Genomic DNA, 573020 nt, shown 5'->3' on the forward strand with positions numbered 1-573020 from the left:
CAAGTAAAAGTGAGGAAAACTGAGACAGCATGACCTCAGAGATAGTAATGGAGGATCTGAACTTGAATCTAGATCTTGGTAAACCAGTTCCTTAGCATTTAACAACTCCACTATGACTATCTCCTTAGCCGTACTGAGCTTCTGTAATAGCTGTCTCACAGGATTGTTGCCACTGTTATTTCTTTCTCCTTCCGTTTGTAACTTGGAAACATACTCTACTCATGGTCTCCACTTTGTGAGCTCCCAAATGTATGTGTGTGTGTATGTGTAAATATGTTTATATGTGAATGTGTGTGAGTATGTGAAAGTGTATGGGTGTTGGGTGTGTTTGTGTATGAGCAATGAATATGTATGTGAATATATGTGTATGGGGGTATATATGGGTCTGTTTGTGTGTGTGAGCATGTGTATATTTGAGTATATGTCTGAAAGTATGTGTATGTTTCTCCCTCTAGACTTTGAGGGCAGGGACTGTGTCTTGCTCATCCTTACACCCCCTGCATCTAGCCCCATGTCTTTGTCGTATTCTATAAATTTTTGTTGGATAATGAATGAAAATAAAAGAATTTTATACCTAGTGAAATCAAGTTACATGTCAATTCCTTTTCCCTTCCAAATTTCTAATTTAGGCAGTAAATTTGCTAATAAGTTCTTTAAATGCTACTGTGGAGGCTACGTGGAAGGAGCAAATTCCTTTGGTGTACGAGCACCCTGTGGTGTAAATATCTTTTTCTATCCTTGTGAACTTACACTTTTAGGAAGGAATTTTTTCAGGTATTTTAAGAAAATAACCTGCAATTATGACAATTATTCTCCTGAAATAGGATTTGTGTGTCATTCAGGAAACTACAGATTTTTGGTCATTTTTTCCTGTTTTAAAAGTAAACAAATTACTTGATTTAAGCTATTTTTGATTCAAAAAAGGAATCCAAAACTTCCTCCCTTCTACTTCATCTCCCTTTCTGCGTCATACAGAACTGTTACACTCCCACCCTCTCCTCATCCCTAGCTGCTTCTGCTCAAATGAATCATAAGCATTTCACAGTGTAATGACAAGTCTTAACATATTCAGATCTTAGGAAATTAAAAAAAAAAACTGTACAGACATACTTCTTTTATAAGTGGTATTCAAATTCCAGTTTAAAAATCTAGATGCCATAACATCTTTTCAACTTCAAGGATTTGAATAATCCCTATCAAATTTATTTCATTCAGACATTAACTAGCCACAGCATTCAGGCAACTAAGCCTGTGAGGTTGATAGAAGCCTTTGTGCTAATATGGCTCCATAGTTGTATGTATTATATTTCTTCTCTCTTTGCTACATAAGAGATATGTTGGATGTGATCATTTTGAGCACTGGCTCAAAATTACTTGTCCTGTGATTAACCAGCTCTGTGCACAAGTCACTACTCTACACCCTGAGGATTACACATGAGTTTCACTTTTTTTTTTTTTTTTTTCTTTTTTTTCTGTACTCAGGCCTCTCTCTGCTGTGGCCTCTCCGGCCGCGGAGCACAGGCTCCGGACGCGCAGGCTCAGCAGCCATGGCTCACGGGCCCAGCCGCTCCGCGGCATGTGGGACCTTCCCAGACCGGACGCGCAGGCTCAGCGGCCATGGCTCACAGGCCCAGCCGCTCTGCAGCATGTGGGATCCTCCCGGACTGGGGCACGAACCCGTGTCCCCTGCATCGGCAGGCGGACGCTCAACCACTGCGCCACCAGGGAAGCCCGAGTTTCAATTTTAACAGAGGTGTCTTCAAGGAGTTGAAACAATTCAGAACGACCCAGAAAACAGGATAACTGCTAAGGTAAAATTTTTGTAGTAGTTTGCCCTTTCAGAATGATCGTATGGTCTCTAAGAGCCCTGGCAACTATAAAATTCTGTTTTCATGGTGCCCCTAACTCTAGTTGCCTTATCTACTAGTAACTGTGTCCATTTTTCTGACACAATTTTGACTGAAGAGTAATAACTGTAGTTAGGAATTTCAAAAAGAAGGGCATGTCTGCTGAAATTCATTGAGAATCCCGTTTCCACTGAAAACTATTCTTGGGATAACCCTTACAAAATTTACCTAGTGAGATGTCACACTGTCACATGTGCTGGGGGGAGGGGGGGATATTTTCAGAGTAAAGTCAGTGGCTATCTTCCAAAAGAAATTTTTAGATTTTTCCTGTAAAGAAATAACTTTCCAAGCCCTTGTTACCATCTTGTACTTCTTCCTACTCCCCTTCTAATCTTTTAGAACCTAGTGCCTCACCCAGGTTTTTAACGAAAACTTTGTTACTGCAAATTCCTGTTTCACGAGGCTGTCACAGCAATTACAAACCACAGTTTGTGGCTTATTACAGTAAATCATTAACACTATCATGGGATACTGCCTATTTGTCTGGGTGATCACAGTTTTTTTTTCTATTTCCATGGCTTGTATTTTACGTTGCTACAGGAAGAAATTAACCAATATATATTTCTGTTTACATGCATATATATTCTCGAGTTTTTAAATCCATGTGAACTTCATAAAATGGCATTTCTCACAAAAACGAACAAATTATATGTAATTGAGGGTTCAGCTGTGTAAATATATAGAGTTGAGTCTTTAAATACCTATTTAGAATTGCTACCTTTCATTCACTCCTCCATTCAATAGATAGTCTCAATTTGCTACTATACGCCAGGTATATATTCTAGGAAGTTATATTCTAGATGGTTAAGTGGGATTTAGACAAACAATAAAGGAGAGATATTATCTTCTAACCCAGTGATTTTTAACTGGGGGTGATCTTGCTTGCCCCCCTCCCAGATATTTGGCAATTTTTGCAGACATTTTTGGTTGTCACAACTAGGGGAGAGGGTGCTTCTGTCATCTGGTGGGTAGAGGCCAGAGATGCTGCTGAACATCCTGCAATGCACAGGGCAGTTCCCCAACTAACCCCCAACAAGGAATTATCCAGCTGAGGTTGAGAAACCCTGTACTAACCTTTAGTATTATAGTCCTGGATGTTGGTTACCCTTGAGGGAGTAGTGACTGGAAGAGGACAATGGGGTGGGAGCAGAGCCAGGGTGGAGGGAGGTTTCTGGGTGCTGAGTACACGGGTGCATTTATTATGCAAAATTTCTCTAAACTCTGCTCTTATGGTTTGTGCATTTTTCTATGTGTATAATTTTAACATATATCCACTACATTTTTTGAAACTCCTTCCACCAAGAGAAGTATCTATGTTCCCTCCCCATGAATCTTAGATCTGTGACTGCTTAACCAATATAATACAGCAGAAGTGACACTTGTGCCAGTTTCTAGACCCCGACTTTAAGAAATTGGCAATTTCCACTTCCTGTCATTTGGAACGCTCACTCTTGGAACCCAGCCACCATGCTCTAAGGGAGCCCAAAATAACCCACGGAGAGGCCCATGTGGAGGAAACTGTGTGGAAGGAAACAGAGGCCCCAGGCCCTCAGTCCTGGTTGAGCTCCCACCTGACAGCCAGCATCAACCTGCCAGCCAGGCGAGTGAACCATCTTGAAGTAGATCCTCCTGACTCTATTCAAACGACCCCAGCTGACATCCAGTGGAGAAGAGCCAAACCTTCCCCACTGAGCCCTGCCCAAATTGCAGATTCATGAACTAAATAAACAACTGCTGTTAATTTAAGTGACTACGTTTTAGAAAAGTTGGTAAGCAGCAATCTATATCTGGAACAAGGTTAAGTAAATCAAAACTTTACTTTAAAAAGGAGTACTACAGCCATATATCTTTGGGAAACTCTTGGCTAAATAAAGTTTTAAAATTTCTCTTACTGCAGAACTTTTAATGGGCTAATGTGTTTGGCGTTTCTGCACAAGATTATCCACTGTTTCTCAAACATTTTTAACCGTAGAATCTGCATTTTACAGTGCCATCTTGCAAGAAAGGTGCTCAATAGACCAGACTTTAAGAAAACCAGACTAACATTTCAGTAATTCAGTAATTGAAATTCTAACCCTTAAAATTGAAGAGTTAATATCAAGATAGTTTTAACTAGAAAATTCATATGTAATCCAGTTAATTCTGGTAATAAAGTGAAATGCCTTAAATTTGCCTAACAAAATTTAAAATTATTTTAATGGCAGTTAAATAGCGTAGATGGCATCTCAGTAGCTATTTCAAAGTCCCTGGGGTCATAATCAAAGGCTACATAAGTTAAAAAAAAATAACTCTACATTCTGTTTTTGCTTGGAAAGTAATAGTCGCAATGTGTACTTCAATTTATTTTTTTTTAAGTGAAGTATAGTTGATTTACAATGTCATGTTAGTTTCAGGTGTAGGTATACTTCAATTTAGGTGTTGAATGTTATAGAATGCTTTCCATGTTTCCTAAAATTCTCACCTGATCTTAAATTGAACCACACAACATACTTCTAATATACTGATACAAAGTTGTCTATTTATTTGTCCTTAAAGACAACATTGGGGACTTCCCTGGTGGCACAGTGGTTGAGAATCTGCCTGCCAATGCAGGGAACACGGGTTCGAGCCCTGGTCCGGGAAGATCCCCAAGCCGCGGAGCAACTAAGCCCGTGTGCCACAACTGCTGAGCCTGTGCTCTGGAGCCCGCGAGCCACAACTACTGAGCCCGTGTGCCACAACTACTGAAGTCCGCACGCCTAGAGCCCGTGCTCCACAACAAGAGAAGCCACTGCAATGAGAAGCCCACGTACCGCAACGAAGAGTAGCCCCTGCTCGCAGCAACTAGAAAAAGCCTGCGCGCAGCAATGAAGACCCGACACAGCCAAAAATTAATTAATTAATTAATTTTTTAAAAAAGAAAACATTGGACTGAAGTGGATAAATTTAAAAATTATATCCTGTCTCATGTCTAGTGGAACTCAAGTTTATTCATTATTGTCATCATCCAAAATCAAATGGAGGTTTTGTTTTGGTTTTCTTATCAAAGACCAATTCACAGTCCCCACACACATTCAGTTTCCCCATGTCTCAGCTCAGATGTATCACTTCAGCATGAGGGAACTTTGGAATAAAAACTGTAGCATCAAAGTATAGCATTGTGCCGAGTAGGATATTGACCAGCTTCACAAATACCCCTGTCATCATTCTCCTTTAGCCTTTCAGATCCTCCACTAGAACCTGACCTCTGCAGATAGAGTTCTCCAATCAGTCCTTAGTCCCCTCTTATCCTGGATCCACAGCACCTTGATTTCCATCCCCTGGCCTTATTATCAAGTCTTAGCCACCCTGATCTATACTTGATTGCTGGAAAAGTTATTTTGTTTGAACCTTCGTGTTCAAACTGTGCTGACTCTGATCAGCTCCCTCTCAAACCAACTGAGTTAGAAATTCTGGTTTCTAGATTCCTCTCTGGCTTGGGGAAAGACACTTGTTTGGCTTTTGTGCCAAAGCACACCATCAAAGGGGTCTGGGAAGGCTGAAATCCAGCACACATTTCATTAATCAGGCTGAGAGCCTGTGAGTCTGTCAGCCCAAAGGGACATCTCTTCTGGTTTCAACAAAAGTGATTCATAAAGTGGTGGTATCACTGGCCTCTAACATAGACCTCAGTGTCATCATTGAAACCTCTGGGGTATTCTCTTTCCATCTTTTCTATTGTCTTAGGCTCTGTGCTATCCCATGGCATTTCAGAAAGGTCTTTTAAATATGAGACATTCGACAGGGTGACGTCTAAAGAATTTTGTGTCCTCAAGTTCTATGACTCTATATTCTATTCTTCCTGACTCCCCCCTTCTTATGGACTTAGTGCCCTCTCCCTCCACCTGAGAAGCTGTCATCTACCCACTGCTGCAGCAGAAGTTTTGGTTCTTCCAAACCCACCCCAAATTATCCCTTTTTCCAACAGCCTCACATATAGATGTGCAGACATCCAATTAAATTGTAAAGGTAAATCTTATTGACTTCTATTACAACGTTTAAAATCATTGAAAACTATGGTTACTTTTTAATGAGTTTTTTTTTCAGAGAAAACCTAAAATAATTGTAACATGTTGTGTTCCTTACCGAGGGCAGGTGAATATGGATGTCCCTGCTCAGAGAGCAAATTCACCCTTGCTTTGCCTTGTAGTTCTATTCAGGCCCTTTACAGATGGATGATACCCACCTACACTGGCGAGAGTGGATCTTCTTTACTCAGTCTACCAACTCAAATGCTAATCTCTTCTGAAACACCCCTACATACATATACCCAGAAATGATGTTTTACCAGCTTTCTGGGCATCCCTTAGCCCAGTCAAGTTGACGCATAAAATCAACCCTCACACCACACAATGGAACACTACTTAGCAACAAAAAGGAATGCACTATTAGATGTGCACAGTAACATGGATGAATCTCAAAAACCGTGTTGAGTGAAAGAAGCCAGACAAAAAGGAGTACATGGAAACTAAAAGGCAAACTAAACTACAGTGATAAAAATCATGCCAATGGTTGTTGGGAATGAAGAGGGAGAGGACTTGGTGGCACATGGAAACTTGGGGGGGGTGATAAATGTGTTCATTATTTTGATTATGGTGATGGATTCATAGGTGAATATTTATGTCAAAACTTACCAAATTGTACACTTTATTTTTTTTAATTTTTAATTAATTAATTAGTTTTTATTTTTGGCTGTGTTGGGTCTTCGTTGCGGTGCACGGGCTTCTCATTGCGGTGTCTTCTCTTGTTGCAGAGCATGGGCGCTAGGCATGTGGGCTTCAGTAGTTGTGGCTCGTGGACTATAGTGTACAGGCTCAGTAGTTGTGGCACACGGGCTTAGTTGCTCCACGGCATGTGGGATCTTCCCAGACCAGGGATCGAAACTGTGTCCCCTGAATTGGCAAGCAGATTCTTATCCACTGCGCCACCAGGGAAGCCCAAATTGTACACTTTAAATACATGCTATTTGCTGTGTTAATTATACCTCAATGAAACTGAAAAATACATTTTAATGATGTTATCTAATCAATTAATAATTATAATCGATTATTGTGACCTTGTATCTTATTCAAAGGCAATTCATAGGCTTCTCCTTAGTAATGGTAATAATAAATCCAGGTTTATATTACAGATATGCAGCTAACTTAAGTTTACAGTCAGGGTCCCTAAGCAAAACATTAAGAAATGGTCCTTGGATAACTTTGTTTATTGAAAATTTATTTTCATAGGAAAGAAAAATGGTATTATGCAGGGGTGACCTGAGTGGGCTTTGGCCCCTCCAACATCTCTGTTGGCAATGACTCCCTCCATTCTTTGAGATGGACCAATATTATAGATATAGTTTTTCTCAATGTTATGTAAATGGTTAGAGGTAAATCCAAACCAATAAGCTTCCAGACATACAAGTCTGGCCACCACTGGGAGAGATCTCCCCTTTAAGTGACTCTTCCTACAATGTGGAAGCCACTTTGGTGGTCTTTATGCCTTTGATTAGCACCAATAATTATACTGAGATTTGTAGAACATTTTGTTTCTGATTGGTATTCACTAAATTTCTCAAAATGTAGGCTTCCAGTGGAAAACTGTAAGTTCTTTGCTCCCCTTGAAACTTTCTGCCTCATTCAGGAAACCATCTTAATTCCATTCCACAGATTTGCCTTTCAAATGTTTGCTGGTTCACATAACAACAAGGATTAGGGAATTATTAAAGGATAAAGACCGCTTTGACGCCAGTATTATTGCCATCCAACCCCAGAACCGATCTTGCTAAACCCACAAACTCAGAAGCACAAGCTCTCTTCCAGAGCTTTCCTTTGTCTTCCTCTCAAGCCACATGATTTACTTTCCCAAAGGGAGGTTATGTTCCATTATGTTTTGATAGCATCCAGATTCTCCAGATAAACTCATTTACAAGGTGGTACACTCCTGTAAACCAGGCCAACTTAATTATTTTCCAATTACTCACCCCTTGATTAAACTGGCAAAACAAGCTAGCTTGATTTTTAATATAAAAGCACTGTAATGCACTGATGTGCTTCTTCAGCCTCAATAAAACATCATTTTTATTAAAGAATGAGGGTTTCTGTGTAGTCAAAGTGTTACTTATATATGTACTGCACAGAAGGAAAAATTCAGTATTCCCTTAATTCCCAAGAGCAGGTAGCAAATTCACCAGAGGATTTAAAACCACTGCAATAAGAGCCAAACAATGAGTGGGTGGAAGTAGGGTTTAAAAAAAGAAAAAGTGATGTTTCTGATAGAGAAGACATTTCATCTTTTACAATTTGCTTAATATGAGAAGTTAAGAGCTCAAGAAGACCAGCAATTAAATGGTGTTGGTCGATATTTTAATATGAGGAGGCAATGTTTGAGGATCAAAAGCCAAAAGCCAGCGCTGTTCTTAGCTGTATCAGCTGTCTTTTTTTTTTTTTTCTGGCTGTGTTGGGTGTTCGTTGCTATGCACGGGCTTTCTTTAGTTGTAGTGAGCGCGGGGCTACTCTTCGTTGTGGTGCACGGGCTTCTCATTGCAGTGGCTTCTCTTTTTGCAGAGCACAGGCTCTATGTGCGCAGGCTTCAGTAGTTGTGACACACGGGCTCAGTAGTTGTGGCTCACGGGCTCCAGAGCACAGGCTCAGTAGTTGTGGCACCTGGGCTTAGTTGCTCCGCGGCGTGTGGGATCTTCCTGGGCCAGGGCTCGAACCCGGGACCCTGCATTGGCAGGTGGATTCTTAACCACTGTGCCACCAGGAAAGCCCTCAGCTGTCTTTTGAAGGGCTAACCATGTGGGGTTCTCCTGACAAATTTACAATGCTATTGAGCCTGCAGGAAAATGGGCTCTGCAACAGGAGTGGTGTTAAACAGGCCACCCAGTTACCTCTTCAGAACTGAAGGACTTACTCCTTTTGGGCGATGGGAGACCAGAACTGACTCAGCTCAATAGTCTCCTCCCCCGAGTTCACATCTTCCTGTGACAGCCTCACGCATTGACTGGTTGATGCCAGGGTACATCAAGGTCTGGCCCTCTCACCCCGATGCAGGACAGCTCTGAAGAGCCATCCCAGCTCCAGAGATCCCAATAGGCTTAGCTGAGGCCATTGTTGAGACTACTTCACAGCCCACCTTCTTCCTGCCCAATCCTGCTTCCTTCCCTTCCTTCCACAGGTGTTGAACCCAAGCATGCTCAAGTAATAAACCTGCAGCACAGTTATCTCTGTCTCAGAGCTGGGTTCCCTCAAACCCCCTGTTATTCCCAGCTGTAGTGAGATATAATTGACATACTGTGTAAATTTGAGGTATACAACGTATTGATTCGTTACATTTATATATTGCAAAATGATTACCATCATAGCATTAGCTAACACTTCCATCATGTAACATAATTACCATTTCCTTGTTTGTGGTGAGAACATTTAAGATCTACTCTCTTAGCAAGTTTCAAGTATATAATACAGTATTATTAACTATAATCACAATGCTGTACGTTGTCCTCAGAACTTATTCATCCTATAGCTGAAAGTGTGCACACTTTGACCAATATCTCCCATTTCCCCACACACCCCAACCCCTGGTAACAACCATTCTAGTCTCTTTTTCTGTGAGTTCAGCTTTTCTAGATTCCACTTGTAAGTGATATCATACAGTATTTATCTTTCTCTGATTTATTTCACTTAGCCTAGTACCCTCAAGGTCTATCCACAAACGGCAGAATGTCTTTTCTCATAGCTGAATAATATTCCATTGTGTGTATGTAAGTGTGTGTATATGTATCTCATCTTCTTTATCCGTTCATCCAATTATGGACACCTAGATCGTTTCCATATCTTGACTGTTGTAAATAATGCTGCGATGAACATGGGATCCCAAACCCTTCCTGTTTGTTTTCATCTTATTTTTTAAAAAAATAGTTAAACAACAAAACAGGTTATAAAATGGAAGATTAAAATCATACCCCTACTCTCCTAGCTTCCCAGAAGGAACCACTGTTAACTATTGCTTGTATATCCTTCCAGAAATGTCCCATAAATCCATAACCCTATACACATGTATGTCCCTTTTTCGCACAAATGAGAGCATAATATCTAAAATGTTGTGCAATCTGATTGGTTTCATTTAGATATATTCTGTATATCTTTTCATATAAGTACATACAGATTTCCTCCTAGTGGCTCCACATTATACCATTATATAGATACACCATAATTTTTTAATCAGACTTTCCTACACAAATATGTAGGTGGTTTTTTGGTTTTTCTTTTCACAAATAATATTGCAAGGAGCATCCTGTAATGTTACCTTTGCCTATTTGTGTATTATATCTAAAGCATAGATTCATAGAAGTAGATTTCTTAGATCAAATGCTGTGAGAATTAAAAAAAAAATTAAGATATTGCTAAATTGTTTCCCTAAAAGGCAGTCCCAATTTAAATTGCAAAAATTCCCAAAATCAATGCAAGAGAATGCCTCTTTCCCTTGTACTCTCACCAGTTGTGAGCTTAACAAAAAGGTTTTCATCTTTGCCAATAATAATAGGTGGGAAATATTACTTCACACCCCTGCAAACCTACAGAATGCCTTTGTTTAAATTTTTTAAAGGTGTCCCCTCTGGGTGAATGAATTTTAAAAGTTCCCTCCCCACTCCCAACTTTCTAGCTGGACACAGACCATGCCAGAATGTGTAATTTTCCATTCAGAACTCCATTTCCACACTGCTCTTCCCCTGGCCAGTCACCTTTGCACATTGCCCAAGCTGAACAGCTCCACATGGCAGCCCTGGAACCTCACTGTTCGAAATTGCATTTCTTTAACTATGCATTACGTCCATACAACCCTTGGTACTTTTCTTGGTCATTTGTTTTTTCATTTTTCTTTATGGAGAAAACTGTTCTAAGTAGCTCAAAATCCATCAAGGTGATATTTTCATGAATCTGTATAATACCCCAACAGAATAGATGAATTGTAAATAATGATATCATTTGGTACCTTATTTACTGTATTGAAACCAGTTGACTTTATTTTCATTTTGTTTATTTATTTTTAAAGTTTTGGCCTCACCACATGGCATGAGGGATCTTAGTTCCCCAAGCAGGTGTTGAACCTGTGCCCCCTTCCATGGGAGCACAGAGTCTTAACCACTGGACCACCAGGGAAGTCCCAAGTTGTCTTTAAATTTAGTGATTCTGGGCCATTAGCTCATCTGCCTCAACTAAAATTGTATATCCAAATGTATGAGGCAATTCCTAGACCCTTGTCCTCTTTTAAGAGCACTAGAAAAAATGATAATACTAATAGATATCATTAATCAAGTGTCTGGTATGAGCTGAGCAGATTAGAAGGCAGTATAGCTTAGAGGCTTCACACCCTCCCAGCTGTGCCTAACGTGTGACACAGACTCTAAGATCTCATTGACTCTACTCTGGCCACTGTACACCTTAGATAATTTACCTAATCTCTCTGAAAACACCCCTCCCCTCTAAAACGGGGATAATAATAGTAATAATAGTACCATCCTGATGTTCGAAAACACTTAATATGATACCTAGTAATTGCTCAAAAATTGTGATCTATTTTGACTGGACGTCTTACATACATTATGTGACTCTCCTGATTTTAACCAAAAAACTTCAATAAGCCCCTATTGCCAGCACAATAATATTGTTTTTGAAACTGTGTTCTCTGGGACTGTAGAGGAACACTGGGGCTGCCGTAGGGAAAAGGACTGAGAGAGAATATTTCCATTCTTATCTGTCTATTATACTGTTCCAAAGAAAGCTTAATATGAAAAAAAAGTTTCTTTTTTTTTTTTTTTAAAGCGGAAATTTCTCTGAACCATACAGGGGAAATCTTGGCTTTCAAGGTCTTCCAACAGTTTGGCCTCAACCTACTTTTCCGGACTTATCTTCCTTGATACTCAGCCACAAACTTATCATCCTATCCACTACAAGGGTGTATTTGCTACCGGTACACTAGATTCCTCATTCCTTAGAAATGGGTCCACTGTCATTTATCTCAATATTTTCGGAGACTAGCAGAGTGTCTGACACCAGCAGGCGTTCAGAAAATATTTGTTTCATTTATTTCAGTAAATGAACCCTCCACTTCAGTTAAATTTGTCTCCTGGATACCTCTCAAATGTGTCTTGTATCTCCTTCCTGCCCTTTGTTCATGAATATTCCCTTGTCCGGATGGCCCTTCACCATCTCACCTCCACCAAATGCTTAATTCAATCTTTAAGGCTAAAATCAAATTGCGTGTTTCCTATAAACTCAATCCTGACCCTTCTAATTGGAAGGCCTTCTTCCCCTAAACTCATATGGTTTATGAGTTGTCCATAATTCACTCAGTGATTTAGGATGGATTACTTTCTATTGATGTTATCTGCATGTCTTATCTTCCTGTCCTGGAGAGCAGTGACCATGTCTTAAAGTCATCTGCTTTCTTTTATTGCTTAGCCCAGTCTCAATGTGCTCAATAAACATTTAAGAAGCAGATTAACAAAGGAATGAATGTTTTGTCCCTTGATATCCCAGCCAGGGTAGCCCCCAAAAATGGGGGACACACAATAGGTAAATAAGAGTGAGACAATGCTTCTCAAAAGTTTCAAACAGGGACTCCCGGAAATGAGGACTCTTGCCCCTGGGGTAGGTGATCGAGGAAATCCTCAATTCCATATCCACCAAGGGACAGCTGTATAGATTTACAACAGTGTAAGGTTAAGTTCAGATAACAAAGCAAAGATAAAAAGAAGACTTTTTTAACTCTCTACAACTGTACAATAAATTGATATGTTTGGAGAGCAATCCCTTCTTTCTGGAGCATCCCCTGTGAAGTTGAAGCTGTTTGGGCAGCCTAGGCATTTATGAAGTGCAGTGTTTCAGATATCCATGGCTGTGTAACAAACCAACCCAACACATGGTAATTTAAAATATCAATGTTATATTATGTCTCACAATCTTGTGTATTGAATCTCTAGGCATCTACTTTTCAGGCTCAGCTGGGGTCACTTATGTGGCTGTAGTCATCTGACCACTTGCCTGGAGCTGGAGGGTCCAAGATGCTCTCACTTACATGTCTGGCAGCTGGTGCTGGCTGTCTTTCGGGACCCAAAAGCTATCCTTCAGGTATGCTAAACTGGGCTTCCACACAGCATGAAGCATCTCAGGATTGCAAGATGGCAAAAGAAGAAGCTGCAGGGTCTCTTTATTTATTTATTTATTTATTTTTGGCTGTATTGAATCTTTGTTGCTGCACATGGGCTTTCTCTAGTTGCAACAAGCAGGGCAACTCTTCATTGCGGTTCACGGGCTTCTCATTGTAGTGGCTTCTCTTGTTGTGGAGCATGGGCTCTAGATGCATGGGCTTCAGTAGTTGTGGCGCACAGGCTCAGTAATTGTGGCTCACGGTCTCTAGAGCGCAGGCTCAGTAGTTGTGGCACACGGGCTTAGTTGCTCCATGGCATGTGGATCTTCCTGAACCAGGGCTCGAACCCATGTCTCCTGCATTGGCAGGCAGATTCTTAACCACTGTGCTAACAGGGAAGTCCAGAAGCTGCAAGGTCTCTTAAGGTCTAGGTCCTGAAATTCACATAGCATCACTTCTGTCACATTCTATTAGTCAAAGCAAGTCACAAAGCCAGCCCAGTTTCAAGTGGTGGAAAATTAGACTCTGTTTGTTGATGGGAGGAGTGGCAAAGTCACATTTCAAAGGGGCGTGGACACTGGGAGCTGGGATTCATTGGGGACCATTATCATGACCTAACACAGGCAGCTCCAGACATTCATTTATATGCCCCATGATTCTGCTGAGTGAGAACCACCCGACTACTTTTGTCAAGGGACACTGACTTCTTACTGAAGAAAAAAGTCACGCAGTGGTTAAGAATCCACCTGCCAATGAAGCGGACACAGGTTCGATCCCTGGTCCAGGAAGATCCCACATGCCACGGAGCAACTAAGCCTGTGTGCCACAACTACTGAGCCTGCACGCCACAACTACTGAAGCTCGTGCACCTAGAGCCTGTGCTCCGTGACAAGAGAAACCAAGACAATGAAAAGACCACACACTGCAATGAAGAGCAGCCCCCGCTCACTGCAACTAGAGAAAGCTCATGCACAGCAACGAAGACCCAAAGCAGCCAAAAAGAAAAATAAATAAAATAAAACAAATTTATTTAAAAAAAAAGTAATATAGACTCATGGGAGAAAATTTAGAAATACTGTCAAAGCAAAGGAAAGAAAAAAGCAATCACCTATAATACCACCACCCCAAAATAACCATTGTTAAGATTTAGGTTTACATCCATCCAACCTTTGTTCTAAAATATGGATAATAATATATAGTCTACATAAACTATATATTATTGTACACATTCTTACCAGGTGCTGTGCTATGTACTTTGCATAGATTATCTTATTTAACACTCACCATAATCCTATGAGATAGATACTGTTATCTCCATTTTTCAGAAGAGGAAATTTGAGGCCTTAGCTGACTTGCCTAATGTCATATACATACACATATTTATGTATATATATCAACCATACTACTGTGAACTCTCTTTTTTCCTATAATATTTTATCATGAAAGTTTCCTTACTTGTTAGATTTTGTATGGGCTAAATCAAAATTGAAAAGCAACAATGACTTTACAATATCTGAAATCTGGTTCCTGGCCATGATTGCTTCTTGAGCCTGTCAGGTGGCTGCAGATTAGAGCGAAATAATGATGTATGCCCTTCTCTACAAAGTACTAGCTTTGAAATTTTAATCTTTCATAAGAGCCTCAAGGCTTGATTTTGGCAAGGTTGGTTAGTGGAGAAAATAGCATCTGAATTTTTTTGAATGTTATGACACATTTCTTAAAAGCTCAGCAGCAGGAGTGCAAAGTTGGAACACGTTCATTTCCCCAGGAAGCCAAGAAGTGAGAAATGACAGGCATCACGGACCACAGGGAAATCACAGCTCTTTCCAGGTATAAGGTGTTTGTGGTTTGATACAAGATAATATGTTTCATTGATCACCTACCTCTCAGTAAATGAACGTGTCCTTCCAGTGCACACATCTTACATTTCTATTTTTAATCACTAAATTTTGGGCAAAAATTGACAGGGGTTTGTGATAAGTGGGAGGGAAGTGACAGGTGGAAATGTTTGGGAAGAGAAACATACAAGGTCCCTTTTTACATGAAACTACAGATTAATAACATGAGAAGAAGTGAAAATGGCAAATGTAATATGAGAAGCAATATAAACATACAAAATAAAATTATGTTCTTAACAATTACTTCGGAAATTTAATGCTTATTTGTTCTTGTATATGAGAAGATGACTTATTATGATTCACCTCAATTTCTACCTATCAGAAATAGAAGATTCAGTAAGCTTTGCTGGAAAAAAAATTTTTTTAAATTAAGCCCTTTAACCAATTATTAAAATCATGCTCACAATTCATTTCCAGCTAGCAATATAATAATAAAGATAAATTTATGAACGGAGCATTTTACTAATAAAAAGGAAAATTTTGTGTAGGCCTAATGTTGCTTTTAACTTAACAGATATCTTTTTTTTTCAACTTTTGAAGAACTGTATGAGAAAAATAAGCCAACTAAACAGAATGGAATTTCTATGTGCCGGTTGTTATGTAACCCTCCCGTGGATATTTACCTTTGTAAATACTAAACCCTCAATTTCAAAGAGTACCATATGCCCAATCAAGTAGAGATTAAATGCTATTGGTTTGGTTAAATTTTAAGGCACATTGCTAAACAAGTTCTTTTTCATATGCCAACTACAATAAGTTGCAAATGGCTGACTAGAACACTGAGCTGGAAAGGGTTCTGAGTTTGAGTGTTCAAGTTCAGAAGGGGTTCTGAGATAATTTAGTGGCTTCTGCCACTGGTAGGTGATACAGGGAATGGCAGCATGCATGCCCTTGTTGCCATCTCTGCTAAGATGTAGGGAAATATTACTTTACATGAAACATTTGTTTATTATTAGTACTCTTTCTTCACAGTCATTTGACACATATTTATTGAGCACCAACTTTGACCTAGAAAATGTTCTAGGTTCTGAGGATACAGCAGTGAGCAAAAAAATACACACTGACATTTGAATATAGTACTTTGCTATTTTCAGAGGTTTTTCTAGAAGATATCTCATTTAATCCTCACTATAGCCTAGCAAAATAGGTGAAACAGGTGGTGATATCTACATATTACAAACGAGGAGAATGAAACATATAAAGTTTGAATATACTTCTTTAGCTTAAGTATATTCACCAGAAAAGCATAGAGAGAAAAAACAAGAGCAAACAAATACTTAATGGTGAATCCGTAAAGGCATTTTTATCAAAATAAAGAGTAAGAGTAACCATTTCCTTTTAATACTGTACAGGAGCAATATAAGATTTGGAAAGGAAGAACCAAAGCTGTTCTTATTTACAGTCTATAGGTTATCTATAAATTCCAAAAAGTCTACATACAATTAATATTAGGGCACAAGATTTCTGGGTACAAAATCAAAATATGAAAATCAATAGAATTTCTATGCATCATTAGTACTAACCAGAAAATGCAATAGTAAAAAATCTCAGCTTTAGCTATTTGTAGAGTTTGACAAGCTCAACCCAAAGTTTTCATTGAAATACAAAGGATCAGCAGTACACGAGACAATAATGAAAATCAAGATAGAGGAATATTCATACTACCAGATATCAAGACCTATAAAATTGTAGCAATTAAGACAGCATAGCTTTGACCCAGGGACAGAAAAATAACCAATGAAACAGATTAAAGGACCTATAAACAGAACCCAGCACAAATGGAAATTTGATATATGGCAAAGTTGTATTACCATCAATTGAAAAGAGAGACTAGTCAGTAAATGGTCTTGGGGGGAGTTCCCTGTTTGCCTAGTGTTTAGGATTCCAGGCTTTCAGTGCTGTGGCCCCGGTTCAATCCCTGGTCGGGGAACTAGTTCCCACAAGTCGTGTGTCTTGGCCCAAAAATAAATAAATAATAAATGGTCTTGGGACATTGGCTATTTTTATGGAAAAAAATAACATTCATACCGTACTACACACACACACACACACACACACACACACACACACACACACATGCATACACACATGCATACACACATGTATACACACATGCATACAGGCTCAGAAACTTTTACAGATAGATTAAAGACTTAAAATGAGAAGTTTTTAAAACTTTCAAAAAGAAATACAGAAAAATATCTTTACGACCATGAGATAGGAAAGAATTCTTACACAAAGCAGCAGAAGAAGGAGAATAATAAATTAAACTTCTTTCTTTTTTAATTTTTATTTTATAATAAATTAAACTTCTATCTAACAAAGATACTTTAAACAAAGTAAAAAAGATAAGCTACAGATTTGGAGAAAGTGTTTACAGTGAACGTAACTGACAAAAGATTAATTTCCAAAATAAAAAAGTATTCCTACAAAACACTAGGATAAGGAAACCCACCACCATCATGGGTGAAGGGACAGGCACTCACAGAACTCAGTGACAAACAAACATTTGAAAAGATGCTCAGGATCACTCATAATCAGCAAAACACAAATTAAGGACTTCCCTGGTGGCGCAGCGATTAAGAATCCGCCTGCCAATGCAGAGGACAAGGGTTTGTGCCCTGGTCCGGGAAGATCCCACATACCACGGAGTAACTAAGCCCGTGAGTCACAACTACTGAGCCTGCGTGCTGCAACTACTGAAGCCCACGTTCCTAGAGCCGATGCTCCACAACAAGAGAAGCCATGCAATGAGGAGCCCACGCACGTCAAGGAAGAGTATCCCACGCTCGCCGCAACTAGAGAAGCCCATGTGCAGCAACGAAGACCCAACACAGCCAAAAAATAAACAAATAAAATAAGGAAAGAAATAGAAAAATATCCTAAAGACACACACACACACAAATTAAAACAATGATTTCACACCTTCAAACTGGCAGAAGAGTTTTAAAAGCTAACAAAATTCAGTGTTGATGAAGATGTAGAGCAAGGGATATTCTCAAACACTGATCCATATAGTCATTCAGGGATACATCAGTCGTTCAGGCTGATGGAGGTTCCAGATCTTCCAATACTGCCATTTTAAAACATGCTTCCATGGTCTCTGCAGCAGGGAAGAGAGCCCAGAGAATTCATTCTTCTATGCTTACTTTGGAACTTACACACACACACCACATCTGCTTACAGCCCATTGACACAACTAGTCTCATGGTATCAACCTGCCTGCAAAGGAGGCTGGGGGATGCAATCTTTTTGTGTGCCCAGGGAAGAGGAAAATGAAATAGGATTTGATGAACACATGGCATTCTCTCTGTCATAATTGACAAAATATTAAAATTTTATAAAACTGGGTGGTAGGTAGATGTTAATTTTATTATTCTTTATGTTTACATTTTTCATAATTATTTAAAAGAGAGGAAAATGAAGAAAGATTAAATGATCTGTCCAGAGCTACAGTGCTAATAAGCGGTGAATTACACTAGAACTGTTCTCTCTCTGATAAAATTTTCCTCCAAGAGGCAAATCCAGTTACTGAATTCAGATTATTCATTTAAGACATATATATTGAGTTCCTATTATACTCCTGTCCTTGAAAAGGGCACATTACAAAGGCAGAAGAAACAGACACATAAATTATTGCAATACATTACAATTATCACAATGGAACATGAAAAAAGTATGTACAGAGTACTTTTGGTCATTAAAACATAATCACTGGAAACTTCTTCATGGTGGTCTTGATTCCCAGAAAACTTTTGAATGTACACTAGCAGTGCATGAGGTCAATGTAATCTTCAATTATGAGAGCCGAACTTTTGTGGAGAGTTATTTCAGGAAATTCCTGAAGCAAAACTTCGCCATGAACTCCATCCAGTTCATACTCAACCTGTACAGACTTGCTAGGGAGGTGATGCTAAAACAATATATACAGTCTTCTTTGACCTCACGTCTTCAAATAAGAAGCTCTTTGCTCTACACAAAAGTAGAGTGAAATAGTGAAAAGGAGAATTGTTCCATTTACTAGTATTGAAGTCTTATGCCTTGCTGAAGCCTCTAGGAAGACAGCTCTCAAAGCATGGCACACTTGTGGAGGTCAGAGACTGAAAAAACCTAGTGTATTTTCTAGACCATCCTCCATGACCAAGTACATAGCTGCTTCTGATAATTTACCTCCTTATATTCTCATCAATGCAGTTTTAAAATATTCCCCTTATGTATACAGCTATGTTTATCAAATGAATTCCATAATCTAGTTCATTCATTTATTCAACACAAAGTTTGGAGTTGGGGATATAGTGATGAGCAAAACAGACATGGTCTCTGACTTCTTGGAGCTTATAGTCCAGTTGGGGAAAGAGACATTTATCAAACAAGTACACCAATAAGTATTCTCATATATGGACAAGCCTTATGAAGACAAATAAAGGGTTCTGTGAAAGAGAATAGAGACTACTAAGGATTCTTATTTAGAATGAAGGGATTCAGAACTGCCAGTCTGGGGTAGTGACTAGTGGTAGATTAGACTAGGGAAGTGGTAGAGGAACGTTGAGACATTTGTGATATCTTTTAGTGGTTAAATTGCTAGGATTTGATGATTCATAGATATGTAGATGGAGGGAGAGGGAAGGTCCAGGATGACTCTCAGGACTAATCCTCAATATAAAAATTCCCCTCATATTCTCAGAATGCTTTTTCTCATCGAGTTTTACAAAAACACTCATATTCATCTATGTACTGTTGCATTCCTTGCATAAGCACTTTATCCTTAGATACAGATGTTTTCTTATCTGGCAGGGGGATCACTGCAACACTGGCCACATTTAAGCCTGCTGCACTCAATGCCATTCATCTTCTTTCTTTTTTCTGTCACCAAGATGATGCTAAATCCAGAGCTAAAGGCTTTCACTCCCCTACTGCTCTCTGTAGTTATTTTATACTCTTCAAGGATTTTTAATTCACATTTAATTTATTATATCACATTTACATGCATATTAAAATGGTACAAGTTTTACAAGGACAAAGGGTACACAATGAAAAGTAGGTCTCCTTCCACCCTGCAGTCCAGTTGTCTACCTTCTCTCCCTCAAATCAGCCACCATTATAAATTCCTTGAGTGTCCTTCAAGAGATAAGCTTTGCATATGCAAGCAAATGTTTTGTAAATAAATGGAAGGATACTATGACGGTTAATTTTATGTGTCAACTTGACTGGGCTAAGGATGCCCCAAATAGATAATAAACATTATTTCTGGGTGTGTCTGTGAGGGTGTTTGTGGAAGAGGTTAGCATTTGAATCAGTAGACTGAGTAAAGAAGATCCAACCTCACCAATGCAGGTGGGCATCATCCAATCCTCTGAGGGCCTGAATAGAACAGAAAGGCTGGAAAAGGGTAAATCTTCAAAAAAAAAGGTAAAGCTGGGAGAGACATCCATCTTCTCCTGCCCTCAGACTTTGGTGCTCTTGGTTCTCAGGCTTTCAGACTCCGACTGGGACTTACATCGTCAGCCCCAGATTCTAGGGCCTTTGGACTTGGACTTACATCATCAGCTCCCATGGTTCTCAGGCCTCTGTTCTCAGACTGAATCACACCACTGGCTTTCCTGGTTCTCCAGCTTACAGATGGCAGATTGTGGGACTTCATGCCCTCCATGAGCCCATGACTCAATTCCTATAATCTTCTCCTATCTATCTATCTATCTATCTATCTATCTATCTATCTATCTATCTATCATCTATCTATCTATCCATCCATCCATCCATTAATCCTATTTGTTCTGTTTCTCTAAAAAGCCCTAATACAGATACTATACTCACAGCTCTGCACCTTGCATTCTTCACTTATTATATCTTTTCATATAGGCTATTTAATGACAGTGTACGATTTAAATTGACTTGATTTGATTTAATTTGATTAATCTGTCCTTTATTGATGGACATGTATGTTGTTTCTAATTACAGGCCATTACAAACAATGCTGCAGTAAATAATCTTTACATACCTCATTTCACACATATGTAAGCTCCTCTACAGAAAAAAATCCTGTAAGTAGAATGCAGAACCAAAAGGTATGTGCATTTGTAATTTTTATATCTATTGCCATAATTTTAAAGGATACTCCAATTTACACTTCTATCTGCAATATATTGGAGTTCCTCCTATCTCACATTCTCACTCACATATTATGTCATCAAACTCTTTGATCTTTGACAAAATGAGAAGTATAAATATTACTGCATAATTCTAATTTGCATTTCTCTTAGAGTGAAATTGAATGTCTTTTCCTACAGCTCTAAGAGTGGTAAGGTTTAACTGTGAAATTTGCACATCTGTTCTTTATTTGAAAGAAACTTTTCAAAGTTAAAATGAATAAAAAACGTTCTTTGATCAACTATGAGTAGATAGATTGTCAAATCTGGTTGTACTGTCCTTTAAATATGAAGATGCACAGATCAATTTTGATGAAGTCATTAATTTGCAGACATTAAGTTTTGAAATGTTATTACTCATTATTGAGATTGAACTAAAATTGGCATATGTTCTTTCCATTTTTTCAAAAGGAACAAGCATTCATCTATGTAACAACATGGGTGAATCTTAAATGCATATTGCAAAGTGAAAGAAGGCAGAAAGATAGTCTACATTCTGGGAAAGGCAAAACTCATTAGAGATGGAAAACTGATCAGCCAGTCATTGCTAAGGATTTGGGGAGAGAGAAGGACTGACTAGGTTAAGCACAGGGGACTTATAGGGCCATGAAACTATTCTGCATATTACTGTAGCGGTAGCTACACAACACTATCCATTTGTAGAAACCCACAGAACTTTACAGAACATGTGTGAACCTTAATAATGCAAAATTTTAAAAAAATCAACTAGGAGGGTGGGGGAATCCTGGGATGGAATACAGCCTGTGACAAAAGAATCTAACTATATTACTAATGTGCAACATGACCTCACTAAGGGAAATAGGGAAAAGAGATGCTGACCTACCTAACTTTGGAAATGACTGGAAACTATAAGACTAAAGACAAAAGAAAGAGTACATCAGACTATACTCTGGTTGGTAAAGGTGTTTCTCCAGGGGGACAAGTTAACAATTCTGAAACTGCTATATATGTATGCCAGGAGTGAGCAAATAAGTAAATGGCTGGTGGATAGCCAGGTTTCCCACTATCAGTGAGAGAGGTTACAGATCAGCAAAAGGAGGAGGCTAGAATGAGCTTTGTGGTTCTGGATTAGAATGGAAGAATTGGTATGCACTCATGTTAATCTTAATGCAGATATTGATGGATAGATATAGACATAATCTGCATCCTTATATAGATATAGATTACATAACCTGTAATAATCTATATCTGAATATCTATATATGTTCTTATACACAGGTTAGTATACATGCATATATTTCTTAGCTCTCTCTGCTGAGAGGGCTTGGAAAGAACAATACTCTAGTAGCAACAAGCACCCCTTGTGCCCAGATCTTAGTTTCTGACACCATTCTCCAATAAAAGGAACCAGGGCTCCTTGGAGAAATGGCTGATTCTAGGACTGGGTCTGGGAATATACAAGATGAGCCTGGAGCACCTTGTAGTGCCAGAAAGTAAGGAAGTGCTCAAAAAATAAAACTATGAGGGTATATCAAAGGGATACCAGAGCTAATTGGAAGAGCTCCCAAACGCCAAAGCAGGAAAAATTGGGGCAAAAAAAAGACTGGATTTTAGTCCAAAGTATAAAATAAATACCCAAGAATCTATTTTAATATAAATAAATGATTAAATAGATAAATAAATGGATGAGAAGAGACAAATCTCCCCATATAAAAGAACGCCAAATAATCCCCCCTCCACTACCTAAGGGTAGGTTACGCTTAGTGATTTGCTTCCAAAGAGCACAGTATGAAAAGGAGAGGGAAAGGTAGCTTTACAATGAAGAAGCCTGGCAAACACTACCTTGGCCAGGTGACCAAGGTTAACATCCTCAGTAATAAATCATGTGGATAGCATGGACCCTGGATAATTATGTGCTGAAAATGGCTTAATTTCTGTGGTCTTCTTCCCCAGAACCTGTAACACCAGGATAACCGTGAGAAAAACATCAAATTAAGGGACATTCTACAAAATTCCTGACCAGTCCTCCTCAAAACTGTCAAGATCATCAAAAACAAGGGAAGTCTGAGAAACTGATATATCCCAGAGGAGACTAGGGAGACATGGCAACTAAATGTAATGTGATATCCTGGAGAAGATCCTGGAACAGAGAAAGGATATTATGAAAAAACTACAGAAATCTCAATCAAGTATGAGTTTAGTTTAAAAAGATGTATCAATATTGTTTCATTAGTTGTAACAAATGTACTACACTAATGTAAGCTGTTAATAATAGGGAAAACTAGGTGCAGGCTATGTGGGAAAGCTCTGTACTTATCTTTGCAACTTTTCTATAAATCTAACACCATTTTAAAATAGTTTAAATATGAAAGATAAGGTTGATAGGTAGATAGAGGAATGGATAGGTGGGGTAACTATCTGATAAGGCAACTATAGTAAAATATTACTGGTAAAATCTACGTGCTGGGCGTATGTTATCATTAAAACTTCTTCAACTTTGCTGTATGCTGGAAAAATTCATAATAAAATGGCAAAAATACATTCATGGAATTAAAAGCAATCTTATTAACTTCTTCCTTTTTGTACTACAAGCTTTCCTTCTGCTTGTATGCTGGAAAAATTCATAATAAAATGGCAAAAATACATTCATGGAATTAAAAGCAATCTTATTAACTTCTTCATTTTTGTACTACAAGCTTTCCTTCTGCTTTCCTTTCTTATTTATTTACAGGCCTGATTATCCATACAAAATTCAAAAAAAGAAAATTTTCACTGCTGCATTTCTCTTCTGGCCATTATCACTATTCATTTCTTTCATGATTATTACTGAAAATAATTTATCAGATGGAAGGGAGTTTAAAAATTATCACTCCTGGGTATCAAATCACTAAATATGGCACTGCTGAGTACAAGTGAGAGTGGGTTACCCATGGTATCCCCCGGCCCAGCTCTGGTTTTGGGGAAAGGCAGTGATGGAGGGAGGTCAAGGCCAAGGTAATTTGGCTGGGCTGTCTGTGGGGCACTGAGAGCCCAAAGGGCAGCACCTGCAGTGGCCGCGTGGGGACTGGCAGCCTTGGCAGGGGACAGCAAGGGCATCTGTAGGAGAAATCGGGCACTTTTGGCCCAGGCATTGGCTGCCTTGGCCACAGACAGAATCCCAGGGAGCTGGAACAGAGTCAGAGGAGGGAAATGGTGATGCCACCTGGTATCTGGGGGAAGAGCCAGAGAAACATGATTTTATATCAGGATCCCAATTTTATCCCCTAGTCAGGAAACATGGGTTAAAGCTTCAGCAGCACCTTTATATTTTCTATGCAAATTGCTGGAGAAAAATTGAGGAAAGCATTAATATTTTGCTGCCTTTTATAACTCATTTGGCTCCTTTTTAACAGTTCCTCCCCACCTTCCTAATTTGTATAATGATGAATTAGATATGCAACGCAGTTGTCAACTGGGGTCTCTCTGCCAATCCATTTTTGGCTCAATTTCCCTGGTTTTCTGAAGATTTCCAGGGTACTTAGGTTCTCTGTTGCCTGGGGTTTTAACTTCCATATTAGAGTCTCTGTTTTGTAGCAAAAGAATCTGAACGTGAAACTCCGCTGCTTCTTACACCCACGGTAGGAGGCACCACTTCACTGAAGACTTTAGGGGGTGATGGAGAGGGAGTTTACAAGACAATGCAAACAACTTCAAATGCACTGGTCTGCTGGCTAGAAAGGCCCAACTGGCAGGGCTGCTGTCACCACATCCTGGTCTTACTTCAAAATCCCATTCAAAGCTAGAAGCCTTCTTAGTTACCAGCAAAAGGACCAAAGCAGTATTCACGAGTGTGGAAAATGCTGACTGCAGAACTCTAAGGGCCTACCACGCATTGTGCTCCCTTCTTAGTAGTGGAAGGCATGAAATGCAAATTTGTCCTTTACTTTGGAGGGGATGTCCCAGTATAGCCCAGCCTCTACACCCCTAAAAACTTCACTGATGTACAAGAGCCCTGGATTTTTGTAGGGTTTAACTCCCACCCTCTGATGCACAAGTATCTCACCAAAGCCTTCAACTTATTGGCACTTCCCGCTCACCTAATGTGATGAATATGATATCATTGATACAGCAGACCGATGTGATATGCTATTTTCTCCAAGCTTCCAACAGTCATCCTAGCAGTGTGATGGCAACATCTCCTGGGGTCCTTGCCAGGATGAACTCCTATATCATAGGTGAATAGAAATTTCTCTTAGAAATGAGTTCTTCCTTAACCAGCTTTACGTTCTTCCCTGCCTTGATCACGTGTACCCAAGATCTATATATACTCTTCCAGCTTCCGCCAATACAGCTTTTCTGAGACACAGTCTCTTTTTTTTCCCATCGCTTATGTGGTGACTTAAACCTAGTTGTTGGTTTCGGGGGTGGGGAGTGGAGGTGGCAGAGTACCTTAAGATCCTTTGAGGAAAGGAAAATTTTTTTTAATTTTATTTATTAAACTTTAGATGATTTCAAATTTGTGTTAGTTTCAGGTGTACAGCTTCAGATTCTTTTCCATTATAGGTTGTTACAAGATACTGAATATAGTTCCATGTGCTATATAGTAAATTTTTATTGTTTATCTATTTTATATAAAGTGGTGTGTATCTATAGGAAGTGTTTTCTTTGAAGGCAAAAATCTCTGTATAAACTTCAAAAGTGAAGAGTGCTTTTAACCTGGAGAGTAGGACTCTTCTATAGCCCAAAGGATTCCGAGGAAATCTGGAGAGATTTACAAGGACATCGACCCACATGTCCTCATTCCATATCTCAGGATCTCATTCTTTCTCAATTAAGGCCATGATTTTGACATAGCCGACTTGTTAGGATTGAGAATTCTGTCTTCACTGGAGCTCTGCTACCTTATGATTTAAGTTCTGGGCCTCAACCTCAGGAGGTTCAGCCTCTCAAATTGGTGATTAATCACTGTCAGCCTTTCTTGTCTCTCCCCAATACATAGATAGTGGCCAGTAACACTCATTCCGTTGTCCTTAAATTACTACTCTCCCTGAACCTCTGGGTGCCCAGAATGCTGCACCCTCCAGTACATTCCCTTCCGCTGGCATCCCGCCCCAGTTAGCTGCTGGTGAAAGTTTTACAATTGCACTGCTACTTTGTCAGGGCCTCCACCTACCACTAGTGAGGGGTTTTCATTACCAGCTAGTCAGCAGGTAACCCAGCTCCAAAATCTTATTCCAGAATCTCTTCCCTAGGACCACCCCAATTCTGTGCCAGCTATTGGAGGGCAGATTTCTCCAGACTCTTGAACTCTGAGATTTGCCTGTAGGGGTATATTAGGGAGTGCCCTCAGGAGCTGCCTCTGCGAGGGAGCGAGGGAAGCAGGATTGGGTAGTGGGAGAAGTTGAATTGCAAGGCAGTTGTAACAGAGGCCTCAGCTGTCCCCACGGGGAGCTCCAGGGCTGGGACGGCCAATCAAGAGACATCCTGAATTGAGGACTGGGGCTGCATCAATGGCTTACAGCTCCTGGAGGCAGGGCATAATTTGGAGTGAGGCAGTTGCCTGAGTAGGGTCTCAACTGTGAGCTGACACTACCAGCAGCTGGTGAAAAGAGTGTCTTGGTCCTGAAGTGGGGATCTGGGTGGTTTACCGAGACATTTACTACAGGTAGGGTGGCCGGGGCAACCAGGACTGAGGGACAGCACAAGACATATGAATATCAGTGCTGAAACTGGAACAGTCCCAAGCCCTTAAAATACTAAAGGGAGCTGCAAATTTGCCAACTACTACTTCTCATAACAATGAATAAGTATTAGTACAATATAAATTAGTAGTTAAGATGCTGGGCTATTGGATGAATATTCAAGGGGGAACTTTTACTACAAAAGGCAAATAGAATATTTGTGACAGTATTTGACTTGTAAACTTTAGTGGGTGAGTCATGGAACAAGAATATCAACATCTCTTCAGTGAAGTTTCTGACATAAAAACAGAGTAGAAGTTGCTTAAATAAGGCCACTATAAGGAAATAAAAGATCATATCAGAAAAACTAAAAACATAGACATCAGGTTAGCTAACAACAGCATCAGAATCATCTGGGATCTTGTTGCAAGTGCAGAGTCCCACCAGCAGAAATACTGATTTGACACCTCTAGGGCGGAGTAGGGGAGCATAGGAAGCTGCCTTTATAACAGGTAAGTGACACCAGATCACACTCTAAGAGAAAAGGCACCGTTTCTACCATCCACTTTCTCTGAGCCCATGGATCAATCACCAATTATGTTTTTAAGTTTCTAGCAAGTCAGGTTGCTAGATAAAATACAGGTCACCCGGGCTTCCCTGGCGGTGCAGTGGTTGAGAGTCCGCCTGCCGATGCAGGGGACATGGGTTCGTGCCCCGGTCTGGGAGGATCCCACATGCCGCAGAGCGGCTGGGCCTGTGAGCCATGCCCACTGAGCCTGCGCGTCCGGAGCCTGTGCTCCGCAACGGGAGAGGCCAAAACAGTGAGAGGCCCGCGCACCGCAAAAAAAAAAAAAAAAAAAAATTATACGATTAAATTAAATGGTATGAAAAATTATGGGTGATATATCAAAATATAATACAAATTATTAATAATAAGAAATTATTCATTGTTTATCTGAAATTCAAATTTAACAGGGCATCCTGCATGATTATTTGCTAAATCTGCCAACCCTGCTATCAAGGGAATTTCCAAGCACACAAAAGTAGAAAGGATAGTAGCAGAAACCCATGTGTAACCATTCCTCTGCTTGAACAATTATCAATATTTTGCCCCAATGATTTTTTATTTAAATTTTGTGCCTACCATTAGGTTCTATGCAGTGAGAGATACAGAAAAAATTATGTCCTTAGTAGCTTCTGGTCAAGTTGAGGGTACATGATAAACAGTCAAGAAGTAAAAGCATATAATAAAAGCTAAAGCATGTAATTCTGACTGTAAGTTCCACAGGAGTTCATGGAAGGGAGCATCAGTGTTGACTGAAGTGGTCTTGGATAAAGTGAGCCTGGAGTTGAGACTGTGTTAGGCCTGGTAAAATCTGTATAAATAAGGAAGAAGGGAGCAGGCTGTCTAGGTAGGGTGACCAGCATGACCAGGTTTATTCACTTGGCTCTATAAAAGTCTCTCTCCATTTGAAAGCACTCACCCCTCATGCTTCACACTTTAATCCTCCGGGCCCACAGCAGCTGTCTCACATCAGGCTAATAGACATCAAGCACTACTGCAAATTACATCATCAGAACCGATTAGCTCTTGAACATGTCAGCACAATGGCTGCTCCATCTTCTCCGGGTGACTTGTTAGTTAACCTCTGCAATATGCTGTCTTTGACATCATTGGGGAGTTCAATCTTTCCTTGATTGAAAGTAGCCCTGGGGAGAATTATAAATTGGTAAGAGAAATAAAATTCTATTCCATCGGCCAGCTTTATGCTAATGCTTATGAAATGCTATGGCTACTTGAGCCTATAGGCACATGTCAAATAATTAAGAAAAATGAAGGATGATGCTGTATCTTATCTCTTGAATTACATTAACATTAAAATGGTCTATGCAAGTGACAATAACACAAAATGTGGGGTCTTATAATTTAATAAGTTTTCACTTTTTAATTCCTCTCAACTTTAAATGCAACTAATTCAAATACTAAGGATGAAAAAATTTTAAATACTTTATTGAAATAAAATATAGATACAGATGAAGAAACATTAAATGACCAGTATCCTCAGAAGCCCCCTTCATGCTCCCTTCTGGAAAGTCACCACCCCCAACAAAAAAGTAACCAGTATCCTGACTTCAAACACCATAGAATACTTTTGCCTGGTTTGCATTTTATGTAAACAGAGTCATACAGTACGTACTCTCTTCTGTGTATGGCTTGCTTCACTCAACATCACATTTGTGAAATTCAAGAGATGCTAATTTTAAAATGACTTTTGTTATTAAATAAGTAATATCTAGTCAACATTAAAAAATTGGAAAACACACCATCATTTTTAATTAGTTTAATGTCTGTACATAATTTATTTGATCAAGATTATAAGCTTTTACAAAGGTCCTGCATAAAAAGTTCTCATTTTTTTTTAATTCTAAAGAGAGCAAATATCCATTTCTTTTTTTTTTAATTGAAGTATAGTTGATTTACAGTGTTGTGTTAGTTTCAGGAATACAGCAAAGTAATTCAGTTATATATATAATATATATATATTCCTTTTCAGGTACTTTTCCATTATAGATTATTACAAGATATAGAATATATCAATAATTCCCTGTGCTATACAGTAGGTCCTTGTTGTTTATCTATTTTATATATAGTAGTGTGTATCTGTTAATCCCAACTCCTAATTTATCCCTCCCTCCCACCTCCTTCCCCAGAAAAGTTCTCATTTCTTTTTGATCTTTTTGTTAATCCTTTTATCCTGGCCTATTATTATGACTATTAATCCCATTTCTCCAAAACTTAATCCTTAGTCAGCTCCTAGTGCTTTACAATCCTTGCAGCATGTTTATAATAAGAAGAGGAATGTAAGAATAAGATGCAGAAGTTTATTTTCCAGCTGGTGTGCTCACTGGTAGCTGGTAGCCACTAGGGAAGTAGTTATGTTGCCAGCTCTGCCCCTGTAAGGACATCTGTCATCTGTCAGAGCAACACTCTAGGGCTTGCTCAGAAGAGTGGGTGTGCATCTAGGACTTAAAGTCAAGAATCAAGGTTTGATTGTGTCTACTCACCTCATTATAAGCATTACTCCAATTCAAAATTGTCCATCTATCTCATAAACTACCCAGTAAGCACAGGAACCTCCACCCTTGGCAAGACATTGTGTAGATTTGTGGCTTAATTGACCAGGCATAATGTAGTGCACAGGTGCCTGTCACATAAGTTAACTCACCGTGAACCACAACCGTGCCCAGCATTGCCCTGAGATACAAGCTTTTTTTCCCAATTTTTAAAATTGTGGTAACATACACATATAACATTTACCATCTTAATCATTTTTAAGTGGTACTAAGCGGTACCAAGTACATTCATGTTGTTGTGCAACCATCACCACCACCTATACCCAGAACTTTTTTCATCTTGCAAAACTGAAACATTGTACTCGCTGACTAGTAACTCCCCATTCGCTCCTCACCCCAGCTCCTGGCAACCACCATTCTTCTTTCTTTGAGATACGGACTTTTAAAATACAAAATGCAAAATTCTTTCTCATGCACTTAAGCCAGGCTCCTGGGACACAAGTTTTCCTTATCGGAAGTCGTTCTCTGCCCTCCAGGATGAACCCCAGCTCATTACCTCCTGCTGTCTTCATCTTTACAGAGGTCATCATCCTAATGTCTGGATCCCCTTTGGTGAAATCAGACCACTTAGGCAGGAAGGAGAGGTTACTTCATTTAAACCTAAGGACCTAGACAGTATCTCACCCTCAGCCATCTCTTAGTGTCAATTCCAGTTCTTCCCATTCCAGAAAGTGCTCCAGTGGATTGCACTGGTTCACACGGGGCCTTCTGCTGACTTAGGAATCTTCTCAAACTCCACGTGGCAGGATGGGCTGTGAGTAACTGCTTTCTCCAACTAGGTAATTTCTGACCTTGCTCTAAGATTCAGTCCTTTACTTCTTATTTCTTGGCTACTTATCCTGCCTGACCCAATGGATCTGCTGTTAACTAAAAGCCCTGCCATCAGAGACTTCCAGCCATAGCTGGTTGAGAAGATCAGCAATGATCTCCCCAAAATGCAATCACAAAACTGGACAAAACTGACCAAAACGAGACTTCTCTGGCGGTCCAGTGGTTAAGATTCTGCGTTCCCAATGCAGGGGGCACAGGTTCAATCCCTGGTCAGGGAACTAAGATCCCGCATGTTGCAGGCCTTAAAAAAAAAAGACCAAAATAACCATTTCAGCCTTCTGAGAATAGATCAAAGACACACAACAATCTGAAAAGTGCTCATGCTTGAACTTCAGGTAAGAACAGTGGGAGTCTGTGGCATTCTGGCCCCTCCCATTCTCCTCCCTGCCCCCACCCCAGGTTGGCCAATGTAGATGTTCTGTCAGGGCAGAGCAGGCTGTCAGTACCAACAATACCTCTGCCACAGTTGAAGGGGCTCATTCAATTTGGAGTGCCCATACCTACAGGGAGAAATGAAGATTACCAGAGATGATAATTATATGGGCTAATATAAAAGACTGCAGTTATCTATTTCTCATGTCTTAACTTCTTTAAATACATACAATTATTTAAAGCAATAATTACAACATTGTATCGTTGGTTTTATAGCATATATGACAATAATAGCACAAAAAGGCAGAAGGGAATAGAGAGATATTGAAGCAAAGTTTCTATATTTTTCTAGAATTAAATTAGTATTAATCTGAAGTAAATTGTGATAAATTAAGTTGCATATTGTAATCCTTAGATTATAATCCCTAAAAAAAACTAAATTATTTTTAAAATTAACAGAATAATTTAAATGTTACACTGAAAATATTTAACACAAAAGAAGACAGTCAAGGCAGAGAAGAAGAATGAAAAAGAGAATTGAGCTATAGAAAACAAATAGATAAATGGCAAATATAAGTCCAACCATATCAATAATTACATTAAATGTGAAGAGTCTAAACACCCCAATCAAAATGCAGAGATTGTCAGACTGGATAAAAAGGCAAGATCCAACTATATGCTGTCTACAAGAGACACATCTTAGATTCAAAGACGTAAGTAGATTGAAAGTGAAAGGATGGAAAAAGATATTCCATTCAAACAGTAACCATTAGAGAACTGAAGTGGTTATATTAATATTAGACAAAACAGACTTTAAGACAAGAAATATTACTAGAGACTAAGAGGGACATTTCATAAAGATAAGAGTCAATACATCAGGAAAATTTAACAATTATAAATATACGTGCACTTAACAACTAGGACTCAAAATACACCAAATGAAAACTGACACCTATCTCAGAAATAACCCAGGTGAAAAAAGGGGAGGCAGGGTTACTGTTTCCTGATCCCACCAACTCTGTCAGGTCCCTCACCTTATTCTGCCAAGTTACATAGCATTTATCGTGACGTGTTGTAATCATGGGTTTACTTATTTAGCTTACTTAGAGCCTTTTTGCCATTTGTATTCCCAGTGTATTGCACTCTTTAGGACATACAGTTCGTTTTTAAAAATTAATTGATTAATAAGTGAATGACAACCCAGGTAGAGTGGGGAGAAACGAAAGAGAGTATGGCATATTCCAGAAACTCTGATGCCTTCAGTAGCATTTCCCAAATTGAATTCCTTGAGATGTTAATAGAGTTTGGTGCTCAAACTTGACCCACTCTGTTCATTTCTTGGACATTCTCAATGCATATTACTGTGTAGAAATGTGTTTTCATCCTTTCTCAAACTCACTTGCCCAGACTTTTATTAATATCTTGAGGAAGTACAGCTCAGAACAACATTGGGGATGCTGACCTAGAGGGTAGGATAGCTATGAGGGGTTGGTGGGAGAAGAGCCCACAGAGTTGGGTTGCGGCCAGGCCATGAGGAACCTGTTATGAAATATAAGGAAACTTGAACTTTACTTTGCAGACTACATGTAGTCATTGAAAGATTTTAGACAAGGGAGTAACATTGTCTAAATTACATTTTATAAGGATCATCCTGGCAGTAACATAGACGATAAATTGGAGGGAGGCCCAACTAGAGGCAGAAGGACTGGTTGGAAGGTGATGGCAGTGATCCAGGCAATAAATGATGAAAGTCTGGACTATGGCAAATGGGAGCAGGGAGGAGGGACTAAATTAAGAAAACATATTTAGGAAGCAGAGTTGACAGATCTTTGTGATTAATTGCATCTAAGGGTGAGAGAGAGGGAGATATCCGTGAAACATTCCAGTTTTCTGACTTGGTGGGTGGTGGTGATGTTCAGGAGATAGGGAAGAGAGGGACAGAACTATGGAGGAAGAGGTTTAGTTTGCAGTACCCAGGAGTGTCCAGCTGGAACTTCAGATGTGGAGCTCAGGAGAAAATTCTGGGCTAAATGTGAAGAGGGGAGAGTCCCTGGAATATTGGTTCAGTTAAAGCCATAGGTTTGGATTAGGCTACTCAGTAACAGTACATGGGATGAGGAGGAAGTGGGCAGGAGATTGAACTTTGGGGAACATCAATATGTAAGAGATTAACAGAGGAAGAGGACACTTCAAAGGAAGAAACGGAAAGTTAGAAGGGAAACCCAAAAGGATAACAGGAAACCAAGGTGGGTAGGAAGAGAATATGATCAGATCAACAACTAAAGCTAGAAAATCAGAAAAAAAGATGAAACATGATAAGGAAAGGAAAGTACCGTTGTATTTGAGAATTTGAATGTAATTGTTAACTTTAGGAGAGAAGTTTCAGTGGAGTGGTGGACTGGGGTAGAGATAGTTGAAAGTTAAGTTAGGGTGAGCCAAATGATGATAGATCGAATTAGAGATGAGGAAGTGTGGATGAGGAATGCATATAACTCTTCCAAGAAATTTAACTTTGAACAGAGAGCAAGAGAGGGAGAGAACAGTAGTTCAAGGGCTGGGGTTTTCAGAGATGCTGTTTTCTTAAAGCTGAATGACATTTAAAAAGAGGGGAAAGCCTGCGGATATGCCCAGGGGAAGCCAGAGAGTGGGAGCAGGTGACATGGCAGGGGACTGAGCAACACCGCTGAGGAGGCAGGAGAAGTGGTACAGGTGAGGCCCCTGCAATAGACCCAGCAGTATTTTCTTACACCAGTCTTTTCACCGTCATTTGGTGAATATCCCTAGACGCAATTTTTAGAATAGATTCAGTAAATTGGGTAGAGAAGTCATCTTACATATTTTTGGATTCCCTACCATAGTATTTACATGCGGCAGGTATCCCTGAAATTTTTTTTTTTTTTTTTTTTTTTTTTTTTTTTGCGGTACGTGGGCCTCTCACTGTCGTGGCCTCTCCTGCTGCGGAGCACAGGCTCTGGACGCGCAGGCTCAGCGGCCATGGCTCACGGGCCCAGCCGCTCCGCGGCATGTGGGATCTTCCCGGACCGGGGCACGAACCCGTGTCCCCTGCATCGACAGGCGGACTCTCAACTACTGCGCCGCCAGGGAAGCCCTCCCTGAAATTTTTTAAATTCATTAAATCATTCCTCTGATCAATAATCAACAACACCCTATTGCTTACAGGGAATAAAATAAAAACTAATTCAAGCCATTCAGAATCTAGCTAAAACCTTGGTCTCCAGCCTGCTTCTGCTGCAGCTGCCCTCCCCAGCCAGGCTGCTGTGTTGGCTTTTGCCCACAGACATGCCTTGCTCATCCTGCGCCTTTGCCCTGCTCTCACCCCATCGCAATACTGTCCCTCTCTTTACTTATAGGGAGACTGAGAATAAAATTCCAACCTGTCATGGCCTACGAGGTCCTCTGGGACCTGCCTTCTGCTTATGTCTCCAATTACGAATGCAACCACTCTCGCCTTGCTCTCTTCTGTTCCTCCAATAGGGAAGTATTTTCTTGCCTCCAGATATTCACGCTTACTCTGACCACTGCCTGGAATGTTCTTTCCTTAGCACTTTTCGTGGCTGGCTCCTTCCCATCTTCGGGTCTCATCTCATCTGATCAAAGTAGATCTGTATAAAGTAGATCCCCCACCCCATTATGAGTGATCATAATATACTTTTAATTCCTTCAAAGCACTAAGAACAATCTGTACTTATTTTATTCATTTATTTGTCTGCTGTCTTTCCTCTTTCCCCCAACAGGATGGAAGCTGTACTTGATCTATCTTATCTCCTCTTCACCCTGCAGTGTCCAGTACAGTGCTTGACAAGTGCTTGACAAATACGTTTCATGAATGAATGAGTGAATGAATGAATAGTTCCTCCATAGTTTCAAACTCCAGCTTAAATCCCCACTCCATAGTGAATGATGATAATAGCTTATATGTATTGAGTGTTTACCTTGTTCCAGTGGTTACATATATTATCTTACTTGATGAGCCCCCTTCTCTTCACTCCCAATTTACCTCCTGTAATCCACATAGTTATTATTCAGGCCATGCAATTTAGCCTCTTGCTTTGTTATTTAATATATTCCTTTTTTTTGCTCCAGTGAAATAAAAATTCTTAGTGCTCCCCCATAGCATACAGAGAGTGCTCAAAGTATGCTGAGCGGCTGAAAATGGCCCCCCAGGGTTATAACATTAACATAATAAGAATGTTGATAAGTTGTCTTTATTATAAACTTCAAACCACTCATCCACTCATTTAAACTTCGAATCTAACTCAGCTTGCAAGTGGACAAACTCTATTCTACCTGTCGAAAGACATTCTAAAATGCCGAAAATGGTTAAGGCAAGACAGTTTGCGTTTTGAGGTAGAAGACATGCAGTTCAACACCTCATTTTCCAGAAGAATTTCCTAAAGTCTTAACGTTCTAGAAAGGATTGTCTAGTTTGTCAAACATGCTTGCAAAACCAAGTTATTTCACATTGAGAAGCCATAAGAAAGGTTCCTAGCATTGTGTTGACTGTTGGGTTTTGAAATATCTGCTTTGCAGTGTTGTGGAATCCCCAGCTGAAAAGCCGTCCAGTCCCTTTGCACATCTAGGCAGTGGCCTGAGGAAACTGGAATCTATCCTGATGGAGATGACAGGGAAGAGGATCCTCCCAAACTCCTCTAGATGCTTCAGCAGTCTAGAAACTTCCATTCCACACCCTACTCCACATTTTGAGCTGAGATCAAAAGGAGCATCCCTAGACTCCAAGGAGTCCTTCCTTCACTGTAAATGATGACCTCAGGGGCAGTCTGCTCTGGTCACCCCAACTGGGTGTGACCCTCCCCAAGGCCAGCAGTAAGCTTGGAGTCCCCAAGGGCCGTTGTTTCCAGCACTCTACCCTTGAGAGTCATAAGAGTCATCGCTGAAAACTTCTCGGGCTCTGCACACACCCAGTAGTGATTTTCTTCTTGAGTTCCACCCTAGAGCCGATGTGTACAGTCAAAAAATGTCGCCCAACCTGTCTTTCCCCATCTTACAAGTCAGCTGGAAGCACCCGTCCTACTGGGTGTCATACTGGGTGTCCTTCCTTGAAGAGAACCTCCCCCTATTAGAAAGGTGTCTTCTCTTAATTAAATCTTAAACTTGACAGATCCAACTGTTCATCGCAGTAGAGTCTGGGCAATGCTTTACCAAGGATTCTGTTTGTTAGCTTCTTCAGTGGCCAGGGATGTAATTAAATTAAATGCCGTCGTTCTAATGACATACATTTTCTGTTCCAGCTGCTTGAAGTTCCTTCTCTGCTTAATAGTTTAGCAATTATCTCTTTGGCCACCACTGACCTCCCCTGGGAATGGCCTGCCAACATGACCTGTACTCCTGACATTTTAGAGGAGTAAATTAGGAAGAACTCCTGCCATCTCAAGTAATGTCATGGTGTGGCTTATTTATTTATTTATCAGAATGCAACATGGCTATCTCTTCTCACTTTAAATTAGGACTACTGGGGACAGGCACCATCAAGGTGGCCATCATTTACCAGAACGCCAGTTTCCAAAATTCTTAAATGTACAACATTCCGTAGTATAGACATTGTAAGAGGAAGGGAGACAAACTTTGTCATGATCCTGCAAAGAAGGCTAGTCTTGGGCAGAGCAAAGGCCTCGCATTCCCTCAAGGGCTCAAATTTAGATCCTGACATTATCTAAAGTGAGACTGTACAGTACCAGAGATTGCGTGTGTTAATAAATCATTTATCAAGTGTAAATAAACATTTTAAATACGCCACAATGTAATCCTGCTTTTGTATTGCTTTGTTTATGTGTTCATTTACAATATCAGGGACGGAAAAAAAAAAAAAGTTGTCTGAACCAGTCTCAACCTCTCGGAGGTCATGGCTCAGGGACCCACGACTAGTGGGGTCGGGATGAAAGGGGGACTTGGAAGGCGGGGTTTGGGCAGCAGGAGTTTCAGGGCCAGCTCCCAGGCCTCGGTGATTTGGGCTCTGCGCTCCCGCGGAGGCTCAGGGAAAGCGCTGCTAGAGTCAAACGGGCCCCGCGTAGCCCTGCCAACCCCGCCACCACCTGGAAGAGAGCATCCGGCGAAGCAGCCGCGAGACGCAAAATGGGGCGTGGCCGTGGGCGGAGTGGGGCGTGGCCTCGTGGGGATGGGGCGGGGCCTCGGGCGGCGCGAAGGAAAGGCCGGGGCGGGGACATAGTGGCTGGTCTGGCGCGAGGGATGGTGTCAGGCCCTGCCCCCACCCCCCGCTGGGAGCACCAGAGGTGACCTCGGCCTAGCGCTCCTGCTCCGGGCGGGGCCGGCGGCGGCGCCTCCAGGCCGTGGGCGCCAGTGGCCTGCTAGCGCCGGAAGGGCCGGGCCTGCGCGCTCCGGGGACTTGCGGGCCGACGGCGCGGGCGCGGGCCCGGCGGGAGGGGCTACGGCTGATCTGTTTTTCGTTTCCTCTTACACCCTTTCTCAGTGTCATCCTGAACACCGGAAGGTGCAGCGGCAGGGCTACGGACAGACCCACCCACTCTGCCCCTCTGTTGTGTGGCCACGAGGACGCCCATTCCTCTCTGGACTCCACCCATTAAAGCGGTTTCAGGGTACGCATATGGCCATCTGTCCCCAGAGTGAAAAGTCGGTGTTTAACCGTTTAGAAATGGGAACTTTTGGAGAAGGAGAAACACTCCCATGGGGCAGAGGAGTTTCCTGGGGAAGAGGCATAAGGAATTCACGGGTCCTCACTCGAGAAGCACCTCTTTACAGGTCCCCCGAGCGCGCAGGCCTGGCCCTTCTGGCGCTAGGAGGCCACCGGCGCTAGGAGGCCCCTGGCGTGCAGTTTGACAGGCCCCGGACCCCTGGATTTACCCCTTCCAGAGTTCGGGATGCTCGTCTGGGAACAGCTTAGGGGCCGGGCGGATTTCATCCACTTTAACAGCTTTGCGTCCTGATTTTTGTCTCCCATCTAGCTCTTCGGCTCTAGATGCAGAGCTTCTCAGGGTTGGCTGGAAGCCACAGCCCAGCCTCCTGATGCAGTCTGAATCCAGCCGGTGTGAAGAGGAAACTCCTTCCCTCTCGTGGGGTTTGGATCCTGTGTTTCTAGCCTTCGCCAAACTCTACATCAGGGATATCCTGGACTTGAAGGAGTCCCACCAGGTGCCAGGTATGTGGCTGGTCGGCCTGGTGTGCTGCTCTGTGCTTCATCTGCACCCCACCCACCCTTCCCCAAAGCTACAGAAATCTGGGGCTTAGGGGCTTAGCAGAGCCTTTCCAGCTGCAGGCTTTGAAATTGACATAACCTGGATCCTCAAACAAGTTCATTTCTGTGCAAGTAAAAGCAGTCTCTTTTTTATTTTTTAAATAGATGCTTGGGGGAGTAACTTGGTACTGAAGAATGTTTTTTACCTGGGTTTGAGGTCTTTCATATTTAAAAATACTCAGTTTTTCTCTGGACCTGCTTGTGGTGGAAAGCTCAGGCCTTGCTCCCTTTCCTAACTTCACCACTTACCTGGCCTGGGCATGTGACTCACCTGTAAAGTTTAGGTGTCTTCATTGTAAAATGAGGATTAACCGTGCCTGATTTTCTTGTGGGGTTTGGTTTTATTTTGAATAGATGAGAATCAAAATAAAATAAACTCCTTGAGAGGGAGGACATCATGTGCCTTGTTCATCTATGTAATCCCAGCACTTAAACAGTGCCTGGCCTCTGGTAGGCTCTCAAGTAGTAGTAATTGGAGCAACATTTTTTTAAATTAGAGTGGTGGTCACTAAAAATAGGATCTTCATACCCCCAAATATAGCAAATATAGTTTAGGGTAAATTTAAGTAATTTACATAGTTGTGGATGTATCTTCACATGTTTACTGTGCTATATGAGAAGTTTGGTTAACCTCTCTTTGCTATTTTGAATGAATAGAAAGCTATGAGTCAGAAGTAGTTCAGAATCTCAAGCATGCAGTTTTAATGAGACCACATTTTGTGTGTTTCCCGTTCTATGTACAGATATATTTGGATGACCTTATACTAAAGCCTTTTGTACAGATTTTTCACCACACCTTCATTTTCTAAGTATTGTTGGAAATGATCTGGTTTTTTCCTTGGAAGGCAGCCATCCTCCCCCACTGTTGTCTGTTTTCCAGAACAGTCTGGTAGTCTTCATAGCTCATCTCCTCAGGAAGAAATTAATTCACACCAAATGCCAGGCTTGCGTAAAGATCTTCTGTAGGTACTCAAGGAAGTATCAGGGATGCTATAGGAGCTTAACTCTTCCTGTGGGTGAAGAACTGTATAATGTATTAACAACAAACCAAGGAAAACTTCTCCCAGTGATCTTTGTTATGTCGCTGGTGGTAATGTTTCAGATGTAGTTTTTAAAATGAAACTGTTGTCAAACCCCAGTTTGTGTGCCTGACACACAGTGAGTCCAAACAAACCAAAACGTTGGAGTTTGGAGCAGAGAGAGGTTTATTGCAAGGGCCAAGCAAGGAGAACAGGCAGCTCAGGCTCAAAAAACCCGAACTCCCTCATGGTTTTCAGGGAAGAGTTTATTTATGTATGTATTTATTTATGGTTGTGTTGGGTCTTCATTGCTGTGTGTGGGCTTTCTCTAGTTGCGGCGAGCGGGAGCTACTCTTCGTTGCGTTGCACAGGCTCCTCATTGTGGTGGCTTCTCTTGTTGCAGAACATGGGCTCTAGGCGCACGGGCTTCAGTAGTTGTGGCACGTGGGCTCAGTAGTTGTGGCACACAGGCTTAGTTGCTCCGCGGCATGTGGGATCTTCCTGGACCAGGGCTCGAACCCACATCCCCTGCATTGGCAGGCGGATTCTTAACCACTGCGACACCAGGGAAGTCCCCCCTCAGGGTAGAGTTTTTAAAAGCAACATTTGGGGTGAGGGCTACAGGGTTTATGACCTTCTTCTGATTGGTTGGTGGTGAGGTAACAGTGTGGTATTCCAGGAATTTCAATCATCAACCTTCTGGTTCTGACCAATCTGGGGTGTCAGCTTGTAGTTACCATACTCCACCTGGGTGAGGGTCTTAGTTCCTGCAGAACAACTCAAAGATGTATATCAGACTATTAGGTATATCCCTTGAGGGGGAACTAGAACTCTGTTTGATTGCTGCACTATTGTTTCTTGACTGCTTTTTCTTTGCTTCTGCATTCCCTCACTCCCCTAATTAGTAACTACTTGAACCTGCCCTTTGGAACTCAGGGAGGTCTAGGATCCTGAAGCCTTTTTCCTACAAAAAAGAAACGATGGGGGCTTCCCTGGTGGCGCAGTGGTTGGGAGTCCGCCTGCCAATGCAGGGGACATGGGTTCATGCCCCGGTCCTGGAAGATCCCACATGCCGCGGAGCGGCTCGGCCCGTGAGCTATGGCTGCTGAGCCTGCGCGTCCGGAGCCTGTGCTCCACAACGGGAGAGGCCACAGCAGTGACAGGCCCGTGTACCGCAAAAAAAAAAAAAAAAAAAAGGAAATGAGGGACACGGAAATGCTTTTGTATCCAGGAGGGCCCTGCTTGGTTTCAAAACCTCATGGTTGAAGAAGACATTAACCATAATTTCATAGAGTGATCTTCTTTAGACTATACTCTAGGGTTCTGAGGGGTGGGAAATGCTACTAGTTTAGGTTTTTATTTTTGTATTGTTTTGTTGTTGTGTTTGGTTTGGTTGTCATAAAAAAAAAGTAAACCTTTTATTTTGACTGCATAAAATTTAGAAATGTTTAAACAGCAAAGAATATCTTACACACACAAAAAGAAATAAATGTGTAATGAAGAATTTGGCTGGCCTGTGTTCGAGGTTCCTGGAAGATGTTTGGATTTCTGGAATGATAGGAGTGTTTTTGTTATTCATGGTGGACCCCTTGAACCACATCTGAGTTTATGCTGAAGAGGTGCCTCATGCTGGGCCGCTAGGTAGTTTCAGGGTGGGGGCCTTTCAGGCCTGAAAAACCAACCATGTGATTAGAGGGTTGGCTTTGAGCCAGGGGACATCAACCCAACCCCGCAGGAGGGGAGGGGGACTGGAGATTGAGTTGTCAAGTGGGCAGTGATTCAGTCAATCTTGCCTATGTAATGAAACCCTAATTAAAACTCTGGACATTGAGGCTTCGGTGAGCTTTCCTGCTTGGTAATCATACTTGATGTGTCAGGGTGATGTGTCCTGAGGACATGGCAGCTTTATGCTTAGACTCTCCTAGACCTTGTCCTATGCATCTCTTCATTTGGCTAGTCCTGGTTTGTCCCCTTCATTATAAAACTGTAATCTTAAGTGTAGCACCTTCCTGAGTCCTGTGTGTCATTCTATTAAAGTATCAAACCTGAGGTTGTTGTGGAGGGTGTTGGTAGCCAGCTGCTCAGAAGTGTGCATGGCCCGAGGACCCTCAAACTTGGGGCTGATGCCTGAAGTGAGAGTCTCTTGTGGGAGACAGTGTCCTTAACCTGTGAAATTCAACCTTACCCTGGCTAGTTAGCATCTGAATTGCCTTGCAAAGTGGTTGTAGAATGTCAACTCCCCGAAATTAACCTGTGAATTTAGAGTTAAACTAATAGAATATCGTGAAGTTTGACTGTGGTGGTTTGGTTAGGGATGTGTCCCCCGTGTCCCCTGCATTGGCAGGCGGATTCTTAACAACCTCGCCACCAGGAAAGTCCCAAAAGTACTTTTAAAAAAGAGAAAAAAGGCAGATGTCTTGCTGTGGGTGTGGCTGTCACTGCTGTGAAAGCTGAATCAAAGCTACCTGTGACCCTGGGTCCCTGAGCCCTTCCAGAGTGACCCGCCTCCTTCCTGGGGACCTGATGATCCAGGGGATGGATCCCCTGATATGGTTGGAGCTCTGTAGGCTGCATGTAGAACAAAGGCAGCAGGAGTGAAAGGACCACTTGGGAAAGGCTGCAAGTTAAACTCAGCATTAGCCAGTATCTGTTGTTATTTTCTTTTCTTAGCTCATCAAGCTTTCTCTCAGTCGATAGAGCTGCCATCCAGCTTTCTCAAGTTCTTTTCCCATAGAGGAGATTCTAGTGTGAAGGAAGTGGTTCTCTCCATTGCTTTTTCCATGTCCTCCTTTTTTATTTTTGTTTTTTTTATTTTTTGGCCACACTGTGCAGTATGTGGGATCTCAGTTCCCTGACCAGGGATCAAACCTGCACCCCCTGCATTGGAAGCGTGGAGGCTTAATCAGTGGACCACCAGGGAGGTCCCATCCATGTCCTCCTTCTTCTTGTTCAGGTTGTGCTTCTGACATGTATAGTTCAAGTTTCTATACACTGGGGCAACTTTCTTCTCTGTTTCCAAGCAGTTTATATCCTCCTCAATCAATTTTCTCTTTGTGATTTTATTCAAACCATCTGTTATTTTCTGCTAACTTGTCCTCCATTGTTCTTTTTGTGTTGCTTTTATGATGTTTTTCCTTGTTTTTTGCATCATTGAGCGACTCTCTCCTTGAAGATGAGCATTGTCAGTCTATGAGATGAAAGTTTAGGGGCTTCCTTGGTGGCGCAGTGGTTAAGAATCTGCCTGCCAATACAAGGGACACAGGTTCGAGCCCTGGTCCGGGAGGATCCCACATGCCGCGGAGCAGCTAAGCCCATGCGCCACAACTACTGAGCCTGTGCTCTGGAGCCCGTGAGCCACAACTACTGAGCCCACGTGCCACAACTACTGAAGCCTGTGTGCCTAGAGCCCATGCTCCACAGCAAGGGAAGCCACCGCAATGAGAAGCCTGCGCACCGCAACAAGGAGTGGCTCCCGCTTGCCGCAGCTAGAGAAAGCCCGCACACAGCAGTGAAGACCCAATGCAGACAAAAATAAATTAAAAAATTAAAAAAAAAAAAAAAGTTTAGGGGGCTCCCTTTTCTTTTTTCAAGAAAGTCTACTGTGTCCTCCAGTGGAGGCCTGTTCAGGTTTTTTCAAGTGTTGCCCAGTGCAGAGTTGGTAATGTTGGAGGACTGGCATCTACCACAGGTGACTTGACGACTTTGTTGGCTTGTGTCGTCAGTCCAGTCTTCTCTGTATACTTGCCTTTTCTGTATACTTCAGCCAAGGCAGAACACCTTTTGGCTGGCTCTTTTCCCCTTCTTAAAGCGTGTGGGCTCTTCATTATAAAAACCACCATAGCGGCACATACCAGGGTGTCCCAGGAAGACCCAAAGAATCCTGGGGCTTGTCTCAAGCTTTCAACATCACCAGTAGAGCACCCCACAGTGGCTTCTGGACCAGCTGGAAAGACTCTTCAGGGGCAGGCAGCAGGCCCTCCATGGGTCCACAGGGCCTCCCGCTGCTGGTGTCCTGGGAGCCACACCAGCCACGCAGAGCCCTGGGGGGTGTACCGTCTCTGATGGTACCAGGAGCACACTGTCTCTAATGGCCGGCAACCAGGACAGACCATCAGTTAGGCTGGGGGAGACAGAGGCCAGTCAGGTTCTAGGAAAGAGCTCTCTCTAACTTGGCTCTGCTCAGCGCACTGATAGAAAGTCCAGCGCATTTGGGGAAGTAGAAAGGGCTGACTGCAGCCAGAGACCAGTCTGGAGCTCAGGCCACCCTCATCCCCCCGCCCCAGCCCCACAGCAAAGCTGGACCAAAGCAGGGCCATACCATAGCCCGTCTCTGCACACAAGCATGTCAGGGCATGATGGTGGGGCACACTTCAGCACAGGATGCCATGCCCCTGACCCTGGCGTAGGCTCATTCTCCCCATTTAAACTTCCCTTCTGCTTCAGTAAGCCCGAGTCTGCCAGCAAAGGTCCTATGGGGGTCACCCTCCCCTGAAGGTGCCCTCTCTCCTTTGTGTCTGATCAGTGCAGGCAGGCAGGGCTGGAGGACTGAGGGTCTCCCCACAGGTCATCACAGGGTTTCAATGGTAAGAACTCAGGAGAAGTCAGTCAGAACTGTCCTGCTCTTAAGATTTCATGGATCTTCTGTGGAACCAGTTTGACCCTATTCAGTCCAAGTGTTCCTGGAGGGAAGCGATTCTGCTCCGGGGATGACACAGGGACCCAGGCTCCTTCCCTCATGTGGCTGTGCCGTTTCAGCTCTTGGCCCCCAAGGTTGCCCTCTGCACGGTCTCCAGTCCACTAAGTCATCTTTAGAAGTTTGCCTCTGCTAGGGGGAGGGCCTGGGTGAATTTGACATCTTCAAACCACGTCTCACTCCCCTGGAATCTCTGGCTAACTGAGGCTCAGAAGCTCCTTGTCCATCCCCTGGGGACTCGGGCGATTGGTCCCCAGCCCCTTTACCCACATGGGAAACAAGAGAACCATCAGTGGAGGCCATTCTGGGGGTTCTGAAGGGCTTCAGGGTTCAGGCTGCGGGGTCCCCTCCCCCCATGGATGTGGAGAAGACAGACTCTGACTATACTTGGCGAGGACCAGAGAGGGTGAGGGTGGCCAAATACCTGAAGTGATGACTGATTCTTTTTTTTTTTTTTTTTGTGGTACGCGGGCCTCTCACTGTTGTGGTCCCTCCCGTTGCGGAGCACAGGCTCCGGAGGCGCAGGCTCAGTGGCCATGGCTCACGGGCCCAGCCACTCCGCGGCACGTGGGATCTTCCTGGACCAGGGCACGAACCCGTGTCCCCTGCATCGGCAGGCAGACTCCCAACCACTGCGTCACCAGGGAAGCCCATGACTGAGTCTTTGTTTGCAATTCATGTATTTATTTGAAAAGGAAGTCGCCATTTAAAAGTTTATAGCCTCTTTCTGAAAGTAAAGAATTCGGTCATCGTAGGGAGAAAAAAAATGGCTGGAGAGGATTTTAGTCCAGACTCTTTAGCTGCAGGTGACAGGAACACAACGCAAGTAGCTTAAGCCCAAAGAGGCAGTTCAGGTAAGGATGTTGGGGGCCCCACGGGAGCCGGGACAGCGCTGGGGTCTCGGATGGGAATTGAGGGCTCACCGCTGCCAGGAGTCCCTCTGTTCCATCTCTGTCACGGAGTCCAAAAAAGGCCTCCGGGAGTCGGTGGGTAGGGTTCTTCCTCTCACGCTTCTCCTCTGGCGGGAACCTGCCTGCTGGCATCTGTTGCCTAGGCTTTGAAAATAGAATTTTAAAAAGAGAAGTTTTTGAGTCGTAATCTACTGGCCCCAAAGGGTAGTGTTTTGTAACCTAATCATCTTCTCTTTTTCTTAAAAAAAAAAAAAGTGCTACTGCTAATTCGTAGAAATGATGACTGGTTTCCTAGAAAAGCCAGAGAAGCCTTTTCTCGTGGTTTCCTCTCTTTCCTTTTCCAGTCCCTCAAAATACAGTACTGTGTTGTGTCTCATAATACTGCCGCTGTTTTTAGGCCCTTATGAGAGTTCTACAGGCAGGTGCATTTCATTCTCACAAGTGGAAAGAAGATTGACCACATCTAGTTGGACAATATTGGTTTTCTCTTTTCTGTGCTAGTACAAGCTTCTTTAAAGCCACACTTTCTACTTATAACCCTTGAGGAAAAGACATCTGAATTTCTTGGGGTTTGGCATTTGTCAAGAGCTGATTCTTAAGTCTGAAATTTTAGCAAGCAGCATGCCACTGATTTTTGACACAGTTAACATTTACTGAAGCAGAAAATGTCATCATACGTTATATGGACTTTGCCTTTTTTTCCCTTTAATTTCAGGTGTATTTTTTTACAATGGTCATCCAATAAAACAGGTAGATATCTTGGGAACTGTAATTGGAGTGAGAGAAAAAGATGCTTTCTACATTTGTGGAGGTAAGAACAATTGTGTCTGACATTGAGTTTATGTGGAAGGACCCCACTTAACTGGACATTGTATTTGAAGCAACCCCAGCCTTTCAGAGCAGCTGGGGCCTCTCATAACCCCCATGCACTTGTCCTCTATTGGGAACCATTTGCAGCCACCAACATGGACTAAGTGTAAAATGAGGCAACGGGTGGGAATGATACTGATGAATATTGTCAGGTGACAGCTGCTGGGGAGCTAGGAGGCAGAAGAATTAAACTACAGTCTAGGGTCACTGGTTGATCAGGGACAGATACCTGATACCTAGGGCATAGCTATAAATAGCAAAGGATGGTGATATATGTTTATATTGATACCTTTAAAATAAAAAGGCCAGATTAACATTAAAGTAGACTCTTTAAGAAGACAAGGAGATATGAAAAATAATTTATAAGATTTATATCCAGAACAGTTAAAAAAAAAAAAGCTTTTTGGTACCCAAAGGCATAAATATCCATTATCGGAAAATTTCCCTTCCCTTTTGATGATAGAAACTAAATAAAGGGTTTCTGTAGTTTGGACACCAGTGAACTATTAGGATATGATTTTAGTGTCATGGGTCTTGACTTTTTTTTTGCATTGAGTTTAATGTAATCATTTTAATATATTGCCTAAGATTCTCTGTAGTTAAGAGGCCAAGCTGGATATTTTGTGGGAAGCTTAACTTTGAATTCCAACCTTTGCTATAATTGACATTGTCACTTTTTGTTGTATTCACTTGGATTTGTATTCTTTTTCTACTTGGGGAAAAACAGAAGGCAGTTGAACTAGGTGACCAAGAACATTTCATTGGCAGTCTGTGCATGACTGATAATTTACAGATACAATTTCTTCAACATATATTCATTTTCCTGGGGATGATTGTCTTGTGCTTATAAAATAACATGTGAGAGATGAGATTTCTCATGCCCTCTGCTTTTTCCCAGCTTGTATTTTTTTAAAACTCTGAAGTAGATCACCTTGTCATGCATCCCCATACTGGATCTCTTCTCTGCTTTATTTTACCATAGATACTGGTTCTCTTTTTCTCCAGGCAGTTCAACAAACATTCACTAAGTTCCTACAGCATACCCAGCTGCTGGCAAGTACGTTATCTGTACTTCCTCTCCAAGTACCAGTGATGAAATGATAGTATCTGTCAGTTTACAGAGCACTTATGCATGCACAATTTCATGTTATTCTCCTCCCAGTCTTTTGAAATGGAAAAGACAGATTATTATTTCCATTTTATAGATGAGAAAACTAAGGTTCAGTTACTTGCTCAAGGTTCCACTGATGGGTCCAATCTCTTTACTAACTCCAGTGTGCTGTGTAGTCTCCATAGAACTCAAATTCTAAAAGAAAAAGAGATTTTTCTATCAGTGTTACTCAGGGGCTGGGGGCAGGGAGGGATGAATAGGTGGAGCACAGAGGAAGTTTAGGGCAGTGAAACTATTCTGTATGGTTCTGTAATGGTGGATGTGTGTCATTATACGTTTGACCAAACCCACAGGATATACAACACCAAGTGTGAACCCTAGTGTAAACTATGGACTTTGACTGATAATGATATGTCAATGTAGATTCATCAATTGAAACCAATGTACCACTCTGGTGGGGATGTTGGTAATGCGGAAGCTATACGTGTGAGGGGGCAGGGGATAATGGGAAACCTCGGTATCTTCTGCCCACTTCTGCTGTGAACCTAAAACTGCTCTAAAAATAAAGTCTATTAAAAAGTTTTTTTTAAAAAAAGATTTTTCTCTGTCCCATGCCCCTCCTCCCACCCCACCCCCCCAAAATCAGCTGCATCTGGTTTTTAATTTTCTGATTTTTAGATCAGAATGAGGCTATTTGAGGACATCAGTCCTGGCTGCAGAACCAGGCCAGATATAATCTGGCCTGCAGAAACAGGCCAGATATAATGCCTCTGACCTAAAGGGGTTTCATTTAACCCCTTTTCCCTTCATAAAGAGATGAAGGCAATATGGCTGACTCTTCCCCAATAAACATTTCTCTTAGACTGGATGTCGTGAGAGCATGGCACATCTGTGGTTTGTGGGGAAATGAAAAGCGTCTGAAGGCTGAAGTAATTGAGAGTATAAACACTTGGGACTTTAATTCCTGTGAGGCCTGTTCAAGAGAGAGCTGCACATACCCTGCTGTTCTCAGGCCCAGCTTGGCTCTCGGACCACCTGCCAGGTGGCTACTCCTGCTGTCCCAGGTCCTCTTCCTCCTGACTCACTGCAGGCCTATATGCTGGGGTTGCTTCCTGCTCACCCTGATTTGTCCCATGGCTGAAACAAAAGGCCGGCAGCCCAGGCCATGCTGCCCAGCTAGGGAGGACACTGCCCAGCATGGCAAGAACACTCCCTTTCCAGGGCCTTCCAGTAGCCAGGCCTCAGGATGCCAGGGCGGTGTCTGCTGGGAGAGGTTACCAACCAGGAAGTCAGAGAGTTTGGTGGCAGTGCCCTGAGCACACAGAGCACCTGGCAGCAACTCAAGCTCAGACCTAGAATCCTGGGAGACTACAGTCAAGACCAGAATGACCTCACATTTTCTAGAACAAATACTCATGTGCCAATATTTTTTGACTTAGAATTATAAGGCAAAATTTTAAACTGGCCAGAGAAGTAGTGTGCCTAGAAGTGTCATACATTATTTTTTAACTCAAAATGTCCTTATTGATTTTTTTTTTTGCTTCTTAAAATGATACTCACTATAAAATAAAATTTAAAGCTAGAGAAAATTTTAATGAAGTACATAAAGCTCATGTGAAATGCTGTAAATCAGATAAAAACAATATCAGTGTTTAGGTGAACATCCTTCCTAGTTTTTCTAACATGTTCCTAATATGAAGAAATATAGATATGCCTTATTTCTTTCTGTTTTTAATGTTTCTGGAATTAGGCTTACAGTCAATGTATACATTGAATATGGGGTTCCTTCTACATACTCCAAAAGAAACTGCTATTAGCATTTTAATGTCTTAAGGTCATTTCTGTCAAAACACACTATTTAATGTTTTACATAAATTAGCTTATATATGATATATATGACTATATATATATAATTTCTGTTTTGCAATGAGATTAATAGCAATGACCATGGATCTTCATTATAACTTTGTATTCTCATGTGCCATGCCATTGTAATTTATTTAACCACTTATATATTTATAAACATTTAGGTTATTTCCAACTTCCAGAACTATAAACAATATTATAATGAACAGCCTTATACAAAATATATATATCTGTGCATTTGTTCCATTTTTCTCTTCAGGATAAATTACTGGAAGTAAATACTAAGTCAAAGGATATAAACATTTCAAAATTTGATAGACATTTCCAAACTTAGTCTTTAGAAATTTGGTATGAATTTACACTCCTGCTAACAGCATATGAGGGTATCAGTATTTTTAATATTTGTCTTCTAGTAGTTGAGAAGTTATTTAAATTTGCTTCTTTTTTCTGGTAACTAGTGATTTAGCGTACTGACAAATGTCTGCTGGTCATTTTTGTACCTTCCATGAATGGCGTATTCTTTTTCTTTGCCACTTTTTCTCTTATAGTTTTGGTCTTTTCCTTATTAATTTGTATGAGTTCTTTATATATTAAGATATTAACTCCATTATTTGGAAAATTGCTATACAGAGTTAGTTTTTAGTTGGTCAAATATATCAGACTTCTAGAATGAGTTGTGATTTTCAGGTCTGTTTAAAGAAGTCTCCCCCCACCAACTGTAAGCCCAGGATTGAAAGTATTCACCCATATTTTTTTCTCATCTTCTTAAGTTTACCTATATTGTATTTAATAAAATAAAATCTATCTAGAATTTATTTTAGTATAAGAAGTATTCTTCTCAGCTTCTGCTTTAAACACAGATTTAAACAAGCAATAAAGAAATTTTGCCATATGTTTCTTCTATATTACATGTGTTTTTACAACAGTCTAGCTGATGATTTTTTAAAAATCATTAAGCCCACCGAACCCATGTTGATCAACCTCTGTTCTGAGATTGTCAGAAATTAGGCCAAGAGAAACACCTCTCATCCTTGATCCTATCATCCTTGAAACTTCTGCAAATTTTTCTGCAGTTATAAATCCAAGTACAATGGAAATTCTTTTTTTTTTTTTTTTTTTTGCACTGTGGCTAAAATAAGCCAGACCAATACTGCTTGTGTGAACAAGGTATAATTATTTTTTATTATGAAAATAAAACTTTGCCCTTCTGTGATACGCTTAGCTTTCCTTACATCCCCTGCAGTGGTAAGGACAGGGTAGAAGCTCTTTCAAAGAGAAGCCCAGGCCAGAAGACTTGGGATGCTTTGTCTTGGTAAGTCAGCAAGCTATCGAGAGAGCGCATGGTGACAGATGGCTGTGCTCTGAGTGCCTCTAACCACAGATCAGGCAATGGTCTCTGGTTGCAGGTTGCAGTGCAAGGCTGATTTTACATGTTAGCAGATATTGAGATCTTTGCACTTAACTTCCTGAGGACACCATTTTTAGGAGAGGTTAATACCCTTGAGATAGGGTAAGAGAAGTGCTGACTACATTCTGCTGGGCTCATGTATTACACTGACATTGCAGACAAGCAATTCCCACTGGACTGTGGTGAGAGATTATTTCTAAGGGTGGAAGAAAAGTTTGCTCAGGGATTTGCCCAACCAGGCTATTGAAAATGTCGTCTTACAGTTCGGCTGAATGCAATGGCAATGTGCTAATTCACCTGTAACGCCCATATCTCTGTTCTACACTTTTGCGCTTCTCTTGCAGTGGATGATAGCACTGGAGTTATAAACTGCATGTGCTGGAAGAAATTGAATAATACCAGATCCTCATCAGGTAATTTTATTTGCCACGCTTCTTTACCTTTACAGCTAACCAGTAGATTTTACTTAGGGTAGCTCAGCAGAGTAGCTGGAGTACTAATTTTCACATTTATTCATTGGTGAATTACATTGATCAACTTGAAGCACTACACCCAGAGTTCTGGCTGCTCTGCAAACTGATACTAGTGGGGAGCCAGTTGCTTTTCTGGCTCTCTTTTCTTTGGTGCTCACTTCCTCCTAAGCCTACAGGAATGTGAATAGGTTACTAGAAGTTTCAGTGTTTCATTTTTACCATGACATTATTCCACAAGTCAAGATAGTTTAGCCTAATTGCTGATCAGGTGAGAATCCCCTTGCTCTGGGCATATCACTTGACCAAAGCTTTTTTGAAAGCTTTTGCCCTGACATGGTTGCCACTAACATCTATGCTCCCATGATCTAAATTTTCTGAAATCTCTAGCTTGTTCAAACAAATATGCCAGGAGTTCTAAGACTGATGAGAAGGTAAGGTAGGATTCCCTTGAAGTTAGCCGTTAAATAATATTAAATAATATAAACTAAAAAAGAACTTTAAAATAGTATATTGAACTCATTGACTATAACTGAAACAGCATTTGGAATTTCTTGAGTCTGTTTTAATAGTCCTTAGGTAGTTTTTTGAGTTGCATAAGTTCATAATATATATCAAAGTATATATTGTGCAATAGTGGTGATCATTTTTGGTTCTAGAGAAGCTATGGAAACTGGGGCCTTGTTTTTCTCTGTTTTATAGCATATGCATTATGATGCCATATACACTGGGGTTATTCAGTAAATATTACCTGCTCTGATATCTAACATCTACTATCTATGTCCTCCTGTTATACGCGTGGTAAGAATGTGTAACACTTGGAGTAGTTTCTTTTTCTTTTTGACATTACCTGTCAGAATCTCAACTTCCTACTTTGACTGTACTGACCAGTGAGATGCTCCTTTGCTTAATTTTCTGATGTATTTATATTTAGAATTTGGCCATCACTGATGTATTTATATTTAGAATTTGGCCATCACTTTCGTATAACTTTGGTATTCCTATTTCCTAATTTGGGAACATCTATATCAGTGGTACTACTTAGTACTACTTAGTACCACTAAGCTTTGCAGATTAGAAAAAACTTAAGGCAGACAACAGGTTTTGTGCATCTATATCAGTGGTACTACTTAGTACTACTTAGTACCACTAAGCTTTGCAGATTAGAAAAAACTTAAGGCAGACAACAGGTTTTTGTGCAGATATCTCACAGGTAAGAAATAAACCTATATGACAATCAGATATTTGAACTTTCATATATGTCCAGGGTATTAAGATTATTTGCAGATTTATGGTTGTGGTATTGTCACGATCTTCAATCAGAAGGTGTAGTTTCAATATGCATACTTGTTTTAAACCAAGGGTCAGCGGACATTTTCTGTACAGGGCCAGACAATAATTGTCTTCTGGTTTGTGGGCCATATGGTCTGCATCTCAACTGTTCAACACTGCCATTGTTAACACCAAAGCAACTATAGACAGTACATGAACAAACAAGCATGGTTGTGTTCTAATAAAACTTTATTTACAAAAACAGATTGTGGGTAGATTTGGTCCATGGGTTGTAGTTTGACTGTTGTTTTCGACATTGTTTTAATTTTCAAAATCAACTCTTTTTTTAAAAAATAAATGGCAGCAGAAATATTATATGATTCAGTAATTTTTTAGATAAAATGTCTATTAATACTGAAAGTGAGATTTTTTTAAATATCTGTAAGTAGATGAATAGATGAACAGTCACAGTTGGTAGCCTTAATCAGAAATTGCTTTGAGAATAAAAAGTGAGGGTAAGGGTGCAAGGAGAAAGCCTGAAAGTGATTCTCATCATGTTATATATGAAGTGATATTTTAAAATTGTTCCCAACTAGCCCATTCTCTCTTTTTAATTTAATCGCCCTCGGTTTTAAAGCTTTCCACTGGAAAGTGTCCATTGAAGACTAATTTTTTTAAACGAAATTTAGTCTGAGTCAAAATCATGTTCTAGTCAGTTACAGTATAAAAATATAATATTAACTCCTATAAATGTCACACTGATTGTACCATTTGGACTTAGCTTATGAGAAAAGTTAAGAAAGCTTGGAGCTTAATATTAGAATTTTAAAGAGGATTTATCTTCCAGCGTGGAATAGGCTACTTAAAACGAAATTCTGTCAGGCTCCAACTATCTCATTCTACTCATTAAATTACACAGCTTGAGCCCTTCTTTTGGCAGTTTGGTTTACCCTTTAAATGAAAGCTGAGCCTCTTTTTCTCAGACCAGCCCTCAGTCTGATCATTTCAGCAGTGCTGTATGAAGCATTTATTATCACCTATAATGTCTGAATCATGGCAGTGAAATTTATAAATACTTTTAAAGTTCAGCCTAAATGGAAGAGGACTTAGGGATAGGAACCCAGACAGAATAACTTTTTAAGAAGTAGTACTTGGGTATTTTCTGAAGAAACCCAGTAAGTTGAGTAACATTAATGCTGATTGTGTCTAGATTCCAAGCTCTTGGTTACTGGTCTATGCAAAGTTCTCCGAGCTCCTTAGGTTGCTGTTTCCCTTACTATAGTCAGTATGTTAAAAGTAATAATGCCTTTGCACATTACAGAGCCATGGTTATCTAAGTTGTGTTAGATTAAGAAGCACAAAATTTGATCAATAGACCATTATTCATTCCATTATAGGAACCCTAGTATATGACAAAGCAGAAATAATACAACAGCAGGAAATAAGTAAGCATTTAACAAATGTTGTTGGTTCAAGTAGATAACAATATTAAAAAAGAGGTAACTGTGATCACTGTCTTACAGCTTACATAAAATAACCCAAAGAAGATAGAGTTGTGTATTTATCACAATAAGTATGGGGGTATCTATGTTAAGCTCTTATATGTTAAGCTGTTAAAGCAATGAAAGCTATCATCAGTGACAAGAGGGATAAACTAAAACATTTTTTTCAAACTTTTATGTATTAAAATTAAATCAAATAAACATAAAAAAGAAAGCAGTGGAATGGGGAGAGTGGATGTAATAAGCATAACTGATAAAGCTTCCCTGCATTTTTTTCAGAAATGAACATAAAGTGTTCAAAAGAGATGAAGGGCTTATACATAAAGAAATGCAGAGAGCAGATCATCTTATATAAAAACACATGGTCTCTCTGGCAATTTAAAAGCAAAAATAAAACATTATAGAATCATTATGTATTTTTTAAGGTGTTAAAAATCCAAATGACTGAAGCCAGTATAGGAGCTGCAAGCCCACACACATTGCTGGTGACACCTTGTAAAAAGAGAATGGTTTGATTGGGGTTTTTTGGCAAACATTCTGATAATATGTAAGGAACTCTAAACCTGTTTGTACTTTTCTATCCAGTAATCCCCAATGAAAGACCCCAAAGAAAACAAAATTTTTGTCTTGAGGGCTTAATTGTTCATTTTCACAAGTAGCTGACATTTATTGAATGTTTCCTATAGATCTGACATTGCGCTAAGCTCATGATGTAAGGGTTAACTAAGATCATACACAACAGCTCCATATGTGAAGGGCACTGTTAAATCCGCATCATAACTGAGGAAACAGGTACAGCAAGATTAAGCAGTCTGCCCAAGGTCACAAAGCTAATAAGAAGTGACCTGACATTCAAGCCAGGTCTGTCTGACTCCCTTTACCCAAGCTGACCTCTCAGCCCCATACAGTGGTAGTGATAAAAACCAAAATAAAAAATTATGAAAGAAGGAAGAAATATTTAACGAGATTAGCTGAACAAACTGTGGCATATGAACACGACAGAATGCTATTTTGTTATTTAAAATGCTGAGTTGTATAGATTCTGTGGATACATGTGTGTATTTGAAGTGATGCTAGACAGAAAAACAACACAAAATTGTTTACACACATGAGCTATAACCATGGAAGATGTAATTATACTCACGGGTCAGGCAGCAGAGAATAAAGAATAAGCAGGAAGGCTCTGGAGTCAGAGACCGCCAGGGTTTGAACTCCAGCTTTGTTGCTAACTAGTTATTTTACTGTGGGCAAGTTGCTTGACCTCTGTGTGACTCAGTTTCCTCATCTGAAAAATGGGACTAATAATAAGAGTGGTTGTGAGGATTAGATGCACTGATAGGTTATAAAGTCCTTAGAACAGAGAGAGAGAGAAAAAGAAGGTTAGCCTAGTTACTCAACAAAGAAAAGTGAGAGAGATTAGGGTGTTGAGCACCTTGGTGGAAAATCAAACTCTGGCCAATTTGCCTTCCCCGTAAACAACGACAAATGGAGACTCTTGGGCACCTTTCCCCTCAGGCCAGGCCTCTATCTCCCAGCAAGGACACTTTAAAGGGTTGTTTAGAGCTATTCCCACCAAACCCGGCTGAACTCACACAGAATTCAGCTCAGGCAGGTGTAGAGCCCTTTGCACAGGCGATGCAGGGGTAGGAAGGAAGACAACGGAACTCACCCACTGGGTTGTCAAGCCTTATGCCTTTTATCCAGTAGAGGATTTCGAAAGATTACGCAGATTTCCTACAGTAGAGCAACCAATCAGAAGTAGAACAAATAAATGTCTCATGTCGGTCTTACCACAGACTCTCTCCCAAATGTGGTGAAGTGATTTTGTTACGCATTTCTCTCCTTCCTTCTGGCCCCAACAACTACAGCTGCTCCGAGTGCAAGAGAGCTGAGCTTAACCTCACAGCTTAAGAAGCTGCAAGAGACCATTGCGCAGAGGACAAAGGTAGAAATTGGGGACATTATCCGGATCAGAGGTCACATCCGCATGTACAGAGGAGAGCGAGAAATTTACGCTACTGCTTATTGTAAGCACAAGATATCTCTGCCAAATTGGTTGTTATTCTGTGTGTGTGTCCAGTAAACTCATTCAGCGAAAAGTCAAACTTCTAAAAAGTTCAAATAAAAAGATTTAACTCTAATGAAGGAACAACATGCTTTCTTTAGAAAAGTAGCATTTCTTAATTTTATTTTGAAGAGGTCACTATAAATAAATTGGGAAAGAAAACAAGTGATTCATTGCATATGGCTGACAAATTGTATTCAACATTTGGACCTCATAGTAGAGTCTCTGAGTGTGAATCCATTTAGGGAAGAGTGTTCATGGTCTTCAAAATGATGGAAATTTCTTGAACACCGTTGAGTCCATTAACTTTGAAAAATAACAACTAATCAGAAGTGTGACAGTTCTCTGTCATCTGAGTGGTGCCCTTTGCACCGCTCTGGCTGGTTTGTCCTTGGAAATCTCAAGGACAGCCCAGTTGTCCACCATTGTACCAGATCAGTGAATACGCTCATGCGCTTTCCCTAGCCCTGGTCTCCTCTGGCCATGCCTGTGTCACTTAGGGTATCGCATCCCCTCTCGCAGGATGACTGGGAACCATTCAGTGCATTTAGACTGTGATCCTGGGCATCCTTGAGGAAGGAGACCCACCAAGTGCTTCGTTCACTGTTGTCCTGGCAGCATTCTGGACATGGGGAAGCACTAATCTCCTTGTAATTTCTGTGGCCTGCTTTCCCCTGTGGCTTGTTAGATAAAGTGGATGATCCAGTGTGCAACATTCAGATCGCAAGGATGCTTGAGCTGCCCACCATCTACAGGAAAGTTTATGACCAGCCCTTCCGCAGTCCAGCCCTAGAGAAAGAAGAGGCACTGAGGTAAGTTCTGGACTATGACTGCCGACGATGTGACCACAGCAATGAGGCCAACCAGTGGGATCCCAGATTCTGGGGTGGGCCTGGGTCCAAATCCTGAACTGTCCACTCACTCACTGTGGGGCTCCAGGCAAGTGTGTCCCCGCTCTGGATGCCTCAGTGTCCTCACCTGTAAAGTGAAGGTGTTAATAGTGCAGGTGTTCTAAGGTTTGGTAAGGAAGATATATGTGTAATTGGAGTCTCCGAAGGAGTGGAGGGGGGAGCAGAGAGAGAATATTGGAAGAAATCACGGATGAAAATTTTCCAAGTTTGATGAGGACTGTAAACTCACAGATCCAAGAAGCTCAGTGAACCCCAAGGCAAGAAACGTGAAGAAAACTGCGCCAAAAGGCACATCATAACCAAAGAAACAATACCAGCCGCTCTCAACCAGGGATGACTTTATTCTCTTTCAGGGATGGAAAAATAAACAGGAGGAGGAAGAATATATGTATATTTGTTACTATACGCCTCAAATAACTCAGAGGAGACAGAAATGATCATAGTGGCTGCTGGGGGGTGGGGGGGCCGGTGGGAGGGGGACTGGAAGGAGGATACAAAGGAGGCTCTTCACCATGTACCCTTCCCTTTTTTAAACATATTCAATATTTATAGATTACATATTCCAAAAAATTATATTAAAAAAAACCCCAAACTGTAGACCTGTATAAAGTAAAACGTGGAAGTTCTCCATTTTCCTGTCTCCCGCCTCAGTACCATTCCCCAGAGGTTACCACTGTGCAGAGGTTGATGTGTGTATCCTGTTAGGCGTTTTTCTTCGGTTGCATACACAAGCATGAATATCCACCCACGTACTTTGTGGGTTGTCCTTTGCTTCCTTACAAAAATGGCACCGTCCCTCACATGCTATTCTGCAGCTTGACTTTTTTCTAAATCTATCACGAATATCAGTTCCTGTAGTTCTGCCTCATCCTTTTAAACAACCACACAGTGTTCACTGGGTGAACTGCTCCTTATGTCAAAAACATGCATCAGTATAGTATTGCACTTGCTAGCTGTTTCAGTTTTACATGCGTCCAAAAGGAACAAAAGTAACAGTTTTCTGCAGGGCTTGTTAAAACTTTCTCCCAGCAGCAATCCAGGCACCCTGGACCTTGACAGTCTCACGTATCTGCTGAGTGAAAAAGTCAAAGAATTCCTTGTGGAGAACAGAGTGCAAACCTTTTACCAGCAGGAGTTGGAAACGGTGGAGTCCCTGCTGTCCCTTGCCAACCAGCCTGTGATTCACAGCGACTGCTCCGGGCGAGTAAGTGCGGCATGACCATGTGAGAATTCGAGGCCTCTGCCCCTGTCTCCGAAGGAGTGGAGGGGGGAGCAGAGAGAGAATATTGGAAGAAATCCAATATTCACACCCACAGCTGCAGGTCGAGGGTGTGGGTGGACATGCCTGTGGCATTGAGACTCACAGGGTGTACCCGGAGTATAGAGGTTATGTTGATTCTATTCTGGAAAAGTCACTGACCACTGAGAATTTGAAAGGAGAATGCACATGCATGCCCTTTTCCCCTCCTTAATCTCATAAGGCTTAATCTTCAGGTAGAAAAAAAAAATAAGGTTCATAGCACTTAGTACTCACTGAGATGGGTATTTAATGTCAGCAGGAACCAACTGAGGGGGAAATAGATGAGAAGAGCTAAAATTATCCTTCCAAGATTATTTTTTGATCAGCAAGATGATTCTTGAACTCGAACCAAGGTTTTTAATGACTTGTTCTGTCTTCTCCAGAATAAGGTTGATCTATCGTGTCTTAGGAGTTTGAATAAAGATCAAGTTGTATTCAGTCTGGTTTATAAGTAAAAATTGCAGGGAATACTCAAGTAATTTTTTATTCATCCTAGAAAGAGCTGTCCTCTTTTTTTTTTTTTTTTTATGGTATGCGGACCTGTCACTGTTGTGGCCTCTCCCGTTGCGGAGCACAGGCTCCGGACACACAGGCCCAGCGGCCATGGCTCACGAGCCCAGCCGCTCCGCGGCATGTGGGATCTTCCCGGACCAGGGCACGAACCCGTGTCCCCTGCATCGGCAGGCGGACTCTCAACCACTGCGCCACCAGGGAAGCCCTGTCCTCATTTTTTAATACCCATAGTGTTAGAGGTGAACTCAAGGTGTTTGGTGTTTACGTATTTGCTTGGAATTAAGAATTATCTGAGACTTTGGTTTTAGGCTTTCCTTTTCATTGCAATTCCTTAGTTTTTTTGTTGCTGTAACACGACTTGTATTTATTTATTTCATTTATTGCACTGGGAATGATCTCTGCTTGAATGTCACCTTCTTGCCCTCCCTGACCTTCTGCTCTGATAGCCACCAGCTTCCTCACTGTGTTATCACTCTGTTTCCACATTTCGTGATAGCACTGGTATTTATTTGTTTTGTGTGCCTATTACCCCACCAGAATTTAAGTTCTCTAAGAGCAGAGCCTTTGTCTGTCTCATTCTTTGCTCTCTAGAACAGGGCCTAGAACATGGTTGGCGTAAAGTATGCTCTCCACAATTATTTGTTGATTGAAGGAATGAAAACTTTTAAAAATTCAAATAGTCTGGGAGTTCCCTGGTAGTCCAGTGGTTAGGACTCGGTGCTTTCACTGCTTTCGGGCAACTAAGATCCTGCAAGCTGTGCGGCACAGCCAAAAAACAAAACGAGAAAACAAAAATAGATAAAAAAATAAAAATTCGAATAGTCCAGGAAACTGTCTAGTTTTTAAGTTTCCTTCCCATCCTCCTTCCTCATCCCCTTTCTACAGAGACGAGCACCATCTCATGAGTATCCTTCTGGAGATAATCTGCATATATAAACTAGAAGTAGTTGTATCCCCTTTTTTACACAAATGGTATCATACTAAACACTCTATCTACCTAGGTTTTCATTGGACAGCATGTCTTATAGGTCCTTTCCTAGCCATACTTACATATTTGCCACTCTATAATAATCTTTTATTATGTGTATCATAATTTCCTTAAGGGGTCTCTCCATTCCTGGACTGTTTAGATGTTTTCTAGTCTTTTGCCATTACCACCAGGGCTGCCATGAGTACCCTTGTGAGGTAACATAATTATTCTTTGTGATTCTGGTGGAACAGATACCAGGTCTCTGTCCCGACCTCCTAAGCATGACCACTGCTTCTCAGTTTCATTCGTGAACTTGATTATCTCTTCCTGTCACCAGGCTGTGTGCCCAGTGTCCCGCAATTTCATACATGGAGATGAGGGATATTGTTTCAGGAAACACCGAGGTGGAGAGGGTCAGGACTGGCCGCTTTGTTCTGTGCCACCGTTGCTTCTGCACAGTTGTAGCTCCCCAGCTGTCCACTGACAGCAGGAGTGACCTTCTTCCCATTTAATCATTTAGAGGAGGCTCAGTGCCAACTTGGCCTCCCAGGACTTCTGACCACTCTCTTGGCATGTTTAGAAGGAAACGTTGAAGCTTAGCAAAGACCACATCTTCCTGTGAGCCAGCTCTTCTGCAATAATTAAGTAGGGAGAATTGAGGACTAAAAGGCCCCTCCATTCAGAACATTCCAGGGAGGACTTTTGGTGTGATATCTTTTTGAGAATGCTTAGAAAAGAAATTTGTATCTGCCGGGTGCTATATGTTTAAAAAGAAATGAATATGGCAGTATATCTGTTTTGTCTTTGGAAACTACTTTTCCATCAGTTATGAATTATTCCCTCACATGGCTCTGGTTGGGGAGGTCAGTGTCATTAAATTGAATTCTGTTTAATAGAGCCTGGGAGACCCAGGATGCTTTACAATGATGGTGAAACCTTAGACCCTTTGGCACTTTCTGTAGTCATACCGATGAAAGCTTAACAAAAAAAATCATTGTGATGTTGTCTTAGCTTAGAGGCTGGGGAGAGTGGGTTTGAATGCTTTCCCCCTTTCTTTTTTTCCACAGTGGCCCTTTTTAGCAAATCCAGAAACATGATAAACAAACCTTGCAAAACCATTGTTTCTTTGACAACTCGATAAATGTTGAGTTTGTTTGGGAATGAAGACTATATATATATTTCAGAGATCCACCCAGTTCCTGACCTGCCACAAGGAGAGGCCCGCTAAGGCTCAGCCCGTTCAGCTGGTCACTGTTTTTGTTTCTGAACAGTTTCGGTTTCCTGAATGGGACGAGTCTGTCATTGCTCTTTAGAAAAAGACAAGAAAGACACACATCTCAGGCCAGGAAAAGCTACTAGCTAGAGGGACGATTGGAGGCTTTATCCTTGAGCCTGTGTCTTTATAACCAGCAGGGAATTATGTCCTGAGTTCAGCTGAGGCAAATGTTTTTGGAAAGGAAGCTTCACATATTGTTTATATTTACAGAGAGCCTTTTCTGCTGGGTCCTCCTTGTTCACAGCTGAAACTGCTTTTACTCTCCCAGGCCTCACACCCTCTCTTCCTGCTGCTCGATCTGACTGAAATCTGGGAGGAGGAACCGGGCTTTCTGTATGGTCTGAGGATAACCAAGAGTCATTTTTAATGACAGGAATAATCGTGCAACAACATTTCTAGTCAGTTTCCCATTTATTTCTATATTGGGAAGAGACATAATAAACTCAACCCTTAGGATCCTTATATTAAATTGACCAAAGAAGACGAATCTCCTGAGAATTATGAAGATGAAGTAGTTATAAAGTCATGTAGGGGAGCCTGTGTTGGGTTGAGCGTTCTTTTCCTAAGTGAGAGCACTCACGTCTGAAATTAAAAACAGCTTTGCCTCAAGCCCCCCTGAATAAAAAGATATGTGACTGAGGATCGCTGGGAGAGGTGTTTATTCTAAACACACCCAGATAACTTTTCTGCCCGTGGGAGTCATCAAATATTTCTCAACCTGTTCTCCCTTCAGAGAATGGGTGCTGTCGTAACCTGGAGTGCTTGTCAACTCTCAGGCCCTCCTGTTCTACTGGCCAGGTTCTCCAGGCCTGTTCTGTTGAGAAAAAACCTAGGCTATTAATTAAGAACGTTAGTCTCTCCTGTTCAGCTCAGGAGAGCACATTTGTGAAACATCACCAAGATCTGTTAGATTCAAACAGTGCCTGTCTGGGAGGCCTCTTCCAGAAAGCAAAGATTTCTTTCAGGATGGAGCTGTCAATACTTGAGGCCATTTGGGAGTTCCTTTCCTCTCCCTGTCACTTTGTGGGAATGTCATCAGCAAATCCCAGGCCCGCTCTCTGTTTCAGCATCTGTGAGTGCTGCCCCAGACAGCCTCCATAAGGACCTTCCGTTAGAGGAGTAGGACTGTGCCTTCAAACACACTTTTGGAAGCTTTGCCACGTTTCTTTGGCACTCTGATCTTTCTAGTATCTTGATGTATTTCTGTCACATTACAAATGGATCTGTACCTTGAAGGACACTTATTACTTACCACTTCCTTTGTTTTAGGAATGAACTGAAAATCCCTAATGGAATAATTAGGAGGATATCGCCTACCTATATGGGGTATTTCCCCTGAATACACACATGTTTTCTCCATCACCCACTATGTGTCAGGGAGCAGGTGTCCGAGATGAGTCCCCAACTCAAGAAGCACACAGTCTAGTTAACCATGGTAGGACATAGCTGAAAACCTGGCCTCCTTGAAATAAGAAGTAGGATGACCTGGTAACCTCTCTAGGCAAACTTGACTCTTAGAGAAGGGAAGGGATACTGAAATTGAGGAGAGAGCAAACTGACAGCAGCAGAGGGTCCTTCCTCATGGTGTTCTCGCTTCCCCTAGGGCCCTGTCCACCTTCAGCCCATGGACCCTCCCCTTTGACAGATCTCTGCACAGCTGTTTGTCTCCACTGTCCTCCATTTAAAATAAGGAGTCTGTTTAATACTCTCTATGTGCTGGAATCCCCAACTTATTATTTCAATGTGTGTAAAATTCTTTGATGTCCGTAGGAAGAAGTTGTATATATGGCCACAATTTTAATGAAAAAAGTGAGCCAGTAGGTATAGAATTTTTGGCTCTGTATAAAAAAATAAATCAAAGATTGTCATTTTGATATTTCCATTTTATATCATTGAGTTAAATGAATTAAACAAACAGAAAATCATAACCAAGGTGTGGAACAGTTATCAAGTGTGATTCTGCTAGAGCAAACTTCCCAATCCTCCTTAAATACCATCCTGCTAGGCCCGTGCATACCTGAATCTTTTTGACTCAGTAGATAAAAAGCCTGTTGGGTGAATTTATAACCAGTTGGTCTAGGGAGTTGCCCTCAAGTGCTGTAAGATGGGACTTATTTCTTTTCTTCCTTTATTTTTTTTTCCTTTTTTTCTTCCTACAGATGGATTTTAAGAATGACACCACTTCCAAGGCAATTCATAGTATATTTAGGAACGCTATAAAGCTGCTGCAGGAAGAAGGACTTGTTTTCCAGAAAGATGGTGGTTTTGATAACCTGTTCTATGTAAGAGACCTGCAGCTTAATTTTTTTTCTTAGTTTCAACTGCAAGTATATTTATTACTTAGGATTGTTTGTTTCCTGTTTTTTAAAAATCCGTCATTAGGAGGTACATAAAGTAAGGAGTGAGAGTTGGCCCTTATCTTTCCTCAAGATACCGCTTTTAACAGTACAGCCTTCGGCACACATGTAAATATAGGCTCCTGTTACCAAAAAGATGTGATCTTCCTCTAAATCAGGATTTCTCAACTTCAGCACTGTTTGAGCCAGATGATTCTTCGTTGTGGGGTGTTGTCCTTTGCATTGTAGGATGTTTGGCACATGCTTGGCCTTCGCCTACTAGATGCCGGTAGCAGCACCCCCAATTGTGGCAACCTAAACGTCTCCAGACATTGCCAAGTGTCCCCTGACCCAGTTGAGAACCACTGCTCTAAATAATGCTCAGCAGCTTTTGGGGATGCCAGAACAGCACATCACAGTCATCTTTCCATATTAGTCCTTATAAATCTGTCTCATTCTTTTTGACATCTGCATGGTTTTCCCTATCGTGGGAACTCGCCGTAAATTGTTTAACCACTTATCTCTGATGGCCATTTATACTGTTTCCAACTCTTGTCCTCACATATAGTGTTGCTATGTCTGTTTTCTTGTGGACTTATGTAAGTATTTCCGTAAGATCAACTCTTAAAAGAGGAATTGCTGGAGTAAAGGGCATGTACCTTTAAGCTTTTGATTGCCTCCTTCAAAAGTGGTGCCAATTAACATTCCCACCAGGGGTACAAGTGCTTGCCTACCTCATACTTTGAGTTAAAAGTTCACCTCTCACTGCCTACCTTTAATATGGGAGGAACCAAGCTGATACTGATGTTGTTATCGATATTGATGTCCACTTTAGTAGCACAGATGTAGCTTCAGCTGTGAGCGATTCTCCTGAAGACAGATCAGAACTCTGGGAGATCCCAGAAGCCTCATTCTTTACAGGCATGATTCCCGAGGGGAAGCTTTCCTTAATAGGACATTTTCTCGATGTTGATTAACTCTAGTGATTCCCCATTTTAGAACATTTTAAAAAATTAAGATATGTTTTAAATACTATTTAAATAACTTCTGAAAAGGGTATTCCATTCCGTATAAGGGTGAGGGCAGCCCCCCCACCCCCGCCGCCTCCCAGGACGGGCAGGCCTGGTGGGAGCTGATTGCTTCTTGGGGTTGGAGAAGCTCATGCTGGGCAACTCACCCTAACACCCTCCCACCCCCACCCGCACCCTCACATCGCCCCCCGGGAGGCCCTGCGTGGCCTCCTGGGTCAGTAGGAAGCTGCTCTTCCTGAGGAACAGGAGACCATGGGCAGCAGTCCAGGGATGAGGTGTGGCAGGGCTGGGGCACTTCCTCCTGTGAATCAGTCTGAGCTGGAATGGGGTGATCCAGCTCTAAAAACTCTATTTTCCTCAGCAGAGCCGCCTCCCTTCTCTGACTTCACTCCCTCCTTCTACCTCAACCCTGGCTCCTAGGTTTCTGTTTTCCTGAGGGCATTGCCTCAGGGACGGAGTTATCTTTTCTCTGTATAGTGCTTTCCAGCTTTCAGCAGCTCTCCCACATTACCTTACTTAATCTTCCCAACACCCTGTAAGTCCAGAGAAGGGTCCCTATCAGAACCCCCATTCTTAAATCTGCTCATTCCAAGTCCGTCAGTCCAAGGAGCATCCTGACATATGTGTTTGTTTGCGTACTTTTTTTTTTCTCCTTCTTCCTTTTTTCCCCTTCCTTTCTTCCTCTTTTTTCCTTTCTTTCTCTTTGATTTTAGATTTACTGTTGAACATGAAGGTGAAACCCATTTGATGGCTGGCTGAGAAAGGAACCTTGGTTATGTTTGCCTCTGAGAACAGACAGTGTTTCCATTCATAAACTAGATTTACTCTCTTGCTAGCTTTGCCTTACAGTTTTATTTCTTTTGGTTTTTTCCCTATGGTTGGGTGAAGGAATGTGAAACCCAAGATAGAAAAGAAGAAACACAAGAGGAAAGAGTCCTCGGGTTTGATCACTTGTGCCTCCCTCAAGAACATAATGAATAAGAGAAATTTTATGAATGTGTTATGAATATTTAAGACGAAAGTTGCTCCTTGAAAGCAAGGGATTCCAGTTTTTCTTTCTATCATGGCCCCCCCGTAAACCACCTCCCGAGGGAATATGCCTGTGGGTGGACTTCAGAGCAGTGAGCTACTTAGGGACAGAACTGGTTTGACAGCTGGCCACGTATCCAAAGCGACACTCTGTTGGTGTAGGGATGAGGATCGTTATGAAATCTTTAGCAACTATCCTAAAGACCAATTTGGGTGTCTGGATGACACAACCTCTGTTTTACTTAACATTTCTTTCCGAACTGTTTTTCCCATTTAGGTAACCAGAGAAGACAAAGAATTACACAGAAAGATCCACCAGATCATTCAAGAAGATTGCCAGAAACCAAACCGTAAGTGGTGTAACGTACATGTGTCTCGGTGCCCTGGAGGCGGCTGTTCCCTCCCGGAGAGCGCTAGGTGGAGAGTCAGGAAACCTGGGACCTTTCCCAGTAACAACTTGGAAGCATGACTGGTCAAGATACCTGCCCTCTCTGAGCCTCAGACTCCTCCTTTCTAAAGTGAGCGTTAGCCTTGCACAGTTGTTCTGACATGGGCCACACGTAAGAGTCAACCTTGGAGCTTTTTTGAACATACAACACTCAGGTCCCACCCCTAGGGATTCTGATTCACTAGGGGCTGGGATGGGGGCTAGACAGGTGAGCTCCTCAAGTGATTCTGATACAGCAAGGTCAGCTGTTACGCTAGGACTTTTTAACATCCTTCTGGTTTCGTGTCCTCTGTAATTTGTGTTATTTCTTGTTCCACTCTTCCTTCTTGTCTCTGAACCCAAACCTGACATTTTCCTCTCTTCTAACATCAAGCCCTTCAAGGTTGGGAGGAATGGTTCTAGACATTACAGTTTGTGAACAGTGTAATTCAGTCATCCTGAAACCTGATAATTTGCAAAAGAAATGGTTGAGAAAATAGTTGGTTTTAGTGGAGTTAGATCAGCCCCTAGTGGTTAGAAACTCAAACTGTAGAGAGTCTGATAACAGACATTACCATTTTCATACTAGTTAGAAAGAGAAGAAAACATTAGTCCTATGTTTAAATCCTGTGTAAACCGATGGCTCTTAAAGGTGACTTTTCAAAGTCTACCTTTTGCAAACATGTGCTATTAACAAATGTTGGCATATGTCAACAAATGACGCCAGAAGAAAAGTGGAAAGGCTTGTTAGTGAGCACAGGCCTCCTCATTCTGCTTTCTTTCTCTCCCGGGAGGTCCACCTCCAGTCCTTAAAGCCCATATATCCCTGGGGCCTGGACCTGTTCCAGGCTGAGTCAGCAGGTGGAGCTGGACCAGATCTCCAGCCCTGGTGTTTATGGTATGCAGCCTTATTTAGCTTTTAAGGACCCATGAAGTCACCTCCCAGAGTGGTGTGACAACAGGTCTTAAAATAAACTGAAAGCAATCTATTATTTTAATGCAAGGTTTCTAACTATTGTTCACTTCATTCAGAACAAGAAGGATAAATATCCTTTAGTTGGGGGAAAAACCACCTATCCACAATTTAAGGAGCTTTTTAGAGCTGTGAAATGTGGGATTCTTCAACCAAGAAGCGATGAGAGGAGAGGCTGGTCCCCAGGTGACATTCCTGCACTCATGGTAGTCCCAAGCCATCTGGCTAGACTCTTATTTTGATGTGTATTAGGAGCAGGGCGGATTAAAGTGATCCTAGGGCCTGCTGAAGCAAAGGAAAGCAATTCACACTTCATTTCTTAGGAGAACCAAACAGCCTTGGTGACCTGAGGGTCTATAAAGTGGCAGGTTTTATATCCACTTCTAATCCACAGGCCAGCTCCTGCTTTGGTGAGTGTGTGTGTCAAGGTGGACAGGCTCTGCTACTCAGTCTGTAAATGGGAGCCTTTAAAAAACATAAGCCAATTCCCTGGAACTAGTAAACTCCCAGGAGACAAATTCTGGAGCATGAGTAACTGAGAATACCAGTAAACATACCTTGTGGGAACTGTCAGAGTCTGTTGCAGCCACCCCTTTTCATAAGAAATACCTATGACATTAAAACATTATTCTGAATAATGTATGCACAGGATAAAAAGTCAAAAAGCACAAAAACACACACAGAAAAAGTGAGACTCCCTCCCAACACCGAGCCCCAGGCTCTGTTCCCCTTTCCAAAGGCAGTGGGTGTTACTAGTTTCTGGCATATCCTTCTAGAGATGTTATATGCACTTATAAACATGTTTGTATAGTTTATCCTTTCTAAAAAACATAAGTGAAGCTTAGCATACAATACTCAGTGTTTTATACCTTATATTTTAAATCTAACATTGGCTTATAGCAGTCATTCAGCAACAGTATGTGTAAAAGTACCTGTCTTTTTAATGGCTGCACAGTATTCCACTATATGTATTGATAGATATTCGACCATTTATTTAAGTATTCCTACTGAACCTTTAGTTTGTTTCTAACCTTTCAGTATGAAACATAGCATTGAGTTTTCCTTGGCAGTATGATTGGTAGGAGAACTTAAAACCTTTAGTCACTTATGAATATTTCAGCAGAGGGTAAACCTACAATAATGAAAGGATTATAAACATGGGCCAGTTTTAGGTCCCTAAAGCACTGATAGAGGGTTTGTCCGAAGATGGGCCGCATGGCATAGTTGTGAAGAGCTGGGCTCTGGAGCCACCTTGCTTGGGTTTGAATCCCAGCTCTGCCACTTTGTGGCTGTGTGGCCTTGAGCAAGTCTGTGCCTCAGTTTCTTTATACGCAAAGCAGGGATAATAATCGTACCTACATCATGGGTTGTTATGAGGATGAAATAAATTGGTGTTTTATGAAACTCTTAGGAATATGGCAGAGTAAGAACACCAAGAATCCTTCCCTCCACTTAGACAACAATTGCATCTGTCTGATGTAGCTATTTTGGAACTCTGGAGTCTATCAAGGCTAGCAACTTCCAGAGGAAGGTTTGGACAATGAATTGGGGTTAATTTCAGTCAATTTTCAGATCTTAGTAGCAGCTACTCATCCCCCATCCCCAGCTACATGGCAGGCGGCTGTGCATGTGTTTCTGGAGCAGTTTGTACAGAGCTTGTGGGAGCTAGCGGGGGTAAAAAGGACCCAGTCCTCCATGTATCAGGGATTTGTGCTCTGATCACCAGTTGCTGCTTCTGATCACAGAGGTGCAGGCAGAGAGGTGGGTGGCCATTGTTATACCTCCTCCCATTGTTGTAAGCTGCTCACCCAACAGCTGAAGTGACTTGCAGGGATTTAAAAGACTGGCACCCTTTTTTTTTAAACTCCTTCATTTCTCTTTTTTACCCCTTTTGGAGCCAGAAAAGAAAGACTAGAACATTCCAAAGCACCTGCATATATGGGTAAAATTAGAAAGCGACCACACATGCCCAGGGAAAGGCACAGGCTCAGAAATAGACCTGAGAAGACCTTAGGTTTCCATCTCAGGCTGCTCCTTGGCACAGAGACAGCCTACAACAACCAAAAAAATAAAAACAATAACAAAAAGCAGCAAACACCACAGAAGGTGAAGAATCTAATCTCCAGAGTTACCACATTATTAGATTCAAATGTCCAGTTTTCAACTAAAAACGAAAGACATTCAAAGAGACAGGAAACTATGGCCCATTCAAAGGGAAAAATAAGCAACAGAAACTGTCCCTGAAAAAGACCTGATGGCAAATTTATTACCCAAAGACTTTGAAACAGTTGTCTTAAAGATGCTTAAGAAAATGATGGGTGAACAAAATAGAAAATATCAATAAAGAGATACAAAAACTAGAAAGAAACCAAAAAGAAATTCTGAAAAGTACAGTAACTGAAGTGAAAAGTTTACCAGTGATTCAAAGGCAAATTTGAGCAGGAAAAATCTGAAGAAAAGTGAACAGAACCTAAAGAACCTGTGGGACATCATCAAATGGACCAACATATGCATTGTGGGAGTCCCAGAAGAAGAGAGAAAGGGGCAGAGAGAATATTTGAAGAAATAATGGCCGAAAACGGCCCTAATAGGATGAAGGACATGAATATAAACATCCAAGAAGCTCAGTGAACTCCAATTAAGATGAACTCAAAGAGAGCACACCAAGACACATTATAATCAAACTTTTGAGAGTCAAAACAAAAGAAAGAATCTTGAAAGCTACAAGAGAAAAACAACTTGTCACATCAGTAAGATGATCAGATTTCTTATCTGAAACTTTGGAGGCTGGAAGGCAGTAGGCTGATATAGTCAAAATGTTAAAAGAAAAATAACCTGTAAACCAAGAATCTTAGGAGCCTAATACACTTAAAAGAATTATTAGTCTGTGTTCTTGGGCACAGTGTATAAAGTTGTGGTTTTGTGACATCAACAACTGAAAGGGGTGGGGACAGAGCTGCAAAGGAGAAGGAACAGAGGTTTTATATATTATTGAAGTTAAACTAGAATAAATTCAAATTAGTGTGTTATAACTATAGGATGCTAAACGTAATCCCTGTGGTAACCACAAAGAAAATAGCTCTAGAATATACACAAAAGGAAATTTTAAACGTTTCACTATTAAAAAAATCAACTAAACACAAAAGAAGACAGTAATGCAGGAATTGAGGGACCAAAAGCTATAAGGCATATAGAAAACAAATAGCAAAATGACAGAAGTAAGTCCCTCTTATCAGTAATTAGGTTAAATGTAAATGGATTGAACTCTCCAATCAAAAGACAGAGATTGGCAGAATGGATTGAAAAAAAAAAAAACCAAGAACTCCAACTATATGCCAACTACAAGAAACTCACTTTAGATCCAAAAGCACAGATAGGTTGAAAGTGAAAGGACAGAAGAATATATCCCATGCAAATAGTAACCAAAAGAGAACAGGGGCAGTTATACTAATATCAGACAAAATAAACTTTAAATCAAAAATGTTGCAAGAGGGCTTCCTTGGTGGCGCAGTGGTTAAGAATCCGCCTGCCAATACAGGGGACATGGGTTCGATCCCTGGTCCGGGAACATCCCACGTGCTGCGGAGCAGCTAAGCCCATGCACCACAACTACTGAGCCTGTGCTCTAGAGCCCACAAGCCACAACTACTGAGCCTGCAAGCCACAACTACTGAGCCCACGTGCCACAACTACTGAAGCCCACGCGGCTAGAGCCCATGCTCCGCAACAGGAGAAGCCACGACAATGAGAAGCTTGCACACTCCAACGAAGAGTAGCCCCTGCTCACCACAACTAGAGAAAGCCTGTGCACAGCAATGAAGACCCAACACAGCCAATAAATAAATAACTAAATTTAAAAAAAAATGTTGCAGGAGACAAAGAAGGACATTATATATTAATAAAAGGTTCAATACAGCCAGAAGACATAGTAATTTTAAACATTTTGTACCTAATGACAGACCGTCAAAATATATGAAGCAAAAACTGACGGAATTGAAAGAAGTAAGTGGTTCTATGATAATAGTTGGAGATTTCAGTATCCCACTGTCAATAATGGATAGAACAACTAGACAGAAGGTAAGGAAATAGAGGACTTAAATAACACAATAAATCAGCTAGATCTAACAGACGCACACAAAAGACTACCTGACAACAGCATACATACAGCATACAACATGTACGTGGGACCTTTTCCAGGAGAGACCATTAATTAAGTCTCAATAGATTTTAATAGGAAGATATCATACAAAGTATCTTCTCTGACTAGCATCTTCTGAAGTTAAAAGTCAATAACAGAAGTAAAACTGAAAAATTTGTGGGAATTAAACAACACACTCTTCACCAGTAGACTAAAGAAGAAATCATATGGGAAATTAGAAAATACTTAGAGATGAATGAAAACAAAACCCCAAAGTACCAAAACTTCTAGGACACAGAAGAGCTTTGTATGAGGGGAACTGTATAGCTAAGAACACTTATATAACTTTACAATTTAAGGAACTAGAAAAAGAAGAAGAAAGTAACTCAAAGCTAGCAGAAGGAAGGAAATAATAAAGATTAGAGCACAAATAAATGAAATAGAGAATAGAAAAACAATAGAGAAAATCAATGAAACCAAAAGTTGGTTCTTTGAAAAGATCCCTAAAATTGCCAAACATTTAGCTAGGTAGACTAAGATAAAAGAGAAAAAACTCCAGTTACTAAAATCAGAAATGAAAATGAGGACATTAGTACTGATTCTACAGAAATAAAAAGGATTATAACAAAGTACTATAAACAATTGTACGCCAACAAATTGGATAACCAGGTGAAATGGAAATTCCTAGAAACACAAAACCTACCAAGACTAAATCCTGAAGAAATAGAAAGTCTGAATAGATACATAGTAAGGAGATTGAATCAATACTCAAAAATCTCCCAACAAAGAAAAACCTTGGACCTGATGGCTTCACTGGTGAATTCCAAACATTTAAAGAACTGACACCAATCCTTCTCCCCACGTGAATGGAAGGTCACTTTGTGAACAGCATTACCAGGCAACCCTCGACGGCAGAATGGCCTTTGTGAAGAATTAGTTTAAGGCCTTTGGGGCAGTCAGCATTGCTGACCACATATGCCTGTAAGTCACCTTGAGCCCTGAGCCTGAGCACCCAGGTCTTAAAAGAACTAAGATCACAAGCCGAGCAGTGCTGAAATTCCCAGGGCTTCCTCTCTGCTGCGTGCAAGCCCAGTCTGGTTGGAGTCCTTCACCCTCCGTCATCAACCCTTCCTCTCGGGAAGAGTCAAAGCTTCTTTAGAGCAGGGACAAGGTTATGTGCATCTTCTTAGGTTATGGATATGACGATAGAATCATAGTAATTCTCCATGGAAGAAGCCCCCACCCTGGGTCTCCTTTCACCCACACAACCATGAGTGAAGTGGGTGCTTTCCTTCCCATTTAACAGATGAGGATGCGGACTGAGAGACCTGGACCACTTTGCCCCAGTCATAGAGCCAGCATTTTTATTCGGGTCCTTTGGACTCCAGAGTCAGCTCTCTGTCTGCACTCTGTACTTGCTCTTCCTTGCTCAGCGCTGCACATGTAGTAGGTGTTCAGGAAATCTTGATCGAATGAATGTTGAAGAAATAGCCTGGAAATGTGGAGACCAGGGGAGGTGGCGAGTTTCCCAACAGTAACCCAGTCGGGAGGAACAATGAGTTGACTAGCCACTAGAGGTCAGGATTTGCAGGTCTTTGTTAGCCCAGGACCACTGCCTGTGAACATCCCTGACCCTTAGAGCTGGGAAGGACCTCAGAGGTGCCCCCCAGCCCCACTCCCCATGGGTCAGAAAACTGAGGCTTAAAGATGCAGTGACTTGCCCAAAGCCACAAAGGTGCAAAGAATCTCAACCATGCTTTGCCCATCACCACAACCCCTCTTTGAGGACTTTCCTGGAGCCTAAAGCATTTTATCACCTGAAAACAACATTCAGTGACTGTGCAGAGCACTAGTGGGCCAGATGCTGGGGTTACGGCGGTGAGAGGCCTGGCCCTGTGAATGGGGCTTTGGTGGAAACTGGGGAGGGTTTGTTTCCAGGAATGAGATTTGACTTTGACTCGATGTTACAAATAAATTTTACATCATCACCTAGGAAATTATATAATTTTATTATGAATTTTATTTCAACTATACATATACGTGTATAGTTGAATATAAAGTTTCTCAATGTTTATCGTACCTAAAATGCAATACATTCTGTAATCTCATACTCTAGTCTGTTTGGTAAGAAAAGAATGCTAACCACAGCCCACTAAATTGATTTCATGATCGTCTAATGGTCATTACTTCAGTGTGAATACCACTACTCCAAATCATTGATTTCAACTAGGAAAGCGGTCACTCGTCCTGAACTGCTACGAATGGTCTCATTTGTTTTGGGTAGAGGGTGAGAGGTTCCTAGAATACAGCCGTCACAGGCAGACTTTTTGGAAGCCTAGGCAGAGAAGAGTGAGAACAGGCCAAAGGTCACCACCGCAGTCCCACCGTCCAGGAGTTACAGAAGGAATGTGGAGGCTGCTGCCAGCCGGCTCTGCTGTCGGCCACAAGAGGGCTCCCGCCTGGGAAGCTAGGGGGTTAGAACTGAATGCATGTGCTCGTACCTGTAACTGCATTAGAGAAAAAAGCCTACCAAGCACTAAATCCCCACTGGGTTATGAGTATAAAATGACTGACTGGGAATCCTGGAAGGTTGAAGGCCTGCATCCCCGAGCAGTGGTCCATGGCACAGACCTGAGAACATGTGTTTTGGTTCGTTGTCACTGATAAGCTAGGCCAGTGCATCTCCTACTCTAATGTGCGTAAGAATCATCTGGGGATCTTATTAAGCTGCAGGTTCTGATCCAGGAACTCTGAAGAAGGACTTCCATTTAGAGGAGAGGACAGGAGAGAGAGAGGAGGGTCTGACAGGTGTGTCCAAGCTTAGCCAACTCCCTTTTTCCTGCAGACGTGGAGAAGGGCTGCCACTTCCTGCACATCCTGGCCTGTGCTCGCCTGAGCCTCAGCCCGGTCCTGAGTGAAACTGTGCTGCGGCAGGTGCTGGAGCTCTTGGAGGACCAGAGTGACATCGTCAGCACCACAGAGAACTACTACACTGCGTTCTGAGGAGAGGCCGGCAGGCAGCACGAGTGGAGCGGGGGGGGGGGGGGGGGGGGGGGGGAAACAGGTGGCGTTCACTCCCGGGCTCTGATTTTAACATGGTGCTGAGGCTTATAGGCCTGGTGGCAATTATCTCATAATAAACTATGAAATATGGTAATTTGAAGAATGGAACTTGGCATGAATTCTGGAGGCTGCCTTCTGCCTGCTGTATCCTGGGATAAAAGACTTATCTCAGCCACGACATATAAGAAAACCCTTCTCATTGGCCTCCTGGCTGGACCAAGCATCACTCACAGAGCAGAAGAGGAAGAAACAGTGTCGGTAGCTGAACTGGTTGGAGGCTCTGTTGTGGTAAAGGGGCATCCCGTGGAAAAGGCGCTTGTACTGCGGGAGCTGAAGAGCATACAGATCACGAGTTCAGACACTTTTTAAAACTTCAGACTATCAGGTCCTTTCTTGGTGTATCTTGATGGTTAAGAACCTGGTATAGAGGACTCGTTCTCCCTGGATGAGTGTCGCTGACCTACAATTTCTGTGGGTCAAACACCAGTGATGGGTCCAGAGTCTTGGGTTGAATTCTGTCTACAGACCAACACATCGACGGGAATAAACAGGATCCAAGGCGTGACTCTGTATTTGTCGTTTTCCTTATTGTCCTTCTGAATCAAAAGGTGCTTCGGTACATTTCCCTGTGCTTGAGGACACTGTGACTAAGTACATCATCCCTTAATACCCTGAAGTTCTTGGCGGAGGCCGCTGACCAATCACTTGGCAGTGGTAGATGTTGTTTTCAAGGTTACCATTGAACGTGCAGGACGTCCTGACACCGTCCAAACACTCAGTATTTGCCCAGACAGGTGATGGGTCGTGCTTTTGCTCGGAACGACAAGGTAAAGGGAAAATATCCGAGGTATGTAATAGGCTTGTTCTTACAGGACGATGACAAATCCAGCCAGCGAAAACAAAGTTCAGAGGAAGATACGGCGTTAATTACAGTCACTTCACAAAAGGCACATCTGCCTTTGGCTGCTGCATTTGCACTTGATGTAATAAGCTTTTGATGGCTCTGCTGGAGAGCCTGCAGGCCTGGCGCGTTGTGCTGCTCTGTGTGGAAATGGAGTGGCTTTACACTTAGAAACTGGCTGTAGCTCCACATGTCAGACCAAAAGCTAGTACCGACAGATTGCTTCCTGGCTTGGACTTTTCTGACTGGCCCTAAACCTCTGTGCCTGGTTCCTAACAGCGATTACCCAGAAAGCTGCCCCGTGTTGAGAAGGGTCCCTGTAGAACAGAATTTACCTGGAATGACATCCCAGTAGTTCTTCCGTAAGGGCGGCAGCTGATCCATATTGAATACATCTCAGATGACTGGAGCTGCCGGGAAGGAGTCTTGCATCAGAACATAAAAAGGGCACATCCTTGCCCCCAGCTGCCCCACTTCTAGGGTTTATCCCAAGGAGATGATCACATAGATGGGAGAGGATGAATGCACATGATGCCCATTGCTGTGTAATTTAAAATTCTGTAATTGGGAAAAATATTTGTCTATAGAGGAAAATTAATTATGGTAATGTACACTATGAAATACTATGCAGCCATTAATTTAATGGAGCAGACAGATATTTTCACCATGGAGCAGTATTCCCAGTAGATTTAGTGGGAAGAAAATTGAGATCTGTTTATATAATACCACTGATCTGAAACTACCTGTGTGTGTATGTATATATCTAAACAGAGAGCGTGTTTCTGCATGTCCATCTGTATAAATGTAGCGTGTATACACGTACACACAGTTGACCACTCCACTCCTAGGGTTTGGTCCCAGGCCTCTTTTCTGTTTAGCTTGCTCCCATGGGGATCTCAGCCAGTCTCAGATCATCTGTCGCTGACAAACTCCCCAGTTTACATCCAGTTCGGACCTCCTCGAACTTGTGAGCTACACTCAGCCTTCTGCTGACAGTCCTACTTAGGTGTCCAACAGACATCACACACGTAAGATGCCCAAAGCCAGGCCCCCTACCACCCCTGACCCCAAATGTGCTTCTTCTGAAGTTTTCCCTGATTCAGGAAAAGGCAGCTCCATTTTTCAGGTTACTCAGGCCAAACCCGTTGACTCCTTTCTCTCACACCCCACATCCGACCTGCGCACAATGGCGGCAGCATCTCACTCCTCCGCCGCCACCACCTGGAGTATTGTGGGGCCTCCTACTGCCCTCCCTGCTCCCCTGGCCCCTCTTCAGTTCACTGTCAGCACAGCAGCACAGCTTGACTCAGACTCTGCTGTCCTCTGCTTCCGGCACCTGAGGCAGCGCAGTGTCACCAGGGCTCTGCTCTGCAGGGCCTCCTCTCTTGCCATTTCCCCTTCACCTCTGCTCAGCTTCTCAGGCCCTGCTGTTCCTCACACACACCAGAGACATTCTTGACTCAGGGCCTTTGGCCTTGCTGTTTCCTCTGCCTGGAATGTTCTTCACCTGGATAACCATGTGGTGGGCTTCCCCCTCCCCTCCTTTGGGTCATTCCTTGAGTGTCACCTTTTCAGTGAGGCCTGCCCTGATCCCTTTTTTGCTGATTGCAACCAACCCCTTCTCCCTCCTCCCCAGAACTCCACAGTACTTATTTTTCTCCACATTCCTTGTCACCGTGGAACACATTCCATATGTTTCTTACTTACCCTGCTTACTATTCAATATTTATTCTCCCTAATAGAAAAAATGCTCCATGAGGGCAGAACTTTTTCTCTGTTTTGTTTCCTACTGTGTCCCAGCACCTAGAACAGTGCCTGGCGCATCTTCCAAGCAATACCACTTCTATGTGTGTGTCTGGCTGCCCTCCACCTGCTAATAGCTGCCTCTCTTTCCTGGGGGACTTTCTGCAATGTCTTGGAAGGCTGTTCAGGCTGGAAGTACTCAGAATTAACACCCACCAGGGGCAGTCTCAGCCAGTGGGACCTGGGGTATAAATACTTCTGCTCCCTCACTCTTCCATTGAGATATCTCTGAGGTTCCTGTTCTACAGCACTTTCCAGAGTTTCTCTGTGAGATTAAGCTCCATCCACCCACAGCAGCAGCTAACTTGATGATCACCCTTAATTGGCTACCTTACCCTCCTGTCTTACTTTCCCACTCTCCATTACCTTTTGCTGCACCTTGCAAATGAATTGCTCCTTTTCTGATCCTTGTCTCAGGGTCAGCTTCTGGATGAACTATGTTCACAAATATATTTGACAAATTCTTATGAATAATTATGCACATCAAACAGACATTACCAGAAATGCTCACCAGAGTGACACACTTGTTACCCCTGAAAAGTGAGATGTCAGATGCTTTTTAACCTACATATCTATACTTTGATAGTTTTACAATTAGCAAGTGTCATTATATACAAATAACAAAGCTGTCTCTCCCTTCCCACCCCCCACTCACATAACCTAAATCATGAGTGAACCAAGAATGCGATGAGACTCTTTCCTCCACAGCAACAGAAGAACTATGAGAAGTTGAGGGAAGCTCTTGGAAAACTCTCCGGGGCTACAGTTGGGTCACCGCTCATGTACCAAAGAGCAACCAAGGGGTTCGCCTGAAAAGGAGGGAAGCTGAGCAGACATCCTCCCCCTCTCTCGGTGCGTACATGTTTCAGGAGCTGTGAACACTGTGTATAGTTAATGTAGGCGAGAAGACAAATAGTGTTCTGTCTGGTCGAGGGTTTGTTTGAAGATCCATGATTATCCCCATCTGGTAAACTACCATTGCTTCTCATCCCTATAAGACACTTCTTTCTAATTATTTCCCCCTCTGATAGCGTGCCAGGACACTGGCTGGGAGAAAGCCGAGCGGAAAGAAGTCTATTCAGTGATGAGGAACCCAAGACTTGGTGCCAAGGATGAAAACCAAGCAAACTTGTAATTTTCCACTGGACAAAACATCCACACTTTTTTATTAGCTTGGTCTCTTCTCTACAAGTGGCCTGTAGAGCAACTGCCCCCAGAAAAGCACCTCATTGTTTCCTTACTAGATTTACAAGAAGAACACAGGCAAACTCAGGAAGACCGTGGCGAGGCTTGCTGGAGAAGACAGCAGCAGGCACTGGGGAGAGAAGCAGGACCAACCTGAAGGGAAATCATGTCTGTGGACAAAGAACCTTGCAATAGAGTTTTTGTTTGCATAACAGTCTACTGATTGAGGCTCTAAATCTGATCCCAAACTCCCACATAAGTGAGTTTTTACTTAATCCAGAATTTAAAAAAAAAAACAGCCTATTTTTATTGAACTTTTATTAGGTAAACCCAAACAGATCAGTCCCAGGGTTTACGTGTTCACAAGAATTCTAAATCAAACCCCAAATTCCTGAAGAGACTCCAGCCTCTCCCTGTATGTCAAATTAAAAAGATAGGTTTGGGCTTCTCTGGTGGCGCAGTGGTTGAGAGTCCGCCTGCCGATGGAGGGGACACGGGTTCGTGCCCCGGTCTGGGAAGATCCCACATGCCGCGGAGCGGCTGGGCCCGTGAGCCATGGCCGCTGAGCCTGCGTGTCCAGAGCCTGTGCTCCGCAGCGGGAGAGGCCACAACAGTGAGAGGCCCGTGTACTGCAAGAAAAAAAAAAAAGATAGGTTTTACTTTAAAACATCAAAAGAGGAATTTTGAAGACCGCATAATAGCCCTAGTTTTTTTTTAAGATAGAAACAGTAAAGTGGTGTCTCATTAATTCAGACTGATGTGGTGAAAAGTTTGTGTAAACTAGTGAAAAACCTGGGTTTGAAATAGTGCCATTTTATGACTTTCGGTCTACCCAGTGTTTCATATTATGTCTGAATTACTATAAGGGAACAGGTTTGCTGCTCTGAGGAAAGCCGCTTTAATGAATAAGAATTATTTAAATTATATATCATTTGTTATTATTCAGTATCATTTAATTTTTATGTATTATGTACCATTTAATATCAATAGGTGATTTTAAAGTACTTGAATTTAAGAGATTTGAAAACATACATCCATACAAAAGCCTGTACACAAATGTTCACAGCAGTATTATTCCTAATAACCAAAAAGTGGAAACTACCCAAATGTCCAACTACTAATGAATGGATAAAAAGATGTGGTATATTCATACAATGGAACATTATTCAGCCATAAAAAGGAATGAGGTACTGATACGTGTTACAGCATGGATGAACCTTGAAAACAGTATGCTGAGTGAAAGAAGTCAGATACAAGAGGCCACATGTTGTGTGATTCCATTTATATGAAGTGTGCAGAACGGGCAAATCCATGAAGACAAAAAATAGATTAGTAGGGGCAGGAGGAGAGTTGGTGGTACAGGGTTTCTTTTTGGGGTGACAGAAATTTTCTGGAATTAGGTAGTGATGATGTATGCGTGACCCTGAATATACCCAAAACCACTGAAATGTGGGTTAGGTTGGGATTCCTCACAGTGTGCCCTGTTCCCAGGGCGGGCATCCCAAGGAAGAACACACCCCAGACGGAAGCCGCATGGCCATTTTGTGCAGAGCCCCAGAAGCCGCACAGTGTCACTTCCATGCCATTCTGATTGTCAGGGCTGTCGCAGAGTCACAAGCCCACCCACACTTTGTGAGGTCAACAGTCTTCATCAGTGTGCATCTGGTAGGTAAAAACAATTTCTGGGTTTTGTTTACATTTTTACGTCTTTAGGTATGAGTGGCGTCAAGCATCAGTTCATTCCAGGCAACATTTAGACAGATGCATTATGCCCTGGACGTTAGCCATTGCTTCCAGCAGAGGCTGAGGGAGGCCCGGGTCGTATGTTCTAGCAGCGGTGTCAGCTGCAGAAACAGTCCAAGGCCGGACACTGAGGTCCTAGCTAATACACAGCTGGAATAAACATCCTGAAGAACTCAAACCTCAGTGTTCCCAATTTGCTACTTCAAGTGCCTGGACACATGCCTGCCCAAATGTTATATAATACACGAAGGCAGCAATCTTTTAAAAACCAATCACCATATTATGAACTGAGACCTCTCATAAACCAGACGCCATTCAGCTCTGGTTCAGTGACTCTGTCCCCAGCCAGATAAATGTGAAAAACTAAGGGTTTTTAAGAAAGTGCTAATTAAGTGGAGAAGTTAGTTTTCGTAATAGAAATGGTCTTAATGCTGCTTCCACTTTAATCAGCATAGCCTAATTATCATCATAAGGCAATGCTTGCATTTTCGTCATTGACTGGGGTTTGGTACAGTTAATTGGGCAACACCCATTTTGGTAATCTTCTTGGCTAGAAATTGCATCCTCAGGGAGAAGCTTTTTCATTTTTGTTCTGAGGACAAATCAGTGAATGGAGGAAGTAAAGTAGGGGTGAGGACAGAGCATCCTTCCATTGTTTTTAGCTCTACTTCAGAGCAAAGCAACAGCAGTGTCCCATAAGCTGTGATACGTGGCACAGTTAACTTGTGATGAGTACTGAGTTTTCTCATGTACTGAAATTTGTGAATGATTAGTCTATTCTAATATAAATTTGGTGGCAGAATAATATATTGAGCTGTTAGCATGGGATTTGTTTTTCCTGTCTTTTACTTCTTCCGAGCAAGAGGCCAGCCTTGCCTCCGGGAGGTTTGGTTTGGAGGCCAAATCCAGAAGTTGTTTGTGCAGACAAGCTGACTTATGTTTTCTGGAAGCCTGGAGCCTGGGAGGGATTGGAGATTAGTGGGCTCCAGGCATTGCAGACCAGAATGTGCTGCCCGTGGTGCCTGCAGCAGGTGGCAGGTTGGCAGGACTTCTGTGGAGAGGTTCTGCAGTGTCTCTTGCAGACTTAAAGCTTTGGCCTGTGATCCCCAGCTTCAGCCGAGATTCCCAAGCTCGGAACGGAAGCTTCTGCAAGCCTCCTCCTCTAAAGGGACCCACTGGGGATATCAGCAGAAGACTGGGTCTCAGAAGAGTGGACACATCACCTATTTTCCAGGCACCACGTACCCTCTTATGTGATGGTTTTTCACGCATCTCTAGAGAAGGGGAGAGCCGGCCCCACCCAACTACTACCAAAATTATTTTCTTTCCAGCACAGAGAATGAAGGCACCAAGCCCCAGCTAACTTGAAATAAAAAAAGGAATATGATGTCTCACCCATCTGAGTTTTGGGAGTAGGATTCATATCACTACAGTTAGAATCAAGTCAAGGTGAATTTTTGAACAAGGTCACATTCCCACCCACTTGCATTCCAGAATGGTCTCTTAGTGGTAAAGAAAGGTACAGTGTCATGGTAAGGTTCCAGGGAAATTGCTCACGACCCTCCCACAGAGCACACTACGCACGCAAACCACCAGTCCTGCGTCACTGTGGAAACAATTGGAAATCACCGCCTCAGAGGATGGGGGAGGGCAATGTGATAAGAGTTTGTTATGCTTCCTCAGTGAGGTCCACCTTATCATGAACTGAAAATATCACCGTGTCCTGCAACCATCATGTATGCTGATCAGCCAGAGGTGACCTGGACCACACAGGCAAGTGAGCAGAGAGGATCTAACTTAGGAGAAGGCTCCAAACCACCTGAACAGTGAGTCTTCTCCCAACATGAAGACGCTTGAAAAGGCCTGACTCATCCAGCAGCCAGCCCAGCCCAGCACCTCGGGAAGAGTCAGCAAGCAGCCTGTGTGGTTTCTGTCCAGTCCTAGCTTGTCTTGACCTGGTAGAGGGCAAGAAATAGAAACGCCGCTCCTGAGAATGGCAGCCGCCTTGAGAATGCTGGTATCAGCTCTCCGTCAGGGGCTGGGCTGTCAGCCTAAGCACACACCCCGTTGGGGCGAGCCTGAGAGTGCGAGTCATCTGCCTTTTCTGTCCATTTCTTGTGGACCCAGGTAACCAGGGAAAATGGGAGGTGGGCATGTTCTGAACCTATAGCCAGCTGAGCTCTGGGACTTAACTAGACTTAACTAGCTGTTCCCACGTGTTCCCTCAGAGGTTGCCCACATCACAGTTCACCTGGAATTCTGTGATGGGCCCAGCAGTAGGCACAGAGTGGTGCTTGATAAATGTTTCAGTGGATGGGCAGTGTACTTATTGAGTGACAACTGTGCGCAAGGCATTGTGCCAGGTGTAGAGGGAATGCCGAGACAAAGCTCCAACCCTGTCTCCAGGGAACTTTCAGTCAAGTGGATCATAGGCACATGCCTACATGACTTAAAACCCATGGGTGCACATGGTATTGTTTGACCCTTGGAGTTTAAAAATATTAAAACTATTATGGTTAAAAATATTAAACCAACATAAAAAAATTAGTTACCATCTGTATTTTTTTGAAATACAGTGTAGTTTGAAAGACCACAGAAGAAACTGGTATCAGGGTTGGCCTCTTCAGATAGGGAATTGGGAGCAGGGAGTGGGTAGCAGATTTATTGCAATGTTTTGTAATATTTTTATTGTGTAAAATGCTATACCTCTACAAATAAACAAACAAAAAAGGGATGGGGAATTCACATCAAAATCCAGCTCTCTGGATTTTCTTTTTTAGAGCATTTAAAAAATTTTTTATTTATTTATTTATTTTATTATTTTTTTGGCTGTGTTGAGTCTTCGTTGCTGCGCGTGGGGTTTCTCTAGTTGCGGCGAGCGGCGGCTACTCTTCATTGCGGTGTGCGGGCTTCTCATTGCAGTGGCTTCTCTTGTTGTGGAGCATGGGCTCTAGGCACGCGGGCTTCAGTAGTTGTGGCATGTGGGCTCAGTAGTTGCGGCTCACGGGCTCTGGAGTGCAGGCTCAGTAGTTGTGGTGCATGGGCTTAGTTGCTCCGTGGCATGTGGGTTATTCCTGGACCAGGGCTCGAACCCATGTCCCCTGCATTGGCAGGCGGATTCTTAACCACTGTGCCACCAGGGAAGTCCTGGATTTTTCTTGGCAACTCAGGATTCTGGCAGTACTGGGAACATTTAGTCTGGAAACAGTGTGTAGGTGGGCAGAAGGGCAGCATTAAAAGATTTTAAGCTGAAGGCTAGCATCAGATTTACATGTTGGAAAGAATATTTTGGCCGCAGAGTAGAGGAGCATGGCTCAGGGGCAGGTAGACCAGAGAGACGTGACTGCAGTGATCCAGGGGAAGGTAGTGAGGACCTAAACTGGGACGGTGGCAGGGAGACAGATGACAGAGACATTAATGAAACAGACCTGAGGTAGGTAACTGATTTAGGAGTGAAGGAGAGTGGAAAAGGCCAGGGTAACTCCCAGGTCTGCAAGACACACCACGGTGATCGCCACAGCAGCCTCAAACTAATGGAAGGGAGAGAGGGCTCAGGAGATCTGTGGGCCTTCTCAACTGGATTCAGCAGAAATTCTGAAAGAGTGCATCTCCTGAAATGCAAGGAAAAGCCCACACAGGAAACGCACTCTCAGAGGCAAATAGCTCCTGTCCCCCATTCCAGGCACCAGTAGTGTCTCAGTGATTTTCCAGAGAAAACAGCCTCTCTGGAGAACACAGCATGGGAGAACTAGAATTTCAAACAGAAAAACTTAATACTTGTGGTTAAAAAGACAAGCACCAACTGAGAAGTAGTTTAAATCATATTCCTTTAGGGGATGGATTTTCTTGGATCTGTGTGCATCCTTTACAGCTTTATTAGTCACTGCTAAAGCCCTTTTTGGGTCACAGAGCCGCCGGCAGGGTGCTGTTCCTGGGAGGATTACCTTGAGCAACCAGCCCCAAACAGCAACCCTGCATGTCAACAAGCCGGGCTGCCCTGGCAACATCACCATCCAAGAGGGGGAGCAGGTGCCCCAGCCCTGAGGTTTGAGGCAACCAGTAAATGAACTAGCCTAGAGCCTCTGCAATTCTCTTTCCCTATGCATGACAAAATTTTATCTCATTTGCTACTTGAATCAGAGTCGAAAATATTTTTCCTTTGAGACTCTGTGGTCAGATATCAATTTATTAACACTGTGGCCTCACCTCAGGCTTAGTCCAAGAGGTTTAAGTAAAATCAGGGGCTTCCCTGGTGGCGCAGTGGTTAAGAATCCGCCTGCTAATGCAGGGGACATGGGTTCAAGCCCTGGTCCGGGAAGATCCCACATGTGGCAGAGCAACGAAGCCCGTGAGCCACAACTACTGAGCCTGCGCTCTAGAGCCCACAAGCCACAACTACTGAAGCCCGCGCCGAGAGCCTATGCTCTGCAACAAGAGAAGCCACGACAATGAGAAGCCCGTGCACCACAACAGAGAGTAGTAGCCCCTGCTCACCGCAACTAGAGAAAGCCTGCGCACAGCAACAAAGACCCAACACAGCAAAAAATAAGTAAATAAATTTATAAAAAAAGAGTAAAATCACACTAATGCTAAGTACTTAATAATAGCTAATGATTATTGAACAGTTATGTACCAATCACCCAACCAACTTAAATCTTCACATAAACCTAAATAGATAGGTACTATTATCATTCCCACTACAGATGAGGAAATTGAGGCCAAGACTATCTTGCCCAAGTATATGCAACTAGTAAGTGGAAGAACCAGGTTTCTACCCAGTGAGCTTAACCACTAGGCTGTACTGCTTTCATGATCAGAGAAGCCTATTCTCTGGTGCCTCTGAACTGTGAACTCAACACAGTGTCTTCAAATTTAGGCTGATATATAGATTTTATTTTTGCTACAGCTGAGCCTGCACTAAGAACACCACTTCTGATGATAAAGGTTATATGGGATGCTGGGCTGAGTGGGTGGGGTGATATTATGTCACACTGGTGGCAAGGAGGGAGCAGGTATTTACTGAAGCATGTAGGAGATCTGGGGCAAGGCAGCAAACATTCCTATCTAAACAGCAATATGGTCCCAGAGGAAGACCAAGAGAATATGATTCAGTAACCTCCAAGGGATTTGGTTTAGCCCATGCAGTATTGGTATTCTCAGGTTGTTTTTTTTTTAATATATATATTAAAGATGTTTAATGATGAAATATTTCAAACATACAGAAAATAATGAAGCAGAAAACCTAGATACCACTGAGATGAGGCAGCTGATTAATTTAGTTTTCCCATCTCTGCTTCAGTTCTGTCTCTTGAAAGAAACATAATGTTAGAGATACAGTAAAGCCAAACCCATTCCCTCCTTGCCTCTACTCCCACAGGTAACAACTACCTTAATGTTGATGTGCATCATCCCAATGCAGGTATTTATTGTGGCATAGCTTGCAAGTAGTAAATTGTACAGGTCTTAACCATACAGCTTGATGAATTTTTACACATGTAAATAAGACAAGACCCAACACAAGATATAGATCAATAACATGTCCAGGACCTCAGGGGACTTCTTTGCCTCACACTTCAAAAATAAATTGACAGAGTTGCCAACATTTAAAAAAAATTTTTAAATCCTTGTAAAGCAACTATACTCCAATAAAAATTAATTTAAAAAATAAAATTCATTTACTCAAAATAAATGAATAAATAAAAGTTTAAAAATCTAGAGATTTAATGTAAAATTCCAATTTTCTAGCTTCTCTTGAAATGTTGGGAAATCTGACCACATTAAGCTCATATTCTGGCTTGCAGACAGAGTAGATCTGCCCACTTTAGGTGAGGTGTGAGCTCCCTAGTTTACCTACTGCATCCATCATGTCTTATTGTTTATCCAGCCCACTTCATTCGTTTGCATAAGCTAACCTGCGACTCATCCCCTGAAAGGTGCCACCGTATTTATAATATTTCAAAAATACTGCAAATATAAAAAGGCTGAGAACAACTGCCTCATCCATCCTAAAGAAAGCAGAGTTAGAGAAAAAGTGTCCTCCTCTCCAACCTGCTAGGTGATTTGGGAAGCTGCTGACCATGCCATAAAGCAAAAAGGAATCTGATTCTCCAGGTCTTTGCACTCAAAGTGTGGTCCTTGGACCAGCAGCGGCAGCATCATCCAGGAGCATGTTAGAAATACAAAATCTCAGTTCCCTCCCCAGAGCTACTATATTAGTCTGCTAGGGCTGCCATAACAAAGTACCACAGACTGGGTGGCTTAAACCATGGAAATTTATTTTTCATAGTTCTGGAGGCTTGAAGTCCAAGATCAAGGTGTCAGCAGGCTGGGTTTCTTCTGAGGTCTCTCTCTTTGATTTCTCCCTGTGTCTTCACACGGTCTTTCCTCTGTCTGTCTGTGTTCTCTTCTTACAAGTCATATTAGATTAGAGCCCACTTCAGTGACCTCATTTTACCTTAATTACCTCTTTAAAAACTGTATCTCCAAATGCAGACGCATTCTAAGGTAATGGGGATTAGGACTTCGACATATGAAATTTGAGAAGACACAGTTCAGCCCATAATACCTACCAAATCAGGATTTACATTTTAACAAGATCCCCAGGGCACTTGTGTACACATTGAAAGTTGGAAAAGTACTGCCCAGTGCCTGCTCCCCAGTGGATAAAACACAAGTGGGTCTGTCAGGGTGGAGGCAGGGAAAGGAGGAGAAGCTGGGGTGAGTTTTTAGATGAACTTTCTCTCCATTCTACACGTCTGGTAGGGTGAGACTACTGTAAAGGTATTCCCTCTTCTTGAAGTTGAAAGAGGTCAATTCGCTCTTGAGGGGGAGTCCCTTCCTCTCATTGAGGAACAGAGACCCTCTGCACTTTGGGGAAGGTGAGCAGGTAAGGTTAACATGTGAGGCTTGATGAATCAAAGCTGATATGAATCTGACCCATGGGAGTTTAGAAGAGCCTCATTCTGAAAACATGTTGGAATGCTGGAAATGTGACTGCTCTTAGTAGAGAGGTCATTTTCATCTGGTCCTTACCTGCAGGCTTCCTCTATCAAGGTGCAAGGCATGTCTTTGGGATTTCCTGGAAGGGGGACCAGGAAGATACCACACTGCATTCCTCCCCACTCTGTACAAGTTCATTTACCACCTCTCTCATAGGCCTGATGCTATGGTGACAGTTGCCATGGAGACACTGCTATGCACGGTTGAAGCTAATCCTGGCCCATACTGTCAATCACATGGTTTAAGCTAGAGATTTTCAAGCTGTGCTCCATAAAACTATAAGGTGCTTTCAGGGTTTCACAGATATTTTATTCAAATCTCAATTTAAAATAATTTAAATTTATTTTTTAAATTACAAAGAGTTTATATGCTTGGGTGGGGGGTATCAAACAGTATATAGAATGAAATATATACTACAAAGTGAATGCCCAAATTCCCATCTGACAGAGTAGCTCTTTTAAGGCTAATCCTTTCTACAAATAATAATAATAAATTCTGGAACCCCTTCTCAAAAAAAACCCTATTTTGATGGCACTGAAAGGCATCCAGACAGTAAAGGAAGGGAACCTCTCTGGTGAGACCCACATTTTTATAGCTTTACCACTAAGGCAGTCAGTCTCAAACTAGAGTTTGTTAAAATACAGATTGCTAGATTCCACCTCGAGTTTCTAATTCACTAGGTCTGGGACGGGGCCCCAAATTTTGCATTTCTAACCATTCCCCATGTGATGCTAATTACTGGTCCAAGGACCACACTTTGAGAACCACTGTCAGCTCACACAGGGTAGAGGTCATTGAAGGACTAAAGCCACAGGCTTAGTGCCTGATGATTCTGAGAAGGAGTTTACAAATAGAGTGGCTGGCAACTGTGGTGAAAATTCTGGAGAGGAGAGAGTCACAGAGGGGGAAACTCCCAAATATGTTTATAAATTCTCCTCAAATCCTTGGCTGACTCTTGAACTGTACATGTCCAAGTGAGACTCCAAGGGATCCATGGGAAAAACAACAGCTGATGGCTGGAAGAGATTGAGCAGAGATTTCAGCCATTGCCCATCACGGGGGTGACAAAGTTTGGACCTGAAAGTCTCACCAAGTGATAGGGGTTTGGTAAACAACTGCAGCTTTCAACTGAAACCATGGAAGGGCTACACGCTAAGAGTAAAGGCTATGTCTCTGACTATGTTGACCAAGAAGGCTGCAAATAAGAAAAGAATTTATTTGGGGTCTTAGGAATTGCAATTCAGGAAACATTGATTTGGGTAAAACAGTAAGAGTGTTCCAGAGAAGAGAAGGAGTCTGGGGCTTATACAGGCAAAAGCCACAAAATTGTTAAAGTTGGTTGGCAAGAATTATGATTGATCCTGATGCAAGAAAGGAAACATTTGTCCTCAAGGGACAGGTTGTGCACAACTTATTTAGGGTCAGATAAGTAGGTAGGCTGTCATGAGTTATCTTAGGGGAAGGGTCCAATAAGTATCTTGAGTTTCTGGAACATTGGGCAGACATTCTGGAAGCCTTCATTAAGACAATAAGTGGTCAAAGTTCACATTCCACCTGGGCTGAGAGATGCATCAGTCACACTTCTTCAATGCCCTCCCAGCTCCAGTTTAGAGAGCTCTCTTAACAATACCATTCCATTTTGATTTTTTTTCCCCACAACTAAGGCATTAACCCTAGCACTAAGGTTAAAACTAAAATAGACCCATCCTAACCAAACCTACAAGCGAGTTTTAATTGATGTGATCCACCACTGGAAGAAAATGCTCATCAGAGGAAGATAACAGAATCCAGTCTCTAGAACATGTTCACAATGTTCACTCTATAAAATTATTAGACATGGGAAGAAAAAGAAAAATGTGACCCATAACCAAGAGACAAATCAGTCAATAGAAACAGACTCACACAACCCAGATGTCAGAATTAGCAGACAAGGACTTTATAATAACTGATTAGTATGTTAAAGAGTCTACAGTAAAAGATGCATATACTTGGTGAAGAGATGAGAAATTCCAGAGAGATCTGAAAGCTGTATAAAAGAGTCACATGGAAATTGTAGACCTGAAAAGCACAGTACCTGAAAAATGATCCTTCTGTTCCACATCCTCACTCCCAATCCAACTTTCTGCCCCAGAGTTAAACATCCACAACAGGGTTCTTTGCTTGTAAGTGATGAAGACTTTAGCTAGCTTATGCCCATGTGATGAGGTGTAGGCCAGCCTACATAGCCAAACAGTGGTGAGGGGCAGAGTGGAGCTGGTTTAGGTTCATCTGCCCTAGGGATTCAAATGCCATGAAGATGCTCTTGTCACTCATCCCTCGCCTCTGCCTGAGAATTAGCTCTATACATTCTCACTGTGAGCAGGCTTCTCTATGTGGTGAGAGAGATGGCTGAAGTGAGCTGTGGGCTCATAGCTTCTAGCTCTGAGAAGAAGGGGGATCTCTTCCCGTAGCACCAGTTAGAAAATCTCAGGAGAGGTCTCTGATTTGTCCAGTGTAGGTCACATTCTCTCCATAGACCAATCACAGTTGCCAGGGATTGGATATTGTGAATAGCTTTGGTCAGATCCCCAATAACTACGGCCAAAGGAGACAGTTCCCTTTGGAAGGAGAACAGTTCTTCAAAAGGAAAGAGGTAGTATATATGTGGTAAGTGGAACAACTGTTGTGAGCTGGACAGCCATTTCAAGTTGTGCCGACTTCACCGTTAGCAGTTAGGTGTGAATCCACATCATTTAATACGTATTACATAGTGTCTCACTGTGGGTTCCCCTCAAAGCAGCCCATGTCAGTGGTCTGGATGCAAGTAACTTTGGAGGGACATGATCCAAAGAGCATGGTGAAGAAGTGGGAAAGTGAGACAGGAAAGGGAGAAAGCCAATGAAGGTGTGGTAATGGACAGATTAGCATTTTGGGCAAGTGGTCTCAATTCCACTGTGCCCCTTGAGAGACTGTGCAGAACACACCGCAGAATCGTCCAAGGGACAAGGAAGTTAGGGAATTTATCCACCACTCCCATCCCTCATGGTTGTAAGTTGCTCCTGTGGGGCTAGAGCTTCTGGAGCATACAGCCAGAGAAAGCTCTCAAACAGAGAGACACAGGCGCTTGAAGGCGGAGGCTGCAATTGTATGAGGAAAGTCCCCTGAAGCTGCAGATCTCTGCAGTGGCTGAGGGGAAGTGGGCAGGGCACTGATAGTGCCTGATACACATCTGTAAATCCTTTTACATAAACAGGATTCTGTTACACGTTGTTCTGTAAGAACTGAAACTTCAAAACTATGTTTTAACTATGTTTAAAACTCAAACAACAATATCCCCATCCCAATGAGCTATAATTCCACATGGGAATCCTGGTGACCACAGGGCTAATGCCCTCATTATAGTTCAATAGTCAGTCCTGCAATAACTAGTTTATATGTTACACCTCTCATGGAGGCGCTATCCTGCTCTAGCTGTTAGATATGAGTGCCTGAGTAGCTAATGTATATTGATGTAAGATTTTCTTCAAGCAGACTTAAACAACTACCCTTAAAACTGAAAATGGATTTCACAGGTGAAAAACAGGACATTTAAGAAGAAAATTTGGTTGTGATGAGTTCAGCCAGGACCAAGATACCAAATATCCCACCTTAGACCAATTCTTCAAAGCGTCAGCCTCACTGACAATAGCTGATGAAAGCAATATGCTGAAAATGCTCATGCAAAAAAAAAAAAAAAAAAAAAAAGCCACTCGAAGACAAGAGAGAATGATAATATTTACTTGTTTGGGAAAGTCACCTTTTATGGCACTAGAAATTACCCAAGTCCTAAATACGTTTTGTGTAGTATATTTTGCACATTAGTTTTATAGACCCTGCCAAGCAGCAATGCCATTTTGAGACTAAACACAGTGGAGCATAAAAACAAACTTTCTGTTTCATTCCACGGAAAATGAACAGCTTAATGTTTTTGTAAAAACATACACAAGTCTGGTGATGAAAATGCACGTACAGTGCCACACATAAACAACACATTGCACATGAAGAAGAACATACCGTTAAGGAAAAGCTTAGGACACCTCGAGCTCTTGTTAATAAGACCTATTAGTAATCAGGCAACAAGAACATGGAAAGAGCAGACTGCTGGGAAAGAGCGATAACTGCTGCCAGATCATTCTGCCCAGAGAGAAATTTGCAAATGCACAAACTGCACTAGAAATGCAAGTTCCCTGAAGGCGGGGCTCTGGTCTATCTTATTCACAGAGTAAATACTATGGTCCCTCAGTCGGCGGGAACCGGGCAGGGGGATGGGGGCTGGGGACTCGGCCGGCGCCAGGGCCTGAACGGAGCGCGCCGGTTTCGTGGCGTGGATATATCTGCTTCTAAGGTGGCTGTAATTGGCACGCTATCCCATACCAAAGTACCTTTTGAGAAGAAAAAGAGGTGAACTATAAAGTGAGAGCCAGTTTCATCTCTACTCTGCAATCTAGGAGAAAAACTTTCGCCCGAGGACAGATCAGGGGGCCCGGGTTCAATCCCTGGTCAGGGAACTAGATCCCACATGCACACCACAACTAAGAGTTCGCATGCTGCAACTAAGGAGCCTGCGTGGCGCAGCTAAGAAGCCAGCGAGCCCAAACTCAAGGACCCCCCCCCGAGCCACAACTGAGGAGCATGCCTGCCACAACTAAGGAGCTGGTGAGCTGCAACTAAGGAAGCCATGTGCAGCAACTAAGACCTGGTGCAACCAAATAAATAAATAAATAAAATATTTTTTTAAAAAGAGTAAACTGCAGAAAAGTGAAAAATAAATTTGGATAAGAGTTAAAGAAAAATCCGTGAGGAATTAGTTTCAGGACCCCCAGATGATACCAAAATCCACAGATGCTCAAGTCCTGCATGTAAAATGGCGCAGTAGAGCCGGCCCTCTGTCCCTGTGGCTGCGGAACCCCGACTGTACTCAGTGTTGAATGAATGAACGAATCCAACTTGCTTGATGTTTGAAGATTAAAATTACGTACGATCTGTACAGACCAGCAGGACCAGAGAACAAATGGTGCTTCTTTTAGTAAATGATGATAATAATAGTAATGATAATGACTAACAGTTACCGAGGATTTACCATGTGCCCACACTGTGCTGACCATTCTATGTGACTGACCTCATGTTCACCTGACAATGACTCCATAAGGTAAGCATTATTATCTCCACTTTACAGACAAGAAACAGAAGCTTAGAAAGGTGAAACAACTTTCAAAGTTGCACAAAAAAATAACAGTAGGGCAGGAATCCAAACCTAGACCCACACTTTCTCCTCACCTCACTCCTCTGCCATATATGCAATTCAGAAAAGCTATCAAGGGCTTCCCTGGTGGCACAGTGGTTAAGAATCCGCCTGCCAGTGCAGGGGACATGGGTTCGAGACCCGCTCCAGGAAGATCCCACATGCCACGGAGCAACCAAGCCCGTGCGCCACAACTACTGAGCCTGAGCTCTAGAGCCCGCAAGACACAACTGCTGAGCCTGTGTGCCACAACTACTGAAGGCCACACCTAGAGCCCGTGCTCCGCAACAAGAGAAGCCACCGCAATGGGACGACCACACACGACAACAAAGAGTAGCCCCCGCTCACCACAGCTAGAGAAAGCCCGCACGCAGCAACAAAGACCCAACGCAGCCAAAAATAAATAAATAAATTTAAAAGAAAGAAAGAAAAGCTATCAAGAGAAATATCTTTTTTTTTTTTAACCTGCCATGAAATGTTGGCAAAAATGTAGTAGTGACATTCAGATGGGGAGAAAACAATGTTGGGGGAAAAGTGAGGAAGCAGTGGCTTCTATGAAGTTGTGCCTGTACCAGGGCTAAGCTGTCATTATATGATGCACACATCAAGCGTTAGCCATCATCAAGAATACAGCATCTTAATATGCGTTTCATGTGGCATCTCAGTGATGCTGAGGTGGTGTCTTCACACTGAAAACTTTTCAGACATTTCTGGGTTACTGTAATAAAATGGGCGGTGAGATCCAGAATTTACTTTTTACTTTTCAGGCCAGAGCAAAATGCTGGTATGACCATTTCAATTGAGAAAAGAAATTATTGCAAGAAATTACTCTCTATCTGATTCAAGAAAAGCTGTTATTAGCTAAATCCTTCTTTTATTTAAATGAACATATGATCTTTGTGGGGACACAAACAGTCAGCCCATAGCAAGCTGTAACATACATACACTGAAGTGCAAAACTCTGGTGCACAGCTAAAACTTCCACTCGGATCTAGAAACCACTGCCAGCACCCCACAGTTCTCTGTACCCCCTCTCAGTTCGTACTTCTTGGAGGCAACCACTAATATAGCCTCTAGCACTATAAATTAATTTGGGCTGTTTTGAACTTTATGTAAATGAAATCATACAGTATGTAACCTTTGTGTCTGCCTTTATTTGCTCAACATTGTGTCTGCGAGCTTCAACCAGTTTGCTGCAGGAAGCTGTTTTTTGCTCTTTATCATTGGTATATAGTATTCTGTTGTATGAATGTAACACCACTACTGACCCACTCAGCATTGGTGGACATTAGGGTGGCTTTCAGTTTTGAGCTATTATGAATAGTGCTGCTATAAATACTTTCACACATTTTTTTTGGTGGACGTATGTACTGATTTCTCTTGGATCTATACCTAGGAAGGAAATTGCCAGGTCATAGTATAGGTATACTAGACAGAGTTGAGTAGTTGCAACAGAGATTACGTGGCCCCCAAAGTTGAAAATATTTACTGTTATTCGTTTAACAAATATTTAGTGAAAACTTGTCATGTGTCAGCCGTTGTTCTCAGCACTGGGGGTGTGTCATGGTGAGAAAACAGACCAACATCCCTGTGCTTATAGAGCTGGCATTTTTATATTTCAGTAATATCATGAATTAATATTCAGACATTATGAGGACTTCCCTGGAGGTCCAGTGGTTAAGTATCTGCACTTCCACTACAGGGGGCACATGTTCGATCCCTAAATCGGGGAACTAAGATCCCACATGCCTCGCAGTGTGGCAAAAAAAAAAAAAAAAAAAATCAGACATTATCTACATGGTTTCTTAACTGTCCATAGGTGAGGTTTTTCTATTTTATTTCTGAAGGCCTGAGCAGTGATGATCTCTCATGTGTTAGGCAGGGTAGACAAACTGGCCTGAAAGAGTGGGATTTTCCAAGGCTCTCCTGGCACAAATGGTCCAGTTCCTACCACAGTAAACAGCATCCTCAAGTGGAAATTCGAAATCCCTCCTCACTAGCACATCCCATCTCTGTGGAGTATTCCTGCAGGGTGCTGGTGCAGGATGCTTTGCCCTTGTGGGCTGGGCTGGGCCAGCTCTGACTCCGGCCAGCAGACAGCCCAGTGTGTCAGCAGTAGTCACCCCCAGCTGCAAGGTCAAGGTCAACGTGCAGTAGTGCAGGCCTAGTGCTGTTTTCTTGGAAGGAATGATTTGTTTTAAGTAACTTCAGACCTTTTAATATGCTTCCCAAGAAGTTAACTATTCAGAAACTTCCTCCTCTTCTTCCCACCCCCACCCAAGAACTCCAGAAAAATAGGAAACATCTGACCTCCATTAAAGTGAAAACAAACAAACAAACTCTTAAAACATCTCTTAAGAGTTTAAAGCTGTATCCACGTAAGTTACTGTTACTCATAGCAAGCAGGTGAGTGACATTATCCAGGTATGAAAAAACCATGAAATAAAAGACGGCTTAGAAAATACTGCTTTCAGTCCATGTAATAAATACCTTACTTTGAATGTAGGGAAAGAAGTGCACACTTAATAGAAAATTTATTTCTTCCAGCCCTCATTAAATAAATGCTGAACAAATATTTTAAAAATACTAGAGAGTCGAAGGGGCCCAAAGCCTTGTTTGTTGTTTGTTTTTCTTATCTAATTCATCATTTCTTCCACCTAGACTGTGAGCTCCACAATGGAGGGCATTCTTGTTTGTGACTAAATTCCCATTTATGGAATAAATACACGCACATAGTGCTTACTCTGCACAATGCCTGGTACAACACATAAGGGCTTAATAAACAATTGCTGATATTACTATTGTTATTGTTACTATTATTATGATGATGATCATTATTATAACTAAAGGGAAATTTTAATATTGACTAGAAAAGCTCCCGTATATTACAGGCTAAAATAATTTTGAAAACTAAGTAGCACCATCATCCCTCCAGGTATGCAGTCCAAGAAACTATGATTGTCCTTAGCACTTCCATTTACCTCATCCCTGGCAAACATCACCAAACAGAAGCCACTTCACCTTCTAAAGTTCCGTTCGCTCTACCCAGGACCATCAGCCCAGTCTAAGCTATCGTCACCTCTTTTTTTTTTTTAATTAGGTCAACACTTTATTTTTTTTTTAATTATTTAAAAAATTTTTATTGGAGTATAGTTGATTTACAGTGTTGTGTTAGTTTCAGGTGTACAGCAAAGTGAATCAGTTATACATATACATGTATCCACTGTCTTTTAGATTCTTTTCCCATATAGGTTATTACAGAGTATTGAGTAGAGTTCCCTGTGCTATACAGTAGATCCTTATTAGTTATCTATTTTTTATATAGTAGTGTGTATACATCATCAATGTCGTCACCTCTTGTATCCTACTGCAGATCTACCAAATGCCCCCTTCATACTCCAGGCAGGCCCCTTCACCAGGGGAGCATCCTGATCCTTTTAAAATGCAAATTAAAAAAAAACCCAAACAATCCTTTTATGATTACAGAAGGACATGTGTACAGTACTGTAGAATGTTTTAAGGTTTAAATAAACTAATATTAAAATTTTTAAACATCTCTCTACCCCCAGAGATTACCACCATTCGTACTTTAGTATATGTTTGCGCCACCTTGACAATATTTGTCACAATTATAATTTTACATTTATTTGGATGATTTGTAAAACAATGTGTATCTTCCCCAAAGGTGATAAAACTACCTAAGGACAAGGACCTTGTCTGGTTTGCCCCAAGTGTAGCCCCAGTTCCTAATAAAGTGGGTGACACAGGTTGGTAACTTAACTAATAGTCATTGAGTGGATAAATGAAGGAATAATGTCCTTGAAAAAGTAAACAATAATTTGGTAGGTGTGTTTTGGGGTGTGTAAGCCACTCACACCAGCCCTCTTTCTTAGAATTAATTCCCCAGCCCAATGAGTTAGCTCTGATAGCCACCTTTGTGCTACGTGACTCCACTCCCTGATAATTGAGTGGATCAGGGTGGACACATGACCCAAGCTGGGCCAATCAGATTGTTTTTCCTGGGAACTGGGATCTAGACTGCAGAGGCAACCAGTCTCAGGTGTGTCTGGAATTGAGGGACTGGTAGACATTTGGGCAGAAGGGGACTCCTGCTATGTGGGTGAAGAAGCAGAGAAAAACCATCTGCAGGTTGAGAAGAATAAAACAGAAACATAGTGCTAAGCAGAGATTAGAGATGGAGAAAAGTATCACGTTCTCAAAGATTTGCTACTTCCTGGTTCTGCTCTGAGAAGCCCAAGTATCCATGGATAATGAGACACCACAGTACATTGGAAATAGAGCCCCTTCTCTTTTTTTTCAGCTGGCTCAGCTCAATTTCTAGCACTTGTAAACCAAAGAGTCTCAACTGAAACGTGCTATTTATATATTAGGCAGTAACACTAATCAAAGTGATCACAGTAATCTGCCTAGGGCCACACCTTAAGGATGACAGTCAGAATCCCAGTCAGATTCTCCTAGGTGAGAAAACCCAGCCTACTAAATCTTCCTCTACCTGCCCTAGCCTATTGGGTAAGAAATGAACCAACTGTGGGGATATCTTCTGCTTGAGACAGAGAGAGCAGGACGTGAGCTGGAGCCACACTTGACTTTTGAGAGTCTTGACTCTTTCACCTGAAATAGACATGTGGATTCAAACAGGATGAAGAACAGTAATTTCTAACATTTCTGAATAGAGAACTGGGAAAAAAAAAAAAAGTGATCAAACCAAAACCAGACTCATAATTTTGGTTATTGGTGGCTTCAGGCTATTTTAAGAAACTGCCTTTGAATTCCCCAAGGGATTTTTTTTTTTCCTGTTCTTTTTGTCATCCAGTGGACAACTCAGGGTTTACGGGCTCCTGGAAAAGCCAGGGGATTTTGCAAAAGAAAAATCTGTGGTGGCTTATGGTTAAAATGGAACTATGCACACTGAGCTTTTGTACCAAAATGATCCTGGTAAGCCCCTACCAGGCAGAAATACACTTGAAGGCATGTTCAGTAGTTGAGATAGATGTGTGAAACCATCCACACCCTCATCCTTGAAGTTCTTAAAGCACAGTGTGCTAGTTTGGGGACCAGATGTCCCGTCAGTGTTAGGGATGCAGCCTGGAGTTATGGAATAATTTTTTTTGCTCTGTGACTCTAATTGTGTCCTTAGCTTCTTTGGCCATGCAAGTTAGCAGATTTCCCTCTGGTATTCCAGGGCCATGGTCATTTGCTAAGGCTGGAACTTGACATGGTTCTATCAAAAAATTCTCCTGCATAAGGACCCTCACCAGAGTCAAGGCTAAGACTCTCAATGGCATCTTGTGTAGAAGCCTGATGAGATTTTTCTGATGAACTTACTGTGTTGGGAGTCAGAGAAAGGTGCTTTCCACCACCTGGTGGTTTGGCAAGCAGAGGGGCCTGTTATTATGGCTGCAATTAGCCAACAATGGGGCTAAGCAGACAGGGCAATTCTGGTGTCTCATCCTGGTCCCATTCCCCAGCAATCAAGGAAAGAAGTCTGGCCAGTAATTTACTTGCCTCTGGAGAAAACGGAAGTTGATCTTACTGTCTACTCCAAATTCAGGAAAGACCATTCTCAAGACACTCCCCAAACATTTGCTTATTAGGGCTGATTTGAAAGAGAGAGAAGGAAGGAGAAGAAAGAGAGATGCATGTACACCCTGGACTGCTTATAGTCTGTAAACTGGCAGGTTATTGGTACCAGGCCCTCCTGCTTTTTCCTGCCAGAGGTCAGCCAGGGATGGAAAGGGATACAAAGCAGGGCCAGCTGCTTTGAGTTAAAGGTGCTAAAACAACTTTGGCCAGTAGGGGGCTCCAAATCTCATTCAAATTTGTACATCTCTGGATAACAGACCCATTAGACTTCATTATATATAATAGTTATCCAGTATCTTAGAGCGTGCATGGGACCAGAAAATCACCAGAGACCCAGAGATGGGAAATGACTTCAAGATCACAAGGCTGGGTTGTGGCTGAGCGGAACTAGAACCCAGGTTGGGTAACTCTCTCCAACTCCTAGGCGTCACTTTCATCAGCAGCATCAACAAATACCTAATTTTAAAAGACAATCATTTATTGAATGCCTGGCATGTATAAAGCTCTGTGCTGGGTGGGGTGTGTGTGGCAGGTGGCCGAAGTGCTATGGTCAGGGTGGGGAGGGAAAGGGTGGTGCCAGAGTCCAAATTCATGGTCCTCAAGACCTTCACCAGCTTCTTACTGGTTTAGAAAGCACAACCTAAGCACAGCAAAGTTTAAAAAACAAAAAAAAAAGATGTAAATAAGCGTTCAGTACAGTAGCGGCTGAACTGTCGTAGGGCAATGTATGATTAGTAACCAAATGAATGTTTAGTAATCTGTTTTCACTGCTTTCCTCTATGCTGTCGTCTTTGAGGACTCATGAAGACTACATGGGAGAGGAGGTGAGATGGGCTCTGCATATGGGAGCTGATAGGATTTGCATGTGCACAGAGGGGCTGTGGAGACACACGTGATCCCTGCCCTTGAGGAGCATCCTGCCTGGACGGGGTGGGGAGTTGTTTGTAGGCAGCCTGTGATGCTTATGTGAATGGAGAATTGGAACGAGGGACCCTGAGGGTCAATGGAGAGCAACATTCTGGATCTGCAGGTATCTGTAATGCTCTTTAAATGAACTCTTCTCGTGTGGGAATAAGCTCATACAAGGAGTGGAGGACAAAGACGATAGGTCTAGGACTCCCTAGCTGTGTGGCATTGGGCAGCTTACTTAGTTTCTCTTGGTCTCGGTTTGCTACTCTGTAAAATTAAGTAATAAATAACCTCTCTGGTCCCTTCCAGTTAGAAAATTCTATGGTTCTAAGCATCCTACAATTCTCTGTTTTTGAAAAATCAGATTTCCAGGTATCAGTCAGTTTGCATCTTTATTTTAGGTCCTCTTTCCCTTATTTATCCTAAACTTAAAAAAAATTGCAATTATATTTTGTCATTTGAACTAACACAGTGTCCTTGGATTAGAGTCGTCTGCAGTTCATGGATGGAGGTGGCAAAATAGGGGTTTACCTAATCCTCTCCAGCACTACGAGCTCCTTGAGCAGATGTTTTCAATACAGACCACCCAACGTACCTACTCTGTGCCAGGCATGCTGGGTACTGAACAAATGAGACACAGTCTTGTCTCCAAGGAGCCTTCAGCCAGTCTCAGTCATTGCTGGGAAAGGGCCAGGCACATGTGAGGCACTCAGTAAACGTGTGTAGAGCAGAAAGGCATGCCTAAGGCGCTGTTGGGAAGGAAATCTGCATGAGGTTGAAATGTACCCAGGGAAGAAGGGAGAGCCTGTACCATTTTATACTTAAAGTCTCTTGGCTAGATGGCCTCAGGAGAGAAAGGAGACTTTCTCCCATAGGTATTAATAACTTCTACCCAACTAATTTCCAGACACCCTGGCACCGAGGGGGCTGGTGCTCGGTTGCTCCCTCCAACTGAGGTAATTCGGGAGCGCAGGGGAAGTTGGGGGTCCTCGAGTTGTGCTTGAAGACCCTGAATTTAGGAGATGTCAGGTTGTCTGGGGTTTCTTAGACCAGAAGAAGGCCATCAGCTTGTAGGCAATCACCCTTCCTCTCTCCTCCGGATCTCTTATCCTCAGGTCCATGTTCAGATCCTGATCCAGAAGAAGGAGGGTGAGTGGGAAACCACCGGTGCCTATTGGGTGAGTGCTCTGACTCATAAGGTGACCCAGTGCGAGCCAAACCCCTTCCTCTTCTTTCCCTCCAACAGCTAAACCCCGGCTCCCCTCACCAGGGGTTTCTCCGGCTTAATTAGCACTTCCAGAACACCTTGCAGCCCACAGAGGAACAGTGGCCGAGTGCCATTAGGAATCTTTTTGCCATGAACCCACAGGCTGTCTTGATTTTTCACCAAAGGTGCTCCCAGATTCCCACAGCCCAGCCCTTCCCTGAGGAGCTCAGTGCTGAGGGTCTATCCAGGTCTTCCTCCTACTCCCACAAGGAACAGGCCTTGCTCAAGGCAGTGATGCCCTGTCTCCTCCTTTTCGCATCACTGAGCATCACTGTCAGATCATCTTCTCCCAGGACAATGGTCTTCTATAATCTTCTCTGATAGAGGAGCCTTGTGCCTAGTGTCAAGATCTCTCATAGTCTGGACCCCCAACACCCATCCTTCTCCTATGTCCTTTTCCTGTGTCTCACCCCCTTGCCTGGCTCTTCCCCAGGTGGACACTGTCCTCCTGGCCCTCTGCCTGTCACCTGCAGGTTCAGGCTTCAGTGTCCTCACTCCACCTTTTCTTTTCCCCCTGATCATTCATTCAACAGATTCTCATACAGTGAGTGACTACTACTGTGGATAAGGTACGGTATTTGCTATATGAGGAGTGCAAAGAAGTATAAGATAACTTAAGCCAGTCCTTGTATACCAGGTGCTCTCAGGGGAGAGGAACTGTGTTATGGACAAATACACACAAGTCAAAGCAGCTCAGGGCAAATGCACCTGGCTTGGAGGAGTTCAGAGGAGGCAGAGTATTCCAAGGTACTCCATTCAGCCCATCCTTCAGTCCCTAGCAGAGGGACAGCCTCCTCCAGGAAGTTCTCCTGGATTACTCCAGGCCTCCATTTTCTGGAATGCTAATGCATATTTTATTAGATACAGTCTTAATGCTGTGTCTGTTTCTCAACTGTATTCTCTTCTCTTTGAGGGAAGGGACAAGCATTTTGTCAATTGGATTCAGTTTTCAGGTACACAAACATAAACTGAATTCTCTCTCTCTTCTGCTCCTTAAATCCTTGTAAATGAGCATAGATTAGGTGCTCAATCAAGCCTAAAATTCTAGAGTTTTAGAGAAGAAAATTTGAAAAATATTTTTTAAATGTCAATATCCATACATGCTAATTATGGAAAACAAAGAACTCAAAACTGTCTCCAACAGGAGTAACTACTGCTAGGAGTTTGGAATGTATGTAGGGAGGAATCTTTTTTTTTTTTAAATAAATTTTTATTTATTTTATTTATTTATTTTTGGCGGCGTTGGGTCTTTGTTGCCGTGGGCCGGCTTTCTCTAGTCGCAGTGAGGGGGGCTACGCTTGGTTGCGGTGCGCGGGCTTCTCATTGTGAAGCATGGGCTCTAGGCAAGCAGGCTTCAGTAGTCGTGGCACGAGGGCTAAGTAGTTGTGGCACACGGGCTTAGTTGCTTCGCAGCATGTGGGATCTTCCCGGACCAGGGCTCGAACCTGTGTCTCCTCCTTTGGCAGGTGTATTCTTAACCACTGCACCACCAGGTAAGCCCCTGTAGGGAGGAATCTTAAAAGACCATCTAGTTCAGCACCCACATTTCACAGAGAACTTTAAGATGACTCTAATGCCTATAGTATTAAGTGATTTGCGGCAGGTCAAATATTTAGATAGCAGCATCATTTGGTGTTCTAGCATCCTTCTCCAAGAAAGTTGGAGGGGTAGTATGATATTCTGTACCAGGCAAATGCGTGAACAGTCTTAGATAGCTACATGGGTTCTGACAGTGCAGAGAAAAAAAGTATTAACACAATTAGATTGTAAAACTCTTGGCCTCCATTTCACGTGCTTCACATTGGTCCACAGTCACAAAGCTCATTGTGACTGTGAAACAATAGGATTAATTGTGAAAACAGTACTTCTTTAAATATTTGAAATTAGAATGGAAAATATGTTGAAATAGATGAGGGGGTGTAAATTGAATTAAATAGTAATTGTGTTCCAAGTCCAGGGACAGACAAGTGGCTTGGAAAGTCGGTTTTCCATATCAGAGGGACAGGTGGTGAGAAAGTCAGAGCCTGGGGCCAGTGATGAGGCAGTCCCCAACCCAGTGGTGGATTTTCTCACCATTGTGTGCTCTCTTCCCTCCTAGCCTGCCTGGGGAGGGTCCCAGGGAAGCCCTAGGCTTAAGGCAGTGCTGTTACAGTCTTGAAACCTCACTGGTAAATGATATCACAGGTTGGTTACCCAGACCCAGATCGATAAACGACTCAGGCAGCGGATCGATCACATTTCCGGGGAGAATCTACCCTTTGTAACCTGCAGGGGGGCAGGTGGTTTATCAAAAGATAAGGCTCTGGCTTGAAGGATTTAATGCCGGCTCTTTCCCCACTCCTGTCTCCTCCTTGGAGGGCCTGGGCCGTAACAGCGGGGTAATAAACTACTTTTCATTAAAGCGATCTGGGGAATAGGAGTGGGAGGGGGCCGTAAAGGTGGGGACAGAAGGCACAAATCCGCTCCAAGACGGAAAGCCAGGGTGAGGGCGCGCTGGGTTCACTTCCCCCTGCCCCTCCTCCTTCCGAAGCCACCCTGAGTTTCCGTGCCCGGCCAAGTGGCCCAGCGCCGCGCCAGGCCGCTGGCCGAGCTCTTGGCGCTCCGGCCGGGCTGCAGCCCCCTCCCCGTCGCCCCGGGCCCGGAGCCCCTCCCAGCACGCTTCCCCTCTTTCCCTTCCCTTCCCTTCCCTTCCCGGCCCGGCCCTGCCTCCGCCTCCTGCGCCCACAGCCTCCGCCAGCGCCGAGCCCCCTGGAGCCGGAGCGCGGCGAAGGGGCGCCGCCGGCCCCTCCCCAGCGCGCTGACAGCAGGCTCCGGGGCCCCCGCCCCGTCCTCTCGCCGGCGGGACACACCCCCGCCCCTCCTCTGCTCCGCCAGTTCCCGCCGGACCCACCGGGCGGCGGAGAGAGCTGGCGGGCGAGCCGGAGAGCGGCGGAGGCGGCGCTGGAGGGAAGGGGCGCGCGGCAGGCCCACGGGGAGCCGCCCGGGCGCACGGAGTCCGCGTCCGCTCTCGACCGTCCCCGCTCCGCGGCCGTACCTGAGGGCGCCGGGAGCCCGGGCAGCGGCGCGCCGGACCGGGGTGGCGTGGGGGCCGGGGACCTGGGAAGCGGGAGAAGGAGCCGGAGGTCGACCAGGATGAGAAGGTGACGCCGCCGGGGGGCGCCACTCGCTCTGTGGGGGAAGATGCTCGCCTACTGCGTGCAAGATGCCACCGTGGTGGACGTGGAGAAACGGAGGAACCCCTCCAAGCACTATGTGAGTATCGCCCCTAAGACCCCCGCGGGGCCTGGCCAGGAACCCCCGAGGGCCCTGGGTGGCCCCTTGCCCTACCCGCGCTGTTGAGTCCCGGGGCTAATTGCCCACAGGGCAGCCTTCGGCGGTAGAGTTTCTTCGCAGGGCTGTGATCTCCAGGGAAGCCTTTTCTGACCTTCCTCCACTCCCCCCACGCCCGTTTTCTTTTTTTGGCATTGGAATTGGCAAGTGGCTGCCCTTGTCTGTTACAACGGTGAAGTCATCTGTCCGCCTGAGCTTTGAAGGATGGTGGGGGGAGCGTTCGTCAAACCCTCGCTGGGAAGCTCCGTTGGGAAAGAGCATCTTCCCGGCCCTCCCTGGGGACTCGGGTCATTCACGCTCACACAGACCGAGATGCTTTCAGAGGCTTGACCTGGGGAAGGAAGCCTCACGCGAGCCTCCCACTTTTGCTCCGTTCTCTGCCTCCCTAGGCCTGGGTCTGGGGGCAGAGGGATGACGCCGCACCCCTGCCCCACCTCCACCTTCAGCCCTGAGCTTTGATTTCCTTCTTAAAGTCCTTGTGTCCGTCGGTGTGAGGAGAATTGTGGCTTTTCCTTTTATCCCTCCTCTGGACATGACCCTTAACTGGGTTCATTTCCTCTTAAGTGATGCTCCATCTCCAGACACGAGGAGGCAAATGTTTGCTGTGGTCTCCGAGGAACAGCCGGCTGCCCCTCCCCCTTCCTTCTCCAAACTTAATGAGAAGGGGCTAAGGTTGATTGAGCCGAGCTCCTGGCCTGTGGGACGCGTCCCCCTTTCATCTCAGCCCCTCCTGTCTTCCCATCCTTCCCACAGTAAACTGTGTCCTTGACGCCTGAGAATGCCAGTCCTAGCGGCTTTGCTCCTGTTCTTGAGATAGAAGAGACAGACAGCAGGGCATCCAAAGCCGGAGGACTGCATCTTATTTGCAAATTAGTCAGTTAAAGGAGCATTTAGAATGCTCAAAGCATTAATTTTAACAATTAAAACAGGCTGTTGGTTGCTGCCCTGGACAGCACATTGATTTCTGAAATTCCTTGTTGGAAGGAGACTGGGATTTGTGCAAATGTCAGCCTCAGGCTACTCTTTCTGTCTTTATCCCCAGTGGCTCTGATCTTTGGGTTTCTTTATAGTAGAATAAGTGGGCCTGGGCTCAGGTTGGGGAGGAGGTAAACCAAGGAGTCTGGTTCCTGGTGGGACAGAGACGTGGGTGCTGGTGGGAGAGCTGTTCCTTTTGTGTTACTGGCTCAGCAAGCATCTTGCCCTGCCATTTCAAGAAAGCTCTTTTTGGAGGACTTGGGTCACCATGTGGTCACCCTCCCCTGGGGACAGATGTCCATTTGCACATCCCAGCACTTATTACGAAGTCAGCTTTCCTAAGTTCTTTTCTCAAATGTTGCAGGCTAAGTTTTAGGGGTTCTTTTTTTTTTTTGTCCTGAACTTTTTAAATAAACATTTCGAATGTCATTTGGTTTTCTTATTATTCTTTTCTTGTTTGTTTGTTTTTTTGGCTGTGTTGGTTCTTCGTTTCTGTGCGAGGGCTTTCTCTAGTTGCGGCCAGCGGGGGCCACTCTTCATCGCGGTGCGCGGGCCTCTCACTATCGTGGCCTCTATTGTTGCGGAGCACAGGCTCCAGACGCGCAGGCTCAGTACTTGTGGCTCACGGGCCTAGTTGCTCCGCGGCATGTGGGATCTTCCCAGACCAGGGCTCAGACCCGTGTCCCCTGCATTGGCAGGCAGATTCTCAACCACTGCGCCACCAGGGAAGCCCCCTAGGGGTTCTTTTCTAGTCCTCAGTTAAGGTAGGCACTGCTTTCAACAGATGGCACTCTGTTCTGAGACCCAGGCAGGTGCCGGCTCTGGATTTTAGGTGAAACATCAAATCTTAGCTTTGACCAGCGATGTCCAGGATTACAGATGTAGGATGCACTCCTGGTCAGGAGCGCTGCTAAAGTGACGGGGGGCCCTATGCAGACAGTGTTGAGAGGTGGTTAGCGCTGAGGCTCTGAGTTACAGGCTCTTGTTCAAAGCCTGGCTCAGATACTGACTAGCTATGCAGCTTTGGGCAAATTATTTAACCTCCGTGGGCCTCAGTTTCCTCATTTTTAAAGTGAGTATAATAATAGTATCTACTTCAGAGGGTTGTCTGGAGAATTAAATGAGATCATACATGCAAAGCACTTAGCGCAGTTCCTGGCACAAGACAAGCACTCATTAAATGGTAGCTTGGCGTGATTCTGACTAAGAAAGCACTTTTGAAAAGCAGCTATTAATGGTCTGGCAAGAAGGAAGAAAGTTTTGGGGTTTTAAGATTGATAATAACTTGTTCTGTGTGAAAAATACAAAAGAAGTCCTGTCCAATTCCCTCAAAATGATCATTTCCTCCCTTTTTATGGACAGTGTTTTCTGGGACGTCTCCGCTTCCCGTGTAAGAATCAATGACGTTATGTTTGGGGCCGGGAGTGATGTCACTGAGCAGATGGGGCCATACAGAGCCCTGAACCCAAGTTGTGGGAAAACAGTTAAAGGAGAGAGTATTGCGTGTTATGGAATTGTGGAGCTGGCAGGGACCTGAGGACTCATGAGGCTCCACCCCCTCATTTTTACAGATGAGGAAACTGAGAACCAGATGGGATAAAGTCACTTGTGACACAGCTAGTCCCAGCACCTGGGTCTAACTGGCCTTCTGCCCATGTCATGGGTTGGGTTCATCGAAATACCGTAAAAGGCTGGTTGGGGTTGACGAGCCCAAATATCTGGTGATAGCAAGAGGTTCCTGCACATTTGGGGCATCAGTGCATAACATAAGGAGAGGGGGCCAATAATGGAAAGTGTCGGCAGTGCCAACAGGGCAGGAGGAGCATGCTGGGGAGGCTGTGCCGCTGAAGTTTAGGATCGCCTCCTCTCTCGGCCTTGACGTGGTGGACACCACACACCAGAAGGTCAGGTGTTCCGGGCAAGGCGCGCTGGTGTGGGTAGCAGGCAGGACACACTGCGCCCAAGTCACGTATGTTCTGGAAGCCCTTTACGCTGAAGAAGCATGCCTTCTTCCCGCCTCTCCTCCACTGATGGTGAATTCTGAGTCTGCGGTTTGGCAAATTGCAGAGCAGAGCCGCTTTATGGGACGTGCACGTTAGCTGGAGCTAGCTGATGAGAGGCCTGGGGCCCAAGCAGGAGGGGCCCTGCTGGCCCCAGAATGCTGGGAACATACTGCAAAGGTCTTCTCAGGACATCCAGCCAAAGGCATGCTTGTCCCCGTGATGTGGGGGAGCTGCCTGGACACTGAGGGTCTTGTGTTTTGGTCTGTTTATGAAAGGCAGGCAAGTGACCTCCATCATTTGAGTGGTGCTGTCAGCCCTTGGCTTCCTTCCCCTCTGTCAAGCCCCTGCTTGGGGTGCGTTTGGGGAAGATGGGCAGCTGCTGCTTAGGCCAGGCTCCCTGCATGGAGCTGGGCTCCTCTCTTAGCTTTTATGAGCTGCCCCTGGGGAGACCTTTAGGTAAACTGTCTTTGGCCTCAGACCACTTGTCTTTCAAATGATCCTGATGGTGCTGGTTGCAAACTGCAGATACCTTTGAAAACTTTCCATAGGATTGAGTTCCAGTTCACATAATCCTTTGTACCCACAAGCATGTGTAGGTGTATGTCAAGTCATTTGGTGTTGGAGAGGAGCTCGTGCATCTAAAACAAAAAAGAAATTGTTTGGATTTGGGAGGCATTGTGCTTTCACAGTCTTTTCCTTTCCTGATTGTTTATTTCAGACAAATATCAGTCATGAGTGTTCTGGTCCTCTACAGGGCTCTTCAGGGAATGCAGATAATAGCCAGTGTTAGCGGTTACCATCGATGGTGCCAAACGCTTAGCGTGCATGATTTCATGTAATTCCTGCAGTTCATCGAATGTCTTTGATTCCTTCATACAGATGGGTGAACTGAGAGGTTCGAGGTTGCCCAAGGTCTCCCAGTTAGTACAAGGCAGATCTGGGTCAACTCAGGTCACTTTACCTCCAGAGGAAGCTGTGAACCTACAGTGAGGCCCTTCTCCTCCACTGGAGTCTGGTTGGGGAGACCAGGCTCAGGTATACATGATGAGAGAGCAGTGCCATGTGGTATTTGAGGACTGGCTCGCTGTGTGGGACGTGCACCTTGTGTCCTGGAGGTGAGAGTGTGACGGGTGATGGAGGAGGTCACTGTGAGGCAGGGGGAGTGGAACAAATCCAAGATGATATCTGCTCCCCGGTGATGCTTGTGATAAATGAGGGATCCACCCTGTGGAAATAATACATTCTGTGTGTTCAGAGCATTGCAGGTTCGGGTCTTGGTCCTGGGAGCTACATTTTTAGGAATTGGCCCCAGACCCATTCTTTTCTCTGCCCTTCCTTTTTTCTTAAGCCCTTAGAGGATCCAGCCCCATGAGAGGAAGGGTGTGCAGCTGCAGTACGGAAAGGATCTTCTCAGGCCAGTCCCACTGTGGAATGAGTGGTGGTGGGCAGATCAGGGTTTGAATCCCACCTCTGACTCTTCCTAGGTGTGCAACCTGCAGCCAGTCACTGTGGGTCTCAGGTTCCTCACCTGTAACCTCACAGGGATTTGGGGAAATTGATCTGAGATAATTTGGGGCAAAGCTTCTACTTAGTACCTGGCCTCCATCATGGGTACTCAACGTATACTAGCTTCCATCTGGTCCTCCTTATCACCAAAACACTTGAGTACATTTAGGATCAAATAGGTGAAGCTGTGAGAGAAGGAAAGACTGAGGCAAAAAAGGAAGGCCCAGCTGTTCATAGTCTGATGGGAAAGTGGGCTACATGCCTCGTGGAAAACACCCAACATAGGAGAGAAACACATAAACAAGGAGCAGCTGTTCAGACCTGGAGAGCTTCCTGGAGCTGCCCTAGTGATGGCTTCCTGGTCGGCTGGGAAGGAGAAGGGAAGGAACTTGTGTTGGGGGAGAGGAGTAGAGAGGTGTTGCAGGTAAGGGCAAGGTCAAATAGTATCCTAGCCCCAAGGTCAGTGCAACACATTGGTTAGCACTCTTGCCTGCTCTCTTTCTCTCTGTCTCTGTCTGTCTCTCACACGCAAGAACAGTTTCTTCTTCTCCAAGGAGGGAAGTGATCTAGGGGTGATTCACAGGTCTGACAAGGATTCCTGCTTATGGAACAACCGACCACATCCTTCAAGGCTGTTGGAAGAGGGAGCACAGCCAGCCATTTATCATGGCCCTCTTTAGAGCCGAGTGAGGGTTTGGGGGGACAAATCAGGATTGGAATCACCATGTGTGGCGGCAGGCAGAGGGGAGGCGAAGGGAAGGGAAAAATAAACCTATTTGATGTCATAGGAGACCGGTTCCAGCTCCAGAAATATAAGCGCCAGCTGCTGCATTTTCCAAAGAGATATTCCGAGGCCAGCGTGAGTTAATCGCCAGTGGAGACAGTGAATTAGAGCAGTGTTGTTAGGACTTCTGACTTGGGGGTTTGCACAGCGGTCCCTGGAAATTGCCTTCTGATTTCCTCAGCCTGAGTCACTGACCAGACTATTTCTTGGCCAGAAAAAGTCTAACAGGAAACTCTATTCTCTTTTGCCTCCTTATTAAATAAAATAAAACAAATAATAGAGTTATACATACGGTAGTCACACTTCTTTTGAGTTCTGAGAATCCGGGAAAGGGATCATGGTTTAGGACAGTGAGCCAGGGAGAAGGAAGGACAAGGGGTGTGTGTGGGAAATGAGGTGGAAATACTGGCATTGGAAAGAGGTTCTGAGCCAGGGCCAGAGGTGCTCTCTGCCATGGCCGTTGCCAAAAGTAATGGAAGAGTCCAGGAGAGTGATGAGCATTTGAAGCGGTGATTCCCAGAGCTGTGAGTGACTTCATGCCCAGGCCGGGCTGCTGCTACCTATAGTGGAGTCAGGGGGGGAAGGGGGCACGGTGGGGGGGAGGGGGGAGGGGGACTGGGGGAAGGGAGGGGCCAGGGGGAGGGGAGGGGAGGGGGGACGGTGAGCCACAAGCAAGCCCCTCTCATGCCCCCGAGTAACCTCCAGGCAGGTCACATCAGCAGCAGGTGCTGAGCAGAGTCCAGCGAGGATGTCGAGGTGCAGGGGGAAGGGAAAGAACCCATCTGTGAGCACCTACTGTGTGCCGGGCAGTGCAGAAGAGACCCTTCAGAGGGGATTTTACTTAAGCGTCATAACAATCCCATGAAGTAGGTAGGTGTTTTTAATCCCCACTTTACAGGTGTGGAAATTGAGGCCCAGAGAGTTTATGTGAGTCTCACTCAGTGGCAAGGCTGGGATTCTTACCCTGGCCTCTGACACCTGAGTCTGTGAGCTTGTTACTTTCTTCCCCATTAGAGCTGGGTCAGTGAGAGAGGGGTATGAAAATCACCGAGGAGTCGGGGCAGCACCTCCTGAGAGGATGACGTGTATCTGGAAGGCTGTGTTGTTGGAGAGCCCCTGGGCTCTGGTATCCCTGGGCCAGAATCCTGTCTCTACCACTTACTACGTGGGACCTGGTGCAAGTTACTTCTCTCTCCGTGCCTCAGTTTCCTCATCTGTTAAAAACAAACAAAACAAAATGAGGGGAAAATAGGACCTAGCTCAAAGGGCTGTGCTGAAGGGTAAACGAGTTAATAAACGTCAAGACCTTAGAACAGTGCCTGGCACTTATTAGGTGCAACATAGGGATTTGTTCTAATACTGATTAAGTCCTGAAGCTTCAGAAGGGGGAGCTCTCTGTGAACTGGAGTTTTCAGGGAAGACTGGCTGGCGAAGGCAGGCTTCACGCTAGGCCTTGAGGAGTAATTAGGATTTGGATGGGAAAGAGTAGGATTTAGGTGGGAAAAAGAGGAGAAGGGCATTCCAAGAAAGGGAAAAACAAAGGTGCCGGAGGCGGGACGTGCAAAGAAAACGTGGACAAAACCCAGGTGGGGCAGAAGGATGGGGAGGAAGGGTGGGCCGGGTCTCACAGGCCAGCCGAGGGAATTCAGAGTTTATTGTTACACCTCCGCACCTTCTGTTCCTCCCAAGGATTGCAGGGGAAGGGGAGCTGATTGTCACCGTGGGTCCCTTCTGGTGGGCCCCAGAGCTGGCTCTAGGATTGTCGTTGCAGCCGTGGTGGGAACAGAGCTACATGGAACCGTTTCTGTAGCTCTGCGTTGGGGACTCTTTTTTTTTTTTAACATCTTTATTGGCGTATAATTGCTTTACAATGGTGTGTTAGTTTCTGCTTTATAACAACATGAATCAGTTATACATATACATATGTTCCCATATCTCTTCCCTCTTGCGTCTCCCACCCTCCCTATCCCACCCCTCTAGGTGGTCACAAAGCCCATTTGCGTTGGGGACTCCTTAGCTGCAGGCCCAGCCCAGCCCCTCTCTGTTTATAGCTCTTACTCCGAGGGGTCAGGCTGCCTCATAAAAGTTGATTGCACCCCAGAGGTCTTGGGGAAGGAGGGCGGAGGAGGGGGAGGGGAATAGCAAGGAGTGAGGCGTCAGCTGCTTTGGGCCACATCCATGGAGGGCCCCGCTGGCAGGGCCTGAGGTCACGGTGCAGTCATTTCCACCCCCAACCGCAGCGCTGCCGCTAACGCACCCCAGTGGCAAGAGAGAGGAGACCCCGTCCTTGGAGGGTCTGGAGGCTAATACCGAACAGCTTGCTGGGAGCCCCGGATGAGGTCTCAGTGTTACCTGAAACTTTCAGGCCAACGTTGTCTTCTACTTCAGCATCTCTCTGAACCTGTTTTAGTTATAAAGACAGTGCTTCAAACTACCTCTTCATTTATTTAACCCTCACTCCACTGCCAGATATTCCAGTAAGCCTGATTCTTTAGGGAAAATGTAATAATAAAAATAACAGCTAACAGTTCTGAATGCTTTCTACGTGCTGAGTTTTACACGGAAACTCTCAAAGCAGCCCGCCGAAGTGTGTAGTTACTGCTGGCATCCATGTCGTGCAGGCGAGGACGCTGAGGCCCAGAGAGCTTAAGGGAGTTGCCAAACACCACACAGCTAAGAAGCTGCGTGTGGAGAGGCGCCTGCAATGACCCAGGCCTGCTGACTCCAAAGCTGGCCTTGTCCCCATGGAAGCCTCGCAGCCAGCCCTCCGTTACATGCCACACCTGGGGAGACCGGGCCCCAAGGCGATTCCACCTGAGGCCTGGCTGGTTGGCTTCTCAAGGTGTGAGACCTTCCACATGTCACCTTCCCCACTTGATCTCCATTTGCCCATCCAGTAAATGGGCTGACTGCTTCCTTTCTGCCTTGTAGAGGGGAGGGTGGAGAGGAAAGCTGCTTTGGAAAACGCTGAGCCCAGAGAAAACAGCTATGTGAAGGGGTCCTAGATCCCTCAATCTGGTTTCCTAATCATTGGTGAAGGGGATGCTTTACAAAAAGAAGCTTTTCCTGACGCCAGGGAATTTTTAGACAAGGTTTCCTTGCCTTACTACGCCCCCTGAGAAGCCTATAGCCAGGGTTGACTCAGGACCACTTTAGGCCCCAGTGAAGATGTTTTCTAGAAAACCACCTCTGGGAACTACGCTTCGCTTCTTTCCAAGCCTGTCAGTTTTGTGAATGGAAGAGACAGAGCTATTTCCAGTCCCATCTGTCCCGGCTGTTACCTGGGGGGAGGAAGTGACATCCAGGGGGCTGAGCTAGCAAAGGGGAAACAGCTGTGCTTTCTGCCCCTCCCTCAGCTGCTTTCTCTGGCCCTTTGCTGTCATTTCCCTTTGCCTGTGAGGAAGCCACCCTCCCTAGGCCTGGGAGGAGGTGGCGGTAGGGTTGGGGCAGGATTCCTTCCTCTGTGTGTGTCAGTGCAGCATAAATTATGCAGTAGGACGTTTTGGGCCCTCCAGTCTGTCTCTGGACTCCCTGGAGTGTGAACCAGACCTGACAGAAATGGATCACTCAGGGAGTGGGGGTGGGGTGCTGCCCAAGATAGTGAACTTTCAGGGTCAGGGATGGCGTGGGTGCGGGCCAGTCTGTATTTCTGCCTATCACTGCGTGGTCCCCAATAGAGAGTCTTGGCTGTTTTCCTTTTTCCAGGACTATTCTCACTCAGTAACAAAGGAGACCTTGACCTCTATTACATGGGCACCATTATCATAACAGCTACCACGTATTGAATTCCTATTTTGTGCTGGGCCTCTTGTTTATAATCTCTGGTCCTGACACAGCCCTGAAGGTATGCATTTTTAACCCCATTCTATGCATAGGGAGACCGAGGTTCAGAAAGTTGAGGTTGCATTGTTAGTCAAGCACAAAGCCAGGTGTGTTCGGGTCCCTACCCCCAGGCGGTGCCTGTTTCACACTGTCACTGTGACTTGCACATTGGTCCCTCTCCTGGGCTGCCCCAGGTTGGGGGTTGGGGAGCCCAGCGCATCGTCCTCCTGGGGAATAGTGTTCTTTGTGGAGAGAGGCTGCCTTGCTGGCTTTGCCCACCTAAGGGTTCTGAGCGTGAAGGGATTGTCTCTGCTGTTTGAAGCGGCTGCTTTGTAAACTCTTTCATGGTAGGCCCCATTCTGACCCAGCTTTATTTCGTTTCCTGATGGCCCAGACCCAAAGGGCTATTTTAAGGGCCTTGCCTGTGTGGGAGAATTTCTCTTTGTAGCAACAGAGAGGGAGGCCTGGCTGGCCTGGCATGGTGCTGGCAGTGGGGCTCTGAGAGAGCGAAACTCTTTCCTGAATTCTGCCTCCTGGGCAGAATTCATCGGGCTCTCAGCACAGGGCCTGGCAACCCGGAAGGGGCACGGTCACTTGTCAGTGAGGGTAGGGCTTGCAGAGGTGGCCGCCCAGGGATTTCTGCTGGTCTAAGCCCCGGTGGCGTGGCAAACTGATGATTCTCTCGCAGAGCTGAGGCCTGTAATAGGACAATGTCTGGACTTTGGTTTCAAGCCGGGGTTAATTATTTACTTTAGTCATCGCTCATTGGCAGCTGGAGAAAAGCAGCCTCATTTTCCCCATGAGTGCTGGTTGTGGCAGCTCCTGGGCAGGGATAGTGGGCAAGTCGGGTCGGAGAATGTGTGCGTGGAGCCCTTCTAGGTGCGGGCATGGGGCTAGGGCTTCTCATCCACCGTCTTCTTTAATCCCCACTGCCACGCTGAGCATCACCCCTGTTGCATAGCCAAAGAAGCAGGGGCTCAGGGGGGTGCAGCATCTTGCCCCGCATCGCGTGGCCGTGAAGGGTGAAAGCCAGGGTCTGCGCCCAGGTCTCTGCAGTGATGAAAGCCCGCGATGGTTCCGTTGTGCTCCCTGCAGATTTGACGGATTACCCACCCCACAAAGGTTAGGTTGCTAGGTAGGAGTACTTCTCTTTTTTCCCTGCCCTCAGCTGGAGGCATCCACACATATCAAAACTAGCTGCACTGGGTTTTTCTCTACACTCTCTGCCCTCCCTCAGACTCTGGTCTCCGCGGCTGTATTTCTCCCTCTGCTGCATGCACCCATGGGAGTCTCGTCCCTGATCTGTGGCTGTGCTAGGGTATGGAACGCTGACGGCACTGCCCTGGGCTTAAGAAAGGAAGTCAGCCCAAAGGGCATATGCACAGTGGACCTTCCCTTGGAAGGCTGGGGCCCTGCAGCTTTATAGTGGCTTTGTCTCCCGAGAGCTTCCCAGAGAGGCTGGGAGACTAGGAAGCACATCACGTGGGTCCCTGATAAAACTTCAAGGGTCTGAATTAAATCCTGGTCATCTGCCCACTCTGACCTTCCCCCTCCATTAACATGTGATGTGGTTGGAGCTGGTATTTGGGATCAGATAACAAACCTCTTGCTACCTAGAATGGCTCCCTAGCAAGGTCTGGCCTCTATTTTGGGATTCAAATTTGTATTCCCCTTGATCTCGTGTCCAGAGGCACTTTTAAAAGCCTGGTCCTTCAGAAGCTCCAGCTGCTGGGGGTTCTACGTCCTGTCCCCAAGGATGGTGGCTAGCACGGCGCTGTGGTTGGGAGCAGGGAGCAGTTTATTTCCCAGGCACTTTCAGCCTGCTGCTTGCTCGGGCTAAACGAGGCTCTGGCAACCGGAGCTAGCCCCCGAGAGGGCCTCAGGTAGCAGCAGTTGGAAGTTGAGGGCAAGAGGATGGGAGCAGAGCACCGACGCCCCTGATACATGGGCTCAGGCTCTGAAGCCCTTACTACCTTGTTTCACTTGTTCAAATTTCTTCCCTGCCATGGGCCTCAACTTTCTAATCTGTAAAATGAGAATAATAGTAGTAATAACAACAGCACTTAGCCCATTTGGTTGTTACTCCACATGGTGCTGGGGACATGCCTGGTGTTGTTACTCCACATGGTGCTGGGGACATGCCTGGTGTTCAATGGATGGCAGCTGTGGTTATTATCATCTTGGTCATCCTTCATGGTTTTGCTTAGTTTCTGCCACCTCCCAGAAGCTTCCAAGACTTCTCATCTTACAATGTTTTCTGTCTGTGAATTTTTGCAAAGTTTATTGTTTTAACCTCTCCTGTAACTCTTACCAAGAATGGCCTTGGGTTGCTCAGTTTGGGGCAAGCCTATGTCTCCTGTGCCTGATTGATGGAAAAGCCCATTGTGGGGTGGACCTTAATCTGAGGCTTATTTGTGTTCATTCATTCATTCATTCATTCAATCAGTCAGTCAACATTTGAATGTTTACTATGTGGCATTGGGAACACAGCAGGACAGATAAAACTCCCCGCCCTTTTGGAGCTCACATTCTGATAGGGGGAGGGAAATAATAAACAAAACTGGTGAAATATGTAGTGTGCTGGATGGGGGATAAATGCTGTAGAGAAAACTAAGCGAGGCGAGGGAGACAGGGAATGGCAGTGGTGATGGGAGTTGCTGTGCTATTTTATAGAGTGTGGCCAGGGACAGCTCCCCTGTATAGTGACTTTTAAGTAAGAGCTGAAGGAGGAGAGGGAGTGAGACCTGTGGCCATTTGGAGCAAAAATGGTTGAGAGAGAGGGAACAGCAAATGCTAAGGCCCTGAGGTAGGACTGTGCCTCTAGCCTTTGCAGAGAAGAGCAAGAGGCTGGTGTGGCCCAGTGGCATCAGCAAGAGGGCAGTGGGCAGTGAGGTCAGGCAGCTAAAGAGCTCAAGTTGTGCCTGTGTCCCTCCCAGCACCAGGCCGGGTGCTCTGCTCAGCAATGAGGCGTCCTCTTGACTTGCTGAAGACAGAAACTGGTCAAAACACAGCTGGAGAGGTCGCTCTGGGGACTGTTTGGGGTTTGACCCTGACCCCCCAAGAGGGATTCTGTGGGGAAATACAGCCTCCATCAGCAACGGCTTGGATAGCACCGGAGGACCCCGAAGGTAGCGCACGTCTCAGGGAGTTTCACTAACTGAACATTAGTTTTGTACCTACTGTGTGCAAGGCACCAATGCTGAAAGCAGTCCCTCCAGCTGGGAGCTAGAGGGTGGGGAGCTCCTGCAGAGGCAGCAGCCTCCGCATCCTTTCATCTTTAAACTCCCTGCCTCATGCTAGCTGATGGTCTGGATCACAGTAGGGCCTTGAGCAGTGAAATAAACCTGTAGACGAAGGCTTTATCCTATGAAACCCCCTTCCTCCTACCCCACTCCTATTTTTTAAAGAACCACAGCTTTTAACTTACAATTGTGGCAGTTGGTCATTTGAAATGTAGAATATATATTCCTATCATTATAATACTGTGAATGGTGGTAAGATTCTCAGGCCATTCCACCAAAACCTTACTCATCCATGGAGTAGATGGAATTATAGCACCAAGAGCCAGATGTCTCTAGTTCACCTATATCACGGGCTAGCCTGGGAACTTAAATTCCATGTGTAGCAGCCAGGGGAACTGTCCTCCAGTGTTCATAGTGAGAAGGAAACTTCCAGGCTGACTGATGATGGTGATGATGACGATGATGATGGTGATATTAGGAGCACGAATTATGTGCCACCCATTCTTCTAAGCACTTTACTCTTTACAACAACCTGATGAAAAGAGCACTCTTTTTTTTTTTTTTTTTTGTACATGGGCTGCTCACTGTTGCGTCCTCTCCTGTTGCGGAGCACAGGCTCCGGACGCGCAGGCTCAGCAGCCATGGCTCACGGGCCCAGCCGCTCCGCGGCATGTGGGATCTTCCCGGACCGGGGCACGAACCCGTGTCCCCTGCATCGGCAGGCAGACTCTCAACCACTGCGCCACCAGGGAAGCCCGAGAAGAGCACTCTTATGGTCCTTACTTTATTGATGAGAGAACAGAGACACAGGTTAATTTACCAATGGCCATAAGCTAGGAGGAGGCAGGGCTGGGGTTCAGAGCCAGGCAGTGGGGCTCCGAAGTCCTTCGGGAAACCTCTTACGTCCTGACCTTCCAGGGAATCCTGCCAGCCCGGCTGCCACAGCCTAGCCTGGCCGTCCACAGACCTCAGTCAATAAGTGTCAGAGTTGGGAACCGAAGCCACTGGTGGCAGGCAGGAGCGGCCCCTCTTTGTTCCTGAGACAGGAAAAGCCATTTGCTCCTGGAGCCTGACACTGCAGGGGGTGGGTTTGCCGGGCATGGTTGCCTTCCTGGGCCATTTACAAGTCCAGCACTTGCGGCTGGGGTGGGGAGCACTGTATCTGTGGGTGGAGAGGCCAGATTAGAGCGTCTGGCAAGATGTTTCTGACACCTAGGCCATTCAGCTCAGCCAGGCTCAGCAGGTGACCAGGGATGTTGCTTTAGCTGGGAGGGGGCACCCTCCCCATTCTGCCCTGTTCAGTTTACTGTGAGAATGAGCTGGGCCTTAACCATTCCTTCCTCTCTCCCTGGGCCCCAAAATAAACAGCAGCTGTTGGCTGCATCGTCTCTGTCGGCTGCCAGTCTGTCAACAGCCCGTAGCTCTCGTTTGCCCCGCTCTTTGGGTTTAATGCCATGGGGCACTGGGGACCCTCCAGAGCCTGCCTTGCTGGCCAGCTGGTGTGCCCTGGCATGCCCTCTCCCAGGCAGTGCTGGCCTGTTGGCCGCACACTGGCATTGTCCCTTCGTGCCCTGCATGGAGGCAGGTCCTCATGGTGGTCACAAACTCAGGCTCCAGAGTCTGACATCGGTTCTGCTCCTGGCTCTGCCATTTAGCTGGTGACCTTGGGCAAGCAGCCTAACTCTGAGCCTATTTCCTTCTCTGTAAAATCCGGCCATGGGTTCTAGATCCTGGTATCCCGTGAGGATTGAGACCAGTGCTCTCAAGGCAGTGCTGTCTGGCTTCTGCCCTTGAAGCCAGACTGGCTGATCTGAGTCCTTGCTTTGGCACTCAGGAGTTTTGTGCCCTCGGGGCAGGTGCTGGAGTTCTCCCCACCTAGGTTTTCTCATCTGTACAACGTGGATAATAAAAGCATCTCCCAGGCTGGTGGTGAGGATTAAATGAGCTGTGCCGAGCACAGAGTAGGAGCTCAGTGAATGGAATAACATGTGCTCCCTTTGACAGATAAGGCAGCGTCCCCTAAAAGAGTCGTCCACAGGCGCACATCCGAGCGCTAACAGGATTACTCCTCCCCTAACCGTTGTATCTGATTTGCTTGGCTTTGTTTCTACCCTGCGTTCAGAACTTCCACTTGAGGGGCTGGGGGTTGGGGGGCGGTACCATAGAACTGGTTATAAAGCAGGACGGAGGCATGAGAAAGGAGAGCTGGGATGTCTGTTCTACTTGGCAGTGGTTCTGCTGATGTAACGTAAGAAATGGGAAGAAGACCGGGTCCGAGGCCATGGACTGCCTTCAGCTGCTGGGCAGATCCCCCGTGGTGTTGACCGGTTTTCTCTGCTGACGTGTGAGCCCCGAGATGTTCTTTCATGTGATCTCCACAACGTCCCCGTGGGCCAGCCTGCCTTGGCTCCGTACTCTGGGAAACCCTTGTGTTCTTTGGCTGTTTCTTGCAATTACCCTCCCTTGTGGAAAGCTTGTACTGGGAACCCCCTTTAGAGCATCCAGACCCCAAAGTCATCATTCTCAAAAAGGAAAAAAAAGGCATTTGACCCCAATTGTGTTGAACTTCAGTGCTACATGCCGCTGTGGGCACACCAACGCCCTGGTAAAGAGACCCTCACTCGGCAGGGAGCATTTGCACTGTCTCCCCAGGAGCCTGGTCCTTAAACAGGTGGCTGGGCCGGCTGTCTTGTCTCCTCCATGCTGCTCTTGGCCAGTTCTTGCCCCAGGAGAGAGGTCAATGGCAGTTCCATTCCCAACATTCAGGGATGACCCTTTCTGATAGACTTGTGGGGAGAATGAGTCTGCACTTTCGAGAGGAATGTGGCAAAGTAGTTTAGAGCAGGGGCTCTGGAACCAGATTGCCTGAATCCAAGTTTCTCCTCTCCCATTTACTTCTGTGTGACCTTGGGCAAGTCACTTAGCCTCTCTGTGCTTCAGTTTCCCGTTCTGAAAAATGGGGATAATAATAGTACCTTCCTCATAGGATCGTTGGGAGGATTAAATGAGAAAATGCTGATAAAAGCACTTATAACAGTGCCTGGGGCAGAGTTAGTGCTACCTAAGGGTTACTGTTGTTATCTGAGCTGGCAGGGCAGGTGCAGTCTGCTTCCTATCAGCCCAGGCCTGACGGATATATATATAGAAGCCTTGAGAAGATGCCTGGGGTTTGTGACAGAGGCATCTGGGATGGAGCTTGTGGCATGTTCTAGAGGAAGGGGGTGTAAAGATTCAGACAAGTGTTCCAAAGCTGACTCCACCATTTCCTAGCTGAGTGCCGCCAGCGAGTTGCTGACCCCTCTCAGCTCAGTTTCCTCAGCTGACTGTGCCCACGCCTTCCTCGTAGGGTCATTGTAAGAACCCAAGACAGGGTACAGCATCTAGTAGTCACTCTCCTTTCCTTTAAATGGTGGCCATTTAAACAGCCTTGTGGTTTGGCAAGGGGACCAGGGGGATGGTCAGTGGGCTCCGGCCTGCCCTTTCTGGCCGGGAGCCTTGAATTACACTCTTTCCACACCTCTCCCCTCACGAGCAGCCTCTGGGTGTTTATTGCAGCGGGGCTGCCCATGCAGAAGGTGACGGTGCCTCCTGCCGGGACCGTCAGTATCCCAGGTTGTCAAGCTCCTCACAAACAGTCTTGCTGCCTCTGAGGGACCTGCTGAGAAGGGCTGTAGGTCTCCTTCCTGTTTCACAGACAGGAAAGGCTCAGAGAGGCACATGACTTCTGTGATTGTGGAGGACACCGTCGATGCCCCGCCCCGTATGCCCTGGGCTCACCTGAGTTCACCTGCAGTGGTTTCCAGCATGCTGGCAGCTCCCCTCCTCGAGTGTTCCCCGCTGTCGCCTCTCCCCGCCTCACTTCTCTGGGCGAGGGCTCCCTCCAGCAAGGGCACCACGGGAACGTGCTCTACCCGAGCAGGTTCAGCTGAGGAAGGCCAGGGGAGGGGGCGGAGGTGAGTTGTCACTCCGTCATCCTGTCATCCCAGGGAGTTGATATCTCAGCTGCCTGCTCTCCACTGGGACAGTTTGGAGGCGATTTCCAGCCAGAACCTCAGAGGATCCCCAGCAGGACTGAGCCCCAGTGGCCACAGCAGTAAATTGGCCATTAAGTGCCCTTTATCGGCCTTTATCCTTTCCTGGTCTCGCTCTCCATACCTCCTCACTTGGGATTCCGGGAATCATCTCCCTAATAAATAGCCTGTACCCAAGGCCTTGTCTCAGGGTCTGCTTTGGAATGAACCCAAACTATGATAGCAAACTCCTCCTTCTAGCAAGTGGTGGAGCGAGGACTGAGAACCTCTGTCCGTGACTCAGTTCCCCAGGCCGTGCTGTCTTTCTGGAGGTTCCTGGGGTTCTTGTTATAGAAGAGTCAGGATCCTTGTTCGATGCAGGTTTTTTTAAGCTAATAAGAGGCAGGAGTCATTGTGGACAGGGCTGAAGAATACTTGATCAATACAGCATCTTCTGGGGGCCTCATCAGAGAAGGAGCCCAGTCAATGCAAACGTGACGGAGAGAAGCTGGGCCTTGGACACGTGGGAATCTGACCTTGTATAAACTTGCCTCAGGAAAGAAATAAACAAACAAGGGACTTATGGATAAATAGAAATCTAGTATCTTTATCCATCATAGGTCAGGCTGGGAGGAGCAGTGTAAGTGTCTGAGGAAATGAGGTCGGGGGCTGCTGGCCTCTGAGCCCAGGTACAAGGTGACATGATGTGAGCAAGACACTGTCGTTTGTATCTGCTGTAATCTGGCTAGTTGGCGGGGAGTTAGGCATTACGAACATTAAAGCTTCTTGTGATAGTGTTTGAAATTGTGGTGAGACTGGGTGTCCTTATAGAGGATGAAAGCATCTTTAAGAAAATAGAAAAAAGGAGAGAGTGTGTGTGTGTGTGTTTGCATGTAGAATGCATGTGTATTTGGAGATGTGTAATGTCTGTGTGTGTGTTTGGTGTGTTATGGGGGGTGTATTTGGGGATATCGTGTGTGTGTTGCAGGGTGTTGGGGATTATATCTGGGTGGTGTATTAGTATATGTCTATTTGAGAGTGTGTGTTTATATGTGTGTGCATTTTGTGTGGTATGTGTATGTGTGTGTGTATGTGTGTGTGTATGTGTGTGTGTGGTGTGTGTGTGTGGTATGTGTGTGGTGTGTGTGTGTGTGTGTGTGTGTGTGTGTGTGTGTGTGTAGTACAAGCTGTTGGGTCATTGTCCATCAGGCATATTCCTGGGGCCATCTTTTATCCTTGAGAACTCCTTACGGTCAGGCTAGGGGGTCCCAAAATACTTAGATTTTAGTATAAAATGGAATCATAGACCCTCACATATACTTACCCTAACTACCTTTTCTCCTTTCCTCCAGTGCCTCTTCTGAGTCAGGCAGGTTTACACAGACCTCATTTCACTCTCACAAAAGAAAGATGGTATTACTCCCATTTTTGTAGGCAAGGAAACTAGGAATTGGGGAGGTTAAGTCACTCACTCAAGGTGACACAGCTAGTGAGTAGCAGAACTGGGATCTGACCAACCTCTGAACTTCCACCCCTCTGCCCCCTCCACCCATGTGGGGTGAGCTGGTGGGTGGGATTCTGCCGTGACTTTGCACGTGCAGAAAGGGCCCTCTTCTCCATCCAGGACACTTGCTCTAGAAACATGACTTCTAGCTTCAGAGGAGGCCCCGGAAGAAGGCTTGCAGGAGCAGGAAGCTGTGAGGCAGGGCTGTGTGAACTAGGCTGGTGTAGACATGCCAGAGGACCTGATCCCAGGAAAGAGTTGTGACCCGGCGGGGGTGGGGGGAGGTGGGGATGGAGGAGAGACTCTAGAAGCAAGGGAGGATTGAGAAGGGAAGCTAGAAGAGGCCTTGAGTTCCTCCCCTGGGCCTCAAGGAGAGGGTATGTACACATTTTTGCTGGGTAAGGAATCTTACGCCTGGTTTTATCCTCCAAGAGCAAACGTCCATCTCCCTCCTGTTTTACTGTGAGCCGGTTACGTGTCCAGGTGTGTGGGGCTGGGGCAATGCGGACCTGTCCGTGTTACCTGTTATGTGAACTAACCCCTAATAAGGGGACGCACAGAGAAACAGGCCTTCCCTACCTGGATTCCTGGAAGGAAGAGAGGGTGGCCATTTCGTCAGTGTGCGTTCTTGGCAGACAGAGGCAGTGGGGCCCCTGGGCTTGCCTGGCTGCTCCCACCCACAGGAACTCACATCAGACAGTAGAGAATCCCACGGAAGCTTCGGTCCCAGATGTAGTCTGCGTGGGGCATTTGGGACTTATTCATGGGGTTCAGATACGCTTGGGTTCCCAGAGCTGCTGGGAGAGGGCCCCCTGGTACCCAGCCAGCTCAGTGACTCCAAACAACTCCTCAGGAGCGACAGTTCCTGCCACTGTCCCTGAGAACCTTAAAGGGCCACCTCTGCCCCACCCACATCCCCCGAACATCAGCCAGGATGAACCCAGGGAAGCAGGTGGATTCACGCAAGGCAGCCTGAGCAGCCCAGATTTTCAAAAGCCATCCTCTACTAAGTTCCCAGCCCCAATGCTATTAATATTAGGCGTTAACCTAATACAGTGTTAACCCTGTGGACTTGTTTGGCTCTCTGCTGACGTGGATTAGGATGGGTTAGAGTGCAGCAGTTACAGGCGAGGCCAAGTCCCTCACAAGCCACGTGACTCTGGGCAAATTATTTAATCTCCCCGAGCCTCAGTTTCCTTATCTGTAAAATAGGGATAATAAAAGTACCACAAACTCATAGAGCTGGTGGCTGGCATCGAAGCATCATGAAGGATAAAAATATAGGAAACAGCGGGAGCTGGGCATCCTCGTGTAGCTCCCCGCGTTAAGGCAGTAGATGGCCCACACGGATGCTCTTAGCCCCCCTCCCTTTTTGGGAACAGCTCTATTGAGATATAATTCTCATACCATACAACCAACCCATTTAAAGTATACATTTTAGTATATTCATAGAATTGTGCAACCACTACCACAGTCAATTTTAGAACATTTTTATTACCCCAAGCAGCAAGTATGCCTGAGCCATCACTTCCACCCTCCCTCCCCACACCCCCACTGGTCCCAAGCCCTTGGAAACCACTAATTTTCTTTCTATCCTTATGGATCTGCCTATTCTGGACATTTTATATAAATGGAACCATCAACGACGTGGTCTTTTGTGACTGGCTTTCTTTCACTAATATAACGTTTTCAAAGTTCATCCACCATCAGCCCTTTTGATGGCTGATAGCGTGAGCTTGACTCATTCCCTGCTGGCCCAGGAGCCCTGGGCACAAACCCTCACCGTGACTTTGGCAGGGCTGGCCTGCGGTCCTGAGTGCAGGTTCCACTGGGGCATTTCCTCTCTCTGCCCTTTGGAGCATGTGGATTTTTCTCTCCTCCTCTACTGTTTTGAAACCGGCTGAGGCTGGATCTTGTAGGAAATGTTGAATGCGCCTGCAGTTTATTCCCATTACTTCCTCTGGCCTGGTCAGCAGCTTGGGGGCAGGGTGGAAACTGTGCAAAGTCTTTACTCATCTGTTCCCCCTGGACTCTGTTTCCGGGAGGGGATGGGGAGAGAGACAACAAAGCGTCTTTATTTGTTTTTAGTGTTGACTAACTTCCCAGCCCCCTTACCAAGTTCTGGTGAAAGTTGCTGGGTTCCTGGTCAGGCTCTCTTCCCTCGAGACACAGGGTCATGGGACTTCTCTTTTGGGGGCAGCCGATGGGGAAGTCGCCAAGTGTTTTGGAGTTCTCTGCGTGTGGAGTCAGACTGCATCTGTTTCTCCTCTAGCTGGAGCTGGACCAGTGCAAAACTGGGAATCCGTTAGGAGGCAAGTAACAAAATCCCATCTAAAACAATCTTAAACCATACGGAAATTTGTCATCTTACTTTGAAGTAAGAAGTAGATAGAAAAAAATCATAATTAAAAAAAACTATGCTATTAATGAACATTTAGATTGTTTTCAACTTTTTTATTTTTGCCATTATAAACAGTGCTGCCCTAAGCATCCATATGTATGTATATATGGGCTACTATTTTTGTAGGATAAATTGTCAAAGCGACACTGATAGGTAAGAGTGTCTGGGGTTTGTTTTTAGTAGGTCAGTCCACATTTAATCCATTTTCCTATTCCGTCTGTGTCTAAATCCATACAATGAGAACTGATACTTCCAGTGAAGACCCTTGTGGATACCTGATATTTGTGAATCAATTTAGGAACACTGTATTATCTTGCATCCCCATCCTTCCCAATCTATGGCTGAGCATCAGGCTAAAGTAATGTGGGGGTTTTTTTGTTTGTTTGTTTGTTTTGCGGTACACAAGCCTCTCACTGTTGTGGCCTCTCCCATTGCGGAGCACAGGCTCCGGACGCGCAGGCTCAGCAGCCATGGCTCACGGGCCCAGCCGCTCTGCGGCATGTGGGATCCTCCCGGACTGGGGCACGAACCTGTGTCCCCTGCATTGGCAGGTGGACTCTCAACCACTGCACCACCAGGGAAGCCCTAAAGTAATGTTTAAAAGCAAAAGACACAACGTAAAGGACTTTTTGGTCAACAAGAGTATGTCATATATTCTATACCCTTGAGTATACTACTTAGCAGTTTTCTTCAAGAGATTATGTGATTCCCCGTTGGAACGCACAGGGTGAAATGTCTTAACAATGCCAAGTGTCGGTTAGACTATGAGGAAGTGGGGAACCTCACATGCTGCTGATGGAAGCACAGTCCTACCATGTGCCTGAGAAGGAAGAGAACTGGAATATTCTGTGAACTATGGCTACCACTTGGAATAATACAAATGCCCAGGAGAAGAAGATGGATAAATAAATATGGTATATTCATATGATGGAATTCTGTGCAATTAAGGTGAATAAGATTTATAAGTTTCAACCTGGAATGATCCCCAAAACAGTACTGAGTGAAAAAGGCAAGCAAGAGAATATTACCTATTATACCATTTATGTAAATATAATTTATCTAAATTTCATACTATTTCTATAAATTAAAAATTATTCACAAAATAATAGTGTATTATATATATATTTACATACATTTGTGGAAAAAGTATAAAAACACAGACCGGAAGGATACACACAAAAAAATTCATGACACTGGCTGCTTCTGGATGGGGAGAGAGAAATGGGCCTGGGAGGAGAATAAGGGATTTAAACTTTATCCATAATGTTTCTGTTTCTCTTGTTTAAAAAATGATAGAATTTTAGCATTTATTTATTTTGAATGGAGTGTGGAAGGATTTGTTATATGTAACATGTAGTCTTCGTTTGTTCATTCATTCATTCAGCAAAGATTTGTTAAATGCCTACTACATGCCTGGCATTGTTCTAGGTTTGAGACTATATGAGTACACAAAAACAGACAAAAATCCTTGTCCTGGGGAGTTTATATTCCGGTGAAATGTATTGATAAAAAAACAAAACAGGACTTCCCTGGTGGTCCAGTGGTTAAGACTTCACCTTCCAATGAAAGGGGTGCGAGTTTGATCCCTGGTTGGGGAGCTGAGATCCCACATGCCTCTCTGCCAGAAATCCAAAACATAAAACAGAAGCAATATTGTAACAAATTCAATAAAGACTTTAAAAATGGTCCACATAAAAAAAAAATCTGAAAACAAAATTTCAAAGTAAAAAATGATACAATTCCCAAATTAAAAAGTAAGTTAATAAAAATTTTAAAAACTAATGTTTAAATGTTTGCATTCCTTCTTTATATGTTTATTTAATGATTTTGCAAATTTAGAGTAAAGCAGTAATTCATATCAATAAAAATTCGTTTTATATTTATTGAGATATATAAAAAGGAGGCTCAGGATGAGGTGCCTTGGTTCATTGGTACAGAAGTTGGGTCTAAATCTGAATTTAAAAAGGCAAGAAAGACAGAGGCATCTTAACATAGGTTTGATTCCAGCACAGAATTTGACCGAGTGACTCTTGAAATAGCAAAAGTAACAATTAGATGCAAATTAGCCCAGAGCCCACCACACTGGGTGAGCCCCGCCTGGGAGTAGAGCTTATCTGTTCAGTGCCTTGGGTGGGATTTATCATGTATTAGGAAGAGCAGAGCATCGAGCATGACATGAGTGCTTTACGGAGATACAGTAGCAGATGTGCACATGAGTGCGTGTGCATGTGTGTGTACCCATGAGCACATGTATATGTCTAATGGACTGTTTACTCTGTGCCCCGCACTGTTGAGGGCTTTCTGAGTGTTATCTCATTTAATCCTCACAACCCTGTGAGGTAGGTGCGTTAACTCATCCCCATCTTACCAAAGAGGAAAGAGACTTAGCCAGGGTGGCAGAGCCAGTGATTGGTGCACTGGGAATCAGAGTCAGGTGCCCTGGCCTCTGTAGCTTGTGCTCTTAATTTTAGGTTACTAGAGGGGGAACGAGAGAAAGACAGGTCCTCCCCGGGAGAGGCAGCGGTAGAGCAGCCGACAGATGATGGGGAGCCATGAGGAGACCAGAAGTGGGAACTTGGGGTGTGAAGAGAAACTGGGGTCTGGGGCTGGAACATCACGCTTGGGAGTTCAGACTTCCCTGCAAGCCGGAGAAGCCCCTGGAGGTGTTGCTTGACACGACCCAGTGTGTGTTTAAAGATGTAACCGCACACGTGGTGTGAAGGATTGATTGGACTCCAGAGACCGGAGGAACTGGAAGACCAGTTGGGAGGGGATGGCAGTGTGGTGTAGCCTCATCTGATGTGCGGGTCAGGCTCTCGAGCCAACAAGGAGGGTCAAAATTACCTTTGAACATCCCTTAAATTGCCCGTCCAGTTCAGTGTCGAGGGCACTTTGTACGCAATTTTGTGCAGAGTCAGAACCCCTGAACTAGAGTAAAAAAACAAAAGGCAAATCAGTAGCCCTCGTTGGGCGTCCAGACCAGTCACCTGTAACATAAGGCCGGTGGGAGGTGGCTGCAGGCTGTCCGCAAGGCTGACTCCATTCTGCTTTAAGATTAAGCCTCTATAACCTACAGCCTCTTTAGGGGATTTGTAGCCAGGAAGATGGACCCAGAGAGTGAAGGTAGCACCAGAGGGCTGTGATTCCACCGCAGCTGCTGGCTTCGTGGTCTTTCTGTGTCTTGGTTTTCCTTACTTTTCATCATTCCTCTTATCTCCTGGGATAATCCCTTTCCACTTCCTAAACAAAGGTGTTTCCCTAGATTCTGTCCAGTTACTAAGCCTTGTGCTTCCATTTTCTTCTCTCCATACTCTTTGGTTCTGGACCTTCTTTTCCACTTAATCTGTGACCTCTGGGCAGATCTGTGTCCGCAGGAGGACCTTCTTCTGTCCCCAGCCAGCCAGCACCTTCTCACCAAGGTAAGTCTGTCCTCCGCCACCCACCTCATCCTACTCCCTGACTGCCCAGTATTTTAATTAATGGCACCCCATTTTTCCAGTCCCCGGAGTCAAAATCTGGGAGTGACATTTGACTTCTCCTCCCCTGACTTCCATCTGGATTCTGTGATCTGCTGATGAGTGGTTCCCAGATCTGCCTGGGAAGCTGGTGAAGAATTTCTTCCTTTGGGATCACCCGCTACAAGCCCGGAGGCTGATTCAGTATTCAGGTAGCCTGGCACAAGGGCAGGACCCGAAGTTCATGTCTTTTTCAAAGCTCCACAGGAGCATCTGCTGATGAGCCAAGTGCTGGAACCACTGCCCTGGGTCTGCATCTGCCCCGTCCCATAGCTTCATTAGCCTTGCGCTTCCGTCTTGCACTCCTCTCTCTATCACCCTAATTCTAGGCCACACGGCAGCTTAGATGGGCTTCTGCAGGTCACTGCAGCCAGCCTAGACCAGAGCGGTCACCTTGCGGTCACCCAGCATCTCTCTCTGCACCTTTGCCCCAAAGCCATGTTCATTGCCTGGAACTTGCCCCCTCACCTGCCGAAATCCTTTAAGGCTCATCTCAGATGTGTCTTCTAAAGGGCCTTCCAGGTCCACCTGAGACAGATGGGCTTCCTCCACTCCTAGCTTGTAATAATTACTGGTTTACATATTTCTTTCCTCTGCAGGATTAATTGAACAAGCATATGTGAAGCACTGACCCAGACACTTAGGATGAGGAGGGACAGAGAGGGGCCCATCCTTAAGCTCCAGGGTACTTACCAGATGCTAAACTCCTTAGGACCAGGGCTCTGGCGGACCTCGAGTGTGCACTTCATCAATATTTGTTCATCCTGCCCTGTATCGTGCGTTTCCCTCCCCAAAGAGTAGGTCACATGCTGGGTTTTCTACCCTCAGGTGCAGCAAGTTAAGTTAATCGTATTCTTCAGTTCATTGTACCTTATCACATTGCAAAGGCCTCCTCCTGCTTTATTTTTATTTTTCCCCTTCAATCCTAATCTTCACTCCTATCCCTTTTCCGCTTATGCATCCCCTCTAACCTGTTTAACATAAACCCATGTATCCTCAGAAAATAGGTTGTGCTGTTCGTGAGCGTGGTTCGTGATCTACATAAATGGTATTGTGCTATAGGTTTGGTTTGGTGATTTCCCTTTTTACTCAATACGGTGTTTGTAAGATCTATTTACGTTGTTGTATGAAGCCACTTTATTGCTTCTGACTGCTGCATGGTGTTCCATGCTGACATTTTACTTATTTGCTGCCCACTGTTACTGGGCCCTGAGGTTGCCTCCAACACTTTCTCCTGCAAACATTGCTGCAGAGTAACGTCCCTGTAGGCTGCAGCCCTTACAGTCTGCAGTGATTTCCCCAGTACGTGTACCAGGAGTGGGACCACTAGGGCACAGGGCTTATACAGACTGAGTTTAAGTAAATACTACCCTATTGCTTTTCAGAAGAGCTGTACAATTTATAAGCCTACGAGCAGTGAACCACGGTTCTCATCTCCCTACACCGTCACCAACACTTGGTGTTATCCAGAAGAGTAGGTCATTTTCCTCTCTCCTTTCCAGAGAGGGCCTTCTAGGCTGTTGGCATTTCTCCCCATGGACCAATCCAACCAAGATTGGAAGATGTAGTGAGTTTTAATGTCTTCATATTATTCCTTCCTGGCCCGTCTCCCTTGCCTGTAATGAAAGTTCTTTTTGTAATTCCCCACCCAGTTCTCACTAATGGGACCAGAAACCTAAAACCTTTCTCCATTATCTTAAAAACTCAGCCAGCTTTTCAAAGCTAAACCTCCTTTGTTTTTCAAGTTAATCTGAAATAAGCCCTTCTTATCTTGTTTTCCCCCTTTGCTCAGTGCCTCCAAGCCTCAACGGCCATTCTTGTGAATGCCCCAGAAATGGCCTCTGAAAGGTACTGCTTCACCTGTGTGTGCCCACGGTTGGAGGTGGGCTGCAGACCCTCCCCGGACGTTGCTGTCTTCACAGAAGCCAGGTTTGGGATTTAACTCTGTTTAAATGCCTGCAGCCTTGTTTGCAAACGGAAATGAGTTGGGTTTATTTGCTGGGGATAATTATAGGGAAAAGACTCCCTATCCAACTTCTGGCCTGAACGTTTCAATGGATAATTAATCATAACTGTTCTTTGACATCGTATCTTTTATTTTTTTTTTTTGGCCACGCTGCACGGCTTGTGAGATCTTAGTTCCCCGACCTGGGATGGAACCCGGGCCCTCAGCAGTAAGAGTGCTGAGTCTTAACCACGGGACCACCAGGGAATTCCCTGTTCTGTGACATCTTAGGTCGCTGGGGTGGGCTATTACTGAACTCTTAAACCTTGACTGGTTCCAGCAGAGCATAAATGTGGCTTTAGGTCCTATGTTAGATACGCATTATATGCTTGCATGATTTCTCCAAGTACACTGTGAGGGTAGTGACTAGGGTCTTCCTTACCCTTCTACCTAAAGCCTGCCCCCCACTGCCCCTCCCCCTCTGCCTTCCCCCCCCCCCCCCCCCCCCCCCGGCCACACTTTGCACTTAGCAAAGTAAATACTTGTTGGGTGGTTGACACAGGATTACATGTTAATCCATCTTTTTTTTTTTTTTGGAAGAATCTTTTTTTTTTTTTTTTTGCGGTACGCAGGCCTCTCACTGTTGTGGCCTCTCCCGTTGCGGAGCACAGGCTCCAGACACGCAGGCTCAGCGGCCATGGCTCACGGGCCCAGCCACTCCGCGGCATGTGGGATCTTCCTGGACCGGGGCACGAACCCGTGTCCCCTGCATCGGCAGGCGGACTCTCGACCACTGCGCCACCAGGGAAGCCCCTAGAAGAATCTTTTTATTTATTTAGGTATTTGTTATTTATTTTTGGCTGCGTTGGGTCTTAGTTGCTGAGCGCGGGCTTTCTCTAGTTGTGGCGAGCAGGGGCTGCTCTTCGTTGTGGTGCATGTGCTTCTCATTGCGGTGGCTTCTCTTGTTGCGGAGCACGGGCTCTAGGCCCATGGGCTTCAGTAGTCACGGCACGCGGGCTCAGTAGTTGTGGCTCACGGGCTTCGTTGCTCCGCGTCATGTGGGATCTTCCCTGACCAGGGCTCGAACCCGTGTCCCCTGCAATGGCAGGCGGATTCTTAACCACTGCGCCACCAGGGAAGTCCCTAATCCATCATTTTCAAAGTCTAGAACCAGACCTATTTAAAAAAACGAACAGAATCCTTCCTTTAAAAAGTGGCATTACCTTCTTAGCCTCACACGTGTTCATTTTAGCCTCATTTATTGCTCTTTGGAGTGGGGGGTCTTGGGGGAACGACTCTGAGAGCCTCTTAAACTTAAAAGAGGCATAATAAATTACACTCTTTAGAGAAGCTTGGATAGCTGCTTGTGTCCCAGAAGTGGGATGGGAGCACAACATTCTAGATGGTTCCTCTGCTCACACCCCCCGCCCCTCCCTGCCGCCTACAGGGCTTACCTCCCAGAGCAGTGTGCGGTACCCTACAGATCGCCGTTAAATAAACAGTCCGTTGAAAACACAACGTAAAAAGAAGTGCTGTCTATGTATTGCATCAGGAGAGCTAACTATTATGGAAAAGGCCAGATATTTCCACTGTGTTAAGAAAATAAGAACCCGGCAGCATGGAACGTCCCAGTCAGTGGGCAAAAGATGTGGAGACTTCAAAAGGAAGAAGAACTGTCAAGACAGCATGAGCGACAACGGGCCACTGCCTCGTTGAGAAAAGAAAGCGTGCTAGGGTGTGTGTGTGTGTGTGTGTGTGTGTGCGTTTCCATATGCAGCGGCAGAAGTCGCGACAGTGCCTTTCACCTGGGAAATAAATTAACGAACACACCAGTGTCTGTATCACGGCTCACCCGAGCAATGGGCCAACCGTGACTCGGCCTGGGGGTGAGGTTAGGAGGAGGGGGGCAGAAGTGCAGAACAGAAACAGTCTTTGTTCTCACAAGACCCAAAAGGCAGATTTGCAGGAAGAGACCCCTCGTCGTGGGTCTGAAATGAAGATGGACGCTCGAAGATAGTGCTGATGGCTCTAGCAGAGGCCCTGCCCTTGGGCTCTCAGCCAGGGAGGGCCCCCGACCCTGAAGCGGAATATCTGAGTGATGGGATTCCTGCTCGCTTCTCCAGCCCACCTCCCTTCGCCAGCTTGTGCTTGTGGAGCTGGGGGAACGCCGTAAGGCCAGGCGGCCTGACTTTAATTGGAAAGAGACCAGGAATCATCTTGCTTTTATTAAAAAGTTAGGCTGGGTTATCTCAGGGCCGCCCCCAGGGTGGGCGATCCTTCAAAACTGACCAAGTTCTGAGCTGCTGGCCTGCCTACTTTAATGAGCTGGGGGAAGCTCATTTGAGGAGTGGCAATAAAGTCGGTCACCGGACTTGCGACGTGAGAATGTTGTTCTTAAACCTGAGAATGTCGTCCCTGAATCATCGGGAAGAGCTCCCAGGTGTGGAGAATGGGCTCTTGTTCCTTAGGCTGATTTGGGACCTGGCACTCTCACTAGCTTCCCGGCTCCCTCTCCTGAGCACAGGCCTCCCCTCCCGGCCAGGTGTGGCCACCTGGATGAACCTGTCCACCTAGATGAACCTGTCCACCTGGATGACGATATATCAGCTCAGCGGGCCCCTCCCTTCCTCGAAACGGAGAACCATAACATCCTGTTACAAAGACTTCCCTCCCTCCCTCCCCAGAGATGCCAGTACCCTGTGCCACCCTGCTGGGCCCTGCCCGGCTAATGATCACTGTCTCCGGCCCTTGTTGAATTCTATGCCAAGGACTGTATAAAACTCAGTACACACAGGCCTTCCTGTAAGCCTCACACCAGCCCTCTACAAAGGCAGAACTATTACTATCCACTCTTGTTAGCCCCATTTTACAGATGAAGAAACAGAGGCTCCAGCAGGCATAGGACTATTTGCCCGTGGTCACACGGACAGTACGTGGCAGGGCTGAAATTTACACCAAGGCCCATGCTTTTCAACACTGCCCTCTCTCTCTGAGGGCTGTGCAGAGGTGGCCAGGACACAGCCTTGCCCTCAAAAAACCTCACGGTTTAGGTGGAAAGAGAACACTTCCTCCTGTGGAAAGATAATTAGCTACCAAACACTGCAGGGGAGTTCTAGGGAGAGGCTGCAAGGCATTCAGGGTGCATACAACGTGCCAGGCTTTGTGCTATGGGCCTTGTGTCCATGACCTCGTTAATTTTCACAGCAACCCAGTGAGGTTCACTTTACAAACACAGGACCAAGGCTCAGAGAAGTGTTGTTACTTGCCCAACAACACACAGCTCATGGGTGGTGGATCTGGGCTCAAACTCACATGTTAATATTTTATAATAACTATAAACTGAGTATAACCTTAAAAAGTTATGAATCACCATTGTACACCTGTAACTTATATAATATTGTATAGCAACTATACTTCGATTTAAGAAACCTCACATGTTGAACTCCAAAGCACATTCTCTTTGCCTGATACTGTGGTAGAGACTCAGTTTTAGTAGGGTTGTCTGGGAGGGAAGGGAGATGGGAGGGGGTGAGCACCCCAGGCTGCGGAAGCAGAAGAGGAGGACCCGGGAACAGCAGGAATTCCACCAGCCCCTCCTGAGAGGGAGCCAGTGTCCCAGTCTTCATCACTGCCCCAAAGCCATGGCCCCTGGGTCACAGCTAATGACGTGTGGTGACCGCTGAGGGCCAAGTTTCCTCGGTTCCATGGAGGCGACGTCCCCTAACCATCCCTCCTCCACCTCGATTTCCCAGGGTAATTCATTAGTGTGGTCACCACAATGGGTGTGGACCTGTCAGGATAACAGATCATCTGAGGGACATCCTTGTTTGGAAGGAGATGGATTCATCCCTTGATCACGTCCGTGCTCTCTGCTTTTCCTCCCATCCTGCCCAAATGGAAACACACCTTTCCTTGGCTCCCAGCCCCCTCCAGGCAGTGTCTTCTAGTTCCCTACGGTGGGCCATGCAGAACCCTTGCACTGGTTCAGCCATGCTGGCCTTGAGAAAAGCAGGCCTGTGTCTGTTTTCTCATCTGCCCTTTCATTCATCAACAAGCATTTATTAGATGCCTACTGTGTGCCAGGCACCATGTCAGATGCTGCAGATTCCTGGTTGAATCAAAATGATTACAAGTCAGAAGAGGAGGGAGCTTCCAGACTGGCTGGGATGACCAACTTTAACCAGTCTTGTGTGTGGATGTGCAGCGATGGACTGAGATCAGGAAAGGAACAGGACACTCTGAAGCGTGAACAGGAGGCCTCTCTGTAAATTTGGAAGGAAGGAGAAGGGTGTTCCGAGCGGAGGGTAAAGGCTCAGTGGTGGGAGGGAGTGAGGTGTTTCAGGATCCTCACGACAACCCTGTGAAGGCAGTTCCCTGTTACCGTTGTGATACCCATTTTATAGGTAGTTAGGTGAGGCCCAGGAATGCCATTTTCTCCTAACCTAGGGCTGGACCTGGGTTGCTTCCAGGTTCTAAATTGTGCCTGGGGCACCAGAAGGGATTGGGCTCACTAAGAAGAAAATCCCAGCATTGGGAGGCAGTTCCACCCAAATCGTGGGTTCCTGTTTCCCAAGGCCGGCCGTGTTCCCAGTAGGTCTGAAGCTCTCTGATCACAGGAAGGAGGTGGAGAGTGCACTGAGGGCCTGGGATGGAGCGGGGGGTGGGGGGGGGGGTGGTTCTGGGCTCAGGCCAGAGAAAGGACAGAACCAAGTGGAGCCTTCTTTAGGGAAACCTGAGAGACAGCATCACACAGTGGAAAGAGAAGTTTTAGAGTTCAGCAGACATGGCCGGGCATCCGGGTTTCCATCTGTGTGACCTTAGGTGAGTCACGTGACCTCTTAGAGCCCAGGCGCCCTTGCTTGCAAAATGGGAGTGACGATGCCACTGACAGGACTTCATGCCTGAAATGCTCAGCCAGGAGTCCGGCACGTGGTGAGCACTGCACACGCAGGTGCCTTTATTAGCTAGAGTTCATGAAATGCTGGATGTGCAAAAGAGATCAGTTTGTGATTTATTTAATTTACAGGAGGACTTCTTGTTTTATGAACAAACTTGCTGACGACGCTTTTGTATAGGGAGTTCCTCTTATGGTTTGAAAAATAAAAGAATTTGTTATTTGCAACTGTGATTTATTGGGGAGCCCCCCTGTTCTCAGCTTCATACAGAACTGAGCTAAGTGTTGACCTGAAGGAGGGTCTCTAGGGGTGTGCCTCAGGGCTCTGTTCTCTGTCTCTGACCAAGAATGTTTGTCAATGACTTCAATGGGATTTTGAGGTCATCCTGATCACATAGGTGGCACAGGGAGGAAGGAGAGTGTGTTAAGCAACAAGCCAGCTTCCAGAAATGCCTTGGAGAAGATTGGGATTACCTAGGCATAAATGTAATGTGTTTTAATTCAAGGGACCAGTGGCCCAAGTGTTGGCAGCAGCAGGTTTGGTTTTTGTGGAAGCGAGAGTGTGATGTGTCAGGGTTTCGGTCGCTTGGGAGGTCAGCAGACGTCAGCAGTATGACTCTCCAACCCTGGGTATGGGTTCACAGAATTCACAGTTCTTAGACTGTGCTCAGACAGTCAGGGTTTAGAACGTTTAGAGGAGGGAGGTGGTAAGAATCTGCTTCTGTTCTGCCCTGTCAGTCTGTCTGCACCTGGGAGGCCCAGTGCATGCTGTCTGAGGGCAGAGTACACGGAGGACAGCGTGGTGGAGGAAGATGCAAGACTAGCCATGGGAGCAGCAAGAGGAAGTGGGGAGGTTGGCCTGGAGCAGAGGAGACGCCTGGAGAGGGGTCGTGCGAAATGCCCTCCTTCAGGAGAGGAGTTTGATCTGTGCTCTGTGGCCTCAGGGACGGAACTAGTGGATATGGACAGCAGTTAGCAGGAAGGAGATTCAGATCAGTATAAGGAAGAACGTTCTGATGGTCAAAGATTGCACGGACTGCCTTGCGTGCAGCCTCCGCATTCGCCGCTGGACCTATGCAAGCACAGGGCAGGGCTCAGTGACCTTTCAGGTCCCCTTCTGGTTCTGAGAGTCCGATTCTCTAATTGGTTGACGCTGGCCCTTTCCAGCTGTGGTCAGAGCTCAGGGAACACGGCTCTTGTTCCTTCGGTTCCTCTGTTGAGACTCCCATTTGTGCCCGTGAAAGTGATGGTGTCAGGGCCTCAGGGCCTGGGGCTGGGAACAGGGTGGGTGGTCGTCCCCCACACTAGCAGCCTGTTCTCAGCCTCGCTGAATGTTCACTTGATACCCAGAACCTCCTCTAGAACCTGAGCACGTCTGGACCCAAGGTCACAGAGCCCATGGTGACCAAGCTGGACACTAACCCCAGCCTCTGACTCCAGGTCCCCTTCCCCTCGCACTTGACCCAGCCTATGCACTGGCAGCCTCCCCCAGCCGTGGAAAAGCCCAGAGAACAGAGAATGTTAGAAGCTGGGTGGGGGACACCAGCAGTCATATCCCAACTCTGCCCTTTTGCTTGTCTTCCCATTTCAAAGACAAGGAAACTGAGGCCCACAGGGGGTGAAATGCGTTGACCAAAGCCACTAACGGAACCAAACTCCACCCCTGCCCTCCCTGCCCTCAGCACCCGCTGGATGTCTCCTCTGTCTCTGCAGGGTACCGCAGAAGGAGGCGGGTATCTGGTCCTTGAGGGTCAATGGGAGAGGGCCATAGTAGGCACATTCCACAAGGCTTCAGGTTTTCAAAATAGCCTGGCAGGCCTGTGAGCTTCCTCCTAGGGGCCAGGGAGTGGCCACCAGCTGGCAGGGGATAGCCTGGGGTAGCGGTCCCATGTAGAGGGTGGTGGTGTGGGTACTGAGATGCCTTTTCTCATCAGCAAGGAGTAAGGCCTTGGCAAGCTGACTGGCCTGACTTGGCTGTCCCAGCCCAGACCTGGCCCCTGCCCGCTGGCCCTTCTTCCCTCAGCTCAGCTGCTTCTGCAGACTCCTCCCTGCCTCCCATCCCCAAACTCCATCAACTTTCTAATAGTCCGTGAGTTGTAGTGTAAGGCCTGAGGCTGTCACAAGGTGGGGAAGAACACAGGGGCTGGAATCCAAGCCTAGTACATGCTGGCTGTGCGACCCTGGACAAGTCACTTACCCTCTCGGAACCTTAGCGTCTTCTTCTGTAAGATGGGGACACTGCTCGTGCCCATTCCCAGGGTAGGTGTATGGGTCCCCTGAGCTTGTGTATGTATGGCTGCCTCCAGCATAGAGCCTGCTTACTTGCTAGGGTGGCTCCTGTCCCTTCCTTGGGTGCCATGAAAGTTGCTGTGCTCTGTGACTTGGCTGACCGGAGCCAGGCTTTCAGTTCACTGGAAGGGAAGTGGTTAAAGCCAGACCAATAAAGGCAGAGTAAGGAATGACACCTTCTTAGACAAAGCCAGCACTGCCTTAAGGAGTATTTATGCAAAAGGATTGATTCTTCCATATCTTTCTCTTACTTCTTTCATGGCATAACCTCCCTGTGGGCAAAACTAGAAGACTTGCTCTTGGGATAGTTGCAAACTATTTAATTCTGAGGATGTCCTGGAACAATTTGACGGATATTGCCCAAAACATCCTTGAACATAAAACTTGACACACTTCTGTGAGTTTATCCCCAGGATAAATTCCTGGCAGGGGAATTGGTGGGTCAAAGAATTTGCATTTCTCATTTTGATATATACTGGCAAATGGCCCTCCTAAAAGAATTCACATCCCTCCTACGGTGTGTGAGACATGTCTGTTTCCTCATACCTTCATCAGCACTGGGACCTACCAAACTTGAATGTTTTGCCAGTCAGCTAAAGAAAAAGAGTTCTAATTTTTTTTTTTTTTTTTTTTTGCGGTACGTGGGCCTCTCACTGTTGTGGCCTCTTCCGTTGCATAGCGCAGGCTCAGCGGCCATGGCTCACGGGCCCAGCCGCTTTGCGGCATGTGGGATCTTCCCCGACCGGGGCATGAACCCGTGTCCCCTGCATCGGCAGGCGGACTCTCAACCACTGCGCCACCAGGGAAGCCCCTGATTTCTTTTTTAATTGTGCGTGAGTTTGAGTGTCTTTCCTAGGATGGATTGGTCACTTGTATTTCTTTTCTGGTAAATGCCTTTTTACATTCTTGGCCCATTAAACATTTTTCTGTTGGGTGGTTCAACTCATTAGTTTGGATTTAGAGGGTTGTTCTCCAGGCAGGTGGGTGGGGAGTCTCCAAGAGGGCTTGGTGGTGTTTAGATCACTTTCCTCTGGGGCTGTGAGTTGGAAGTGAGCTTCTTTGCTGCCTCCACCCAAGGGGCTGCTCTGGCCTTGCTCTGAGCTTCCTGGGGTTCTCATTAACAGGCACGAAAGTGCTCTTCCCCTCTTCATCCCAATGCCAGGCAGTACATCAGGGCAGAACTTGTGATTGGACAGCTGTGGGGGGGGACTTGATGTTGGACACACAGCTTCTGGGATTAGGGGAGTAGAGGGAAAGGCGGGATGCCAAGGAGGAAGCTACGTGTGTGTGTGCGCACATGCGCAGCTGTGAGAGAGAGAGAGAGAGAGAGAGAGAGAGAGAGTGTGTGTGTGTGTGTGTGTGTGTGTGTGTGCGCGCGCTTGCGTGCAGCTGTGAGAGAGCCCCAGGATTCCTGTGGGGGCTTGGGCTGCTAGGGGTTATATCTGTGTAGGAAGCATCCTATTAGAGAGTGTATTCCAAATAACAGATTTACTAAAGTTGCTTTTGTGCACAGTATGTAAGACACCCAGAAAAGGTCAGTTTTCTATTTCCCAGGATAAGTAGCTATCAAAATAAATAAGAAAGATGAAGTCAATAATAATATAACAATTATTGGAAGTCCAATAATTTTGGACTTCCCTGGTGGCGCAGTGGTTAAGAATCCGCCTGCCAATGCAAGGGACACGGGTCCGAGCCCTGGTCCGGGAAGATATCACATGCTGCGGAGTAACTACGCCCGTGAGCCACAACTACTGAGCCTGAGTGCCACCACTACTGAAGCCCGCGTGCCCTAGAACCCGTGCTCTGCAACAAGAGAAGCCACCACAGTGAGAAGCCTGTGCACCACAACAAAGAGTAGACCCCGCTCGCCGCAACTAGAGAAAGCCTGTGCACAGCAACGAAGACCCAACGCAGCCAAAAATAAATAAATAAATTTACTTATTTTTTAAAATAATAATAATAATATAACAATAACAGATTTACCACTTGTATTTGGAGCTGGCCACTGGCAGTTGTGCAGGTGGCACTGAGCCTTCTCTGGCACTGCCACTGGAGGAAGCCAGGAGGTAAAAGAGCGACCATACACACTGGGTGTTTACTGAGGGCCAGGCACGTGCTAAGCACTTTGCATACATTTTAGTCATCACTCAAACTGTCCAAGGCCTGTCCTCTTATTACCCTCAGTTTACAGGCAAGGAAATGGAGGCTCAAAGAAATGAGATAATTTGTCCACCAAATTTTCTTACACCACACAAGAGGCAAAGCTAGGATTTAGTACTGGAAGCTGTTGGACACCACCCATTGGACTTGCCTGTCTTTTCTTGCCAGCCTGACCCACCCTCGGTTAAAGCTGGAGGGAGATTCCACGTAGAGGTTGGAAGAGGACAAGCCCACAGTGTTCTGGCCGAGCGTCCCAGCCCCCCGGCCCCCCTCTGCAGCCCAGCTGGCATCTCAGAAGACAGGGCTGGGAGGGGTGGGCCCTTATTTGGGGCTTTGGTGTGAGGCCTGGGAGGGCTGGAATCTATAGCTCACGCCTTTCCCTGCATGGGCCTGGGTGTGAGCTAGGGTGTTGGGGTGGGGGGCCTGCTCTCCGGGGGTGGGCTCTGGCCAAGTGAAACAGGCTGAGGTCACAGGGAGGGGGCAGCCCTCCCGGAGGGAATGCCTGGATGACGTGACTTTGGGGGCGCTGGGGGAGGAGGCCGGCTGTGTGTTTCTCGTCTCACCTCCATGCCTCGGCCAGATGGGAATCGGTGCGGGAAGCCGAGCCAGATGCAGCCTCTGGCAGTCTCCCCTGGCCGCGTGCGTGGCTCTCCTCCAGCCGGCTTGGCAGGCCTCTCCACCTCCTCCCCGAGGGGCCCAGGCAGCAAATGACGTCCTGCAGTTGGCTGTGGCAGAGCAGGGGTCTCCTCTGGCCACGCAGCTTGCAGAGGCAGGGAGAAGCGGGTCGGGGCCCAAAAGACGTGACCTGGTACCCCCTTCCCTCATCCCAAATGGCTCTGTCTTCTGAGCCAAGTTTGGGGGAGGGAGGGGAGGTTTATAAGGTTTGCTGTCAGATCTGGAGCCTGGGAGCTAAGAGAACATAAAACAAAGCCTCTGACTTCAACTGCTTTGTCCCTCTCCTTTTGCAAAGCTGCTTATGCTTTCTCTCCATTGACAGTCTCTAGGTGTCAGTCATTCTTTGCACTGTCCACCAGTGAGCAGCAAAGCACCCCGTGAACTGCCAGGACCTGGGGTCTACCTGCTCCCAACTCTGAGTTCTGTCCCAGTCATTCCATGTCATCCTGACTGTGGTCCATCTGGGCTCCCGGAAGCTTTGGGGCGGGATTTCTCAGTCTCCAAGTGTCCCTTCCCAGACCCCATTTCCCTGCCCCTGGCTCAGGGACCCCTCTGCTCCTCCGGGGCTCCTCCATCCTCATCTCTTCCTCCCTAGCTCCTTAGATCTCCCCACACCTGTCCTTCCGTCCTTCTCCAATCCCCAAACCATTCCAAGTTTCTCACCCAAAAAACATTTCAGCTTGCCCTCTGTTTCTCTGCCTTCCTCCCTTCCACTGCTCTCCTGCCCCCATCTTTCCTCCAGCCTCAGAGCCAGGGACTCTTCACTCATCTCCTGCCACTCACTGCCTTGGACTTCAGGCTGCAGCCACCCCACCTGTTCCTGGTTCTCTACCCAGCTCAGGCCATGGTACACCACCCCTCCCAGCTTTGGTCTGTGCCCTTTCTTCTGCTTAAGATTCCCTTCTGCCACCACCGCCCTTGCCCTCACCTCTTTGCTCAGCTTACCTTCTTCATCTTTCACCCTTCACCCCACCTTCAGGACCACCTCCTCCAGGAAGCTCTCTTGGCTTGGTGCCTCTCCTCTGTGTTCCCCCAGGGTCATGTACATTTCTCAGTCTAGCCTCCACAGCAAATTAGCCATTAGTGCCGCTCTTTCTCACAGTCTGGGAGCTTTCTGGGGCCAGGACGATATTTTATTTGACTTTGGGTTGCCAGTGTCTAGTGAGGAGCTTAGCACACAGTAAGCACTTGATACTTCCTTACAGGACTGAACAGCATTTTATCAGACAGAAACGACGTCTTTATTGAGGATCTACCACGTGTCCAATATCCTCAGGTATTATAGGGAAAGCAAGGGAAATCAGGATAAAACACTTGCTTTCCAGGAGTTTGTGACCCTGTTGAGGGCAGATCTGGAAACGGGTTTGGGGAATGGCCGCATAGGAAATTGGCAATCTGGGTCTCTGGTGCTGAAGTGGACGCTGTAGCTACGGGGTGCTCTTAAGAGTTTTGGAAAAGGGGGAGAAGACTGTGGGCAGAGGGGCTATGAGGCCTGGAGGGGGGCAAGGGCTGGGTGGGATCAGATGAAAGGAGGCTGGGCCAAACTCCGGGGTCAGGACCGTGAGCAAACGGAGAAACATGTTTCTAGAGAAGGTGAGCAGATTCACCCAGTTCTGCAATTACTCTCTGTGGGCGCTTCCAGCGTCGAAGTTTAAGTGCAGTTTCCTTGTTCTGGAAGCCAAACAGGAGCTGATGGCGTTCCCAGTTTTGCTGCTTGACTGGGAAAGTTTTACTGCGCGCCAGGCTCTGCTGGGGCCAGTGAACTCTCCAGGCAAGGAGAGGAGGATGTTTCCGGCTTTGGGTCTTCTAGTCATCATTGGAAGACAACTCGGTCTCTTCTTGCTGAGCCTGGGAAACCAGGTGCATTTTAAACTAGGCCTTCTCCTTAATCAGCCAGGTACACCTACTATGTGCCAGGGTTGGTGATCTGCACCATGGGGGTCACAGAGGCCCAGGATTCGTTTCCTCCAAGACTAATGGATGTGACATGACCCCTACCTACACAAGCCTGCTGTGTACCAGATGAAGGGGCAGAGGGAGCACCAGGGCTGAGGCAGTCCAAGGAGGCTTCTAGGAGACGGTGGGTCTTGATTGAACCTTGGAGAAATTAGACAGGCTGAAAGGTTAGAGAGATGGAGCCTTTTCTGGCAAAATCTTCTTAACTGAGAGTGACATCTGTTCCGTTCAAATATTTTCAAAACTGCTTTATTGAGATATAATTCACATACCATACAATTTACCCATTTAAAGCATACAATTCAGTGGTTTTCAGTATATTCCCAGATAATGGGTAACCGTCACCACAGTCAACTTCAGAACATTTTCACCATCCCCAGAAGTAACCCCGTTAGCAGTTGCTCCCCATTTCCCCCAGTGTTGCCACCCCCAGCCCTCAGCAACCACTACTCTAGTTCTGTCTCTAGAGATTTGTCTATTCTGGGAATTTCGTATAAATGGAATAATGTAATATGTGGTCTTTTGTGTCTGGCTTCTTTCACTTAGCGTGACGTTTTCAAGGTTCATCCATGTTGTAGCATGTACTGGTACTTGATTCCTTTTATTACTAAATAATATTTCATCATGTGGCTATTAGAGCACACATCATATCCTCAGGTATTATAGGGAAAACAAGGGAAGTCAGGATAAAACACTTGCTTTCAAGGGGTTTGTGACCCTGTTGAGGGCAGATCTGGGAACAGGTTCGGGGAATGGCCACATGAAATTGGCAATCTGGGTCTCTGGTGCTGAAGTGGACGCTGTAGCTACGGGGTGCCCTTAAGAGTTTTGGAAAAGGGGAACAAAATTACATCATTTTGTTTATCCATTCATTAGTTGCAGAACATTTGGGTTGTTTCCACTTTGGGGTTATTATGTAATATATATATATATATATATAATATTTTGTAATACAGTGCTGCTGTGAACATTCACATAGAAGTTTTGGTGTGGACGTGAGTTTTCATTTCTCTTGGGTAGATACTTTGGAATACAATTGCTGGGTCATATGGTAACTCTATGTTTAACCATTTGAGGAACTGCCAGACTGTTTTCCAAAGCAGCTGCACTATTTTACATTCCCACCAGCAATGTATGGAGGTTTTAATTTCCCTACATCCTTGCCAACACTTACTATTATCTGTCTGTTTGACTATAGCCATCCTAGTGGATGTGAAATGGTACTTCATTATAGTTTTGATTTGCATTTCCCTGATGGCTAACGCTGTTGAGCATCTCTTCTTGTGCTTATTGGCCATTTGTATATCTTCTTTGGAGAAAAGTCTATTTGGATCCTTTGCCCGTTTTTAAGTTGTGTTATTTGTCTTTTAGAGTTAAAAGAGTTGTTTATATATTCTAGATACAAGTCCCTTATCATATATATGGATTGGAAATATTTTCTCCCATTCTGTAGACTGTCTTTTCACTTTCTTGCTGGTGTCTTTTGAAGCACAAAAGTATTTAATCTTGATGAAGTCCAATTTATCTATTTTTTTTTATTGCTGTAATTTTAGTGTCATATCTTAGAAACCATTGACTAGTCCAAGGTCATAAAGACTTGCACCTATGTTTTCTTCTAAGGCTTTTATAGTTTTATCACTCACATTGAGGTATTTGATCCATTTGGGGTTAATTTTTGTATATGATGTGAGGTAGGGCTCCTTTGCAATTTTGGACGGAGTCACACTGAGATCCCACCCCCCCCCCCCCCCCCCCCCAGCTGGTGAGTACTTTGCTCTTTGCATTTAGATCTCAGCTCAAACATTTTCTCCGGAGAGAAGTCTTACCTGACCATCTGTCTGAACTAGCCACCTCCCCTGCAGTTAGTTTTGGTCACTGCGCTCCATTTTATTGGACCATCAGAAACAATTATATGTGTGTCTGATGCTCCATGAAGACAGACTGTCTGGCTCACTGCTGGTGTGTCCAGCACCTAGTGCAGAGCCTGACACTCAGCTGGTTCTCAGGATGATTTTTTGTGAGTGGAAGACTTTTTGGTAAAGGAGCTGTATTCCCAGTGTATTTTGCTAACTTTCTAAGTGTTTCTGGCCTCCTGCAGTTGGAAGTTAGAGGGCTGAGTGGAAATGGGTTTCCCAGCAATATCACAGCAGACAGGTGATCACTCATCTCCTGCCCTGATGGTCCCATTACTTCACAGGACAGCCCCTTCCATCCTTGGGCAGCTCTGGTTGACAAGTTCTTCCTGACTTTGGGCAAGACCTGCTTTTCCATCATTTACACTCACTGTCCGCCACCTTCCTTTGGGTACAACTGGAGCTGGCCCTCCCATACTGTTAGTCCTTTAAATATTTGAAACCAGCTGTTGTGTGTCTCTTAAATGCCTTCTCTGGGTTCAGCACCTCTAATTCTTTCCGCTCTTCCTCCTGGAGGTGAAAAGGGCTGGACTTTGACCCCTGAGTCACTGATAGAGGCCCCATGGAGGTGGGGACAGCCACAGGCTACCGAAGAAAGTGAAGGCACAGCCACAGCTCACAACAAGTGAACCCCCATCTCCTTGTTTTCTTTTCCCCATTTGAGCTGGTGAATTCCAAAACTGGAGGCAGAATTTTGAGAAAAAGCACTGAATACAAATTCCCTAACTGGACCTCTTGAAGGCAGAGCTGACTCTTACTAGCACAAATTACACTATAATACTGCTTTCTACTTAAAGAGTAGTTTTTTCAGCTAGTCCAGTGGTCTTTTTGGTATTGGTCCACCTTGAGTGGTTCTCAACCTGTAACAACCTGCAGACTTACCTGGGAGCTCTGAAAACTACCAATGTCCACTCCAACTTCCTGGATTCTAATTTAAATGGTATACAGTAGGGTTGGCAGGCAGTATTTTTTTAATATATAAATTTATTTACCTATTTTTGGCTGCATTGGGTCTTTGTTGCTGCGAGCAGGCTTTCTCTCTAGTTGCTGCGAGCAGGGGCTATTCTTTGTTGCCGCGCACGGGCTCTAGGTGCACAGGCTTCAGTAGTTGTAGTACGCGGGCTCTAGAGTGCAGGCTCAGTAGTTGTGGCACATGGGCTTAGTTGCTCCGCGGCATGTGGGATCTTCCCGGACCAGGGCTTGAACCTCTGTCCCCTGCATTGGCAGGCAGATTCTTAACCACTGCGCCACCAGGGAAGTCCCAGCAGACAGTATTTTTAAAGCACTCCAGGTGATGGTATATTGCAGACCTTGGCTTCAAGAGCTCAACATTGAACTTGAAATCCCCTACCTACCCAAGAATGAAGACATATTGGATGTTGGCAGAATATCTAGGAGCTGGCGCTAGCCAAGGGACAGGCTAAAAGAACACAATTGTTTTGTAAGATGGAAATCTTATTTAAAATTTTGAAAGCCAGGGCTTCCCTGGTGGCTCAGTGGTTAAGCCAATGCAGGGGACATGGGTTCAAGCCCTGGTCTGGGAAGATCCTACATGCCGTGGAGCAACTAAGCCTGTGCGCCACAACTACTGAGCCTGCGCTCTAGAGCCCGCAAGCTACAACTACTGAGCCCGTGTGCCACAACTACTGACGCCCGCGCACCTAGAGCCCGTGCTCTGCAGCAAGAGAAGCTGCCGCAATGAGAAGCTCGCGCACCACAACGAAGAGTAGCCCCCGCTCGCCGCAACTAGAGAAAGCCCGCGCACAGCAATGAAGACCCAACGCAGCCAAAAGTAAATAAATAAAAATAGATACATTAAAGAAATAAAAAATGTTTAAAAAAATAAATTCTGAAAGCCAAACATAGTCCAAAGAAATAAAATAATTGAGAAATGTATAAAGTGAAACTTCGATTTCTCCTTAACCCAAGTAACCACGATTATCAGTTTGTTACATTTTTCCAGATATGTAAAATGTACATGTATGTGCGCATGCACAAACCCCCATACGCACCTCCCCCGAAATCTAACTGTATTGTATACATACTGTTTTGTAATCTGTTTTATTCTTTTCTCGATATACTGTGAACATTTTCCCTTAATGACACAGAAAGAGCCCCCTTATCTTTAACAGGTGTAGAATCATAATTTATTTGACCATTTTTAAAATCGATAGACAGTCAACATTCCTCATTTTTTGCTGTTCCAAACAGCACTGCATGAACATCTTTATGTATATAAACACACACACACACACACACACACACAGACACACATCCACACACTTGGGTGGATAAATTCTTAGAGGTAAAATTGCTGAGTCAAAGGGAATGCTGGTTTGGGGCAGATATTACCAAAATGCTCTCCAAAAAGATTGTTCCAGTCTACCCCGTGCAACAAAATTCCTAGTGACAGCAATTCTCCTTGTGTCAAAAGTCGAGCTTTGCTGAGCACAGCAGAGAGGAAGGTGTGAGTGTGTCAGATGGCGGGGAGGAAAAGGTGGGGTCACTTCCCCTGCAGGCTGTGTGTGAAGGAGGCCGCTGGCCTCTGGCCTTGCCTGCCTGCTGTGTTTCCCAGGAAGAGGAAACCAAGCTGTGTGTGTTAACCTTTGCCTTGCTCCCCAGGGTGTGATGGGGGAACGGGGCATGGTCACAGGATGTGTGTGTCCAGGTCAGCAGGCCTGGGTCAGTCATTGATTTGGGAGTGTGTGGGGCTAGAATCCTTCTTTCCAACCCTTTCCTAGATCCTCTGGGCTGCGTCCAAGCCCCTTGGAAGCCCAGGAGCGTGATCCTTTCTGTGGTTTGGGAGAGGATACGTTTGTTTAAGGTTTCCAGGACTCTAGCTCCTGAATGTCAATATGCATGTAGAGTTTTTCTCAATTTGCACAGTTGGGAGAGCCTCCTTCCTCTGGCCTGGACACCCTGCCACCCTCTCTGGGCTCCTGGGCATTACCCAAGACATCCATGCCCACCAATTGCTGGGCCTCTCCATTAGAGCACCTGCTGAGTCAAGGTGGTCAGACACATTTTCTCTGATAAGCTGGCTTGGGAACAGAGGGAGGTGGCAGGGCTGGAGGGAGGGAGGTACAAAGGTTCAACCACATGCCCTCAGGTACTCTAGAGAGCGAGCAGTGGGGACCACACCCAGAGCCCTAGAAACCACAATGCCTTCCTTTCTTGACTCTGGGCTCATTGGTGTCTCCAGGAAATTCTAGGGAAGAGGCTAAAACTCCAAGAGCGCAGAAGACTGCGCTAGGCACTTTGAAGGGTATGGCGGGGAAGAGAGGTGACGTTTATTGAGCAGCTACAGTGTCCCAGGCTCCGTGGTTGTGCTTTGCTTGTGTTCTCATTAATCTTCACGGTGAAGCAGGTGTTACCACCCCCATTTTATAGATGGCGAGTGGAGGCTCAGAGAGAGTAACAACTTTTCATGTAGTCAATCGGATTTTTTTTTTTTTTTTGCCACACCAAGAGGCATGCGGGATCTTAGTTCCCCCACCAGGGATTGAACCCATGCCCCCTGCAGTGGAAGGGCGGAGTCTTAACCACTGGACCACCAAGGAAGTCCCTAGCCAATCAGATTGATTCTAAACTGTGCAAAATAGAGTGCTGGTCCCCATAGAGGGCTCCTTACCCCCTGCCTCAGGGTGGCCTCAGTACTGACTGATGGGTCACCTACACGTGGAGCAGCCATCTGACAGAGCAAATCCTTGTGACAGGGGCTCTGCCTGGCTCCAGGCAGTCTGGTGTAGTTACCAGAGGACGAAGTGGTTGGGCTACGGCAGTCAACACTGCATTTGAACTTGAGCTCCATCACCTGCCACGGGACCTCAGGTAGATCAGTTATTTCTTGAGGTCTCTTCATTTGTCAACTGGAGACAATAACACTTTCCTCACAGAATCAATGTAAGGATTAAGTGAGATCATCTGGATAAAGTGCTTAGCAAGGCCTGGAATGCAATAAGTGATCAATAAACAGACGTGGCTATTATTTTTGTTCCTAATGAAACCACTAGTTCCTGCATTTAAGAAAAAGGTTTGTAGAAAACTGGCTCTTCCTGCTGTTTCTGTCCTAGTTCTGGTGACTAAGGGCAGAGCTTCGACATCTGAATCTTTTTTAAGGTCCACATAGGGTTTGTAAATCCTGGGAGCTCCTACTTTGCACACTCATTTCCTGTCCAGGAAACGAAAAAAAAAAAGAAGAAAAAAAGCCTCCGACCCCGAGGGGCTTGCTGCAGCCCGTCCATCCTTTCAGCGGGGCGCTCCTGAGGATGGCCATTGTTTCCCAGCCCTGGGCAGCACAGTTATTTTTGCTCTTCAACTTTCCCAGGCCAGGCTTGTTATTAGTAGTGGGATGTGTGTGTGTGTTTGTGTGTGTGTGTGTGTGTGTGTGTTACCCTGCCCATCTGTGTCCCTGTTTCTCATATCCTGCTCCCCTCCTACTCCTATTCCTGGTGTCATGATCCAAGTCTCAGGACAAATGGAAAGAAGTCAGTTCACCACCCCCCCCCTTCCTGAGTATCTAAATAGCAAAGGTTCACTGGGCGCTTCCCATGTGCCAGGCCCTGTGCTGGGCGCCCCCATGTGCTTCATCACATTTAACGGAAAGATCCCTTTATAAACCACACTTTGCAGCTAAGGAGACCCTGACTCAGAAAGGCTAAGACACATGCCCAAGCCCACACAGCAGAGAAATGTTGAAGCTAAAATTTAAATCCACCAAATGCTTTCAAAGCCGTCTTCCTCCTCCATGATGCCAATGCTGCCTGTGGTCCTTCCTGAGCCTCACTTTTTGGCATCCCATCACTCCATCTTATACTGTTTCCCTACTTGGTTTGTCAGTGTGAGTCTGGCTGCCACAGCTGAGCTGTAAGGGCCTGGAGGTCAGGGACTTTGCCTCATCTTTAGAGTGGCACAAAACCAGGCACCAGGCAAGCACTCACTCGACATTAGCTGGTTACTTCGTTCCTTCACTTACTTAGGGGACATTAAATGAGTGCGTCTTAGGTGTAAAGTGTCTTGCTGGGCGTTAGGATGCCATAATCTGCCTTCAGGGAGCTTGTGTTCTAATGGGGAGATGCAGGGTTAGATCACAAATCCTCACAACAGCCCCACAGTGAAGTAACCACGGTTATCCCCATCTTGCAGAGGAATAAATGGAGGCAACAGCAATATGGACACTTCCTCCAAACCCTCTTGCCTATGCATTGCCCTCAAAATTAACTAAACAATCGAGGCCCATGATTCATGCAAACGATGGCAGGCCCTGAGTGTGATGAGTACCGACCAAACACTCTTGAAGGTGTTTGATACAGTTTAAGAGCCTGCTGAGTATCCCCTCCTCCAAATCCCCTTAAAAGCCCTTTTTCCAAATGCAAATCAAAACCACAATGAGGTATCACTTCACACCTGTCAGAATGGCTATTATCAAAAAGACAACAAATAAGTGTTGGCGAGGATGTGGAGAAACAGGAACACCTCATGCCTCATTGGTGGGGAGGTAAATTGGTGCAGCCACTTTGGAAAGCAGTGTGGAGGTTCCTCAAAAAATTAAAAATAGAGCTACCATATGATCCAGCAATTCCACTTCTGGGTATTTATCTGAAGAAAACGAAAACAGTAATTAGAAAAGATACATGCACCCTTATGTTCATTGCAGCATTATTTACAATAGCCAAGATAGGGAAGCAACCTAAGTGCCTATCAACAGATGACTATCAACAGATGACTAGATAAAGAATATGTTTTAGGGCTTCCCTGGTGGCGCAGTGGTTGAGAGTCCACCTGCCGATGTAGGGGACACAGGTTCGTGCCCCGGTCCGGGAAGATCCCACATGCCGCAGAGCGGCTGGGCCCGTGAGCCATGGCCGTTGAGCCTGCGCGTCCGGAGCCTGTGCTCCACAACGGGAGAGGCCACAACAGTGAGAGGCCCGCGTACCGCAAAAAAAAAAAAAAAAAAGAATATGTTTTATATATAAATACACACACACACACATATATAAAATGGAATGTTACTCAGCCATAAAGAGAATGAAAAAATATATGATACATAATATAAATAAATATATAATGTAAATTAATGTAATATATATTGGGTTTCCGTATGATGTTATGGAAAAACACGAACGAACCCTTTGGCCAACCCAGTATTTACTCAGCCATAAAGAGGATGAAAATGAAATCTTACCATTTGTGACAACATGGATGGACCTAGTGGGTATTATGCTAAGTGAAATAAGATGGAGAAAGACAAATACTGTATGATTTCACTTATATGTGGAATCTAAAAAACAAAACAATGAACAAACAACGGAAACAGAGTCATAGATACAGAAAACAAACAGGTGGTTGCCAGAGGGGAAGGGATGGGGGGAGGAGAAAAATAGGTGAGAGAGATTAAGAAGTACAAACTTTCAGCTGCAAAATAAATGAATCACAGGTATGAAATTACAGCATAGTAAATATAGTCAATAATTGTGTAATACCTTTGTATGCTGACAGATGGTAACTAGACTTATTGTGGTGATAATTTTGAAATGTGTAGAAATATCGAATCACTGTATTGTGTACCAGGAAGTAAAGTAGTGTTGTAGGTCAATTATACTTCATAAACAAACGAACTCATAGAAAAAGAGATCAGATTTCTGGTTACCAGAGGAGGGTAGGTGGAGGGGGAATTGGATGAAAGGTACAAATTCCCAGTTCTATGATAAATAAGTACTAGTGATATAATGTGCAACATGATAAATATAATTAACACAGCTGTACGTTTTATATGAAGGTTGTTAAGAGTAAATCCTAAGAGTTCTCATCACAAGGAAAAACATTTTCTATTTCTTTGATATTATATCCATATTACATGATGGATGTTCACTACACTTACTGTGGCAGTCATTTCATGATGCGTCTAAGTCAGATCATTAGGCCGCACACCTTAAATTTATACCGTGTTGTACGTCAGTTATATCTCGATGAACCTGGAAGGCAAAAAGCTCTTTTCCCAGATGAGAACCATTTGACGCAGGCCTGCAGTGACGGCATCTGTGTTTGGAGGGGATTGGTGGATCGTGGTTCTGGGAGGAGCCTCCTGCTGGCCACACACCCTGTCTCTGGCCGAGCCTTTCTGAGGTTTGCTTCTGCTGCATTTGCTGTGACTGCTCCATAAACATGAGGTCCAGAGCGAGCCTGAACAGGGTGCTCTGAGGTCTGAAAGGCTCCACCGCCTGGTCATTAACCCTGTAGTGGATCTGTGTGTGTGTGTGTGTGTGTGTGTGTGTGTGTGTGTGTGTGTGTGTGCTGGGGTGGAGGTTACCCCCCAAGTCCAGACTTCTAAGTGCTGCTTGTTCCCCAAATTTGCAATGTCAGTACCCTTCCCACCCCAAGAACAATCACCCACCCCAGAGGAAATGTCAGAATTTTAAAGGACCACACCCCGAGGGTGCTCAGAAACTTTATCCAGGTGGCCACAGGCCACTGAACTTAATTTTGCTGGCAGGGTTTTGGGTTGGCAAAGACCTTTGCACTGACCGGATGTATTTTATATTCTGCCCCTTGGCCACTGGGGATTTGCTTCTGGAGTGGGGGGCAGTCCCCAAGGGTTGCTGCTAGCGACTTCTTTGGTTCTTCAAACCCAATGGATTTTCACTCATGAGCCAGCCAGTCGTATTTCAGTGTGCCCAGCGGACTGGCAGGCCCAGGGCACCGCAGGGGGTCGGGGAACACAGCTGCTGCCCATGGGGAGACCTGGGAGGACATAGTGGCCCACGTGAAATAGACAGGGACACAGCACGTGTCCAGTGCTCGGTCATTCTGAGCCAACAATTAGAAAACAAAGGCAGATCTAATAACTGGCAAGTTGTGAAAAACAGACTGTGAGCACAAGAGATGGCCCCAGACCTGCTAGGCTGGTGGGCCCAGGTCAGATGATGAAATCTGGGGAGCTTTCAATTTGGGTGCGGCCAAGTGTTGTCAAGATGGGTCTTTGATACCGGGGCCCCTGCTGCTTATTGGGGGGGGGCCAGTGGGCCCCGGCAGGGAGGAGAAGGGGCATCAGCCCAGCATTTGGTGGAGCTACTTGCTCCGGGAGCAGCAGCCCTGGGGTCCTCTGCCCTGCTGGGTGGTCTGCATCTTGAGGATCAGCCCGGCCTAATTTGGGACTCGCCTGCCCGTGATAGGACTTAGTACATGGGGCCCTTTGAATAGAAGGTTAGAGCCTATTGGTACCTTAGGGCTGCCGTCATCTTCTTGGGGAAGAACGTGATGAACTTCTCCAGTAGGAAGCCAGAGAAGCGATCATGTCCCTAAATGTAAACTCCCCTTTACCGGCTGTTGGAATGCGTTCATTCAGACTTCTGAACAGTCCATCTCAAACATTAAGCATCCCTCCATCTAGAAGATTTGGGAACGTTGAGGAGCTGGGTCCTGAGAAGATACCGTAACCTCAAGGGCCCTGGAAAGCACTGACAACCTGCCCAGGGGACAAGGTGCTGTGTCCTGGCCAGAACCATTCTGCATGCATTGGAAGGAGGTGCTCCTTTATCTGTGTGCCTGCAGCCTGGAGCCAGGGTACACAGTTTGGGATGCAGAGGATAGGCTAGATTTCGACCCCTACTTGTCCCGGGCAGTCTTTGGACAGTGAGCAACTTACACAACTCTATGCGATGGCCCTAGTCCTAGCCAACTGGTCCCACCCTGTGTTGCTGGGAGCCGGTGAAGGAAGATTGTCACTGAGTTTCCATTTGGCCTGGGGCCAGGGGCAGCTGGCAGGGGTCCAGGGGAAAAAGGCCTCCTTAATAAACTGAGCCACAGTGCCACAAAGATAGAGGATTTCCCCCACGGTCCCTAACTCCTTGTCTCTAACTGTACTTTTCATCAGTACAGGGAGCAATGGGTACTTACTGGCACTTTCTAACTAAACAGGGGCAGGTCCCAGGCCTTCTAGGAATGATTAGGCCGTAACTTTGGGTCATTAATTGGCCACAGCCCAGGTCTGATCATGGACCTCCCTCCATGGAAACTGGGCTGGGCTTCATTCTCAGTGCTCTGGCGCTGAGCTGCGGGTCTGATCTGCATCAAGGCCACTTCCTTGTTGAAAGGAGCAGGACTTGGAAGTCTCAGAAGCCTCAGACATTTCTGGGCCTAATGAGCTGAGCAGATGGGAGGCAGCCCAAGATGGCCTTGGAACGGGTGGGCTGGTGGGACCGAGGCGTCGTGGAGCTTCTGTACTTGTGTCTGTGGTGGAGACCCTCCTCGGAAGAGGGTGAGCCTGGCAGGTGAACTTGAGACTCTGGGGCTTCCTCTCTGGGGGAGGCTGGATGCAATTTCTAGATGCTTGCCATCTGCCTGAAGTGGCCAGAGATGGGGTAATAGAATCCATGAGTTTTTAAAATCCAGAAGGAAGGGAAACTCCACCCGGGAAACGTAACTCCAAGTACAGTGTGTGGAGGCAGGTGTTTAATTGCAAACCTTGCTTGGAACCAGCTGCTGGGTAACGTTATCTTGGTCACTCCTGCAGCCAGAGGAGAGTTTATCTGGGGCCCTGACGTAGCCCGGTAAACAGAGCTGGCTTTCTCCAGTGACCTCTGCCCTGTCCCCCTTGCCCTCCACCTGCTCTTTCTCTGCGTTTTATCGCTAGGGGCTCCAGCACAGCCAGCTCAGGGAGGCTTGGGAAACTCTGATTTGGGGATGGGGGAATGTGAGTCGGGCTGGAATTTTGTGTATCATTTGCTCATCTGGAGTGATCATCTAGGATGGTCAAGGTTTGGAAGAAAGCAGACAGGCGTACAGCCCAGATGAGGGAAAGGGGCCTGGAGGTTGCCCACAGATCCTCCGGGCTTACCTCCGGGGAAGTCTCTGACCGGTTCCTCAACTGAGGCTTTACACTGTTTTTCCAGGAGGGTAGGCTGGCGGTGGCGCTGGGAGGCTCTGGCAAATCGCAGAGGTTTGGGAGAACCAGGGGGTGGAGGCTCATTTCCCCACCCCCCGACCCCTACATGTAAGTCACCAGAGGCCTATCTTCCTTGTGGGTTGAGGTCAAGTGTTAGATAGTGACAATGCCCTGTGACTCTTCAACTGTTTTCAGTAGTCAAGGAAGAAGGACTTTTCTAGGGCAGGTGTACGCTGGTCATGTGCTGATTAGTCCTAGACTAGGAATTAGGAGGTCTGGGTTCCTGTCCCAGCTCCACCACTAACGGGGTGAGCACACCTGCAATGAAACCAACGTAGTGGATCAGGCCCCATAGCCCTGAAGGCTGTGCCCATAGAATAGAGGAAGAGCCTGAGGGTCTGAGAGGCTGGGCTGAGGTCTCACAGCCGATGATAAGGAAGGTCCTAAGAGTGAAACCCGGGAGTGGCTGACTCCAGGCTCTGTGCCTTTTCCTAGGCAAATTTCCATCCTCTGCAAAAGGAGAGGCCTCCCAGCTGCCAGAGGCAGTGAGCCTGTGATTAATTCTCCCTGGGAGGTGATGGGAAGCCCCTAATTACTAGGGAGGATGGAGCATGGGTCATGTTAAGCCCCAGTTAAGCCCTTCCTCTGGGTCCCACTTGGTTGGCCAGGGAGAAGGACTACTGTCTAATGGCCTGCGAGCGAGTGCAGGCTCTCTCCCGAGAGGACCCGGTCATTTGGGGCCTCCCTACAGTGCATCTGCCTGGGCGGAGGTCAGGAAGGCAGCACCTGTCGTGCACAGCATCTGTGGGAAGGGGAGATGCAGGTGGGAGGGGAGATGTAGCTGGCAGGATTTGGGAGTCAAGGAGCTGGGGGTCAGCAGGGGGGATGGGGTGGGCTATAACCCCTGTGAGAAACCCCAGAGCATCCTGCCACAGTCGGTGAAGCCAGTTGTGTATGAGTTTCCTCTGTGTCTGTCTGGTTTTGTAGCATTCTTAACCGCTGACCTCTGTCTGGGCCAAGTTCTATCTCTTCTTGGTCTCAGGCTCTCAGAATTAGCCTTCCTCCCCCATGTTCCTCAAGGGTTGTACAGACTTTTCTGATTACCCAAAACTTTATTTTAAAAAATGCCATTCAGTCCTCATCAAGTAGTTTGATTAAATATCCCCACTCCTGAATTTACATATAGGGAGACAGTCCAGTGTGGTTAAGAGCATAGGGATTAGACTCAGTTGGACCTAGGTTCAATCCTTTGCTCTGTATTTTCCTAGCTGTGTGACCTTGGGCAAGTTATTTGGCTTCTCTGAACCTCATCTTCCTCTTGTGCAAAATGGGGATCACAATGGCAGCTACCTCTTGGGCTGAAGATTAAACGGGCTAATGCATATGAGTGCTTTACACTGCTGGCACATAGTAACCATTACCTAAATGGTTTCTACAATTTATTGTGTGAGTTATATGTTTGTATATGTATAAAGCAAAGCATATCCCTATATATTTATTTATGTCACTTTATTTTGGGCTTGTGAGGGTAGGGATGGCCTTTTCATTTTATGGTCTTTCTTAATTGGGATCACATAAAACATGTCATATCATAAATACCCCATTTCAGGGTGGCAACACTCAGCTGTATTTGCTTTGCTCTATGGCGCTCTCCTTGGGTGTGTTTCAGAACAAACACTCCACACGGCACGAGGCTGACTCTGTGACTTAGAGATCGGAGGGGAGAAGGGACTAGATTCAGAGCTCATTTCTTTGGCTGTTAACTGAGCAGCCAAACATAAAGCCTCATACTCCTGTGTGCAGAACCCTTGCTATGAAGTAAATGTTCGTGCCTTCCCCCTCCCCTCCCCTCAAGTCCACATGTTGAAGCCCAGATCCCCAGTATGATGGTGTCTGAGGTGGGGCCTTTGGGAAGTAATTAGGTTCAGGTGAGGTCACAAGGATGGAGCCCCAATGATGGGATTAGTGCCCTTATAAGAAGAGGAAGGGACTAGAGCTCACTCTGTCTTCAGCATGTGAAGACACAACAGAAGTCAGCCATCTGCAAGCCAGGAGGAAGGTTCTACCAGGAACCTTGATCTGGGACTTCCAGCTTCCATGACTGTGGGAAATAAATGTTGTTGTCTAAGTCACCCATCTATGGAATTATGTTTTAGCAGCCCGAGCAGACCAAGAGAGCCCTGCTCCAGGCATGTGGTGAAGTCAGCCAATCTGATGCCAAGGTTTCCAAATGCTCCTTCTCTTTGCTAATGTTCCCTCCTTCTCACAGTGGCTGTGACCCTGACCTCTCTGGCCACTTTGTTCTTCTCTCTGATGGAGTCCCCTCAGACCTCCTGAATCAGAATCGCTAGGCAGAATCCTGGGAATATGGGTTTTTAGGGAGGTCTGCAGGTGATTCTGGTGGACGGGGCATCCTGGCAGGGGAACCAGTGCTGTGACCTACAGCAGCTCATTCTCCTCTGAGGGAGGAAGCAGGTGGAGGTCTCGCCCACGTCTTAACCCTGGGTCGCCCTCACTTAACGCTGTGCTTGGAGACATCACAACAGGCACTGTGGGGAAGTTCAGCGGAGTAGCCCTGAGATTGTGTGAGGGGACCCTCCCTCTAACTGAAGCCTCTCCCAGGAAGGTGTGTCTTTGGTGTGAGTTCAGATAAGAGGGACAGAAATGGTGGGAAAAATAGGACAGATTGTGTGGGCCTGGGACTTTCTCTCCTTCTCCAGTTTGGAGTCCCACCCACCTCCTGGGCTAGGTGAGCCTTCCAGAGTGGCCTGAGGCAGTAGTCCAGAGCCTGATTGAGCACTGGGAACTGGGGTGACATTGGGAATGGGGTCCTGAAATGCCTTCATTTCAGAAAAGTTTACAAATCTTCCATGTGCTAATTTCTCTCCTGTAAATCTACCTCTCATCCAGAGGGTCAGTTTGGTTGTTCAATGGAGCAGAATGGTTTCTGAGCACCCACTCAGTGCCAGACGCAGAGCTAAGACTTAGGGATACTGGGATGAACCACACATCTCTGAAATGCTTACAGTCTCCTGAAGTGGGTTCAGAGTGTGTTCTGAGGATCAACTGTGGCAGAATGACCTGGAATGGGTTTTTTAAAACAGAGATGCCCAATTTCAGCAAATGTACCACTCTGGTGAGGGATGTTAGTAATGGGAGAGGCTGTGCATGTGTGGGGGTGGGGATATATAGGAAACCTCTGTACCTTCTGCTCAGTTTTTCTATGAAAATAAAACTGCTCTATAAAAATTGTTAAAAAGAATAAAATGTAGATGCCTGATCCTCTAAAACCCAGGTCTACTTAGGCAGAATTTCAGAGGGTGGGGTCCTGACATCTGCAATTTTGGAAGGCCCTTTGCAGAATCTCATTCACCGTAAAGTTTGAGAATCAGTGGAAATAAGCTACTTAAAATTTTAAACAACTCCAAATTTATGTTCATTGTATAAAATACACATAAACAAGAAGAAGAAAATTAAAACCACTTGTAACCCTACCCTCCTAAGATAATCATCCTTAGCATTTTATTGAATACCCTTCTAGGGGTGTGTGTGTGTGTGTGTGTGTGTGTGTGTGTGTGTGTGTGTGTGTGTGTGTGTGTGTGTGTGTGTGTGTGTGTATTTAGACACATGTGTAGCATCCATGTGTACCTGACACCGTGCTAAAGCCCTGGGGACAAAGATGAGAAAAAGGATGGTCCTGGCCTGGAACACCCACGGTCATGTTAAACGATGCCTGGCACAGCTTGAGGCCCTGCCTTAGTCACCCACTCACCTGCTCTTATCTTTTCCCCACAGGTATACATCATTAACGTGACCTGGTCCGACTCCACGTCCCAGACCATCTACCGGAGGTACAGCAAGTTCTTTGACCTGCAGGTGAGTGGGTCTGAGCTCAGATGGTGCCTGGTTCCACACGAAGTGGCCTGAGTGTCTGGTGGGTTGGCCTCTCTCACGTCCTCAGTCATCCAGAGAATCCCCTTCCCAAGCTCTCAGGGTCAGAGTCTAGGCAGAGCAGAGGGACAGAAGAGGGAACCTCGGCGCTCAAGCTGGGTTGGGCTCAGTCCTGGATGATGCAGGCAGATACCTGGGGCTTCGCTGGCTTCCTCAGATGGTCTTAACAGTCATGCTTTGTCACCCTCCTTCGTCTGGAGGGTGGTAAACCAGGGCGGAAAGGCGGGAGGTTGGCCATGGGTGCTGTGTACTTGAGCAGACATGTGTCTGTAAACATCCAGGGTGAGACACAAGCCACCATATCATTGCAGGCAAAGAAAAGCAAACACACAGAAAAGACTGAAACAGAAAATAAGCTGTTTCTTGAACTACAGACACAAATGCGGCATACCACTGTGTCTGTGTAACCAAATAAGGCTCTTATCTCCCTGTTTGTACAAGTGTATGATATGTGTGTCTCTCTAACATACCCAGGCATGTCACACAGGGGGATGGTAGCATGGATCCACAATTCCATTGTAGACACCTCCCTTGAGGCCAGCTAATTTGATTAGGCCTCTTTAGGTTACAAGTAATAGTTTTACACTCATACTGGCTTAGACAAAAAGGAGACTTGGTTGGAAGGATATACCAGGGAAGCTTATGCAGTCAACCAGATGGTGGAAAGGGGAGAGAGGCAGTGGCTTCAGGAACACCTGAAACCAAGGCTGCTCTCCCTCTGTCTTGTCTTGGCTTCTCTCTGGGTACTGTCATCAGTAGTTCAGCTGTCAGTAGCTCCCAAATTTCATATCTTATGGTTCCCAACAGCAGAGAGACTGACTGTCTCCCAGTTCCAAACTGAAAAATCCCAGGCAAGACTCTGATTGGCCTGACTTGGGTCAGGTGCCCTCTCTGCACTAATCACTATGGTCTAGGGTAGACAGACATGAACACAGACATGGCCACTAGGGGACCCACCCCTGTTTATCAGAGGCAGGCACCAGACAAGGCAGAATCATTGAGAGTTGGGCAGCAACCCTTCCTATATCAGGAAGGGAAAGCTGAGAGGTTCTAGATTCTTCCTTAGGGCTATGAGCCTGGTTTAGGCCTATAAAAACACAAAGAAGAGACATCCACTGCTGGCCCTCACAACCAAGGTCCACTCCTTCCTTTGCAGGCCTCTGGTGGTGAGTCATCTTGGAGAGGCCAGGCTTGCATGTTTGCCTCCAAGTACCTGACTTTATCCCACTGTCATTATGGCTCTGTCTATGAGATGAGCCAAAGGTGAGCCAGCTCCCTGCATTACAAATCCTCTCTTAATCGCTAACAATATGGGGTTGAAAGCCACACCTTAAGCTCCTGCCTTCTTCCTCTTGCCCCATCAACTCCTGTCCAGTCTCCTCGTGTCCTTCCGGCATAAACTGTTGGGATTTGCTGATACCCCATCAATGGGTGTAGTGTGCTGGACAGGAAATGATCACTTAGTTGGGGAGAGGGAACCCTGAAAGGACTCATTGATGAGCCAGAGGGAAACTCTCAAATCAGAACTTTTCTGCCCCCTCTTTTCTGTTCTATTCCCCTACCCCCTCCCTAGTTACAGAATCTCACAGGAAAGGAATGCTGCTCCCCCCACTTCTCCCTTGCCTGGAGGGCTCATTTCCTGTGTGTTGAGAGGGGACACACGGCATGAGGCAGCTTGTACGATGCGCTGGCCCTAGTCATGAGCATGGCCAGGCCTGTCCATGTGGGTCATTGTTACCCTGTAGATGCAGTTTGGAAAGGGGTTGGGATGGTTCTTTGGAATTTAACCTTTCAACCAAGCATTTTGTGAACCCATTTTTCAGAACTTGACATGATGACTTGTAATGGCCTTCATTTTAGAAAGCCTTTCTTATTTATCAGGATCTCTGATTTTAATATGGCGTTCCTATAGAGGAAGAATAAATGGCATTGCTAATTCCGTCTCTGGTCACTGGTGGCTCTCAGACCTCAGCTTGGAGCTTAGGCACTGGGGACACATTGCCTGGGACCAGTTACTGGCTCTGTCACTCTGTAACTCCAGAGAGGTTCCTTCCTTAGCTTCTCCATCTTCTCATCTGTAGAATGAAGGTTCACATGGTACCCACCCAGTAGGGTTGTTGTGAGGAGGAAATGAGCAAATCCATGTTTTCCCCGGCACATGGTTGTCTAGTGAGTTACTTGGTGTTAACAGGTGACAAGGATGATGGGCTGCCTGGCTGAAGGGTCTGGGCACTTAGTACCTCCTGTCATGGTGTTGCTTTCTCGTTTTCATCCCTTGGCTTCACTCTGCTGAGTTGCCGCTCAGTGCCAGGGCTGTGTCAGAGCGTACACAGTCCCACAGGCTGTCTCTGGAGCTTGCCACTGGGACAGGACGGAGTGAGTTGGGAGGAGGGGTGTGAGCCATAGAGCGCTATTCTCAGAATCCTTTTGCTCCTCCCCTTTTGGGCTGAGGCCCACCTTGGAACCCTGGAAGTACTGCGCCGACTAAGCCAGCCCAGGGAAAGCTGCCTAACTGGCTTTACTAACTCATGGTTCTGGGCTTTCTGGGGACTGTATACTTTTCTTTAGTATAAGTATATCCCATATATTGCAGGAGATATACTAAAAAGTTATTCATTGGGACTTCCTTGGCGGTCCAGTGGTTAAGAATCTGCGCTTCCACTGCAGGGAGCACAGGTTTGATCCCTGGTCAGGGGAACTAAGATCCCGTATGCCATATGGTGCAGCCAAAAAAAGTTTTTTTGAAGCTATTCATTGTTTATTTGAAATTCCTGTTTTATCCTTTGTCCTGTATTTTTCACTTGCTAAATCTGGCAGCCTTAGCCTGGCTGTGCATGGCAAGGGTGGAAGTATAAAGATGAGGAAACTAGGCTGGCTCGTGGTAAGAGTGGATTGGCCTTTGCCAAGGCCTCCACCACATTTGCACTTTTGCAGGGCAGAAGTGGCACAGGCGGAGGGACACTCATTTGAGAAGGACAAGGTCCCTTCCTTCTAGGAGTCTGTATCTAGTGGGGAAATAGACTTTTAAGCAATTTAGTCCACTGTAGATGAAATAAATACTAGATTGAGGTACAAGTAACATGCCAGGGGATGAAGAGGAAGGAAAGAGCATCCTTCTTGGGAGGGGGCAACTAAGAAGATGCCCATATATTTTTTTAATTAATTAATTTATTTATTTTTATTTATTTTTGGCTGCACTGGATCTTTGTTGCTGCGCACAGACTTTCTCTAGTTATGGCGAGCGGGGGCTCCTCTTCGTTGCGGTGCGCGGGCTTCTCATTGCGGTGGCTTCTCTTGTCGCGGAGCACGGGCTCTAGGCACACGGGCTCAGTAGTTGTGGCACGCGGGCTCTAGAGCGCAGGCTCAGTAGTTGTGAGGCACGGGCTTAGTTGCTCCGCGGCATGTGGGATCTTCCTGGACCAGGGCTCCAACCTGTGTCCCCTGCCTTGGCAGGTGTATTCTTAACCACTGCACCACCAGGGGAGCCCTGCCCATATGGTTTTGATTGGTGACAGTGGCCTAGAGTGATATAGCCACCACCCCCACTCCAGTTTGAGGGGATTTGGTTGCTTTTTGAGATTTATGGTTATCGAGGTAAAGTATGTCCCTAACTTATTTCTTAGTTTGTTCGTTCATTTATGCGTACTTGTCTGCCTCCTCTCCATCTGTCCATCCATCTGTCCATCTGCCCATCTATCCATCCATCCATCTATCCATCTATCCCAACCTATTCAGTCTTAAGTGCCTGCCTTCTGTGTCCCAGGAAGGATGCCAGGCTCTGGGTGGGGATTTATTGGTGAGCAAAAGCAGATCTGGTTACTGCTTTTATGGGACTTACAGCTTAATGAGGAAAGACAGATTTTAGTTTAAAAATGTATATACATATTATTTTATATGATTCCAAATGCTACAGAGAGAAGCACCATAGACATATTTTAGGGAAACCTTATACTCTGGTACCAGAGCAGACTTCCCTGAAGAAGTAAGTTTATCTGACAGACCAATGAGTTATTTTCTTTTATTTTGGGGGCTCAGGGTTTCTTTTATGCATCTTTCCAGACAAGCAAGAATGTACATATACAATTCTAATAACCCGCTTGGTCATCCACGCCCCCCTGAAATCCTTCCAAGGGCACTAGGATAAGACCCTCTACTCTGCCCAAAACCTTCTTCTCTTCCCATGTTTCTTTCTTGAGCCTTCAGCCCCAGTGGTTCTGCCACCTTCTCACTCAAGGGCCTGTGAACCCAGCCCCTCTTCCCACCCACTGGGAAGCACCAGGTATGGAACCTTTAGACTTGTGCTGTCCAATGCAGTAAGCCACCAGCCACATGCGGCTAGTTACGTGTAAATTTAAGTTAATTTAAAAACTTAAAGATCAAATTTTAAAAATTCAATTAAGTTCATTTAATTTTTTTTAAATGAAATGAAATTTAGTTTCTTCGTCATACTTGCTGCATTGCAAGTGCCCAAGAGCCGCAGTGGCTAATGGCTACATACCGAGCAGATACAGAACATTTCTACCATCACAGGAAGTTCTATTGGACTGTGCTGCCTCTGACCATTGGGGACACACAGCAGGCTCGATCTGGCTTTACGCCCACCCCAGTGTGCTCTGCCACCTCCCAGGCCCTCCCCAGTTGTCCTCTAACATCTTCCAGGGCCCCTGCGGCAGGAGGGGGACTGTATTCCACCGTGATTTGCCCCATCCATAGAGCAATTCAAATTCAACAGCTCTTCCAAACACCTCTTCTGGAAACCAGGTCAGTTACTAGAAAGGGCTCCTAAGGGCATTTCAGATGTCAAGCTGGGAACAGGGAAAGGAGAGGCTCTAGGTCTCCAAGTGGAAATTGGTTTCTTCTAAAAATAATCCACCACTCAGCCCTATCTGACCACGAAAGGGACCTGTCCCAGAGGGAGCTGGCAGGGACAAGGCCTGATATTGAGGCCTGTTTAGTTATAAAGAGTTTGGATTACTTGGAGGTGGAGTTAAGGGGAGAGGGAGCAGGGAAAAGGACCGCAGATGCTCTTAAGCTGCCTTCTCTTTGGTGCTGGACCACGTTTCCAGCCTCTGTAAATTTCCTTGCACAGCTCCTTCACTGTTAAGTGTCTCCCCCAAGACCTCGCCCCACCAAGGAAGGACCGGAAGGCTCTCTGAAGCTCCAGCTCCATCAAAGGTTGTTTCACAATCTGACCTACAAGGCGCTGGGATGCAGTAATTGCTCTGCAAACATTGGCTCCATAGTGCTGCTGGCCCTTTAGTCTGAACTCTGGCCAGTGAGTGCACAGGGTCAATATTTGATCAGAGCTGGGAGAGGCCCTTTAGCCTCCCCCCATGCTGCTTGGGAGATAGAGTTAAGAAGGCTGTTCAGGTTTGCTCATTTGTTCTAAAGGGCTTAACCTATTATGAAGAGCTTTTATCTCTTCCTTATTCATCTCTCCAGCGTCTCCACCCACTTACCCACCCAGGGTCACACTCACTTTTCAGCTCTCAAATAGCCAGGCTTATGATGGGTGAACAAAACTATAATCTGCAAATTGTTAATAACCAACCTTAGGAGGGATGTGTATGTGTGTGTGGGCGTGTTCTGATGTAATATAGGGAGAGTTACAGGATCACAGCATTTTTATAATTAGAAGAGCTCTACCCCCCAGTCCCTCATTGCAGGTAAACATCTGTGTTCATTTTTCTATTCCTTAAATTTATGTGAGCTTTAGTTTGGTTTGATGTCCAGAGCAGGCCTCAGCTCAGGTCAAACTGGGGTGATCCTGGTGTGTGCAGGGATCAACCTGAGAGTAGAAGAGGGGTCTGGGGGAGGTGTCTTCCCTGCAGGCTCTGTCTTTTAATCATCAAGGCAAGCTCTGTGTTGTTTGAGATCATTGACCCTAGACTAAAGCCTGGGGGAGGTAACTTGCCACGTTCTAAGAACAGTTTTGTACCAAGGATTCTAGAGAGTCCCAGCACGTGGTGTGGCAGTTCTAGTGCCAGCAGTGCGATAAGCTGAGGGTCACTGTGATTGCTCGCATGCCCTGGACAGGCAAGAGCATTGGCCTTGACTGAGGTCAGTCCCCAGTCCCAGGAAGCCTCCTATTGTTTGCCGTGGCAAAAATGGGAAACATAGGGGATGGCTAAGTAAGCTGTTGTCTCATACCACTTTGTACAACAGTCAAAACCATAGAGACTGATCGGTCCCATGGTTGGAGCTCTAAGAAATGTTAATGCATGCCCGGTGCGAGTTTCAAAACATTGTATCATAGCAATTATGCAAAAACAACAAGATACATCTTGTATAAGTACATGCACAGCATAAGTACGCAATTATTTTTAAAAGGTCTGGAAGGATACACTCCAAATTGGTAAAAGAGTTATCTCTGGAAGAGGGCTGGGGACATGGATGGGAGGGAGGGCTTGGTCAAAAGGGAACCTTAGCCTTATTTGTAATGTCTTACTTTTTTTAAAAAGGAGAATGTAGTCATGTATTACTTACAACATTTATATATAATAATTAAAAGATACCTGTGGGAGGAGGTGGGAAAAGTGGGAGGTCTAAAATAAACTGTGTTCCTCCCGGTCATTACAGTATAATGGGACAGAAAACACACAGGTTAAAAAAATAGACATTAATAACATATGTAACAAGAGAAAGAAAATGAAAATGATTGTTAAAATCACATTACCTCATATTTCCTGAATCACCATTCTAGATCATTCCTATGGAATGTAACTGGTTAGAATCCATTACAGCAAACCCCAGGGACCTGTCCAAATTATCTTGTCAAACTGGAATCTTGTATTCCAGTATTGCCTACAACACATGAACTGTGTATTGGGCCAAGAAGCACTTGGGTGGCAGTTCTCGTGTCATGAAGAACCACGCTGAGAGCTTCTTGGCTGTGGAGTGCAATGGTTAAGGGCAGGTACTCCAGGGTCAGGATGGTTGGATTCCAAGACCAGCTCCAGCACTTACTAGCTGTATATAACCTTTGGTGAGTTCTTTAACCTCTCTGTACCTCGGTTTTCTCATCTGTGTAATGGGGATAATAAAAATACCTGCCTCATGGGGTGATAGTAAGAATGAAATGAGACAATCCATGTAAAGAAAGCCCTGAGAATAGTGACTGGTGTGGAGTCCCTAGACAGGGAAGCTGAGAACTCACCAGTTAGGTCCTCAGAAACTTAACTTCAAGAGAAAATAGCTGGACATCCCTACTCCAGCTGGAGGCCGAGGTTTCTTCCTGTGCCCCATCTATACAGACTTCACTTTCACCACATAGCTCTGTCTGCGTCCAGGTGGGAGAGGCAGGTGGTGGTGGTTAGGTCTTCCCAGATAAACTATTTCACCTCCGAAGTGTAATTACCAATCCACCATCCTCTGTTAGGAAAACACTGCTGTTCAGAAAGTTGCTATTCGTCGACAGTTTTTCCTTGCTCTTGGAAAGAGGCATCTTTCAGATTCCTGATGGAACACAGGGGGATTCCAGGGGAGCCCTGTGGGGATTCCAGTAGCTCCTGGGAATTCTGTGGCTGGCTTCCCCTCCCCCGGGAGCTGGCTCTGCCTCAGCTGCTCCCTTTCATCTGGCCCCACGGCCTGAGGGTGAACTCCAGTTTCCTCTCTGTCTACTGATTTCCCCTCTGGCAGGTTCTGCCTAGCGGAGGGGAGAGGGCCGTAGGGTGTCTGTTCTCCAGGAAGTGTTGGGTGGGGAAGGCCTGGGGAAATGGTACCTCCAGGCCGGCTCAGGTTGGAAAGCTGTTCACTGAGTTGGAATCCTGGGTTGCTCGGTGCCCAGCTAGCGTGCACTTGAAGGTGGGTTCATTTTTTTTCCACTCCAAGCAGATGAAGTTTGCAGTTTGTACAGTGACTCCTTCTTGTGCAGTTTCCCCAGCCCCACGGGTTTAGGAATGACCTTGTACATGAGGGGTCTTGCAGGTCCAGAATAGATGGAGAGAGGTGACCATGGGCATCGTACATGGGGCAGGGTGTCCACACGTCCGTGCCAGATGCATACGGTGGCAGGGTCTGCTGTCAGCCATCCCCACCGTCTGCCCCGGCAGAGCTTAAGGATGCAAAGAGAGGAGAGGAGCTTGTCCGACGGTCTGAAGCAGCCAGAGCTGTGGGATCCTTGTCATGCTGCAGGTGCACTTGGGAAATTAATCTTTTCCTATACAGATGAGTACCTGGTCTGTGAGCACCTGTCTTGGTACCTGCGTGCATTTGGTGCACGTGGTCTTCCTGGCAAATGGTCTGTAGGTGGTCCTGGCACACATCTCCCAAGGAGTTCCTCAGGGACCAAGCCGTGTCTGACGAGACCCTCACTTGTGACCGCCAGGAAGTCAGGAGCCATCTCTGCCTTTTTCTGTTCTCTCATCCTCCCTCAGGGGCAAGGTGGGATTGTCACACAGTGGGGGAAGCCCCTTTGTAGACATTGGGGAAGATTGTAAGAAAAGCTGGAATGTCCTCTGGGTAGTAAACCTTGGCACTATTCTTTGGCTCTAAGCTTCTGGGTGAAGTCTGGTGGGTGTGGGCACTGGGGACTTAGGGAGCTGCCTGCTCCCCCAGTAACTGTCCTGCAGGGCGGACGAGAACACATCTTTCAGGGAGAGAAATCAGCTGTGTGCAAATATCTCAACATGGGAGGTACATGCTTGCCGACCAGCATTAACCAGATCTGCTGGCGAACTGGGGTGGAATTGAGTTTCATGACCAGAAGGCCCTTAGAAATCATCTATCAGGATGATAACATATCTGGCACTCATGCTGCCACTTTCTGGTCTTGTGTCCACAGCAGGCATCACTAATTGATCACAGCACATTCCCATCCGGTGCCCGTGGCTGACACTGTTCCATGGGTCCTGAGCCCATACATGGTCTCAGAGTCTTTCTGAAAAAACAAACCCAGATATCTTCAGGAAGACATTACCTATCAATTGGCAATGGTACCTTGAGATGAAATTTATTGGCCACCCTCTGATGTAGTCCATTTCCTTTATTTGACAGATGAGGAAATGAGGCCCTAAGAGGGGAAGTGACTCGTCTACATTACAGGGCCAGCAAGTGACAGCAGGACTAGAGCTCAGGCGCTCTAGGTTTAGTTTATTCCAATCTGGAATTCTAGCCTCCCCTCCAGAAGTCTTCTTTCTGTTTTTGGTTGAGGAGGGCAGGAAGCCCCTGTTGCATCACCAGGAGAGCTCCTGGGGGGAGGGGGCAATCATTCACCCTTCCTGGAGAGAAGATGCCTGTGCAGAGCAGAAGACTTCTCTCCGCCTCCCAGAAAGTTCTGCCCAGCTGCTGCCTGGAGCTCAGCCCAAGCGTCCTGCCTACCACTGCCCACTTCTCTCATTGGGTAATAACTCTCAGCTTTGCCAGAGGTGGCATCTGAGTCAGGCCACACCTGCCTGATTGCTCCGAGCTGCACACCTTGTTTTCCCGGCGTGAGGGTGTCATGTCAGGGTGTGTTTGGGTGTGACATCAGCGAGGCCCTGCTGCCACCACTTCCCTCTTCCTCAGGCCCCAAGGTCTGACCTAGCAAGCTCAGCTCTGCCCGCACCGGGCCCCCATCTACCCCTCTTTGGATAACAAATGGAGAGTTGGCTGCACAGTGCATGGGGGCACAGTGTCCCCTCCAAACTGGAGAATGAAGGGAAGGAAGATCTATAGTGGTGGCCAGGTGAGTGGTGTGTGTGTGTGTGTGTGTGTGTGTGTGCGCGCGCGCGCTGCGTGAAGCCTTCAACTGTGACCAAGGCACTCCCTTCCCACAGGAAGGAATTTCAAGTCAGTCCTGGCATCTTGGAGGAGTGCCAGCTACATGCCTGGCACTAGGCTTGGTAATGGGGACCCCGAGGGGAGAAGTCAGGGTCATCCTGGGTGGAAAAGCCAGGCTGACAGCCTTAGCCTGAGCCAGAGCCGCCAACTGGTGGGAGAATCAGGGTAGGCGCAGAAGGCGTAGAATGGGTGGGCAATCAGGGTGTAGACCACTGCCATCAGCCCTGCTGCTTGGGCGCCCCAGCCTGCTTGTTGAGGTCTTGGCGTCCTTGTATCCCCTCCGCAACAGCAGCAACAGTTGGTTTTGCTTTTGACTCTTGTGGACCTAAGACAGCCAGTGTGAACTGTGGGAGCCTGAGTTGTGGGCTTGTTGGAACGAAGACAGCCACAAGCCAGGTGACCCAGAGATGCAGTGATTTCCCTCACCGGCACCCTGCCACCCCTGGGCATCAGCCCCCGTGTGATTTGGGGGGCTGCAATTACTGCATCTCCGGTACATTTCCTCAGGCCAGGCCATTGTGCGAGTTACTGGAGAATTGTAGTTCTTTCCTTTATATCCAAAATTTAGCTAGAGACAAGGAAAAAAGATTTTAGATTCCTCAGAGACCTCCACAGTTGGGTGACAGCAGGCTCTCCAAAAGAGCCTGTGGGATTCTTGGTACCAACTTCCCAACTTTCCGAGTGGAGTAGTTTGCTCTCAGTGATGGGAAGCTCAGGCTTTGTTGTCAGACAGACTTACATGAATGTGACCTCATCCCTACTACCTCTTATCAGCTGTGTGACCCTGGGCCATTACCTAACCTCCAAGAGACTCAGCCTTCTCATCTGCTAAATGACTCTAATTGCAAAAACTGCTTCACAGAGTCCTTGTGAGATTTTTAGGAGACAACGCACAGGAAACCTTTCCCACTGAGACTGAAGCAGCTATACAGAGTCATTAGGGTGGCGATCACAGCCCTGTGGACACGGTGTCTGTCCAGCCTGAACTAGGGTAACATTCCCAGCCACGAAAGGGTCTTAGGCACCCCCAAGCTGCAGTAAATGAATGCTCCAGGGCTGGCCAGGAGACAGCCCCAAATGCCAGCCAGGGTTTGGCTCCATCTGCTAATTAGGGAGCATTTATCTGGTGCCCAGCAGAACAAAGTGGCCAGTTCAGCCATGCTGGAAGGCTGAGCTCAGTGCTGGCTGGGGGCTGGGGAGGAGACTCGGAATGGGACGGGCATGGGGGCATCCCTGGGGCTAAACGGACCACATTCAGAAATGGCTTAAAAAAAACCCCACCCAAACAGGAAGCATGAGGCTGGTGTACAGGCTGGAGCTGAGATGCTGGCAGAGAGGGTGGCTCTGGCGCACAACAAGCAGCCATTCTTCCCACTGAGACGGTGCCGACCTGCTCTCCTCGGGGCATCTCTGGTGAAGGCCGGCCTGCTGGCTCCCCAAGGAAACGAGCTTGTTTTTATCCTGCGGGTGGAGGGGAGGGATGGCCTAAGAAATCGAACACATGTAGGAGGGCTCAAAACTGAGATTTTATCCGTCGTATTATGTACTTGGGGGACACTTTGGGCCAGTTTGGAATACCTAGGTTTCTTGGCTGTGTAGTTGAGAAACGAGGTGAGGGAGGGTAGAGCTGCAGAACCACCCTTTCTGCAGGTGGGGGCCCAGGATCTAGACCGGCCGTCTGGCTCTGGACTCCACAGGCTAAACCCTTCTGTCCACTCTCCCCTGTAACTTTGATGTGCCCCTACATGGGCTAGAGCACTGCAGAGCCAGCCTGGGAGATCCCAGCACCTCAGAGAGGAGGGGGGTCCTTTCCCTCCCTTACCAGGAAGGCTTCAGCTGCAGAGCAGGTGGGGCTGGGCTGGCCTCTGGAGGTGGGTACTGCCCTGACCCACTGCCCAGGCTGGGGAGGGTTTGGGCTGGGCTGATAGAGAGAGAAATTGTCAGTTTCTGTATGTTCATTTCCTTTTCTCTGCCCTTGAGTCTTGGATTCTCCCTATGGTGTTCTCTCTGTGTCTCTCTTTCCCCAGTTTCTCGTTATCTCTATCTCCCAAGGGTCTCTGAGTCTGGGCCTGTCTCTGGGCATAGCTCTGTTCATCCCTGTGACCTTTCCCCAGCCTCCTTTCTGGAGGTGTTTTCTCTGGCTCTGCTATGTCTTTGTCAGTCTCTGGGTCTCTTTTGTCTGTATGTCTTCCCCCCGGGATGCTGCCATGTCCCAAGCAGGAGTCTGGGAGAAGGGCAGGTGAGGGCCTGACTGTGACCTGTATGGAGGGTCGCTGACTGTGATGAGCAAGGGGCTTGGCACATCTACACCCTCAAAGGCAAAAGCCCCGATGGGGAGTGGGGCTGCTTCCCCTTCTCAGGGGAAATTAACCATTTTCCTGACAATGGCTTATGTGTAGACATTCCTTTTGGAATCCAGTGACGGTCTTGGCACCCTGGTGGGGAGCCTGCCCTGCCTCCAGAGGGCACCCGTGATGGCCAGCCATTGGTCTTCCCCCTGCTAGAAGAGATGTGACTGCAGTCCCCCTGCCCCAGGCCTGGCGGTGCTCTCAGCCCTCACCCAGGCTGCCCCAGAGAGTCGGGCTCGGGGCTCCTGTGGGTAAGGTGGGGACCACAGGCTGGCTCTTCCTCTTCTCTAGCTGGACAGAGGGTCTCATCTATCTGTTCCATCGCCTAATCCCTTCCTGCCCCGTGCTAGCTGTTCCTCCAGGGCCACGCCTGCCCCACTGCTGTCCCCACTAGAAATAGCTGAGCAGTAGGCTTTCGCCCAGGCGAGGGCATGGCCCTTGCAGGCTAGCCCCCAAATATGGTACCAGCTGTCGGGCATCTGGGTCAGGTAGGGCACCAGGAATAGGCTTGGGGTGGGGCTCTGTTCTCCTTGGGCATCTTCTCAATGGGGGCTAGTTCTCTGGGCCCAGACTCTGTCGTCAGCTAGAAGGCGGGTGGGGGTGAGCACCTGACCATGTTTGTTGAACACCTGCTATGGGCAAGTCACTGGGTCCAGGGTGGGGCTGAGCGGTGGAGACAGATGCAGCATGAACTGACCGCAGGCTGACCCTTCAAGGCATCTCCACTTAAAAGTCACACGTATGCCTGCACCTCAGCGTGCTCCGAACCCGGCCCCTATCTAGACCCCCCCGTCCTCCTTCCCCTCCTCCCTCCTTCCCTCTCTCAGTCACTGCACCATCTCTTACCCCTGCAGATCCCTCCTCTCTGCCCCAGGCCCCTCGGCCAAGCCCTCCTGATTCCTCCCTTGTATCTACTGCCTTGTTACCAGGCCTCCCAATGCTCCAGTCCGGCCCCTTCCAGCTGCTTCTGTGCATTGCAGCCAGTCAGCTTTCCTTTTCTAGTGTTTATTTTTAATTATGAATTTTTTTTAATCCTACAGAAAACAATATAATGCATCTGTAGACCTACTAATTTAACAGATGTTCACATTTTGCTACATTTTATTCACATGTTTATTTTAAAGTGAGGTGTAATTGACATCAGAGACTTTTTTTTAAGAAATAAATTGGTGCCGATAGAGGAGGTGTCTGATAAATGCTAGATTCCCTTCCTCCCGCCTCAGGTTTTACCGAGAAGGTGGAACTGGAGGTGGGCCTAGGGGAAGGGCTGGGTTTGGTGGGCTGAGAAGGCACCCAGGCAGGGAGACTGCACGTGTGAAGGTGTGGAGGCAGGACTGCCTGGCACGGCCCAGGTCAGGGGATCCCTGCTTCTGCAGAGGATGGAGCCCCGCAGGGAGGAGCACAGGTGCCTGCGGTCCTCCAGCGGCCAAGCCCTTTCCCGCCTTGCCCTTCCTCGTCCTCCCACACCTCGTCCTAGGTGGGTAGCTGCCGTGTTTATGAGGTCGCGAGGAGAAGCCATCACCTGGGTCTGCATCAGTGCTGTCACCTGGACAGCCAACCTGCAGCTGGGCGCCAGGGTGGGCTCCGCGGGGAGCTCTTCCTCTTGTGTTCCCTGCTTCCCTGGCAGGAGTCAGGTTCTCCCCTCCAGGAAAGCCTCGTGAAAGCAGCTGGCCTGGTGCAGAGGCTGGGGAGGGGTAGGGTGGCCAGCCTCACTGCATGGGCCACTTGACTAGGCTCCCCTGGCAACTCTGCCTGAGTTTTAGTTTTTGCTTCAGGGATTTTTCTCTTTTTCTTCTGGTCTCCACCTTGCCTTCCCCTTCCATGAACTGTGAACAGACACTAGGACACCCTTAGCCTAAAGGGCCTCCAGAAAGGAGAAATTGCAAGAAAAGCCTCCTGTGGGCCAAATGGCCGACCTCAGTGACCAGGAAGGGAGCCCTCAAGGCAGCAATGCAGCGTCAGCCCTTGATGTCATCAGGCCAGATCTGGGCACTCGGGCTGCCCAGGTCAGCTGTTAGGAACACCTGAGGTGCCAAAGGGATTCAAACCCTTTGAATGCAGCCAAGCTCTGCCCTCTTCCTCTCCGTCTGCTCTGCCCCCACCCTGGTCCAGCCCCATCACCTCCCACCTGGGCAGCTGAGCAGGCCTCCTGGGGGACCTCCCCTCACATTCTTGTCTTCCCACCAGTGATCCTTCTAAAAATAAATCAGATCGTATCACACACCCCTTTTATAACCTTTCTGAAAGCCTTCCTTTCTTTTGGGAATGAACCCCCAGTTCCTTACCGCCAGGCCCTGTGTGGTGGGTCCCCACCTGCCCTTCTAGACCTGTCCCCTGCCATCCTCCTTTCCTGTCTCTCAGCTCACCCCCTTGATCCTGGGGCCCCAAGTGCAGTGCTCTCTCAGTGCCTTTGCCATTGCTGTCCCCTCTGCCTCGAACTCCGTTCCCCCAGGTCTTCAAGCAGCTGACTCCTTCTGGGCGCTCGGGCCTCACATGACACCTCCCAGAGAGGCCTTCCTTGATCACTTCCTCAGAGACCCCCCCAGCCCTGTCACATTGTCACATTCTGTTGTCTTCAACAATCTATCATTATCTTATTTAACTCTTTGTCTATTGGTTATGTGTCATCCCGGCTGGAATGTGAGCTTTAGGAGAGCAAAATCTTGCTTTTTCATTAACTTCTGTTTTCCCAGTGCCTAGAACAGTGCCTGACAGAGCAGGTGCTCAGGAAATTGTTGTCGAATGAATGGATGGGTGCATGGCGAGCTGGCACTGAGTGCAGGAAATGGGGAGAGAGAGGCCCGCAACCTCCTTCTCCATGCGCCAAAGACACTGTCTGCTGCGTAGCTCCTGTTGCTCCTCCTGGATGCCCATCTTTGCTTGTAGGCTGGACTTGCCATTAGGGACACTTGTAAGGATTAGCTGGAATAGAAAGTAACTTTCAACTTTAAAAATATTAGAGGGCTTCCCTGGTGGCGCAGTGGTTGAGAGTCCGCCTGCCGATGCAGGGGACGCGGGTTCATGCCCCAGTCTGGGAAGATCCCACATGCCGCGGAGCGGCTGGGCCCGTGAGCCATGGCCGCTGAGCCTGCGCGTCCGGAGCCTGTGCTCTGCAACGGGAGAGGCCACAACAGTGAGAGCCCCGCGTACCGCAAAAAATATATATATATATATATATTAGAGAACGAGGTGCATCTGGAAAACAAGAATACAATGCTGAGAAAAATATGCAAAGATCACTAAAAGTTACGAGAAATTAGAAATGCCATTGCAAAATAAGAAATTCAATAGAGGGTCTGGGGGAAAAATAAAGAAATCTTCTAAAAGATTAAAAAACAGAACTTGAAAGAAAAGTTAAGACAAAGAAGATCAACCCAGGGGGTTCAATATCTGTTGAACAGGAGCTCCTACATGAGAGAACAGAAAATATAACAGAATATAACAGAGAGGGAGAGAAATTAATGAAAACAAATTTTCTAATAATGAAAAGAATATGTCTTTGGATTGAAAATTCTTATAAATGCTTCAGGTTGATTATTTCCAAAGATGGCCACAACATCTCCTGTACCACGTGACTTTTGCGATAAGACTTTATCACTTCTTTCATTAAAAAGAGTTTCCTCAGTCTAAAGGTCTCCCAACTGAGCTATTTCGACAATTATGCTCCAATAAGGATGTTAAAAACAAGACAAAACAAAACAATATGATTGTTATCCATTTGGGCCAGATTAATAAGAAAAACAGAAACCACATTGTTTCAACAGAAAGATTACAATGTAGGTAATTGGTGATCTAACTCTGGCCAACTAGGAAGCAACTAGTCACTCACTGGCAGTGAAAAAACCCCTAGAGTTTTGGCCACTGGACTAGCCCCTCCACTCGGCCCCTGTACTAGGTTGTCTCCCCTGTAGTATTTGTTGTATTGTCACCTCCCACCACGATCATGATGGTGGCATCCATGGCAGCTCTGTTGGTTCACTCTCAACTCAGTGTGTTCTGTAACCCCTTTCCTCTGGGATAGTCAGATATGTGATTCCCTTCATACCTCATAGAAGCCAAGAGAAGCTTAGGTGCACTTAAGTCCTTCTTATGCCTAACTATAATGGGTGCAGTTTCCCAACATGCATCTCCTAATGAGTGTGAAACCATCCTGTTAAACAGTCTCCATTTAGATTCCCAAATACGATTATGGAGCAAGTTCCTCGCTGCCATTTCAAGCCGCTTCAGTCAAATTCACCTCCTACCTCTGGGCATCTGTCTAGAGAGAGGAGATCAAGACATACATTCTACTGACAGCCTCATTTATCTGCTGTCTTCCTTATCATTGAAATCCCTCAAGAGTCTGAGCGACAGGCTTCTGTTTTGCTCTGGACCTCTCTATGTTGAACTCTATGATATAGCTCACCAGGTCTGTAGGTCAATATATTCAATGTATGCAAGCCAGTATTTAGGAAAGTATTTATTCCTAGATAAAGCTTTGTTTTAAATATAGTTGTCTGTCTTTAAAACAGAAAAATATGCTATTATGAAGATCAGAAAAAAAAAAAAGGAAGTTTCCTCTATTCTTAATCCTGTGCTTATCCTGAATCACAGGCTCCAACGAGAATATCTTCCCCTTGAAAATATTCTTATTTGTAAGAAATAGATGATTAAATAGCTAATTATGTTTGTAAAAAAGATAAAATTATGCTCTAATGAAGAGAGGACGAGAATGAGGTTTGAAGTACCTCTTTCTCTCTTTCGCTTCTTGTTTTTAGTAACATTTTCTTTGGGATAGCACAAATTTAGTGACATAAGAATACATGTCATATTTTCCAGGGGAAAATTTTATTTTCCATTTTGAACTCTCGTATATTGTTTGAAATTTTGTATATTGCTCTAAAATATTTATAATTATTGCTATAGAAGAAGATTTTTATCTTGGGAGAAATATACCATTTTTTAATGAAAGAAAAGTCTATGCATAGAAGTAAAGAACTTTACTGTGCACACGAACTACTTAGCATCTTGTTAAAATGCAGATTCTGATTCAGCAGGTCTGCCTGGGGCTTGAGATTTTGCATTTCCACCACACTCTCGGGTGATGATATGCTTAGTCTCAGGATCACACCTTGAGTAGTGAGGGCATCATAGAGTATTGGAAAGATACATTTGAAGCCCTTCTCCATTCCTTTCTTTTTCTTCCTTCTGTCCAAATGTGATCTTTCTCCCCTTTGGTCCTGGCCCTTTGTGACCAGGTGGGAATTTGGCCTGGTGAGGAACGCTGTTCCAGCACTTCCCAGAGGCTGCCAAGGGTAGTGCGGGCTGCCTCAGAGAGATGGTATGCTCTGTCACTGGAGGTGTTCCTGTGAGCGTGAATGGTCATGTGTCAGGAGTGTTGATCCCCGTGTGGGTCGGAGGAGGCGCCTCCCTACAATTCCACCTTGTGCCTCTGTGTGCCTTCTACAAACTTGTGAAACCAGGATCTCAGGTTGGGGCTCATTCACCTGTGCTGACTTTTACGGGTCATCTGGCAAGTCCTCAACCCCACCCTTCTCAGTCCTTCCAGGGGAACACTTGGTATTCTAAATACTGTATGTGTGATTTGGTGGATAGGACGGGGAGGGGGAGGAGGGGTGATGGCTTGGCTTTAGAAATAGTTCAATCATGTAGGAATGTGATGCCTGACTTGATTGGATCTCGGGATGGAGGGTTCTGCCTTTTAGATTGTCTTCCCTCTTTCAATTTGGTTCAACAGACCTTGACTAAGAGCTCCTTTGTATTAGTCAGGACAGGTTAATTGCCGTGTAGCAAACTCTCAGGGACTCAATACAATAGAGGTTTAATTCCTGCTCATGTCATAGACCAAAACAAGTTACTAGAGAGCTCTACTCCAGGTAGTCATTCAGGGAACCCAGACTCTCCCATCTGGTGACTCCATTCCCCATGAATCTCTGTTTCCACCCAGCAAGGGAGGGAAGAGAGAGCGTGAAAGATTGCAGGGAGATTTTATGGGTTGCCTGGAGGAGGCACACATCACCCCTGCTCATATTCCATTGGTCAGAATTCAGTCACATGACTGCACCTCCCAGCAAAGGAGGCTAGGAAATGTAGTCTAGCTGTGTGCCCAGCTACATGTCAGACACAGTGATGGACGTTGGGCATACTGAGACACGGTTGCTTACAAGAGGCTCACAGGCTTTTGAAAGGAGGCAGGTGTGTAAACAAATAATTATGCTATAGTAGTAAGTGCAGTTCTAGAAGTGTGACCAAACCACAGAAGCAATCTAGAGAAGGGAGTCAATGAGGGCTAAACCTGTGCAAAGGCCTCAGAGGTGGTGGCAGCAAGAGATGGCATGGGGTGGGGCATTCCAAGTAAAAGGAACAGAATGTGCAAAGGCACAGAGCTGTGGAACAGCATGTTATGTCCAGGGAGGATGCAGGCAGCCTGTGCAGTACGTGGGGACATGCAGTAGTGGCAGGACATGCGACTGCAGAGGTCAGTCGGGGCAGAGGTCATGAATGGGCTTGTGTCCCATGGGAGGCAGAGAGCCAACAAAGGGCTCGAAGCCGAAATGAAACCATCAGATGGGGGCAGGTTGCAGCAGCGTCAGAGATGGTACGTACTTAGTGCTCTCCTCACCAGAACCTTCAAAGAGGTTTCAAGTGTGTTTCGGTCTCTTGTGCTGTGAAGTGTCTGACAGGGGACGATGTGGGAGTGTGGGCAGGTGACTTACCCAAGTCACCTGCTGCAGCAGCACTCCTGATGGGAACTCCCTGGGCCTGTGTGGCTTCTGCCAGTTTCACCTGACAGTCAGGTGTCACTAGCAACTTCCAGCAGCTCCCAAGCAGGGGAGAGGCAAGATACAGGAGACAGGAAGATGCATACCACCGGAGCCTCTTCACCTTGAAAAAGATGACCCCATTTATCAAGCACTTAGGTAAGCCAAGCACCTTGCTTACCTGTGTAATCTCATTCAATCCATACACCACCATGGGGAGGCTGTTCTCACTCACTGCCACCTTACGGATGAGAAAACTGGATCCCAGAGAGGTTAAGTGACTTGGCCAAGGTCACATAGCCAGGAGGGAATAAACTGGAATTCTGACTTCAGAGCCCAGGCATTCCATCACTAATCAGAGTTCTAAAATAATGGTAAAACAGTGCTAAGAGAGGTGACTGCTTCTGATGGCTCCCTCCACGCCTGGCGTGCTTTAAAGCGCTTTACATGTACATTTTCTCATTTCAACTTTGCATTAGCCCTCAGAGAGGAGAAAAACAGGTTTGGCACCATTTCACAGATGAGCAGACTGAGGCTCAGAGAAATTACGTAGGAATAATTGCATCTTGCAGTTGGCAGCACTTTCTCACGTGTCTTCTCCTTGGATCTTCAACACGCACAGAGGCAGGAGCAGTATTTCGCAGATGAGGCCACTGCCACTCAGAGAGGCCAAGTCTCCTGCCCCAGTTGCCTAGCAAGCCTTGGCAGGCTGGAACTGGAACCCTCCGCTCTTGACTCCCACCCAGTGTGCTTTCTCCAAAGGTGTGGGGGGGTGTATGGAATGAGCCTCCTAGGGAGTTTCAGGGGGAGGCAGGGTAGCCACTGGTTTGGACACCTTCTAGGCTTGAGGAGGTCCCCTGGGATAAGGCCATCCTGTACATCCCTGCTTTCTTCCCTCTACATCTCACTGCGGGTGTTGCAGGCTCCACCACGTTAGTGTCACACATGCCCCAGCCAGCTCCCACACACCCGATGAGCTGCTGGGAAAGTCAGAGGCCTCCTCCCCAAGCCCAGCCCCCAAACACCAGCTGGGAAGCTCCCCCGGGGCCCCTAGACACTCACAGCGCCTGGCCAAGGCACCTCCCAGACCAGTCTGTCCCTCATGGTCTCCCTGCCTTTCTGACCTCAGGGCTGTAGGTTCCCAAGCACTTTCCCTGGCCCTGGGGACGCAGGCTAGTGCCATAGCAAGAGTGACGCTGATGACCGCAGTGACAATAATAGCTCACGTGTGGGGGCCCTTAGTCTGTGCCAGGCTCTGTGCCAAGCACTTTATACCTGTTATCTCACTGAATCCTCTCACTCATCCTATCAGGCAGGTTCTATCACTGTCCTCATTCCACAGATGAGGACACTGGATTTGAATCCAGATCTGACTAGCTATGTACCATTTATTATTATTCACATTATCCAAAATGTTGTGCAGGCACCGCTGTGAGTTCAGGAAGAGGCTTTTGGGTGGTATATGGGCAAATGCTTTATCTTTTAATAGTGATGTATTGTTTCAGTGTGTGTCGGTGTTAGGGGTTGAAGTCTTACATTTCCCCCAAATGCATATGTTGCAGCTCTAATCCCCAGTACCTCAGAATGTGTCCTTATTTAGAAATAGGGTTGTTGTAGATGTAATTAGTTAAGATGAGGTCATACTGGTGGGCCCCTAATCCAGTGACTGATATCCTTATAAAAAGGAGAAATCTGGACACAGACATGCACACAGGGAGAACGCCACGTGAAGATGAAGCCAGGGATAGGGTGATGCTTCCACACGCCAAGGAACACTGAAGATTGCCAGCAAATCCCAGAAACTAGGAGAGAGGCATGGAGCAGATTCTCCCTCACCGACCTCAGAAGGAACCAACCCTGCCAACACCTTGTTCTCAGACTTCTGGACTCCAGACTGTGAGACAGTATATTTCCACTGTGTGAGCCATTCAGTCTGTGGTCTTTTGTTATGACAACCCTAGCAAATTAACACAGTTAGAATGTGTGTATATATAATGTGTGTATACACACACACCAATACACTTATGATTTCATAGATATTATTGCTTTGGATGTGGCTTTTGATAGGCTGAATAATGCTCCACCACAGAGATATCCACATTCTAATTCCTGGAACCTGAGATTGTTACTTTATGTGGTGAAAGGGGCTTTTTAGATTTGATTAAGGATCTTAAAAAGGGGAGATTATCCTGGATTATCCAGGTGAGCCTAATGTGATCACTAGGATCCCTTATAAGAAGGAGGCAGGAGGGCTTCCCTGGTGGCGCAGTGGTTGAGAGTCCGCCTGCCGATGCAGGGGAACATGGGTTCGTGCCCCGATCCGGGAAGATCCCACATGCCGCGGAGCGGCTGTGCCCGTGAGCCATGGCCGCTGAGACTGCGCGTCTGGAGACTGTTGCTCCGCAACGGGAGAGGCCACAACAGTGAGAGGCCCGCGTACCGGAAAAAAAAAAAAAAAAAAAAAAAGAAGGAGGCAGGAGAGTCAGAGAAGCAACGAGAGAGTCAATGGAAGCAGAGATTAATGTGCTTTGAAGATGGAAGAGGGGGCCACAAGCCAAAGAGTATGGGTGGCCTCTGGAAGCTGAAAATGGCAAGGAAACCAAGTCTCCCCCAGAGCTTCAGGAAAGAAATGGCTCTGCTGACACCTGGAATTTTAGTCCCTTAGGACTCGTTTTGGACTTCTGACCTCCAGCACCTTAAGAAAATTAATTTGTGTTGTTTTAAGGCACTGAGCTGTAGTAATTTGTTATAGCAGTAATAGGAAACTAATAATCAACAAAAATAAGTATTTAAGTTTTTCCAGAAAGGGACTCAAAGAAAAGTAATAGATAAATCATAGTAGTGATATTGATACCATGTAGGTAAGGGGGCTTGTACATATATTTGGGAGACCCTGTCTGTACTGCCCTGCCTTCAAGGGGGAATTGCATCATTTTGGGAAGCCCTGTGTGACCTGAGCTTCACTCCCTTGCTCTGTGTTGTTGAGCAGGTTACCTAACTTCTCTGTGTACCCGCCTCCTCGTCTATAAAACACAGGGCGAATCATACCTACCTTGTGGGCAGCACATAGTAATTCCTCAGTTTTTGCCTCAATCATTGCTCAATATTCTAATCCTCTTTGATTCTCTTAATAGCCCTGAGAGGCAGGCAGGGGAGGATCAATTCACTGATCTTTTTTGAGTGCCCAGCCCCTGCTAGTCACTTGTCTCTGCGTGGTTGGTCATGGTGGGTGCAGAGGCCGGGGCACTTGTGAGCGTGTGACCCATCCCACCCTCGGGTCTCCTTCATCATGAGATCTCGGCTCTGAGAGGGCAGGAACGCTCCTAGCACGGGAGCCTTCTTTATCCATTCATCTGTTGATGGACATTTAGGTTGCTTCCATGTCTCGGCTATTGTAAACAGTGCTGCAGTGAACACTGGGGTGCATGTATCCTTTTGAATTAGAGTTTTCGTCTTTTCCGGCTATATACCCAGAATGGAATTGCTGGATCTTATGGTAACTCTATTTTTTTTTTTTTAAGGAACATCCATACTGTTTTCCATAGTGTCTGCACCAATTTACATTTCCACCAACAGTGTAGGAGGGTTCCCTTTTCTCCACAATTGAGGGTTCTCTTTGATTCTGTACATAACTTGCTATTGGTTGTGAATACTGACTTTTTTTTCCTTCTGTCTTTATGCCTTTCATTTCTTTCTCTTGTGTTAATACCTTGGGAAGCATGATTAATACAATAATGGATGGAAGTAGTGACAGTGGGCAGCGTCCTTGTTTTGTTCCAGTGTTTCTTCACTGAGGTTTGCTATGGCTAAACATTTTCAGATTAAGAAAGTTTACTCCTATTTCTTGTTTGCTAAATTTTTAAAAAATCATAAATAGGTGTTGAGTTTTATCAAATACTTCATCTGCCTATGTGAGAATGATCATATAGTTTTTTTCCTTTATTTGATAATGTGCTAAATTACATTAATAGATTGTCTAGTGATGCACCATTCTTACACCTTGAATGAAATTTAATAGAAATGTAACCCTAATGGTATAATTTCTTTCATTCACTTTATTCATTCAGACTGTGGTAGTCAAGAGACCAGGATCTGGAGCCAGATTACCTGGGTTCGAATCCCAGTTCCGCACCTTGATTGTGTGGCCAAGTTATTTAATCTCTCTGTATATTGGTTTCTTTCTCTGGAAAATAGGGTATTAATAGTACCTACTTCAAAGAGTTGATATGAGAATTAACTGAGATAAGCCAGTGCCTAACACAAACTATTTTCTCAGTAGAAGTTATTTTCACCATCAAACATTTATTGAGCACCTGTTTTATGCCAGGACCTGTGCTAGGCGCTGGGAACTCATAGTTAGGGTAACCACATGACCCCATTAACCAATACAGTCCTGGAAGTCCTGTTTTGTACCTTTTATCCTGATGGAATTATTACCAGCCCTCCCTTTCACTCTCAGTAGTTTCCCAATTTGGATGATAAATTATTTGATCACCAACTGATAGATGAAGAGATTTATGTAATGTGGATGTGGAGGACCTGGCTGGACTTGATTCATAGCTGAGGTTCACTAATGTGAAGCAGGATTGTGGTTGGGGTCAAGGTAGAGGATCTTCAGGGCCCCACAGGCAGCATAAGCCTTTCCCCTGTCTTCTTGTTTGCCTTTTTTTCCAACAGGAAATCTGCCGTCATCATTGTCTTTGTTCCTCTGAATATAAAAGCGTCTTTTTCCTATGGCTGCTTTTAAGATTTTTTTCTTTCTTACTGATTTTGAGTAACCTGCTTATGATGTGCCTTGGTATAGACTTCTTTATGTTTCTTGTCTTTGGAGTTGAATTTTGGAGGTCTTTGAATCCATAGAAGAAATCACAAATGGAATTTAAAACAAATTTTAAAAAAAATTTGAATCCATAGAAGAAATTATAAAAAATTAAAAAAATTTTTTTTTAAATTTTAAAAAATTAAAAAAAGTTTTTTTGAGCGTTGAACATAGTGAAAATGCAGCATATGAAAATTTGTGGGTCACTGCTAAAGCACTGTTTAGAGAGAAAAGTATATCATTACATGCCTAAATTTTAAAAGAAGGTTTAAAATCAATAATCTAAATTTTCACTTTAAGGAAAAACCCCCTAAGCCTAAATTAAGTAGAAGGAAAGAAATTATGAGAACAGAAACAATAACGTAAAAAGCAGAAAACAGTAAAGAAAACTGACAGAACCAAACGTTGGCTGTTTGAAAAGATTGATAAAATTGATAAACTCCTACTAAGAATAACCAAAGAGAGAAAGAGAGAAAACACAAATTACCCATATTAGGAGAAAGAGAAGATAATTACTTCAGGTAAAATAATAATAAGGGAGTGTTAGTAACAATTTTCTATCAATAAATTCAATAAGACAACATGGACAAATTGTTTGAAAAACTCAACTTTCCAAAGCTTACTCAAGGAGAAAAAAATGTTAAGTGCCTTTACACCTATTAAAGAAGTTGAGGGGCTTCCCAGGTGGCGCAGTGGTTGAGAGTCCGCCTGCCGATGCAGGGGACACGGGTTCGTGCCCCGGTCCGGGAAGATCCCACATGCCGCGGAGCGGCTGGGCCTGTAAGCCATGACCGCTGAACCTGCATGTCGGAGCCTGTGCTCCGCAACGGGAGAGGCCACAACAGTGAGAGGCCTGCGTACCTCAAAACAAAAAAAAGAAGTTGAATTCTTAATCAAATACCCTCCTGCAAGGAAAGCTCCAGACCCACATAGTTTCGCTGGTGAATTCTGTCCAACATTCAAGGATGAAATAATACCATTCTTACACTCAGGAGGAAGGAAGAGTTTCCAACTTACTGTGTGAAATCAGCATAATCCTGATATCAAAACCTGATGAGGACATTATAAGAAAGGAAAATATCAGAATACCATGAACATGGATGCAAAATTTTTCATTAAAATATTAGCAAATCATGTCTAGCAGTATATAAAAAGGATAATACACCAGAACCAAGTAGGATTTATCTCAAAAATTCAACTTGGTTCAACATTTCAAAACTAATCAGTGTATTTCACCACATTAACAGAATATAGGAGAAAAAATTGCATCAGTAGATTCAGTAAAAGCATTTGACAAAATTCAGCACTGTTTATAATAATAATTTTTTTAATCCTCAGTAAACTAGAAATCAAAGGAAACTTTCTCATCTTGAGCATCTACATAAAACCTACCACTATCATCACAGTTCATGGTGAAAGTCTGAATACTTTGCTCTTAAGATTGGAATAAAGCAAGAATGTTCTCTCTTACCTCTTTTCTTCAACATTGTATTGGACATTCTAGCTAGTGAAATAAGGAAAGAAAAGTCATACTTATTGGAAAAAGGAAGATGTATAATGACCTTTTTTTTCCTGACATTATTGTCTGTGTAGAAAATACTAAGAAATCTGCAAAAGACAAAAATACCTACTAGAATTAATAAGTAATTTTAACAAAGTTGCAGGTACAAATTCAACATACAAAAACCAATTGTATTTCTGTATACTAGCAGCAAACAATTGGAAAATGAAGATTTAAAACACCATTAATAATAACTTCAAAACACATAAAACACGAATGAATTCAATGAAAGATGTGTAAGACCTCTACATTGAAAACTATAATGCATTGCTGAATGAATTAAAAGAAGGTCTAACTAAACAGAAAGATTTACCATGTTCATGTATTGAAGGTCTCAATATTGCTAAGGTAGCTTCTCTCCCTAGATTGATCTATCGAGTCAATGCAATCTCAATTAAAAAGAAATCCCAGGAGGCTTTTAATGTAGAAATTAACCACTTCATTCTAAACCGGGTCTGAAAGTGCAAGGGATCTAGAATGACCAAAACAGTTTTGAAAAAGAAGAAAAATTTTGATTTTAAGACGTAACTAAAGACCTACAGTAATCAAGCTAGGATGGTGTTTATGTCAGGATATATCTATCTATCAGTGGAACAACACAGAGGGTCCAGAAATAGTAAATCCACACATACATAGTTAATTTATTTTTGACAAAGGAGTTAATGTAATTCAATGGGAAAAGAATAGTCTTTTCAACAAGTTGTTCTGGAATGATAGGATATCTACACCCCCAAAAATTTTGAATGGAAGTTTGATATTACATTTCATTTGAACAGAGAATTCTGCTGAACCCCTCCCCCCAAAAAGATCTGCTAATAAGTGTTTTAGAGGTGCTGTCCGGTCACTCCCAAATCTATTATTTTTATATCTTCATGGGAAAGTTCAGAGTTGTGCCACCATTCTGAGAATCACTAGGTCCCAAAGGTATGATGACCCCTGACTGAGGTGGGCAACTAGCACATGGGCCGGGTACATGCACAAGGTTGAGAGGCCCATGGAACATAAAAAATAACTTCATTAGGGACTAGGGTACATGATGGTGAATCCTCTCACACAGATCATGACTATGTTCTTACCTGTACTTTAATTAATTAATTAATTTATTTATTTATTTATTTTTGGCTGCATCAGGTCGTCATTGCTGCGCGTGGGCTTTTCTCTAGTTGTGGCAAGTGGGGGCTACTCTTCGTTGTGGTGTGCTGACTTCTCATTGCGGTGGCTTCTCTTGTTGCAGAGCACGGGCTCTAGGCTAGGCGCGCGGGCTTCAGTATTGTGGCACGTGGGCTCAGTATTTGTGGCGCGCAGGCTCAGTAGTTGTGGCGCATGGGCTTAGCTGCTCCGTGGCATGTGGGATCTTCCTGGACCAAGGCTCGAACCCATGTCCCCTGCATTGGCAGGCGGATTCTTAACCACTGCGCCACCAGGGAAGCCCCGGTACAGCCACTTTGGAAGACAGTTTGGCAGTTTTTTACAAAACTAAACTACTAACCATACAATTCAGCAATCATCCTCCTTGGTGTTTAAACAAGTGAGTTGAAAACTATGTCCACACGAAAGCCTGCACATGGATGTTTACAACAGCATTATTCATAATTGCCAAAACTTGGATGCAACCAAGATGTCCTTCAGTGGGTGAATAGATAAACAAGCTGTAGCACATCTACATAATGGAATATTATTCAGTGCTAAAAAGAAGTGAGCTGTCAAGCCATGAAAAGACATGGAGGAACCTTAAATGCATATTGTGCATTTTAAAAATTAAAGAATCTATTTTGAAAAGGCTACATACTGTATGATTCCAACTATATGATATTCTAGTAAAGGCAAAACTATGGAGATAGTAAAGTATCAGTGGTTGCTCAGGTTAGTGGGAAGAGGACGAATAGGTGGAACACAGAGATTTTTTAGGGCAGTGAAACTATTTTGTGCGATACTGTCATGGTGGACACACGTGATACATTTGGCCAAACCCCTAGAATGTACAATACCAAACATGAACCTTAATGTAAACTATGGACTTTGGGTGATAGTTATCTGTCAGTGTAGCTTCATCAATTGCAGTAAGTGTGCTGCTCTGCTTTGGGATGTTGATGGGGGGAGACCAGGAATGTGTGGGGTCAGGGAGTATATGAGAACTCTCTGTACTCTCTGCTCAATTTTGCTGTGAACTTAAAACTTCTCTTTAAAAAGTCTGTTAAAGAAAAGAAAACAACTTATACAGAGCTACAGTAATCAAGATGGCATCCTACAGACCTAGGATAGACATATAGATCAAAGGAATAGAATTGAGAGTCCAGGAATAAACCTGTACATTTATCCTGAACTGGTTTTCTGCAAGGGCACCAAGACCATTCAAAGGGAAGGATGCCTCCTCTTGTGGGCAATGTGATGAACATGTACAAAAAGGTTTCAAAAGAGTATGTGAAATACTGAAATAGGGATACCAACCAGGAGTGCTGTTGGAATTCCAAGAGAGGTGGTGTGACCTTAGGCTGGGATAGTCAAAGGCTTCCCAGAGTAGATGTCACCTGATAAGGCCATCAAAGAAGAAAGGGAATGGGGAAGTACATTTCAGACCACAAAGGATGAGAACTTTAAGAAAAGTCACACGTGTCGTTATTGTCCCTCTCTGTTTCCGTGATTCTCCCTGCTGTGTCCCCGCATCTAACACAGGGCCTGGTGAGCCCTAAGTCAGTAGGATGGACAAACCAATCCTGAGGTTTCCCGTGATCTCTCAGAGTTCTCAGGGAGATGGAGTGACCTTGCCTCTTTGTAAGGGGAATCTCTAGATCAGGGAACCCACCAGCCTCTTGTAGTAACTAACGTTCCCTTTGTTCCTGAGCTGGAAATGGTCACAAGCATTGGGGCCCCAAAACTGGAGTTGCTGGGAACTCCACCCTCTCAGAAGGGCGAGGAGTCGGCCTCTTGGGTTACAGATGTGCCCCAGCTGGGCCCGGGGTCCACCCTTCTCTCTCCCCAGTGTTTATTGCTGCTCAGCCCTGCCCATGAAGAGCTGCCGAGTCAGCGTTCTCTGGCTGGGGCCAGCTCTTGAAGCCGAGCTGTCCTGTATCTCTCGCACTATCCACCCCTTAGATAAACAGCCTGGCGTCCTCCACACGCTGCAGAGTTCTGACGTGCTTGCCGAGGGCTCCCTTAGCCAAATGCCTCTCACTGTAAGAAGGACCCTGGCAACGGGCCCTGCTTTTCCTCCAGCCCGACTCAGGCCCTTGCTGGAGTGACAGGAGAATCCACTTCCTGCCCGAAAATGTGGCTGCAGCAGAATTCTCTGCGGGGCAGAGCTTCCTTCCTCACTGCCCACACACCCAGGCTTCCTCCTCAGGGAAGGTCTGGGCAGCCTCTTCATCAGACAGCTTCCCTCAGCCTTTCATGTGACTTTTCTCTATCAGACCCAGTCCTGCAAATTAGGCGCCCACCAGGTTACAGAACCCACTTCGCGGCCTGGCCGGCCCCCCAGGTGGGGTGACATTTGGACTGTGTGTCACACGTGGCCGCACGGGTTTATCCCACCGCCCACCACTCTGCCGTACTGCGCACGCGCCACTTCGCTGAATGGGGCGGATTTGCGAGCCCCGCCGACTGAGTAAACTCAGCTGGCCGCCTGTATTTGGGAGCCAGGGATTGGCTTTTCTTGAAATGTCACCTGTGGGCAGAGAAAATGTCACCAACATCTGGTTAGCAGTGCATCGTCTTCCTGTGGCCAGTGGGCCCTGGAGATAACAGGGAGGACAGATGCCTCCCTGTTATCTAGTGGGGGGATCAGGTGACAGGTGTGCTAAGAGCAGCACCTGAAGGCTCAGGGTGGAGGGTGGCAGGTCAGCTGGGCGCTCACGGCTCTGGAGAGAGCCCGTTGACCCAGTACTTTTAGCAGATGGGCTTGTCGTGGCCTCAGGGGGCCCAGACTAAGGCAGAGGTGGGGGAAGAGGAATATCTGTTACAGAAGGAGGAGGTGGGAGAGAGCCCAGCTGCAAAGCATCCTCAAAAGGCCTTTTGAGGAAAAACTCAAATCTGCAGGGCTATCAGATGACCCTTGCCTTCCAGGAGGCACGTGAACCCACGGAGAGGTTCAGACTGCTCTTGGCAGGGAAGGTACAGGGAACGTGACCGTCACTCCGCCAAGACAGAGAGAGCTAGCTTCACCTCCTACAGGAAGTCTTCCCTGACCTCTCCCTTCAGGTCCCACAGAATCCCTTACATATAGCCTCACCATTCCCCGCCACTCCAAAACTTGCTTGTCAGTCTCTAGCACCAAAACAAAGCTTCACAGACTTCTGGGTAGGGCCCAGGAAACTGCATTTTTAACAAACACCTCCCCTCCCCCAAGGTGTCAGGTATGGGCAGACTTAAAACTACATTTTGAGAACCATCTTGCTCTAGAGCAGCCTGTCCAATAGAAATATAATATGAACCATATATATAATTTAAATTCTTCTAGTAGCTACATAAAAACATAAAACAGGTGAAATTAAAGTATTTTTACTTAACCTGATATATCCAAAATATTATCATTCCAACATGCAATCAATACAAAAATTGTTAATGAGATATTTCACGTTTTTTGGTTTGTACTAAGTCTTCAACACCTGGTGCATATTTTAAACTTACAGCACGTCTCTGTCCGGACGGGCCACATTTCAGGTGCTTAATGGCCACATGTGGGTAGTGACTGCCATATGAGACAGCTCTAGGGCTTTGCTACTGTGGTCCATAGACCAGCAGCTTAAATTATTTCTAGCCCCTAACAGAGGGCTGGCATCTAGAAGGCACATAGCAAATGTTTTGGGAGGAAAGGAAGGACTGCATGAATCTTACGTGCCCCTGTCCACTTCTCTGGGCACCACCATCCCTATGCACTGTTAGTGAGAATCTCAGAATCTTATGTCTGAAAAGGAATTCAGGAGTCAGAGAACAAATGTATGTCAGAGCTGATAAGAAACTTAAAGTTTCTTTTTTTTTATAACTTTTTTTTAAAAGGCTTACCATTTATTTATATATATATTATATATATATATTTTTTAGCTGAGTCGGGTCTTAGTTGTGGCACGCGGGGTCTTCGTTGAGGCATGCGGGATCTGTCATTGCAGCACACGGGCTCTTCATTGTGGCACGCGGGCTTCTCTTTAGTTGTGGTGGACGAGTTCTTTTCTCTCTAGCTGTGGTGCACGAGCTCCATGGCTCATGGGCTCTGTAGTTTGCAGCACGCGGGCTCTCGTTGAGGCAGGCAAGTTCAGTAGTTGTGGCGCGTGGGCTCAGTAGTTGTGGCACGCGGGCTTATTTGCCCTGCAGCATGTGGGATCTTAGTTCCCCGACCAGGGATCAAACCCACGTCCCCTGCATTGGAAGGTGGATTCTTTACCACTGGACCACCAGGGAAACCCCAGAAACTTAAAGTTTCTGTAGCCTAACTCCTGCCAGCCCCAAAGAGATAGGGCAATTTGGGTAAGTCCGTCAGCTTGCAGGGCACAGCAAGCCACTTGCTTTCAGGAGAAAAGAGATCTGATGAGGGCAAATCACTCTACACGGGGCATGAGCTGGGCCTGCCTTTCTCCTCATCATCTCTGTGTTCTTCTTCAGAAATCCTGTGAAGCTGCTCTTCCAAGGCCTCAGGCCTGGCCTTCAACGTATTAGTTATATCCATGTATTTATCTTCAATCTTCTTCCAGAAAAGATTTAAGGCACCTATAAATTTGCATAGGTTTCAATGAGATGAAACAAAAAATAGAAAAAATGTTAAGAAAGGTCCATAGGTACATGGAAAGGGTGTTCACGCTGATATTACATGTACTAGCGAATATCCAACAGTAGAGATTAGGTAAATCAGCCATGACCCACTCCAACCTTGAAACGTTCTGCCTCACAATTAAGAACGCTGATATGGATCAGTGGCTATTCATTGACCACAGAAGGAACTAAATCTTTGGGGGATGACATACAAGGCTCCCCACAATTCACCCCAACCCACCGTTGTAGCTTGGTCTTCCACAGGTCCCCCCAACTCTCCACACTGAAGCTCTTATGTTTCCTAAGCAGGAGAACATCTCACATATTTGTGATTTGATATAAGCAGTTCTTGAGCTTCAAATGCTTTCTTCATCCAGTCTCCTGGTGAATTCATATCCATTCCTTAAAATCGACTTCAAGTGTCACCTCCTCTGTGAAGTCTGCCCAGATATTCTCAGGCAGAGTTGGACATTCACCTTGCCCAGAACTCCCTGCTAGTTTGGCATCTATCATAGGTCATTAGTATTACTTGTTCATGACTCTGCCTCCTGCCTCAGTTCGTGACTACCCCAGGGGCAATGGCTCTGCCTAATTCATCTTCCATTCCGTTTGGGATGAGATGTGGGACAGGAAGCAAATGTTCCTTGAATGAATGGATAATGAACTAACGAACAGACCCCTCTTGTGGCACCTATCGCTTTCTACCTTGTATTGTCTTTGGATACCTCATCTCCGTTCCTGGATTGACAAATCTTCCAGGACAAGAACAATGTGATCCATTTTTGCATCCTCTACCACAGCCTGCCCTAATGCCTACTGTTTGAATAAACGAGCAAAACTCTAGTTAAAAAAAAAAAAAAGAAAGAAACAGTGCCGATATGGAAGTAGTCACTGACGTGGGACGATGTCATTACACACTGTAATGAGAGTGCTTGATGAGCTTATTTTATCTACATGCATGTAAGAACATCTGGAAAGGATATATATCCCAAATATTAATGCTTCTTTTTCAGGGGGAGGGATTATGAGTGATTCTTGCTCTCCTTTTGACCACCTACTGCTTCTGTAATTTCTAGTTTTTCCCCTCAATGAACATGAATTACTTATGTAATATAGAAATAAAATTTACAAAATAGAATATGGGTGAGGAAAATGGGGAGAGGAGGAAATAAGAGTTTTACTCCATGTAGAATTTATTTGAAAATCTATTGCTTAAAAAAAATCCTGGGCTTCCCTGGTGGCGCAGTGGTTGAGAGTCCGCCTGCTGATGCAGGGGACACGGATTCATGCCCCGGTCCGGGAAGATCCCACATGCCGCGGAGCCCGTGAGCTATGGCTGCTGAGCCTGTGCGTCCGGAGCCTGTGCTCCTCAACGGGAGAGGCCACAACAGTGAGAGGCCCGCGTACCGCAAAAAAAAAAAAAAAAAAAAAAAAAATCCTAAGTACAGGTTTATAGTGTTATGGCCCATTGTCCATATTTACACATAGCAGGCAATTATTAAAGGTTGGAGAGGTGGACTTATAACATTGGGGTTTGAAAACTCATGAGCCAGCTTTTGTTAAATCTTAGACTGTGTTCAGGGAAGTGAAAATTAATAACAGTGCAGTCACTGTCTTGTTTTGAATGGAATCTGACGATGACCCGCCCTGCACGTGTGGGCTGTAAAGAGCTTGGGTGTGTTGGATCTTGATTGCGCAAGAGAGGATCCTAAAATCATGCTGTAGAGCTGGGTGAGTGCGTGGGTAGATGGGAATATGCACACGTGTGCACACGTACATACACTACACGTGTCAATCTAGCGTAGGACCACATTGCACCACCTCCAAGGCAGCACTTTGGTCCAAGCCAATTAATAGGCTTCTGACTGGTGTCCCTGCTTCCTCGCTGTGGCCCGGTCACTTCCCTGTAGCTCGAGCCATCCTCTCCATGCTCCGGGCCCCACCTGGATCTCAGTGCCTATACCTCGACTCCAGCCTCCACCCCACTGGCCCTTCCCCTGCCCGGAACGTTCTCCCCCTCCGCTGTGGCTCGCTTCCTCACCTCCTGCCCGTCTCTGCCGAATTGCCATTGATTTGTGAGGCCTTCCACACCACTCTGTATAAAATAACTGTTCCTTCCTGTTCTGCCCCACCACCTTATCCTACTTCATTTTTCTTCATAGCATGTATCCCCCCAACACAGTACATATTTGTTTACTGTGTGTCTCCCCCCAACTAGAATGTAAACTCCCTGAGGGCAGGGACTTCGCCTCTTCTCTTTACTGCTATTTTCTTAGTGCTCAGTAGACGCTCAATAAGTGTTAATCAATATTCAGAAGAAGGAATGGACTGCAGATGTCATGTGACGGATCTTCCTCATTTTACTGAGGAGGCGCCTGAAGCCCAACTGAGAAAGCTTGCAGCCCGGCCCAGGGTCACACAGCTGGGCCCGCGGGGCTAGATCCCACTCTCCATTCTGCTCCACCTCCTGCCCGCCCACTCCTTGGAAGGGAGGCTAACCGCTCACACGCACAGGGGCTGTGGCTTCGTCCATCCTGTCTCCTGTGTGTTTTTCCAGTTTATACAGAATTTCAGCCCAGAATAGCAGAAGAAAAAACAGCTGTTCTTCCAGAACCCTGGAAACTCTTCCAATGGGTCTGTCCCTGGAAAAACAGCAGCGGTTCTCAGGGTGGGAATGTAGGAGACGGAGGAGGGGGTCTTCCAGCAGTTGGGGGCAGTGGGCTGGATTTGGTTTTGCAATTAAAATAACATCTGGGTCTGTTTCCGCAGAGCGGTTCTGGAAGGTGGGTGGTCTGTCTGAAGCATCAGGTGGGGCCTTCCCCATCCTGGCCCCGGGGGGTATTAGGATGGCGGGTGACTGAAGGGCTCACCCAGCATATGACGTATGAAAACAACTGGGTCCGGAGAAGTCTCTGGAAACCCCATCTGCAGCCTGGCCTGAAATCTTGCTGGTCCCTACCCTGGCCTCACTCCGGGTCACGTCTGGACACCTCCCTCTACACCCTCAGGCCTCCTTGAGATTGTTCAGACTCCCCCTTTGATGCGTAGAGAGCTCTGGCATCCTCCCACTCATGCCCCATGTGGTTTGTTAATTGTCTGTGAAATGAGGGATTTGAGGCATTGCTCATCCGTGTGAGGACAGTGGGGCCCTGGAGCAGTGGAGCGGAGTGGGGAAGGGACCGTTCCAGTCTTCTGAATCCTGTTCCTCTGTCTGGCTCCTCAGATGCAGCTTTTGGATAAGTTTCCCATCGAAGGTGGCCAGAAGGACCCCAAGCAGAGAATCATCCCCTTCCTCCCAGGTAAGCTTTTCATGGCCTCACTAATGGGATGGGGGACACCCTGAAGAGGGACATTCTGTAGACCAAGAAAAGGCTGACTACTACACCAGAAATTCTGGGCCAGGTGGGCCTAGCAATCTGCATGTTAACAACCCCCAGGGGATCGGAAGCCCCTGATTCTGAAGGCCATTATCTTCATAGGGGCCTCTCCCACCACTCCAGGGCCACCTCTGCTCACCCCGGGCTGTGTAGCGTAGGAGGAGTTTCTCAGGCTCTGGGACTTTGGTTTCCTTTTTACAAAAAGCATGGAGAGATCAAGTTCTCCTATGAAAGGATGAAAAACTGCAGGCTGAACTCTTTCCACTGGCTACCATCGTAATCACAGGTAACCTTAAATCAAGCACACTTCCCCTCTCAACCTGCTCGAGTCCTCCTGGCACCATTATCCAGCTGAGGCTCTGACAGCTTAGGTAACATGGCCTGTGACTTGGCAGAGTTAGGATTTGAAGCCGGGTCTGTCTGGTCATAAAGGCCGTTAACCATCACACCATTTTGGAACATGTTTAAGGCAATTGATTACGTTGTGGAATCTAGAGGGAATCTCCTCAGGTGTGTCATAACCTGCTCTTACTGTGACGTCTTCAATCGGTGTTGGAATTTATAGCTTACAAAGTGCCTTTTACTTTGTGATCGTATACAGATCTCCACACTGAGGCATGCCTTATGCTTTCTGCTTGAGGGATAAAGATGTTGAGGTTCAGAGATGTTAAGTAACTGCCCACAAAAGCGGCAGAGCCGAGGTGTGAACTTGGTCTCCTGCTCCAAACTGGGCTCTTTGCCCTGACCCGTGGGGGTGGTGCTGCTTCCTGGGTCTCCGCATCCCCTACCTGTCCCCAGGCTAGTGAGTTGGGCTGGTTCCCAGGGGACCCTCCCTCACAGTGGTCTTCACCCTCCATTCCTGCGGGGCCTGGACCTCCCCGGACATCAGCTATCAGTGGGACCATCGCGAGAAGCAGGTCTGCATCTCATTAATCCCTGGCATGCAGCCAGCGCATGGTTAGTACCTGCCTGTTGACTTGCAAACCTACCTACGGGCAGCCCCCCCAGAGAGTGGCTCTTCTCTGAAGGTACTCCTCATGCACCCCCATCCTCAAAAACAGTGAAAGACAAGAGAAGGCATTGCCACCTGCCCTCCAACTCTTATGCTAAAGTTGGAGAGAATCAATTTAGCTACAAAGAACTTCTAAATCCTCCAGTTCAGATAAGACCAGAATGAGTCAGTGGGGGTGTAGGGAATCTCGGCCCCGGACCCCTTCCATGGAGGCAGAGGACTGCCTCTCTGTTCCTGGCCTAGGAGTTAACGTGGGGGACTTTTGCACCCCTGCCTGGCTTTCTGCTGAGTCTCAAGGGAATTTGGAACGACCAACACCCAGGTTTGTAATGACCTTAGATGTTGGTCCCGTACAGTCCAGGTGGTCCTCCACCAAGGACCCGGGAGCCCAGCTAGGATGCTGTGGACACAAGTCCGAGAGCCAAGGATGTCAGTGCCCGGCCCTGGTGCCGGGTGGACTTGGCCTCGGGGTGTGAAGGCTGCCTGTTGCTCTAAAAGAACCAGCTTTCCCCCCATTCGTGGCCAGCGCTCCAGGGAGAGACTGCCTCACTATCATTCACTCAGTGGGTGTTTATGAGGGGCTCAGCCTGTGCCAGGCCCAGGAATAAGTGCCCAGGGCCGGGGAATGTGGTGGCCTGGAGAGCCCAGGGAGATCTGGATTTGTTTCCTTCATCTAAAGGAACCCTTGGGCTAGTGAGAGAGACAAGACCTACTCCCTAATCAGAGAAGCTCTTAAGGCAAGATGTGACCTTCTCCACCACCGTGAAATTCCAATTTTGATGGAGAAGGAGCTCATTGTGAGCCCGAGGCAGCAAAAGCCTCCTGAGTGAGGGGGACCTGGAGCTGACCTCGAAAGATGGGTGGGGTTGGGTGGGGTGAAGTGCAAGGCTCATGTCCTGCTGCTACCACAGTCCAAAGTCACAAGAGTCATACTGTATGGCTTCACCCCGGAAACTCTGACTCTGTTGGTTACCAATTGTATTGCCTTCTCTGTGCCTCAGTTTTCTCACCTGGAAAACAAGAATGAAAACATATCTGCTTCATGAGACAGGATTGAGACCTCTCTGAACTTCAGTCTCCTCTTCTAGAATTGTGGGGGGGATTAAAAGAGTTCATGTAAAGTGCTGTGCACAGTGCCTGTTCCATAGTAAAAGCTGAATAAATGGCAGGTGTTAATAAAGAAAGTGCTGCCCCACCCTGCCATCCCTAACTCCTGGGAAAAGCCACAGGACCTTGCCCCCATAGAGACGTGACCTGTGCATAGTGGGTGATATTGTCTAGAGGACTGCCCCCCTCCAGTCCCATCCTAAAGGAGGTTTCCTTTTCCCCTGCTTTTCTGTGTTTCTCCCCTTCCTTCAGTGGGGCTCTCTCTCCAAAGCTTCCCTTTTGCTCACTTGCTCTCCAAGACTTCGGAATGGACATTGCTGGCCATCTGGAATCCTACCCTGAGACTCCCAGGCCCTGTTCCTGGCTTTCCCCTCACCCACTAGGAAATACCAAACCCTTTCATACTTTACTCAGTCCTTAGCTTGGACAAGAAGGAAGGAGATTGAAGAAAAACAACCCAATATAAGCAGAACCGAGCAAGCAAGGGCTGAGTGGGCATGAGGGTTCCCAAGCCATCCCACAACCCTGAGTCAAAGGGGCTCCCCCAGGAGGGGAGGGTTTCAGAGAAGGGCAGTGATGAACGTTGCCTGTCTTAGGTCAGGTTCCGAAAAGCAGAGCCTGAGACGAGGATTCTTAGGCAAGTTGACTTTTGAGGGCTGCTCTCCAGTGAACATCCTGGGGCAGTGAGGGAAGCAACACAGGGAAGGGGAAGACACTGGGCCAAGATGTGGGTTCAGCTAAGTCTGGCCTCAGCCTGACCCCATGAGGAGTTCTGGAGGGCGGACGGCACCACAGAGTTGTCCCGTCTTAGGGGACAACTTTTATACTCCCCATAGCAGTATGATCTGTGAGCAGCCCCCTCTCCCAGAAGTGTGAAATATGGGCAGGTGCTCCTGAGGGCCGAGGACGTGTCCCTGGAGAAGGGGCAGCTGTGAGCCCTTAGTAGCCGACACGCACAGAGCGCGGGGTGGGAGCATCCAGACAGGGCACCTGCAGGTACACTGCATTACCTAACACCAGCTTGAGTCTCTGTCTCCACCTCCCTGCCTTTGGAGAGCTGTCTGCAGGCACCTGCTGGTTCCCCCAGGCTAAGCCCTGGCAGCAGTGACTTTGGCAGAACCTCAGAGAGCTCAAAGGCACTGAGGTAATCCAGCAGCCTTTGCTCCTGCAACCCGGGGAGGTTAGCAGCCAGCCTCAGGAACAGCTCTGCCAGCACTTTGGCCGGGAATTGCCGAGCAAGGGAAACCGAAGGGGAGGAAGCGGAGAGCGCCTGTTGCCTCCAGGGGAGCCTCGGTTTTAGCTTTGGAGGTGACGGGACGTGATGTGCATTCCTGCAGCCCGGGCGTGGGGTCTGGGGGTGTCTTTGGAGCGTTAGGCCAGCTGCTTTGCTTTGGCTCACCTGGCTGCAGGCTCCTGCTTGGGAACTCATGGACGTTTAGCTGGTGGAAATGACAGAGAAAGCAGAGGAACTGAGAGAAGAGAGGGAATCTGAGGCTCACCTGGTTACACGCTTGCTCATCTGACAGAGTCCTGACTGTCTTCATTTAATTATGAATCTAAAAAGATTGGTTATTTGATTTAAGTCACAGTAGTTTTTTAAACTTTACTTTGAAATAATTATAGATTCATAGGATGTTGCAAAACTCCTAGGCACTCTATATTCCTCCCCTCCAATTCCACTACCAAAGTACAGGGTAGGTGGCATTATTCCCAATTTAAAGCCAGGTCAAATCACTTTCCACCATCATGTAGCCACTGAGCTGTGTACCCATTGCCCAACTTCCCCCAGTGGTGATACCTTATGTAACAACCGTACCTTATCAAACCCAGGAAATTGATATTGGCACAACTCAGTTACCTACAATTACAGACCCAAGTAATTGATTTTTTTGGTAAGGAGGTAGAGAGGGCCAGTAAGCAAGCATGCCAGCTGGTCTTTAGGAAGGAGACGGTAGTTTGACCATAGTCCCTGAGAAGTTCCACTCCCAGGCCTGACCGCTTGGCATTCCCACCTCCAACAGAAAAGCAGGGGTGAACCTTGTTTTACATTAAGGCTTATTCCTGAAAACTTCCGTGAAATTTTGCTCTTTGGGACAAATCACATCATCTTTTAGGTGTCCTAAATGCTATTCTTTTTTAAAGAGGTACATGAGAAGTCCTTTTGCATAGTAGAGCATTCTTTTTTTTTAAGTCATTCTTTTTTTGGTTTATGTATATTTTCATAATTGGGGGCTTCTTCTGAGTTTGCTGGAAACAGGGCAGACCCGGAGCTCAGAGATTGGGCAGTGGTGTTGACCCCAGTGGGAGCACAGCTAGTCCACCGACTGGGAAAGATCTGAGATTTTACCCTATTTGCAAGCCAGTTAAGTTAGCTTACTCCAGTTTCGTGGATGCCAGCTGAAAACACGAGACTCCTGGGTCAAAGACAAAAGACTTCATGATGGCATAGCAAGCAACATGAGTATTGCCTCCAAGTCCCGTAGGGCATGACCCCATGGGCCCAGAGCAATGCCTGCACATGCAGTGGGTTGCATTATAGGAGAGGAACCAGATCTTCAGGAGCCCACATCTTTTATAATGGGCGGTAAGCAAACCTACCCCTTTTGCTCTGGAGAGAGACTATCCCAGTCTCCCAAGGCTCTATGCAAACCTGCTGTTTGCTCCAGAGCAAGCGGCTCCCTGCCCCTGTCTTCTAAAGCTGTTTGCTATACAAACACCTTTGAAAAGATAATTCAGGACAAAAGGCGGTGAGTGCTTTGTTGACAAGACATGCAGAAATGCAAGAGAGCCAGAGAGACTTGTCTTACAACAAGTGTATCTGGTGCTTTTTGGGGTCTCCTGCTTTTGGGAGAGGTGGACAGAAGTGAAGTCTTTAGGACACTGGGCCAAGCACGATGGGGTCAGCAGCCTCTCAGGGCAGCCTACTGTTTACATGGAACTTTCTGCCTTGTTTTAGAAGACTGTTGTGGAAAATCCATCTCCTGTCGCCCATCCTGGGATTGGAGTAGATTTCCTGTATATCTTGACTTTGCCAGCCCAAGGAGGCTCCCTGGGAGGAAATGGTCATTACAGAGTGAAGAAGAGTGTGTAGCTGCTGATGTAAAAAGCAAACCACTGCGACCAGGGACCAAAGGGCTTCAGAAGCCAGGCAGCGGAGCAGAAAGAGGTGGACTCACTTGGCAAAGGCTGCGCAAGGTCTCCTCCCACTCGCAAGGCATCTGTGTCTCTGTGCTGACTGGTACTGGGCCTCTGAGCTTCCAGAAAGCCCCTTCAGCCTAATAGCAGTCAGTCCCACCCACATGTATACATACTCCTGGGTTGGTGAGGCGCGGAGAAGCTAGATTGCTTAGGAAGAAAAGTGAACCTATCACCTTAATCAAAGAGGTGCAGCCAGCTTGCAGGCAGCCTCGTGACCTCACAGGCTTAGAGGGGTGTATTTTTAGAAAGCAAGCATGCTTCGTTCTTTGGTACCAGCTCACCAGTTTACATACCGGCCGCTTAGTGGAGAGGCAGTCTGGAGCCCCAGCGCAGGAGGGTGCTGGGTGAATTGCAAGCACGGTCTCCAGGTCCTTCCTCTCTCTGCCCCCCAGAGCCCTGTGCGGCAGATCCGGTGTTTGTTCCAGCACAGAAGGAAGCAGTGGGGGAGGGATGTCTTTAGCTAGAGCTGGTCTATGGTGTCGGGGAGAGCTGGCCCTCTCCCTGGGCTGTAGGCAGTTCTGCTTGTCCCCACCAGGCCTGAGAAAGCCCTCCCCAAAGTGCCCGGGAGGCCGTAAGGGAATCAGTGGCTCAGAGATGCTGGCAGGTGCTACAGTCCCCAAGGGAGAGGACCTGAGAGGTTTCTGAGCCCCACTGATGACCTGGGATGGCAAGAAAAGGCAAACCTACGTGATGAAAGAGAAAAAATAGGGTCTGCTGGTAATGCCAGGGTTTTCAAAAGATCAACAAGATTATAGGCCTGAGAGGTACCGTGTGCCGTTTTAAAAGCAACTTGCCTGTAACCTCCTCTGGAAGTGCTGGGTCTTCTCTTGCTGTAATTACTGCCCCCACCTCCCCAAATCATTCTCTCACTCTGTAATCTGGGGCGGGTGGTTCCCAGGGCCTGCTCTTGGCATCCGGTTCTGAACGCTACATGGAAGAGCTGCATGTGTTCGTGCCTGCCGCGGGTATTAATTGAGCACCTACTACACACCAGGCCCAGCTGTAGGCACTGGTGATGTAGCTGAGAACAAAGTAATCTGGGCCACTCTTCTCAGGAAGTTCACCTTCCAGTGGGGGAGTCAGGAAGCACACGAACAAGTAAGCAATTTCCAATAGTGCTAAGTGCCAGAAAGGAAAATAGCCAGGTCTTGTGGCTGCGGCATCTGAGATTAGGCGACCCAAAAAGGCCGCTTTACAGAGGTGACACCTGAACTGAGCCAGGCGTGGGCAGATCAGCGCTCGGGGTGCCAGGCTGAGGAGCCAGCCAGCTAAGTGTGACTGAGCATGGACGTTTAAGAACAGCAAGAAGTGTGTGAAGCAGGTGGGGAGTGTAGGGGGTGAGTGGCCACAGCGAGCCGGGCAGACAGGAGTTGTGGAACCATGGAACTCCAAAGCATGTCTTCTGTGGCAAAGAGACGGCTCCACACGCATATGTAAGCTGTGCCACTCAGCCCAGTCATGGGCATCGGGGGTCGGTTTCCTCGTCTACCAAATGGGTTAATCATGGTTTGGGACGGTGGTCCAAGCGTGTTATGCCTACAACGCGCTGTGTGAACTGCAAAGGGAGAGGCGCCAGTGCTGCAAGCCTGGTGGCTCGGCTGCAGGGCACGTGGGTTTCCTTTGCGCTGCCCTGTGCCTGCCCGCCCTCTCTGTGCTGAGGCTGCTCCACAGTTCAGCCCTGACTGCACTTCCTGCTGCCCCTTCCTTCCCTGTGGTAACTTGCGAAGCTGCAAGGAGATTCTGTCTGAAGGGCTGATGATCCAGGTGGTTGATTGGGGCTGAAAGATGGGAGGAAGCTGAGCGCCCCTGGACCCGACGCCGTGGTAGCAGAGCAGGGTCACGAGCTTTGCAGCTCTCGGCTCCAGGGCTGCTGGGTCTCGCTGGGAAGAAGGAGCTTTGCTGGAGGCGGCCACTCAAGGGCCCCTTTTACTTTTGAAAGTCAGTGTGGATCAGTGTCATCCCCCAAGTTCAAGACCAGGGAAAGAGTCAGGTCACTTCGTGACCACATGCTATGTGTCTTCATTGTCCAGAGATAATTCTAGAAGGGAATCAGCTTCCTGCACGCCCACCCCAAACCTTCAGCCCCGAATGAAGTGTATCCTGAGGTATCTTCCACAAGAAGCCTCTGATCTAAGCAGAAATGTGTTCTTTTCATGGTCTCAGTCAATCTGCCTAATTTAATGTGCAGAAAATGTGCCCTGGGTGGGGAGCCAGGATGCTGGACTCCAGCGTAACTCTTGCTAATCACTGTGGCACAGCTTTGCATGCGTTAAACTAGAGTTCCATAGAGCAACCAGGGATCTTCTCGCACATTGGCAAAGTCACCAGAGGCCAGTGATTTCGAGTCTCTGTGACATTCCTGATCTCCCCTATGCTCTGTCCCCTGGAAATAAGTTGTTTGCTTGCCTGATGCCCAAACATCCTTTTTCAGGGTCAAATCCTTTCACTCCTGCTTAGCGGGCACTCAGGTGTGCCCCAGGAGTGGCACTGTCAGTAAATTCACACTCAGGTGTGGATTACTGTCAGGTCAGTTACCTGAGCTCAGGTGTGATAGAGGTGAGACAGCAAGCGGGCAGCTGGGAGAAGGAAGCAGGGGCTGGGCCCCCGGGGGCACCTTGAGAAGCCTGGTCGAGGAGGCTGTGTGAGCTTCCAGCACGGCTGCCACACAGGACCAGGCTGTTCCGTTGTCACGGGCCAAGCTGAGGGGTGAGGATTCGTCCTAGGTGTGGCGAGAGGTTTCTGAAGGTTTTAGGCTGAGGCCCCGTGATCGGATTTCTGCTTCTAAAGGATCGCTCAGCTGAGCTTGTGGGATAGACTGGAAGGGAAAGGGAGCAAGCCTGGGGTAGGGAGCCCCATGGAGGCTGGACAGGGCATGACAAGAGAGGAGGGTGGCTTGACCCGGGCTGGGCAATGGTGTGGAGGGAACTAGATCTGAGATGTATTTTAGAGGAACAGCCAGGAGGCCTCACTGATGGATTGGAGCTGGGGGTGAGGGAGGGGTTGAGAATGACAATGCCCAGGTTCTGTGGGGGGCAGCCCTGCCCGAGATGCGGACCCAGTTTTCCCAGGACCTTTCCCCTAGCTCTAGCCTTGGACTTCACCCTGGGGGTGAAAGGAAACCTCCTCCCTCCTCCCTGAGGTGCTGAAGCCTTTGGCACATATGAAAGATGCTTTGTGGTGGGGAGCCCCGCCACCAGCCTCTCTCCCCAGGAGACTCCGGGCACTAGGCGCTCTGGCTTCTGGGTCCAGGGGGGTAGGAGGGGTGGCAGGGGTAGTGGTGGTGCAGGAAGAACACTGAGGTCCATTGAGAGGGAGCTCGGGGCCCCCCTTCTTGGAGGTAAGAGGTGCTGGTGGCAAATCTCCACAGTGTCCCTGGCCTGACTGCTCCACTGCTCTCCAAGGTCACCCCAACTGGACCCAGCCCAAGGACAGAGCCCCAAGCCAGAGCTCTTCCCTGGCGGGAGCTGAGCTGACTCTTGGAGATGCCCCAGGCCCATATGAACTGATGCACCATTCATCCAGAGGCCGCCTGGCTTCGAGCAGTACAGTTGCTGTGAGCCCTGAAAACACCTCCTCCCCCCTCACCTCCACAGCTCCAAGAACTGACATCCACCGAGGAGGCCCCAGGATGCCAGGCCACCGGCCTGCAGACCACAGTGGGCCTGAGGGACTGGCACGGGCTGAAGGTGGAGTCTGTTCACCTGAATGCACCTTCAGAAGGCAGGGCTGGCAGCACTGGCCCCTCTCTACCCTTCAGGGGCAGGGAGTCAGGGAAAAGGGCTACGCTTCTGCTTCCCCGCAGGCCAGAGCCCAAGGGCTGGATTTCCCCTTAGTGAGAACAAACGGGGCAGATCTCAGGGAGAATTTCTAAAGCTGCATTGCCGAAGGAAGCCGTGTGACTCAGCTCTACCAGCCCCAGAGCATGGTGGTTCCAAACGCTGGCTTTGGGCTCAAACACCTCTGGGTTCACACCTGGGTGCTAATTGTCTGAAACTCTACTTTTTCCATGACGAAGGCAGTTAAGTGTTGCATTTCAACACTGGAGGCCTTAGAGTTTGATCCCACCTCAGCCTCTCAATAGCCTAGCCGTGTGACCCAAGGCCAGCCTTACTCAGCACCTCTGCACGTCCATCGTGACCCTCATCTGTGCAATACCCCCAGGGCTGTTGAGAGCATTAGATGAAATGTTATCTGTGAAGCACACAGCAAGCGCTCAATACTTGATGGTGATCTGGTGAATCTTAGTGCAGGGCTCCACACAAAAGGGTGAGCTGTCTCTCTGGGCTCCTTTCCAAGAGTGAGGTCTTGCAGGCAGTCTTGTGCATTTCAAGGTCTGCTGCTCAAAATGTAGCTCACAGATCAGCAGCACGAGCATCGTCTGAGAGCTTGTTAGAAATACGGAGTCTTGGCCCCCACCTCAGACCCGCTAAGTTACAGTCTGCATTTTAATGACATGCACAGGTGATTTGTACGTGCAGGAAAGCTTGAGAAGCCCCGTTTTAAGGTCCATTGAAGCCCTTCAGTAGGCTGGCTGATTGCGTTCAGCACTTCCTGATTGTTTGATTACATTCAGGCCATTCACATAATACAAACCACTGAACCTGCGTCGGTAAGTCAATTTCTGACCTAAAGCAGAGGTGCATGGGAGACGAGGCTTCCCACAGGTAACCTGTGAGGGCCGGTACGTTGGTCTCACATCCCTACACACACCTGAGTTGCCTGCCTGTTTTGTGTGGGAGGGGTGTAAGTCACAGGACAGCCCTCTATCCCCCATCACCGCCTAACCGGGAGGATGCGCAGGCCCCAGCCACACTCCATCGTCAGCTGTAAGTCAGAACACTCTCCCCTCCCTTCCAAGACAGAATGAAGTTTGGGACCAAGGTGATTGCTAAGGTGGTTGTTTCAAAAGTCTGGAGATGAGAGAAACTGGCCTAGGAACCGCTGCTGGTTTTGAAGTTAACATGGCACGAGTGTGTCTAAAGTCTGTGTGTCCAGTTGTGTTGTACTGTTAGGAGGGGAAAAGCCTTGGGTCTCTTTTAAGGAGTCTCCAGCAAAAAGGTAAAGACAAAAAAATAAACTGAGATTTTCAAGTAGTATCTTTTGCTCTTCTGTATAAAACAATTATTGCAGACCTAAGTTTCGAAACAAGCCAAAGGAAGAGAGTTGAGACGAGCCAGTGACTGGTAATTTGGTGCCTTCTCTGATTGGCAAGTTTTTTTTACTTCTCAGCTTTTTGTTTCTGATGTGGTAACTTTACCAGATTATTACCGACTTTAATAGCTGGTAATTGGTGAAGATGCCTTAAGTAAGACCTGTGTTGGCAGAGCCCTTCTCTTTCAGTAGAAAGACTTGCTTTAGAAAAAGAGTTCACACATGAGCTGAGTGGTCCGGAGATACCTTATTGTTAAATGGGCTACAGGGGAAAAGTTGAAAACAGCTTCCTGAGAAACTGTGTGTGAGGCTTGGAACTTTTAACAGAGTAAACAGTTATAAATGAAAGAAGATTTCTACTTAAGGATTATAGCTGCATTTATTAAGTACATACTTTAGCCAGATATTGTGCAAAGGATTTCATGTGCTTATAGTAATCTCTTTTAATGTCAGCAACCACACTTTATAGATGAAGACTCAGGCTAGCAGGGGTATGCCACCCGCACCAGAGTGTTTGCATTTCTTTAAACTTTGTTTCAAGTTTCATGTTATGGTTTTTTTACTATGTCAATTAGAGGTTGGTCAATGTTGTCCTTTTACTGAAGTGTCATGTTCTGACAGTAAAGATCTTATCTAGATGACAGTATTTTCTCAGTTGCCTTTCACTTAACCAGCCACCTCGTGTTAGATGCTGGAATTGCAGGCATAGTGCCCAAAAGGAATGACTTGCCAGCTGGCTTTTTTTTTTTTTTTTTAACATCTTTATTGGGGTATAATTGCTTTACAATGGTGTGTTAGTTTCTGCTTTATAACAAAGTGAATCAGTCATACATAAGCATATGTTCCCATATGTCTTCCCTGTTGCGTCTCCCTCCCTCCCACCCTCCCCATCCCACCCCTCCAGGCTGTCACAAAGCACCGAGCCAATATCCCTGTGCCATGCGGCTGCTTCCCACTAGCTATCTACCTTACTGCGTTTGTTAGTGTGTATATGCCCATGACTCTCTCTCGCCCTGTCACAGCTCACCCTTCCCCCTCCCCATAACCTCAAGTCCGTTCTCTAAGAGGTCTGCGTCTTTATTCCTGCTTTACCCCTAGGTTCTTCATGACATTTTTTTCTTAAATTCCATATATATGTGTTAGCATACGGTATTTGTCTTTTCCTTTCTGACTTACTTCACTCTGTATGACAGACTCTAGGTCCATCCACCTCATTACAAATAGCTCAATTTCGTTTCTTTTTATGGCTGAGTAATATTCCATTGTATATATGTGCCACATCTTCTTTATCCATTCATCCGATGATGGGCACTTAGGTTGTTTCCATCTCCGGGCTATTGTAAATAGAGCTGCAATGAACATTTTGGTACGTGACTCTTTTTGAATTTTGGTTTTCTCAGGGTATATGCCCAGTAGTGGGATTGCTGGGTCATATGGTAGTTCTATTTGTAGTTTTTTAAGGAACCTCCATACTGTTCTCCATAGTGGCTGAACCAATTCACATTCCCACCAGCAGTGCAAGAGTGTTCCCTTTTCTCCACACCCTCTCCAGCATTTATTGTTTCTAGATTTTTTGATGATGGCCATTCTGACCGGTGTTAGATGATATCTCATTGTAGTTTTGATTTGCATTTCTCTAATGACTAATGATGCCAGCTGGCTTTGTAAACACAAATTTCTAAACTAACCATGCAGTGACAATCATCACAGATACTGTTTCCTAAACCACAACAAGGGACTAAAAATAAGAAAGAAGTCCCACTTCACCTTTATTTCTCTGTGTGACCCTAAAACCAGGAAGTTTTCATTTGGGGCACCAAACAGAACCTTAGGGAACATCATGTGGTTTTACTTGTTCGTAAAGGGCAGGTGAGCGAGGAATTCTGAGCCTGCTTTACTGTCCCCAGTTTCTTTTGCTGTGCCCGACAGCTCTTCCAACATTGGGATGGTCTCCTGTGTATGGTAATAGATTTCCATTTATTGAGAAAGGAATCAGACCTGGCTTTAGTCCCAGCAGCCTGTGACTTGGGGAAAGTCAAAAAATACCTCTGAGCTTCAGTTTCTTCCTCCCTGATCATAGGGACTCTGAAAACTGGAGTTTTGAAGAGCAGGAACCATGTCTTATTCATTCAGATCCCCCCATGAGGACAGGTCCTAGCCCCTCAGCAAGGCTGAGTTGCCCCACCTGTGAAACACAAGGATTGGACTTGATACTGTCTAGGTTTTCTCACACACAGTCCCAACATTTTGTCATATAATACTATTAAGACCAAAGGAATAAATGCCTAATGATGAAATATGCAAAAGGGAAAACATTTTAGGGGGAAAGAGGTCTTCTAGGCCCACCTCAAATCCCACCGTGTTGGCAGAATGTGGCTGCCTCTGTATAAGGCCAGCTTTGTGTCCTCCCCCAACCCCCATTTCCTTTGGAAAGTGTAGAAAGCCCCCTTGTCTTGAACGCTTCCCTGTGAAGGGCTCCTGCTGAAAGGCTGCACACACAGCCAAGGCTTTGACCTTCACCTTTGCCCTGACACACTTGGTAAAAAAGAGTTCTTATCCTCTCCTCTCTAGGTTCTGAGGGCGGTGGGCGGGGGGGGGGAATCTAGCTAGGGTGAGCAGGAATTCAATGAAGATATAAATAGAAGTGTGACCTATAAATAACACTGCCCCCAGATATCTGGAGGCATGAGTACTGCCTGGCAGTAGACCGTCACAAATCACAGTGGCCTGGGCAGTGAACAAGCCTTGTTCGTCTGCTTTGGTGTCTCGGGATACTTCAGACTACTGCTGGGGCCTCCTCTCTCTTTCTGGGCTCTAGAAATGCCCACATTCACCACCCTGGCACCCATCTTCTGCTAAATTTTTTTTTGTGAACAGACGCATTCAATGAAGCAAAGTAACACTGCCTTTAGTCCCAGGAGTGTGTGACTTGGGGAGAGTCAGAAGATAGCTCTGAGATTCCGTTTCTTCCTCTGTGGTCATGGAGATTTTGAAAACCGGAGTTTTTGAAGAGCGGGAACCATGTCTTATTTTATCTTGGTTAGGAGGGTGGAGTCTAGGACCAGATTACCTCGGTTCCAGTCCCCATATTGCCCCTTACTAGCTGTTTGGTCTTGGGAAAGTTACTTAACCTCTCTGGTGCTTCAGTGCCCTTGTTGAATGGGAAGAAGAATGATATCTGCTTTGTTGGGCGGTTGTGAGGATTAAGTGAGTTAAGATTTGTAAAGTGCTTAAACCAGTGCCTCTCTCATAGTAAACATATATAAGTGTTTAAGTAAAGAAACAAATCCATATATCCCCTGTGCCTAGTGTGTTACCTGGCACATAGTAGCTGTTCAACAAATGTGCCAAGTGAATGCCTGAATGTGTCTCAGAGCTACCTATGTTGCCATCTGCAAAGGTAATTCAATAAGATTGTGCACGAGTTCTTTCTAAGCACCAAAGTGCTATGCAAATGCAAGTGGGATTATCATTCGCACCCACTGGGGTGACAGTTTGGCAGGGTTTAAGGTAGACTCCCATCATGCCTTTGTTCATTGTCTTTGCCCTGTACACGCTGAGTTTTGTTTGCCTGGGAGAAAAGCCTGGAGCTGAGGCATCTAGGTAAGTAGAATAGGTGCCTTTTCTTTTTTTATAAACTTATTTTATTTATTTATTTATTTTTGGCTGCGTTGGGTCTTCGTTGCTGCATGCAGGCTTTCTCTAGTTGCGGCGAGCGGGGGCTACTCTTCGTTGCGGTGCGCGTGCTTCTCATTGCTGTGGCTTCTCTTGTTGCGGAGCACGGGCTTTAGGCGCGTAGTTGTGGTTGTGTCTAGTTGTGGCTCACGGGCTCTAGAGCGCAGGCTCAGTAGTTGTGGTGCATGGGCTTAGTTGCTCTGCGGCATGTGGGATCTTCCCAGACCAGGCATGGAACCCGTGTCCCCTGCAGCGGCAGACAGATTCTTAACCACTGCGCCACCAGGGAAGTCCCAAAGGTGCCTTTTCTGGCACAGTGTTCTATAGCAGCACCAGCCCCTCTGCATGACCTAGTACCCCTACTCCTTTTAGCGTTAGGCCCACATTTTGGGTGGTGCTGAAAAGTTCTCCCCAGGCAAAGCAAGCTCTTCAGCAGACAAACGATCGATTATATAGCATTTTGCTTTGTGCATGTTTTTAACATAAATCAAAAAAAAGAAAACAAAGCCTACACTTCTCAAAAAAGCAAACTGAAATGGACAAAGGAGGAAATAAGTAGAAAGAGCAATGAACCAGAAATCAGGTAGTAATTCTAGGCCCCGGCCGCCTCAGCTTGGATGTGTGATAAGGCTCAAACCACCAGCTCCCTGAACCTCTTTAGATCTGTAAAGTAAGTTAGATTTGCTCAGTACTTCTAAGCCTAAAAGGTACATGAGATTCACTTGGGGGGACTTTATTAAAAATGCAGACTGAGCTTCCCTGGTGGTGCAGTGGTTTAGGGTCTGCCTGCCAATGCAGGGGACGCGGGTTCGAGCCCTGGTCTGGGAAGATCCCACATGCCGCAGAGCAACTAGGCCCGTGAGCCACAACTACTGAGCCTGCGTGTCTGGAAACTGTGCTCTGCAACAAGAGAGGCCGCGATAGTGAGGGGCCCGCGCACCGCAATGAAGAGTGGCCCCCGCTGGCCGCAACTAGAGAAAGCCCTCGCACAGAAACGAAGACCCAACACAGTCAAAAATAAACAAACAAACAAACAAACAAACAAATAAATAAAATGCAGACTCTCACCCTTCTATCTAATTCAGGGGGTCTGGGTAAATCCTAGGAATCTGCATTTGTAGTCAATACCCCACATATCTCTGATTCAGGTAACCCAGGGGCCCTCATTCTCTCAAGAGCTCTGCTGGGCCCTGTATCAGTCACCTATTGCTGCCCCGCCCCCCACAATTTAGCAGCTTAAAACAACAGTAAATGTTTATTATCTCACACAGTTTCTTCGGGCCGGGAATTCAAGAATAGCTTAGGTGCATGGTTTTGAGCTGGGATCTCTTGTGACATTGTAGTCAATGTCATCTAAAGACGACTGGGGCTGGAGGATCCACTGGCAAGATGGCTCACTTACATGGCTTGCAGATTGGTGCTGGCTGTTGGCAGGAGGCCTCAGTTCCTTCCTAAGTGGGCCTCTGCATAGGGCTGCTTAAGTGTCCTTACAACTCAGCAGCTGGCTTTCCACAGTGTGAGTGACCCCAGAGGAAGATCAAGAGGAAGCTGCGATATCTTTTCTAACCTAGTCTTGGAAGGCACACCATCATTTCCAAAATATCCTACTGGCTCCCCAGGTCAGCCCTGTCCAGCGTGGGAGGGAACTATAAGGCGTGAGGAGCCGGAGGCCAGAGTCACCAAGGACCACCTTGGAGGCAGACGACCACAGACTCCTTTGGGTCCTCAGTTCTGTGAGACAGTGTCAGTGGTGGCAGCTCTTGTTGGGTTAGGATTGGGGTAGAAATTGGAAGTAAGAAAAACAGCTGAGTTGGGGACCCTGGGGAGTGTAACTTGTAAGTGCAGAAGCTTCAAAGTCCACCTCAGAACCAGGCTGCCAGCCCAAGACCTGCTGAGTCCCATCCTGGCTGCTAACTTGCTGTGCAAAGTTGAGCAATATATGGTCCTCTCTGAGTTCAGCCTTGACCTCAGAAAGTGAGGGGGCTGGACGCAAGGACCTCCGGGTCTCCTGGTTTTACCCCCGGGATCCATTTGGATTGTGGTAGGTGTAGACACTGGTGAGAACACAGTTTTGAGCTTGTGCTGTGCGTTCCTGACCAGTGACCAGGACTAAGTGAGCCCCGCTTGGGCTTCAGACTTGAGAGAGAAGGGCTTCAGAAGGGTCTGAAGGTGCCTGTGTCTCCCCAGGTAAAAACTGTGGTCCTTGGCGTTGAAGGTTCAGGAACGTGTGTTTCTGAAATGTATAATGTTAATGGTTCTGTTATGCTGTGTGGTCCATGTGATTGAACCCCTGTTACCCACTGTCTGTTCGAGCACCTCATAACTTCCCAACACACTTATACACACACACACACCCCTCCAGCCACATTGACCTTACTCTAGCTGGCTTCTTTTATCTCTGGACCTTCGCTCAGTCTTCCCTCCTCCTGGAACATTCTTTCCCCTTCCCTTAGCCTGGCTCATTCCTACCACTTTTCAGGCCTGTCTCCTTCCTGTGTATCCCCATCGTAACTGATCACACCGCGGCACAGTGCCAACCCAGACCGTGTCCTCTTGAGGGCAGGGGCCATGTCTGTACTGTTTACCATCACATCTCAGCCCCCAATTCAGCACAGGCACTGGGGAGAGCTGAATGATTAGCGAGTGAGTGAAGGATGCATGCTGACCTTGTTTATGGGGTGGGGGGAGGGTTGAGATGTACCGCCTGTGGAAAGGTCCACACAAAGAAAGGAACATAGCGAAAGAATTAAGAGGCCAGGCACTTTCAGACGGCCAGAGACAGAGAACATGGCACATCCAGTCTCCGCTTTACCACTTACTGGCTGTGTGACCTTGGGCAGGTCGCTCAACTTTTCTGACCTTCAGTTTACCTATCTGTAAAATGGGAGTAACAACAGTACCCAGGTACCCATATCATAAGTTGTTGTGAAGATCAAATAACAGAATAAAAATATAAAGTATCAATACATAGCACAGTGCTTGCACACACCAAGTACTCAATGAATGTGATCTATCATTTATATCATTCTCACCTCCCTTGCAGGAGTGGGTGGAATCATGGAAAATACTGGTAGGAAGTTGCTGAAGAGAGTTGATTGTCTGGGCTCAGTTCTACCAACAGAGCCAAAGCTCAAGAAAAGCAGGCTTTGGGGAACAGTGTCTACCGCGAGAGAGCCAGGCAAGCGCCCCTCTGGCTGGCGTGGCCAGGCCTGTGGTATGGGGCAGTTTTCCAATGGGCTTCTGCATCCTGGGGATTTTCCTCTGCTTCAGAGCATCGATGGTGAACTGGGCTTTTCAGCATCACGCCCTGAACCAGGACTGCCCCTGCCTGCCTCAGAGCCTCCTCCTCTGGCTGGGCCTTTCTGTTGTGTCTCTTCGAGCCCCGGAGGCCCTGTACCCTTGGCTGCCCCTCCCCCACAGATCATCCATCCCTGCTGTGGTCCATGGCCCAGGAAGAGCCTGGCGGGAAGCACTGCCCAGCGTCCCACCGTCCCCTTTCCTGAGGGCAGCCTCCCCTGGCGGGGAGGAGCTGAGGCTGCAACAGTTGAATAGGGCCCTTTATTCCCAGGCTCCCACAGGGATGGGGCTGAGCCACTGCTCACCACGCCCGCCACACCCCACACGGAGTGGGGACAGCCTGGCCCTGACGCTGGACTCTGAGTTAACCACACTCTCTGGCCCCGCTCTGTCTAGGTCCTGGAGGGTGAGTCCATCCCCGCTGCAGCCCTGGTCTGGCGCAGCAGGCCCCACTGTTTGCGTGGTGAGCCACGTTTGTGTAGTTCCCTCAGGGATACGCATGTATGAAAATAAGACAGTCTGGAGCAAGGGTGTGTCAACACACACACTCACACTTATCCATTCAGCAGATGTCAAACAGGGGCCATGGCCTTCCAGTCCTTATGCTGGGCCCTAAGGATATCGTAGTAAAGGAGACATCATATAAGATATAAGATCTCATATAAAGAGGTCATTACAAGGGCTTCCCTTGTGGCACAGTGGTTGAGAATCTGCCTGCTAATGCAGGGGACACGGGTTCGAGCCCTGGTCTGGGAGGATCCCACATGCCGCGGAGCAACTAGGCCCGTGAGCCACAACTACTGAGCCTGTGCATCTGGAGCCCGTGCTCCACAACGAGAGAGGCCACGATAGTGAGAGGCCCGCGCACCGCGATGGAGAGTGGCCCCCGCTTGCCACAACTAGAGAAAGCCCTCGTACAGGAACGAAGACCCAACACAGCAAAAATGAATAAATAAATAAACTCCTACCTCCAACATCTTCTAAAAACAGAGGTCATTACAAATCACAGTGAAATCTGGGAGGGAAACAATCAAGGCCTGGGAGAGGGAGGCGTAGTGGTCCGCCAAGGCCTCCCCAATGAGGTGACCCAAAGGATGGAAGGCATTAGCCATGAAAAGGGCATCGGGAACAGTGTCCCAGTAGAGAGGGAGGCATGCACGCAGGCCCCAAGGTGGGAAGGTGCTCACTGAAGCCCAGCACTGGTGCTGGCCTGATGAGATGAGATGGAGAGGGAGGCATGAGTCAGATCCTGCTGGGTCACGGCAAGGAGTTTCGGTTTTCTTCTCAGTGTGCTGGGAAGTCACTGAAAGGTTTAAGGAAAGGTTTCTTTCTTTCTTTCTTTCTTTTTTTTTGGCCACACCTCGCCACTTCTGGGATCTTACTTAGTTCCCCAACCAGGGATCAAACCCATGCCGCTGCCAGTGAAAGCACGGAGTCCTAACCATTGGACCACCAGGAAAGTCCCAGGAAAGCCTTCATTTTAAAAATATTTGGGCTGCTGGGTGGAAAATGGACCAGGAGCGGGGATAGGGGAAGGATTGGAAATCAGACAAATTCAAGGTCACCATACAACTTTATGGACAATGGCCAGACATCAAGTGATTTGTCCTCATCCTTCTCTGTAACAGCAGGCATCTTGTGTCACTTGTCTCCCGTGTGCCCAGCACTGTGTGCTGTGTTTGTCTCAGGTGCTGTTTCTAATCCACATCCCAGCCCTATGATCCCGTTTGCCATATGAGAAGCCTGACGTTCAGGCAGTTTAAAGTGCCCAGGACACAGAGGCTTTAAAGACCTGGGGCCTCTCAGCTCTACAACCCACACTGATCCTGCTTCTGGCAGCTCAACAGTCCTAGATTTCGATTTTTTTGTTTTAACCTTCCTGCCAGTCCAAGAAAAGAGAAACACAGCTAAAAGGTAAAACCAGACTAACGTGATGGCGGTTGGGAGGGCCAGTGCCCTCGGCCTTTGCCACCTGTCCCACCATTAGAGTAGGTATTACATGGGTTTCCCAAGCACCTTCCAGGGTGTGCTCAGCCCTGTCCAAGTTCAGCTCTGAATGAGGCCACAGCCGGTGCCCTAAGGAGCCCCAATGGTACCCAAGTGACGTTTGTCCTCAGCGTGGCCACGTTAAGTACTGTTATATTTAATACAAAGCCTCTTCCTTCCCTGAGGCTAAGGACCACCTTGGAGGTCAACTGTGATGTTCTCTCTCCCTCCCAGAGTCAGACTGGGGCAGCTTTCATTGCCTGCCAACCCACAGTGCCATCATGGCCAACAGCCTTCTCGGAATTGATATCATTGGAAATCCCTAGATGCCGGCTACCTTACAGGCAATTCATAAGACCTGGACTGCCCTAAAGTAAGATCTTATAGCTAATGAAATGTCTCCAGTCTATGTCAGGGATAAGACCAACCCTGAGCATTCTCCAGCACAAGGGAGAACAAGTCAGCAAATTCAGGGGGTTTGTTTCTGTTTCCACTGTTCTTCCCACAGCTAACCTTGTAGGTAACCATTTGTTCCTTGTCTAATTAATGACAGTTAACAAATCGAACATGTGTTCACATTTCACAAAAAAAAGGGTCCTCATTCCGGGGATCTGCATTCACTATGCATTTAAATTTGCTGCCACTTGAATCAAATGATAAAGCACGTATTTTTAAATAAAAGAAAATAAAGGTAAATATCACTAAAATCAATAAATGTGTTAGTGTCCCCTCTCTGCAATAGATATCACACAGTCAGTCTAGAGAGTTCACGTCCATACCAGCACAAAATGTCGTGAGAATAAGATAGTTACGGAGCTTCAGAGAGCCACCCCCACTTAAAATCTGTGCAGTGAAGGTCTGGGGTGTAGGCAATGCTCCGTTTCTTGGCCTGGGTGCTGGTAACATAGGTGAGTTCAGTCTGTGAAATTCATTGAGTTTTACATATGCATATGCACTTTTCTATATGTATATTATATTCCCCGCCCCCCAAGGTGTTTTTTTACAAAATAAAGAAAAAATTGTTCTGGTCCCATAGCTCTGTAAGGCCATTCAAAAAGCCTTCGATTCCATCTGGTTCAGTAAAGATGTATTAAAACTTCTGATACGCCAGGGCTTGATGCTTTATTTCTGGCAGACACCCACAGTCATTTATTTATTTATTTATTTATTTATTTATTTATTTATTTATTTATTTATTTATTTATTTATTTTGGCTGCATTGGGTCTTCACTGCTGTGTACAGGCTTTCTCTAGTTGTGGCGAGCGGGGGCTACTCTTCATTGCGGTGCGCGGGCTTCTCATTGCAGTGGCTTCTCTTGTTGCGGAGCATGGGCTCTAGACACGCGAGCTTCAGTAGTTGCAGTGCGTGGGCTCAGGAGTTGTGGCTCTCGGGCTCTAGAGCGCAGACTCAGTAGTTGTGGTGCACGAGCTTGGTTGCTCCGCGGCATGTGGGATCTCCCCGGACCAGGGCTCGAACCCATGTCCCCTGCATTGGCAGGTGGATTCTTAACCACTGCGCCACCCGGGGAGTCCTGGCAGACACCCGTAAATCCCCCCTGGTCCCACTAAGGATGGGAGAATGAAAGATTTTGTTCCCTTAAGCTTGGCCTGCACTGGGTATGGGAACCTCCAAACCAGAACTTGGGAGATGACTCTTCCTTCCTAGGTGTGCCAGTTCTTATGGTAAGCGTGCTGTGGCTGCAAGAGGGTTAAGGTTTCAATTGATGGCGAAACCCCAGTGGATTTTTGTAAGGCTGTTTCCCTGAGTGTGTGGGACCGGGGACGGGGAGTGCCGGGGGGTGGGGGTGGGAGCTGCACCTGTGTGAGTCATCCCAGAGTGCCCCAAGGTGGGCGGATGGAGTGAGTATTCCTGACTCCACTGTGTCCCTCTCCTCTGTGAACTGGGCAGGTGGAGGAAGAGGTGAAATGGGAGCTGTGTGAGAGACGTGTGCTTAGGGGGCAGGGTTTGAATCGGGAAAGGTTCTGCAGGCTGAAGGGAGGTAGTATCTGGCCTTGGGTGGGGAAGCCAGGTGGAAGGGTATACAAGGAACACCACAGTGCTTGGACCCCATGTGCCCAGTGAGGAGGTGGGCTGGACCAGGTTGTGCCCCCGCCCCCATCCCACCTCACCTACTTGACCTAGAGTTGTCAGCTCATAAGAGATCCCATTTGTTCAACATTTATTATGGGCTGGGCTCTGTGTTAAATGCTTTTACACACCTGTTCATTGACTCCTCTTGATAATCCTTTGAGTTAGGTATTACTGTGCCCATTTTGCAGTTTGAGGAAACTGAGATTCAATAGGTTGTGACTTGCCTCATATCACACAATAGTAAATGGCAGAACTAGATATACTTACTAGTCAGGAGCCTCTTGTGACAAAGACTAGACCCATCTCGATCTGGTTTAAGAAAAAAGAGGAAATTTATTGACTCACATAACTGAAAACGTCAGGGGTAATGGTTTCAGGCATGGCTGGATCTAGGTGACCAAATCATATGTCTCTCTAGCTCTCAGCTTTGCTTTCCTCTCTGGTGACTTCATTCTTATATAGGCTTTCCCCAAATGGTGATGGGAATGTGCAAAGATACTTCCTAGCAAGTTGGGGCTTACAGTTTATGAGTTAGCAGGCCCTGTAGAAAGAGCACTTCTCTTTCTGGTGGTTCCACCAAAAGTCCCCAACTGATTCTCACTGGACCATCTTGGGTCACATGCCCATGGCTGGACTATACTGACTGGTAACTCCAGGAGTCTGGGATAAGATGAGCCCTCCTAAAATCATACAGACTAAGAATGAAGGAGGGATTGTTCCTCAAAAGAAAATTCGGGTACTACAATACAAATACTGACTGGCAAAACCCGCAAATGCTTACCATGCTAGACTCTAAGCCAGGGCGGGACCTTGGCACGTATTTGGAAGAGAGAGATTCGTGGGAGCCAGAACTCAGGGCATGGAGTCAGGACCCCCTGGGCTGTGGACCTTCCCCATCGGGACCATGTCCTTCCAGAACCTGCATGTGCCTACTGTTTCCAGCCTCAGCGTCTGGGCTTCACCCCCGCCTTCCCCCAGCCCACATGGCCCTTTGTCTTTACTGGTCCGGATCAAGCGCAAGCAAGGCCAGGTGTAGCAGGTGAGGAGCAGGGTTGGGTGGCAGAGTGCAGTCTGGGCCAGGCACAAGGCCACAGGTAGTGGGGATGTCATCTCAGCCACATCAGAGGCTGAAAGCAGGTGAGCCGGTGGCCTGCTGTCCCCAGACTGCATCAGGGCAGAGGTGGCATACTGGCTTCAGGGGCAGCTCTGGAGAGACAAGCAGAGGCCTGCCCCCAAGCCACAGTCAGGAGACAGCTGAACATGGGAAGGCAGCAAAGGCGGACTTTGTTTCTCCATTCTTCTCCTTTCCGCCCATCATGTTACCTTCCCTCAAGGCCTCTGTGCTCTGTCCCCTAACCAGACCCTCCTGTCCAGTGAAAAGCTGATGCTTGTTCATACTCAGGTCTGAATGATTTAACAAGGCTCCCTGTCATTCTCCAGAGAGAAGTTTCTGTATCTTAACCAAAATCTTACATCGAAGAAACTAAATTCTGACTCTATAACCTGAGGCATCAAAGAAGTGGGCTGTGAGGTTGGTTGGTTGTTTTTTGAGGGGGGTATTCTAAGGGCCCAGAGTGTACCCTTCAGGTAGCTGCATGCTCTAAACCATCAAAAGTCCCGGGATGATTCTCACTGGAGCAACTTGGGTCCCTGCCTACTGGCGTTACTCCTGGAGTTGGGGTTTGCTATCAGCTGCTCTGAAATTAATGGGATGAAAATGAAGGAGGGACGTTTGTTTTTGCTTTTCATGGTGAAGGAACAGCCATGAGCAGCTTCATGCATTAGGTTCTCTTGGTCCTCCTACGCCCAAGGCTCTTTATGTCAGAGCGTCTGTCTTCATCAATCTGTCAGCACCACAACAGTCTGAGGCACCCGATCCGGGCAGTCAAACACAGGGTTCGTTTGCTGGACTGACCCACTTCACACAAGGACCCACGCCAGGTTGTAAGCCTGCAGAGAGCTGGGGGAGTAAAAGATCAATTATTCCTTTTTTCTCCCCACAGGCATTGCCTGTGTCATGTCACCCTGTCTTAGTCCTTTCAGGCTGCTGTCACAAAATACCACAGCCTGGGTAGCTTATAAACAACAGAAATGTATTTCTCACAGTTCTGGAGCCTGGAAGTCTGAGATCAGGTTTGCCAGCGTGGTCAGGTGAGGGCGCTCTTCCAGGTTGCCGACTTCTCGCTGTATACTCACGTGTCAGAGGGGCTAGCTCTGTGGGACCCCTTTTATAAGAGCACTAATCCCATTCATGAGAGCCCCACCCTCATGACCTGATTACCTCCCAAAGGCTTTACCTCCTAATTACCATCACAGTGGGCATTAGGGTTTCAACATGAATTTTGAGGGGCACAAACATTCAGCCCATAGCATACATGTCGGTTCGGGTAGGGTGGGGGTGTCCCTCTAGTAACCCTCCCATCTTCTTTCCTTTCATTGCTTTGGGAAATTTGTCTCTTCTCCCCTGGGTGCCACATCAGCCTGCAGAGCCAGAGACGACCCCTCTCCCCCATTCACTCAGCTTTCAGATCCTCACAGCTTGTCTCTCCCACCTTGGGCTCCAGAGACCCTTGACCCACTCTCTCCAGACAGTGCCCCATCCCTCCCGAGGGAATCAGGCAACACCCACATTCATTACACCCAGCTCCATGCCAGGTATTGCCAGGGCTGAAGGGCATGTAGAAAGTCATCCCTTCCCCTCAGGGTGATTGCAATCCAGTTAGGGATCCAAGACTCTCTCAGGTGTCTGGTCAGCCCTGTGGACTCTCCCATAACCTCTGTAGTGGGTTGAAGAGTGGCCCCAAAAAGATATGTCCACATCCTAACCCCTGCAACCTGTGAATATGACCTTATTTGGAAAAAGGGGTTTTGCAGATGTAATTAAGTTAAGGATTGTGAACATGAGGTCATCCTGAATTTAGGGTGGGCACCCAACCCAGAGACAGATGTCCTTACAAAAGAAAGGCAGAGGGAGATTTGAGACACAGGCTGGGGGATGGGGTGAGGGGCACGTGAAGGCAGGGGCAGAGCTTGGGGTGATGCTGCTGTAAGCCTAGGAACGCCTAGAGCTGCCGGAAGCTGGAAGAGTCAAGGAAGGATTCTTCCCTAGAGCCTTCAGATGCAGCGTGGCCTGCTGACACTTTGATTTCAGATTTCTGGCCTCAGAACTGGGAGAGAATAAATTTCAGTTGTTTTGAGCCACCAAGTTGGTGGTCATTTGCTATGGCAGCCCTGGGAGCCGGATACACTCCCCTTTCCTTTCTGTCCTCAGATCCAATTAGATGGGCAGGAGCATTGTTCGTGGAGAACAACATGCAGTCTGTGGGCCTCGGGGCCTCCTGTGGTCTCCCTGTACCTTAGGCGAGTCCCTGTGATGCTCCAGGCTCTCTGGGCTGCACTGAAGGGAGAGGGGTGGGAGCATCTGTGTCCTTGGAGGCCAGGGTGGCTGGCGGGGAGCTGGCCTGTGCATCAGGGGACCCTCCTGGGAAGGTGAGAGGGGGCCCTGAGGATGATAGCCCCCTGACAAATTCTCCACGACAGCAGGAGAGGGAGGGCGAGAGTGGGGTGACTGCCAGCGAGCGGTCCAGGAGGCTGGCAGAGGAGGGCAAGGCAGGCATTCAAGGAAGGCTTCATGGAGGAGGCCTGAGGATATGGAAAGTGAGCCTTAAGACGGGGAGGGATCTGGGTCAGTAGGCCCAAGCGTTCTTAGAAAAAAAACCAAACTCCTTTCTGTGGCTTATAAGACTGCTACATGGCCTCCTTTCCACCTTCCAGCTTGGCTCTGTGGTTGCCTCTGGCTGAGCCCTCTTGCGCCAGAGCTTTGAGTGGCTGGCTTTTCTCCTCCTCAGAGACTCCACTGAAATCAGAGACTTCCCTGACCACTAGCTGAATTCCCCCACCCCCCAGGCACACCCCTTCCCATTACCTTGTTATATTCTCTTTACAGAGGTGGGGGGAGACATATGTGTGTAACCACACTATTTACTAGATATGAACATTGTATACTGTATCCCTTCCATACACATCCCCTCCCCAGTTAGAAAGTAAACACCTTGAGGGCAGGGCCCCTCATCTGTCTTGTCCACAGCAGTGTTCTTAACACTGGAGCAGGCCCTCCATCAAGACAGTGATGGATGGATGGATGGATGGATGGATGGATGGCATTCCAGGTGGCAAAAAAAGCCAGGAAGAGAGAGTTATATGAGGACGTATACATGCTGTGAATTTTGAAGAGGAGAGGCTGCTAAGAATAGATCAGCCTGGAGAGACCAAAAGAGGTCAGCCCTCTCCTATTTCCCCTGTAGCCAGTGCCCTCTATTGCCCCGTACAGTGGGTACTTGCCCATTTGTCAGAACATGTGCCTGTCTCCTGGAGGTTGCTACAGGCTCTTCATGGCTAGGGTGGGCGCTCCCTAGGTAGGTGGGCTCTTCCTGTGCCCCTGGCCCCTGACTCCTGCTTAAGGAATCCCCCATGGGTACCACATTTTACAAGGAGGAACCTGGGGTCGTGGCTGGCCTAGGGGGTTAACTGTTCTCAGAAGTTTCTGTCTTTTCTTTAACCACTTCTCCCTACCAGTGAGAAGGAGCCATGTCCTCACCTCTCACCTTCTTGAAATAATTCATTCTCTGGAAGCAAATGCCAACTACTAAGACCCCTCAAGTGCCACTAAGATGCTTCATTAAGTGCCTGGTATCCTGCGTAGGAGGGAGAAACACCTCTGCCACTCAAGCGTGGGGACCTTCCCGAGTCAGTGCCCCACCTATGTGTCCTGGCCCAGAGTGGACACTCATGGTGAGAAGGTTAGGCCAGATTAGGGTGTGGGGCAGAGCCGGCCTCCCCCAGGTGATGCCCTCCCGCTTCTGAGGGTAGGTAACCCGCTGATCCCACTGGGCTGGCACCTGCTCAGCCAGGGCAGGGATGGGGGTGGGGCAGGAAGGGCCCTTTAAAGGACAGGGAGGTTTGCTGTTTCGGGGAGCTCTTTCTCCCCAAGTCCACTAGACACTGGGTCACCTCTCCTTCCCTGCTTTGTTGGTCCATTGGTCCTTTCAGTCTCATTCCCCCGTTCACTCTCATCCATTCACTCAGTCATTCATTCACTTGTATCTGGTTGGCAGAGACCTCGGGGGGCTGCGTGCATCTCACTCACCCTGGCATGTCCCGTCCTCCACGATTATTGCTTGCTTCATTCTCAGTCAGCCCTCGAGACACTTGCTCCCCAGACCTCAGCCCAGCACCTGGCATGGAGGAGATGTTAATCATACTCCCATCACACCCACAAGAAAATCCAAAGTGGTTCTCATGGCCTTACGTGATCTGAGCCCAAAGAACTCTCTCCCTCTCACTATCTGAGCTCCAAAACCACAGGTTGAAATCCCAGCTCAGCCATTTAATAGCTGTGTGACTTTGGACAAGTCCTTCAACCTCTCTGAGCCACCAACTCCTCCTGGGCAAAGTGGGGACAATAAAAGCACTTGCTTTAAAGTTGTGGTGAGGATACAGCCAGAGAACCCAATGGAAAGCTCTTAGCCTGTGCCTGGCAGGAGGAAACACTTAGCTACTGTTACCTGTTGTCTCAGTCTTCCTCTGCCGCTCTCAATAACCCCACCCCCAAATGCATCTTAGGACTCCCCAAGGGAACAGCCACGGAGGCCCGGCCCTTCAGTCTCCAGGTGAGAATGCAGAGGCCCCATGGAGGGTCACCCAGCCAGCCTGTGGCCAAGGCAGGACTTGAACCCAGGACTCCAGCCAAGGACCCTGCTGGTCCCACCCTCTTAGCCCAGCCCAGAATGGCAACAAGAGGACCCTCCACTTAATGCTCAGACGCCGTCAGGCTCCACAGCTCTCTTCTCTGCTCTCAGGAACGAGTTAATCCTGAGGTTTCTCTCTTGCCCCGTGTGTCATCTTCCTTATGATGCTTATCATGTTTCTGGGGCTGCATGTACATGACTTTGAAGGCTCTGGCAGGAGTCTCGCCTGGCCTTGCCGTGAACGGGCTGAATTACATTTACAAGACGCCTTTAATGCCCTGTGGTCCCGGCTTCCTTCATGGGGTTGTTCCTCCTCCCTTTTCTCTCTCTCCCTTTTAATATGGTCACCGGTTTGGCTTGCAGAATGCGGTTGGGATCCCTAAGAGAGAAGTCAAGACCATAGAATCCCTTCCAGATCTTCCCTGCCTCCCCCTCCCCCTGCCCTGCTCCCAGCAGCATCTGTGCCAAAAGGACCCAACGAAAGAAAACGTTGCTCCTGCCAGGATTTCAGCGTGGAGGAGAGAAGCCCTGCTGGGATTCCAAAAACTCAACTGGCAAATGGCTCGTACAGAAATTCTCCTCTGACTTCGTACCTGAGCAACAGACCCACGAGCCTTGTGGAGGAGATGGGAGGTGTCCAGCCTGGAGGCATGGCGGCCTCACCTGCAGAGGGTGGGCTTGAGGGGCAGGGCGGAGGTCCCGTGCCAACTGGGTGAGGAGCCCTCTCACCTCTCTCCCCATCTCCCCACCCCAGCCCTCCCTTCAAAGCTTCTGCACCTCTGGAGGCCTTAGTCGTTCCTTAACTATTTGTTTTTTGCTAGTTCTGTCTCTGCAACTGGATCAAGTCCTATCTGGTATATCTATATCTGTATCTGTGTCAATATCTATATCTGTATCTGTTTCTATATATCTCATGACTATCAAACCCAGTCGAGAGGTTTGGCCAGCCTTGAGATGGGGGTCTGGGAGGGGTGACCTAGTTTGTCTCCCCATCTCTCTGCTTGCTTTTTTGTCCTCTGACGGGATGAGAAAGGGCAGGAGTGCTCTTTTGGGGAGTGGATAAGTCACATTTTCCTCCTTTGAAAGAAGCACAGGGCAGAGCCAGGTCTGGGGTCCACCACCCCACCCCCTGATCCCAGTCCCTCCAAGCAAGTCCTCCAGGTTCTTGTGAGATACAGCTTAGCTGCTGGCGTCACTGGGTCTGGGCAGCCCCCAGATCCTGACAGCTACCTGGCTCAGGTGGAAGGCCCAGAACCCCACCCCAGGGCCGCCTGTCATTTCGTTAGTCCAGAGAGTGGGTGTCCTCCCACCATGTGTTTATTTCACACACCGTCCCCTTGGCTGCGCACACGTGCTCCTGTGGCCCGCGGGCAGTAGAGCAATAGGCAACCGAAAAAGGGTAGGAGGCGAAGAGGCCAAGAATACCAAACCTGTGACATCTTCCCCAGAGGAAAGGTGGCTGTCTCCCATGTCTTTTTTTTTTTTTGGCCTTGTTGGGTCTTCATTGCTATGCGCGAGCTTTCTCTAGTTGCGGCGAGCGGGGGCTACTCTTCGTTGCGGTGCACAGGCTTCTCATTGTGGTGCTTCTCTTGTTGCAGAGCACAGGCTCTAGGCCCGTGGGCTTCAGTAGTTGTGGCACACGGGCTCAGTAGTTGTGGTGCATGGGCTTAGCTGCTCCGTGGCATGTGGGGTCTTCCCGGATCAGGGCTCGAACCCGTGTCCCCTGCATTGGCAGGCGCTTCTTAACCACTGCGCCACCAGGGAAGTCCCTCCCATGTCTTGATAAATCATGTTTTATCTCCTTTCAAAAGGAACATGTGGAAGAGCCCATTTCTCTTTGATGACACTGTCCAGTCTGTGCAGTGTCATCCCTCTGCCGGGGACACAGCCCCTCTACTAGGCTTGGGTGAGAAAGGGAGGAAGGAGAGTTTGACGGAGCATCTGGGAGAGGGAGGGAGGGAGATGCACGGACCAGCAAGTGCCTATTGGGCATCTGCTGTATGCAAAGCCTGTGCCGAGTGCAGCGAGAGTTGCCAAGGGGAAGAAGCAGCTGCAGGAGGGGCCTCTGGTTCACACTGAGTGCAGGGGGATGAGAGACACAAAGGTGCAACAAGTCGCACACAACTTGATGAGTTAGATGCTCCATGGTCTGGCTGGAACAGGACTGGTGACCAGTACCTGTGGTGACGGGGAAGTCAGGGATGGCTGTAGCAGCTGCTTCCAGGGCCCCCCAGGTCCCCTTTCCATTCTCCTCTACCTGCCAAAGCCTGCTTACAGGAAAACCGGGGGCTTTGTTCTAGCCACGGGAGCGTACTCGGCCAGAAGCTCCCAAGAAGCAGTGCTCTCAGAAGCTCAGAAACAAGCAGGGAGTGGGTGATAAATACCCCAGCCTCCTCGCCCTTGGCTGGGATACCTCTGCAGTCTGTTCTACATGATCCCCCGAGTTCCTCAACAGAAATGAGCTGCCGCCACCCACCGTGAAGGACACTTCCACGCCTGCCCTGCCTTACTTCCCCACTCCTACTGGTACTTCCCAGATCACTTCCCAAATAAACCACTTGCACTCACCTCAACAACCTAAACCAAGGCAATGCTTAGTACTCCACTTGGACCTCGATAGAAGAAGCTTAAGTAGATTAACGTGCAGTCTGCATATTTGTTCACTTGCAATGGGACTCATCTCATTTAGGACTCCACTAATGCAAGTGATGAAAATCCAACTCCAACAACTTTCAATTAAAAAAATTTGTATTATTTTATATACGTGGAAAGTACCAGGTAGACCCTGGGTTCAGAGGAACAACTACATCCAGCTGCTCAAATGATGTCAAAGGAATCTGCCCTTCATCATCTCTCAGCTCTGCTTTTCAATCATTCAAGAAGCATTTATTGAAGGAATTCCCTGGTGGTCCAGTGGTTAGGGCTCTGCGCTTTCACTGCCGAGGGCGCGGGCTCAATCTGTGGTCAGGGAACTAAGTTCCCACAAGCTGAATGGGGCAGCCAAAAAAAAAAAAAAAAAGACGGAAGAAGAAGAGAGAAGAAACATTTATTGAGCACCTACTCTGTGCCAGGCTCAGATTCTTTCTCTTGGCTGATTTCCTTCTTAGGCAATAAGAAAGATGGTCACTAGGAGCTTCAGGCTTTCATCCTGCCAGCTCAGCAGCTGTAGGAGAAAACCGTGGGAGGAAGAGGACACCCGCAGAAGCCTCAGGGCTGACCCTCACTGGCCCACATTGGGTCCCCTGCCCATCTCTGAGCCCATCGCTGTGACTCTGGGTGGCTATGCTGGATCGCACGCATACCATTGTTGCCAGGGGGTGTGGTTGGCCCCATTTGAACCCACAAGGGAATGGATGAGGGAGGCTCTCCAGAGGGCAATGGGTGGTCTTGGACAATAGATGCCTGTTATAGCTGTGAGGTGAGTGCCTCACCACGTGCTGTGCTCCGTGGGCCCTAAGATGAGACAGACAGGCTTCTGGTGGGAGGGGCTCACAAATGTTTGTAATACACGTCAGAATGTGTTGAGTGTCTTAGGAATGGACGAAATGTGTGGGTGTTCTGGAAAGAGCGCGATTACCCCCAGCTCGGCAGTCAAGCTTCTGAAAAGGAGGCATTGGCCTAGACACTGGTGGCCACTGGGCACAGAGACGTCAGCTGTGTTAGGCACTGAGTGTCAGACCAAGGAGTTCAGATTCTGAATGTATCCAGCTGTGAAAGGACTGTGCTTTCATCTGTTTGTTATAATTGAATCTGGCTGGTTCAGAAGAGCCTCCTGGGAAGGTCTGGGGGCTGGCATTTTCCGTAAGCCTTGCCCATACCTGTAGAGGGGCACACCAGCCCAGCTGCAGGGGCCCATACGGCTGGAGGCCAGCCAGGCTGGGGCAGCCATGCTCCCTTGTATTGGCCTGAGCCTGCCCTGGAAATAGCCACCCAACTTAACTAAGAATAGGAATTCCTACCAGGCTGGCGGGAATGAATGCCGATGTCTCAAGGAGGGATGGGCCTGGAAACAACACAGGGGTGGGGTGGGCCAGCCTTTATATTTATTTGCGAGGTCACTTGAGAGATGCATCTGCATCAGGGCATGGATTCTGTCTTTAGACCCAGACAAGGTGATTTGGCCAAGATGGCAGCCTCCGGGGCTCCTCGTCTGCCCCAGAAGTCCTGGGCCCTCAGCCTGGGGCACCTCCTAACCCCCCGGGGAGAGGTGACCACTCCTCTCTTGTTTCCTTGGCAACAGGCAGAGGTGGTGGTGTTTGGTGGCCAGCTAAGATGCTGAGAAGCCGAGGGAGAGGGAATGAGAGGATAGCGTCCCAGGTCCCTGTGGCAGCTTTACCCAGAGTCACCCAGCTCACGAGCATCTCTCTTCCAGGCAAAATCCTCTTCCGGAGAAGCCACATCCGGGACGTAGCTGTGAAGCGGCTGAAGCCCATCGATGAGTACTGCCGGGTAAGAGTGTGTCTGGGGCAGGGGAGGGGGTGGTCCATCTGCCAGAGAGTCTATCCATCTGTGAAGGAAGGTTGTCTATACAAAACCCTCTGCTGTGGTCTAGCAGATGCATCCTGAGGCCTGGCATCTCCTGGCCAGAAGTGTGGGTGTCCCTCGGGGAGGGGTCACCCCGTGACTAGGCCGCCTCTGGGGCATGAGGACCGCCAGGGTCACAGCTGAAGCCTCTGTTCCTTTCATGATGGGTCCGTGTTTACAAAACACTCCTTTAAATCACTTCCACCAGCTTGGGAGCTCTGTGAAGGGGCCGCTGCTGAAGGGATTCTGTGTGTGGCATTTTGCTGGATACAGGAGAACTCTTCTTTGAATTCCCTTTGGGACATTTTTGGAATCAGTCCTGAGTTCAGTAGCATCCAAAATGCATATTTGTTTATTCACAGAAGTCTTGATAGATACAAATATTCGTGTATACATCTTTATAGATGCAAATGCTCACCACACACACACACACACACACACACACACACACAGACACACACACGCGCGCGCATGCAGGCACGTGCACGTACATGCATTAGAACAGTCAACGCCGAAGAGCAGACTGGCAGCAACTGCAAGGTCATGAAGCAGAGCCTGTTTGTCTTTCCACTTTGTCTGGAGCCTGGGACCCCCTGGGGCCCCTGCAGTGAGGATGAGAGGCTCCCACTTTAGTGGCCTTGGCACATGGCCTCCAGATGGCCAGACCGCCTGGGTTTGAAACCCTGCTGGCTTTGTGAACTTGGGCAAGTTACTGAACTTCCCGGAGCCTCAGTTTCCACAACCGTACAACAGGAAGGAGAGTAGTACCTCCTCAGAGGGTGGTCATGAGGATGCAGTGACCTGACAGGCATAAGGCAGCAGCACATAGTGTCTGCACAGAGGAAACATTCAGTGGACACTAGCTTTTTGTTATTATTATTACAAGGCGTAAACAATTTAATGTTACCACTGGGCACCACTGGCTTTAATGGAGATGGAATTTCCTATTTACGTGAAAACTACTGTGGAGTCTGACTCAAGAATCTTGAGGAGAAGCAAGTGGGGGATGTTTTGTTGTGAGTGCTGGTATTAGACTGAGAAGAGCTGGGGTCAAATCCCAGCACTCCACCAACTAGCTGTGTGACCTCGGCAAGTTGCTTTACCTCTCTGAGCCCCAGTTTCCTGATCTGTAAAACGAGGGTAAAAATAACTGTCTCACAGCGTTCATGCAAGGGGTTGAGCAGGAGAATATATGTCACAGTGTCTGTAACTTCTGAAATGTTCTGTCCCTACATGGAGTTATTACCGTAAGGTTCCTTTCTGAACAAATATTTTATAATTTGGAATCATTATGCCTGTCAATAACATGTTTAAATAAGAACCAAGTTGCTCAATTTCGTAACTGGTGTTCCCAAGACTATGGGGAGACAAGCACTCCCAAATACTCTTCATTAACCCAAGTTTGAATTTCATGGCTATGCAGATCATACTTGGTCACGTTTTCTGCCTTAATGTAAAAGGATGCCCCGATGATGAATTTCCTGAAGGCAGAAGCTTCTCTTCTTCAGATCAATATTCATTTTTCTCTTTAAAGGGCATTTGCCGTTTCTGGTTAAATTGATGACTGCAGCCTGAGCTTTTATTTCTTTTTATTCCTTTCCCAAGCAGTTATTAAACAAATTGGCAGAGCTAATGGGGGAGGGGCAAAGGGCAGGGGGGGAGCCTCTTGCAGCTGGGATTCATGGTTCACATCAGCCTTGACCTCCCTGAGCTGCTGGAGCCCAAGGCATCTGCAGTTGGACTCTGTGGAAATGCCGTCTTCTGGGTCGTCTGGAGCAGGAAACCGATAACATCTTATCTCCTGGGATCAGGCTTTGAACAAGACCCTTGATTCGGGATGAGGGCTCCGGAGCCCCCGTGGTGCTCCTGGTGGCTGGGGAGCCATTTAAGTGGGGTCTGCAAGAGGAGGGGCCTCCTAACCTGATTAGCACAAATGAGAACTACTCAGAGACAGGCAACAAGGAGCAATGTCATGGGTTCACCAAGCAGCCAGACGGCTTGCAGGCAGTAATTTACTCTGAGAATGGCAGAGGGGGCAGGGCAGTACAGAAGTGACCTTTAATTCTGCTGAACTAGAAAGCTGGGATCTGTGGTCTAATTGTCTGAGACCTTGGAGTAACCTTGGAATGGTCATTAGGGATAAGTTCAGCTGCAGTCCACGGTCACTGCCGCCCAGCATTGCACTTCACAGCCCTGCTGCCCACTAGTCCAGTCTGTACCACTCAGGATCCAACCTTTCACTCAGCATCACTGCCCCCCACAGCCAACTTCATGGTCAGGGCCACGTGCAGTCCACTCCATGGCCAGCCATACCTGTCCTCGGACTGCTTGGAACCTCTGGAGTTTTGTTTCCAGCACCCTGCCCATGCAGCTCTGCTTGGCTGGCCAGAATCTTCCTTGGACCTGCTGGACAGGTATGGGCTCCGAGTCTGGGATTTGCTGGGGATTCAAATGCACCCAAAATTGTGAAACCGGCTTTGTGCACGGAGTGGCCAGCTCCTCTGCCGGGACTCAGATATAGAAAGTCTGACTGTGCAGCGGACCCTCCCAGACTTCAGGGTCCCCGCCCTCGCCGGCCAGCCAGTCCCGCCGCCTGATGGCAGCTTCGCAGCCCAGATCTCAGGGTTAATTTTAAACATATACGGAGCAGATTGGATGAGCGTCACGGAAAGTTTACCAAGCGCCAGCCAGGTGATTGTTTTATGTGGCTCCTGAGGGCCAGTGTCTATCAAGAAGGGTTCCAAACGCTTTTCTGCAACTCCATAAATTAATTTAATGGTCAACATGGTTATGCGGTTAATGTTTAATGGTTCTGTGGTCTCAACAATTTGAAGACTTTCATCTCACTAACGAGTGTGAGCTATACTTTAGGGGCTCGGACAAACAATCTACCCCATAAATGACTCCATCTACCCCATTCCTGCGTGTGAAATACATGTTTGCAGTGTTTGTCTATGGGATAAAATAAATATCCAGGGGTAGGGGGCAGTGCGAAAGAGCGTTTGAGAATAATCAGCGTACCCTCCGCCATGTAACAACGTTTATACAAGTCTCCATTTCCTGGTGGGTGCAGCTAGAATTTTTTTGTTACCCAAAAAGCCGAGCCGCTTCTATTATTCTGCTGTCCACGAGAGGCTTGCTTTCAGAACCAAAGGCTCTCTTTGTAGGTGGGATGAGAGGTTGGCTGGAGTTAGACTGGGGGAGGGACTCCAAGCCTAACAAGGATGTCAGCCCTGAAGGGGTAAGGATCTCCCCTCCCCACCCTCTGCATCTCCCAGACTCATTAATTTTTAGCCCCACTTCCCATATTCGAAAACTTTGGCTATTACTTCGTGGAGGTTCTTAGCCCCAGCCGCTCTCCCTCCCACCATGGGAGTTTTCCACCATAGCCCATCGTTGTCTCTCACCTTAATAAAGAAAAAGGTTCATGTTGCAAGAAAAACAGACTCCTTTAAGAAGCACCAGGGGGGCTTCCCTGGTGGCGCAGTGGTTGAGAGTCTGCCTGCCGATGCAGGGGACACGGATTCGTGCCCCGGTCCGGGAGGATCCCACATGCCGCGGAGCGGCTGGGCCCGTGAGCCATGGCCGCTGAGCCTGCGCGTCCGGAGCCTGTGCTCCGCAACGGGAGAGGCCACAACAGTGAGAGGCCCGCGTACCGCAAAAAAGAAAGAAAAAAAACAGAAGCACCAGGGCTCCCTGGCATGCTCAGTCCTAGACATGGGGAGAGTGACTTTGTTCTTGTGCCCCTTATTCTAAGGCAGGCCTGGGCCACATGTGTTGCTAATGGGGGAGACTGAGGCAGAGAGCCAAGACGGATGCGTTCAGGCCTCCTGAGTGGTCTGGTGCTCTGAGGAAACCCAGGTGGCAGAATCTCTCCATCTCCTCTGGTCTAGACAGACCCAGGAAGAAAGCACTTCCAGCCTGGGATAAAGCTGATTGTGTCCATTTTCTACTTAAAGGCCTTCAGAGGAGCCTCATCGGCTCCACAAGAACCTCTGACCGGCTGAGCCGGGCCGTCTGTGGGGTTGTTCCATGGGCTGCTTCAGCCTCAGCTTCCGCCCTGCAGCCCCGTCTGCAGAAGTGCAGCCACGCCCAGCTAGCCAGACTCCCTTAGACTTCCACCCCTTGGCCTGTGCTAATCCCTTTCCTGGGGATGTATTTGGCTCCCACGATGCCCCTCCCAGAAGCCTTCCACCTCCCCGGAGGAAGCTGGCCACCCCTGCTGTCCAGAATACTCCGTGCACGCCTCCACGCTGCACACTTACCCTCCATAGGAGGGTAATTTCTGTGTGTTCATCTTCTCCAGACCAAGAGCTCCTGGAGGCCCCATCTGTTACCTTTGTGTCTTCACTAACAAGCAGGAAGCCTGGTCCCATGCGGGAGGCCAGGCAGTATCTGACGACACAATGCAAAGATCGCACACAAGCAGAGGAAACCTCCAAGGAGGGTGACCTGTCCCCAAGGCCCCAATTACTAGGCTCCCTTGTGAAATGCCTTAAACTGCAATTGCGAATTGAGCACTGTTTCCATTACAAAAGAATTCGCTTCTTAGATCCTTCAAAAAGAGAACTCGTGTGTTTGACATACTCTGATTTATAAAAGTTCGGTGAGCCCCCAGCTTCCGAGATGCTGATCTAAGAGGAATAGTCCGGAGCAGGTTAGAAGCAGCCCCGGGGGTGAGAGTGGAGGCCAAATGGGTAGGACTTCAGCCCCCTCAGCCCATTCACTCCCCACCACATCCCCCTACCCCACCCAGAGTCGCTGGGCTTTTACTCTAAGATTCTCATTGATTAGAAACCAAAATGATGCTGCTAAAAATAGGACAATGTTTGATCCTGTGGAAAGAGCAGGACACCCCCAGTTGCTTTGACAAATGCAGAACTTTGCTTTTTGTCCTGGGATAGACATAACCCAGCGTGGTGGGCTTCGTGGAGAGAGATCATTTCGAAGCAGAGGGTCTGAGCACAGTCTGCCTGGGGCCCCCTCCCATGCCACTGCTGTACTTGCAAAGACCGGGCTGGTGATAGATTGGACACTGAATTCACTGATAGTGGTGCTGTTTGCAGTCCTGGAGCCATTGACTGTTAGAGCTAGAAGAAACTTCAGAATGTCTCTGGCCTGGATTTGCCTAGCTGTGTTCCATGGGCTGTCAATAGGAATTGTTTGGAAAACCAGCTCCACAGTCAGAGACTTGTGGGTAATGCTGGAGGAAGTACAGAGTTGCAGATCAGACAGAGCATAGGCTCTGGACTCAGACACCTCATTCAAAATCTCGCCACTTATTAGCTGTATGGCCTTGAGAAATGATTTAACCTCTCTGTGCTTTCGTTTCTTCTTCTGTTAAACTGGAATCATAGTCATACTCATCTCTTAGAGTTAATGTGATGATTAAATGAGTCAAATTCCCAGGATGTCGTCATTATTAATAAGTACTGGCCTGAACACAGCTCTGTAGGTTTCTTGCCTGCAGGACTTCTCAGAGCCTTTGCTGTGCTAATGAACATGATGCCCACCAAGACCAAGATGGGGATCTACAAGGCACCGTTTCACATGTGCCCACAGAACTGATTTTATCTCATCAAACAGGTGTTCTATGAGATACGGTTTGAGATTCTGAAGCTAGTCTATTTTATCCTAGAAGAAACAACAACCAGAGAGGTGAAGTGGCTGCCCAAGGTCATGGAGCAAGTATATAACGGCAGAATTGGACCTACTGTAGAACTGAAGTCTCCTGACTCCCATTCTTTCTAGTATACCTCACTGCTTTCACCCAAAGGATAATGATAATGAAGACAATAGTGTAACTAAATTTTACTGTTTACTCAGTGCCAGGCACTGTGCTAGGCTCCTCATATTCATGATCTCATTGAATCTCCTAAAAGATAGGCGCCATGTGAGATCTATCGTACTGAGCTCAGAGAGGGCAAGCAAGGCATTCAGCATCACACAGCCCGTTAACGGTAGACCTAGGACTCAAACTCCCATCTGCCTAGCCCTGACTTAACCACCCCATGGCATACATCCTGAATGTCCAGTGGCAGAGTTTTAGGCCTGAGCCGGCGGTGGTGGCCCTGAAGATGCCCATGTGTTGGTCACTACCTGCTCCTCCAAGAATAGCTAGGTTTGGGGGTTCCCCGGCTCTGCCTGCCATTGCCAGCCCAGGCCGTGGGGACTGACTGCTCAGCACCCGGCTCTCCTGCCAAATGATTTTGGCCAGAGCTGGATCTGGCGGCAGCACTGATGGAAGCTGCCCTGAGCCAAGAGCCTCTTGTCAGCCTGAAATCAGGACGAGCCCTCAACGCGGCTCCCCTCGGGGCTCCCTGTTAAATAAAGATGCCGCAGCGGTTCGCCCAAAAGGCCTCTTTGTCTGAGGCCCTTCCAGCCCACGCGTCCTCTGCCCCCGGAATGCCGGTCTCTGTCGGCATGAAGAGCCCCTGTGTTCACTGCTGCTGCGGGCGGGGGGAGATGGCCAGCAGCTCTGTGCCTAAGTGGGAGGGCGCCTGCCCCGCTCCCCCCCTCCCCAACCCCCGCCTTCTGCTGGTCAGGGAGGTCACCCTGGCAGCGACTCTGCACACAGCTTGGGCCCCTGGTAACACTTCCCTCCTGCCTCCTGCCCATCCCGGCCCATTAGTGCTCCCTCCTGGCACCCTCCTGCTTCCTGCCAGCAGCCCTTGCTGTCTGCACATGCCTGAGCTCCGCTTCTCTCTGTCTCTCTCTGTATGTCTCTCCCTCTCCCTCTCAGTCTCCCTGTCCCTCTCCATCTCTCTGTATATCTGCCTGTTTCTCTCTTTGTCTCTATCTCTCTCTGCTTCTATCTCTCTGTCTCTGTCTCTCTCACTCCATCTCTCTCTCTCTCTCTTTCCATCTCTCTTTGTCTCTGCCTCTCTCTCCCTCCATCTGTGACTCTGTCTCTCTCTGTCTTTCTCTCCCTCCATCTCTTTGTCTCTGTCTCTCTCTTTCTCTCTTCTTCCTCACTTTTTCTTTCCTTCTGCCCTTCTCTCCTGGGGGAGAAAACAGCACATACCATGTGCGTTAAATGAAAACTTGAACACTCTGGGGGTAAGTTCCACCCAGCCTGCGTCGAGCACAGGGCTTCACTCTGCCACTTTAGTCGTGGCTTCGCCCCCCAGGAGCCTCAGCGTCCCCACCATAAATGGGAGCAATGATGGGTGTGTCCAGGACAGAATTGGACGGCACATCATCAGATGTGCACTTGTGAGGGCAGGGGCTGTGTCTGGCTCATGCCTGTACCACCAGGGCACACACTGAAAGCTCCATGCTTGTTGGATGGTTGGAGAGTCCGGGAGCCGAAGATAGTGCCTGACACGTGGTATTTGCTCATTGAATGTTAATTTCCTTTCTTTTTTTTTAATCTCTCTCCTGGTCATGGGGATGGGATCTGTTGGAGACCCTTGGAAAGCCACAGGCTCTGGAAGGAACAGCAGGGAGTTACACAGTGTGTCTTACCTGCTAAGGTCAGGTCTTGTCCCATCTTGCCCAGGTGTGGGTTTGGCTTCGGGAAGGGCCGTCGTGCTCAATGCCACACTTAACTTGTTACCTGAGCAACTCAGAGAAGCAAGTGATCACTGCCCGCTTCCTCAACACTGTACTTCTGTCAATGCAACCCACGACCACATGTGCTTTTTTTGCCGCATTATCATGTCCCACCACTACTGGACAGGGGTTCTGCACACCAAACTCATTCATTCATTCATGTTTAACAAATACTTACTGAGTGCCAGGCACTCTTCTAGGGTCTGGGGGCATAGCAGTCAACAGAACAGACTAAAGTCTCTGCCCGCATGGAGCTTACCTTCTAGCAGCGTCTTTCCCACCTGTGTGCAGGCCACGTGGCCTCCCTGACCCCTCTGTCTCCTCAGTAACACGGGGATGAGATCTGCCCTCACAAGGACCATCGTGAGGCTCCCGGTGGCCACACTCATGGAGGCCCAGCATGGTTGGCACAGGGGAGCTGCCAGGCCGGGTCACTGCACCTGAAGCAGCCCTGGTGCAGGGGGCCTGGAGAGGCACATGCTCGAGACGGGCTCCCGTCTGACCACCGCCCCGGAGCCTCCTTATCAGCAGTTCCTCCTCACACTTCCGTAGCCCAGGGTTTGCCTCTTCCTTCTCCTGGCTCTAGCCCAGCGTTCCCTTGGCTCCGTTCCCCAGCCCTGCTTTGACGGTGACCTCCCCTGCCTGTCTGTACTAAAGGATCAACCCTCTCCCCACCGCTCCACGCTGCACTGAGCCGAGACAGCGGTCCAGGTGCCCAGGCTGCAAGGTGTGGAGTCCGTGCTGGTGCACAGCGGGAAACTGATCACCTCTGACCCTCATCCCTCCCTTTCCAGCGGCGCAAGCTTACCCCTCCTGGATGCAAGCTCACAGCTGGCCCTCACCCCTGACTGCACAGTTATCCTCCTCAGGACGCTCACCTCCTCCCGCCTGTCTGAATCCTGCACACCCCTCTGGCCGAGCTCCTGCCCGCTCTTCTAAGAAGCCTTTCCACACCCTTCAGCTTATTCTGCTCCTCCAGGCTCAGCTCAGCTTGGCCTAAGCAAGGCCCTGCTAGACCAGGCCACACCAACCTCATTCAGCTCCTAGGACCACCGTGCTTGGTCCGGCCCCCGCCCTCACCTTGACCAGTTCATTCTTACCCACCCTCAGGACTCAGCTTCAAAGAGACTTTCCTAAAACCACCTCCTATCCCAGTCTTCCCAGGTCCTATCAGACTCTGCCATAGAACCCTGCTGTCCTTGATGGAATCATCAGCTTGTCATTAAATAACCGTGCAGTGGGTATTAGGGACCGTGGACATCTGGTGCAGCTGCAGTGTGGCTGGTGGGAGATGAGGCCAGGAGGAAAAGACCTTGGATTGTCAGGCTAGGGCTCTTGGACTTATTCCGTGGGCAAGAGAGAATTCTGTCAGGGTTCATGCAGAATAAGTCGTTCTTGAGGGCCCTGAGACCTAGGGTTTAATGGCCTCCCCCTTTTTTTTCATTTGTTTGGCTGGTTGTTTAGTTGGTTAACTGGCTAGTTAGATAGTTGGTTGGTTGAATTGTTGGCTGGATGGTTGAAAAGTTGATTGGTTGACCGATAAGTTATTTTATCAGTTGACTGGTTGGTTAGTTCATTAATTGGGTGGTTGGTTAGTTGGTGGGAGGGATGGGTGGATGGACAGATGGAGAGTTGTTTCATTAGTTAGCTAATTAGTTAATTCCTTGATTAGTTGTCTGGTTGGGTGGGTGGGTAGCTGATTGATTGTGTCTTCCTCGGCGCAGTCCTCGCGCCTCCCCCATCACTGTTGGCCCAAGCTGGCCCTGCTTTGGGTTTTCCTGTTCCCACTTTCATCAGGCCTAATGCCCTTTCTTCCTGTCTTTCCACAGGCACTTGTCCGGCTGCCACCCCATATTTCACAGTGTGATGAAGTCTTTCGGTTCTTTGAGGCCCGACCGGAGGATGTCAACCCCCCGAAAGAGTAAGTCGTAGTTCAAGCCTCTCCCGTGTGCGTGGGGGAAGAGCTGGCAAGGCCAACGAGGCTAAGCAAAGATGGACCAAAGGAGGCGGGCCATCTTCCCCAGACTCCTGTTGCCAAGGCTCGTTCCTCATTTCTCTTGACCCCAATCTTTGCATCTGGGGAGCAGGTTTTCCTGAAAACTCTTCATAGTTCACAGGTTATGGTCAGGAGCAGATGAGATAACAGAAAATATAATGGTCATGCGGTTCAGATGCCCAGGGTTAGCGGTCATTGCTCTTAATCGTTGACGCTACCAAGCTCCCAGCTGAAACACAGAACTAGGAGGGCACGCGCTGCCCAGGTGAACCTCACCTGCTGACTAACCCAGTGGTGCTGGGCTGCTGCAACAGATCTTATAATCATCATCAAAAACAACTATGAGTGTGCACAGAGCGTTTACTAAATGGCTTTTACCTGTAGCATTTTACTGGGCTGGCCAAAAAAGTTTGTTTGGGTTTTTCCATAACATCTTACAGAAAAACCCGAATGAACTTTTTGGCCAACCCAATCCAATAGACTAATGTAGCCCGGTTTACAGAGGAGAAAACTGAGGGGCATGAAGTTAGGTGAATTTTCCCGAAGTCATGCAGCTGGTTGGGTATGTGACAGGCATGTGACTTGAATGAACCCAAATCTTGAACTCATGAGACTTGAACCCAGGGCTGGCTGACTTTCCATGTTGGGGAGAAACGGGGCACCAAGCATGTCTCTTTTCCTCTCTGGAAGCAGGGTACTCTGGGCCTGGTGGTCAAGACGACCTGCCCGGTCTTGCTGGTCTCTCACACACATGCCCAAACTCCATCCTCATGGCTACCTTCTCTTGCTCAGAACACTACCCTCACCCACACTCCCCAGAGTAGCTTCTCAATGGAGAGAAAAATCCAGGGGCTGATGAGCAGAAGAAGGCAGCCAGGGAAGAGGGGCGAGTAGGGGAGAGGGTTGGGGGAGAGGACTGAAGGGGGTGCACATTGATTACCTCACTCCATACGTCTGTTCCCCTGAAATCTTAAAGTACCAGAGTGGACAAGAGGGAGGCAGATGGGGCGGGTACTACAGGAGGAAGGGAAAGAATAGTACAGAGGAATTGTCTGGGGCGGGTGGGGAGAGGCAGGAGGCCATCTGGTGATGGGGAGCAGAAAGCCTACAGACAAGGGTTGTCGCACAGCTCCAGGGGCGCCGTTGTGAACGGTGAACTCTCTGTGAACGGCGCCCATAGAGGTAGTAGAGTACACAGTCTGCACACCCACACGTGGCGGTCCTGCCTAAAGGAGCCCTTCTCTCTTCACCCGTGCTGTAAGACTAAGAGCCTAAAGTGGCCTAGGCCCTCTGGGGGAGGAAAGCATTACTCGGCTCAGAGGCTCACCTGGCCCAACCAAAGCCCTCTCCTTTACTGGCTACCAAAGGATTAAGAAACAAGCAACTGCTGTGAACCGTCAGAAACTCATCACAGTGTGGTTCACGGTGTGGAGCAATCGAAAGCCACAGGGAGTGGGAGGTGTGGTGTCGAGCTCGCACCCCGGCTCCGCTGCTTACTGAGCACACGACTGGCTACACTCAGGTACCTTCCCCTTCTCTTTCTCATCTGTAAAAAAGGGAAGAGTGATTAATCCGTGATCTTGCTACCTCCAAGGATTGTCTTGGAAACTTAGATGACACGTGGGCGGGGCGAGAGCTTTGTAAACAACAAAATGAGATACAAATGTGTGTTCTCACCAGCAGGAAAAACATCGCTCTCTCTGTACCTGCTACGCGTCAGGCTTGTGAGAGAGGTTTGCACCGGGAGTTACATGTTCTTGTCCCCATGTTACAGATGAGGAAACAGGTTCACAGCTGGAGCCAGGACTTGAACCCAGATTTTTCTGGTTCCAGAGGCCGGTACTCTTTCCACATCTCCTGCCCACCCTCCCTGGTTTGGGGAGGAATCAGGGGACCAGGACTGTGGTCCTGACACCTCTCAGTGCATCCTCTCTGTACCCCTTCCTCTGTGTTCCCGCCCCCGCCTTCCTCACTCTCCCAAGGCAGAAGAAGGCTCTTGAGACCGGCAGCAGTGTACCGGGTCCACCTGGCCCTGCCGCTCCCCAGCTGTGATGGCCTCTCAGAGCCTCTTGTTCTCCTTTCTTCCACGGGGAGAGAGGAGATGCCCCTCCCCAGGCGGGTTGTCGTTGGAGTCACACGTGATCATGTGCCCAGAGGAGGGGAGAAGAATTGCTGCTGGTGGGTGAAATAGCAGTTGCATCGCCACAAAATCAACTGACCCTGCCTTTGGGTCGTACCTCTGAACCCACTCCCCGCCAGGCAGCTAAATAAGTTGGTCCTATTTCACCTGTTGACCTGAGCACCAGTAGCCGTAGGTTAGCCTCTTGCCCGTCCCTGGAAGGCCCTCGAGGAAGGTGGAAACCAGGCTCGAGGAGACAGTTGTGTGTTGGTGAGGCAGCAGGCATGGCTTTGCGGGGCAGGCTCTGGGGTCCAGGCCCACCACTCGAGGCTCTGTGATCTCTGATCATGTGCCCAGCCTCTCTGCCTTTCTGTGTCCCCATGCCTGAAAAGAGAGAATGCAGGACTCCTGGAGCGGTCCGGAGGGCTTACGGAGACGACGTGTGCACTGAGATAACCCGGCTGGTGCTGTGGGCCCCTTGGAAGCGCACAGCAGTGTTGTTCGTGGGAGGTTGTGGAATGGAATGGAATGTGGCCCTGTGCGTGCTGCAACCCTGCAGATCACAGCCTGGCTTTTGCAGGGAGGAGTCACAAAGCATTTAGCCTCTGAGTCACCGTGGCCGCGGGGGTCATCTGCCTCTTTCTTGAGGTGGTACTGCACACCTGGGCCAGTTCACATCTCATCTGGCAAGAGATGGCCTGAGAATAGGAACCCCTCCAGCATGAGACGGGCCTGAGGCTCAGGAGGTGGGGTCGGCTGTGGCCACACGGTTCCAAAGGGCTTCTCCGCCCTGGCCCCTCTCAGCCTCCAGAGCCTGCCAAGAGAGACCTGTGTTCTATGCAGAGTGTGCTCGCCATAGAGCCCAGACCCATGGGTGACCTGGGCTGACGGGCTGACCCTCTGTCAGCCCAGTGCCTGCAGCCGCTCCCTCTCAGGGCTCCATCCCAGGCCAGCACACCTCCCCCCTCCATCCTGAGACATAAACACAGGATCGAGGAACAGCGTTATTTTGACTCTGGGGCGACTGTGGAGTGGCTTATCAAATTATCAAAGCCTGTGGATTTAACTGGAATTTTGTAGATAACCCTGGCCTCTTTCAAGTGTGCTGCTGCGGGACCTCTGAGCGCTCACAGGGGCTGGGGTGGGGGGACCGTGGCCCTTTCCGTCTTGCAGGGAAGACAAGGCCTGCAACAGGCCCGGCCCCTCGGCTTTGATCCCAGGCCGCTCGCTGGCTTCCGTGGGTGGAGGGGGGGCCCACCTCTGGGCTGCTAGTGGCTGCGCTAGGCCACCGTCCCTGCACAGAAAGGATGTTCTTCACAGAGACGTTTGGTGAGCCTGGCACTGCAGCCTTAGTGGTTTCGCCTCCTCAGATGGCCGCCCCAGGAAGGTTGCTCGAGGGCCCTGCCCTCCCCTCCTTGAACTACTGGCCAACGGGTACTGCTGCTGTGTGGGAGCAGCGCTGGGCTCTCCTGGGGCCCCTGGCTCAGGCCCCAAACGCTGGCATTATTCTAGATTCAGCTCTTTCCTTCACACCCCTCCACGCAGCTCGTCAGCACATCCTGTGCGCGCCACCTTCGGCATATACCCAGACCCTGCCCACGGCTCGCCACCTCCCTGCTACTACCCCAGGGGGCCGAGCCTCGTCTCACCCCTGGATTCTGGCCTGACTGGTCTCCCTGCCTCTGCCCTCGCCCGCTACGGTCCCTTTTCAACACAGGGGAAGGAATAATCTTTTAAAAATATAGGTCAGATCATGTCCCTCCTCTGCTCAAAATCCTCCGTGCCTCCCTTGTGGCTCAGAGTCGAGGCCCTTCCGCCTGCCCCTCCCGTCGCCCCTGGTGGTACCTCCTGCCTCTCCCTCCTGACTCTGCTCCAGCCACTTCTCACACCTTCCAGCCACGTTCTGCCTCGAGGGCTTCGCACTGGCTCTTCCCTCCGCCTGGAACACTTCGCCCCCTCCCCAGGAGAGCCCCAGCCTGGCCCCTCACCTCCTTGCAGCCCCGACTCAAATAGCTGCCTATGCCTGGCCAGCCTCCCTGTTTAAACTCCCCAGCACTGGCTCTCCCCGTCCTGGCTTCATCTTCCTCCACGGAACCTATCACCACCTCCCATGTGACCTGTTCCCTCCCTAATGTTATTGTCAGCCTGGGAGAGCAGGAACCTGTACGTGTTCTGATCACACCGTAATCCCAGTGCCCAGAGCAGGCACTCAGGAGATTTGCCGGATGGACGAGTAACGTCATTCAGGCTTTCTGTTAGTCCCCCACAGGCGGTAGGCTGTGATGTGACCGTTCGCAGAGGTGAAGTGGCTCCCTGGAGGTCACCCAGCTGGCAAGGGGCGGCCAAGAGGAGCTGGGGATGACGCATCCTAGCCCCTCCTGTGTGGATTCTGGGGCAGCCGTGAGGCTGGCTTGGGGTGGACAGAGCCCTGATCACCAGATCCGGAAGGAGGGGGATAAGGACACATCACTGGAACTCAATGGGATTCAGCACAGGACGAGTCCCGGGCGGTCCTGAGCGTCAACTCTGACAAGCAGATGGGCCTGGCCTCGTGCAGGCCACACCCAGCACCCCTGCAGCACCCAAGGTGACCCCCTGGGCTATGCACGTGACCCACCCGGTCCTGGGGCCACACCTGCTGGCCCAGCTCTCCCTGGCTTACCCGTGTTTGAGCGCTTGAGACCCACATCCTGGACCACTGGACCAGGGAGGCAGGCGTCCCCTGGCCTGGCTTCCACAAGGAGCCCCCGAGCAGCGGGTCCCCTCAGCTCTGATTCCCCTGTGATGAGAGTGATGGAAATGGGAGCTCAGGCTGCCGGGCAGGACGCCAGTTGACCACGTGACCCAGCAAATGCCTCTTTTAGTTCCAGTTTAAATTGGCATCATTGAAACAGTGAACCTAAAGGTTCTCAAAGGGCCCTCCAGGAGCCCTGTCCTCAGCACCGCCCCCGCGCGGTGCACGTTCCTCAGAGAAGGGTTAGGGGAGGTGCAGCCCCATGAGGCCCGAGGGCCTGAGACCGGCCTTCTCATCTCTCCAGCCCCCTGGCCCACGGACGCCACCCTCATCCTTAGGCACCTGCACAGGGCTGCAGCCGGCTGTCGCCAGCCTCCACGCCCAGGCCCAGCCGTCTCCTCCACCTGGAGCGCTCCTGTCCCCTCTACCCCCCCACCCCGACCCGAGTCCTACTCAGCCCTCAGGCTTCCCAGCAAGCCTTTCCAGAGCCCGTAGCCCTGGCCGTGGTACCAACCACGCTGTTTACGGTCTCTCCCCACCACGGGGGCCCGCATCGCTGGCCCCCCAGGGCCTGGCACCAGAGCCCGTAGCCCTGGCCGTGGTACCAACCACGCTGTTTACGGTCTCTCCCCACCATGGGGGCCCGCATCGCTGACCCCCCAGGGCCTGGCCTGATAAGCATTGAGTGAACCCAGGTTGGGGCTGTTTAACAAGATTAAAACTTGCACTGCCCGCTGTCATGGTTTCAGAGTGAACAGCACCCTCGACCCCTCTGGAGTTAGGTGGTCTGGGCTCCCTGGCCCCTCTGTGCCTCGGTTTCCGTATCTGTAGGGTGTGAATAACGATAGTGCCTGCCACCAAGGGCTGTTGGGAGGATGGTGCGTGGACGACACGGAACAGACCCGGCACGCAGTCAGCACTGCCCAAGGCCAGGCTCGCTGCCGTCATCGTGGCGGTCCTGGGCGGGGGGAACTGCGGCAAGAGACCCCCCGCACTGCAACAGCTCTGCCACTCATGGGCACGGCAGCCTCCTTTCGCCGCCTGACATTGGTGGCCCTCTGCGCTCGGCCCGAGCCCGTGGGCAGGTGGGCACACACGCATTTGGCCCCCATGTCGCAGAGGGGAAAAACAGAGGCCAGGGCTGGCGGGGGTGCCCCCTCCATCACCTCCCACCGCTCAGCAGCCTGGGAGCTCGCAGCCAGCAGGGCCCACACACACACCTGCAGCGCAGAGTGGGCTCACATAGCGACTGAGGGTCTCCACTCCCTGCCGCCCCTCTCGGCTCTAGGCCTGGTCCTGTCCCCTTGGCCCATTTCTTCCCGCTGAAGCCAGCCAGATCCTAGTTAAATTCTCAACATTGCACGGGAGGAACAGGGCCTTGCTAAACAGGTTTTTGTTCCTCAGCCCCAGGGCCACAGAGCCACCCTCTGTTGTGGCCTAAAACAATGGCCCAATGTTCAGAGGGACCATCCATCCCTGCCCCAGCCTGTCCGAATGGCCAGCTTCCATCTGGCCCGGGGTCCACACCCCTGCCACCGCCGTGTCCATGCCCAGGCAGGCCAGCGAGAGAGAGAGGCTGTCCTACGTGATCCAGGCGGAGAGCCAGGTTTGGATCTGGGCCTGGGCCTCGTGAAGGTGGCCCAGCGGCCGATGCGGAGGGTGCTGAGCGAGGCTTCCAGAGACGGAGGCCCTGGGCAGAGGACAGGCAGCTGTTCTGGGGCTGGGGTGGCATGAGGGCAGAGCCCCCAGAACAGGTGCTCTTTGCAAGATCTCCCAGCCTCCCTTCCCATTGCTTCTGCAGGAGTGGAGGCTGGGGCTGCCCTCCGTGGGGGAAAGCAGAGTCCAGGAGGACAGAGGGGACGTTGCCAGCCCTGCCGCGGGACCCAGCAGGAAGACGGGGCGTGGGCGCGGCCGTGCAGCCAGGATAGCCCCGAGAATTTGGGGAGCCTCCTCCAGGAGCTCCCACAGCCTCGATCCTGCCCAAACTCCAGGTCAGGCCTGCTCAGGAGCCTGACTCTGGAGCTCAGCATCCAGGCTTCCGCTGACAGCAGCGTGACCTTCTCCGTAAGTCACACCTACCTGCCCGGCGCCGAGGAGAATGAAGTAGAGGCTGTGTGTGGAGCACTTAGTAGGCGCTGAGGCAGGTTACTCTCTTCTTCCCTCCCTTCTGCTTCTCTGGGCAGCAAACAGAAGGTCCTGGGAAGAGCCCTGGAGAGCATCTCTGCTTCGGCCTTCACCCAGCAGGTGTTCACGGCACATCTACTATGTGCCAGGGACCGGGTAGGCTGACAAACTCAGGGCTCAAGGCTACCACTACTAGGTGGAAATTGTGAATTGAATTAAACTCACTCCAGAGACAACAGTCAGAACACCCGGCTCTGCTTGTGGCCTTGAATGAGTCACTTCCCCACTGAAATCTCTGTAAAAGGCCAACAGTAGCCTCTTGGCAGGATAGTTGTGAGGTTCAAGGACACTGATGCCTGTAAATGCCTCGAGGCTGCCTGGCCAGCACAGATGCTCAGTAAACGGGAACTTTCTCTTCTCCCCCTTTCCTCTTCACCCCTCCTGGGTACACAGTGGCCACTCAGAAAAGACTAGGGGAATGGAATCGGGCCAAGCTGAAGACGAGCTGGGCTGTCCTTTCCTGAGCCCCTCTCCTCTCCGGGATGGCTCGCCAGGGTTGGTGCCAACTGGGGGGTGAAGCTGCCCCCTCCACCACCAGGCGCCCCACTGGCTCTCAGGACCTCTGAGGCATCCCTGTTCCTGGCACTCCCCAAGGGACAGGTGGCTTGGGAATTGGAGTGGGCAGCCCACCCACCCGCTTCCTGCTTTGCTGAGTCTTGGTCCGACCCTCGTCAGTGGGACTGCTGTCTTCACCCGGCAGGCCTCACCACCACCCGTCTGGGGAGGGACACGGGGCGTACTGTCCTTCCAGCCCCTCTGCCACTGGCAGTGGCGCCAATAGCCTCTTTATGCTGATGGGTGAGAGAGCCAGCGGGACCCAGGGACTGTGGATCCACTGGAGGCTGGGGGCTGGAACAGCACAGAAGCCCTTGCCCAACCCCCCGCCACGGCCCCCTGTAACCTGGGTGGGCAGGTGAGAGGAAGGGGGCCACGGGAAGCTGTGTCCAGCCCACCTGAAAGGGGCGTCAGCTCCAGGGAACGAGGACTTCTGCGGGCCCAGCTGTTGTGCTGGGTGGGTAAGCCCGCGGGAGGCCCAGAGCCAGGGCGTGTGCAGGCCACATCCAGGTTGGGAGGGTTCCTCTGTGTTCAGTCCTGGCACAGGACTTTCAGCTCTCAAAGCCGGGATGGAAAGGAGGCGGCAGGGTGGGGAAGGGTATTCTGGTACTTGCCGGGGAGGGGGGGGGTCCCAGTTATTTTCTCAGGCTTGTGCTTTCTGTGTCTCCCTGAAACTTCAGCCCCGGGAGGATGGTCCTGGTGTGCAGGTGCCCGAGGCCCCACGTGCCCACTCCCTTGCTCCCAGGGCAGTGGCATCCTTTGGAGGCTCCAGCTGGGGGAGTGCGCCCCCGACAGAGCCCCGGAGGCCTGCTCCGCTACTAGGTCCTGTTTGAGGGGAGTCTTCGTTCCGCTGCCTTGTAATTACTGCCGCTGCGTTGTAACCAGTCCCCTGGCTAGCTGCCCCTCCACAGGGAGTCCGTGGCGGAGCTCAGCCGCAGACCCAGGTCTTCAGCCCTGTAGACGGGTCTTCCTCTGGTGGCATCGGGCGGGAAGCATTGGTCCACTCAAGCATTTTTCATCATCTTCCTGGTGTGAGGCACAGGGCCACAGAAGTGGGCGAGGCTCAGCCCTGCCTCCTGGGGAGCTCGTGGTCTGAGGGGGGAAATGGCACAGACAGGGCCTGGCCCGCTGCTGTGGGAAGCGGCGGAGCACAGGAGCCAGGACTGGGGCAGTTTCAAGGAGTTGAAAGAAAGTCTGTCTGCCTGGAGAGCGAGAGGGTTGGCTTGAGCAGGGCCAGAGGAGATGGGCCTGGGGCATCCAGTGTCCAGCTGGTGATGTGGGACAGTCGTTAACCCCTTCCACACTTTGGCATCAGGTGAGGGGACAGAATTTGGGGGTCATGTAACAGGCAGGGTCAGGAGTGGGGGCCGAGGGCTGTGAGCAGGGAGGACATTCACAGCAAGTCGGATGTGAAAGATGCAAGCGTTCTGGAGATCACGTGACCCTTCCCCACCTTCACAGGCCCTGGTACATTGGGCCTTAATGTAGATTGGAGGGTAGGCACCAGTCAGTTCAGGCGCCTTAGTTCATGGGATCCGTGTGTGTTTGGCTCCCCCTTGTGGCAACATTGGATATTACACCAGCCGGCGTTCTGGCAGGCGGTTGCAGACCAGGCTGAAACTGTGCTGGACACTTGAGCATGATCTATCTTGTTTAACCATCCATATAATCCCGTGAGGTTCATGCCTCCTTTCTGCAGATGAGAAATCTCAGGCTCAGGTTGGTTGAGTGACCTCTCAGCTAGTAAGTGTCAGAGGCTGGATCCAAACCCTTCCCAACTCCAGGTGTGCACCCCCCTGACGACACAGGGGTGTGTAAGGAAGAGCAGCACAGGGGCCACGGCCAGGGGAACTTGCTTCAGTTTGCAAGGTGGGACCTTTCATCTGACCATAGGGCTGAAAAGAATCAGCACCGCATGGCTGCCCTGGTCACACAGTAGGAAGCAGCTGAAGGTGCAGTTGAGGGCACCTTCCACACCTGGGGACTCCAGGCTTTTCACCAGGTGAGAAGGTGCACGCACCAGGGCCAGTCCAGCCCGTGTTCACTGAGGGCCTCCTGCTGTGGGATCAGACCTCCGAGAAGGGGGCTGCCCAGCTCGCCTTTCAGGACGGACACAGTGAGGCTGGTTCAGAGAGCACCCAAAAAAGCCGGTCTCCCTTCCCCCCTACCAAACTGAGACCTGACTTTGGCCTTGGGCGCAGCTGTGACTCCACCCCCAGACCGAGCCTCTCTAACACGTGGCCCACTTGTCACCTGGGCAATCCGAAATCAATGTGAACCCCCACCCCCCAATCCAGGACACACAGCCTGAGGCTACCGGAGGCTATTTGGGCGAGGCCTGCCCCAGTGCTTAGGACAGGAGGGAGATTTTGTTTTCCAAACAGCCTGATGGGGGTATAATTTACATAAGGAATTCCCTCATTTTAAGTATACAGTTAATCCAGCGATTATTAGTAAATTTACAGAGTTGCGAAACCATCCGCAATCCAATCTTAGAAAATTTCCATCACCTTGAAAAGATCCCAGAGGACGGTCTTTAATCCTTCCCAGGCTCCAGGGTTTAGGAGCCCCACTAGCATCCCTTCCCTCTTCTCCTGTCTGGGAAGAGGAAACCCATGTTCCTGGGGACTGAGTTCTTCCCCCACCCGTGTCCTGCTCTGATTTCTAGACCTTCCCGTAGTTGCAGCTGCTTTGGCCCTTGCACAAACTGCTCAATAGCCCAGGGGTGAGGCCCGCCTGGCCTTCTTGGTGCAGCTCTGAGGTGGACTGGCCGCTGAGTGGGGGCCCAGGGCAGAGGGGCAAGGGTACCCATTTCAGTGGGCACCTTCCCTGCCTATTGATTCTAGTGGCCCACTGGGTGCCCACCTTAAACTCCATCCCCACCCCCAGGAAGTACATACACAGTGGGCTCTGCCACTCGGAAGGCCAGTGGGCGCAGGCAACAGATCTAGGGGCCAAGCCACAAGATGCCCAACTTTCTACCAGGGCACGTTCCAGGCAGCCCAGAGGTTTAGCAGAAAACAATGATCGTGTTTTAGCTCATTTAATTTTGGCATCCATCCGTGAGGTGGGTACAGTTATTTTCCCCAGTTTACAGATTGTGCCACTAAGAAACAGAGGGGTCACGTGACTGGCAAGGCTGCTACGTGGCAGAGATGGCTAGAGCCCAGGCAGTCCAGAGGGAGAGCCTGGGTCTTACCTGTCCTGCTCCTCAATAAAGCTCGCAAGTGTTTAGACTGCATGGCACGAGCTCAGAATAAATGGGACCTATTATCACTAGCGCTATTGTTGAGGGGCTAACGTGCTGGAGAAGAAGCCAGAGGCCTGGCTACCCAAGGCCCACAGAACGCTCACGGCTCAACTCGCAGCTACAGGGGTTTGCAGTTTCTGGAGCCATCAAACAGCCTCTCCCATCCTGGCTGCATGCACGCAGTCCCAGCCTGCAGAGCCCAGCATTCCCCACCCTCCAGCCCATCCGCCACATTGCACTGTCAGGTTCTGCAGCCCAGAGGAGGAAGGTGATTTGCCTGAGGTCACCCAGAGAAACTGGATTTGCACCAGGTTTTTTGACTCAGAGCCCAGCGCTCTTCCCAGCACACAGAAACTCAGCTGATTTCCAGAGCATCCCGAGTGCTGGTGCGGAGAAGGGCACCTGGAGGCCCTTATGGAGACTTGAATGGGGGCCTGGCTGAGGGACCGGGGGGAAGGGCCGGCTGCTGGCTGCTCTGAATGGCTGGGGAAGTGGGAGCTGGGCTGTGGTCATGTCTGATTCAATTAGACAGAGGCAGGCTCCTGATTAGAGAAGCCTGCGCCTGCCAAGCCGAAGAACTCAAGGCTAACAGCCGGGAGAGCCCCGGCTCCCACCCCAAGCAGGAGGGGGCACCCATGAGGCCCACAGAGCCCTGCGACGCCGCAGGCGGGCGCCTCGGGAGCCAGAGGACACGGTTACCCCACGTTGGCCGCCACCTGGCATGTCTGGGTGGCGGCCTCGCTGTGCAGGGCTGTGACCAGGAGGATCTTGGTGGGCAGGTGGGGGCCACTTCACGCCAGGGACAGGGAGAGATGGCGTCTTGTTTCGGAATCCTCCAGAAGCAGATGTGGGGGAGAGGACTGAGCTCAGGCGGCTTACTGGGGAGAAGATACCAGTGAGGGAGCGAGGGAAGGTGCGGGAGGCAAGGCAGCCGGAAGTGGTGCCTGGTTATCAACCAGCTACCCGGGGGCGACCGGGGCTGACCAGGGCGCATCTCCCAAGGAACCTGGGGGGAGCCTGCGAAGAGCTCCCAGCCAGAGGGCTGCCTCACCTGAGGGCAGGGCTGCTGGGACCTCCCCAGATAGCAGGAGAGGGAGCTTTCAAAACAACCTGTCTGAACCGACACCCACAGGGCTTTCCGCTGCGCTTAGGAGGTCTTCCGGGAGCTTCCCTGTGGCCTGCGCCTCGGGGAGGCCTGGCCCTTGTTCCTGCTGCCCCTGCCCCTGCCTCAGCCCTGGCCTCTGCCTTTCCGTCTGCCCCTCAGGCTCTCCCTTAATCCTCTCTTCCTGAGAGCCCTCCCTTTCTTTCTCCACTTCAGCACTCTGATTCCTTTCTTCACAGCTCTTAACCCAGTTTATCAATTGGCTTTATCCGGTTCTGTGTTGTCCTCCTCCAGGCAGGGGTGGGTCCTGTCTTACTCAGTGCTGTGATGGCAGGGCCTGGCACGTAATAGGTGCTTGTCAAGGACAGAGGAGCCCCTGGTGGTGCTGCAGGGGATCAGAGGAAAGAGCTGGCAGCTGCAGGGAAGGTGGGCCAGCACTACCCCTCCGCCGCCTGGGGCTCCGGGACTGCAGGCCTTTTGTCACTAAGCTCTGAGTTTCTGTAAGCAGAATGGAGACAACTGTGGTTGAGTCTGTTCAAGGCCTGAGGGCCGCTCTGGCTAAAGCCCTGAGGAGGACCTGCGTGGAGGGGCCAGTCCCCTGCGGTCCTCTTCCTGGGAGGGCGGGCCCGGCCAGCGCACCAGGGTCAGTCATGGAGTATGAGATGGTCAAGCAGGCCCGGTGGAGATGCTCAGACCAGGAGGGCAGGGGGGCCTTGGAGAGGGAGCCAGACCCCTGGGGGCCGGAGGTGGGCAGGGAAGGCAGCCTGGGGGAGCCAGGCCTCCACCTGGACTTGGATGCTGACGGAGGGTTCAGAGACAGATAGGGAGGGATAGGCCTGGACAGACGGAGGCTTCCAAGCAGGGGCATCAGGACAGGGGCGGGGGTTTTGGGGGGTGGGGCATGAGAAGGCTAGAAGGCCGAGAGCCTGAAAAGATGGTGATGGTTCTCAGCACAGGCTTAGGAGTCAGCTGACACCCACTTTAAATCTGAGCTCTGCCACTGGGCTACCAACTTAAGCATTTTGTGCCTCGATTTCCCCATCTGAAAAATGGGGATAATGATAGCACCTTCTTTTTGGAGTGGTCAAGAGAATTGCAGTAATATATACGCAGCACATCTCTCTGTGCCCGGCACATAGTCAACACCTCCTGAGCACACACGTGCCCTTGTTCTCAGACTTGGGCCCACAGGGGACACGGGCAAAGGAGGCAGTAAGGCACTGTGGTCCAGCTGGGGGAGCAGAGAGACACACTTGCCAGGGTGATGTCCCAGACAGAGGATGGAGCACAGGAGACCCAGGCCATCCTCACATGGACAGGGAATGCACTGCGTCATGAGGGTGGACTCTGCCCATCGAGACTGCTTGAGCCTTCTCATATTTTACACAAATTAGCACCCGCACTTGCTGACCCATCTATAATGATCAGGGAAGACTTCCTGGAGGAAGTGGCATTTCCACTGGGCTTTACTGGGGGGGAAAGGAGGGAAGGGCTGCCTGGGGGACAGCTCAGGATTATACCACCGTTCTGGCCAGCCCCTTGGAACCACCTGGCAGCCCTGGGCCTGGTTGCCAGGAGTCAGGGCTTTCGTGCACTCACTCAGCAAACACCAGTGGTGCCCAGCCCTCTGCGAGGCCTGGGGAGACATCACAGTTCCGGCCTCACGGAGCCTACAGTGGAGAGGAGGAAGCAGCAAAGACGCAATAGTAAGAGCTACGAAGGAAAAGCCAGGGTGCCGTGGCAGGCCCGGTTTGGGGGTGTTGGGGGTCAGCACTGGGCTAGGAGCTGAAGGAAGGGAAGGAGAGAAAGTCAGAGGGAGGCAGAGCCCAGGACAGCATCAACCCAGAGTCACTGTCCCCAGAATTTATGAAAACTCCCCTGGGAGAGACAGCCTCTCTGGAGACTGTAAACCTGCCCCAGACAAAGCCAGGCCGTCCTCGGGCTGCAGACCCATGAAGGGTCACTTCCGCTGCAGAGCCTCCAAGAAGCAGCCAGGAGACGCGTCGGCCTCGGCGCTCTGGACGAGGGGCCGTTAGAACCAGAAGCCACGGTGCCTCTAAGCACAGGTGGTCGTGGACACTTGCCACGTGTCACAGCCAGGCTTCCTATTCCCCGCAGCTGTGCTCACACCAGAGCTGATGCTGTGAAAAGGAAGTGTCTAGAACTCGGTGTCCTTTGGGTATTTCTGGCCCTGAGTCTTTGCCTTTGTTTTAGCTTCCTCTTCCCCACCTATTCCTAATTTAGCTTATCTGTCTGAACTTTACAGGTGTCCTTATCAGCCACAAGATGGTAAATGATTTGAGCGCTAGACTAAGGCAGTTTGGGCTCACATGCTGTGTTACTTTGGGCAAGTGACATGCCCTCTCTGATCCTCTATTGCTCCTCTGTAAAATGGGGAAAATAAGAGAACTTACTACGTAGGAATGTTATGAGGATAAAATGAGCCAATACGTGTCAAGGGCTAAGTTTGGTCCCCAGCATAATGTAAATGCTTGAAAAAATACTCCATTCTTGTCAGTTATGATATTAGTGATAATAACAATAGCAGTAGCAATAACAGTAGCATGCTTCAGTCCCCCCCAGCTTTGGAAAAGGAGGGCACAGTCAGGGTACGGTGGCCTGCCCCACTCCCTCCATGCCCCCGCCCCCAGTTCCCACCATGCTCTGGGGTCCAAGGGCTCACGCCTGCTCCAGGGCCTCTGGGAACTTCTTGGTGACGTCGTTACATGGCGGAGGCTGAAGGCAGTGGCCCAGGGCTGGCCCGCTGGGATCTGTAATGGGTGTCCTGGTAAACAGTGACTTTGCTGTAGTTGGAGCCAGGCTGACCCAGAGGAGAGAGAACAGGTCCAGTGCTGACAGGAAGGCTGCTTGGAGGAGGGCTGGGGCAGGAAGCTGTTACCCAGGGCTCCCAGGCTGCCCCTCCTGCAGCAGGTAGGACGCAGGCCTACCTGGGGCCTGGAGCTGGAAGCCTCTTTGCAAAAGTCACATGGGGCCCGGTCTAATGCCCTGATTATTTCGGTCAAGGAAACTGAGGCACAGAGAGGACTGCCATCCCCCAGGTCTCGTGAACCCCACGCTGGGTGGCTCAGTCTTTGAGGACCCCCCTTAGACCCTGTCTCTCACGTGCTGCTCAGGGAGCCAGTTGGCAGACCCTTGGGAAGCCTCCAGCTGCCCTGGGCCCAGGCTGGCCTGGGGGCACCCCAAGTTCACTGGGTACACTGGCCTGGTCAGAGAGCCCCTCCGCCCTGTATTTCCTCCTGCTGCGTGGCGTGCAGTAGCCACTTGGTCCAGCAGTGAGGGGGATCCAGGCTTGCCTGTCACTCCTTCCGACTAGAATCAATGGGGCCAAGGCCCCCGGGAAGCCTGGCAGCCACGAGGATTCCTGGGGCACATGAAAGGAATACAACCATTCAGATGGGGCTTGAGCCGCTCAGCTCTGCCACCCCTGCACGTGGTCTCGGTGAAGTGGCTTTACACCTCTGAGCCTGGGTTTCTTTGTCTCTAATCGATATCCCAAGCCTTGGCCCTCCCCACTGGGGCCAGCCAGGCCAGTCTCCCCACATCCTTCCCGAGCTGCTCCTCCAGAAGCTCCTCCCTCCCCAGGGTTAGCTGCTGGGGCTGTGCAGAGCCCCGTGCCTGCGGTGAGGGATGGAGGCGTGAGCTAGCGGCCCACCTTTACCGAGCCTCGCTGTGCACCAGGTACTCACTACGTGTTAACTTGTTTTATCCTCCAGCGATCCAATTAGATGGGTGGAAATGCAGAGTGGAAATGAAGACAGAGAGACCCTAAATCTGTCTGGCAGAGCTGGGATTTTAACCCAGGCAGCTACACACACATCCCCACGTGAGCCAACTAAACCTACCTGCCAGTGCCTGATCCAGGCCATGGGTCTAGGCCACGCTGCCGAGCACACTGTGGCGATTTACATTACAATTTTAATTAAGATGAAAAATTTAGTTCTTGGGGAGCGCCCTGGTGGCCTAGTGGTTAGGATTCCGGGCTCTCACTGCCGGGCCTGGGTTCAATCCCTGGTCGGGGTCTTGGGTCACACTAGTCATCTCTTAAGTACTTGACAGCCACAGTGGCTGGTGGCCACCACACTGGACGGTGCAGATAGAGGCCATTTCCGCCGATGACCACAGAGAATTCTATTGGGCAGCTCCAGGTAGGGCACTACTAGGTGCTGGGGGCCAAACTGGGACACTCAGTGCCACTGGAGGTCAAAATCAGTGGGCTTTCTGGACAAGGTGCCCCTCCCCAGGCCTTAGAATGTCGTGAGACACTAGAGAGGGCGGGAGGGTGCGTGTGGTGGCCATAAGCACAGAATACCCTGAGTTTGCAGCCTTGCTTTCTCATTGCTAGCTGTGTGGCACCAGACAAGTTACTTAACCTGTCTAAGCCTCATCTGTAAAATGGGCCTAAGGCACCTGCGTCAGAAACAACATAAAGCAGGTGTCAAGGGGCCTGGCGTTTCTGGGTGCTCAGTGTTTACGCATTTGTGGTGTAGAGTTTGGGAAAATCTGGGAGACGGTTCTCTCGCTGTCACAGGCGACCACACAAGCTCCAAGAGCCCAGGCCCTCCCAGGCAGTGCAAGTGGGCTAGGCGCCTGGGAGAAGCTTGGGGCCATGGTCTGAGCACACTTTCCCACAGAGGCTGAAGTAGGAACAAGCACAGCTGGGCCTTGGACGGGCTCCTGGGCCTCCGTGGGAAGCAGGAAGCCATTGGCCCAAGCTCCCAACTTTCCAACCCCAGCTCAAAATTAGGCCAGGGCTGGGGAGTGTCGGGCCCACCGCCAAGAAGCAAGCCGGAGGTCTACTCAGCAGTAGGACCCTGGTGTCTGCCACACACACACACACACACACACACACACACACACACACACACACAGGTGAGACACACCTCTGCAGACAGGGCCACTGTAGCTTGGGGAGCAAAGCACTCTACTGTCTCCTGAAACAAGTCCCCATCCTGCACCCTGAACCAGAACCAGAACCAGGTGGGAACCTGATTCTCAGTCACAGGGCTGGTGTTGCCACTTTCCAGGGGAAAATCTTTAGTTACAACCATCGCCACTGGGTTTCTCCTTCTAAAATCTGAGCCATTTTCCTTTGCTTGCAGTCCAGCCCCAGCTGCATGTCCTGTCCTCCCAGGCATACAGTCTCCTGGAGGCATCTCACACACACGCACACGCACACACACACACCCCATCCCACATTCCTTCCTGCCCCTGCACCTTTACTCACATCATCCCTTCCGTCCCAACTCTCCTTCCCGCCTCTGCTCTTTCTAAATATCCACCTTTCGAGGGTAGGTCTGCTGCCCCCCCCTCCAGGTCTGCTGCCCCCCCTTCCAGGTCTGCTGCCCCCCCTCCAGGTCTGCTGCCCCCCTTCCAGGTCTGCTGCCCCCCCTCCAGGTCTGCTGCCCCCCCTTCCAGGTCTGCTGCCCCCCCGGTCTGCTGCCCCCCCTCCAGGTCTGCTGCCCCCCCTTCCAGGTCTGCTGCCCCCCCGGTCTGCTGCCCCCCCCTCCAGGTCTGCTGCCCCCCCTTCCAGGTCTGCTGCCCCCCCTCCAGGTCTGCTGCCCCCCCTTCCAGGTCTGCTGCCCCCCCTCCAGGTCTGCTGCCCCCCCAGGTCTGCTGCCCCCCCTCCAGGTCTGCTGCCCCCCCTTCCAGGTCTGCTGCCCCCCCAGGTCTGCTGCCCCCCGCTCCAGGTCTGCTGCCCCCCCTTCCAGGCAGCCCTCTCCCATCGCCCCAGACCACTCTGACCGCCCCTTCTGGGGAATGCCTCTACAACATACCCTTTTGACCAGCCTTTGGGGCACCTGATCACAAGGTGACTTGTATATTTTCTTCTCCTGGGTGTTTGTCTTGTGTCTCCAACTAGACAGTGTGCTGTGTGAGAGCAGAACTGTGTTTCCCACCACTTCTGCCCAGACACAATGCTGGTTCCACAGCAGACCCTCAGTTAAGACACGGATGGATGCGTGGATGCATGGACGGATGGACAGACAAACGCACTTGGAGAGAGACAGGGAAGGCCTCCACACCTGGAACACCCTCCTTGCCGTTCTCTCCGGGGATCTCACGGTGGAACCCCATCATGGCACTTTGTCACTCCCCTTTCCACAGTTCCCCGTCTTCCCTCTCCTCCCTGGACTGCTTGTCAGCCACATCTGGGTGGGATGCCTTGGAGCGCACAGGTGGGACCCCAGGCCTGAGCTGGCACCCCGAGCGAGAGAGCCAGGGTTTTATGAAGCCATGCTGGTGAGGGGCCAGTCAACACTTCCCCCACTCTGGCCGCCGTCCACGCTCCAAATCTAGCCCCTCTTGGGAACCCAGGCTGTTGGCCAGGGAGCCTCTCCACGTGCCCGATGCCATTCTAAGAGCTTCGCGCATTATCCCAGGTAAACCCCACAACAACAGCAAAGGTAGGAACTAATTTTATCCCTTTGACAAATGAAGGTACAGAGAGGTTAAGAAACTTGCCTCTGTCACAAAGTGGTAAGTGGCTGAAGCAGGCCCCACCCCGCTCACACTCTTAACCCTCTGCTGGAGGCCTGGACACGGTGGAGCCGTCCCCGGGCTGGAGACACGCTCAGGACGTTTGCCATAGTGGTGAGTCCAGTCATGGTGAGGAGACAGACATACAGACGGAGCTTTGTCCTTTTGCTGTGGACGGAGCAGCAGCAGAGCCCCTCTGGGATGTTCAGGAGACCAGCACAAGGCCTGGGAGGTTTCTGGGTCTGTGATCACCCTGGCTCGAGCCTCTCTGGGACACAGCTTCGGGGGTGCGCAGGAGGCGGGAGGAAACTCTTTCCTCCCCAGGAATTCAGCTTTTTCGCCCCGGGGCAGGAATTCCGGCCTCTCTGGACGGTCCACATGGTCACAATGGGGCCCATTCTCAGAACCCTGGAGAAAACAGCCCCTGCGGAGAAAGGACGGATTCTTGTTGGACACAAGGGCCCTCAGTGCCACAATTTAGATCAGGGCACAGATGGGGGCAAGGAACAGATTCATGCCCCCTCTGTCTTCCCTAGAGGCTGCTGCCCCTTGAGACCATTCCGTGCAAAGGCTCTCAAAAGCCAGAACGAAAACCCAGCTAGGGGCTAAGGGGGGTGGAAAACTGCTCCAGATTCTCCCGCCCTCAGCCCACCGGAAGCCCCTGCCCTCAGAGCCTCCCTGCTCGGCTTCTGGAGCGACAGGCTGTCTCAGTTTTGGTTTCACAGAGAGTGAACAGCCTGTGGGGACACTCAGAGGGGCCCCCTTATAGGGATGGGGAAACTGAGGGCTCGAGAGTTTGTTGGTGTTTCTAAACCTTTTGCTGCCATGGTGAGAAGTTTCACATCACAACCCAATACAGACAGACAGGTAGACAAGCAGGTAGACATCAGAAACCCAAGTTTCGCAAAACAGGATTTAAACTTAACCGTGGGTGACTCCATCATTTTGTTCCTTCTACCTGTTAAAGATGCTTGTTGGAACCCACCGAGGTGATTTCAGAACTCACTAATGGGTCACAACCTGGCATTCAGAAAGCACTAGTTTGAAGTGACTTGCGCAGGTCCACCGGCCGCTGAGGGGCAGAGCCAGGCCCAGAACCCTGGTGGCTCTGTTGACATTTCAGGCTCAGAGCTGTCACAGCCTCTCTCCTGCCCTGCCCCCCTGGCTGTCCATCGCACCTCTTAACAAAAAACCTTTCTCCAGCCAGGCTCTGACCCCATCACTCCCTAATTCTGAAAACCTCCAGATTTCACAGCAGGACATCAAAGCCCTCCCCTTCCCCCCTACCCTCCCCCAGCCTGGCCTTTCCCTGCCCGTCCCTCTGCTCACCAATGCTCCCCAGTAGTTCAACTCCTCCTCTTTGGAGTTACTTGTTCCTGCTTCTAGAACTTTCCCCTCTCTACCCTCTCCATGGACCCAAACCCCTCGGATCCTTCAAGGCTCAGCTCCAGGCTTCCTCCTCTAGGAAGCCACCTTGCATGTCCTACAGCCCTGGGATCTCTCTCTTCTCTGCACCTGGAGTGTAACGTCTCCTGTGACTCTCAGCATAGATTATCTCAGAATGTTACCTTTCTCACTGTGCTATGTAGTTTCATCCCCTAATTTAACCCCAAACTTGCAGGCCTTCTGCATGTCACACATTTCTCCCACGCCTGCACAGGCCCTCACGAGGCAGCCCCCAGCAAGAGCTAGAAGGTGCTTATTGGTTGATAACAGCCGTCAAAACCATCACTACATCACTGTGTGAAGGGCTCCACGTCACTCTCCTGGCCAAGGTTGCATACCATCACTCCCAGACCCCATATTTTAGGTACCGCCCACGTCCCCAAGACCACTTGGCTCTCAAGGTCACCCACAGCCATCTGGCAACCCGCGGTTCCCAGCGGCCGCAGCCCTGCAGACAGGCATCCCGGGCCAAGCAGCCAATGTCAGCCAGCAGACAGGAGGGTGAGAACATCAAGCTGGCAGTGCGTGCCTGTCCTCTTCTGCCAGGACACTCACTGATGGGAATGACAGTGCGGGGGAGAGGGACGGCAGGCAGCGGAGGGCATGGCCCTGTAGCACTCAGAATTCCACCTGGTGGGGACTCAGCCTCCTTCCACAGAGCAGCCCGGCCAGACTGGGCTTCCTTTCCTGGTCTCTCCCCTGCCTCAGGGGGTCTTCCTGGCTTTCCTCTCACTCCGGGAGCCCGTGACCAGCAGGATGCCACCTCCTTTCCCCAGCGAGAGCCTGCTTCTCCGGCCTGTGCGTCCTCTCCTTGCAGCCCGTTCCCTGGTGGACCTCTGCGTGGGGAGCCCTCTGCGTGGGGAGCCCTCTGGGTCAGGATGTCAGTGGCGCTTCACAAGCCTGGGCAAGCCACTTAAGCCCTCAGGACCTCAGTCTCCTTATCCATAAAATGGGTTAACACCACCTCTGCCTACTTCAGAGCACTGAAGGGCAAATGTCTGTTCAAGAAAGGGCAGAGGGAGGGGAAGCACGTGTAAAAACAGGTGGTCCAGACACAGGAACTGTTAAATGCCTTTCCTGCCCCCTCCCTGCAGCCTCTCCCTCTTTTCTGTCTCCAGCACCAGCCCCTTCGCTGGAATGTCCGGGGAAGGAGCACAGCATGTCTCACCAAGAGAAAAGAAAGGGAAAGAAAATTAAAAAGAAGAGAAAAGAAAAGGGAAGCTGACTTGTTTGGGTGCCATTAGCATGAACATCTCTTGGTTCGGGGCTCTGAGCATTTGCCGCTCCTTGGAGGTTAAACGAATCCCAGTAAATGAGTCCAGAGCTTGCCAGTTCCTGTGAGTCAGTGTCACCCTGAAAACATGATTGTTTCCAGATGAGCCCTGTTCTAACATTGTGTGCACAACAGGCTTTCCCTAGGTGGACGGCACTAGACAGAGACCAATGCTGGTTTGGTGTCTGAAAGCCCAAAACTCTGCATAAGGGGGCTGGACTTGCCCCTATGTGGCACTCTGCTGCCAGCAGCATGGCGGGGTCCTTAAGAAGAAGCCCCTTCCTTTGGTTTTAGGGGGTTCTGCAGGGTCCGAGTTCAAACGGGCCTTTGGCATTTGGGTAACAACAGAGATGGGGTCTGGTCCAGGTGTGAAAGAATAATAATTTCTATAGCATTTTCTGTGCTGGGCACTATGTGAACCCCCTTTATGAGTGCTGTATGTTTCATCTTCCCCAGATCCTAATGGGTTGGTAGAGTTATTATCCTCTTTCTACAGACAGAGAAATAGAGGTTCGAGAGGTAAAGGGAGTAGCTCAGGATGACCACCCAGCTAGCAAGTAGCAGAGAGTTGAACTGGAGGCTGTCTGCTTCCAGCGCCTGTCCTCACCCCGCAGGCAGCAGCATCCTAAGAGGAAGGGCCAAGAGATGAACTGTTTATATCACGTGGGGGAGGGGGAGGCCTCAGGAGTCCCTGTTTAAATGGGGGAAGGGTGTGATGCTGGGTTGGAGGAACCCCGTCCCCTTCCCCCAGCCAGGCCTGACCTGTGGACCATCTGGTGACCAGCTATCCTGGTTTGTCTGCAACCTTCCCAGTTTGAGCCCTGAAAGTCCCATGTCCCAGTTTGCCCAGGATGGTTGGTCACTGTGGTCTTGGTCACCCCCGGACCAGTTGCAGAGAAGGCTGAGTGGCCTGATGGAGCTGTGTCAGGACAGCCTGGGAGGCCTTTCCAATTACATTAGCTTCTGGTAGCACTAGAGGGAGACGCTAGCCCTCGCCTCCCCTCCCTTTCTCCTTCCTGTGACTCCCTGGGAGGTAGTGATTCAGCAGCAAGTCGAAAGCAGGCTACACTGTGACCTACCAGGAGTGGAATCACCAGCGGTATAGGGGCTGTCAGCACCACCTCCAGGCAAGAGCTGAGCAAGGAGGGGAGGTGGGAAGGGGGTCTTGAGTGGTTCAGGACCTGGACTCTGACAGACGGCCTGCTGTCCTGCCCAGGTGAGGACTGATTGCAGGGCAGCAGGAGGTGGGCATGCCAGAAGGGAGAGCCCTGCCTTTCCCCCTCACCGTGCCCTGGTATGTGAGGGATGGGGGAGTCCCAGCCACTGGATACCTAAGCTGCTTCTCATACTCAGCGGCTAAAAATACGCAATGGCTTTGCTAAAAGGTGCCCAACGGAAACCTACAAGAGGTTTCCTATTAGGGCCGCGCCTGCTGGAGCTGGAGGCCAGATGCTGTGTGAAGGATTCCTATGCCTGCCATTCTGACCACCCAGTCCCAGCCTGGCACCTCCCCTGCCAGGGCCTCAGCTTCCACTCCATTAACCCATGTGCTTCTCAGGCCCCCAGGGCCTTGCATTGCCCTCCCTCCCCTGCACCCACTGGGTGGCAGCATTTGGGGTTTGGTCTTGACCCCCAGAGCAAGGCCCGGGTCCTCGGCCACCCAATCGCAGCCTCACCTACTCACTGTGTGACCTTGAACAGGTTGTCTAGCTTCTCTAAGCTTTGCTGTCCTCGCCTGCAAAGCAAGGAGACCACAGGATCCAGAAGCCCTTGGTGGGAAGGGCTCGCGCTCTGGCTGAAGAAGAGGCCGGCCAGGAGATTTGCCTGGAAGCGCAAGCTCAGTGTGCTCACAGAGCGGAAACGTTTCTTAGGCGTGGCTGGGGTCCTGCTGGAGATTATGGTACAGTGACTGCAGTGCCCCTTGGCACAACTCCTGCCCACCTGTCAGGGTTGTAGTGACTGGGCAGAGACTCTGCTGGGCCCCAGGCTCTCAGCCAACACTGGCCCAGCCTCGGGACCCCCAGCGGGTGGATGCAGACACTGTGTTAGGTCAGGTCGCGATGGGGCCCCACGTCTGAATTTGTAACTGGCTCTCCAGGTGAACCTGTTGAATGACCAGGTCGAGAGTTGCTGACGGGGCCTGGCACAGAGCGGGCCCTCGGCCCCTGTGAACTATGTCCCTCGCCTACTCCTGAGCCTTAGCGGGCTTCCCTGTCACACGGTAATGACCTGCCCATCTCCCCTCGGGGGCTGTTGACAAGCTCAAAGAGAATCCTGGGCAGCTGCAGCTGCACAAACAGGGGGAGAAGATGGCCATCACTGCGAGGAAGCCACCCCCCGTCTGGACTGCTAGCAGCCAGGGGTTGGGCAGTGAGCCATTGTGGTCCCCAGCCCAGAGGCTTCTCCTGCAAGACCAGAAGGAAAATGGTGGGGCAGGGGAGGGCAGTTCCCCCTTGCCCTCCACTCTCCGCCCTTCCCCAGGCCCCACTCTGCAAAAAAGCCTGAGAAACAAATTCTCTCCTTAGGAGATGCAAGTCTGCTAGGCAGGACATAGCCTCCGTACAATGTCCTCCTCCTCACTGGGAATTTTTCCCACAGTAGAGCTTCAACCGGCACAGCCAGGCGCTCCGGACAGTCTCTCCCTGTCTCCCTTCTGCCGCAGGGAGGTGACCCTGGCTCAGGCTTTCCTGGACTGCCAGGTCGAGGATGGGGGCAGATGGGAACTCTCCCACCTGCCTTTTGGAGGCAACAGATTCAACAGGTTCCCCTTTCCCCCCATCCTTGTTACAGTATCATTCGGGCACGTGGGCTTATGAACCACAGCCCTTGCCCAGCTTGGATGACCTGGGGCAGTGGCTGAACCTCTGTTTCCTCATCCACAAAACGGGGATGATAGGACCTCCATAGTGTGGATGTGAGGATTGAAAGAGGCTTGAAATACCAAGGAGGTTCTCAAACAGGACCGCTGGTAAGGGGACGGTATCAGAAATTCACGTTCCGGGCCTCAGCCCCAGCATTCCGACTCACTGGTTTCTGAGTCCAAACTTTGGGACACATAGAAGCCTCGGAGAGGGGGATCCCCTCATCCTTGGCTGTGGAGGCAGATCACCTTGGAGCTTCACAAATGCCCCCACAGCCCAGGCCACCCCCCAGATTCACAGGATCAGACTCTCGGTGAGTCATGAGGATGACTCCCTTCCCAGTGAACCTGCTGCCCTTTCCTCCAGCCGGCAGACCTAGCTGGCCTGTTGGCATATTTTCTTTGATCCCAGGGGAAACGGAAGGCATTTCCTCTAGTCTCCACATGGATCACCAGCCAGCCCCACCTGAGCACTTAACAGACCTCCAGCGTCGTAGAGGCTCCCCTGAGGATTGGCGGATGAAGGGGTGCTGGGAGGGGCCGAGGGCAGGAGGGCAGTGGGGGCAGGATTTGGAAAGTAGCCTGCTGCTGAGTCTGGGTTAAGTCCTTGCTGCAGAGCAGGGAAGGCTCCAGGCTGGGGCAGCTCAGGGCACCAAACAGTTATTGTCAGTGACAGGATTTGAATCCAGTGCTCACTTACTCAGAAGCTCAACCTTTGTTCCTGTCCATGCAGTACGCTCTGCCTCACCCCTACTGAATCCCAGGTTCCCAGCCTGAGCTTTTCTGGTCAACATTCAACCTACAGCCCCTATTTATCCATCACTTATGCCAGGCCAAGGGATGCAGTGGGAGGGAACAAGCCACAGTGTGACCTCAGGGAGCCTTGGGTCTAGGATGGGGGCAGACTTTAATCAAAGGGTCACACAAATCTGTAATTACGCAGAGGCCAGCAGAGGGAGGATGTCGGGGAAGACAGGTTGAGGAGGTGACATTTCAGTCGTGACTTTAAAGGCTGAGTGAGCAAGAGCAAGCAATATAAACAACTGGGAGGGGAAGCGCTGCCGGGGAGGGGAGCGGGCTCCCGGCGCGGGGCAGGACCTGGGTTCTAGCGACCACCCCCGGGGCCTCAGTTTCCCTATTAACGAAGCGGGTGGAAACGTGCCTCACCCTCCCCCATCGGAGGACGGACGGGGGAAGGTGCCTGGGAAAGGGCACGAGCGGCCCACCGAGCCCATCCAGTTGGGCCGGGGCGGGGCGGGGCAGGGGTGCTCGCTGCGGGCGGCGGGGAGGGGCGTGGAGGGGCGTGGAGGGGCAGGCGGACCGCGCCTGGAGGCCGGGCTGGCTGGGACCCGCGGGCAGGCGCGGCGCGCAGTGCGTGCGGCTGCGGAGCGCGCGGCTCGCCGGCCGCCGGCATCACATGAGCATCCGGCCCGTGGGTGCCCGGCAGCCGCAGCCCTGCAGCCCAGCGGCCGCGCGCCTCCGCACGACCCTAACCATGTCTGTCTGTTGTTGCTTCTTTTTCAGGGACTATGGCAGTTCCAAGAGGAAATCAGGTAAGGGAGCATCCGGGCGTTCTTCCCTCCAGCCTCCCCTCCCGCTTCGTGCACGCGCCGCTCCGACCCTGCGGAGGACTTTCTGGGGGCTTGTCCTCGCCCGCCTGCCCTGTGGTCCTGTGGGCCAGGGTACTCCCTGTGGTTGCCCCCCTCCTCAGTCCACGCCCCCTAAGACCTCTGGTACTCGCGCCTCCTCCTCGCACCGCGCCCCTCGGGCTCTCCCGGTGGGGGTGGGAGCGGGTGCATGGGGAGTGCGGGGATGCCTGTGAAGGGCCTAAGCCCCCGCGACGGGTGCAGCCGGATCCTGCTCCTGGGCCTGCGGGGCCAACTCCTGGGCACCTCTGTGGTTTCTCCCTCGGTCCTCCCCGCGGTGCGGCAGCGATGGAAGGGTTAATAGAAACGAGAGGCTGGGTTTTCGCCTTGGGAAGGTGAGATCCAGGACCGAAAAGGGGCGGAGGGGAAGGGAGGGGAATCGTGCTGCAGAGACTGGGTTTTTAACGGCTGCAGCGCAGACCTTCCCCTCCTTCCCCAACTCTGAGCGCGTTCTCCACCGTGCCGGGGTGGAGGCTCTGCGTGGTGGCCCTCAGAGACACCCGATGGGAGGCCACCGACCCGCCCTGGCATCGGCCCGGCAGGTGCCGGGCTCACTCCGAGTTTGCGAAGCGGGTGGAGACGGGGAGCGTCGGGGCAGGTCCTTGGACGCTGGACGTTGTGTTTAGGGCTCAGTCGGCTGGGGTCAGAGGAGGATTCTCTCTGGGTGGGGGAGGAGGGACTAGGCAAATGCCAGCACGTGGGCGGGGCGCAGTTAATTGGGAGAGGGTGGCCCCTTGTACTTAGGGTTGTGTGTACTGGGAGTTGGGGCGGGGAAGGGAATGCAGCGATCTGTGTGGGCTTGTGTGTTGTCCGTATTTATGGGGGTGGTGAGTTATGGGGGTGCGCAACCATCTGGGGCTCTGGCCTTGGGGATGTGGGACGTGTGTATGAACACCTGGCTTACATTAATGGCTCACGTCGTAGGGAGATACTTGTGTCCAGGTGCTTTGAACTGTGGATCAGAAGAGGTGTGTGTGCCTGTGTGTGATGGATGGGCTGTGAATTGGGCTAGTTGTGATTGCATGGTGCGTTTCTGAGTGTGGGTCCGTATGTTTTGTGTGTATAAGTGCTTGCTTCTATATGCACTGGGATGAGGAAAGATGTGTCCTGGCTTACATACGGGGGGAGCGTGTGTGTACAGGGGGTTGTGTGTGTTCATGTGGGGCTTCATAGTTGTGTGCTCTTGAGGGTATGTTTACTTGTTTGGGTGTGTGTGTGCCAGTGTGTTAGGATGTATCCAGTTGTGGGTTGGTGTGTGTTTGTGTCTAGCTGTGGGATGAGACTGCGTGTGCACACATGCCTGTCACCTGGGGAGGGGTGCTTCAGGTATGTCCACCCCTGGTGCAGAACAGCATTTCCTCCATGAACAGGGGGGTGAGGCTGCCTCATGAACTTGAGGAATTGCAGCATCTCCTCAGCTGTCACTTGCAGCCCGAGTCATAGGTGGGGGAACCTGGAAGGAGGGGCAAACATGGGATTGCGTTCTGTCACACCCCTCTCCCCAAGAAACTCGCCCTGGGCCTCAGAGGTGTAGTGGCTGTTTGAGGCTGGGCTCAGATTCTTTTTTTATAAATTTATTTATTTTGGGCTGTGTTGGGTCTTCGCTGCTGCACGCGGACTTTCTCTAGTTGCAGCGAGGGGGGCTACTCTTCGTTGCGGTACGCGGGCTTCTCATTGCAGTGGCTTCTCTTGTAGCAGAGCATGGGCTCTAGGGACGCGGGTTTCAGTAGTTGTGGCACGCAGGCTCTAGAGCGCAGGCTCAGTAGTCATAGCACACGGGCTTAGGTGCTCCGTGGCACGTGGGATCTTCCCGGACCAGGGCTCGAACCCGTGTCCCCTGCATTGGCAGGCAGATTCTTAACCACTGCGCCACCAGGGAAGCCCTGGGCTCAGATTCTGGCTCTGTGTGACCTCAGGCAATTTTCATAACCTCTCTGCCTCGGTTTTCTCTTCCTAAAAAAACACAGATAATGATGGTCTCTACCTCACATGTAGAAGATTCAATAAGTTAATGTGGAAAAGTCCGTAGGACCCAATAACTGCTGTAGAAGTGTCAGTTTATTGTCATCAGCATTACTTTCTGAAGCCCTGGGACCCTGGGTGAGTCCCTTCTCTACTCTAGGCCTCAGTTTCCAACTATAAAGTCAAGGGCTGGGCCTCCTAACCTCCCAGCTGCCCTCCCCTCAATCTCTAAGGCTCAGGTTCTGTGCTGCTTCCTAAGCAAGACAGGGCCCCACCCAGGGAAAGCGTCCCCGGTTTCTCTGCCTTCCACTCTCCAGCCAGGAAAGGGATGGATGGAGAAATTTAATTTACGCTGCTTATGATAATGGCCACTTAGTGTCATGGTTAAAAGTGCCAGGTCTGGAGCCAGACTGCAGGAGCTCAGAGTCTGGCTTTTCAGACCTTGGGCAGACTTCCTACCCTCTCTGACCCTGTCCTCCCTTCTGTCAATTGGGGATAATATTCTTATCCATCTGGTAAGGTTAATTTTATGTGTCGACTTGGCTGTGCCCAGATATTTTGTCAAGCATTTTTCTGGATGTGTCTGTGAAGGCGTTTGTTTTTGAATGAGATTCACTTTTAAATCAGTGGACTTTGAGTAAAGCAGATTACCCTCCCTAATGGGGGTTGGCCTCATCCAAACAGTTGAAGACCTTAAGAGAAAGACTGACCTCCCCCAAGCAAGAAGGAATTCTGCCAGCACCTTTGGACTTGAACTGCAACTCTTCCTTGCGTCTCCAGCCTGTCAGTCTACGCCGTCAGGCTGTGGGCTCACCAAGCCCCCCCAATCACGTGAGCCAGTTCCTCTCTCTCTCCCTCCCTCCCTCGCTCGCTCGCTCGCTCACTCTTGCTCTCTCTCTCTCTCAATATTCTGTTCTGTTTCTCTGGAGAACCCTGATCAATACACACCTTATATGGTTATGATGAAATTACATAAACTTCTATATGTAAGTGTGCTTAGACCACTCACTGCCTACAGTGAGAACTGGACAGTTCTCCCAAAGTGCTAGCTACTGTTATTATTTAGTGAGCATCTACTATGTGCTGGCAACTTTACATATATTTCTTTATTTGCTGCCCAGAGCCATGTTGCATGGTGGCTGGTAGGATTCGCATTTCACAAATGAGAAGCTGTGTCTCCGAGGGTGGCTGCCCGGAGTCTGTGGCAAAGTGAGGGTTTGAGTTCATACTTTGGGCTTCACTCTGCTCTGTGATGAAGCGCATGACACTTCCCAAGGTCGCTCCAGTCAGGGATGTTTGCGTGGAGAACATGAATGCTTGTTCCCTGGTCATTTCTTGTCACATTTTAGTCCTCGAAGCCCCAGCCCATCCTTGGAGGATCTCCTGGAGGGATCTCCTATTGAGCACAGAGCCAGGACTACAAGGCAGGCCTGGGGAGGGTAGAGTCAACAGGAAGAAAGTTCTCAGGCTGCTGACAGCCTCACAGAGGAGGCAGGACTGGCGACCTTGAGACCCCGAAGACAGTGTAGCCTCAAATTTATTTCTGCTCCTTTGCTCCACAGAACCTGCTCCTTCCCGCATCTTCCTTCTCGCTCCATCCACCCTGTTGCTCAAGCCCAGCATCGGAGAGGTCATCCCTGACTTCTCCCTTCCTCTCACTTGCCCACCTGACCTCCAGATCCATCCCCTTCTCCCACCTCCACCGTCACACCTGTTGGAAGCTCCCTTCGTCTCTCAGGAGGACCCCAGCTTCCTCCTCAGCCTGTCTGCTCCCACCCCAGCCCCTCCACACCGCAGCTAGAGTGAGCTCTTCCACACATGGATCAAATAATGTGCTTTTCTGCCTAAATTCCAAGATTTCCCATCCCACCCAGAAAAACTCCTTATCCCGGGCTTGCAGAGCCGTGTGAGCTTTGGCCCCTGCCTGCCACCCTGCCCCAGGCTCTGCCCTCATCCCCGTCCCCCTTCCCACCCCAGCCCTCTGCTCAGCTGCTCCCATCACCTTCCATTCCTTAAACACTTCGGGTTCGTTCTCTCCACAGTCTTTGCATTTGCTCTTCCCTCTGCCTGAATGCTGTTCCCCATTCTTCCATATGGCTAGCTCCTTAAGATTAATACTGCTCCCCATTCTTCCATATGGCTAGCTCCTTAAGATTTCTGCTTGTCACTTCAGAGAAGCTGCCCCTACCTCCACTCTCTAGCTGCCCCTTTAGGTCTCCCTGCTTCTTGCACATCACCAACTGCACTCTATCTTGTGGGTTTTCTTGTTCATTATCTGTGTCCCACCACCTTGAAGGCAGAGACCTTGTGGCAGGGCTCGCACCAGTAGCAGGGTCCCCTGGTGCTTGTTGAATGGGAGGGTGGATGGAAGAAGGCGTGGGTGCATGAATGACGCTGCAGGTCAGGAAAGAGAGGTCGCTGCAGCCTCTAGTCAGGAACATTATCCAGGAAAAGGAGGAGTTTTTCTGATTAGGAGTGGAGAGCAGGGGCTTTGCTAATCAAGAGACAGCATTTGCGCAAAGATGGGGGAGCAGGACCAAGTGCAGCTTGTTTGGAGACCAGCTACTGCAGCTGACCTTATTGAGCACCAGCTGTATGCCGGTACCTGTAAAGCGTTGAGGTTACACGAATGTGCCTTTCTGCCCTCGAGGGGTTTGCAGTCCGTTCTGGGTGATGAACTGTGCAGACAAGAATGTACTGTTGGACAGGGAAGCAAGGAAGTGGCATGGTTACCTGAGGAAGAGCAGTCCAGACCAAGGGCACAGCCAGTACAAGGGCCCAGGGGTGGGAGGTCTGTGGCTGGGTGGAACGTAGGGGAGGTCAAGGTGTTAGGAGAGGAGAGCAGCCATGTAGTGGGGATGCGGCAGCAGCAAAGACCGTGTAGGGCCTTGCCAGCCATTTTAAGGGTTTTGGCTTTCACTGTGAGATGAAGAGCCCCTACGGGGTTCTGAGGAAAGGGTTTTGGCATAATCTGACTTAGATCCCAGAAGGATTTTTCTGACCGGTGAGTGGAGATGGTTAAGGGGAGGAGACAGGTGATGAGAGGATGAGGACTCTGGCAGCAATGGAGGGACGAGATGGATTTCCCTGATCGGGTGTGGGCCGTGGGGGGCAGTTTATGTCAGGTTGCCTGGGCTCCCATTCTCAGCCGCACGACCTTGGGCAGATCACCTGAGCTCTGCGACCTCACTTGTTCTGTTGTATCAGTCAGGTTCAACTAGAGAAACAGAACCAGCAGGAGCTATCAAATTTCTGGCAAGGAACTGGCTGATGTGATTGGGGGCAGGTGAGGCAAGTCTGAAACCCAAGAGCCGACTGGGGTTGCCATCCACAGGTGAAATTCCTCCTGCAGGGAAGCCTCAGCTCTGCCTTTAAAGCGTTTCAGCTTATGGACCCAGGAGCCCTTGGAGTATCAAGTATAATTTCACTGAAAGTCAACTAATGATGAACCTGATCCCACCTGCAGAATACCTCCCCAGCAATTCCTGGATTAGTGTGTGGTTGAATAACTGGGGATTGTAGCCTAGCCAGGGTGACGCATAAAAGTGATGGACACACCCATGAAAATGGAGTAGCAGCCACCTGCAGGAAGGTGCAGATGATTCAAGGATGTGATGTCGTTAGAGGGCTTTGTGCCGGGCCTGGCAGTAGCAAGAGCCTGTTGCTGTTAGCTGTGATTGGCCGTCCCCCCCCCCCCCGCGGTGAGCACTGCTGCGGGAGCTCAGAGGTGGGCTGGAGCAGGCCCCCCCCAGAGCAGGGGCTTCTCTTCAAACCTGAAAAGATGGGCTGGGGCGCCCAGAGTTCTGGGAAGCTGCCTGGCTCCGGCGCTGGTGGCTGGGGAGTTCTGACTTACACCACGAGGGGGCGCAGGTGGCCACGGATCCTGTGAGATCATCCTGGCCCTGGGATTGTGTCTGAGGCCCCATCCCACCCAGGAGTCCTGTGATGAGCTGCAGCTCGTTTATATGCAAATGAGGTTGCTCAAGAGTGTTGCAAGTTTGTTCTTTTGGGCTAGTGTTGATGTTTCTCGTGAAATCCGGTTTACTTTATACTTATCCTTGGAAACTTGGTGAGCTCTGCCTGCTTCCATTTTAGTACCATACAGTCTGCGTCATCGGATGGAGCTAATGAGATCAGCATTACTGTAGTTTCACTGCGGAGAAGTGTGCTGCTTGGAGTTCAGAGTTTAGGTTTTGGCATCAGACAGGGTTTGAACTCCTGCTCTGCCATGTGTTTGCTCTATGACTGGCAGCTGCTTAACCTCTGACCTTCATGCCCCCATATGGAAAACAGGGCTAAAAATAGTGCCTGCCTCTATTAAAGGTAAGGATTGAATTAGCAGGGGGCCCAGCGCATAGCAGCTCCCAATGATAGCAGCTGCCGTTGTTGCTATTTTAAGTATTGATAGGTTCAGAAAGGCGGGGAGAAGTTGGTCCTACCTTGGATTTGAGAGTAAAAAGACATGCTTGAAGCATTATTTTCATTCTTTGAGCCCAGGGCCTGGCCCCAGAGGAGACAGAACCTAGACTCAGAACATTCTGTAGAGTTAAGAACACAGGCTCTGGAGCCAGAATGCCTGGTTTTGTGTCCCAGCTGTGCCAGCTGTGTGGTCTTGGGCAAGTCCTAACTTCCTTGTGCCTCAGTTTCCTCATCTGTGGAATGGGTATAACGATAGCACTTCACCAGGTTGCTTGAGGCTTGAATATGTGTTAATACGTGTGAAGTGTCTGGTGCAGGAAACACTAAGGGTTAAGCCTCTTCTATTATGAGTAGGAGGCAGCACCGTGGATATCTAGCAGAGGTCCACCGTGGAGGTCCCCCAGCAGAAGGGACCACTGGCTTTGGCATTTGCCCTCCTGCAGGAGAGACTCCTCTCAATCAGAGGGGGAAGGCAGAGTGTGCACCATCTCATAGTTGCCAGTCAGCCTCCCAATAACCTGGGCAGCTGGTCTTGTCCCCCTTTTAAAGACCAGGAGAGGTAGGTTCAGGAACCTGCCCGAGGTCACCTAGCCAGGTAGATGCAGGATTCGAATCTGGTCCTTCTGATCCAAACCTCTTTCCACTGAAATCTGTTCCCTCCTAAGCTAAGACCCAAGGGATCCACAGGTGAACAGGACTGGGCCCTGGAGACCTCTAGCAGGAGGTTCCACAGACTGAGAGAGGGACTTCCCCAAGAGAGCCCCCCACTGCGGTTTCTAGAAGGAACCCATTGGTCACCAGGGATTCTTAATTGGGTAAAGGGTCCCTTTACAGGGTGTGACTAATATCCCCTTAATCTCTCTTTGTCTGAATTTGGTCTTTAATAAGGTGTATTTGTTTTAAAGCAAAACCTGCCCATAGGTTCTGGCTACTATAAAAAGTTAGTCTACCCTCCTCGTTTTATAGAGGAAGTAACTAAGAGAGGGCCTGCCACCTGCCCAAGGTGAGGGGTTGGGCAGAACCTGGCTTCCTGCTCATCACATTCCCACCAAACCCTGGAATGAGGCGGAGGTGTGAGGAGGGCCATGGTGAAGCAGAGCGAGCACGTCTGTAAAGCCTCTGGTCCCTCGTCTTCCCACAGGATGAATGCCCCAGTAGGACAGAGAGCAGGGCCAGGCTCTCTCTTGACCCCCAGCCTGCCCTGCTCACCAGCCACAGAGGGAGAAGGGCAGAGACAAAGCAGACGGCAGCAGCCTTCACGCCTCTCCCGGAGGCTTTCATTTCTCTAAGCGATTGCTGGTCTCCGGTCTCTGGCCCCACAGAGGTCACAGCTCAATTGAGAAAGCAGGATGCTCTCAGTGATTCATTGATGAATGCAGGGCAGGATGCGTTGTGATCCACAAGCAGCGGGAGTCAAATAGAAGGGGCTGGGGGTGGGGGGTGGGGGGGGTACTAGCCAAGATGGGAGGGGCTGGAGATGCATCCTGGAGGATGGAAGGGGTTGCAATGAGCAGAGGGGTGGGCGGACGCCCCTGGTAGAAGGGCCGGGGCTGAGCAAGGACTTGGAGTCTGGGATGTGATTGAGAAGTTTGAGGGAAGAAGAGATGTCTAGCCTGGCAGAAGTGAAGGGCTAGAGAAGGGGAGGGCAGGAGAAGTGTCTGGAAAGGAAACCTGGGAGAGTGTATCAGCAAGACTTTTCCTTTTTTTTTTTTTTATACATTTATTTTACTTTATTTTTGGCTGCGTTGGGTCTTTGTTGCTGCGCGGGCTGTCTCTAGTTGAGGTGAGCAGGGGCTACTCTTCGTTGTGGTGCGTGGGCTTCTCATTGCTGTGGCTTCTCTTGTTGCGGATCATGGGCTCTAGACGCGTGGTCTTCAGTGGCTGCGGCACGTGGGCTCAGTAGTTGTGGCTTGCAGGCTCAGTAGTTGCCACGCAAGGGCTCAAGAGCGCAGGCTCAGTAGTTGTGGCGCACGGGCTTAGTTGCTCCGCGGCACGTGGGATCTTCCCAGACCAGGGCTCGAACCCATGTCCCCTGCCTTGGCAGGCGGATTCTTAACCACTGCGCCACCAGGGAAGTCCCAGCAAGACTTTTGCAAAGCTTTCTTTTCTGCCCGAGCCATCCATCCTCAGGGAGAAAGGCCCAGGCTGCTTAGCGAACACGGCCAAGACATGACTGGCGCCCTCCAACGGCCAGAAGTGAACGTGTCTTGTGAAGGCATCGTGTTCTGGCACATCTCACCCGGGTTGGTGTTTTTAAATAATTTTTGTTTTCGTGGCTCTGGGTCCTCAGCCTGATGTCACCCTGGAGTTCAAAGCCAACTAATTGGAAGTGAAAGGAGGCTGATTGATTTGTCTGTTCCACAGCCAGCCAATGTGGCAGCAGTGTGATGGAGAAAGTGTGTGTCTGTGCCACGACTCCCCTGCCACTGACCTACTGGCTTGCACACACAAAGCAGGGGCGAGGGAGGTGAGGGCTCCCCGAGTCCTGGAATCCCGTATCTCACTCCCGGGAAGGAGGCAGCTAGCTGGTGTGTGGCCTTGATTCCCTCTGCCCTGCTTCTTTCTGCTCCCTCATTCCTATCACCCGACCTCTCCTGCTGGGGTAATGAGAAGATGGGCTGGAAGGGGACAGCATGGGCAAAGGCCCGGAGGTATGCTGAGAGTCCTGAGCCTGCTTGTTGAAGTGCAGGTTCGCAGGCCCTGCCCAGACCTCCTGAATGAGCATCTCTGGGGGTGGCGGCCAGGAACACCAGGCAGTGGGCTCCCCAGGGATCCTGAGATAGAGGCGGGGTTGAATTTGGGGTGGGTCGTCCACGTGGGTTGATGGCAGTGTTCGGGGTAGTCAGGCAGTGAGGAGGCAGCAGGATCGGACCCCCAGGATGGGGCTGCTCCTGGAGGGTGCATTTAGTTGTGTCCCAAGTTGGGGGTCGGGGGCAGAACCAGTATGGGAAGGGGAGCGCAGTTAGAGGACAGAGAACGCTGGCCCGGCATTCGGGGCCTTGGAGAATGGCTCTCCACTGGGCCTGCCCAGCCACTAGCTTCCCTTCTGCCCTCATCAGGAGGCTGTGACGAGACCCCCGTCTGCCTTTTATTTCCACAAGGTTTTCCTCTTCAGAGGAGGAGACACCCACATTGTGGTCCAGCAAAGAAATGCTTCCCACCACGGCCCTCAGCCAGAAAATAACTTGTTCCCCACTTGGGCTTTTTGGCTTATAAACATGTGACAAACGAGGCAACATTTCCAGTAACAACAAAGCCAATGGAAAAACAAAGATTTGGGGGAAATGTGCATTATTTATTGTGTTAGCACCTTTTTCTGATCTAAAGTTACTTTGTTTAGAAATAGAAATGTGGCGTGTGTAACTCAGTTGGCTTGTGACATTTTTATAATTGGTCAGTTTTGAAATGTGACGGCAAAGAAAAATTTTCCAAAGTTTCAGTGAAACTTAGAAGTTTGTGGGGGAAAAAGTGTTTTTCCCCAACTCTTTCTGCTTTACCCTCGGGATCTTGTCATTGCCACATGTGACCCAAGCAGCTGGTATGAAGATGGATTTTCTTAATGTTAGAACTGGATTCTTTTTTTTTTTTTTTTTTTGCGGTACGCGGGCCTCTCACTGCTGCGGCCCCTCCCGCTCCGGACGCACAGGCCCAGCGGCCATGGCCCACGGGCCCAGCCGCTCCGCGGCATGTGGGATCCTCCCAGACCAGGGCACGAACCCGCGTCCCCCGCATCGGCAGGTGGACCCTCAACCACTGCGTCACCAGGGAAGCCCCCAGAACTGGATTCTTGTACCAAGAAAATTGGGCCGTGTTAGAAAGTCCCTTCACTTCCCTGTGCTCAGAAGGAAGAGCCACCACCTCTTCGAGATGCTTCCTCCCAACGTTGCATCTGGCCAATGGATGCTGTGTTGTAGGAAAAGGCCCCCTGTAGGTTTCTGGGAGCTGCCTTTCCTGTTAGCCAGGGTCTCCCCCTGGGCCCTGGACCACCTTAGGCTCCCTGAGTGTTGGGTCAGGGTCAGAGCTGGGTACCTAACTGTTCCCGGAAGGAAGGTGAGGTCCTTGCAAAGCTGTGATGACAGGCTAGTGATAAGAGGCCAAATTAGGACTATCTTGGTTGGCAATAGCCCCCCCCCCCCCCCGGGGAAACCTTGCAAACATGGCAGATATTAACATCTCTTGTCCCAGATCTGTCTGCGTGGGGAAGTTTCTCCTGGTCTGTCACCTCTCGGCCGTATACTGTCCCTCCCTGGAGCCTAGTGGCTCTGAGAGCCCTCTGTCAGTTCCTCATTTGCGTTTGGTCACAGGGTTCTGAGTACGAGGGCCCTTTCCCCATCTTCCTCAGTGACCTCGGTTTCTCTCTCTGCTCTAAGCCCGGGGCTCAGTTGACAGTAGTGGCAGCTCTCCCAGGGGTGAGGGTATGGCCAAACTGGTAAGAAGCAAGTTTCCGAATGGATGCTGGTACCAGACCCTGCTAGGATTAGGTGGCTCCTGCCAGACCTAGAGCTGACTCACTGGCACTGGCTGTGGCTGTCGTGCAGATTTGTTCAGTGAACATCCGAGTACCTCCACTGTGCCAGGCCCTGTGGTCCAAGCCTAGGGATACCGAGGTGGATACAGTGAGGTCCGTGTCCTCAGGACTTTCAGTTGGGTCAGGGAGGTGGGAAAGTAAACAGCAGTTATGATGTGATGTCCAAGTGCTACCATGGCGGAGGCTCAGCGGGTGGGATGTGAGGGAGCCTCCCCAGGGGAGGCATAGATAGGCCTGTGGGTGGGGTGCTGAGTGAGACCTTCTACCCCCGGTTCCCTGAGGTTTTAAATGAGTCGGCCCGGAGGAGAGGGAGAGCGGCTTGCAGAGGCATCTGGTCAGTCTTAGCGTTGGCTGTGCAAGCGTCTCACATCCTCTAAACCGGGCTGGGGCACATCCTCCACATCCCCCCGGTACCTGCTGGGCAGTATCTCTGCAGAGATACCACTGTAGATGGTCACTCGTTCACTAAAGTTGTTGAAGCTTAAAAAGTTCTAATTATAAAATTAATACATGTGCCTGGGTTGGAGAGAACTTGCCCCAAAGGTCGCCTGTGACCTGTTCCTTATTGTTAGGAGGACTCTGGCTTCCACTGGTCTCCTAGGGGACACGTGCCCTGCCTGTGACAGGAGGGCACGAATCCTGATTCCATGCAGCTGCAGGGCCGTGGCCCGGCCAGCCAGGTGCCTGGCCCTCGGAAGTGTTAAGTATCTGACAACAGACGGGTCTCCACTGGGGAAATCTTCATCCAGTGGGTCTCCCTCGTAGTTGATGATTCACCGGGATTGACAGGACAGAGAGAGCAGCCCTTTCAAGGCACAGGTAAAGACCAGGGGGACCCAGAAAAATGGCCCCAGCCTCTCACACTTGTGCAGCGAGCCAGGACAGAGCCCTCTGAGCACCGGTCTCCTTCCGGGCTTCTCCCCGGGGCGGAAGCTCAGTATTAGCCAGAGTCCCTGAGCTGTGGTGCCAAAGGGTTAACTTCGTGCTCCCCAGAGAGCTCGCACACTCCTGACCCTCTCCTGTCCTCCAGGCCCTCCCAGCTGCGGCCTCCTGGGCATAGCTCAGTCACGTGAGAGCCAGATGTGGGGATTTCCCAAGCAGTGATATATGTGTGTGTGTGTGTGTGTGTGTGTGTGTGAGCGTGCACGCACACACACACACACACACACACACACTCACACTGCTCTGTTTACGTGGCATCCGAGAGCTCAGGGGATTGGTCCAAATGTACACAGAGCAGGAGAGGGATGGGGGTGAGGAGAGGCCCCAGGCTCCAGCCACACACCCTGGGAGGCTGCCCCGAGCCCTGCTGAGCCCTGCTCCCACCAGACATCATAGATAAGCCAGTTGTTTTTGCTCAGACTCCCATTTCCTGCAGCATCCATCTTGCCATAGACCATATTGCTTATGTATAAAATTTTTTTTAAATCTCTTTGAAGGGCTTTACCACAGATGCTGGAAGCCCGCAGCCTTCCAGGGATGTTCTGCCGGGCCTGGGGCCTGCCTATGAGTTACTCTGCACAGCACCAGCTAGGCTCAGGGCCTTTCCTGGCCTGAGGATGCCCATATGTACCTCAGGCCACCCCAGCCAAAACCTAGACTAGAGGAAGTGCAGGGCCCTGGGGGCCAAGAAGGTCCTGGAGCAGTGGTATCAGCTGGACCTCAGTTTCCCCGTGAAACCCTTGGGATTCAGGGCATTGAGTGTGTGTCCTTCCAACAGCCACCATGGACTTTCTGGGTACCACCTACTGTGTTCGGTGTGCCGGGAGGATGCTGACAGGGTTAAGACCCTGAAGGAACTTCAGATCTGATTGGAGAGACTCATAACAAATTTTGATTAGCGCCTACTATGTGCCAGACACTTGCTAGGACTACAACACTATCCAGACATTCTGGAGCCCGTTGACACAGAGACCCGTTGAACAATACAGAGACCCTGCCCAGGGCAAGATAAGGGCGGCCTGCAAACCTTGAAAAGGGGGTCACCCTCAACCTCAGTTCACAGGTGAACTCTGCCCCTGGCCCCTGCCCCCCTCATCCCCACCCCCATCCTCCTCTGGCAGTGTCCAGCCAGATGTCAGCTGGAGTATTGTGATCCCTGCTCCAAAGGTGGGTCCAGTTACAGATGCGAGGCCTCCAGGTCTCAGCCCTGCTGCATCCCCCCTTGCCCCCGCGAGCCCGCACCCGGGGCCCTGCCTGCTATGTTTGGCTCCAGCTTTCCGGCAGGGTCTGGGCAGCCTGGGGCGATGAGGATACACTTGAGTGGCAGCCCTGGTGGCACCAGGCAGGTGGGTGAGGGAGCCACGCAGCCTCCCCCAAACCTACATGACCCCCGGAGCAGTCAGGAGTGCCTGGGAGAGTGTCTTTGATGGTAAATATCTGCGCCCCGTCCCTGAGGCTGGAGAGTCAGTTGGTCGTCGCCGGGAGCCTCCAGCTGGGCATGTGGTAGATGCTCGTTAGATAATTGGCGGTTGATTATTTATAATCTGTTAGTGAAAGTCCAGTCTGGGGAAAATAAAACATTGCTTTTTTTGTGGCCCTGGGGTGAGGTTGTCAGGCTTGGGTCCACTGCTGTTGACTCTCAGGGCTCTTGTGGAGGGTGAGCCAGGGGAGGGGGTGGACTGGCGGGCTGGGGGCTGGAGACACAGCGGCTGCTTACTCCATCCTGCACCACTGGCCTCTGTTTCTGCTGCTGCCGCTGCCTCCTCCTCATGGGCTTTGGCGGGGGGAGCTGGTGGGTGGGGGAATGGGAGGGGGGATACCCCAGTAAGTGGGGGAGGACCACCAAGGCAGCCACCCCAGGGAGGGGGGTGGCTGGGATCCGGGAACTCTGAACAGTGTTGAGTTTGTCTCTTCTGTGCACACCAGCACCCCGGCATGGGGAGAGGTGAGAGCCCGAGAGTGGAGGGGGAGGCCGCCACCCCAGGGGCTACTATGGGGTCAGGCAGCAGCTGTGGGAGCAGAGGCTCAGAGCCCTGCTGGCCTCCCGCACACAGTGCCCCTCTGTCCGCCCACAGCACCTGTGTTTAACCAGAAGCTGAGGGTTTTTGAGCAGGGTGGGAGAAGGAGGCAGACCTGCCTGCCAGGGCAGCCCCCCTGGGCAGCTGCGGTGCTCCCGGGGGCAGCCTGGGCCTCTGCCCACACCCACTTGGGCTGGGCTGTCTCTGCTGGCCCGCCTTGGCCTAGGTGGGTGTCCTTGGACTTAGTCCCTAAGGGGCTGCGGAGTGGCTCCAGCCCTCACGCACCCCATTCCCCACCTGAGCCGGGAGACTGACTGTGCTCTGACTGCATGGCTCAGCGGTCAGAGGGTCAGCGGTGCATTCCTGCCCCGGGTTGGGCTGCCCCGACATGGACTCTGGATTCTGGGAAAGGCAGCTCCTGGAGAAGGAGGCAGGCCCCTTCCTACTGAGAGTAAAATGAAAGGAGTATGGCTGCATTTACAAAGGGAAGCCCAACAGAAATAATTGAGCCTCCCTTGGCCAATGGCTGGAGAGGATCCAGAGAATGAGGTCCCCTGTTTTTAGGCCCCTTTGTTCCCCATTCCCAACCGCTTGCCTGGGCTCAAGTCTGACCCATCACTCCCTTGCTGTGGGGCCTTGGGAAAAAGCTTAACTTTCCTGAGGCTTACTTTCTGCATCTGTAAAATACAGATTCTTATAAGGATTAAACGTTTAGTCAAATGTTTAACCCAGTACCTAGAATGCACATTAAGAAAGTGGGAACTGGCGGCTTCCCTGGTGGCGCAGTAGTTAAGAATCCGCCTGCCAATGCAGGGGACACGGATTTGAGCCCTGGTCCGGGAAGATCCCACATGCCGTGGAGCAGCTAAGCCTGTGCGCCACAACTACTGAGCCTGCTCTCTAGAGCCCATGAGCCACAACTAGAGCCCGTGAGCCACAACTACTGAAGCCCGGCGCCTAGAGCCCGTGCTCCGCAACAAGAGAAGTCACCACAATGAGAAGCCTGCGCACCGCAACAAAGAGTAGCCCCCGCTCGCCGCAACTCGAGAAAGCCCGCGCACCGCAACTAGAGAAAGCCCGCGCGCAGCAACGAAGACCCAACGCAGCCAAAAATAAATAAATAATTAATTAATTAAAAGAAAGTGGGGGGGGGGCTTCCCTGGTGGCGCAGTGGTTGGGAGTCCGCCTGCCGATGCAGGGGACGCGGGTTCGTGCCCCGGTCCGGGAGGATCCCGCGTGCGGCGGAGTGGCTGGGCCCGTGAGCCGTGGCCGCTGGGCCTGCGCATCCAGAGCCTGCATTCCGCAATGGGAGAGGCCACGGCAGTGAGAGGCCCGCGTACCGCAAGAGAAAAAAAAAAAAAGAAAGAAAGTGGGAACTGGTATGCTTGTTCTAGCCTCAGCCCTACCACTAACTTGCTGTGTGATCTTAGGCAAACTTCTCTCTGGTCCTAAGTCCCCACATGCTCCTTCCAGCCTTTATTTAGCTCAGAACCCTCAGGCCCTGGGCAGGACCAGCTACATGATTTAGGCGACCTCTTGTTCATAAATTATTAAAGATTTCAAATTGGGAACAGAGGGTGTTAAACCAAGAGCAGGGCCCTGCTAAGTATGGATCCCTGTGTGCCTGAGCAGATCACACCGCCTGAAGCCACCCCTGCCTTGGAGGCTGTGAGCGTAGAAGGCAGGGCCAGGGGTCTGGGCTGCTGGTGTAGCAGCATTGACCCCTCACCTCCCCAGTCCAAGGGCATGAGTTTTTCATGCTGTAGGTATTGATGAGCTGGAGGCTGCTGCTCACCCCGGAGCAGGCTGCAGAGAGCTGCCCCTGTGGGTAGCAGCTCACACACCTTACAGCAGGACACTCCCCAGCTTCCACCCGTGTGACTGTGGACTGGAAGTCGTGTTTGAGTTATTGCTTGTTCTCTGTCTTGACCATCTTAATTCATGCCATGCTTTTTCCGGATGCCATTTGTATCACTTTCACTGTTGTGCCACTGTCTCTGCTGCTCTGAGCTTGATGACCTATTTCAGGCCCTATATATCATGTAGGTCAAGCTGCTACTTCTTTGTGAAGCACTGTTAGCCCTCGAGGGCTCTGGTAAAGATTTGAGCTACTTCATGCCTATGACAGCACAGTGCCTGCCACAAGGGATGTGCTCTCGTGAAAAAGTAGCTCCTTCTCCTTCTACTGTTAAATAAAATAACAGGGCTAGCAGCTGTCAAGCCCTAATTAGTTGATGACCTGAAAGCAGTGGCTGAGTTCCCTGGTGGCCTAGTCAAAAAGGAAAAGAAACATATGGAGTCTAGGAAATTTAAGAAATCTAGCCCTATGTAAGGTTCAGTTGTACGAAAGGAGAGAAAAGACTAGAATACAACAGATATTTAGAAACCAGTTCAAGGCTGCAGTGAGGTAAGAACAATAGAATTCCCAAAGAGAGAGAGGTCTTGAGTGTTCAAGTGCGCTGAGGTATTGAAGAATGGAAGGACACAGAGACAACAGGGGGGTATTCATTCCCCGCAGGGGCCCTGCTCCTCCTCCCCTCCCAGGAGCTCAGGGCCGGGGCTGTGTAAGCCGATAAGGCGGGTGACCCTGCCCTGGTCCCACTGAGCCCTTGGTTTGCTTTCATTCTACGAGGAGTTTATGCTGTTGGCTGTCCTCCTGTCTCTCCCACCTGGGCTTTCAGCCCACTCTGGATTTATTAGTTTGGATGGGTGGAACTTGCTTTACACCAGGGAAGAATTTCTGGAAGCATGGTTTGAGACTACATTTGGGTAAATTGAACCCAATTCTCCCTGCTCTGGAGTTACTCAACATTAAAAGAAACATTACAGAGCAGTAGGAGTCCCTCTCCTAACTTAAGTCTATCCAGTTGTTTGTAACGTAGTCCTCGGGTGTATTTGTGTTTGGGGGGAACGTCCTTAAAGTCAGGGGCCCCTGTAATATTGTTCTTTGATTTCTCATAATCACCTGGACTTGACAAAAGTCAGGTTCAGCACCTAAGTGTCATCAGGACTTGCAGGCACCTGGTTTTCTCTGGGCCTGGATTCTTGCTGGTCCAGCAGGCCAGGAGGAGTGGCTGTGGCAGGAACATGAGTCCTGTGGGATGGCCATGGGAGGGACCCTGTCTCCATGCCTTCCGTCTCCCAGGCACACACTGCTTTAGTCATCAGCTTTGTCCCTGTCACCCACTCCCCTTCTGTGTTCCAGGGGCCTAATTCCTATCCCTCCAAAACCTTTCACAGGCACTAGGCCATTTCACTCTTTTTTTTCTCCCATTGCGGAGCACAGGCTCTGGACGCGCAGGCTCAGCGGCCATGGCTCACGGGCCCAGCCACTCTGCAGCATGTGGGATCTTCCTGGACCGGGGCACGAACCCGTGTCCCCTGCATCGGCAGGTGGACTCCCAACCGCTGCGCCACCAGGGAAGCCCCATTTCACTCTTAAAGCAGACCTACAACGAAAAAGACATGGTAGATATTTTTATCCCCATTTCACAGAAGGAAAAGGGGCTCAGAGATTTGCTAAATGCCCCAGAATCAGTGAGCTAAGCGAGAGGGCAAGGGCAAGAACCAAGATTTTTAAAAAATTCTTGCTCCAGTTCCTCTGTCTCATGTGCCTCCCGAGCGAACTGTGGCACTTCTTCACTTGAGTCTCCTATATTGAGCGTGTGTTCAAGTGGTTTTCCCTGGAAAGGTGGTCTGTTTCTCTGGAAAGATTTGTCTCTACTGTGGTGTACTTGCATTATGGAGACTAGCAGGTTACTACTGGAAGAGTCTAGAACATGAAACAAGTATCTTGGAGATCAGTGGGCCCAAAATGCTTGATTTTACAGATGTGGCCCAGAGAAGTCAAGCCATTTGCCCAAGGTCACACAGCCAGTTCTCAGCAAAACCAGTTGTGCAGATTCCCAGTCTCACGCCCCTTGCTGTCCACCAGGCCCCGTGACTCTGCTCTGTAGGGCCCTTGGTTCTGTCACCAGAGAGGGGGGTCGAGACCGCAGGGAGGGCAGGAAGCAGTTGGTTTGTGTCACTCACAGCTGCTCATTTGGCTGCGCCTGTCTTTTGCTCCTTTGCCCCGTCTCTCCTTCTCACCATTTTCCCAGTCCTGAGCCAGCAGCCATGTCTGCCTCCTGGCCGAGGGGCCAGGGTTTGTAAGCCAGGGGGCCACTCCTCTGTTCATCGCAATGAGGCAGAGGGGGGTCCTTCCCGCCCTGGGCTGGAGAGAAGGCACTCCAAAGGGGGGAAATTTGGGGTGGGAGCCATGGAACTGGATTAATTCTGCGGATCCAAGGGACTGGGAAATAAATCATGTTTTAAAAAGGCTTTTTTTTTTAAAGACAGGCTCGTTTCTGGTCCGCTTCCCATTTTCCTTTGGAAAGAGGGAAGGCCTGCTTATTGCGGGGGGAAGGGGGTGGGCATGAGTTCAGCTTGTTCCACATTTAGGAGTGGGGGCTCGGTTTCCAGAGGCTGAGGGATCTTTTCCTGTCTGCCCTCCGTGGCCTGCCCAAATGCCCAAACCCGAAAGGCCCAGAAGGGCATCGGACCCTTCAAGATGACTGTTGAAAAAACCAACCAAGCAGCAAAGGCCTCGGGAGCATTTGGTCCACATGGGCCAACAGCCTCCACTTCTCTCCCCTGGGGATTTGGAGCAGCTCCCCTTCTCTGACAACCTCATCTCCCAGCCTTGGGTCTGGCAAACCACTGCCCACAGGCCAAGCCCAGCTCACCATGTGGTTTTTTTTAATTTATTTAATTAATTAATTTATTTTTGGCTGCATTGGGTCTCTGTTGCTGCGTGCAGGCTTTCTCTAGTTGCGGCGAGCGGGGGCTACTCTTCATTGGGGTGCGCGGGCCTCTCAGTGCGGCAGCTTCTCTTGTTGCGGAGCACGGGTGCATGGGCTTCAGTAGTTGTGGCACGCAGGCCCAGTAGTTGTGGTGCACGGGCTTAGTTGCTCCGCGGCATGTGGGATCTTCCCAGACCAGGGCTCGAACCCGCGTCCCCTGCATTGGCAGGCGGATTCTTAACCACTGCGTCACCAGGGAAACCCCAACCATGTGGTTTTGTAAGTAAAGGTTTATTGGCACACAGCTCGTTCATTTCTCTACAGATTGTAACAGCAGAGGTAAGTAGTCTCGACAGAGACCACGTGGCCCACAAAGCCTAAAATATTGGCTCTCTGGCCCTACACAGGAAGTCCGTCGACCCCTCTTTTAGCAGAACACATCTTCCTGGGTCCTCCAGGCCCAGGCCAAATGAATTCCCTTGGCTCACTGACGGACATTAGCACTTCCCAAAACATTTCCTTCCGAAGAACCCGAAGCGAAGTGTACAAAGTAACGAAGCCAGCAGAGATGGAGAGAGGTGTGGGCGACCTCTTAGTTGGCTCAGCCCAGGGCTGGGTGCGGCCAGATGGTGTTGGGATGGGTCTGGCGTTAGGCCTGCCCAGGGGCGTTAGGATGGCCTCGCTGGGTGGCAGCCATTTGGCTACGTTTGGGGCACAGCATCAAGGAGTCATAACCCCAGCAAGATCTGGCACCAGACAGTGAAGCCCCACATTCTGAACTGAGACCCCCTCACCTCAACCACAGCAGCTGAAAGCCTCGGACTGTGTCTGCTTTGTCTCGGCCCTGCCAGGGCATGAGAGCTGGGCCAGCGTGGCTCCCGCTGTCCCAGGAGGCTTCTGGCTGCTAGGCCTGGTCAGAGACTCTGGCCACAGGATGCCTGTCTGTGGGTGTAGTCCCCCAGAATCCCTTTACCCCCAATTCCAGCTGACCCAGTGTCTGTGGGAAGTGTCTCTGTGCGCCAGCATTTTCTTGATGCGTCTAGTATTGAAATGCCATCTGGTTCTCGTCCTTGCAACTCCAGGAGCCTGATTTTCCTGCTGCCCCCCAGAGCTGATTGAACCAAGCCCATGGGATATGCCCAGGGAAGAGGTTCAGAGAGGTTAAGTAACTTTATCAAAGGGGCAGAGCCTGGATTTGGATCCAGACAGACTCCAGAGGCCGCGCCACACCTCTCCAGCGGATCCCCACTCTGCTGGTTTACAGTGAGCGCTGGAAGGGCCAGGCTTCCCAGGTCTACATGGTGAGCCAGCCTGCAACCGGAAGGTGGCTTGCTGAGCGAGGGAGAGTTAGGTGCTTTAAATGGTGAGCGACATCAGACCGAGGCCTGAAGCCTGTGTCACCACAAGAGATGAACACTGTACTAGCTGCGTGACCTGGACCAAGTTACTTAACTTCTGGTTCAGAGTCTTCACCTGCAAAGTGGAGGGAGTTCCTTATCACTGTAGGTTTATCATGAAAAACAGATGAGTTACTCTATGTAAGTGCTCAGCACAAGGCTTGGTGTACAGTAGATGCTGTATAAGTGTTGCTGCTGTGATGATTACCATTACTATCTATCAGGCCGCTCTCCTGGCCAACACCAGGCAAGCAGCCCAAGGGCTTGCCTCTCCGACTTGCATCTCCACGTTTCCTTCTCGCTGTAGCCACTGTAGCCAACGCTGTTCTCCTTTGGAGGCAGTGAGCAGTTCAGCAGAGGAAGCACCAGTGGGGGTGTCCCAGACCTGGTTCCATTTCTGGCTCTGCTACTCTGGCCTCTTGGGAACTTGGGCCAGTTCCTTCCCCTGTCTAAGCTCAGATCCCACCCCTGTAAACTGGGGCAAAAGGTGTGTTCCCAGCTCAAGGACCTGGGTGTAAGTGAGCCACTGTTCACTGTAGGTAAACTGTCAGCATCACGTGTTGACCCTCTGATATTCTAGAAATGTCCACACCATTGATTAGGCTAAGAGCTATTTGCCTCATGATGTTACCGTATCACATCTCACGATCTTAAGTTGTTTTAGGTGCTTTGACATGGTTCCTCCCTCTCGGCAGGAAGACAACTTTTAACCTCATTTCACAGATGAGGAACCTGGGGCCCAGATCACACGTGGCTGTCTGAGCCTGGACGAGAGCCCTCGTTTCTTCTGGTCGCTAAAGGCCCCCATTCTTCTGGGTTGGAGTTGGGGTGTGAGACTTTTTAAAACAAGGCTTCCTTGCATTTTGCCAGGGCCTGTCTGCCTTCCTCAATGCTTAGGGCTGGACAAGACATTGAGGCCCAGTGGTGCGGTGGCTGGAGACTGGCCTTGGGCTCCCCGACCTGACGTTTAAGGTTCCAGGCCCACGCTGCTGAGCGTGCCGGCCTGGTGAGGATCACGGCCAGCCACCCACATGGCCAGGGGGGAAGGTCCGGGCTGCCTTCTCCAGGGCAGCGATAACCCACGGGCCCTGTTCCAGGCCCGGATCGTGTAGGATTCTCTGTGCTCCAGAGGATTCCTGCGTTTTGCAGACACCTCATTATCCCCGTCCTGGCCAGCAGTGTCCCAGCTCCTCTGTAATCACTCAGGCCCACGCCCAGCAGCACTTCCAGGGCCAGGAAATCACTCCCCTCCCTTCCCCTCCCTTCCCCTCCCCTCCCCTCCCTTCCCCTCCCCTCCCCTCCCCTCCCCCGCCTTCCGCCCCGCGCGGCCGACTCAGCGCCTGCAACCACTCGGCCCAGTGTGGACCTCCTGCCTGCCTAACGGTTCTCTCTTCTCCTCTGATTCTCTTCTCTCCTGCTGCTGCTTGCTCTCGGGGGACTCGGAAGTGTGGCTCTCCAGCTGGGCTGAGTCTCCTAAGAAGAACGTGACAGGTACTGCCTGGTGTGCATGTGTGTGAACATGTGTGTCCCTGGCATGCAGGCCCACGGAGCCGGTGCCCTGTGATGTGTGGCAGCTCTTTGTCAGCATGTTGGCGTCTTCTCGGCCGTCCCCTCTGCCTTCCTTCCAACCCTTTTTAGGTCCCAGATCCAGCCTTGGAGCCCTTTGGTGGGTGATGACCACATAGCACAGTGTGTCAGCAAATGCACCCTGGACCCGGAATGTGTGGGTTTAGATCCCGGCTCTGCCACGTCCTGGTCTCGGGTTACGTAACCTCTCGAGTCTCCCTAAGCAGATGCGGCAGCATCTCACCAGGAGCCTGGGGCACAGAAGGTGCTCAGGTGGTGCTGAGGCTCCCATCACCTTCCACCCCGTGAGATGGGCCAGCTGAAGATGATTAGTCTCCCTTCAAGGCTGTTAACCCGAGGCGGAGAGCTGAAGTCTCCAACACCCCAGCTGAGGCAGTGGTGGGTAGGGGGGTGGGGAGTCTCGTAACTGCAATGAAGTCGCAGCCCCCACACCCCGGGGATCCAGAGCTGGGACCTGCCTCTGGTCTCGGGGCTTCAGGACCTTGGGCTTCCTGGGCACCCATAGCCCTCAGGGACTTGGGCTTGGGCTCTGTGTCTGGGCAGAGCTGGGACAGAGGTCAGAGGCTTACCTTTAGCCTTGGTTTTACTGGACAATGGTAGAAAAACCTGGACAGCAGTGTTCTCAGCTGTTAGATGGACATGGTATCAGGTAGAGGGAAGGGATTTCCAGAAGGGTCTTCTAGAAGCCCCTCCATTTTTGTGAGTGCCACCTGGCCCTCCTTCCCCAGCCCAAACCTGAGAGCAGAGGTGAGGGTCGGGGTTGGGGGAGAAAACAGAAAGGTCAGAGGTTGAGGGGAGGGGGTTGGACCAGCCCCTCCCCTCACAGCCGTAGGCAGGGAACGGGAGGTGAACAGCCTGGGTGGGCGGGGCAGAGGAGAAGGCAGCAGGCAGAGGACCTCTTGCCTGTCCCAAGCCCCTCGCAGTCATCCTTCTCATGTTGCCTGTGACGAGGGCCTCGGCCTGAGCTAATCACTGGGCTCCCGTCCCTTTTTTCCCTCTCCCGAGACAGTGAGCCAGAGCCCACTTGGCCCACAACAATACATTTTATTCACCAAACGTATAGCCTGGCTGCCCGAGGGCCTATGGAGAGGCCGGCAGGCTGAGGCTGGCCTGGGAGGAATCAGTTGTGAGAGACTGAAGGGACCTTGGTGGGACACCCAGGGTTTGGGGGATCATGGAGAGCGTGGGGAGCCTGGGACGGGGGCCACTGTAGGGATTGGCTTCTCAGGATGAGCCCAGCTGTTTGGAGAGAGAGCCTGAGGGGAGGCCACGTGGGCTGGGGGAAACCGCCAGACCAGGGCCGGGGTCTTGGGCGAGTCGCCACGTCACTCTGGGCCGGCCTTGGTTTCCCCATCTGGAATGTTGGCAAGTTCAGCGAGACTGGACACTCAGAGGTAAGGGGCTGACGCTGGGGATCCTTGTGGATAAGGGGCCTCAGGCTGCTTGGGCTGGCATCCATGCATAAGTGGGCCCTGGGGGTTCTGATACGGCTCTCCAGCTGGCAAATGCTCGCTGCCTGCCAGGAGGTGGGGTCTGAGAAAAGCATGAGAAGGAACAGAGCCATGGCCGCTTCTCCTGGCAACCGTGGCCCTTGCCCTGACCTGCGTGCTGGGGGTTTGTTTGTTTGTTTTTTATAAATTATTTATTTTGGCTGCATTGGGTCTTTGTTGCTGCACGCGGGCTTTCTCTAGTTGCGGCGAGTGGGGGCTACTCTTTGTTGCGGTGCGCGGGCTTCTCATTGCTGCGGCTTCTCTTGTCATGGAACATGGGCTCTAGGCGCAAGGGCTTCCGTGGTTGTAGCACGCAGCCTCAGTAGCACGGCTTCCGTAGTTGTAGCACGCAGCCTCAGCCTGTCGTGGGCTCTAGAGCGCAGGCTCAGTAGTTGTGGCGCACGGGCTTGCTTGCTCCGCGGCATGTGGGCTCTTCCCAGACCAGGGCTCGAACCCGTGTTCCCTGCACTGGCAGGCAGATTCTTAACCACTGCACCACCAGGGAAGCCCCTGCATGCTGGTTTTCAGGCTTCAGAGGAACCTAAGCCCTTCCTCTCCTCCCCAAATCTCCCATTTCCTGTTTGCTTTATAAACAGTCTACAGTTTACATAGGGCATTAACCCCATCACCTTATACCATGCTCAGAACAACCCCACAAAGTAGGTACTGTTATTGTTCCTGTTTATGGATGAGGAAGCTAAAGCTCAGAGAGGTTAAGTGTCCTCTGCAGAGTCACAGAGCTAATAAGGACAAGGCAGGACTGGACCTCAGACCCTCAGACTCCAGTCTGATGCTCTCGCGTCACGACTCTCAGGCAATTATTGTGTCCGGTGCCGTGTCCTATGGCTCCAGTCCTGAGGCGTCTGTCTACCCTCATCAGGGAGACTCTTGTCTAAAGCATATGATCTGGTTGGGGAGCAGTGCCCCACAAGAAAATCCAGTGCATGACAGGAGCAAGCACTGTAGCTGAGTGATTGGATGGTTCCTGGAGGGGCAGAGATGGTTGGGTAGAATTGGGGTTGGTAAAGGGGAAGGCATTCCCAGCAGGGGGAACAGCTAAAGCAGAGGCTTGGACATAAGAACCAGCATAGAAGAGTGTGACTGGCACACAGTGGGTGCTTGATATCTGTGTGTTGGATAAATGAACGTTGCCTGGATCAGAGGAGATGTGTGTCAGGGAACTTGGGGAGCTCAGGTTGTCAAGAAAGACTGAGCTTGAATTTGGCCTTTCTTCTTTAGGCAGCAGGGACCCAGTGAAGGTGCTGGAGCAGTGGATTGACTTAGCAAAAGCCTCATTTAGAAGCCTAAGTTGGCAGGCAGGAGCCAGGGGTCCATCCAGTTGGTAGCTAGAGGAATGCAGGTGTGAGGCAAGCGTGGGGCAGGGCTCTGGGGCACTGCCAGAGCCCCAGCAGATCCAGCCAGGGGCTGAGAAAGGCACAAAGGTGAGATGGATGAGACCCTGACAGAAAGTCCCCTTCCAATCTGGGAGGGACTCTTCTCTCTATAAGGAGTACTCCCCTTCTCCATGCCACTGCCAAACGCTTCCTATCTGAAGACAGGAGGCTTGCTCCACTGCATCTCCCCCTCCCTCGGGCTGACTCCTTCAGCCCCCAGTTTTCCAGGCCTTGGCTGGGAGGGGATCCAGAGCAGCCTCTGTGGGATGACATCACCCACCGGCCTGCCTGCCGAGTGTTTTCTCATCTGGATACCTGCTCCCAGCTCACACCCGTCCGAGCAGCCCTGGGCAGGCAACACCCTAAGAGGTAGATGCCAGAGAGCGTGAGCTTGTGCTGGGGGAGGGGAGGGCAGTGAGGAAGACAGAGTGTCTGCCTGTGTGTCCATCTGTCCGTCCCCTAGGCTGTGTGCTACTGCCTGTCTTCTGTGCTCTGGAATGCCTGGAGTACATTTTCTTAACTTTTCTACCTGTGTCCCAGAGTGTCAGCCTTCAGAAAGCTCAGGCCAATTTCCAAGGGGCGGCGTGGAGGTGGGAGCAGTATGTGGGTTTTTCCCCTCTGAAATCTTGCCTCAGATTTCCTTGGCTTGGATTAAAATGACCTGATGTCTCCATTCCCCAGCACCCCGCTTATCCTCTCGAGCAGCTTTTGGCCACAAACCCATCACTCCTTGTTTCTCCCTGCCTCTGTTTCCCCATCTCCCCTTTTTCTCCCTTCCAGAATTTAGTTCTCTAGTTTTCCCAGATTTCAGAGGCGAGGCCCTGCCTAGTTTATCTGTATTGGCTCAAAGCAAGCCGTTAAATCACTGTTCATCTATCTGTCCATTCATTCATTCATTTCCCCAACAGTTACAGAGTGCCTGCCCCCAGTGGGCACTGTGGTCTGGTCAACAGATGCTACAAGAGTCGAGAAGAAACCCACACTCCAGTCTTTCTTAAGCAGCAACTATGTGTCAGATGTGGGGTGGGTAGGATGAGGCAGGGCCCCTCCTCGGGGTCAGTGGCTGTCTATAGGCCACAGACAGGACGTGAGTCAGGACGCAAGCAGAGGTGTCAGGAGGACGTGGGTTCCATCCCAGCTGTGTGACCTTAGGAAAATTGCCTCATGAGCCTTAGTCTGCCTGTGTGTGAAATGGGGCCAGAACAAGGGCCTACACCTGGGCTGTTCCGAGGCTCAGATATGGTCTGCATTAGGTAGTGAGCACTCATGAAAGCTTGCTATTAACTGTCAGCATCATCTGGGCTCTCAGGCTTTGGAAGCTCTCTAACCGGCTGGAGAACTCCTGTCTTCTGTTTGTATCTTGAGTTTTCCTTTCCCACAAACTGGAAAGGGAGCCCCTGTGTCCCACAGGGGCAGGGGCTGGCCCTTTTTGTGCTGGGTGCACTCACTACCAGCCCCCCCTCCCCGGGGACACAGTGGGAGGTAGTCTCTGTCAGCGCCATGCCCAGCGCTGCCTCTGTGCAGCCAGCAGGGGTAGGCACAGAAGCTGGCCCAATCTGAGTGCAGAGCCAGGCCCACCCTGCTGCCTAGCTGTTGGTTGCATTTTGGCCTGAAATACAACCTTGGCTTCGGATGGGCTGCCTGGGGCAGTGCCTGTGCACATCCATGTGGCAGGCCTCAGCTGGGACAGGGTCCCTCCTCGGTCTCCAAAGGACTGAGCTGGGGCTGCAGGGGCTGCACCTCATGGGAGAAAATTGCCAGGTGCAGTGGGTTTCTTTCCCTTCCATCGACCCCACCCTAGGTTGGATGGAGCCTCCCGCACAGAAAGACCCAAAGATCCAAGCAGCGTTTCTCACCCTGGCTGTGTATGAGAACCACGGGAGAGGAGGGGGTGTCTAAAAAATACCTGAGGCCAATTCAGTCTGCATCTCTGGGCGTGGGGCTCAGGCATCAGTTACTTTAGAAGCTCCCCATATCTTGTGGGACCAAGTTGAGGATCATCGTGCTAGGAGAATGGGATGTCTGGAAACAAATCAGAGACAGTTCTGTAATGGAAAGAGAGATGGGCTTGAACCTAAAACACTGAGTGAATTTGGTTCTCTCCATAGCAACTGTGTGAGCCGGGGCAAGCCTCTTGTCTTCTCTGGGTCTCTGAGGTGTCTTTTGTGAAGTGGGAAGGTAACAAGGTTGTTGTGGGGACAAAATGGGACAGTGTATGAGCCTGGCACAGAACATTTGCCAAGTTAGACTCAGGCATGTGGGGAAGGTAGCTACGGGCTGAAGCACCAAGGGGGGACCCTCTCAGCCATTTCTATAGCCAGGCTGGTGGTGTGAAGCCCCCAGCCTTTCAGGAGACTGGTAGATGTACAGGGTGATAGACACAGAGTCTAAGAAGTCTGCTAGGAATTCCTCTATGCCGGGGAGATGGAGAGGGGGGTCTGGGAAGGCTTCCTGTAGGAGGTGACCAGTGGGTCTGTGGTTCATGGATCCTTTCAGCTCCTAGCCGGCCATGTGTTATCTTAGGTGCTGTGTCCCCACTGCACTCTAGTGATGGTGATAGTGAGGCGCAGAGAGCTTTCAGCAGCACATTCAATGCCGCACAGCCAGTGAGCCGAGATGGGCACCCAATCTGTCTACCTTCCAGCCTGGCGTTTGCTTAATAAATGTTGCACTGATTCAGTGGCTAAAGAGGACAGAGAAGCTGCTCGCTCCCTGCCCTCTTCCTGCTTAGCCCCACCTTTTGACCCCTCAAGCTCCTGAAACTGCCAGGAGAGGGCAGCTGGTGGCTTCCGGGAGCCTGACCACAAGCCCCAGCAGAGCTTAAAGGCAGAGGGAGGCTGAGTCGGTCTCCATGTGGCCGGAAGGCGGCAGCCAGGCCGGACGATGCCCCATCGGGAAGCGGGCCTGGGGGCACGGGCCTGAGGCTGGTCCCCGGGGGACCAGGCCCGTGGGCTCAGTGGCCGCACCTTGGTAAGCCCGAGGGGCAGGAGTGGAGCCGAACTTGAGGAAAAGTTGGCGGGGGGCGAGCTGGGCTCTCCAGCGCTGGCGCTAGGACTTTCTTCTTGGGTTTCAAGTAAACAGTCTCGGCCCTCCTCCCCCTCCCCTGCCTCCACCCCCGGCTCCTCATTCGATGGGTCTCATGTGTTTCTATTTAAGGGCTGCGAGTAAACCCCAGTGATTGGCGGCCTCAAACCCTCTTGACTTCTCGCCTGGGCCCAGCCTGCCGTGGAGCCGTCCTCTCCCGCTCTCTCCCTCTCCCGCCCAAGGGGAGGACTGCTGACTCTCTTTCTCTGGGTTTACAGGGGTTGGGGAGAGGCCCGAGCCCTCCTCCTCGCCTGGCCTTTCCTCTCGCCTCTGCTCCGGCCTCAGCCCCCATGGGCCACCCGCCCGCCCACCCGCCTGCGGCCCTCCCCTCGCACCCCTGCGGCCGAGGGGTCCGGAGAGACCACGTCCGCCCCAGGCCTCTCCTCCGACTCCCTCTCCCTCGTGCCGGGCTGTGATTAATTCATCGCGGCCGCAGGCTTTTTCCTCTGAGTCCCCTCGGCCTCTGTCTCGTCTCTGCCTCTCCCTCCGCGCCCCCCACCGCTGGCCCCCGGCTCCCCATGTCCCCCGGTCCCCGCGGCACAGCGGGCCGGTGTGGGGCCCTGCTATATGGCCTGTCCTTGGGGCCCGGCGAGCTGCGAGCCCTGGCTGCGGGCGGCCCCTCCGAGCGGCGCTGGCGACCGAGCAGCCTCCCCCGAGGCCGATGGACAGGGGGCGCCCCGGCCGCGGGGCCATGGCTGGCCGCTGGCTCACCGCATGCTTTCTGCCCTCGCCAGGTGCCGACACCCACGCCGAGCCCATGATCCTGGAACAGTACGTGGTGGTGTCCAACTATAAGAAGCAGGAGAACTCGGAGCTGAGCCTCCAGGCCGGGGAGGTGGTGGATGTCATCGAGAAGAACGAGAGCGGTGAGTGCCCAGCTGTCTGGCCGGCCACTCGGGCGAGGAGCCCGGCTGGTTTTTGTTCCCCTCCTCCTCCCCCACCTCTGCAGCTATACGTTATTTCCATCTGGCGGGGAGAGGGCCGAGGAGGCTGAAGTTTCCCCTGTTGGTTTGGGCTGCAGGCCAGCAGTTTGCCTGATGGTGGAAGAATGTCTCCACCACTCGGGGTAATTAACTGGCTTGTGTTAATGCAAGGCCAGGGTGGCAGCATGGGCACGACTGTCCAGCCCATGTTCAGGGTCCCTGTGCCCTCTGAGGCCCGGGGGAGGTTGCTCCCAGCTCAGGGGCATCCTACAGCAGCTTCCCCCTTGGGGCCATGTTCCAAATTGGGGACAAGGCCGGGGTGGGAGGACCCGGCTGGTTGGTGGGGAAGGCAGGCCATGATGTCACTGTAGGGGTCCCGGGTCCTCAGGCGGCTTGTCTGAGGAAAGGTCAGGCCTGTGGAGGTTGGCTAGTGTCTGGGCGGTGAGCTGACTGCCCCCTGCTGAGCTGAAGGCCGCCAGGCCCTGGGAAGAGGGCCCAGACAGGGGGATGAAATCAGGTCCTGGGGCCAGGGAGGGTCCTGCAGCAGCCGCCCTGTCATTGGGAACTGAGGCTTTGTCTTGGCTGTCCAGGGGCCTGCCAGTTCCAAGGTTCTCACCGTGTAGGCCTCAGTGCCCTTGGCAGCAGGGGTCTCTCGGGTGGAGAGAGGAGGGCCTGAGTCCGTCGGTCTGAGGTGCAGGCGTGTGTGACCCCTGCAGAGCCAGGGATGAACTCTGGCCCAGGATATCCATCATCAGTTTGCTTATGACCTGCTGGCGCTTGAACTGGTTCCTGGGGTGTTCTGTTTTGGTTTCGGTTTGCTGTGGGGGAAGGCCCCCGTGCATGCGGGCGCGTTGGAGCCTCTCTGAGCTGTTTGGAGGACACTCCCAGAGGGGAGGGGCCTGTTCTTCTTTTCCTGTTCCACTCTATTCCCCTCCAGTATTTTAAGCTCTGACAGGAAGACAGATCAAAGGCTGTCTGGGCCCATTCTATAGATAGAATAACTGAGGCACAGAAAAATTGAGGGGAAGTGAGTCACCTGAAGTCAAAAACAGAACAGAACAGTTCTTGGGCCCCTGATTCCTATGCCTGTGGGCAGCAAGTAGCTGTAGAGATACTGAGGAAATCCCAGTGGGCCTCCTGGGGGAGGTGAGATTAGGTTCCTGTTGCAGGAGTCTCAAGAGCTGTGCTCTCTGAGAACAGGGCCGTGATGCCAACAAAGACCTGACTTACGGCCCTCTTGGGTCTGGAGTCTTCAAAGCTTGTTCCCCTCAGAGGTGGCAGGCTCTGCCCTTGTGCCTGGTTGGCGGTGGCTGTCACGAGCATAAAGGCCTGGGCCCCTCACCCCAGGTGCCCACACTGGTCTCCTTCCTGCACCGCTTGGCTTTCAGCCTTTGTCACAGTACCAGCCCCACCTCCCCGCCCCCACTCAAGCTGCGTTGTCAGAGGGGCCTGGCCCTAGGAACCCTAAGCACCTCAAGACCCAGAGGAAGGGCTCTCTAATGGCGGGATTGGAGACACCCACTGAGGAGAGAGAGAGATGTTTGTTTTGGGGCTTGCTCCAAAGGAAGGCGTGTCGGCTTTTCCATATAAGGTCAGGGCTGCTCAAAAGTAGACGTCTGGCTTAGGGACCCTCTGCCTTGTGTCACCAGCACAGCTGTATAGCCCTAAAGCAGCAGGAGGAGTGAGCCCCCATGTCTCTGGGTATCAGCCACTGGCCAGGATGGCTGAAGAGGAGACCCCACACAAAAGGCAGTCAGCTGTTATCAGACTCCCTGCTTCCCTTTGCCTCCCACCCCACATCCAGGACCCTGCCTAGGAGTGGAGGAGGGAGAGCCTTGACGAAGTGGGGCTTTTGTGGCAGGCTGCAAAGTATTAGGCACCTCCTTCTCCTGAGGAGTCCCCGATGGCTGTTTGAGGGGGCTCGGGTAGCCTGAATCCCCAGAGAAGCCCGGTCTGGTACACTGATCCTCTGAGGGAGCTGCCGTCTCTAGAAGCAGGATTCTGCCCACTACCATGTACCGGCTGGGTGACTTCAAGCCCCTTGCTCCCTCTGGGCCTCAACTCTCCCTTCTGTAAAATGGAGACAGTCTTGTGGCTGCTTGGAAACAGAGCCTGGAGTAGATGACCTCCCCAAGCCCCCTCCCAGATCTGGGCTCCGAGGCTGGGAGACTCCTTAGGGCCCTGGGTGTTGGGTAGACAGAACCCTGAATGTGGCCTTCCCAATTCTCTGGGCTTTGTGTCTCTCCCCTTGATGGAAACAGCTGCTCAGCAGCAGATATGTACACGGGGACCTTGGAGTGCTGTGTCCATGGTGCAAACCCACACCGTCTGTTGCTGTCAGAAACAAGGAGGCCTCCTAGAGTGTACAACCAGCGTAACCAGAGAAACTAAGTGGGTGGAGGGGAGCAAGGAAGAGGGCCAACTGCAGATCCTTGGGAGGGTGGTTTCCCAGTTCAAGGAAGCTGGATGGCTGACGGCAGGGGGAGGGGAGGTGTGTTGGGCATCCTGCAAGCTGGCTTTGGAAGGAGTGTGAGTGAGGCTTTTGAACTCTGGAACAAAGACCCAATTGTAATGCCTTTGACCTTAGGACTTGGTGGGTGTGTTGAGGCATTTCCACTTAAATTGTTGGGGCAGTAGCCCCAGTTAGCACCACCCTGCCCCCTGGGGCCTTGCCTTGCCTGCTGGGAGCCAGGACTCTGCCTGTGTCCCCTTCTCGCTTGGCTGAAAGCCCCTCGCGTAGAATGTTCAAAGAGGGACCCAGCCATCTCTGGTTCTGCTTGCTCATCAGAGCCCTCTGGCAGGGACCACAGCCCCTGAGGGATTTGGAAGTGTGCTTGTGCCAATGCTCTGTAATCTCATTGGTCTAAAGAGAGATGTGTCTGATGAAAGGCAATTCAGCATCGTAAACAGTAAACACCAGGTCTAGGCCATGCACTTCACATGCATCATCTTACTGGCATCATGGAATGACCCCTTGTGGTAGAAAGCACTCTAATCATTTTGTGGCTGAAGTAACAGGCTAAGAGGTTAAGTCATTTCCCTAAAGTCCCAACAGCTGAGATCTCTCCCTTATACAGAGGAAGTGTGGGGAGGGGTGAGAATGGGCTGATCCTGGGAGGGATCATCACTGAGCTGGTGATGCTGTGGGTCAGGGACAGACATGGGCTACCTGAGGGTGGTGTATACCCAACACCAAGGACAAGCCTATTCTAGGGAATGTAAATGGGTAGAAGTCAAAGACATCCACAGTGTTGGGACCTGAGTGGCTTCAGGGAAAGCATTTTTGATCAAACAGTGGGCCTGGGGCCCAGCCAGAAAAGGACTCTTTTCCTTCATTGATCAAGGACAAATCTAGCAGAAAGATTAGCAACTTTGTTAGCTTTGCCGACCATTTTTGTCTTGTCCTTGAAAACCCCTCCACCCTGACATAAGCAACAATGCCTGAGAGAGCACCCTTGTAGGACATTCTTACACCTCAAAGACCACATTGGCTTTACCTTCCAGGAGGCAAAATCTGGTCTAACTTCTGGCAGAATGGTGCTGGCAGGGTCCTAGTTGCTCTGATTTCTGTGTTAAGCAAAGCTGCTTCCAACTTTCCAGGATGGTTTCCTTCTCTCAGGGTTAGGAGCCAGGGGAGGATGTGGGGATATGAGTCAGCAGATGCTCATTCTTTTGCTGCTCCAGCTTTCCTTCTCTGAGTCTGTGTGTCTTTCCTGGCACTAGTGTGATAACCCTGGGAGATCTTATACTTCCTTGGAGGCACATAGCTATTCGACTAAGGTAAAAGCATTGTGTTGGCAAGAAGTTTTGAGCTCCTGGTCCACCCAGGTGAGAAATTGTACCAGTGAGAAAACTAAGCCTTGGGGAGTCTGAGAATCTTCAGTCCCCTCCAAAGTCAGTGCTTTAGTCCCAATTGAGTTGTGAGCAGAGGACAGATGCCCACTTAGACTTGCTCAAGAATCTACTGAAAGGATTCGGGAAAATCTCACCAGAATCCCAAGGGTGGGAAGTACATCCCAGCTGCACAAGGACTGGGAACCAGAAAGCTGGCACGAGACAAAGCAGCTACTCTTCTTGGGTACCATGTGGATTTAAAGTCCAGCTGTCATCTTCTCCTAACTGCAGACCAACCTTCCTTGTCTTGCTGTTCACTTGTAACAGTGGCCTGTTCACCTGCTGTTGGTTTATTGAGATAACTGCCACCAGCTGACAATGGTCTCTGGTTCTCTGAGTTCAAAATTTGAAGTTTGAATCTGATTAGTTTCTGGCCAGCCAATGGATGGGCAGACCTTAGATCAGGTGTCCAACCCTGGGCCAATCAGCTGTGTCCGGGGGAAGGGTCATGGGGTATAAACATGGCTATCTTGCCAAGCTATTCAGCAGTGGCTGCTGGAGCACAGGTTTTAAGGAGAGGAGGTAATGGGGGGTAAACAACCTCAGAACATGTGGGCTGCATCTACTTTACTTATTTAGCAGCTGTGCGTAGTAAAGAGAACAAAGAATCAGGAGTCTATTAGGTTTAAGATCTAATGCTACCCTAACTGTGTGATATAAGCAGGGATCCATTTCCTCATGAGTCTAAGAGAACAGTGATGCTTCCTACATGGGCTTTGTTTTTTCCTTCAATGAAATGTAACTATTCATTATTTGAGGAATATCTTTATCAAGAAGACAGACTAATAAGCTTTCCCCTCAGACTTGTGTGTCATAATGATTATTTTGTGTTGTCAAAGACGATGCATTCTTCAGCCATGTATTTTGTGAGTTGGAATCTTTTTAACACTGAAGATGTATCTATTCTGTTACTTAGGTATTTCTTCATGAACGTTGTTATAACTGGTCCTACACGGACTTTTTGTAAGTGAGAAATACACTGTATATACTCATCGTTTATTCATTCTTTCATTTATTTCTCAAGTCTTGAATACCTCTGTTGTCCCAGGCTCTATGCCGATTGGGTGCATACCCATACGATTCCTGCCTTTATGGAGTTTAAACTTAATTAATGTGAGCATGCTGGGTACTTAGTGGGTGGACTGTACTGTGAGACTGGGATAGCTCTGCAGATTTTCTGCTGTCTTAAATGGACTTCTCCTATATATCTTCTGTGTCTTTTACTTAGATTCTGTGCTTACTAAGGAACCTGCTGATTGGTCATTCAGATTGCCAATCTGCTCTTGAAAAGACATGTCCCAATAAAGTGAGGATAGGCTCTTTCTAGAAGGGCAGGTTTGTTGCAGTCTGCATTACAGATAAGTGACCTAACTCTCTTAACTCTGTAACAGCTTTTTAAGTGTTTGGTTCCAGTGAGCCAGCCCCATTTAGATGTGGTGACTGGTCCCCACGAGGTCCTGTCCCAACTGACAGAAAGCCTTGATCTGACACCGTTCTCTCTCTAAGTACAGCACATGTATGGTCCTGCTGTGTCAGGCTAATCAGCAATTCCAAAGTCCGTTCTGGTCCAAGACTGTCTCTGGTGTGCGGTTGTTGCCCACTTCATGAAGCTGCCTGGAAGGGAAGGGGCCATCGAGTATAAATCTACGGAAGTGAGCGTCCAAATCCAGCCTTGGGCCCCTCAGCCCAGCTTTAGTCGCCTGGGCTGGAGATGGTTTTGAGAGTGAGATTGCCCGACAGCCTAGCAATTAAAGATATGGGTTCAACGTAGGTAAGCCTGGTTTTCATATTGATTTGGCACTTACTAGTGGTGACTCTGGGAAGTTACTTGAATCCTCTAAGCATCAGTTTCCTTACCTGCAAAAAGGAGATAACTGTACCCACCGCTGTAGGGTTAGTATCAACATATGGTGCTTCAAGAGGAATTCAATGCTCAGTTTGTGATAGTTGCTAGTAAGACCGCTGGACTGGGGCAGCTCTACCACAAACTGACTTTGGAACTCACCTCTGGTTAGATGCCCTCTTGTGTCCTCAGTTTCCCCATTTCATGGTGTCTGAAGATTCTCTCAGCCCTGATGGTTTAGTGAGGTGGGTAGGGCATGGAGGGAGCTTACTACAGGGTAATGACAGCAGGACACCATGCTGGGGACCAGAGTCGCCCCCCTGGAGCCTTTGCTTGGCAGCTCTCCTTGGCCCAGCCCGTGACAGGGAGAAGAGTTGGAGTCCGATTCCCCTTGGTGACCCAGGAGTAGACCTCATGGGATCAGGAGCTCCATGCAAGGCCGGGAAGAGGAGAGGCCCACCTGTGATACCCTCATGCTGGCTGTCACTCAGTGGCTCTGTTGCATGGCACAAAACTGAAGTGCTGGGGGCAAGGGGACTAGCATAGTCGGGAAAGGCTGCCTGGAGGAGTTGGAGACATTGAGCTCGGCCTTGAGAGAGGGGGATTAGATAGGAGAGAGGGGAAGGAGTTCCAGTTCCATGTGAGTGGAGTGCCAGGTGGAAGGCTGGGCCCACTGAGGCCCTAAGACAGGAAGGCAGGTGTGTGGTTGGTTGCCTCAGGAGGTGTGTCCTGGTGAAGAAAGCGGGAGTTGGGCAGCAGTGGATGGAGAGGAAGAATGGGGCCATGGAAAATAGGTGAGCAGGAGAGGGATCTGAGAATAGTAGTATTTGAAGCAAGTGATCCTGACTGTGGGGAGGAAGATGTCAGGGGAAGATGTATCCGGGACTGGCAATAGCTCTTCCCTTGAGCTAGATCTGCACGGACAGTTGTCAGGAAGATATCCAAGGGCTTGTCAGCACTGAGTGCTGCCAGCCACCTGCCTGGAGCCAGCTGCCAGGCGGCTGGGTGGGGCAGCGGGTCCCCAGGCGCTCCCTCTGTCTCACCTCCACCTGTTCAGGTGGGGCGAGTGGAGTGGCCGGTCACACTGACCTCACATTGGCTGTATGGACCTATCGTGTCCCACGGCCCTTCCTTGAATAGACATTTCTGCACAAAAGGTGTGGTTCCATGGTGACCTTGGAAATCCATCCAGCTGAAGTACCACAGTGACACCAGCTCATCCCAGCCTCAGCCCTGGAGCGATACGTGGCTGCCTCCCCTTTTTTGGGGGAGGGGGGCAAGCAAGATTGCACTGAGTCCTTTCACAAGCATCTCAAATGCTGCTTTTCTGGGTTTGAACACCAGGGGACCAGTTGAACCACACACTCCCCAGAGCCCAGCAAGGCCAGTCTTCAGGTGATCAGTCATCACTAAGTCCATATTACTTGACTAAGTGCCAGGCTGGTGCCCAGAGGTGACAGAAGCCAACAAAGTCCTACACTTATGGGGCTCACATGTGGTAGAGAAACAGCCATATGTAAACAAGGAAGATAAGTCTAGATTTTGAAAAGTGCAATGCAGGAGATAAACGGGCACATGACAGAGATTAAGCAGAGGAAGGAGGTGATAGAGTGTGGCCGGGAAAGGCCTCTCTGAAGAGGCGCCAGTGGAGCCGAGAATGCTTGGAGCTTGGTGAATAGAGGAAGAACCAGGGGCTAGTTACTCTGGGGGAGAGGTGGTACGGACAGAGAAGTAGGAGAGGCCACATGGTACCGGGCCAGGGCGTGCTGTTCTAGGGGTAATGACCACCGCACACCAGGTGGGAGTCTTATAGTGTAGCGAACTGGTGACTCCACTCCCCTCCCCAGACATATCCTGGACCAGGTGCCCCGGGAATGGGCAACACCGGAGACCGTCCACCTGCCGCCAGCACACACACACACACACACACACACACACACGCTTTGTCCCCAGGAGAGTGACAGACCTGCTGAAGTGCAGGGAAAGTATCTGTCCGCACATTTCCTGCACTCTTACATAACAGATTTCACCCTGGGACTGTAGCACTTTCTGGGTTATAATTTGTCAGGACCAAGGAGACTTTGGGTTGAAAAATTGCTACCCCTTGTTCTTTCCCCAGATCATCCCGCAGCTGTGTGATATTACACCCCTCAGCAGCTGGGTTTTCAGTAATTGCTCTGCTGGATATGGGGTTTGCCCCGGGTGACAGTCCTCATCTCTATCAGCATCTTTTCAGATTCCGTAACCTCATCCTCTGGGTTCCCGGGGGCTGACCTGGACTCCCTGGCCTCGTTGTGGGGGAACAGCCAGGGTGACTCAGTCGTGAAGCCTGGTGTTCACTGGGGTCTCCATCCTGGGAGCTGAGCTGTTGAATCCCAAGAAGTGGAGGGAAGCTTCTGGCTCATGTAACGCCGAACTTCATTTCTATCTATGTTTGGAATATGCTGTATGGAATTATTGCGGGGGGGGGGGCGGGTTGTTATTTCATTTACTTGTCTCAGCCCCAGCTCTACATTCCCTTCTAAGTCAGGGACCTCTCAGCCGCATGCTAAAATGCATCTGCCTGTGTAAGCTTTCATTGGACTGGATTGTGGGGAAGTGGCCCAGGCACCATGGGAGGTGATGGAAAGCCAGACTCAGAGAAGGAGTTAGCCAGCGACTGGCCACAAAGTGAGTGAACCATGAGTGGGTTTCTGAGCCTGGTGTGCTGTGATAGCAGAGCCCTCTCTCCTGTTGTATCTGGCCCATTGGCATTGCCACTGGCCACCCTGGGATCACTGTGTCCCAGAACCTTGTGTTTTAAGGGATGTTCTAAGCCCAGTGGCCTGAAGCCTGCGTGTCTGTTCTCTGGACACTCGTGCTCGGGGGATTATTGGGGAGATCGAAGCCACTGGGGGAGTAAGTGGCTGCTTATGCCAGCTAGTAGGGGATTTGGGACATTTTTCAAGGTGACCTGTTTCTGAATCAGAATAGCTTGTTTTACAAGATATAAAACCATGTGGTTTATACAACATCTTGGTAAGAGGAACGGCAGATCTTGGCATTCTCTCCTTTCCAGGCAGAAATTGAAACCCAGAGTGGTTAAGTGACCTGCCCAGAGGTTGCACAGCTGGGAGGTGGGGCATGGGCTTCCACACTATTTATCCAGTGCTGTTTGTACAGTGTTTGGAAATCTGTAATGCAATCAGTGTTTGCATTTCTCTTCCTTGTGGATTTTACTTCTTTGAAAAGCCAAACCCCAGAGCGCTCTGCTGTGTGAATTCTCCAGGCCACAGAGAGCAGGAGAGCAGAGGTCAGTCCCGCTGAAGCCCCAGCTGGGGTAGGAGCAAGGCCAAGGGGTAGGGCAGACGGAATATGAAAGGGAAGGGGAGCTCGCTAGCTCAGTTTCCTGCAGAAGAGTTGTGACTGTTCCAGTGTATGGCTCAGCCAGGTCCACGGGGCAGGGCTGGACTGGATGGGTGGATGGGTCCAGGGCACTTGGGATCTCACCAGAGATCCGCTCACCAGGACTGAGGGTGTGAGAGCAGAGCCTGGGCTGTGCCTGGGTCCTGCCTGTCAGGACGCCTTCCCCTTTGTCCAAATAAATAAGGCCTGTCCTGGCCCCGCCCCAAACCCCACAGGACCCAATGAAGAGCTCCATTGAAGTAATCGCCCCTATCTTCCCATTGCTGGAGGTGACGATATTCTAGGGCTCTCTCTTACCTGCAGGGTAAAGGCCCAGATGCAGCGAGTCCATCACATTCACAGCGCACCTACCATGCGCAAGGCAGAGAGCACAGTGCTGCTGGGGCCAGATGGTATTACTGAGGGGGCGGGAGGGCGGGACTAGAAGGCACAGTCGGCTCCCGGTGCCTTGGGCTTTCATGAATACTGTCAAGTTCAGAGATGGGGCGGTGGCTGGGTTGGGTGGTCAGGGAAGTCTTCTGGAGAAAGTAGGCCTTGAACAAGGATCTGAAGTGCTCCAAGCTAAGTGAATGACACGTGCAAAGGTGTGGCGTGGCACAGATGAGGGGGATCCAGCCGGGTGCCGGGGCTGCCCGAGAGGAGACGTTCCCTTAGCGATAAACAGGCCGGAGGGGTGCCTTGAGCGCCTCAAACGTCAGGGGCAGGAGACAAGCTGCAGGAGACATTTCGGACCATCTGCCCGAACCGCCCTTTGATAGAGGAGGAATGGAGGCCTGAAGTCACTTGCCCAGTGTCCCACAGAGTTTGTGGCAGGCCTGCCACATGGCTGGGGACCATTGGTGCAGAGGTGCCGTCTCCGAGGCATGCTGGTATCTCCTTTGAGGCCGCGCTGCCCGCCCAGGGCGGGGTGCACCCCATCTCTCCTGACTGATTGAGGCCCAGCCTGTCCCCCAGGTGAAGGGAGGAGGTGAACTGGCTCTTCAGCTCCCCACCTTGGGCCGCTCAGCTGCTGCTACAGCTGGAGCCTGGACGCAGAGAGCAGAGGCAGCCCCAAGTGAGAGCCGCTCCCTGTGTGTCCTCCCCAGCCCCCTGCGCTCAAACAGGCTTATTTTTCAGACAAGGTGCCTTCCCCCACAGTGAGGTCATTTTCAGACACCCCAACTTGAATGCAGACTCCCCCTTTCAGCAACGCCACTTCTTGGGGCTTAAGTGGGGCTATCCCACTGGCTAGCTGTCCCCCCAGCAGTCCAAAGCACTGCCTTCCCCGCCTCTTACATTCCTCCCTCCCCCCGAGGCAGGCGGTGGGGTCACTGTGGAGGTTGGCCAGGCCTCCAGGCCTGGTGTTTCTGGACACTCTGTCTTTTCTCGTTTGTTTTCTGTACTTCTCACGGGTGCCCTCACAGAGCCCCAGCCTCCTCTCCGCTCAGTGTGCTCTCCGTCGTTAGACTGAGGCAGAATTCTGAGCTGCTGCCATCAGCATGCACCCGCAGCAAGGCCTGGGATCTCGGCCCCGCCCAGGGCCTGCAGTGTCGGCTGTAGGCTTCTTCGCAGCCTGGCCAAGCGACCGCCTTGTGCCCTGGGGGGCTCTCTGCCAGTTCCAGCCACCTACTTCTTGCTTAGGGCATCGGGTCAATGGATTGCCACTTGGCACCGTGCTCGGGGTGTCATCTGAATGGGCAGAGTGGCCGTGTGCCCTCGTGGGAGGAATGACAAGCTTTGCATGAGAGGATCTCGGTCAATCTAGGCTCCAAGCTCAGCCACCCACTAACCAGTGGTGGCTTGATCTCAGACAGGTCTCTTTACCTCCTGAGCATCAGCTTCCCTCACCTGTAGAAGGGAGGTGTGATTAGGAGTGAAGACAGTGGCCACGGCTGCTTTCCAGATACCAGGCTCTGCCATTCCCCTGACCATCATGCTTTTATCAAGCCAGGCAAGAAGCAGACCTTTCATCTCCATAGTTCCAGAACCCCTAAGATCCCCTCTAACCCCTGAGGCTCCAAGAAAAAGCCAGTTTCAGCTTAGAGGGAGCAGACAAGGGGGAATCTGACCATGCTGACGACTTTCAGCCAGCTCTCCGAGCAGCCAAATGGGTCACTGGCTACAAACATCCCTAGGTTTGTAATGATCACAGGGCCTGTGGGCTCCTGGACACCTTTGGAATGGGCTTTGTGAGGCCAGATGCTCCGCAGATTAAATTTCCAGGGAGAGAACAGCTGAGAAATAGTCTTGAGCTTTGCTAAGCCCCTTCTGTGCTATGACAGCAAAAGGGGTGTGTGTGTGTGTGTGTGTGCGTGCGTGTGTGTGTGCGTGCGTGCGTGTGTGTGTGCGTGTGCGTGTGTGTGCGCGCGCGCACGCTCGCGCCGCTCCACTAATAGAAGGGAGGGCATAGGCAAAAGAGGGCGATTGTCCAATCCTGAGCCTCCCTCTCTCCTTCCATTTGCATCAGCCAATGGGACAGCTGGTGCTGCTGTGTTTTCCAGGATGGTGCTGGTAACAGAAGGAATATGATTAGTGTTGTGGAATTTTATGGTAGGGGTTGGGGGTGGCTTTTGTTTCCCTCCTTTTAAAATAAAGTGATGTTTTGAAGAGTTGCCCTGGAGAACTGCTGAAAGCAGATAGGCTGACAGATGTTTTTTGGCCATGTCAGACGAGGACAAGATTATTCAAGTGAGCGAGGGGTGTCTCTCCCCATCAGCCGTGCTGTGGGGTTCCAGGGCTGTTCTGCCAGAAAGCGAGCAAGGGGCCGTAATCACAAACAGGCCAGGATCAGTTACAACCAGAAGTATTACTTTGGACTCTTGGCTTTGATGGGGAAGAATGCAGTTTTCCTTGCCCCTCCTCCCCCGTCCTTCTCAAGTTAAACAAGGTCTGTGAAAGCAATCACTCTGGGACTTAAAGAAAGGCCAAAATTCAAGCCAGCGCAGGGTCCCGAAAGGCCCAGCATAGGAGAGTTCCACCAACATCCACTCATTTGGGGGCAGGGGTTTGCCCGGCCCGTTTGCTGTTCCTCCTTGAAGTGAACTGGAGAAGCCCATTTTCCCTGAGTCTTTTTTGCCTACCTGGGGCATCCTCACCTCCGTCTTGCCCGCCAACCAAGCGTCTTGACCCTTCTGCATATTTCAACTGGCATTTTCTGCACGTCTGCCACGTACTTAGCACAGCGGGCTGGGGATATAATGAAAATGGCTTAGCATATTGGAGCAGACCCCCGCCAGCCCGTGAAGATAACAAAATAATGGGACTCTCACCCCTCCTAGCCCCAACCCAGCCCTGGGAGGCCTGCTTCTTATCCCCTTCCCCTTGCCTCGACCAGCACCCCCTCAGCAAGCATCAGATCAACTCCTTCACACTTGGGTGTATATAATACTGCTCCTGGAGTATTGACACTGGGAGGGGCGTGCCGCCCCCGGCCTTGGTAATGGGAGCAAAACCAGAGGTGGAGAATGCCTGGACCCCCTCGCCAACAGAGCCAGATTGTAACCGACTGTCCTTTGGAGGACAGAGAGGAAGCTGACCTCTGCACAGGGGGATGGAGCGCCCAGGGCTCCTGCCGCAGTGCCCCCCTGATGAGTGCTCCACCCCATTCTTCTGCTTCCACGCCAGCCCTGTGTCCCAGTCCTCACTGCACAGCTGACACAAACTCGCCTCCTTGGACCTAGAAGGCCTCCTTCGAAAGCCTCCGCTTTTGCCAGAGCGTCTTGTTGGCGCTGATGTGACAGCTGGGAGGAGGATTCTAGCCTGCCCTCCATACCCTGATCTCTTAGCCCCCTTGGGGCTGTCCCCCCACCTCAGGGGCCTAGATGGTATCAGAGCCAGGTTTGGTAGGAACTCTGATCCAGAGACCAGGACAGAGAGAGGGGATGGAGACATCCACATCCTAGGCTAAGGGGCAGGCCAGAGAGAGGGGATGGAGACATCCACATCCTAGGCTAAGGGGCAGGCCAGAGAGAGGGGATGGAGACATCCACATCCTAGGCTAAGGGGCAGGCCAGCATCGGGGAACAGGAGCTGATGGCGATACTGCTCACTTCCTGGGAAGTGAAGTTAGAGCCTGCCATCGCTGAGGGCTGGGACTCGGCTGCGGTGTGTTGGGCCTGTCACTGCAAAGGCATATTTAAAGGGGGGAGCTCTTCAAGGCCCACCTCGATCCCCAGACATCTGTTATCTTATTCCACCCAGGCCTCCCCACCTTAGAACCACTTCTAGAATAGAGTCTCTCCTCCAGGGGCCCTGAGGTGTGGGATGACCCCATGGAGGCCAGGAGATAGGGTTCTGGAGGGCAGGCTAGGTCAGTGACTTCCCAGCTTCCTACCCTCTCTCTCTGCCATCAGGTACCAGGATTTTCCTGCTGACCCTGGTGTGGTGTTGATCACAGGCTAGCTCTCATTCAGAGGGGAGAAAACCAAACCATGCGATTAAGTGAGTGTGTAGTCAGGGGCTAGAAGTGAGGCACTCATTCATTCCCCAACTTTTATCTCCTGCTATGCGCCAGACATCAAGGCACAGGGATGAGCAAGGACGGCTTGATCCCCGTGTCATGGAGCCTTCAGTCTCATGGGGAATGAGGGGACTGCGATTGCTGGTGTGCCAGAAGGTGGGATGATGACTCTGCAGACCCTTCCCCTTTGAGTGTTGGGGGCAGGGTCACCACAGATTAACAGGGCAGAAGTGGAAGGAGCTCCTTGATAGGTGTCCATGGGTGTCAGTCACTCCTGCCTGACCAATCACTGTAACTGTGGTGAGACTAGAATGAGACACCTGGCCACAGGCAGTCTCTGGGGCAGCTGGACCAGGGGTATGACCTTTTCTCCTTGGATTGGGGTAGGAGCTGTATTAGACCACATCTTAGGAACTAAGAAGACAAGATGTTGCCCAGAGGCAGGAGAAGCTCAGGGAGAGAACCTTCCTAAATCATACAAACCCAGCTGGCCTCCAGGATGGTCATCCCAGGCCCAGGGTATTCCGGCCTCAACTTAACCCATTTGCTGCTTTCTGGATACCACTGATAGCAGAAACCCTGGGAAAGGCAAGAAAGGGATTGTTGAAGCCCCTCCTATATATCACACGGTGAGCCAGACACCTCTGTGCTGTAATCACCGCCCCTGCCCCTGTAAAGCACAGGTAGCATGACTTCCATTTTATGGGAAGTTGGGAAGTTGAGGCCCAGAGAGTTAAGGTAGTTTGCCAGCTTCTTCCCCGCACACTCTGCTGCCTCTTGGTGAATCCTCTGTGGTTCCCTAGGGCAGAAGCACCACGGTGGGAGAAGCTGTTTCTTCTGTGTAGCTTTTTCCCCACCCACCCTCTGGGGCTTGGAGGCAGCAGGGCTCTGGGGCTGCTCTTTCCGGAGGTCCCTCCATGAGTTGCACCCACCATGGAGGCGGGCTTCGTGTTTCCTGTATGAGACACCATGGCTCCAAGAGTCCCAGTGGAGGTCTGCAGCTGGCCCATGAGGCTGCTTTGAGTGGGCTTGGGGAGGCGCCGCTAGCGCATAGAATCCCTCAGCATTCTTCCAGAAGCCTCACCCAGGGCATGGGCTTGTCCCTGGCGCTTGGCCTGTGGGACCTCCCTGAGCTTTGCTTTTCCATTCCTGTGAGGGGAGAGGCCCAAATGAAAATGGCCCAGTCAGGTGGGTGAGCAGACTGTGAGAGCTCACGGGTGGCAGTATTAGCTTACCGGGTGATGTTGGGCAAGTTTGGCAACAAGCAACAGAAATCTCCCGGGCTCGGGTTCCTGTGGGCAAATCCCTCCAGGTGAGCTGAGGGTGCTGCGAATCAGAGGTACCTCCCCAATTTAGGGGACCGGAGGAGGGAACACTGCCCAGGGGCTGAAGAGCTCTGCTGGTCTCTAGCCAGGCAGAAGGCCCCGGGGCCAGAGGAATGGGAGCTGTAGAGCAGATGCCCAGCGCTCACCCCAGGGGCTGGACTCAGAGATAACTGAGGCCAAGGGAAGCAGGAGGGACTGTGGTGTGGATGGAGAAGCCAGGCGAGGTGGAGGAAGCCTTGTGCCCATCTGTCATTGCATTTCGTGTTCAACAACTGCTCACTGAGTCTTCTTTGTCAAACACTGAGCCAGGCAGGAGCTCAACAGGATGCCAAGATGAGCAAGACTTGGCCTTTGTCCTCAAAGAGCCCTTGGTCTAGCTGGGGTGACAGCCAACCCAAACCTAAGGTCAGGGTGTCAGGGGAACGTAAGGGCACGAGAGCAGAAGGGCAGCTCATGGGGAGACACAGGAACTTCGCAAACGTAATGGTTTTGAAAGATGAGGCCCCGGCACGGTGATGGATCAGAAAGGCCAACATATTTGGGGCTTCTGAGCTCTGCTGGGTGTGCACAAAAAAGCAAGACAGAGGGCGTGTTTGTTTGTTTGTTTTTTAAAGAAAACACTAGTACAGGTGCTACTCAGACTGTTTAATTGCATGCCTGTTGCTTTATAATGCCTGAGGTTTGGGAAACACAGTTACAGGACCCCAGGCGGGACACTCCCGGGTACCATTCTTCTCCCACAGTCTCCTAGGGTGACACCAGTGGCTCCCAAATCCCAACTGGGAAAGAAGCCTGGAAAAGCATCAGCATTCACAGTGGCTCCTCCCCACACCACGTGGAAGAATCCACGTTGTCAGAGAGCTGTTGACGTCAGGCGGTGCAGGTTTTTGCAAGACCTCTATTTAAAATTCCCCAGAAATTAAAGAAGGAGGGTCTGGAGGGAGGGATGCCCTAGACAAATTGCGGAGTGGGTTTGTCTCGTTTATGGACATGGTCTTTAAAGTTGAAATTGCCCCTGTTTTATTTTTGCGCCAATTGAAGAGGGGCTGAACTCAGCTAGAAGGGAGGGGACTGTTGTCAGTCTAAGGCTTTTAGTTGAAACCACCTCAATTTTGGGACCAAGAAGCCTCCATTTTTAGCAAAGAGAGAAAAGGGGAAAAGTATACAGACTCATCCATGTGTACTTCTTAGGCACTGGAGTAAACTCGTTAAAAGGATAAGGGTAACCCCTTATATTTCAAATGACTGGTAACAGCTACGGAGGGTTCCCTCAGCTCTTTTCTCCAGACTGGATATACTCATATAAGACACCAGAAACGTTGCAAGGTGGCCCCCATTCTTTTCTTTTTGATTTCTCAGCACAACCCTGGTAAGTATATGCTCCTTAATATCCTCATCTCACTAGCGAGGATACTTCATCCTCTTTTGTCAGCCATTTTGAATGACCAAGTAGTGTTCTAGCTAAAAACGTCACCCATGCAACACCGCGGTACACAGGGTGCTTTTAGACAGTACAGAGAGGCAGTATTTAATATTGCCGCAACACACGGTGAAAAAGAACTTTGTCCTGTCCTGTTTCAGTTCTCTTCCAAGCCTGATTTATCTCCGCCTGATGGTCGACTCTCCCTGACTGCTCTCTCATAAATCTGCCTCTGTAACAAAAAGGAAGCAGGCTACAGACGTAGCCTCTTCGGTCACAGCACAGCTCGAATTTACTCTGTTGCTTTGTTCTCCATAATTTTATGGTTGGGGCTGGTGGTCCTAATTGTTTATTCATGATGGCAATCTGAAGTTTCCTAAACAAATTATTTTCTTGAAGTTAAAAAACAAAGGGAGATTGCTTTAAACATATATTTACTATGTGAACCACAGTATAGTAGTTCAAGGATATGGCAAAAGTCATCCATGGTGTGGAAATATCTGAGGTTTCAGAAATGCTGATCCAAAGACACTCTCCCGGCGGAGCCCTCGGGTGAGATCTTGTGCCAGAAAACTCTGTCAGCCAGGGTGCCCCTGCCTCGCCCTGCTCTGTGGGCTCGGAGAGGGTGAGGGAGAGGCTACCTAGAGACGGGGGCAGAAATCACCTGTTAGCCCCTTCCTGGGGGAGCATGGCAAGAGGGGGAAAGGCCATGCCCATGACTCTCCCGAGAACTGGGTCTGCTTTGTGGACACTAACAGAATGGAGGCGAAGCAGATGAGGGGCTGGTTTCCCGGCTCACTGGTCAGATAGAAATTCAGGGAACTTAACAGAAAGAGCAGGCGGCGTTGGTCCCTTTCTGCGAAGGTGGCAACAGCTGGAGTCGTTTTTAAGCCGAGCCGCGTGGCTGCTGTACTGGGAGCCAGACGCGGGTGCCCGTCCTGGCACCGCTCCTTTATAGCCAGCACCTGGGTGAGTCACCCAGTCCGGGTGCTTCCTAACAGCCTAAGATTTCGCGGGCTTATAGTCTACCCCCCAAACTCCAGGAACTGTCTCATCCTTGCTGCCAAGTAGGGTGACCCATGCGACCCAAATGCCTGAGACACTCCCAGTTGGCACCTAGGATTTTGGCATAATTATGAATAACGCCCCCATAGACGCCAAAAAGTTTAGACGGTGAAGTATAACACCGCTGTCCTGAGCCATGTCCTTTTGTCTCTCTGTTTACACCTTTTCTCTTGACGGATTTGACCTGTCATTACCATCTGTTCAGATCTTTCTTTTTTTTTTTTTTTGGCTTCTGATCTTGGCACAGCCTTTACTAAATGAGATGGTGCGGCCAACACAGCTTCCGGCCTTGTACTGCGTCTGATTAAAACATCCAACGGCACAGGTTCCCAGTGGGTGCAACCAGCGAGTTGTCACACCCTCTTTGGATGTGACCTCTGTGGTCGGCCATCAGCTGCGAATCTATCGCTGCAGCCCTGCAGCCCCCAGCAGGATCCTGAGAGCCCCAAGGTCCAGGTGGCTCAGCTGGGACACATCCCAGACCCGCCGGGCCAGCAGTTCATGTCTAACCAGAATCCCACATGGTCTGGCCCCCTTCCTTCCTGTTGTCTCTACTCAGAGCTGCCTTGGTCATGCTCAGAACCGCATTCCAGGCTCTCCAGCCACCCCACAGGGAACCCAGGTTTCCCTTCACCAGGACCCATATTGAGGTCACCTCTACTCTGGAATCTACCTTCTGCTTTGAAAGTTGGGGCTGTGGCCCATTCTGCATCCTCTGGCCTCGCTCCCGCCTCCGCGTCTTTCAGGGTTGCTCGCGGTGGCCTGGCAGGCTCTCGGTCAAGTGCTCTCTGGCCTTTTCTCACACCCGCTAATGCGAGCTCGCGGAGGGCAGCTGTCCGTGCCGCGTCCATCTCCGCCTTGCGGCCGTTTGCCCGCCACCCTCCCGGTCAGCGCCCTCCAGTGTGAGCCCCTGACTCCGGAGGGGAAATGCCGAGCTTCGGACAGGTGCCCCGCAGGCCCCCTTCCCCATAGAGCCACGCAGTCTACGCCCGCACTCAGTCTCTGCCAGCTTCCCTCTTTCTTACTCTCCCTCTTGCCTGGAACATCAGGGGAAACACCCTTTTGTTGCCCTGAACATTTTTTCAGGAATCCACATGGGAGACTTTAACCTTCCTGTCGTGATTCTGAGAAGTCCACACCTCCCTTCTCTGTTTTCCTCGCTGCCGCCCCTCCCTCCATCTGAATGCCTCACTCACCCTGCAGAGCCACATCTCGCCCACCGTTTGCATCCTTTACAATCATGGCAGAAAATACCTTCTTGCAATCCTACCCTCCTGAGCCACCTTCTGTTCTCGGTAGGTGGAGGACAGTGACATTGAAGGTGATTGCCCCTCTCACCGTCATCTGGAAGAATCCCCACCGTGGAGCATGGTGAACATTATGGTTAGGGCTGCATGTACTCCCATCACCTGCCCATCCTGCTCCTCCCACCAGATTGCCGTCTCCCCTCCCTCCTTTCCTCCAGATTTAATCTGAGGTTCAGTTCAGGTCTCCTCTCTTCTAAGAGTTCTTCCCTGACTACTCAGTTTCATCTCTGATGTCTGCAGTTTCCTCAAATGTTGCATCAACAGTCACTGTGTCTATGGCATGAGGCTGCCTGGGTTGCCCTGTCCCTGCCCCCAACCTGTGCCAAGCACAGAACCAGATCTTCAGTAGAGACCTTCTAAGGTCAAGGCCAAGTAACAGTGACACCAAGAGGCTTTCTCTCCTAGAAACTCCAGACACCTAAGACCACCTGCCTCCCTGCCCAGCCCTGACACCAGTCATTGAGAGGCACTGAGGTCTTGGTTCCTTCTTTAAAATTCGCTGTGGTTTGCACTTAAACTTTAGTGATAGCTCTTTGGTGCGCCTTGCCAGGAACCAGGCACTATTCAGAGCCCTTTTCATAGATTTACTCATCCACCAATACAGTGAGATGTAGGCATACTGTAGGTCCATTCTACAGTTGAAGAAATTGAGGCGATTGCTCAAAATCATGCGGCTCTAGTAAGCAGCAGAGCTGGGATTTAAACCCAGGCAACCTCACCCTAGAGCCCTTGCTTAAAGACGTGATTCTCCTCTACCCATCGTTTTCGCATGTCCCCCCTCTCTGCCTTCTGCTGGGTGCCTTGCTCATGACCTTGGCCTGCCCAGACCCAGCGCTGGACTCCTGGGCTCGTCCAGTGCGGTGGGCAGGCTGGAGCAGGGTTGGGGGAGGAGTGGCAGCGGCCCAGTTCTTGCTGTCTTCTTGCCACAGATCTACAGAACCTTCCAAACTGTGACGTAACAGCCTGTGCTAATGGTCTTGGAATTCAGGCCTCAGGCACCATGGGAAGGTTCTGGGGCCCTGGTGGCCTGAGAGCCCCATCTGGGGGAAGGGGAGGCTGTGGGCAGCAGAGAGGAGGGTAGGAGCCAGAGGTGGGACCAGAGGAATGGGTCAGGCAGGAAGGCAGGGGCTGTGGAGGTACTTTGGGAGGGACTAGGGGAGCCTCTCCGAGGAGGCGGGTGACTAGGAGGGACTGTCATCCGCTCCTGTTTGCTTTGGACTGTAGAGGCCACGTGCTGTGAGCTGGAGTGTGTCTTGGCAAGAGGCCGCAGTGACAGAGCCTTCTGACCAGGGGAGGCCTGGCCCAGGGTGGCCTCCTTTCATTGTTCTTAAAGGCACAGCATGCCGTGGACAGCCTGCATTTCCCACATCTCTGGCCGCTCTCAGGTAGAAGCCTCAGATCTGCCCCAAGGTTATGGGAGGGGGATCAGGGCAGAAGCCGTCCCTTAAGGCTCAGCCTTGTGCCAGGTGTAGTGTGGCCAGGTGGGCAGGGCTGGTGACATGTGCCTAGCCAGGCCCCCTTCAGCCCCCTTCGTCCTCAGCATCTCCCCTACGTCCACCATTCAGTGCCCCCAAATTCTTCCTCCCCTCTTCCAAACCACTCCAAGGAAAGGACACGAGAATGCCCGGACATTTCACTCTCACAGAGGGGCCAAAGCCTGAGCCAAGCATACGTGGAGAATGGGGGCAGGTATTCGAGGCCTGGGACTGTGCCTCTGCTCCTGGCTCCTTCACCCCTTGCCCACCTGCACACGGAAGCCCTCGCATAGGCCTGGGCAGACAGTAGCACTGCACACACAGATACTCTGGGTTAGACCATGTGAAGGACCAGGCGGGGAAGAAAAGGCAGGCTTGGAGGTTACCTCAAGGCTGCTGTGTTCCAAACTCCGCCCAGTCTGTCTCATCCTGCCTGATATCCTCTGGGTGGGCGCCCAGGGCTAGTGGGAGGCAGCCCAGCCTTCTCGCTGGCCCCGGCGCCAGTGCACAGGTTGTGTCTGCGCCCATCTTGGGTGCCGTGCAGGGGGAGACAGAGGAGGAGAGCCTGCGTCCTGACTGGGCTGTTCTCTGCAGCGTCCCGATGCCTAGAACAGGGCTTGGCGTGTGCCAGGTGCTCCGTAAAGGTTGGTTGTTGAGTACACCATGTGTCTTCAATACACCAGCCCAAGTGCACCACGGGATGCCAGGCAACCCTATGGGCAGCTCATACTATTTTTTAATTAATTGATTAATTAATTCATTAATTACTTTGGCTGTGTTGGGTCTTCGTTTCTGTGCGAGGGCTTTCTCTAGTTGCGGCGAGCGGGGGCCACTCTTCATCGTGGTGCGCGGGCCTCTCACTGTCGTGGGCTTTCTTGTTGCGGAGCACAGGCTCCAGACGTGCAGGCTCAGTAGTTGTGGCTCACGGGCTTAGTTGCTCCGTGGCACGTGGGATCTTCCCGGACCAGGGCTCGAACCCGTGTCCCCTGAATCGGCAGGCAGATTCTCAACCACTGCGCCACCAGGCAAGCCCCCGGCTCATACTCTTGTGATAAGGAGGTCAGCCCTGTTCCCGGTCACCAGTGAGTACGTGGTGAAGCCAGGATCCAAACTGAGGTCTGTCTTGGAAGAGGGGCTAAGAGGTACCTGCGGGCTGAATCCTGGGGTGAGCAGGCTGGGGAGACCTCATGGAGGACCTCGAAAGACTGGGGGAGTTTCAGAGGGAGAGGGAGGAGTGGGGTCCCCCTCCCCCACCAGCTGTCTTGTTCTACTCGGAGCCGTGACCTCAGAGGACTTTATTCACATCCTGATCGCATGCAGCTGGCCTCCTCTGGCCCTAATGAGCTCATTATCCATTCTCATTAAGGAGGCCATTGTGGCCTGGTCACCCTGGGGACAGCAGTGGCCTGGGAGTGCCCATCACTTCCTGCCACCCTTGGCCAGGCTCAGCCCCCTTCTAGAGAGGCTAAGGCCCCCAGTCCCTCTCCCAGGTCCTCCCATCCCCTCCATCTGTCTGTCTCCATTTCTGACTCCCTCCGCGCGCGCGCGTGTGTGTGTGTGTGTGTGTGTCTGTGTGTCTGTCTGTGTGTGTTGTGTGTGTGTGTGTTGTGTGTGTGTGTGTGTCCGTGCCTCACTCTCTTTCTAGCTCCACCCTTTCCACCCCAGTTAGAGTCCATTTGAAAGGGCTTTGCAATTGGCCCAGCAGCTAAGGACTACGCTCAGCCTGGACAGAGGGAAAAGCCCACCTTCTGGCCCAGAGCTTTTGCCTGCTGTGGCTGAGGGGCTCCCTGCCCCACCTGGCGTGGGGAGTCCTCCAGCACTGCCCTGAGCTGGAGGTGCTGGCCAGGCCACCCGATGCTGCCTTCTCCCACCCTCGGCCCCTGAGCCACTGTGAGGTGGGTTTTAGTGCGTCCCGCTGAGCCGGTCGGATGCTGTGACAGGTGAACTTGCTGTTCTTTCTGGGCCTTTGCCTCCTGGAGAGGGCTGGGCCCTGGCCTATAGGCCAGCCTCGCTGAATGCTGTTCTTCTCTGGCACTGTGGACACACGGTCCTCCCAGGAGAGGCCAGCGTGAGGCGGCTCTGGGGCTCTTGGCCAGTTCAGCTCCCAGACGCCGTCCCGGGCCCAGGGGCTTAGCCTGGGGCCGCCTGAAGGACGCCTCCTCCTGTACGTCCAGCATCTGAGTGCTCCTAGACATCAGCTTGCAGTTTCCCATTCAAAAGAATGGACGTGGTAGCCCTCTCTTGCCCCCTCTGGGGGGCATCTCAGCATAAGGCACTCCAGCTGGGAAGACCTACCTGAGCAGTGGCCTGGCTGGCGCTGGTAGAGCATGGCTGCCGGGCTGGGGTGCCGGGGCGTGTAAGGGGCCTCCCAGCTAGCCCAGGCCCCTTGGGGGCTCCCCACCAACTCCTGTTCCACTAAGTCCTCTGCCCCCACAACAAAAAAGAGCCTGCTCCCCTCTTGCCTGGGAACCAGGGTTGACTTCTTGGGAAAAGGCCAAGTCTGGCAGCCTGTCGGGGAACAACTGCCCCCAGCTGGGCACAGGTGTGGCCACTTCGTCAGTCCAAAGCTCGGTCCTTTAGTAAAACCTTGCTGAATTTCCTTTCCCAAGAACGGAGGCTAGGAGGACAGAAGAGGAAGGGTGGCAGAGGCCAGCTTGGAGTTTGGATCCATCTTCCGAGGACATGAGACATTGTGAGACGTTGTGGCTCAGGCCGGTCCCTGGGCATCCACGAATGCCGGCCACCTTACCTCCCACGTCCTGTGGCTTTAATCCTTCGTTCAGTGAAGCTCATGGCTTCCATTTAATGGGTGCCTGCTGGTGTGCCAGACCCCACGTGCTGTTCTTTATCTCGTCCTCACGCTAGCCTGCGTGGTAGTCTTACCATTTTACAGATGGCGAAACCAAGGCTCAGAAAGGTTAAGTCACTTTCTTGAGGCCACAGAGCATGGAAGTGGCAAAGATGGGATTCAGAGTCAGATCTTTGGCTCCAGCACTTAGGCTCTGTGCCTCAGTTTCCTCATCTGCTGTTCGGCTTGCTGCAAGCTCAGCTCTGCCCTAAAGACAAAATAGACGAGATACTTAGAGTCCCAACAAGACTTATTCTCAGAGTGTACAAGCTGCTGTGAATTGTGGGGGTGATGCTTTGGATGCTATTGGGACTTGGGGGTCAGTCAGGGAGGGCTTCCTAAAGGAGAAAGGAGGCTGCAGGACCTCTGTGCTGGGGAGCTGTGTGAGTTGAAGGACCGGAGCCAGGCCGAGGGGGCCCTGAGACATGTAGGGCAAGGAGGGACATCTCCCCCTGGCCCCATTTCTCACTGTGTTTGCTATCATGCATTGCATCAGCTGAGAAAAGAGCAAGCCATATTGCAAAAGATAGCGCCTTCCGTTCTTCTGAAACCCCAGAAGACAGCCCCCAAATTCCATAGATATCAGTAAACACACACACACGTCAGTTCACCAAGCTGTATTGAGTACCTCCTGACACACTCCTTGGGCACACACACCACCTGGCCACCCATGGGTGCTGACTCTGTGAGTCTAGAATACCAAATACCCACCACCACCCTGATCAGAGCTCAGGGTTTTCAGCTCCGACTCTGTGCTAGGCCCCAAGCTAAGCTCCTTCTGTCTCATCTGTTCATTTCAACAACCTTGGGCGGTGGGCTCCATTTATTACTCCCACATCAGAGACGGGAGACTGAGCTCATAAAGGTTTAGCAATTTTCCCCAGATCACACAGCTAGGAAGTTGCATGCCAGGACCTGAATTTGAGTCTTTCTGACCCTAGATTCCTAATTATTACCCTCTTCCTCCAGAGGATCCTCACCTGTAGACATAGACTCTCAAACCTGCGACTGGACTCGTGGTGTACGTACAGAAAGCAAACCCTCAGCGATGTGGACATGCCCACTCACAGGTGGCACATATATAAAGCACAAGGATTCAGGGACACTCGTTCTCAGGGAGTCACCCCTGAGCTCTCGCGTGCCACAGATGTGCACCTACTCCACTTCTTTGGTGGTTAAGAATATGGGTCGTGAAGCTGGACTGCTTGGTTTTGAGTCCAGCTCTGCGTCTTCCTAATTGTGATCTATTCTGCCTCAGTTTCCACATCTGTCAAGTGGGGATGATGACGATAGTAAAATGTAAGGTTCTTGAAGATGACATCAGGTAATGTGTGTCACGTTAGCTCCTGACGGAGTGCTCTTCTCAGCGTCTGACTGTAATCATATCATGTGATGCACGTACAGACACACCTCTGTTCCAGGTGCACAGGCAGCCATCCACGCGTGTGTGTGTGGACAGAACCTACCTCCCACTATGTGCTCTGCAGGCATGAGGACACGGTGTGTGCTGGACGGGAGCCTGGGAGCCCCGAGGGCTGGCTGACGCCTGAGTCCTCTTGGCCAGCTAGGCTGCCCCCACGGTGGTTCAGGCTCTAATTGCTCCTTGGTGGAGCAGCGGTGACCTTGGTCAGGGGCCCCAGTTGCAGCATTTGACGTCTGAGCTGCTGGCATCTGGGAGAGGCCTGTCAGCAGCTGTGGGTGGGTGCAGGCCCCAGGAGCCTCCCCCAGAGGCCCAACTGTGTGACTCACGCCAGGGCTCCCAGGAGGTCTGCGTGTAGCTAGGTAGGCACCTCTGCCCCTGTTCAGCCACGCCTGCCTGGGCGATGACTGAGCCTGTCCACCTTTGCTTTGCGGAGGTGCCTACAGCCCAGCCGGTGGCAAGCTCTTCTCTGCAGGGCCTGGTGCAGGAGGGACCTGAGACTCGAAGCCACACAGCCCAGCTCTGCGTATGTCAGGGCTGGAGTGGAAGTCCAGGCCAGTGTTCTCGGGCAAGGTCGGCAGGTCCACAAAGCCGTGAGGATGGTTGAGAGTCTCAGCCCCAAGTCTTGGGAGTGCAGCAGGAGAATAGGATCCTAAGTTGCTGCCCTGGGGTGCGATGGTCACAGTCAGCCAGTAATGTGGCCCACGCTCCATAGAAACTTGTGGTGTAACAGAGATTTTGAGGTGGGAAGGACTCAGAGACAGCCCTGGCACTTCCAAGGGGCACCCAGGTGGTGTGAGGCACAGACCATCGTGCCGCCTTGCCCATTGGGCACCTCGGCCACACTCTGGGCCTCTCAGCAAGTCCCTGCTCAGCTCACCCTGAGTGCCAGGCCTATGCAACAGAGGTAGGAGGAGGGCCAGCCCTGCCCTGCCCCTGGGAGATTCTCTGCACAGACAAGTCCAGATCCATCCCTCCATCACCGATCTCTGGCTCCTGGGGGGAGGGAGAGAGCAGAAAGTACATGGAAGGTTCCCAAAGGGTGAAGTTAGGAGGGAAGGGAAACGATGCCACCAGCAGAAAAGAGCCCTAAATCCTGGGATTATGAGGCCCTTGGAGCCAAGGAGAAAGGTCCTTGCAGGGCCCTGGTCTGGAGATGGCCATGGGAAGAGGTCAGGAGAGGGGACAGCAAGAGGTCAGCAGGCTGGTGGGCTTGCTTCACACGTGTGAGGACACAGACAAGCTTGGATGGGACTGATGGAGAAATGCCCTGCAAGCCCTCCTGGTACCCATGGAGGGACTTGCCTCCTTCACCTCTGCTGAGGATGACTTTGGAGCCCAGATTCCGGAAGTAGAGAGAGGGCTTAGGAGACAGTCAGCCCAGCCGTCCAGGAGATCACCAAGTCGCCTTCTTTCCTGGGAAGCCATGGGGTCACACAAGGAAAGGAAAGACTGTGCTCCCACTGAGACAGCAAGTAGGTTGTTTCAGAGGGTGGAGTTGGCGGTGGACACACCTTGGTGTAGAAAGAGAGGCTGAGAGGGGCCGGGCATGGGAGAGATCTTGGCAAATCCTCCACGAGACACATGCATCCAAGCTCCACTGTTTCTCCAGGCACATCCCTGTTCTGTCTGATGACGATAAGGTCCCCGGCCCCAGCCTGGGCCCATCCTGGGGAAACCCTCTCCTGGGAAGAAGAGCTTCCCTTTGAGACTAGGCCTTCAGGGTACTTCCTTGGCCTACCGGGACTTGGCTTGGCTTTGGAGGCTGGAACTGGTCTTTCATCTCCCCGGACACGGTTTGGGGAGGGTCTGGAGGGTGTGGTAACCAAAACCTTTGAGCTTTTGGCATTGGGACCTGGACCTGGGCAGGCATGTGAGAGCCTCAGCCTTCCAGACCCTCCCAAAAGTGACTCCAAGTTGGGAATTGTGGTTCCTGCTCTTTGGGGCTCTTGGAGCTTATCCTGTGAGCGGGAGGTCGGGGAGGGACCGCTTACCCAGAGTGGCTCAGAGGGCTTCATCCTTACGTGCCAAAATCTGTGGTGGCAGGTGCCCAGTGGGCTTGGGTTTTCTCCAGACTTGACTCATGATGGTGGACCTTCGATTATGAACCTTGCTGATTGCTGGGTACGGGTGGCATTAGTGAGTGAGTGAAACGCGCTCTGGCTCAGGTGAACAGCCCAGGAAGGTCACTGGCTCACTGTAATTAGCAAGTCCAACAGGGCAGTCTAGCTTTAGCACGCCTGCGCCCCAGGGTCAAGTGATGGTCAAGACTGACTTTCTCCATCTCCTGACTTTGTTTTATTGACTTAACCCTCAGGACGTCTCTTCCCACACACCCCTGCGATTCCTGGTTAACGTGGGATTTAGGGTTCAGGTCGCCAGAGCACCCATGTCAGTTCCTGGAAAAGCCCCTGAACCATTACAGTGTCCGGGGAAGTGCAGACCAGTCAGAACGACTCCTGTGGCCTAGGAGGCAGGGCCGCAGGGCAGGAGCCTCTACGAGGTCGGGAGCTGCGTCCCGTGACCTCCAGTCGGGCTCTGTGGAAGAACACTGGGCCCGGGGCCTCTTGGCACAGACTGTTGGGGTTCCTGAGAGCGTTCCCCCAGAGCCTGCGAGAGGGGGAGAAGGCATCCCAGGCAGAGACCCCTCTGGCTTCTTTGGAGTCTCTCAGCCACAGCCTCCTGAGTAGCTGTGCCGCTGTGGCCTGGGCGTCAGGGAGGATGGCGGTGCTGCCCCAGGCAGGTAGGCCCAGAGGGTGCACGTGGCCGTGGGTGTTGTGAAGGTGGCCCACACCCATCCCACTTGGGGGAAGGACAAGGGAATTGACCTGAATCTGGCAGAGGGAGGGAAAGAAGGCATCTTTCCCAGGTTCCGGAGGGGCAGTGACCCAGCTAAGGGCTGGACCACAGAAGTCCAGACCGTTGTCTGAGACTTTCTCTTTAACTTTTTTTGTTTGAAGACTCTGGTTTTTTTAGAGCAGTTTAAGTTCCCAGGAGAATTGAGTAGAAGGTACCGAGGTGTCTCATGTACACCTGCCCCCCCCCCCCCACGCACAGCCTGCCCCATCCTCAACCCCCTGCACCAGAGCGGTGCACTTGTTACAACTGATGAACCTGCATTGACACATCCTAGTCACCCAGAGTCCCTAGTTTACATTAGGGTTCGCTCTTGGTGCCAGACGTTCTGTGGGTGTGGACAAACGCATAAGGACATGTATCCAACATTATGGTATCCCACAGCTGTCATGGTGTTTCATAGGTTTTGCAGAGCTGCTCGCAGAGTGTTGTGGAACTTCCTGGAAAGGGTGGGGTGCAGTGGGCATTCAAGACTAGACCACAGGCTGTTTGCTCTCCCAGGCCTGTGACGTGGGGCATCAGAAGTTGAAGACCTAGGTGCTGACCCTGGGTGCGGAGGTCCTGTGCAATGGTGGGACTTTTGTCCTCCGTCCCTCTCCATTGCTGTCACAGCAGCCCCCAGGCAGCCTCCACCACCTCCCAGGGCTAAGCCCAGCTGGGAGCGCCTGGAGGTCCCCTTGTGCCCCTCCGCAGGCAGCCACTCACTGCTGTGGCCACGTGGTGATGGGGCCTCAGTGCTGGCCAGGGAGGAACCCTGGGGTCTCCTGACAGGCTACAGTCCAGGTTTGGAAATGCTGAGCTCTGTCATGGACAGAAAAGAGAACTTGTGCCACCAAGTTTGGAGTACTTTGCTCAGCGTTTGTTTGAATGATGAATGAACGAGCCAGCAAAGGGGAAAGAAAATGAATGAGGCGTTATCACTTGGCCACAACCCTCAAGGGTCACTCAAGGGTGTGGTGCCCACTTACTGTGATTGAGTTGTCAACATACTGAAGGGCAGCTGTGAGTAGCACTGATGTGAAAATACCACTGACTGGAGGTGGGAAGCAGGAGCAGTGACCATTAGAACGTATCTGTGAGGCCTTTACCCCCCGGTGCCTTTAAAAGCAGAGAAAGTGGTGCAACTCCGGGTCACACCGGTGGTCCTAGTGGGCTTGAAGGACCCTACACCATCTCTGTGTTTGGTCAGAGCTCCCTTGACCTTTCCTGCAAGGTAACTTTCACGTGTTGGGCATATCATTGTGTCGATTTCATTTTCAGGTTTTTTTGTTATCAGATGTCTGTGTGAGTGGATGGTGGTCCATCAGGCCCTCTTCTCAGGGAGCGTATTGGTTTCTTCTTTCTCAGCGAGGAGCCTGGGCTCCAGGAGGCTGGATGTGGGCAAGACGTCTGCCAGGCACCCAGGCGGTGCGGCTCTGCACCCTCCCCTCCACGCTGCTCCTTCCCTCCTTGTCCTGGCCCCGTCCACCTCTGCCATCTGCTGGGCTCTCATGGCTGCTCTCCCGTCCCCCCTGCAGGCTGGTGGTTCGTGAGCACCTCTGAGGAACAGGGCTGGGTCCCTGCCACCTACCTGGAGGCCCAGAATGGTACTCGGGACGACTCAGATATCAACACCTCCAAGACTGGGGAAGGTAAGCTCCTGTGGGTTCAAGGGGTCGGGGAGATGATGCAGCTTTCTCACCCTTCTCCCTAAAACCATCAGAAGCTCTAGAACGATATGGATCATGTTTCCCCCCCTGCTTCTCCCAGGATCCCGTGTCACTGAGGCCAACCCACAGGCTCACCTCCTGTGCCACGTCTGTCCTTACTGGTCCCACATGGGGCTAAAATTAGAGGGGAGATTCCCGTGGGGTGTGGATCTCAGGCTTTGGCAACTTTGGGGCAGAGATTGGGGAGAACGGCTTTAGGGCTGGTCCCTCTCCCCACCAGCAGGCCTGGGTTCCTCTGGGGGTCCCCACAGAGATCCACCTTTGCCCCCCTCACCCCACACTGTGCTCTCTGCGACAGGGACGACCCCAAAGGGACTTTGTGCACACGACTTCCTGCCGTGCACAGCCTGTTCAGAGGCCTCTCTTCCAGGAGCCTGTTATCCCGGTCAGGGGTGCAGACGTGGAGGGCAGGTCTGTGAATCATTTCTCAGTGTTGCAGGAACCCAGGGATGGCTCCAGCCCTGCACCGTCAGCCTCTCTCATTAGCTCTGACCTGGTGAGGTTTTTCTGGGGTTTTCTCCAGTGCATTTCAAGGAGCCTGCCCCTCCTCCCAACCCCAGCCAGCACTGGCCTGCTCAGCCTATCCGTGGGCTTGGGTATTCCCCAGAGCGGGCTGCCAGAGCCCGGCGAGTCTGAGCCACCCTGTTCCCGGCTGCCTGCTCCTAGTCGCTTCCAAGCCTCCCTTATTCTGGCAGCGGGAACGCTTGCCCTAACCGTCAGTGGAGACCGTCCAAATGGGCACATCTGAGAGCCAGGGGGATGCGTGCCTGCCACCCGGGGCTCAGGCCACCTCCAGGCCTGCCCCTGCCCCACCCCCCATTCCACACTGCCCAGGCCAGAATAAGCGGCCTGCCAAGCCCCAGCTCCGTCTTCATCCTTCCCCCAAATGTCGGTTACTCGGCAGGCAGTCGGAGCCCCGCCCTTCCTCCCATGTAAATGCTGTATTTCAGTCCCTTGACCAGTACTGCAGCCCCTGCAGTGCATGTCTGCCTTGTGACAGGTTTCCAGAGACCAGGCCCCATTGAGAAGGGCTGGCATGTTCAGGCCAGGTGCTTGGCCTTTCCTGGCTGCTCCCCGAGCCCAGGGGCTGAGCCTGTCCCCCATCTCATCTCTGGTTCCCTCGCACCTCTGCAGCGGTGCAGGGTCGTAGCTCCTGAGCTGGGTCCGGTCTGTTTTGTCTGCAGTCACCAGGCCTCACCTCCTATCCAGTTCCACCTTCTGGGGGGTATCCCAGGGCTTTTCAGAAATAACAATCCCTAGAGTGTACTGAGGTCTCACTCACTCCTTGGTGTCTGCCCTGGTACTTGAAATGCCCTCACCACCCTGGGAAGGCTCTGTCACCATCTCCATTTTCCAGATGCAGGAACTGAGGCTGCAAATATTTAGATATGTATTTGTCCTCATAAGGCTTGAGCCCTGGTCGGCCTCCTCCGCCAGTGGTCTTCCCACCGTGCCGCATGCCTCTCCGTGAAGCATTTTCTTGTGAGCAATTCTAGGAGGGTGTATGTGTGTCTGTGTGTGTGGAATTGGAGCCCCACCTGAAAAGGTGACGCCAAGAGAGTCAGAGTGGAGACGTCAGGTAGATGCTGGAGGACCAGGACACCAAGTGGGTAGGAAGGAGCCTGAGAGGTGCGTGGGCAGTGACGCCGCCAGGCTGGTTTGAAGAGAGATTGGGTGCTTTGCACAGAACAAGCAGTAACAGGTTATAGAGAATTTTGACCTCGATGGAGTAAGAACCAGGCAGCCAGTGGAGGTTCCGCCTTCAAGCAGGGGCAGGGGCGGGTGTGTGTGTGCGCGTGCGCGTGTATGCTCAGGGTGAACCTCCTGATGAGAGGTTCCTCTGCACACTTTGATAGGACCTGTGTGCCAGCACCCCTGGCAACATTTGGGCAGCTGTGAGTCCCATCGTCACATCGTGGGCATCTCCCCGCAGCTGTACAGAGGGGCTCAGGACTCAGTACCCCAGCCCAAGGCCCAACAGCTGTGGTGTGTCCGCCAGTCTCTGCACGGGCAGCCATGTGGCTAAGAGATCTGCCCACCCTGGTCCCGTCTGTGGCCATCTCTACCCCAGCCCTGTTGCGATCCCATTGTAGGTCCCCTGAGCTCTACAGGCAGAAATTGGAAGCCTTCGTCCCATCAGAGCTTCCCTAACAGCTCATGCTCCATTGCTTCAGGAAGAAAAGAGGCTGTTTCGGTTTATTTCTGTCATCAGATGTTCTGGCATATGTTCATGTTTCTCCTGAAGCCAGGTGTGCTGTGGAGAATGCAGAAACGTTTCAGTAGGGGGCAGGAAGGCCGAGGTGGAGGCTGAGACCCCCTTGTCCACTGCTGATGAGGAGGGTCCAGGCCCGACGATGGCAGGGTGCTTCCGTGAGGAGCATCGCCTCAGAGGTGAGGAAGCGGAGGCCTGGAGGGGTGTCACCTCCACGGAGTCCCCAGAGCAGTTAGTGGCAGAGCCAAGCCCCAAACCTGGGTCTCTGCCTGTGCCCTGCGCCCCGCAGCCACCGGCAATGACCTGCCTTTCTCCCTGGGCTGGCATTGGCCCCAGGGTCCAGGCATTCTCCACTGTTGGTGCCTAAAGGGCGCAGGGTCTAGAGTCCAGGCTCCAGAGCCAGACTGCGTGGATTTGCGTGCTGCCTTGACGCTCAGGTGTGTGACTCAGAGGGTTCCTGAACACCCCTGTGCCTCTGGCCTCCCATTTCTAGAATGGGGAGAGTGCCAGCTACGTGGGGCTTTTGTGAGGCTCCAGTGAGATGGTCTTGGTACCTGGTTTAAACCGGGTAAATGTCACTTACTGCTAGGGTGGCCCCAGGCGGGGCATCAGCTGAAGTGAAGCTCCTCTGCTCACAGAGAAACCAGGTGGACGCACCCGCAGGAGGTCAGCTGTCCAGGTTCCTCCCAGTCTGACCTCACACAGGACCTCATCTCCATTCCATAGAGCCTGTCCAGTCCCTGTCTTATTTCACGCCAGGGCAGGTGGTGTCAACCCCAAAGACAGATGAGGAAACAGAGGTTTAGGGAGGGATGGCAGCCTGCCAGGGTGACACAGTAACCTGGCAGTGCAGCCTGGATTGAATCCATACCCCTAACCTTTTGTCCAGGCCTCCTGCTTACAAGAAGCAGGTCAAACAGGCTACTCTTCTCCCTCTGGAAAAATAAGTACTTCCCAGGAGGCCCTGGTGGGATGTGGCTCAGTTGTGTCAGGGCAGTTTGACTCTTAAGTGCTGGCCTCCCTCCCCCAGACCTGGGCAGCCTGGCACCCTCCTTCTGCAGTGCCAGGAGGTGGGGGCCCCTGATGCACCTGGGCGTCCCATAGGAAGGCGGGGGGCACGTGGAGCTGGTCCATAGCAGTCAGAGGACCTGTGCAGATGAGAGGAGTGTGGAGCCGTGAAAAGCTGGGCGGCAGGGCCTCCGTTGTCAGAAACAGTGGGTAGCATGTGAGCAGGGAACAGACCAAGGCCTGGGGCATCCTACTGTGTGTGCTTCACCCAGCAACATTTCTGAAGGATCAGCCCCGTGCCAGGCTCCGTGCCAGGCCCTGGGGACGCAGAGATGCAGAGTCTTAGCCCTCAACAGACTTGATCCACTGGGGGTGACTGAAAAAGCAAAGACATAAACCAACCCAGGATGGTGAGAGTTATAAGCCCCCCAAGGAAGAGACCCCAAGTCTCTGCTGGGCACATTTATTCTTCCACCCGCAGTGCCTGGCTCGTGGTGGCAGGTTCACAAGCAGGACTTGCTGAGTGAGTGGGGGCAGGGGAACAGGTGGATGTGAACCCTGGTGGAGAGTGGGGCACACCCTCCTGGGAACCATCACTGCCCAGCAATGGTGGGAGCCATGTCCTCCCCCTAGGGCCGCAACCAAGGGTCGTCCTTGCACTGGGCTGGAGCCAAGGCTCCCCCTCCCCTCTCAGCTGCTGGGATTCTAAATTCCTAGCCCCTCCCAGGCTCGGGGGCATAACCCATGCAATGTGGCTTTGGTTGAGTTATTCCCCACCTGCCAGCGCCGCCACTGGTCAGATCCGCGCCCCTCCAGCAGGCATGTACCGCCGGGGCTCAGTCCAGGCGGTGAAGACCTGGGGATGCGAACCTTCCCCCCCTCCATCCCTTCCCCACCCATCCCATCTCATCCTCATGTCCATTCTCTCCGCCGGTTCCCGTCGGCTGTGTGTTCCATCGCTATCTCCCACACCAGTGTCCAAGAGACGCAAGGCCCATCTGCGGCGCCTGGATCGCCGGTGGACCCTGGGCGGGATGGTCAACAGGCAGCACAGCCGAGGTGACGATGCGGGCCGGCTTCTCCTCACCCACAGCTGCTGCCTCTCTCTCTTTCACTAACACTTCTCCTCTTTCCCGGGCTCTGCCTCTCTCTGCCCTGTGGCCTCCTTACCCAGATTCACCAGACAGACTTTCCTCTCACCTACTCTAGCTGGCGGCGGGGTGGGGGGGTTGGGGGGGCGGGAGGGGGGCGCAGGGGCCGCTTGGGAATCGGGGTGACAATGGGGGCAGCTCTGTCTTTGGCCAGCGTCCTGGGGGCAGGGGTCATGGGACTTAGGACAGGATTATGGGGGCAGCTGGACTCTAAGAAAGGCCACATTTACCCTGAAGCTTCAGATTGAGAGAACTGAGCGTGTTTGGGTCTCTGCCTGGGCCGTCCCCTCACCCCTGCCCTTCATTGCCTCCCTCCTCTGAGAAAGGGTTCCCTTGGCCAGAGCTATTCTAGCAATTACTTAGGGACAGAGTAGGAAGAAGGAGCAGCTCACAATCTCCTCATTCAGCCAGCTCCAGGGAAACTAGAGAAGGAGCAAAATCCAGACACAGCCAGGCCCCAGGGCACAGCCTCAACAAGTTCTGATGGTGGGGTCAGGTCCAGCTGGGGGCTCCAGCAGCCCCAGCACTAGCTGTTGGGATTTCAGCCTGATCAAGACTATTCCAGGGAAGCCCCTGGCCTGCCATACACGCTGATTAGGAACCAAGGCGTTTGCCAGTCCAGGGCCTTTCCAACATCCAAGAGCTTGTGAGGCAGGGAAATGAGGGGCAGGCCTCTGAACAAACCTCTAAACACCTCCAGAGCCCCAAGGCCAGTGGGTGGCCCATCTCTCCTGCCTCAAGGAGAGTGGAGGGTATGTGTTCCGGACGGTGACGGCACAGCCGGAAGGGTGTCATAAGCATTGGCTTTTCCAGAATTAGCAGGGATGCCCCATGACTCGCACCCTACCCCCAAAGCTTGTTCCTGAACGACTGTGAGACCCTGTTTTGGTATCTGCCCCGAGCCCCAGGCAGCAGCAAGCCTGGACTCAGGGGTGGCCACCGCCCGTGGCTGGCTCTGCATCAGGCTCAGCATGGGCTGCGAGGGGCCCAGCTTGTCCCGAGGGTGGAGTGTGGGGTGGACCCTGGGTGCTGGCGCAGGACAGGGGGCCAAGTCGTGGAAGCAGAGAGAACAGGCTGAATGTGAAGCAAAGGCACCATAGAGGTAGGATGGGTGGGGCAGCATAGCTGGGGGCCAGGCGGGGAAGCGGCCCTGAGCCTTGGCAGCAAAGGAGAGTGGGACCCTGGCCTGGAAAAAGAGCAGGGTGGAAGGTTTGGCCTGTCCCCATCCCCTCCCACATCTGCTCCAAACACCATCACACACTGAACCCCAAACACACCTCTGTCTCCACAACCACATGGCCTCTCGGACACTTCAATCGGTGAAGCATGACCGCCGGCACACAACCCCGAGAGCCATGGGTGTGGCCACGGTACACTGGCCCATCCAGGCCCTACACAGCCGCACGTCTGCGGTCCCGTGCACACAGCCACTCACAGTACACACTTACGCACCCTCACGTAGACCATTCCACGTTTGCACTATTTACACAGTCACAGATGCATTATCCACACAACCACATCGTAGGTACACCTCTGCAGCCACCCCTCAAGTACACGTATAGCTTCGTATGCGGTCTCGTATACATAACTCCTATACCACGTGTATATCGGCAACAGTATTTACGATTCTAAACATAACATGATGTAAGTAGACACAGATACCCAACTGAATGCATAATTCTATGGCCAGCCACACATATGTAAATATGTAAGCAAATGCGGGCCCACGACTTCTCTCTCTTGAATAAGAGACCTAAACAACATCCTTTCCCAGTCTTAGCCCTAAGTTAAATTAGGGCTAAGTTAAATCAGGCAGCCAAGAAAAACTTGCAGGAAGTTGGCTGGGAGAAACTTCGCTGCAAACAGCCGAGCTGACGAGGGGGGAACAGGCAGTGGGTCGTATATAACTAGACAAGAGAAAAGCAGTGCTTCCCCGGGGCCTCCACTCCCCCAGTCCCAGAGCCAACCAGGCCTCTGGAATCAAAAAGCCTCTTGCATCGGGGTTGGGTAAGTTGTAGGGACTGGGAGGGGAGCCAGGGAGACTGCTGACGGAGGGGAAAGTGTTTGGAAAGGGGAGGCGTCTGTGGTTTGGAAACTGCAGGGCTCTCCAGCCCCTGCTTCCAAAACCAGAACAGGCCCGGCCACCTACCCACCCCGTGGGCGGCCTGGCCAGCCCTCCCTGGGGTGAGGTGGCAACCATCCTCCGAGGGTATATCGGAGTGACCATGGCATCAGCGCCTCCCAGAAGCCCAGAGGTGCCCCCAGAGCTCCTGGGCCTCTTCCCTCAACTTGATTCCTAAGGGGCATCTCTTCTAGAGACCCCAAGCAACGCAAATGACTCAGCTCCCTCCCCCCCGCCAAGGTCATTTCTTTCAGTCTGGGCATCCTCCTGTCTGGCCCCCTAAGGTGGGGTTTGTGGCCCCTGTTCAGTGGAGGGACTGCCTCTGCTTTCCCCCAGGGAAACCTGTGAGGAGGGAGCTGAGACCCACAGGGCATGCGGCCACACAGAGGTAACCCACACCTTCCTCGTCCAAGCCAAACGTGGCGGAAAACCGAGCCCCCAAACAGGCCAATTGGAGGAGTTGTCCTGCCTGGGACCAGGGCTCTGAATTCTCACCTCCTAGAAGCTACGGTGCCAGGGTAGGACGAGCCTCCAAGCCAGCCAGCTCTCTTCCTGGGAGCGTAAACTCCCAGCCATCTGCGTTCCCATGAGCCCCAGGGCCACCACGAAGAGGGCTTCGTGCAGGAGCAGCTCAGCCTTCCTGAGTAAGACGGACGCCCCTGGTTCTGCCCACCAGGAGGGGCAGGGGAAGGCAGGATGCTTACATGGCCCTCGGGGCTCTGTCCTCAGCACACACGCTGGGGACTGGGGAAGCTGGTGCTGGGGCCTGGCCCCCATGAAGCAGTCTAGGCCCTGTCCTCTGCCGTGGGGCAGAGAAGGGCTCCTCTGATCTGCCCAAGAGATAGGCTGTAATTTTTCTCTGCAAAAGTGACTTTGCCCAGGGAAACTTTAATGATGGCTTCCTGCACGAACCACAGGCTTTTAAAAATAGCCCAACTGAGCAAAGGCAAAATGTGGAGCCCAGGCCTCGGCTCACCCGAGCCTCAGAACCCTGGGGCCCTGGGGCCCGGCGCTGCTGCTCCGGCCACCGCCCGGGCCAGGATTTACGGTGTCCCACTGGAAAATGGAGCGAGACCAGGAATAGGCGGGAGCGCAGGGGGCTGGACTATAAAACACGAACCTTCTCAAAGGCCCGAGTCAGAATCTGGCAGGGCCGGGTTCTCAGGCGGTCTTGGCGGCTCGCCCCAGCATGGCTGGGTTGGAATCTGAAAGCTTCCAGGAGCCAGTTGACGCCGAGAAAGGCTTGCATTTGAGAAGAGCGTGCTGAGCTGTGGAGGCTCCCGTGGGGCGTCACCTACCTTTTGCCCTTTGGCAGCCTGCAGATTCGGCCAGCGGCCTGCCAGCTCTGTCCTTGCGGCCTGGCAGGGCAGCTGTCTCCACCCCAGAGGGAGCTGCTATCTCCGCCCGGCGCAGGGCCGCAGACGGGACCCTGATAATCTAGGGAAGAATGAACAGATGGCCCTCCTGAGCAGGGGCTTAGGGTGGCAGCTGCCCTCTCCCCCACTACTGCCAGAGGCTTGGGCAGGCTGCCGGGCAGGGTCCAGCTGGGGGGTGGGGAGCGCCCGTCTCAGAGCCAGCTGTTCTGTGCCAGCAGCCTGCTCTTTTGAGCTCAGAGAGTCTCCCCCTCGGTGCCCCGGCTCAACACACCTTTGTCCTCATCAATGTACTCCATAGTCCCTTTGCAGCGCCTACTGTGTGCCAGGCACTGTCTCAGCCCCCAGGGAGAATCCAGGTCGGAGAGGACAGCACAGGTTCAGGGTGACCCTCCCAGAGGGTGTGCCAATCTCTGCCGCTTATCCTCCGCTGAGGGGATGGATGGGGCTGGGTGTTCCTCCCCAAGCTATTCCTCTGGGGAGACTTTCCTCCCAGGAGGCAGGGTGTCTGTGGCCGGCCAGCTGTGGGTCTGCTGGTCCCCAGCAGACAGGAGGCCTGAGCAGGGACTCCCGTGGAGGCACAGGGTCCCTGCCAGGAGAGAGGCCCAAGGAATCCAGGAAGACACAAACTTCCCAGCCTCCCCACACTTGCCCCCCCACGCTCCTGTTCAGCTCCCCATGGTGCCTCTCTCCCAGTGCCTGGGGAGCCCAGAAGAGGGCGTGCAATCCTACTGTGAGACCAGAGCAGGCAGCTCCCAGAGGGGCTCCACCGAGCTGTGTGGTCAACTCAGTCCCCCCCAGGGCTCCCGCCTGATTGTGCCGCACTGTTTTGCCTCTGCTCATTTGGCCCCTGGACCCTTAACAGGGCACATAACCATGCCCATAGCATCCTCTCGGGGAAGTTATGTGATCAGGCGAGCAGATGAGTGGTCAGGGGAGGCTGAGGTGTCCCTGGAGCTGTCAGAAGGTTGGGCAGAGGAGGGGTTTAAGGGTTTGAGGTGGGAGACAGGCTGAGAGAGCAGGTCTGGGGCATAGATGGACGCATGGCATGTTCAGGAAGGAGAGGGCTTGCCTTGAGGCCTCCAGGCATTGAGGGGACACCTGGGTTTGTTCTCAGACTCCCTGACTCGGGCCCCAGGAGGGCCAGGTTCCTCATGGCCCTGCCCTCAGCCCAGGGAGTTTCTGGGACCCTGAGGACTCCAGGCCCCGGCAGCCTGTCTGCAGTTATGGGACTGGGAGGCTGGGAGAGCCAGCTCTACGCTGCCTGGGGCTTGCAAGGCCACCTGGGGCCCTGGCCAGCTTTGGCACATGCAGGGCACAGCTGTGAGGCCTGCTCCCTTCTCTTCCCTTTGCTGGAAAAGCCAGAGGTTGATGCAGTACACCTTGGCCACCAACTAAGTGAGGCCAGGCCAGGGGGAGAAGGAGGCTGGACAAAGGACCTGTACCCCGTCCTCAAATAGCTGTGCTTTCTCGCCTCACCCACCACCCACAGAGGAGAAGTATGTCACTGTGCAGCCTTACACCAGCCAAAGCAAGGACGAGATTGGCTTTGAGAAGGGCGTCACCGTGGAGGTGATCCGGAAGAATCTGGAGGGCTGGTGGTACATCAGGTAAGAGCCCCAGCAGAGGAGCAAGGTGCCTCTCTGCCATCCCGGCCCCCAGGCTGGCCCTGGGCAGCAGAGTGGCTGAGGGCACCAGCTGGCAGGTCAATCCTGACAGCAGCTGTGCACCCACGGCCTGGCTTGATGGCTTCAGTACCGTGAGGCTGAGCGGCCGTGACAGAGAGCGCTCCTCTTGCACACACCCTCCCGGGACACATAAGGCGGAGGCTGAGCCACAGCCAGCGGCGCACAGGGGCCCTGGCTCGGCTCGCAGGCAGTGGTGCAGTCCCTTCCCGTGCAGCCGTCAAGAGGGTCCAGCACATCTGAATTTGGGTTTCCGTGTCCGACCGTGGCTGCTTGGCGTGCTCTGCAGCTCGGGCCGCCTGCAGTGCTGGCGTCCACGGGCCTTGCCGAGGTCCCAGCAGGCGGCCCCTGCTGCCCACAGATGCAGGCTTGGGCCCGGGCTGTTCCGCTCCGCAGGGCTGGCTTCCGTGGCTGAGAGAGCTGGGGCGGAAGTCTGGCCTGAGCACAGGCCTAGTTCAGAGGCCTCTTGCTCTGCCCTTCACTCTCCTTGGGCCTAATCACACTTCCCAGCTGAGAAACCCATCCGGGGGTGTGAGTAGGGGAGTGGGCAGCTTCCTGATACTCCTGGAAGCAAACTAAACCCTGTGGGTTTCACTCACCTCTCCCCTACCAGGTCCTGCCCCCCAGACCCCTCTGCCCTGGGGCTCCCAGGCCGGCTAGCACCCCCCGCAGGAGGGGCTTGTTTCCAGGAAGTGTTCGTGGGTCCTTCAGAAGCAGCTCCGCTGTGATGATTTTGCCCAGTTTCTCTTCTCTGCCTGTAAGCCGGATGACAGAGAGTCCCTGTCATGGGCTCTGGGGACCGCCTCCCCAGCCCACCACACCTGGGAACCCCAGACCCACTGTGGGTAGGATGCGTGTTCAGAGCTGTCCCCCACCGAGGGCACAGATGGCCGAGGCGGCGGGGGCACTCACAAGACAGTTGCTCAGAACACAGCATGCCACAAGGTGTTCAGATTGGTCTGTGCTGACGGGTAGGATGAAGGTCGTTGGCCACATGGGATTGAACCTTAGAGTGACCTGCCAGGACATAGCGCCCCTGCCCCCGGCCCTGTGCACACCAGTCAGCGGGCTGAGGTGTCCCTTTCTGTCCCGTTAGGTGGGACAGGACTGTGTGTGCCTGGGCGTGTTTGCCCAAATCCACTACCCCTAGGCTTTGATGTTCTCTAAACAATGGAAACTAGAGCCAAGCCCACAATCCAGCCACCACGAGTCTGCGTGGGAAGGCCAGTGAACATTCTGGCAGGCTGCTAACCTAAACCACTCACCCAGAGGTTTTCTACAAGGCTGCTGGGTGTTTTAGTTTTCTAAAATAACCAATAAAATCACTCTGAGTTGGTTCCATCTAGTCAGCTCTTGTCCCCATGGCCTGGCCATTCAGCCAGTGGGAGCTGCAACTGAAAAAACCCTGCTGAAAAGGTTCCACCTTAAGAAGGCTGCCAGACACCCCCTTAAATATGCCTTTTCCCAGCATCCCAGGCTCTGTGTTGATCCTTACTTCCTGTCTTTCTTCTCCACCCACACCCACCCCACCCCCCGCCAAACACACACACACACACACACACACGCACACGCACACACGCACACACACACACACACACGTGCCCTCCCTCTCTCCCCATCCTCCTTTTCCAGTTTGCTTCCCTCTGGAGTCATTCCGTGCTCCAGAGCTGGAAAGCAGATGTGAGCAGAGTTGGACCCAAACACACACAGCCTCTCCTGATTCACTTGCATCTCCCTGCCTGGAATCTAATTTTATCCATGTAACATGGAAGGAGCACATCAGGGTTTAGAATGGGAGCCCTCAGGACAGTGCACAGTCCTGACCATCACTCCCAGGAGACCTCGCGCCCCATCTCCGCACAGGTGCTCCCAGTGGCTGGCAGGTTCCTCATCTTTCTTACAAGATGAAGGGCACCAAGTTCTGGGCCAGATGCTGCCAAAAGCTAGCCGTGTGACCCTCTGCTACTTGCTTTGCTTTTCTGAGCCTTGGTTGTTGGTGTATGTAAGATTAGGTATCTTTACTAGTTGCTTCCATCCAGCCCTGAAATTCTGTGCTTCTGTCTGCCAGCTCCCTGACTTCCATCCGTTTGTTCACTGATGTCTGCCTTCCAAGCCCCAAAACGGGGATAGACAGTTGAGCTTGGGTCAGCCTGCCTGCACAGTCATGTGACGTGAACGTAGGAAGCCACCTCCTACCTGAACTTTCCAGCAAAGCTCAAACACGTTAGAAACTTGAACTTTCACATTTCCTTTCCTCCTACCTAATGAGCCCCCAAGAACAAGGTCAGATCAGGGAGGCAGGGGGGCCGGGGATTATCAGACATCTGGCATGGAGGAGCCATTCCAGGGAGCCAGATGTGTCCCAGGGAGCAGGCGGGGACATTGCACCCCAGACTGCAGGGCATTGGCCAGGAATTGCTGGACCAGGAAGTAAGTTCTCAGTGGGTTTGGGTAGGAGCTCAACACCATGAGGGAAAAAGGGAAAAACTTGTTTTCAGAAGTCAGCAAATCCCCTGAAATTAAGTCGGCCCCGTCATTTGCCTTTTGCTCTGTTTATGGGTTTGGGGTTTTGTTTCGTTTTGTTTTCGTTCTGCCACACCAAAGGCTTTAATTTTATCCAGTCACGTGCTTTATTTAGTCGTTTCATTTATGGTTTCTGCCTTTGGAGTTCCACTTAGAAAGATTTTCTCAGCCCCCAAGATTAAGCAAATATTCACGACTTGCGTTTTTAAGTTTGCTATACGGTTGTAAGGCCAGAGTCTCACTTGTTTTTCCTAACTGGATCATCAGTCATCCCCAGATCACTCACTGAATAAGCCATCCTGACCCCACTGCTTTGAAACGTCATCTTTAGCGTTGGTCTGTGGACTTGTTCTGTGAACTTGATCCGTCTGCTCCTCCTGCAGTGGTGCCGACACTTCTCCCACTTGGCCACTCACTCTTTATACACGTCTTCCTAGTTGGTCTCAATATGTCTATCCTTCTGGATAAATGTTTACAGCTACTCTATCCCAGCATTTTGCAGAAGAGAAAATATTGAGCTCCAGGGTAGGGACTTGTCCGAAGTACCATAGGCCAGAACTCAGGTTTCCTAACTCTCACCTATGCTGCCTCTTCACCTCTCTGATCATACTTCCCTTTCTGACTGGGCATTTAACTCTATACACCTTCTCATTTCTTATCTCTAGAATTGCCCTCTGCTGTGGTGAGCTTGTAGGCCATTGCAAAGTCTACCTTTTAGGCAACCCCAAATCTGAGGAATCTTCTCATCTCAATGTCCCATGTCTGCCCGACGTTGCAAACAATGAGAGCCCGCACCAAGAGGGATCAGGCAAAGAACTAGGAGACAGAGAGGAAGCAGTGGTGTTCCCGATGTCTTTCCACTGGCCCTCGTTCCGGTTCTCTCCAGAGTAGTGGCTTTGCCAAGTGTCTTACAGAGCGCAGCAGAGAAAGCTCAGCTGGGCAAGGCCCGATGGAGACTGGGGCCTGGACAGGGTGCTCTCATGATGCCATGTCCCACTCCTCCCTGCAGATACCTGGGCAAAGAGGGCTGGGCACCAGCATCCTACCTGAAGAAAGCCAAGGATGACCTGCCAGCACGGAAGAAGAATCTGGCAGGCCCAGTGGAGATCATCGGGAACATCATGGAGATCAGCAACCTGCTGAACAAAAAGGCGTCCGGGGACAAGGAGACCACCCCAGCTGAAGGCGAGGCCCCAGAGGCCCCCATCACCAAGAAGGAGATCAGCCTGCCCATCCTCTGCAATGCTTCCAACGGCAGCGCCCTGGGTGTCCCCGAGAGGACCGTCTCCAAGCTGGCCCAGGGCTCCCCAGCTGTGGCCAGGATTGCCCCTCAGAGGGCCCAGATCAGTAAGAACCTCGCTGATCCCCGGGTCCTTGCCGCACAGCTCTTTAGAGAAGGGGCGTGAGGTGCAAGGAAAGCCTAAGGGGGGTCGGGGTGTGTGCAGGATCCCCATATTATTCTGTTCCTGAGATGTAGGCTGACCCCTGACCCCAGGCTCGCTTTGCCAGCTTGTCTTATGCTAATCACAAGCATGGACAAGGCAATTCCTTCCACTCCTCCGAGATAAATTGCATGCATACGTAAGCTGGTAGCATCATGAACGGTCACTCTGCAGATAGGTCACCTGGGCTGTGAGATGGGTGCTCACATCTCACATCTGAGTGCAAGGCTGCTCTATGAGTGACAGCCTGTAGATCATCTTGCTGAGCCTTACCCCTTCCTCCCTGTCGTCTTCCTCCAGTTACCGGAAATCTAAGACACTCGGAAGGGTGACTGTACCTCCCTCCACAAGCACTTTTAAGCAGCATCCTTCCGGAATCTCCTCCTTTCGTACAGGAGAAACCCAGCTGCCGGCACCTCCAGATCTCTAGCATCTCTGGGGCAAGGATGCCTGCGGATTGAGGGTTAAACTGTTCTGCATTATGAGACCAGCTTCTGTTTATGTCCAGCCATTCTTAAAATCTGGAGGAAAGCTGTTTTTTAGTTTGGTTCTGAGCTTACATTAGCTTTATGCCTGAAACCTTCTGAGCGGCCAGTCGGGAGCTGTTTTGGGGGTACTTCCTCTTGCCTAGCGCTGTGCTAGCTTCCAAGGATTTGGTAGTGAGCAAAAAACAGACATGGTCTCTTCTCCTAAATTTGGAAATCTGATAAAGCTATCTACCCTTTCCCCTGAAAAAAGCCCCTCTGTCTGTACATTTTGAAATTGTGCACATCATTTTAGGGGGTTCACGGATCCCCTTGAAACACAGCTAAGGAAGCTTAAAGATCTCTCACTTCCACTGAAGAAGCCCAGCTCTCGTGCCTGTGGTGACCGAGAGCATGGGTTCCTCATAAATGTGGGAAAAGAGCGGGAACTTCCCAGCATCAGGAGATCACACCCAGGGAAGGGAGGGAAGGCACTGTGTCTGGCTGCGATTTCTGAAGCCCTGTTTCTTCTTCTAGGCTCCCCGAACCTCAGGACAAGGCCTCCACCTCGCAGAGAGTCCAGCTTGGTATGTGTGCTCAGTTTCTTCTCTCTTTCTCATTCCCTTTCCTGGGTGCCCCGTAGCAGCTCCCAGTAATTGGCTGTCTCAGTGCAGAGTCTGTTGGTCCAGGGCTTCCCCAGGGCCATGCTGGAGCTTCCAGCTTTGTGGGGCTGGAGGCAGGGAGGGAAGCCTGGGGAACCCAGCCTTCCTGGGGCCTAGCTGGACAGTTTTTAATCGAAAACACACTGCACTCTAAAGCTAAATAAATCCATCCCAGCCACGGCACTGGCAGACATAAACATTTAGACTGGCTGGCGAGAGTGTCCAGCCGGGGCATTGCCAGGGGCGGGAAATAGGGCTGCTGTCCATGTGAGCCTGGAAGACTTTCAGCTTTGCCTTCCTTGCCCGGGAGTGCCCAGTGGATGCCAGAACCTGGGAGGGCGCAGGGCAGACCAGTGAGCATCTTCTCCGGGGAGGAGGGTGGTAAATGGCAGGGACTTGTTTATGCTGAAGCTCAAAGAGGCTCAGTGCTGCTGGGGTCTGTGGCGCCTGTAGGTGAGGTTTCCTGGCATCCAGACCGCCACGGAGGTGGATGTGCACTCAGGGTGCTGGGGCTTTGACCGAGAGCCCTAGAACCAAGAACTGTCATCTGGGGCAGTGGGATGCAGTGCAAAGAATGGGGCTTCAGGCCTGCCAGGCATGGATTCATACTCCGTTTCTGACACTGAGAAACAGCAAGCCCCTGGCCAGGTTGCTTACCCTCCAGAGGCCTCAGTTTCCTTATTTATAAGAGGGCGACAGTGCCAGCCATCTCCTAGGGCTGTTGTAAGGATGGGATGAGATGGTGTATGCAGAGGGCTGGCCATCGACTTTCCACTTCCTCTGTCAGCTCTCTGTGCACTATGTGTGGACAAGGATTCTGCAGTCACATCTGGGCTTAGCCGCAAGATTTACTGTGGTCAGTGACATCCGCCCCAGGGGGGTGGACAGCGGCCGTCACTGGAAGAGTTGGCCTTCCCTAAACAGGATTTTTGAAGATTTGGCCCCTGGAGATGGGACCGTCCTGGCCCTGGCCGTCAGCCCCACTGGAGTTTTCTATCTTGTTTCTCCTCCCATTTTACACAACTGAACGAGTTCTCCCCTCCCCTCATCTCTCTCAGCCCCAGCTAATTATTTTCAGGCAGACTTGATTTTGGCAAGAATGGGGTAATTCTTTCCACACCTGCCAAAAGCAGGGCTTGCTAGGGCAGAGCTGCTCTTTCCGGCTAGGTCCGTCCGACTCCCACCTGGCCGCGGGGGTCCAGGCAGGGCCGGGACCTGGGCCACCTCTGTGCGCATGCACGGCTGCAGAGCCAGCCACCAGGGCAGGGAAAGTTGACCTGGTCCCTCAAAACCAGCCTCCCCCGCACCCTTCACTCACTCTGACCTGAGGCAGCTCAGCTGTGACTGGCAGGATTAGAACATGCTGAGCCTTGAAGGACGAGGCAGGGTAAGAGGAATAGGATGGCGTTTCAGGAAGAGCGTTCGGCTTCAGCTTATGTTTTATAGAGCTTTTCCTGTGCCGCTGGCTGGACCAGAAGTTATGTTCATTATCTCATGGCCCTGTTATTAGTTCCATTTTACAGATGAGGAAACTGAGGCTCAGAGAGAGCAAGGGCCTTGCCCAGGGCCACGCAACTGGTGAATTGCTGAGCTGGGACTGGAGCCCACATGCGTCCACCTGCAGGCAGAGACCTTCTGAGGTCTTCCTGCTACACTGTAGCTGCTTCCCCCCCCCTCTAGCCTCCCAAACACGTGTACCTTTTTTATAAGATTGTTTTATTTTAACTCCTTTGTTTGATACCAGGCCATATTGGGAGTGATGGGGAGGCGCCAAGGCCATGTTGGCTGGAGTAGAGACTGGCTGAAGCTGGAATGTCCTCTCCACGAGGGCAAGGGGGTTGTCCTGTCCCTTTGGTTCACTCTTGCATGCCTGGTGCCTTGGACCAGAGTCTGGCACCCAGTAGACACACAACAAACATTTGTCAAGTGAATGAATGAGGCTCACAGCTCATGGGCTGTGGCTGTATTCTACATTTGCTTGCATGTCAGGCTTAGTTATCGACACGCCAGCAACTAGGAAGCATTTAGGCTGCCCAGCGCGTTCTACCCAACCCCAGAGCAAAGGATCCTGAGTGTATTCCGTGCTTGCCTAACCATTTGGCATCATCACGATGACAGACCAAGGGGTTTTCTGACCAACCCCACACCCCCTTACACCCACCCCACCTCTGCAGTCAGGTGTCACCCCGGTGGCCCTTCACCTGAGACTCAAGGACATGGCTCTCCTCTCCCAGGGGGCAGTGTGCACGGGCTTTGTTACAACAATTTCTCCGCTTTTTGACTTTTGTTTTGGGACCTAGCTGTTGAGGCTTCTGAAAACTGGATTCCAAAGATGTAAGGGTGGAAATTTACTTAGATGATCATTTTCATAGCTCAGACAAGTCTCAAGCGAATCCTAGGTGTTCTTAGCCTGATCAGGAGAGTGGTCTCTTGGTGAGCCACCCTGAGACTCAGGTGATTGATACATCCTCAGGTCAGCTGCTCTCCACCTGGTGTAGCCGCCACACTCACCTCAGTTACGGTTCTGATCAGGTGAGCCTCGCTGACTTGAGTCCTTCTCTGCCTCAGGGGTTCCAGCTGCCTAAGCCGCCAGAGCCCCCTTCTGTTGAGGTGGAGTACTACACCATTGCCGAATTCCAGTCGTGCATTTCTGATGGGATCAGTTTTCGAGGCGGACAGAAGGCAGAGGTGAGCCTTGGGCCATGGGGCTGAGGGTTATAATTCATGATGGTCAGATACCCCCCGTGTTTCCCATTTATGTCTTGCTGGCGACATTCCTGAGGGGCGAGCAGGAAAGGTGCAGAAACAGAACCCACAGGGATTAGAATTTGCCTAAAGCCAGTAAGTGCCACAGCCAGGACTAGAACCCACGGCTCCTGTCTCCACCCAGCTGCCGTCACAGCAGCGTTTCCCAAAGCATATTATAGGAGCTCGTGATGGGGACACTTTGAAACAAAGGGCCTCTGGGGTTGAGTTTGGAGGACAGTGAGTTAAACAAAACCCAACCAGCTTTGTTGTTTTAGTTGCAGAACTTCTCAGAGCCTAGATATGGGGGTGTCACTGTGTGTCTCTAAGAGGGGACTGGAATAGGCAGTATCACCTAGATTCCTCTCCCAGGAGCTCCTGGGGGCCAGGGTTCCACAAGACCCATATTAGGAAGTGCTGCTGTTGGGAGAATGTGGTCCAGGCAGCCGGAGTAAGGCACTGAGGACCCGCTCTGGCCACGTCCACACCACAGGCACCTCTGACATTCGATGCAGTCCCTTCTCCCCCAGGTTCTGATGATTTCTCTCTGCAAGTGGGTAGCAGACCCTCTCCTGCTCCCTCCCAGCCGGTCTCCTAGCATTTATGAAACCCCACTTTGTGGCCAGCGCTGAACATGGCACTCCAGGGACCAGAGAAGATCTGTGACTCAGATCTTTCTCTTGAGTGGCTCTGTGTAGTAATGGAGTTAAGTCCAATTAATACCTGTAAAACCATCAGAAGAGTAACTGGGCAGTTTCTGCCCATTGAAGAGGTGATGCCCCCAATGTGAATGTTTTAAACCACATGCCTGGAACTTAGAACTAAATTTCTAAGAGAAATCATTCTCTCAGTGGTGCTTATGCTTCCAGAAGAGCCTATGAAGCTCATAATGTAAGAGAACTGACATACCTAGGATCTACCCACGTATGCATTTTGAGTATGGAGTGGGCAGAGTGAAGGACGGAATATAGCACCCAAGGCAGGGCGGGGGCTGCAGAGGGCTGGCCTCAGGCAGACCTTGCCTTTGGTGGTCTCTATCCTCCCTTCCTTCCTTGCCCCTCTTCCCCCAGTGCCGGTGCTTTCAAGCTTCCCTTCCCCTCCCTGGGACCTCCTCCTCCAGCAGTGTTCCACAATTCAAAATTACAGTTGTTCCTCGGGGTCCGTGGGGCGTTGGTTCCATGACCCCCAGTGGACACCCAAATCCTGGGATGCTCAAGGCCCTTACATAAAATCGTAGTGCAGTTGGCCCTCCACATCCAGGGATGCGGAACCTGCGCACATGGAAGGACAACTGCCTCTTCCATTCGTATTCCCCGATCCAAACGGACCTCAGTACAGCCAGCAACCACACTCCTGGGCTTTCTCCAGTCTCAAATAGCAGTTAAGAAAGAAGCTCCTTGAACGAGTTTATACTAACAGGGAAATGACTGAGAGGCCCTAGCCTTCCCCCAGGAAGCCGTTCAACTCAAAGAAATCTCCTCAGCTGGTAGGATTTCAGTGGGATTCCACATGTAGTGAAATGACCATGAGCAATGGGGAAACCAGGGAGGTCCAGCCTCAGCCTTACCTCCAGGTTCCACTCACCTGCACCCTCCTATTCTCTTCTGCCCTGAGAGACCCTTTCCAGTGTCACCGAGGGAGGGCCTAGCAGTATGGGAGTGAGAGGATGGAAGTGGTGGAATGGCAGTCTTTTGTACGTATGGGTCCGTGGTGAGCGGGGTTTTGTAGGGACTGGGAACAGTGCATCTTCCAAGTGTAGTAGCTCAGCGGGAGGAGAAGTGAGGGTCTGGAGAGGAGGCCAGCTCGACCAGGGTGTTGGAGGAGACTTGGAAGAGCAGGAGAGGGGGTCTTGGAGAGTAGGAGCCCCCCCATCCAGGAGACGATAGAGACCTGGGTTTGAATGCCAGCCCATCACTTCCTACGTTGGGTCCTGGGCCACTTACTCAGTGGCTCAGTTCACTTATCTGGGAAATAGAGATAATGTCTCCTAGAGCCAAAGTGGGAAGCTCCCACCCTGGCACATGGTAGGGCCCCAGCGATCCTCCCAGCTCACTGGCCCGTCTGCCCCTTCCCCCAGGTCATCGACAAGAACTCGGGTGGCTGGTGGTACGTGCAGATCGGTGAGAAGGAGGGCTGGGCCCCCGCGTCGTACATCGATAAGCGCAGGAAGCCCAACCTGAGCCGCCGCACGAGCACTCTGACGCGGCCCAAGGTGCCCCCACCGGCACCGCCCAGCAAGCCCAAGGAGGCCGAGGAGGGTCTGGCGGGTGCTGGTGAGAGCCAGGACTCCCCGCTGAGGCTCAGGTACGAGGAGCCCGAGTATGACATCCCTGCCTTTGGCTTCGACTCAGAGCCAGAGCTGAGTGAGGAGCCCGCAGAGGACGGCAGCTCGGGGGACAGGCGGCCCGGCCAGCCCCACAAGCCCTCGCCCGCCTTCTCGCTGCAGCGCGCCCGCTTCAAGGTGGGCGGATCTGCAGAGGACGTGGCCCTGGAGGAGGAGACCATCTATGAGAACGAGGGCTTCCGGGCATGTGCAGAGGACGCCCTGTCAGCCAGGCGCTCCTCTCGGGACAGCGACTCCCCAGGCGGCTCCCCGCTGTCCCTTGCCAGGAAAAACTCCCCCAGATCGGGCTCCCCCAAATCGTCGTCGCTCTTGAAGCTCAAGGCAGAGAAGAACGCCCAGGCGGAACTGGGGAAGAACCACTCCTCTGCCTCCTTTTCCTCGTCCATCACCATCAACACCACCTGCTCTTCCTCTTCCTCCTCTTCCTCCTCGTCCTTGTCCAAGAACAGTGAGGACCTGAAGCGCCGTTCTGCCTCGGACGCAGGCATCCGCGGCGCTCCCAAGGTCGGAGCGAGGAAGGATGCTGACCCGAAGACTGGGCTGACCTCCTGTGCCCGGGCCAAGCCATCAGTTCGGCCCAAGCCGTTCCTGAACCGCACAGAGTCCCAGAGTCAGGAGAAGATGGACATCAGCACTTTACGGCGCCAGCTGAGGCCCACTGGCCAGCTCCGGGGCGGCCTCAAGGGCTCCAAGAGCGAGGATTCGGAGCTGCCCCCCCAGATGGCCTTCGAGGGTCCCGGTGAGGGGTCCAGGAGAGGCTCGGCCGACCTCATCACCCTCCCTGCCGCCACGCCCCCGTGTCCCACCAAGAAGGGGTGGGAAGGGCAGGCCACCTCCTACACGACATGTAGTGCCTACCAAAAAGTCCAGGACTCGGAGATCAGCTTCCCGGCAGGCGTGGAGGTGCAGGTGCTTGAGAAGCTGGAAAGTGGCTGGTGGTACGTGAGGTTTGGGGAGCTGGAGGGCTGGGCCCCCTCCCACTATCTGGTGCTCGGTGAGAACGAGCAATTCGACCCCCCTGGCAAAGAGCTGGACACAGTGGCCACCAAGAGCAAGCAGAACGAGGGCAAGTCAGACAGCCTGGAAAAGATCGAGAAGCGGGTCCAAGCGCTGAACACCGTCAACCAGAGCAAAAGGGCCACGCCACCCATCCCCTCCAAGCCTCCCGGCGGCTTCGTCAAGACCTCGGGCGCCGGGGCGGTGAAGATGAGGAATGGCGTGCGGCAGGTGGCCGTGAGGCCCCAGTCGGTGTTCGTGTCCCCACCGCCCAAGGACAGCAACCTGTCCTGTGCCCTGAGGAGGAATGAGTCGCTGACGGCCACCGACGGCCTCCGAGGCGTCCGCCGGAACTCCTCCTTCAGCACTGCCCGCTCGGCAGCCGCAGAAGCCAAGGGCCGCCTGGTCGAACGGGCCGCCAGCCAGGGCTCGGACCCTCCTCTGCTGCCCACTCAGCGCAACGGCATCCCGGTGTCCCCTGTGCGCCCCAAGCCCATTGAGAAGTCCCAGTTCATCCACAACAACCTCAAAGATGTGTACGTCTCGATCGCAGACTACGAGGGGGATGAGGAGACGGCGGGCTTCCAGGAGGGCGTGTCCATGGAGGTCCTGGAGAGGAACCCCAACGGCTGGTGGTACTGCCAGATTCTGGACGGGGTGAAGCCCTTCAAAGGCTGGGTGCCCTCCAACTACCTGGAGAAAAAGAACTAATGAGGAGTGGTGGGGGGCCTAAGTCCTTGCAGCCTCAGTATGGGTGAGCTGTGAGAGAAGACAAAAGGGAAAGGGAAAATGGGAGGGGGTGGGGAGGACAATGTTAAACCTGCAGAATGTGGGACCTCGAAGATACTCCCCTCCAGGCTGTCCCCCAGCTGGAAGGTAGGGTCTGGTGGGGGCCCACATTGAGCAGGGAGTGGAAGGGGCAGGGGTGTCCTGGGCCTGGGACCGGAGGCAAGAAAGCTGAGCCTCACACGTGCACCTTGGGGACTCTGCTGATGGACTCGGCACCATTTGGGACAGGCCATGTAGGAAACCCCAACTTGTGCCTTGGCTGCAAATCTGGAAAAGGTGTGGTTGTGCGGGCCTCCTGTGCCCTGCCCCTGCCTAGCCTGGCTTCCGTTGCTGGCATCTTGTACCCCGGAAGTAGCCCTTGTATCATCCTAATCTATGTTTGTGAGTTACGCTGGTTTCCCAGGAATCTCTGCCGCCTGCCATGGGTGGGTGTGGTAGGAGATACCACTGGCCCTGGGGCTGGGAGGCATCTCCTGTGAGCTCAGGCTGTCCCTGGGCCAGGCCACTGTTTCTTGTTAGTTGAAGAAAAAGCAGTTCCCCAGCTGCCAGCAAGGACCACCGTTCTTAGCCGTCACTGCTGCTGGCCTTGAGAAGAGAGGCTGCCCTGCCTGGGGCACCCCCGTGGAGGACCACCAGCTCCAGTGTTCACAGAGAGGGCAGGTAGAGCCGTCGGTCTTTTCACAGTCTGCACAGACTTTATTTTGGATATTTCTGGGTGGGCAGTTCTTTGCAAGTTTTGGGAGAGGTGTATTGCTTTGGGCCTTCTATGTCAGGCCTTGGGTTTTGGTCTTACTTTAGGAGTTGTTTGGGGACCCAAGGGCGGTCAGCCTCACGGGATGGGATGGGTAGTGGATGGACTTTCTATCATACTCTTGTGGGGAGGTGGTTTGGTTTGTGTTTTGCATTCTTCCCTCCACAAGCCAAAGTCGCTTCATTTGGTTTCCACTGTGTGGACAGTACCGGTGCTTGCCAGAGGGATCTCGGGCTGGAGGGGCCCTGGTCCCAGCCGTGGCAAAGCAGAGACGCTGCTCTCCTGGTTCTTGTGCAACCTCAGCAGGGCAGAACCCTCAGCAGGGAGGCGGGTGGTGTTCAGGAGAGGGGCAGCGAACGTTCCCCTGCCTGGGCAGGGCCCGAAGCCTTATGTGAAGGCTGTGGAGCAGCAGCCATTGCCCTCACCCTGGGCCCAGGGGAACCTGCTGGGCGGACACCACCAGGCACCCCCTGGCCTGCAAGCAATATCGCAGGTGCCCGAGGAGGCGAAGATCCCTGGGCCAGGAGCCAACCTGGTCTTTCCGAGGGGCAGTGCCCCTGCAAAGAGAGAAGGGAGAGAATGACGTCCCTGTCAACTCTGGGTGGTGTCTTTCAGTCGACACTTCAGAGGCCAAACTGGCTTCCCCAAGGACTCACTCTTCACTGGGAGTGGATTTCCACACGTGCCTTTGATTGTGGACAGATCAGGCTTCACAGCCCCCGACTCAGCTGCCAGATCCTGGACTAAGGAGGAAAGGCCCTCCCTCCGCCCACACTCCCCCCGCCCCCCAGGCAGCGTATGATGCCTGAAGAACAGCGGGGGACCCGCGCCTCGTGCCCTCAGCCCCCAGCCGCCCTGCCCTCCTCCTTCGCCGTACACTGACGCCTGGCAGCTCTAGCAAACTGCTCCCGTTCTATGTTGAAAAGGCCGTGGTGAGATTTTGCTTCCTTTTGTTTGTTTAAAATTAAAATTAGTTACTATTTTCTTCTGCTGGACAGTATTAAATAGAGCAGGATGTTGAGTTATCTGCTAGATTGCAGTACTAATGGTAGTGTTGTAGTGTCTTCATATTAATATTATTTGGACTTATTTGAACAATAATGATAAAGAAGTGGTTCATTATTTTTTAATTAATGCACTTTAATACGGTGGAATGGAAAGAAACCCAGAGAGCAAAGTGCATTACTTAAAGATGCAGTATATACTTTTCTCATTTTTAAGCAGCACATATTTATTAAAAGAAAAAAAAGTAATTTATGATTATTTAAAATAAAATTTAAAAGTAGAGTGATTGTCGGGTTAAAGGACCTTCCACGTAGCTATCTTCCAGGGGGATGGCCCCAGCGGCCTCACTCCTCAATGTCTGCACTGAGCCAGTTCAATCAGTAACACGCCAGCCAGGCCAGGAAGGAGTGCAGGACGCATCTGCTAAGCACAGAGCATCTCAGTCGGACTGGACCACAGTGCTCCCCAGAGCCTATCTTTCCCTGCCCTTCCTCACTGCACTGCCTTGTGGGACTCTCCACCACCCACAAGGCAGATGTTCTCCCAGCCCCCCAAAGACCCTCTCTCCTTAATCCCCAGTGCCCTTAAGTGAGTCATTGTAAGTGACCTTCAGGGTCACTCCATCCCATACCCTCTTGTTACTGCAGCCCAAAGACAGGAATTAGCTTTCCCCAAATCACATAGCTAGTTAACGGCAGACCTCCCCACTGCATCCACCCCTGCACTCCTCCCCAGCCCCGCTAGAGTTTATAGTGTGGTCATCATGTTTACAATGTGACATCCAGCCCCGAGGATGGCTGGGGGTTGCTCAGGCATCCAGGAAAAGTAGAGAATGCTGCCACCTGGTGACAGCATGTAGCTTTGGGCAGTGAACAGGGATTGCCATGCCCCGTCTTCGCCCCTTGCCCCTCACCATCACCCCCTTACAGCACAGCACAAACCCTGCAAACCCAAAGAGAATATTAATACTTGAAGCAAGAAGGGTGCATGCCAGTCCCTCTCAGACATGGCCAGGGGATGCCAGGCCTTGTGCCCCTGGACTCCTAGCCCTGCCCAGGGCAAGAGGGCTTTTCCCTAGAGCTACTGAGCTGCTTTGTGACGTTGGAGGGTACTTCTGGCAGCAGGTAGAGGAGGGAGGGGTCTGTGGCTCTGACCCATCTGGAGGAAAACCAGATCGGACTTTAAAAGGTTTAAAAAAAAAAAAATCTCAGCAGTGTCCAAACCTAGTTTTCCATTAGTTGCGATTGAAAATGTGAAATGACGTTGTATTGCTGTATACTGCAACTTTAATCAAAATGAGCCCTTCTGAGGTCATTATTGAGGTTTATATAATGCCCGAAGATGCATCATTTGGTGCTTTTCCTTTCAGTTTAAAGACTTTTTTCTTTTATTACAAGGGAAAAAGATGTCTTCATCTCTCTCCCACTTTGTAACAGGGGCCTGGCTGGGCTCCCTGGCCCCATCATGCTGTTCCCACTAGGCCAAGGGACCCCGAGGGTGGCAAGAGGGAGCTGGAGGGGGCAGCCTGAACAGCAGGTGTGCCATCTGCCCCAGCTGTGGCTGGGCCCTCTGGCCAGCCTTCAGCCCGTTCACCCCCAGCCTAGCCCCACAGGGTCCTCTCTCTTCCTCCTCCATGCTCCATCTTGACGAAGGCATTATATAGAATCGTTTTAATCACTTTCAGATGTTAGAGCAGCGTATTTTACTGGCATTTATATCCATTGCTTTCCTCAGCAAGGCATGTTACTATTATCATCTAAGGAAAAAAGACAAGGGAATTTCGGTCAAGCATTATTTTCATATTACTAGTATTTGCAGAATAGGTGTAGAACTATTTAAGTTTAGACCTTGGTTTGGTAGTTTGTTTTGTTTTTATGGAAAAAAAGATAAAGTAACCCCTACTTTTCCTGTTTTTGTATTTAACTAATATATTATTTCTTTAAGGTTACTCACTTCCCCTACCCGCTCCAAATACTTTGCATTCTCAATCGAAAATGAAAACAATCTGAGAGACAGGAAAAGTGCAATATTATCAAGAGGGATGCCAGGGCTTGTTGGGATGGTGGCGGGAGAGCCAGCAACCCCGTCTCTCGCTAGGGGAGGTGGGGCTCCTGGAAGAAGTCGTAGCTGTGGAGCCTATAGATGACCTGGGTATTGATTTTTTTTACCCCTCCTCCCCTTCCCCCTTCCCTGGCAAGATGGCAGGGGTCCCCGCCAGAGGGCATCCCCTTCTGCTGGGTGTTGTCCGCCCAGAAGAGAGGGATTCAGGGAAGTGGCATGGGGCACTTGGCCTCCCCGGGGCCCCAGCCCCAGGCACAGAGCAAGGGCCTCCAGGAACCGTTCCTTGTTTTCATTTCCGTTGTTTTTCAGCCAGCTGCTCAGAAAGACCTGTCCCCAAAATAACCTTTGGCAGCCCTCTCACGCCAATCTCTTGATGTTTGGGCCATGTTCCTTTCGATGTATGTTTGAGTCTTTCTAAAACTACGTAACCTCAAGTTCAGTTTATGGGCAGGAACCCTTGATGTAATCAAACCCTTCTGGAGGGATGTGGGTGCCTTGAGCCCAGCGTTCCCCAGTGACGCACCGATTCCCACAAGCCTGCAGCTGGGCCTGGTGCTGAGCCAGGGCCACCCGTTCATCTCAATGACTTCAGCCCGAGCAAGGCGCGAGCCCTGCCTCTGCTCAACACCCCGACAGTCCCCAGAAGGGCCTGGAGAAGCGTCGGAGGAGCCTGCTGAGGTCCCTGCAGACAGAACTTCCCACGACAGGTACCAAGCCGCCGCCTCCTACCTGGGTGCCAGTAGAGAGGGGACAGGACGGGAAGTCTCTGGGTCCAAAGCTCTGCCCCTCAAGGCGACAGGGACATCCTTGCGGGCTCATCCCCTCCACCTCCAGTACTGTACGCTTGCTGCTCCATCCCGTTCGGTGAATTTCTGTACAAATAGGAACCTGGCGCCCAGAGTGGGACCGCGCCCCCGTGTGGGGGTGGCTCTCCTTGGAGTGTATACGTCTATAGGTCCAATCTTCAAGAATCCCGATGCAGAGCTCTCTGGAAAGAGAACCATCCACAGTGCTAAAGAATTAAGATTCCCTCACTTTTTTGAGGGCTGTGTGTTGTTGAGGTAGAGAGAGAGAGTGTGTGTGTGTGTGTGTGTGCATTCGAGTGCGTTATGTGAGAGTGTTGGTCATTTCCCACTTGAACTAAAGAACATGGGGTTAGAGGAAAAACATACTGGGCAAGCTGTCTCCATTGAACAAGTCCTTGGCATTGGGCAGGCCCCAAAGGACTCACAGCTTCTGGCAGCAAGCGTATGTGTTATTCACACGTGTAATTCTGGCTGGAGAGTGCAATGTGTCTTTTTTTTTTTTTTGGTAATTATTTTATTAAGTATTTAGTTGGAAACTTCACACTGGCATTAACAGATCTAGCAGAAGCAGCCTAGGCCATCGTCCCGGGCTCCAAAATGAAGATGTGGAAAGGTGCCGCCACTGGGTGTGGAAGTGCCGAGGCGGTCAGATGGGGCTGCCACCCGCAGTGTCTCTAGTAGGCTGACTCCCAGCCTTTGCCATGCATATCGCCACTGTGGGAATCCCCATGTCAGGAGAGCAGCTGGCCCTCAGTTCTTATATTGCTGAGGGTGGATCAGGCTGGTCGGGGCGAGAAATTGGTCACCGTGAGCTCAGTGGACCTACCCGTGCGGGTACGTCAGCACCCCGGGTCTAGACTGCAGGCCTGACTGAACGCTTCATGGGAATCATGTGGAGGGCTCCCCCTTGACATTACTGAGCTTTTTGTCTAAATCATGATCTCTGGTTGGGGCAGCCCCTGGTTCTCAAGCTCTGTGATCAGAGCCAGTGACACAACAGGGTCAGTGACCTATAGCTGCACTTCAGGAAGAAGAGCCCCACTGATAATAGCATCCCTCCTGTTTTGTCCTGTGCACCTGGGTCCTCAGGCCAGAAGTTGGGCACACTGGTGCTTATAGACTGGGTAGAGGACTCTGTCTTCCTGGGCCTTGGTCCCAAGCTGCCTATAATGTTGGTTTTACCATGCCATCCCCCTTCCCGGAGCCTATCTTTTTAACCTTGAGTTTGCACTTGACCTTGACAATCAGCCCCCTCTCCCATTCCAGAACTTAGTGGCCTTAGAGAATGGGTCCCTACGATGAAGGTCCCTCCTTTGTTCCCATTTCCATCCTAGCTAATGGGCTGGACCTCAGGAGGCAAGAGAGAAAGGAAGAATTGTCGTTTTAAAGCAAAAGTATGGATCGAGCACGTTGGAGGTGAGTGAGAGGCACGTCGGCAAGATGAGTGTGCGCGTGTTTGGGGTGGCTGGGGTTTACCGCCCCTTCCCCAAGGAGGAGGCTTCCAGAGAGGAGGTCTGCTAGGCAGAAAGGGAAGAGTATGAGAAGGTTGAGAGAGGGTTTGGAGTCTGGAGTTTTGTCTTTATTAGAAAGGAGGAGGAAGTCTACTCTGAGTGTTTCAGGCAGAAGACAGCAGGTAGGGAGGGAGTTTAGTGATTCACCCAAGGGTCCAGCCAGAACAGGTTGGGAAAGCCCCAAGATTTGGCTGTTAGAAGAAGCTGGCCTCAGGAAACAGCGACTTGCTGGGCCACAAGCTGGGTCCCCAGCGGGTTCTTAATGGTCATTGATTTACTTAGTGGAAAGCGGGAAGTTGCCAGCAACAAACCAGTCTTCGAGTTTGAGGCCCTGGCTCCAGAACATTCATCCATCTCTCCGTTTCCAGGCTGGGTTTCCCCGCCTCCCTTTGTCCAATCCAGAGCTAGCCTCTCAAATTGCTTGAATCAGAGACCAGTGACCGTAATGGGTCATGTAGTTGGGACCCACCACCCCCAAACTGGAACCTTGGGGTCCAGACACCATCAAGCATATCTGGGAGGAAGACAACTTCGTTTGCTCTTCTGTTGACACCAGTTCTTCTTAAGTAGCTCTAATGATGCCTGTGGTGGTTCAGTTTGCTGAGCCTGCCTCGGTGGTGTGACTCAGAAGATGGAGTGCAAGGCACTCATCGTGTTTAGTGGCCTGTGATCAAGGCATACTGCTCTTAAGCATTTCAGAGAAAGAAGGGTAAACAGAGCCACGGTTCTTGAATCTACAGCTTGTTCTCTGCAACAGGTTTTCTTTAAATCCAGGACACGGGATGGCAAAAGGGTTTCAGGGCCAGTTTGCAGGAGGTCTGCATGAAGGGGACTTCTGAACAAGGCAGGTGTTAGTGGCAGGTTCGTGAAGCGTGGGTTTGTGCACTGCATGGTTGCATGTGAACTGCTGGATGCCTCTGGGGCACTCCTCACGGTGTCCACTCAACCCCTCCCAGCTCCTAGTGGGGTCTGTGGGGTCTGAAGGAGGTTGTTCCCTCTTCCCCCTCAGCAGAGAAATTTAAGGGCAGTGCTGTCAATCTGAGTGCTAAAAAATTTCCAGGCTCAATGGTGGTGCTAAACTCTCTCCGTGTTTCTAATATTTTTAATAGTGGGTTTTGTTTTTTTTTTGAATTGTTCTCATCACAAAAATGCAGCGTCCTCGGGGAAGGGACCCAGCCCCTTGACCTGCCGCTTTCCAGGTGTCTTTTATCATTTTGACGGGATTCTTTGGTCTGCAGAAAATACTCTGTCTTGGCATGCTTCTAGACTGTAAGATTTGGGTTGTTTTGTATTTTGTTTATGTTTACATGCATCTTGTATTTCCCTGAAAACTAAATAAAGTTTTTGCCTTTTTAACTGAACAGAATCACCTCCTGATTCTCCCTGCCACAAGGAAACATACCCAGCTGAGTGGCAAAAGCCACATCACCCCAAATGAAACATGACCTGCAGGGTCCGGGCCCTCTGAGGACACTGGAGGGGTGGGGGGACAGGTAAGTTCCCACTGTTGCCGGTGAGAAGCGTGCTCGAGCCCCTCCACCCCTCCCCCACCTTTGGGAGGCTTTCTGGGCAGTGGCCAAGGCTTTTAGAGAGGGATACAGATCTTGGGGCCAAAGAGCCACATTCAGTGGGCCTACATGGCCCCTCAGCTTAGAGCCCCTGACCCACCCCTACTTTTGCTGGACTCCAGTAAGCAGGGCTGGGCAGTCCTGGGGTGGGGAGTAGCCCATGGCTGTTCAAGGCCAAGCAGAGGCTGGGCAGCTAGAGCATCCTCCCAGGAGAGAGGAAGGCAAGCGGCCCATGTCCCTCTGAGGCCCAGCCTGCCAAATGAGTTCAACTCCCACATCGTGCCCAGACCCCGTCCAGCGCTCCAGCTTCTACCGCCACCCAGAGGTGCTCAGCCCATCTAGAAAGTTTTTCCGAAGGTCCCTGACCGAGGCCTCCCTTTTCAGCCCAGCTGTGCCACTCATTTGGCATAGGCCTCCTCACCGACCAGTGGGAGCAGCAGCGGAGCTTCCAGGTCTGGGCTTCGGGTGAGAGCCGGGCAGGCCCTGTTCTGGGGAGCTCAGCACAGTGCCTGCCGCCCTTTAGCCCCTAGGTGGCGCTGCCCCTCCACAGAGGTTGCACTCCAGATTTAGACCCGGCTCAGCCTCGGGAGTGCCACGGACCCAGGGACCTGAGGCCACCGAGGGGCAGTAGCGTCTCCCTTTCAGCTTACAGTGGGGCTCGCCTGGCATTCTGCTTGGATAGCCCCTGCTATCCAAGCCCCAGGTCACGCTCCAGCTGCCTCCCCCTCCCCTGCTCTCTCCAGGGAGTCCTTCCTGATCGTTGACTCCCCTCCTGCACACCCACCTGCCCGCCTGCCCTCCGTCCCCAGCCCTCCAGACTGCACAGCACAGCCCTCAGGCTGGTACGAAATCACCTTTATTCACAATCAGTCACGGTGACCCAGGTTCACAGAGGAGGCAGCAGCTACCCCCAGGCTAGCAGAGACAACAGGACGGTGGCTTCCTCTCCCTGGCGCGCAGGCTGTACAGCCCCTGCATGTAAGAACTCTCCTTGTCTGAGAGGGGACGCCCTGACTGGGTGGGGCCACACCAGCCCCACCTCGCCCCCCCCTCCCACAGAAGGGGTCTACAGGGTCAGTGGGGAGGGGAGACCCATGGTAGGACTGTGGCTTCCCGGCCAGGCAGGTGCAGACAGGGCCCGCCTGGCATCCTGACCCCCTCCCTGTGCTGTCCCACCACCCCACCCCATAGCAGCCCCCACCAGAGAACCCCCGAGAGTCACAAGGAAAGCCCCTCCCGACCCCAACCATCACTTTACCGAGGTGCCAGCTGAGGCTCAGAGAGGCTGTGACCTGGTCGGGGCCACACAACTGGTCAGTGGCCAGGTCCAGAATCCCGCACTCTGCCAGCCATACGGCAAAGCAGTCTCCGACAGGCGTAAAAAACTACCTGAGGGGGCCGAGGGCTGGGAGGCTCGGGGGCAACTAGGCCAGGACTCTGAGAGCTGGCCCCAGCCATGGCCTATCAGGACAGGGCGTGCAGGGCTGAGATGACTATAACCTAAGAGCAGCTGCGGGGGGCACTCCCTCACCCCAGCATCAGGACTAAGAACCTAGAGGTTCTCCTCTTTCCTGGGACCAGAGAGCCTAAGAACAGGCTCCCTACCCCCACAATGATGAGGCCAGCTGGCCTTCCCTCCCTCAGCTTGCCCAGAACTTTTTATGTCCTTATGGAGGAGGGAACTCCTGGGCCTCGTGATGTATAATGACCCAATTATGATAACCCTGCTCCAGCCCAAGAAGAAGGGCATTTTGTGGCTCTGGGGTGATCCCCTAGTCCCAGGGCACTGCAGAGGCTCTGCTGCCCTCTCTATAAAAGGGATACAATTTGTCAGAAGGCCTCCCACTTCAGCCCCTTTGGAGTTCTACTTCATGGTAAGCAGAGCTGGCTAGGGACTTCTGGGCTGCAGTCTGGGGAAGATTTTGAGTGATGACTACCTCTGCTGACCCCTCTAACCAGGCACCCCGCCCACCAGGACAGCATTTCTAGGGGTCTGGGGGATGGGAATTCAGTCCCGCCCCCCTGCCAAATAACCCCTACAAACCCAATAAATAAATAAGTTAAAATACGGAAAAAGCCTGTTCTTACTCCAGGGAGCCCCCTACTCCCAACCCAGGGCCCTGCCCTCTCCTGGGGATGCTACAGCCTCTATGAGTACCAGCCCGGCCCAGAATAGCACTGAAATGGGGGAGGAGAGGTCACAGAGGGTAGCTGCAAACCTGTTCTTCAGAGACCCCTGACAGAAGACAGACTCTCCAGCCCACACCAAGACAGGCTATGACCAGAAAGGGGCCCTCCACATCTCAACCAGGCCAGGGGGCTAGGGACCCAGAGCCTGGAGGCTTCTGTAGCCTGTCTGTCCACCCACCCAGGGGGAGGGGGAGACGGACATGGCATGGAGGCTGCAGCCTGCCCAGGATGAGAGGTATCCACTGGCCTTCTTACCCCTGGCTTCCAGGCCCAAGGGGCAAGGAAGAAAGGAAGGAGAAGGTAGGTGTAGGTCAGAGAGTAAGGCAGCAGCTCAGGAGCTGCCGGCCTAGGGCTGCTGTTGCACAGGTTGTGCACTGCTCAAGGGCAGTTGGCTGAGGGAGAAAACAGAGGCTGAAGTCCAGGTCCACACTCCACTAGCCAAGCCACATGTCTGGGCTCAGGGCCACATCTGCCCAGAGGAAGGGACACACTTTCTAATTCTCACAAAGGTGCCACACAGGCTAGAAGGACCTCCTGGGAATCTACCCCGGATGGGGAAGGATCAGGAGAAGCTGAGACCCCAGTTTAGCCCCTCGGCGTGCAGGGAAGAGCAGGCGGTTTGCTTCTGCCCCCACCTCCCTGCCTGATACCCCTTCCTCCCCCAAACCTTTAGGGGCTGTTTCCCATGTTTAATGAGAAGGGAAAAGAATTTCCAAAATGAGGAAGAAGAGAAGGGGCCCTGTTGACTTGCCCCTCAGGTAGAGCTGGGCCGGGGTCTGCGGAGGTGGGCGTGAGGGGTAGGGCACCACGACGGGCTAGGAGCTGCGGTAGGTCTTGATGATGTCCTTGATGGGGCGGCGGCAGATGGGGCAGCAGGCGTGTAGAGCCTTCTTGAGGCGCAGGCCACAGGCATAGCAGAGGCACATGTGGCCGCATGTGTAGATGACCGTGTCCACCACGTGCTCATAGCAAATGGTGCACTCATCGCTCCACGGGCCCCCGCCTGGAGTCACTGGCGACTCTGGCAGGCTCACAGGTGAGTTGGGGGCCGTCCCTGGGGGCAAGGGGAAAGCAGTCAGGAGGAGACATGGCCCAGTCTGGTCCCAGGTTCATGAAGAGAGCCCCCTGGCCTCTCCCCCTCCATTTATCAGGATCGGCCTGTCTAACCTACCACCCAACTTCCTGGGCACAAGAGAGGAGAGGATACACTCTGGACAGCCCCACTTCTGGCCCCTCAGTGCCCAGACCAGGGGCCAGGGTGTCCATGAGGCATTGAGAGGAGGAGGGAGGGATGGAGGAAGGAAGGGGGCCCAAAACCATTTAAGGAAGGCCCCTCCTGAGTTACCCTTTGGTGTTCTTTGTGCTAAAGAAGTCCTTTGGAGAAAGCTGCCCAGCCGGGGGAAAGGATGGGATACACCCGGAAATTAGCACTCAACCAGGGTTCACTGGGCCCATCTCCAGGGCCCAGTCCTGATACAGAGGCTGCAGGCCTGCCTCAGCCAGGGCAAGGGTGGGGATGGGGTCCTCAGGGTGGGAGGCCTGGCATGGTCACCATGGAACTGGAGGGGTCAGCCTACTTACCGCCAGCAGAGTTCCCCAGAGGTCCAGAGCTGCATGTGCTGAGCAAGGGGTCAGAGAGGCGGATGCCCAGGGCGCTGGGCGAGGTTGGTGTGGAGGCAGGGGAGCAGGAGAGTGACGGGATGCCCCGCTCTGCCAGGATGGTGGAGCCTGCAGAAAGGGTGGGAAAGAGGGAGGGACACACTAGCCACTCAGAGGCCCACTGGGAGAAAGCGCGAATCTCCACCCCTCTATTAGGTTCCCAGCCTGACCACACGGCCCAGCCATAAGGCTCAGGGTGGGACTCCACCGACTGGCTCAGCACCCTGCCCCAGCTCTCTGTTCCCGCCTACAAATTGGAGGGCCACACGCATCATGCTCTGGTGTTACTGCATCTGCCGTCTCCAAACAAGCCCCCTGCCTAGAATCCCACCTCCACCCTTCCCTATGCTTCCCTCACCTTCAAGGTTTCCCATGCCAGAGAACAAAGTCGCCGTCCTCCCACCTAGCATGGCCCTTCAAGCCCTGGCCTCACCATCCTAGTCAGAGCCCCGTGCTATCACCCCCTTTCTCCTCTGCATTGGCACCTTCGAAATACTCCACACCATCTCCCACACTTGATCTGCCCAACCTTCTTTCCTTCCTTTCTTCCCTCACTTTCCTCTTCCCTTCCATCCCTCCCTGCCTCCTCCCTTCAACAAGTCCTTGCTGACAGCCTACCAGGTACCAGACACTGTGTATATATAAAACTGGGAATGAGGCAGACAGAGCCTTTGCCTTCAAAGAGCTAACTGTCCAGGGAGCCTCTTGGGGCTATCCTCAACCCCCTCCTCTGGACAGCCTTGACCCCACCCCCCCGACAACCACATATCTCTATCTAGCACTGACCAGCCACACACGCCATGCATGGAAATAAAAAACCACAGAGGATAGGAAATTATTTGTTCTTTGCCCAGGAACGTAACTTTGTTTCCCTACTTAAACCTTGAGCTTCCTGAAAGCAGGAAGTCTGATTCACCTGTAAGTCTCCCACAGGCCCTAACATAATGCCCTACACATAAATAAGTGCCCAGTGAGATATTTTTTATTACTAGTTATTCATTCTAATTCACTTAATAGTCACTGTTTCTAAGAATATTCATTAGCTGTCCATAGGATTTCTCTTATTATTGTTAACAGATTTCAAGTTAATTATCATCCCCTTTCAGAAATTTATAACTTCTATTTGATTTTCTTGCTTTATTGCACTGGTTAGCATTTTCGGAACAATACTATAAGGCATCTCTATCATATTCCTGACTTTAATAAGAGTATTTCTAATGTTTCACCATTAAGCATGAAATTGACTGTAGTTTTGGAGTGAAGGAAATATCTTTTCATTCTTACTTCACTTAGGCCTTCAACAAAGCAAAGCATTCCTCTATAAGGTAAATAATTATCCTTCACACATTGTTACTGATTTGTTTTTCCTTTAAAGTCAGTCAGGATCCCCTAACACCAATTTGTTAGTTGAGATGCCCTATTCTCCAAACAGCTCAGGAGCATCTGTTTAGCATATATTAAATTCTCAATGGTTATTCTTCAACACCCACCTTGACCTACTTCCCTTTGGAGACATTTAAGTCCTGGGTTGTTTCTGTTTGTTTTTAAGCTTCTCCTTTGCTCCAGTCTAGTAAGCTTCTTTGGGCAACAGAAGCTTCACTGGAAAGCTACTTATCTATTATTAGATGGTGCTGAGGCAAGAGAGCACCTTGCCATTATGTTACTTCCTTCATCTGAGGAACAGTGTCTCCTGGTGAATGGAGCCAAATATCTGTGTGCCTCAACCTGATTTTTTTGTCTGCACCCCAGTCCGATTTGTTTTTATTCCATCCTGAATTTTCACCCCAATTTCTTTCCTTACTGATTGATGGCTTTTCATCTAGCCTGATTTCTTTTCACCTCCTTCCTGACTTATCTTCCCTCAATCCTAACTTCTTAGCACCCCAGCCCCATTTCTTTTCATTCCTTTTTAAGTGTATTTTACACTCCATCTTCATTTGGTCTCTTTCCAGAGGAAGTCTCCACTGATTTTATCTGATTTCACAAAACTCTCACACACTCTCACAATCACCAACAGCATTATATACGCAAATACGTACACATTTAGTTACTCACGTGTGCCTAGACACAGTATGCCAATCTTACAGCATAAACTCATGCTCACATACACACAATTACCTTGTCTATGAAGCCTCTTGGGGTGAGGTCTAGGTCAGGGGCTGTGAGACCCAGGGGTCTCCAAATGTGTCTAAGCAAACTTGCTAAGGAAAAAAAAAAAATTCAGATGCCCAGGACCTAATCTGAGATCTACAGAATCAAAACCTCTGGAGGTGGGATTCAAGAATCTGCTCTGTAGTAGGTTCTCCGAGTGAGTCTAATGCTGCTGCAGAGCAGACCAGCACTTGGAAAGCACGAACACCTGCTCACTCTGGGGTAACAGAGGTTCCTGAAGATACACGTTAAAAAAAAAAAAGATTTCTGGTCAAACGAGCTTGGAAAAGCTGGACACCATAACCACCACCACCTTCTCCTAAAGGTTCACATTGTATATTAAAGGCTCTGAGAAGTTCTACAGTAAAGAATTGCCTTCTTTTTTTTTTTGCCATACGTGGGCCTCTCACTAGTGTGGCCTCTCCCGTTGCGGAGCACAGGCTCCGGACGCGCAGGCTCAGCGGCCATGGCTCACGGGCCCAGCCGCTCCGCGGCATGTGGGATCTTCCCGGACCGGGGCACGAACCCGTGTCCCCTGCATCGGCAGGCGGACTCTCAACCACTGCGCCACCAGGGAAGCCCAAGAATCGCCTTCTTTTTAAAAACTCAGTATTTCCCAAACATTTTGGACCCAAGGACCCGTTTTCAATGGACACCTACCCTGCAGAACACTCTGGGAAACATGGCTTACACAAGTCCGCATCACCCAGTCCATTCAAACTCTGTCCATTCAAACCCACGAAGGCCCAGACATCTGCAACCCTCTTTCCTCCAAGGCCCTCTGCTCGGGGATTCCCCACAGACCCCCAATCTAGGCACCACCCTGCAGAGATACCTGGCTACTGACATACCAACCTCTTTTTCTTATTTAGACACACAACCACCCTTAGAGCCTTTATTACCATTTTAGGAGAAATGGAAACTGAACCTCAAGAAGTTTGCTGCTGGTGGAAACCATTTTCTTTTTCCCCATTTTTAAATGGCCACTGGGCAATGTGTAAAAGAACTTTTGACGTATCTGTGGGAATGTGGGTGAATCAGATTCTGAGCGTGAAACTCAATGTTCCCCGCTTTTCTCCTCCTCTCCAGGGTTTATCTGGTGAGATCTGAGAACTATGGACTAGATAATTGAGTCCCACCCAGAACTCATCTTCGGTGTCTGTGACTCCTTGACTAGACCCCATGAAGGGCGGGGTGGGCGCTCTTTCCCCCTACCCAGACACGCCCCTCCTCCAGGAAAGGCTGGGTCTGGAGGCGCCAGCCTCCGGGTGCACCTGGGGGGAGGCGGGCACGTGGCCGGGGGCACTCACCGAGGATGCGGATCTGCGTGATGGCCCCGTGCAGGCCGAAGAGCATCCAAAGCGGCTGCGAGGCGTCCACGCACAGCTGCATGCCCGCCGCGGAGCCATTGTGGCTGAGGTGCAGCTCACCGTCGGGGTTGACCACCAGGCCCAGGATGTCGCCGCTGTGCAGGGGCCCGGGCACGCGGCACACGGCCCAGAACTCCTTACGGTCCACCAGTGCCTCGGGGCTGAAAGGCAGGTCGGCTGGCCGCAGCGTGCCGGGGTCGCACGTGGTGACGCCGAAGGAGAGCGCGCCAGGCCGTGCGCCGCCCGAACGCGTGATCTTGACGAAGATGGTCTCGGCCACGCGCACGGGCCGGCTGGTGAAGACGAGCGCGCGCTCGTCGCGCCCATGCTCCAGGCGCGCCACCGTCTGCTCGTCCAGGATGCGGACGTGTGCGCCGGCGCGCAGCGCGTGGAAGCGCAGGTCGCCGTCGAGCTGCGCTGGCAGAGCGTGGCTGTGCTGGGAGTTGAGCGAGTTCTGCGGGATGGGGCAGCCAGCGGCCGGCGCGGTCTCGTCGCCGTCGGCGCCCGGCACGTTGAGGTCGCACAGGCTCACGGAGAGGCGCGCTTCCTCGGCCTCACGTCGCAGCGACGGCCGCCGCAGGGCGGTGAAAGAGCGCGGCCGCACGCAGTCTGGTAGCACCAGCTCGCTGTCTGCGGCGAGAGGGAGACAGGGTGACCATCACGCGGGCCACAGCGCCCAGTCCCCATTGCCTGCGCACCTCCTCCCACTGGTCTTTAAAGCGCGCAGCAGTAAGACGCACCGGGTTTCTAATGGCACAGAAAACGCTAGGACATAACGTCGTGCAGGACTTCTAACTACGTATTTGTTTAAGCAAAGGATCAAGGCCGGCAGGAAGGACACCAAAACTAAAAATATGATTACTTCTAGATAGTATGCTTATTAAAATTGGATTTTTTTTCTAACTCCTGGGGCCCTCCCTTTTTATCCCAGCAGCCAGAAGAGCACCCAGCACTTAGAAGGCAGCAGTAAATAATATTTGTTGAATGCATGTTGACATCCTACCCGTCTGGGAGGCCAGAGAGAACCCCCCCTCCCTAGAACGCCTCTCTGCACAAATGGCAGAGAGACATTCTTACCCCAACAATTACCTTGTGAACTTACTGCCACGGAAGGACATTGAGGCTGAGAAGTGAAGTGAATTTATCCAAGCTATCCTTTCAAAACTGACAACTGGAAATCAAACCCTTCCTCTTTTTACTCATACAAGTAATACAGACTGTATTTTGTAGGAAAGACAGTTCATCAAAAAGAAAAAGTAATCTCCTGTCAGCCCACCATCCATAGGAAAATACTATTAATATTTGGATATATGAGTTTCCAGCCTTTTTTCAATATATTTTAGTTATTTCTTTTTTTAAAACAAAAATTGAATCATGCTATATAAATGGCAGTAGTTTTAAACTATATATCTCTTTGAAAATGTGGCAACTTTTATCTATCTTCTCAGAAAAATGCACGTTCTCCCTAAATTCTGTGGATAATTTCAGGGCATCGACTCCAGGTGAAGAACTCTGCTATACAAATTTTCTTTTCAAAACTAGCTTTTCCATTTACTGTGTCCTGAATACCTTTCTACACTAATAACCATGTTTTTGATACCATACTTTTTGAATGGCTGGTTATCTCTGCTTTATGGAGTACTATAATTTGTAATAAAAGTCATCAGTTGCAATGAATTACCCCTGCATTTCATCCTTAAAGCATCCCATGAAGTTGTTTCCATTGTACAGATAAAGCTCGGAGATGTTATGTGACAGCCACGAAGTGGCAGATCCAGGATTAGAGCAAGATCTGTCCAACTCCCAACGCCACATTCTCCACTTTCGGGCCCTCCTCGTTTACTGAACCCTTTCTGTGGGAGTCCCTAAATTAGGCTAGTACCACCGCAGCTCACATCATGGGCCAATCCCTTCTCAAGAGGCTTTTCTCTGAGCCTCCCCCAGGGAGAATCTGTGCTTTCTCTCCAGGAACTGAGTAAGGGCTGCTGGAGTGCTTGGTGTGAGAGTAAAGCTTGGGGGACTGGACTGGTAGGGGCCTCAGAGGCCAGAACTCAGCCCCAGCTGAATCTAGAGACGCTCTCTAAAGCCTCTCTCTCTTTGTTCTCCCCCAGCTCCCCTGCCCTTTCCAGGAACAGTGTTGTTTGGACCCCAGCAAGGAGAGGGTGCTGGGCCAGCCCTCCCCCCAAGGCTCCTGCTTCTCTGGAGAAGCCTCTTGGGGCCTGGCTGGTCAGGATTCCCAGACCGTGTTTGGCAAGGAGGAGGGAGCAGACCGGAAAATGTGATTATTCCAGGGAATTGACTCTGTGACAGTAATGGTGCAGAGAAGCTGGGGGGCTGCGGAGAGGCAGAGGCGAGGAGGGCAAGACATGGGAGACAATAGTGGGGGGCTGAGGAGGGCTGTGGGCTGACCTGGACCCCAGGAAACAGCCCCAGCTCCCCTACCCCTTAGGGATTCCAGTCAGCGGCCCTTGAGGAGTCCAGAGGGTTGGGGACAGAGGAGAAGGGATGGGGAAACAGGGTGAGGAGGAAACAAGTGGCTCAGAGATGCCCAGCCAGGCCTATGGGAACAAGGCCGTCATGGGGGCCCCCCCACACACACACCCCACACTCCTCTCTCCAGCCCACCCCACACGCTCAGGACAATCAGGCCAGAGCCCATGGAGCTGGGCAGACGCTCAGAACAGATTCCTGAATGGGGCTGGAATGTGAGCTCTCTCCTGTTCTCTGCCCCTTCAGGAGTCCTCTTCTGCTTGGATATACCCACTACCTCCCAGCAGTACCACTGCTGAGCTACTCTGTCTTTAGGAAAATGTTTCCTACTCTTAAACTGAAATCTACCTCCCTGTATGTTTTTTGTTTGAACTCTTAAAAAAGTCATTTTATTGATCCTTTACCATACAAAACTTATTCAAATTACACCCATTTGAAGTGGTAAGATCACAGCTAGAAAACAGGTTACCCTGTAACAAATTTACAAAATCTACCATAAAAGCTTTTTTTTTTTTTTACATTATATTACATATTATCTTTTTTAAACTAGCATACACACAAAACTTAACTGATTGGTAGTTTGCCTACTCCCAATTTTGGGAGAAATACTTCCTTTTGACAAAATCACATACCCGATAGGAAAAGAAATTCCCACAACTGCCAACTGCCACCCAACTCACTCTTCAAGGCATCTTCCTTCAAATCCCTCCTCTCATACACACAAGGTGTCAATGCTGAAGCTTTAAATACTGCAATTGAATTTACAGATCTACACTTATAAAAATCAACACGAGAACCGCCACCACGACAACAAACACAAACAAAATCACTCTTAGAAAATTACAAACCAGCTAGAAAATATTCCGGCAGTGTTTACAAGTGACTTGCTATTTTTATACAAAATTGCTAGATAATGAAAATGAGTAGCCTGCGTATCAACCTAAATAAAATGATCACTCCACACAAATCTGTACATACAATCACACACCTATCATGTGTTGCTCTTTATACAGTTTATTTTCTAGGGCTCACTCAGTCATAACCGCCCTGTATTTATACCTACTACCCTTGGGGCTGCCTCTCAGCCCCACACTGAGGACCGCTTTCCTCAGGGAATACTCAGACTCCCCACACACCTTCCCACCTCCTCGACAATGAACACAACCAGACTCAGGATTCCAGATGTGCCCTGGCCAGCTCAAGGCACAATGTGGCCATCACACCTCCCCTGATAAGTACACTATACTTCTAGTAATGCAACCTAAAAGTATTTTAGGTTTTTTGGTTAACAAAATCCATATACTGGTAGGCAAGACAGGAGCATAGTTAAGTGCAAGGACTCTGAAGTCATCAGCTTGGGTTCAAATCCTAGCTCTGCCATTTCCTGGCCGTATGACCTTGGGCAAATAGCTCAACCCCTCTGGGACTCTCTTCCTCAGCAGTGAAATCAGCATTTACTTATTGGTATAAAATATGGACTCTAATACTCCCCTCGGAAGGGATGCTGAGAAGATGAGGTGGAATACAGTACCTAGGGCGCTTAGTAGAGTACCTGGCACATAATAATCACGAGGTTAATATGAGCCATTGTTATTGTTTTCATGCTACATGGTTCAGAAGAATATGCATGGGCTTTGGGTTTAAATGTCTGATCCAGCACTTGGCTGGTGGCCTGTGGGTAAGCAACTGTCCTCCAGCCCCCTATCCCTCACCATGAGAACAGGGGTACACTAATACCTGCTCTGCGATGTTGTCGCAGGGATCAGAGGTAGATTGAGAAGCCCCTGGCACCTGGATACTTGATCACTTCAGTTATTACCATTTTCTCAGGTTGAGTTTATCAACCAAAGTCAGGTCCACCTGCACTCAGACAACTAACTTTTTGAACCTAGGACTTCCCATCAGTCATGACAAGCACCCAGGACAAAATCATTGACATTACTGACTAAAGACCAGGAAGGAGAAGCTACAAATGGTGATCAGAGACGAAAGAAGGAGAAACAGTGGGCAAACAGAGAGAGAGGGGAAGGGGTAGGAAAGAGATCCTTTTGGCCTTTGTTGAAATATCACAGGAGTTAGGAGAGGAGGTACAGGAGATGCTGGGAAACAGCTAAAAATGGAATCTCTGGGACCAGTGCCCAGCCCAAGTATGTCTTCTCTCCCATCCCCTCCACCCCTCGGGGTCAGGAGCAGCTGCAGGCCACCAGCAAGCTCCAAAATAACCATCCCATCAGTGTGCCCGGCCGCGCGGGGCCCTGAAATAGATGAAACCTGAGATGGAGGAACTGGTCAGAGCGCCCTCCGCAGAGGGGACGGCAAAGGTCACATCACCCTGATGTGAGTTCACATCAAGCTGGAGGTCAGGGAAGGGTCCAGGCCCCCGAAGCCAGGGGAGAACAACCATGGGCTGAACCTCAGCCCAGGACTGCGCCCTGGGGTACAGCTTGGAAAACCCAGAGGGCCAGCCTGTGACCCCCAAGCAGTGGGGTGGCCCCACGTTTGAAGCAACAAGTTATTTAATCCGTGCCTGGGACACACAGCTGCCCACTTGGAGGCGTTTATGATAGGGGAGGGGCGGCACAGGGCCACGGGAGAAGCTGCAAAGCTGGCTCCCCTCTTGTGTCCCATCTTTCAGGAGAGAACTTGTCAGTCTTCAGCTCCTGCCTAATCTGGTGCCTGGCGCTGGCTCTGCAGATCCCCTGGGCCCAGGCAGAAAGAGCCAGGCCCTGCAAAGGGCAGGGAGGCCTGGGCCAGGGTTTCCTCCCCTCAGAGTGGCACTCAGGGCACCCACTCATTGACCCCCTGTGTGCCCAGCCCTGGGCAGGGGTTAAAGAGAGGCAGAGCCAGGACCTGGGCCCTGGGGAGCCAGTAGCCCTTGGGAGATTTGAAGCTTGGAGGCATGAAAATATTTGAGTACAATTTTGTTACAAAATTCTTAGTGTCTCAGGTAAGACAGGACCTCAGAGGAGAATGAGGAAATCTGTTTATCTCTGCCAAGTTCTCACCCAGCCTTGGCTAGAATGCCCCTGGGGACAAGAAGCTCACCACTTCTCAAGGCCAATCTATCCTCTACTTTGACTCGCTCTGAAACAGAAGTTCTTAGCCTCAGTTGGACAGCATTATCCTAAAAGGGAGATTTATCCTAAAGAAGAGAAGGCTCAGAGGGGGCCCCAAGGAGTGGGTACAGGACACTTGGAACCATGCAAGGAAAGTTTTTCTAACAGTCACAGTTGTTCAGAGACGGCATCTCAGGAAAAACAAGATTTGACCCAGGCCCTGAAGGACAAGAGGGTCTGGATTGACAGAAGTGAGAGCCACTCGGGTGGGAAAACTGCATTAGCAAATGCCTGGGGAGAACAGTCTGAGCAAAACCAGTGAAGAGAAAGGAAAGGAGTGGAGGAAGAGGCACCAGGCAGAGGGCACCAGGGCCAGCTCCCACCCAGAGACCCACTCAGCCCCCCACACGTTGCCGGCCAGTGCGGGGTAACCAAGGCAGGGCCTGGGAACTGGAGCAGAGGCTCCTTTGAAGCAGGGCCTGCCGTCGGCCCAAGTCTTGTTTGTTTAGATTCGCACATCCGCAGCGCTGGATAATCTTTAACCACGGGTCAGCCTGCAGCCGCCCAGCCGGCTGGCAGATCTCTGCCGGCCCCTGTTTGGAAGGCGCGCCAACCCAGTTACTGTGTCCATAAACATCCTCCTGCCGGTCCGCAGCTGGCACGGAGCAGGAGAAGGAGCCAGGAGGACGGGTACATGGCTTGGATGGACAAGGGGTTTCTCCACCCTTCTGGGCAGTGCCCTGAGCCCACACCACCTCCACACTCTCCATGTAAACCCAACCACGGGAAAGCTAGGAGAAACAAACACACTTTCTGAGACTCGCGGAGGGAAGGGCAGAATGTCCCAGAATCACTCAGAGTCATAGACTCTTAGGTTTATAGAATCTTCAAGCCACAGGATCTTAGATGTATAGATTCTCAGAATCATCTGGTCTGGTGGTTCTCAAACTTTTTTTTCAAGCAGTAGAATCATTCATCCAATGGAACAGAAAACTGCTTAAAGTCTAAGAGGTGGCCACAAAGCCCTGCCATTCAGCTGCCTCAGAGATGCCTCTGTGGAATCCCAGTGCTCCAAGGAACCCAGATGGAGAACCACAGATCTTGTTCCAAGAAACAGTTTAGATCGCATGGTTTGACCTTCATCCAGACACAGGGACTTGGTTTTAAGGCTCCCTCTTCCAATGAGACGACTGGCAGGGGACTGTCTATTTTGGTGGTGTTTCTAGATATTCCTTTTTAACCGAAAAAGACAGCCCTTCCCATTTGTATAAACACTTTTACATATGTGAGCCTCACAGAATATCTGTGAGGTACACGGTGCGTGTATAATTATGTCCAAATAACAGACAAGGCGGTTGAGGCACAGAGACGCTGAGAGACTTGCCCAAAGCTAGTGAATGGCCAAGTGGAGTCGATTCAGTCAGGTCTCCTGCTTCTGAAATGACAGCTTTGTCCCCAATACTACAAGGCCCCAGCTCCTCCCCTACACACACCCCACTCTGGGCCACCGGCTCTCTCCAAGATCCCCGGAACTATATCTTGGGCCAAAGAGATACTAGATGGAAACACATAAAATTGCCATTTCTGGACATTACAAACAGTCAAATATTGGCAACTACATATGGTTGCACTTTTACATTCATTCTGGTAGAAAACTAGAGCACACTGTGAACAACAGAATCAAACAAAGCCCTCAAGAGCCTTCAGGGAACTACAGGGCAGGCAGTCCTACCCTCACCACTGAAACAGGACGCTGGTCAACCACTGCCCCTCTTCGACTCTGCCGGGGCCCTGGTGGCCTATCTGTGCCCAACACACATGGCTGATCCCTGATGCCTGGAGCTCTCACAAGCTCTATTCTGGAAGACATAAGGGGGCCAAAATCCCCATCCCTCAGGGGGTATCTAGACATAATAGGGAGACCAGAGAGACTCATATTTAGAGAAGCTGGGAACTAATGCAGCCCACACTTCTGGGCTCAAGTCCCAGCTCCACCAAGCTGTGTGACCATGGACAAGTTATCAGACCTCTCTGAGCCTCTGTTTTCTTATCTGCAAAATAGGTACAGTAATAACTTTTTTATAATATAGACAAAGAGGATTTCTACTGTATTCTTAAAGAGGACAATATATGATGCAGAACTGCTGATACTGCTTAGACCCCCACTTGCTTCAGGAAGAGGAAGGGTCATGAAGAACACGGTAAGTCAGGGAAGGCTCCCTGGTGGAGGGGAGGGTTTGGTACTGGGCCTTGACATAACTGGCAGAATTTGAGGTGAGCAAAAAAGAAGCACCTGGAAGAGTCTCCGAAGCAGAAAGAACAGCAAGTTTTTTTTTTTAACTAAGAAGAAATGAAGGGCTTCCCTGGTGGCGCAGTGGTTAAGAATTCACCTGCCCATGCAGGGGACACGGGTTCGAGCCCTGGTCCAGGAAGATCCCACATGCTGCAGAGCAACTAAGCCTGTGAGCCACAACTCCTGAGCCTGTGCTCTAGAGCCCACATGCCACAGCTCCTGAGCCTGCGCTCTAGAGCCCGCGAACCACAACTACTGAAGCCCGCGCGCCTAGAGCCCGTGCTCCGCAACAAGAGAAGCCACCACAATGAGAAGCCCGCACACCGCAACAAAGAGTAGCCCCCGCTCACCGCAACTAGAGAAAGCCTGCGCACAGCAATGAAGACCCAACACAGCCAAAAATAAATAAATAAATAAAATTAAAAAAAAAAAAGAAAGAAAGAAATGAAAACCATCAAAAAGGAAGAAATCACTATCAGCATCCTCAGCTCGTTCTCCATCCCAAGAGCTTGGCTCAGGCTCCTTAAGCCAATATTTGCCTCTCAGCCCCTGGCAGCCACAGCTGAAGGTAAATATTGGTTTAGCCTGGGAAGCGGAAGCCCCAGATGGCAGTGTGGCCCTTAGCCGGCCGGGATGCCTCACGCTCTGTACCACAAGCTGAGGCACGCCCGGGACAGAGACCTGACCCCAGGCCTTATCTACGGAGAGGCCCAGGCCTCTCAATGCGGAGCAGCCAGGCTGGCCCACCACCCCAGAGACTGGTGCAGCAGCAGCCTGGCCCCCAGAAAGCTACCCTGAGGGTCTCTGTACATCCTTCTCCTCAGTAGGCAGGTGGGTTCTTTTACCAAGACCTAGGAGGACACCATGAGTCCTGGGGAGCCCCCTAATGGCCTCCTAACACCCTCCTGGGCTCAGCCACAGACATCTTGATGTGGCAGTAAGTCTTCTCACACTGACCTTGTGCCCACGTCAGCTGGGAGGTCTGAATCCCAGGCCCAGCCTGGCTTCTGACTAGTTGGGAGAACTTGGGTAGGCCCCTCCCCATCTCTGGGCCACATGTCCTCTTACTGAAAAACTTGACAGCAAGAAGCTGCTGGAAACTTTCTACTCTCTTGGCTCTCTCCTCTGTGATGCCTGAGCATACCCACACCGGCACACACCTGCTCTGTGCTAGTCCTCCACTACCTTCCCACTTCATCCCATCCCTTGAAGGATCTGCTCCCCGACTGACCGCCAATTCCCCACCTCTGTGCCAATGCACACCCCTCCCGTCTGGCCTAAATTGTTCCTCCTCAACCAGTCCATTCTTTTCACCTCCCCTGGTTTCTGACTTGAAACTCATCTCCTACAGGAAGTCCTTCTGGATTGCTCCCCAGCTGCACCACCACCCCACCCCACCCCAGTTTTATTCTTCAGCCACACTTTTTTGCGGTATTGGATTTAGGTCACCTCAGAGCAGTCATACGGCATGTCCCCCAATAGAAACACTCTTTAAGGAGAGGGGCTGGGTTTCCAATTCTAGTGTCTCCCCCGACCCCTGCACAGCACCTAGGCTGTGGTGGGCGCAGCGGGGTGCGCAGGAACACCCTACAAATGGATTCCTGGCTCACGAGCTTTCTGCCAGGATCCACAGCTGCTCTTCCTGAACCGACACTTCTGAGAGGAGGAGGGAGACCTTGAAAACTGGGATAGGAACTTATCTCTCCAAGTACTAACCACCCCATAAAACTTGTATTTATTTAGTTGCTGGCAGGTCCTTCTTCCTGGAGGTAGGAAGCTGTTATTCTTGGAGATACCAGCCCGGGCTTGGGCCAGGGTGCCCGGAGGGAAGAGGGTGATCTGCTGTGAACTCCAGCATAACAGGGAGCCTGGAAGGCCTGAAGCAGGTCTGCCGGGGCCATGGCACGGGCATCAGGGGGCCTAGGTGATGGTTAGGGCAGTGGGGGGTGGGGATGGGGACCCCACCTGGAGGTGTCAATCAGGGAGAGACATCAGCCCCTACCTCCACTCTGTGGCGGGAAGACGGCCAATCTGTCCATGGCCTGACTTGTGGACCTACTATGTGCCAGGGAGCCCAGGATGTCTCTGGGCTGAGGAGCTCGGAGGGCTTTGGCCACAGGTTCCAGGTGGAGGCAAGAGGGGAGGGGGCAGGCCTCTGGCAGGTAATCTCTAAAGATGAGCCACGGTTTTGGGGGACAATCACCCCAGGAAAGACAGGCCCATCCTCAGAGCCCCCAAGACAGAGAGTGACTTCTTCAGAGGAGAAACTCAGCTGAGGAGGAAGATGAGGGAAAGCAGAGGAGCCGGCGGGATCTGGGTGGAGGGAGAGAGAGGCCCAGAAAGACACAGGTGCACTGACGTGGCAGGTGAGGAGAGAGGAGGAGATGAGAAGTGGGGAGGAGAGGGAGGGAAATGGACCCTGAGACTATACAGGGCAGCAGGTGTGTCCCGGGGGCAGGGGCGCGGAATGAGAGCATAGAGCAGCAGGCCCACCTCCGAAGATGACGTGGGTGCGTCTCTCCTTTCTTCACAAAAGAAATCAATTTAGGAAGAGCAAATCGGGGAGCTATTTTAACCTGCTAATTCATGTTAGGGGCCATAATCAGTGCTTTACAATGCCCAGGGATTATGGTGATTTACAGCTGTGACGGGAATCAGCTGGGCCTTGGCCTTATTGGGTATACAGAGAGGAGGCCGACAGGAAATCCAAATGCAACTGAAAATACCGCGTGAAAACCCATTTATAGTCAAAGAGGCTGGGCCGGGTCAGTGCCTGGGCTCTGCCCCCGGGGGGGGCCCTTCAAGATTACTCTCCAAGCCCCTCCCTCAGCCCCTGAGATTCAGAAGCCCCATCTCACCCAGTAGGTCCCCTTCATCCTCACCCCCATCCCAACCCTCCTGGAACTTATAGGTCCAGCCTAAGCCTCCTCCACCAAGAAGCCTTCCTAGACTCCATCCTCCCACACTGACTTCAGCCTCCTCTGACTTCCTGCTTAAACCCACCGCGGCTGCTGGTGGTGGGGGGGCCGGATGGGGAGGGGGCAGGTAATGCGAAAGGTACTACTTTTGCCATCAGAACACCCAGTTCAAGTCCCAGATCTGCCACACCCATACACGGACAGGACAGGCCTTCCATGGGCCTCAATTTTCTCCCTGACAAATGGGGATAATAATCACTCCCTCCAGGGCCAGCTGCTGGGAGGTGAAATGAGATAACTGGATGGAAACCATCTTGGCAAATGGATGAGATCCTGTGACCACAGCGTTCAGCGATTAACTGTTGTCTCTTGGGTTATGCCCCGATCGTTCTCGAGTGTTTGCTTTGTCTCCCAGTGAGCCTGAGGCTGTCTGTGAGGGGGGCTGGGTCTACCTCGGCCACGCCCCCAACCCTTTCCTTCATCTAACGTCCATCCCACCACTCTCCCCTACCCACACTGCAAATATTCCTCAGGGTCCTGTACACACCAGGCACAAGATTCCACCCTGGAGAGGAAACTAGCTGGGTAAGACACGGATCCCTCCTTCACAAAGAAAGACTTCTAACGATTACTCATTTCTTTGTTTTTACTTTCACAGTCTTTTTTCTTTTTAACTATCTTTTTACTCAAATAAAAGTGTTCTGAAAAAAAAGAGCTTCACTGTTTCTAGGCTCTGAAGTCAGAAAGGACAAAAAGAAAAAACGTTTTTCCACTACCTGCATGGCAGTTTTCTCTGCAGGGATGTGGGGCAGGGATGGGAGATGGGAAGAGCAAACATTGGCTTGAGCAACGACTTGGTACCCAGGACTATGCTGGGCACTTTACTCATAGCCTCCTTAGTTGGATTTAATTTTCCTACCAACCCATTTTACAGATGGAAGATCTGAGGTTCATCCAGGATCCTCCTGGAGACACAGCCAATTTGCCAGTGGGTTGACCTGTACCCAGCCTATGTGTGCACATGCACACACACTTGCCTACACATGCTCAAGTGCAGCAAAGTGGGATTCCTGGACTGGGAGTCAGGTGACCTGGATTCCAGCCCCACCTCAGCCACCAACTCACTGTGAGACCCAAGGAAGTCTGAGACTCTGAGGCCCCTTCCAGCCCTGGCATTTTAGGGTCTGTGTGTGCCCTTGCCAGGAAGCCTGGTACTTTAGCAGCCCTAGAATACTTTCTAATGCCCCTCCTCCTCACCTCCCACAGGATGTCTGCCCTCTCACTCCCCTGTAGTAGCCTTACTCACACTGGGGGCCCAGAAGCAGCCAGAAGAGTCTTAGCCCCCCTCGTGCCTTCTGCTGTCCCCTCCTACCCCTTTCACCCATATCCCTGCAAAAAGGACTAAGGTGGGGTTGGACCTCCTGGAAGGCTGCAGAGCCCAGGGGCCAGGGCTCACCTGGGGCTGAGCCTTGCAGCGCCTCCTAGGGCCAACGACAACTTCCCTGAGCTTGAGGCTGGCCTCCACGGGCCCAGTGAGGGAGTCTGCCTCCCAGGGTTGCTACGAGAACGGCAATAACAAAGTGCCTGGCACACAGTAAGTGCTCTGTAAACTGTAGTTATGATGATTAATATTAATTACTTCCTGGGGGTGAGGGGGTCTTTGAGGCTGCCATACATGATCATGAAGGTCGCACACGGCTCAAAGGCACAACCTGAGGGACCACAGAGGGCAGAAATCTCGCCAGGCTCCACTTGCCACAGCTGTGGGCCTGGAAGAATGGATGCTCTGCAGTTCACATCAAGGCTCCTAGAGCTGTCCCAGTGCCCAGTCAGCCCCAGGGCTGCTACCAGTGGGGGAGGGAGCCCCATGCCTGATAGAACCAAGTCAAGTCAGACCACAGCACCAGAAGTGTGCCCTGCACCTAAGGGGCCAGAGGGAGTGGGCACTCACCAAGTAGCTGGACGCCCCGCGTGAGGCCGTAGACGTCCACCAGGGCCCAGAGCGGGTCGGCTGTACGGACCCCATTGAAGAAGAGCATGGCGGCCGAGTCGTTGATGCGGTAGAAAACACGGCCCTTCTTGTCCACCCAGAAGGCGATGATGTTGCCCTCGTTGGCAAACTCCTCGGGCAGCGCCTTGGCCCAGAAGCCGCTCTGGGACACCAGGTCGGGGCAGGCGTACTTGGGCAGTGAGTCAGGGTGGATACGGGATGGGTCCTTGCTCGTGAAGCCTAGCCGCAGCGCCCCGCTCCAGCAGCACTGCTTCTTGGTGATCTGGGCGGCAGGGGGTTGGCCTCAGACACACCGTCAGTGAGCCCAAGGGGAAGGGGCTGTGCCCTTCTCTGCAGACCACCCCCAGACAGACTCCTATGGGGAGTCACACCACCCAGCTCACCCGCTATTTGGGCTCCTCTCCCTCCCCCAGGAGCCCCCACCAGTCGAGTGAGAGCTAGTTCTCACCTCCCACCATCATCTCCCATCACCTCCCCATGGCCACTCCCCTCTCCCGTTCCTTCTCCGTCATGCAGGGAAGGTTGAGAAAGGAGTAAGGAGGAGGAGAGAGAAAGAGGAGGGATGAAGAAGGGTAGAAGTGCGGTAGGGAGGAAAGAGAAGGGGCAGGGGGTAGTGATGGCTGTTAGCAGAAGGCGGTGCCTGGCAGGAACGTCCAGAGGCCCCAGGGGGACGCAGTGACGGGAACAGGGAGGGAGGCCCCACCTTCAGCCTGACTTGCTCATAGATGAGGACCGGGCGGTTACTGAAGGTGATGGCATTGCAGAAGCTGGCCTGCCTCTTGACGGCCTTGTGGCTGAGGTCCATGAGGATCTGGGAGCCCTTGGTATGTGGGTGGAAGAGCAGTGGCGTGGCCGGGAGCCCCCCACCGGGCAGCACCGGTGGGCAGTACTTCTGCTTGTGGTGGCATCGGTGAGAGGTGACAGGGAAGGGGCCCCCGATGGAGTCTGCAAAGGAACAAGCCACAGCGTCAGAGAATTTGACAGTCCAAGAGCTGGACCAGGGTCCCCTAGGGAAGGGGAGAAGGCTGGGGCATAAGCAGAAGTCACCACTGCCCAGGATTTCCACCATCTTTGCCCCTTAGCACCACTGCCACTTTTTGCCACCTTCCTTCTCCTGCTACCATCTACTGCTATTTCCCACTTCACCACCTACCACCATTTATTACCCATCACCATCCACTCCCACCCTTCACCCGTCTCCCCCCACCATCTGCCCCCACCCTTCACTCATCACCTCCCACCACCACCTACTCCCACCCTTCACCCATCACCTCCCACCACCATCTACTCCCACCCTTCACCCGTCACCTCCTACCATCTGCCCCCACCCTTCACTCATCACCTCCCACCACCACCTACTCCCACCCTTCACCCGTCACCTCCCACCACCATCTACTCCCACCCTTCACTCGTCACCTCCCACCATCTGCCCCCACCCTTCACTCATCACCGCCCACCACCATCTACTCCCACCCTTCACCCGTCTCCCCCCACCATCTGCCCCCACCCTTCACTCATCACCTCCCACCACCGTCCGCCCCACCCTTCACCCGTCACCTTCCACCACCACCATCTACCCCCATCTGTCACAGACCACCAACAACTACCATCTACTGCTCCTCACCAGTATTTACCACCATTTACTTTCCGCCCTCTAGCATTGTGACAAGCCACCATTTACAACCAACATCCAACACTATTCACTGTCACTCACTACCACCACCATGTATTTTACTCAACAAATATTCATTATGTATCTACTGAATACCAAGCCCTGTCCTAGGCACTGAAGATAAGGCATGAAACATACATGGATCCTGTCCTCAAGCAGCCAACAGTCCAGGAAGGGAGATAAGATAGGGACAGAAACTGCAATACAAATGGCAGACAGTAATATGCACCAAAAAGTAGGTCACTTCCCAGGAAGGCCTCCTGGAGGAGGGGAGGAGGAGAAGGCTTTGGAGCTGGACTGACAAGGCTGGGCTGCAGTGAACACTTGACCATGGCGCTGGCACTGGAGACCAGGAAGGTGGGTGAGGCAGCCTCTGCAGCGTCAGCCCCAGGAGCATGCCCATCTCCTCCCTCCTCCGGGGCCACCTCCCTCCTCCCTCCTCCCTCCTCCCTCCTCCCCAGGCTGCCTTCCTGCTTTACACTGCCCATGCCCACAACATCTTGAACACAGGCCGGCCTTTTCGCCCAGGCTTCCTAGGAACTCGGATCTGCTTCAAGAACCCCTAGCCAGGGAGGCACTGTGCTTTCTTCCATAAGCAGGGCTTGGTTCATAAGGCACTTCACAAACATGTGAGGTTGGCATCCAGGAGGCAGGGCAGAGAGAGGAAAGAACATGGGATGTGGTGCCAGGTGGCTTGTGTCTGTCACTAACTGGCCACGTGACCTTGGGGAAGTCACTTCCCCTCCGGCACAGTAAGTGGCCTCCACTCCGTGACTCTAAGCCAGGCATCAGCAGCATTGGTAGCATTAATGCACAGCCTTGGCAGCTGGGGGCTCGGGGTGGGGGGGTTCATTTCTTCCCCAAGATCTGTGTCTCATCCATCAGGAAGGGCAGCTCCTGCCCATCCGGTCATCTTGAGAAGAGACACAGAGGATGGGGAAGATGGGGTGGGGACGTAGAAAACCGCAGAATGTGACTGAGGCCATCTGGGATGTTTCAAATTTTGGTCCCTCCAAGGCAAGAATTTAATAATACAGAAAGCCTGGTTAGCCCAGAGGCCTTCCCCACCCTAAAGAGAGGGGAGGGGTTTCCAGGAAGGGGATGGAAGACAGGCAGAGAGGAGAGAAGGAGGGGAGAATCCCAGGAGGCGGGAAGGCCAGACTTTGGTCCAGTATTTGCACTGGTTTGCAACACTTTGCATCTTTGCTTCCTCCTTCCCAAAGGGCCCCAGACACCAGCATCCACAGTCCAGAGCCAGCCAGACACCCTGAGCATCAGCGTCCTGGCCTCTCTGGAGTTGCTTCCTGCATGCCAGGCCCACGAGTTGAGGGTGGCGCAAGGCGCGGCTCACCTTGCTCTCACGAAGGAACCAAGAATGGCGCTCAAGGGCTTTGAAAGCCACCAAGCAGTGAAGGCTGGAATTGCTCAGAGGAGACCCAGACAGTCTGGGAAGGCCACCCAAAGAAGCTGATTGACCCCTGAATAGCACAGAGCAGGGGAGGTCATTCCATGGAAGAGGACAGTTGAGGTGAGAGCAACGTGTGGCACTGGATATAGGTGCCCCACCTAGAAGAGGTACCCACTGGGCTCAGGCCAGTCTCAGAAAGAGCTTGCCTCTTGCTTTCAAAAAATACCATTGGTGAAAGGTAACGTCATACACTGTTTAGGGCTGTGTACATACGCAGAAATGAAAGCATAAAAGAAGAAATACCTGCTGGGTGAATGGATAACAAATGTGGTACGTCTATACAACAGAATACTACTCAGCAGTGAAAAAGGAATGAACTACTGACAGCAGCAGCAACACGGATGACTTACAAAATCATCACACTGAGCGAAGCCAGTTTTAAAAAAAAAAAAATGCAGATACAGTCCACAGAGCGACTGCAGGGCTTCCACCCCTTTTAAACCCCTTCCTCTCCTTCCACTCTGTCCCACTGGTACCAATTCTATAAAACAGAAACTAAGCTAGAGTGATAATAAGCAGACTGGTGGACCTGGGGATGGTAGGGCCAGGAGGGAATACTTGGGGTGAGAGGTGACAGATGTGTTCACCATCTTGATTGTGGTGATGGCTTCATTGTTACGTGCATATGTCAAAACCTATCCAGTCATACACCTTAAACACCTGTGGTTTAGTGTGTGTCAATTATATTTCAATAAAGCAGTTTTTAAACTTGCTGAGCCCGGCAGCTGACGAGAGCCTCTCCTATGGGGCCCCCACTGCAGCCTCCGCTCAGAATCCATGGACGAACTGCAGGGCCTCAGCTGCCTTCAAAACACTTCCTCTCCTTCCTGCCTATCCCAGTTGGGATCCCGGGGCCCTGGATAAAGAGCCAGGAAACACTGGTTCAGGACAAATATGGTGAAGACACCCAGGGACCAGAGACCCAGGCCCTGGAAGGACCCTTCCCCAGGGCCTCCCACCCACAGGGAGGGTACTGCGTGGGCGAGGGCAGCACAGGCCCAGCCTCCCTGGCTGACAGCCGAACAGATAGAGAATGGGAATGGGGGAACCTTGGTCCCTGGGGGTACAGTGTGCACCCAGACAAGTGACCTCAGAAAAAGGCACGCTCACGGGTACCCACATACACCTGTGAGCACGTGAGGGTAACCTAGGAGACAGAGAAGGGAAAGAGACTTATTCCTGCCCTTACCCATTAGACCAGGAATCGTACATTTACACGTGTAGTGCGTGCACACACATGTACTCATATACACATGGATGCACAAGGCAGTACACACAGAACACACATCTACTACACATGGGCCATACATCTAATAATAATGGCAGCCATTCATCAAGTGCTAACACGTGCCAGGCTTTGAACTGAGAGTTTTACATATACTTACTGGTTTCACCCTCACAGCAAACTGATGAGGTAGGAGGGACAGTATAAGCCCATTTACCTGATGATGAATCAGCCTCAGAGAGATTGAGCGGCTTGCCCAAGGTCACACAGCCAGCAGGATGGGGCTTTCGGAGCCAAACCCAGGCAATCTGACTGCAGGGCCAGGGTCTTAGCCATTCAGCCTTAACAGCCAAGAAAGCATGGGTTTGGATACACTTTTTAAATATGGTCATAACTGATAAAACATGAAAAACATGTTCATCCGTGTCCCACACAGGGGGATACCTGGCATTCTATTATGTTGCCTCCACACTACAGGTGTGCATGCCGCCAGACAGGGAACTGCAAACCGTGTTTTCACACACAGCCCTCATCCATCACTGATAGGATGCAGAACGGTGCAGCCAACGTGGAAAATGGCCTGGCAGCTCCTTATAAGTAAAACACCTACCATATGACCTAGCAATCACGCTCGTGGGCACTTACCCAAGAGAAATGAAGACATCTGTACAATGACCTGTACGCAAATGGACAGTAACTTTATTCAAAATAACCCAAACCGGAAACAACTCAAATGCCCTCCAACTGACGAATGGATAAATAAAACACGGTACATCCACACGATCAATACTACTCTGCAATAAATGAACAGAACTATGACACAACAAGAAGGAACCTCAAAAGCATGTTAAGTGAAGGAAGCCAGACTCAAAAGGCTACACACAGTCTGATTCCATTTGTGTGACAGTCTGGAAAAGGCAGAAGTGCAGACACAGAAAGATCAGTGGGTATCGGAGTTTGGGGAAGAGGAAAGCAACACAAAGATGTTTTTATGGCGACAGAAATGTTCTATACCGTAATTGTGGTAGTGGTTATACAAATTATACATTTATCAAAACTCACCAAAATATACACTTGAAAAGGGTGAATGTTAGTGTCCATAAATTATACCTCAAAAGCAGCAACAATGACTAACAAACCAGGTCTTTATGAAGATGGGAGGAAAGCGGGGCTGGAATCTCTGACCCACAGCCCCCAGCATCCCACCACAGGCAGATCCTAGGATTGGACCATCTGACAGGAGACCCCAAAGCCTGGTCGGGGCTGCCACTCTCAGCCTTAAGTTCCCTCCACTTCAGTGAAGTGGCTGTGCTGTTCCCTGTCCCCTGCAGGTCTGAAGAGAGCACTCTGGCAGCTGCAAAGCAGCTTCACCGATTCCTGGGCCTGCTAAGTGCTGTGCCGGCCTCTTCCTGCCCACAGAGACCAGTGTGGTCTCTGCCCACTGAGCCACCTCTGTGGGAGCGACGTGAAAACCCTTTCTGACTTGCTGGGCATCTCCTGCCCATGGACCACGGTCACTTGCTGCTCACCAGGCCCCCGTTGAATTCCTGACCGTAACCCGCCAGCCCCACCATGTTCCCAGGCCCCAGTGGAGTCCGAGCACCCCACATCTAACCTGCCAATCCCACCTCTGAAATAAACATCCCTGGGCCCCGCACCCTCCTGTCCTCCCCACCGCCGTGGCCCTAGCCCAGTCTTCATCACTCCTCTTTGAACAAGGGCCAGGGCCGCCACGTACAGCCACGTAGGCTCTGCCCTACATGCCTCCAGGGAGCGCCATTCTTGTGGGCTACAATAAGAAATACAACCTTCACAGGTATCCAACGTGGCAGCCCTGACCAGGGAGATCACCCCCTCCCCAACCCCTGCTGTCCCTGCTTCTGCTACCTCCCTCCTCCATCTCAGCTGGTATTATGATCCTGGGTGAGGAAGGAGAGAAAGCAAAATGAGAATTAATCCTGAGCACAGCTCTGATGCCAAGGGCCAGAGGGACAGCTGGGGGTAGGGCTCCCTCCCTATACTTTAACATACACTATGACCCCTTAAAATCCCCATTCTATGGATGAATGAGTTGCAATTCAGACTGGTTAACCAACTCGCCTGAGGTCACACAGCAATTAAGTGGCAGAGCTGGGACCTGAACCCTGATCTTCCAAAGCCACATCCAGGGTCCTTTGCCCTACTCAGAAGCTAACACTAGAGTTCATTTTCCCCAGGAGCCCAAGATGGCAGGCATAGTGGGGAAAGGCTGTGTGGAGGAGGTGTTGGCCAGTCCCAGCCAGGGGAGCGGCCACAGCAAAGGGCCTGAAGACGCTGGGCCTGTGAGCTGCACAACTGCTCTCCCAGTGGCCAGCGGTCCTGGGTAGAGCCCCAATCTCGCCATCTGCTCCCAGCAGAGCTCCCAGGGAGGCTCCCCTTAGTGACAGGTTTACAGGCGTTTCGGGAGCCACAGTGGGAGCACCCCGTCAGGCGAGGCTGCTGCTGACACACTGGAAGCTCCCCCACCCCACCCCGGCAGCCCATTCCTCCTGGGCATTTATGAGCTGCCAGACACAAGCCTGGCCAGCCCTCCGGGTGACCCTCAGCCAGCTCCGGACCACATTCCTGCCTCTCGGTGGGGTCCCAGGCAGAGATGCCAAGACACAATGTAGCCTCCGGAGTGACCTTCCTACTGCCCCCGCCCACACTCTGCCCCAGAACCAGCCTGACAGAGCCCCGAGTGCCCAGGCTCTGTTGAGTTGGGTTGCCAAGGAGAGAGGGAGGGAGCAATGACAGTTGAAAATAACCAACCTCTATGTGGCTGAACAGGCAGTGTCTTCATTACACCCCCAATGACACAGGTCCTCAGAAGTGAAGTTACTCACCAAGGTCACCCAGCCAGAGTAAAGAGCCCAGATGTGAACCCAGGCCTGCTGCCTTCAAACCCAACTCTGAGACCCCATTTTTCTCATCTGTAAAATAGGGACCATGGCAGACCTTCCTGGTATTCTTGCAAGAATTAAAGAGATGCTGTATTTAAAACGAATCTAGTAAGTAGCTGCTATAATAATAGTTATTAATAATTCTATTATTAATAATAGTTGCTAATAATTATATTATTGTTGTTGCAATTGACATCAATCTGTACTCTCCTACGCCTTTGCTCAAGCTATTTCCCCTGCCCTGCATATCTTCTCTCCCTGCCCCACCCACGCCTCTCCAAATCCCACCCATCTTTCAAGGCCCAGCTGGATCCCACTATGTTCTGAGCCTGTGGACCTGAATACCAGTGCTGACACGATCATTTGCATCTCCAATGAGGGAGGCTTACCTCACTTTCTGGACAGTACAAGACAGGGCAAAGAGCACGAGCCCTGGAGGCAGGAGAACGTGGTTTCAAAACCCGGCCATGCCACAGACTTGCTGTGTGACTCTGGGCAAGGTGCTTCACCTCTCTGGACCTTAATTTTTTTCTTTGTAAAACAGGGTCATCATAGCTGCCCTGCCCACCTCTCCAGGCCATTGTGAGAACCCAGTGAGTTCACAGGTGTGAAAGAATGTTTCAGACTTTAACACCTGATTCCAACATAAGCCTAAGGTCTTATTATTTCTTATAAAAGCAACAACCACCACCACAGGAAATGATCTGTTCATTTACGCCCAGTGGGAGGCCAGACACTTCTATTTTAATTTATCCCAGACGCCCTAATCCCAGATTGCCAGGGTGGTCCTGACTTGGGGCTAGTTTACACACAGTCACTGAACAGGGCTCCCTCTGGGGGAAAAGCTTGGGAGATTCGGGAGAGCAGGTGGGGGAGGGCCCTGAGTGAGATGAAAGTAAAACTACACAGAGGTGAATTTCTCTGGGTTCCCCCTCAAGGGGCCCACCTCCCTTACCTGCCTCTAGCCTCAAGGGCTGGCCCAAGCCCCTTTCTCTGCTGGGAACCATTCCTTCCTCCTTCCCACCTATAAACCTGCCTTTCTCTCACTCTTCCTTCAGACCTTGATTTTAAAGCCCCCTTTCTCCCAGAAGTCTCTCTGATCCCCAGACCAAGTCCAAGGATCCCATATGCCCCTAAGAGAGCATCCATCACCCCAGCAGCCTTTCTCAACTCTGGATCCTCCACAGAATTAAGCCCAAATGCCTTGAAGCACCCACTATATGTAATGCACTGACTTGTCTTCTTCACACCCAGGATGGTTCTGGGCATGTGCCATCCTTGGTAGAGGTCGAGTCACTCAGACCATTTTCTGTGCTCTGTGGTGCAGCTCTCTGGCTAGGAACGGCTTCAGGGTTATTTGCGTGTCTCCCTGATGGGCTGTGAGCCCCCCGAGGGCAGAGACCATTGTCTTTTTTTTTTTTTTTTTTTTACTGCTGTTTCCCCAGGGCCTAGCTCAGAGCACACAGCAGGTGCTCAATAAAAGCCATTGACTGAACTGCTGCTGTTCAGTTCTTCAATCCACCGATAACTGGCAAGTGTCCAAGGAGCACCTACGTGGTGCCTTGCCCTTTCTGGTGTCCTGTGGAGAAATTAGAGAAAGAGGAGACCAAAGGGACAGCTTCCTTCACTGCCCAGCACCAAGATTCCACACTCCATGTCTGACTACAGCCCTGCCTGCTCCAGAACCTTCCAGCACTCCCCACTTGCCTGCAGGAAGGAGAAAAATCGCGAGTTTTTTTTTTTCCTGTATCAGGCACCTGATTCCTTTCTTGTACAACCTTGTCTCATTCTCCCAAGCCCTGAAAGTTAGGGATCTGTGGGAAGCAGCCTCGAAGATGCCCCAGTGATCCCCACCTCCACCTCCTAGCAGTCCCCTGTAATCCTGTAAGCCCATTTGTAATCCTCTCCCCTGGGGTGTGGAGTGGACCTAGAAATTAGCTTCTAACAGCTGAAGTAATGGGATGGGACTCCCAAGACTGGGTTATAAAAAACCTTTGGCCTGGGCTTCCCTGGTGGCACAATGGTTAAGAATCCTCCTGCCAATGCAGGGGACATGGGTTCGATCCCTGGTCCAGGAAGATCCCACATGCCGCGGAGCAACTAAGCCCGTGTGCCACAACTACTGAGCCTGAGCTCTAGAGCCCAAGAGCCACAACTACTGAGCCCATGTGCCACAACTACTGAAGCCCACGCGCCTAGAGCCCGTGCTTCACAACAAGAGAAGCCACGACAATGAGAAGCCCACACACTGCGATGAAGAGGAGCCCCAGCTCGCCGCAACTAGAGAAAGCCCGTGCACAGCAATGAAGACCCAACACAAACAAAAATAAATAAAATTAGTTAATTAATTAAAAAAAAAAACCTTTGGCCTCTCTCTTGGTTACTTTCTCTTACCTCTCTCGGGTCGCTCCCTCTGGGGAAGCCAGCCATGTAAGGTAGCCCTGTGGAGAGGCCCATGGGGGAGGGACCAGGGACCACCAGTCACCATGTGAGTAAGTCTGGATGTGGCTCCGCCTCCAGGCAAGCCTTCAGATGAGCCTGCAGCCCCAGCCAACAACGTGACCGTAACTTCACAAGGGACATTAAGCTGGAGGCACCTAACTAAACCGTGTCAAGATTCCTGACCCACAGAAAATGTGAGATAATTAAATGTTTGTTTGCTGTTTTAAGCCACTAACTTTTGGGGTATTTTGTTATGCAGCAGTACAGATCACTTAGTTCCATCTTATAGATAAGGACACAGAGGCTCTGAGAGGTAATAACTTGCCCAGGGTCACACAGTTAGTAAGTGGTGGAGCTGGGCTCTGAACTCAGATCTGTCTGGCTGTGCAGCCATCCTCACTGGGCCACAGCTAGCTGGCCAGCATGCTCGGTCCCCTCTGCCCTACATGAACGCTCCACTCCACCCTGGTCAGTTTCTCCATGACCTCTGCAGCCCCCATGAATATGCCTTTGTCATTTAGGGTTAGGGGCCACGTTAGCACCCAGTCATCTGCCCCAGAGAGCTCGGCTACGCGTACAGCAGGTCCTGCTGGTCCCTGGAAGACCGAATGAATCCACAGTGACGAGGTGGGCAAAGGAGAGTGGCAGGGAGTGGGCAGGAGAGGCACCCTCACGGCCAAGCTAATCTCCACATGGAGCCTCCTGCTCTCACTCACTCCACGGCATCCCAGGCTCTGACGTTTCCAGCAACCAGATGTGCATAGAGGTGCGTCTCCCAATATCTTCACTTCAGGGAGGGAACCAGCCCTCCTCCTACTCCTCCCCTATCCCACCCCAAGATTCCAGATGATAACCATTCTGAGTTCGCCTCCTGGTCCCTGTCTTCCCAGCGCCCCCCACCCCCCAAAGCCCCCAAGCCAGGCCTGAGAGAATGAGGGGGAGCATGGCTCAGTCACATAAACCCACACACCACGCAGACCATCACCCTCAGTTCCCCTGACACAAATCCACACTCACTTGCGTGCACATGTGTGCACATACACACAGTGGGCGTGCGCCTAATGTGGACACAGCACCCAGGGAACGCTCTGTCCCGGGGGCCTGCCAGGGCTGGAGGAGACAGAAGATGCAGTCTTGGTCCTTAAAGGCAGACAGGCGCTTGTCTGTACACACGAGCACACACGGGCCTGGAGGAACCTTCGGGGAAACCTTCACATCCGTTTACAGAGTGCTTGCTGTGTACCAGGCAGGCTGCCCTTTATGCCAGTTAGCTCACTTACTCTTTCTACAGCCCTTCCAGGTAAACCCTCCCACCCCCAATTTATGAAAGTGGACACTGAGACTCAGACAAATAAAGGCACTGACCCCAAGTCACACAGCCAGTAAGAGCAGAACAGGATTCAAATTCTCACCAAGAACACGTGTCCCACTCCCTCTCCAGCCCTACCTGGCCTGTCACCCAGCTCAGGGCTCACATCTTCCACCCCATCGCCCCCCCCCCCAGGCCACCTGCAGCTCCAACTGCGATGTGGTCCAGCAGCCCGGGGCCCGTGCCCCACACTCTTCCCTCTTACTCAGTGACCAAGCATCTGCTGGGTGCCACCGGGTGCCAGACACTGGGCTGGGTGAAGAGAACACAGATGGATCAACCTGATTCCTCCCTCCCCACCGCCTCTGGAGCCTACAGGCACAAGTGGGGTGTGTGTGTGTGTGTGTGTGTGTGTGTGTCACGTATGTTCAAGACACACCTGCCAGGCTCTGGGGAGCTCACCTTGGCCTAAAACTCCAGAGCTGCTGCCGGGAGAGAGGAGGCTCCTTCTGTGCTAATCCCAGATCTCCCAAGTCCATGGGATGGCCTGTCCCCTGCTGCCTAAGTGAGAATTAGGAACCCAAGGAGGGGAAGCAGGGAGTTAGCTGCCGAAGGGATGAGGTCTGGATTCCCTCTGAGCCGCTAACTATGCAACCTCAGTCAGCCATTTCCCTTTCCGAGCCACAGCATCCCCTTCTGTAAAAGGACAGTGGGAACCGATCTCTCAGGTCCCTACACCCCAGCAACTAGGATTTGCGGGTCCAGAGACCTGGGGGTGACATGTATGTCTGGGCGCATGTGTGTGTGTCATCCGCATATCAGCCCCTCAGCAACGGGCCCATCCCTTGCCCTGAGGCGGGGGGGAGGAGCCTTAAAGAAAGTAAAGGAGGAGGGCAGGGAAGAGGAGGGGAGGGTTGGGAAGGAGAGGGGAGGGGGGCTTCCCAGGATCGGGGCTGCCTCGCTCTGTGCTCTCCCCACCCCCATCCTGCCCTAAAGACAGGGAGCAGCTCTGGAAATCTGCCTGATGAAAAAGATCAAGCATGTAACTGCTGAAACCATTTTCCAAATGAGAATTCATCTCTCCCAAGGGTCCCCTGCCAGGCTGGTCCCAGAGGAGCCGGACTCCTCACCACCAGCGCACCCGCGCGCGCGCGCGCACACACACACACACACGACTCGCGCAGAAACATTGACCTCTACAGAATAACAGTCTCACAAATGTGAAACTGTGTGGCTGCTCACACATGGAAACGCAGACACAAAATATTCAGTCTCTTAAATATGGCACAGATAGTGACACATTATGTGGGTATACACAGAAAAAGACCTAAAACCCAGATACACACGATCTGCAGTCACCAGAAACAGAAACAGCCAGGACACGCCCACAAACACACAACTAGATACGCCCACACAACCCCTCACCTCTCACTGTAACCCGGCAACCCAAAATTTTCAGCTCGAGCCAAATCAGACCCCCAAGGCGCACGTGAAAATACCAGCAGGAGCCATGTAACTATGTCCTCAGGAGTCAGGCTGCTGAGAGCACCCCTAGGAAGGAGTGAACCCCCTGCACCTCCCACTCCCCACAACTCCCCTCCCAGAAGGGGGTGAAACCAAAGCCACTGGGGCAGCCAGTGGACAGGTGTGGGGACACGTATGTACGGACACGGGTGAGGACATGTGTGGACACGCATGCAGGGTCCTGGCTAAGGGGCCATGCGGGCACAGGCAAACACCCCCTCGCCCCAACTCCCAACTCCCATCGCCTGTTAGTGTTGATGGCGGGCTGAGGCCGGGGCTGGGGCCAGGGCCAGCTTACAGGGGACCCAGGCTGAGGAAGGTGGTCCAGGTAAGCGGTTGGAGGCCAAGGCAGATGGGGCATTTGATTAGCACTCACCCAATGGCCCAACTCCTGGAGTTCTCAGTGTACCCCAGGCTATCCTCCTGTCCCCGTCGGGAGAGGAAGGAATAGGACCCTGGCCTCAGAATGCCTCTCCGCTTTAGCTTTCCCCTGTGTTAAGTCCTTATTCACATGGTCTCCTGTACTCCTCACAATACTCCTATGAGGATGCTACTATCATTAGCCCCATTGACAGATGAGAAAACCAGGCTCAGGGAGACACTTGCCCTTGCTACCACCCATGTGTATCTACTCCAGAGCATGAGCTCTTGACGGCCACAGGCCATCTCGGGTAGCCTTGGGGTCCTCAATCCCCTCTGAACCCTGCATTCTAAGGCAGCTGGAGGATGGTGTGCTGCATCCTGAGCCTGTTCTGAGGGCCTCTCTGTCCTTCCCAGGCCACTGGCCTGCCCAAGTCTGACTCCAGTGGAAAATGTCAGTCGGCTCCAGACCCTCTGCCAGCAGGCTCCACTGGAGCCAATGAGCCCAGAGAGGTGCCCCCACCCCAGGTCAGCCCAGCCTGAGGCTCAGGCCAAGGCCCAGGCCACGGGCACTGCCTCTGGCCAGCTCCGGATTATGTGTCTTCCAGGGCCTTCCATCTGTCACTTGGCCCTCTGGGCCCAGGATAAAATTCATTGCCTTTTAAGAGAGACAATGATTTGCTTTTCCCATGTCTCCTTCCCTGTCTTTTTCTTTTTTAATCAGAAATTACTCTTTCAAAGTCCAGGGCCTGGAAAGGGGAAGTCACCTGGTCACCAGTCCTGGCCACAGCTCCCCATTCACTCCTGCCACCACCCTTCTTCCTTCCCGGCCCTTTCCCGGTTCCCACTGAACCCAGCACGGAGACTGCCCCACCTCCTAATGCCCTGCCCGAGGAGGGGAGGAGGGCACACAGTGGAGTGTGGCAGGGACCCCCCAGGGTCAGCCCACACCGTCCTGGCGCCAGCCAGTTTGCACAGGAACCCCAACTACGGGGGCCCAGCGATGACAAAACAAGTCCCTGGGAAGGCCTTCCCTTCTGGGTCTGGTGCCACATCGGCCATGTTCCTCCCAAGACCACAGTACTGGGGCCAGGCAGATGAGGGGACGGGAGCAGGGGCAAGCAGGGGCCACCCAGCGCTCCTTCCTTTCACCACCTCAGCTGCCTGCCTGTCGGTCTGTCTGAGCACAGATGTGAACCCCAGGAGTCAGAAGCACACGCTTTGAGAACTGAGGTCAGGCAATGTGGTTTGCACCCCTGTGTGCTTAGGCACAAGCCAGCACAGGTACCTACCCACAGACACCTCCAATGCACACTCATGAACGCAGACAGACAGACACACACACACACACACACACACTTACATATTCGCGTGTACCCACACATCTCTCCATGGCTCCATCACGGAGCACAGCACTGACCTCCATGGCCCGCATCCCAGAACCCACAAACAGGTCCCCCCAGCTGTCTGACTGTGGTTTGCCTCAGTGCTAGGAGGGGGCAGTATGGACACTGGGACCTCACATCCCCCCTGGATGCCGATCAGCGCCCTGGGGAGGTAAGAGGACAAGGAGACTTTGTGGGGAGACTCAGCTGTCTGACCTCCTGCTGTCTGCCACGGAAGGACCTCTCTTCCTGCTTGTCCCAGCCCCCCTTGCCTTCCCCCCCGACCCCAGTACCTGTCACCCAAAGGCACCCCTTCCCACAGCCCCGGAGCCCACCAAGGAGTGAAGAGGCAGGCGGAATGGCCATGCCCTCAGCCCCAGTGCCCTTCGGCCCCAGCCTCCCCAGGTGGTCCCCAGGCTGTGGATGGGCAAACCCTCAGGCATCAGCTAGGGTCCTACCGTGAAAGGTGCTCCGGGTGATCTGTCCCCCCATCGTGGGCAGCGGGTAGCACGGCCACCTCCGTTTGGCTGGCTGGCCTCGTCACCGAGACGCCCTGGCGGCCAGCTCCCCTCCTCCTGCCCACCCCCCTCCTCCGTGGCCAGCAGCAGCCGGCATGGCAGGGCCGAGCCTGCCCCTCCCGCACGCAGCCCGCCGCCCGCAAGGCCAGCCACACATGCACACACGCCCCTCTGGCCCCGCTCACGGCTGCCTCCCAGCTCCCACCCACTCCCGGAGCCTCCCCACCTCCCTGCGCTGATCTGTCATGTTTATTTACATAAGGAGGAGGAGACTGGAGGCTTCCTGAAATAGCCGAGCTCCAGAAAGCACTGGAGATGCCCCAGCCAGAGCAGGCAGACACACACGGACACACACACACAGACTCACACACGCACATTTCCTATCACACACCTCATCACACACACACACATGCACACAACCTCACCATTCACCCAGGCTACAGTCATTCACATGCCATTATGCACCTGCTACACGCAGACGCTGGGGGAGATGACAGGATGCCATGGTAAGCAAGACAGACCTTGTCTCTGCCCTCAAGGTGCTTACAATCTGGCTCGTGCAGCTTAATAACAAAGAGCTGACATCACTCCTATCTTCTTCCAGGCTCCACTGCAAGTGCTTTACGAGTATTAACCCCTTTGGTCCTCACAGGCTGAAATGATGAGGTCAGCATATGGTTATTATCAATAGGTACCATTATTATTACTATCTGAGAAATGAGATGAGAAAACTGAGACGAAGAGGTTACCTACCTAGAAGGTGGCAGGGCTGGGCTGCAAACCCAGGCAGTCTGGTACTGGAATCTACACTTTTACCTCCACACTAAACCATTCCTTTAATCACAGACGTACAAAACACACACCAATATACACAGACCGCACTACCCGTCTATACTACATCACAGCTATATGCACAAACACAGACAGATGAGCACTTGAAAGCATTCACCACTGTGCACACAGCCACCTGTTGCCCACCAGCACACACACCTACACATCCACACCTCACAGTGCACACCCACAGCACACGCTCGCTCCCACAGACTCACAAAGCCTCTGGAGAAATCCTGAGGTGCAGAACCTGGCACCTCACACTCGGCGGAGGGAGAGGTGCAGAGAGGGCAGAGGGCGGCAGACCCCTCTAGCCCCAGGCAAGCATGCTGGGACCCCAAGGCATCACCAAGAGCGCGGCCGCCACGTACTGAGCGCTCAGCGTGCAGCACGCGCTGCGTGCACTGTCTGATGTTTATTCCAGGTGGCAGGGGCTTCTGTTATGTCCATTTTACAGAAAAGAAAGTGGAGGTCCTGAGATGCTCAGGTTACCCAGCAGGTCAGAGGCATAGCCAGGACTCAAGCAGACAATCTCCCAGACATCACCCATCAGAGGCTCTCCCAGGAGAACAGGACAGCTCCCTCCTCCCAGGCCCTGGCTCAGCCCCAGCTCCTGTCCCCGGGGCCAGGGATCTAGTTTCCCAAGGAAAGATCTGGGTGGGACAAGATGAATTTGGAGAGATGGGCAAGAACCAGAAAATAAGAATCTTGTAGGCCATGGTAGGAATCTTAGATCTTGTCTAAGTGCAATAGAAGTAACTAATGAGAAAAGAGGAGAGTGATATGATAGATGTTTTTTTTTAAAAAATCAGTCTTAGTTCTTTCATAGAAAATAGGTTGTGGGAGGGTTTAAGAGTGAAATAGGGATATCTGTGGAGGGAAGGCTAGTGGGCAAAGGGGTGGGGCTGGCGAAGGAGCCGTGGGAAAGGCAGGGGCTGTCCTGTACCAGATGGAACTCAGACACCTGCACACTGTGAAGGGCTGTGTTGGGCCCCGCGCCCTCGGCTCAGTACCCTGCTGCTGCTGTCATCCTGAGTGGGTCTGGGGGAGGGGCAGAGAGGGGGGAGGGGCATTCGGGACAGACCTAGGGTCACCAGCCAGAAGGCTGGGCAGGCCTGGGGTGGGACAGCCCCCAAGCCCACAGTGCCACACCCCCTCAGACCAGAAGCCTGCCTGAGACTCCTCTCTGGGAGAAGCTTCGACACCCGATTCCACACAGGGCGGTTCCTTTCTACGGGTACATGCTTACTCACGGCTGTGTGCGGCCACATGCACACACACACACACACTCAGTGGTACACGGACCCAGTTCCTCTGGGACAGGGAGGCTAAGTCAAAACCTGACCGAGAGGAAATAACCCAAACGCTTTTTTTTTTTTTTTCCGGCACGCAGGCCTCTCACTGCTGTGGCCTCTCCCGTTGCGGAGCACAGGCTCCAGACGCGCAGGCCCAGCGGCCATGGCCCACGGGCCCAGCCACCCTGTGGCACGCGGGATCCTCCCGGACCGGGGCACGAACCCGCGTCCCCTGCATCGGCAGGCGGACTCCCAACCACTGCGCCACCAGGGAAGCCCCCAAACGCTTTTTATGGGGTAAATAGTCACAGAAATGGCATGGCAAACACAAGGCCTTATCGTGTGCCCAACAGTTCTAAGCACGTGACACATATTAACTTGTTCAAGCCCCACAACAACCCTAAGAGATCAATTGCATTCATATGCCCATTTTACGGATGAGGAAACTGAGGCAAAGAGGCTGCTCTGGAGGCTGTTCCTATAGCAGCAGAGTCAACCCCCCTCAACCTGTCTGCTTTTAAGTGCACCAGCTTAGGCCCTTCCTCACCAACCCCTCCCACTTGGCCAGCCTGGTCATCCCACCTACACCCAGCACTGGGAACCCCTCTTCTGGGAAGCCCTGCTAGGGCCCCCGGTGCAGACTGAGTCCCCTTTCTTGGAGCCTGTCTCTCCTTTGAGCCCGAGCTATGCCTCTCCCAAACCCCTGTCTTACTGTACCCTACACAGGGACAGCCATAGCCCAGCTGTGGCCTCATCTGCTTGCCCTGGCTTTCTGGATGCATCTCAGCAATTCAACATGACCAACACTTATTGAGCATCTACTGTGTGCCAGACACTGAGCTATGCACTGGGGACACCATGGTGATCGACAGTAGACAGGCCCTGGCTCTCGTGGACTTGCAGCCCAGAGGGAAACAGACATTTATCAAGTAGTATAGTGAGGAAGATACAATCACAATTCTGGAAAAGTGCTCTGAAAGAAAGCAGGGTTCGGGGCAGGCTTTCCTGAAAAGCAATAGTGAAGGGTAAGTAGGCATGTCCCTGTGTTGTGGAGGTAGCTTAGGATGGAGGGTGCTCCGGGGAGTGAACATAACATGTGCAAAGGCCCTGTGGCTGGAGGGAGCCCAGCCCATTCAGGAAGCAAGGTTCTTATGTCTGGAGCAGGGACAGCAGCAGAAGCCTGGGGAAATTTTCTGGGGGCAGGGCCTCAAAGAGCAGGGTGAAGAATCTGGCCTTTTTTCTGAGGGCAATAGGGAACCCCTGATACGTTTCATCAGGGGGGGCAACATTCAGGCCTACATTGCTGAAAGGTCACTCTGCCATCCAGCGTGCAGAATGCACGGGACGGGGCAGAAGGCACCAGGCGAGAAAACAGTGGCAGTCACGGGGTCAGGCCTGCCCCTGACTCACCCTGGCTCCTCGGGCCTAGTGTCATGCCTGTACAACGCTGCCTCTCAGAAAATACCTCACCCATGGAACTGAATCTGCGTAATGCTCTGGAGACAGGAGTGAGGGGAAGTAACCCAGCAGGGATGGATGGGGGCAGGGTGAGTCCTTCAAGTGAGCGGTGGTCCTCACTCTGGTCACATGAGTGAGAATGGAGAAGAGAATTGAGACACAGCCTGGGCGGCCCCTGAGCCTTCACAGCACCATTGTCCGAGGGGTTTTCTAGCAGATTTCCCTGGGTCCTGTTTCCTACAAATCCACTTCCGCAATTTAAGTGGGAAGTGGCAATGTCCTGTGTCTGAGGGTTTCCCCCTGCTGTCTCCCCAGGTCAGTGTCCAGGCCTTTACAGATAACGTGGCAGCCAGCGCTGCACCTCTTCTGTTTTATTCATCGGTACGTCACAAATTTTCATTTGGCCAAAGCATTCTGTTACTAAAAGGGGCGAGAGAACCACTGACCTATATCACTCATTCATTCATCTCGCATTCACTGGTGCCAACTGTGGACCCACTCGTGAGCAAGACCCAACCTCTGCCCTTCAGAAGCCAAGCAGGAGCCACACTGGGATCAAGGAATGAGGCTCCTTTGGCTCTGGCTGAATGTTTGCAGTGCTTTGTTCTGTAGCCAGAAAGGATGTTAAAAGGGGATGTGAAAGGGAAATCTACAAGCAAGTCTACGGAAGTGACTACAAATGCCACCATTTATGGAACAGTTACTGTGTGCCGGGCACTGTGCTAAGTATTTCACCCCCCACCACATCCCCGCAGGATTATAATCAGCCCCATCTTGCAGGCTGCACAACTGAGACAGAGAGGTTACACTGACATGGAATGTCATGGAGTTTGAAGTCTACTTGAAGTGGAGTTCAGCTGGGTAACACTCAAGGCAGAGTTCAAACCCAGATCTGCCTGACATCAAAATTCATGCTTTATCCAGAACAGGTCAAAGGGCAGGGACTCTTCTTGCTTGGGGAAGAGAAGACAAAGGGACCATGACCTTCTCCTTGAGGAATCAGAAGGGTTCTAGGTGGAGGCAGAAGCTAGGAATTTTTCAGTAGACAGGGGGTGACCTCCCAGGAATGGAGCTTAAATGGAGGCAAGGGAGACTGTGGACTCGCACAAGACTGGACTTCCCACCTGCTAACAGGAGAACCCAGCCTGGAAAGCTTGAAGAAAGTAGACCCGTCTGTGACCTGGGCGGCAGTAGTCCCTCAAAGTGCACAGGCCGAAGGCAGGCCTGGGTGTGCCCTTGGGGAGCAACCTGGTCTGATAGAAACCCTGCCCAGGCTTCGGAGAGAACCCCTCCCTCTCTGGCTAGCCCCCGCTGCTTCTGCCCTCTGGCCCCATTCAGGGAGCCCTCGCCCCCTTGGCTCTCTGGGCCCATGCAGCTCCTGAGACCCTACCCCCCTGAGGACCCCCCTCCCCTCCCTGCCATCTCCTGTCTCCTGAGCCCTTTCTGCCTGCCCTTCTTCCCTCCCGGGTCCCATCATGGTCTCCGTGGCGAGCTCCCCACCTCAACCCTCCCCTCACCACATCCTTTCTCATCGACATCTCCCAAGGCCCAGCACCTCTCAGAACGTAAACTCTAGCGCAGACCCAGCAACTGCAGAATAAAATCTGGGGGAATTCCCCGGAGGTCCAGTAGTTAGGACTCCACGTCTTCACAGCCAGAGGCCCGGGTTCCATCCCTAGTCGGGGAACTAAGATCCCACAAGCCTCGCAATGTGACCATAAATACATAAATAAACGTACAAACACAATAAAACCTGGAACAAGTTCCCTGGACGATAGAAACCATCCAAACTGCGGACTCCAAGCTCTCTGCGGGGGAGGAGCCTCGAGAGTGTTGGGTCCAGCCACTGCCTTCGGGGGCAGCAGAGGAGGCCTAGTAGGTTGTGGATTTTCCCGTGGTCGCACGGCGGGTGGAGGGTAGGAGGACTGAACTCAGGTTTAATGTTTTCCGGTGTTTAACGTGACATACAGGTCAGGGCATCGGAAACCACGGAAGACTGGACAAGGAGAGGGGATAACTTCTCTTTATGAGGGGGGCAGAGGGGCCTGGTAGAAAGAGAGATCAGGGAGGGGAGGCACCCCTGCTGGGAGGCCCCCCTGGTTGCTATAGTGTCTTTTTTTTTTTTATCAACAAGGGATAATTTGATTGAGCTGATGAGTCACCTGGCATATGGGGCTTAAGGCCATCGTCCCTGCCTGATTAGACTGGGCTTGGTGCTGGACAATGGGGAGCAGGGAACCCCCACACACACAAGCTTCCTCCCACGCCCAGAACCAGGATGAGAGTGGAGGCCGCTGCCTAGAGCCCGGGAGAGCGCGAGCGCGCGTGGAGATGAGGACAAAGCTGCAGGGGAACAGAGAGCAGAGCGGGAGCTGTGGCTGCAGGGAAACCGGAGCCAGGGTGCTCACGGGGCATCCTCGGGGGCTGGGTCAGGTGCCCCAGCAGTGACAGCTGCCAGCTGCCCAGGATGATGGGAACACAACAGGTGCAGAGGCGGGGGCTGGGGACTGAAAGGGAATATGAGCAAACAGCCTGGAGTTGGGCGCCCCTCCCAGGCCCCAGGCCCAGCGCCAAGCAGCCCTGTCTCAGATCCTCCGAGGCTCCTCCCCCTCCCCAGGGCTTGGGGCCCAGGTCTCAGGCCAGCCTGGACGAGACAGAGGGGTCACCGTCCATGCCAGGCAGAAAGGACAGAACAAGGAAGAACAAGGTTTCGATTCCCAGGACAGGGTGTGCCAGATGGAGCCCACACCCACAGAAACCCCAGCTGGAAACAAACATTTGCCTGTGATAAGATCTATGTCCCTGGCCAGATAGGGTAGGTGATATGCCACCCACCTGTGTGGAGGCTGGGAGCTCTGGTCTGGAGGTCAGTCAGGCAAGCTCCACTGCCATGTGACTGGGCAAGCTCCAGAGCTTTTCTGAGGCTTGTTGCTTGGCTCAACAAATAATAGTAACTATGGCTGTTGATGTGCTGTTCAGGGACCCAGAGAACTCAGGAATCCACGTAGAACCTGGAGGAGCTAAGATCTTCACCCCAACCTCAGAGAGGAGTGACCTAGGATGCAGAATGTGAATACAGCACCGAGTACATATGCTACACCAAGGAGAAGAAAGGGAGGACCTGCCTCCATAGGGAATGACCTTCATCATCACCATCATGTACCATTTACTAGCCCTACTCTCCTTGCCCCAGTTCTAAGCTTTGCATGTTACTGCACGCATGCCTTTCACGCAAATGTCATCAGAGTGCTAGGTAAGAGTGGGTTCTTCTAAGTAAGCAGAATAAACATCGTTCTTTGTCACCCGGTTAGCGCTCTATTTTTGTTCGGGTGGAATAAATTTCAAATTTGAAGCCATCCCAGTGATCACAAGTGATAAATTACCAGGGTCTGAACTCATAAGGTTTGCTCCCTAAATTATAACCTTACTGAGGAAGGTGGGGAAGGGCAGACAATGACACATTAAAGGGGGAGGTGAGGCAGAGAGATGGGGAGACCCAAGGTGACGCAGGAGACGGGACACATGCGCCGGCGCAAGACAAGAGCCTCATCCGCCGGAGACGCGTAAACACACTCGACAGATCCTGCCGCGCCTGCTGGATTATGAGGGAAGCTGGCAGCTAATAGCAGGAGGTTAAATCCCTCCTCCACAGTCAGAGACCACCATCCCCACCCCCTCCGCCTGCCACACACACTCCAACACACACCTCCAGGGCTCATGGTTCAGCCAGGTCTCCGGGCTGCCCTGTCTGGTCTCAGCACCCGGACAGCTGGAGCCACCCCAAGGCGGGGAGGCTTCCCTCCCCCGGGCCTCCTTCGGCCCACCCTCCTGCCTCTGAGAATCCACTTCCTCAGGCTCTCTCCTGCTTCCTTCCCCTCCCAGATCCGGTCTACTGAGGGATGGCAGAGTCTAGGACCAGCCGACGTGGCCCCCAGGTCTACCCCGGTGCCTTGACCCTGCCTCCTGCCCACTGCCAGGGCCTCTCCCTCCAGCACTCGGGCTTAGCCATCAGGCACTGGTGGGCATGACAGAGTGATGGTGCAGGACCCCACAGGGGCCAGGCTCTGGGGCGCTGCCAGAAAGGCCACTGGCAGCCAGACCCCTAGGATCTGACAACAGCAAATACTATTCATTGCCACCACTCACGTGTGTCTACACCAGGTGCTTCACAGGTGATGGTGAAGAGCGGGCTGTGCAGTCAGATGACCCGGGTTCAAATCCCAGATCTAACACCTATTTGGTGCCTGTTTTCTCAATTGAAAACTGGGTTGACAATAATAGTGCCTACCTCATAGGGCTACTGGGGTATGAACCGAGTTCCCACGTGTGGTGTGCTCAGAACAGGGCGGATGCACAGGAAGTACCATGGCCGTGGGAGCGCTACTGATGAGACACTCACAGACCTGAAGTCGACACCAAGGCACTATCATTGCCCCACCTTATGGATAAGGAACTAGGACATGGAAAGGGGAGAGCTGGGATCTGACCTCAGGTCAGTTGGCCTCCAGAGCCTGCACTCAGGCAGTGCATGGTACCCCTCCCAGGAGGGCAGGCGGTGGATACTGGCCAAGCGAATGACCACGGGTACAGCCTTGGTGAGGACCAGTGACCATACAGGGCCCAGGCCAGATCAGGGTGCAGGGGAGGGGCTGGTACTCAGGAAGTCTCAGCAGAGCAGAGAGGCTGAGCTGTGAGTCCCAGGGGCTGTCGGAGGGCAGGTGGGCCCTCAAGTCCCGGAATCCCCAGTCCAAGGAAGAGGCCTCTGCCCAGAGCTGCTCTGCCAGCCGCCTGAGGGCTTCAGCCTCTCAGAAGTCCTTAGTCCCACTGGGCCTGGCTGCCCCACCCTCCTCACCGTGGCCTCTGACCTGGTTCCCCATTACCCATCAGTGGGAGTCCCAGCACCTCCTCCTCCTCCTGCAAAAATTAGGCAGAAACTAAAACAAATAAGTAGCCAGATCAATTAAGACAATTACATGTGCTGCCAGCACCTTGAAACACCTGCTCCGGGTCCACAGAAAGAAAGGGTAGCGCTGGGAACTCAGCACCTAGATGAGGAAATGGAGGCTCGGGAAGTGGAAGACTGCATCCAGGTCACACGCAGCTAAGCTAGGATTTGGACACACCATCTACCAGATATCAGGGCACAAGCGCTGGCCTCTCTGCTGTGTGGCCTCTTGGAATAACAACCCAGCTTTAAAAGCTACAGAACACTTTCACAAAAATCTTACTAGATTTGCAGAAGCCCCTGTTAGGTATACCACAGGGCAGGTGCTCATCCCTTTCAACGGATGAGAGAAACAAGCTCAGAGAGATAGAAATGAATTGCAAGAGCTATATAGTGCCAGAGCGGGTCCGGAACCCAGACCTCAGACTCAGGAGTCCAGGGTCCTGGGCTTTGTCTACTACACAGTGCTGCCCTGAGGAAAGCCACTTTCAATTAAATAAACACAGCATCAGTCAGAGGGGCCCAGGGTTGCCGCAGGTGCAAATGTAAAACTTACCGATCCCGATATTAACTGGCTCTGCACTTCGGCTGTGTTATACCCACCGTCATTGTCCCGCCCTGCCTGGGTCTCTGCACCACCCGCAGACCTCGCCCCAGCCGAGCTCTGGGCCCACTCCCATGCTGGGGGGTGAACAGGGGCTCTGAGTTCTGGGGACCAGATCTTTACACCACGCCCATGTGCAAAGGGGAAGTGGGGATTAATGCAGAGGGGCACCTGCCCTCACAGGCCTGAGACACAAACCTGAAAATGCTCTCAAAAGAGAAAGGGGGTGGCAGGTCCTTTTGGGAACAGGGGGCTCAGATTGCCTCTGAAACAGGGGCTTCTGTTCACACAGAGCCAAAGTGAGTGGCTGACCTGTGGTCAGCTCTGCGCCCACCACTCAGGGGCCATGGCTGGAACACGCTGGACCTTGGCCATGCTGGCTGCAGAGCCGAGGGCAGGACGCCCAGGCACAGAGGCACCTGTGAGTACTTGGGTCTATTCAAGGCCTGTCAAGAGAGGCCTGTGGCTTTCATGCCCACTGAGCCCACAAAGGGACTCAATTTCCTGCCACTACACCTCCAGCCCTACACCCTCACTCCAAACCCAGACATTCTCACATCACATCATCGGTCAGCCCCACAAACAGGGGCTCTTGTCCCTAAAGGCCTGGGGAGACCACGAGCACGCGGCTGGCTCAGTGCTGGCCGCTCCTGCCTCTGGAACCAGAGCTCAGGTGTGGATGATGGAAGGCGACTGTCGGGACTGTGGTCTTCCTCCCTAAAGGACTGCCCAGAAAGGGTGGCCACCGCAGGGTACATGCAATGACAGAAAACCCATTTTCCTCCCTGCAGCTGTTTCCTGCAGCTGCCCCATCTCCCATTTTGTACCTTCATCCGTTGCTCCACCTTCCTTTCCTCTCTCTCCAGGAACATATTCAGGCTCGTCCTCCAAGACGCCATACCCTCCCTCCCTCCTTCCAGCTGCTGGAGCCCCAGGTCAGACAATCCACCAGCGACCCCAGCAATGCACAGGCTGGACTCTCCAGCATCGAAGTTTAGAGGACAAAACTTTCCCCGAGAGCCCGGACTCCTGGGTTCCAGGACTCCTGTGGCCCATGCTGAAACCTGACCAAGGCTTAGGAAGGTCTGCAGAAGCCTGCGTGGGTTTGGGGAGACTCAGAGAGGGCAGCCTCTTTTAATGTCTGCACAGGTTCCTCCTGCTGGGGGTGAGGGCTCCAGGAGGTGGGTTAATGCTGCTCCTGAATTGGGTCCCACTACTAGGCGAAAAGGAACAAGGATGTCTCCCCAGAAAGCCCCCTTCCCTCTCTAAAACAATGCCCCACCCATCACAGCCTCAACCCTGCTTAGCTGAACCCAATTCTGCCCAGAGAACAGGTGTTCTCGGCACCAATTAAGGGAGGTGGGCTGCATTAGCCTTTGTTTGGAGGTCTGTTTTTACTAGTCGTAACACCACCTCCATAGTTGCTGTGTGACCTGGAAAAAACCAATCTCCTCTATGGGCCACAGTTTTCACATCTGTAAAATGGGTGCACTAGACTTATGTATCTTTAACTCTAAACCAGGAGTTCCCTGAAGCAGGGATGTGGGAGGGGAATCATTTGGGGAAAGGCAATCAAGAATTGCCCCCCTCACCCCTGCTTTCCACCAGGGTCTGGTGGAAAACCAAGGATGGGTCAGCATGCTCTAACTTACTGCTTCTCAGTCCCCTTCTTGACCCAACCCAACACAGGTACCTCCCCAAGGTTCCGTGGCCTGGTTTACCCCTTGAGTTCTACTAGCCAGGCCACAAGTCTGGTGTCAGCGTCAATTCCCCCATCTGGGAAGTCACGGTGTCCTTCTATAATCCACGCCATGGCTATTCCCACAGCTCAGGCCACCAGCATCATCCTCATCTGGACAATTGTTCCCATAGCCTTTCCCCTCCTCAGGGCTGCCAGGATGACCTTTCTGCCTGACTGATCGGCTGGGTCACTGCCCAGCTCAGAGCCCACAGTGGATAAGTTCAACCCTCCTTTGGGGAGCATTCAAGGTCCTCTGTGAACCGACCCCAGCCCATGCACCTGGCCTCACCTCAGGCTGTGACGTCCCCCAGCCCTGAGCACCCACACGCTGTGCACTCGAACCATGTGTGTCCCAGAACATAGCTGCATCACACAGGTCCATGGCTCTTCGAACATAGTTCCTCTACCTGGAATGCCCCACACCACTCCGGTCACTCAAAAACTCCTACCCTGGGCTTCCCCGGTGGCGCAGTGGTTGAGAGTCCGCCTCCCGATGCAGGGGACACGGGTTCATGCCCCGGTCCGGGAAGATCCCACATGCCGCGGAGCGGCTGGGCCCGTGAGCCATGGCCGCTGAGCCTGCGCGTCCGGAGCCTGTGCTCAGCAACGGGAGAGGCCACAACAGTGAGAGGCCCGCGTACTAAAAAAAAAAAAAAAAAAAAAAAAAACTCTTACCCTGCCTTCATGTCTCAGCTGGGAGGGCTCCTTTCTCTGAGGTCATCCCGACGCCCCGGGGCAGACTAGGCCTTCCACCTCCAAGGCATACCCTTGCGTTTGTGCAGCCTGGGCCCTGAAGTGATGCCGAGGGTCCCCTTCCCATACTGGGAGCAACCTGAGAGCAGACAGGTGTCGTTTTAGCTCTGGATCCCCAGCACCTAACACGGTGGGCGCTGGGTATGCTCAAACTATATTTTAGGAAGGAAGCAAGAAAAGGAGAGGAATTGGAACAGGGAAGGAAGAGAGGCCAGGGCTAATGGTGAGTGGTTCTACTTGGCCCCATCTGACCCTTCTCCAGGCTCCAGGCCTGAGGCCACCCTCCCAGCCACAATGCCCTAGGTGGACCCAGTGGTACCAGAAGGCAACCAACTGCCTGCCCCATGACCTCACAGCCCCCCGGGGGGCCCTCTTTGTTCCCTGAGCTCTACTGGCAGCACGAGCCAGTGTTCACTTTGGTAGGAACAGCCAAGAAGCCAAGCAGCCAGGTGTGTCCTGGAACACCGAGGAACCAAAGCCTTATCTGACCATCTTCCCTGGAGGCAGCGGGAGAGCATCCACCAGCCCCTAACCGCCCACTGCAGGACTGCACAGAGAAGACGCTGAAAACCACGCACCTGACTCCTTCCAGCCTCTCCCGGATCAAGGCAGCACGGCGATGAGCCCCTCCAGCTCGTTGGCATAAACCATTTATAGCAGCGCATTCAAAACCCACGCCATCCAAGAAGGAAAAGAGCCCGCTGCAATTGCCCGTGGCTCCCCAGTCTGTCGTTTTCCCTTCTCTTTTGTTTTCTACTTTAATGGCAGGAAGCTGTGCTCCGGAGCAATCTTACCCTGGCTGCTCCTGGGAGCAGAGGAGCTGAATTTTCCTTTCAAATTGAAGGAAGGCGATGAGCAAACATCCCTCAGGTGTCAGTGACTTACAGTTTGCAGTTACGAGCATCCATGAGCTCATTCAGTCTTCTCAGTAACTTCAGGAGGCAGTTCTTGCCAGCCCCCACTTTACAGACGAGGAAACTAAGGTTCAGAGAGGTTGACTTGCCCAAGCCACGCAAAACTACTAAGTGACGGGAATGGACATTGTGGCTGACTCCCCAGCATCTATTCTACTCCAAGATGACAGAGGTTCTCCACCCTGGCTACACATTAGCATCACCTAAGGAGGTTATAAAACTACTGATGCCCAACTCCTGATGCCAGACCAATCAACACAGAAACTCTGAGGGTGGGACCCAGGCATGCGTGATTCTAAAAGCTCTCCAGGTGGTTCTAATGTGAAGCCAGAGCTGAAATCCGCTGGTATAAACGAATCATAATGGTTCCATTCCCCTTGCCAGTGATTGGGTCAAGTATGGCCATGTGACCCACTTCTGGCCAATGAAGCATACTGGGAAATTAGCAAAACCCCTCTGAGAAAGGTTTGCTTGCTCCTCAGAAAGAAACACAAGAGGGGTCGTTCTTTCTCCTTTAACTATTGTGACTGGTTGTGATTCCTGGGACTGCTACAGCCATGCTGCTACCAGCCCAAAAGGATGCCAACCCATGGACGGCAGAGCAGAGAGATGGAAAGTCCATCATCCGTGACCTCATCTTAGAGTCCAGACTCCACCAACCCTGACACCCACCCACCTCTGGGCCTCCTGTGATCTGAGATAGTACAGCTCTTCATTGCTTAAGCCACTCCAGGTCCACAGTTGTTACATGCAACCATGGCCCCGAGACAGCAGCAGTCATCTTCCCCGTATCCCCCATCGCCGTCATTCCCTCTCAGACCATCCACCACAGGAAGCATAACTGACTGAGGGCCCCAGCTCTGGAGCTCTGAAATCCATCCCAGAGTTTGCTCCAAGGCCTTGCTTCCCACAGCAGCTCCCAGCCAGTGACTGAGTGGGGCAGGGAAAGTAAGGCAGGCCCATTCCTGGGGAACATGGGATTCCTCTGACCAGTGACTATGGCTTGGGCTTGAGGACTCCCCAGGGGCCTTGAAGAACTTTCCTTAGACTTGCACTGTCACCTAAAATGCTTCCACCACACTTTCTTCATTACCTCTCTCCTTCACGCAGGCTTACTTGCACTGAGGTCTAATGGCTCATCCAGCCTCTCCTCATTTCCTCCCTATTTTTCCTCACACAGGCATTTCCTCTATTTTAAAAATTACTTTTGCATGTTTACTCCTCTCTTGATGTCCACTTAATAATACCTGACCCGCGTAACAATGGACCTTCACCACTTCATACCTGGACCACCGTGAGAGCTTCCTAAGTGGCCAACCCACCTTTGAGTCCCCTCCAGCCCATCCCCAATCCTTCCTACACAAACCATGCTACTCCCCTACTCAAAAAACTTCAATCATTTGGGAGTTCCCTGGTGGGAGTCTAGTGGTTAGGATTCTGCACTTTCACTGCCATGGTCCAGGTTCAATCCCTGGTCAGGGAACTGAGATCCCGCAAGCCACGCAGCACAGCCAGGAAAAAAGAAAACCTTCAATCATTTCTCATTTCTTACACCATCAAGTTTAATCTCCTCTGCCTTTCTTTATAGGCAACTGCTGACTCAGACCTGCCCCGCCAGCCAACCCTGTTCTTTCATTTACGCACCTGGAGGGCTTCCCCATGTGGGAGCAATGCTGGCTATTTGCAGGGCAGAAATGATTGACACAGCCCATTCCCAATGAACACCGAAGCTGCCCAAGATCTGAGTACCAATTCTACCCATTTCCACAGATGTTCTCAATGGCAAAGTCTCCCTCAGACTCCCTCCCATTTCTTTACCGCCCCCCCACCCACGGGTTATTTAACAAGAGAAACACATTTTACACACAAACAGTCCTCCATCAACAAGAAGCAAATCCTCTCAAAGACTGTTACAATAATGAAAATGACTATTATTCAAAATGATAACAATATGAAGAGGAGGATGATAAAGCTGAAGATGGTTGTGATGATGAAGAAAACAGTAGTAATGATAATGTATGAAAAGCAGGAATAAAAAGTATTCTAACAATATGATCTCGGTGATATAAATATATATGCAAGTAGAACTGACTTCCCCTTGACCCCTTGTCATATTAACCAAGTTCCTTTAGAAACTGGATTTGCTAGTGACGAAAAACAGAGATAACATAGACTTTTAAACACATAAGGTGTTTCCTCTCACATAGAAGTCTGCACGCATGCAGCCCAAGGCTAGTGTGGCAGCTCTGCAGTCATCAGGGACCAGGCTTCTTCTATCTTTCTACCCCACCATTCCACATGACACTTCAAGGTTGCCTCATGATCCAAGTCAGCTGCTGAAGCTCCAGCCACCTTGTCTATATTCCAGGTAGGAAGCAGGAGGAACACAGAAAACCAAAATCAAAGGACCTACATCAGCTATCTGCCCCTCTTTAAAGGAGCCTTACTCAAAGTCCACCCAACAATTCTAATTTACATTTCATTAACCAGAATGTAGTCACATGGCTAAACCAAGCTGTAAGGGAAGGAGGAACATCTAGTCTTTTCACTGGACACATTGCCACCACAAATAAAAACTGGGACCTCAGCTGTAATGGTGAGCTCCATCCCCTCTGGAACACATGACTGATGGATGCCACGGCACACAGACTTCAAAACTGGTGAGGTCTTCCCTGGTGTCGCTGTGCACCTGCTGCTCCCTCCAGCTGAACTGTATGCTCAATACAAGAAGTTGTTTATGAACTTGCTTATGACGGGTTGAGATGCCAGAAAACTATGTAATTTATTTAAATATTACATAAAATGTATCAAAAGTCTCATTTAAGAGAATGAAAAGAATGAATGAAAAGAAAAGCCACAGGGAAAAAATTACTACAAAGTACATATCTAATGTGGAATCTAGAATATATAAAGAACTCTCAAAACTCGAAAGTAAGAAGACAACCCAATAAAAAATAATAGGCCAATGAGAAAGAAGGAAATCTTGCTGTTTGTGACAAGTTGGATGAAACTTGAAGGCATCATCCTAAGTGAAAGAAGTCAGAGAGAGAAAGACATATACTGTATGATCCCACTTAAATGTGGAATCTAGAATAATCAAACTCAGAGAAACAGAGAAGAGAGTGGTGGTTACCAGGGGTTGAGGTGGGGGAAATGGGGAGATGTCAGTCACAGGGTACAAACTTCCGTTATGAGATTAGCGAGTTTGGAGATCTAATAAACAGGATGGTGATTATAGCTAAAAATACTACTTCTGCATGATATACTTGAATGTTGCTAAGAGGGTAGATCTTAAATGTTCTCACCACAGAAAAGAAATGGCACCTGTGTGACCACCACAAAAACAAAATGGTAACTATAGGGCTTCCCTGGTGGCACAGTGGTTGAGAGTCCGCCTGCCGATGCAGGGGACACAGGTTCGTGCCCCGGTCCGGGAAGATCCCACGTGCCGCGGAGTGGCTGGGCCCGTGAGCCATGGCCACTGAGCCTGCGCGTCCGGAGCCTGTGCTCAGCAACGGGAGAGGCCACAACAGTGAGAGGCCCGCGTACCAAAAAAAAAAAAAAAAAAATGGTAACTATATGTTGGGATGGAGGTCACAGCTACTGCTATGGAGGCAATCAACTTTCAGTATATAAATGTATCAAATCAACACGTTGAATACCTTAAACCTACACAATATTATGTGTCAATTATATTTCAAAAGCTGGAAAAAATAGTGGGCAAAAATTTCAAAAGACACTTCACCAAAGTAGATATACAGACGGTAAATAAGCATATGCAAAAAAAAATGTTCAATATCATCAGTTACTAGGGAAATGCAAATTAAAACCCTGGTGAGGTACCACTACACACCTATTAGAATGGCCCAAACTAAAATGACTGAGCATACCAAGTGCTGGTGAGAAACTAGAACTCTCAAAATCTGCTGGTGAAAATATAAATGGTACAACCATTTTAGAGAACGGTTTGACAGTTTCTTTTAAGTTAAACATACACGTACCATATGATCAATCCACTCCACTTCTAGGTGTTTACCCAAAAGATCAGGAAATATATGTCCATACATAGATCTGTACACAAATGTTCTTAGCAACATTATTTGTAATGGCGTAAAATTGAAAAGAGGCCAAATGCCCCTCAATGGGTATACAGATACACAGATTGTACACCCATACCGTGGAATACCACTAAGCTATAAAAAAGAATGAACTATGAACACACATCACAACATGGATGAATCTCAAAATAAGTATACTGAGTGGAAGAAGCCAGAGGAAAAGTAGGTACATTCTATATCCTTCCACTTACACTGAGCTCTCAAAAAACGCAAACTAATCTTTAATGACAGAAAGCAGATCGGTGGCTACTTGAGTATGGGGGCAAGGGGCAGGGAGGAGTAAAAGAGAGGGATTACTAAAGGCACAGGAAACTTATGAGGGTGATGGAGATGTTCATTAACTTGATGGTGCTAATGAATATACATGTATGTCAAAACACATCAAATTGTACATTATAAACATGTGCAGTATGCATGTTGTATGTCAATTATGTTTCGATAAAGCTGCTTTTTACAATCCATTAAATATGGAAGTGAGAGGAGGGGTGGGGAAATAAAACTGTTGTTTCTGTTAAAAATAAGTTGAATCAGTTCCTCAAAATATGAAAAACAGAATTACCGTATGATCCAACAATTCCACTTCTGGGTTCATACGCAAAAGAATTAAAAGTGAGGTCTCAAATGGATACTTGTACACCTGTATTCACAGCAGCATTTTTCACAATAGCTAAAAGACAGAAACAAAGCAACAGATGAATGAATGAACAAAATAATAATTGAAATATTATTCAGCTTTCAAAAGGAAGAAAATTCTGACATATGCTGCAACATGGATGAACTTTGCAAACATTATGCTAAGTGAAATGAACCAGTCACCAAAGGACAAATACTGTATGATTCCAATTATATGAGGCACCTGGAGTAGTCAAATCCATAGAGACAGAAAGTAAAATGGTGATTGCCAGGGCCTGGGGGCAAGAGGGAATGAGGAATTATCGTTTAATGAGTATAGAGTTTCAGTTGGGGAAGATGAAAAAGTTCTGGAGATGGTTGGCGGTAATAGTTGCAAAACAATGCGAATGTGCTTAATGCCACTAAACCATACACTTCAAAATGGTTACGATGGCAAAGTTTATGTTATGTGTATTTTACTACAATTATTTTAAAAATATAAACAAACATCAAATAAGTTGAATGCTTTGAAAGGGTTCTCGAAATGCTGGACCCCGCACGCACAAAAAATGCTTTAAAATTATATATAGGCAAGACAACTGCGAGATACTATTTGAAAAAGAAATTAAGAAAGTAATCCCGGGCTTCCCTGGTGGCGCAGTGGTTGAGAGTCCGCCTGCCGATGCAGGGGACACGGGTTCGTGCCCCGGTCCGGGAAGATCCCACATGCCGCGGAGCGGCTGGGCCCGTGAGCCATGGTCGCTGGACCTGCGCGTCCTCCGCGACGGGAGAGGCCACAACGGTGAGAGGCCCGCATGCCACCAAAAAAAAAAAAAAAAAAAAAAAAAGTAATCCCATTTACAATGGCAAAGAACAAAATACTCAGGGATATATTTAACCAAGGAGGTGAAAAATCTGTACACTGAAAACTGTAAAACATTGATGAAAGAAATTAAATAAGACACAAAAAAATGGAACGATATCTAGTGCTCATGAATTGGAAGAATTAATATTGTTAAAATGTCCATACCACCCAAAGCAATCCTTATCAAAATTCCAATGGAGGGACTTCCCTGGTGGTGCAGTGGTTAAGAATCCGCCTGCCAATGCAGGCAACACAGGTTTGAGCCCTGGTCCGGGGAGATCCCACATGCTGCGGAGCAACTAAGCCTGTGCGCCACAACTACTGAGCCTGCGTGCCACAACTACTGAAGCCGGCACGCCTAGAGCCCATGCTCTGCAACAAGAGAAGCCACCGCAATGAGAAGCCCACACACTGCAACGAAGAGTAGCCCCCCCCCCGCCGCAACTAGAGAAAGCCCACATGCAGCAACAAAGACCCAATGCAGCCAAAAATAAATAAATATTAATTAATTAATTAATTAAAAATTCCAATGGAATTTTTCACAAAAATAGAAAAACAGTCCTAAAATTCATGTGGAACCACAAAAGACCCTGAAGAGCTAAACCAGTCTTGAGCAAGAAGAGCAAAGCTAGAGGCATCACACTTCCTGATTTCAAACCATAACAAAGCTAAAGTAATCAAAACAGTATGATACTGGCACAAAAACAGACATACAGACCAACGGAACAGAATAGAGAGCCAACAAATAAATCCAAGCAATTATGGCCAACTGATCTTCAACAAGGGTGACAAGAACACAAGACGGAGAAAGGACAGTCTCTAAATAAACAGTATTGGGAAAACCGGATATCCATGTGCAGAATTATGAAATTGGACCCCTATCTCACACCATATACAAAAATCAACTCAAAATGGATTAAAGACTTAAACATAAGATCTGAAACTGTAAAGCTCCTGTAAGAAAACACAGGGGAAAAGCTTGACATTGGTCTTGACAATGTTTTCTGGGGTATGATCCAAAAGCACAGGCAACAAAAGCAAAAATAAGTAAGTGGGATTGTATCAAACTAAAAAGCTTCTGCACAGCAAAGGAAGGAAGAGACAGGTTGTGCAGAGACAACCTACAGAATGGGAGAAAATATTTGCAAGCCACACATCTGATAAGAGGTTAATATCTAAAATATATAAGGAACTCAAATAACTCAATAACAAAAAACAACCCGATTTTTTAAAAATGGGCAAAGGACCTGAATAGACACTTTTTCAAAGAAGACATACTAATGGCCAGCAGGTACACAAAAAGGTGCTCAACATCACTAATCATCAGGGACATGCAAATCAAAACCATGAGATATCACCCCACACCTGTTAGAATGGCTGTCATCAAAAGACAAGAAACAGCAGGAATTCCCTGGAGGTCCAGTGGTTAGGACTTGGCACTCTCACTGCGGGGCCCTGGGTTTGCTCCCTGGTCAGGGAACTAGGATGCCTCAGGTCACACAGCGTGCCCCCCCCAAAAAAGAAAAGAACCAGCAAATATTGATGAAGATGTGGAGAAAAGGGAACCCTTGTACACTGTTGGTGGGAATGTAAATTGATACAACCTCTACAGAAAACAGCAAGGAGGTTCCTTGAAAAATTAAAAATAGAACCACGATATGATCCAGTAATCCCACTTCTGTGTCCATATCCAAAGGAAATAAAATCACTATATCAAAGAGTTATCTGCACTCCCATGTTCATTGCAGCACTATTCACAATAGCCAAGATATGGAAACAACCTAAGTGTCCATCTACAGATGAATCAATAAAGAAAACGTGGTACATATACACAATGGAATATTACTCCATTATACTATACTCCTTTTTTAAGAATATTGTCCTGCCATTTGGGTCAACATACAAGAATCTAGAGGACATTATGCTAAATAAAATAAGCCAGACAAAGACAAGTCCTGCATGATCTCACTCATGTGAAATCTAAAAAAATCAAACTCATAAAAGCAGAGAGTAGAATGATGGTTGCCAGAGACTGAGGGGTGGGAGAACCAAGGACATGTTAGTCAAACGGTATTACTCTTTTTTTTTTTAATTAATTAATTTTATTTATTTATTTTTGGCTACATTGGCTCTTCGTTGCGGCACACAGGCTTTCTCTAGTTGTGGCGAGCAGGGGCCACTCTTCATTGCGGTGCACGGGCTTCTCATTGCCGGGGCTTGTCTTGTTGCAGAGCACAGGCTCTAGGTGTGCGGGCCTCAGAAGATGTGGCACGTGGGCTCAGTAGTTGGGGCTCACGGGTTCCAGAGCGCAGGCTCAGTAGTTATGGCCCGTAGGCTCCGTTGCTCTGCAGCATGTGGGATCTTCCTGGACCAGGGCTCGAACCCGTGTCCCCCGCACTGGCAGGCAGATTCTTAGCCACTGTGCCACCAGGGAAGCCCCAAAGGGTATTACTCTTATAACTTAAGCAATAAACTGTTTTTAAAGCATCTGTTGTTGGGGATGGTGGTAGAGTTTAAAACGGTGACAAAAATGATGAGGACGATGCAGTGTGATGTCCGCGACAGGGGGGTCCAAAACCACACACAGGTTCGGGGGGAGGATTGGGGGTCTTCTAGACAAGTCCTTAAGGGGTTCCTTAATTTCTATGGAGGGTAACCAGACCCAACCGGCCCCCAGAGGTATGAGAGGCACCATCATTGACTCAACCCACTCCCTCCCTCTTGAAACGCCGTATGGGCAGTAAGTGGAGAGGAGGCCACAATGAGGTGGCCCCCATGGCACTAGGCAATAAGCTTTCCCCAAGTTTTAGTCTAAGAAATTGACTGGTCATGGATCAGAGCACGCAAAGTTACCATCAAGAGACAAAACAGCCCCAGACCTGGTGGGACTTACAGGAGACTTGACCGGAGGTATTAATAAACCCAAAGCAAAGACATATTCGTTGGCTGCCGAGGAGTCAGGAGAAAGGGGGTGTCACCGAGGCAAACCACGGTGGGGGCCATGGAGCACAGCCAAGGAGATGATGTCCTGCCAAGCTGGGCCAAGTGTTGGGTGCACCTGGCAGGCATTTCTCTGTTGGTGAAGTGGCCTGGGCAGGGTTCAGAGCCCAAGGTCATTCAATCCACAGATTGTGTCCCCAGCTCTCTGTCGGATGCCAGGTTCACCCAGCACTAGAGTAGCCTCCTGCAAGGGGAAAATAGTGCCAATAGTCGACACACTGTCCAGTCCATCTGACAGTCCATTTCTCACTGGGAAGTAGTAAACTGACATCTGATTTGATTCATGAGTTTTTGTGAACTTGATGAGATGAGCCAGGAGCCCCCAGTCCTATCAACTCAGGCAAGACACAATGGAGATGGAAATTGGGGTCAGCTCAACCAAGAGGCAGACTCTGGGCAGGGGAGTGCTCCCCTGGGACTGACCCATCTGTGTGGTCAGCAGCCTGCCCTGTCCAATTGCTCACCATCTTCGAACTTCTAGTAATAAGTAAGAAATGCCTACTCCTTACTGAGCTCTTACTAGGCACCAGGTCCTTAGCCACATGACCTACAGCTATGACTTCATTTAATTCACACAATAGCCCTGCGAGGTGGGAACTAGTATGCCTACTAACTGACAAAGATATCCAGGTTTGGAAGATCAAGAGATTTGTCCAAAGTCAAGACCCAATAGTCAAGATTTGAACCCAGATCTGACTGACCCCCAGACAAGTGTTTCACAACAGATGGTCCATGGATCCTTCACACTAGTATTGCCTGATTTTCTTGTTTTAAGAAGCAGATCCCATGGACTTCCCTAGTGGCGCAGTGGTTAAGAATCCACCTGCCGGCGCGGTGGTTGGGAGTCCACCTGCCGATGCAGGGGACACGGGTTCGTGCCCCAGTCCGGGAGGATCCCACATGCCGTGGAGCGGCTGGGCCCGTGAGCCATGGCCGCTGAGCCTGTGCTCCACAATGGGAGAGGCCACAGCAGTGAGAGGCCCGCATACCGCAAAAAAAAAAAAAAAAAAAAGAATCCACCTGCCAATGCAAGGTACACAGGTTCGATCCCTGGTCCAGGGAGACCCCACATGCTGCAGTGCAACTAAGTCCGTGCGCGACAACTACTAAGCTTGCACTCTAAAGCCTGTGAGCTACAACTACTGAGCCCACGTGCCACAACTACTGAAGCCCGCGTGCTTAGAGCCCATGCTCCACAGCAAGAGAAGCCACCGCAATGAGAAGCCTGTGCACCGCAACGAAGAGTAGCCCCTGCTCGCCGCAACTAGCGAAAGCCTGCGTGCAGCAACGAAGACCCAATGAAGCCAAAAGTAAATAAATTTATTAAAAAAAAAAAAAAGCAGCAGCAGATCCCAGGAACGCTCCCCTCCCTGCCAGATTTACTAAACCGGATTAACTGGAGGGGGGCCCCAGGAACCCACAGTTTTTCAAGCTTCTGGGCAATCCATAGGCCGATTAAGGTCTGAGAACCACGGCGCTATGCCGTATCACAACATCTAAACCCCCACTGCCACGACCTCCCTCAGCCTCTCTGGCCCTCTTCCCTTTCTTGGCTCTCCTCCCACTGCAGCCACAACCTCTCCCCTGAGCTTCAAGCTCACACGTGGAGCTGCCGACCCAACGACTCCCCCAGAATGTCTCAGGGCTCCTCTGACACATCCCCACCATCTTCCCCTCCAATCCTCCTCTCCTGCCCGGTGTACTGTGGAATCACCATCCTCCCAGCTACCTGAAAACCTGGGCACCGTCTTGGATTCTTCCCTCTTCCTTACCCCCCCACCCCGGCCCCATTCATGTACCAGTGATGCCAGGCACACCTCCTAAATGTGTCTCAAATGTGTCCCTTCCTCTCTTTCACCAAAACTGCAGTTCAGGTTTTGGCATCCTTCCCCCATAACAGCTACACTCCCATCATAACTGGTCTCCCTGCTCCCACTGTGGCCCCCTTAAATCCACCCTCCACAGGACAACTAGACTGAGCTATCCAGAAAGTGAATCTAAAACATTCACTGGCTCCCACTGCCCAGAGGCAGCCCAGGCCTGTGCGGACATTGGTCCATACATCATCTCCTTTTACTTTTAATGCTGAGTTAATGTTTCACTCGGTGACGGTTTGCTCTTGGCAACGAGATGATCTTTTGTAAATGAGTGCCTCACTAACCACGCAGAAGCAGATGTTCAACGTACCTTTATAAACAGCCTCGGATACTAGCACTAGCGTCACTGCTAAGAGAGCAGTGAACGGAATGCTCATAGTAAACAATACAAGGTCTCTCACCCTTTGTTCCCCAGCACCAGGGCCTTCTGGTTAGGATTTCTCAGGCCTGCACTTTCTAACGTCTCTCTTTCCTCCTCCAGTCTCGGGAATTCCTACACTGGTCAGTCACAGCTCCCTATGTCCCAGCTGTGTGTTCTCTGTGAAAAGAATCAGTGAATACATGAGAAGTTCTTTTTAAAGGATGTCAAAAGGGGTTGGGGGGAGCTTCCTGTAGAAGGAATATCTAAACATGCACTTGCTGATTTTGAGTAGGGACCTGGGATTGAACAAAGGAAGCAGGGCCACAGAGCCCCAAGGCTGGCCCGGGTGCACTGTGCAGCTCGGAGGTCAATGGCTGTTCCCCACTCTGGTTACTGGGCACTCGGTATAGACATATGATATACATGAGTTCATGTCAATCTTGTAAAGACCCTCACTGCTCCCTCTAGAGCCCTGGGTTTTGAAATCTCTGTCCATAATTAGTAGCCCAGCCAATAAGCATCAGAGTCAAGAACGGAACCCAAGTTCTGGCTCTAGAGCTCATGCTCTTGCAGAGAAATCATAAAGAGGCCGCACCCCTCTTACACGGAGGGGCCCCGGGGCATAGGGAGGGACAGTAACCCGCCCGATGAGCTGGCTCCCACAGCCCATCACAGGTGAGGAACGCCCCCTGACCTCTGTTCATCCAAGGCACACCCTGGGAGATGCACACAAAAAGGCTGAGTCTCCAGGACAGGTGGGAGCCCAACGTCACAGTGACGGCAGCAGAGTCGGGACCAGAGCCCAGCTCTCCGAGACCCCTCAGCCACCGCTCCCTTTCCTCTCACCATCCCTCCTTTTCTTCCCCTGCCGCCTCTCCATGCCCCCTCCCCTCGGCTCACTGCCACGGCCTCTGCAGTTAGCTGCTCCCCCAGAAGCCTTGGGAAATCCCCAGACCCTGGGCCACTTCCAGCCACATTCATCAGTCCTCACCCCAGCCAGCTCGCAGCCCCACCTCCACCAGCTCCGAGGCCCAAGGCGCCCGGCACAACAGAGCGGTCTGAGAGCCAGGGAGCCAGGAGCCCTGCATGCGACACCTCCAACTGTGGCTCTGGGCAGGTGCCCTCTCCTATCCTAGCCTCAGTTCCTTCCCATAAAAGGGCAGGATTGAACAGTACGACTCCAAACCATCTCCATCCCTGAGGCACTGGGTGTAGCTGGTGTCCTAGGGCCAACCTCTGTGCCACAGACACCTTAGTGACCTTTGGAGGGGCCACTCAGGCCACACCCTGGGGAGGGGGTGCAACAGGGCCTCCCCATAACCCCACTGCCTCCCAGTGAAAAACAATGAATTTCATTCCAAATAAGGGAACTTAGAGCAAAGTTCCCTGCCACGGCCCAGTTCAGGCTGGTTTATGTTAGCTGGACAAGACTAAACAGACCCTCACAGTCTCAGTATTAAGCACTAAAAATGAAAAAAACGACTGTCTGTCTCTGTACCATGGGGTGAGGGAGAGGTCGGTGCTCCCCTACGGCCCACTGAGAGGCTCGACAGACTTGGGGGTGCCGGCCTCCTGGAGGTGTGGGTGTTTGAGGAGAGGCCCTGGGGAGGACAAGGGTTTCAACAGGCAGCGACGTGCAGCAGGCACAGGGCGACGGCGCCGAGGGGCCTGGGGTGGAGGGGGCACGAGGCCCTGCGTTTCTGCAGAGGGGGGACTATAGAGGGGAACCAGACAACGAGAACGTGGAGAGGGGGAGAGAGAGAGAGAAATGAGGAGAAGGAGTGATGCGGTCAGCGACAAGAAGACCCTGGAAGACTCCTCCTTACCGCCGCCTCCCCTGCCAGGACCAGGAGGCCGGCGGGGGGGACCCCACCACTTTCTGGATAACGCAGCACCTGATCCCAGACGCTCCACCTGCGGCCTGCAGTGTGGACACCACAAACCTGAGATAAGAATTGAATTATTTACCAAACAGAGAAGCCTGAAGCAGGACTGCCTTCCTGTTTTCCCACCGGCTCCCTCCAGACACACACACCTTTTAGCCTGACTCCGCAGGGCCTGCCCCTCCAGCCCTCCATCACTGGGGCCAGCTCCTTTTACAAAGTGCCTTGCCACTGCGGTCTGACAACCCCGGGTGGCAGGCATCACAGTTCCCATCTTAGAACTAGCACTCGGGGAGTGACGTGTCCTGCTCAAGGTCTTTCGTCTGTGGGTGGCAGAGCTAGGATCAACGGTGCCCACGGCTTCTGAATCCATCTTCAGCCTGACAGTCAAGGCCTCCGCACGCACAGGCCACGCTGTCATTGGCCAGCCTTACTTTATCGCCCACACACAGGCAGCTCTGTCTGCTCCATCTGATTCCTGCCCAACCCCCAAGAGCTAGCCCATCTCTATCCACACTTCCCTGCCATTCTTCAAAGCAAATCCCTCCTTCTGGAAGCCCTCCCTGACTCCACTCAGCCTAACTGACCACCCTCCTCTCCTGTGACCTACCTCAGCCCCCGTGATCTGCACCACAAGCACAAGCAGGGCAGGGACCGTGTCTGTCCCCAGAGGCTGGCACGAGGCCTGGTACCTGGGAGGCACCCAAAGAACATCTGTGCCGTCAGGGAATGAACGAATGAACCAACGGTTCCATAGTGCTCTCACCTTCTCTTGCCTTTGCCCGAGAGCCTGGTTTGTGGGAAATGTCATTTCGACAAAGAAAAGAAAGTGGGGCTGTAGCAGCAGCCCTGAAGAGCCCATAGAAAGGTCTGAATTCCCGAGAATCAGCCCATTCTTGCATTCATTTCAAAATATTTGTCAAGTGCCCACTGTGTGAGCCAGGCACTGGCGGCAGCAATACAATGGTGAGTAAACCAGGCAGTAACAGATGCTAACAAGGAAACAGGCCCTGACAGCCAGTGTGATCAGTGCCATGAGGGGAACACAGGCCAGCAGTAGGAGGGGATACAGAGGCTATCTAATCTAGCCAGAGTGTTCAGGGAAGGCTTCCTGGTGGAAGTGATGTCTAAGCTGGGAACTGATGACTGAGCCTAATGATGGCAACAATAACTAATATTTATTGTGCATTTATTACTAGTCAAACTTTACCTCCAGTAAAGAACTGGGGTGTGGAGAAGTGAAGCATCTGGCTCCAGGTGGCTCAGGAGGCAAAGTCTGACCCCAGAGCCCGAGCCTCAACCAACCTGCCTGCCTCCCCTGCCTCCTCACATCTGAGGTATGACTGACTGGCCCAGGTCCCTCCAGATGCCCTGAGAGAACTCCAGAGGCCTGCTGGATGGCACCAGAGTTCAATGTCTGGGTTGGGATTCCACAGCCCAGTGGGACCCCCAGGTCTCTAAGCTTTCCATGTACCTTGGCCAGGCCCAGAGAGTGGGGCCTGAGGGTCCCTGCAGACCCAGATAGAGCCACCCTTACATCCCCAGGACATACTTGGTGGTAGAGAAAACTCCATCTTCTCAGGTTTCCTGAGCTTCCTGGCCACAGGAGAAGGGCTCCTTCCCAAAGGAGAATTTCTTCTGAAATACTAGAGAATTTACACCCAAGCTGGAAACTCCCTGCTGGCCTTACCCTGACAGCTCTGCACCATTCACCGCTGGCCCCCATTGGACAGAAAAGAGGAAGACCTCTAAGACCAGAAAGTCCACCTGCAATGGGGCAGATGGGGGCTAGGAGGTCACCAGCAACAACCCCTCTGCATCCCAGCCATCCTGCAGTGCACAAGGGAGAGAGCAAGGCCCCTTCAGATCACAGATCATGTCTCCCCGCACCAGCCAGGATGCGTGAGAGCTGGCCCGCTAGGGAGGGAAGCCGCTGGCCCAGCCCGGCCTCGCTCCTGCCTACCAGAGCTACACACCAAGCCCCAGGGACCCAGATTTGACATATCCCACTCCACGTGTGCTCCCTCTCCCCAGGGGCTCCTCAGGACAAGTTAAGATCCGATTGGCACTAACTGGACCAAGCTGGCAGCGCCCAGGGTGGCTTGAGTGCTGTCATCATGGATCTGACTCACAGAACGATGGCTGTCGGTGCCTCTGGAGCCCACCGTTAGTGTCACTGTGGGAGGAGCAAGCAAGCTCGGATGGTGCTTTGTGAGTCAGCACCACTGCCTGGCCAAGCTTTCAGCGAGAGACCTCGAGCTTACAAGTGATTTATTCTCCGTCTCCCATCCAGGCAAGGGCTGGAATCCAGCCTCTTGATCATCAGTGTATTGGTCCACTCCTCTGCTGGTGGTCCCAGAAAGTCTTCCCTGGAAACAAAAGTGGGTTCGAGTTCTTCCTTTCCTCCCAAGGGCAAAAGACTTCCCATCTGTTAGTAAATAAAACCCCAAGCCCAAGAAGGGAAACTCAACCCAATCGTAGAATATGGAGCCCCCAAATAGACTCTTGGCCCCCAAAATCAATGCTCAACTGTAATCAAGAATCCTGGACCCTGAAGTGAAAACTCCTCCTAGGAATAAGATTCTCACCCCAGCATGGAACTCAGACCCCCAAAACAGATGCGTCAATACCAAGCCAAAATCTTGTCTGCAGAAATGGCAGCTTCAGCCCTAAAACAGAATCTTTTATCCTGGGAACTAACCCTTAGCACCAGACAGCAAATCCCCACTTTCAGAACAGGCCCTGAATCTCAGGAAATTCTGTTCTCAAAGCCAATCCAGACTCCTCTTATATTTTGTTTCTTTAACACAACCTCAACTTGGGACCAGACAAGGAAACCCAAACTCCCTAAAACGGTTTCCTTCACATTTTGCAGTAGAAGAACCTGAGGACTCTCATGCAACGGGAGCCGCAGTTTTCAGGAGGGCTGCCCTCTGATGCAGAAACTTCCACGTAAGTGGCATCCTGGTCACTCACAGCCTCGTCCCACCACTTCCTCCATCCTCTTGGCTCCAAACCAGGGTCTGTGTGTCTGGCCGTTCTCCTCAGCTCCAGAGGATCTGCCGGACCCGGCCCGGGAAAGTGGAAACCCCCTGTGCATCTCTCAGACACTGGCTAGGTTCTCTCTGCCCTGAAAAGAGGATTTTTCCTTATTCATTATTGGTCTGTTCAGATTTTTTTCTTCATGATTCAATTTTGATAGGTTGTATGTTTCTAGGAATTAATCCATTTCTTCTAGGTTATCCAACTTGTTGGCATATCATTGTTCACAGTGTTCTCTTATGATTCTTTGTGTTTATGTGGTATCAGTTGCAATGTCTCCTCTTTCATAAATGGTTCAATTTATTTGAGACTTCTCTCTTTTTTTTCTCATTCTAGCTAAAGGTTTGTCAATTTTGTTTATCTTTTTTAAAAAACAACACTTAGTTTTGTTGATCTTTTCTATTGTCTTTCCAATCTTTCATTTATTTTCTTCCTTCTACTAACTTTGGGCTTAGTTTGTTCTTTCTCTATTTCCTTGAGGTATAAAATTAGGTTGTTTATTTGAGATCATTCTTTTTTCTTAATGTGAACATTTATCACTATAAACTTCCCTCTTAGAACTGCTTGTGCTGCATCCCATAACATTCCATTGGTATGTTGTGTTTCCATTTTCATTTGTCTCAAGATTTTTTAAATTTCCCTTTTGATTGTTCAGGAGCAGGCTGTTCAACCTCCACGTGTTTGTGAATTTTCCCAATTTCCTCCTGTAATTGATTTTTAGTTTCATACCATTGTGGTCAGAAAAGATAACTGATATAATTTCAGTCTTCTTCAATATGTTAAGACTTGTTTTGTGGCTAACATATGATCTATCCTAGAGAATTTTCCATGTGCACATAAGAAGAAGAATGTGTAGTCTGCTACTTTTTTTTTTTTTTTTTTTTTGCGGTACGCGGGCCTCTCACTGTTATGGCCTCTCCCATGGCGGAGCACAGGCTCCGGACGCGCAGGCTCAGCGGCCATGGCTCACGGCCCTAGCCGCTCCTCAGCATGTGGGATCTTCCCGAACCTGTGTCCCCTGCATCGGCAGGCAGACTCTCAACCACTGTGCCACCAGGGAAGCCCTAGTCTGCTACTTTTGATGGAATATTCTGTATGTCTGTGAGGTCCATTTGGTCTAAGGTGTAGTTCAAGCCCAATATGTCCACATTGAGTTTCTGTCTGGATGATCTAACCATTGTTGAAAGTGGAGAGGACTTCCCTGGTGGTCCACTGGTTAAGACTCCACGCTTCCAATACAGGGGGCGTGGGTTCGATCCCTGGTCGGGGAACTAAGATCCCACATGCTACACGGCAAGGCCAAAAAAAAAAAGGAAGTGGAGAATTGAAGTCCCCTATTATTATAGTATTGCTATCTATTTCTCCCTTCAGATCTCCTTCAGAGTATTTGCTTTACTTATTTATGTGCTCTGATGTTGGGTATATTATATTTTCTATAGTTATTTTCTCTTGATGAATTGATCCCTTTATATTATCTGATATAAGTACAACTACCCCTGTACTCTTTCGGTTTCCATTTGTCTGAAATATCTTTTTCCACCTCTTCACTTACAGCTTATGTGTCCTTAGAGCTGAAGTGAGTCTCTTAGAGTTGGGTAATTTGTTGGGCCTTGTTTTTTTTTGATCCATTCAGTTACTCTATGTCTTTTGATTGGATAATTTAGACTATGTTTAAAGTAATTATTGATAGATAAGGACTTACTGCCATTTTATTAATTGTTTTCTGGATATTTTGCACATCCTTTGTTCTTTTCTTCTTCTATTACTGTCTTCCTTTGTGACTGGATGCCAAAGTGGTATGTTTTGATCCCTCTCTCATTATCTTTTGTGTATCTACTATTGGTTTTTGCTTTGTAGTTACAATGAGGTTTACATAAAACATAGTTACAACCATCTATTTTAAGCTGAAAACAACTTAATTTTGTTAACATACAAAAGCTCAACACTTTTACTCCCTCTCCCAACATTTTATGTTTTTGATGTCACAGTTTACATCTTTTTATATTATATATCCACTAACCAATTATTGTAGTTATAGCTATTTTTAATTCTTTTGTCTTTTAACCTTTATATTAGAGTTACAAGTGATTTACACACCACCATTACAATATTAGAGTATCCTGGATTAGACCACATATTTACATTTACCAGGAAGTTTTACACTTTCATATGTTTTCGTGTCACTAGTTAGTATCCTTTCTTTACAGCTTAAAGAACTCCTTTAGCATTTCTTGTGAGGTAGGTTTAGTAGTTATGAACTCCTTCAGCTTTTGTTTGTCTGGGAATGTTTGTATCTCACCTTCAACTCTGAAGGACAGCTTTTCTGGGTAAAGTATTCTTATATCTCCTAAAAATAAAAGTCCAGGACCAGATGGCTTCACTGGTGAATTCTACCAAACATTTAAAGAATTAATTCTTATTAAAGAATTAATACCAACCCTTCTCAAACTCCTCCCAAAAAATGAAGAGGAGGGAACAGTTCCAAGTTCATTTTATAAGGTCAGCATTACCCTGTTACCAAGGCCATACAAGGATACTACAAGAAAAGAAAATTACAGGTCAATATCCCTGGTGAAGATAGATGCAAAAATCCTCAACAAAATATTAGCAAACCGGGCTTCCCTGGTGGCGCAGTGGTTGAGAGTCCGCCTGCCAATGCAGGGGACGTGGGTTCGTGCCCCGGTCCGGGAAGATCCCACATGCCGCGGAGCGGCTGGGCCCGTGAGCCATGGCTGCTGAGCCTGCGCGTCCGGAGCCTGTGCTCCGCAATGGGAGAGGCCACAACAGTGAGAGGCCCGCTTACCACAAAAAAAAAAAAAAAAAAAAAAAAAAAAAAAAATTAGCAAACCAAATTCAACAACACATTAAAAGTATCATACACCATGATCAAGTGAGATTTATCCCTAGGATGCAAGGATGGTTCAACATATGTAAATTAATAAATGTGATATAACATATTAACAAAATAAAGGCTAAAATCAAATGATCATCAATCACAGATGCATAAAGAGCATTTGATAAAATTCAACATCTTTTCATGATAAACACTCTCCACAAATTAGGTATAGATGGAATGTACCTCAACATAATAAAGGTCAAATATAACAAGCCCACAGCTAACATCATACTAATAGTGATCAGAAGCAAGAGAAGGATGCCCTCTATTGCCACTTCAACATATTCAACATAGTACTGGAAGTCCTAGCCAGAGCAATTAGGCAAGAAAAAGAACTAAAAGGCATCCAAATCAGAAAGGACAAAGCAAAATTGTCTCTGTTTGCAGATGACACAATCTTGTATACAGAAGACTCTAATAGACTCCATCAAAAAACTGTTAGAATTGATAAATGAGCTCAGTGAAGTTGCAGGATACAAAATCAACATACAGAAGTCAGTTGTGTTTCTATACACTAACAACAAACTATCTGAAAAAGAAATTAAGAAACCAAACTCATTTACAAGAGCATCAAAAAGAATAAAATACTTAGGGGTAAATTTAGCCAAATCTTTACATCTGTACAAGGAAAACTATAAACTATTGATGAAAGAAATTGAAGAAGATAAAAATAAATGCAAAGATATCCCATGTCCATGGATTGAAAGAATTAATATTGTTAAAATGTCTATACCACCCAAAGCAATCTACAGATTCAATGCAATCCCTATAAAAATTCCAATGGCATTTTTCACAAATATAAAAAAAAATCTCAAAATTTGTATGAAACCACAAAAGACCCTGAATGGCTAAAGTAATCTTGAGCAAGAAGAACAAAGCTGGAGGCATCACATTTCCTGATTTCAGACTATACTACAAAGCTATAATAATCAAAACAGTATGCTATTAGCATAAAAAACAGACATATAGATCAATGGAGTAGAATAGAGAGCACAGAAACAAACCCACAGATATATGGTCACCTAATTTTCAACAAAGGTGCCAAGAATATACAATGGGTAAAGGATAGTCTCTTCAATAAAAGGTGCTGGAAAAACTGGATATCAACATGCAAAATAATTAAATGGACCCTCATCGCACACCATGTACAAATATCAACTCAAAATGAATTAAAGATCTAAATGTAAGACCTGAAACCATAAAATTCTTAAAAGAAAACATAAGCGGAAAGCTCCTTGCCGTTGATCTTAGCAATGATTTTTGGGGTTTGACACTCAAAGCAGAAGCAACAAAAGAAAAAATAAACAAGTGAGACTACATCAAACTAAAAAGGTTTTGCACAGCAAGGGAAAAAATCAACAAAATGAAAAGGCACCCTATGGAATGGGAGAAAATATTTGCAAGCCATATATCTGATAAGGGGCTAATTTCCAAAAAAATAAAAAACTCTTACAACTCAATAGCAATAAATAAATAAATAAATAAATAACTCAATTGAAAAATGGGCAAGGACCTGAATAGTCATTTTTCCAAATAAGAAATACAAATGGCCAGCAGGTACATGAAAAGATGCTCAACATCACTAATCATCAGGGAAATGCAAATCAAAACCACAATGAGATATCACCTAACACTTGTTAGGACATCTATAATCAAAAAGACAAGAGATAACAAATATTGATGAGGATGTGGAGAAAAGGGAACCCTTGTCATTCTTGGTGGGAATGTAAATTGATACAGCCATTTTGGAAAATAGTATGGAGGTTCCTCAAGAAATTAAAAATAGAACTACCATATGATCCAGCAGTCCCACTTCTGGGTATATACCCAAAGGAAATGAAATCACTATCTTGAGGAGATATTTATACATCCATGTTCATTGCCACATTATTCACAACAGCCAAGATACAGTAACAACCTAAGTGTCTGTTGATGGATGAATGGATAAAGAAAATACGGTATATATGTATATATATATATATATATATATATATATACACAATGAAATATTACTCAGTCATAAAAAGAAGAATATCTTGCTATTTGGGGCAACCTGAATGAATGTGGAGGGCCTTATACTAAGTGAAATAAGCCAGAGAAAAGACATAGAAAGATAACCATACAGTATCACTTACACGTGGAATCCAAAAAAATGAGGTGGGGTTGAATTAAAAGAAATAGAGTAGAATGGTGGTTGACAAGGACTAGGGGTGGGGAAAATGGGGAAATGTTGGTTAAAAGATACAAACTTTCAGTTATAAGATAAATAAGTTCTGAGTATATAATATACAGCATGGTGACTATGGTTCATAATACTTGTATACTTGAAATTTGTTAAGAGTAGATCTTAGGCATTCTCAACAACAGCAACAGAAAAAGTAACTGTGAGGCGATGAGTGTGTTAATTAACTTGGTTGCAGGAATCATTTCTATATATATATATATATATATATATATACACCTAATCATCACGTTGTACACTTTAAGTGCATTACAATTTTATTTGTCAATTATACCACAATAAAGATGGTGGGAAAAAAGAGGCTGTTTCCTGCAAACAACTGGAGTGTGGGGCCAGGGATAGAACCTGTTGCCTCAGGCAGGGATGGGCAATCTATTGGGTCCAAGCTCTGCCTTCATGCCTGGAAGCTAAAGGAGAGTCCAGGGGGCTCCAGGCAGGAAGAGGCCCTGGCTGGTCCTCCTGGGATCAGGATGGGGTTCTTCACGCACTCCAGTCTAGCCTGAGAGCCAGGGTCAAGAATGGGTATTAAGGTAATGTTGATTCTGGGCCCATGAAGAGGCCCAGAAAGAGGCTGGAACAGGACTCAGAAGTACAGGCTTTCATAATCCTGTGACAATCTGGGCCTCAGTTTCTCCTCTGTAAAGTGGGGCTATGAATCCTGGTCATGGGACCCCAATGAGATCCCACAGGAGGAAGCAGGAGGGAATTGTTGGAGGATATTCAGATGCAAGGTTCACAGCTCTGGGAAGTCTCTAAACTCAGGACAAAGACAAAGAGCTTTTTTTTCTCTCCTCTCTTCCCCTTTCCCACCCGCTGCCTCATTTCTCAGCCATTTTTCCTCATTCTCTTTTACTCTATGGCCATCCACCCAGTCCTTCCTGCTTTCCCTTCCCTTGACAGTTTAATAATTTAATAAGTACTGAGCCCCAGGGTGAGGGTCTGGGGCTTTGATCTCAACTGTGGGAAAACCAGAGCAGCCTTGGCCTGTCTGGGCTGATTTATGGCCACCTGTTACGGTTTGTGTGTGTACGCTGGGGGAATTGGCACCCACGGGGAGCAAGGAGCCACCTGAGAAAGCTTGGCTAGGTTGGGACTGAAGGCCCTGGCTCGGAGGCCTGCAGAAGCCACATGCACATCACAACACAGGTGCCAGGGCCCCACCTCTGCCCACCTGGGAGCCACCTGTGACAGGCAGAGGGGACATTAATTATCAATGATGTCCCAGGGGTAGGGTAGAGCCAGGAGCTCAGGGCCAGCCCTGCCCTGCTCACCTGTCTCTCCTCCTGGCTCTAAGACCTCAAGGCCTTGGGTGGGACACAGCTCTCAAGGGAACACTCACACATCAGCGTGCTCACCCCCGACCTCCCAAGAGGCCCACCCTCCCAGTGTGTAGCCAAGCTCCTCCAAGCCAAGCCACCCGGGTGCCTCACTGACCACTGCCCCAGAAGTCAGAATCCTCTGACACGTGTCAGTACAAGTAGTTCCTCTACATCTCCCTCTCCACTTCCAAATCTTCAGGTCGACCTTCTAAAGGATTTCCCAAATCAATCTACTTGCCTGGCTGCTCACTGCCCTGCCCAGTAGAAGCCACACCTCTCCTCCACTGGAAGACTGCAGCAGCCTCCTGCCTGGCCCTCCCCTGCCCCTCTCTTGCCCCAGAGCTTCCTAAGGCATCTAAAAGATCTTGTCACTCTTCTGTTTAAAACCCTTCAATAGTTCCCCTCGGGACAGCACACATCACAGTTGGCATGATCGTTCGTCCCCCTCGGGTGTCCCTCTGGAATTAACTTCTGCCAAACCCTGAGAGCATCATCCAGCAATGTCAGAGCCTTGAGACCTCATTAGCACCTGGTTCAATCCAGCTGTATGACCTTGGACAAGTCACTTCCCCTCTCCAGGGCTGAGCACTCCAGATCTGAGCTGAGAAAGGAGGTAGGACAAAATGACCTCTGATCTGGGTCTGATGTTGGAAGTCGGTGGCCACCACCCCTTCCATCAGCCCCAGGCACACGCCTGACCACCTGCCAGTCCTCTCCCTTCATGGAGAATGTATTCAAAGGGAGCATTTGCTGGGAAGATCAGGGTAAAAAAAGGAAAGGAAAGCAAACACAGAGAAGAAAGGCTCCAGGACCCTTCTGCCGCTATGGGCTGATGTCTGAATTGGATGAGCGATTCATGGGCCATGAGCACCTCAAGGGCAGAGACGATGCCCAGTACTCACCTCCCAATTCTCCATGCCTAGCACCAGGCCCGGCACAGAGGTCACTGACACATGAAGTGAATCAGCTGGCGCATCCTCTCCGTTTCACTCAACTCTGATCAGGGCAAAGTGCCTCCTCTCCTCACTCTTAGGGGCACCTGGACACCCCCACCTGGACACACACACTGTCCCATTCTGTGGAGAAGATCAGCCTTTCAGTAGATGCCAGGGAGAGGCTGGGGCAAGCCAAGGGGAAAGGTGAAGGTCAAAGTCAGGAGCGTGTGGAAGCGCCGCCACCCTAATCATAAGACAGCACCTACCCCTGGCAATGTTCTCCCTTTCCTGTCCCCACCCCAACCTCTGGAGCAGCCAGCAAGGCATTCTGGGGCCATCCAGAAAAGCCGGTAGACATACTTCCCTCCCCTCTCCCATCATCCCAAGAGGGTCCTCTCTCCTCCTCCTGCCCCGCCCCCGACACACAGACAGCCTGTGGGACCAGAAACTTGCCTCCATGGACAGAGAGGCAAGGCAGTGGCCACTTAATGATTTTCTGCTGAAAGTTCCGTGGCCTGGAAGGCTGGGATGACACAGCCGGGACTCAGCCCCTGAGTCAGCAGCAGCGGTGATCCAACACCCAGCTCCGTCCTCAACAGGGGATGGTGCCAGGCCCCTTCCAGGAACAACCTTCAATGCGCCCTCCACACCCAGCCCAGTGCTCTCAACTAGGAGTGGTACTGCCCCCTCTGGGGTGCTTTTAAAAATATGGGAAGAGTTATTTGTTTTTTTAATGACAGTGACATTTAAGCTGGACAGTGACATTTAATAGTCAGGGATGCTACAGGGAGACCAGCTCGGTGCTTTGTGACCACCTAGAGGGGTGGGATAGGGAGGGTGGGAGGGAGGTGCAAGAGGGAGGGGATATGGGGATGTATGTATAGGTATAGCTGATTCACTTTGTTATACAGCAGAAACTAACACACCATTGTAAAGCAATTATACTCCTATAAAGATGTTAAAAAAAAAGAGTGGATATATGTATATGTATAACTGATTCACTTTGCTGTACTCCTGAAACTAACACAACATCGTAAATCAACTATACTCCAATAAAAATTTTTTTAAAGAATTTAAAAAAATAAAAATAATTTTTTTAAAAGTCAGGGATGCTAAATGAATAGTTCCACACCCAACATGGCAGGAGCACCCCCAGGAACATGAAGCCAAGCCCTACTCATTTTCAGGTCACTTCCCTGGTCATTTCACTTCCCAGACCCCCAAGACCAGGTCAGGTTCCCCCAAGTTCCCTGGTCTTCTGTTTCACAGCCCTTATTCAAATGTAACTGCTTGGGTAAGGAACTAAAGAAAGAGTTGACAGAACAGTTAAAGTAGTGCTCCCGCCTCAAGGAGGTAGAGCATAGCTCTCTGCCCCTTAGTGTGGGCTGCACATAGGACTTCCTTTCAAAGAGCGCAAGATGGGGAGAAAAGTGCACCTTTAACTTTACAGTGGAGAAACCTGACAAGCACTACCTCAGCCTGTGATCAAGGTCAGCATTCACAGTGATAAATCATGTTGAGAACACACACCGTTGATATGATGCAACTAAAACAGCACTTCCCCTCTATGGTCTTTCTCTCCAAAACCTATAACCACAGTCTAATCGTGAAAATAGCAGAAAAATCCCAGTGAAAGGACAGTCTACAAAATACCTAACCAACACTCCTCAAAACTGTCAAGGTCATCAAAAACAAGGAACGTGTGAGAAATTGTCACAACCAAGAGGAGCATAAGAAAACACAACTATATATATATAAAATGTGGTAGCTAAAAATATACTGTGGTATCCCGGATGGGATCCTAGTACAGAAAAAGAACATGAAGGAAAACTGAGGAAATCGGAGTAAAGTACAGACATTAGTTAATAACCACGTATCAGTATTGGTACGTTAATGTCACAAACGTTCCATACACACACGTAAGATGTTAATAATGGAGGAAACTGGGCATGGGCTATGTGGAAACTCTCTGCTATTTTGCAATAATTCTGTAAATCTAAAACTGTTCTAAATGAAAAGGGGTTTTTTTGGGTTTTTTGGGTTTTTTTAGTGGTAGCGCCAAAGTCAGAGAGATCTTGGCTAGAATCCCAGCTCTGACTCATACCAGCCACGTGACCTTGGGCAAGTTACTTAACCTCGCTAAGCCTCAGTTTATAAATGGGGCTAATAATCACACTTACTTCACATGGTTGTTTTAAAGGTTAAATGAGATAATAGGTGAAAAGAGCTTAGCACAGTCTCTATCTAGCACATAATATGTTAGTAATTATTATCATACTCGGATTCATTTGTTCATTTGCCATTTTTGCTCTCAGCTCCATGGAGGGAAAGCCCCATGGCAGCGAGCCCTCATCTTTTTGTGTTCCACCGTATCCTCACGCCTAGGAGAATGCCTGGCTCATCATTGATGCTTAGCATGTTTGTTAAACAACAGAATGAGCCTCCGCACCAGAGCATCCCTGGAACCCCAACCCTCACCCTGGGAGAACTTCAGTTCTGGAGCCCAGCGCAGAGCCCAGCCTACTCCAGAGCTGCAGCGAGAGCAGAGAGAAAGCCAAAGGCTCCACCTGCCTGCCTGTGACTCTTCCTCTTCTTCTAGCCCTGCTTTTCTCTTTGCCCCGCGCTCCACAGGCATCAGCACCTGCTCATTTCCCAAAGCAGCAGGATCTGGGTAATGACCTCTGATAAACATCTTTTAATAAACCCTGTAGCTGGATCTGTCATCCAGAAGCTATATTCTCCCCCCTTCCCACCCTCACCCCCATCTCCTCCCACTTCCTGGGCTGGCCCATTAGTGCCTCTGGTCTCACCAGGCAGGCCCCCAGGCCCCCAGGGCCTCTGGACTCTGGCTTGCTGGGGAATGGCCAACAGGCTGCCTGGGCTATTCCATAAGCCTGACCTTCACCACAGGCCTGCAGTCTCAGTGGCCCGGTCTGGCCTGGCTCCGCCTGTGCCACCCAGCCTGACCGCTGGCCAGTCCACTTCCCTCCAGCCCTGCAGGCAGTTTTCCCAGGCGTTACCAAGGAGACCACTCGCATCCTGCCCAGGGTTGCCAAAGCAACCAGATCAGGGAGAAGCAGCCCCTCAGCCTCCAGCCCCTGGGTGTGCAGGACCAGGAGTGAGAGAGTCACAAACCAACAGGAAATAGGCCCAGGCAGCTGGCATATCCAGATGGAGGCAACCCTGGCATCCCCTGGGCAGTGTCCCACTCCTGTCCTCCTTCCTCCTGCCTTTTCCTCCTTTTGTTACTGCCCTTGCCCATGCTGTCACCATCTTGCACTCTGTGATTTAGAGCCAATGCCTGGGCCTCAATGTGCACATCTTGGAAGTGGGCACATGCCACCTCAGAGGGTCAGGGAAAAGAAAGCCCCAGTATGCAGAAATTCCCCCCGAAGCCAATTTTCTCCCTCATGGGCTTTGGTGTCCTAGATAGAAATCTCAGCTCTGCCATTTCCTAGTTTATTGTTTCTGGACAGCATTCTTAATATACATGAGTCTCAGTTTTTGCACCTATAAAATGGGAATAATAATACCTACTTCACATTTATTGAGAGACTAAATGAATTAATCTATGTGAATGAACCTAGCATAGTGCCCAGCATCAGGACTTGTACTTCTTAAAAATCCTTTTTTTTTTTTTCTGATGTGCAATAGCCCTGCTGACCATAGCCATTGGTCAGAAATGCTTCCAGATTCACCCACGGGAAAGCCTAGATGAGGTCGTCAACTTGGCTGTCCCACCCAGCCCTTTCAGCTTGGCCTAGGACAGAAGCCCTGTAGCTCCATTAACCTCCCAGCAGCTCAGGATGCTTCATTCCCTCCTCCCCCCTCCTCTGCTGATGCTGCTGTTTAAAGGAAATCACTACACTCCTCTGCTCAAAAGCCACCCATAGCTCCCACTGCCCACAGGATCGATCTAAACTCATCCTGGAATCCAAGGCCCTGCAAGATCTGGCATCAGTCTATCTTCAAAGATTGATCCGTTCATCTCCCCACTGGGGGGTCTCACATCCCAGGTGGGAGGGACGGCTCACTGTCTCTGTCAACACCTTGCATTTTCCTGCCTCCGCGCCTTTGCTGCCACGCCCTCACCAAGATGCCCTTGAAAAGGTCCATTCCAAATCTCCATCCAGCCTCAGGCTCCCCTCCTCTGAGAAGCCTGATCTCACCAACTCCAAGAGTGCCAGAGTGGGTCTGTTCTGAGGCCCCACAGCCTGGATAGTTCTCAGACTCTGAGGTATATCAGAATGAGCTGGGGCTCTTGTTACACATGCAGGTTGGGGAGCCCATCCCCAAGGTATTCTGAGACAGTAGGTCTGGCCTGGGGGCTGGGAAACTGCCTTTTTAGATGTGCTTTCAAGCTGACGCTAATGCTGATGCAGGCAGTAGAAAAACCTCACTGTGAGAAACGCTGGCCCGAAGGAACAGAAAGTTCCCTTGAAAGTGTCTGATGACTGGCTGAAGGGTCTACATGGCTCAAAGCCCTACAGAGGAGGTGGAAGGGGCAGGGGTTGGGAAGGAGCATCAAGAACCCCATGGTACTCCCTTTCCCTCCTTTGGGGCCCTGTCCAGAGGCCAGGAGATTGCTCCCCAGTTCCTTTCCTACAATGGAAGACAGAGCCCACCTAGAGTGAATTCTATAAGGGCAAGATATATAGTGGTCACAAGAGTGAACTCTAAAGTCAGACAGACCTGGGTTTGAATCCCAGCTCCATCAGTTACTAACTGTGTGGTCTGGGATTAGTCACTTAACCTCTCTGAGCCTTTCTTTCCCCATATATAAAATGGTGACAATGATACCTCCCCCTCAGCAGGTTGTCAGTAGGATATTAATAGAAATAATCTACACGGAAGTACTTGGCACACAGTAACCACCCAACATGTGGTGGCTCTTATAAATCTTATTTTTTATGATTAACAATATAGGGTTCAAAGGTCAGACTGAATGAAAACCCAACAGGGTGTGCAGGACAGGTGCTCTGGGTTCAACATGGGGGCTGTCTCAGCCCAGCTTCTCTGAAGTCTTGGGGGGGGCAGAGGAGGCCACCAGCCCCCACCCCTTCACCGTGCCAGGTCTGTCTGCTGCATTGCTGGGAGCAGAGAGATGGATGAGTTCACCTAACCTGCAAGTGTCATGACAACTACGGAAGGAGCCCACACAAGGGCTGTGGGAATATCTGTGGGTTGGCCAAAGAATGGAGGCCTTGAATTTCCGATTATGGCAGGCTGGGTCATGACATTGAAGACTGTTGATAGGGGACGGGCGAGATGAAAGGCATACTTTAGGAGGATCCCTCTGGCATCAAAGGAGGAATGGGAGGCAAAGAGGCCAGCTAGATCTGGGAGGAGGACCCAGATCAGGAAAGTAGCAGCAAGGTTGTGAAGGTTGGAAAATGGCTAGGCCCTTGTCCTAGGAGAATGCATCCCCCACCCCTGGCCTCAGGGAGCAGTGAGGAGATTCAGGGTCTGCAGAAAGTTCCTGTAGCTCACACTGGTCCACCTCAAAGAATCAAAGCTCCTTGGCCAACCTTAGAAGCTCCTCCCTCTGCCTGCCGGGAGCCTCAGCCACCATGGAAAAGAGACTGAAGACAACAGGTGTCTGGCTGGTGTCACACCCAACCAAAGCTGGACGGAGACAACCTCCCTACATCTGTCACAACCAGCGGCTTTGTGAAATGTCCAATTCAAAAGCACCAGCTTTGAAAAGATGGAGGTTCACTCCTTGGTATATACCCCAAAGAACAGAAAACAGGTGTTCAAACAAAAACTTATACACAGATCTTCACAGCACAAAAGTCCCAATAACCAAAAGGTGGAACAATCCAAATAGCCATCAAAAATATCCATCAAGGGCTGCCCTGGTGGCGCAGTGGTTGGGAGTCCGCCTGCCGACGCGGGGGACACGGGTTCGTGCCCCGGTCCGGGAAGATCCCACATGCCACAGAGCGGCTGGGCCCGCGAGCCATGGCTGCTGAGCCTGCGCGTCTGGAGCCTGTGCTCCTCAACGGGAGAGGCCACAACAGTGAGAGGCCCGCGTACCGCAAAAAATATATATATCCATCAACTGGCAAGTGGATCAGCAAAACGTGGCATATCTATATAATGGAACATTATTCAGCCACAGAAGGGAAAGAAGATACATATTACAGCACGGATAAGCCTTGAAAACATTACGCTAAGTGAAAGAAATCAGACTCAAAAGAACAAATATAGTGTGATTCCATCTATATGAAATGTCCAGTATAGGCAAATGCCTAGAGGCAGAAAGTAGATTAGTGGTTGCCAGGGATTCAGGGGAGGGAGTAATAAGGAGTGACTGCTTCATTGGTACAGGCTTCCCTTTTGGGGTGATGAAAATGTTCCGGAACTAGACAGAGGCGGTGGTTGCACAACATTGTGACTGTACTAAATGCCAGTTAATTGTACACTTTAAAAGGTTAAAATTGTGAATTTTACCACAATAAAAAAAAAAACAGTGATAGGAGGTGGCCTATCCAACCCCCATCTATGGGTGACCACTGGGACTGAGTCGTCCTCCCCATAGGCTTTCCTAGTTACCTTTCCCCCAACACTTAGCACCAAGCAGGCAGGCACTCAGAAAGAGATGGGGAAGGAGGAAGATCTTCATTATCTGTATTTGTCTCCATGACACATGAATCCCCTGCCCCAGTCACCCCGTTCCCATCACTGAGAATATATACACACACTCACTCATCCCACCTCCAAGCCTTTGCTGCACGTCCCTTGCCCTACCCTCCTCTCCACACCCTAGGACTCTCGCTGCACCCCTTGCCATCGATCCAACTTCTACAGTTCCTTCCATGTCCAGCTCAAATTCTTCCCTGACCCCCCATTTCTGACCTCTGCCCACACATATCTGGGATTTCAACAATCCAACCAAGCATTTGATTCCATTCCTTCCCTCCGTCCTACCTTATCAAGTAGATCTTCAGTCTGTGAATCTACAGAGATGTCATGAGCCCTCACCTCTGACCCAGGCACATGGCAGCTCCTCATAACTGTCTGTTGGTCCTAATCCCAGAGCTATACCTTGGGCCTCTCCCGTGGACACTCCTAGACCAACACTGTTCAGACCCCAGTGGGAATCACCAGCAGTGGAGTGAGGTCAGTGTGTCTTCAGGAAGAAGACCAAAGTCTACCACCTGACAGGTGATGGACGAGCCTCATTTCACGTCAGCCTGACAGCCAGACCAATCTTAGACCTCTAGTGAGTCTCAGGGTCCCTGTTATGCCAGGTCCTTTCCAGTTGTTTTAATTAAAATGGTGAGAAATCAATAGATTGCAATTATGGAAGGAGAAAAAAAATCGAGAGTTCCCTGCCTCCCACCAGCAAATTTCTGGATGCACGCTGATAAGAATCAGAGCTGAAAGCTGTCCCAGCAGAACTCAGGGTGAACAGTCTTGGAATCACAGCCAGTATGAAGGTCATACCAATAAAATGGGGATGGAATTCTGGATGACCACTGATGTATCAGAGAAGACTCCTAGGTCAATGCTGATACAGTTAGAAAGGAACTTGGAGTGAACATTAAAACAATCACAGAATAAAATTGATGGCTCTGTTAGGATGGGGAAAAGTCAGGCTGCGAAGCAGGATAAGGGGACCCTGGATGAAGGAACCCATGGGCAGCCTTCACGGCATGCTCTGATCCTTCATCTCAGGCTTGGAAGGAGCAGAACCAAAATTCTCACGGCCACCTAGGTTTGTGGTTAGGGACAGAGGAGAGTGGATTCTGGTAAGCTGAGCCTGAAGGGAGATGGGCAGTGGGAGGGAGACTGCTGGCAGGGAGAATTTCTCCACCATTTACTCCCACTGAATAAGAACTGATCTCTGTAAACCAGGGAGGCAGCAAAAAGGGGCCTTCCCAGGCCAGATAGGTGGGGATTCAGGCAGAGGAGGAGGCTAGGGTGGGAGCAGGGACATGGGAGGGCCTCAGACCCTCTCCTGCTCACCATCCCTTGCCAAAGACCCCAGCCACAGAGACCTCACATCCCCACAATCCCAATTTAGGTTAAAAGGGGTGCAATTATGGAGGCCTTTGCTGGGCTTCCCTAGGGTCATGGATGGAGCACAGCCTTCTTGGGGCAGTTGGTGAGCATTCAAGCACCAAGTCAACTCACTGGTCCCCAGCTAACCCCTGCCCTTGAAGGACTTAGTCTGGCTTTGCCACCTTCTCTTAACTGACCCACTGAGTAACTGGTCAATTCACTCTCCCTTTCCCTCATTCTTCTCCCTTGTAAGGGAGGACATTGAACTGGATGACAACCACGGGTTCCTCCATCATTATAAATCTGTTTTCAATGCTCAGAAACAGTCTTCATACATCTAATACTTACAGCTGATTATAAAAAAATAATACTTGTTTATTGTAGAAATTTTAGAAAAGAGCAGAATATAAAAAAGAAAAGAAAAAATCTTATGTGATCTCATTACCCAGAGGAAACAATTGTTAACCTTTGAGAAACTTTCTTTCAAGGGCTGTTTGATTTTTTTTTTTTTTTTTTTGCCTTCATAACATTTTAACAAAATTGGGCTCTTACAGTCTACACAACTTTGTATGCTGCTTTTTACAACTGTCATTATGCTGCTGTGAGCACTTCCCCAAGTGATCAAATATTCTTCAATAATACTATTTTAAAGATTGCATAATACTCCACCAAGAGGATCCACCACGATTTCAGTGCATTTAGGTTGTTTTCCTAGTATAAACAACACTACCATGAACATCCTAGGCCTAGCACATAAGTGTTTGCCTGCATTTCCATTTTCTTAGGATCAGTTCTTCAGGTGGAATCACAAGGTCAATGAAGATGATATTTTAAAAGGTCTTGACAGGTACCGCCATATTAATTTCCAGAAAGACACAACAAACCCGTTGATTTTCCTGAGCCAAGTGAGAGCTGAAGTTCTGAAAGGGTTGGAGTTAGAATGCAGGACGGCGGTCCCACCTCTCCTCCTCTCCCCGACTCCTGAAGGTTAACTGTCCAGCAAAAGAGAGGACAGAATTCCAAGTCAGAAGATACAGGTCTGCAGCCTGGTTCTGCCTCTCTGGCTTTGGGAACGTGAAACAAGCATTCGTTCTCCTCAACTGTAACATGGGCATGATTAGCTCTGAGGACTCCCCAGAGCAGTTTCCTTGCCCACTTGAAAAGGTATTTGTGAAAGTTCTTTGTAAACTTCAACGCTTTGTCAAAGGGCATTACTAGTATCCTTCTCATAAGCTGGGGGTCAGTGGGGGTGGGTCTCAAGAAGTGGGTTGTTCTTTGTGAAAGCCCAAGGGCTTCCCTTCCTGACTCTTAGCCATAAGAATGCCCAGCCAGTGTTGGCTGGTTTTGAGGGTGAAAGAAAAGGAGCTTCCCGAAGGGAATCTGTGGGCTCTGAGGGCCTGGGAGGACCCAGGTGTGTCTTCCAAAGGTCAGAGACAGCACTGAAGAGTTAAAGCCAAGAACAGGGCTTGGGGCCTCCCTGAGGGTGCTGGGTGGGTCGAGGGACTTGGAGGGCAAAGACCTTCTCGGTAAATGTTACTCTGTCTCAAGGCTCCCAGACCCTCCTTTCCAGAGTTTCAACTGGACATCTAACCTTTGGGGAACCAGAAAACAACCTGATTCAGTGGATACAAAAAGTCAGTAGCTGCAGAGGACTCCAGAGGCCACCGGCTCTGGCCCAGTCTTCCAGGCTGTTGTTAATCTGTCCTGGATTTTTAAGACACTCCAATCGGAAATGCAACTAGTGCTTCCAGCATCACCTCTCCAGCCATGGGCAGATGAAAAAGGAGACAATGGTGCTTCCCTTGGGAAGCACAGCTGGCCAGCCCGAGCATCCTGCCACACTCCCCTACCCACCTGGCAAATGCCCTTCCTCACCCCTGCACGCTCGCCTAGCATCATGGCCTGAGGGGACTCCAGTGACGTTTCTGGTGCTGGCTGGGAGAACTGCGTAGACCCCACGCAACACCAGCCTCCCTGATTTTCACCGTCATCACTAGCAGCCCCCCACCTCCAGCGCACCTCCATGGCCGAGGTGCACCTCCCATCTCCAAATACGCACAACAGGTGGCACCTGCCCGGCCTCGCCAGCCACACCTCTCCACCTCTCCCTGCCCCTCCGCCTGCGCCCCAGTCCTCCAGCTGCGCCCGGCCCCGGCGGAGCCTTACCTTTGATGTTTTGGGGGTGGCCCCGTGGCGCCCGGCTCGGGTTTCCTCGGGGCAGAGAGGGGATACTGGAGAAGTTGTTACCCATGGCATCCGGCCCCAGGGGGTTCGGTGCTCGCGGGGGGCAGGCGAGGCTGAGCAGCAGAGGAGGTACGGTGTGCAAGTGTGTGCGCGCGCCGGCGCGCGCGCCGCCGGGGGAGGGCCCTGGTGGGGCTGCGGCAGGGGGCGGGCAGGCCGCTCTTCTCCTCCCAGTCTCCGGGCTCCTCGGTCCTCGGCGGGGCCTGCCCGCCGCGGGGGCCCTCTACCTGCCTGCCATTTTCCGCGGCGGGCGCGCCCCTGGGCCGGGGCTGGCGGCGCCCGGGGCTCCCCTCTTCCTCCCGCTGGCGCTCCGGTTCTGGCTGGTAGCGGGCGGCGCGGTGGCTCCAGCGCGCTCCCCCGGGGCCATAGAGTCAGGGCTCCCGGAGCGGGCGCTCAGCGGCTTGGCCTGCCCGGAGTCTCGGCGGCTCGGCGCCGGCTGGGTCCCCGCCCGCGGGGACGGCCGAGGCTGCAACGTGAGTGGCGCCCTCCCGCCGGCGGCTCGGCATGGAGCGGGGCTCCGAGGAGCGCGGGGTGTGCTGGGCGCTGCCGCGGTGGTGGGTCTCCCAGGGCCGCCACGCTCCAGCCCCCGCGGGGTCCCTCGCGCAACCGCCGCCCCCGCCCCCAGCAGTCGCCAGGATTCCCTCGCTCCGGTTGTTATGGTGACAGCGGCGCCGGTGAATGAGCGTCTTAGTGACACGCGCGCGCCCGCTCAGCCAGATGTGGCCCCCGGTGCGCCGCGTTCCCGGCTGCCACTAGTCCTCCGCGGCCCGAGGGGGGCGGGGGGGGCGGTCCCTGGGCCCGAGTTGGGGTCAAATATCCGGCAGAGATTGAGGCTCCAGGGGTTGGGTTTATTCCTCTCACCAACAGTGGAACTTGGTCCTGAAAACAAGAGAAACTGTACATCAAGAACGGTGAGTTCCCTGGGTGCCAGGCCCGGGGCGAGGTAGCCCTAAGTTCCAATTTCTCTAGCACCAGGTTCAGCGCCCGGCACATAGTAAACCAGAAAAAAGAATTTTTATGGAGTGGATGGATGACTGAATAAATGAAGTGAGATGAGGAATCCCAGCGCTTGACCCTTTGCTCTCAGTCAGATCCAAGGGGCGCTGGGACAAAGGCTCAGAACAAGAACACCAGGCTGTTCAGTTACCGGACACATAGCGTTGGGGGGCCTTTAGATGAACACAGACTGGACCTAGGAGATGGGATGGAGGGCCAAGATGCGGGAACAAATCTCAGGGACAAACCGTCAGAGAACCACCAAATCTGAACCAAGTGGCTCTGTCAGCTCTCAGAGGTGGGGGCCTCTGTGGCCTGCAGCAATCAAAGAAGGCTTCCTGGAGGAAGGGGCCTTCAGCATGTCACCTGTTCACATGACTCATCCATCCTGGAGCTCAGCACTGCTACCAAGGACCTGCAGGAAGGGAAAGGGAGTCATTCTCCTCCTACCTAGACATGGGGGCATCTCCTTCTGCCTGTCTTATCAGGGCTAGAAGGTGAGACAGGTTCCCCCCAGGACAGAGAATCTGCCTTCCTGTTCCTCTAGATCACCTCTAGCTCCCTGACTGGCTACAGCAACTCTGATCCAGAATCCAGCGAGGACGTGGGCTGGCATCAGGCATCTCGTCCATCCTCTTCTGGAAGGTTCTTTCCTCAAGTCTCCATATGACAGCTCCTCAATATTCAGGCACAGTTCTTGTGTCACCTCCTGACCTTCCCTGACTGCCCACCCCAGCTAGAGAACCCTCACCACTCTCAGTCATGTTCCATAGCATTACTCTATGTTATCTTCTGGAATTAGTTTGAAAGTAGCCTTTCCCCCTGGTTTCTGTTGTGCCTCCCCCACTAGAACATAAGCTCTGTGAGGGGAGAGAACAGGACAACTCCATTCACCATGATGTCACCAGTCCCCAGGATTATGCCTAGCACATGACAGACTGTCCAAAAATGCTTGTGGAATGGGTGAATCGCCCTGCCTGCCAGCAGAGCTCCACCGAGAGCCCTGGGAGGAAAGCCTCTGAACCACCATTTTCTCCCTCCCCCGCCCTCCACCCTCACCCCATTGCAGGCATCACATCCTTAAATGCCTGGGACTCCAGGCGAGCTAGAAATATCCTTGACAGCTGCTCTCTGGGGTCTGGAGGGAAAGACAGCCCCCACCCCTGCCCCCAGCCTCTTAGATGCCCAGGATCATGTGCCCAGCCAGCTGCAGAATGGACGTGGCAGGTCAGGGGTGCTGTCTTTTTATGGGCGTATCTCCCCGAGGCTCACTCCAGCCGATGACTCATGCATCAGAAATCCGTGGGCTCTAATGGCAGCACACTCACACATTTGCACACACACCTCTACACTCTCTCACACACTCACTTCTACACAAGCGCACACACACTGTCTTGCACTCATATACCCCCTGAAGTCTGCTGGAATGAGGTCACTGTGGGCTACTGCTGGCATCGGAATAAATCTGAAAACTCTGTATAGATGAGACTAATTCCCCCGGAGTGTGGGCCAAGTGCAAGCCCTTGGTAGGATTTGCCGACAGTGGCTTGCGCGGAGGCTCATCGCCTCCTTCCCTTCTTCAGGAGGAGGGGCTGGGGCATAGGCCAAGGATGGGGATGGGGTGAGGCCCCGAAGGTAGAGGATGGCAGGGAGGTCACAGGCCCCATGTCGTCTAAACTTGGGGCTGTGGGCCAAGCAGGGGAGAGATGGAGGAGGTCAAAGGGAAGGGGAAATGAGGGGACCAGACACCGGTGCCTGCCTGAAGCGTCCAGAGACTCTGCAGCTCAGGACAGGCTGATCCGGGGGAGCCGCACAGGAAGGTGACCGGCGTTAGGGACCAAGGCAAGGAACTGAGGGCAGGACAGAAATGTCCCCTGATCCCAGAGGGTTGAGGAGACAATGAGAGTATCAACAGGGCTGGGATTCGGATGAGACAAGGGAGGCCTCCCTGGTGTGAAATGTAAGGAGGCACTCGCTCTCAGCGTCGTGCAACACCAGCCCTGCACTTGCTTGAGCTCAAGCGTGACGCCTCTGAAATCTTGTAGCTCGTGTCACCTCCCTAGACTGGCCCTTGATTTTCCAAGGAGTTCTGTGCTGTGGCAGGGGACACCACTGTCAAGTGGCAACTGGCTGGAAGTCTCTGGCCAGGCAGGGACCTAGAGGAGGTAGGTGTGGCTGCATGGGACCCAGAGCAGCTGAGGGTGACCCCTCTGACAGGTCCTGTGCCTCAGAAACCCTTTCCTGGCAGGGGCCGTGGTTAGACCCAGCTCAGAGGAGCAAAGAACCGCAGCACACCCTCCTCCTGGACCTTGGATGGAATCCCTGAGGCCTTCAAGCCATCCTTCACCAAGGTGGCTGCCAGGAGGCGGGGAAGCGGCCTGTGCAGCCGAGGGCCCTTCCCAGCCCCAATCAAGAAGGGAGGAGGGAGAAGGAACCAGCCAGGGAAACGGCTGGCTGGATGAAGTCACTGTTTTGGTGGCTTCAATGGAAGCTATTAATACCCATAAGGTGGTGCTCCAGCACCTGTCACCGTGGCAACCCCACCTCCCCAGCAGTGTAGATTCTGAAGGCGCTGCCCAAGGGGGTGGGTGTCAGTGCGTTGTGTTTGGCTGTGTGTACACATGTGTCCGTGTGGGTGCTGTGAGCTCTCACACCAACGTGCAGGAGAGGAAGGACCCCAGGCAGGGCCTCAGTGTGGAACCGGGGCTCTTTCAGCAGCAGCTCCCAGTCCCCCCTTCTCTCTCCCTCGTTTCTCTCCCTTCTGGTTGGCTCCCTTCTCTCTCTCCCTCTTCCTCTTCCTCCCCCCCCCTCCCTTCTTTTGTCTTTCTCCCCTTCTCCCTGCCCTTCCCTGCTTCTCTCCATCCCCATCACTTTCTCTCCTGCTGTCTCTCTGCCCTTGTTGCTCCTTGCTTGGTCTCCTCCTGCTGGCTCACCTCTCCCTTCCCCTTCTTTCTCACTCTCCACAGCTCCCAGATCAGTTCAAGTCTTGAAGCGTCTCCATGTTGATAAAATAATAAAATATTTGACTGAGAACCTCCTTTCTTCCTTCCCCGAGCCCCTGGAGAACGAGCCACAGGGATGGTCCCCCACCAGGCAGGCAAGAGTGGAGTTCATCTAGGCCAAGCCAGGCTCCCCTAAACTTGAGACCACCTTCGTCAACAGCATGACACTTCCCTCCCTGTTGAGAAACTAGCCTTAAAACAGAAAACAGCCACAGCCATCCCTGGCTGGGATACAAGGCCCCTCTACCATGCTCTGAGGCCCAGCCCATAGTTATCAAGCCATCAGAAAACATGTACAGAAGTCCTGCTTGAACTGCAGGGGGCAGCTGGACGTCTTAGATGGGGAGATCCCTGAGTTCATAGTAGATTCTTAACAAATATTTATTCTTAACAAAAATTTATTAAACAAATCAATGAATCAATAAGGCAGTGAATTAACCTATCAATTAAGGTTAATTGATAAGCCCAAGAGCCTTGTCCAGAGCAGTCTTTCTGGCCAGTGTCCTTCTCAACAGTACCTTTGCCACAAAGTTTTCCCTGAGGCCAGGTCTTTCCTCTGAAGGATGGGAGTCTTTGCTAATCATCATAGCGTGGAATGGCCACCTTACTGCCCTGTTCCCAGGCGCTTTGGGATTCAGCTTCATTCATCGCTCCAGTGACCGTATTGAGCACTGCCTGTATGCCTAGAACTGTGCGAGGTGCGGTTTCATTGCCAACACTATGGGGGAGCCTGTCCTGTGCTCTTGTGTACTCCAGTCGAGTTTCCTACCTCCCAGGACTAAGTTTAGGGCTGAACACACTAGTAGTTCTCAGTATTGTCAAGACGTCAGTTCTTCCCAACTCGATCTATAGATTCAATGCAACCCAAGCAAAATCCCAGCAAGGTATATTGTGGATATCAACAAACTGATTCTAAAGTGTATAGGGAGAGGTAAAAGACCCAGAATAACCAACACAATATTGAAGGAGAAGAGCAAAGTTGGAGGACTGACACTACCCAACTTCAAAGTTTACTATAAAGCTACAGTAATTGAGACAGTGTGGTATCGGTGAGAGAATAGACAAATAGATCAATGCAACAGAATAAAGAGCCTGGAAATGAACACAGCCAACTGATCTTTGATGAAGGAGCAAAGGAATATAATGGAGCAAAGGTAGTCTTTTCAACAAATGGTACATGAACAACTAGACATCCACATGCAAAAACGTGAATCTAGACACAGACCTTACACCCCCACTCACAAAAATTAACCCAAGATGGATCACAGCCCTAAATGTAAAATGCAAAACTATAAAACTCCTAGAAGATAACATAGGAGAAAATCTAGATGGCCTTAGGCTTGGTGATGACTTTTTAGATACAACACCAAAGGCATGAACTATGAAAGAAATCACTGATAAGCTGAACTTCATTAAAATTAAATTTTCTGCTCTGCAAAAGACACTGTCAAGAGAATAAAAAGACAAACCACAGACTGGGAGAAAATATTTGCAAAAGACATATCTAAAACAGGCCTATTCTCCAAAATATACAAAGAACACTTAAAATCCAACAATAAGAAAACTCAATTTTTTATATGAGCCAAAGACCTTAACAGACACCTCACCAAAGAAAACATACACATGGGAAATAAGCATTTGAAAAGATGTTCCGTATCTTATGTCACCATGAAAATGTAAACCAAAACAACGATGCCAGGACTTTCCTGGTGGCGCGGTGGTTAAAAATCCACCTGCCAATGCAGGGGGCACGGGTTTGAGCCCTGGTCCGGGGAGATCCCACACTCCTTGGAGCAACTAAGCCCGTGCTCCACAACTACTGAAGCCTGCGCACCTAGAGCCCGTGCTCTGCAACAAGAGAAGCCACCGCAATGAGAAGCCCGCGCACCGCAACAAAGAGTAGCCCCCCCAAAAAAACAAAAAAAAAGAGTAGCCCCCGCTCGCTGCAACTAGAGAAAAGCGCAGGCGCAGCAACGAAGACCCAATGCAGCAAAAAATTAACTAATTAATTAATTAAATTTAAAACAACAACAACAACAATGATGCCACGGCACAACTATTAGAATGGCCAAAATCCAGAACACTGACAACACCAAGTGCTGGTGAGGATGCAGAGCAACGGGAACTCTCATTCACTGCTGACAGGAATGAAAACAGTACAGCAGCTCTGGAAGACATTTTGGTGGTTTATTACAAAATGAAACATTCTCTTACCATATGATGCACCAGTTGCACTCCTTGGTACTTACCCAAAGGAGCTGAAAACTTATGTCCACACAAAAACCTGCACGTGGATGTTTATAGCCACTTTACTCATAATTGCCAAAAGGTGGAGGCAGCCAAGATGTCCTTCTGTAGGTGAATAGATAAATAAACTGTGGTACATCCAGACAGTAGAATATTATTCAGCGCTAAAAAGAAATGAGCTATCAAGCCATGAAAAGACATAGAGGAACTTTAAATGCACGCTACTAAGTGGAATAAGTCAATCTGAAAAGACTACATACTATATGAAAAGCATAACTATGGCAGGAAAAAGATCAGTGGTTGCCAAGGGTTAGGGGGAGGGAAGGATGAATGGGTGGAACACAAAGGATTCTTAGGGCTCTGAAAATACTCTGTGTGATGCCATAATGTGGGTACATGACATTATACGTTTGTCTAAACCCATGGAATGGACATCACCAAGAATGAACCTTCCTGAAAACTCTGGACTCTGGGGTATAATGACGTGTCAATGTAGGTTCATCAGTTGTAACAAATGTACCACTCTGGTGGAGGATGTTGATAATGGGGGGGGACTACACATGTGTTGGGGCAGAGGGTATATGGGAAATCTCTGTACCTTCCACTCAATTTTGCTGTGAATCTAAAACTGCTCTAAAAAATAAAATCCATTTTTTAAAACTGGATCATCTTGCCCCCCTCCTGTAGTGCACACACACTGTAGACGGATGAGTCTCAAACTCAGCATGCATCAGAATCATCTACAGGGGGAGGGACAGGGGAAGAACGTCTAATAAAATGCAGATTCAAGGGCCTTGCCCCAATCTCATGCAGGTCATTAACTGATCACACTTTGGGAAACTGTGAACATGGACATGTGTTCTAGGTGAGAGGATAATGTTTAAAGAATGCCTGCAGGCTTTCCTGGGGAAAGTTGGGGCCAGACCAGCACAGGTTGCCACCCAGGCAGGGCTAGTCACGTTAGAAGGTAGGGCAGGAGGTGGCTGTACAGCGAGGGGTAACACCTGCTCCCTCCTCTGCTCCACAGACAGACTTGCCTCCTGGGAGGCAGCCCCTAGGTCCAAGACTAATAGTAAGATCTTCACAGACCCCCAAACTCTTATCTTTGGTGCCTAACTGTACAAGGTCAAACATAGTAAAATATACTACACCCCACGTTAAACATAATTTTCCTGTCTTAAACATTTTGAAAGGATTTTTGTAAATTTGGCTTTTGAAATCACTGGACTAAAAGGAACTCACTGAATTTACAATTGGTTTTATTTCTAAACAGTCTTGCATGTGTTGGAGTTCTTGCCAAGTGAGAAAAACCTACGATTGTCTTCAAATATAATGAAATATTTATGAGTACTCGTTTAACAGTTAATGAAGTTGCCACAACATTGTTTTATAGACATTTAAGTAAACATTTCTTAATTTTGATTTTGAAGTTTTCCTCTCATAATTTTGAGCCAGTAATATTTTTTACAGTCTTAAGCAGATCCTTAGAAAGCACCTAGGCCTAAGTCCTGGGCCTGTAGTGCCTATGGATAAAATCCAGGCCTGAGACCAAGCATTCTTAAGATTGCATCTAAAAGGACAGATGGAGATTCCTGCAAGAAGCTGAAAGAAAAATGTGCAAAACCAGAAAGAGGGCCACATGTATCCCTGTCTGGAAAACTTGTTTAGTAATTTCAAACAGCATCCCTTGACCCATCTCAGGGCCACTGGCTTAGGTAATACTGACAGGTGATATTTATGGAGCACATAGACATACATACCAAGCCTTGGTCTAAGCAATTCATCTGTATTAATTCATTTAAGCCTGGTGATAACCCTATGAAGTAACTACTATTATTACTATTAGCAGCAGCAACAGCATCCCCATTTTACAAATGAAAATCCTGGGGCTTAGGAAAGTTAAGATACTTGATTAGGAGCTGGTAAGTGAAGCACTGAGGTTCAACCCTAGGACGGTCTGAGTCCAAACCCCTGCGATGCTCTGCCTGCCCCAGGATGGGATTCCTTTAGGTGCCAGCCTGAGGAAGACACCTGTTGCAGGGGAGGTGTCCTCCCTGAGTTCCTGAGCCAGCCTCCTCCCACCGTAGAGACCCTGAAGACTCCCAGGGGCTTTGGCTCAGCTGTCTGGAAGTTAGCCAGGAAGCACAGAGCCACTAATGAACACGAAATAGATTTAAAAATAACAAAACTGGACTCAAAGAAAAATGCTCAAAGTGAATGTAATACCCCAGCATCCTCTTTCTCTCATAGATGTTTTAAATGACCTTTACTTGGCAGGAAGGCTTTTCTAAGAACGTTACAAAGATCAGAGAATCATAAAAGAAAAGTATGATATATAGGACCACATAAAAATTTAAAACTCCTTCATGGTAAAAGTTGAAAGACACATAGGAGCCAGGAGGCACATCTCCAGTAAGTCAACAGCCTTCAGTCAGTTCAAATGCCCTTCATCCCTAGACCCAGAATAGGCAACAGACGTTTCCCCACTACTGCTGCCAGGGTAGCCTCCCACTTCTATCTTCCTTTCCCAAGAGACGCCCCAGAGGCGCTCGCTTGTTCCGACCTTCACCCTTAGCCCAAAGGCGCTTCAGGGGGACCTCTTTCCAGTGACAGCAGCCTGTGGAAAGTTTTCTCTCAGCCAGGTGAGCGGGCGTGTGCGTCCCACTGTCTCTTCCCTCCTGTCCCTCTCGAGTTCTCTCTCTAGCCACCACTAGGTGGCGCTAGACCTCCATTAGACTCCCCTTTGTCTCCGGCAAACTTTGGTGGGGGGGCGGGTCCTCGAGTCAATCAAAACACCTTTAAAATGTTTACAGGTTGCTCTTTTCCTGTTTCAAAACGGGAAGAGAATTTGGGGGGGGGCAAATATATCTTTATAGCTTCCATTAACCACTTCATTATAAAGAAAATATGTCAATGAAGAATTAGCCCTACTCTGTAGCCACCCAGATGCTACCCTCTGGGCATGTTTGCTTCACTGAAGTCACTTTCTCATCTTTCATCCTGAGACTGGATCTGCAGCAGAAGAGTCCTCCCCATCACAGACACTCTCTCCCAGGATGGAGAGAAACTCCCCAAACTTCAGGCAAGTGGAGGTCCTCTCCAGAGCGCCCCAGCTCACACTGCGATGCCCCACTGCCTGCGTCTGGTACCTGAGGTAGGTACCTGTGCGTGCCCAGCACCAGCACAGCACCTAGCTGTGGGCTCTGCAGATGCCCAGTGAACAGCTGTTGTCATGTGGCCAGAGCTTGAGGGTGTGCAGCCAATGCACCCAATCACCCTCAGAACTGGGACTTGCCACTCCTGGCCCAGGGCTCTCCCAAACACGTCTCAGAAGTCTCATGAGCTTGTGGGCACAGGCAACAGGGAAAAGGGGGGTGCCCAGGGTTACTCTGACTTTCGTATTTATGGAGTAAGAGTAGAATTCAGAAACTCCAGCTGGATGGGTGTCCCCTCCCCCAAGAGCACCTCACCTGTTTTTGCCCCCAAGTCTCTGCATTTGGCCCGACATCCATGTCTGATGCCACTGCTGGCATGACCTCCACACCAGAAAACCCGCGCCCCTCACAGGGTCTGGAAACCACTTCGTTTCACTTTGGTCAGAAAATCCATTTTTATAGATTGTTAGGGTTGTTTAAAAGAAGAAGGTGAAAATATTATAAAACCAGGCTTATCTGTTTCTTCTTCTGAGAAGAGGAGTTAGAAATGTATGGTGAACCAATGCAACTGTTCCATATTCTGTAACCTGTAGGGTGAGAACCCAAAATTAAAGTGTAGAAGCATGTTAACGTTTGAACTTGGTTATTTTATTTTGTGTGAGTCATACATTTCAATCCTATTTTTTTTAATGTTTATCTATTTACATATTGAAACATATTTTAAAATCCATAAATCTCCTGCCCAGAATACTTCTGTTGATCTTTTAAAAATAAAGTTCGTATGTACATTGTTTGAAAAGTCAAACAGCACAGAAAGGTATAAACTGGAAAGAAAATAAAGGTCTCCCCTGTTCTACCACCCAATAGTATTAACTGTCTACATTTTTTATATATCTTTCCAGCAAAAAGTGTATGCACAATACCAAAAGTTTTACATATTTATATCATTTTTACTCAGAAGGGATTATGCTATGCACAGTGTACTAAACTACATTTAAAAAAAAAAAAAAAAACTTAGAATCTATCAGAGTTCTTTCCATACGAACACACATAGGTTTGCTTCATTCTTTTAATGCCTGCATAGATCCCACTTTATGGCCGTGCCATAATTTATTTAAACAAATTATTAAACGTCGCCTATTGATGAAATTTGGGTTGTTTCCAGTTTTATTCCTATTAAAACAAATCTATCATGAACATCCTTGCTTGTTTATCTTGGCTATTTCTGCAAATCTATCCATAGGGCAAATACAGAGCTATGTAATTGTTAGGTGAAAGGGCACGTATATTTAAATTTTTGCTTTAAATATATTGCCAAATTGTTCTAGGAAAATTCGTACCAATTTATACTCCAACCATCAGTGTATGAAAGTGACTATTTCCCTAAGCCCTCATCAACATTGGGTAATATCTATCTTTTAGTTTCTAAAAACTTAGTTTAAAAAGGCACCTGCTTGTTCAGATTCATATTTAATTAAGAATGAGGGCTACAGTCTTCACAGGATTTGGGGCCACGGGTCCTTCCCTTTCTGTGAATAGCCTGTTCACATCCTTTGTCCATTTTTTCATAGGATTGATCATCTTTTTTTTATCGATTTGTATGATTCCTCTGCAAATTAAGGAAATAGGGCTTTGTGTGGCTTGTGTGTGGAAAATGCCTTGTTTCAGTTTTTTGTTATTTTCACTTTGCTGATTGGCATTTTGCCCACAGAAGTTATGAGGCCCACTTCATCCATCTTCTTCTTCACAGCTACTGAATTCTGTGCTCTGACCACAAAGGCCTTCCCTTGCCTCTGATTGTGAAGAAATTCACCTACATTTTCCCGAATGATTAGCCAGTTGTTCTGATGCCATGTGTCCGAGTCCCCCCTTTATTTTCATTCTCCTTTCAGTCCCTCAGAGGCCATGTGGCTCTACACAGTCGCCAGAGTGGAGCCCACAGAAGCGCCACGGTGCTTTCAGCCAGGCCTGCCAGAGCAGACCAGAAAGGCCTGTCCCCTGGACCCCACAGAGGCCTCTGTCATTGGGTAGAAGAGAGGCTGGTCTGTCAGGGACAGAAAGGGCCCCACAGCTCTGAGATGCGAGGCAACAATAGCCTCCCAGTCCTGAGAGAGAAGTGGGACACGCATCCAGTGTCTTCCTTCTGAAGAAACCCCAGGGGAGAGTGTATTCTCTATACAGAAAGAAGAAACACAGCCACGCCTGTATTTCTGAGGACACACACGCTACACACCACACACACACACTCACCACACACACATACTCACCGCACACATACACACACACACACACATCGGACACACTGACTCCTCCAGTAGGGGGCACCCTGTCCTAAGGAGCCCTCTCCGTCACAGGAATTCCAAGAACAGTCAAGCCAGCATCTCTCAAATACCCAGATTCCTTTCGAAGGAAATAAAAATATGGAGGACCCCCAAGAATATATCTCCAAGACCCCAAGTTGAGAAAAAAAGAAACCAAAGACTTGCTGTATAAAGATCTTCCAATTGCAAGTTAACACGTGTTTAAACTGCTAAATAGATTTAAGTCAGCATTAAAATGAAAATCTGATTTTTAAAAATTTTCCCAGAATGAAAAGATCTGGAAGAACACAGCTGCAGAGCCCCGAGGTAGGGTAGGGAGTTGAGAAAATCTGATCTGAGGCATTATTCTGCAGCAGATCTACAAGTTAATATTCTTTCCACACACATGAGTAACATAAACCTTTCTCCTATTTTTCTTCGATTTCTGCCTCTCCTTGTATATCAGGCCTGGCCTCTGGGCAACAAAAGACGATCTTCCTTCCTTTTGCCTTGTCCCTTAATCCCTGTGAGTTTTTCCAGTAAAAATACTTATGATTTTTACTGGGAAATTTAAAAAATCATTATTATAAAATAGGCAATTTAGAAAATACAGAATTTTTGTTTAATGTAAAGCCACCTGCTCACCCCGAGAGGTAATAGCCCTTTAAGTCGTGGTGGACTTCCTTCTTGCCTTTTTCTTTGCTTGAATGTTTTCCACTAAATACCCAGCAAGGACCAGTGCAGTCACACGACCCAGGCTGACCTGGCAGGGCCATCTCGCCTCCCAGAGGTTGGAGCTGTGAACAGGCTGGCCTGGGAGAGACCTTGTCCCAGTTTCCTGCAGTGTTCCCTCAGAAACACTGTCCATTCTCTTCCGGAAAAATCCCAAGTTAGAAGCAGCTGGGGGCCCTTTGGCCACCCTCCCCTCCCTGAGAGTAGAATGGGAGAGAGGGGTGCTCAGACCCTCCCAGCCCATTTCTCTCCCCTCCGTGCTCAGTGGGGGGCCCAGCGCTGGGGTTCAGGGTTGAGACGCAGGGTCTTGGGCGGGACAGCTCCATTTCCTGGCAGCAGCCCAGAGGGTGACTAGGGCTGGAAGGCACAGAGGAGGAGCACATCCTTCCTGGGCCTGTCCCCACCAGGCTGTGTGACCTCTCGGACAAACGGCCTGCCTCTCCAGGACCCGCGCCAGGGCTGTGCCGGTGCTGGTAGTTCTCTGCTAGCTAGGAGCCCAGGACAGGGAGCGGCTTGAAGGGCTTCTCCATTATGCCCTCGCCTCTCCTCCCCGCAGAGCCACACTCGCTGCCTCTGATGGCGCTCCCGCCCTTTCCCTCTCCCTCCCCACTTTCCCTCACACAGGTCATCCTGTTTCACAGGACCTGGACTAGCACATGGACTGGGTAAGATACAAATAAGATATAAGAGCCGGGTTTCCGTCTGTTGCTACCTCATCGGAAGTGGAGACTGCACAGATACTTAGGAAGTTTGCAGGACACATTGGGGATGGTCTGACTTAAATTACAGGCTAAATGATCTACACAAAATTCATTTGCAGGTCCCACGGGTCCCTCAAGCTGCTGGGCTGTCATCTCTCAGAGAAACGGAAACACAGTGAGCCCTGTGTCATGAAGGTTAAGAGAAGAGAGAGACTGGCCTCAGATAGGAGTCCCAGAGGCAGCCTGAGCTGCCTCTCCCCCAGCAACCCCAGGGCTCCTGGGCGAGCAGGGCACCCAGTGCTTTGCTCACAGCATCCCTGGCTGTCTCCCGAGGATTCCCAGGCAGGCCAGCCAGCACGTGCCCGTGTGGGCAGCAACAAGTCTGGAAGGACACACACTGATGCAGTGACACGGAGACTTGGGGGGTTGCAGTCAATATATACTTTTATATTATTTTATCTAATATATTATATATATATTAATATAATATATATTATATATAATATATTTTATGTTAGATATTTCATCTAGTATATTATATTTTATATAATATACTTTTATTAGATATTTTTCAATGTTTCATAATGGTGTGTTTAATCAGAAAAAAAAAGATGCCGACATTTCCATTTTCTAAAAGTCGTTTGAGCATACGGGAAGAGGGGTGGTCAGTGTAGCTGCTGCAGTCCAGGCGGGCTCCGTGGAGACCGGAGGGCATTGCTGGGCCTCTGAGCCAGAAAGGATTCAGAAGGATGCTTACCTCACATGCTCCAGAGGGCTGGGGGTGGGGAGTGGCACTCATGACTGTGAGGACCTGGGGTCTGAGGAATTGCTGATGGCATCCCTGGGAGTCCCACATGCCCACTGGCCCTGGCTGGATGGAGCAGGGCAGGGGCCAGTAGGGTCAAGGCCATCCAGTCCCTGAGGTTTTCCTTTGTTCAAGGGTAGCGCTGGGCTAGGAGTGAGGGAGCCAGAGGGATGGAGATTGAGGAGGAACCTGAGCCTCACCCACCCGCAGCCCAGGCTCCAGGCCAAGCCCACGGATCTGTGACCCAGAAATGGAGCCTGGGCTCCTGTGGCTGCTTCCACGCCTCTCCCCAAGCCAGGCTGCTAGTGTCAGGACCGGGGGCCAGTAAGACAAGGGTGCTACAGGGCGGGCCGCAGGTGAGAGGAGGGAAAGATAGACAGGAAGAGGCCACAGCACAGAGAGAGGGACAGAGACAGAGGGACACACAGAAAGACTCAGAAACACACAATGAGGGACACAGGGGGTCACACACACAGAGAAAGGTAGAGTTAGAGATGGAAAGAGGGACAGGATAAGAGAGAGACAGAGATAAGAGCAGGACCTACATTCCATTCACCTCCTAGGAGCAGACAGGGAGGCAGGTACAGGTCAAGGAGTGGGCAGAGAGGACAGAGCTGGAGATGAAAAAAGGGGGTCTGAGTGTCAACGTCACAGGGAACAAACATCTGCCACCCTTGCTGGAGGCTGCAGGGACGGGCAGGTGTGGGTGCAGGTCCCGTCCTAGCTGAGAGATCCACCACCTGGGCGAGAGGAGCAGCAGGCTGGGGCGGCCTTTCCAAGGGCCAAGCGGGAGGAGAGGTTCCCACAGAGCTGAGGTCACCAGGGGCATCTCGGTGAAAGAGCTGCATCGGAGTTGCCTCTTGAAGAGCAGGTGGGAGGAAGAGGCACGGGTTCTCCAGCGGGGAGGATGCATCAGCAGAGGCATGGAGATGGGAGGACATGTCTGGGTATGGTTAGGAGGGCCTTGAACACCAGGCTAAGGAAGCTGAGGGGACCCTGGTCACACTTGAGCGCAAGAGTGATGTAGTGGGAGCTGCGCTTTAGGGAGACCTGGGCCAGTCGGTGGCCAGAGCTGAAGGGCAGTAGAATAAAGTGGAGGAAAGGGGTGCAGGCACCCAGTGAGCACCCCCTGTGCCCTCTCCCGACACCCCCTGTCTGACACTACATTCAAGCAACCCCAAACTGCCTACCCACACCTGGCTGCTTCTCACCTCCATGCCCTTGCCCAGACGATACTCTCTGTCTGGAAGCCCTTCCGTTCCACGACCCTGGCAAACACTGAAATATGGTTTAAACTCTGCTCAAGAGACTTCTCTTCCAGAAAGGCTTCGGGCAGGGTAAGGTGCCCCTGGTGGTTCCTCCCAGCATGAAAGCCAACGTGAAATCTCCCTGGGCTCAGCTGAGTCAAGTCATGGGTTTTTTGTTTTTGGGGGTTTTATTTTGCGGTACGCGGGCCTCTCACTGTGTGGCCTCTCCCGTTGCGGACCACAGGCTCCGGACACACAGGCTCAGTGGCCATGGCTCACGGGCCCACTTCCTGGACCGGGACACGAACCCGTGTCCCCTGCATTGGCAGGCAGACTCTCAACCACTCAACCACTGCGCCACCAGGGAAGCCCCAAGTCATGTTTTTAACCAAGGCAAGAAAATGTAATTGGCTGCATCGGCGCCGTGGCCTTGCCACACCCGGGATTTGCCTGTCCCCCCGCGGGAAGCCCCAGCAGCTGTCAGGCATCAGTATCCCAATCCTGAAGAGGGGAGGGATGGAGGAACAGGGTGGGGACCATCTGCCTAGAGGTGCTTTGGGCTGGCTGGTCACAGAGCAGTGACTCATCCCCCCAGAGAGGAGGGGAGTAGCAGCGGGGGGGCAGTCGGGCTGGCCAGGGGACCTTGGTGGAGAGAGCCTGCTCTGCCCTACACTCCTTGGCTAGACCCCGCCTCCTCCTTGTCCCCTCAGGCCCTTGGAAGACAAGGAAGAACCTCCCGCAGCCCCGGGCTCGCCCCCAGCGGGGCTGGCATTGACCAGGAGGGCAGCTGAAACCTCCCCGCCTGCCACCCGCAGCTGCCCTCTACCCAGGCCCGGCCATGGATAAATTCCGCACGCTCCTCCAGCACTTCCAGTCCAGCTCCGAGTCGGTGATGGACGGCATCCGCCTGCTGCTGGCCGCGGTCACAGTCAAGCTGTGCTCCTCCTTCGACTTCAACTGCCCCTGCCTGGCGCGCTGCAATGCCCTCTATGGCCTGGGCCAGCTGCTCACGCCCCCAGCCGCCCTTTTCCTCTGCAGCCTCCTGGCCAACCGGCAGTCCGTGGTGATGGTGGAGGAGAGGCACCGGCCTGCGGGGCACCGAAGGAAGGACCCAGGCATCGGCAGGTGCGGTCCCTCGCCACCCAGGTCCCCGTGGGCATTGTCAGGGGCTCTCCCAGCCACACAGGCACCGCCAGCTGCCAAAATCCCAGTGACCCCCGTGGGTATTGTCAGAACTCCCCCACCCACCCCCATAGGCACCCTCATTTCCCCTAGGAAATGATACCAAGGCATCATCAGTTCACAGAGACCGATCTGCCAGTTTCCACTCTGGAAACAGATATTTCTGATCCTGTCATCTGTCACCTTTCCATGTCCAGTGCTGGAGACGCATGAATGATACAGGATTCCCAAGAATTATCCAGGTCACATCTGTCATGCTGGCCATGGATTATAACTCCCCACATGCATGAAGGACCGTCCCATGACGTGCATAGCCGTGTTGCCGTACGAGAGGCATCATTGACTTGAAGGCTGCATCCCCTCTCCTGCAAGCTCCCTGAGGGCAAGGACCTCACCTGCTGTATCACAGTGTCCTCAGAGCCTCGCACCTGGTCGGTGCCCTGATCAGCTGATTGAGTTCAGCGACTCATAATGCTCCCTGGCCCACAGGGAGCCAAGCTCTGTGCCCAGTCCTGTGTGTGCACCGCCTACGAATTCTCACCTCGGCCCTGGGTTGGCTCCTGTCTTGGACCCATTTTTAAGGATGGGGGACCTGAGGCACAGAGAGGGTGATTCACTAGGCTGAACTCCCACAGCGAAGAAGAGGCTCAGATTCAAACACAGCCCAAGCCAGATTCAAACACAGCCCAAGTGCTGCCCTGTTTTAGACAAAATAAGTGCTCTAGATCCATGGGCAGTGGCAGGAGGGGCTTGGTGGCTTTTAGCTCACTCACGATCTCCTCCTCTCCCCTATTCTTTGATGTGGACAACTGAGGTGTTCTCAAGGGTATGTAATGTAACTTCATAACAAGTCCTGGGTTCCACCTTCTAACCACATTGCCCCCATAGAAAATGCTGGATCCACCCCTGCCTGCAACATTTAATTCGTTGGCCATGCACACACACACCCAGCCAGCACACACCATCTTATGTTTTGTATACAACCCAAGTTAAAAACATCTGCGTTCTGTGCACAAGCAACCTCTGTTTCATGTTCCCCAGGGGTTCCATGCTCCCTGTGATTCAGCCACGCAGGGAGGGTCACATTCACTAAGTGTGCCCTTTACCTTTTCCTCTGGGGTCTAGTGGGTACAGCTCCACTGGGCTCCTGTCCTGTGACCAACACCAAATCCAGGCCACTAGACGGGCAGAGCGGGTCAAAAGCGGCACCTGGGGACAGTCAGAGGGTGGCTCCCGGACACTGCAGAGAGGTGTTTAAGGTGCTGTCTCTGGGAGGGTTATTCCACGGGACCCTCTTAGTTTAGGGTCCCCCCAAAAGCAGCCTCTGGGAAGAACGTGATAATATGTAGGCAACTCGGGCTCAGTCCTTCTGGGGACCCTCTAAGAAAGTGGGTAGAGCACACCTCAGAATCGTCCCACCGAGGGTCCTGGAAGCTGGGGTTCTTATCCACCAGGCCCTGCCCTCTTGGATTGAAGGTTGATTTGGGGACATGAACCCTCCAGCGCTTCCAGCCTGCACCTCTGGGAGCAGAAACTCCTCCAAAGTTCCAGGCAGAGCCATGCAGGTGGTTGAGGTCAGAAGCTCTCAGGCCCTCCATATGAATAGGAACTACCCACCAAAGCTCTAGATGCTTCTGCGGGACAGGGCACCAACAGAGTCAGCTACAAAGCTAGAGCAGGAAGAATACCAGCTCCCCCGTGTTCCAGTCCTGAGACTCCCGGGACCCTCAGCCCTGCTTCTTCCCTATCCTCTGCTGCTCGGACCTGTAGCCCTTCCTTTGGTGCAATCACACCTGGGATATCCCCCCTCCTGGGACGTCCGTCCTTGCATCTCCTCTGTAGCCTTCCTGCTGCAGCTGAATTCCGGCTGCCCTTTGTGCCCCCTTCCTTCCTCTGCTCCCTGTTCTCTGTGCTGCAGAGAGCACTGGCCGCCCCCTTGTCTGGATCCTGCTGGCTCTCCTCGATGGGAAGTGCTTCGTGTGTGCCTTCAGCAGCTCCGTGGACCCCGACAAGTTTCTAGACTTTGCCAACATGACCCCCAGCCAGGTGCAGCTCTTTCTGGCCAAGGTGCCCTGCGAGGAAGATGAGCTGGTCAGGGACAGCCCCGCTCCGAAGGCCGTGTCTCGCTACCTGCGGTGCCTGTCACGGGTAATTCGGGCGGTCCTCTCCCAGCCCTGGGAAATGTCCTGCATTGGTTCCGAGGGGCCTGGAGGTACAAATGGTTTCCTGAGGCCCCTCCCAATGCTGCAGGCACAACCATGGAGCATGTGGTCCCTGGGGGGATGAGGAGTGTGACTCACACACAGGACAGTGTTGGGCCTTAGGAAGTGGGGACTCCGCCATCAATGCTGACTCACCCCAGGGTGGATGCCAGGTGCTCATACCCTCCGGGAGTCCACTAGGCTCATCCCCAAGTTGGATGGCAGGAAAACACTGGAGAGAGACTGCTCTACCCTGCCACCACCCCATACACACCTTCTGCTCACTCCTCAGAAATATACTAATTACCATTTATTAAGCACATATGTGTCAGGCACTGTGCTAAGCATTTCATATGCATTACTTCATTTAATTCTCAAAACAGTCCTATGAGGTGGATGTAGTCATGATCATCCCATTTTGCAGATGAGGAAACTGAGGCTCTGAGACTTTAGTTCACAAGGCCAAAGTCACAGTTTGTAAGAGGCCGGGCAGGGATCTGAAGTGCCATTCCTCCAAACCCTCTCATCCACCTACAATGCAGGCTCCCCAGATGTCCGGCTCCCCACAGGGCACAGAATCCATTATCCTGGGGACAAACCCCAGCCCCACCCCCAGCCCAGGCTCCAGATTCCACCTCCACCACTCCGAGAGCCCAGCCTGGGCTGTGTCCCCCCAAAAAGTGTTTACATGAACCCACCCCATGCAGAACATCACTGGAGCTACAACCCAGCCCTTTGGGGTGCCAGGACAGGCTTGTGGCAGATGCAGGCCCGTGGAGTGGCAGAGAGAGGACCAGTGCTCAGGATACACTTGGTTCTGCTTCAGACTGTGACCTTGGCCATGTCCCTCCCCCTCTGGGCCTCAGTTTCTCCTGCAAAGTAAATGGAGGTCTGGTCTCCTCACCTTGATGTCTCCTACGGATGTAAACACTGTAGGCTCTCACTAGTTCCCTGGAAAGAGTGCAGAATCCTCAGTCAGACCAGGCTTAAGTCCTGACTCAGCTGTAAATGACCAGTCACACTAACTGCCCCCCCAGGTAAAATACTCGCACAGGTATTTTAGATTTGGAGTGGGGGGAGGGAGGACCTTGTCAGAGGCCAAACGAGAGAGCTTTGGCAATCACATCTGCAAATGACAAGGATTCAAATATGTCTTTGTGGTTTAGAGGAGTGATATCTCTGCTCCAGGTGCACACGGTTGCTCGGGTCTTAAGCAATGTCTCAATACCTTTGGCTGGGCAGAGGGGAGGGCGAGGGGCTGGCCAGGTGGGGTCTCCAGCCTCAGAGAACTGCTTCCAGCTTCTCCTCACACCTGGCCTGGAACAGTATTCCCTGTTCACATCCTGTAAACTATTGCCATCCTTCAGGTCTCAGCCTCAACCGCACTGTCATCTGAGCCCTCAAGTTCAGGTTGGGTATCCCCCCTCTGATTTCCCACAACCCCCGATACATCCCTCAACATGGTGCTTAGCCATTCATCACCTATTTCATTGTATCTTCCACTAAAGTGTGAGCTCTGTGAGAGCAAAGACTGAGTCCTCCGTGTCTTCCCCAAAATATAGGATGGATGGATGCATAGATGGGATGGATACACATATATAAGCACGGATGGAGAACCAAATAAAAAGATGAAAGATGATGGGTGGATGGACGGATGAATGGATGGGAGTGCAAAGGAGGCAAAACTTGACCTCCACCCACCTTAGGTTTTCAGCTGAGACTAACAAAAAGACAGATTAACAGGAGGAAAACAGTTTATTATTGTGTGCAGTGATCATCATGCAGGAGAAACCTAAAACAAAGAATAACTCAAAAAAAAAGAAGAAGAAGAAAGAGTAACTCAAAGCGGTGGCTTAGAAGTGTGCTTATATAGCATCTTCAGCCATGAGCAATACCATTGTAGAGAAATGTCAGCACGAGGGAAAGCAGTTTTACGCTTCCAAGGGTGGTAACTGTGGGAAGGAAAATAAATACATGGGAGGAAACTAATGGAGTGAGGTTTGTTTGCGGATTCCTCTGCTGCTGTCTCTGGGCTGATGAGTCTGTCTCCAGCAAAAGGGGAATTTATATCCTGCCTTCAGGCAGAAGGGGAAGTTGCTCCTTCTTAATTGTCTTCAGCTCAAAATAATTTTTATGTCAAAGAGGCATAATTTGGGGTGACATATTCTTGTTCCCTTCAGGAGGAAAGTTGGAGGGATGAATGGCAGGTGGATGGATGGTTGGATAGATAAAAGGAAGGAAAGATGAGAGTATGGGAACATGAATGGATGGGAGGCTAGATGGCTGGATAGGAAGGAGGATGAAGGACAGATGGAAGCATGGTTGAGAGGATGGCTGGATAGAAAGACGATAGATATACAGTCAGATAAGAGGATGGATGCCTAGATGGGTGGAGAGATCGTTGGATAGAAAATGGATGCAAGGATGAAAGAATGGGAGGAAGGACAGATGGAGGTGGTTGGTAGGATGGATGACTTAGTGGGAAGATGGATAGATTTGAAAAAGGATGCAAGGGATAAACAAAGGGAGAGACTTTGGAACATCCTTGCCACGTTGTACAATATCTGTGTCCCGCCACACTCAACCTCGAGCTCCCCACCCTCCAGGCCATCAGCTGGGGTATCACCCTGCTGCTGATCGTCGTGGCCTTCCTGGCCTGCTGTTTGAGGCCCTGCTTCGACCAGACAGTCCTCATGCAGCGCAGATACTGGAGCAACTACGTGGACCTGGAGCAGAAGCTCTTCGACGAGACATGCTGTGAGCACGCGCGGGACTTCGCACACCACTGCGTGCTGCACTTCCTCGCCAGCATGCAGAGCGAGACGCGGGCGCGGGGGCTGCGCCGGACCTCCGCGGGCAGGGGTCCGGAGACCCCTGAGGTGCCCGAGCCCTGCGAGGGCCTGGACGGTGGAAGCAGGAAAGCCCAGCTGTGCGCAATCTTCAGTCAGGAGAAGGTGGACCACCTCCTGAGCACCTGGTACTCCAGCAAACCACCACTTGACCTCACGGCATCTCCTGGACGCTGGTGGGGTGGCCCCAGGCACCAGGCCGCCCCAGCACACCGACGTGTAAGGACCCTGGCCGTGTCCCCACGTAAAATGCCCGCTCTGACAAGGGTCTGAGGGCTTTCCAGGCTATGGGGAGCCCAAGGCAGGGCAACCTAAACCCTCTTGGCCTCCTTCCCCAAAATAGCCCAATCTCTGGCCGAGTTTCTGGGTGTGGCCCCCTGTGTGCTCTAAAGCTCTGCTGCACGAACTTCAGTGAGCTCACTGCTCACTGGCCTCTTGTTAAATGCAGATTCTGATTCAGTCCATCCAGGACTGGGGCTAAGCCTGCAGTTCTAACAAGCTCCCAGGTGATACTGATGCTTCTGGTCAGTGAACCAAATGTGGAGTAGCAAGAGTCTAAATAGATCTGCCATGGGTTCTGGGTCCTAGATGTCCAGATTCTACATTTAAAATAATAATCACGACAATAGCACATGCTTGTGTGGTGCTTAGTATGTGCCAGTCATTATTCTATTCCATATAGAATTCATTTAATCTTTATGATAATCTAATGAAGTAGGATGATTATTAGTCCCATTTTTTCGAGGAGAAAACTGAGGCATAAAATGCCTGAGGTAACCCATGTAAGAGCTGGAACTTTATCCCGGGACGTCGGCTCTAGAGTCTGCTCTGAGCTACCACGTTAGTCTCCCCTCTAGACTGTTGGTGTGTGTGTTTGTTTTCAGTGCTCTGGTTGGGTTTCCTGCAGCGTCCAGCAAGGTTCTCTGAGCGAGCTCAGCAAGCCGCACTTGCTGAGTTCCTCTTAAAAGTACTAATTAGTGCCTCTTGCTGACTACTGCCGATGAATAGTTTTATATATTCCTGGCAAGGGGATTTTTCTGTTTTTGAATGTCAAGGGGGCTGATCCTTCCAGCTCCCATCTTCCCAAGTCCCAGCAATTCTACTCCTAGCCCACTAAGGTTAAGCAGTCCTTTAAGATGCAGTTGCATTGTCAGCCCAGCCTTCTGCTCACCGCCAGCTAGCAGATGCTTCCTCCCTCACCCTTCTACTCACCACCCTCCCCACCACCTGCAGCCTGACCCCTGAGCTTAGCCTCTCTTTCTAAGGCTGCCTCGTTCACCAGGCATTCCAGGGGTATCTACCCACTGCCCTCAGCAAGAAGCTGGCATCCTGGTAAGGATTTCCCCGGGGATACAGTGTATGGACCAGATCTGCAAATCAGGGTGCAAATTAGGTATCTAGGCAGCCCTAGACATCTCCACACTGAACAGGAACCCCAGGTGGCTCTGCAGATTCCAGTGTTTAAGAATCTCTGGGCCGGGCTTCCCTGGTGACGCAGTGGTTGAGAGTCCGCCTGCCGATGCAGGGGACACGGGTTCGTGCCCCGGTCCAGAAGGATCTCACATGCCGCGGAGAAGCTGGGCCCGTGGGCCATGGCCGCTGAGGCTGCGCGTCCGGAGCCTGTGCTCCACAACGGGAGAGGCCACAACAGTGAGAGACCCGCATACCGCAAAAAAAAAAGAACCTCTGGGCCAAGTGTGGGTGTGGGGTCTGACTCAGGGATGAAGACCCTTGAAACACCAGGGTTAAATGTTGCTGGAAGAACTGCCACTCAAGCTCTAGCAGCCCAAACCGGAAGCGTTGGGGGAGATCTAGCCTGTGAGCTCCTCTGGGTCTCTGCCCCTCTCTGATGACTCACCCACCACACACACACACACACACACACACACACGCTTCCTGTTATTGTGCTTGGTGGGCACAGACTTGGGTTCACCCCACGCTTTTCTGGTCCTCAGGGCATGGGGGCAGCACAGGGGCCCCTGGATGCCCTCCTGGAGCCCAGCCCCCTCCATATCGGGCAATCTCTGTTCTCCTGGGTGCTTGCCAAGGGACCTTGTAGGATGGACAGTCCCTGCAGCTCAGCATTTCCCCTCCCATCCTGCTGTGGTCAGGCCATGCAAATGTCTGAAATAGTACTGGGGTGGGGAAAGATTTAGGCAAAGTGTTAGCAGGGATTGGGGGAAGTGGAGGAAGGGAGGAGGGAGACCTTGGACATGGTCCAGTCAGCAGGGGTGAACTCCAGCCAGGGAAAGGAGGCTCAGGGCCCCTACCTTGGGCTGCAAGGAAGCAGCATCTGGACCAGTGAAAAGCCACTGACTGCAATCTATACTCTTGCCTTCTTATACTGAGCACTTATAGGTGCCTACTGCATAGAAAGCACTATGCCAGGGAGTAAGGAAGAGAGGATACACAGATGATATGCCCCACCATCAAGGAGCTCACTGTCTACTAGAGAGACAGAGATGGGTATAGACATCATTATAGGGACTTCCTTGGTGGCACTGTGGTCAAGAATCTGCCTGCCAATGCAGGGGACATGGGTTCGAGCCCTGGTCCAGGAAGATCCCACATGCCGCGGAACAACTAAGCCCGTGTGCCACTACTGAGCCTGTGCTCTAGAGCCCACGAGCCACAACTACTGAGCCCTCATGTCACAACTACTGAAGCCCAGGCGCCTAGAGCCCGTGCTCTGCAACAAGAGAAGCCACCTTAATGAGAGGCCTACGTACCACAACAAAGAGTAGCCCCCGCTCGCCGCAACTAAAAAGAAAGCCGGCACGCAGCAACAAAGACCCAATGCAGCCAAAAGGTAATTAATTAATTAATTAATTTAAAATAACTGTAATCAAAATTCTAGTGATAATGACAACGATGGGTTTAGAATCCAATCAAGCTGTTTTATTCCACGTATTTTGCAGAGAGTGTATATGTGGTTAGAGCAGACACCTGAAGCCAATTTGGGCACCACAAAAAGGGCACATGGGCTACAAACAGGGAGCTGTGTTCACTATAGAAGGAAGACAGAGATTCCAGACAGCCTTTTGGAGCCACACTCCTCCTGGACTCCTGGCCTCATTTGCTGGGTCTCTCTCATCCTGCTCTCCACCTGTGGCTGTGCCTCTTGGGAGTCCCCAACAGGGTCCTCCAGGGGCCACCAGCCTGGGTGCTCCAGTTACCCAAGGCCCAGGTTGAGGGCTAAGGGGAGCAATATACTTCCCCACCTGTACCCTGCTTGTGACACGCTAGCATTTCTACCCAGACTCGTAGAGCAGGAGAACCTCATTCAGCTGGAGAGGAAAGGCAAAAAACCAAAAACAAAACACACTTCCCTGCCTCCTCCTCCACCCATCCTCCTACCCCCCCACTCCCACCTGGTCTACGTTCAAATCCCACTCTTTCACCTACAAGTTGTGTAACTTTTAGCTGGTGCTGGGGAGGAAGAAAACTTTCCTCTACCCTACTAGGTTCTTCTGGCTTGTTTAAGAATTAAATTGAAACAAGGCAGATGAACAGGAGGAAATCTAATTTCGTACGTATGGGAGTCCCACATACATGAGAGTGTCAGAGACAGAAAGGTAAAATGAGGTACTTACGCCATCCTGAGCTAAGGAGTGGGATAGGGGCCTGGGGCTTCCAAGTGCAGGAGGCTCGTTCACGGGACGATAAGTGTTACCAAAGCAGGTCTGTTTACCCAACACACAGCAAACCAAACCCTGAGATGCCAAGATTTGCGGCAGAGGAAGAGTTTGTTCACAGGAAGGCAATTGAGGAGACGGGAAAACAAGCCTAGATCCGCCTCCCCCAAGGCGAGGGGGTTGGGATAGCTATGGAACAAGCAGGTGGGCTTGGCACGGGGAAAGGTGATTGGAGGCAGGAAAAACGTGAGGGAACTGGTGTTCTGCACAGGTGTATCTGGGTTACATGTTTCTGCATATTCAAATATACAGGCACTTAGCGTGATCTGAGGGTAAAGTTTTCCAGTCCTCTGACGTCAAAAGGCCATTCAACACACACCTCTGCAGGCCCAGTTTTAGGGTTGGTGGTCCCAACCAGCCTTAGCTGGCTTGCACTGGACAAGAACTTGCTCCAAGACAGTCGGGTTACGTGAAGCTGGGAAGGTATGCAATTAAAGAGGACAAAAGGGAAAGACAGAAAAAATAACTAAAGCAAGCTTAGTCAGTGAAGGCAGCTTACAAGCAGAGGGGTTTTTACAAGCTGTTCCCCTGTCTGTTGCTCTGAAAGACAAGCTCAAGAATTCCTCTTAGCTAGCCATCAGCTTTCATTAACTCTATGAGGTACGGTTTCACAAGAAGATGAGCAGATGTTTGGTAATTAGGTGTTTGTCCTGCCATATAGATGGTGCCACTTAGATAAAATTTACCTCTGGGAATAACTCTTCCTCTGGGAAAAATCCCCAATTTAAATTCCTGTAGTTAAGGGAGGAGCAGTAGTTTCTCTCGAGCCCACAGGCTCTCTACTGCCTTTAGCTCAAAATAACCCACATGCCAAAGTAGCACATCTTGCGGGGGGGTCTGTTCTGAGCTCTACACTTGTCACTTAACCTCCCTGAGCCTCAGTCTCAACCTCTGTGAAATGGGGACAATAAAACCTACCCCATGGCATTGTACAAGGATCCCATGAGGTGATGCATGTGGAGTGCCGGCATAGGGCCTGACCCACGGGAAGCCCTGGTCAGTGCCAGTTCTTGTCAGTAACACAGAGACACACAGACACAAAGACCACTCACGTGGTTACGTAAGAGGATGAGGCCAGTGCTGAACCCAAGTTCCGCTGCTCACCGCTCAAAAGGCCAATACTAGGGGGACAAGTGTTGGTGGGAAAGGAACGTCTGCTTGACTCAGCAGTCTTCATCTGGCAGGGGTCGGCTTCCTGTAAAAAGAACTTAGGAATGTGTGTCAGGCCTTTATCTGTGTCTTCAGGGAACTGGGAGTTCTGTGCCTCTGCTCTGTGGCTGGTCTGTCATCTAAACTGTTACCAGTTTCCCAGCACAACAGCTAGTCTTTGTTTTTACATCTTCATGTTTCCTAACCATTAACTCTTAAGCCAGCCTTCTGAGTCTCAGGGGAGGCCTGGGAGACGAAAGCTTTGCTACAAACAAGAGGCAGGTGGAGGACATGGGTTGGGGCTGGTGGGGGGAAGGTCTGTCCCAGGAAGGCCCCACAGGACCCTGCTTGGTCACAGTTACACTCACACACCGCAGAGCCACAAACACTGAAGCCCAAAGCCGCAGAAAGTTCACACCCAAACACACACAGAGGCACACAGATCTGAGGGTCCCAGGGAGCTGCCCTGTCCAGGCTCTCGCTCAGCTTCAGCAGCCCCAACCTCACCCTCTCGCCCCAGACAGAAGCCATCTGGCTGGAGCTGGATCTGACCCACTCTTCTGAGAGAGCTGGCGACATCAAAGGGAGCCCTTTAAGCCCCTTTCCACTGTGCTATGCTGGTGGAGGGGTCGCTGCCTTGCTTCCTGCAGACGCTCTGGAGTCCCCAGCCCCAGGCAGGAAACCCTACCGCCCACTCCTTTATTTTTTGACCTGGCGGAGTAGAGGTAGGAGGTAGAGCCAGGAAAGGATTTTTCATCTGTAAGACACAGACACACCCACCGAGACACAAGCAGACAGGACGTAAAAGCATTATGCTTATAGCTCTCTGCCTGGCAGAGAGGGGACCCAGCACCCTCTCAGATCCAAGTCCACTGACTCCAAATCCAGGGCGTTTTACTTTATTCATTTAGCACTATCTCCACCACCATCCCCATCCCCACTGTGACCACTATCACCATCATCACCATCATAACTGCCATTACCACCACCATCACCACCATTAACACAATCCCCACCACCATTATCACCCCATTATAGCCACCACCACCACGGCCATCGCTACGTCATCTTACCATCCTTGTCTGAGCAGATGGAAGAGCCCTCTTGGATCCTGACACAGCATGGAGGAAAGACCCAATGAGAAGGGCAGAAGGAGGGCGACATGCTTCCTAGGAGCCCAGGGGACAAGGTCCAGAAGCTCAGGCCTCTGCAGCATCCCTAGTTTCTCCCAAACCTCAACCCTGCTGGAGACAGTGCCTTCCCGGACAAGTCTGAGCCTCCTTCCCTGCCCTCCTCCCAGCCCACAGAGAACTGGTCCCCATCAGGCATGGTCCTCGTGGTTTCCCCGTGCCAGAGCCAGCCGTGGAGAGAGAGAAACCCAGCAGGGGCGGGGCAGGGAGGGGCAGCACCCTGGCTGCACCCATGGGATTGGCCAACCTGTGTCCTCTCGGCCAGCACCTGACTTAGAAGGTTCCTCAAAGAGACAGTGGCCTCAGCCTCCGCCCTGAGCTCTGCCCATCTCAGCCATGAAGTACCCACCCAGTGGGCAGAGTGGGCCTCAGGGGCCATCCTGAGGCAGCGGTGAGGTGGGAGGAGGCCAGCAGACCCCGTGCGGGGCACCATGGACAAGTTCCGGATGATCTTCCAGTTCCTGCAGTCCAACCAGGAGTCCTTCATGAACAGCATCTGCAGCATCATGGCCCTGGCCAGCGCCCAGATGTACTCCGCCTTCGACTTCAGCTGCCCCTGCCTGCCGGGCTACAACGCGGTCTACAGCGCCGGCATTCTGCTGACGCCACCTCTGGTGCTCTTTCTGCTCGGTCTGGCCATGAACAGCAACGTGTCCATGCTGGCTGAAGAGTGGAAGCGGCCACCGGGCCGCCAGGCCAAGGACCCCGCCGTGCTGCGCTGCATGTTCTGCTCCATGGCTCAGCGCGCCCTCATCGCACCCGTCGTCTGGGTGGCCGTCACACTGCTGGATGGCAAGTGCTTCCTCTGTGCCCTCTGCACTGCTGTGCCCGTGACCATGCTGGGCAAAGGCAGTCTGGCCCCCGGCCTGCCCCGGCCCGAGCTCACCCGCCTGCTGGCCCGGGTGCCCTGCCCCAAGGTCTGTGACGGCGACTGGCTTCTGGCCCGCGAGGTGGCCGTGCGCTACCTGCACTGCATCTCTCAGGTAAGGGGCCAGATGGCCTTGGGCTGGGTCTCCCCTCACAGATCGGGTCCCCCGGAAAGGACCCCATCCCCCATCTCGAAATGGGGCTTCCTCAGGACGTGGTCATATTTCCCCAAATAGATGTAGGCCCCCAGCCAGGACTGGGTCTCCCTCCTCAGACGGAGCTCCATGGTGCAGGGGCATATCTCCCCAAAGGAGGCCAGGACCTCTGAAGGCAGAACCATGTGTCTTCCCTCAGGTCAGTGCCACCTGGGGAAGGAGCACTGTGCCCTGTGCTGAGGTCCCCAGAGGGGACCCAACTGCTCAGCCAGCCCCTCATCCTCCACCCTGAGCTCCAGTTTGGAAATCTGGGGGAATCTGCATCCATTTCCTCTTCCAGGCCGGGGCAGTGTTGAGGCCAGTGTGTGGCTGGGCCATTTGGGTACATTTCCCTGGCAAATGTCCCCAGCTGGCGCTCCCTGCTCAGGAGTGGGAGCTGAGGGGCCAGTGCCCCTGGAAGGGAGGCCTGAGTGAGGGGGATGCACTGTTGGGATGTGCCCCAAAGGAAGGGATGGAGGACCCACTGATGGGGAAATCTAGAGCTCAGGTCCCTCAGCCTCACTCCCACGTCCTCTGCCCCTCAGACCTCCTCTGCAGTTACTGTGCGTGGGGAGGAAGACCCAGGCAGGGACCCAGGCTGTCAGGGAGGGGACAGGGGGCTGGGCCTGCCCTGCAAGCCTGGAGAAACATGCACACTCTGCTCCAGAGAATCCAGACACCCCGCTCCCCTTCCAGCCTGGACTCTCCCCTGTGGGGCTTGCGTCGCCACCAGGCACCCATGTGAACCTCACGCTCCGAGCGTACAATCTGAACTCTGCTTCCCTCCCAGCCTGCACCTCCTCTCCTGTGGGTACTTGTCCGTCATCCCAGGCCTCGGGGCCTGGGGCAGCTGTCCCTCCACCTGACCTTTAAACCATCAACTCATAAACTAAAAGGGCCCCCAGATGGCAGGCTGCCTGGCCTATAGACATGTTTCATTTGGCCTTCAGGGGTTGAATTCGAAATTCAATTTTAGAATTAGCTGGCATCATCTAAAACCCAGAAATTTTCCCATGAAAATGAGATTGTCCAGCGTTACTTGAAACTTCAGGAGATTCAGCCGAGCAGGGTCCACACTTCCTCATCCAGCACACGCTCTGCACCTCCCCACCTGATGAGTACTCTGCCATGACCCACTCACCCCACTACAGGCATTCGGGTTGCCCTGCTTCCCCATCCTGATCCGGCCGAATGCTTCTCTGTGCAACTGGGGTTGACCCTGAAGCTCAGACTGGGGGAGCAGCCTTCCCCACAGTGAGTAACTGGAAGAACAGAACTAGCACCCAAGCATCCGGTGCTCTCCAGCATGGAGTTTGAGCAATTGTCCAGTTTGTCTCTGTGACCCCTGAGAGCCCGCACAGAGGAGGCGCTGACTGAGCGCTGCTGACTGAAAGGCCGACACTAGCAGGAGCCGGAGGAGAGATACAGGACTCAGAGGAGGAAGCGTCACTACGGGAGGTCAAGGAAGGCTTCCTGAAGGAAGAGGCATGCTTACTGAGGGCTGGTTGGCCTAATAATAGTGGCTAACAGTTACTGAACACTAACTAGGTACCAGGCACTGTGCTAAGTTTATTACCACATTTCGTCCTCAGAACAACCCAATGGGATAGGTACTATCAACAGCCCCGTTTTGTAGGTGGGAGACATTTTGCTCCTAGTCAACCGTTAAGGACAGGCACACTTTTGTTGCAATTCACTTTATTAGGCTTTGTAGACATCGCATTTTTCACAAGTTGAAGTTTCATGGCAACCCTGCATCGAGCAAGTCTATTGGCGCCATTTTTCCAACAGCTTTTGCTCACTTCGTGTCTCTGTGTCGCATTTTGCTTATTCTCATATTTCAAATTTTTCATTATTATATTTGTTATGGTGATCTGTGATCAATGATCTTTGATGTTACTACTATAACTCACTGAAGGCTCAAATGATGGTTAGCATTTTGTAGCAATAAAGTATTTTTTAATTAAGGTATGTATATTGTTTTTTATACATAATGCTATTCTACACTTAATAGACTACAGTATAGTGTAAACATAACTTTTATATGCATTGGGCAACCAAAAACTTCGTGTGACTCACTTTATTGCAATACTTGCTTTATTGTAATGGCCTGGAGCAGAACCCACCATATCTCTGGGATACGCCTGTAGTGGAGACAGGCAAACCCATGCAGCCTATTTCCAGGGTCTGCCCAGCTAACTCCTGTGTACTGAGTGCCAGACCTACATACAGGGCATTTTACTCACGTGGTCTCATTTCCATGAGATGGGTGGGTCTATGCCCATTTTACAGAGCAGAAAGTGGAGGCCAAGAGGTGCTGTCATTTGCTCTTTGTTGTCAGTGCTCTTTTCCCTAAAGGCCCTGACATGGAGTGTGCTTTGGGGGGTTGGACAGGTTTGGGAGGCTAGAGGGCAGTGCCCAGCTGACTCTCTCTTCTCTCCCCTGCAGTCACTGGGCTGGTCCTTCGTGCTGCTGACCACACTGCTGGCGTTCGTCGTGCGCTCTGTGCGGCCCTGCTTCACTCAGGTCGCCGTCCTCAAAAGCAAGTACTGGTCCCACTACATCGACAGTGAGCACAAGCTCTTCGATGAGACAGGCACGGAGCACGCCAAGGCCTTTGCCAAGGTCTGTATCCAGCAGTTCTTCGAGGCCATGATCCATGACCTGGAGCTGGGTCACGGCCACGGGGCGCTGGCTGCAGTCCCTGCTGGCTCGGCTGCTCCCACTGCCACAGACGGTGCCAACGCGGAGAGGGAGAAGCTGCGTGGCATCACCGATCAAGGCACCACGAACAGGCTGCTCAGGCGCTGGCACGAGTGCAAGCCGCCCCTGCGGCTGAGCCAGGAGGAGCCACTGGTGGGCAATGGCTGGGCTGGGGGCGGGTCCCGGCCTTCACGCAAGGAGGTGGCCACCTACTTCAGCAAAGTGTGAGCCGCAGCCAGGTGAAGAGGCAGGAATGGGGGTCTGAGGCCACAGCACCTCAGACCCCCAAACCAGATGGAGAAATGAAGGCTGCAAGTGCTGGCAGGAGGCCCCAGAGCACTCACCTCGTGCCCAGGCACTCACCTGCCCATTTGGGGCAGGAAATTTGGAGCTGGAAGGGGACCTCACCCCTCCAACTGTGACACTACCCTGCATGGCCATGAGCAGTATTAGTCAGAAGGGTTCAGAACTGGCTTGGGGGGGACAAGCTCCCACCTGCCCAGCCCCTCCCAGGCCACTCCACCCCTGGTTCACTATCTCCTTTCAGGTCCTACGAGCATCCTTGCCCCAGCATCCACTCATCTGTGATGTTTTAGGAGCTCTGTTCCCTTATGCTCAAGGCTCAGGGAGTGGGAGAGTGTCCAGCCATCTCATGAAGCAGAAATCCTCTGATTTGGGCTGAACGGGCCAAGGTGGGCCATAACGACATGACACAGCCTCATGTGGTCACAGGTGATAAGACAAGGTGCCAGAAGCTAGGTACACTCAGGAGAAGCCAGGGTGCGTCTCACCATGGAGTTCACGCGACATCATCAAGGTGGACCGCACAGTTACTTAGCACTGGGCACAAAAGGCACCGTGTCTTAGTCTGTTTGAATCGCTATAACAAATATGGCAGACTGGTTAGCTTATAAACAACAGAGACCTCTCTCACAATTCTGGAGACTGGAAGTCCAAGATCATGACGCTGCCATGGTCATGTTCTGACGGAGGCCCTCACTGGTTGGTAGCCAGTGCCTCCTCACTGTGTCCTCATGCGGCAGAAGGGGCTAGGGGGCTCTCTGGAGCCTCTTTTATAAGGCATCAATCCCATGCCTTAAGCACCTCAAAGGCCCCACTCCCTGATACCATCACCTTTGGGGGGCAAGATTCAACATATGAATTTGGGGGGACACATTCAGACCATAGCACATCCCATGGAGATGTCCTTGGAGACTGCCCTGACACACCCCTCACATCAGAAATCAGACCATCCCCAGAGCTTGAGCATTTAGAAGAAGAAGCTGATGCCTTCCCATTTTCTCAGAGACTAACCCCACCCCCCCGTGGAGGGGGGTCTAAAGTGCTGAGAGGCTCCGCCCTGAGGTGGGGATGAGGGTGGAGGGGTGGGAGCGGAGCTGCCTAGGGCGGAAACAGCACAGACTCCAGAGTGAGAGAGAACTGGGTCAAATGCTGGATCCACCACTTACAAACCGTGTCCCTTGGGTCAGTTTCTTCATTTTTCTGTGCCTCAGTTTCCTCATCTGTACAGTGGGGATGAGGCACCTACTTCATGGGCTTGTGTGAGCATTAAATAGGTGAGGTGTGTAAAGTGCATGGCTCGTGGTAGGCACTCAGTTTCTGGCGGATAATGTGTGTATCAATTTCCAAACCTGAGGTCTTATCCTCCTCCTCCCCCTGGACGTAGGGGGAGGGGACGTAAGGAACTGGAGTTACCTTTGTCGAGGGGGAAGCTGAGGGCCGAGAAGATGAGCTTCTTGCCTCCCCCCACCCCCCAGACATCTTTGAGACTAAGTCCCACTCATCTAAGAATTCATTTTGATCTTGATCCCTGTAACATTGTGTTAATAATTTCCATTCTTCCTTAAGCATCCTTCCCTCTAGTCCCACTTCTGAGACCCAGTCTCCCTCCCTTTATTTGGGAAGAGGGCGAGACCTGGAAGCCAAGGTGGGCTGGAGGGCTCCTCCAGGAGATGGGACTTGCTCTAGGGGAAGACTCAGATGAGTAAAGACCAGGCGTGTGTTGGCAGCTGCGGGGTGGTGGGCTCCAGTGGGAAAAGCCAGCCCAGAGGTATTGGGAGGTACAAAATATGAAGGAAAGAGTAAAGCTTTGGGTCAGACAGACCTGGGTTCAAATACTAGGGCTGTAGGACCTGTAGTTACCCAATCCCTCTGACCCCCAGTTGTCTGTCTATAAGACGGATGTTACAAAGACCTGCTTTTTAGGGTTATAGTGAGGTTAAAGGATGACTTTTGAGGAAGAATTGGGAACTTTGGCACATGGTAGGATGTGAAAAAATAAACACTGGTCCTTTTCTCTTCATTCCTGCATGTGAACAAGCCCAGCTCAGGGAGGCCAGCATGTCACTCAGCAGTTCCATGTTCCCAGAACCACAAGCAGTGCAGAGCAGACAGGGGTCTGGGGGAGGTTGGGGGGTCTCTCCCTTGATACTGGGGGCCATCTAGACTGTCCTTGGACAGGGCTCTCCCTTTCAGCATTCCTGACCCATGGCTTTTCAGCCTCAGCTTGCATACTCCCACAGACGGGGAGCTCATGACCACTTTCTGGGACAGGCTGGGCGGCTCTGATTGTTACAAAGGGCTTCCTTGAGAAACCTGCCTCCTCGTAATTTCCACCTACCAGTCAGAGCTCTACCCACAGGGCCTTAGAAAATCCCTAGAGTCCAGAATTTTCTCATCAGTGCTCCTGATTTGAAGCAGGACCTGGGGAGCTAGCTGAAGTACAGACAGAAGAGCCGGCAGGGGGAGGGTTTGCTCAGAGAGGGGCAGGACGGCTCTGAGGGAGAAGGGCCAGGACAGGCGAGGGTGCCCCTGGCTTTGCGCACCCCGCTAGGAGGCAGCGCCAGTCTGGTGGCACCTCTCCCCTAACCCTGCTTGGGACTCGGTTCTGCCAGCTTCTATCGGTGGGGGTGCTCCCGAAACCGGCCTGGAGGGCAGGCCCGGGCCAGATCTGGCTGAGGCCCCCTTCCTGGCCTGGAACTGGTCCCACTGGCGTGGAGCCTCAGAAGGCAGGCGAGCCGCCGCAGTCCCCTCCACTTCCTCTCCTCCCCCGCGCCGCCCTCCCCACCCCACCCCCATACTGCCTGGCGCCCGCCCGGAGGCTGTTTTTCCACTGGCTGGCGCGAACCATCCATCTTACGGGTTCTGCCTCTTTCCTGGAGTTAAACTTTTCTGAAGACACCACAAGCCCCAGGCCCTGCTCGTCTCTCCGGAGCAGAAGCAAAGCAGGAGGGAGCCCGCCGAGGGGGCGGGCTGGCCCATGCCCAGGAGCTCCAATGTCCTCACCCCACTTGCCCAGCTCCGTGGAGGCCAAGGCCACCGGTGCCCGCAGCGGACCTCAGGTAAGGAAGGGGAACATGGCAGGGCCACTCAGAGGCTGCCCAGAGGGATTGTCCAGGGGAGCCAGGCCCCTCGCTGAGGACCCCAGTCCCCAGCCACCTGTTTCCTGTCCTGACTGTTGCTGGTGGAGGTCCCATCCCGGGCCTGGGGGCCACGGGCAGTAGTCTCAGAAGATAGCCTGTTCCCTCCTCTGCTCACCACCCACCAGTGTTCAGGCATCTTGTACCCCACTTTGGGTGGTTTCTGAACCCAGGGGAGCATATTAGGAGCCCTGAAGCCAAGAGGGGAGAAGAAAGAGGGAGACGGGGCTGCCTTTAACCCGTTCATCCCCAGCAATATCACAAACTCTTTCCCGAGGAGTTAGGCTGGAGCCCCTGGGCCCCCAGGCAGTGAGTTAGGGAAGTCAGGTCTCCTCCTCCTCCTGGAAACCAGCCCATCTGGGCTCCTCAGTGGCCACCCAGCTCTGTACCAGCCCGTCTGGCCGCCTTGGCAGTGATTAGGAGGGGTGGTGGTCTAGAGAGGAGGCATAGAAGGAAATATGGGCAGGTCTCCCCACCTTTGTTTGCTCCGTCCCTCCACTCCCCAGCTGCCTCTGGCCTGAGGACTTTTGTTTTTCACTCCCCGGATGGAGAGAAGAACATGGGCCACACCCCGGCCTGTGTGGGTGGAGCCTGGGAAGGGAGTTGGGGCAGAACACGGCTGGAGCCCGAGGCCATGGCCACTTCCTGGCAGGCTGCCAGCGCATCTGCTGGCCAGAGAGAGAGGGTGGTGGGTATGGCCAAGCCTTAGCCTTCATCAAGGCTTCCTGTTGCTGGCCGGCTGGGCGGTCCCCAGGCCTAGGGACCTCGGTGGAACAGAGCTGCCGGATAAGGAAAGGGTAACGGGTGGGGAAGGGGAGGTCTGCCAAGGCTCTTGCGGATGGGCACAGAGCAGTGTCAGTAGGAAACCAGGAAAGTAGAGGGCTCCCTTAGCTTGACTCACCCTCGTCCACTTCCCAGGCCTCCTTAGGTCACGCTCAGAAGTCCTGCCCAGGCACCTCCATACTTGAATAGCTTTGAGCAGCGCACTTTATCCTCCTGAGGCCTTAGCCTCCTGATCTTTGCCAGAAGGACAGTCATCCCCCATCTGCCTCACTTCTGGGAGGCACCCTCAGGACTGGACAGGGTGAGACGGAGGGTTTCATATACAGGGCGACTATCAGGCACTGTTTATTCCCTTTCATTTTCCTCCAGCATTCCTGAGAGGAGAGCAAGGACCAGAATGACTTACCCTCTTTTCACAGATGAGGACACTGAGGTCCAGAGAAAGGTCATGAAGTATGTTGAGAGCCAGGATCTCCTAAACCAGTCCAGAGCCTGAGGTCTCCAAAATGAGAAGGTTCTTGTGAACTCCAGGGATGCTGCACCAGGCTCACCACTGACTGGAGGCCCCTTCCTCCACCCCCCACCCCCCCATATCACAGGGGCAAGTCCAAGTCCCTTATCCACCAGGACACCTACTCTGGCTTTTATACCCATGGGCTAGACACCTTGAGGACACACCCTCCAAATAGTCCTAGGTCCCCCAGCACATTAGCAGTACCTGGAATCCCAAAGGGAAAGGCAGTCAACAGCCCACAGTCCCCAATGCCACAGGGCCAGTCCTAGTCCCCACATCAAAGGAAGCTTGTGGTGATGACGAGAACCTAAGTGTCTGAGGCAGATAGAGCTGAGCCTGAGTCTCAGCTCTGCCATTCATATGTGAGCCCGATAAGCACTCACCCCAAGGAAGCCTCCACCTTCCCTACGTGCACTGGGATATCAGAGCTCAGAGCAGGATCTTGACGATGGGCAATGAGGGATGTAACGCGCCCGACATAGTAAGAGCTCAGTGAACAGTGGCTATTCTCATTCCACCCAGGCCCCGGGGCTCCCCGAGTCTCCTTCCTTTCCCAGCCTGACTATGCAAGATTCCCTCGGTCCCTGTTTTTAGAGGCCAATACTGATCAGTCATCTACAGTCCCACAGGAAGCACCAGGCCAGCCACTGCAGGGGATCAAATGGCAAGATTGTGCCCTGCCTTCAGGGGCCTGTAGCCTGTGCGCTTTCCTAGCCCCACCAGGAGCCACCGTCCCAGTCTCCTCCTGCCTCCACCCTTGCCGTCGGTCCCCCAGCTGACCCGTCACCATGGCAGCCCTGATCGCAGAGAACTTCCGCTTCCTATCACTCTTCTTCAAGAGCAAGGATGTGATGATTTTCAACGGGCTGGTGGCACTGGGCACGGTGGGCAGCCAGGAGCTGTTCAGTGTGGTGGCGTTCCACTGCCCTTGCTCACCAGCCCGGAACTACCTGTACGGGCTGACAGCCATCGGTGTGCCCGCCCTGGTGCTCTTCCTCATTGGCGTCATCCTCAACAACCATACCTGGAACCTGGTTGCCGAGTGCCAGTACCGGAGGACCAAGAACTGCTCGGCTGCCCCCAACTTCCTCCTTCTAAGCTCCATCGTGGGCCGCGCAGCCGTGGCCCCCATCACCTGGTCTGTCATCTCTCTGCTGCGCGGTGAGGCCTACATCTGTGCTCTCAGCGAATTTGTGGACCCCTCTTCGCTCACAGCTGGGGAAGAGAGTTTCCCACTGGCCCAGGCCACAGAAATCCTGGCCACGTTCCCGTGTCGGGAGGGCCCTGCCCGCCTGTCAGGTTTCCGGGAGGAGGTCAGCCGCAGGCTCAAGTACGAGTCCCAGGTGAGCCTGTGCCAAGGGAAGCTCCTCTTCTTTCTCTCCTACGCGGTGGCTGGTGGGGAGGTGCTGGGATGACCCAGTATTAACGCTGGAGTCAGTCCTCAGGGGCTGAGCTCTCCAGGAAGTCACTAGATTATCAGCGTTGGGCATCAGAGTTGGGTAACTATGGGTCAGCGCTTGGCGGGGCAAGGGTGAATGCCATCCCCAATAAGAGAGTTTTAAACATTAAAGGAATGTTCTTCTTGCTCAGACCAAGCCTTGATCCCAGTCACAGATTAAGCCCTTTGCTCCAGCCAGACTGAGCACAAACCCCTGCCATCTTACGAAATATTTGCTGTCGACCGTGAGCTGATAGTGGAGTGTGGCTGGCTCAAGGGATGAGCATGTTCCTATCCCAGGAAAGGCCCCTGTCCAGCACTGAGTCAGCCTCAGGCATTGCTGACAGGAGGCGAATCCCTTGAGACAGGAAAGGGTGTCCAGTCGGGAGGCAGCAGCTGCCGCCCTGAACCTAGCCTCAGCCTTGGTTTAGTTCTGAAGGAGCTGAGTTGGTCAGGGAGAGAGGGCAAGGGCAGAGACCTGGGCAGAAGCAGAAAAACAGCTGAAGTATTCACTTAAGAGAAGCAGGGCGTGAGGGCGAGATAGGAAAGAGCAAAGATTTTCTAAAGGGCTCCTCTTGGGTACAGAAGAAACACAAGTAGGAGCAGGGCTGGAGACAGCACCAAAGGAGATGGAACGTGGTAGACAGAGAGAAATAAAATGTATTTGATGATGCTCAAATGCCCACAGCTCTCTGTACAGGCTTAAATGGGGAAACAAAGACGACCTTGACTGTCCTAGCCCTCAACAGGCTCACAGCCAAGCGAGACAAGCACATGGGTAATTTCAAAACAAGGCAGAGAATGATGATAAGAGGAACCAGGCCATGAGGACTCAGGGAAGGCAAAATTGCTCCCAGAAGGGATTTTTGACGGCTTCCCGGAAGTGGTATCTGGGCTGAGCCTGGCAGATTGAGCTGGATTTTGGTGGGCTCAGATGATGTGGAGGAGGCCCTTGGGGCTGCAGGAATGGCAGCTGAAATTGCAGGAGGCTAAGTCTAAGTACAGAGACGGCGTGAGCTCAAGGGAGTGAGGGCAAAGAGGAGGAATTACAGTCAGAAGGGCCTGCCACCCTTAGGGGAGCAGAATCTGCGGCCAGGCAGGTGACAGAACCAGTTCTCAGGGGGTTGTGACGTCAGGTTCAGCCCAGCCCACACGCTCTGACCAGCTCCCGCTACTTCTTACGGGGGCGCTGGCGGTCCAGACAGCTCCTCCGTGCCTGCCCTCAACCCGCCCCTTCTCTGGCCAGCTCTTCGGGTGGCTGCTCATCGGTGTGGTGGCCATCCTGGTGTTCCTGACCAAGTGCCTCAAGCACTACTGCTCACCGCTCAGCTACCGCCAGGAGGCCTACTGGGCGCAGTACCGGGCCAACGAGGACCAGCTCTTCCAGCGCACGGCCGAGGTGCACTCGCGGGTGCTGGCTGCCAACAACGTGCGCCGCTTCTTCGGCTTCGTGGCACTCAACGAGGATGACGAGCAGCTGGTTGCCAAGTTCCCAGTGGAAGGCACACAGCCACGGCCACAGTGGAACGCCATCACCGGCGTCTATCTGTACCGCGAGAACCAGGGCCTTCCACTCTACAGCCGCCTGCACAAGTGGGCCCAGGGTCTGGTGGGCAACGGCGCAGCCCAAGACAACACAGAGATGGTCCTGCTCGCCTCCTAAGGGTCCTGTTCCCACACTCTTTGCCAATGACACGACTTGGTCCCAAACAGAACCCCATGGCCTGTTCACATCAGCATCAGAGGGGAATTTTTTGGGGGGGGGGGCGGTGGGGCACTTGTGGGATCTTAGTTCCCCAACCAGGGACTGAACCTGCACCCTCGGCAGTGAAAGCACGGAGTCCCAACTACCTGACTGCTAGAGAATTCCCCAGAGGGGATTTTTTTTTTTTTTTTACCATAGCTTTTGGGGGAAACAGGCCAGGAAAAAGTAACACAAAGTAAAACTGGGGAACAGATGTGAGAGCTAGTAGACAACGTGGTCAGCTCCAGCAGGAAGGCTCTCAGACCTGAAGAAATTCCTTCTCCTGTTGCCACCAGCCACATGGTCAACAGCTTTGGAGAAAAGACCCTTTCCCAGAACTGGTCCTTAATTAACTACGATGTGGATGACCTTTGAGTGGTAGGACCCAGTCCCACCGGTCTGTGAAGCCCTGGACAGCAGAGCCAGGTGACAATGAAACTCACCAGCAGGCTCCTTGTGCGGAACACTGTGTGTAACTGTATATGGACACCTGGCCCGGTGCTGCTCACCTGGGAAGCAGCCCCCAATGTACGCCTCTAGCTTTATTTTCTATAAATTTTTGATATAAAGTTTTTCTTAGTATAAAGGACTAGCTTGGTGTCTGCACGATTGGATGGGCCATACCGCAGCAGGCTGGAGGTCATGGGGACAGGCCCAAATCCCATTCCTGGGGAGGGAAGAGGACAGAGACTCTGGGCAAGACTGAAATGGATGGAAGGGAAGGCTGGGGCACAGGGAGAGCCAGGTGTTCCCACACGCAGGAAGGCCCTGGGATTGACGACGTCTTAACTGGGTTCAGTTTTCTGATTTGATCTGGGAAACAGATGGAACCCGGCCCTTCTCAGAGGGAAGCTCGGCTAAAATTTCACGAGTCAGCAGATCCTGCCCTTGCACTCAGTAGGGCAGCCTAGCTCTCGTAACCTAGAGCTAGTGACCAAGAACAAGGCCAAGCCCTGCTCTGCCTCCCTCCCATGCCCCTGCCTGAGCCCCTCCACCACCTCTAAAATCTCTGATGCTCTCTCCCTTGTCCCTGTCCTGCTTTTTGGCATATGACTCAGTCACTTCCCATGGAAAAGCTCTCCAGCTCTTAGGACATTTAAAGCTCTGCCCAAGAAAACTTTAATTCCCCTAAGACCAAGCCAAAAATGAACTGGCTTCAACAACTAGCTGGGTGTGTTTTGGCCTCGAGGAACTCTAGAACATACAGGATTATTACTTATCAAGCAGAAGGAGAGACAGTCTTTCTGGGAACTTTACAGGGAGGTGGGGGTATAGCGGGCCCGTCATGTCCCCTTCTCCCTCAGGACTCAAGGACCAGCAAGTCAGTCAAGGCCCTCCGCCCAGCAAGCTCTCCTCAGGGGAGCTACAGGGAGCCAGAGAAACTGTGCAGCTCTCCCAAAGCCACACAGCATGTGTATCTACGTCCCAGCCTCACAGCCTCCACAAAGGGGCACGAGGCACTAGCTGAGCTGAGGCTGAGGGAATGCCCAGAGGCTCTGCGATCTAGGAGAGCAACGCGCTTCCCAGACCCTGCTGACCCCCACTAGCCGGACCAAGAGCCTGGCCAGGGCCAAAGTGGGATCCTGACCACAGCGTCCCTGGGGGTCGGCCCTCCATTCCTGCTCCCCGGGGACCTCCCATGAAGGAGAGACTCAGCTTTTCTGGGAGCCCAGGAGCCTACTGCCTGCCACCACTGAGCAGCCCCAGAAAAGGAAAAAGATGAAACAAATTGGTTCCTAAAACAAGCAAAAAGGAATTATGAGAAATCTTAAATCCTTTTTTATCTTGACAGGATTACCCCAGGGATGCTGCAGAAAAAGCAACACTTAAACAGAGTCCTCAGGCAACACAGTTTCTCAACTGCCCAGGCGCCTGAGGGTCGGCCCGGCTGGCCCACTGCCACCAGTGCCCTCGGAGCCAGCTGGCCACTAGTCCTCCCACATGGAGCTCTTAGCCTCCACGTATTCCAGGGCCTTCGCCTTTACCGCCTGCACGTCCTTCTCGGTGCCGTGTTGCTTCTCGTAGTCCAGGTAGCGCTTGAAGAAGAACTTCATTCGCTTGGGGGCCAGGCTCAGGTGAATGACACGCTCAAAGATGTCCCTGGGAGGGAGAGCAGCCAGTGTCTGCCTCTTGGTCCCCGGCCACACGATTCCTAGCTAGCCTTCACCCACTTGCTCTAAGGCTCTGGAGCCAGGCCCTCTGTTATCCAGCACTATCGCTTCTACCTTTATTTTTATTCCCTTTATAAACTCCCATCACGTCTGTGGAGAGGGAGAACACCACCCTCATTTTCCAGAGGAACAGAGATGTTAAAGGACTTACTGGTCTGAAGTCACACAGTGAATCTGGACAAAGCTAATGGGATGGGGACAGGCAATGAGGTGTGGCTCTGTGAGGAAAGCTCTGCTTAAAACTCACTGATGGGCTTGGGTGAGGCATCAGTTCTTTCTGGACTGAAGTCCACCACCGGTCTCTAATCCTCCCTGCCTTGGGGGGATGCTGGCGGTTATCAGTGAGATCATGCCTGTGAACACTCTCTACCACGAGAGCCAGGCTCAGCATTAATTATGAGGAAAACCCAAGTCTCCCGATTCCCAGGCCTGGGGCTAGCCTACCTCCCACCCAAGGTTCCAGCCAGACCAGAGGCTAGCCGCTGAGGCAGAAAAGAAACTGGAAACGTGAATGTCATAGGACGTGTCACGTCAAAGCCGTTTTTCCAGACAGAGTAAGAGAACTGGGGTTCCGGGAGCTGCTGGGGGGCTAAAACGCCTCCAAGTGGCCAACGTTCCCAACCCCCCAGCAGGCAATTAGGCCTCAGCCTGTCCTCCCCTCTCACCGGACTTCCTTCTGGCTGCCGCGCTTGATGAGCATGTCGATGTAGACCGACCAGACATCCGTGCGCTTTGGGTAGGTGCTCAGCGTGTTCTCGAAAATGGCTTTGGCGCGCTCCGCATCCCCCAGCTGGAACTCAAGCTGCGCAAACTTGGCAATCACATCCACGTCTGCAGGGAGAGGACAACTCAGACATAGAAAGCAGACAGATGCCCTCATCAAAACACACTACCCTACAGGGACAGAGTCTGATGCCTGATTCCCTGCTCTTGGGTCCTAAGACCTAGGTGACGACAAGAGGGACAGTGGGGCGGGTTTAGGGCCGAATACACAGATGGGCACTGATCTATGACTCCCAACAGCAGACATCCTACTCTCCGGACTGAGAAGGGGGAATCGGGGGATGAGAGGTAGGCCGTGGGGCACGCAGAGGAAAAGAATTAGTGCTAATTCCTTTCTGTTCCTCTGTCTTCGGAGTTTAGAATTTAAAATGCAACACGAGCTATGTTCATGAGCATACGATCAAGAGAGAGAGAGCCACGTACGCTCCACAAGGCTGTCCTAACACCAGCCCTCGGATGAGGAGACCCCCGGCCCTCTGCCCAGATGGGAGACAGCCTACTGCACCCTGGAACTGGGCCCGTGGGTGGGAACAAGCACTCACGCTCTTTCTTAGGCAGGCACTCGAGGGCTCGCTGCATCACGCGGTGACTGGCCCCAGCCTGGCCCCTCCGCAGAAGAAAGGCGCCGTATTTGATCCAGACAGCTTTCTCCTGCCTGAAACGTTTCAGCATCCGGTTGTAAAGTTCACCAGCTTCCTGTGGGAAAGATGACATAAGCTGAGGAGAGTGATTAAGACAGAGGGGGCAACGGCAGAGACAGGCACCTACACTTGTGGGAAGCTAGACCTGGGCTCAGACTCCATCAGTATCCAGGCCCAATGTCAGGTACGCGGGGGGAAAGGGCAGGCGCACAGGATGAGGAGAGCGCATGATGGAGAGTCTCCCTCCTAAGCCTGTGCCGTGAGGAGGTCCTAAGACTAGAAGAGAGAACGTGAGCATGAGGAGGGGGAGGAGGAGAGATGAAAAAGGGCTACTGGGGTATGTCGCCTCCTGTCGGTGACACCCGTCGGCATCCCAAGGGATAGACCCCGGGGTCTGCTGTCCCTTCCCTTCCCTCATCCCGGCCCCACATTCCCAAAGCGGAGGCGGGGGAAACGACTTCTCCCACCTGGAAGGTGAGCAAGCCTGGGGCAGGACTGGGTCCAGATGCGGCTGTTCTCCTCCGAGACTTCCCTGCTGCCTCTGGGACTCCCAGGAGCTCGTTTCTAAGTGGCTGAGGTCCCCCTGGCAGCCGGCCACCTGGCCCAGACTCCTACCTGGAATTTCTCTGACTTAGTGTAGATGTCAGCCAGATGGAGAAAGACCTTGAGAGGCTCGTTGTACTGCACGGCCCGCTCGAAGACCTTGGTCAGTGACCCATGGGAGCCATACATGTTTTCTAGGTTCAGCAGGGCCACCCACACGTTCAGCTTCTCCTGCTCCTCTCTGGAGGGAAAGCAGTCAGCACGTGAGCTCCATCATCTTGGCCAAATGAGCCCCCCACTGCCATCGGGGGACCGGAACTACATCCTCCTCCCCAGGCTCCACCCACGTCCTCAGTTCCCACCCCCAAGTGCAGGCCCCGAGAGGCCCTGTCCCCACTGCAGCTCACACAGAAGCAGGAACTCCGACCCCATGGCTGTGGGGTCTGGGGCTCCCCTGGTTTCTGCCTCCACTCCTGGGAAGGAAACCTACCAAATCTCAAACCGGCCTGAGGTCTGGACTGGAAGGCATCTGTGGTCTGAATCTCCCCCCAAACTAAGAGAATGATGCAAAGGAGCGCCATCCCTCTTCACTAGCCTTTGGGAAACCCACTCTACCCTCTGCCTGGAACATGGTCCCCGACATCGTTTTCGCCCAGGTATGTGGAGAGCGTTTTCCCTCCTGTACTTCTGCTCCGAGTGGGGCACCTACCTGAGGGCCCATGCCTCGTGTAAATGTTACCCTTAGCTATCTCGGCGAAGAGGACTATAAAATATAAATGAGCAGATCTATTTCACAGACGGCACATCTCTGAGAGAAAGCCCGTGAACCCACGGGCGCCCGGTGGCAGCCACCCAAGCTGCCGCCAGCCTGCCGAGGAGACGCAGCGCCCCCTGGAGAAAGACAGGGCCCCAAGGCAGGAGGGCGCAGCCGAGACCTGAAGGAGATGGTCTTGAGCGCCCTCTCGGCCACGGCCCGGGCCTTCTCGATCTCCGTGGCCTGCAGGTGGAAGGCCATGTACTGCAGCCACAGGATGGAGCTGCTGGGGGAGCTCAGCAGGAGCCGGTCGAAGTCATCTGCCGACTCCGGCTGCCGCCGGGGGTCCATCAGCGCCTCCTCGATGCGGGACAGCTCTTTCTCTGCCTTCTGCTTCTCCAGCTCCCTTTCCTTCCTGCTTTTCTTCTTCTGCTGTGGAAGGCAGAACACCAAGTGAGCAATCTGCCCCTCAGCCCCGGGGAAGTCTGTGGTGGAAGTCAGGAGCTGGCAGGGCAGCCCCCGAGCTCCGCAAATACTCCCAGCCTGAGACGGCCCCACCCCTCGGAAGAGACACCCAGGGTAGGACAGAGCACGGAAGATGGGCGCCAAGGGTCCCTGCAGAAAGGACGAAGCCCTGCAAAATACAGCACCGTGGCCTGCTCTGGCTTCTCGTCCTCCTCGCTGTCAGAGCTCTCTTCGCGAGGTGGCAAGGCCGGGGTCAGACTGTCCAGCTCCACATCCCAAGCGAAGCCGGAAGACAGCTGCAGCCGGGGTGCTTCTGCCGGCCTGGTCTGCTTCTCCTGGAGGATCACAGGCGCATGTGAAAAAAGCACTGAGCCCAGGCTGCCCCTGTTCTGCAGCCCCTTTCCACCCGGAGGAGCAGGGACTCCCACGGTGCCCAGAGACCTTTTCTCTCCTCCCACCGCCAGGCTAGGCCCCGGTGCACTGGGGACACTTTTAGGAGTGACATGAAAGCTTCCTTTGTAAATAAGTAGATTTAAGTAATATTTTTAAAAAGCTACATAGGCAAACACATATAAACGTTCAGGCATACAACAGCAGTAGAGCTAGGACAGAGGTATGACAGATGTTCCGAGGGTGGCAGGGATGCGACACCTGAAGTCTGGGAAGCCCTTCCACACCTGCCCTCAGTCCCAGTAGCGCTGTCCTCATTTCTCAGAGCAGGACACAGGCTCAGACGGACAAGCCTCCTTTCCTTTGCCCGTCCCCCCAGCCCCCCCCAATTCAATTCCGCTCCAGCTAATAAACATCGACTAGAATGGACTTTCACAGCCCACTCCGCAGGTGAAGCAGCAGCCCTGTTCTCAGGAGCTGATGACCAGCTGAGGAAACCAGGCGCCCCACCTCCTCCCATTTTACAGAAAATGAAGACAGGAGGGTGGTGCTGAGGACGGCCCAGCCCTCAGGCAGGGGAGCAGGGACTCCCTCCTGGGGCGGCCCTTCCCCCACATCCAGCGCCACTCACCTGGGGCCGCACACCCGTCTCCTCCACCTCCTCTTCTCCCTCCCGGTAGTACACTTCCACACCGCTGTCGTCCTCCTTGGACGGGGCAGTTCTCCTCTGCCTCTTGTTCCCGCTTTCCTGCCATGACAGGCGGGGACGACGCTGAGCCTGGCTTCTTCTCGCCCTGAGCGCCCTCTGCGGCCCCGGGCGGTACCCTCTCCCCAGGCAAACTCAGCCTCTCTCTGTCCGTGAGGCTGAGGCAAAGCGGCTGCCGGGCGGATTCTGGAAGGCTCTCCTTTTCCTGTGAAGGAGGCCATCCTCCCCGAGGGCCCTACCTGCTCACTGCCAGACTCCGGGCGCGGCCGCTTGCCCAGCTTCTTCGCCTGGGGCTTCCGGGGCTCCTTCTTCTCCTTGCTGGGCAGCTGTGCCCCCTCCTGACCCTTCCCAATCCTCTTCTCTTTCTGTTTCTGATTCTTCCTCTCCTCCTTCTCTTCTTCTCCTTTGTGGTCTCTCTCCTCTGCCTCTGTTTCCCTCCCCTCTTGCTTCGGAAGTGGCAGTCCCAGGGAGGCAGAAAACACGTCTGGCTTTCCAGTGTCGTCGGCGGGGATTGACAGCTCTACCAGGTTCTCCCGGCGGTTCAGGCTATGACAGGGAGACCAGACGAGCGGACCATGGGGACAGCATAAGGAGCACAATGGTCATAGCGAGGAGCCCACCGTTTCTGGGCCTGCCCCCACCTGCCTTGGAATCTGTGCAGTAATCTCAGGAATGATTTGCACAATTGCTTGGTAGAAAAATACAGAGGGCAGCTGTGTTATCCCTTCCTCCATCCCCAAAGACGGGTGCCTGTGCAGAGGAAAGTCTCCACAATTGCCTTTAGGAGCTGAGGTAGAAGGCTCCACACAAAGGGAGCTCATTCATCGTTACTTAGCACTGCCTAAGCCATTATGTTTACAGTTCACCTCTCCATCTCCACCCAGCGTTCCCAGAGAAAGAGGTGAGAAAGAGAGAAGAACACCTACCTTAGGACCTTGGCCGTGAGCAGCTTGCCTTCGGGGAGATACCTGTCATAAGGGGCATCCTTGGACAGGCTGTACTGGGAGACATGTGGGTATTGGGCCAAACCTGTAACTGAGGGGCCAAGGCTGACAGGAGAGAGAGACAAGGGTCCTGTGGTCAGAAACACAGCAACAGAGTCCCCAGCCAAGCCTAATGCCTCCTCTCTCCCAGAGACTCAAGTTGTGATGAGGATTTAGGACAGACATAAGGTTCCTGGCACTCAACAAAATAAAGAGGGCTTTGTAAACTGGAAAAATCATCAAGCGTAATGAAGACATAATTGAAAGATACTCTTTACCCATACCAGAGCATCACAATGCACTCACAAGCTGCTAGAAAGACCAGAAGAAAATGAGGAAACAGAATTACAGCAGGGAAGGCTGTAACATCTGGGGGTTCACGGAACATTTACAAATCATGACCATGGATATGCCATAGTCTTTGTCAAAAACACCAAACAAGAGGAATTCAAAACTTTTTTGAAAGTATAAAAAGACTTGGAGTTTAAAACACTGGTGGGAACACAGACTCTCCTTCCTTCATGATCCCTCCAGAGATGGTGACCGAGGGCAGCAGCGGGCCAATCAAGACAGGCCCCGGGAGAACCCTCGGGGCTGGTCCACGTCCCCGGGCTCCGCCTCACTCACCCTAAGAGCACACCGGACGGCTGGACGGACTTCACGTAGCCCCTCAGGAGCTGCCCTTCCTCAATATCCTGGATGGAGTTAATCTCAGGATCTGTTATTTTGCTTTTCGTCTCCGGGTTCGTCCTAAAGGAATGAAAGGCTTACTACACATGTACCTCTGACCCCATTTCCCGACCCTCACCCCCAAATCTCCTGTGATAATCACACTTTGTAAGAACACGACTCTGGACCTGTCAGTAGGATATCACCATCAGAGCCCAGCCCTACCCTCTCCTGAACTCCTGTCAGCTGGGGACGGCTTTAATAGTAACAGGGAGAGGCTGAGCAAGCCAGAGGGAGGTTAAACCTCATACATTCATTTCGAACCATGACTTCAGGCCAATCCACTTCACGGCACACTTGTCCCTACTATGGAGCCCTGGGGGCTCCATCACCTCCCCTCACTAGGACCGCCATCTGGCAACTCTGAACACCACTATGGATGTTTGAACCTTTCTTTGGGAAACAACAGCCTGAGCAGATAGGTTCTTCTACAACTGAATGTCCTCAGCTTTTCTGGATAAAAAACGGGGCCGGGCATAAAGGGGGTGAGCAGGGAAGCAAGCTGGGAGGCCCAAAGCTCTGTGTCAGATCCACACAGCCTCTCCTCAGTCCTCTGGGGCTGGGGGGGAGTTCTCCCCCAATTCTTCCCCCAACAACACAGACACTCACCTGGACGATCGCAGTGACAAAGTCAATACAGGGCCTGTAGCGGACAGCACATAACACCTGGAGTGAGAGCAAAAGAGAAGGAAACGCTGGCGCCAGCCAGCACCTCAGGAGACTGGAGAGGGCCTCGGCTTCCTCTCCACAAGGCTGAGCAACAGGCGAGAGCAACGGCTCTGTTCATACTGCTCACAACCTGCTGAGGGACTCGGGACAAGTCCCCTCTCCAGGCCTCAGTTTACTAGTTCGTCAAGTAAAAATACCGCTACTTTCTCTCCTCACCCAAGAACGGTGCTGGGAGGAGGAAACAAGAGGATACATGCAAGCCCTATGGAAGGCGCACAGAGCCACGCGGTGAGTACTTAGGAGGTGAGACCAGCCCTGCATCGGGGGCTGGGAGGATCTGGTCTCGTGGAGAGAAAGACTCGGCACAGGAAACCGTGACAGGGGGACGGCCTGGTACCACTGCCGACTCAGAGCAGTGGGTCAGAGGAGCCCATGAGGGAGGCCTGAGCAGGGGAGGCTTCTGGGAGGGAAACAGGGTTTACTCTTCCGGGGGGCTTCCAAACCCACCATGCAATGGTGGTGTCATTTATACCACCACGCAAGGTAGAGAATCTTATCAGTAGAAAGGATCTCAGGAACAATGTAGTCCAAATTCTCCCATGACAGGTGAGTGCCTTTTCTACCAGGGAATCACAGCCCTTAAAGCAGGAAAGGACCTGAAGGGATCATCTGTCTTTAGGCATTTAACCTATTATTCACATTGATAGACGAAGGAATTACAACTGAATGCTACTCATACATTTAACTACAATAATGTTATTTATTTATTTATTTTTTAAGACGTTGGCGGTACGAGTTTATTAATTAATTAATTTATTTATGCTGTGTGGGTCTTTGTTTCTGTGCGAGGGCTTTCTCTAGTTGTGGCAAGCGGGGGCCACTCTTCATGGCAGTGTGCAGCCTCTCACTATCGCGGCCTCTCTTGTTGCGGAGCACAGGCTCCAGACCCGCAGACTCAGTAGTTGTGGCTCACGGGCCTAGCTGCTCCGCGGCATGTGGGATCCTCCCAGACCAGGGCTCGAACCCGTGTCCCCTGCATTAGCAGGCAGATTCTCAACCACTGCACCACCAGGGAAGCCCAATAATGTTATTTTTTAAAAATATTTTGCTAAAAAAAAAAAATCACACCTGTATTTTGTAAGCCTAAATAAGCGAAGCAGAGATGATCTTGGGCTTCCCTCTGACTCATTCTTTTTCTCCTCCTAGGCCCTGGGCATTTTGTGCTCTTTAGCCCTGACAAGTGGTTGAGAATTTACGCAGGTGCTGGTGCCTGGGACACTCGAGATGGGAGGACAATTACTACTTTCCAGTCTCTGCCTCCTGAAGGTGTCTGCTCCACTGTTGGATAACTGTGGTTGTCAGACAAGTCTGTATTGTACGAGGCTGAAATATGCCTCTCCATGCTAGTTTATTCAGGCTATAAAATGGTTTTAAAACTCTGAGGTAGGTTCATTTTTGTGCACCCAAAATAGTTCATAAAGCACCCCCCAACTGTGAAAGGTCACTGCTGTCCTCTTGCAGAGAACACACACAGATCAATTTTGCTTTAATTAAAAAGATGAATGGTTCAATAGTAAAATGAGGAAGCAACTTGGCCAAGCAAAGCACAGAACAAATGTAAACAGCCAATAAACATGAAAAATGACCAGTAAGAGAAATTCAAATTAAAATGCGAGACCAATTTCAGCCTATTCAATGGCAAAGATTAAAAATTAAGAATATCCGGGCTTCCCTGGTGGCGCAGTGGTTGAGAGTCCGCCTGCCGATGCAGGGGACACGGGTTCGTGCCCCGGTCCGGGAAGATCCCACATGCCGCGGAGCGGCTGGGCCCGTGAGCCATGGCCGCTGGGCCTGCGCCTCCAGAGCCTGTGCTCCGCAACGGGAGAGGCCACAACAGTGAGAGGCTCGTGTACCGCAAAAAAAAAAAAAAAGAATATCCAGTGCTGACAGGGGTGTGAGGAATGAACAGTCATATTTATTGTTAATTGAGATAAAAATTAGCAAAGTCCTTTTGGAAGACACTTTGGCAAAATGCATAACATTGTTTGACCCATCAATTTTACTCCTAGGAATTTATTTCACAGTTATACTTTCACTAGTATCCAAACATATGTGCAAAGATATCCACTTCAACATTATTGTCCATCAACAGAATTGTTTAAATAAACTGTGATTTTTAAAAAAACACATCATGCAATACTAAAAAAAAAATGTTAAAAATAAGGTAAAAGAACAAGGCTGATTTCGATGTACTAGCACAGGAAAGAAAAAGTGTATGCTAAACTGCCGCGAGAAAAAAGCAAGTTGCAGAATAGCACATAGAATGAAATTCTACTATTATGTACGGGCAAATTATACCTATATATGTTAGAGTCTTGAAAGATAGAGCTCAAAGTATCTAATGGCAAAAAGTGGTGGAGAAAGAGAGGAGCAACAGCAATTTTCACTTTCCATTTTATACACTATTTTTTTCTGGTACAAAATCACACATCTATAATTAAAAGGAAAACAAAAACAAAAAAACCCCACCAATCCCACAGAGAGCTGAAAAGAGGAAAAGAACTCAGCCTACCTGACAATCTTCTGTGGGGTAAAGTTTTCCAGGGGCGTCTCTGAGTAGGAGTCACTCACGTGAAATATACTGACTCTTCCGATCTTCCCGAAGGGGAACGAGACGGTCAGTCCCTCCTTGGGAAGCACCTTCACCACGCGGCCCATGGCCACTTCCCCTTTCTCGAGCTTGTGAGGACCTGGCAGGAGAATGAACCAGATTCAGGGAAGAGGAAATGAGCCAAGAAAGAAGCCGAGACACTGGCCAACCAGAGTCCAGGGGAGGTGGAGGCGTCCGGACTCGGGCTGTCTAGGCTGAGTGGACCTGAATGATCACACAGACCCACATCACCATGCCATGTGGTCAAGAATACCAGGGCCATGTGGTGGACAAGCCTTTCTGAGAGACCAAGGAAAAACAACTGTGTAGGTAAAGGTGACTCAGACACAGGCCACAGAGCAAAGCCCCGAGAGAAAAACTGTTCCAAGGACATAGCCACCACACTAGGCTTTCTAAGGACTCCGAAACCCACGGCATCCTTCAACCTGGGCAATGACTGAAGACCTCTTCCCGACCCCTTCCTCCCCCTCCCTTCCCTGACCAGGTCCCATTTCATCACCACACCTATGAGTGAAAGACACAAGAAGGCCTTGGAGGAATCTGAGCCAACCACGGTGGCCTTCAGGGCCTGGCCAATCCGGAACTTCTTATCTGGATGTTTCAGAACCTGGAAGGGCAAGAAAATTCTTCTGATGTTTGAGGAAAGGCCTGTCATTTATCCAAAACCACAGCATTTAAGTCTGCACGGTAAGTATCTCCCACAGTACAGTTCCCTGTACCCACTGTGAGCACACACCAGACACTAAGTTGAATTCAGGGAGCTGGGGTTTCCTCTCCAGGGATCTCAGGCACACTGACCTTGAAGCTAAGAGAAGTGAGCAGTAAGGGAATTCTCCCCCGGATGTCTGGAGCGATGTCCACCTCAAGCCATTTCTTAACCACGTTGTACTGCGGAAAAAAAAAAAACAGGAGGAGAAATGGAATGGGCAGATACAAGCGTCTCTTCTCTTCCCTTCACCAAAACAGACTCTCCTAAAACCACAGGGCTCAAAGAGCCCAAAGCCTACATTTTCCCAAGGAACAGGAACGCACCCCTATGTCCCAATGCCCCTGTCCAACCTCCACTTCTCGCAGGCTTCACTCAGAGTCTAGCTCAGAGCCTTTGCCAGCCCAGCAGAACATGCATCTCTCCTGGTGCCTCAGCTGATTAGGAGGCAAAAAAGGCCTCAGAGATATCCTCAAGCAGTAGGACCAATCCCACTGACCTCTGTCGCCTCCCCCAAACTCAGTTGTGCCCAGTGAACGTTAACCATCTTCAGGGACTAACATCTTATTTCTAAATCAATTTAGATTTTGCTATTGACACAGTGCTCTGCCCTAAATACACACCCCAATTTTCAGGTCAACTCAACAAAACATTTATCAAGCAGCCACTATGTATACGGCATGAGAGTGATAAGTAAAAGCCAGGCCCTGCCTTCAAAGAGATTACAGTCTGCAAAGAGTAAGTCAAATGAGTATGCAGGAGCAAGCAACAAGTGAGAGCATAGTATGTTACGGGACCCTGTAGGAGAACTAGTAAGAAGGGAGGGTTATCTGTGCTGCACCTTGAAGGGTTGTAGGCAATAAGAATAGACAGTACTCCCAGTGTAGAAATAAAGACAAGAAGGGAAAAAAATAGAGGAGGTTTTCAGCATGACTGGTATACCAGATTCATAAAGTCTGATTATGAAGAGCTTAAACACCACTCTAAGGCATCTTGGGTTTATGAATGTCTACAGACAATAGGTAACTAAAAGGATCAAGCACCACAGACATACTCAGATACATGCTCATGGAGGAAGAATCTGGCAGCAATGAAGAGGAATTATCCCTCAGGGTCAAGCCCAGACCAACCTTCTCTCTGATGTATTCCAACTGGTATAGTTCTCACTGATCCCTTCCCTTTATTCAACTCCTGTTCCTCTTGGGGTTAGAACACATAACCTGGCACCCAATTATATACTGTTTTGCACTGTTCCCGAACTTTATAAAAGGCAAGAATCTAAAATCCAACATTTTATTTTATTTTAAATAAAACTTTATTTTTATTTAAAATATTTGTGTGTGTGTCTTCTGATAAAACTTTATTTGTGGACACTGAAATTTGAATTTTACATTATTTAAAATAAAATAAAGAACTGGATTTAAAATCTTGCTCTATGATATATTTTTCTTTCCATTTTGTACAATTAATCTATAAATATGTAGAACTGTGGGTTGCTTGCTAGCTGTTTTGTAAGCCATAAATTTAGCTCCTTGATTAGACCAGAAGTTTTCTAGGAGCAGAGGCCTTCTACTGTCTTCTACAAACCAGCATGGCAGCAAACACAGAAGCAAAGTCTAGTGCAAATGGTCATTGTCAGTTTCTCCCCGTTTTCTTCTGTAAGAGGGACAGCATCGCATTGCAGGGCGTGCACTACTCACCTTCTTCAAGAAGCAAGTCACAGTCTGACCAGCCTGGTACTGTTTAATCTTCTCCAAGCGGCTAACAGAATGAGTGTTGAGAGAGGTGTGGCCATCCTTCTCCAGCTCACTGGTTACAGAAAGGCAATGCAAAGAGTAAACCAACCTCTGGATAAGCTTCTAGCTTGAAACCATCTCCCTCGAGTGGCCATGGATTGATTTTACAGGACTCCGCTAACTCATACACACCCACCATGCACCACCCCCGGCCATTTCTCTCCTTAAAGGGGAATGAATGTTCACAATACCTGCGTGAAAATTAATCCCTTCCAATTCACTCACCTGAAGCAGGGAGCCAACAATAATCTTTATAAGTATAGGAAACAAAACTATTTTACTTCTTTCAATGCTTTAGCTACTGCTTTACAGTTTGCAGAACTGCTTTCACAAATAATCTCTCACTGAATGTGACAACACTCTCATGTGTGAATCAAGTAGGACAGATACTTTTTTTTTTGCGGTACGCAGCCCTCTCACTGCTGTGGCCTCTCCCGTTGCGGAGCACAGGCTCCGGACGCGCAGGCTCAGCGGCCATGGCTCACGGGCCCAGCCGCTGCGCGGCACGTGGGATCTTCCCAGACCGGGGCACAAACCTGTGTCCCCTGCCTCGGCAGGCGGACTCTCAACCCCTGCGCCACCAGGGAAGCCCAGGACAGATATCATTAAACTCATTTTATGCTACAGACCCAGGAGTTGAAGTCAGAGTTCCTGATTCAAAAATCCAGCGCTCTGTGCCCTATGCTACCTCGGCATTATCACTTTCTTGATTCTCTTTTTCTTCTCAGAAAAGCAACAAGGAGATGCGGTCTGAAAGTTATCAGTCCACAAATCACTTCAAAGGAAGCACAGAATTCCCACCATTCCAACCAGCCCAGCTTACCAATTCAAATTTCTAAAACAAAACAGAACTCACCAGTAAAATGGTACAAGTAATACTCGTAAAACTGTAACGTGTAATAGCAAGTACTGGTGAATATAGGAACACAGGAAACTCATACACTAGTAAAGCTGAAACACACCCAGCAATTCCACCCTAGAGAAATCCCTGCACATGCGCACAATGGAACGAGTTCAAGGATGTTCACTGTGGCGTTGTGGAAACAACCGTAAACGTCTTCCATCAGCTTGAAAATATATACAGTTTGGCACAGGCACAGGATGGGTTACTGTTTTAACTCTAGGCCCCAAAATGGAGAGATGGCAAAAACAAAATTTTGAGTGAAGAAAACAAGCTGCAGAATATTAAGCACAGCATACTATTTATGTAAAATTTGAAAACCATACAAAATAATTTTTTGTAGATATATATATATATATAACGAAAGTATAAAAGCAAGAGATGGATATATGTCAAATAATGGAGAATTCATCCTCTGGGGGTGAAGGGAGAAGCCTGGGAAGGGAACATCTGTAAAATGTTATTTCTTAAAACACACACAGAACATCCATGTGCCTGGCACTCTAACAGATAACTAACAGATAATTTACATTCATTATCTATAATGCCTTTATACATATATACATGTATAGTTAGGATAAAAAAATTTATTCACTCAATAGCTGATACAGGAATGCCTCTGTTATGAGCTGAATTGTCTCGCCCAGCCCCCCAAATTCTTATGTTGAAGCACCAACTTCCAATACCTCAGAATGTGACTGTGTTTGGAGACAGGGAATTTAAAGAGGCAATTAAGTTAAAATGAGGTGGTTAGGGTGGGCCTTAATCCAACACGACTGGTGTCCTTATAAGAAATTAAGCTACAACTCAGTAATAAAAAAACAAATAACCTGACTGAAAAACAGAACTGCAACAGACATTTCTCCAAAGAAGATAATACAAACATCCAAGTAGCATAGGAAAAGGAGCTCAACATCACTAATAGTCAGGGAAATATAAATCAAAACCACAGTGAGATATTAACCTCACATCTGTGAGGATGGCCATTAACAAACAGAAAATAATAAGCATTGGCAAGGATGTGGGAAAAGGGAATCCTTCCCTGCACACTGTTGGTAGGACTGTAAAATGGTGCAGCCACTACGGAGAACAGTATGGAAGTTCCTCAAAAAACTACCATATGATACAGCACTCCTACTTCTGGGTATGTATCTAAAAGAATTAAAAACAAGATCTCAAAGAGATATCTGTATATCCATGTTCATTGCAGCACTATTCATAATAGCCAAGGTGTGGAAACAACCTAAATGTCCATTGATGGATGAATGGATAAAGACAACATATATACACACAATGGAATATTACTCAGCTTAAAAAAGAAGGAAATCTTGCTGTATGTTCCCACACGGATGAACCTTGAGGATGTTGTGCTGAGTGAAATAAGCCTGTCACAGAAGGACTGTGCAGGACTCCACTTATATGAGGTATGTGAAGTAATCAAACTCTAAGAAACAGAAAGTAGAATGATGGTTGCGAGAGGCTGGGGAGTCAGGGGGAAATGAATGGCTATAGAGTTGCAGTCATGCAAGATGAAAAAGTTTAGAGATCTGTTACATAAAAATATGCATATAGTTAACAATACCATAATGGATACCTAAAAAGTGTTAAGAGGGCAAATTTATGTTATGTTTTTACCACAATAAAAAAATGTGAAAAAAGAGGAGATTAGGACCTAGATAAATACAAAGAGAAGACCATATGAAGACACTGGAGAAGATAGCCACCTGCAAGCTAAGGAGACAGGCCTCAGAAGAACAAACCCTGCTGATACCTTCATCTCAGACTGAAAGCCTCCAGAATTGTGAGAAAACAGATGTCTGTTTAAGTTAAAAAAAAAAAAAAATTAAAAATAAAACACAAACACACATAACAAGTATGTGTTATCTTTTTTCTTTTCCCAAAATGATTTTAAACTGACTCTCTTAAAAAAAAAAAAAAAAAAAAAAGGTGGGCATAACTACATTAATGGCAAGAGAAAACTCAGTGACTAGCAGGAATTCCAGAGATACATGTAATGACTTCTGAACTGCTCTGCTCTCTTAACTTCCCCCCCTCCAAATGGGTAAATGAGCAGGCACCGTTTTATCTAGCTTGAGTGTCCCTCACCAACCCTGAACTCAACTCGAAGACACACGACATTCTCTTTGGGCACAAGAGCTCCATATACAAGTGGGAATGAAAATATGATGGTATTTCGTAAGTCAACACCGTCAATTAAATAAATGTTTTTCCTCCTGACTTCAAAACATGTATTTTAAAACATAAAGCATTTGAGAAATATAGCAACAATAGCATTACGTTTATACTAAGTTTCTCAGGGGCCTCCATTAACATAAAATAATTAACAATACAACATAGGTGCGTGGAGGAGGGGGAAGATGTGCTAGAGTTTTTTACCTGTCCATCTGTCTATCTGTCGTTATAACTCTCCATCCTCCATCTCCTCTATGGAATGAACACATTTCCTGGCTTGGCCCGCACTGCCACTACCAAGGACCACCGCTATGGCTCACACTAGTCTCCATAGACAGGAGGGTGGACCAGCACAGCAGTGATAGTTCATGAGAGGCTCCAGACTCTGAGGGTCAAGAACCATTCAGGATGTTAGTAAGTCTTCCCACAATGCTCACTGACTCACCCCTTGCAGTATTCATTAATTTAACATACCTACCCTTAGCCTGGATAAACTACTTGACCTTAACCCTTAATTGAACAAGACGTCCAGCCTCAGAGGTGAAGACACCACAGACTAAAACAACGAATATGAGGAGGTCTCTGTTTTCAAGACAAAGGGACACAATCAAATCTACAAAACTAAGGAAACCACAGATTAGGCAAACAGGAACGTGTGCATCCACCAAATCTCATCATTCTGGAACTAAAGGGCTTACTTTCACATCCTTCAAAGTAAGCGTTGTTAGCATCTGGTACTTCAAGGTTCCAGGAATACTGCCCTACCTCAGACACAAGCCTTCTCAGAACTATTCCACTTCTACTCTGATCCCTTCAGGCTGCTGACCAAACCTTATGCTCGGAAAGCTGCTTAAGAGGTCTTTCCATGACATCCTAGGCACATAAGACTTACAACCTGGATGGATCTGGGCCTGACCCTGCAGAGGTTCTGGCACAGTCACGTGTATCTAGCTTCAGTCACTGATGGCCTATCAGTTCCTACAGGCTGGGTTTTTTTAATGGGGGAAGCAGAAGCAGACAGGCCCATAGATCAACATGCTTGAGATCCTCTGAAAGAATGACCCCAGACAAACTGGATCCACCACTTCACGAAACTACTAGTTCTACCGGTCCACCTAGAATCCCTCGTGGAACATCCCTCTGCAGAATCCACCAGAACGTGACCTCAAGTCTCAGTCACCAAGTAGTGGTCTATTATCAAAGAACAGGCATTCTTGGCTACCTGGTGTTTATTTAGGGAATTACTGAGTTCTAGAAAATTAGGTTGAGAGCAAAAATGTTTCTTTTTGTTACATGCCAACAAACAGAACTGCAATCAGCCTTTAAATTGATACTTAAACCCTGAATACAGCTTTCACGTTAATTCTCATATAATCCCTCTAACCAGCTGTATGAGAACCAGACAAATATCCCTCCTGGAGAAAAAAAGACAACCTGGAGAGAGAGAGGCAAAATAAGTCACAACCCTGGCTGAATCAAGCCTAGAACTCAGGCTCCTGACTCCAAGCCCAGCGCTCCTTCCACGAGACCACCGGAGTCCCCCTTACCTTGGCCGAACACTCAGCTCCGGGATGGTTCGAATAAATCTGGGATGACTTATTGGGAGAAACCTGGAGAAACAAATAATGTCAAATCATTTCTCTTATTCTCTGTAACACCATAATCGGGAGACCAGAATTTCTAACTGCCCACCACACCGAGCTTAAAAACCCGCCCACTCCACTGCCACACCACCCAGTAGTAATACCAGGCCTGAGGCCTTCCATTCTCATCGTTTGAGTAAATGTTAAGGAACTGGCTCATCTGATCTTTTAGGGTTGTCATATTAAATCCTGAAAAGAATTTTCCAACTCTTTCATTCTAAAAATAAGGAAATTGAGGTCTAGAGAGAACAAATGACTTACTGAAGATCCCACAGTTACTGAAATTAATATGCAAATCATTGGCTAGACTTTGAATTCTCTTTTTGGTTTTCTTATAGCAAGGACTTCTGCTGCAATAACACACTGTAACTAGATTGAAAGTAAACGAGTATAATTAAGGTATGCTGTGGAGGATGGATTATAGTAACTGCTGACACATACGGAGCAATAACTATGTGTCAGACAACACACCAGGCACACTCAGTGCTAGGTGTTCTCTCTTCCAATCTTTGCAATGGCCCTGCGAGGTAGTCACTACCATTACTCTCACTTTACGATTTAGGAAAAATAAAACTCAGAGGGCTGAGTAACTACTTAACTCCTGGTCGCATAATTTTAAGTGGCACATCTGGAATTCGCCCCAGATCTGACTCTAAATCAACGCTCTTAACCACTACATTATACACCATTAAAAAATAAAGACATACAAAAGGATTATTTGGTGAACATTTTGGTTAACTAAAAGAAAATCTAACGTATGCACAACTTTTTGGAAACTGCCTCAGTTCCCATGCCTTCTCCCACGATTACCACCATCTCCCCTCAAAGCCAGTCCCTCCCCCAAAGCCTCCATACTTGAATGTCTTCATGTCTCTCCCGCCAATCACTCGGGCAGTGACCTTCTTCCCAACTTTCAGCTTGGCAGTAGGAGATGTGCCCACTGGAACATCATCTAGAATGTGGGAGGCATGGATGCAGCCAATGATGCCATCTTCCAGGGTCACAACCACATGGGTGGGCTTAATGGACTTGACGGTCCCTGTGACCATGTCCCCAATGGACAGGGTGTGCTTCCTTACAGCCCCTAAAACCAGAGCTGGATCTGCTTCTTCATCCTCGTCGACCGTCTCAGAGTCCTTCCGGGTCTGTCTCATGGTCCTCTTAGCAGCTGGCCCCTCAACGGCCAAAAGAAGACCTGTCACTCCTGGTTCTGTGGTCTGGAGGGTTAGGGAGACACCCTGTCCCACCTGCAACTTCTCTGAATCAAAGCGGAAGGTGTCGTTGAGGTGGGAGGTCAGGGAGAAAGCTGCTAGCTGGCCAGTCTCTACCAAGGAGGCAAGGGCAAAGGGTTCCTCCAAGTACTGCACAATCGCCTGGTGCTCACTGCCTTTCTTCAGCTGGAAAACAGAAAACCCACCATCCCTGCTTCTTACAGAGCACAAGGACTTGTTCCTCACCCACTGGGCAGGGTAGGTCTGGGAAAGTCCTCTGAGTCCAGGGGGCTCAAGGCTAATCTGAGCTGTAACAAACTAGCCTCCACTCCCTGGACCCAGCTTTCCCCTCCTGTACACTGAGGCGATGTGACCACACTCAAGGAGCCACATCAGGATCACCTGGAGTTAGCCTCCGTTTTGAATTCAGATTCTGAGATCCTGTCCTGGAACTAGTGAAAGCAGAACTTTCAAGGTGACTGTGATGCACAGCCAAGTGACCTCTAATGGTTCTCCAGCTTTAAGACACTGTGGTTCCCCCGCTCTTGTCCTGCAGCTAGCTCTCCACCCAGTTTATTCACTCACTCAACAGAGACAGTCATTACTGAGAGCTTATTGTGTGCAAGGCATGTAGCCTGTCTTTCTCCAACATCCAACCTGTGCTCATGCCCTTACATGCACTAGCTTCACTCGGATGACAAAACGGGAGAGGGACCTGCTAGAAAGCTTAGTGAGGGGTTAATACTGTTTTCTATTTCTCTTTGTCTCTCAAAGTTTTAAAATTATAAGCAACTGGAGGTTAAGGATTACATCTATATAATTCTCTGTAACATACCCTATGCGATTAGGGGATTAATAAGTACTTTAGACGATGACAAAATATACACGTCATCCGGAGAAAGATACCACTCATTTTAAGATTTCCCTTGAACCCATTCTTTGCCCACACAAAAGTGGACAGAAGAGGGTGTTAGACGAGCAGCCTGGAGGTCAAAACTACCCACAGACATGTTTTGTTTGGTTCACATGATGTTTAAAAAAGAAAAATAGTTTCCAACATTTCCTACATTTATTTCAAATAAAAAATCCACATTCTGCCTTCTCTTAAAATTCAAAGACTTCCCAACACTAGACCCAGATGTTCTCATGTGGCAACAGTGAGATGGAACCGAGTAGTCTCTGCTCCTCTGCAGCAGTGCGTGCACTCCGCAGTCTGTCAGTCCAGGTGTCGAGTCCTACTGTCACCACCCCCTAAGACACCTGGCCCACTTCACTCATCCAAGCACCTGCTTGGCCCTAATCAGGGTGACCACGTGATTTACAGCCCAAACCACAGTGAAAGTCACTGCAACTAACAAGCACACCAGGGGAATTCCCTGGCGGCCCAGTGGTTAGGACTCGGCGCTGTCACTGCCAGGGCCCGGGTTCAATCCCTGGTCGGGGAACTAAGATCCTGCAAGCCGCGTGGCTCAGCCAAGAAAACAAAAACAACAAGCACACCAGGGTGACAGGTACACCTGGGAGTGACCCAGACAAACCCAGGCACACGGCCACCCTGTCTACAGGTATCTGCGAACCACGTGGGGTTGAAGGGGTGTGTAAAACCTTTGAAACCATGGGAATGGAAGTCCTCAGTCAGCAAGCTTACCTTTTTAGCTTTTCTATTCACCAAATCGTGGCAGAGGGAAACATGTACTTCCAACTTCAACATATCAACATTTAAGACCACAACCTTCTTTTTCTGCCCAGATTCCACCTCCTGCCCTGCAGTGCAGAACCAAACACAATGTGATCACCCTCCTGGAGCAGGGGCGAAGGGAGACAGCATCTCTCCAACAGCCCTGCACAAAAAGGAAAAGTAGACCTATGTCCTAGGTTTACATGCGCTAGGGAAGCCAAGGGTCTAGCTCCCATAATTCACATTCAGGTTGTGTCAATTTATGCAACCTGGTATATAAAAATCTAGATTTACCCAAATACAACAATAAAGAGATTCATACCTAAACCTTCTTTAGTATGCTGCTGTCTTCATTTGCATTTACACAAGATAAGCATGCCAAAAACTTCTGCTGTATCAGCTCATCTATGTATTTGGAAATTCTGTACCCAGAAGAGGAAGCAACGGGCAAGTGGTTTCCCCTACAAACCATGATGGGTGAGAGAGATGCACTCACCTGCCCGATGATACTTGCTGGCTCTTAGGACCAGGCCGGGCACTGGGCCCTCACTGAACAGTACAGAGCCGTCTCCCAACACCTCCTGCACCTCTAGGTCAAGGACCATCCCTGGGGTCATCTCAGCCAGCGTCTGGATCAACACAGAGTCTGCCAGAGACCCAAAGGAAATAGGGATTAACAAGATGAAATGACACTCACCATTCTTTTCCTTTGGAAATATGCTGACACATGGAGGACATTTCCAACATGGAGCGTTGGAACCACTACGAAGGCAAAATTGCTCTTGGTAAAAATGTCTGATATCCATGAAAATTCCCAGTACAGGCAGAGACCTATGCCCCTTGCTCACCCCACATGGCCATAATTCATGGAATAGCCAACGAATGCCAGAAACACATGCTTTGCTTTGATTTCGGAATTTTCATTCTTTCTGTTTGGAATCTACCCTCTCAAGGTTCTTATTCCCAAATCCCATCAGGGTTCCAACAAATCTACACAATGGTTCAAAGCTTAGTAGAGTCAGACTAATAACCCCCCCCAAAGTCTTCTAGCAGGTCCCTGTTCCATTTTATCATCCACTACACATCTGATGAATAAAGGAACAAAAAGTGAAGAAGTGAATGGATTCACAACAAACGCAAACCTGAGGTCACAGAACTCAGGGAAATTTTGATTCTGAACTGGGAGGGAGCCCAAGGGGAACTTCTGGGATACCAAGTAATGACTTTTTATCTGAATCTGGATGACAGTTACATAGGGATGTTCACTTTATAAATGTTTACTGAGCTGTACTCTAGAAGATTTGTGCACTTTATGGAGATCCTACTCCCATCAACAAAAGTTTACCCATATTTTTTTAACGTCGGGGAAGACCAACAACTCATGGGAACAGACTGAAGACGCACACGCCCCACCCCTGGCCCTCATCCTCCGCCCTCCTGCCCCCACCTCGGTTGCTCATGAGGCTGCGGACGCCCTGCCGCTCCTCCAGGCACTGGCTCAGGAGGAGGAGGCTGGTGGCGGCCAGGTCCCCCCGAGTGCAGTCCGACAGCCGCAGCGACAGCAGCATCCGCTGCTTCTCCTCGTCCACGTTGGTCACCTTAGCAACCACTGTCTGCCCCTCGACAAAGTGGTCACTTGTGGAGGTCACAAACTTGTCACTCATGATCTAAAAGGGAAGAGCGGGCACAAAATGAAGAAAGGAAAGGAAGTCTCTATTAAGACAACCCACTTGAAACACCCAGAAAGAAGTGTGTGAGGCAGGAGATGGACCCCAGGAAGGTCCTCCCAGCCCTCTGAGCACAGCTCACCTCCCTTTTCGTAAAAACACAGGAGGCGCCCTGGCTGCCAACCCAGCCGAGAAGGCCCCAGAGCAACTCTCTGCCCCTCACTGTGCATGTTTCTGGGGCCCTCCCCCGCCTCCCATTGTTAAAATTGTTCTGGCAGGGGATGCAAATGAGACCTGCCCAGGCAAAACATCAAGGGAACACACCTACGGAAAGGACGAAACACTTATGAACTGTCTGTGGCAGGAATGAGCGATGAGCCCTTTGCTCACTACCATCTTACACGGGCTTTGGTAAGACTCCTCTCCGCTCTGGGTGTCAGTTTATGCAGCAGGCCTGAAAGGGGGTTCAACTACGGGATCGCTAGGATCTTTTCCAGTCTGAAAAGTCTGCTATCCAATGACCTACCCAATGCTGTAGCATGAAGTAGAAAAGGTGCCCCTTCCTCCAGGACACAGCCCTGAGCCAAGACTTACAGGCTGGGCAAGAGGACTGCAGACTGAGTCTCAGCTCCACTCCCCCTCAGCCAGGTGCCTCTGTGTCATGCCCCTGAAAATCTTTCAAGAGAATAGATTCTTTCCCACCAACCCTCAGGTTCCATGTCCCTGTTGTCTCCCCTCAAAGGCCCTTGTGCAGGGAGGTGAACTTACAGCTTTGGGAGCCAGTCCACTAAGGCCTGACGGGAACTGGACGAACACACCGTAGTCCTTGATGTTCTTCACAAAACCAATGAGCAGCATTCCAGGATGGATTTCTGAGAAGCTCTTGGGATCCTGGCCACCCTCTACTGCAGACACCAAAGCTGGCTTCCTGCAAAGGAGCTAGTGGCACTTCGTCAAGGAATGTTCCAGAAAGGGCAGATGAGCTGTCCATCTCTCCCATCTCCACTCTACACCCTCTCTACCACAGTGATTCTCTAAGTGTGCAGACCAGCAGCATCAGCATCACCGGGAACTAGCTAGAGAGGCAAATTCTTAAGCACCAGCCCAGACCTACTGAATCAGACACTTGGGGGGCGCGGGGAGCAGGCTGTGTTGGACCACGCCCTTCAGGGGATTCTGATTCACACTGAAGTCTGGGAATCACTGTTTCGTTCCTGCCCTTATTAACTCACCTCCAGATTACTGGAGGGGACCTAAGGGGAAGGCTCATCCCTGTGGTTTGGCAGCTGAACCGGCCGTGACACCATCCTCCTGCCTATCTTCACACTAACCAACCCTATTTCCCCTCCTCTGCCTATCTCCACTCTAAGGAGAATCGATTTTACATTCTGCAAGAAAGGAGGCAGTGTCTTCCTTCTAAGCGCCCACACGAAGACCGAAAGCAATATTCTGAGACCTATATCCCAGCAGAGGGAGGCGGAGGAGAGAAAAGAGGACAGCAGGTACTTATTAACTGTTCCAACTCAGGGGTGAGCACTGAGTGCCCCAAGAAGGCTGGACGTGCCACTGGGAGTGTCCTACTGGGCCTGAAGTGCCACGTGGCCCTCTCCCCAACACCCTGGGCTCCCCCTCTGCCCTGACCACCCGCATCTGCCAGCAGCACCTCGATCCTGCTCTAACGCCCACCAGGGGAACAGAGGCAAAGTGCAGGCTTGCCCACTGGTTTGGTCTGTGGAGGTATTTCTGCAGTCTTCTTTCTTTCTTCTTTCCCATGGAGTTCTTTCCCATGGAGTTTCCAACTAAGAGCAGAGCCTGACCCTGAGCTCCCCAGCGCCCCCCGCCCCGCCGAGGGCCCACAGCTCCCACACCTCCACCTCCGCGGCCCCCCAGAGACCAGTAAAGGATACAACACGCCCCTCACCCTCGCTCAGACACAGGACTCTGTGAAGGGTGTCACCTGCCTGGAGCCAGCAATGCAACAGTGGGCCATTGGTGACGTGGTCTGACAGATGAGACGTGGGAAGGAAGCCGGGGATGTTGTGAGGCAGGACAGCCACCTGCAGCCCATCTTTGGTCTTCTCCAGAACCTTCACATCCACCAACTACTCAGGGAAAAGGAAGACAAAAAAGAGCGCTTGTCTTGAGCAGAGAGCAACTCGTGCGGGTCAGGTAGAGATCAGAGGCATCGAGTATCTAGCACCAGGGATCACTGAGAGGTCGAGATCAGAGAAGCAGCTTTCTCCCACTCCCCACCCCACACTCCCAAAGACCCAACAGGCACACACACCCACACACACAGCAGGACCCATCTGGTGCTCACATCACTCCTCTCCCAGGTCCCTCCACTGGGTCCCAAAGGAAAGACAGTTTTGCAGGCTGGTCCTAGGGACCAAGAGGAAAGAGGGCAGCAGCACACTGCTGACAAGCCACACCGTAACCGCACTTTCCTTCCTAGACAGTCCATCTGCTCTGACACACAGCCCCAGAGCCTTATCTAGCTTCCTTGATCATCCCTCTGCATGGTTTCCAGCACCCCAGGTGTCAGTGGCGCCCTGCTCTCTACCACCGTAACTAAAATAATTTGTCTGGAGAAGTCCAGGTACCTGCCCAGCGTTAATGGCTTTTTTTTTCTTCTGACTGTGTCCCGCACATTCTTCCTTCGGATCACCTGACAGCTTGAAGGACAAGAGCATCCTCTCTTTGGATGGCTCACAGTTCAGCACTGCAACCTTCACCACCTGGTGAGAAACCATACCTGCTTGGCCCTGGAGAGAGGTGCCCCCCACCAGCACCACAGAGGCCTTGCGTGATTCGCCAAGACCCAGGATCAGGTCAGAAGGCAGTGAAGAGAAACGTACTGAGAGCTACACAGAACCCCCACAAGTCAGCCTTTCGGGTGACAAAAGACATGAATGAATTTTGGGGTATAATCCCAAGTTTTAAAAAATCACTTTTTCCTAGACAGACCCAGACTCATCAGATTTAGGGCAGTGCCCCCTTGTGGTGATAGTGGCCTCAGAACAATTTCTGATGTGAGGGACACTAGTGTATAACAGGTGAAGATTAATTTCTTCTAGGTTGAGGGCCTAAGGTTTGTTAGTTTGTTAGCATCCATTGAGCTCCCTTGAGGGTTTCTCTCTGTTCTGTTCCATCTCCTCCACTTAGCTGGCTCAGGCCCGCTACCCAACATGCTCTCTTCTGTAACCCTTAAAAAGTAGCCTTCCTACTCCTTCAAATCTGTGTTCATGGGGTCACCAACGGTAGGAGCCTATCCAGGGGAAGGCTTACCTGGCCAGTGTAAAAGACACTCTCTGGGTCAGGGATATACTCGGCACCGAGCTCATGCCTGGGCACCAGTCCCTGCACGTCATTGTAGAACTTCACAATGCAGCCGTAGTCCTTGACCCTGAGGATAAAGCCGTGTGTCTGCAGACCAGGCTTAGCATCAGCATAGCAGGTAATGGCAGGAAGTTTGGACTCAACCAGGGTTTTCTTCAGGGTCATCATCAGCTTCCTGGCTTCAGGGTCACAAAGCAAAACCTAGGGAAAGGATACTGGCCATGACCAAGTCATCCATTACCAAGAGAGCCACTGAGCTGGTCTCTGCATCCCCCTGAGAGCCATGGTCAGTCCCTAAAAATCTGCTCTTTCTCTGTGAGAATAATAGCTACAGACCATCCCCGCTTCCTGCTGGATGACGACCTAGGGAGCATTCATCTCTATTTCAAATGTACTACCTCCCAAAAGTCCCCTCCTGGGCCTAGAGCAACACTCACCATCCCAGTGCACCTCCAGAGAGTCCTATGTCGGTTACTCCTACTCTGCCTCCACTCCCTCTCCCTCCTGGACCACTGCATCTCGTCTAACAGAATGAATGACTGAACCTTTACCCCCTCAACAGTGTTGCAGACTAGCTATAAACTAAGACTGAGTGCGCCAACCACCTCTCATTCCTCAAAAAGTCATCTCCTCGAGGGCAGAGAAATTCCTCTATTTCTAACTTCCTGACCCCACCACTATAAAACTTTGTACCAATGGGTAATCAATATCTTTGTTGAGTCCATAATGAAATAAAATGAAAATAAGAAAATCCAACATTCTAAGTGTCTGCACACACCAGGCCCTAAGCACCGTGTATTATCATGTCTAATCTTCACAACTCTGTGAAGCTTCTCTCAGGATCCAAGCCTTTGTTATAAAACACTCAAGTTTCGGCAGCTTTGGTTGGGCTATTTCCGTGCCTGACACAACCCCTGCTCCTCCTCAACCTTCCAAATCCTACCCATCCTTTCCAGTTCAAGCCCCACCTCTGCCAGAAATCTAGAAGACATTATTGTCAAATAGAGCTCAATTCGAGAACTGGTTCTGCCATTTATTAGCTGTGTGACTCTGGGCAAGATACTCTGCTTTCCTAAGCTTTCATTTCCCCATCTGCAAAATGAGGATAACAGTACTTCCTTCATAGGGCCGTTTTAAGGATGAAATGAAGTAAGGCGTGTTACGATGTGCCTAGCACAGCAACTGGCACAGAATACGTGTTACATGGTAGTTGCTATTGATCATATTGATCATCATTGATTATCAATGATTCTTGCTGCCCCAGCCCACCCTCACCTCCCCGTTCTGAGATATGACCACAGCATACAGCCTGCACCAAACCACCTGGCCTGCTCTCTTCATGTATGGATATTTTAACTACCAATTATACCATACAATTATCAAGGGCAGGGACCCAGTTTTCTCTTCCCAATGCCAAGCGCAGGACTGCAGATATTATGTGGTCACTTTGTGGAAAAAGGCAGAAACTTCAGCTGAGAAGCATCATTCTCTTCCCATATGGCCAAAACCCCACCAGCGACCCTGTAGGAGGCTCACCCGGCACTTGACCTCATCCCCAACGTGGTACTTCTTCTCCGGATTCTTCATAAGGATGTCGGCCAGGTGCATGGGAGGTACCAGGGCCCTGATTTGCCTGCCCACCTTCACCAGCATCCCATATGGCTTTATAGTCATCACTTTGCCCTAGGAAAAGATGCCATGATGCCTCAAGAATATCTTTCCTATATTTCTTACAACAAAGCATCTCACACCTCTCTTTCGAAGCTCAGCTTCCTGAGGTAACTGTGCCTGTTATTCCAGATCTCATGGGGACAAAGCACATACCCCACAGTGATCCGGATGCAGTAGGGTTTATTTATGAGAACCTTCACATCTTTTTGTGTGCGGATCTTCTTTCAATCTGCCTTACAAATTCATTATCCAACGGAGAGGATTATGTCTCCTAAGGAATGAACTCTACATATAAAGGGGAGCTGCTCAGTTGGGGCTAAGTGGTTGGACAGGCGCAGCAACTGGCTTCTTACTAATATCCCAGCTGGCTCAATTATCAAAGAACTAACTTTTGACCTGGTCTAATCAACACCATCAAATCCCAGGACTGATGACCTACTGCCTCTGCGTAGTGGGGTGGTACTCGCAAGACCTTACCTTGAAATTAATTACAAGTTACCCAAGGGAAGAAAAAGAAATCCCAGTTAGCAGGCCAAGAGAAGGAATATGACTTTAAACGTGTTCACATGGGGACTAATGAGCTGACAGTTAACCTGTGAACTAAAGACTATCTGAAGGTGGTGGAGTATCTAATTATATGCTTGAGGTCTTACCTTTACCAAGGCCCCAGGTTTGATGTCATGATAACTAAGGAACTGAGCTTCAATAACAGACCTAGAACAAAAGGCAAATACAAGATTAAATAAATTAGGACAGAGGCTGCCTAAAATTCAGGGCTACCAAAATCATGTTGGCAAGAAAGGAAACCCTCACCAAGCACGGCCACGAGACACTGTGGGTGTGCGCTGCACAGGAGCACACCTCTACACCCCGCACAAGTTAGTGACAGACTTACGTCCGCAGAGAGAGCAAAGCCAGTTCATCCATTTGGCTGTAGTCGATGATTCTACACTTGTGAGTGTTCCCTGGCTTGAAGGTCTCAGGTTTGAAGACTTTCTTAGAATTGGAGAGATGGCTGAGCTACAAAGTACCAAGTGATTAAGGACCAGCCAGAAGCAACAGATCTGAGGCAATCAGACATTAAATCAGACATGGAGTTGACTCAGTACATTTGTCACCTCCCATAAGACCAGCACTCTTGATTACCTGTTAAAATAATTGCTCTAACTAAAGAACTGCTTTGTACTATCACAGGATCTCTATAAAGTCAGAGAAGAGTCTAGATCATGGGTCGATAAATTACAGCTCACGATTAAGTGCCTATATTTGTAAGTAAAAGTTTGACTGGACCACAGCCGTGCCCTTTCATTTACATACTGTCCTTGCTGCTTTCAGGCTATAACAACAAAACTGAGTAGTTAGGACAGAGTCTGTATGATCCATAAGCCTAAAATATTTACTATCTGGCCCTTTAAAATAACTTTCCCAAGCCCTGGTGTAGATCCTAACTCATTCTTATACCTACCATCAACCAGGTATCAATTACGGCAAGTCAATTTTAAGGCACTCTAATATAACAAACAGACCTTGTTCTAGTCCTTATGAACTGTCTGCCACGTTTGGGGAAATTCAAAAATAGGAAACTAATACCCAGGGATGAAGGAAGCAGAAAAGAACTTGTGTCCCCAAAGTCCTTCTGGTGATAAGATCGTGATGAAACAAAGAGCCTCCTTACCCGGGCATAGGCCAGAGCCCCATCCGTCAGCCTGAAGGTGGCCCCGGCATTGCCGAAAAAGCCCTGGACAGGAACATCATCCAGTACAGCTCCCAGCTGCTGGCAAGAAAGCCGGGTGAGTGGACGCCCGGGCTGCAGGAAGACAGCGCGCAGGCTCAGCCGTACAGCTCTGGTCCGAGGATGGACGCAGAGGACACAGGCCCGTACCTAGACAAGGGAAAGGGCATAATGAGCAAGACAAGGCACACCAGGGACAAGGCACCCTGGAGCAGACTTTCAGGAGTCAAGACTCTCCATGCGTTGACCAAGCTAAAATCAGCTTGTGCAATCAAACAGAATGTCCCAGAGGAACTATGTCCGACTGAATCAACGCTTACACAAGGCCAGGAAAACATATACCAGGGTCCCCTCAACACCATGAGGCTAATAATACATATGCAACAGGAGCCATGTACTGGCATCACTATATCAGAAGCTCATCTGAAACACCAGAAACAGCCTGCTCTGATCACAAGGCCACAGCATGTAAAATGTCTCAACTCTGCAGACAAATATGGCTACAAGGAGAAAAAAATTACTAGAAAGAGGTTCACCAAAAAATTAACAATATTATTACTAGGTGGTGGGAAAACCTACTTTTACTTAAAAAAAATAAAACAACAACAGAAAAAACCAACAAAGTCTCTATAGCTTCCATCAGTATGTGTTACTGTTAAAAACAAAAAATAAATCATTTTAGGATTTTTAATAAAAAACAATGATTACCATAATATTGGGATTTTCTTCCCAAATATCCATGTTCATTGCAGAAAATTTGAATATTTAGACAAGGGTAGAAAAATCACCCAGACTTAATCACTAACACCTGATTGCATAATCAGCCAGCATTTTGACCAGATGTACTTTTTAAGACTTTTTTTTCCCCAAAATTGAATCTATATTATAGCACTTTGTAAACTACATTTGTCTATTTAAACATATATCTTGTTCTATGTTAAACACTCTATTAGAACACTTTAAATTATAAAAGCAAAAGATTTACTACCAAGAAAAAAAAATCAAAGAGTATGAAATAAAAACTACAAGTTACCTTCTTCTCCACAGGCTCCTTCTCTAATCTCAATCCCCAGAAATAACCACTGGCAGTTTCTTGTAGTCCTTCCAAGACACTTTTCATTCCCCTCACCAGCCCTCTGACACCTGTACACATGCAGTCCTAGGACCTGCCTGTAGCAGCTGTGACACTGGATGGCTGGTTGGGACACGAATGAAATCCAGAAAAGATAAGTGCAACATTTCTTACCGGCTGATTTGAGAAGTATGTTCTGCCTTTCTTAGGGTCCAGGTGCATAAAGTCAACCAGGCCAGTGAAGAACGAGAGGAATTTTAGCGTAAGGCCAAATGGAGTCACCTAGAAATAAAAAGAATCAGTTACGAAAAACATCTCTCTGAAGGAACCAGGAATGAGACTGTTCATAAAGCCACATTATCCATGACAATGATAACTGTGTGTCTCTCCTCCCCCAGCTAACCCTTATCGTCTTCTTCCCATAAAATGAAATGGCAGCACATCTCCTGGCACTGGCTGTTCCTTAATTCAGTAAGCTCATCGCCCCTGGGCCTGAGAGGACATCAGTCCTCCACCCTTGGGATTTCCCAATGGGATGGAAGGCGCTTTACATGAGGATCCTCAGGGAACTGCCAGCCTGACAACTGGGACAAATTGTTGCTAACTTGGTGATGTGCTCAGACTAAGAAGGTAAAAACCCACATGCTTGCCAGAGGGAGATACTGACCGTGAGCAATTCACCCTACAGAGCCCCACAAAGCTAAGAAAGTAGAGGTGACAAGCCTCTCAAAAGAGAGCAGGGAGGCAGGTGACTGAAATAAGGGAAACTAAGTCAGATCCCCAGGTCCTCTCCTCAAACTATAGGGTCCACCATTCTCCCATCTCCACAGAAAATGGGAGAGTTATTCTCTGGGAAACTGTACCAGACTCAAAACACAGGAACAGTGCAAACCATGAAAATGTGAATTAAGAAAAATTCTGAATATCATATATAGATATGGAGACCGCCAGCCCCTTTCTGCCATCTAGCTCTTAGGCAGCCAGGCTTATATGCTCCTGAATCGGGTGTTAGTAGATCCTTTCCAGAGAAATCTAACATGCCAGAGAAGACTTCTAACAGTGACATCTGGAGGTTGCCACTAGTTCCTGACCCTGACAGGGAAGTCAGCCAGTCAGCAAGTCGCGCCCAGGAACACAGACTTCCCCGCAGTTTTTTAGTGCCTCTCTCATAACATGGCAGTCAAAACAAAAACTCAATAGAGAATGGGAGTTGAGAGACTTTCCCAGAGGTAGGATATAGACAAATACATGCATGTACCAAACCAAAGAAGAGAGGAAAAAAAAAGAAAATTAGAACTGATCCTTTAAGTCCAACATCATACTAACAGGAGTTCTAGAAAAAGAAAAGAAAATTATATTAAAAATTTTAGGGCTTCCCTGGTGGCACAGTGGTTAAGAATCTGCCTGCCAGTGCAGGGGACACGGGTTCGAGCCCTGGTCTGGGAAGATCCCACATGCCGTGGAGCAACAAGGCCCGTGAGCCACAACTACTGAGCCTGCGCGTCTGGAGCCTGTGCTCCGCAACGGGAGAGGCCGTGACAGTGAGAGGCCCGTGCACCGCACGCGCACCGCGATGAAGAGTGGCCCCCGCTTGCCGCAACTGGAGAAAGCCCTCGCACAGAAACGAAGACCCAACACAGCCAAAAAAATAAATAAATAAATATATTTATTTTTAAAAAAAATTTTTTTAAGATCTGATAAGGGGCTAGTATCCAGAAGATACAAAGAACCCTTTCAAAAGTTACCCTTTCAAAAGAACCCATTTAAAAGTTAGATAATCTAACTTTTAAATGGATAAAGACTTCTGATTCAATATTTCTCCAAGGAAGATTTATAAATGGCCAATAAGCACATAAAAAGATGCTCAACATTACTAATCATTAGAGAAATGCAAATCAAAATCACAAAATACCACTTCACACCCACACCCACTAGGGTGGCTATAATAAAAATAATAATAATAAGTGTTTGTGAGAATGTGGCGAAATTGGAACCCTTATATTGCTGGTGGGGATGTAAAATGTTGCAGCCACTTTGGCTGTTCCTCATAAAGTTAAAACACAGAGTTATCATATGACCCAGCAAGTCCATTCCTAGATATACACTCAAGAGAAATGAAAACATATGTCCCTACAAAAACTTATATACAAATTTCATAGCAGCATTACCCATAACAAGACAAAAGTGGAAACAACCCAAATGTCTACCAGCTCCATATGATGGAGTACTATTCAGCCATAAAAAGGAATGAATCCTTGATAAATGCTACAACATGGATGAACTTTGAAAACATGCTAAGTGCAAGAAACCAGACATAAAAGGCTACATAATGTATGGTTCAATTTATATGAAATACCCACAACAGGCAAATCTAGAGATAAAAAGTAGATTTGTGGTTGCCAGGGGCTTGAGGGAGGGAATGAATGGAGAGTGACAACCAATGGGTACAGGGTTTCTTACTGGGGCGATGAAAATGTTCTGGAATTAAATAGTGATGACAGCTGTACACCCTTGTGAATAAACTGAAACACCACTAAGCTGTACACTTTAAAAGGGTGAATCTTACTATATGTGAATTATATCTCAACTTAAGAATTGGAAAAGAAAAAAAAAACCACAGTGATACAGAAAACTTTCCCAGAACTTAAGGATCTACATTTCTGGATTACAGGAGGTCAGCACAAATAAATGGAAAGAGAGTCATACAAAAGCACATCATTGTGAAATTTTAAAATGAAAGGGATAAAGATAAGATCCTTGAACATATAAAGAAAAGGAAATCAAAATAACATCAGACTTTCCAACAGCAGTAGAGGCCAGGTGACAATGGGAACAACAACTTCAAAATTCTGAGGTGTTTTTTTTTCTTTGGCGGTACGCAGGCCTCTCACTGCTGTGCCCTCTCCCTTGCGGAGCACAGGCTCCGGACGCGCAGGCTTAGCGGCCATGGCTCACAGGCCCAGCCGCTCCATGGCACGCGGGATCCTCCCAGACCGGGGCACGAACCCGTGTCCCCTGCATCGGCAGGCAGACCCTCAACAACTGCGCCACCAGGGAAGCCCTCTGAGGTATTTTTTACCTAGAATTCTAACCCCAGATTAACTACCAATCACACGTTAGAGCAGAATAAAGTTATTTTCAGATATACTAGGTGTGCAGAAAAGAGTTAACATAGCAGGCCTGAGACTGCGATCCTTGGAAAAGCATGCTTGCGGTGTTGGCCCTGGCCTGGTGTCTGGGAACTTAGACTTCAAGAGGGTTCCCACCACTCTCAGAACTGAGTGGCTCACTGTACCTAAACTATTTGTGCAAACAATATGGTTTATGCTAAACACTCGAATTCCTTAGGAGAGTCAGGAATTTTGGTACATGACAGGCAGCAGGTGGCTATGTGACCAGCCGCAAATAAAAACCCTCAATGAGCTTTGCTGCTAGACAACATTCACCCATGTTGTCATAACCTGCTGCTGGAGGAATTAAATACACCCTTTGTGACTCCACTGGAAGAGGATTCTTGGAGGCTTGTGCCTGGTTTCTTTCAGACTTCATTCCATGGGGCTTTTCCCTTCGCTGATTTTGCTTTGCCTCCTTTCACTGCAATAAATCACAGCCATGAGGGCCACTATATGCTGATGGTGTGAGTCTTCCTAGTGAATCATCAAACCTGGGAGTGGTCTTGGGAATTTTAAGACACATGAGGTGAAGAAATTAACCTCCCATCTGCTTTTCTGAGGATGCTTCTGGCGAATGTGACACATTAAGATGAGTGAGTAAACCCAAAAAGAGGAATACATGGAATCAAAGAAGGTTCTATCCAATACAGAAGAGTGGAAAAGGATCTGGGATGACAGGGAAGGGAGCCCTACAGAGCAACCAGTCCAGACTGGAGCCGGATGACAGTAAAAGGGGCTCCGGGTAGGGGAAAAAAGTAGCAAAGATTATTTAAAGGGTTTGAAAACACAGTAAATAGTGAGAGAAAAATAACTACAGGATGTATGAAGAAATAGTGAAAGGCAGGAAGAGAATTCAGCAAATGACAAAAACAAAGCTGATTAGCAACTCCAGGAAAAAAAGCTGTTCAAGAAACAAATTATATTACCTAGCCCAGCAAATAAATAATATCTATGTAGTCATATAATTTAAACGCTGAGTAATGATTTAGCCAAAATTTTAATATTCCTTTGTTGAAAGGTTGGGAAAAGGTAAGGATAAGAGAGCCAAAACTTTATCTACCTTGATAAGAAGTTCAAACCCAACGCCTCAAAGTGATAAGATGCAGCAGAAGTTTATTATTATACTTCAAAACACACAGGTAAATTTCAAAAGATAAGCCAAGAGTTAAAGATGGGGGTTAGATGGGATGAGAGTTCTTCATCATAAGCCTTTTAATACCATTTGATCTTTTAGATCAGCACTGCCCAAGAGAAATATAAGCCACATATGTAATTTTAAGTTTCCTAGCAGTCACATTGTAAAAATTACAAAGAAACAGCTGAAATTTATTTTAATAGTTTATTTAACCCAATATAGGCAAAATATTATCATTTCAACACGTGGTACTGGCTACATTTCCAGTGCTTAATGGTCACATGGGACCAGGGGCTACCCCACCGGACAGCACTCTTTTAGATTGTGTGCACGTACTACTTTAATAAAAATTATTTTTATTTTAGAAAATAGTAGTAACAATGAATGGCTTACCTTCTGTACCTGGGCTTTAACTACCAGTCCTGGTAGCAAGCTGTTGAGGGTCCAGTTTTGCTCCTCAGTAGCAATGGCAGCAGAAACTTCTGAGTAACCAACAGACAGACTAACAATTCCTCCATTGCCTTTCACCTCTTCAATAAGGCAGTTCAGGTAGTGACCTACCTTCAATTTAGCACCTGCAAGTCCAGCCCCCAAAAGGAAAAATACCTATTATGAGAAGGACTTTGAACTTGGGCTCGAGTGATACCTGAAAGATCCATGGCCTACCTGCCCAGTTACCATGCAATACTCCCCATATTCCCAATTTCTCAGGGACCAACTACAAGAAGGGCGTGAAATGACCCTGACTGATCTGGAATCAACTACCACAAAAAAATATGAAAACCTCAACAAGGCGAGAGAGTACTGGTTCAGAGGCTCTGGGGGCCCAAATTTCAGCGGAATCTTCTAAGTGAGAAAAAGTGAAACTGGTCCATCAGATCTTAATGAGACTGCCACGCCCTGACCCTTCATACATCTCCCTTTTTCTATCACCTAAGATTAACAGTTGACTTTAGCAAAGCCAAACATGCTTCAGGGTCAGCATTCTGCATTTTACTCACCAAAGTGGCATTTAAATATAATCCCCCATACACCACCTCACTACCATGGACTGGTCCCTCTTCTTCCTCTCACCTTTGTTCTTCTGTTGGATGTACTCCTGGGCTTTCTGCAGTGGCAGAAAAGCTCTGGCCCCACTAACACCAATGTCCACTAGATAGCCATGGTCTTCCAGGCTGGACACAGTGCCCGTGAGCAGCTGGAGGAAGGCAAAGCATTCCCAAAAGTTCAAAAGTCAAAGGTCATGGGACACATAACAAACATCCACTACCAAACATGACTGTTCCCACCATCCCATAATCCCACACATCCTCTCACTTTTAACTTTAAACCTCAATCCCTACAACACAGGGAATATAGCCAACACTTTATTATAACTATGAATGGAGTATAACCGTTAAAAATTGTGAATCACTATAACGTACACCTGTAACTTGTATAATATTGTACATTAATTATACTTGAAAAAAAATTTTTTTAAAGAAAAGAAAAAAACCCTCAGTCCCACTACAGGATAGAAGAGGGAAAGACATCAACTTTAATTCTCCCAGGGTTTGAAGGATCTTATAGTTTGTAGACAGAGAGGAGTTGAATAATGGAATGAGAGAGGGGATTCTCCCCTGGAGGATTTTCAAAAGATAGGAAAGACTTTCATGTTATGCAAAGAGATAAACCAGATGGCCTTGCAGTGCCAGCACTCTCAGCACCATGACTAATGAGAATCCAGAACTACCCTTCTAGCTGTCATCAAGTCTTTTCTAAGCACCTCCAAGATGTCCCCCCCCAAATCCTGCCAACCTCCTTTACCTTTCACGGGAAGCACTGTGGCATTCAAATCTGGCTCTGACACTTACTAGCTATTTGGTGTTTGGCCACTTAAGTCACTTAAACCTTTTTCAGTCTGTTTTCGCAAATGTACAAGAGGGACACCTATCAGCCTCACAGGGTTGCTATGAAAATTTCTTCAGAGAAAGTGTCTAAAACAGCACCTGTCAAACAGTGGCCTCTCAATACCTGTCAATTTCCTACAGCTTGGCTTACTGTTATTCCCCACTCTACCCAACGTTCAGGGCCTGGTCCAAACTCCACCACTTCTAACCAAACGTTCCAAGATCATACTGATCTCCTTCCTCTTAAGTGAGTATAGTTTATATGAGTGTGTTTTGTACCTACTTGACTTGGAGGCACTGAGTGGGGATACATTTCTCCTGAACCTCCACAGGACTGGGAGACTCAGTAGTGGATCATCCATTAGTACGGCTGACAGTCTAATTGCCCTGTCTACCCTGTCTCTCGCTCTCAGAGAGCAGCCCTCAAGCTCTCCCCACAAACGCCAGTGGCCTCTGAAAAAGACTTAATCTGTGAAGAAGTCTCGGTAACGAAGGCACTTCAAGGAACTCCTTCTTACCCTTGCTAAGATTCCTTGGAAGCATTTTTTTCCCCCTACCAGCAAATCTTGGGCTTGCTTTCCCTTTATCCCCTCCAGGGTAATGTGATTAGGTTCAAGTCTTCAATTTCCATTAAGTACCCAAAGTACCCTGGCGACCTTCCCCCCAGGAAAAGACTCACGCCCATGTGTAACAGTTAAGCTGAAAGTGAAAGGTAGTCTAGACACACCCCAGGAGGCAGGACAGGGAGAAGGCATATTGCCTGCTCCAATGCCCTGGCGCCAGAGACGTACCATGCCGGGTTTCAGGGCCTCAGCACTCAGCACTTTGTTGACATTTCTGGGGTTCAGAGACAGCTTGACATTCTTTTTGCCCCTCTTTGTGATGTCCAGACTGCTCACCACACATCTCACCAGCATCCCAGGTGAGAAGAGCTCAGGCAAGCTGACCAGGTCCTGCAGAATACAAATGAGAAAAACCTGATACGTACCCTTCCCCTGCACTGAGAGTTCATTGCCTGGTCCTGGCTCAGCGGTGTCTCATCCTCAGATCCCAAAGAGCCCAAGAGGCAGATGAAGGGAGTAACTGCTCACCCACAAAGGAAGCGGCCTGTGGCCATATCACAGTCTTGGATTACAGCTTAAGGTCTCCAAACATCTCCACGCAATGGGCAGATGTAAAATGACGTGTTAAAAGAATCGTCTACAATTACTGTCTCTACTTCCTCATCTTCTCCTCACTCTTCAGCTCACTGCAATCTGAGTTCCACCCCCATCACTCCATACTTGATCTCCCAACAAAACCTCCAATGACTTCCATGTCGCTAAACCCAACAGTCCACTTTACAGCCCTTCTCTCACATGACCTTTACAAAGCATTTAACTCTGGTGCTGCTTCCTTAAGCATTTCCTCCCGGCTTCCAACCCTTCGTTCACCATTTTTCTTCTCTGTGTCTCTGGTCCCACCTTCTTCTGACAGCAACTCTCCTTTTATTCAGCAACTAAAATATAGTATTTGCCCCAGGCTCGGTCTTTCAGTCTCTTCTCCCTCTGTGTGCTCCCTCTAAGCAACTTCTTCCCTCTCCATAGCTTCAATTACCACCTATACAAAGAAGTCTAACACATTCATGTTTCTAACCCAAACGTCCCTGAGCTCCAGCATCACCTATCTACTGGTTGTCTCAACTGTACCTCAAACTCAACGTAACAGAAAATCAAATCATGATCATCTCTCCTAATCCAGGTCCCTTTCAGGGTTTCCTGTCTCAGGATGGCATGGCCAACTGTCAAGCCGTGCTCAACAGAAACCTAGGACTCACCTCTGACACGTCTCTCGGCCTTGCCACCCATATGGAATTCGTCACTAAGCGCTGACTTTACCTCCTCAGCCCTCAGTAAATCCATCCATCTCAAGACCCTAGACTACAACAACAGCCTCCTAACTGGTCTCTAGGCAGCTACGCATGCCTCTTCAATTCAGTCTCTGTGCTGTCTACATGGCACCCACACCAGTGAGGACATTTCAAGGGCTTCCCACTGATTCTAGAAAAACAATCCTAAACATGGTCTGGCCTCCACCCAGCCCTCCAGCCCCATCCCACTCCACTCTCCCCGGCTCTCTCTGCTCTAGCCACACTAGCCTTCTGCTGCACATCGGGCTCCTTCTGCCTGAACTCCCTTCCTTCCTTCTCTAGCATACCCTCATCCTTCCTACCTCAGCTCAGGCATCCCTTCCTCAGGCAAGTCTTCCAGGTTCCCTGGGCTAAGTCAAAATCCCCTTATTTAAAAAAAAAAAAAAAGAAGAAGAAGAAGAAGAAAAGAAAAAAAAATTTCCCTATTATAAACTCTCTTGGTACCTTGTACCCTTCCTTCTTAACACTTAGCAAAGTTGTCATTTTACATCTGTTGGTGTACTACTTATTTCCAGTTACAGATTTCATGCGGGTTTCCCATACCTGCAGGGGTTCTTCTTGTGCCACCTGCTCATTCAGCTTTTCAGTGTAGGCATCACAGATTTCAGTCACTTGCACACACCCCTGGAGGCCGTTGGGGAGACTAATCACCAGTTCCAGTTCATTTACCTCTTTCACGCAACCCAAGATCCGCATCCCCTCACACAGGGACTAGAAGAGAAAGAGTGAAATGTATACAACAGGGAAGAGAACAATGATTGGGGAGGTTGGGGGGGTTCTGGCTTCTAGTCCCAACTCTGACATATAAAAGCTACGAGACACATATGTGTACATGTCAGTACACTCATCACACATCTGAGCACCACGAAAGATCGAAATTATACAACAGTGTTTCCAGCAGGGTGCTGGAGGGCACGCTCGCCTTTTCCTTTATTCCAAGCAGCCCAAACTCAAAGGCCTAGCAGGCAACACAATGCAGGACAGAATGTCAGTGGAGACAGAAGTCAGTCTGGAGGGTGCATGCCAGGTCTAAAGGGCGCAACCACTATTCAGCTCTGTGTCCCTACAAACATGAGGGAGTGCGAGCTTGTACTGTCAGCACTTTCAAATTTTTACAAAAAAGCCGGAAATCACATTTTTATGGAAAATTTTTTAGTTTTCTAATGTTGGCATGAAGTTAAACAATTATTTTTTTTAAGTAGCACACAGGACAAAGAAAATAATTCTGCAAGCTGAATCTATATGTTTCCCTTCACTATCATTTGACTTTTTTTTTCTTTTTTTACAACTAATGTGTATCAGAATTATCTAAAAATTTAAGGAACATAATAAGACTGCTTCACTTCTCTGAGATAATTTCCACATCTATGAAATGAAAGGGAAGAATTAGAGTGATTGCTAAAGTTATTGCCAGTTCTAACCTATGACTCTACTAAAACACAAGTTCCATGAGGGCATCGGCGGGATGAGGGACTCAGCAGCTAAAAAGAAAAACTAAAAAAACAACACATGATCACAGGCATTGGTTAATAATTGAAGGAAATAATGCTCAATTCTGAACAAAACTGGAAGAAGTTCTAAAGACATAAGCTACACACACATATTTATATGAAAAGAATGAAGGAAAAAAGGAAAGAGGAAAGGAAGAAGAACATATACAGACTTAAGCAACTCAGAGAGTTTGTTTAAAACAAAACCAGTTATAAAACAGAAACTAACACACCATTGTAAAGCAATTATACTCCAAAAAAGATGTTAAAAATAAAAAAAAACTTTGACAAACCTCCACACTAAGGATTTCAAACTTCTCTCTTACAAACTTGTTGCTTTCTCTCTTTTCAACTTTCAACTTTTTTGTTTTTGCTGGCTCTTTCTGGATCTTTTTCCTTTTGGTGGATTCCTCTTCAGTAGAAATCTAAAGGGGGCAAAAGACCCAAAAGAATAAAAACCAGTAATCCTGGCCTTTCCCTCCAACTTCAGGTCATCTGTCACCTTGCTTTGTCTTCCCTTCTACTCCACCCCACTCCCAATTGTTCCTTTAATTCCTGCCTCAACGCCAATCTCCTGTTCTAACAGCAATTCTCCCTTTGACCAAAATCTGAGCTCTGTTCTCAAAGCCCCTTCTCTCCTGTGTTCTTCCTCCCTTGACTGGGATGAGCACTGGGGTTCCCCGCTGGGAGAAGCAATTTGGAACAGTGAAAGAAAATAAAAGGTGGAGTCATGAAGACCCAAGTTAAATTTCTATCCCCATCATTACAAGCTGTGTGATTTCGGCTAAATTATATAACCTCTCTGAGCCTCAGTTCCTCACCATGGAATGATGATCTCTACTACACAGTACAGTTGGAAAGATTACATAAAATAGACATGAGACCATACAATCAAGTGTTAGTTACCATCCCTCTAGCATTTGGAGCGCAACCTACTCTAGGTGAAGATTTCAAATTCTACTGCAAATTATGATCACTTTACACAGCAAGGACCTCATTCAAAAATGCAGTGATCAAACTGTTTTCTCTCCATCCTTAATCAACATGGTAAGTTTCTAAGAATAAGAAACAGGGAATTCTCTGGTGGTCCAGTGGTTAGGACTCCATGCTTTCACTGCCAAGGGCGCGGGTTGGATCCCTGGTCAGGGAATTAAGATCCCACAAGCTGGGTGACGTGGCCAAAGAAAGAAAGAAAGAAACAACGGCACTGCAAACTCAAATATTAAATGCCATGCTTCAAAGGATATAGTCTTGTGGTGGCATGGACTCTCTAACAAGTTTAATTTATAAAAGTTGACTTCAACAAGAATCCAATCTGGAAAACCACACATTCTCAAACAAGGCTCATTCTCCAAAAGGACACTAGAGAGAAAGTGTTCAGTGAGTCTTATCAAAAAAGCACACCACTTACATCAAATAAGTTGTCTTGTTCAAATGACTGCTGGAAAGCTTTCTCTTTCTCTGATTTGTGGGTTTTTCTTGTACCCCCTCGGGGGAAGCTTTCTTCCATGGTTGCCGTGTTTGGGTGTCCTAAAAACAATGCAAAGAATTGGTGAGTTGTATCCTTAGTGTCAAGGTTGTGATCAACGGGCAAGAGATAGAGCCTTCTAGCACCAATGTGCTGGACAGCATTCAGGACTAAGAAATGGATGGTTTGATGCCAGGCAACATATAATCCATAATTCGTCTTTCCAAAGGTCTTTGTTTCAAAACCACAAGTCTACACATTTTTCTCCAGCAAAAGAAGTTAGTTTCAATGTATTAAATATCATTAAGCAGCTTCAGTTAAGTCACAGATACACAGATGAATACATAACCCCCTACCTTCAAAGAATACGCACATTTTTAAGAAGATAAAACAATTATGCAAAGGATCTAAAATACAAATCAGATTATAAACTATCAACAAGGAGGTAGGAAATAATGAGGCTTCAGCAAAGGAGGAAAGCTTCCTAAAAAAGATGCTTTTGAGCTGAATGTTAAAAGATTAATAAAATTTTGACAGGTGGAAAGGGAAAAACAGAAAGAATACGAGAAAAGGCATGGAAATAGGAAAAAAACAATTATTTTGATAAGCGCCAGCAATATGTCTGTCAAGCTGCTCAAAAGCTTGCTCTTGCCTTTCTTTGAAGAATTGTTCAACTAGATTACAAGGTGAATAAACCATAATAATTGGAGTTAAATTTTAAAAGACACGTTGGGTTTTTTGTGTCAGATCTTTCATCAGGTGTGAATAGATTAACATTCACTTTGGCAAGTCAGAGCCTTAAGAAGAGGGAAAGACAGAACAGTAACAAAAATATATATATACTTCAGGCTATAGATTGGACAGGGAGATAGGACTGAAGGAAGGTACACCGGGTACAAGGATTCAACTGCAGTACAACAGAGAAATCATGAGAACCAGAACTACTGAATAGGTATAAGTGAGAATAGAAAATAGGAGGGGTTGGTTCTGAGAGACACTTGGGAACAGGAATCTAAAAAGGCTTGAGACTGTGAAAGAGGTGAAGACCTAGAGGGAGCCTAGGAGTTGGAATCAGGAATGGATGTGTTTGGTAGAAATAGAACAAGCAATGCCGTCCAGTTTGCTAGGCATTTGACCCTTAATCTCATTTCAGACAAGGTGAAACTGAAGCTTCAAAGAGTAAACTGATCCCGCGACAAAGAAGGGTCTTGAGCTACTTCCTGGGGACATATTCTAACGTTACAGGGACCACTCCAGCAGAGCCAGCTTCGGAACCCAACCACTCACCCGGCACTGCGGGTGCATGGCAGGGATCCAGAGGACCTAGTCCTGGGACAGACCTGGAAGCCACGAAGTTTCCACCCTTGTCGCCTTTTCCCCCACTCACCAGCCCCGGGACGCCAGCACTTCTACTTCGGAGGCCGAGCCACTGTAATCACACACGCGGAGTCTAGAACACCAGCAACCCAACTCGGCTCTTCCGGAAGCGTGGGCGGGCTCAAAGCCTACTTCCGTTAGTATGCGGTACCGAGTCCTATAGGGCGGGGTGGGGTGGGGGAGAGAGATTTAGAGACAGGAAGCGGAAGGGCGGGACTTAGAGCCGTAGGCAGTCGGCACAGAGGGCCGAATCCGTAAGGCCCGTTGAACGTTTGCGGGGGAGGCGGCTTCTTCCGGTGGGGCAGAGGAGCAGCTTCGTCAGCTGAAGGACACCTGCAGCGGGGTCTGTGCGGTTTGGAAGGTGGGTGTGGAGGGGAACCCGGGCTCGGACCTCGCGGTTCCGCTTTGTGGGGCTGGCCTAGAATCCGACCGTTTCCTGGTCCGGGCACATCGCGAGGTCTTCGCTTTGGGTGGGGGACGTGGGGGGCGGGGAGAGTGATGGTGAATGGAAAAGAAATTAGAGAAAACGAGGGCCGGGCGTGAGGGTTCGGACGGTGGCTGGGAAGCTTTGGTGCGAGGTAAAGGCCCCCTTCCCCCAGTTTATAAAGGCCCTTAGAATGCATTTTCCAGTGGAGAGAAATGAGGCCCGCAGCGAAGGGAGTGTCCCAAGGTCACCCAGTGACGTAATATTGGATGAGAACTCGGGCTTCTGACCCTCTCTGGTCATGTTAACCTCTTTCCCACTGTATGCCCAAAGCAGTTTGTTTGCACTGAGCTGTGCTTAGGAAGCTGTCCAGCCAGGCCTCCTTTAGCTGCGCTGCAGCCTTTGTCAAGCGCGAGTGAGTGTAGCCCGCCTTCTGCGCTTCGCCGAGCCCGCGATAAGCGGGTTAGAATTCAATCTGTTCGATCAGTGGGGAAGGCCTTTCCTAGGAGGTAGGCAGAACAGAGAGCTGTAAACTCCTTTAAGTGCAAGAGGCTGCTTCTGGTACGTGAGCGGCTCTCCCTCGTCTTTGCCTCCTTTACCGCTTCATCTCACCAATCCAGGTAGGTGTCCGGTCCGACACAACAGCGGTACCGAGAAAAAAAGTAGCGAGGGTAGTTTCTGAAGTGCCCATTTTACAGGTGAAGAGAGGCGTGGAAAGATTAATTATATTTAATAGCAGTTCGCCGCTTAATTAGAAACAAGCGAAGACCCCGTCGCTTAGACTTTGCCATAGGCTACAGTTTAGCAATTAGTACAGTTTAGTCTAGGTATTTTTCATTAATGTCTTTCTAAACTGAAGTATGACTCAGAAGGAAAGCAAGTTTCAGTTCAGTTATTCCACAAAGTACCATCTAACACAAGGATTCCTGATGTTTGCCCAAAAGTAACCTGCAGTTTGCTGAGGAAGCAGACCCAAGTGCTTGCAGGCTTTGCTCCAGTTTATCTGTTTCCCCTCCATCTCAGCGTTTTTTAAGAGTCTTTCTTTACAACCTAGACTAAATTGCAGTTCCTGTACTGTGCCTTTCCCTGCAGTCAGAATTAGTCCTCTGTGTAATATTGGAAACATCAGCCTTCCTTCCATATTGTGTGGAGAGAAGTTTAAAGCACCTTAATATTGTTTCAGTTGGACACCATTTCACCTTCTGAAAATGTTTGTTAAACACAAGGTAGTGGGAATTATCAGTTAATAATTGGACAAAGTTAAGGCCTTGTTTTCTGTAGGGTTTCTCCGAGAAACCTACTTGATACTGTGAGAATCCAAAAATCTGTTCTGAAGATGAATGGGAAAGCATGTGTTTAATAAGTTTACTAAAATAAAACAATTAATATGAAAGCTATATCATAAAGATTTCTTTTAATGGAGATTTTCCTACTTGGCCTGAACTGGCCAAGGCCCCTAAGGTGGCCCAGGGAAGTTTGGAATCCTTCATTGCTACAAGAACTTTCTTGAAACAGTTTTCAAAATTAAGGTCATTTGTCCAAAATTTCATTGCCAATTCTACGCACGTGAATGCCTCTGAAGGCCTTTGAATGGTAAACTGGAGAGTGCCAGTTTCCATAGCAACAACTTCCTCGCAGGTCTCTCCCGCTTCCATTTCATCAAGAGCCAACTGAGTCACTGCCACTGCCTACCAATCTCGACCGGACCTCGACCGGCTCGTTTATATTGCCAATCGACTCGGCGTGGCGTCGGTCGTGGTAGATAGGCGGTCATACAGACGAATTTTCGAGTGTTGTTCTGGTGACCTTTGAATGTGCCTTTACTATTTTTTATTATAAAAGAAATACACGCCTTTGTGAAATACATAGGTTCTATAGCTGTAACCCCGTTTTAAAGTTTGCTATATATTCTTTCAGGGTTTTTTCCGAATGTAATTACTAATAAGCATCTCATTTTGTTTCTGTTACTGCAGTGTTTTTCAAACTTTTAACATACATCAGAATCACTTAGAGGGCATATTAAAACAGATTGTTGGGACTCAGGTCCTTCTGATTAAATAGGCCTGAGAATTTGCATTTCTAACAAGTTGCCATGAATAGTGACAGTGTGGGGACCAGACTTTGAGAACCATTGATGTGCTCTATAATGTCCAGAAATAGGATTTTTTAAATATTTAACATGACATTGGGACGTGTTTCCATGTCAGTACATAAAGATCTGCGTGCATGGGGACATCATTCCATGTCTATATATAAAGATCTCCATGCATTCTGTTTCCTTCAGTGAAAACCATCACTTATTAGTCTTCTGTAGACGGACTTCTAGTTCTTATTTATTCTCATAAACTGTATTTCATTTACCATCCTTGAACCATACTATACGTTTCTACTTTGTAATATTTCTATAAGGATAAATTTCTGGCAAACAAATGAACCAGCTAGGTAAAAGGGTATGCTAAGTTTTTAATTTGATAGCTGTTGCAGAAGAATTGCATATTAGGAAGGTTGTACCAGTTTACACTCCCTCCAGGCAACAGAGAGAATCCTTATTTTCCCACATTCCCACTACTACTGCTAATTATCATAAATTTATCTTTGTAGTCTGATGGCTAAATATTGGTCTCATTTTACATCTTTGATCATTAGGTGATGTATGTTTTACCGTTTTGCGTTTGGCCACCTTTATATTTTCCCTTCCCTAAGATGATTAAAATATTTGCCCATGTTTTCTTCAGGATATCTTGGCTTCACTTTTACATTTAAATCTTTTGATCTGTTTTGGTGTAAGGAGTAAGGATTTCAGCTCCCCCCACACACACACCAATAGTTAGTATGTATCAACTCCATTTAGTAAATGATCCCTTCTCCCCCTTCCCATGGAGGTCCTAAATTTATAAGAAAAACTGTAAAAAGAGGGGTTGCAAGGTGAGCTGTTTAGTTGGTGGTTACCCCTCTGAGGAACTTTGAAAAGTATCACAAGCTCCAGCTTTCAGCTAGTCTTAAAACTGATTAATTCTAGGTACAGTGTACTGTGGTATAGATAGAGCCAGGAATGAAAACATCAACCAATATTGAGTCAGAGGATGGACTTAAAGACTACTGTGTTCTCTTCCTGTGCTGAGTGATTTGATATATATTCTGGAGTGTTGTGTGATAACAACCAAGATAAAGTCCTCCTTCCAAACATTTCTCTTATCAGCAAGGTTTTTTCCACCGTTTTGCTGCTGCTTTGTTGGGTGAGGCATACATAAAATTTACAACATTTATATGCAATGAATTTTTTTGGATTTTTTAATTAAAAATTTTTTTTCTTTTAAATTGCATCCAAACCAATTTGTTGCTTTCTTTCTTTTTTTAAAAGATTGAAATCATGGCAGGTCCAGAAACTGATGCCCAGTACCAATTCACTGGTATCAAAAAATATTTCAACTCTTACACTCTCACAGGGAGAATGAATGTAAGTATTAATGATACCTTTAAGCAGTTGTTTTAGAATAAGATGTGACAACAACTCTTGTTTACTTTTTCCTTTCTTTTTCAGTGTGTACTGGCCACATATGGAGGTATTGCTTTGATAGTTCTATACTTTAAGTTAAGGTCTAAAAAAACTCCAGCTGTGAAAGCAACATAAATGGTAAGAAATTAACATTTAAAACTTTATATAACTTTGCCATTTTGATCTTAGGGGTCCCCCCCCACTATACAAGTATATTGTTCAAAATTTATTACAATCAAGAAAAAAGAAAAATATTGTCCATGTCCCCATTACCCTGACAATTTTCGTTAACATTTCAGTTTAGCTCTTTTTTAATATATTTGTTTGGTTTCCAGTGGCTATGATCCATATCTGTAATTTTATCTTATAACATGCATGTTCTCTATAATTTGAATGCATGAGTGCTCATGGGTATATGATTTATTTCACAGAGGAAATGTCTCCTACTAGAATTTTTTCTTAATATAAATAACATTACAATGAATGCCTTTGAGCATGAAGTGTTTGTATCTGTGATTGTTTTCTTAAGGTGAAGCGCTTTCCCAGAGGGTTGTGGGGTGCCTAGCTTTCTTCCCCAGGCAGTGTTGAATAACATCAGTTTCTGATTTTTGTTAATTTGAGGAGTAAAAATAATTTCTTTTTGATAAAGTTGTATGTTTTTTCCATTTGTTTACCACTTGTATTTTTCTTAACATTCTCTGTGTTCTTCTCATTTAACATTTCGGACTTTATCTTTGTGAAGACCTTCTCTCTCTTGTATAAGCTCTCTTAATAGTTATTAACCAGCCTTTTAAATCAGTTGCAAATATATCTTGGTTTTTGCTAGTTTCAATTTTTATGTAAGCCATTCTGTCTTTTCCTTAAATCCCCCTAGACTTCATTTTCTTCTTATAGTGCCACCCAACCCCCATTTGCCCTTGCTTGAGTAAATATTTTTTGTGTTGGTGGTAGATGAGGTGCAGAAAACCCAAAACCCAGATCTTTATCTAATGTAGCCCTCCATGACAGAAAATTTTTTCCTCTCCTCTTAAAAACTTTTCCAGTCACAAAACTATTGACCTTAAGGGACTGACTGCATATCCCAGAATGCAGTGGTCCATGGCTTGTTCCTGACAAACAGGTAGTTTTTTGCCCAATTTTTCATGTTAGGTTCCTCCTAACTTTGTTTTTACAATGGGGATAATACCACCCTCCTTGTTTTCTACTGTTTAAAATACTACTTTATGAAAAAAGATGTTACTCTATGTACTAGGCTTTTCTAATGATATACATTTAGCATCATACTGAATTATTGGCAGCTCTTTTGTTAAAGGGGGAGTGTTAAATTGTATTAAGCTGAGAGACACCTAAATTTTGGGGGGTTACTGACTCCTTTGAGAATCTAATGAATTTGCATTCAATTTCAGGGGGGTTCACGGATAGTCTTGTACTAGTAATTACTGAATGTCTTAAAAGTAGAGTTGAACACATTGGTGTCTAAACAATTTTTGTTTTGTTTATAGGATTCTCAACTGTACGTCATCTGTTAAGTTCCCATGCCTGAAGAAGCTAATGTCAGCTCATCATGTGATACCCAATTTGTACAATAAATTATGAACCTGGAAAAGCTGGTTGTCTTTATTTACAAGATATCAAAAATATAAAAACTGTACAAAATGCAACAAAGGCAAAAAACTGGCAGTGACTTGGTCTAAATCTTTTAGTTTCCCAAAGCAAGGCTCAGTACTGGAGGTAAGCAATTGAAATGTCTGACTTCAAGTGTACTAGGTTGTATGTAGCCATTTTAGCTGAAGTAGAACATGGAAGTTAATTTCTTCACCTGGTTTATAGTGTTTGCGTGCACTCAATCCAACCGGTATAAATTCAGATGTCAATGGATGGTTGTACTTCATCTATTTCTCAAAAAGTAATTGTAGTTCACCCTACCCAGTTAACGTACATTCCACTAATCATGAGCCAAGCAAAAATGCTAGTGGATCATTTAACATAGTACTTGAGTGCCATACAGTAACTACATTTTTACAGCAGGAACATACATGCTCATAGAATTCTTCAGCTAAAATTCAGGATGGTATTATATTACTCAATTTGAACCTTGAAGCAGGATGAATTACTGAAATCAACTGATTTTTTTCTAAACATAATAAATTAAAATAGCATTTGAACAGGCGATGCATCGTTTCCACAAAATCCAAAGCACCATAAATGTCCCCTCCATGAACATAATACCTCTTATTCAACTAACGGAAATTAGTTAAATGTGGTTGCTATAGAAATGTGGAACTATCCTGTTCAGATTTTCCAAGCAGCATACTTCCAGATCCATATAGACAAAACATTCTTTGTAGCTTAAATATTAATCACTGAGGTATTTGCTTTTAGTCTCCCTTTTTCAAACAGTAGCTTCCAAAGGTCTTTAATACCGATGGTTTATTGCGGACTATAAGCTCCTGCAGCTAGAACCAAGTTTCTTCTAGTAAAATGGAGGTGTACAACTGGTGTTGATTTGGTCATATATGTTCCCAACAATAACTCCTGTGAATTCTCAGGTAAATTTATATGCCCAGTGGCTGTAGTAAAGTCATCAGTCTCTAAATCTTCAAATGCTTTGATAGCATCCCATAACCGTACTGTATTATCCATTGAACCTAAGGGGAAATCAAAGGAAACCATTTAGTAGCATCTGCCTTAGTTAGATTCTGAGATTCTGTCAAGTATGCTTTATGCATTTACTTTTTATTTCTGGTGAAAAAAATCTGAACTTGATTAATAACTATTATTCCCTCTAAAGAAGCACTTCAAGCAGTAGTTTTAACCTGAGAAGTCAACATACATATAGGGTAACAATCTGGAATCGTGGCTAAGGAGAAGCAAAACTTAGAAAACAGCAGGACTTAATTTTGCAATGGTCATTCAGTGCTTCCTTTAAATATACCATTGACCCTTTACCACAAAGCCATATCTAGTCATTTACCTGATGCCAAAATTTCACCATCTCTACTAAATCTAAGTGAACAGACTGTATCACTGTGGCCTTTTAATTCTCCAACCATCAAACCATGTCCAATATCCCAAAGGAGTACTCTGCCATCTGTTGCTCCTGTAGCCAGGAATCTCCCATTGGGAGAAAATGTCAAGGAATGAATTGGTCCCTAGAAAAGAAGTCCATGGAAAGAATCAAAAATAGGGTTAAAAATACCTAAGAAAATAAGACAAAAGTTAGAATTATAAAGTTTAGTGGTGCGAATAGTATCTTTAAAATGTGTCACTGGTTAGTTTTTTTTTTAACATCTTTATTGGAGTATAATTGCTTTACAATGTTGTGTTAGTTTCTGCTGTATAACAAAGTGAATCAGCTATATGTATACATATATCCCCATATCCCCTCCCTCTTGCGCCTCCCTCCCACCGCTCTAAGTGGTCACAAAGCACCGAGCTGATCTCCCTGTGCTGTGCAGCTGCTTCCCACTCCCTGTTTTGCATTTGGTAGTGTATATATGTCAATGCTACTCTCTCACTCTATCCCAGCTTACCCTTCCCCCCCCCATGTCCTCAAGTCCATTCCCTACGTCTGCATCTTTATTCCTGTCCTGCCCCTAGGTTCATCAGAATCATTTTTTTTTAGATTCCATATATGTGTTAGCATATGGTATTTGTTTTTCTCTTTCAGACTTACTTCACTCTGTATGACAGACTCTAGGTCCATCCATCTGGTTAATTTTTAAACTTTTTATCTCAAAAGAACCTTGTGCGCTGGAATAATGAAGGTATAAAATACCTTGTGTCCAGTGAAGATCCTTACACAGTTCCCATTCAGGACATCCCAGAGCCGCACAGTTCTGTCTGCAGAGCCCGTAGCAACATAATTAGAATTGGGATGGAATCTGGTACAATTCACATCAGCAAGATGGCCAGCAAATATCCTTAAAGGCTGATAGTGATCTGTAGCCCAGAGCCTTTTAAAAAAAATTATTGAAAACAAAAGAAGGTAATTAGTTAACTGTGAAATGCCAAAATCAATATAGAAACAACCATGTGAACTGTTAGCTCCAAATGGGTCCCACTCACTAGTTACCTGAGGGAAAGCAGATGGAAAGACTGAGCCTAACATTCTTTTTTTTTTTTTTTTGGCCGCAGTGCGGCTTGCGGGATCTTAGTTCCCTGACCAGGGATTGAACTCGTGCCCTCGGCAGTGAAAGCGCAGAGTCCTAACCAGTGGAGTGCCAGGGAACTCCCTAAACATTCTTAAGAAAAACTAATTGACACGGTACAAAAAATTTTTAATTCTATAATCCTTTAGTTCTCTGTATGTACACCCCCCACTCCAACTCCTAGTCTAACTTATAGAAGAGTATTTTTCCCTAGTTTTGGCCACTACATAATTAGTTTCTAACCCAAGACACCTCATCCTCAACTTCTAAGGAGATGACAGGGAAATAAACGTGCTCACAGTGGTTCTAAAAGACAAGGTTTAGCATCCGGTTGGGGAAGGGGAGGGCATGGACTCTTGGTATAGACATAATTGCAGACATAGTAATATTCCTGTCCCAAATTCGTTTTCAAATAAGGACCTATAAATGCTGACGTTCTCAAAATGTGATCCTGAATAACAAGCAAAAATGAGTTTGGCTGGAGTTTCTAATTCCCAACAAGAAACCATTCTGTTCCTTGAATAGGCCCAGTCCTAAGCTCATAATGTTCTTACCGAGCTACTCGGTCGTGGCCCCCTGACACAAAATAATATCCATATGGAGAAAACTGTGTGTCCCACACTGGATAGTTGTGTCCTTTATATCCCACCAAGCAGGTAAATGTTTGAAGACTCCACAATCTAACAGTTCCATCTTCTGAAGAGGAAAGCAGGTAGTTCCTGAGAGAAGAGAAGGTAGTACATTCGATTCCTAGAATAACTTAGTTACCTGTCCAGTTTCTCTGTACATTTGTATATATTAAACATAGCTAACTGACATGCTACATCTCACTTTTAATTTATACATGAAATTCACAGTAGATAACAAGAGTTGAAAGTACTAATGTTAGCTGTGACACTCTACATCTACCGAGCACCTACTGAATGAGGCTAGATTATTTTAAAAACATCTATTAAGAGGAAAATCACAGTTCTTCGAAAAAAAAAAAATACCGAAGAGGTAATGACAAAAACTATGATCAAATAAGGTCACCTGAGAAAGGCTTCTAAGAAATGCGATATGTCACTTAAAACTTCATTTTTTACTTTAAAATGGAGATGCTATTTTCATATCCTGTAAAAGTTGTGTAAGAATTTAAAAGTAAACATCTTTTGGACCAAAAAAAAAAAAAGCCAAAACAAAAAACACTATAGACACGAGATAATACTCTGCCTTCTTCAGGAATGAACAGAAAAGCTGAACTACTCAGAAAGTACTATGGTTTTCAATGAAATCAGAAGTTTCCCTCAAGTAAAAATGTACCATCTGGCTAAATCCTATAAAATAACAAAAATCCTCATTCTCAAAGTTTCATAAGGATAAAAATCTTGATGGTTTGAAAGCTATTATCTGTAAAATAAGATACAGATGGTATTATGATAACAAAATACCCTCCCTGCATTTCTACAGAATGTTAGAGATCATGAAAAATAGGCAAACACATATTTGTGGCTTTCAAATTCCCTTTTCAGTATTCTCTTAGTTCTTTTGATTATACAAAGATAAATCTTCAATTGATAGGTAATATGCCTTTAATATCAGTAATCTGTTGTGAATTTGGAGATGACAGAAGACAGCAGTAGCCACAAAACCCAAAGAAAGAACCCAAAGAAGCAATTCAACCCCTACTGGAGTTACACAAAACTAAAGTTGATTTTTATAACCAGCAAACACTGAAGCTATGTATCCTGATTCTGTAAATTTGGGTATTATACACTAGTACCCCAAGATAAATCAGCAGAGGGCAAGATGCTAAAAGATAACGCACTACTATGTATAAAATAGATAACTAACGAGAACCTACTGTATAGCACAGGGAACTCTACTCAGTGCTCTGTGGTGACCTAAATAGGAAGGAAATCCAAAAAAGGGGATACATGTATACATATAGCTGATTCACTTTGCTGTACAGCAGAAACTAACACAACAATGTAAAGCAACTATACTCCAATAAAAATGAATTTAAAAAAATTTTTAAAGGATAATAAAATAGTTCTCTACACAAAAATACTAATAATAAAAGATAATGGGGCTTCCCTGGTGGCGCAGTGGTTGAGAGTCTGCCTGCCGATGCAGGGGACACGGGTTCGTGCCCTGGTCTGGGAAGATCCCACATGCCGCGGAGCAGCTGGGCCCGTGAGCCATGGCCACTGAGCCTGCACGTCCGGAGCCTGTGCTCCGCAACGGGAGAGGCCACAACAGTGAGAGACCCGCGTACCACAAAAAAAATAATAAATAAAAAAAAATTTTAAAAAAGATAATGAATGATAGGCAACCACAAGATTTTTCTAAAGGAATTTTCCCCAACATTCTCATCATGTTCCCAGTAGTTAACTTTCATATAATCTCAATGTAATACAGCAGTATTTAATTTTTTTGTTTGTATTTTACCTATCTGGACTGAAGCTGGCTCCATAGACGGGCCCACTGTGACCATACAAAATCTTCAACTCACTTGCTGTTTTCTCATCCATGATTCTTTCTAAGACATCATCAGATTCTTTATCTATGAGGCTAAGATCTAAAATGGTCCAGAAATGTTAATTTTTTTAAGTACATTCATTAAAACATTTTAAGGCAATTACATCACAGTTCAGGAGAAGAACTAACATTTGAACTGTTCCTCCTACATACCAACCACTGTGCTAATGCCTCTAAATTAGGTGCTATCATCCCAGTGTATAAGAGAAGAAAGTGAGGTTCAGAACAGTTAATAATATGCCAGAGTGCACACAGCTATTTAGTGTTGGAACTAGGGCTGAAACTCAAATTTATCCATTATATCACCATGTTTCACAAAAGGAAACTACAGAAATATTAAAATAAATTATTGAAAATGTATTATCTTGTTTAACAATACAGTTAGCAAGAAACTTTCTTTAAAATGTAACCCTGGTCTTAGTTCATTTTAGCCATTTTTATGGCTAAAACAGAAAGTACTCTCCCACTATTTAAAGGTTTTTTTTTTTAATTCACAAGCAAACAATCATAAACTGTTAGATTTTTAACCTTAGGGAGTTTTCTAGCCTAATGCCCTCATTCTACAGATGAGAAAACTGAGGACCAGTGAAATTAAACCAGACTAGCACCCCAGTCTCCTGATTGCCACTCCAATGCACTTTTCACTGTTGGCAATGTTATTAGCCGTTTTGACTTAAAGTAAAATCAAGTGAAATTCTGCTAAGATCACAATGTCTTCTGTATATTTCTTGGAATCAAGATTGGTGTAAACTAACAATGAGCTTATATCCTGACAGGTCATGTCAGTTACCTGCTGCTTGTTTGACACTACGAAGCTTTTTGGGTGTCACAGACCACACTCTGACAGTTGAATCTGCAAAACCTCCAGCAATCAAACTAGAATCATCAGTGACATCCACTGCAGTGAGGCCCTGCCAATTAAAAAATATATATGTATATATAATACACACACACACACACACACACACACACACACACACACACTAAATGATACTGTTTTAGGGAAAAAATTATAATCACATCTTAGAGAATATATAATGATAGCTATTTTTCTCATATAAAAGATCATTTGAGATTTCATTCTCCTTTGAAATCAACTGTTCAAAAGCACTTACTTTGAGAACATGTCATTTACCCCTTTTTGCCCTCTGAATTTGGAGTGCATCATATAAAGCAAATGTTAATCATTTTTGTACTTTACTAAATATATCCTCAGCAGCCTATTATAAAGCCTTATGTCTATAGAGGCTTACAGACATAAAGATATGAAGAATTCTTAATAAAAAATATTAAGTTTACATAAGTACTTAAGTTCAAGAGAGATGAACCACATAGCTTCCTCCTTTTTCAAAGGCTAGCAGAATTCTGATCAGTGAAATGAAGGACACATACAAGCAAGATTCTGGTACCTACAAGTCGCTAAAGGTCTTTTAAACATTGCCTTCTATCTATTCTGAGCAATGTCCAATTCTCCTTTCCTAACTGCTGTCTTTAAGCCATATTTATATCAAGAGTTTAAAGAAGAAATCTTCATTTTAGTTAAGACATCTAAGTTACTTTTAATGGTAATCACTGTTTTTCATGACTCCTAATTTTCTCCCAGAAAGTGCCAAATCATTTTACCAACCTGGTAAGCATTGAGGAATGTATAGAAACAAATTGAGGGTAAACAATCTGGCCCAAGGCGTACTCGTTTGGTGGTTTCTTTCATATTCATTATCTTATCCAATTTATCTGAATCTTTCAACTCAGGAAGAGGGATTCTGTGAAAGAAAAACAGACTGGAAATTACTCTGAATATTAAATAACTTGAACCATCTATAACATTGTCTTAAACTTCCACACATGTTCCTGAGGTTTTTTTCCTCACCTGTTTTGAGGTGGAGCATTGGGATCTTGTTTTTTGCTTTTGGATCCGATACTATCTTTTTTAGGCTTCTTCTTTTTAGGTTTTCCTTCTTCATTTTCTCCTTCTTCATCCTCATCATCCAAAGGCACCTCAATTTCTGGCTCTTTTAATAAACCAAAAAATACCTACAAGTCAAAGGAGCCAATTTTTTAAATTACTTTTTTGTTCATTAATACATCCTTTTCATATCTTGATAGGAGGAATCACAATTACAACAGGGTCATGTATATCCTGAAGCAGATTCTGTACTTGTCTACCCAATAGCCAATCTCCCCTTCTTCCTTACTAACAGAACCCTGATTTTGTTGGAGCAGCAGTATGCTCAGATAAAATCATTTCTGTTGCCGGGCTCCCTTGAAGCCATACAATGGCCATATAATATCATTCTGGCCAATAGATGTACACACAGATATACTGGGTAGTGTTTTAGAAAAAAATACTGTTTTCCTGATAAAAAGGGAGAGATTCAGCAGGTATGTCTTTCATCCTCCCCCTTCTGCCTTCCTCGAATACAGATGCAAAGCTGGCGCTGCAATAGCCACCTGTGAGCACAATGAAGAAAGCCACATTCTGAAGATGGCAGAGCAGAAAGTAGAAGGAGCCAGGGTCCTTGATGGCATTGTGGAGCCCTCACACCAGCCTAGGAGGGCCTTCTGCTTTAATTCATTTTATGTGAGAAAAAACTCTTACTTGTTTCTGCCAATGTAGTCAGGGTTCTGTTAAATGCATCCATTCCCAAATTCTCACTAATATATACATCATCCTTAGAACATGAAACTTAGTATACAGTGTAATATTATTCCCAAACTAGCTATAAGAAAAATGTGTAAATTATGTAGATGGAAATGCTACAATTTTTCATAATCTGCATTATATAGTTCTTAGGTTTATTCCCATACCTTTGATTTGTTTGCCTCTCGTTTAGCCTCTCCTGCCAAACTTCCCACCATCGCATCTATCTGTTGCTTACTACGCGGCATCCCATCAAAGATGTCAATGTAGAGGTGCTCCTGAACTATGTTCCATATCTGATTGTTCTGTTTCTCCTGAAGATGCCTCTTCAAGAGTTGGTACGAGTCTCGGGAAATACGCAGAACAAATTTACTTGTTCGAAAATCCAACATGGTCTCATTCCCTTTCATGTGTTCCTTTTTGGTAAGACTAGATAATACTCGTAGGTCATCCTGGTAATAACATTCCTGATCTCCATGGAACCTGTTTCAGTGATTTTAAAAAGTCATTTTTCAATGTAATCGTTAAGGGATCTGCCTCTCCCCCATATATTTATAAACATCCCAGAATATTTTCAACGTAGTAGTCTGAATAATCGTGGACTAAGCTGTAGGATAAGAAGTAACGCATTTCAAAATGATTACAATTCAGTTCTGAATTCATCCTAAAAATGACCAATTTAATTCTCTAATGAAATAAACGCATCATAAACATTTTAAGAGAATTTGAAATAAATACCATAAATGAATGAAAGATAAGCTATCCACCATTGGCAGACAGTCTCATTTGAATGCCACCATTGTTAGACATTTGAAAATGTTAGAAACTTTGCTCTACTAAATTTTATGTTCTCTCAAAACTCACTTTTTAAAACTTTTTATTATGGGAAATTTCAAACACATACAAAAGTAGAAACTATTATAAGGAATTCAGTGTACCTATCACCCAGCCTCTCAACAATAATCAACACATGACATTCTCACAAAACCCATCATTTTTAGTGATTTCGCATATTCTTAATACCAGATATAAAGATTAAATATCCGTACTTTAATAACATGACTAAAGAACAAACGTGTTGATATCAAACAGTGAGCACTCCCATTTACTCACCATTACCAAAGGCAATTAAATAAAGCTTTCAGCCTTGGTGACAATTACTAAATTTAAATGTACTTTTGTTTCTACAAATCTTAATTATCCTAATAAAATAAAATGTAAAGATCATATATTGACACTCACAAAGAGCAGCAAGCAATGCAAAAACATTTAGAAAACAAATTAAACATAAGATATTAGGACTGTAGCTCTGACACATAGCCAATAGATTCCTAAACTGTTACCTGTGCTACACTATTATGACTCATCAAGACATGAATTAAGAGTTTCTGTCTAAGATTTGAATGAAATTAGAAATCTCAGCCTCTTGGTGTTGTATTAGTCGCCACCAATAAGTTCATCTGAGCATGGGTCCTGGCAAGGGCTGAGACTGTCCATGACAAGGACACAGAAAGTCAGTCCCCTATGATATTCCAGCTTCCTATGTGAGGAGATGGCTACACCATGAGACTGGAAGAGAAGGTTTTTTGATGACAGTACTGTAAGAAAAATTAGCTTAGAAATTCTGTCACCATCAGCCATAATCTTTTCTTTCAGAAACACTGAGCTACAGAACATTTGCCTTATATACTTTCTATTAGGCACTGTAGAATAATGAATGAATATAATGACACAGAAGCCAGGAGTCCTGAGTTCTATTGTTCCTCTATTACCACTACCTGTGTTACCTGACAAGTTCTAGCTTCTGGGTCTATTGCTTGTACCAAAGAGCTCTCATTTAAACTGTTAAGCACTGCCTCCTTCTTAAACACTCCTTTTCTTTGGCTTCTATAACTTAACACTCTCCTGGTTTTCTTCCTACTTCTCTGGCCTCTCCTTTTATATCTCTTCTACTTGGTCATCTCTTCTACTCCTTTTATTTCTCTTCTACACCAAATGCTGGAGTTCCTTGAGGTCCAGGCCTAGCCCTCCCATTGACTTATTTCATGCTCCTTCCTAGACAGTCTCATCCCTATCCATCAATATTGCACACACTCCAATTTATGGCTCCAGTCCCTACCTCTCCTCTAAGCTCAGAGCCTTATATATCCTCCATCTATCAACTTGACATCTCTTAAATAAGTCAAAGGCATAAACAAATCTGAACTCAAGATTATTCTACAACCTGACAAAACCAGTCCTCTTCTAGGGTTTTCTACCTCAGTGAAGAGCACCCCTATCCAGCCAGGGGAGCCAGAAACCTAGGGATTATCAATTATACTTTCATCTCCCTTACACCTCCATATCCAATCACTCACCAAGTGCCTCAGGAATATGTCTACTTCCCTTCACCAACGCTATCACACCCTAGTCCAGTGTTTCTCAACAGGGTTGCGACTAGTATCTGGGGCAAAACAATTTGTTGCTAAGTGGGACTACCTGCACGTATTGGAACTTTTGGAATCCCTAAGACACCTGATCCTCCAGCCTAGTCATTACGACAACCAAAATCACCTCCAGTTTCAAACAGCCCAGAGGAAGGAGGCATAATATTACCTTCAGTTGAGAACCAGTACAATAACCCCCAAAATGGTCAATCTATAATCACTGTCCCCCACCATCTGTTCTCCCCACTGCATAAAGGTCCTTTCAAAATGTAAATCTAATAATAACATGGTCCTTCAATGCCTTCTCTGGCAAAGATGTCTCACTGTCCCCAAATATCCATTTTTTTCCTTCTTCCTCCACAATAAAACACCTGAATACTAGCTGTCACATAGACACCTAGGTAAAGACCATATTTCCTACCTCCCTTGGCCATTGACTAATGACATAAAAAAGGGAGAAATATATGTCACTTCCAGGAAGGATGTGTGCCCTCCCTGCTGACTGTAACACTGATATGATTTCTTAGAGCCAGAGAATCACCTTGTACCACAGGTGGAAAATGCATGACAAGGATGTCAGAGCTACAAAATCAACAGAGCCTGGGTCCTTGATAATCAAGGACTCCATACCAGTCCTAGACTGCCTACATTCATGAGAGAGAGAAATAAACTTTTATCGTATTCAAGTCTCTACTGTTTGGGGTCCAGTCACTCTCAGTCTAATCTAATCCTAACACAGCTTCATATTGCTCTTAGGATAAAAGTAAAAATAAACTTTTATTTATGCCACTCTTGTTTTGACTTTTCGGTGAATCTCAGCCAAATCTAATCCCATCCAATACAACCTCCTACTGCTCTGAGGATAAACAAAGACCCTCAATATGGCCCAAGAACCGCCTCCTCCAGCCCCTAATCAACCGGCCAGCTTCCTGTTGTACCACACCCCACCCTCACACTCTGCTCCAGCCACACTTGCCTTTCATCTCTGTACCTACCATGATCCTTCCTGCCACAGAGCTTCTCCTGCACACATGCTTCTCCCTCTTCTCTTCCCCTGGTTAACTCCTGTTCAATCTTCAGATCCTACCTCAAGCATCACTTCCTCTGGGAGCCTTCCCTGACTTCTGCAACTAGATCAAATCCCTCATTTTAGGTTCTCATAGCACCAGGTACCTCTCCTTCATAAAGTACTTTTTGAGTTGCAGTCTTACATTTGTGTAGTTACAGATGCGTGTATTCATTATATATATATAGCTATATATACATATTATATATATACATAAATTCACATACTTCTCAAAGAATGATTTTGCTTCATTCTCATGTTGATTGTAGACTAGTTCCAAATACATGTGTACAAACAGGGGATAAAAGAGTTGGGATAACTCTGCCCGATGGCAGTCCAAGGAACATTCAATGAAGTGTTTCAGTCCACTATAGTATTCTTCATACATTGTGGGGTCTCCTTGTTGGTTGTAGGCTGATAGCACGGCACTGACATCCGGCTGGTCTTCCACAGCTACACTTCCAACTGTTTAAAAAATGAAAAATAACTTTCAGGAAAGTGACCTGACATGCACCAAGAGACTAAGGCTGTTTTGCTAAGGTCCAGAGGTGAATTGTTTCTCAGATGTTTGTCCTTCTCCTCTCAAAGGCTCTTCCCCAACTCAATCACATAATCTTTTAATGGGATTCACTTTGTTTCAGTCACCCATCCAAAATTCCTTCGGTTTGTCCATATCTTAAAATAAAATTTTCAAATCAATAACAGAAAGATTCAGTATTTTTCCTAGAGGTACCTTATTTTAAAGACAAATTTTATAAAACACGGTATGTGCAAATCAAACAATTATCTTAATCTTCTCTCAAGGCTCAGTGCAAATGGCACCCACCACCACCAAGCTATGCCCTGGAGTAACATTTCCAGCTCTCTGAACTACCTAAATATTTTGTAACTGTCCAGCAACACATCCTATCCTGTTACCTTCATAGATGTACATCTATCACTCCCTATAAAATATAAGCATGTTAATGGTGGGAAGGACTTGCCTTATTTATATTTCCAAAAGGCAAATCTATTTTATATGCTTAAAACAATTTCCATAACCATTATTTCAAGGCAAAAAGCATGAGTATTTATTTGTAATATTTCTATCCCAAACAATGATACATCTGTCAATCGAATCAGAGTTTGTTGGAAATTTTTAAGTTGCAATTATAGTACTGTTATGCTTTTTACTGCACAAATTTTAGAGAAGTTCTTTAGAAGTTTACTCTGATGGCCTCTTTTCCTCCCTACTGGTTTCTGAGTTACAATCTAAAAACTAGGTCAAGTTTCTGAAGAGATGAGAGATTACAGCAAAATAACCAACAACATAATTCATCCATCTTATAGTTCATTCACAAAATTCAGCATTCAAAAGATTCCTCTCAATCACATTTGCATACATTTCCACTTATGGGTTACAATGCTACATATTCATACTTCACTTCTGGCAACGCTGCAAAGTTAGGTCTCATAAATACAAAAGGGGAGGGGGGAAGCCTCAGGTGTCAGGGATGGATACCTAAGCATAAACTTATCAGTGCCAGATATTTTACATATATTATATCTAAATCTCACAATAACCCATTTAATAGAGAGGGAAAAAAAACTCTCAAGCTTAGGAAGAATAACAATCAGCATCACACAAGTAAAAGCAATAGAGACAGAAACTGAACTCAGGTCTGCCCAACGCCTGTTCCTAAGTGAATGATTCTCAAACTTTGCCCTACATCAGTACCCCTTGGAAACATTTATTTTAAAACGCAGATTCCCGGACTCCACCTGCACAGGGTCTGATTCACTAAGTCTGAAGTGATGCCCAAGAATCTGCATTCCTCTAAAAGATTTAAAACCAATGTTACTTAGCCTATATTTTGAGAAAGACTGGCTACACTATATTCATCATTCCCTGGCTGTGTGTCCAAAGCAAGTCCCTTGGCCTTTCTCAGTCTGTTTTCTCATCTCTAAAATAGAGGTACTGTCTACCTCACAGTGGAACTGAGAAAAGTAAGATACATAATAAAGTATTTATAGTAAAAGTACGTTAGTACAAAACTGTACAAATATTGCTAGTGTTAATGTATCCCTGCCCAAGGCTCAAGAGCCCAAATGAGAGGAAAGGGACCAAAAGCCTGAAGTCCCCGCCTCTTCGCGCCCACCGTCCCCATACATCCCTCAGCTCAACAGCTCTCCACAGCCTCTCGCTGGAACTGACAGCTCGGAAGAGGGTTTGACTGCGCAGCCGGCGCACCAGGGAAAGGGGCGGGCATGTGGCCCTAGAGGCGGGCCCAGGAAATTCAAAACAAGCCCGCAGAGGTGCAGGCCTGCCAGCCTCTGCCTTCCCGGCTCGCTCCCCTTCGTGCCGGCCCTGCCTCCCCGGGACCCCGCGGCTCACCTTTCCCCGGAGCCGCAGGACCTGTCGCTAAGCCCGAGACGGCGGCGGACCCCGAAGCACCGCTGACCGGAGGGTCGGGGGCCGCAGGGCCGGGGGCCGAGGCGGTGACCCGACTAAGAAGCGCGCTAGCCGTCTCAGCGCCGGCGCCGTCCGCCTCTCCCGGGGCTCCGGAGCCCGCCACTGCCTCCTCCAGCAGCCGGGCCTCACGGCGCAGCGCCTCTTCGGCCTCGCGGAGGTTGCTCTGCCGTAGAAACTGCAGCACGGCCAGCAGAGTCTGTCGGTCGTGGGGAGCGCCGGCCTCCGGAGCAGCGGCGGGCACCGGGGCCGCCCCCGCCGGGGCAACGGCGGAGACAGCCACCGAGGGTTTGGGGGTCCCACCATCCCCGCCGGCCGACGACGACGACGCCGCAACGTTCCCACCGCCGCCGTTGGGGCCGTTGTTGGTTGTGCCGCCGCCACCCTCGCCAGCGCTGTCCCCCGTCTGCGGAGGTAGTAGCGTCGGCGGTCCCTCAGGCTCTAACTTGACCGCCACCTCCGTCTGCTCCTCCGCCAGCGCCGCCATCTTGCGGCTGAGCCACCTTGCGCCGTCAAGCGTGATTGCGTTTTCGCCACATGGAGGGCGGGGAGGAACATTTTACGACAGCTCTGGAGGGCCATTTACGGCAGTAGGAGGGGCGAGAAAGGAGAAGAAAAAGGAATAGGAGCAAGAGCAACTTTCAAAAATGAGTGACAAAAAGACAGGAAGTGAGAGTTGGCGACTGCCTTGTGCTTTTGCCCGATAATAATTACGTTTATTATAGACCAGATATATTCAGGCACTGCGATAGACATTTTACATTTTGTGACCTTTAATTCAACAGTTTTTTAAGGTACTATTATCTTCACGTTACAGATGACTCAACCAAGACCTAAAGACAAAATGCCAGATCAAGATTCGAATCCAGGTCTTTAATTTAAAAGCATATACTATTTACCACAGGGAGGCTTCTGAGATACTGGTAAAGTTTTATGTTTTGATCTGGGTGGCGGTTACTTGTTTTTTTTCAATTTATGCTTTGTAAAAATTAATTGAGCTGCACGCTTACGTTTTGTGAACTTTACAGCATGTATGTTATATTTCAATAAAAAGTTTTTAAGGACCTGAATTTTGTGATTGTGAAATGTATATGTTCTGTAATCGTGCTATGTTACCCATTATTACAAATAGACTGTATTTTAATTGTATATTTTAAAATAGTATGTGCCATTTTGCAATACGCTTCATAGGTTTAAAAACCTGCTGCATATTTTATCTCGTTTGAATCTCACAACGCTGTGAGATAGGTGCAGACAAGAAAAGTGAGCCTAGGACACGGGGAAAATCTAGCAGTTATTCGGGTTGTTGGTTTTGAGGTCTTACTGGCTTCCTTTGACCCTGCTTACTAGCTGAATAACCTGGAGCAAGTTACTTAACTTACACTACCCCAGTTGCCCAACTTCTAAAATAGGAATAATAGTACCTACCTCATAGAGTTGTGTGAGGATTAAATGAGATAATGCATATATGATACCTAACATGTAATAACTATTGGTTATTTTTACTTAACCAACCTAAAGAGGTGTCCTGCAAATGTTTGATAAGAAAGTCCAATCATGATGTTCCTGGTTATCTCAAGACTGAAATATAAAACTAATCTAATTTGACATAATGTAAGATTGTGAAACATGGGGAGGGGCAGGGAGTAGAGAGTGGCGGGGAGATGAGCAAGAATTGGTTAGCATTTAATCATCAGTGGCCAAGAGAAAAACTGAAATAGGATGATAACACTAAAGAGATGAGGAAATTAATCCTTTTCCTCATGATCATTCAACTAATTTTTCTGACTCGGTATTCACTAATTGATATGTAATTCATTGGTAATTAATTGAGAACTTAGATGAGAAATGCCATCAATAACAAGCCCAGGTGTATTTATAATTCCCTGGAAGGATGTTTTACCCATTATGAATAGTAAATTAACATGTTGATGCATACATCAGTCTCATGAATCAGGTCCTAGGAACTGGATCCATCTGTACAGCTGAAGCCCAAATACTGGGACTACAAAAGTACAGCCACCCCGTTTCCTTCCGTGGAGTCTAACTTTTTACCTGGCTTTGTGTCTTAAGTGCCAAAGAGTCTGGGTTGGGACTTCAGCCAAGGTTTCTTACACCAAGCTGAGTGGTTTTTCTGTTACACCGCAGTAGAGATAAGTTTATTGAATGATTACAAAGCCCACTTTTAATTTTTGTTTCTCTTTTCCCCTTCCTTCCTGATCCCTACTTCCTTTCTCCTACTCTCGCCTTAGAATGCTTTAAGAAGTCTAGTGTCAATCTCTATCTTGTTCCTTCATAGGAAAGCTGCTCTTTCTCTCTGGATGTTGCTCTTCCTCTTTGATGTTCTTTCATTTCACTCTAATGTATCTAGGATTAGATTTTTCCCATCTCTCCTGATTGGCCCTTTATGTACCCATTCAATCTGAGAATTTTTTTTTTTTTAGTTCTGGGAATTTAGCAAACATTGTATCTACAAATATTTCCTCCCCTCTATTTTTCCCCTTCTTATACTCTTTATGATGTAGATATTGATACTTCTATCCTCCAGGTTTGTTAACTTTCATATTTTCATGTTTACCCCTTTCTAATACCTTCTAGAAGACTTCCTATACCTGATTTTTCAATTCGATAATTCATTCTTGGCCTAGATCCATATTGCTACATAACCCATTTACTGAGTTATTTACTTCAACCATTATATTTTTCACAGTATTTTGAATTGGTTCTTCATGATTTATTGTTCCTGCTTCATGTAATCCAGTTGGGTGACTTTGTTACCCCCACCGCCAGAACATTCAGCAATGTCTGGACACTTTGGGTTGTCACAACTTGGGGTAGTGTTACTGGCATCTAGTGGGTAGAAGCCAGAGCTGATGCTAAACATCCCATAATGTACAGGACAGCCTCACCCCACCCCAACAAAGAATTATCTAGCCCAAAATGTCAAGGGTGCCAAGGTTGAGAAACCCTGATGTAACCAATATGAATTCTTTTCACTTTGAGGATATTTACTATTTTATTTAAATTATCTTTCCGTATGATGCATTTAATCTGTTTCATCTATTCTAGGTTGTCCAGTTTCTTACTTTCCTAGATGGTGCACCTCCTTCTACATCTCATTACTTTTCTACATGCATTTGTATTTCCCAGAAGGTATCAGCTACCTTGACTGATATGTATGCCCATAGGGAGAGGCTGAAGCCCAGCATTGGGAAAAGGTGAAGGATGCACCAAAAACAAGAAAACTTGTGATGTCATTGGCCCCATCACTCCCTGTTTGTCAACATACATGCACACATGTACACACACACATATCCTCAGGGTTTTCACAGTCTTTACAGATCTATCAATTTCTGTGCCATCTCTAGGGTTGGATATGATGGGGGATCCAGCCACTGGTGTGAGTTTACAATCTTGTTTAGTTCCTAAGTTTAAGTTCACACTGCTAAGAGTGGATTTAGAGTTTGCCGCCTAAGGTAGGTAGTTGCAAAACCTGACCTGCACTACCTACTACAGGAGCCACCAGTGTGGCTCTTGACCCCTGCCACTGAATGTGGCTAGTCTGAGCTGAGATGTTCTGTAAGTGTGAAATACGTCCTGGATTTCAAAGACTTAGTATAAAAAGAATGTAAAATGGCTGAATAATTTTTATATTGATAACATATTAAAAGGATATTATTTTTGATATGAGTTAAATATTTTATTAAAATTAATTTACTTTTTTCATGTGGCTTATGGAAATTTTTCTTTACATATGTGGCTCACCTTATATTTCTGTTGGACAGCACTGATCTAGACCAGTAGCTTTCAAGCATTTTTGGCCATGATTCACAGTAAGAAATATATTTAACATCAGAACCCAGGACTCACATATGTATGTGGATATTTATTATAAGTGAGGCAGAAGTTGTAACAATAATATGTATAATTATTACATGAAATGCACTCTGATATTTGATATTCTTTAAATAAAATGTTCAGTATGCCTCATTAAATTTAGTTTAATTAATTTTAGATTGATCTGCAGTTTGAAAACCCCAGACCAGACTAATTATTATTAGCAGTATTAATATTGGAGGAGATGTGAATAAATTCATAAAATATATCAGTTTTGGAAACACAGGACTTCATAGTTGAATTTGGGGGATGAGGGCAAAGATTGGATTTGGCAGACATCCAGGCATCTGGCTTGGGTGTCTGAGAGGATGGAAATATAATTCCCTGAGAATTGAACCCAGATGGGGAGGAAGATTATAAATTCAATTTTTGACTTGCTGAGTTTGAGATCCCTGGAAGTGTACAAGGGAGCTAGCCAGTAGACAGAAACACATATGGTTTAGGGGTAAGGAAAAAACGTCTGGACAAGAGAGAGAGATTTGGAAATTAGCATATAGGTGGTAATTGAAGTCATATGAGTGAATAAGATTACCCCAGATAGTGTATAGGGCAAGAAATGAAGATCTAGAATAGAATTCTGAGGAACAATCATACTTAAAGACAAATCCAGGGACCACTCACTCACACGTTCTTGAAACTATCTTTTCTCTCGGATTTTGGAACCCAAACCTTTCCATGTTTTCCTCCTCCTTCTGACCACTCCTTGACTTTTCCCTTGCCACTGCCTTCTATTCTACCTCACTTTAATTTTTTTTTCCAGATTTAATTTATTTTTAAAACTTTTAAAGTTAACAATTTCAGATTTATAGGAAAGTTGCAAAAGTAGTACAAAGAATTCCCAATTACCCTTCACCCACATTCCCCAAATATTAACATTTCCTACATATACTTTATCCTTCAGTAGATAAGATAGACAGATGGATAGATCTCTCTATATATAGATATATAGAGTTCAGACTTACTCTCAGTGGTTCGGTTTAGTTCAACTTACTCTTCGTAGTTCAGAAAAAAAAAAAAATATATATATATATATACACAAAAAGTTGTAGACATGATGTCCCTTTGCCCTTTAAATATCAATACTTCAGTGTGTATTTGCTCAAAACAAGGCATTCTCTTACATGACCACAGGACAATTACCAAAGTTAATAAATAAACATTGGTTCAACACTACTGTATAAATAATTGTCTACACACCTTATTTTGATTTTTCCAGTTGTCCAAATAACATCCTTTATAGCAAAAGAAAATCCAAGATAATTGATTACATGCAGTTGTCATATCTCTATAGCTTCCTTTAATTTGAATCTGGTTATATTTCAAAAGTTTGACATTTTTTAAGACTATGGGCCAGTTAATTTGTAGATTGATCTTCAGTTAGAATTTGTCTTATGTTTCCTTATGGATAGATTCAGGTTATGCATCTTTGGCAGGAATATTATAGCAGTCATGCTGAGTTCTTCTAGTGCATCACATCAGGAAGCACGTGCTGTGGATTACTGCCATTACTGTCAATGTTAACTTTAATAATTTGGTTAAAGTGGCAACTGCCAGATTTCTCCACTGTAAGCATGTTATAGGGAGATATTTTGAAACTGTAAATATCCTGTTATCTCTCAAACTTTCACTCACTAGTTTCAGCATCCATTGATGATTCTCGCCTACATAAATTATTAATATGATGGTTACCAAATGGTGATTTTCTAGTTCCATCATTCCTTTTACTTTTTTTTTTTTTTTTTTTTTTTTGGCGGTGCTGTGCTACTCGGCATATGGGATCTTAGTTCCCTGACCAGGGATGGAACCCACACCCCCTGCCCTGGAAGCTCAGAGTCTTAACCACTGGACTGCCAGGGAAATCCCTCCTTTTACATTTATCAGTTGGCTTTCTAATATAAGAAAGAGCTTTCTCTTCTGCCATTTATTTAGTTAGTTATATCAATGTGGACTGATAGGTTCTTAGTATATTCAATACATTATCATCTGTTACTATCATCATTTTTATTTTGGTGTTCAATTTATTCAAGATTTAACCATTAAAAACTCCTTTGAACTGGCTCCTTTGTTCTTTTGACATAGCCCATCTTACTTTTTAGCACAATAAGAGGTTCTAGGTTCCCTTTGTATTTTCCCTGCTCCAGAGCTGGAATCAGCCATTTCTCCAAGGAAACTTGGTTCCTTTTAGTGGTATTAGAAACCACGAACAGGGTGCTAGGTGTGTCACTGCTTCTAGGCCTTCTCAGGTGACAAAGCTGAGAAATACACGTATGCATGTACATATACGCATACATATATCTATATTCATTTATATCTATATATCCCTGAGTTCACCTTGAATATCTCCAATTCCAATACAACAAAGCAAGGTTTATTCTATTTATGTTAACTTTCCTTATTTTTAACACTCTTTTCCAATAGTGAGAAATCTGGCTTTCAGCCTTCACAATATATTTGCTTATTTGCTCAGTCCTAGAATATTTAGAAAGCAGCTTCAGAACTGCTAACCCATGGCTCTAACAAAACTAGGTCTACTAATTAGAGTTTAGAATACTGTCAATTCCCATTTTGCACAGTAGTGTGGGAACACAAAAATAAGTATGCATGTTGAAACCATGCAAATTGATCTTAATAATCCATGGGAAACATTACAATGTTCCATTACCCTTAAAAGTTTCATCAAAATATTAAACACTCTTACTGTTGGCTATAAGTATATGGAGAAATGGAAAATCGGATAAAACTATTAGTTACTTGGTACACTGTCACTTAAAACTTTAGAAATATTGAAAATTAAAGTGCTTTATTTCTTTATTTAAAAATAAGACAAATAAACTTTAGTATGAAGGAATTCCCTGGCAATCCAGTGGTTAGGACTTCATGCTTTCACTGCCGAGGGCACAGGTTCAATCCCTGGTCAGGGAACTATCATCCCGCAAGCCATGGCAAAACATAAATAAATAAATATTTTTTAAAAAGCTTTAGTTTGAATAATGTTTGCCTTCTCTCATATTACTTACAATACAGAGTATCTTTTCTATGCCTTAGCAAATTGTCATTCTTTCGAAGTTTGGATCAGCTTCCAACTTTTTTTTTTTTTAATCTTAAGTAGTCATTTATTAAATGTCAAATCAGGGGCTTCCCTGGTGGCGCAGTGGTTGAGAGTCCGCCTGCCGATGCAGGGGACACGGGTTCATGCCCCGGTCCGGGAAGATCACACATGCCGCGGAGCGGCTGGGCCCGTGAGCCGTGGCCGCTGAGCCTGCGCGTCCGGAGCCTGCGCGTCCGGAGCCTGCGCGTCCGGAGCCTGTGCTCCGCAACGGGAGAGGCCACAACAGTGAGAGGTCCGCGTACCGCAAAACAAACAAACAAAAAAATAAATGTCAAATCAGTCATGCAGAATAGAAATCAAGTACTATTCAAAAAAGGGCAAGAAAACTGGGGTTTCAACTCATCAGGAAATTCTTCACGACTAAGCATGGTTTAAGAGAAAGTATAGACTCTGCATCAGACTCTGGGACCAGAATTCCAACTTTGATATTTACTCCCTGCATGAATTTGGGTAAGTACTTTAACTTTTCCAAGGCTCCTTTTGCCTACCTGTAGAATGGGAATACTGATACCTACTTTGAAAGGTAAGTAGAAAGGATTAAATGAGGTTATGTATGTAAAGTATCTGGGAGAATACCTGGTTCATGGCAGATGTTCAACAGAGTATCTGTTATCGGTATAAAGGAAGAATAACTTCAGCTGGCCTTTGAAGGATGGCAGGGGTGGGGGAGGGAAGGTAGGCACAGGGTGACCAAGGCCTGGAGGCGGAAATATCTATGGTGGGTTTTGCAGTAAACAGTTCAGTGAGTCTGGCAAAGAGGGTGAGAGTAGGAGGCATGATCAGCAAAGTGGGCACATTTAAGAGGGTGCAGCCTTGAATGCGTGGCTAAGGAGGCTAGCATTTATTCTTTTTTATTTATTTATTTATTTATTTAGCTGCGTTGCTGCGTGCAGGCTTTCTCTAGTTGCAGAGAGTGGGGGCTACTCTTCATTGCGGTGCACGGGCTTCTCATTGCGGTGGCTTCTCTTGTTGCGGAACACAGGCTCTAGGCACGCGGGCTTCCGTAGTTGCAGCACATGGGCTCAGTAGTTGTGGCTCGCGGGCTCCAGAGCACAGGCTCAGTAGTTGTGGTACACGGGCTTAGTTGCTCTGCGGCATGTGGGATCTTCCTGGACCAGGGCTCGAACCCGTATCCCCTGCATTGGCAGACAAATTCTTAACCACTGCGCCACCAGGGAAGTCCCCTAGCATTTATTCTGGCTAAGAAGACAATGAACGTGGAGCAGTCCTAGACACAACCTAGGTTAGAACTGAATGCAGATGAGTCCAGCGAGAGCTACAGTCCTCACTGCTCTAAAGAGCTGTGTTCTGCACCACGTGTTTCTCACACTGCTCTATGCCTCAGCTGAGGTGAACTGAGGTGGCCTTGGACTGGCTCGCTCGCGCTCTCCCTCTCTCTCTCTCTCTCTCTCTCTCTCTCTCTCTCTCTCTCTCTCTCTCATCCCAGCCGCGCATGAACCGGCATCCCCTAAATCGGCAGGCGGACCGTCAACCACTGCACCACCAGGGAAGCCGCCATGTAGCTTCTTGATACCAGCTTCTTTCACTCAGCATAATGCCTTTGAGATTCATGCATGTTATTTCATGTTTCAATGTTTCATTTCTTTTTATGTTAAATAACATTCCACTGTATGGATGTACCACAGATTATCTTTTTTACACTTTACAGCCTACCACATCCCCTCTTTTTCACCCTGTAGCTAGAGTGATTTTTTGAAATGTAATTTTATTTAAAATTTTACATGCCTGTAACCCTTCAGTGCCTTCTCACCCCAGTTATAATTATAATAATATACAAATTCTTTCCCTTGATCCCCAGGCTCCTGCCTAATCTGAAGCCTCTCTCTCCAATCTCATCTCCCATTCATCTGCTACCCACTTTACCTAGACAGCACTTCCCCCAACCTCCATTTTCATACGGTTTACTCCTATTATAGCTTCTCTCTCCATAGGTTAGCTTATCAGCTGGTGTGGGAGTCCACACCTAATTCTAGGATGTTAGTTGTTCTACAGCAGGAGTCAGCAAACGTGCCTCTTTTTTTTTTGGCCGCGCCACGTGGCTTGTGGGACGTTAGTTCCCTGATCAGGGATTGAACCCACACCCCCAAGGTGACGGCATGGAGTCCTAACCAGTGGACTACCAGGGAATTCCCAAACCTGCCTGTTTTTATAAATCAAGTTTTATTGGCACACAGAATTCTCTGTTTATGTATTATCTATGGCTGCTTCTGTGCTACAGCCGCAGAGTTGAGGGGCTGCAACAGAGACTGTATGGCCCACAAAGCCAAACATATTTACTACATATGGACCTTTCCAGAAAAAAAATTTGCCAATATCTGTTCTAGGGTATTAGTTTCCTATTTAGTGCTCTCAGGTCCACTATTTGGTTTCCTCAACATCTTTCCAGGTGCTATTGCTGCCTCCTCTAGTAAATACTCTATGTTTTCAACAACTTGTGTTTATTGTAGATTGTGTTGCTTGGTCTATTAATAGGACATGGTGTGACTTGTGGAACAGGCAGCAGACATCAGGCAGCCACTGATCTTCATCCATGTCAACGCAGCCCTTCATAATAAAGAGAAGGGGTAATCTCGCCCATCATGAGGGAATTTAAATGACTAGCACATATTTATCTTATAAAGGAGTGACCATTTCTCCACTTCTCCAGCTCCTGTGCCTGGGTCTGTGACAGGCCCTGACTTATGAAAGAGCATGCCCTGTTTACTATGCCCAGCAGGTGCCTATATCCAAAGCCAATGTTGCTGGCCTGCAGACTCGGTACTTGCATCAAACTCTCTCTCTCTCTCTCTGTCTAGATACACTGTTCTTCATGGAGCGAGATAAGCGTGACCCACTTCTCCTACAATGCTGGAGCCCTGACCTGGCTCTTCTGTGGGAGCCCGTCCTTGCTGGGGTGTGTGGCTGACTGATGATTTGTCCCCTCCTGCCTGAATATCCTGCAGGGCATGGACCACTATACTCCAAAGTGCAAGCTCTTCTGCCATTTACAAGCATTTATAGGACTTGGCCAAAGCCATGTCTGAAAGGAGGCTATCAGCTCTTCAAGTCTTTTCTGACTCCCACCTGGTAGAGGTTTTTCCTCAGAATTCCAATATTTTCCAGTGGAACAACAGCATATCTTCTTACAAGGGGAAAATGAAGTGAAAACAAACTCCCAAACCTGAGAAACTGCTGCTTGGATGACTAATACAGGATATGCAAAAGTATTCACTTTCAGCTGTTGGTTAAAGTGTTCTCTACCTATCTGGACCCAAAGTGATCTTAAGGAGATTGTTGCTTTACTTAACTATCTTGCAGTGGTTTACCACAAACTGGCTCCTTTTCTTTCCTCAGCGGGCCCTTCTGATAGTAGTCTCAACCAAGAAGCCATGGGTTGCTTTATCTTGCCGAGTATCTAAGTATCTTGCAGAGCATCTAAATTAAGCTAAACCAACATTGTGTCTACCAATGTTTCCACACGCCAACCCCAAATGACGAGACTCTTCCTTATACACTTTAAAATATTTGGATCTCAGAACTATCAGTTGGAGACATTTCATTTCATTAGCACACACACACACAAAACCCCCTTTAACTGTTTTATTTATTTTTTAAGAACAAGAAGGGGCTATCTAACATTTCTTAACACATGATGATGTGTACCAGACATATATCTGTGGGTTCACGAAAGCATGTTAGAAAAACTGTGCTTAGTCTTATTTAGTCTCTGTTTCTTTGGTCCAGTGCCATCTTATGTGAAGACTTTTTTTAAATTCGGGAATTATTTCTATTACACAATTTTAATGACCTCTTTTTTGAACATAATTTTGAAGAAAAAGTTTAATGTAATCATAATTACTATTTTCATATTTGCCATTTTACTCTCACTTTTAACTATCTTTATTGAGTATATTTCACATACCATACAATTCACACATTTATAGTATACAATCCAATGTCTTTTGCAGCCATCATCACATTAAATTTTCATGCTTTTCATCACCCCCAGAAGAAACCCTGTACCCATTAAAAATACACGCCCCATTTACCCCCATCACGTCAGCCATAGGCAATCACTACTCTATTTTCTGTCTCTATGGATTTGCCTCTTCTGGACATTTCATATAAACAAAGCCATACAATATGTGGTCCTTTATGACTGACTCCTTTCACTTAGCATAACGTTTTCAAAGTTCATCCGTGCTGAAGCATGTATCAGTACTTTATTTCATTTTGTGGCTAAATAATATCCCACTGAATGGATATGCAACATTTTATTTATCCATTATCTTGATGGATATAGGAATGTTTTTTGCTACTGTAAATTATGCTGCTATCAACATTCATGTAAGAGGCGTTGTGGGGACATATATTTTCACTTCTCTCGAGTATATACCTAGGAGTGGAATTGCTAGGTTATACGGTAACTTTATTTTTTGGCATGCATGCGGGATCTTAGTTCCCCAACCAGGGATTGAACCTGTGCCCCCTGCAGTGGAAGCGTGGAATCCTAACCACTGAATGGCCAGGGAATTCCCTGTATGGTAACTCTTAGTTGTTTTTTTTTAATTAATTAATTAATTTTTTAATTTAGTTTTGGCTGTGTTGGGTCTTCGTTGCTGTGCACGGGCTTTCTCTAGCTGCGGCGAGCCAGGGTTACCCTTCGTTGTGGTGCGCGGGCTTCGCATTGCGGTGGCTTCTCTTGTTGCAGAGCACGGGCTCTAGGCGCGCAGGCTTCAGTAGTTGTGGCACGCGGGCTCAGTACTTGTGGCTCGCGGGCTCTAGAGCGCAGGCTCAGTAGTTGTGGTGCACGGGCTTAGTTGCTCCGTGGCATGTGGGATCTTCCCGGACCAGGGCTCGAACCCGTGTCCCCTGCATTGGCAGGCGGATTCTTAACCACTGTGTCACCAGGGAAGTCCCTACAGCAGACTCTTAATAAGTGTTCGTTGAATCAAATATAATTGACTTTTTATAATCAAATATAATTGACTTTATGTGATGAGGAATTATAGATGGCCTTCAAATTGTGATTAAATTTCCACCCTGTGGCAATACAAGCGTTAATTCCTCCAAATAAATAAACTTACATATTTCAAAATAGAAACTAAATACTTCCTAACGGAAATAATCTTGCATGGAAGAAACGCATAATTGGTACTCAAATTGAAATCATTATTATTCGTAATGCAGTATGGTTATAGCCCCTATTTCAGTGCTCTGTGCATGTCAGTGCAAACAGAATATTGTTGTCTAAAAGGTACCAATTCCGTTGTTTTCAGAAGGCAGTGCAGAGAGCGACAGGCTTTCAAAGGAAAAAAAATGGGTGAGATTCCTCTAAGATGCGGCCTGCAAGCCCCGCCCCATATACCTGAGCGGCTCCGCCTACGCCCCGGCTTAGGTGCGGGGTGGTGAACCACATTTCCCAGCGGGTCTTGCAGGCCTCTCACGCCTGCGCACTGTCAGCTCAGGCAGGCGGGCGGAACTCCCGCGCTATCCAGCCACCTGGTCTCGGTCTCGCCTCGCCTGGTCTCTACCCCTGGCATGGAGGGGGTCCCTGTGATAACGGCAGGCACCGCGGGCTCTGCCAAGGCTGAGGGAGCCGCAGCCATGCCGCCCCCGCCTCCCGTCTCCCCGCCTGCCCTTACTCCGGCGCCGGCAGCGGGTGAGGAGGGCCAGCCGCCACTCTCCGAGGCGGGGGCTCCAGGCTGCTCGGGCTCCCGGCCCCCTGAGCTGGAGCCGGAGCGCACCCTGGGCCGCTTGAGGGGCCGCTTCGAGGACGAGGACGAGGAGTTGGAAGAGGATGAGGACCTGGAGGAGGAAGAAGAGGAGGAAGAGGAAGAAGAGATGAGCCACTTCTCGCTGAGGCTGGAGGGGGGCCGGCCGGACTCCGAGGACGAGGAGGAGGTATTGATGGCCCCTGTTTGACCACGCCGGGCCTCCTCAGTTAGGGCCGGGTTCCCCGCTCGCCGCTGAAGCCTTTGGCACTTGCACGGACCCTCACCTCTCCTTGCGCTGCCTGCTTGTGGCGCGGACCGGCCTCTGTCCCGGCCCGGTTCCCTGCCGACTCATATTGTAACGTTTCTGCAGTCCCTTAAGCTCTCTGGGTCCGACTCACTCATTATTGAAGCTACTGCGTGCCAGGGATGTAGGCGCCAAGAGTACCGGCCTGCTGCCCTCCAGGAGCTTACAGTGGGCCAGGGAAACAGTCCATTTCTACAGGGTGTTGAGAGGATGGGAAACCCTTCCCCACCTAGTCAGTCTCTAATTGGGAGATTTTTTTTTTTAATGGGGCAGCGCATACTTCATAAAGTTAGACAATATACCTAGTTACTCAGAATTAATATTAAACACCAGTATCTGGAAAGTTTGTCCATTTCGCGATAATTCATATAGTAAGATGCCCCTCATCTGGCAATATACAATATCTCCAAAAGAATGAGATCTTTTCGGAACATTGGTTTATATTGTGTTATTGTAACTTTGATGAGAGTGTTTGAAGGGTTGGAGGTAAGGTAACATGTTTCCATGTTGCAAAGTAAGCTACACATTGTTGATAATAAAATTTGGGGATTATCGCTTAAGAATTTGAAAAGGCAAGGACTTGTATTTTAAAACTATTTCCATTGTATTTGCAGCGCCTGATAAATCTCTCTGAGCTGACCCCATACATCTTGTGTTCCATTTGCAAAGGTTACTTAATAGATGCAACTACCATTACAGAATGTCTTCATACATGTAAGCATATAGTTCATCATATTTCCAAATAATATGTTGATTTTTTGAAATGTCTTGAAAGTATCCTAATTTCAACATTTTTTTTTCAACAGTTTGTAAAAGCTGCATTGTAAGACACTTTTACTATAGCAACAGGTGTCCAAAATGCAACATAGTAGTACATCAGACACAACCTCTTTACAACATAAGGTAAGAAGAATATATAAGTAAAATTTATATTTTAGGTATACTTTTTCTGAAAGCTTGAAATTGTGTAGTTGGTAATAAATTCTTGACCTATCTCAAAATGACAAGAAAGGGAAATACATATTCTTTAAAGAAATACATATAGAGCACTTACTGTGTACCAGGCACTGTAATATCCACTGGGAACTTTAAAAAAAAAAAAAGGCACAGATCTCTTTTCTTGAAGATTTTAATCTCATCAGTCAAGTTGATGAGGCTAGTTTAGGCTTATCCTTTTCTGTGTATCTAGAATTCTATTTTTAAAACTAATACCTGAAATAACTGGCCTCTTTAGAAAAGCCTGTCTGTCATAGGTCATTGTGGCTTATTAAATTTTCAGTTCATGCTCAGTTTCCTAAGGGAAGAAAAACACTAAAGGTGACCTGCTTTCATTTGTTTAGCAAATACTATTATGTTTTTACTACCTTCATAGAAGAGTGTTTTGCAGATGATTCACAGAATTTCAAAATACAGTCTCTGCCCTCAAGCTCACATTCTTATTAAGGGAATAAGACCAGTTCACATGGAACAATTTAGCAAATAGTTCAAGAGTCTATAATTACTTGTAATTATGACCACATACAATTACTTGAGGTTCTCTCAGATGAGAACCATGAGTGCTACCTAAAAGTAACTCAGCTCTGAGAAAGGAGATAGTCACCCCTAAGAGAAAACAGTTACTTACAAAGAACATCATTCACTCTGTACCAAATGCATTTTTCTGAATTCTGAGGTATTCTCCATCCTTTCCTTTTATTAGGTTGGACCGACAGTTACAAGACATAGTGTACAAATTAGTGATCAATCTAGAGGAAAGTAAGTTTATTTTATTACATAGTTGTGAATCCCAGAATCTCTTCTGACTCTGCTAGTTACATTTTAAGTGTAATTTAGTCTGTGTTTTATCATTTTTTAGGAGAAAAAAAGCAAATGCATGATTTCTATAAAGAAAGAGGTCTAGAAGTACCTAAACCTGGTAAGTTTGGGTGTATACCATAATGTATTTATAGATTAAAGAATACTAACTTAATAAAATTTACTCCCTTTGAGGTTCTTTTTGGTGATAGCTGGTTATTTTATGATCAAAGAGAGAGAAAGATTTTGAAGGTCATGATTTACTGTAATCCAATTTAATTATTTATAAGGATTAAAGAGTACAGGCTCTGGAGCTATATTGAGTGTGATCCTAGCTCTGCCACCTTACTAGGTGTATGACTTTGGCAAATTACTTCAATGTCTCAGTTTCCTCTTCTATAAAGCAGGGATAATCATAACACTATAAATTGTAAGCATACATTGAATAATACAAAGCACTTAAAACAGTGCCTGGAACATAGTAACTGCTCAAATATTAGTTTTTATGATGATGGTAATGTCACAGTATGGAAGTTAGATTTGGGTGTAAATCTTCGTTCTTCCACTTACTATGTGGGTGACTTTAGGCAAATTGCCTAATCTCATTAAACTGTAATCTGATTTTCTTTACAGTTAAAGTACACAAAATTGTAAATCAACTCTACTCCAATAAAATTTAAAAGAAAAAACCATTAGTACCTATGGCATGCAATTATAATAAGGGCTAAATGAGATGGTGCATGTAAAGTGCTAAGCATGAGCCCTGAGCCCTGGCACATAGTAGTGCTTATTAAGGGCTACCTATAGCTATTGTTGCTATTATGCTGAGCTCTCTCTGTGGCCCTGATAAACCAGCCATACATGTCTGCCTTCCATTGTGGAGTGCTCCCCAGGCTTGTCACTAATTTCACTGGCTTTGACAGATTAACTGATATTATTTTAAAAAGGGAGAGTGAGTGCTTTATGATCTTTTAAATAGTCAACATAGTTAAATTTCTGTAATTATTTTCCAAAGATCTCAGTTTATGATATTTATATTCTAACTCAACTTTTTTGTTTGGCTATCAAATAGCTGTTCCACAGCCAGTCCCTTCGAGCAAAGGAAGATCTAAGAAAGTCTTAGAATCAGTGTTTCGTATTCCACCTGAACTTGACATGTCTTTATTACTAGAGTTTATTGGGTGAGTACCCTAAACCTCTACCTCTAAACTTTAAAATAAAGAATTTTTTAAGTCCCAACAGTTACAAAATCATCCTGAACTAAGGTCATATCGAGTTTTTCTGATATCCTTTTAAAGAATAATTCTGAAATATTTAAGACTTAGAAAAAGGTACTAAAGAGTAGTAAAATAACCACTTGTATCTCCATCATCTGGCTTTTGAATTAAACCATGCTAATATGGCAGAAGGCACTTGGCTACCTCTTCCTGTTCATTCCCCCCTTCCCTTAGAGGTTAATAACTACTCTCCTAAAAGTAATGATTATCATTCCCATGCATTTTTTTATGTGTTTGCCACATGTGTATCTATTTCTAAACAATATGTAGAATTGTTTTTGGCCACTTAAAAACTTTAAATGGTATCATACCATGTTTTCTAACTTGCTTTTCTCACTTAGCATTGTATGATTCATCCATGCTAAAATGTATAACTAGTTCAGTCATTTTCACCATTGCCTGGTATTCCCTTAAAATAAATATACCATAATTTATCTTTTCTTGTACTGTGGAACACTTTGTTTCCAATTTTTTTCCTATTATAAACACTGTTGCTTTAAGCATTTTTTACGTATCTCCTTATATATATATGAGATATTTTTCTAAGAGTGTAGATTTGCTGTGTCTTGGGATATGTTCGTCTTCAGCTTTACTTGGTTTTGCCAAATTATTTTCCAAAGTAGTTGGATATCTCCCTAATTAATAAAAATTGCTTCTTTCAAACACTGTAGCATATGGTGTACTCCATTATCCTGCAATATTGTTAGGCCGACTGTCATCATAGAGTTGGCCTGTATCAAACTGTAGTTTTCAAAATAATTCCATAGTTTGCAGGATAAACTAAAATGCCTTTCTTGGAAGATCTAGATCTTCCATTTTATGTCACTGATGACTATTTGACTTCTCAGTCACTTCCTCCTTATAACTCTAGGTTGCCTGTATTATTTATTTAGTATCTAGCTTGTACTATGTTGTATTTATCTCTTTATGTATTCATCCTGTGTTCTCAACTGATATTAAGGATCCCTGAGAGGCGAGAAACCTTTCTTATGCCTCCACAGAGCCCACGTAGTAGTGGTTGATGATAATGAAATAAAGATCTCTTTAGAAGAATGAGAAGAAATCATGTAATACCAGACTTTAAACCAGCAATTTCTGTTATTAAAGAATGTGTTCCAACCTAAATGTCCAAAAGGGAACTGGTAAAATAATGGTATATAGCAATGAACATGTGCTAGTAACATATGTGCTAATATGGAACAATTGCCAAAATTCACTTTCTCAAGTGAAAAAAGCAAGATGCGGAAGAGAATATATAGGATGTGCTCTTTATGTTTTTTTTAAAAAGCGGATGGTAGGCATATATACATATATATATATTTTTTCCCCACAGGCACAGACCATTCCTGAAAGGACATATAAGAAAATGTTGATAGCAGTTGCTTCTAGAAAAGGGCACTGGAGTGTATGAGTATAGAATTGGAAAAGGTCTTACTTTTCATTGTATTTGACTTTTTACCATGTAACTTGATTTTTAGTAAGTCTAGTTAATTAAAATTTGAAAATTGAAAGGAATTTATATTTCTAAAAATATTTTCGGGAAATGTAACCTTTTCCACTAACGCACAGTTGGAACTGACAGTTTTTTTATACCTTTTTTGAAAAGTGGCAGTAATGCAAAGATGGCAAATATGTGACAAGTGTGCTACATTATCTCTGTCTGTCCAAAGGAGAAATCAATACTTAATCATGGCAGGCTTTCCTAATGAGTGAGACTTGAGTACTCTGGTCAAAGCAGTCATTACCACTTACTGGAGTTGTTACATTGTTAACACATTCCCTGCTGTAGAAAAAAAGAGCCCTCACTTGGAATAAGAAGATCTCTATTTAAGTCCTAGCTCCTTTGTTATATAGCTTTGTAAAATTGAGGTAATCGCTTTCTGTTTATTCATAAGATGTTTATTAAGGTCCTGCTGTGTACCAGCACAGCACTCTGCTAGCTGCTGGGAATGTAATTGGAGTAAGTCAGCCATGGCTCTTGCCCTCGTGGAAATTGTATTTTTAACTTCTTAGGGCTTCAGCTTCCCTATCTGTAAAACAAGAGAATTGAACCTTATATGTTGAAGATTATGATGAGTAGTCTGTCTACGTCATAAAATAGTCTTTTATCTGTTTTCAAATGGTTATGGGGAAGAAAGCTTCCAATGTGGCAAAGAGTTCTTTTGAAGAAGTCGCCAGCCCCCAGAGTTAAATCCCCACATGTTTACTACATTGAAAAGCTTGGTGTTACCACTGAAGTCAGGCTACTGAGGGTAACCCATAGAAAGCTCTTTCATGGCAGGACAAATGGCAGGTGAGTTTTAACCTGATGCAAGTACAAGGGCAAATTTGGTCCAGCTGGTGACCCTGCTTGAATTGGATTAGCAAAAATCCTGAGGTAGGTTCAGCCCATGGAAGTGATTTTTCAACCACTGGAATGAATATGATATTCCCGGCCCCCCTAAATTTGGTATGCATGTTTTGTGATCTTAAGATAGTCTTGTACAGTACTTCTCCTTTTTGTTCTTCAGTTTCTATGTGTAAAGTAGAAGATTATAAAGCCTTAGGCAGTATAGTGTATATAGAAAGAGCATAGACTTTGAAGAGTATAACTGAAGGTATGTAACCCCTAGGATGTAGCTTAACTTCTCTGATCATCAGTTTCCATATTTCTAAATTGGGGATTATAATACCAACTCACAGGATTGTTATAAGAATCAACATATGGTATTTCTAACATGTCTAAACTATTATCAGTATATGAATATTGAAATAATGCAGGGTCATTCAGAAATAAAGGTTAAAGTAGTCTGTGGTGCTGTAATGTGTACAATATCTGCCTAGTAAAGAAAATGGACTCACATGAAATAAGTGTATGAGAGAAGATATGGCAAAAATTTAATGCAATCTTAAACTCAGTGGTGTTTAGTAAACCAGGGAGGTGCTATCCCACTGTATGCTATGTTATCCAACTGGGGTCTTATGTTCAGCTCTAGGCACTACATTTTAAGAGAGATGTTAGTAAATTGAGGTGTAATCAGAATAGTAAAAGGTGTGAAAACTATGTCATGTGTAGTAGCAGAAAGATTGAATCTAATTCACAAGAGTACCAAAAGGCAAAACTAGGACCAATAAGTATAAGTTACAGGGAGAAACATATTTGATTCAGTGCAAGCAAGCAATATCTAACAAAGTTGCCCACAAATGGAATGAACCGACTTGTAAGTTAAGAAGCTATCTCAAAAAAAAAAAGAAGCTATCTCTTTAGATATTCAAGCAGAAGCCAGATGCCCATATATCATGGATTCTATAGAGATAATTCTTATAATGAAAAAGATATTTTATTTATTTATTTATTTTGGCTGCGCAGCTTGCAGGATCTTAGTTCCCCAACCAGGGATCGACTTGCGTCCTTGGCAGTGAAAGCACGGAGTCCTAACCACTGGACCACCAGGGAATTCCCAAGGATATTTTATTTTGTAGCTCTTAAGATATTATAACCTTAGATTTACATCTATATATAATGTGTATACATAACTTATGTTTTATGTTTGTCAGTATAACATATTCTATAGATATTTATACTATCTATATTGTATATTAATATATTTCTCTATGTTTGTATTATAAGAATACTCTAGATGATGCAATTGTGATCTTGCCTATTCTTCACAACGTGATAGGGAAGAAAGAATGTGAGCTTTGGGAATTCCCTGGCGGTCCAGTGGTTAGGACTCAACGCTTTCACTGCCCTGGCCCAGGTTCAATCTCTGGTCAGGGGAACTAAGATCCAGTGCAGCATGCCCGAAAAAACCAAAGAATGTGGGCTTTGATATGTACACCCGCGTTTGAAACCCAGCTTTATTACTTACTAGCTGTGTGACCTTAAGCAAGTTATTCAGCCTCTCTGAGCTCAATTTTCCTTATCCGTAGAATGGTGATTCTAATGCCTGACTTAAAGGGTTACTGTGAGAACTGAAAGAAACACATGCATAATATATGAAGACCTAATATAATGCCTGGTGCATAGTAGATGGTCAAAAAAAGTTTGTTCCTTGTCTCCTCATGATATAAAAGTAATTGATTTAATCAAGAAATCTCTTCGTACTTTTAGAGGAAAAGCAAACTGAGTAAATCATGCCCAGGTGATTATGTTACAAGTAAAACAACAGGAAATGTAGCAGCTTTCTTGTAAGGACTCTATCTTGTAAACGTTGCTATCAAGAAAAAAACACATTAATTATGACAGAAAGAAAGAAGTTTTACTTTAAGCTAGAAAATGTTAGAATGCTACATGTGGGGGAAATATAAATTTTAAGAGTATACTTTTAACTCCTGGAAGTAAATATACAAAGCAATGTAAAATACTGTATAAAACTGCCTTTGCCTTACCACTAGGTGGCAGATATGACAATTAACTACATTTGTTTATTTCATAAAGGGTTAGGTGACCGTGTTTTAAAATTAAGTTGATGTTCCTCAAATATGTGTATTTATGTTATTTTTCTGTGTTATATAATTAAACATATAGTTCAAAATTGATTAATTTTGCTTTCGTTTTTCAGTGCTAATGAAGGCACGGGACATTTTAAGGTATTTTACTTTTATTTTTCATTTACTTTACAAGAGGACCCTGTAGCACACAAATTTAAGATTAGCAATCATATGGAGACTGTCTTCAGTTACAGTCTATAAAATTTGTTCTGTAAATAAAACTTGTTGAAATATGAAGTACATTCAGTAATGCTCTCTTATAATAGGTTTATGAGAAAAGAGTTATTAAGTAGGGATTTGTTATTAATTCAGAACAGTGGTCTAAGGAAAAATAAGTGAGTAATTTTTAAAACTGAAACCAAATGCTGTGTTAATTCGTTGATTAAAAAAATGTTTCAAAGCATTTTTTGCATATTTGGCATTTAGAGTTAAATATGAGCTTAAAATTTCATTTGCATGTAACATCTTTGGTTGAAGTTAGCCTGCCCCAACTTGTTACTTCAATCATTTACTGAAACTTTAAAGGTAAGAATGAACTCTTTTGTAACATACTTAAGTTCAGAGTTGTCTTAAAGGCTTCAGCATCACAGGTGCCATTGTACACAGTGTTGCTCCTATAGTATGAATCATTCAGGAAAAGGTGACTTTTTCAAAAGGGGTAAATCAGGCCTATAGTTACTTGGGATTATAAATGTATAAGGAAATAATTGACTTTGATCTGGTTAGATTTTCAGTGACTTTGTCAAAGTCTATACTAAAATATGGGTGGGGCTTCCCTGGTGACGCAGTGGTTAAGAATCCGCCTGCCAATGCAGGGGACACGGGTTCAAGCCCTGGTCTGGGAAGATCCCACATGCCGTGGAGCAACTAAGCCCATGTGCCACAACTACTGAGCCTGCATTCTAGAGCCCGTGAGCCACAACTACTGAAGCCCACGCGCCTAGAGCCCATGCTCCGCAACAAGAGAAGCCACCACAATGAGAAGCCTGAGCACCGCAACCAAGAGTAGCCCCCTCTAGCTGCAACTAGAGAAAGCCCGTGCACAGCAATGAAGACACAGTGCAGCCAAAAAAATAAATACATAAATAAGTTCAAAAAAAATAAATAAATGAAAATAAATTTTAAAAAAAACACCTAATAAAAAATAAAATAAAATAAAATATGGGTGAATTATACCTGGTTGGGCATAGTGTTTTGTTTTGTGACTATAATGGCTTAGGAGGCATAGGAATTGAATTGAAGCATAGGAATAAATGAGTACTTTTCTGGATGAAGTATATTATAGGTTTTTCCCAGAGATCATTGTGATGGAGGGAATGCAGTGTTAGGTTTGGTAACTTTTTACCTCTTCTAAGTTGTAAAATAACCAAACTTATGGTGATTAACTTTAGGAAGTCCTTTCATAGTGTACTGGGTGGGAAAGTAGCATGTAAGTTTCTATATGGGACAACTGTAGAGTCATATGCTCCTAGAGTTCACTGAAGACACCTGTCCAGTGACCTGTAGTAGCCAGACGAGCCAACAGAGTATAAGAATGTCGTGAAGAAAGAACTAAAAATTAAATTAAAATATTAGCCTATTGCTTCCGCGAAAGCACATATGCGCTTAGAATATTTATGTAGTTCTGATCCTCGTACATCAAAAAAATATGACACTACCACCTATGAAGTGTTCTTGCCAAAAGAAGTGTGAAGCTGATCATACCCCTAGATTACTAATTTACAGGAAATCCAGGGGACACAGGAACTTATTAAATTACTCTGTAAGAATATATAATAAGCCAAATCTAGACAGTGGAAAACTGCAGGACAAACAGTTCTGTTTCTCCAGCAAATAAAAGGGAAAGATGTAAAGAGGGAACATGTAGATAGAACATACTGATTAAAAGAGACTCAAGGGACATCAGTGTATGGCGTTTATTTGGATTGGATTTGATAATAAACTAAAAAATTTATGAGATGATAGCCCCAGATTGTAAGTAACCCAAATATCCATCAACTGATGAATGGGTACACCAAATATGATATATCCATACACTGGAATAGTATTTGGCAATAAAAAGGAATGAAATATTGATACATGCTACAACCTGGATGAACCGTGAAGACATGTTAAGTGAAAGAATCCAGGCACCCAAAGACCATGTTATATGATGCCATTTATATGAAATGTCCAATATAGGCAAAAGCATAGAGAAAGGAAGTAGATTAGTGGTTGCCAGAGGCTTGGGAGAGAGGGGAAATTGGGAGTGATTACTAATTGGTAAGAGTTTCTTTTTGGGTGATGAAAATGTTCTGAAATTAGATAATGGTGATAGTTTCACAACTTTATAGATGTACTAAAAACCATTGAATTGTATACTTTAAAATGGTGAATTTAATGGTATGTGAATTATATCTCAATAAAGCTGTTAAATTTTAAGAAACAAGCCAAGATCCAATAGAAACTTCGAATAGAAGCATTATTTGTAGTATGTTTAGTGTATACATTTGAGAGTACAAAAATATATCTGATAAAAATAATATATGCATAAATTAGAATTTTAGCTTGAGTCCATCACTGGTTATTACATTTTGTGTGTGAAATCTTTGTTTTATTTTTATTTTCTCTGTAATAACAACCCTAAAAATAATAAAATCATTTTCTACTAGGTAAGAAAATTGAGATGGTGAAATTTGTACATTTACTGTCTATTTTCTGATATCAAGGAATTTTAAAGTATGATAGTGGTATTATGTTTTTAAAAAGAGTTCTTATTTTTTAGAGATACATACTGAAGTATTTACAAATGAAATGATGTGTCTGGGGTTTGCTTCAAAACAAAACTGGGGAATGGGGGCCAGTAAGCAGTTGGGGTAGGAAATGGATGGGGGATACTTAAAACAAGATTAGCTGTGAGTTGATAAAGCTAGGTTTATAGAAGTTTATTACACTGTTGTTATAGTTTTGAGGCATTAAGTTTTCAGTGTTAACTAATGATACTGATGTTAGTTTGCAGGCTTATGTCTATAAGAGGTAATGAATATATTGTTTTAGAAACAAATGATCGTATTTCTGCATATTTTGACTTTTTATTTTGCTAAAACAGTCATTTTTTAATATTTTCTTAGCTAACACATTGGCAATCTTAACATTTTTCTTTTAATTCTGTATTTATAAGGGAATTCTAGCTTTTGATATTATAGCTCAGCATTCTCTACTACTTAAAAAGCTGTTTTTATACCTTGTCTTTTATTTATTGTTCAAATAAATATGTCTGACTAGGATGATGCCTAGTTAAACTATTCACCATGTACACTTATGGCATGAAAATCATAAAGTCTGTTTGTTACATTTAATTTAAAAGTGTTTCACCAAGCAGTCATTTAGTTCAGAAAATTTTTTCTTTCACTTTTAATTATGAAAATGTTTAAATACACTGAAGAGTAGACAGAATAGAACCTCCATGCATCCATCACACAGCTTTGCCAATTAACTAATGACCAATTTAATTTCTTTTATACCTCCATCCACTTTCCTTCTTTCTTTTTTTTTTTGGCCTTGCCACACGGCTTGTGGGATCTCACTTCCCCACCAGGGACTGAACCCGGGCCACAGCAGTGAAAGCGCCAAATCCTAACTACTAGGCCACCAGGGAATTCCCACACTTCCCTTCTTTCTTTCTTTTTTTTTTTAAATTTATTTTTATTTATTTATTTTTGGCTGTGATGGGTCTTCTTTGCTGCGTGTGGGCTTTCTCTCTAGTTGTGGCGAGTGGGGGCCACTCTTCGTTGGTGCACATGCTTCTCATTGCGTTTGCTTCTCTTGTTGCAGAGCATGGGCTCTAGGTGCATGGACTTCAGTAGTTGGGGCTCACCGGCTCTAGAGTGCAGGCTCAGTAGTTGTGGTACATGGGCTTATTTGCTTCCTGGCATGTGGGACCTTCCCAGACCAGGGGTCAAACTCGTGTCCCCTGCATTGACAGGCGGATTCTTTTCTTTTTTTTTTTTAATTTATTTATTTTTAATTTTTATTTTTGGCTGCATTGGGTCTTTGTTGCTGTGCACGGGCTTTCTCTGGTTGCGGCGAGCGGGGGCTTCTCATTGCAGTGGCTTCTCTTGTTGCGGAGCATGGGCTCTAGGGGCGCGGGCTTCAGTAGTTGTGGCTCACAGGCTTAGCAGTTGTGGCACGTGAGCTCTAGAGCACAGGCTCAGTAGTTGTGGCGCACAGGCTTAGTTGCTGTGCGGCATGTGGGATCTTCCTAGATCAGGGCTCGAAACCGTGTCCGCTGCATTGGCAGGCGGGTGCTTAACCACTGTGCCACCAGGGAAGTCCCTTCTTTCTAATATTATTCTGAAAGAAATCCCTGGCATTTTGCCATTTCATCTGTAAAGTGTTTCAGTACTCTTAAAAGATGAGGCTCTTTTTTTAATGACCACGTAGCATACCAAAAAAAAAGTTACAAAATGTCAGTGTTGAGAAAGATAAAAATAAAGAGACAGACCTATTCTAGATTAAAGGAGATTACAGAAACATGACAACAAAATGCAGTGTGTAATCCTTCATTAGATTCTGGATTGAAATAAGAACAACTTGTAAAGGACATTATTAGGACAACTGGAGAAATTTGAATTTGGACCCATTTAGATAATTGCACTGTATTAATGTTATAAATTTCCTGATAATTATATTGTAGTTATAGAGGAGAGCCCCTTTATTCTGAGATGATAACTGCTGGTATATTTAGGGGTTAAATATCTCAATGTCTGCAAGTAACTTAAATAATAAATGTACAGGTATATACACACATATTACATACATTGGAAGAGGTGAAGCAAATATAGCAATGTTAATCATTTGTAAAGTAGGTGAAGGCTATCTGGATCTTCATTTACTAGTGTAACTTCTTTTAAGTTTGTGATTTTTCAAAAGGTTGAAGGTGGTGAATAAAAAGAAAATGAGTTTCTTACCAAATATCTAGTCAGTGTACAAGTTTTTATCTCAGCTGTAGTGGGTGTTTTGTTTTGTTTTTTTAACATCGTCGTAAATCAGGATCCAAATAATGTTCACACATTGTGATTGGTTGATAGGTTTTTAAATCTGTAAGTTTTCTGTTTCTTTTTTCTTGCAATTCATTGTTGACAAAGCTGGGTCATTTGTGCTATAGTTTCCTACAGATGGGGTTTTGATGTTGCATCTCTGTGCTGTGATTTAATGTGTTCTTCTGTCCTCTGTCTTTCCCATAAACTAGTAGTTAAGTCTGAGTGTTAATCAGACAGGTTTGATTTGAGGGGACCAAGAATACTTCATAGTCGGTAGTGTTTTTGTCCATCTGGAGGCACATTAATGTCTGGTTGTTTGTGTCTTTGTGTTGTTAGCAACAATTGGTACTCAGTGTCTAAGCCCATTAACTTAATAGGGTTTGGAAAATGATGCTGTCATTCCTCCTCCTTTTATTAAAATACTTCAATAATGAGGAACTTCTATTTGATTAGCCAGTGGTACCATTCATATAGGAAAGAAAGAATAAATGCTGATTCTTTCCCTTGACTTACAAGGTTCAAAATAATGAGTTGGTTCATTAGCATGCTCCAGTCCTAATCAATTAGGTATTTTTGATTTTGTTTTTACTTTAATATGAACTCATGCATTTAAATATATTTGTGGTTTAAACCCCTTTTAATTATTATCTTTATTGATGTTCAAATTGTCTTATCATAGATAATCATGGTCTATAATAGCTTCCTTGCTATCTCATATGACAAGATGTTCCATGCTCAACTCGTACATCTCTTGCCCCAGACACAGAATCTGTCATTTCTCCAAGGTGTCTTTTGGTGGTATTTCAAATTCACCATCTGGTTGCTAGGGATTTACCTTGTGACTGGGTTGGTAACTATTTTCAGTTGACAGAGGTAGGAATTTTTTCAAGGTAAAATGAGTTGATACCATCTTTTTAAAAGATATTGGGTTGGCCAAAAAGTTCACTTGGAAAAACACAACCAAACTTTTTGGGCGACCCAATATTTTTAGTGGTATGCATTTTCTATAGTCAGAAAATAACTGAATGTCTCTTAAATCGCCCTATAGATTCTACCTTATTGTTTCAACTTTCTTCTCAAATTGACCTGTGTTATAGATGGTAGGGAAGATTGCTGTGCTTAATTTCAAAGAAGTAAAATTCTTCTGTGGAATTTTTCTTTCCTGTTTATATGCAGATGGTAGGAGGCTATTAGATGCAGCAGGAAAAAAAAATGAGTTGACCATTTAGGTGAGAACCTGCTTTGTAGCTTAAGAAAAAAAAGAAAGGCAAAAAACAAAAAAAGCAAATTGTTAAAAAAGCTGGATCTGAATTATATCGGAAAAAATTTCTGTTAACTTGTGAGCCTGCGGTATGAAGACTAAGGTTAACCACGTGAGAAGCCAACTTTGAAAGCCAAGGCCAATGTTTTTCTTTCAGTTACTGGCAGATCTCATAATTCTGTTCTGGGTGGTCTAAAAAGTACAGTATTGATAACTTTAGCTAAGTTGGATTAATCTTAATAAACACTTGGGGGTGAAGTGCTCACCAAGAACTAGAAATGATGAATATTGAATTGTCCTCTGTTGGTATACCTGAAGCCTACTATTGAGATCGTAAGCCCCAGAAATTAACCTTCAGAAATGCACTGGTTGCCAGGCAGGCATCTAGCTAGATTACCCAGAATAGCTTCTCAAGGCACATGATGGGATTCTCATGCTAATCAGGCAGTGCCACCTACAATGCGGTACCTTCATCAAGACTTCACCTGGAGCACTGCTGTATCTGCTCCTTAGTGAGAAAGGCTGCTTTCGATTTTCAAGATGATTCTTAAACCTGCGTTTAAAGAACACGAACCTTTGCCATTTTTGTCTAGATTATATCAGTATCCATGATGACAACTAGGTCCTCTAATTAGATTCCTTTACATAAAGAACAGAATAAATCAATACACTAGTAATAACTAAGTACTTACTATGTGCCAGGAATTATTAATAGTTATTTACGTATATTAACACACTTTCCTTATGATAATTCTATGAGGTAGGTGCTATTAGTATCTCTATGTTAACAATACAAATGGGGAAATGGAGACACAGAAGCGTTCAGCAACTTGTCCAAAGACTTGCAGCTAGAAAGTGGCAGAACCACGGTTTAAACCCAGGCAGTCTCTGGAATATCTGCACTTAACATGCTATCTGCTGCACTGTGGTAATAAGGGATAGATCTATTGTTAGGAAAGTTCTTAAGAAACCAAATTACAGATAAGAGAGCTGAGTGCTGTTATATGGAAGAAATGTGTGCCTAACCTGCCTGGGTCCTCTTGGTAGCAATTCTGGGCTCCCTCTCTGCTAGTGCTAGAAAAACATTGTTCACATTTTCCTAAAAGGTACCCTTTTAGTTCTTATTACCCCAACTTTTCATTTTTATTAATAGTAGTATCCTTAAAATTGCCTCAGAGAGAGAGTGGCTAGGTAAGCATTAGTTTCTACTTTAAAACGCTATGGTCTCTCTACCTATCACCTTAGACTGTTGGATCAGATTCCAGCCATATACATCTAGATGTTAATCTTTCTTTTTTCTTTTTTTGCGGTACGCGGGCCTCTCACTGCTGTGGCCTCTCCCGTTGTGGAGCACAGGCTCCGGACACACAGGCTCAGCGGCCATGGCTCACGGGCCCAGCCGCTCCGCGGCATGTGGGATCTTCCCGGACCGGGGCACGAACCCGTGTCCCCTGCATCGGCAGGCGGACTCTCAACCACTGCGCCACCAGGGAAGCCCCGATAATCTTTTTATTTTCCACTTTTAAAAGAAAATTTCAAACTCATACAAAGATAGACAGAATAGTAAAATGAATGCCCATGTACACATCACTTAACTTCAATAATTATAAAATCATGGCCAATCTCAATTCATCAATACCTTTAACACTTCTCTTATATAATCTTGAAGCAAATCCCAAACTATCATTTTATCAGTAAATAATTGTTTCTAAAAGATAAGGACGTTTTATAAAAACATAATAATGATACTATAATTTTTATTTATTTTTATAACTTGTATCTGAATGTGTAAAGCAGCTTTTTAAATATTTATTTATTATTTATTTTGGCTGCACTGGGTCTTAGTTGCAGCATGTGGGATCTTCGTTGTAGCATGCGGGATCTTTTTTTTTTTTAATATTTCTTTATTTATTTGGTTGCACCGGGTCTTAGTTGCAGCACATGGGCTCCTTAGTTGTGGCATGAGAACTCTTAGTTGCAGCATGCATATGGGATCCAGTTCCCTGACCAGGGACTGAACCTGGGCACCCTGCATTGAGAACATGGAGTCTTACCCACTGGACCACCAGGGTAGTCCCAATACTATCATTTTTTAAATTTACAGTAATTCCTTAAATATCCACATGCTATTTAAATTTCCTAGATTGTCTTATGAAAATTGTTTTAAAGATTTTTAAAAATCAGGATCCAAATAAGATCCATATATTGTAATTGGTTGATATATCCCTTATTTACAGGCCTTGTATCTTTTTTAGTCTAGCGGTTCCTCCTCAGCCTTGGTTGGTTGTTTTTTTTTTCCCTGAAGTTTTTTTGTTGAAGAAACCAGGTTGTTTGAGACATTGAATCTTGGGTTTTTGCTGTCAATAAATTTTACTCTAAGTTTTATTCTTGATGAGGTAGTAAAACAAATCTGTAAGCCGTTCTATTAAAAAAAATTGTTGACATACTTTTTGGAGAGGTGAAGCTAAGCAGGAATTCTTTTTTTTCTTGTTTGATAGATAAATTAACTCAAATTTCATAGTAATTTTTCTTTCATAAATCTATTGAATTATCTTTGCTATAAAATGTGCTTTAAGGTTTATACATTTTATGTATATTTAATCTGAAATTGGTTTGTTTGTTTACTTTTGTAGCCATTGGAAAAGAAGTTTGTCCGAGTTTCAGGAGAAGCAACTATTGGACATGTAGAAAAATTCCTCAGAAGAAAAATGGGTCTTGATCCAGCTTGTCAGGTAGAGTATATGTGTGTAAAAAGACAGGAAGTTGTGAGATTACCTTTAACATATTGAAGAAAGAACCGTCTCTAGGATTTCATGCAGTGGCTTTTGTTTTATGACATTGTAGATATTGTAAATGTTAATTGAATATTGGTACACAGTGATCCCCACCCCCAAATTTAATCACATTTGACTTGCTGCCATTGGTGACCATCTATGGGTGTCAGAGAAAAGCTGAGGGTGTGAGAACGATTAAAGAGCTTCTAGAGCTTCAGCTCCAGCTCTTTTCTTTTTGATAGTAGAGCAGAAGTTTACTTTTCCATCCATTCACTTCTCTTCAGAGGACATCCTTGGATTTATCAATGTTTAGCTCAAGACACCTAGAAAAGTGAAATAGCTGTCTAATATAGACTCTGTTAGTTTCCTAAGGATTGAAAAAGATCTCTTATTATAGCTATATAATACTTTCTTGTTGTAAGATGGAAATCTCAAACCTCATGTATTGTTGCATATAAAGTGTAAGTAAACTCATAGTTTAATAATGTGGGCCAGTGAAAATGCACGTTTGTATAGCTCTGCTTTTTCATTAGTCAAATTTAAAAGGGGTTTTTGTTATTCTCCATCATATGTAAAATTTTATAGAATAATTTTTATCTAAAATGTCTATTTGCTGTAGATCTGAAATTTTGCTGATGTTTTTAGTATCAATATCTGCCAGTACTAAATATATATTAAATTCAATTAAATGTGATTTCTCTTACTGATTTTGACATAATGCTAGCTGTATCTCATGGCAACTGAAAATTGGAAATGACTTATCTATCACCTTGTAGCCAAAGCACACTTGAGGTTATTCTTAGCCTTTTGGTTAGAAATAGATAGCTGTTTAGGGACTCCTGAACAAAGAATTGTGAGTAATCCCATAATAGTCTATTATTTCTAAAAGCAGAAATCAGAAGACTTGCACCTGATTATATAGAATAAGAAGTGGCACCCAAGAGGGCTTTCTTTAGGATATAGATTACTTCCTCTGTGGCTAGATATTGATCAGAGCCATTTATAAGTTTCACACTGGTGTTTTAAGAAATTTGGTTGCCAAAGCTCTAAATTGGTTTTATTGTGTAAAAATGTGGGTTTATTTTTTCCTCCTATCACAGAATTCAAGGCTTTTAACATTTTGAAATAAAATGATGTAAAATTTGTTTCAGTCTTTAATTTTGTCTCTCAGCTCTTCGCTCTTTAGGTAAATTTTTTTTTTTTCTAATTCAGGTACTATATAGCTGGTAACATTCATAAATTACTATTTCACCAAAATGTTAAAATAGTGGAACAGAGAATTATCAAATATGCAGACCCATTTGTGACTAAAATTGTTTAAGCCTTCTAAATCCAAGAGACAGTAAACAAGAGTTACTTCTAATATGAACAAAACATTGAGCTAGTTAACCATTGAACAAAATAAAATTCTTGGTCAACCCAGTCACTTGAGCCTTCTGTGCTGACCTTCCTTAAAACCATTTAGTCCCAAATAGAAAATGTATTATTTGTTTACAGATATGTGACCTTCGTAAATGGTTATTTACTAGCAGGAATGAATGATTACTAGGGGACTGTTAAATAATAAAATACCTTTAAAAGTATTATTTATTTGTGGCAGATAAAAATAAAAAAGGAAGACAGTTCTGAAAGATAAAAAAAATGTAGGCGTGTTCTTAAGAGATTTAAGTTAATTCAAATCAGAAATCAATAATTATCTGAGTAGATTTCTTTCACATAAGAGAGCCCAGTGCCTCTGGAGCTCCATGGTTGATTTAGTGGTGTTTTGAATTTATTGCTGTCTTATTGTATCTTGTTTTTTAATAACTCTTGTGTTCCTTTGTACATTATTTGACCTTCAGACCTTATTTTGCTTTTTTGAAATGATTACCATATTGATCACTAAATATTCTCTATATAAAAGATGTGGTAGTAGATTTTGTTGTTAATCCTACCATAATTAATTCCGTCTTAAAAGATAGGTTCTTTTTTTTTTTAATAAATTTATTTATTTGGCTGAGTTGGGTCTTCGTTGCTGCGCGGGCTTTCTCTAGTTGAGGCGAGCAGGGGCTGCTCTTTGTTGCAGTGCGCTGGCTTTCTCATTGCGGTGGCTTCTCGTTGCAGAGCACAGGCTCTAGGCGTGCGGGCCTCAGTAGTTGAGGCTCGCGGGCTCTAGGGCGCAGGCTCAGTAGTTGTGGTGCACGAGCTTGGTTGCTCCGTGGCTTGTGGGATCTTCCCGGAGCGAGGCTTGAACCCGTGTTCCCTGCACTGGCAGGCGGATTCTTAACCGCTGTGCCACCAGGGAAGCCCAGGTTCCTTTTTTCATTATTTATTTAGTATATGACCTTAACCCTATCATTGAATTGTTTCCAAATCATTTTTCAGAGACCCTAACATGTCATATGGTGTATCCCTACCATTCATTTACTATCTATTGGTACTAAATTGAGCATCTATGTGCTTGGCCTCCAGTACAAAGATGAGACAGAAAATGCCACCAGGTGACTCAGTTGTGTGGGAAAGATATAAAAGTAAACAACTGAATGACAGTAGGTTATGATGAGTGCCACAAGAGCACAGAGTGAATGATTTAACTCTGGAGAGGTCAAAGAAAGGATTTGAAGAATGGATTTTTTTTTTTTTTTTTTTGCCAGACAGACAAAGAAAAAAAGAACTTTCTATCAAAGAAAAGTATGTATGAACAAAGAGGAATGAGTGTGGCACTGGCTCAATCAGTGAAAAATCCTGTCTTGAAAGCTTTAGTGTGATCTTGCTTTTAAAAAGATACGGGTTTTTCTTCCCTTAAGACCATCTTCACGTTATGATTTCTGCTCTGAGATTCAGAAATATCGTAGTTATTCTTCCTAACTAAGACTTAATACTCCAAAGGGTAGAAAGATTATGCAGAAAAGAGTTAGCAAAGCAGACCTGAGGGTGCTGCCTTTGGAAGGGCTGGCTTACAAGGTTGGCCCTTGCCTAGCATCTAGGAAGTTGGCTTGTAAAAAGTTCCCTGTGCTAATATGAAAAGTTACCTAACTATTGAGGGTGTTTCCCCGTACCTAGATTGTACAAACAATGGGTCTATGATGAATAACTGCTTTGCTTCTGGGAGTCTGGAATTTGGTAGTTGCTAGGCAGAGAATGCCAACATGACCATCCCTCAATAAAAACCCTAAACTCTGAGCCTCAACTGGGCTTCCCTGGGCAGAAACACTGCACAAATTGACTACATTTTCACTGCTAGAGAAAAGAGTATGTGGGTGTTATCTCCTCTTGGACTGGGAGGGAAGAGCATAGGAAGCCTGTGCGTGGATTTCTCCAGACTCTACCTACATCTTTTTACCTTACTGATGATCTGACTGTGTATCCTTGCTGTGTTGCTGTAATTACTCATACCTGTGATCATGCTGAGTCCTGTGAGTCCTTCTAGCAAATTATCAAATATGTGGGTCATGTTTGTGGCACCCTCAGAGATGTGATTCTGTTTGAATGAACTAATTTATGAAGTATTTACAGTCAAGTAACTTAAAAATCAGCATGTAAAATGAGAAGTAGTTTAAATGTTTATCAGGAGGATGGATAATATAGTTTATGATATATTCATAAAATGGAACACTATGCAGCTATTAAACACAGAGAGCTAACTATGCATTCCAAAAGATTCCATAGTATATTAAGTTTTTGTTGTTTGTGTGTGTCTGTGTGTGTTTTAAAAATATGTAGAACAAAATATGTGACATGATCCCATTTCTAGAAAAACAAAACCAAAATCCCCACATGCACACATTGCATTTAGGAGCATATGCATCAAACTGTTAGTAAATGGCTAATCTCTGGGGGTTAAGATTAAGTTGAAAAGAAAATTGTAGTAACCAAATCATAAATGTATACCATGTGGTGAAGCCCACTAAGGGTGGTGGTCTCTGGATAGTTGGATACTTAATAAAAACATAATGTTAGTTTCCAAGTTCTTTAATTTTTCATGGACCTAAGTTCTATGCACAAGATCTGCTGTTAGTGCACAAGATCTGCTATTATTGCTTTCAAGTCCTTTTGCAAACAAGTATTGCTTTGCCAACTTTAAAACTGGTAAGCATAAAACAAAAGTTGTTACTAATCGGAGGTTATTCATTGTGAGATACCACAGGGCTTGACTAACTGACCTATGGACCAAACCTAACCTGCCATCTTTTTATGAATTATGTTGTATTGGAACAGCCATACTATGGCTGCTTTCATGCTACAGTGACAGAATTGAGCACATGTGACAGTGATCCTGAGTCCCACAAGCCTAAAATGTTTATTATCTAGCTCTTTGTAGAAAGTTTGCCAACCCCTCACATGCACTTATCTTTGGAGAAAGATAGACCTGGGGACAGACCTGGGTTCCGATCTGAACTTTGCTACTTACTATAGCCTTGTGACCTTAGGAAAGTTTAATGTCTTTACTTCTTAGTGTCCTATCTGTAAAATGGGAATTACAATGCCTAGCTCACGGGAATGTGAAAATGAGATGAGATAACATATGTCAAATATATAGTGTAACAAATGCTGTGCATAGAGGCCGCTCAGTTAAATGCAACTGCTTTTACTATTCTTACCCAACCATGCTGAAGGTTTTAGGGAAACTAACATGTTGGCAGTGCATAGGATTTTTAGAGTAAACAGAATTTGAAGGTCGGAAATCTGGTTAGGAGACGGTTTCAGTGGTTTAAGCCTAAGAGCAGCAGTTGAAAGAATGATATGAACTTAAAAGGCAGGGTGAAGAAGGAAGCAACAGGACTTGGTAACTGCACGTGAGAAGAAAGGAAAAGGAGAAATAGGAGTTAGAGCTGGTATTTCGGTTTGGAGCAAGGAGAAATTTCATGCTGTAAGCTAAATAGGGACATTAGGAGGGGGAGCCTGTTAAGTGATATGTTATTAATAAGATGTTGAGGACCTGTTCCCACTTTAAGGCAATGGGAAAGGAGTACTTAGTGAAAGAGAATATAAGGATTTGCATTTCTATTTCTAGCGAGTATACTGGAATCATATTACAATATAGTATATAACTGTACAACCATATCGTTCTTTCTAGAGCATTCTATATAAAAGTAGATTTGTCTTAGAGCTTTGACCTTACTAAAAGGGCTGAAAAGACCTTGTTAAGATTGTTCCATCTGTAAAACAGTTCCCCTATTGTGTACTTTATGTCAGCAGTAGACTTTCCACTGTTGGAAAATGAGATATTCCTCATTAAGAAAATTATTCAAATAACTAAAGATTGCCTTTTTAAGCATTATAAGCCCTATTAATCATTGTGTCATGAAACTTTTTAAAATAATAGACTTTTCTGTGCCTTCTTGTGCTGAACATATCAAGTATGATTTAACTTGTTCTCAGAGATTCAAGGAAATCATTCTGAATGCCTGTTGTCTGCCCTGCTATGTCCTCTAATGCTCCTTCCATTTTACTTTATTTGTAAAAAGTTTCTAAAATCTTTCTTGAGAACGTTTAATCAGTCTAAAATAGCAAAGACTAGTCTAAAAATAATTATGTTGATCTTCCTCATTTTGTCATATGGTTTTCTGAAGCAGGAAAGCAAACTTATACTCTTATTTGCCTGTAGGTAGATATCATCTGTGGTGATCACTTGTTAGAGCGCTATCAAACTCTAAGGGAAATTCGACGTGCAATAGGTGATGCAGCAATGCAGGTAGGTCTTAGACTTTACCATATTTATGCCTAATGGACAAGTTATTTAATGAAAGAAAAATGTTCCATGTTATCAATAAATTTTTAATAAATATTCTATAATTTTCTTGAAATTATCTGGACTGAAAATAAGAAAGCTAATGTTTATTGAATGCTTACTGTGTGTCAGGCATTCTTCTAAATGATTTGTATCGATTAGCTCTCTTATTCCTCATAGTTTTATGAGATAGATATTCTTTTTTTCCCAGTTTTAAAGATAAGGAAACCAAGGTACAGAGAGGACATGTAACTTACCCACAGTGAGTGAGTGAGTGAGCCAGGGCTCAAACCCCAGGCAGTTTGATTCTAGAGGCCTTTTTTTCTTTTTTCTCTGTCCAGTATTGCAGTAGAGCTTTGAAGACTACTGGGCAAATGTATCTGCAAGGACATTTCTTTAAGAAAAATTTGTAGAGACTCATTAGGCTATAGAGATTCACATACCATTCCTTGCTCAATTGGTAAGAAGCCATGGTAACCGTTATGATGTTTTAATTAGCCTATAATGTGAGTGGGAATATAATATGAAATCTGGTCAGGATACATGAAAAGCAAGATAAGACTTACAATTTTAATGAAGAGAAAGATCCAGTTTCTCCTGGAACTTTACCCTCTAATTCTAAAATCCGTTGGTGGATCATATAGATGAGGAAACTGGTCTAGACAGATTAAGTAACTTGCCCAAGGTCACTTGGCTAGTTAGTGGTAGAATCAAGGTTCAGCTATTAAAAAATTTGAGCTTAAAGCTTAGAATCTTAACAAAAGGGTAGCTGAATACTTATTTAGGTGATTATTTGATTATTCTTACATGTTTTTAGAAATATAGCACCATACCAATTGTCTACATTTTGGTAACAAATAATTCAAAAGATTCTTCATAAAATACAAAAGCAAAATTGTTTCTTGGCTAAGTAAAGCATACTTAGAGATATAAACAAAACATTTCTTAAAATTTTTATAAGGTGAAACTTCAGAAATCTTAGAAAATGATTGTCTTTTTTTAAAAAAAATAAATTTATTTATTTATTTTTGGCTGCGTTGGGTCTTTGTTGCTGCACACGGGCTTTCTCTAGTTGCGGCAAGCGGGGGCTACTCTTCATTACTGTGCACGGGCTTCTCTTGTTGCAGAGCATGGGCTCTAGGCGCTCAGGCTTCAGTAATTGTGGCACGTGGGCTCAGGAGTTGTGGCTCATGGGCTCTAGAGCGCAGGCTCAGTAGTTGTGGCGCACGGGCTCAGTTGCTCTGCAGCATGTGGGATCTTCCCGGACCAGGGCTCAAACCCACGTCCCCTGCATTGGCAGGCGGATTCTTAACCACTGTGCCACCAGGGAAGTCCCGATTGTCTTTTTAAAAGTTAAGCTTGATTAGAAATGTAAGAATCTAGGAGTAAAATTGCAAAGTCAGTGGAGTGGGTAGAAAATATGACTTCAATTCAAAAAGTATTTACGGAGCACTATTCTAGACATGGGGAGATTCAGAGATGAGCAAGTCCCAGAACTTAAATAACCTGAAATATAATTAATTAAAGTCCTCATTGATAACAATGTGTCATGTAATCTCAGGACCTCTTAGCTAAATGAATAACATATCTCTGCAGTGAAAGCTAGGAGGTAGCAAGTGAGGGAGAGAATGGTAGGAGCTGAGATCTGAGCAGCTGGAATAAAACCATGCAGGACTTTATAGGCTATAGTATGAACTTTGGATTTTAATTGAGTGAAGTGGGAAAGTACTGATTGGAGAGATTTGAGCCAAGGACAGAAGAGACATAAGCTGACTTAACCTTTTAGAAGATTCACTCTGGTTGGATAGTTTAAGAAGACCATGAATGGAGACATCTAAATATAAAATATAAATAATATAAATAATATTTATATATTTCTGTCTATTTATATGGAATATAAACGTAATAGACATAGATTTAGATTTGAATTATAAGGAATTATCTCATTTCATAAAATGCGATTTTATACATGTATTGAAGTTTTGAGATTTTGAAACAGCTTGTAATTGTGAAATATAACTATATGCAAAAAATTGACATTATGTAAAATGTAATTTGTATTCATGTAAAAATGTTAATAGGATCCTTCTGTGTGTGTTAGAATACAAATTCATTTACTTTGATTAGACTAGTTAGTCTAGAACAGGTCTGATGGTCCGTGGGCCAAACATGGTATGGGACTATACTTTATTTGGCTTATTCTAATTTTTGAGTTTAAATTCCTTTAGCTAAGCATCTGCTCTCTGGTTTACCACTGGTCTCAACATACCCTATTTGACTACATACGTGATTCACATATTCATTTATGTTACTTTTCTGGCCTTTGTGGGCATTTGAATTGGTGAACCCCTTTCTAGAATTCTGGTGAGTTTTCACCGAAGTTGCCAGTAACAGAAGCCAGATTGCAGTGAGTTGAATAGCGAATGAGAAATGAGGAAGTGGAGCCATGAAAAAACTTAATAAAGAAGAAAGAGAGAGCGATAGCTAGCGAAGAGTTGGAAATGCAAGGCGTGCATGCCACCACTCCCTCTATATGTTGCTCAAAGTAGGCCCATTGCCCATGGCATACTTCCCCAGTGAGCCTTCCTTTTAAGCTAGTTTTCCAGTTCATAGTAGATTAGAAATAACACCTTAAAAACACTCTTTTAAGCAGCCTTGGTGAGAGCACAAAGAATTAAGACCTGATATCAAGAGAGGAGACATAAAAAGACTCAGAAACAAGTTATCTGGAGTCATTTACTGTCAGGTTAAATTTCCCACGACCCCAGAGGACATCACTGTGTTACAGCACAGTGTAGTTACTGTTCATAATGATGACTCTGGATATCAAAGAAAGGGTAAATTGTATTGAACAGACTTCAAGGAGGAAGTAAAATGTATGATACATTAAATGGGTAAGAGTTCCAAAATTTTCTCACTTGTTTTAGTTGTAAGCTGCATTTATGTAGGAAATAAATGTTTTATTTTCTTAGCAGATCCATGATATTTTATGATAATTGAGTCTTTTTTAGAGAAGTCCAGTGCTTGGGTGATATATTAAGTAATCTGTGCAGAATGAAATGTGTATCTTTTAGTTCTTTTTGAAGAAATGTTTTGCCATAAACAACCGTGACTAACTGTGGATACCTGGTAGTTTCAGAATTTTCTTCTGAGAGTCATTAAAAAGGCACATTAACAGGGAGTGTTTAGTAATGAAGTGAGTGAACAGGCAAGTTTATTTATCTTGGACTCTTTATTCTCTTTAAATCAAAGAATTTCACATTCGTGTTGGGTTACGAAAAATAAACTATCTTTGACTTGATCATTTACGTAACTGATTTTTAAATAACTGCAGAACACTTATTTTCTTTTCAGGATGGTCTGCTGGTCCTTCATTATGGACTTGTGGTTTCTCCTTTGAAAATTACTTGAAGATTCTAAGGGTATTGTGAGGAGGGAAACAAAATAAGGAGACTTCTGCAGGATTGCATCTCACCAAAGAATTCCACAGAATGTGTAATTGTTATCACTTTGTGCTGTTTGAGACATAACTTATCTATTTTCAGCACCAAGAATCATAGGATTTATAATTACAACTTGGTATTATAGAATGCATCTGTTTTACTAGAGACTATATATAAAAAAGCATCCACAGCTCAGGGGGAAATTTTTAAAGCAATGAATTTTTATGATTTCAAATACTTTGACATTGATTTTGTTTCGTAATCTTTGAGGTAAATCAGTTACTGTTTTTGTTTTTGTCTTCGTTGAGCCATACCCCTTTCAAGTTGGTGGTTAGGATTCTGCTCTCTGAAATGGCATCAGTTGGTCAGTCACCCTTTCAGAAAAGAAGTGTGCTTTTGAACTGAAGATTTAAAGCCAGTCTTTGTTAAATTACAGAATGTACCTCTTAGACAAAGACCAAAACTATGGGCCACTTTTTGTATGTTGCCATCTTATTTCGAACTTGTAACTTTTTTTTTTCAACCAGCAACACTACTAAAGAGATATTATTCACTTCTTAAAGGGATGGATTATAATTTTTCTGTGTGAAGAGACTGTCTCCTGTAGGGTTTACGGCCCGTACCATAAGCCTTCAGTGTAATAAACACTCCTTTAACATACCTTACAGCAAGGGGTGCCTCTTTGCAACAGTATTTTTATTTTTTGAATGTTAGTTTGATTAACATTCATTTTGAGTACGTAATGTGATTGTCAGTACCTTGTAATGGCACTGCTTTTGAAAGTAATTTAAAAATTTGAGTGAATTTGAGAAGTTTACAGAATACTTGTTCATTGTTTCCTCAGTAAGTCAGTTTAATGTTCATTTTCGCATTACTTTGTCACTGGGATAAAGAATACGGGTGTTTGAGAGCTCACTCACTTGCATGCAAATATTTCAGTTTTAAAGACTATTTTGCCTAAAATTATCATTGTGATGCTTTCTAAAAGAAATATTTTGTAGACCTTATTTCACTGCAAAATTTCCAAGTCTGCATAAAAACAATTACAATTGGAGAAAGATTGGCAATGTTTTATAAAGCATTTGTGAATTGTGTATAAATCTCTTCTAACATTTAATACAATTTTTTTAATAAAAATTTATTTTAACCTATTTTGAAATGTTTGTGTTTATTGTAGAATTTTAAGAAATAACCAAAACTCTTTAAGAGACGACATAGCCAAATCAAAGTTAAACTGTGCCATCAGAATAGATATTTTATAAACATCTTTACCTTCACTGGTTATACTAGATGCCTTTATTTGACAATGGACAGAATAGCAACTATGGAGCTCATTGCCTCTTAAATGTTTCTTGCACAAATTACTTACTATTTTTATTCTTGTCCCATGTTAACATCTGTGTTGGGGATCCCCAAGACCACTCTCAGGTTTAATGGTTCACAAGAAGGACTCATGGGACCCAGAAAGCTATTATACTCTTGGTTATAGTTTATTACCGTGAAAGAAGACAGATTAAAATCAGCAATGGGAAAAGATGTATAGGGTAGAGTCCAGGAGAAACCAGGCATGAGCTGCCATTTGTCCTCTCCCAGTGCAGATGCAGGGAGAGTGTTTAATTCTCCCAACAGTGATGTGTGACATGTGTGAAGTGTTGCCAACCAGGGAAGCTCACCTGAGCCCTAGAGTCCAGAGTTTTTATTGGAGTTAGTCACATAGGCATGCAGCATTGATACCTCAGCACCCTCCCAGTAGTCAAACTGATATGGCATGTCCCAGAGCCCCAGGTGTACAAAAATAGGCATTCACCATAAATCACATTGTAGCATAAATTACATAAACTTACTTAGCATAAACTAAGTAAGAATGCTGATTGACTGGTTTAAAAATCTGTACTTCCAAAGCCAATGTGACCTTGGCTACATCAACAGAAATACAGTTTTAGATCAAGGGAGTTGATACTTTTAATCTCCAATGCATCTTGTATCCAGTTCTGGGTAGCATACCTCAAGGATACTGACAGATGGGAAGGCAGTGGGATAGGGAACAGTCAGAGGGAGAGACTCAGGAACAAAAAAAGAGCAAGCATTGAGCAATTGCTTCTATGTTGGAGAAGAAAAAACAGCGGTGAGAGGCAATACATGATAGCTGTCTTCAAATAACCAGAGGGTCAAAGACTTAGATGAGGGGAAAATCACAAGCAAGAACAGACAAATGCCCTGTCTTGCCTTGAGTTAGTCTTACTGCCGTCACCAGCAGCATGCATTTACTTTAGTTAAGATCAAATTTTTTTCAAGAGGGATTTTTGCTAGGAACATAAGCAGAAACAGAACTAAATACCCAAATCTGCACAAGTAAGACTATATGAAGTGCAGACTCCAGAGCCTAACTTCAATGGCTAGAGAAAGATTTGTTTGGTTGGTACATCTTGCAGGTCCCTCTGTTTTTGTTTAAGCTCTCTGAGCAAAGATGCCCAGAGGGCTGGGCTGTGGTAATAGTAGTTCGGCAGAATGTGCGCTTGGCAGGTTTCTCAGTTCCTCCCTAAATGCCATCCCAATCTTTTCTCTCTGGTATCGTCATTCCCTCTGACCTTGGGCTTCACTGAGCTTCCCCTCTGCTTCCACTGCATTGCCCTTCCTTCCTGATTGAGTGAAATACATCCTTATCTAGTCTGACAATCTTCTCTGGACTCAAAAGTTGACACAGACCTTGCACACACTCACACAGTGACTCTCCTACAGCAACTTTGACTTTGAATTCTTGAAAGTAATGCCGTTGACCAGTTTACTTGTCCTATTCAGTCTACCCAAAGTATAATCTCAGTGATTCAATCCTAGATGAATATTCTTATAGGATGACCGGGTCATAATTGCTTATTAGATATATGTGTGACTAATTAAAAATTTTTTTCCCTTTCAAGTTCTAATAGTTGCAACCTCTGTGGTGTATTTTGTTATCTTGGAAAGCCCTAGGAGTAGAGAAGATTCAAGCAGATGCTGGTTCTGAATGTTTATTTTTGCTGTCTTCAGCAGATCATGACCAAAGGGTAGGTCCTCATTTTTAACCTTTTTCAATATGTTGTTGTGTACATGAGTTTTATTTTTAGCCTCTCTTCAAAACTGGACTGATGAAATCTAAATTTTATTATCTATTGACATTAATAGTCCATGAATAAATGAAATGCCATATTGATCTTCTGAAAGCTTGCCAAGTATTTACTTACATAGAATGGATATTATGGTTTGATCTTTACTGAATTTTGATTTCAGTTTGTTGGTGTCTATTGTTTTACAGAGGTTATAATTGTGATACTATTTTCTTTTAAGTGAGAAAAGTTTTTTTCTTCTGTTTCTAAGAAAGTGTTCTCCCAAAAGAATATCTGGTTAAATAACATTTTAAATCAGAAGATGAAGAAGACAGTATTTGCCCAGAACAGATTTTACCCCGCAAAAGACACAGAGGCAGTATTGCACACTGGTTAAGGACATGCATTGTGAAGCCAGACTCACAGCTTTGACTTCCAGCTTTGCTATTTTCAAGCTGTGTGATCTTGAACATGTTATATAACTTCTCTGAGCTTTAGTTTTCCATATCTATAAACTGGGACATGGTACCTAACTCAAAGACTTATGAGAATTAAGGCACTCAGAACAGTGGCTGGCATATAGTCTATTTTCAAATTCAAATATGGTCCCTATATAGTCACTTCTTAGATTACTTTGCTGAGTTAGCTTCTAATGAATAAGTAGGTCCATTATTATTAAAAGATTGATGTTAAACCATCTTTTTCCCCCTTTTTTCTTTCTTACATATTTTCTCTATTCACTTCCTTCTATTAATTACTGGACGAGGGGTGGGGATACAGGCTCTGAAGCTGGACTTGAATTCTGCTTTCAGCTTAATTCTAATCTTACCTCTGCTGTTTCTACTTCACAGACTAGGTCAGTCCATGGACAATTTCAGTTGCCAGAAAGGAGTTCCTTTTGCTGAGCTTACATCTGGCTTAAGATAAAGATAAAAGATTGTCTAGCCCTAAAGGACATCAAGAATTCTGTATGTCATGTATGAGTCCTTATGCCAGGAAATCATGGGAGATGGAAGTTACCCCTTTCGTTTATTCACACTTATGGCATAGCAGATAAATCTGAGTTAAATTTGTTTTAATAAGCCCTTCTAAGAAAAAATGCTTTTTTTGCCCTGCGTAATAATCAGCAATTAACTAGACCTGCTACTGATTGTATTCCAAAATTCCAGCCCTCATGTTAATGATTTTGGTTACACTCTGCTGAGCATTCTCTAACCCCTAGGAGAACGTGATAAAACTGGGATGAAATGTCTCAGAACAGAGACCACTTGTCTCATCAGGGGAGAGAGTAGCCATGTGGTGATCTACAGTAATTAATCAATGAGGAAGGGAGCCTGGAGACCCTTCCAAGATCAATCTTCATTTTTCTTTGTAGCCTGAGCTTTCTCTATTTTGTTTTATTCAGAATCACTGAAGCACTGTAGAAACATAATTCTTCAAATATCTGTGGTGTGACTCACTGTTTTATGACAATCCTGGTGTGTGTGGATGTGTGTGTATGTTTCAAGGGATTGAAACAAAGAATTTATAAATCTTAGCTCGTCCCCACCCCCACCTAGTAAGCTTGTGAAATAGCATAAAACATGAGGGCAACCAAGTCATCTTCTAGGAGATGGACAGAGGAGTAGAGAAGCCTTCTGATCTACATAGTAACCATCCCTTTCTCCCTTTAAGTGTATGTGGCAGGGTTTGGTAATGTAATAAAAACCGTCCTTTGTTTGGCTGGATTCACGAGCACTCACCCCATTTGCAAATGGCATAGCCATGTGAGATACTGGAAAATAGCAAAGGCATGGGTGACATCAATCTAACCTGTACATTAAATCTGAATATGCAGCAAAGCCAGTAATGTATTGTCTATAAAGAAAAATAAAATTTCACATAGGAGCTCTGTTTTAAGATCCTGCAAAGCTCCCCTCAGTTATTTCCATTTTAAATTAGTACTGTGCTTTCAGGTATGCCAATTTATTTGGTTCTAAGAAACAAAATGTATTCTCATGATTTAGATGTTGCTTAAAAGCAACTTAGAGATTTCTGGCGATATAATAATAAAAATAAAACTAGTTGGAAATCAGTGATCACCACTCATAAGCAAGCAACATTTCTAGCTATTCTTTCTTTCGTTTACATCTAGGGAGATTTCTGGCTTTTTCTCCAGGCTCTGTTTGGAAATCAATACTACTCTTATTAGATCTGGCGTATGTGTTCCTAATGGAATTGCTTCTAACTGGGTTGACCCAGGTGGCTGTACATAATGGTCTCAGCTGGAGCAGAAGGTATGGTAGACTTCATAATTATATTTTTCTGATAGTTTCATAAGTCGTCTATCAATGGATTTTTAAAATTGAGGTGAATTTACATGACATAAAGTTAATCATTTTAAAGTGAATAATTCAGTGGCATTTAGTACATTCGCAGTGTTGTGTAGCTACCACCTCTATCTAGTTTCAAAACATTTCCATCATTCCACAGTAAAACCCCATCCCTATACCCCTTTTTTCCAGCCCTAGCAACTACCAGTGTGCTTCCAGTTCTGATGGATTTTAAATACATTTCAAAAACTGTCTCATGTTTGCCTTTAGATCCATGAATGGTGGTTCTGGGCTCCCTGCTTATGTTCACAGGTAAGTTCTAGAAGTTCATCCCCAGGACTTTGTGTAATTTGCATTATCTCTGGAGGTAAAATTTGGACTCTAGCTTCCAGACTATTGTTCAAATCTTGCCCCCCTCTTTAGCCAGTACAGTAGAATGAATTATAAGTATCCTGGATTTATTACCCCTTGAGGAGTGGTCCCTTCTGTAATATTCCCTTATTTCCAGGCTCTTTGATACTGAGCTACAGAAGTCCTTTAAATTATTTTTTAAAACTCCTTTTTAAAAAATAGGTAAATAGCCCCCAATTCTATATAACTTTTAGCAGGAGCAAGGGGAGACTCATGATTGGATGGGCCCAGAGCCCAGTTTTGGTCTGCCACCACCTTACTGCAATACAGGAAGGCAGTAGGCTCAGGAAGTCTGCAAAGTGTAGCGGTTTGCCTTTGAGACTTGGTGTTGCTAAGGATTTCTGGGGCAGAGAAACCTTAAGTGAAACCTGGTGAGGAAGGGGTGAAAAAGAAGATAAAAAGAAAGATTTTTATTCCCTCAAGTGAGTGGACTTTCTTTTACATAGAAAGACAACGAAGGAAAGAAAAGCAAGCATTGTAGAGTCAGAAGACCAGGGTTCAACTCCCTGCTCTGTTGCTCACTATGTGGCATCAGACAAGGGTTTTAACCTTGTCATTCCAAGGATCTATTCCTTCATTTGTCCAATGGGTATACAAATACTACACCTAATGAGGGTTGTGAGGCTTAAATGAGATCATTCTATGTTTACTGCCTAGTACAGTGGCTGGCACATAGTAAGTAGGTACTGAATAAATAATAGCTGTTATTAATACATCTCAGGATGCAGAGGATCACATTGCCTAGTGACTCTGAAAGTCATATTGGATATCATTAATGTGCTTTGTGGACAGGCTTCCCCACAATTTCACAGACTCACTTTCTTGTCCTGTTCCATCATAACAGTTGATGTTGCTGCTCCCCATTCCTTCTCCATTATGAGAAGGACTTATGAGTCTGAACACCATTTTTCCCTGTTAATATAGTTGTTCTGATTTAATAATTTATCAACTCCATAATATGCTTTTTTTTCTTTAAATCACAGTGTTACTTCTGCCATTCTTTCTCTCTTTTTTTACAAATACACTTTTTTTTGGGGCTGCGTTGGGTCTTTGTTGCTGCGGGCGGGCTTTCTCTAGTTACGGCGAGCAGGGGCTACTCTTTGTTGCGGTGCGCGGGCTTCTCATTGTGGTGGCTTCCCTTGTTGCGGAGCACAGGCTCTAGGTGCGCGGGCTTCACTGGTTGTGGCACGAGGGCTCAGTAGTTGTGACTCGCGGGCTCTAGAGTGCAGGCTCAGTAGTTGTGGCACACGGGCTTAGTTGCTTTGTGGCATGTGGCATCTTCCCGGACCAGGGCTTGAACCTATGTCCCCTACACTGGCAGGCGGATTCTTAACCACTGCGCCACCAGGGAAGTCCCCCATAATATGCTTTTAATGTCTTTCTTTTATAAATGAGCTCATGGCAATTAGTGGCGACTCATTGAAAATAGGAGATACAAATGAGTCAGAGCCAGAAATTATATAAATTAATGAAAGGACTCTGGTCTTGCATAGAGAAGGATCCATTAACCATCTAGTACTATTCTTAGAAGCGGCAACCAAAATCTACATTACAAACCCGTGTATTGATGAGACTGTTGTTCTTTAACAGGCCCTGAAAGATGTTTTGATTACTACAAAACTCTCATTGTTAGTGTGCAACTAACATCTTTTTC

General features: G+C 48.6%; 10 protein-coding genes and 1 long non-coding RNA gene across 20 annotated transcripts; 8 read left to right on the forward strand and 3 right to left on the reverse strand.

The window, feature by feature from the left end:
* Window positions 1-1427: 1427 nt before the first annotated feature.
* LOC132439305 (uncharacterized) lies at window positions 1428-23699 on the forward strand. Its single transcript, XR_009522338.1, has 3 exons — window positions 1428-1811; window positions 20918-21024; window positions 23020-23699. It is a non-coding gene; the product is annotated as an uncharacterized lncRNA (long non-coding RNA).
* A 13579-nt stretch (window positions 23700-37278) lies between these two features.
* STN1 (STN1 subunit of CST complex) lies at window positions 37279-73455 on the forward strand. Of its 3 annotated transcripts, none has more exons than XM_060034129.1 (10): window positions 37284-37657; window positions 38024-38217; window positions 45652-45747; window positions 50536-50604; window positions 55304-55462; window positions 56189-56312; window positions 57441-57615; window positions 62630-62752; window positions 65144-65216; window positions 73250-73455. In XM_060034129.1, exons 2-10 carry the CDS (start codon window positions 38085-38087, stop codon window positions 73405-73407), a joined length of 1110 nt encoding a protein of 369 aa, XP_059890112.1. In that variant the 5' UTR covers window positions 37284-37657; window positions 38024-38084; the 3' UTR covers window positions 73408-73455. The 3 variants fall into 3 exon arrangements, with proteins under 3 accessions (XP_059890114.1, XP_059890112.1, XP_059890113.1); XM_060034130.1 differs by having other exon boundaries at window positions 37286-37657; window positions 57444-57615; XM_060034131.1 differs by lacking the exon at window positions 62630-62752 and having other exon boundaries at window positions 37279-37657.
* A 28828-nt stretch (window positions 73456-102283) lies between these two features.
* On the forward strand, window positions 102284-351190 carry SH3PXD2A (SH3 and PX domains 2A). Its single transcript, XM_060034134.1, has 18 exons — window positions 102284-102390; window positions 155741-155821; window positions 190107-190182; window positions 221898-221974; window positions 231433-231524; window positions 257145-257173; window positions 278760-278804; window positions 285603-285734; window positions 314605-314718; window positions 318992-319075; window positions 324155-324272; window positions 327880-328217; window positions 329314-329363; window positions 332007-332126; window positions 334261-340836; window positions 342270-342351; window positions 343811-343939; window positions 351104-351190. The coding sequence occupies exons 1-15, from the start codon at window positions 102319-102321 to the stop codon at window positions 336232-336234; spliced, it is 3402 nt and encodes a 1133-aa protein (XP_059890117.1). The 5' UTR covers window positions 102284-102318; the 3' UTR covers window positions 336235-340836; window positions 342270-342351; window positions 343811-343939; window positions 351104-351190.
* On the reverse strand, window positions 344773-425484 carry NEURL1 (neuralized E3 ubiquitin protein ligase 1). The gene is made up of 6 exons (XM_060034135.1): window positions 424844-425484; window positions 364856-365097; window positions 364093-364414; window positions 351325-352014; window positions 347786-347932; window positions 344773-347258 (listed from the first exon to the last, which is right to left on the reverse strand). The coding sequence occupies exons 1-6, from the start codon at window positions 424926-424928 to the stop codon at window positions 347020-347022; spliced, it is 1725 nt and encodes a 574-aa protein (XP_059890118.1). The 5' UTR covers window positions 424929-425484; the 3' UTR covers window positions 344773-347019.
* A 15457-nt stretch (window positions 425485-440941) lies between these two features.
* Window positions 440942-446608, forward strand: CALHM3 (calcium homeostasis modulator 3). Its single transcript, XM_060034442.1, is given in 4 exon segments — window positions 440942-441229; window positions 443174-443219; window positions 443222-443433; window positions 446093-446608. Coding segments are annotated over 4 exon segments (1062 nt in total).
* A 6192-nt stretch (window positions 446609-452800) lies between these two features.
* CALHM1 (calcium homeostasis modulator 1) lies at window positions 452801-456361 on the forward strand. The gene is made up of 2 exons (XM_060033573.1): window positions 452801-453352; window positions 455879-456361. The coding sequence occupies exons 1-2, from the start codon at window positions 452801-452803 to the stop codon at window positions 456359-456361; spliced, it is 1035 nt and encodes a 344-aa protein (XP_059889556.1).
* A 2964-nt stretch (window positions 456362-459325) lies between these two features.
* Window positions 459326-464641, forward strand: CALHM2 (calcium homeostasis modulator family member 2). Of its 4 annotated transcripts, XM_060034140.1 has the most exons (4): window positions 459326-459495; window positions 460726-460809; window positions 461500-462213; window positions 463555-464641. In XM_060034140.1, the coding sequence occupies exons 3-4, from the start codon at window positions 461659-461661 to the stop codon at window positions 463969-463971; spliced, it is 972 nt and encodes a 323-aa protein (XP_059890123.1). In that variant the 5' UTR covers window positions 459326-459495; window positions 460726-460809; window positions 461500-461658; the 3' UTR covers window positions 463972-464641. The 4 variants fall into 4 exon arrangements, with proteins under 4 accessions (XP_059890123.1, XP_059890122.1, XP_059890121.1 ...); XM_060034139.1 differs by having other exon boundaries at window positions 460776-462213; XM_060034138.1 differs by lacking the exon at window positions 460726-460809 and having other exon boundaries at window positions 461492-462213.
* Window positions 464642-465107: 466 nt separating this feature from the next.
* Window positions 465108-507714, reverse strand: PDCD11 (programmed cell death 11). 3 transcript variants are annotated; one of them, XM_069541509.1, is made up of 36 exons: window positions 507618-507714; window positions 506174-506292; window positions 505056-505187; window positions 503816-503983; window positions 502155-502316; window positions 500549-500672; window positions 499868-500049; window positions 495341-495448; window positions 494038-494133; window positions 493258-493382; window positions 493016-493076; window positions 492228-492374; window positions 490641-490892; window positions 489956-490090; window positions 489260-489454; window positions 488121-488291; window positions 487133-487352; window positions 486182-486331; window positions 485656-485771; window positions 483652-484193; window positions 482701-482763; window positions 477964-478072; window positions 476356-476445; window positions 476062-476164; window positions 475459-475636; window positions 472827-472883; window positions 472116-472238; window positions 471432-471554; window positions 470745-471051; window positions 470431-470547; window positions 469595-469744; window positions 469126-469376; window positions 468263-468431; window positions 467549-467702; window positions 466889-467054; window positions 465108-466152 (listed from the first exon to the last, which is right to left on the reverse strand). In XM_069541509.1, exons 2-36 carry the CDS (start codon window positions 506270-506272, stop codon window positions 465981-465983), a joined length of 5517 nt encoding a protein of 1838 aa, XP_069397610.1. In that variant the 5' UTR covers window positions 506273-506292; window positions 507618-507714; the 3' UTR covers window positions 465108-465980. The 3 variants fall into 3 exon arrangements, with proteins under 3 accessions (XP_069397610.1, XP_069397609.1, XP_059890119.1); XM_069541508.1 differs by having other exon boundaries at window positions 469126-469373; window positions 494038-494244; XM_060034136.1 differs by having other exon boundaries at window positions 494038-494244.
* Window positions 507715-507815: 101 nt separating this feature from the next.
* Window positions 507816-513132, forward strand: ATP5MK (ATP synthase membrane subunit k). 3 transcript variants are annotated; one of them, XM_060034143.1, is made up of 4 exons: window positions 507816-507968; window positions 511393-511488; window positions 511573-511665; window positions 513030-513132. In XM_060034143.1, the coding sequence occupies exons 2-3, from the start codon at window positions 511402-511404 to the stop codon at window positions 511660-511662; spliced, it is 177 nt and encodes a 58-aa protein (XP_059890126.1). In that variant the 5' UTR covers window positions 507816-507968; window positions 511393-511401; the 3' UTR covers window positions 511663-511665; window positions 513030-513132. The 3 variants fall into 3 exon arrangements, with proteins under 3 accessions (XP_059890126.1, XP_059890127.1, XP_059890128.1); XM_060034144.1 differs by lacking the exon at window positions 507816-507968 and adding an exon at window positions 508128-508185; XM_060034145.1 differs by lacking the exon at window positions 507816-507968 and adding an exon at window positions 508317-508651.
* A 67-nt stretch (window positions 513133-513199) lies between these two features.
* On the reverse strand, window positions 513200-527840 carry TAF5 (TATA-box binding protein associated factor 5). Its single transcript, XM_060034142.1, has 11 exons — window positions 526706-527840; window positions 524559-524796; window positions 521007-521322; window positions 520069-520232; window positions 519826-519961; window positions 518989-519109; window positions 518109-518238; window positions 516233-516397; window positions 515306-515483; window positions 514502-514679; window positions 513200-514175 (listed from the first exon to the last, which is right to left on the reverse strand). The coding sequence occupies exons 1-11, from the start codon at window positions 527265-527267 to the stop codon at window positions 513958-513960; spliced, it is 2406 nt and encodes an 801-aa protein (XP_059890125.1). The 5' UTR covers window positions 527268-527840; the 3' UTR covers window positions 513200-513957.
* Window positions 527841-539303: 11463 nt separating this feature from the next.
* On the forward strand, window positions 539304-566703 carry PCGF6 (polycomb group ring finger 6). The gene is made up of 10 exons (XM_060033574.1): window positions 539304-539690; window positions 540422-540521; window positions 540614-540710; window positions 541507-541562; window positions 541663-541722; window positions 542674-542782; window positions 547423-547450; window positions 556267-556365; window positions 561995-562081; window positions 565472-566703. The coding sequence occupies exons 1-10, from the start codon at window positions 539328-539330 to the stop codon at window positions 565526-565528; spliced, it is 1056 nt and encodes a 351-aa protein (XP_059889557.1). The 5' UTR covers window positions 539304-539327; the 3' UTR covers window positions 565529-566703.
* Window positions 566704-573020: the final 6317 nt, after the last annotated feature.

The sequence above is a fragment of the Delphinus delphis genome, chromosome 16, assembly GCF_949987515.2.
Source record: "Delphinus delphis chromosome 16, mDelDel1.2, whole genome shotgun sequence".
Classification (NCBI taxonomy): Eukaryota; Metazoa; Chordata; class Mammalia; order Artiodactyla; family Delphinidae; genus Delphinus; species Delphinus delphis.

Bases quoted from the DNA above. Each gene is read 5' to 3' on its own strand.
- STN1 (XM_060034129.1), top strand. From the start codon at position 38,085: ATGCAGTCTGAATCCAGCCGGTGTGAAGAGGAAACTCCTTCCCTCTCG. The intron at 56,313-57,440 runs GTAAGTTCTGGA...ACTTTCTCCCAG, and splicing joins GAGAAAGAAGAGGCACTGAG to CAGCAATCCAGGCACCCTGG. The intron at 57,616-62,629 runs GTAAGTGCGGCA...TTCTTCCTACAG, and splicing joins ACAGCGACTGCTCCGGGCGA to ATGGATTTTAAGAATGACAC.
- SH3PXD2A (XM_060034134.1), top strand. From the start codon at position 102,319: ATGCTCGCCTACTGCGTGCAAGATGCCACCGTGGTGGACGTGGAGAAA. The intron at 231,525-257,144 runs GTAAGTCGTAGT...CTTCTTTTTCAG, and splicing joins GATGTCAACCCCCCGAAAGA to GGACTATGGCAGTTCCAAGA. The intron at 285,735-314,604 runs GTGAGTGCCCAG...TCCCCCCTGCAG, and splicing joins CATCGAGAAGAACGAGAGCG to GCTGGTGGTTCGTGAGCACC.
- NEURL1 (XM_060034135.1), bottom strand. From the start codon at position 424,928: ATGGGTAACAACTTCTCCAGTATCCCCTCTCTGCCCCGAGGAAACCCG. The intron at 364,415-364,855 runs GTGGGGCCTCCC...CCTGCCGCCCAG, and splicing joins ATGAGCAAGTCAGGCTGAAG to ATCACCAAGAAGCAGTGCTG. The intron at 347,933-351,324 runs GTGAGTGCCCCC...CCCTTTCTGCAG, and splicing joins CACGCAGATCCGCATCCTCG to GCTCCACCATCCTGGCAGAG.
- CALHM1 (XM_060033573.1), top strand. From the start codon at position 452,801: ATGGACAAGTTCCGGATGATCTTCCAGTTCCTGCAGTCCAACCAGGAG. The intron at 453,353-455,878 runs GTAAGGGGCCAG...TCTCCCCTGCAG, and splicing joins ACCTGCACTGCATCTCTCAG to TCACTGGGCTGGTCCTTCGT.
- CALHM2 (XM_060034140.1), top strand. From the start codon at position 461,659: ATGGCAGCCCTGATCGCAGAGAACTTCCGCTTCCTATCACTCTTCTTC. The intron at 462,214-463,554 runs GTGAGCCTGTGC...TTCTCTGGCCAG, and splicing joins GGCTCAAGTACGAGTCCCAG to CTCTTCGGGTGGCTGCTCAT.
- PDCD11 (XM_060034136.1), bottom strand. From the start codon at position 506,272: ATGGAAGAAAGCTTCCCCCGAGGGGGTACAAGAAAAACCCACAAATCA. The intron at 490,893-492,227 runs GTGAGCCTCCTA...TCCTTTCCCTAG, and splicing joins GGGATGAGGTCAAGTGCCGG to GTTTTGCTTTGTGACCCTGA. The intron at 472,884-475,458 runs GTAGGCTGAGTT...CTCTCACTCCAG, and splicing joins ACCCCACAGAAGATTGTCAG to GTGTTATGTGCTGTCCGCTA.
- ATP5MK (XM_060034143.1), top strand. From the start codon at position 511,402: ATGGCAGGTCCAGAAACTGATGCCCAGTACCAATTCACTGGTATCAAA. The intron at 511,489-511,572 runs GTAAGTATTAAT...TTTCTTTTTCAG, and splicing joins CTCTCACAGGGAGAATGAAT to TGTGTACTGGCCACATATGG.
- TAF5 (XM_060034142.1), bottom strand. From the start codon at position 527,267: ATGGCGGCGCTGGCGGAGGAGCAGACGGAGGTGGCGGTCAAGTTAGAG. The intron at 518,239-518,988 runs GTAACTGACATG...GGACCATTTTAG, and splicing joins TAGTGTCAAACAAGCAGCAG to ATCTTAGCCTCATAGATAAA. The intron at 515,484-516,232 runs GTAAGAACATTA...TTTTTTTAAAAG, and splicing joins GGCCACGACCGAGTAGCTCG to GCTCTGGGCTACAGATCACT.
- PCGF6 (XM_060033574.1), top strand. From the start codon at position 539,328: ATGGAGGGGGTCCCTGTGATAACGGCAGGCACCGCGGGCTCTGCCAAG. The intron at 541,723-542,673 runs GTAAGTTTGGGT...GCTATCAAATAG, and splicing joins TCTAGAAGTACCTAAACCTG to CTGTTCCACAGCCAGTCCCT. The intron at 556,366-561,994 runs GTAGAGTATATG...ATTTGCCTGTAG, and splicing joins GTCTTGATCCAGCTTGTCAG to GTAGATATCATCTGTGGTGA.